The following is a 520,569-nucleotide window of genomic DNA, read 5'->3' on the forward strand; positions in this document are numbered from 1 at the left end:
TATATAGCGCAGGTTGATTAAATAGAGCAGATAAAATAGATAAAATAAATAAAATAAATAGAATAAATAGAATAGATAAAATTAAAATTAGAAAATATTATTATATTATAATTAAAAATATATTATATTTTATATATTATTTATATAAAAGAAATATATATATTACGAATTAACCTGCAGTTATTAATCTATCTGTTATATTTAATTTTTCTAATTTATAAATATAAACAGTTATAGTAATAGTTGTATTTTAATCTAATTTTAATTATACAGTTAAAATTTTATATTTTAATCTGACTGTTAGATTATGGCTAGATTAAGATTAAGATATAATGGTCAGGTTAAGCCACTCTAAGTATAATTCTTATTATAATATTTTAAAAGAATTTTAGATTAATTAAAAAAAATATTAATAAATTCGGCTAATTCTAATAAATAAAATTATTTTAATAATATTTTCATAGTTTATCGTCTTTAAAAAGCTATAATTTATTTAATATTTTAATAATAATATAAATATAAGTATAATTTTACTTAGTTTTAATAAACTTCTAAAAATTTAAACTATTATTACTTATTCTATAAAGATAAATAAATCTTATAATTAAATAAAATAATTATAAAAAATAATATAAAAATATTTTAAATAATAATAATATAAGATTTAATAAAATAATATTATATTTTTTTAAATTAATAATATTTAATAAAATATTATTCATATTATAATTAATAATAATAATATAGTTGATCGCTTTCAGCTGGAGTAGATATTTTAATAATTTTTAAAAAAAATTACTATATAAATTAAATATTAATTAAATTATATATTATATAATTATTAATATTAGTATAAACTTTTTTAATATAAAATATTTATATTAATATTAAAATGTTATCGGCGGTTTCTATTTTATTTTTTATATTATTTTTTTTAATTTATAATATTTAAATTTAAGCTGATTTTTTTTATAAATATTAATTAATAAGATATTTAGTATAATTAAATTAAAAATATTATAAAATTTTTCTAACTGAATTAGAATAATTAATTTTAAAATTAAAAGATTAAATATTCTTATAAAATTATAACTGTTTCTATAATATATTAAATATATTAGATTTTTATTTATATTTTTACTACTGTATATATAAATTCTAATAATAAATAATAAAAAATATTATTTTATTTTACTTTTCTAACAGCTGATATATATATTTTTTTAATATAATAATTAAAATTAAAAAGAAGCTTTATAAAAAAAATATAGCTGTATTTTTTATTAATAACTTTAAAAAGATATTATTTTAAAATATTATAAAAAATATAAAATTTATAAAAATTTTAATTATTTTATTATTAAGCTTTTTCTAACTAGCTTATTATATTTAATTTAAAAATAATCGTATTTCGGATAAAAGAAAGTATTTATTTAAAAAAATAAATTATAAATAATTAATATTTTTTTTTATTTAGTAGTAATTTTGTAAAATAATAATACTATTTCTGCTAATAGATTGTACTTATATAATTTATAGTTTTAAGAATATTTTTTATAAATTATAATTTAAATTATAAAAATATTTCTAATATTTTTATATATTAAAAAAAGTTCGAATTACGGGATATTTTTAATTTTAATATTTATTTTAGATTTATTTAAAATTTATTTAAAAAAGAAAAAGTTTTTTATTACTGATTCGGTATTAATTTAATATTATTATATTAAATTTTTTATTATAATTTAATAACTTATTTTTATAAGTATTAATAATTTTATTATTATTTAATAATATTTCTAACTGCAGTAAGATCTTCTATCGAAGAATCTAATAATAAAAATAAAAATTTATTAATAATAAAAAGAGTTTTTAATTCTAAACTGTTGTTTAAATATAAGAATTACAGTAATATACTATATTTTATAAATAATTTAAAAAAATTAAAATTATAAAAAAAGAAGTTAGTTAAATATAGAATAGTAGCAGTCTTATTAATTTTAAAACTAATTCTTACTATTTTAAAAATCTAATAGAACTTTAAAGATTAAATATTAAGAAATTAAAAGTTATTAATATTAAGATCTTTATACAGAGAATACAGAAGTGAACTACCTCTGATCTGCTATGTTTCTGCAGATTATCCATGACACTAAAGCTAATCTGAAAAATAATATAAAAATAAATTAAATAAAGTTTTATATTTAAATTAGTTTAATTAGTTTGATTTATTTATTTTATTTATCTTTTATATAAATAAGATAATATTATAAAGATATATAACTGTCTTTCTCTTTCTCCTCTTCTTTCTATACTTAAGGTTTTGTTAAAATAGCACCAAATTAATAGAATCAATGTTTGCCGCAACCCTGTTCTGCCACCATTGACCGCTTGCCTCCCGCCGCCTCGGGCGACCTTTGATGTATCGTACATAGCATAGATAGGAAGAATGAACAAGCATCCATGATCCATCAGAATTTCGCCTTGGTCGACCTTCCACGGTCAACAATCAAGTTGATCTGAATGGCCGTCACAATTAAACTGTTTTCTATTACTGTATACATCGGATACTATATATACTATTTGATATTTTTTAAAATTTAAATATATATTCTATTATTTTTATTATTTAATTTAAATTATATATAATATCGACGATTCTGATTTGTTTAGCTGTATATCAATAAAGCTATTTAAAATTTAAAATAGAAATTTTGAATTCTTAAAGATTTTTGTAAAGTTGAGAGTTAAATTTATTATAAAAGAATATAATGTCTTCCGCGGTTGATATTATTTTTTTATTTTATAATATTTGATTTTTTAAAAAATATAGTTTAAAGAATAATATATAGATTTCTTTATCTAATATAAATACTTTTAGGTTTATTTGTAATTATAAATTAAAGTATTTAAACAAGATCTTATTTTAATATATCATTTATTTTTAATATTTTTTTATTTTTACATTTCCAATCTATCTGTTTTTATTTATATAACTATTTTTATATTTTATATATTTTATCTTTTACTTTTTATTAGTTTATGTTTTTTATATTCTGTATACACGTCTATTTTTTATATATATAAATAATAATAAAAACGTCTGTTTCAAAGTCCGGTGTATATTATATTTATTTATTTATAATAAGATTCTGCTGTTTATTTATATAACTGTCTTTCTTACCCCCCTGGTAGCAGAACTTCAATATAATTAATTTCTCTTTTTTTGTTATAGGAAATAAGAATTATAATTAATAATATTAATCATATTAATCTTTACAATCACCAATTACAATAATAATTTTTTTTAGATTTTCAACTAGTTATTTAATTAGGCTATTCTTAGATTTATAAAGAAAATATAGTTTAAAAACTTACAAACAGAATTAGAAATAAATAAAAGATTAAATAAAATTATATTATATATAAAATAGTTAAAAATAGTAAAATAATTGGGATGTTTAGGATTAATAGGATTAACAGGATTATTTTAATTAACTGGATAAACTGAGCAAACTGGGTAAACTGGATGTCTTAGGTCTGCATCGTGATAATAGGAAATCTTTAAAAAGGGGTTTTTCCAATTTTTATATTAGAAATATTGAAGTATATACTAGTACTGGTATATATTTGTCTGTGCTTTGCACAGTATTAAGTATATACAACATCTACCGCCTACTGCATAAGGCTTAGTTCTTGTAGCATTAGAATTACAGCCGGTGTCAACAGCCATCATCGCGGCTGTTTCCTTAGCTATTATATAACTAGTATTTAAAACCTTTAATACTCTATCTCTTTGCGTATAATCGCCAAGATTGCGAGGGTCAGCCGGGCCCCTACAGAAATCCTATACAGTATTTACAGTATCCCTAGTGCCGACCCTCCTCTGGTGTAAGGGTGGGGCGGCGAAAGCAACAAGTACGTCAGTCCCTTCAGAATAAGAACAGCGGGGCGGTGGCTGACCGCTTTGAATTCCCTCTGCCGCTTCCTCCATAGGCCAAGTTTTGGAACCGTCCACCAAATGGTATTTCTGAACTTGAATGATACCGGCAGAGCTGGGATTAAATAATCAGACCCGCTTCATTTACATTCTCAACTTCTCATGGCACCACATACTGAGTGAGTAGTTAGTGAGCTAATGACTTAGTTACCCCACGTCAGTCAGTCTGTGTAACTGCTTCCACCATCCTTATTCTTATCGAGAGGCCACAAAAGGATCCTAACCACCTTTAATTATTGACTACTCCCATCTGAGAAGTCTTTCTACACCACCTTATACTCATCCGCTCGGTCAGCACAAGGGAAATAACAACCTTTTCGCATATACTTTCGGGTTTTGATCATAATGGCTGCTTGTTTCCATGTTCAATCCGAGGGTAAGCAGAACCAATAACTCAAAGACACACAGTACCCTCCATTCAAAATCAAGTGCCACACCTCGAGTTTTCTAACATGGCCTAGAAATAAAACCTCCATCAACTTCACAAGTTGTATATCGGGAGGATTGTACGCAATGTTTTGACTCCGTAGTATGCGTTTTTCTCGCAATACTTACTGTGCTGCAAGTTGACGTTAGTAGGATCAAAGTTCTGGAATAAACGTTTGCCTCTCCTGTTTCAATGGCGGGTGTGCCCATGATAGAAATCATGCTCTTCTGCACTTCAAAAGATCTGGGCATCCACTAGCCCTCAACATCAAGCGGACGCGCAAGAAGGTTCAAGTAGGTTGCCTGTCAGCATCATACACGGCTTTAATCGGTAACTAACAGGTTATGGTAGAGAGATGAGCCACCTCAGAAAGTTTCCAAACTTGCAATTTCTGCTGAAACGGATGAGGACCGATATGACACAAGCACTCGTGTTCTCTGTTACCATTGCTGCCAGGATAATATTGATCAATCGAGTGGCAATCTACCATCTGTTATTGACGGGGTTCTGACGGCAATGACTTTCTCCAGTAGGGAAGAAGTCAAAGCATGGGAGCAAGAGTTCATCCCTTGTGAACATACTCTTTGCGTGGAACAAAACAGCTCGCGACAACTTGAATCGCAAGGTATATCTGAGTTTTGACCAATTATTGTTTACATGAATCTGACGGTCATAATTGCAGAACTTGCGCAATGTTCGATGTGCAATCTCAAGGAAAACCTTTGGCTATGTCTAGAATGTGGTAACCTTGGCTGTGGTCGAAGCCAATTCGGTGGCGTGGGCGGCAATTCTCATGGACTTGCGCACTTTGAAATGACCTCGCACGCTGTTGCAGTGAAGCTTGGTTCAATAACAGCCGAGGGATCCGCTGATATCTTCTGTTATAAGTGCAATGAAGAGAGGATTGATCCTGATCTTGCCCAGCACCTCGGACACTGGGGTATCAATCTAGCGGATAGAGAGAAAACGGAGAAGAGCTTGATGGAAATGCAGGTTGAGCACAACCTAAGATGGGAATTCTCAATGACTACAGAGGACGGCCACGAGCTTAGACCGGTATTTGGTCCTGGTCTCACTGGTCTCAAAAACCTAGGCAACAGTTGTTACTTGTCAAGTGTGATACAATGCCTCTTCAATTTGCCACAGTTTGAAGACAGGTACTATCATCCCAGTGAAGAGCCCCCATTGACACAGAAGCCGGCCGAAGACCTGGAGACCCAGATGCGCAAACTGGCAGACGGAATCCTCTCTGGTCGTTACTCCAAACCTGCAACCGATGTATGCGCCTCGCCTGAAACAGCTGAAGTTCCGCATCAGAATGGCTTAGCACCAGCCATGTTTAAACACCTTGTTGGTCGTGGTCACGAAGAGTTCTCCACAATGAGACAGCAGGATGCTTTCGAATTCCTGCTTCATATTTTCAAACTTGTCAACTTGTCTAAGCATCCAAGAGGATCCTTGAATCCAGTAGAGTCGTTTGCCTTCTCTGTAGAGCAACGTCTCCAATGCCTATCTTGCAGAAAGCTGCGATACAAAGTGGATCAACAGGATAATGTTTCCTTGTCTGTCCCCGCTCACCGTACAAACTCTCTGCAAAGCAAGGATACCGCCAAATTCGAAAGTGTGACCATCCTAGAATGTCTTGATACATTTACGAGTGAAGAAAGAGTGGAACTGCGCTGTCCTTCCTGCCACAGTGAGGATGGTTTCTCCAAGCGCTCATTCTTCAAGACATTACCGCAGGAGTTGGTCATCAACGCTCGACGGTTTGAACTTGTTAATTGGGTACCAACGAAGCTCGACATTCCTGTCGAAGTGGATGAAGGGCCGATAGACTTCAGTAAATATCTCGCCCCCTTTCCTAGTGAAGGCGAAGAGCTTCTCCCGGATTTCGAGGCGCCTACGCCAACTCTCATTCCTGACGAAATTGCCCTCAGTCAGTTGCTCGGCATGGGATTCCCCCGGACCAGAAGTGAAAAGGCGCTCTATATGACAGGCAACTCGGATGCCGAAGCTGCCATGAATTGGTTGTTTGCGCATATGGAAGACCCCGATATTGATGAACCCATAGTTCAGAAAGGCCCCGCTCAGCCGTTGAATGAGACACCACACGATGCAGCTAAAGTGCTGCAGTTGTCTGAAATGGGTATTGATGCTGATCGGGCCAGGATCGCCTTGGCTGCAGTCGGGAATGATGTCAACAGAGCAATTGATTGGGTGTTCAGTCATCCCGAAGACATGATAGAAGTGGGAACCGTTCCTCAAGCGACTGAAAGTCCTAGTAACCGTGCTGTCGGTTTCGATACTACTCCAGCTCTCTACCGTCTTCATTCGATAGTGTGCCACAAAGGCTCCTCTGTACATGCTGGGTAAGTGGGTCCTGGAGAGATTCGATCAATGCTAACCTTGAAGAAGACACTATGTTGCAGTCGTGCGCAAAACTTTACCAGGCGAGAAGGGGCCTTCTTGGATCATGTTTAATGATGAGAAGGTTGTCCGGGTGGACGATGTACAGGAGCTGAAGAAGTCTGCCTATCTTTACTTCTTCTCTCGGGTCTAGACCGGATTCAATGCACCAGCAATTCCATTTCAAGTGCCCTAGATGGAACATAACGTTGGTTACAGTTGCTGTAGGAAGATACCAATTTTTGGATCGTAATATTGAGTCTTAAAAGTGCATATTCATACCATCCACTTCTGGCACGCAGATTAACTGCGGACGTACAAGGGGGCATTGTAAAACCTTGATAGTTACATCGCACGAGCGACATGGAACGGACTAAATCATCCTGGAACAGCTTATTCTAGTCACGAAGCTATGCGTCCAACATGTCGACTACTCAATGCAATTACAAAAATTATCATTCAGAAGCATAATTAAAAGATAAGTCTATAAGAGTTTCCTCCCAACGGTATTAGTTAAAATGAAATCGAGGCCCTCAGGGTATTGCAGACTTCGCATGATGACAGAATCTGCTATCATAATTTGACAGTTGCTTGAGTTGCAGTGCCCAAGGAGCTTCGGATGTATTTGTTGCACATGAGCGCAAGTAGCGATCGCATCATTGGCCCTTCTTCATATCCCCAGAAAGTTTCGTTTGTCTTCTGCGCTTGATCGCCTCTGGAGAATACTCGGTATCCAACATATAGTCCCACCACCTGAAGCTGCTGGAATAATTGCCAACGAACTTCTCATGATGCAGATCATGGTGATCGGCCCCAGCCCAGAAGGGGAGGAAATGGTGGAGACTCCAAGGGAATTCATAGCCACTGTGTGCATCTATTGCCTGGAACAGGCGCAAGACAATCCAGATGTACATGGTGAAGATATGCAAGTCCCCGGTCAACGCACACCACAGAATGGGACAGCCAACCGTGCCAAATCCTAGGATCATGACTTCAATAGGCGAGGCGTATTCCGCAGCCATACCAAAGGGCGCTGAGTACTGGTGGTGAATTTTGTGGATGCCTTTGTAAAGTGGTCCCCAGTGAAGAGCGCGATGAGAAAAGTAGTGCCACGTGTCTTCGAGGACGAAGAATATAGCGATCTGATAGGCCATGGTCCAGATCGAAGGAAATGGGACGGAAGTTGAGAGGCCGAAGAATTGGGCCATGGGATGGAAAAGCCTAGTAACGGTAAGCGGCTATATCAACTTAAATTAAGCAGCATGCTGATTGAGCTTACCAGATTTGAGGCAACTCAACGGTGAAATGGCTTAATAGCACGAACTTGGCACAGTCCCATTGTTCACGCAAGGACGGAACTTTGTTCTATAAGAGACTGTCAGTTGACACCCAACCCCGATTGTCAGTGACTATGCATACACTTTGAATTTTATAACCCTTGAAAAAGCCCATACTGTCTATGAAGATCCATGGCAGCGAGCGTCCAAAATAGACAAGTTCATGCATCATAAATGACATGATACCAGTCGCAAGAACATCGTTCTGCATCCAGGCGTACCATGCTGTCCAGAGCCGTTCAACGACATTGAGATGTGTGTTATATTTGGAAATTTCTTCAAATTGGCCCCAGTAGGATTCCGGGGTTGAAAACGACGTCGTATTCCTATAAAATCTTAGCGATGATCGAGTGACATTGTGCAGAGAAGGCTCACATTTTTGAAGCAGGTGGTCAGCTTCCCTTCAGCTACTCCTTCCCAGGGTCCTTCAATCAGGGGCAGACGAGCGAAAGATTAGGCAAGCAATGAGGGTAAGGGTTTGAACGAATGAAGAGCTTTTAGAGTAGTGAAGGAAACGAGAAGTGAGAGCAGATCCTCTAGATAACACTGGGGGAGGGAGATAGGAACTGTGAAAAAGTAGTTGGTAGGTACTGGGCCAGTATTTCAGAAAAGCCGGGTAAAGTACTGCGCCATCAGGACTATTGTTCCCGGGGTGGCGAGATTTCTTCGGCTACCCCCTGGCCGCGACCTGGAGAGGGCTGGCACCACTGCCTAGCCGATTGGGGCCGATGTTAGCTCCACCCGGTTGGGAATGGCTTAATTCGATCTCCAATCACCAAGGGCCAGTATCAAACATACGCTGACCATTCTTTATCCTTATATATCATCACCGCCTTTCATTGAAGAGAAACCGTTAGTGCTGCCGTGGTCCGTGTGCGATAGTTACAGTACTGCTGCAATTCCCCTTGCAGCGACAGCCTTGGAGAGAGAGTAACTTGTAAATCGTGGGTGCCCGGGTGCCCGGGTGCCCTGGCCTCGGGGTTTTCGTCTTCCGTTCCTCTAGCGCCTTGAGTAAATCACAAATCAGTCTACAAATTATTCTACATATGAAACGCCCTACTATGGGTGGTTACATCTCCAAGTAGAGTTGTAAGTCCGTTTATCTTACTATGTGCAATTGAAATACGGCGGGGGATGAGAGCCAAAGCGTTGAGTGACCCATCGGCTGGAAGAGGTCCACAATTGCCATGAACACGACAACATATTTGCATTTCATCCCGTACTTAGAAGATGCCTGAGTTACTCATGTAGGTACGTAGATCTAGCGTACCAGGCTACCTGATCAGTGAAAAGGGAGCGCGTTCTGAACAATGGCAATAGCCTCTTCCTCTGAGTGTCTCTGCTGGATGCATGTTCAGTAATCTGGTAACTACATATCGCGGGTTCCCTACTACAGTTTGTACCACTCGTAAGTTGTTGACTTGTTACGGGTCTAACTACTAGTTATAAGTAAAGTCAAGGACGAGCCGAAGAACCCGCTTACTAAATATGACGCCATTGGCTGACGCTTAGGTACTTTTGTTCCCTGGATTTCCTCCTCGCAACGAGTGCTTGCTGGACTTACGTTCAGCCTTGGTGCCTCGAGTAAATCCCCACCATGTTCGTGGTCAATAAGTAAGTACCTCTTCTTCGTCAGTCGCGCTCTCGATCTTCGCTTATTTGACAATAGCATAGTCTATAACCTCGATATACAGCTTCACAGATTACAGCAGCGCATCACAAGAAGCTCAAATGTCGAGCTTCAGGAAACCCCCAGCGATGTTAACCAGATTAAGGACATAGAAACACTGGAGCGCATCTCCGACTCGCTTTCAATAGCATCACGTTCACAGCCGGCTTTGCGCGCTAGCCGGATTGCGCGGTTGATCTCCGAGTGTCCCCAGACTCGGGTAGTATGTGGCCTGTCCTCAGGTCTTCATTCGTCCAGTCCAGTCATAACAGATCTATCTTGGATTGTTGCCGCTAGGGCTGCCGTTCAAACATTTGGATTAGTCTTGGAGTCGCTTTCGGAGAACACCCTCGCCATCACTGATGAGCTCACTTACTGGGACAGTCTTCTGGAATCTCAATGGTACATGGGACTGTATACTGCGCAGACATTCCCTGTATGGCTCTGGCACAATCTTGGACATCAATCCTCTGTCTGGTCACCCCCCGGAATATGGAACCAAGCAATTCTTACATCAAATGCATGGAATCATTTCTACCACTCCGCCCGTCGGCGTGTATTCTCTACGACAATGTCTAGTGTGCGGAAGGGATTACTGCATCCACTTCTTGCATCCAAGTTGGAGGTACGCCAGAAACGGAAAATGCTGCATGTGGCCAAAGATGTCAATGCCAGTGCGCTGGGATTCCTGGTGGAACGATGCCTTCAGATTGACCTTGATGACGATCTCATAGGCAGCCATTGTGACAGCTCTGTTAGTGATGAATGGTGCAGTAAGATTATTGACAGTGTGACTTTGTTGGGATTAGTACTGCAGCATCTGGCCTCTGGCGGCACACTTCATGAATTTGAAGTCAAGACTACTGCGGCCGCCGAGAAAGAGGGTTCGTTGCTTCACGTGCATTCTGACAGGACCGTGTGTTCTAAAGGACCTTACTATGTTATTGAAAAACTCGACCAAATAAACCAGACATTGATTCCACAGTACCTTGCGCTTACGCAAAAAAGTACCAGTGGGCTTGGGCGACCTTCATTCATAGTGCGTTACTGGCTCCCATTTCTACTGGCGACCTTGTCAACCAGTACAATTCTCGAGATATTCAAGGCCCGACGCCATGAACTCCTGGGGTGGATCACAGATATCGGATCCACAACAATCGAGTTCTGGAACAACTGGGTCGTGGACCCACTGAAGCGACTCGTTGGTACAATAAGACACGATGAGAAGAGCGAAATCGCGTTGATGAGCAAGAACAGTCTTGAAGCAGATCGGGCTAGTTTGGAAAGAATGGTGGTAGATTTCGTCCTAGACCATCGCGAGCCCAGCGATGAGTCTCTCGCATCCGCAGAAATGAACACAATCATGAACAAAGTCAGAGAAGGTGATCTCACACCGGTATTGAGGGCATATGAGAAGGATTTACGAACTCCATTTATTGGAACTATTCGAGGTGACTTAGTACGAGCCCTTTTGATACAGATACAAAAGACAAAGGTGGATGTCGAGGTTGCTATTGGGGGCATTGATGCTTTGCTGAGGAGCCAGGAGCTGGTGTTTGGGTAGGTAATACCCTACTTTCACAAGTAGGTGCGATGTTAACAGGTCATAGCTTCGTTGGATTGACCCCTGGTCTATTGGTGTCGTATGCCTCCGTGCATTGGATCTTTGGCATGTTTGGCAGCAGGAAGGGCTTGCGCCTTGGTCGGCGGCAGCACGAATTAAGGCACGCACTGAGGTTAGTACGCTATCTCGGCGAAGTCGATGACGAGTCTAACGAGGCCCAATCCAGACAAGTTCACCGTAACCTCACTTTATCGACCGTGACGGCCAACGGAACCCTAGCCTTCAAAGACTACGGTCTGCTAATATGCAACACCGAGATTTTACTTCAGAAAGCACAAGCCATGCTTCGAGGGGCTGACATCCATGCATTCCAGGAAGACATTAATGACATCATCAGCAAAAGAAACGCGCAAAAGCAAATTAAGGTTGTTGAACGGATGGGTTGGGTTTATTCCCGGTGGTTGTAAGACTATCTTCAGCGTGTCTTACCAGCAAACAGCCATAGAAACCAATGATGACTCGACTGGATTAACCTGTTAGGTACCTAGTACTCAAGTCATCCTATTTGCATCGAGAATGGCAATTGCTACACCAGTTATTGTTGGGGTATGTAGTAGACTCCCAAAGTCCGACTGTTACCGGCCAGACCCCATGGGTAGACAGTAACTGAGAATGCTCTTTCTAAAACCATACATGTCATGGATGAGGTAGGCAGCGGAAAGGAGAGGAGGCACTGACAATTATAGCCAAGTAATAGCGACCGACGCACATATCATTGCTTGTGGTAGTAAATAGCACAGTCAACAGCTCCATTCTTTCAATATGGATTGTTATTTTGTTGCTTTGCGCTGAATCAATTCTCAATGATCTACACTGAAGCTGATACGCGGAATTCTTCTTGAATTAGATGATTATGGCGGGTGTATGGGGGGCAAGCGGTGCGATACTGTGGTGTTACTGGTCTGGGTACTACCAGTGGATCTACGGAGTTCTACTCCGCCTTGGGCCTTCTTTGTACACGCAACTTATCGGTTGCATTCCTAGCTTATTCTCAAACTCGCCATCTTATCACCGGCATCGTTCAATATCATACATTATCAAGAAAGCACAATCTTCACCCCACATTTCTTCAGGATCTGATCGCAGTCGATTCAGAGATCGGAGGTAACGTTAGCCCACAAGGATTTTAACCCCACTTTTCTTTGTCTCCCAGCCCCGGCCCCTGAGCCCCCGTACTCCCGGGCAAACGATTGAATCATCGGAGTCCTCCCAAACTACCATCACTCGGGTAAAACCAGGCCTTACAAAGGTCACATCTGAGCGCTGTGTGCGAGAAGCTCCCACAGACCAGTCCAGGGTAATTGCATCTCTCAAGGAAATCCCAGAGGAGTGATGTACTAATAGTCATCAGCGAAAGGGAAACCGAGAAGGCAGGGTTGAGCGGCGAATCACGGAGTAGAAAGCAACACCTGCTTCGGACCAGTCTCAATTCTGAGCACAAACTCCTCACCGAGGTTTTTTCCTGAAGCTTGACCTTGCTGGACCTCTGTAGTTAGGGCCAGTCCACAATGGCCGGTACAAGGAATTACGATTTTTTGGTAGGTGGCAGTTTCCTCTCTGGCGAATCATCTCTCTAATCTTATGTATCCTCAGATCAAACTGTTGTTGATTGGTGACTCGGGTGTCGGTAAATCATGCTGTCTGCTGCGATTCAGCGAGGACTCATTCACTCCGTCGTTCATTACCACTATCGGCATTGATTTTAAGATCCGCACTATCGAACTCGATGGCAAGCGCGTGAAGCTTCAAATATGGGATACGGCTGGGCAGGAGCGATTCAGAACAATTACAACAGCTTACTATAGAGGAGCAATGGGGATTCTCCTGGTTTATGATGTCACTGATGAACGGTCATTCCAAAGTAAGGACTCCTTCTGGAATTACTGGCATGATTGATATGCTAATGATCTAAATCATTGAATCAGATATCCGCACATGGTTTTCCAATGTGGAGCAGCATGCGAGTGAAGGTGTTCACAAGATACTCATTGGCAACAAGTGTGATTGGGAGGAGAAGCGAGCAGTATCGACCGAGCAAGGCCAGCAGCTAGCTAATGAGCTGGGTATTCCATTTCTAGAAGTCTCGGCCAAGAACAACATCAACATTGAAAAAGCTTTCTATGATCTTGCTTCAGATATCAAGAAAGGAATGGATTCATCAAAGTCTGAGCAGGTCAGCTCTCAGGGCGTTAGTATAGACCAGCAAGGTTCTGGCTTGAACGGCAACACAAGCGGAAAGTGTTGCTAATTCAAAGTCTCCCCCTCTGAATGCTTCAAGTTCTCTCCCTCTTGTTCCTCTGTGGCCCTACACCTTGCCCCACATGTGGCCGAGCACGTGTCATGGATGGAATATACCAAAGCTCTCATACTCCAGTAGAAGCTAAGGAAATAGCCTGGTCGTATGAAAGTCTTGGTGCTAAGATTTACGCCTAAGTGAAGGTACAACACTGTTATTGCTGCAATTTGTCTCTTTCTGCTTGAAACCTCGTGTGTTTAACAATGCGTCACTTTAGCTCTATTACACTACTGCTCTCGAACCTGGCGTCGGCCCGCTAAATTTGTCATGAAGCAAAGTAGCCGACTCCCAGGGATACATTCTTTGGTTAGATAGTATGGTGATATCTTACCCTCGGCAGCGATTCGCGGCATATCTCCTATCCCAAGCATATACGAGCTCCTGACATAGTGGGAATGGTGCTTCGAATGGCAACAGTGTATTTATTGATTGTTCTGCTTTCAGGGCTATACGGGCATCAACAATCTATGTTATCGGTATCATACTCATACCTCATCAACGGTAATGATATGTACTCAGGTCGGTAATTCGGGATTTCGGCACCTGTTGGTAGTATTCATATCAGTCATAGTGCTTTGATATATAGAGTCTCGGAAAAAGTCCGCAATCGGTGTCAAGATGTACATATGTTATCTAGAATGATATACCATCTAATCTCAGACATGGCCTCCTGGTCGATCGCGGCAGGAGGCCCAAGACAGAACAGTTCATAAACGGTACGTGTAGAAGACGGCTCGAAAGTGATCACTCATAGGCATAATACATGCGAGCAAATCAAACGTCTAAGTAGAAACTTGCAGATAGTCCCAAGCCCACTTGGCATTCAGATAATGGATCTTTGTGATTCCTTCGCCATTCATTTGCGGCCAAAGTACTGTGCCTGGAGTTTCAGAGTCATTAGTACTGAGGGGAGGTTTCACAAGCCCGTATGTGCCAGAGCCACGGCCTCTACAAGAGATTACACACCTGAGAAACATTGCTTGTGGCACTTCCCCTGACTAGGGTACGGGTGAATGCGATACACGAACAAATGCAATTGGTTCTGTCCAGCTTAGCGATCGACTACTACATAGCCTGAGGTAGAGAAGTGTGTGCGAGTGGGGCAGCCTGCATATCCCCCGCTCCTAAGGGGAAAAAAGAAATTTAAGCTCATAAAGTGTCTACGCCATCTCACTATCTCTATATTCTGGCTCTTTCCTTGACAGAAATGGCTCAAATATAGCGAGCTCTTGCAAATCGCCCGCCTATCCACAAAGCTCTTCTTCACTTGATAGCAGGCACACTCAGCCTCGTCAGTCCTTGGTACGCACTCGAAGTGTTCGCTCTCCCTGTTCCTCGGCCATTGCATCCCGCGCGACCATCGAAAAATGATTCAGTAAGCGCTGGGCTTAATCCAATTGATATTGAAACATCCTTTACTTCGTGATCTGCCTTCTTCTAGAAGAGTGAGATTATTCCACCCGAAGCCAATCTCTTCCGGCCGATACTTCCAAGCTTCGCATTATACACCATGTCTGAGACTCGGTCTTTCACCGTTCGACCACTCTCGAAACAGACCAGAAACGATCATCGAGATGCCTTTCGCGTATACCTATCATCTTCCTCGTTAGCCGCTCTTAAACTTAGGGCTGGTGATGTTTGCGCCCTCTATATCTCTGGAGAAGGTTCCAAAAATGCTATAGCCTGGAATGCAGTTGAGAATATCCAGAATACCGTCGTTCAGACTTCTCGGACTCTTCAGGATTGCTACGGATTTAAGATTGGCGAAAAAGTTACTATCAGCAAAGTTGATGGGTCACTCGAAGAAGCACAGACGGTCTCCTTGGTTGATTGCTCAGATGATGACAAGATTACTAAATTTGGCATCATACCCCCCAGCGACATAAACCATTGGGCATGGTCACTTGAATTCCCTCTGGCGAGATGTGATGCAATTGCCATAGGTCTTGTTTTCGAGCTCGAGCTTAGAGGCCAGCGACGCAGTTTCAAAGTGGCCAGCATGTCAGGCCAAAGTCAAAACGGTGATCATACCTTGCTCAAATTCACAAACACTAGCAAAATCATCATTGGTGAGGACGTGGCACCAGTGAGTCGTAGGGAGTCCTATCTGAAAGTGAATTCAGATGGCTTGGGTGGGATGCAGTCACAGATCGATAGTATCAACGAGAGTCTTGCTGATTTCAACTCGGATGCCAGTACTCTGACCATGCCCCCATTCTACGAGCATAGTCGAGGTATATTGCTCTATGGTCCTAAGGGAACCGGCAAGACAGCGCTATTGGGCCAAATCCAAGCGGCAGGGTGGAGAAAAACCTTCAACATTGGCTCCTCTACCTTTGGTAGGAACTCTGGTGACGCTGAAACCAAGCTGCGCAATGCTTTTCAGGAGGCAATGCGTTGTCAACCAAGTGCTATAATCATCGATCAACTGGAGTATATAGCGCCGAGAAGAACCACCGTGGAGACCCAATCATTGACGGCCGCTGTGTGCGAGTGTCTGGACATGGTGAAAGGCGCTCTAGTTTTGGTTGTAGCCGCGACTCGGCACCCGAACGATGTTGATGATGTTTTAAGGACACCCCATCGATTAGCGATTGAGATCGAGCTTCAAGTGCCAACAGCGCAGGCTCGAAGTGAAATCTTACATGCCATATGCGGAAACCCGTCCCCTACGCTGAGTGACACGCTAATAGATCTCATAGCGGAAAAAACGCATGGTTATGTCGGTGCTGATCTATTTGCATTGCTTCAATTGGTCTGTCGAAAGGCGCGCAAACGCCAATCAACGAAGAATTATATTTTTGCCACTGATAATGGCTCAAATACGGGCCGAATGGCTTTGGATGCAAATATACCCCTCGAAATCGAGGATGATGATGTTCTTTCTGCTCTACAGGAGACACGACCAACTGCAATGCGGGAGGTATTCTTGGAAACCCCTAAAGTGAGATGGTCAGACATTGGTGGACAGCATGAGATTAAAAGACGCCTACAGAAGGCAGTGGAGAGGCCTCTGAAGGTAGGTTTTCGTATTTTGATCATGTCTTGACATCGCTGACTCCCCGGAACAGCATCCACAACGAATGAAGAGATTGAATGTAAACAGTAAAAAGGGAATTTTGCTATATGGGCCACCGGGTTGCTCCAAGACGCTGACCGTGAAAGCACTGGCTACGGAAGCAGGATTGAACTTTCTGGCAGTCAAAGGTGCTGAAATTCTGAGCATGTACGTTGGAGAGTCAGAAAGAGCACTACGGGAGATTTTCCGAAAGGCACGGTCCGCGAGGCCTAGTATCGTCTTCTTCGATGAGATTGATGCAATAGCCTCAAGGCGTGGCAGTTCATCTCAGGGCGGGGTCAATGTTCTTACGACACTATTGAACGAGATGGACGGAATTGAAGAGCTGAGGAATGTGTTGGTCGTCGCCGCCACCAACAAGCCTGAGGTCATTGATCCGGCCTTGATGCGACCAGGCCGTCTGGATAATATCCTTTATATAGGGCCTCCAGATTTCGAGGCCCGGAAGGAGATCCTGAGTATCTGGTTCAGTAAGTCTGTGGTCCATCCCGAAGTAGAGATAGAAGCTCTAGCTGGGAAAATGGAAGGATACTCCGGAGCGGAAATGGTTAGTATATGCGAGACAGCCGGTGATGCTGCTTTAGATGAGGAAGAGGAAACCGGACAGGAGCAGGACATTCGATTGAAACATTTCGAATATGCACTCCAGCAGGTTCGCAGGCAAATAACAGCCGCTGTTGTGGAGGAGTACGAACGGTGGGGTAACGCTACAGCCGATATTTAGAAATATATATGATGTCTCTGATACTGATTCATTGTAAGACGCTGAAAATGCACGTATCTAATACAGGCCTGGTTCAAAACCGAAGGACATAAGCGAAGTAGATCCTGCGTATTTACATTCCCGAGTCGCGAATCCCCTGTCTCATGTCATAGGTGTGAGATGCTAGTTGCGGGTCGGGTGTTTGATTACCGAGAAGGATGGCCCGGCTGCTATTGTATTTGGAGGCGGGAAGCTCCACACCACCCACCCTCCTTGCCAGTACCTCGCCCAACTTCCAGCCAACCTTCTGACTTCAACTTTTTAGATCTAGGCCTGACAACACAGCATGTCTGACAGGCCTCGGGAATACTTCTCGAATCGCTCGCCGCGCTACTCTACTCTCAATAGAGACGCCAGATCATCGCGGCGATCTGAGTCTCCCCGTTCAGAGACAAGGTACAAGAGTGGGACGCGAAGTCCGTCCGTTGATCGCATCTCGGGCCGGCGCAGTGGCGCTCGATTCACAAGCAGGTCTCAATCTCGAACGCATTCTCGGAGTCGAAGTCGGAGTCAGACTTCAAGGTCATATGGAAAGGAAGGTTACAGCCGGTCGCCTAGTCCCTCACTCGCCTTGCCCCGAAGCTCCAAGGTTTGTTGATCACGGACACAACAAGCTTTGCTAGCTACACGTTCTCGCGCTAACTGCATCAAAGATTGTTGTAGAAAAACTCACCAAAAATGTTACCGAATCACATCTACATGAGATCTTCGGGGGGTTCGGAGAGATACAAAGTCTCGATATGCCTATGAATAAAGCTTGTAATTCAACGAGCTCTCGCTGGTCATAATCTCATGGATGCTAATCAGTCGCAGTCATGACCAATAGAGGCACTGCCTACATCCTATACCATGACCCTGCTGATGCAGAGGCCGCCATCGCACACATGCACGAATCGCAGCTAGACGGTGCTGTCATAAGTGTGTCCATTGTCTTGCCCAGGCGAGCGTTCTCGCGCTCGCCGCCGCCACAAAGTCAAGGCAACAGAGGAAGCTTCGGCCGTCAGAGCCACGGCCATGGCCCTTCACCCTTAGACAGTCGTGCTTCCCGCCGTTCGCCGTTCCCGCAAAGGTCAACGTCGCCACGAAGGGCCCGGCGTTCGCGGCCTATGGACAGGCATGATATCTATCGGCCACGCTCTCCTTCGCGCTCTCGATCACCACGCCGCTCCAGATCATATTCCTCAAGAACTCCCTCGGCATCACCAAAAGGACGGATGCCACACCCACGAGTGGACACTCCTCGTCGTCGTCGACGTCGCAGTCCCAGCTACAGCAGTTATGAGTACAGCAGTCGCAGTGATAGGAGTCGGAGCCCGAGTCAGACCAGAGACCGTTATCGGCATAATACCACACGGTAAACTCCAAATAAACTTACCGTCGTCTTTGAAACGATCCACACACCATTTGCACTCATTACTAGATTGTGGATGGTCACCAAGCCAAAATGTCATCATCAACTTACCAAGTGAAGTTTTCAGGCAACACAAGCAGACGAGCCAGTCCTATCAGTAAAAGCTAAAGTTTGGGACATTATTTTCCCAGTCCAACCACCCGTAGCCCCGTGCATTCATGTATCTACCGAGAGAGCTATCGAAGTACTAATAGTATGACAAATCTGAGTGCAGGTCTGTCCAGTTTAGATAAAGGAGCACCAGCCAATATACATAGCTGCCAGGTTTCGCTTATTGGTTGCCTGTATAATCAATTCATCGACGTGGCCATCGACGGAAAGTGGGACAGATTCCCCAGGTAGGAGACCTCGGAGTTTGTTGCGCACATTTTCTAGTACCCCGGCGGGTGTATCAGGCACACTTGCATGTGTGCGACGCTATAAATCACTGAGCATCAAAATTTCTTTCTGGGGATACGGCACGCTTACTTTTTTCCCTATGAAATCTGTGGTCGGATCGTGCAGGAAAGTCTCCAGGACCGTCATGAGTGCATCTTCATTGTGGCGAAGCAATCTTAGACTTATCTCGCAGGTTTTGCGGTATGGACCTGTTTGGAATACTTGTCAATATCCCAGAGCTCTTGCCTTCAAACTTCCCAACTCACTAACCATTGTATCCGTAGGCGCCAAACGCATCCACCATATTCTGTGTTAAGCGGAAAGGAACTAGCTCAGGTTTGTCGAAGGTCAAGCCCTTGAGAAGGAATCAGCTTTTGGAAGAACATAGCTATACTTGGGAAGTTCCAACGCACCTTGTCAAAAAGGCAATTGAAGTCGACATGCAGTACCCCCCCTGTCCCTTCCTCAAAGAGAATGTTCTCACCATGACGGTCACCTAATCTGTTGGGAGTCCCTTAAAACAACGTCCTGGAACAAGGCTAGGAAGCCTAAGGAAACTAGGTGCCATACCCTAAGACATAACCAACCATAGACATAACAGCGCAGGATCGGGTGTAACGTATCCTGGCTGCAAACCATGCTTCCGTTTCAGGGAACATCTCGACAAACCAGTCGTAGAGCACCGGAGGAAATCTAGTTGTCGGTTAGCCCAACCAGCCTGTAGCGGGAGTTGTCTTCCGTGTTGTATACTTAGCAAGAATCTGGGTTGAAAACAAATCGAGCTTCGAAGCCTCTGAGCAGGCTTCATTGAGATTTTGCCTAATCTCGCTGTACTATATAGTAGAAGCTGGGTTAGCACTCAGCTTTCCGGCCCGTGCGCGGTAGGAGACCTGCATTTGGCGAAATTCCTCTCTCTTTCAAAAGCTTGATGACAATTTCTCTCAATGTGCGGAGGTTATCCACCCATTCAATGAGTCCACACTCCTCGTTCAGTGGTGTCACAGCATACGTTTTGATGTCTGTCGAGCAATACATAAGATCAGAAGAGGGAAACTGAAAAGCTGTCCGGGAGTATAATGCCTACACATTCGACGTTTGCTCGATTCGACGTCTCTCTTCAAGAATCTGTTGATCATGTTATTGAACTCCATAAGGCGTTGGTCCTTGCGAAGGTCATCCTTGGGTTTGCATAGGATACTGTAAATCCTTCCATCTGACCCTCGGATACTGATACGACGGGGCTTTTGAAGTGAATTCAGGATTTGAGCATCATCGAGGACAGCTAGTAACGATCAGCAAGCACGTTAAGTAATGGGCATCGGTAGCTTCGCACCTTCAATTGTAATTGCCTCTCTGGGGAAGGCCCTGAAGTTTTTGAGATATTCTGAATCATGACTGGCTGGTAAGATCGGTGTTAACATTGCCTGAAAAGGCACGACAAGTCGACAGGGGGCCACTTTATGATTGAAACCAAGAGTTCTAAGATTGACCCTTGATACCTTCTCTTCGATGCGTGCTATGCATAGTCTCAACATCTCATCTGAGAACTTCTGGCCTTGATTAACCATCGCACGCATGTCAGACACGGATGACTCTCCTTTCGCTTTCTTGTTCATGTCCTGCTTCGATTAGCTCGTAAGACCTGCCAATTTTCCATGTTGACATACTGTGATTCTCTGGAGACAACTAATACCTCTCGAGGCTCTGTCTCTAGAAGACGACTTGACCACGGCGAGGACTGTCCATAGCCCTTGCTGAGGGAAAGAGTTCACAGCTTTGGCTACCATTCTTGTCAATAGGTCGTATACCGTGGTATTCGGATGACAGATACGAGCTAGGACTTGAGGAAGAATTGTAAACAGCTGAGTTTGTTAGTATGTTATACCGTAAACTAAAGTCACTGGACCTACCAACGCAGCTGGGACTCGATGTATGTATTTCTTTAGCTGCAAATGTATGTCTTCGAGGCTTCTCTTTCGCTGCTGTAGGGTATGCTTTTGAAAATCCCTTTGAATGTCAACAATTGATGTGGCTTTCTAAGAAAAGCAAAAAGCCGTTGTTGTCAAAACAACGAATAAGTAGAGTAAAGGGACTTACTCATTGTCTCCGCGCTTGGGATCAAATGGCTGTTCCACGATAGATGCGTGTTCCAACCACAAAGTCAGCACTTTGGGGAGTGATTGAAAGACATATTTATTTCCATGAGCCAATGATCGTAAATAATTGTCGACAACAAGCTTTGAGACTTCGCCACTCAAACTAGAACGTGTAAGATAGAATTGCTCAGGGATCTGGGAACCTGATTAAGACAAACGTACTAGATCTGTGCCTCCTTCCCCAGTGGCTTCGCCTTCTCAGAATCCAAAATCTTATTGTAGTGCTTTCCCAGATAATAATGTGCTTTCTCCCACCTGCTTATGATTAGCATAAGTCCCTCACAGAAAACTTCGGCAAATACCTTGGTTGAAGTTTGATGGCTTCCCTGAACCTTTGAACAATAACATCCGATTGAGTTTGGCCGGCACGATCTGTCCATTTTGCCAGGAGCAAGTGGGCCTAAGAGACACGTGGCCCGGGTTAGACGCTTTACATAATTCAATAAAGGTGATATACCCTAGCTGCAAGAATATTCTGGTGTTTGTCACGTAGTAGGGATCCGGAATCGGGATCGCCTGACATTGAAAATTCATTAGCCATGATTGCACCTTCAAGCGTCTGGATCGCTTTCCGGTGGTGACCGTCTTTCCACAGAAGTCGGGCGTGTTCAATAGTAGCTGTTCGGTCTTTCAAGCGGGCAGCATGCAGCATTGACTGATATGCTTGGTTGGTGTAATTGCCTTTCCGCAGAAGACGGGCACTAGCCAGCCAAGCAGCTGCGATTTCGGAATCGGAGAATTTGCCCCTTCAAGTGTACAGTCAGTCCGCGTAAGTATCATAAAACTGGAGGAATATCCATACGTCAATTCCATTGTTGCTCTCCTAAGGCCAAGCAGGTATTGCTTGTCGGAGATATATCCTCCTAAGATGTCTAGGCGGCGGTCTAAAACAGCACGCACTTCTGACCGTGACGTTTGCTCGATGCAAGGCTCGTGTCCTATCTTGACTATAAACTCGATCTCACATAAAGCATGCAACCTGTGTATACTGTCATGGCATGATTGCAGCGAAGTCACCGAATTAGCTGTCAGTGATTTGGCAACATTGAGTCGCAGACCATTGATTAGCTGCCCAAACCTTGCCCCGTCATCACGACGAAGTGCGTCGAAAGCGAGTCCAATCCCGATATTGAAATCCGACGTATCCTGCGAGCCAAGTCGTAGATAATTGTGTAGTCGATCCCAGTTCCCAGTAATCCAAGATGCTTCCACTGCGAAGGGAAGGAACTTACTCCTTAGAACAGGACTTGTGAGAACCTCGAATCTGGTGAGAATAGCATCTGTGCAGCACGAGTGAGTCTGAAAAGTTGCAGCAAACAAATGCTAAGACGGCATACCTTGCTGTCCTGATTCCTTGAGACAAGTAAGCAGATTCCATTGCGCTTCGCCGTTGTCCGGATCTTTCTGGACCTGTAGCTCATACCAGCTCTGCGCAGTAGCCCACCTTCCTGCTTTGCGATGTTCAAGGACTTGCTGATCGATGTTCAACGCATGAAGACTGGACGAAATTCCTTCAATGCCGTCTGGTTCATCGATCTGGCTGTAGATTTCCTGAAGACGCTGGTACAGAGGCTCGGTTCCGGAAGGCTGCCGTGTGCTGGCCTGAATTTTGGACTGACGAATGTACTGCTCCCAATGGAACAGGGCCCGTGAGAATGACTTGCACTCGACTGCTCTTCTTGAGATGATCTCTGGGGGTATTGAGATTAACAAAGCTTCTACAGCTCTCACCTGCGATGTGTAGTTATCCAGGAGCATTTGGCGAGACGCTTCCTTGTGGGTTCGACTAACGTGATAGCTGTGATGCTTGAAGCTATTGAGTTGTTTCTTCTTTCCTTGAAGCCATCGCGAAAGATAATCTAGAACCTCAAAGATACTCTTAAGCAAGAGACCAAGGTGCTAGTCAGTGCCTGCGAAGTGAGGAATCCAGGGGAAACTGACCTGACTGCATAACAATATGTTCTCGTATGCAAAATTGTTCGATTCTGGAAGAGGATAAGACAATGTATGTACCAGTTCGCATCGCAAATCTTGCTTCTCACTCTCCGTTCCGCCAACTATGCGATTTAGAACCGCAAATGGCAAAAGGAATGACGCTATCGAGATATCCTGACCCTTAACAATGCGACTGCAGACGCTAAATATGAGTCGTGCATTATCGCCGTTCCCACTTCGTAACAGATCTTGCACAAAGCTTCGCAGCCAGTTGCCATGAGTCAATTCCAGAGAGAAAAGAGGAGATTTGCAATTAGTCTTGATGGCGCCAATCGTAACTGTATACTTTGATGTTAGGAATGGAGTCAAGATGTTGCGAACAGCCTCAGGCAGTTGCATCCAGCGTCCATATTTTTCCTCCCCTTGAACATCCCGAGACCGGCTAATCACAGCCGAGTCAAGGTTGCAGAACCTGAGCATATTTTGCATTGCATACGCGAGAAATCCTTGGGCTCTCGTGTTGGATGTCGACAGAAAAGCCTCGACAAGAACGTGCTGCAGGAAGAACAGAATGAAGTCAAAAGTTTCCTCCATGCTGTCAAAATTTGATAAGACCAGTATATCTTTCTTCTCTTTTATCGTATCTACTCGATTGGGATCAAGACAGCCGATTAAACCCAAACACCGAGCCGAGAGAATAGTGATGGATTCCGAGCTCGCATTGAATTTGACACAGCAATCAAGCAAGGCTCGAGTCAGCTGTGAAACAACCGGATCTGGTTGTTCACTAAGCGCCGAGGCATGAACGAATTCTTCATTGCCAGAAAGAAAGGCAACGAGCTCCTTCAAAGTTTGCTCAATGACCACCGCGTTTTCACTTTGGCTGCGACGAATAAAAGCTAAAAATCGGCTCCGAACGTCCATCTTTCCTCTAAGCTCTTTGATCTCTACCCCAAGGTTGGCTAGCCTCGGGATTAAAGAAAGAGAGGGCATGGTATGGAAGATATCGCGTACCACATCACTATGCTGATGTATGATATAACCAACCAAGTCGTGAGCATAACCTTGTGTTTCTTCAGTGAGCATGTTCCAGTACTTTATCACTATAGACAATGTCTGATCAATGAGAGGCTCGACCTCTTCCCCCTGAAGAGTGCTAATGAGGACTCTCCACACCATGAATGCATGATTGCACAAATCCTTGATTTCGAGTGCAGATCGTAAGCAAGCACATATCTAATTTAAGTCAGCCGCATTGCACTAATATCACTGAAAGAAGGTTTAAAGGGCAGACCTGCGGCAAAGCACTATTGACGTGACCTCGAGCGACCTTGATCATCTCTCCAATAGCTGCAAGATTTCTTTTCTTTTCCATGAGTGACTGTCTGACTTGAAAATCATTTATGGCATGTGCAAATTGTGTAATGATGCCAAGTACATGCTCTTCGATGAAGTGACCGATCAAGTTGCCTCGTTTTTGTGCATTGGCGGATTTTCGTGGGACAAGGGCGGCGAGGAGATGAAGCGCTCGCTGGAACTGTTACACTTAGTGACCATGGCCAGCAAGCCTTGAGTGCACACCTACCCTCGCTCCTTTCCTGACGCTCGAGTCCCCTAAGTTCTTGAGAATTTCACAAGCGATGAGAATCGGCTCGACTCTCACGAGTTCGGCTAAGGTACGTCCAGCAAAGGCGGCATCCACTGTGGACAGGGTGGACATTATACTATCTTCTGGGTCCGATGATGGCTGGCTCAACAAGAACGCTAGTATAGCGGCGAGATTGTTCTTCTCTGAACATATATCGAACGGGGTTCTGACTTCCTTGTATGTGGCGCCAACCCTGGCGATGATGTCGCGTTTTTGTGTGAGCACGAGGTAAGGTAAAACATGAACCTCAGTTAATCGCAAGAAGTCATCCACTTGCATCCCTAGGAGATCGCACAGCTGTTCTGCCATGTAAGGGCGAGATTGGAAGCTCTTGACCACGGTCACAGAGAGGGTTCTCCAGAATGGTCGAAACAAGCCAGCGGGAGTAAGTGAGAGGTTTTGCGCCAGTCTGGAGAGCTAGAGGGAAGTTAGTCCAATATTAATTTGGCCCAATGTTGATTTGAAGAGAGAGTTTCCAATAATTCACACATACTTCAGTGTATGCGATGGAGCAGACGAATGGATTCGAGTGACCCAGATATTCAACGAGGCGCAGCAAAATGATGTTCATTTCTTCGTCGTAAGAGAGCCTTCATGGTTGAAAGGATGATTAGCAACATGAGCAGGAAGATGAATCAAGGAAGGCTTACATTGCAAGCCGGCAAAGTGTCAAGATGCAACTTTCATGATAGTAAATGTCCTTCTTCTCTGCGATCCCGCGTAGCCAATCCAAGATTCTTATGAAGTTGTCATGCCTAACACTTCGGTCCAGTTCTCTCTGAACAAACGAAGTAATCGAAAAACTAGAAACATCGTCAACACCCACCGCTAGGCCGCACAGTTCCAAGAGTACATACCCGGCCGTTATTCGTAATTCTCTTATAGAGCTCCTCATAGAGTGTAGATAAAAGTCCCCGAAGACAGAAGTGGCGAGCCGCGTGTATTCACAGTTCGGAGAATGCATAATGACCCTACGTAAAGCAGATATTGCAGCTATTCTCAAAGGCGCAGTGCGGGAGAGCGTAGGTAGTATGGAGGCAAACACGTCACCCAGTAGGTCAGCCCCGCAGCATTGCTCGTCCGAGTCGAAGCGGTCTTTTCTGCTTTCATCATCGCAAAAGCGACAATGTGATGCATCATTCGAGGTAGCTCCGTCAATGCGTGCCAAGCTTCCAGCCATAGCGCAAGGTAAAAGTCCTAGGGTGTGTAGAACTTCGCATTTTTTCTCCTCACTAATTTTGCCAAAATACTCACTACAGCCGGGATTAGGTATCCGTTATAGCATCTCATTGCAGTATGACTTACGACACGGCAGGTCCAAGGTCCTTGATATCGCTGGAGTCTCGATCACAAAGCAACCTGAGTAACTCTGACACAAGCCTTTGCAGCATACTGCGGTTAAATGTATTTGCATCAGAATGCGAAACACAGCGTCGCTTCACAGAAGGACCACTTTCAGTGTTGTCAACTGATGGGTCAATGGTGCGTGACTCTTGTGATTGAGCAATCCCTGGCACTGCGTGTTGTGTGAGAGCAACATAAGTCTCAAACAAAGTGGTATACTCCTCTTTTGATGGCAAGGCTCTTCTCAGAAGATTCTCAACCGATGCCTATGCATAGAATTAGCCTCAAATGCACACATGCATAGATTATTCGTGCTCGGTTACCTGCAGACGCGGCTCTAAAGACCGAAAGAATGCAAGTCTCTCCGTCATTGTATTGTTCAACAGAATTGATTTGTCCGTGATGCTAGCGCGACGCGCTGTACATCTCAACATGTCAACAACTCTGTTTATGAGCTGGCTCAATTCTAGTTGGATGACCGGGAAATCGCTTAGGTCGTCCGTGGCCAAAAGATCTCCTGATTTTTGGAGAACAAAATGGACCAACTGCAAGTCTTGATCTGTGCATCTCCCTTGGGTGAAGAGAGTCCCAGCTGCGGCTATCACGCGGACAACAATCTGTGTGGTTGTCTCTTTCGGAGCGGGAAAAGTCTTTGGGAGCCAGGAAACGGCCAGGTCCCATAGGCGCTGATAACCGTTCAGGAGCCATATCTTATCATGCCGATCCAAAGGGGTGTCAGATGAGGTATAAGCGTGTATGTTAGACTTGAACATATCAGCACAGAGTAAGAAGCTCTGGAGCAATGACCCTGCGTTGATGCTCCTATTGAATGAGCCATGCGGAAGACGGAGTTTCAAAAGATCTATACAGAATTGTTGCTTCAAGTTGACTACAGGAGGATTGGTCGCATGCTCATTGGATAACTGTTGAGAATGGAAAGCCTCCAGAGAGCACAGAAGGTCTAGAGGAGGTTAGCCAGACATCCGACACAGATGCGACGCATGAACAAACCCATGGTGCATGATCGTAAAAACGAAGAGATACAAAGGAAAGAATGGAAGAGTCTGGCATGATTATTGGGCACACTCATTATGCTCGAGAGGATGCTATTGACTTTTTCTCTAAGTCTGTCTATCTCCCAGATACTGGCCGCTCGCAGGAGTCGGACAAGCAGCCACGAGTACAAGGGAACCTGTTCATCTTTTCCCAGAATCTCCGGATCTGCAGCCTCAACGAGAACCAAAGGTGCTTTGTCGACAACAGCCTGTATAATATCCAGGCAGTCCCAGAGCTGATTTGCTAGGTCCTCCCGGTGGCGCCCCTGGCCCTCGATACAAGGCTCGAGGCCGGCTTTGAGGGCAATGCAAAGAAGCTTCTTGACATCGGCGACGCTGTCATTGGAGAGCAGCAGGCTGTATTTGCCTTCAAGAAGTTCATGTCGCAATTGTGAGAAAGCTTCTTTGGTTAGGATACGCGTCTGATCGCCTTGCGAGGACAGACGCGGAACCAGCTGCGCCGCCAGGGTCGAAGAAACCGTCTCTGCAACGTCCGATCGGTTGGTCTTCAATGTGGAGAATCGAGACGATTTGCGCTCAATTGTTGCCATTGGCATTGCATCCACACATGGTGCATGTGTCTTCGAATATTCTAGGCGATGGGGAAGCTCGGTAATAATAGGTGATGGTGATTAGAACAGGCGCTGGAGGATGGGGGGAGAGGGTTGTTATTCGGGTTCGATCCGATAATCACATAATCACACAAGGCGGCGGGCAGAATCATAGATTTCCATACATTTCCACATGGACTACCGATTACCGCGCCTTCATTGGAGTTCGGAATTTTCTTAGGTACTTGCTGCTCTAGGGCCTGTCATTTCGAGGTCAGATGCTCTCTGTTGATGCAAGTCCCAAAGCAAAGGACGACGACTGACTTTTTCACAAGTGCTATACTTCGTACTTACTCATACTCGTCTATGGTTACTAGTTACCCCAGCCCCAAGGGACTGTACTATTTATTGTATGTGTATACACTGAAGTGGGGCACTGCGCCACCGCGCGCGGTAGTTCGGATAAGATAACTGAATACATGTTGACAGCAGGACTATGCTGTAGTTACTTCACAGTACACTCCGTAGAATGTTAAAATTGTGGAGATGACTCCGTTGCACCTCGGTCTGGAGTTACTTGACTAAAATCGATTGAGCCAAGAAGAAATTTGCCAATTTCATCGCCGTTGCGATCCCTGGCAATTTATGCAAGTCAAACTAGCAAATTGTTACGCTGTGGTTTTCAGGTGCTAAAATCTTCCTCTTTTGGGGCTCTCCTCCAGTACACTTCCTCTGCCAACTGCCTCACATTCATTAAACCCGGGAATCGTTATGGCAGTGCCTGATCGCATGGACTCACGTCATGCGTACTTTATGAAGCAGGCATTAATAATGGTATCTGTCGATACAATATCGCTATAGAATAATAGCAAACTAATGTGTTTTCTCTAGGGTGAAAAAGCACTTGAGACAGGAGAGACGCCGGTAGGATGCGTCCTTGTTCACAACAACAAAATCGTCGGTTCAGGGATGAATGATACCAACAAATCCATGAATGTAGGTTAATGCCCAGGCGCGGTAAGCCTAAAGAGCGCTATTCATAGTTGTGGGTGTCTTGGAATGTAATTTCACTACTATAATGGTTTCTCTTACAGATATTGCTTGACTGAACCCAACGACAAATTTTAGCTAATGAAACACAGGGCACAAGACATGCTGAATTCATCGCCATCGAGCAAATGCTCGAAAATCACCCTAGATCGCTTCTTCGTTCGACAGACCTATATGTGACTGTTGAGCCGTGCATTATGTGTGCTTCTGCTTTGAGGCAATATCGGATTCGTACCGTTTATTTTGGCTGCGGAAACGACAGGTTCGGAGGGACTGGAAGCATTCTCTCGCTGCATTCTGAGTTCGTTTTCACCCCCCGTGACATTTTCTTGCCACTAATATATCGCTCATTAGCCTCTCGATAGACCCACCGTATGTGGTACATGGGGGGCTATTTCGGGAAGAAGCTATAATGCTACTTCGGCGCTTCTACATACAAGAAAATGAAAATGGTATGCACGAGTCCGGTCATTAGCAATCATTGAAGTCTCGCTGACTGCAGCCAGCTCCCAAGCCTCGGCCTAAGAAACACCGTGAGCTCAAGACGAGCTTTGAAACTAGCGTACCGGGCAGTCAAGCGTTGAGCCCAACTATCTGAAGTATGGAATACCAGCTCATATCATGACCTCGTATCCTGCAGCAGAAATCCCCAGCTGTCTGGATTGACCCAATAAAGGCAAGCTGTTGAAGAGGGTTTCACATTGCGCTAGAATATAAATACGTATACAACAGGTTTCGCGGTGACAGAAGAAACAAGGGCATAACTAATGTTTGTCACTATTCATTCCGCCAGATATTCAGAGGGAGCGATACGGCTATTTCAGGCGTTCCGCTTCGAGCTCCCGTTCCGCTTGTTGATAATATTTGGCGGTGTCGACGCCATGCTATCAAAGGGTCAGCATTTGAGTTTCGAGATGCCTGGACTCCGCCAATTCACCAGGCTTGCATGCATATCTGATGTACTTACTTGATCGTGGTTGACGATATTGATCCATGGAATGACATGGCTGAAAAGCTGAGAATAACGCGAGTTTCTAGCAGCAACACCCTGCAAGTATGGAGAAACCTGAGAAGTTCCGTACAATGGTTCCCCTTTTTTGACATTGTCTACCATCTCTCTCATATCCATCTCGACTTCCCGTGAGTTTTCCGTGAAACCATAGAAGCGATCTACGACGGCAAATTAGCATCCGTGATGGCACTTTCTCCCCGGCTGCGATGGGATACTCACTGCAAGATCGTTGGTAAAAGATATGTAGACCTCCAACGAGACCGATTGCTGTTGCTAGTCGCATGACAGGAGCGAAGCCGCCTCTGCCGACATGGGACGGGCTCACCCTCTCCATGATCCAGAAAGCAAGTGGAGAAGCAGCAGCCAGTCCACCTGCTACAGCATAATCAGAGGGTCTTGCATAACCGACGACTCGTCTCAAATGCCTGAGTTCCAGTGTGAGATTCTGTGATTATCAATGATTGAAGGCGGGTCCATACGGGTCGGAGTCAATTAGCTATTGAGAATCAGTTAGTGTCAATTGTCCATTGAATTGACCTACAGAGATATCTTAAGGACATACCGGATAGTCGGTGTTGGCCCGCTTTGGGGGGACAAGCGTTGCCTTGTGATCGGTAGCCATGATCGTTTGGCGTGGCCAGAAGATGGTGCGTAATAATCGTGCTTTGGGGATTGGCTTCTGCCGCAATGAAGTTGGAACTCAGAGGGAGTCTTGCCAAGCAAGCCCACCGCCTTACCTGCTGGAGTCTAGCGATTAGCATATGACTTAGTCATCACAAAATATAACTAACTACTTCAGTGGACTACCTGGGATACCGCACTTAATGTACTGTACCGATGATAATGTATGTATGGAGTACAGAATATTTCGTACTCCTAATACATTGGAAGAAGCCCTGAGTCTGCAATACGCCCGCCACGAATTTCACAACTCATAATGAATTTCAAGAATTGTTCAAAATTCAACAAAAATCTTGGATCGGGGTCTGAGGTGACTATATTACTTACTGTACACGTCCAAACTTTTCTATCCAATCTTTTAAGCAATTATCTTTTTTTTTGGGGTGTTTAAACAACATTTGTAAGTCATTACGAGCTGTGAAATTCGTAAGCGGGGGAGGGTATAGCTTTCCTAGTTTCCTACGCTTTAAACTAATATATGTAAGTTTAAATCAAGATGAGTATTTAGTATTAATTCAGACTCTAAAAGTCCTATATAAAAGAATGAAAAAGATGCTTTAAGGAAGAATGATTTTTTCAGCTATAAAGAAAAGATCGTAGTATTGCCCAGTATCAAGTATTATAATAGGGACTTACATTTCAATCACAGTACTGCTAGCTTTGATAATTACATGAATTGGCTGTAATTATAATACGACTGGTGCTAAACCATCTACAATAGCCAGTAGAGGCTTTAAATCCTTATCTTTTAGTTATACTGTTATATACAGATACATAGATAGATTAGATAATTTGATATTATCATACACCCTTAGTTCTAATAAACAGAATGAAAGAAAACCTTCTTAAACAAGAATCCTAATATAGTATCTTCAAATGTCCAATAGTTAGTTCCTAATATAAGATTACAAACCACCACAGGACTTGTATTTCAATTATGTTGCCGATACGGTGCTGGTAACATTCATTCATCAGTCTACAATGAGTAAATCGCCCAGTAACTTAATTGCTCATTGGTCACATACGCGTCCCGAGCTTGCAGATCGCGTCGCCGCGTACAAAATCGCTATACTGACTAGCAGGCAAACAATAACCTACTCGATATTTCGATCAACATAACCTAGTCCTGCCCACCTAAACTTCGCCGCTTTTCTTTTCTGACTTGCCACTCCACGACGTCTGTTTTTCTTTCGTCATCTCCAGAGTCGAGGACCGCCTGGAATATGGAAACCACGACAGAACCACTTGATGCACTAACAAGCCATGACAATTCCTTGTTTGACTATGACGCCGGCCTTGATGCGGCATGGGAACAGCCTCAAACGACCATCACTGTAGGGTCTAATAACGAGGAACCAACGCCTATTCTAGGGGTGGACGATAAGGTCCAGGTTAGCAAGCACCGGCGATTTGTTGCGAAACTAGATGAGAGCAGGTAAGGCCGGTGATCACACTTCCTTAGAACCGAAATGCTTACTTATCCATCGCCTAGATTGCTTTCGCAATCCGGGATACCAAAGCTACGCCGCACGTCCAGGCAGAGGCTGAGACTGAAGGGCAAAGGGCACGAGGTCTATGACCACCAACATCGAGATCACTTCTCTCCGACTGCTAATTTCATGGAACAGTTTTCTGACGTCGCCCGGCTTTTGAACCTCTACCAATTATGGCTTGACGATTTATATCCTCGGGCCAAATTCGCTGATGGTCTGGCCATGATCGAAAAACTTGGACACTCTAAGCGCTTGCAGGCGATGAGAAGGGAGTGGATTGATGAAGAGAAGCCGAAAGTGCTGACGGCTGATATAAACAAGCAAGTCCTCGATGATCTTAGTGCAGACATGGACCCTGCGACTACGGTAGAGACATCCGATACAGCATTAGGCGGAACCATTTCTGGCTCTAGACGCGGGGACATAATGTTCGACCTAGCACAACCACATGCGCCAACTTCAGAGTCAAACAAACAGATACCAGAAAGTTGCGTAGCGGATGATACCCCTGAAGATGACGAGTTGGATATCCTTCTACGAGAATTTGAAGATGGGAACCATGGCGTCTAGGTCTCTGTTCTGCCTGCTTATTGGCACCCGAAAGAAATTACCGAGGTTCGAGACGGACAGGCGTTATTCTTAAACAAGGACTTGTGTACAATACGGATGACGATGCTCTTGAGCCCAAATCCCAAATGAGAAAGGGAAGAGTCGATTTACATACCGTGCGTAAAGATCTCGTGTATTGAACGCAGCCGTATAATACATTACAGTCAGAAGATTGCAAGTGTACAAAGCCAGGCTACTATGAGCACTGCCGGACTCGAACCAAACTACAGCTCTTGTGGAAGGCTCTGCCAATTCGAAGCTGATCATAACATCACAGGTTCGGTGAATACGGAGAATTGGCCCCCCGCACCCGCCCAGGTCAGCCTCTTTCCCCGGATAGCAGTGTTTTCGATAACAGTTGCTACCTCAATGTCATCCTGTGTCCCTTGGCCAGTTTGATAAGTAGCGGAAAACCCCCACGACCAAGGATGGCCATCGCTATCGATGGCTATTGAGTGATCTGAACCCGCCGCCACCACATTGGCCTTAATTCCAGGCACAGGAGTCGGTACTATGAGGATGCGCGGGCGTCCACGCTCATCCTTGATAACCGCTTCATCCAAGAGTGTGTCAATCCTCAGTCCCGTTTGGTAACCGTCCAATCGTCCCCAAACGAGACACTGGCCGCTTCTAGTGACGGCGAGTGAATGGTGAGCACCACCGCAAAGTTGAGTGACACCTTGGTTTGACAGCGAATCGACAATGGTAGGGTGGACGATAGCAGCATCGTCGTCACCAGCACCGGCTCTGATACCGGTTTCACCAAAACTGTTCAGACCCCAAGCGTAGACTTTGCCAGATTGGTGGACGGCGAAGGAGTGGAAAGCGCCACAAGCAATGTGCACGATGTTTTTAGGTAGACCAAACTCGCGTGGCTGAAGCCCATTTAGCCTATTCCGCTCAATGATACGGCGGCCTAGCTGGTTCTGCTGGCCGGAACCCCACGAGGATACGGCGCCCTTCTCGTTTAGAGCGAGAACGTGATTATCACCACAGACCATGTGCCTGATCTTTTTCAATGAGGGGATATGCGTGGGAGTAGCTTGGACTTTGTTATTGGGGTCAAAGCCAAGAATCCCGTCGTTGCTCTTGACATTGTCAGCTTAATCTGAGCAGTTGGCGCGTGAGCTAACGTACCCTAAAAGTTCCCCAACCGTAGACCTGACCTTCATCTGTAAGAGCAAAACTAGAGCTATCGCCAGCTGCGACTTCCACAAAAATAGTACCCTCTGGGAAAGCGTCAGAAGGAATAGCAGTAGGAGTCGACTCGTGCGGGTTGAGGCCAGTGTCATTGTCAGAGTCTGAATCCGAGTCGCTTTTAGTCTCGTCCACATCCTTGTAGCCATCCTCCCAGGTGGTATCCCTCCCAAGCGCTCCCTGATCATTGACACCCCATGTCAAGATTTTGTTGTCGTGCGTAAGTGCCACGCAATGCATGCCGCCAACTGCGACTTGTACAACGCCGACCCGGTCTGCTGGCAAATGCGGATTGAGACGAGGCCTCTTTACATCGATGGCGGTGTTCCCCGCTCCAAGACCGAGTTCACCAGAGCTGCCTTCGCCACAAACATACACATTTAGACGGGTGGTGGGAGCACTGTTGATGATGATCTTTGGTTTTGGCTTCGGCACCCGAGGTCGGACTACACGCGCCTTCTTCGGTTCGCAGGTCGGTATTTCTTCGTCGATATCAGCTTTTCGCTTTCCATCCTTCGCGGATACGGCTCCTTGGCTAGAACGTCCACTGGATTTGCTAATCTTGGTCTCCCTTGGAGTCCCCGCATTGACAATGGCTGCGTCATCAGTATTAATAGAGTGGTTTGCGGTATTTAGAGCTGTGCTCATTGCTGTTCGTTTCGCCTTGATGGCCGTCATAGCAGCTGCAGTAATCGCTGCCTTCATTTTCTTGCCTTTGCCAGCAGACTTAGATGCACTTTTCTTTGGGGGCATTATTAAGAAAACGCGCCACGAGCTGGTTTTAAACCCAGTATGGAAAAGGCTATACAAAAGAGAGAGGGAGAGAGATGTTTATGCCAAGTAGTACAGAGAGTCAGATTAAAACGATTAGATCGAATGAAAGATAAGCTGGTGCTATTCAGTATCTAGGGACGATATCACAGACAACACGCTTTCAATTGAAATGGCTTGCTGTTGAGGAGCTGGGGGCTGGTTTAGAACCTGGGGTATTCCACCCGTGACTGTTGTTATTGTTACTGTTTTTAGCTGAAGGAAACAACAGCCCATTGTAGTTACTGGTACACTAACCGTGGACAACAACAACCCAAGTCGGACTAGTCTACGTAGCAAGTAGGGTGTTCAAAGCACTATACATAAGCAACATATGACTGGTGAGCAAACCAAGAAAGCTTAAAAGAGCAAGTCAACCATACTTTCCTACTTTCCGTAGTCTCCCATCCCCAAAGCATATCAGCGATATATGAATGTCGGTCTAGTGAACCATAAAGTCGTTCCGGCAACTTCTATCACTTCATTGTTTACGAGAAATGACGGTTCTAACAGCAGCGTCTTTGTTTACGCTCTTCTTACCGGTCATGTGCCAAATATGCTCCATTTCATTATGATCAGGGCTCAAAGATAACTAGCGTGGCTCTTACTCAAACATCTGCATATGCATATGGTCCCTACCTCTAATGCGCTTGCGAGATGTTGTTAATAGCTATTTTATTATTATCATTATGGGCTCAAGGTTTGGTTTAGATGATATGTTCTATTCATGAACATTAACATTGACTTTATGTGCTCCGTGCAGAGGGATGTAGTACTGTGTCAACAAGGAAGGACCAGAGAGTGGCAGATGAAAGGGGCATAGAGGGGAAATAAAGAGAGAATGGGCAGGGAGTAAAAGAGCCTTCTTATCCCTGAACGCGAGAAGTGAGGGGATTCTCTGTGCGGATTCTGCCGCACATAATAACGTTTTGACCCAATGGTGTCCATCTCACATCCTTGGGATTTAAGGCCGCGTTCGGCTTTCCTTCTCCGTCGCGCTTAGAGTCTGGACTCACACTCACTCCACTAGAGCCAAGATAAGTGGGGGCGACAGTCACAACTATGGAATCAATAAAATCGGCATACTCGGGATTTAATAGCTCACTCAAGACAGTTCCTCCGCCCTCAATCATGACGCTCTTGATACCCTCGGATGCCAAAGCGCGCAGAATGGCTTCCCAGCGAAGGCGCCAATCCTGATTGTATTCCATGATTCGAAGAAAGTCGCCCCCATAGCCTTTGAGCATCACCAGTTTTTGGGGGTGAATACGGGCTCCCGGCGATACCACAACCCATGGCGCTTTGCCTTTACCATTCACTGCAGTCCTTAGCATGCGGCACTCGGGATGAATGGGCCATCTACCGGTGGGATCAATCACCACGGGTCGCGGTTGCCACATTCTCCCCAGGCCGCCGTAGCCTCCTGCCCCTTCCAATCTACAGTTCAAGCCCGGGTTGTCAGCAAGGACCGTCCCAACTCCAATCAAGATAGCATCGTGACGAGATCGCAGATAGTGCGTCATAAGCTTAGCTTCGGGTCCCGAGAGCACTGTCTGCATGCCTGGAAGAAGTGAGATTTTAGAGTCCATGGAAGATGCGTAAGATAGGGTGACATGAGGAAATGGGCGCCGCTCATCGTGCTTTGGGAGATAGGGACCGAGGAACTCCAAGGAGAACTGAGGAAATGAAAGAGTGTCTGGTGGTAACGACGACTTCGGGGTCGTACTCGATAGAACCGGACTGCCGCCGTTGCTTTCACTTCCCCCTTTTCTCACGATTCCATGACCTTTTTGGTATTCATAGCCATCATGCGGTACGAGTTTCACCTCGGGGTTCTGGATTCTCCACTTTGCTGAAACATTGCGCACATCTGTCACCGTGAGGAATTTGCCACCTGCCTCCTCAAGCTTCGCAGGTGCTTCTTTGAATTTGGTATAGATGGAAGATGGTAAATATCCCTTTACTGCTTCCCTTCGTGCAAACTCCATGAGCCCCGAATTTCGCTTCACCTTGTCGATATAATCGAGGTCATGCGAGTGCACATGGCTACTTCCCGGAGTCCTCGCGATGGTCACAGTTGAATAGGCCCCTTCAAACTTCACCACTTTGATCTGGAAATTGCATATGCCACCCTCTCGTACCCTTTTCTTTCGAGGCCGTTTTCCTTCGGGCAGAGGCCGTGTCTCTGATGTGCGATGAGTTGGACGTCGCAATCGACACATATAATAGTCCGTAGTACAGTGTCCCTCTTTGCTGGAATTAGACCTTTGTTTTACCCACACGTTATCAATGAACGGCCAGTAAGTCTCAAACTCCTCAAGACTTATCTCTATAGGATCCTTGCATTCGAACATTACTCGTCGAATCCTGGAAATGTTGGGGGGGTTGTTGATAAGACAGTCACATTTGGGCAAGCCCGAATTTTGCGACGTGGGTGTGTCGCCAGAATTGGTGCTCATCTCTCTTGATGGGAAAATCGTGCTGCTGTGCAACGTGGGGGCGTCGGGGCTCGAAGCAGTCCCATTTTCTCTAGCACTAACAGCTTCAGGCGCAGCTTGACTTTCAGGAGTCAGGCTATCTGACACGTTGCCGAGTTCCTGACCACCGTGGTCATCCTCTTCACAGGATGTAACCATATTCGCGATTGAGGCCCCTCCCCCTTGAAATTTCGCTTGAGCCGAGACTTCATTATTCAACGTTTCATCCTCGAGGCTGGATAGTGTAGACTTCGTAGTCGTGTCAGATGCGTCATCATGGTCATGTCCCATGTCGGGCACTGCACCCTCGTCTTAAAGGTTTCGTGAAGAAGGGTGTATGCACAGGGCAATGTTCTTAGGTTGCGCGATGCAGCATATATCCATGATGGATTGCGGATCGCTTAGTGTTGTGTGCAAGATGAAAGCTGATACGACATTATGCCAGTCCTCTCTCTGGTGTTCATTCACTTTCGAGTATCTAGGATCCAACTGAGAGTTTAGTAGTAGGCTGGTTGCTGGGAGTGAGCGGGTTTGAATGATCGAGGCGGGTCTAGGTCTTGGCGTCTGAGCTTTAGTTGCGGGAAAGCACCAGCGCATGGCTTACTCTGTGGCTAATTAAGTTTGTACGTACTAGGAAAACCAAACATGCGTACCTCACGCTGGCCAAACAATATAAGACATTCGGGGTCTCTAATCCTATCTGAAAACTACGAGGTATTCTGAGTCGGCAAAAGCCTGGGAACAAAGGGCAAATGAACATGAAGTGTGCATCCCAAATTCCATGGGCAGAGGGGCATCTTCTTAATATGCTCCAATCTCAGCCCCAGCGCGCGCAAGTGTTTCGTACACTTTAGGCGGGAGCTTGTATTTGACCATTCCGGAGAATACCATCAAGTCTTTAGCCATGACAAGCAGCTCCTCAGCTAACCCCTGTCTGATCTCATTCTCGTATGCACTAGAGCCAAGGCGGTCACGTTCGTGGCCGATGCAAGTGATGCTCCACATAATGATATGACCGATATTGTGGGAGATTATGGCAGGGAACGACGAAAAGGCTTGAGCAGCACTTCGTATGTAGGGAACAGAGCCTCTTGCCCGTAGCGGAAGCAGGTTAAGGTCATTGATAGCCTACGAGTTGTTAGTGTCAGCGCAACAACGACTATGAGAGCTGATAAATAAGGGGTTGATAGTATGGAGGAAACCTACATCAAGGGCAGGAGTCCAATTGCCTGCTTCAACTTCTGCCTTCGCCTCCATCATCCGAAGTAACAACCCGCAGGAGTCACGATTGACTAGTCGGATGCGTTGGTAGTACAGGGCATTGGCGTTGTATAGACCGATCATGTTCTTAGCTAAAACAACCGGATCTTCCACAGCAGTAAGGCTGAGACTACTCCCGGGTTCGAGCGGAGATCCTTGGGTTGAACCATGATTATCACTATGCAAATTAGCCCGGGGTCTCAAAGGTTGCAGCTTCAGCATTGGCCCTCCTAGATCTATAGCGACAGCATCGGAAAGAGCTCGGTTTATGATATCAATGACGCGATCGTAGTCTTCGGCAAGGTGGTATAAAAGAACCGCATCAGTGGTCAGCCCTTTGTCATCAGCAATAGCCGCTGCTTGTACCGTTATTGTCTTCAGGAACTCTTCTTGGTCGACAAGGTGGATCAAGCTGATTCGCTGTTCGATCAAACCTTTGATCCTACTTCCGTCACAACGTACATCACCCAACAGCTTAGCAAAATCTCTGGTTTCCAGGATGTATTCTCGCAAAGCCTCATGACACACAGCTGCTTGAGATTTACCCAAGGAACCGGGCAAGTCGGCATTGAGGCACAGTAAAGAGAAGTAATCAATCGCTGCATCGACATATGCTGTGCGGAACTGCTTCGTGTAATGCGTGATGAGAAAGGCGAAATTAATCTGTGGGTATTGTTTGACAGTGTAGGACACTATTTCCGTTAATAAAGGAGCCAGCAAGGTAGAGCACTCCAAAGTGTGCCACTTACGCAATCCTTCGCCCGATGTATAAAAATCGGACACACGGAGTAGGCCATAGTATGCCAAAGCAATAGCAAAGTGTACTGCACTAACTGGAGCATAAGACACAAGATATGAGATAGCTTGCTCAAACATGCCTCCTAAAATCTGCAAGAGGAAAAAGGTTCCGTAACCACCCTGGCTGTCTTGACCTTTGCTAAAGACCTTCTGGCCAATCTCTGTGATATCGGTCTGGATGTCTTCAAGCCCGAATACATCACCCGCAATCTCCTCCGCGCGATCATCTTCTCTGGCCAGGGTAAATTGCAGCCACATCCAGTCTTCCACTTGTTGGTTAATGCCGTCTAAGCGCCTATGAGTGAGTTCGCAGCGCCCAATGATCTTGTAGCATGCCATGCGGTAAGGATCGACCGTGTTATCGGGGGCATTTCGCGACCGCTGTTGATACTCTCCGTTGATTTTTTGTTGCAGGTCCCTCGGCAACCGCCTGTTCTGGGCATAGGTTGTCATATATGTCACAAATTTGTGGTCTAAGGAGCGGAAACCTGGATCTTGGCTAACGTACTCTGCTGCTTCCGTGACGAATCCACAGCGAAGGAGATAGAAGATAAGAATCCAGCAATAATCCTCGCCGACCATTTGCAACTCGGTTCCGTCAGGGGCGAGGTCTCTTCTTGCGGCCCTGAGCCTGACATAAGCCCTGATCTTGTTGACCACGGTTGGGATGCCACCGAGCTGTGCTTCTCGGGGATTTTTCGCAATTGCACCCTCCACATCAATATAGAATTGCTTTTCGAGGTATGACCGTGAGCCCTCGATTATACGATTCTTGAGATTGGTCGCTTTGCGTGAGGTTGGCAATTCATCCAAATAGTCCGAAGAGAATTGTCGCTCCCTCAATGCGGAAGGAGCCGAGATATTCATCGCTTCTGGTGACTCCCCAACAATACTGATTAAGGCTCTATAGCCATCATACATTTGCCGTGGAACCTAACGCAAGTCAACAATAGATTGAAAATTGGATCGCGCGGACTTACGTCACCACCTGCGCGCTGTTCAACGTCAGAGAAGTTGTATAGAATCGGATATGTCCGAGATTGGAGTCTGGCCGCATTCAGCAGCTGTACTTTCTCTGCATAGTGGCCTATCTTCTCCCGCAGAAAACGAAGATCAGAAGAGTGACTACCCGGACCATCGTTGCGCTCCATCGAATCTTCAAAAATCTGAAGACCTGCCGCTCCAGTCCCCGGCATTCCAATGACCGATTTATCCAAGCCGGAGCGTCCAAAGACACTCCGACGCGAGACCGAAGCAGGATCATGGGCAGACGCAGTATTGAACTGCTGTGTCCTTTGGACTGAACGGCCAAACGTACTTTTCCCATCCTTAGCATTGTCGTCTTTGTGTGTCAACCCGAAGTGTTGGAATATTTTTCGCCGCTGGTCTTCCCAATTCAGGTCGAGTTTCTCTTCCAGAAACAGGTCAAAATCTCTTTGTGTGCGGGCAAGGCTTTCCGTTATCATGACTTGACGACCACGCTGCTGTAGGTTCCTTAGGTACTTTTGATTATCAGGATCGAACGTCTCCTGCTCTTTAGGAGTCACCGATAGAGAAGCCTGAGGATCTAGAGCTTTGAGGTCCCGTAGCGCGTGACCAGGAGAGACCCCGGATGCAGCCAGCATATAGTGACTGAGAGCCATGAGTATGTCATTTGAAATGCAATGAGAGGTGGGGGATAAGGTGGGGAGAGACAGCTTACGCCCTGCTATTCGATGCATATTGTTGTCTATTGTTAGACCCTTTAGTACCAAGCTCTCGCGCCTTTTTGCGAATATCATCGAGACCCAGTTGCAATGTGGGCAGCTCGTCGAAATTGCTGTTCAGACCGATCGCGGAGAGAGGCCTCTTTTTGCCGCGCTCTAGTAGGCTGTTAAAGAAGGCGGGTTGCGTCTGATTAGACAACTGCGCTGCTTGCGCTACACTGGTCTGTGTTGTATTTTGTCCGGTATTTTGTCCGAATAAAGAGCTCTGGGTGAGTTGCGGTTGTGCCTGCGGTTGCTTTGCAAACAGGGATCCGCCTGAAGGCGTTTGTGTTGTGGACGTGTTCCCAAGCATACTTGCTGGGTTGTTCTGCAGTGCATTTGCCGGCTGCGTTGTGGCCCCTACGCCAGCGGCCCCAAATAGGGGGCCTGGGGTCGTGGATGTCATCGAGAGAGCTTCGCTGCCGTAGTAAAATCTACGAGGGAAGGAGCAAAAGGCTTCGAAGGAAGTAGATCCGCGATACTGGAATGGCCATCAGTTTTAAATCCCATAATTTTGGCTACACTCGGAACTCAAAGCAACATACCAGCGTTCTTCTTCTGGCGGAAAGTTGTTCCTCTTTTGTCACTCTGCTCCGTTACCTTTCACAACGTGATGTTTATAGCAGACTTCTGGCTGGCGATTGCTTGCTAGGCTTGGTGGAGATGGCGGACTTTCGTTTCGCCGAAGAACCTCTAGCCGCCCGATACTTCCCACAATTTGTCAATGGTACGGCAATAGGCATATAGGCACAGCTGCCGCAGCGTCCATGTATTATCCAGAGACCAATTCGTTTCCGAGTTCCTACCTTGGCGACTCAATTGATACCGAAAGTTTGTCAATCTTGAGATTATTATCAAAATGCCCGTCTTTCAAGCCAAGAAATTCCGGCGTGCGACAACCGCCTCATCAACCCTAGGGGAGCGAGTCGGTGCGGCATATAGATCCCGTCTCCCCCGACATCCGTTCCTACTGTTTGGCTTTCCCTTCATCATGATCATAGTCGCAGGGTCTTTCGCACTGACACCGGCGGCCGCTCTGAGATATGAACGTTATGATCGCAAAGTAAAACAACTCAGCCAAGAGGAAGCCTTTAATCTGGGTCTCAAGGGACCGGACGGCGAGGAAGGCATAAAACGAAACCCGCGAAGAAGGATCATTGGAGACGAACGGGAAGAATACTACGTAAGTGATCATCTCCTTGTCACGTAGACTTGCAGAAGTACATGACTTGCTGATTTGCATTCAAGAGGCTTATGGCCAAGGACCTTGATGACTGGGAACAAAAACGTGTGCAGCGCTTCAAAGGTGAACCTGATGGCAGGCTTTGAAGCCACTGACCTCAGATTTGAAGAAGTCACGAATTCCAATGCAGTCACAACATATCTGGTACCAGCTTGTTATTCCCATGAACTCAACCATTCTACATCGAGCCCCAGTCAGCATAGACCCATTTCGTCACAAAAATGGACGTAATCCTTGCACTTTCTTAGCTATCTCATACTTGTTGATAAGCCAGCCAACCATTTCTTGCCTGCTCTCGATGCGTTTGCTCAACGATTACGTGCCAAAAAGTACCCATGACAAATGCGGCTTCACAACAGCCGACCGCAATGAAGCATCAATTGCACTGACCCTCAAGAACACCTTCAATATTGATAGATATCTCGACTCGGCTGTGCCTTGTCAGAATGAAGGGCCTAATTGAGGCGAGGCTAGTGGGCACCAGGAATCTCCCACCCTGAGACTCCGACGACGAGGAATTGAACAGACTTAACAAGGTGTCGCAGTTGAAACAGGAATCTTATATTCATACCCATCTTTGTTTATAAATGGGTTGACCAACCACCCTATAATTGAGCTTGAAATCCTCCAAACATTCGCAGAGGTCTTCTTTTGCTTTACTATGTATGTATGGCTGTGGCGACGACGCGCTCATGAACATGACTACATTCTGTTGTCATGCAAAATCAAGAATTCGCCTCGCCAGTCTCATGCGAGAGATCATTTCATTAAATGGAGATGGTCGAGAAGTGCTACACAAAAGGACTTCATTACGATTTTTGACGGCGCACTCAACACATTTTCATTCTGATATAGTCGATTACAGCTGCTTGGTCCTGTGGGTTCCTCCTTCCCTTTTTTTCCTCCTTCCCTTTTTTCTAGCTTTTTGGTCTCCTTCTTCATTCCCAAAGCTACTATCAGTACGTAGCCACAGTCGCGTGTAGCGAGTATTCTATACGGTGTGGTACAGATCATTGAGCCCCTGTTGATTTCTATATGCCCACGTAGTAAAGAAAATTGAGCTTCTATCCAATGAACGTGAAATACGCCGTAGGTAAAATTAGACCAAAGATAGTGGGTGGCTGTTTGCCCCCTCTTTACATCTTTCTCCCTTTCCTACTTCACATACAATAAATGCTGCATGCTGAACTTTGACAGCATCGCCACACTTCAGTTGAGTTCCTGGTAGATCAGAAGATCCAGACCGGCCGCCGCATGGGTTTCGAGTCTTTCTGCACACGTGCCGTCTTCCGACCTCTGCCACCCACCCTATAACGTCATATCCCAGAGAACAACATCGTTCCCTCCGTTTCCTTTACGCTCCATTCGCTCTTCCGCACAATTCGCTCGGCTGTTGACCCCCGACCCCCCCCTTCATGCTCGAACAATGGCAGTGGATCAGTGATATCAGCCAACAGTGACCACCTCCCCTCCCCTCCCCCACTTTTCCTTGCTAATATTTCCATTGGTCTAGGAACGTAACTGCAGTCGGGCGTGCATTCCCTCCCCTTTAGCTGAGACCTGGGATTCCCCGATTGCGAGGAGTCAAAATTACTTACCTACCTACCTTTACCTTTCTGCCGGTCTTCTCGCCCACTTCTCCCCATGAGCTTTGTCTTCTTTCGCAGACATATCAGCTTGAAAAATTCCGTTACCTCTTTTTAAGCTTCTAATTAATCGCTTCTTCGCCAACCCGCTTGTCGGCTTCTCAATTCATAATCAGCTGAAGCCGTAACATTACCGCCTCCTTCCAGAGTTTGCCAGAGTTTGCAGCCAGCCCATCTGGACCCCAGTGGGCACCCTCTGCCTTTAACGATCTTGTTCGCTCCGCTGCTTCGCCAAATCAGGGCCAGGCTCTGTGCTTCAAGAATTCAGACCTCTAGACAATAACGTCAGTCAAGTGTACATTTGCTCGCTGGGTCATATGGTGTGGAGCAACTAGTTGGCAAGTCTGGGTGGCTGGTGTAGGCAACACCACTCCTCGACTAGACTCGACTGTCAATCTGCTCACCAGGCTAGATTTAATATCGCGATGGCAAAGCAGGTATATATCTGATCACGAACCTCGACTTTTCGGCTAGAAAGGCAGACTGTCACTCTCTGTCTTGACATAGAATCATGTCGGCTATGACAGGCTCAAGGTCACCTACATCTCCTTGGCCGTCAGAGTGCCAGAATTTGCAGCCTGACCACCCTGCAAACGCAACATCATTTTTCTCTTTTTGTGATACTCACCCTTCATCTCATGGACCTCCCGGACTTGGTCCCTCGAGTACAGTCTTAGACCGTTCGGGATCTGATCATTTCTCAATTAGTGTGGACAATCCGGGCAACTTTGGGAACATTGGAGAAGCAGTACCACATGCTCATTCTGCAATATCTTATCCAAGAATTCACCTTGCAAACAATAGAACCCTCGATAACAACCTGACTCTTTCAAGAAGTGGATTGGCATTCAACAATCACTTGAAAGAATCCAGGAGTCACGGGAATCCACATAGCCGAGACCTAGTGGTCACAGGTGCCGGTGCACCTTCAGGACAGATGACTTCTATGGACGGGCGTTCCATCTCCTTAGATGAATGTGCAGCGCTTCTCGAATCATCTGATCGTGATATTATGCTTCTAGATGTTCGACCCTACGCGCATTTTGCGAAAGGGACTATCGAGGGGTCTCTCAATCTTTGCATACCGACAACACTGTTGAAGCGCCCTTCATTCGATACGCAGAAATTAGCGAATACTTTCACAACTGATCATGATAAGAAAAAATTCGCGCGATGGCGGCAATCCCAATACATAATCGTGTTTGATGCCGCTACATCTGACATGAAAGATGCCGGGTCGCTAGCGAATGTGCTGAAGAAATTCACCAGTGAAGGGTGGGGAGGGGAGGCTCGAATTCTACTTGGGGGCTACAAAATGTTCTCATCTCGCTTTCCTCATTTGACCAAGCAACAGCAGCTTCCAGCTTCAGGAGCGCCTACAAAGAAAACACCCAGAATGCATATTGATCTCCCTTCGGCAGCTCCAGTCGCAGGCGGATGTACTCTCCCCGAGTCATCCCATGCTGCGATACCTTTTTTCGCCAACATCAGACAACACATGGATCTCGTTGATGGTGTTGGACAGATACCTCTACAACTCCCTTCTGATTTTACGGAACTCAAGAGACAACAACTCCCAGCTTGGCTACGCGATGTGTCGGACGCCTCCGACAAAGGTCGTAAAGTCTCCGAGAGGTTTTTGAAACTTGAGAAGAGGGAGCTCGAACGCATGAAACGAGCGCTGTCTTATAATAAATCCGACGAGTTCGCAGCGATTGACTCCTCGCCAGAAAGGTATCGCGTTGCCGGTATTGAGAAAGGAACGAAGAATAGATACAACGACATCTATCCTTTTGAACATACTCGAGTGAGACTCCAAAATGTCCCTCCTGGTGGCTGTGACTACGTGAATGGGAACCATTTAAAGGCCGAAAAGAGTGGTAAATGCTATATCGCCACCCAGGCCCCAGTTCCCGATACCTTCGATGTAAGTGCGATATGTAGTCTCTTCCCTCTTTTTCATGTCCCCGGTGGCGAGTGTGGTTGGAAGTTTTGCTCATTATGTCTTTAGGACTTTTGGCGAATGATATGGGAACAGGATGTCCGACTTGTTGTTTCATTGACTGCCGAAGTTGAAAGGGGTCAGGTCAAATGTCATCCTTACTGGAAGTCAGGAGAGTATGGACAATGCCAGGTCAACAATTTCTCGCAGAAGTTGATCTACCTAAATTCTCGAGATGCACCACATATTGAGTTAGAAGGCAGCCAGTTACCCCCCGACGTGAAGGACGACCCAGGTAACCCATATATCGTTGTCAGGCACTTTGGCTTGTCACATTCAGCATACCCATTTCAGCCATTGCGAGAAGTCACTCAATTGCAGTACCCACACTGGCCTGACTTTGGAACAACCTCGCAGCCTACACACCTCCTCAGATTAATCGAATATTGTGATCGGGTTCTCACTACAACGAATAGTCCTGTTCCCGTTACGTTCCAGAGACACGCATTTGATCAGCGGCCGGTCTTGGTGCACTGTAGTGCTGGGTGTGGACGTACCGGCGCTTTCTGTACGGTTGACACCGTCCTAGACATACTGAAGCGGCGAAGGGGTCAAGGCACAGTGGACGGTATGACATCAGGGCTCACTGAGAAACAATGGGATCTCGATGAGGGTCTGGACCTCATTGAGAAGACTGTGGACGACTTCCGCAGACAAAGACCCAGCATGGTTCAGAACCTTTCGCAATTTGTTCTGTGCTATGAAAGCGTGCTGGAATGGGCTGTATCGCACATAGGAGAATAGAGTACGATTAGGTAATATTTAGTATCTCTTGGTCATCACTGGATGATGAAATCCTAAGGGGTTCTCTTGAAATCATGTTGGCGTGGATGTTTATTATACCTTGTGAGATGTCTTCATCGCTTTCATTCTAGACCTTGGTCGCCGTGTCAATATGTGTTGATGAAAGCATTTTCGGGTGTTGTTTTCTTATTTAGGTCTAGTTGATCATGATGATATTTTAAGCTGTGGCTCGGGAATCAAATTAATATTATAGATATACACAGGATATTATTCGAGATCAAAAATTATTGACCCATGGTAATTTCCCTCCCTATCTTGTTGATGGAACCAAGATCTTGCAAGTAAAGTAATGTTCTATCAAGGATATGTCTGATATTTACACGGTATGGCAATTAGTCTCGGTGGCACCTGCGATATATATAGGCGTGACCCCTCAAAGGGCCGATCTCTCTTAGTGCTTCCGTACATGAGTTCCATACCGGCTAAAATCTTAAATGTGAGTCCTATAATCTTGAAGTGAGGTTTCTGCCTAGCAAAGAGCCGCATGTTTCTGCCTCCAAGATAGTCCCAGGGAGTAACATACTTTTGGCTGTGTTGTGGCGGGGTTTCTCTTGTTATACCTTCCAGGCAGCAAGTGACCCTGGTGCCTTATGGGAGACAGGCAGACCCGCCAGCCGTGATTAATCATAGGGATTTAAACATCGATCCTCTCCTTTTCAAGGAGCTTGATCCCTTCGATACGTCCAATCACTCGCTACCTACGAGTAGGTAGAACAGAAGCTTGAGTGCTTGTCTGCTTACTACTTGCCTTCCCCTCCCTCAAGCCAAACGCTTCGACCTTTGGTGGCTATGCTTTTGAACCTTCCTACGGAGCTCATACAATGGGTTTTTCGATCCTGTTCTACCCCAACTTTCCTACAGGCGGCAATGTCATGTCGAACCATGTATGAAATTGCGACTAACTGTCGAGAGGTCCTTGTGCACCACTTACAACGAACTCCGGGAGCTTTACCCGCAGACCTCCGTTCTATGCATGCGAAAGAGCTATTTCAACTGCTTTTTAGACAAGCATCACAGCAACTTTATGGTGCACAGTTTCATGCGGACTGTGTCACTTTCAAGCCCTGGACCAGCTCCGTTGATGTGAAGGCGTCTGTATTGGTACCTAGGGACATCCTGACGCTCGCACTTGTTTTTCGAGAACAAGATTGCATCCATCTTTTCCAGGTTATAGGGGGTGGGCTCCGACCCCAAACTCGCTTGGAGCTTCAGTGGTGTCGGCCAGGTGCTGTTCAAATTCTGAAAACTGCATTTGACGGTGATGATACATTATACATACTTCATCGCTTTAGGCCTTCACTAAACGACAGCGACGATTATGCGAGGCATCCGTTCGTCAGGCACGCCATGCAGCTCGGGACCGATACGACGGTCTATCTCTCTCGATATTCAATAGAATCGCCCCAGGGCCCTGTTCGCATTTGTGCTTTCCCTGATTATGCAGACTACGAGCCTTTGGCTCTGGCGGCTGCGCGTGGAGGCGTTTTCGCAATCTCCTGGCAGCATACCCAGGACCCCAGTGACCTCGAGGTAACTTTATATATTTGTTCCTCAGAATCCAACTGCGATATGAGGCCGGGGGTAATCGGTAGGCCTCTCTGTGTCATTGCAGCCAAGGCTGCCGGTGCTGACATAACCTAGAAACTAGCTATAATTCTTGCGTCCTCCACAACAGCAAAAGGCAGTGGTTTGATGGCCATCAGGGCTTACAAGGCAGACTCGCTCGGGGTCTTCACCCTTACGATAAAAGCTCTGTAGTAGGTCTTCGTTTTAACGACAAGTCTAGCCAGCTACTCTACTATTATCGCGCTCAGACGTTATACGGCTCTTTCCAGAGGATTGACATGTCGTCCTTTCCCATACAACCCACATTGTATGAAAACTCCTGCCCTGTACAGTTCACAGACTCCCTTAGCCTTCTTTTCTCAATCGAGGTTCCTTTCTTTGGGACCCATGAAACTCAGGTCCTAGACGGATTCGCTCGTTGTCAATGGAAATACCTGGCTTTCGGCTTAGCAACCCATCGCGAAGAACGATGGACCGTTGCGTGCTTGTTGACATCCGAAACATTCTGTCGCGCACAGAATTGTCAGCATGTCTTGCAACTTGAGCGTGGACGGCGATTGCCTGATTGGAGCGTCGTTGCACGCCTCTGGGGATTCCAGCATTCGACCAATTCCCTTGGTTGCATAGTTGCTGCTTCAAGGCAGGGGACAAGGCTCGCAGTCGCCAACTGGAAAACAGTCTATGTTTGGGCTCTTGAGCCGAGAGCGCTAATTGAAGAGAACTCCAATGGGTTCTACCCTCTTGCATCACAAGCACAAGATTCCGGCATGATCGAATTACGACCAATAGTATTGTCGCTTCAAGCCGTCTGCTTTCAATTGCATTTCTCTGAGGAAGAAAATGGATTGATAGCAATCACAGATACGGGTGTTATGTGCTGGGATTTAGGCCCGCGGGGAGGAGGGCGACGACTGATTCAGTATATCCAATACTAGTCAAGTTCTGAGAGCAGCATATTCACTGACATTTCAGTGCAAGCAAAGACAAACGAAGAGCTATTGATGGAACATCTATCCAGTATTCGATGCGAGACGGCCCCGGGTTCTTTTGTCAGGCAACACCTATCGCCCACTCTCTGCCCGCTAAGCCTCTGTAAGTAGAGCTATTTTGTATGTACATGAGTATTGCTTCCAGCTCTAGCAAAGAGAGACTCACAGACTCTAGAGTGTTCCAGTTGCTCTGAGCTGGGAAAGGGGGAACCAAGCTCGCCAAGACCATCTTGTGCAGGCTCGTAGACGCCAAATCTTGGCTGATGCTAGTATTGACTGGAGGAGTAATCTGAACTAATAGCTTGCAATCTGTCATCTTGGTCTTTAGACTCTGCGACCCCATTGGTAAAATGTCTGAGATTCTCAGTCGATCAGGGATCTAGTCCAGCTCAGCCAACGAGCTCGATGCTCGCGCTCAGAAGCTGCAGGCGACACACTACGGAACATCTGGTATGGCCCACAGGCATCCTACCCTTAACCTAGCTAGGATGCGACTAGAGCTTGCGACGCGCATCCGCGTTGGGAGAGGACGAGGGGGCGCATGCGGTGATGGATATATGATGGGCAAGGCACACGACGTCCTACGGGTGCGATTTTCCGACGGCTGAGGAGTGGGGGTGATTCACGATGCGGCTGGAGCGGGTAGGTGGCTATTCCAAGTGTACAAATGAGCGTGGACGCCCAGGGGACTACTGCGCCTCCCCTCCACCAGACATGGCGAGAAATGTGACGATGAGGAAAATCCACCAGTACCTGAGTGATGCAAGTCAGTTCACATAAGGCGCAAAAGGCATCGGAGAGCTTAACCCACTTCTGGAAAAATGTCTTCTCGACAACTTCGTCTGCGTTCTTTCCGTCCGGGCCGATAATGACAGGTTGATTTAGGTGCGGACGTGGGCCAGCCTCGTTCGATACTAGTTCCACTCGAGGGCTGACCAGAGTCGAGAAATCAGCGAAGGTAGTAGAGGATACTAGAGCAACGTGATACAATTCGTCCTCAGAAGGCGACTCGATGTAAAGTCGAAGGACAGGGCGGTTGTCCTCATCTCCAAAGAACGACGACCAGGAAGTAGCAGTTCCGACCCAGTGCTTGGAGCCTGAAGTGTTGATTGCGAAGAAACCGATGCGAATCAAGTCCGACGACTGTTGTGCGTGAGCGAGAGTCGGAGGCGAATAGGTGACCAACTCTGAGTTCATAGAAGTCGAGTTATATGATATCTGGGCCAGTAAAGAAGGTTCAGAAGCTGCGACGGGCCAGTAGAAGACATCAGCAGATGATGGCTGGGGGGGTGGCGAGGAATTGACGACGCTTGAGGATAGAAAAAAGCATAATAATGATAGAAGCATAGGAGACAGAAACGGCCACATGATGAGCAAAGATGCACTTATAGGAAAAGGGAGGAGGAGGAGGAGAAGGAGAAAGAAGGAAGTAAGTGAATAGCTCCGATGACGGGATATTGAGGGAGGAAGAAGGAAGTTGATGAGAGGGAGCAGCTTGCTAGGTGGGATTAATTCAGTTAGCCATACGGAGCAGTTACAGCGCCAGCCATAAGTTACGTAGTTAACATTCCTGGGTAACTTGGTTATCAATACAGCTGAGGTCGTACTGCGACGCTGTAAGATGTAAAATATTATTCAATAGGTTACAAGCTGGGAGAAGAACTGACTGGAAGAGTGTGAGCGATGGTGTATCCATGTAATACATAGAGTATGTATTGTATAGTACAGATGTACAGTATTCGATAGTACAGTCAGTAGATGGTACAGTACAGTTCTGCACACGTCTAGATTCAGGTATCAAACCTAAATATCGGAACGAGCCTACTACAAGTGATTAAGACGGAGAGGTTCAAAATTGCCTAGATAGGCTGGCATTTTTCCAATCCACATGGATCCATCCACCATTGAACCTTTACCTGATGACCTTGAATTCCGATAACCCCAGTCCCTGCCCTTTATCCCGCCATTTATCCCCGCCCAACCCCACTCCAATGGCTGTTGCTGCTACCATACTGCTGCAGTGCAGCAGCAGCAGCAGCAGCAGCAGCAGCTCCCCTTCCTCCTCCATACTTAGACTAGCTGGCAGAGAAATCATCGTAGGCCGTACGAAGTTATAACTTACCCTCCAAGTCAGTAAGATAATACAACGTAGTATTATATGTATGTACCCTTGTACTGGCTGTTACTGGACAGCGCATTTACCCCTCCCATCCCCTCTTCACCTCCCTTCTCTCCTTCATCCTTCTCACTTTTCTGCTGCGACTTTGTTATCTCTTTCCCTCGATCATTTTTTTGAGACAATTGAGCCCCTCGGTAGAGAAAGCCACTACAATCGACATCAGAACTACATTTCTATACTTCGATGTTTATGTAAAAGCTCAGTCTTACGCCATCATTTTATCAGAGATATCAGGTCCAATCCGGAATCATCTCAGTCATGGCTTCTCTGGGCTCCCTGCCATACCGTCGAACCTCACGCCAGAGCTCTAGGCAGGCCTCGAGAGACAAACGGGATGAAATCCAAGTGCATGTGGACCATTATATTGGCATCGATGTTGGCACCGGGAGTGCACGTGCATGTATCATCGATGATAAAGGGGACATTGTTGGACTGTCGTCTGAGAACATCGGGCTCTGGCAACCTCAGCAGGGATACTATGTTCGCCCCCCGCGATCATCTTGCGTGGTCCCTGTGCCCACTTGAGGATTAGGCTAATATGGCTCAGGAACAATCTACCAACGATATCTGGAGATGTATCTGTGTGGCTGTTCAACGGGCTATTAGCCAGCATAATATTGACCCTGAGACTGTGAGAGGCATTGGTTTCGATGCGACCTGTTCATTGTCCGTATTTTCCAACGTAACCGATGAGCCTATCTCAGTCACAAGCCCCAACTTTGACTCCGACCGCAATGTGATTCTGTGGCTGGATCATCGTCCCGTCGAGGAAACCGAGAAAATCAATGCCACGAACCACAACCTTCTTCGCTACGTGGGCGGCAAAATGTCGATCGAGATGGAAATCCCCAAGGTTCTATGGCTCAAGAACAACATGCCGAAAGAACTCTTCGATCAGTGCAAATTCTACGACCTGGCAGACGCGTTGACCCATATTGCCACGGGAACCGAGAAAAGAAGTTTCTGCAGTGTGGTTTGCAAGCAGGGGTACGTTCCTGTCGGTGTGGACGGAAGTGTAAAAGGCTGGCAAGGCGACTTCTTGACTGAAATCGGCTTGGGCGATCTAGTCGAAGATAACTTCAAGCGGATGGGCGGTGTTGACGGGGTGGTGAGCCTTGTTTCTTCTGTGACAATTTTTCTTGACGTGCCTACTGTACCCGGAGCAGGAAGGTCACTGCGATATGCTTATACCTGAGCGACTAACAGATCATTGCGCTAGAGTGGCGATTATCTCAGTGCTGGCGAATTGGTGGGAACTCTATGTGACAAGGCAGCATCCGAATTGGGCCTCCCGTCAGGGATCGCAATTGGCAGCGGTGTCATTGACGCGTATGCAGGCTGGATCGGTACAGTCGGCGCCAAAGTAGAGTTGGAGCCCGGGCAATTGAGTTCCGAAGTCTCGAAGAATGATAAGACCCAGGCTTTCTCACGCCTGGCCGCTGTCGCTGGAACTTCCACGTGCCACCTTGCGATGTCACAGGACCCCGTCTTTGTGCCTGGTGTTTGGGGGCCGTACCGCGATACCATTCAGCCGGGATATTGGATGGCTGAGGGCGGCCAATCCGCGACTGGCGAGTTGCTCAAGCATGTCATTGAAACTCATCCAGCATTCAATCAGGCGGCCTCAATCGCCGAGTCCTACAACGCTAATATATATGAATACCTAAACGAACATCTGAAGGAGATGACCCACGAGCAGGAGGCCCCTAACGTTTCTTATCTAGGCCGGCATTTGTTTTTCTATGGAGATTTATGGGGAAACCGTTCTCCTATCGCGGATGCTGCCATGGCGGGATCCGTCGTCGGTTTGACAAGTGATAAGTCTGTCGATGGTCTTGCAGTGTTCTACTATGCTACTCTCGAGTTCATTGCACTGCAAACTAGACAAATTGTGGAAACCATGAATAAAGCAGGCCACGCGATTACGTCAATCTTCATGTCTGGTTCTCAGTGCCAGAATGATATTTTGGTTAGACTAATAGCATCGGCGTGCGACATGCCGGTACTTATTCCTCGGTATATCCATGCTGCCGTGTGTCATGGAGCAGCGATGCTGGGTGCCAAAGCTGCTAGTGCTGACCCGGAGGGCAAGACCGAGGACCTTTGGGAGATTATGGATCGTATGAGCAAACCAGGAAGAAAGGTCCTTCCAACAACCGATGTGAGGGAGAAGGCACTGCTCGACGTCAAATACAAGGTTTTTCTTGAACAATGCTACAAGCAACAGGAGTACCGGGCTCTCGTCGATCGAACCGTGAGCTCGTGGAAACCTTAGGTATATTCCCTTACTGTAGGGGAGGTTTCCACAGGGGGATCGTCTTGTTGAGCAATTGCAGGCGGCGTCAAATGAGATGGTTCCAATTTGGCGCAACGAATCATGGTGGAGAGTGTTTAGACAAACATTGATAACACCCATGGTCAGGCCTTTTGGGAAGAGGAAAGGCAAAATAATGCCAATTGATGAGCAGTTCTAGCCAGAGATATGACAAGAGACTGGTAAAATGCGATAAGCGACACAGTACACTCCCAAATTCGGCAATCTATCACGACAACTAAATCTGCGAAGGTTGAAAAAGAGCTTCTCAGTGAGGCGCAAAGGCCTGGCCACTCGTTGCCCGACCGATGGTGTAAAACTTCTCCGACGAGCTTAGACCGAGAGCCAGCGTGTCAAACCGATCAACACCCATTGTCTCTATATTGCTGTAGCCCGATAGATAAAACCCGATGACAACGACAAGATACGTAAGGACGAGAATCGAGCCCTTGAAGTAATTGCTCTTGCCTTCGCCGTGAACATAGGAGAGGAGGAAGACACAAAGGATGACCGAGATCATGTCCCATTGAGGAAAGATTAAGCTGCAGGATGTTAGATGAGACACTGAAGCTGGCCTGGAAGTATGAAGAAACGTACTTGAATGTATGGCTGAGTAACTCCGATGGGTCTATCAGGCGAGAATAGATGGCACTAAAAAGCACCAATGCGGGGATTTGCAAGAGGCAGACTTGCAATGCATAGGCCGATCCGATCTCCATAGAAAGCGCTATGTTTCCATTCATGGCGAAGGAGATTGCGTTCTATTGAGATCTGCCGTAAGCAATCCAGCAGCCAGTAAGGGAAGATGAGTTCTTTGCACATACCAGAAATTCAGTCGTATTGGGCACCAGGGCGAAGAGTGTGATTCCTAGAAACTTCTCGTCCACGTCGACACTCTCTAGAACCACATCTACCGTGTTGACCAAGATTTCAGCAATGATCGCATACAGTATGGTTGTCACCAGGAGGATTATCGAACTCCTGGCCTTGCTCCAATTCGGCGCATCATGCCCACCGCTGGTGTGAGTATTTTCGAGGCCAACTTCATCGCCTTCATCCAAATGCGACCTTGCCAAATCGGGAGCTTTTGTTGTTTGACGGAGCGAACCCAGTTGAACGGACGGCTTCCGGGACCGGGCTGCGTCACGGGCGGCAACAGTAGCCGCCGTAGCTGCTACCTCAGTTACTCGGCGCACAAGATCTTCATTCTCCTCGCTAGATAAATCCCGGAAATCCTGGAAGCTTGCGTGGTGGTCCCCGGTCGTCGTTTGTGGAGGTACAAGATATGGCGCTGCATTTTTGCCATGCGCGGAGAGGTTGAGTTCCCCCGCAGTCTCGGATAGACCGACATGCTTCAGGGATTGCCCTAAAATCCGTTTGTACAGTTGCGAATCGCGCACTGAGCCCCTGGATGCAGCAAGGCCACCAATAGCCATTGCTGAGGCTTGAGCGGCATCAAGATTTCGAGACTCGTACGTAGCTTGCTCGTTGGCAAGAGCCGGCGCTTTTTTCTCCTCGGATTCTGTGGCCCAAATGAGGGCTGCGTGAGTTCTAAGTGTGAACCATAACCCAATAACGTATGACAAGAACAAGAATAACGCAGCGAACCAGGAGTAAGGCTGAACTGCTTTCCGGAAAAAGCTATCGTTGACAGCTGGTACCTGCGAGAAATAACAGCGACGGCAATCGCTGCCACGCGACTCCACGGTATCGACGCATGATCGGCAGTTAAGTTCATGCTGAGCTCCTCATTAGCAGTGAGAAAAGGCAGAGTTTGAGGGGATGAACAGAATAAAAAGTGAATAGGGTATGAAGGGAACCATGCTTACACTGCCGTAAATCTGATAAAATAGTGTTGGTCCAAAAGCGGCAATGACGGCAAACATCAACATTGTGGAAGTGACGCCGGCGGATTTCACATTAAATCGTTGTGTTTTGCGTTTGATAGCACCAAAGCACATCGAAAGGCCCGGGAGAAACAAGATGCCTGCAAATATGCTTCCGATAAGACTGCCTTCTACTAGTTGACCCTTTCCCTCAGTCAAGGCCACACAGTAAAGGTAGACCTCGACTACTGTGGAGAAGAAAGCATTAACAGCAGCGCCCATACCCATAGACGACTGAGCTGAAATCGATGCAACAGCCTGTCCAATGAAGTAAGCCAAAGGGATGATAGAGACAAGAGCCAGGGTGAAGATAAGGCCCGGATGAGTGATGGCCGTTTGGAGACCTAGGGTCTTGCTGAGAAGAAAATAGTCAAAGATAACAAATAAGACAACACCCAGTAGGTTGATGAAGAAAATATTCGTTCCGCCGACCGTGTATTTCCAGTATCGCAGACCAGCTGCGCGATAGGTGCACAACAGGACAGACGAGGAAGAACCGGGACTAACTCTGGTATGCGCTGTATCAGAATGATACGACAAGGCCAGAGGGTGCCGGCGAAGGTGATCAAACAGAATGATGGTCACACGTCCCATAGGTATCCAGAAAACCAGCAACCAACAAAGAAGCGAGACAATGAGCATAAGCGGTCCTACAAGGAAGTAGAAGAAGATGAAGAAAACCACGCGGCCAAGCGTCCACTCGCCACGGCCGAACAATCGTCGCTTCGGCTGGGTAAGGGGGCTCTCTCTCGAATGGCCTCTTTGTGTTCGGCCTAGCAGGCTATCTTGTTCACTGGCCGAATCGACACTGTTTCTCCTTCTTCCAACCAGGGACCGGTCGCGTCGAGGACCGAAGAATAGTCTACCATGTTCAAGGTCGCCGTTCTGCCATTGTTCATACTCGCTAATGCTGCGACCCTCCCCCTCATCTTCCTCGGCGTAATTCTCATCCGTATCCAGGCGGACAAAGGAGCCGAAGGGGTAGATTAGATACCAAGAAAGACCGGAGAAGACTCGTCCGTATTCCACTGCACTGGGCGAGTATGCGAAAATGAAGCATGCGATGGCCCCTGTCAATGCAGCCAAGGCTAGCCACCACCCAAAGAACAGGGTCCACAAGAGGTTGACGAAGAATAGGAGGTTACCCACTCGACCGCCAGGCGAAGAGTGGATGTCCCCCTCAGCTGTTTTCTCCACGGAGCGACTCTTCTTGTACAAAGCGGGTTTCCACAATCTGATACCGAACGGATGCGTTTCGTTTATCGCTTGCTGGCGATCCTTCAATGTGAAGCTTTCAGCATCACTCGACGCCGCCTCGTCCTCCTCACCGTGAATACCTTCCCCAGTTTGGCTGCCGGTCTCAGATCGCTGGACAGAAGGCTCCGGCCCAGTTCCTTCCATGACAGAATCAGGTGAAGCAGTATCATCCTCACCATCTACGTCTGAGCCTGCTTGAGTCAGGGGGCTTACTCGGGCGTTCAAACGACGTCGCAAGGTTGAGCTTTGCTTCCTCAGAGGGCGAATCCTTGGCGATGCTTGCGGATTGGAGCCTTGTTGCTTGGCAATATCCTCTTCCACCTCCTGTACATCGTCATCTGTAGAAAACTCCTGTCCCTTATGAGGAACTTGTCGCTTCGAGGATATACGGCGCGTTACTGATGGCTTTCTGAGTGGGCCCGATGGTGACTGGGAGGCAAGAACGCGACTTGAACCCTCGGGCTGGCTTTCGTCGGGTCGTAGGTCGTTGTCCGTTTTCGCAGAAGAATCCATGGTACCTGCTGCACGTGAGTTGACTTCTTGGATAGGAAAGAGATGCAGAAATTCTAGCGTTTTTGGGTTGGGGTGACGCACCGTAGTCTCTTCGGGTATGCCCTGCATTCCTCTGTTGACGAATGATCCCTGACATATCCTCGTTGGTCAGGTTCCAGGAGGACTCAGTCGGTATGGAGAGGTAAGGGTCCTGCTCTTCGTCGTCCTCCACCTGGTCGTGGTGGTGTCGATTGTCGGACATCCTTCTGGTGTATTGCCAACTTCTCGCTTATAAGTGATACAAGAATCGAGAGAGGGGGAGGGGGGGGGGGGGCTGGGCAATTATGGAAAGGGAATAGTTCGGGAAAAAGCACTGATGAGAGAGTGGCCTGCACTGAGAACAGCAGCAACAAGAAGAACAGGGCTAGAGAGCCGGGAAATGAGTTAATTGACAAACAATTATGATCTAAGGCGTCACAGAGAAAGTCACATGTTGTTTCAATGTGAAAGAAAAGAAAAAAAAAGAACCAAGGGTGGAAATAATAGCTGACTGTGAAGGGGAAAGGGGGAGTAGAAGTGATGGTAATCAACTTAAGTCTTGGTACAGTACTGAGTAGTTAGCAGCTAACTTTGTGAGATCATGAGATACAGCCTCATTGCGTCCCCGCAGTCAGCCGAGACCTTGGGACATCATCAAGTCAAGGGGATTATTACAAACGAGACGAACAATGACTGAGGAACTAACTAGTAAGTAACTTGATAAGTTGCTGGATATCGTGAAAGTGGCAGACAGGGAGAGTAGTTGGAAAGTGTAAGAGAGAGGGTGTGGAATAATGCATAAAAGAACCAACGTTCAGACAAACACTTTAGTTGAAGTTGAGTAAACACAGTAGGTTAACTAACTACTGTGCGTACAAGTAAATAAATCAGCTACCTGTACAGTACGAGTACAGTAAATACGTCACACTCAACTCACTCTACGACTCCTCAGCCGGGCAAACCGGGGCAATCACCGGGCACCCAGCAGTTCATGATGGTTGGGACTAAGTAGGTATGGATGAATCCCGCATGATCCACAAACCCACATATTCGTTATGTAAGCTTTCTGTGGCTGATGAACGGGTTGTGGCGGGTGTGCTTTGGGGCGGCGACGGCGGCGGCGTTCCTGTCGACGAGGGCGGACAAGGGCGGACAGCTAAGCTACACACGCAAGAGCGAGCTCATCTCACCCTCCATCCGCTGTTATCTTGTATTGCACTGTACATCTCTCTTTCTCTGTCACTCTTCCTGCTTAATTGCCCCACACTCTATTTTCTTCGTCCTTCCCTCAAATTCGGGCAGAAGATATATCAAATTTCTTCTCCATCTAATCGAAACTGATAGACTCCACCCCCGTTCTGCCTTGCCGTGGCAGCACTATCTGTCGTCATCCATCATGGCGCTCGACAATTACTACCGCAACAAGATTGAGAGCATGAAGCTCGAAATCATTCAAGGCCAGGCTGTTCTCAGACGACTTGAAGCACAACGGAACGATTACAATTCGCGGGTACGTCTCCTCAGGGAGGAGCTAGGCCTGCTTCAGCAACCCGGCTCCTATGTTGGTGAGGTAGTCAAGGTCATGAGCACCAAGAAGGTCCTTGTCAAGGTCCACCCGGAAGGCAAATATGGTAAGCAAGATCTCCGCATCATGCACATTATTGTTGATCTGGATATGTTCATTACATGCTAACGCTAGCGTCTCTCTGTAGTTGTGGACATCGCCGATGGTGTCGATATCAGCAAGTTGACGGTTGGAAAGCGAGTTGCGCTGTTATCCGACTCGTACAAACTGGAAAAGATGCTGCCGTCCTCCGTCGATCCGCTGGTGTCGCTAATGATGGTCGAGAAAGTACCTGATAGTACGTACGACATGATCGGTGGTCTTGACCAGCAGATCAAGGAAATCAAGGAGGTGATCGAGCTGGGCTTGAAACACCCGGAGCTGTTTGAATCGCTTGGCATCGCACAGCCAAAAGGTGTTCTTCTCTATGGCCCCCCGGGAACCGGCAAAACGTTACTTGCCCGAGCTGTCGCTCATCACACCGACTGCCGGTTCATCAGAGTCAGTGGATCGGAATTAGTGCAGAAGTACATAGGTGAAGGAAGTCGCATGGTCCGTGAGCTTTTTGTTATGGCCCGAGAGCATGCCCCGAGTATCATCTTCATGGACGAGATCGACAGTATTGGGTCCAGCCGGATAGACTCGGCGGGGTCGGGTGACTCGGAGGTACAACGGACGATGCTGGAGCTTCTCAACCAGTTAGACGGGTTTGAACCTACGAAGAACATCAAGATCATCATGGCTACCAACCGACTCGATATTTTGGATCCGGCCTTGCTGCGCCCTGGTCGTATTGACCGCAAGATTGAGTTCCCACCGCCGTCGTGAGTTGCTGACCCTTGTCCTGCGATTTTCTGTTGCTACCACTGTTCAAACATTCGTGTTTCGCCACCAGTTGGCTGACCAAGATCTTTACTATGACAGAGTGGAAGCTCGTGCCGACATTTTACGGATTCATTCGCGGTCAATGAACTTGACCCGAGGTATCAACCTTACGAAGATCGCCGAAAAGATGAATGGATGCTCTGGAGCCGAGCTCAAAGGAGTGTGTACGGAGGCGGGCATGTATGCACTTCGGGAGCGACGTGTGCATGTCACTCAGGAAGACTTTGACCTGGCTACTGCAAAGATCCTCAACAAGCATGATGACAAGGAAGTCGCAGTGTCGAAACTCTTCAAGTAAATGGAAGGGTGATTATACTAGGATTCCCTTTCACCGCTGATGGCTGTCCAATATATATGCCATTCGCCTTGAGTGGGTTCTCGTCGGGGCTTCAGGCCTCTGCTTGTTGTCGCGAAGTCACGACCAGCTGGTGTTTGAGGGAAGTCTCTCAGGTCAAATGCAAGCAAGGAGTGATGTATATTGACACGCTATGTTCACCAAGATCTTTAGTTGAAGCAATTCAAGATGCGTGTACTCTGTAGCGTTAGTCTATATCGTAAAGTTCAGGCCCGTGCCCATTCCCAAGGGCGAGCAGCAAGCCAGGACCCAATCAGAACAATGAGGGTGGCCAACATCCCTTTTTGCCTGGCAAAGTGCCGTGAGTCACTGACTACTGTCACGTGTACCTCTGCAGGTATCCTTAGTATTTACATAGTACGAGTATATAAGTTACTGTGCATTGCAAACGATCTCGACAGACCCGCGTAGCTAAGGCGTTGTATGCATTTACACGCTAGGTCTAGGATGCAGAAAAACCAGGGCGACGATCAGTGGGCATCAATTGTGCTTGGCGGCATTGCGAGGGGGTCAAAAACTAAGCAGAAATCGTCGACATTGTGATCATATTGCCCTCAATCTGGCTTGGCAAAATGGTGGATGACAAGTTGGCTACTAGGTAGTTACGGAGTAGTCAGTTTGTGGTGGCCTGATGGTCTTTCACAAGTAACTAGGTATATGCAGTAACCTTAGTAGTGTTCTCTGTAGTATACGTCTGCATAAAATAAGTCAATAGCCAGGGAGCAGTAATAGGTTTACAGCTGTACCAAGTGCAGTCATTGATTAGCTTAGTTGCTAGATAAGTTGAACATACGGAATTCAATTAAATAATTATTCAATGAAGAATCACATTATCTAGGTTCTCTTTATCGATTAAGCCACTGCTCTGGATACTGTGTCGGGGCCATTAACTCGGTCGGCCCCCCATCCGTTCGCCCCGGGCTTGGAGAAGGGGAGGTGGGGTCCATCGACTCCATCCATATCAACTCCCTCCATCGGTAAGCCTGTTGATCGCCGCCTCATTGTAAGGTGAGGAGGGTGCGCGTGACCAGCCGGTATTTTCTTTCATTTTACTCCGTGCCTATTTCTTGTTGTTTCTTTTCCGTTACCTCTTTTAGCTTTGCTCTTTCCTTCCTTTGCAGTTCGCCTTCCCAATCACAAATTGCCAGATTGTTCATCCCCACTCTTGTTGGAATATTTGGCATACATGTACTCACTTACTAGTTACATCCTTAGTAACTCATACTCTACACCCAGATGTACAGCACACAGACACTACACAGACACTAGACAGACACTACACAGACACTACCCAGACACTGCACAGACAAACAATTTAGTGAATACTTCATAAGTAAGTTGATGTCTTGACCGGTAGTGTGTATGGAGTAGGGCCTCGGCTTTCAGTGGGGCGGTCCAGATCCCGAGCAACATCCCCTAAAGTCTGATACTCAGTACTAAGTAGTAATCCTGTAGAATGTACTGTGCTCCGTACTTCGTACGGGTCGACCTACTCATTAGTCCAGTGGGTCCGAGCCCTGGTATGGGACGGAGAAATTGAAGCCGTGAACGAGGGCCGGAGTGTCTTGTTGTCTCCTGAATCATGCAGGTCTGCCGAATCTTCTTCCATACTCATGGTTACTTTAGGTAGTGCGAGCACCTGTACTGTACAGTACTGAGGGGTAACTTTCTGGATGAAGGTATTTATACGTACTAGATTAATCTAGATTAACCATCCCCTGCTTCCCTTGTGCCAGGTAGGCATACAGAGACTATATTCTTGTACTAGACCGGTAGTAGATGGTATACATCGCATGCATGAATGCTACCTTCATCCGGCTCCGTCGATACAGTAACTATTAGATAAAGTACTCCACTGGTCAGTCATATGTATGTACCTACTGCACAGTACATACTGCACATGCGACGGAACTCACGGTGTTTCTAGACTAACCAAATTCAATCATGGTTATACACCGTTGGATGACAATATGACAATATGTCGGACAATCTCTCGGTCAGTGGATGTCGTCGTACATACGATGGCAACAGCTGTGCGGTATATCTATGCCTCCCTCCTGCTCCTGCTGTTCCCTGTCTCCCTTCTTTTCTGCTCTCTTATCCCGGACTTCCTCCACCCCGTGACCCATACACCACTCGAAACCCTCACTTTATCTTTGGTATACCTTACCAACGCTTGACATAGGGTTCGCTGATCGTCTCTGTTCGTACTGGTAAATCGGAAGCTATCCATTCTCGTGAGTAGCTTTTAGAGATTGTTTCTCATATACTCAGCCAGTCACCACCACTTCTTCTTCCTCTTCCTCTTCTTCTTGTTGTTGTTGCCATCGCTTCGCCACTCACTTATTCTTACTACAACTGTTCCCCTCCTTTATTACGCGCAATCGTCTCCTACTATATCGACCCATCCCTCGCCTTGGCTTGTTTTTCTTGCACGCGCGTCCTATTTTCTTCGCTTGCCTTCCTCTTTTCATTGGCGCATAATCAAAGTCCACGCCATTGACATTCCCTAACATGCCCGAAGGGGAATTATGGTCTACTTCAGTCACCGCCAACGATCCCGAGCATATCAAGGCCATGCCAGCCGTTCTTTTGTCCACTATCGAACTGCTGGAGATGGAACTGGCCAATGCTAGAGCTGCGCTCCAGAAACTCCAGCCCAATGCTGCCCCCGTGTTCTCACGAAGAGATGAACTCGCTCTAGGTGCGATGACTGCTTATCGCCAAAACCTCATCGGCCGCGCCCCCGATTTCTTTTACGGTACTAGTCGGTTGACCTCAAAAGAATTGGGGCTTGTGCCAGTAGTTGAGGAAGTGCTACCGGATGATGATGAGGGCAGTGACGGGGCGGCCAAGGAAGACACTGCGAAACCCCAACCCATAACTACTGTACTGCGTAAGCCGGCTACCCTCATCGATGTTTTGTCGAATAATGTGATTCTCGACCATATCGCCCCTTATTTATCGACCCCGGCTTTGTTTGCCGTGGCCTCGACCTCGCGTGTTCTTAGATCTTTGGTGATAGACACGCCATACGTTTTCCGGCATCTCGATCTGAGCCGATGTCGCGGCGCCTGCTTTGCCAATGAATTACCAGAGAACCTTGAGGCTCAGGTTGCAGAGGAAGTTCAGCTGAGTGACGCACTTACAGCGGATGGCTTCTATGCGGCACCTTTACGAGGCATCTTTGACCACCTCGAACGAAAATCAATCCTGCAAGATGTGCGGACACTGATCATGGACGGGCTATCGGTGCCGGCCGAATTGATTGCCGACATCATTCTGACAGATCGTTTCAACATCAATATTCTGTCGATAAGGGAGTGCCGGCATCTGAACGAGCGTAAGTTGATGCAGGTGCTGAACTATGCGGTCAGGCCTACACGCCCGAAAGGAACCCTGCGTTTGAAGGGGATATATCATTTTACACCCATGGCACAATCGCGTGGTGCCGTACGCAGTAACTACCGTGACTGGTGGAACTCTAGATGCTCCAGCCAAGGATCAAGCGAGCCTTCCACCCCTGGAGAAAGTCCAGTATCACGTGGCGAGCCAACGAGAGATGCATGCAGTCAAAATCCCTGGTACTACCCGTCAGGCAAGATGTTCAAGCGGAAGATAGACGAAGGGTGGGCAGAAACAATCCAGAAGTGTGAGGGTATCATTGCCTTCGACGCTGTGCTGTGTCGGGGTCCGCGGCACAATGTTGAATTGCACGATCCAAGCTTACCGAATGACGAGAGTCCCCAGCCAGAGAGTCGAATGCTTGCGCCGGCAATAGCTACTGTTGCACTTGGTCCCGGAGGATGCGATGGATGCCACTCAGTACCCGAGGGACCGGCGATTTGGGGCGAATCCCTCGAGGAGCGATTTCCTCTGCTTGCGCCACCTCCACTGCATTCATCCACAGTGGCAGCAGCGAGACGCCCTGCGTTCATTCTTGACAAGCAAGCTGCGTTAATAGCCCGGTGTACAGAATGCCTAACCGATCGCTGGTGCCATCGTTGTAATAAATGGTTTTGCACCGATTGTTTGCCACATCCAGAGCGCGTAAGAAGCAATCTCACTCCGCATCAGACTGCTACCAGAGGACCCAGAGGGGACGGTTCGAATATAGGCGGGCCTGGTGTGAGCAAGGACTGCTGGGAATGTGGCCCAACGGTGAGTGCCGTGTTTAGAGTCCAGCTAGCGCCTTTCTGATGGATTATCCAGTGTGCCATGTGCAAGGCGGAGTGCCAACGGACATGCAACACCTGCCAAGGAGTTTACTGTGTTGAGCACAATGAAGGGTGCTCATCAACCCTGGTATGTACAAAGACCCCTACTTTGATGAGGAAAGGCTGACCAAGGGGGAAGTGCGATTGGTGCAATACCAGCACACGCCATCGAGTGAGAGAGTTATATTGATTTGATTGTAACCTGGTGCTCTCAATGGTTACATCATTGTGGGTTTTTGTCAGCAAGGGAAACAGCTGAGGATTGGCTGGAATGCATTGAGAGCGATGTCACTACACCATATATATTCTCTATAGTTCGAATAGTTAACTTCCAAGATTCGTTAGCTTAGCTGACTTAACCTAACATCAACTTGTCACTCAGTGGTTGATTAACAGTAGCTTAGTAAATACTACAGAGTAACGTAATCGGGAAGCGAACCCGGCACCTCTGTATCACATATAAAAAAGGCCTTTTTCCAACCCTTATATCTTAAAAACCACGCTATCAAATAGTTTCAAATTATGCTTATAGAAAGAGTATAGTAGTTTCAATCTATATCTAAAATTTTAAGAAGATTTGATAACCTAACATTATTATATACCAGTTTTATTTAAATACTTAAAAATTACTGTGTATTTTATTTTACTTTGGTAAAAAATATTTTAAAGAAGCTGAGAATCTTCATATAAATTAACTATATATATATAGAAGTAATATTTATTTCAAAAGAATTTAGACAATAAATAGTGGAAAAATAAAAAGGATTAAAAGTAGGCTCTTTTATATAGAATACAGACATGCCGGTTCGCTTGCAGTGCCGGTTCGCTTACCGATTACGTTAGTTAACTAACTACCTAGTAGCTACCTAACCAAGTCTTGTTGCCAATCAGGATGACAAATCCCCGACCTCTTTCTAGAAGGCCCTCGGTACATCGGTTCTCTCTTGCTCTCAGGAATCATTGCTCTCCTACTATTGCCTGCAACCCGCACCCACCCTTTTGAAGTTGCGTGTTGGCAAATTATCTAATCTCGAAGATGACGGGGGTAATGTTTATCAAGCAATCTCCACCCATCCATCACTTCCTCCTGATCCCCACTCTCCGCTTTGGCTGCTTTGCCCATAAGGCACCCCGCTAGGACTAAACATCACATTTACTCACCACCGACGAATACTGTCCTACGAATACTGTCCTACGAAAACTGTCCTACGAAAACTGTCCTACGAAAACTGTCCTACGAAAACTGTCCTACGAAAACTGTCCTACGAAAACTGTCCTACGAAAACTGTCCTACGAAAACTGTCCTACGAAAACTGTCCTACGAATACTGTACCTACACAGTACATACTGAGTTTAAGGCTATGGCCTCCGATCAGGGCTCTCTACATTGGTCAGCGCAATTGACTGTCACACCTTTCGATCTCACCCCTCAACTTTCAGGTGATAAAATCACACTGCCCCAGTCGGCTCTGGAGCAACTCCTTGCCGCGGCCCCGCTTCAAGACACCGTCTCGCCTGCTCCTGCGCATCCTTTCACCACCGCCTTCGACCCCTTCAATCCCTACACATTTGAGACCGAGTTGCGAGCACGCGATCGCGCCACAGAGCGCCAACATCAGCTACCTCAACCGCTGACATTCCGCATCGTGAATTCTCAAAATGACCGCGTGGTCTATGCGGGTATTCGAGAATTTTCCTCAAGGGAAAATGAGATCGGATTGAGCACCTTCCTACGAGGCGCTCTCGGATTGGACAATTCCCCGCCATTACCTTTAGAAGAAAATGCTGCCTCGAACATGCCAGAGAAGTCCCCATCTGCTACAGTGACGGTGCACGCACATCAGTTACCGAAGGGCACGTATGTGCGCTTGCGCCCGCTTGCAGCCGGATACGATCCGGAAGACTGGAAGGCCCTGTTGGAGCGGGTGCTACGTGACAGCTATACGACTCTTACTATCGGCGAGGTCTTGAACGCAGTTAGCGGCCAGGGTGAGCCGTTCCGTTTTCTGGTCGACAAGGTGGAACCTGAGGGCCCCGGAATATGTGTTGTGGATACGGATCTGGAAGTTGACATTGTTGCTTTGACTGAGGATCAAGCAAGAGAAACTTTACAGAAACGGCTAGAAAGGTCATCTCACAGCATGGGCAGTAAGAATGGTACTTCTCCGGGCGGTGAACTCCACATTGGCCATTCGGTCACTGGCCAACTAGCACCGGGTGATTATGTCGATTACGAGCTTGCCAGATGGGATCGTAGAGCACCCCTCGAAATTCGTGTTGAAGGTCTTGACGATGCAGATGTGTACGTTTTCGCCAGCCCACTTTCCGCTCGTCAAAGGAACCGACCAAGGGTGGACGAACATGTTTTTGGTGACTTCTCAACGCAATTTTTGAAGCGACTGAAGATCCAACCAACAAATACCGAGCTCGAGAGCGCCGATGCTCTATACATCTCGGTTCATGTCTTGATGCCTTACGCCTCCTCGATACAAGGTTCCGGGGCAAGCCCACCGGTGTCTTACAAGCTGCAGCTCTCAAATGGCACGGCAATCGAGGAAGACGGGCCTCATGTGCGCGAGGGTCCAAGTGATCATGAGCCTGAGGACGTGCAGTGTAAGAACTGCCGCCAGTGGGTGCCACAGCGGACCCTGGTGCTTCACGAGAATTTTTGTCTCCGGAACAATGTGTATTGCCCTCAATGCCATAATGTCTTTCAGAAGCGTTCTCCCGAATGGCATGACCATTGGCACTGTCCACATGATCCATCTTATGGAAACAGTCCTTTGGACAAGCAAAAGCACAATGACCTCTTCCATACCCAGCATTCTTGCCGCGCTTGTGGATACCAGGCAGTGAGCCTCCCGCGCCTTGCCCAACATCGCACGACTGTTTGCCCAGCCAAGCCTATCCTCTGCCAATTCTGCCACCTTGTGGTGCCCCAACGGGGCGAGTCAGATCCTAGCATGGAAGATCCAGAAGTTTTAGTTTCTGGTCTTACCCCGCACGAGCTGGTGGATGGAGGACGGACCACGGAATGCCATTTATGCAACAAGATTGTTCGAATGCGGGATCTAAAGACTCACCTACGCCATCACGATCTGGAGCGTTTGTCTCGGCCCCCACCTCGGATCTGTTTGAACGAGAACTGCGGCCGGACTCTGGTCGGCCGCGGGACGCAGAATGCGAATCACCTGGGCCTATGCAGCATTTGCTTTGGTCCACTTTATGTGGACACTTATGATCCAGAGGGAAAGGCTTTGCGACGACGCATTGAGCGTCGGTATCTTTCTCAGATGTTGTCAGGGTGCGGTAAATCCTGGTGTCAGAATGATTATTGCAAGACAGGGAAGCAAGCTAGGCAGCCTAGCGAATCATTCACTCCGACAAGTGCTGCAGCCATCCTCGCGGCAGTGCGGCCATTGATCGACGCAGTCAATCTTCAAGGCTATACGCCGAATACAGCGTCTTTCCACCTATGTACGGATCAAGTAGGCCAGCAACGACGCTCGCTCGCGGAATTACTCGCCGCAGAAGCTGCAGCAGGAGAGGGGAAATCTTATGACCTGGCATGGTGTGTTGCTGCCGTCGAAGCTTCTGCAGGCAATCTTGATCGATCGCGCGAGTGGCTGGACAACTGGGCTCCGGCTCGTGGCGAGAAAACAAGTATGTTCACGTAGATAGCCAATTCATTAAGCTAAAGCATGAAATCACAATAAGATTAGTCTTGCTACCTTTGGCACATAAATTAGAGGGTTTGGGGGCCCAACTTTCTTCTAATTCCTTTATTTCGACCACTATCCTGCACCGAATGGGTCCAATCAACACTCGGGTGTAGATCAGCGCGAGATCATCAATAGTGGCAACCTAAGGTATGTCCGACCCAGACCTGTGATGACACTAAAATGCGGAGTCGTACTAGAGTGGTGGGGACTGGACAAGGGGTTTGCGAAGTATAATTTTTTTTTACCAGAGTAACTAAAGACCCGTCAATCAAGGAAGGTCCAAGTACACCGCTAGCTCAGAAACTCGAAGATGCACTTATGGTATAACTAAAGCAGCGAGAGAAATCATGATAATCATACAAATCTGCCGCGAAGCCAACCAAGCGGTGCCTTCGCTGCGAAGGTGCGGTTCGACTTGCAAACAGCCTGAGTGCAACGCCTAGTCGTTCCAATGTATAGAATTTGATGGCCGCGCCTCCAGTGTGCGCCCCGGTTATCGATTCCGTAGTCTCGGTCAGGCAGCGCCCGTCTTAGCAGCCAGGGTACCACTTCCTCGGGAGGAGAAGATTCCCATGATACCGAAGACCACATAGAACAGTGCCAGCGGATACGCCACCAGGCCTCTCATGCCGCGCATACGGGCGACGGCGCAGAACATGCCCGAGGAGCTGTAGGTGCACCAGCCAACGGCGGCGGTGGTCAGGAGATAGCCGAACATGGTATCCATGGGGATGAGGATCCCGACCAAGCTCGTCAGCACCAAAGGCAAGAAGCAATAGCCAAGTACGCTGGCGGAGCGGGGGAAGGTCAGGGTTGCAGAGAAATGGCCGGCGGCCGGGGCGTCCGACATGGTGGGTTTGTGGTGCGGGGAGTAGTTGGTGGGATCGGCGGCGTTGGCCACGGGAACCGCGTCGAGCGCGGGCGACATCAAGCTGAGAATCAGGTGCAGGGCAACCGTGCCGAATACTGCGACGCCGTAGATATATCCATAAAAGACCTTGCCGGACAGCAGGAGGAATGTGCCGTAAAGTACGATATAAAGTAGCGCGCCGTAGAGGTCGCTGTCGTCCATCAGGTGCTGATCAATGCGAGCAAAGGGATTCAAGACGGTCAATGTCTAAACATACAGCATCAATGGTATTGCAGGTCAGTCAGAGATGTTCTTCAAGATAGCGGCCTTGTTTTCTTTCTTTCTTTCTTTCTTTCTTTTTATGCGTCATGACATCCATTACCTTCGTGCGAATGTGTTCAAAATTGACTCCCAGTTCCTCCAGAAGCGGTGGCTCCCCATCGTACCCTTCTGTTCCAAACGCAGCAAGCCACCCCGTCCGTAAACCGCCCTGTTCACCCATCCTGCCGCTCACTCCTGCAGATGGAGAGCCGAAGCCGCCATATCCGCTTCCCACCCCTCCGACGGGATAAGCTTGGGCGGACGGATTAGAGGGACCTCCAAAGCCTCCATAAGAAGCTTGAGAAGGGGTTGTATGGCCGGACACAGACTGGTAGGATGTTGGGTAGAATTGAAGGTTCTGCGCAGAGGCCTGCGCTCCGTAAGGCTGTTGCTGCGGGTAATACTGGGCCATTGCGGCCAAGGTCAGGAGGAAATGCGGGAGGAGAGGAGAGGAGAGGTTTTGTGAAGAAAGACGCTGATGTTTTATTCCGCAGCCACTGAAGATGAGTTTGGTCGGCGAGTAAATGGCAAGTTTTGTGAGTGGATTAGGGAAATTGAGGTAAATGATGTATGAGAGATAGGCAAGAAAGAACAGCTGGCTGGCGGTGATGAAAGATGGGGGCCTTACTGGTGCCTGAGGTGTGTAGTTGTACGGTACCCGGCAAGCTGGCGACCCACTTCGACATACGGAGTAAGGTAGAGTCGATTTGAAATGGAATCAGCTTATCTAATTTATGAGTTCTAGGAATGGACGGAGTACAGTACAGTGGTAACAGTGCATAGATAAACAATGGCACGGTCTCAAAATGCTTGATTTAGGCTGCTAGAGAATATAACAGCATTCTTCTATTCAAAATGCTACAATACATCGCTTTGGCTTAATTTTACAGGAAGTTAATGCCGATTCCCATTTGAAGGCCCTTGCGGCCTTCTTCAGCTTTACGCAACACCAGTGGCAGGGAGAAGTTCAACTCAAATCTGGCAACTGGATGAGCATAAACCAGTCCGACACCCGCCGCAACGCTGGGCAAACCATTTGCCAGCTCGGAGATGGTCGATACCATGGCATCTTTCACCTCACCACTGGAAGTGGGGACATTCTTGTCAGCCGTGCGAAGTGGCAGAAGACGACCACCGTTCACAAATGCTTGTAGACGGAAAGGCTTGTCGGCACCCACTCTCGGGAGTGGAAGCAGCAAATTGGCACTTCCCGCAGCATACACGTCTCCTCCAACCGCATCCGCTCCATCATGAGGTCCGAGGCCGCAAAGACGGAACCCACGCACATCTGTGGGGCCTCCCAGCAGGAAACGGTCGTTAACTCTAGATAATTGCGGTTGAGAATCCGAATCAAGCCCGAGAGGGTACAAAAGTCCCGCACGGAATCCAGTTGTGAAACTGACGCCACTGTCGCCCTTGAGACCAGGGATGGGGACGGGTACTGCAGCTTGTGTTTCGATCTCCGACTTCCAGAAAGAGACATCACCCTTGAGCGGACCCCAGCCAGCTACCTCATTGAAGACCTTGGCATAGTAGCCCCGCGACGGAAGGAGCGCATTATCCCTCCGGTCCTTAGTCCAGCTGTGGAAGACGCTGCTCTTCACGCTGTCTCCGGCGTCGGCACGAACAGTAGAGGATGAATTTTCGGAAAGGCCAGTCATTTGTCTCCAGAAACCGTTGTATCCAAATTCATGGTGGTGTCCGGACGAGCTCATCCAGCGAAGTTTGCTCCATCCGCCTTTCAGGACCTCCTCGTGGCTTGCCCAAGACTTTTGTGTGGCACTGGCAATTCCACCAAGCTCCAAGCGGAAATCGGGGTCGCTGAGAAGTGGGGTGTCGAAGGTGGCCTGGTATGCGGATCTTGTCCTGGTGCCCAGTGAAGCATTCAAGTTCAGGTTCTCTGCACCTCCAAACAAATTACGCCAAAGAAGGTTACCATAAGCGGACCCTTCAGTGTTTCCAAGATCAGTACCCGTCTTGAGCAAGACGCGAGACTTCTCCTTGACCGACAGCAGGACATCAATGGTCGGGAGACCAGTTTGCGGGTCAGCCGGTGATGACTGATCGAGATATACCGAGATCGGCTGTTGAAAGACATCTGTAGCCGAATTAGAATCTAACTTATAGCATAGAATGATACAAGGGAACAACCCACCAAACCTGCCAAGCTTGTCCGCACGTGCCGATACTTCCTGCAAGGCTTCCGAGAGCGTATAGGGTCTAGTATGATTGCTGCTAAGCAGAGGGTTGAATATCTGCTCCAAAAAGCTTCTGCGCGTATGGCGAGCACCATGAACCTGCACTGAAGAGATGACACATGGTAGAGTGGAATTTTGGTCGATCTGATGCCATCATGAACAGCCGCGTTAGTCATTCGTTGCTGATTTGCCCGGGCTTTCTGGCCCAAGGCAGAGCAAGTCGAGGGCAGACGAGTCTGCGAGACTGACCAATTCACCGAGACGATTTTGTGCCTTCTCATAGATCGCTCTGACCCGTTCATTGACAGCTTTCTGCTGCTCTTCCTGCACTTTTGGGTCGGTACGTTGTTGTAGACGCTCGAAGATCTAGAATCGCGAAAGTCGAGCACGTCGTCAGTCCAAGCGCTTTGTGATAGTCAGTGGGACAGAAAGAAGGAATTGACTGACATCTCCGTCATCGGCGGAAAGTGGAGAAGACATTGCTGCGGCGGCAATGGCCAAACGAGAGAGCTTGCTTGCTTCCTTCGCTTTTCCACTTTGGCACGGTGATGCGAAGACCTCGGACGGACTGAGGCGATCCTCCCGCGCACGTGACCAGTGGTCTGAAGGATGGGGAGAGGGAGGGGCGCTTAACTTATAGTTAAGTTAGTTGTTAGTTAGCCTTTCGGGTCGTCCAGCCGCTGCTCCAGACTACTGACGTTTCATCCTTTCTGTGTCTTAACCAACATTCACTTTCATAAGCAATCTGCCTGCATTATACAAAAAGGAGAACTGTCTTGCGTCCTGATTTGTTTTTTACCTTCTTTCTTTCTTTCTCTTCTGACCCCTATCCATCTCTCATTTGCAATAGCCCGACGTGCGTCGCACGGCCGTCGCTACGAACTATACAGCATGGCGACCAAGGCAGCCTACAAACGGGTGGGTCGATTACACCCTGCTTGCGGCCATTTATGCAGTCTCGTCTAATCTTAAAGCAGCTCACTCGCGAATATCAAAATATTCAGAAGAATCCCCCGCCATACATCGTTGCCCACCCCTCAGAAACCAACATCCTCGAGTGTGTACCCCTCACTCCGTGATTTGGCTCGAGCCGTTCATTCTTGAATTAATGCTGATATAAATTTCTGATCAGGTGGCATTACATCCTCACCGGCCCTCCGGGTACGCCTTACGAAAATGGTCAATACTGGGGTACTCTGATGTTCCCCCCTGAATACCCATTTGCGCCACCCGCCATCCGCATGCACACCCCGAGTGGTCGGTTCCAACCATCCACTCGCCTTTGCCTCAGCATCAGCGACTTCCATCCAAAGTCATTCAACCCGGCCTGGGAGGTGTCCACGATTCTGATTGGACTGCTCTCTTTCATGACAAGCGAAGAGATGACCACTGGGAGCGTGAGTGCTTCGGAGGCGGAACGGAGGGTGCTAGCTGCACGGTCAAGATGGTGGAATTCCACCGGTGGAGGCTCTCACATCAGTGCTACACCTGGAGTCATTCCTTCTGCCAAAGGAATCAACAATGTCAAGGCTGGAGATGGTGGATTGAAATTCCGTACGGAATGGCCAGAGCTCGACCACGAGAATTGGAGATGGATGAAAGACAGCCGCATCGACACGAACACAGGCCAGCTTCTACCGGACCCCAATACTGCCACCAAATGCTCCCCAGAAACCAGTGCTCTCCGCAGACGGCCCAACGGTAGTGCTCCAGGTTTGGGAGTTGTTGTGGAGGGTGGCCATGTCGCGCGAGAAGCTGGCCAAAGCTGGGTTCGCCGCAAGAAGATTTGGCTAGGCTTCGCCATCGTCTTCGGGTATGCGCTGCTTACAAGGCTGGTGAACGATGTCCAGGGATGAGCCGCTTAAATACCTCTTTTCCAATTCAAAGAAATTTGGGCCGATTCCGTGTGAGTAATGCCTTCACCCTCAACACACTTTGTTTTTTCGATCACCTTTGTCCAAAGTAAAGGGCATAACGTCTTATCCATTTAATTGACTCGGGGGGAGAGTTTTTGTGGGCTTATGTGATTCCATGTTTGTGTAGGGCGTTCGAAGAATGGCAAGGCGTCATTTGATCACAACTGGAATATTGTTCTAGATCTTCAAGAGCTTTGCATCACAATTGCTACTCAAAGTTGCGAAACTGTACATATACATTATAGCGAGAGCAAGAATGATAGATCTCGAGATACCTGCATTGCATATCGGTTACTAATAATTGGTCGCCAAACTACAGACATCACGTGGGCGGCGGGCGGCGGGCGGCGGGCGGGCGGGATTTCCTCCGGATTTCAAATCTAGGAAAAAGTTGGTTTTTTCTGTGACGCCAGTTTCTGTTGACCGTTCGCAGATACTAATAACAAGGCCTTGCTTGACATCGTCGGCATCATCTCTGTCTATTTCAGCTACCACCCCTTGTCATCTCTACCGGCATATTTTCTTACAGCATGGGCTGGTTCTGGGCAGATACACAACCCAAGCCTACTCCCGCGGCTCCGAACCCGCTGGCGGCCTCCGACGCCTCGCCTCCGGTATGTCTATTTTGCGACGCTAAGGAACATGTCAAAATCACTAATACTCGTGCCTAGCCGGGGTGTCCCATGCACGTTTCCACTACTACTTCTGCTTCGCCGACTCCAGCTGCTTCGGAGGCACCAAGTGCCTGTCCGGTCCGACCTACTGACTCCCCTTTCTATGCGCCACCCAAGCCGCAATCTCCAGGAAATCAAACACCACCCCCACCATCCGCTACCCCAGGCGAGACGAAGTCCACTCTTTCAAAACTGAATCCTCTGAATTATATGTTCGCTTCTATCTCCCAGGAAAAAGCTCCCAACCAGACCGTAGATCTTCCCGTGGAACGAGAACTTTCATCCATCCCAAGATCAGACACCGAAGGCAACTGGGAATACCCTTCTCCGCAACAGATGTACAATGCCATGCTTCGCAAGGGCTATACCGATACTCCACAGGATGCTGTCGAGGCGATGGTTGCCGTCCATAACTTTCTGAATGAGGGTGCCTGGGACGAGATCGTGCGATGGGAGCGCATTTTTTCCAAGGGCCTCGCGGAGGGCTGGGAGAAGTGCCGACGTGGAGAAGAGAACCTCGCAATGGAGGAACTCAGGGAACAGATCTCTGGCTCTTCCCAGCAGACCCCTGCGCCGCGGCTCATCCGGTTCCAGGGCCGGCCTCAGGAGCTGACGCCCAAGGCACGGATTCTTCAAGCCCTAGGCTGGATTTATCCGGCTAAGTTTGAGTTAGTATTCCCCCACACTGTTGTTCGCCATTCATGCGCGTCCTTGTCTTTTACTAATACTATCGTTCTCTTACTGCAGATCAAGCCCGCCCTTTGATAGACACGACTGGTTTGTTATGCGACAGACCCCAGCGGGCCCGAAGGAGGTTCGTTATGTTATCGACTACTATTCCGGCCCACCGGAACCCAATGGGGAACCAGTTTTCTTCCTCGATATCAGACCCGCTCTGGACTCACCGACCGCTGCCGTTGAGCGGCTGATGAGATGGGGAGGAGATGTTTGGTGGCGAGCTAGCGGCGCCTCAGTTCGAGAGAATGGCGGAAACTAACCGATCGTGAATGTGGTTCTCAATGTTGAATATCTTGGATCTTTTGCACCGGTATACACTCCGAGAAGGCGCGGGCGTCTGACCAATCGTCCTACTCTATGGGACTGTTCTCCTGTTTTCTGTGGCTTTTCATTTATCACACCCCTCTCATGTATCATGTATCCTTTACTACCTTCCGCCGTGAGCTCCTTCAACGGTCAAGTTGTCCATGGAGGACAACGACCGCAATGATTTCTTGTACTCGGCTCAGGTACAATTTTCGCATTTCTTTATTTGGCGCCGAGGATTTATACTTCGTTCTGGAATCTATTTTACATGTATTATAGAGTACGTTCTGAATTTGTTAATGCGGAGGTTGCATCGCGATTTGTATTCGTCGTGGTTCATATTCTATCCATGCTCTGAGTATCAATAAGATTACGCGATTCTGTACATCAGTGCCGAGGTCTTGCTGTTGACCTTCTGATTCCGATCTCTCTTCAGATGTTGGGGGACAGCAAGTCATATTTGACGCACTGTTCAACGCTGTCGATGCTGCTCTGCAGCAGTTCACGCGCTTCAAGTCCAACCCAAATACGGAGCATAGACACATCCCCGGACCGAACGGATTTCAGGGAAGTGACATTCGAACCGAGTTTTCGCAGTATTGGCAGGGCACTATCGGCTGCATCAGTATAGAAGCTTTGTGCGTCATTCATCGGACAGGCCCACCTTTTGAATAGATCGAGGTCCGGGTCCAAGTTCCGGCCAATACCTTCGAGAAGAAGACAGGAGATGACGACATTGACAAAATCCCCTTCCATCCGAACATGATGACTTCGGACCATGGACAGCACCTCACTCAAAACATCGCCAATTTTGACGCTGCCCAGTGCGAACGTCCGCGACTTGACGTTCAAGACCAGATGCTCCATTCTCAATGCGAAGTAATGAGGGTCAATCACAGCTTCTGGCTGGCGGCAGCGCTCAACCATAAGCTCACCCGCTCGGTATCCATCGAACTCGGCAATCGCGCGAAACAAATCGATGAAATTTTTGCGGTTGAGGTCGTTTAATTGAGTCACGAGTCCGGTATCAATAAAGATAAGTTGTGGTCGATATCCTTCTGCGTTCAACTGATCAAGTACCGACTCCCAGTCGCGCCGATTACCGGCATGCGGTCGCAGCCGAGCAAGCACAGACTCTGTGACATCAACCTCGGCTGTAGTTGGCGCATCCGATGCACGGCTTTTGTTGCGGAGGGACAGGTCCAATTCACTTGGCTGATAGAATCGTACCATGATGTTTCCTGGGTGTAAATCAGCGTGGACAAAGTTGTCAATCAATAGCATGTGAAGAAATGCATCCAGGCCCTCATTGGCGATTTCCCGTTGATAAACCCCTCCGCCGACGTCAAGGAAGGTCGAGAGGGGGATTCCCTGGGCGAACTCTTCCACGAGCACCTCTCGGGTCGAATAGTCTATGTACGGATAAGGAAACCAGGCTGTAGTCCGGGTTCTGAATTTCTCCCGAAACATGACCAGGTTTGCTGCTTCGATCCTCAAATCGAGCTGCAGCTTCATCATCTCTCCAAATTGGTTGACTTCGTCCGGCAAAGACAACCAGTGCATTGTAGGAATGGCATTGATCACCGAGGCAAAGAAGGACATGATCTTCAAGTCCCTATGGATCATGCGCTCCACCTTGGGATGCAGCACTTTGACGGCTACGTATGACGAAGGAACCCGCTGGGGGCTGCTCTTGACCAATGCCTCGACATTCTTTCGGACTTTCCCCCGTAAACCGGACGGTTGACCGTCGAACTCATCATCGTCTGTTCCCGCGAGGTTGGGTTTCAATTTTGCTTTATAGACCTGAGCGATGGCCCCTACTCCTAGGGGCTCTTCATAAAATTCTTCGAAGATATCTTCGAAGGGCAGGTTGTTGAAGGCCTTACTTATGATCTTCTTGGTCTGGCGTAACGAGTGTGCAGGCGCATTCGAGTGGAGAGAAGACATGATGTCACAGAGATCGGGAGGAAAGATGTCGGTACGTGATGCTGCCCATTGTCCGAGCTAAAGAAGAGACGTCTGTTACAAAGTGTAGCAAACAAAAGTATACGGCTTGGGACTTACCTTGATGAACGCTGGGCCTGCACGTTCCATGGACCGCACTAGGAACTTGTACCACCAAATGGTCCCCAACGGCACCGCTTCCCGATTCTTCCCATGTCCTCCAAGGCATAAGATGGGTGCCGTGAACACGACAGGCAGGAAAATGATGAGCAGGTGGACAAAGCGAAAACCGGTAGCTATCGGATCGTATACGAAGCGATACCCGTAAAGTACCAAGGTTTGCCAAAGCCTCGACAAACCCCTTGCTTCCTCGTCGACTTTCTTCTGGATCTCTCGGCGTGAGACTTCGAGCATCTGCATCTCACTTGTCTTGCCGCGTTCCCCGTTCCCTTCCTCGGCAAGCTTCAAAAATGCCCCCGGAGCCAGCGCAGCAAGGAGTACCCTCCGACATCCAGGGGTATTTCCTGAATGTCTCGAACCGGATTGTCGCGACCATATTGACTGACGGCCGAAGCGCGGTCGAGATAAATGGGGAAAGCGGGATAGTAGCGGCGGGCCTCTACCACGACACACAATGAAGCGGCCAAAGAGGACGGCCGTCCTCATATTCTCATATAGAAAAGTTTCGAGTAGCGGATAGAACTGTCATTGAAGAGCAAGATAGAGGGCCCCTGTGAGCATAATGATAAGAGGGGAACGGCCATCAGGGTTAGAGAAGAAGGGAAGAAGAGCAGAGTGAGTGAGTGAGAATTGGAGCTGCGCGGGCGGCGGCCAGTGGCCGAGCACGTGGTTGCGACGTCATCGTCATCATCGTCATCACCAACATCAACAACACCAGAATGGTCAACCGACAAACTACATAGTACTACTCATATGTAGTACTATGTAAGTATTAAGCGATATGACTGACCCTTGGTTCTGGAATCTTTCGGTCCATACCCGCTTTTTCCGATCATCAGCAAAAGAGATTTGTCAATTTGTCACGGGGAACTCTCCTCTCGCTCGACTCGGTTGACTCGGCAAAAAGTCCAAATCCGGCTGTCATGCGTTTACTCGGCATGAACTATCGACGAAAACAGGTCTCTGTCTCTGTTTTTGCGGTAACCGTATTCTATTTCATAGAGCCCACTGCACTCGAAGTCGCTCGATAGCTTTCTACCTAAACCAAGCTCTGCGGAAATGTGAAGATATTTCAAGTCAATCTGATCATTCGATCTCAAACATGGGCCATTCTGACTACAAACGTGATCCCGAATCGCTTCGTGACATTGCGCCGAAACGCCCTTGGTGGACGCCCTTCTCGATATGCCTCACCTTCCTGTGCCTTTGTCTGCTCAGGGTCATAATAGTCCCTCACTGCTTCGGCCGATGGTCTTTTAGCTGGGACATCATACCTAGACTCGGAAAGAACAGTTCGCTCGCTCCCTTCTATGCCTACTCCGAAGGCTCGGGTAAATTCGACAAGCCCCAGGGCTTTGATATCGTTGCCTTGGTTCCGTTCCGCCATTGGCAGCGCACCGAGATTCTGAATTGTTATTTGCAAGTGAGTAAGGACCGCTTTCTGTAGGGCCAGAAATTTATCGGCTTACTTGGACCGCAAGAACAATCTCGTTTCCAACCATGGTCTCGTTGACCAAGTCGTGTTTCTGCCCCAAACGAAGAATACGAGGGGGATGGAATGGCTCGCATCGATAGTCGAGCAGAACCCATTGTACACGCTCGCGCAGGGAGAGCCCGGTTCGCAACGGGATCGACTGAAGAAGGACACACTGTACATTTGGATCGATGGCGACATCGTGTTTCTAGAAGACCATACGATTTCGACGGTCGTCAAGACCAAACTCGAACACTCCGATCTGTCCTTGGTTTCGGCGAACGTCATCAACGAAGCAGCCTTGGAGGCCCTCCATAGCCATGCCAGCGTCGCCTTGCCTTATCTCCCGGAGCTGAGCCCCACGCAGTCGTCATCCGAGGTCGACATGCACGATTGGCGTGCCTCTCATCTCCCGCCATGGCAGGGGCCCAATTATTTTACCGCGAAGAAGGATTTCGCTCCGCCCTTCACCAGCCACCGATGGCTCCTTTCGGGCTACAGCAACTATAGCCGCACTCCCATCAGTATGTCGAAGTACTCTCCGGAAGGGCCTAGTATGCATCACTGGACTGTCAACGCTCAGCAACATTACTCTTTTCTGCACCACTTAGAGCTGAATCATCTCAATCGGTACAAATTCCCCATGTGGAGTGTGCCGTCAACAAACGTCAGCCTGAACTTCCTTTGCTTCTGGGGCAGTGTCGCAACGGGTCGGTTGCTCACGGAGTTTGATGGCATGACATTTTTGGAAACCCTCGCAGACGACCAAAGGGGAAAAAATAGTATAATTGATGGGAAAGGATTGGCTGTACACTATTCAAGCAGCCAGGGTCCGGAGGGTCTAGATTCTACTGATTTGCTCAAACGATATCAATCTTTTGCAGAAGAGGCTGTCTGTAAAGGCATATAGGCTCTCTGTGGCCGGGATTTAACTAGAGCAGCACCATGGGTGTTCTATTCAGAAATTATTGGTGGACTGAAATGCACATTTAGGATCGACGATAGATGTCGAAAAGTTTAAGTCCAAGCCTTGATGTGGGTATATGAGCACCTTGCTCTTTCTCCGATTAGCATGCCTTACAAGGTAAGTTAATTGTGCTTGTTCAGTTAGTGAGCTGAAGATGTCTGGAGGCATGGCTGTTCATCAGTCTTTGAATACTGGCCTTCGAAGAATCCGGGAGAGTGTCCACCTGTAGAATATGATTAGTGAATCGCAGACGCGGTGATTAGAGTCCGAATTAGCTTACATCAGTCTTCAGCAACTCTTGCATAAGCACGATGATGTTGCCGCGATCCTTGTTGAGTTGCATGTTGTCTGCCTCGGTGAAATCGGTAGAATCTGCAGCAAGCACTTCCTCGAGCACAGGCAGAATGCCCATCTTCTCTATACATTTCGAGGTTACAATCAACCCACCTTGTGTCGACGCCATCAAGGCAAGAGTAAACCAGCCCTCGCTCCGAACAACTGGCCATTGTGACTGGGTGATCATGGCACCCACAGGTAAGGGAATATCGTCGTGCAGCTCAAAGGCTTTTCTAAGGAGGCCTTCGGCATCGCTATCCTTCTCACGCACTCTGGGGACCAAGCTGCGGCATATAGAAGCCACGATACGCCCAATCTCCGTTTTGATGGGGGCTGAGTCTGTTTTTTCAAACAGCGCGAGGAGCAATGAGAGGTAGGTCTTCCCTTCACCCTCGACCTCCTTGTCACCCACAGGAGCCTCCTCAAGCAGGCGAGCGATGTTGCCCACCGAGGAGATGATCACCTGCCGTGTGATGCTAGTTGCAACAAACTGAACCTGGGGGACTGTCTCATACTGCCAGAGGCTTGAAACGGCAGGAATAAGGCCTGCCTCTCCGAGCCGAACTTTATTGTTACCGGCAATTGCCAGGTTTTTCAGGAAGCCGAGTGCAGAGTGGAGCACTGCACCCCTGGCTTCACTCTTCAGAAGCGATATGAGTGCCTTGTGAATGCTCAGCTTTTCAACCATCTTTTCGCAGACTGCGTCCGATCTTGCCACATTGCCAAGAACAACACACGAACAGATCTGAAGCTGGTCCTCCTTTGCCTCCAGCCAAGAGCCCAGTAAGCGCACAAGATCGGAATCAAGCGGATAGAGCTCTGCGAATAGCGGCAATGCGGAGACTTCGGCTAGGGTCTGATTTATCTTCAACCGCGCCTGTGCCAAGGCATGCATGTCCTCTTTAGAACATTCCTCATCCTTGAATAAAAGTGATCGCTCAAGAACTGATAGAACCTTGGGCATCAAGCCATTAGACAGACACGTGGTTTGAAATCGCGTTTTGTCCAAGTAAGCACCGAGACAGGTAACGAGAGAGGCATAGTGCGCTGGAGATGAAATCGCCCTCTGTTCATTCAGCAGGTCTAGAAGAAGTAGTAATGTGGCATCTGGGGATGAGGAAATCCCTTGCTCTGTGAGGATATTGTTAGTCTAAGGAGAGTCTTAAGGGTCGTTCGTCACGCATGCCTTGTTCCCCAACCAATTCAATAAGCTCGTAGACATAATCAAGTAGAGCCTGGTGCTTCGCAAAAGCGTTATCCTTCAACAATCTCAGGAGAATATAGATAATCTTGTTGGCAGCTATCTGAGACTGGGCGGGTTCTATACAATGTCAGCTCTGAGGAATGTCCATTCGGAAAAAGTACAAATCAGCATTTACCGAAATCAATGCATATATTATATAGGACAGGTATAGCCACCTGAATAAGTTTTGTGTTTGCCAGGTGTCGTATAATGGCGGAGGTGTAGTTTTTTTCAACTAGGATCTCCCTGTTCTCATCTACCTAGTGGTCAGTGCTAGACTACGCTATGGCACGGACACGCAGCGAAACTTACTCGTATCAGCGCAGGAATTCCCGACTAGTCGCAATGCGTGCAGGAGAAGGTCATCATCGATAGCCTCCGTTGATGCTACAAGCCGGAGAAAGAAGTCTAGTATACCAGCTTGCCCATACAAAATGCGCCAAGGTGCTGTAGCTCGATTAGAATACCAAGAATGGCTACAATGGACGGCTGCCTTACCATTCCTACTTCCATCAGCCAGAGCCTCAGCGGCCGGTAGCAGATATTTGCTCCTGCATTTCCAGAGTTTATAGAGAATTTTTTCATCGTCTATAAAGGCTCCAATGGTGCATCGCTCCTCTGCTTTCCTTAGCGACTCCTGTAAGGAAGTCAATAAAGACTGTTGATCTTCAAGTGGCACCGGTTCGGACTCTTCCACCACCAGTCCCATAGGCGAGAGGGCCAAAGTCGAGAACACTTGGTCCAAGTCAGGACACTCAATCCCCTTTGATAGCGCTGCTTCCCTCAATGCACACGACGAACCAATGGCCACATCCTCGCCTTCTTTGGCCCTTAGTAGGTCTGGTGCGGCGCTCATCCTTCAATTTGCAGTTTGAACAATGTATCAGTGCATCAAGCTTGTTTAATAGCCTCAGTTGAGCCAGTGTATCTCGGATACAATGGTGGGCAGATGGAGGCCTCTGATCCTGGCTGAATCAGTTTTATCCCGAAACTGAATCTTCCGTCAGGTCGAAAGTATCGCTGGAAGGATATATATACGAATTTGTCCTTTCCCTTGGCCCGAGGTCTCGGTTCCCACTGAAAGACAAATGAGGTGTTTCTGGTATCTCTTTGTAGAAGCAGAAGAGAGAATCGGCCTGCCCGTAGTGGGTTGGTAGTACCATGGAGTGTGAGGCACCAATTAGTTACATATTACCTTGGTTCTGATAAACGTGACAGATCAAGGCGTATCGAAGTCGAGGTATACCTGGGACTCTGTTGCAGTATGCGACACGCGACATTACCATGGTGAAGCTGTTCTTCTTACTGCTTACTTCTCATCTGATAGCGTTTGAGTGAGGAACCCCAGTCACATTCATTAGCATCTTGGGTGGAGGGGGCGAAATACAGTGCTCTCCTGTTAATGTAGTGTCCAGTGTGTCAAGCATCAACGCCGTACTGCAGAAAATGGTAAATGTGGTAATACGAAGTAATTACCTTGGGTATCTTACCAGATGCCAACCTGTCATGAGGGGCGGCGGCGGCAGTACGGTGGACACAGCGGCCACGGGGCGCAGCCGGTCTCACCTACAGCGCGTCTATACGGCGAAGAAGGACAGCACTGCTTCTTCAATCTTGTCACTCATTCCTATAATTCAAAGCACTTTTTCAACAAGCCTTTCGCCTTGTCCACCACGTTGAATCGGCCTGATCCCCAGTTTTGTGCTCGGACTTGTACTCAACAGCCAAACCAAGATCATCAATCACCATGACGCGTGCTCAGCAGACCCTCTCCGTTCTCCTGCTCGTCTCCTCGGTATGATGGATAGCCTCGCCCTCTCAACTCTATGTTGATCGCTAATGCGGAGTCTTGGATTCAGCTCTACCTTTCTCTATACCTGGGCCTTGTTCCTCTCAACGAAACCATTCAGAATGCGATCATTCCTGTCGTACGTCCTGCAATGCATCCCGGCTCTTTCTCTGTCCCCTGCCTCTCACCCCGCTGACCATCTGCGTCTTTTTTAAACCAGCTTCCCTTCTATGCTCTGATATGCTTCGGATGCTACCTCCTCGGCCGCTTGGGCTTAGCGATTCTCACTTTCAACGATGTCCCGGAGGCGCACACGGAACTGCAAAAGGAGATCGAACAGGCCAAGGCCGAATTGCGCAGAGCGAACATCGACGTTGACTGAATTTATTAGCGCGGGCGGGCGGTTGGACCATTCAAACCTCCAGCAATGTTTTTTATTGTGTGAGATCTGTACAATTTATGTTTATCCGATAACGCATCGCATATGAGAGGGGGATTGGCGTTTGGTGCGGCACATCCACAAGCGTTGATTGCTACGGACAAGGATCGATATTACAGGGGCTGCACAAGATTGGCTGTAGCTTAGGATTTATCCAATGGATGATTCCTATGATTATACCGCTTCACCTGTGATGTAGTAGTCTGTCATCTAAGCTATGCAGGGTCCCATAGGCAATCTAGACCACAAACCAGCTAGGTAAAGGACAATGGCCCGAGCTGCTTCAATTTTGTTGTGCCGGACGAAGATCCAGCAGGGTACGCTGAAATGTAGGGATCTCCCGTAACTAGTTATGATGGTTCGGAGGGGTTAGCGCAATACTCGAAGACGATACGGCCGTCTTTCTAGTTCCGTGGGCATGACAAAATATCCCATTCGCGAAACGGGTGGGAGCGTCCACATCGAATAAGAGTCGCAGCATTTTGGCATGCAAAGCCAGACGATTTGACCTTCAGTGGTCTCTTGCTTTTGTTCTATAAAAATCAATCAAATAACACCATCCAGCAATGTCCAATGTCGAAAAAAAAAAGAGTATAATGTGTCTTGTAAACCGAAGCGATGTATATGCATAATAGATGAACTGAGATGCAGGAACGGCGGGTCCGATGCATCGAGCGTCGGATAAGTTATGCAGGGAGCAGGTGTTGACGGACGAGGAGCTTAAAAGAGAGGGTTTTCCTTGGCCAATCGGTCGTGCTCATCAATGTCCCTGTTGTAGTGTGTGTCAATAACAACTTTCAACGGCTGCAGAACAATGGACAAATTGCGGAAGAACAACATACTTGGCTTCCCAAGGATAGCAGATCCATACATCCTCGGTAGTAACCGCGGCATGGTAACGACCGGATTCCATCATATCAGCTGGCAAGACACCCTTCTTGGACTTGTTCTTGTTCTGTTTATCAGGTCAGAAAACTCCGAAGTTCTTCTCGGGAGTGGAAGAGCATGGAGAGAGATCTTACGTGAAGCACGAAAATAGAAAAGTTCGTCTTCTCGCCTTCTCGTCCGAGCTGCTTCTGCGCGTCCTCGACATCCTTCTGGAGCTCGCGCACGGCGTATTCGAGGGTCGTGCGAGTGTCGTCAACCTCATCAACAATGAGGATGTTTTTGCCAATCAAATTCGACATCTCCAAAGAGCTAAGGTCGAGCCACTGTGTCCGGGTGACCTTGGTACCAGGAACCTCCTCGGGATCGCCGCGGCCGAGGTCCTCGTAGAGGGACAAGCCGATGGCTTGGATGGGGATGTTGGGCTCGCCCGAGCGCTTCAGGAAAGATCTAGGCACGAGACGAATTAGAATAAGCATCTCTGGGTTTCACCCAGAGTGGGCTGCCACGAACCGGAGGATACGAGCAGGAACATAACCACCACCACCAATGGCGATCATCAAATTAGGGCGGATAGTGGACAGGATCTTGTCGGCAGAGTCCTGGCATAGTTTGTGGACCTATCACGTTCCGATAGACGTTAACCAAATGATTGATAAAGAGTTGATAAGCCCATGCTGGACTGGCGAGACAGTGCGCGCACGCGGACAGTGATGAACGCCTCAACGAGTGAGAGATACTGCGCGAGAGGGAGGGAGGGAGAAGCAAATGTCTGGTCTGAAAGGGGCCAAAAAAGAAAAGGCAAGCATACTTGGTTATAGGTGACATAGTACTTTTGCGTCATTTTGGCGGCGGAGAGGCAAGTAGACACAACGTGTTGAATACGGTGAGTACGATAGTAGAGAGATCGGGGGTTGAATCTGGTGGATTGGAGCTTTGACTGAGCACAGCAGCGGAAAGTAGAGGGGGAAAATTTTTTGGAAAATGATCGTGCCACAAAAGAAAGACAAGCAATGAGGGGTAAATTTAGGAACACTGAAGAAGAAATAATCATCCAAATTCGAAATTTCTTCTCTTATCTTTTTTTTTCTTCTTTTTTCCTTTTTTGGTTTCCTTACTTAATGACGCACTAAGGGAGTCAAGGCTGCACAGAGCCAAAGACTGGGGATAAGCAGAGGATAAGGTTGCCCGCCATCGCCCGCCTGCCAAGTGCCTAACTAGACATGCAACAGACCTATCAGCTTACAGTTCCGGCCGCTAAATCCCTGAAATGCCCCGCAGTCTCGCTTCCTACAGGAACGGAGTCCGGAGACCTCCGGTAGCCTCGTTAGGTTGTAGGTAATGTTTGTATGGGTTTCGAAAATGTATCCATGCATGTACTGTCCGTCTATGGCACTACAGGAGATATACTCAAATATTTCAACTTTGTCCTGTGGCTTCAAAGCTCCTCAAGCCGTCTGTCCATGGGGAGTCGGGGACCGTGTGAGTGGTAGAAAAGGCGCGCACCTTAACCGAACGGCTTCTGCTAGTATAGGTATTTATAGTCGTCCTTACCTGATTGTATATAGTCAGACCTGGATCTTAGTGCTTGGTGGCTCAAGAGGATAATGAATCAAGTTGGGTCAACTCTAACAATCTCCTGTTTTGTACTAGCACAGCCGAATTTAATCAGAATTTGTATGGCACTTAGTCCCTGGTTACTAGCGACCATGACACCATGTACATTGGGGATCCCATTTCATTGGATCCCAGACTATAGTTTAGCGGGGTTGATCTGAAGCAATAATACAGATTGAGTTATAAAGCCCCCAAATTGTGTATCCGGAGCCTTTGCAGGATACCAGATCGAACACCTCCAAATTAGAGAGGAGTGGCAAGTGTTTATAAGGCCGAGTATGTCTGCAGGTATTGAGTAAATATATAACCGATATCATGTTGTACGCAAGCTTTGAGACCTGTGGATTGGGTTATCTTTTTCGCAATATTCTTGTGCGCCAAATCATCATCTATTATCGTCATCTGTGATAGAAATAGCTTCTTACACATATACCTTTCCTTGGTAATTTATTTTATACATGAGATGGATCTATTATTCCAGATTGTCAAGGGTAATGGCGGGCAGAGGCGCACGGGTACTTACCGATGCTCACTACGAAAAGGATTTCTTGGCATGATCCCACCTCTGCAAGCTCATGACAAATGTAAATGCCGAGGTTCATATATATGTCCCCAACCGTGTGACCACTATGATCAAGAATTGCAATTGTACCAAACAGCACCTGTGTACTGAGACTTACGGATATTAACACGCAAATCAAAATATTATACAATGGCCGGCATCGATGACAAGCAAATGTCTGTCCTAATCACAGGGTAAGCTTTAAAATACCTGCTTGATGTGCTTGTAATTCACATGACACCTTGTGAAGCTGCCCTACACAAACGCTCAATAGATAGAAACTGACTGCAAAGATACATAGGTGTTCACCCGGTGGAATAGGTAACTCGCTGGCTCGTGAATTTCATAGAAATGGGCTACGCGTATTCGCGACAGCAAGAAGTGCAGACACCCTTCAAGATTTGGCAGCAATCGGTATTGAAACGTTGAGCCTTGAGGTGGATGACCAAGAAAGCGTACAGTCTTGCTTCTCAGACATCAATGCTAGACTCGAGGGCAAGGGACTCAATTACCTAGTGAATAATGCGTGAGAAATCCTTACACCCTGTTTGAGTTGACGCGCTAACATGCTCTTTAGAGGCCGCAGTAAGTTCTGACTGGTGATGGTCGGGTGATCAATGGATAAAGACTGATCTCACTATGGACAGATTACACGGTTCCAGCGATGGAGGCTGAGCTCTCGGAAGTCCGCGCAACTTTCGAAACCAACCTCTTTTCAGTTATCTACATTTGCCAGGTTTTCTTGCCTCTTCTCATCAGAGCCAAAGGTACCATTGTACAAGTCGGAAGTGTCGCTGGGGTATGCATCCACCACGTGAAATAAAAGCTGAGAGAGACGCGTTGGGGTTTGCAGGCTGGTGCTAATGCTGACCCAGATTATTCCATATGTCTTTGGGTCGGTCTACAATGCCTCGAAGGCCGCCCTGCATTCATTTAGTGATACCTTACGGGTAGAACTCGCTCCTTTCGGGTATGCGCCTTGCCCTCCTTCTTGCCCGCAAAGGCATCTCTGACCTTTCTAGGGTCAATGTCACCACGATCGTCACCGGAGGTGTGCAATCCCGTATTGCTCGGATCAAACGTACGCTCACTCCCAACTCAATGTATCTCCCAATCGAAGAGGAGTACAATCGACGCGTGGTTCACAGTCAGGATGGGGCCATGCCAAATTCCGCTTATGCGCGGAGTGTGGTCTCACAAATACTATATGGACCGGCCCCATTGCGTTGGGTCTGGCCATGGGCGCGAAGCCGTAGCTGGATCTGGGAAGGTAACAAAAGTTGGGTTGTTTGGCTTCTCAGTGGGGGGTGGGCTTGGACTGGCTTGTTCCATTTTATGATGACAAGAATGTTCAAGCTTTACAGATTGAAGAAGGTGGAAGAAGGGAAAAAGGCCGTGTGATTTCTTCCAGGTTTACATGGTAAGGGATCCGTTGTAGTGGGATTTTGTGCTGAGGACGAGCTTGGAAGATCCAATGAGGTAAATTGATCTGGTCTTGGGACAGCTAAGTATGAGCAACTTAGCTAAGGTTTCCGCCTCCTCCTTTGCGCCGTCTATTGATAACACGAGAAGGATTGAGTCAAGTAGAGAAATATAAAGTAAGGAAGCGCGGCATAGGTACCTTGTAGTATCTACCTAGTATCTGCTCAGGCAGTTGTTCGGGATCTTTATGGCTTACTCATGCCGAAAACGCACGCTGGTTGGCCCGTCAGGTGACCTCTCCGATTGCTACCGCCCGTAACGTCCCAAGGTAATAATATCATCCCGAGTTTCGTAGCCGCGAAAAAGAAAGCTGTTCTCCCATCAGCACCCAACTTCCCCCCTCCCTTATCACCAAACCTCACTTTGGAGGATCTTCTCATTTCTCATAAATCTAGCCTTTCTGACAGGTGTCCCTTGATTCCTCTCCCCTCTTTATAATTTTTTCTTTCCTACTTGGTGTCAAAATGTTCAAGCTTGCCCGCAGCAAACCGGTTACCGCGGCCTTGAGAGCTGCGACGGTGAGTTATCCTTGCCTACTGAAAATTGTGTTCTTCATAATCCATATGGTCTCACCTGCTAACACTTGCGGTTACTCATAGGAGTCTTCCGTTCAGTCCCGCCTGGGCCAGCAGCAGAGAAACCTCTCCATCCACGAATACCTGTCCGCGAACTTGCTCAAGTCGGTACGGCATACGCGCGCTATCTACAACCATGTTCTGGCTTTTTCCGGTGCTGACAAGTCGCTAGTATGGCGTCGGAATGCCCAAGGGTGAAGTCGCCCGCTCCGCAGAGGAAGCTGAGGCCGTTGCCAAGTCCCTTGGTGCGTTTTTCCATGCTTACAGTTTGAGTCGCGGTTCGCTAAGACTATGATAATAGGTAACGATGATATGGTCATCAAGGCTCAGGTTCTCGCTGGTGGTCGTGGCAAGGGTACTTTCAGTAACGGTCTGAAGGGTGGTGTGCGCGTGATCTACTCGTGAGTGTGACTGGTAGCGTCATGATTCGCTTCTGTCTTTTAACATGAACCATTTTTTCTCCAGGCCTACCGAGGCAAAGATGTTCGCTGGACAGATGATTGGAGAGAAGCTTATTACCAAGCAGACTGGTGCTGCCGGTCGTCTTTGCAACTCCGTCTACATCTGTGAGCGCAAGTTCGCTCGTCGCGAGTTCTACCTCGCCGTTCTCATGGACCGTGCTACCCAGGGTCCTGTCATTGTCGCTTCGTCTCAGGGTGGTATGGATATTGAAGCTGTCGCTAAGGAGAACCCCGACGCCATCATCACTACTCCTATCGACATCAAGGTTGGAGTCACCGACGAGATCGCCACGAAGATCGCTACCGAGCTTGGCTTCTCTGAGCAATGCATTGACGAGGCTCGCGACACTATTCAGAAGCTGTACAAGGTCTTCATGGAGAGGGATGCCACCCAGATCGAGATCAATCCCCTCTCCGAGACTTCTGACCACAAGGTCATGGCCATGGATGCTAAGCTGAACTTCGACGACAACGCCGAATTCAGACAGAAGGAGGTCTTCGAGTGGAGAGACACCACCCAAGAGGACGCTGATGAGGTCAAGGCTGCTACGTATGTTCTTCAAGTGGATCAAACTGATTCGAAGAAATTCTAATCCGAATACAGACACGGCTTGAACTTCATCAAGCTTGACGGTGACATTGGATGCTTGGGTAAGATCAAATACAAGAGCTCAGATTAATATGCCTCCCGCTAATCTCAGTGCAGTCAACGGTGCTGGTCTGGCCATGGCTACCATGGATATCATCAAGCTTAACGGTGGTAACCCCGCCAACTTCCTCGACGTCGGTGGTGGTGCCACCCCCGCTGCTATCAAGTCCGCCTTCGAGCTTATCACCAGCGATCCTAAGGTGACTGCCATCTTTGTCAACATCTTCGGTGGTATTGTTCGTTGCGATGCTATCGCTCAGGGCTTGATCAACGTCGTGCAGGAGATGGGCCTGCGTACCCCCATCGTTGCTCGTCTTCAGGGCACCAACATGGAGCAGGCGAACAAGCTGGTATGAACACCCATGGCTTCTCATCATTCTTAGTATGAGCAAAGTACCGAGCTAACCGTATTGTCTTTGTAGCTCAACGACTCTGGCCTCAAGATCTTCTCCATTGAGGATCTCCAGAGCGCTGCCGAGAAGTCGGTTCAGTTCTCCAAGGTCGTCAAGTTGGCTCGCGAGATCGATGTCGGTGTTGAGTTCACTCTTGGTATCTAAATTCCATGTCGACATAGAGCTGCGTCTCCTTAGCTGATGCTCCACTATCTCTTGTATTTTTCTCTTCTTTGTTTTTCTGCAATTATTTTCTTGATATCTATATTCTTCTTTCCGGTGGCCGAGAGGTTAGGAAGATCCGAGTTCAAAGATGCAGCGAGATGCGGAGTTATTGGCCGAGGAGGGCGACAGCCTTTCTTTCTTAAGGTATGATGCTAACGCACTGCTGCTGCTTAGAGAATGATCGGTCATAAGGAGTTGCCCACGAGTTAAACATAATGTTGATACACGAGATGGATCCAGGCGAGAGTACCTGGGAAATTCTTATAGATGGTTCTGTATATCGTCCATGTCTAGGTTTATTTTCTTTTTGTCAATGTCTTCATTACAATGGTTTAGATTATTCGAGCCATTTAGGGACAATGACTATCCGGCTAGAGTTGGCTTCCCAATCTCAGAGCCTGATTAGCGAGACATCAGGTCTTAAGAATCATCCGTAAACTCAGCGTGGGCCAGAGTATCATCTTCTACAGGCCAGGCTCTTGTCTCGGTCTGGTGGACCTGGAGGACAAACTCCCGATCCCCAAGGAGAAAGGCGTCCGCATCGTGACAGCTCGGATCCATCCCTCTCGCCGCTCGATGGGGCGGTTGGGCTGATGTGTTAGATACCCATAGAGCTGGTCTGCCACCGTCCTCCCTGAGGTAGTACAGGAGATTGTGGTCCACAGCCGCCGCATTCAAAAAATGATAGGGCCTATCATCCCAGGTGAATTCGTGCAGACTGATTTCATTCATTTGAGGGTCGTAGGTAGCTATAACCCACTGAAATGAACGCGTGGCGGCCCCGTTCAATGGTGACTGCACGAAGAACACCGCGAATCGGTAATGATTATTGTCCCATGACCGGCTCAGCAACTCGAGCGACCAGTCCCGATGAACGGCGGATATTGCAAAAGCGCGCTGGGTGTGCGCATGTCCTTCGCCATCCATGGAATATTTTCTTATGCACACTCGGTACGTCTCCTGGAGTTCGATATGGACAACGACAAGGGTCTTGGTGGCGGGCAGCAAGTCTAGTACTGCCACTTGGGGAACATTCTCAATGGTGTGAGCGGTACGCGACCACATGTCCCAGTAGGTCACGGATTCTGTATCGATTTTGTCCCCAGACTCCGTGACCGTATAACTGTTGTAGGCTACAGCGACTGTGTTGTCGCGTACCGCAAAGCCGGTCACGTTGAGGGATGGGATACGGAACCAGGCGTGCTCTTCGGTATCCAGATCCCAAACATGACAATACCTGAGGGAAATCAATACGTCCTATGAGCCCTTGCACGCACTACACCCCCCGATCATCCGATCATGTTTCTCGAACTATCATCTAGACAAAGGGAAGTATAAGAAGAGGGGGAAAACAAAACTTACGCGCGAGTGCTGATCGCTACAACCACGGAGTTCGAGATCCCCACCAATCGAAAGCGATCACGGTTTTCGGTGCAAAACTGCTGCCTTGTAGAGTTGCGAATACTGTGAACGACGACGAGGTCGGGGTTCCTGAGCCATGCAAACCTCCCGTGGGCGTAAGCGAAGGTGTTGGGCGTGGGGGCGCTCTGGGGGGTTGGTTGGCCATCGATCACTTTTACGGCCCTCTGTGCGGCGGCGGCAGCGACGGGTTGGCCGCGCTCCAAGTAGAGCCTCCGTTGAGCGTACCACGTGATCTCGGCCGTGGTGAGGTGCGTACTGGAGTTGTTGGTCCATTGGCGATATACGGTGCGCTTGGTAGAAGCAGATGACAGGAGAGCGTGCCATCGTCTCGAGACCTGGGGGGTACGAGCTGCGTTAAGTCCCGGTTCATCAACAAGTCTGCTCCCCGTTTCCCTGATAGTCACCTACTCTCCTGAGCACGTGAAGATCGGAAACGCTCAGATGCTGCACAATCTGGAGGGCGATCTCGGGCAGGGACTCGCCTAGGATGTCTTTCTGGAAGGTCCGCTGTTCAATGCGTGCGCGTAAATCGCACCATTCGGAGGAGTTCAGTTGGTTTAGCATTCCATGATACCTGCGACTTGAAACTTAGCACTATCACGTCTGGGCGGGGAAACAAATAAAGAAGAGGGTGGGCTTAGAACGAGTTGACTCATACGTAGCTCTTCGGGCGGAATTTGTGCTCAGACTATTAAAAAGAGAGATGATCTGCTGGATGGCTGTGGCATTATCACTAGACGGTGAATCCAGACTCATAGCTGAATTTGGGCACTGCGCCGGAGGGGGAAGGGGGGGGGAGGAAATGTTGTGGGGATAGGGAACAAGGAATCCCCAAAGGAAAGAACAGGTAGAGTACGAAGTATAGCAGTGCTTGTGGCCTAATTAGACAGGGAAAGTTGCAAGAATAGAATGCGAGGAGAGAAGATGGAGCTGTCACATTGACTATTGTAGATTAAGTTTGATGATTGACAGGACAGGATTTCCGGCTACGGATTGGCTTGGGTGTCTTGATATGGTAATTTACCATAGATACCCAAATAGATATATAAAACTACTATGAGTATGAGTATGTAGCTTGACATATGATTAGCATAGTACAATGTAGGCAAACATACTGAATAAATATCACATGTGTGTTAACTACATTATCCTTTTAAGATATGCACTCAGCCTTCCTTGCTAATCTCCTTATTTAGGGTAGTTACTATTGTTGTTTGTGATTGATTAATTGATCTTATTGTTCTCTCCTCTGCGGTTCCTCCCGCCGACTTCATCAGAATAAAGTACGAAAGGTTCTCCAAGCAGCTTACTTGTACTGCACATAGTATGTTAATTTATGAGTAACTAGTACGAGTACAACTGTGACTTTAAATTATGCTAGCTCAACGGAATAAGCAGCCTGCGCTGCAGATCTGATCGCCTTCTGCCCCCCTTCCATGACGCCTCGTCCCTGATCGTTTTCAATGACCCCTCTTCGTCCTCGTCGCACTGCTGTCCAGTCCAGTATATCCCGTCATATCCTAAGGGTTTCAGAAGGGAAGAGAGGAAAGGGAGAGGAGGTCCTCAGTACCTAGTATTGAAGATGATCTGACATCGAATAGAAACCAGCAAGCAACACGAGACAACAAGACTTGTTGACCACCCACGGGGGTTCTCTTTTCTTGCTTTTGAGCTCCACCGAGGAAGCTATGGACGGACACGAGAAGCATCCATCCAACGGACTGACCAGCAGAATGAGCCTCGATCAAAATTACAGGAAAATTCGATTGAGAAGAAACGGGAAAAAAAGAAAAGAAAAAGAAAACCCCGAAAACTGAAAACTGAAAATAGGCCAGGAAAGCTAGGGTCGACCAATGGAACAAGCCCAGGATGATCGAGGCAGCAGAGACTTTTGAAGAAGTGTTGATCCTCAGTTCCAGTCCGTTCGGCCCAGACCCTCTTTTTTCCCTCTTGTCTCTCTCTCTAACTATCTTGCGGTCTCGCGGTCTCGCAGTTTCTCTGTCTCGTTCTTCTCTTTGGACTTGTAAATCTTCATCATCCTCATCATCATCAATATAATTCATCTACTTTCCCTTACCACTATTTACACCATTTCCTCGATCTATTTCTTTCTCCATCTGGAATTTTAATTTCAATTCCTCTTTTCCCTCTTCCCTTCCTCCCCCTTTCCTCTCTTCTTCAAATCTAGTTCTCTTATTGCCCAATCTACTATTGTTCCTTTCCTCCTATCGCCATCTGCCTTTTCACCCTAAACCCGCCCCACAGGGCAACCTCAACTTCTTCCTTTTTTTCTTCCTCTCTCAATTACATGGTTCAACAGAAAGCCAGAAGCCTGACAGAAAATAACGGAAAAAGGCACCCAACCTTATCATTAGACTGGAAGGAAGGAAGACCAGAACACGAAAAGCAGCATTGAATTTTGCTGGGTCTTTCTCTTCCTACCGGTCTATCTCTCGGTCACCCGTCCTTCGTTTCTACCTCCCCCCCCCCCCTCCTCCTCCTCCTCCACCACCTACTCCTCCGTCGCCGCCGCTGCCTCCTCTTCCTCCTGTTCTCTTTTCCTCTAGACTTTTACCGCGCGAGATGAGCAGCAGCCTCGCCGATCTTCCCTCCAGGAACTCCCTTCTCGCTGCCCCTCCTGCTACTGCTGCCACCGATGCGCCGGGCAAAGTTCGAAAGATCCCTGTCCTCTCCTCCTCCGTCGTTCCAACATCCTTCCAATCGAACGGTGATCCCATGGATGTCACACCTCCAGCCCCGGGCCCTGCGCCCCCCATCCACAGCAGCCCCGATAGCGATCGAACGGGCACGAACCTCAACATCACTACCACGACCGCTCCTAACAGCTCGGCCGACTCACAGAGTGTGAATCACCATCATCTAGGCCCTAACCAGGCAATCGGTGCCGCGGCCGCCGCGCAGCAGCCAAAGGTCGTTCAAACAGCTTTCATCCACAAGCTTTACAAGTACGTCAGCCGTCCAGCTCAATTGTCTTTGTTCTCCATCAGAGATGTTACTCCGTGTTCTCTGGGTTCGCACACTGACAATCAAATGTGCAGTATGCTCGAAGATCCCAGCATTCAGCACCTAATATCGTGGTCCAATACCAATGATAGCTTCGTTATGTCGCCTACCTCTGAATTCTCCAAAGTACTCGCGTGAGTCTTCCTACTCCAGCGCGCCGAATCTATTTTACAAATGAGAGGAGGCGCTGACCGATCTATGCAGCCAGTACTTCAAGCACACCAATATATCCTCATTCGTCCGGCAATTGAATATGTATGGATTTCACAAAGGTATGCTGGTCCAGGCTGAAGATGGAGGGGTGCACCGTTACTGATGTCATTGGACACCAGTGAGCGACGTCTTTCATACTGGGTCTCCGGATTCTGCTCTCTGGGAGTTCAAGCACGGAAATGGCAACTTCAAGCGTGGCGATCTTGTCGGTTTGCGTGAAATTAAGAGACGTGCATCCCGCCATGCGTTGATTCATCGCGATTCATTTCCAGGCCACAAAGCTGCCTCGCAACCGGGCACGCCAGCTGAGCCTGTTCCGGATGCCACTGAAGCACGCTTGTTGAACCTGGAACATTCAATGTTCGATATGCATGCCCGTCTCACGCGCGCTGAAGAAGGGAACGTGGCGCTCAATGCGCGATGCCAATCGATGGCGGAGAGTTTGATCCGTTGTTATCATGTGCGTGGGCCCGATCATTCCAAATTGTATGCCAGCTATGCGGCGAAGGCAGTGCTAATCTCGGTTTCGGAATAGTGGACACATTCGATTTCTCGATTCCTTCAAGGGATGATTCCTGATCGCGAAAGCATCTTGTATCGGGATGGTGAGCTTCGTCGCCTTGAGTCCTTGAAATCCGGGAGACCTAACTTGTAGCAGTGACCGGCATGCAAGCCGAGCTAGAGAAGCATTTAGATGCCGTACGGTCTCTCGAGCACTCTCAGGATCCTTACCTATCAGTCCGCCAGCCCTACGTTGCCAATATCTCCGTCGAAACCGGCCCACCGTTGTCCCCGCGTCAAATCCCCCAGGAGGATGGGCGTCGTCCTTCGATGATGGAGAATCCGTCTCGGCCCAACATGATTCGCCCTCCTGTTCCCCCACATTTGGCTGCATCCCCCCGTCGCTTCGGTTCGATCGGGGCCGGGCATTCCTCCCCCAACTACAGCCGCCCCCAGGTGCCGGCTGTGGTCACCCCACAACAGCCTGTGCCTCATCCCCTATCTTCGGTCTCGTCTCCTCCAGGCCCCAACCTCACTCGTCGCCATACTTCAGCCGATATTAGACAGCATGGCTGGCCGCCACCGGGAGTGTCGCCATTCCCTTCGACTCATTTGCCCACTCATGCGGCGAATCCCTGGTCGCCGTCGCGACACCGAACTCCGACCTCAAGTGAGCAGCAAGTACGCGATGTGTTGGCGCAATACGAAATGGGCGCCCCACGGCGCCTACAGGAGAGCACTCGTCTTGCTACTCCTCCCTTGCACTCCGATCAAACTGTTCCCGCCGATAATGGGTGGCCCCTAGGTCCCAGGTTCCCTCGCCACGAAATATCCCTTCCTGCAACACGGCGCTCCAGCATGGCAAGCAATGTTCATTCACTTCTTAACCCCGCCGATACGGCTGAGCGACCGGACGAAGACCAGCATGCGATGGCGGACGATCGGAAGCGGAAGCGGCTCGAGTAGACCACGGGACGCACATTGTCTTGGTTTTGTTTCAGGCAGCGCTCTCAGGCAGCTTCTTGAGATCATCATAGTATGCGACTGCAACGAACTCAATTTCTCGATACAGTCTCCTTAATTCATCTTCGAGTGTGGCGCAGACGCTCGAAAAGAAAAACGATTTGGAAAAAGACAACAAATACACCAGTCCCTCTCCATCGTACACTGGCCAAGTCTGCGCAACGGGGGCATCACTCTGCCTGTAATCTTTCATATCTCTCTTACACGCTCTTTCGATAATTCAAATGGGTCGGAGCATTCTTTTGTACAATCATTCATAGGGGTGTGGGAAAGAGGGGCTTGGCTCGTTTGTAGCCTATTACTTTTGCGCGGGGTGTTTCTTCAATTCTGCTAACCTCTTACACTGCTTGGACAGCATGCATCATCGATGGTTTTACCTGCGCCAAACACTTTGGGATTATCACTATCAATTTCCATGGTTCACACCGCTGGTTCTCCCAATTATCGATTGGCGGCCATGCATACTCTAGCATTTCAGGCTAATTGGGCCACTTCTGTTTATTTATACTATATACCCTGGGTTGAGTGGAACAGAATACTGCTTGGGGACACTAATTTAGAGATGAATCTATAGTGACTATTTGACTAAGACAATGTACAGAATTCAACTTTCACACTAGGCAAAGACTGGTTTGTGTCGGCTATGCCGAGTATATCGATATGATCACTAAACCAAGAACAAACGAACGAACATTGGTCAAGGTCAGTGTTTGCTTGATATATGGTATGCCACCAAATCGAGCGGGTATCAATGTTGTGTTTGGTTTACGCCTATATACACAAGAGTGGTCGATTACCGAAACATGTACCTAGTAGTCACCTCTTCTTTCTCTTCTTCGACCGTTCGGCCAAAATCTCATCCAAAAAGCTTGTGCCCTTTTTCCTACCTCTTCGGCCAGATGAGGGTTGCGATGGACCGCTTTCTAGTTTATCGTCGCCCCCAACATCTGTCACCTTGGCCTCGGAGCTCATGATTTCGGTTTCTCCCGGGGTTTGTTGAGGAGGGGCATCTGCTTTCCTCTTCCTTGAAGACGAGTTATTCTTTCTGCCAATAAGAGCCAGGCGACCTTCCTCCTCATCGTCATCTTCCTGGTCAGCCCCGTGACCGGCGCCGGATGATGCCGCCTTCACCGACGGTCGACCTGTAGCGGTACCAGCGGAGGAGGCCCCCGTCTTTGCATTAGCCTTGGCCGCCATGACTTTCTGATAATTGCGACCGAGCAGCTGTTTCCGTAATTTGTCATTTGAGTCCAATTCGGTGCGATTCCAACTTCCATCCGCGGCTTTCGTCGGCAAAGGCGCTCCAACTCCGAGCCTGTAGTTCTCCCCGCCCAGAATCAAGAAGTCAGCGACACGAGCCAATATATACCTCGCGAGAGGAAACACGTTTTCTTATGTCAACGACATTTTGGTTGGGGAAGGGGTTCGTTTACGTTTCTGGGACCGCCGTGAATATCTCATCCTCTTCGCGCTGCAACTCCTCTTCGGATTTCACATTGGCTTGGTCCTCCGCCGTCGGAGCTGGGAGCCATGATGCGACAAGCCGCTGGCTGCGGGCCAGTGCGACATTGGCCTTGTTGAGGATGATGTCTGTTTCCGATTGCGATATTGACATTCTGGGAGGAATAGTCCTGATCTGACGATTCGGCTTGTAAGGTCAATGGGGGTGCCCTTCTGGGTTTGATTGTCTGAGAGAACTGCGTTCAATTCATATTGAACTTTTTTTGCGATAGCGAGGCGGCAGATTCGGGCAGAATCCATATAGGGGGACTGGGGGTTCTTCACCGCTTTTCAATCTTTGGGTGATAAGGTTCGATCGGGTTGGGATTTCTTACACTGTAGAATTGAAATATGTTCTTGCATGCTCTGTGTAGGGTAGATTACTGTCGGTTTGCGCATGTACCGTGGGTTGTATGTTTGGGGTGATATCGCAGTCACTGATACTATGCGTCAAGGAATTTTATTGAGGGATCATCTTGTTACTACCATAGTGGTTTATATTACACTTCACGCACATCCGGGAGGCTCTAAAAACATCTATATACTTAATATATATACACAAACACACGCACACGCATGCACACACACACACACAGAATCATGGGAGACAGGGTATAATCTTCGTCTAAAGGAAGAGGGAGGGATCGGGAGAGGCGTAAAAAGTCTTTCATCAATTGTCTCACGTGTGGGCTTCCTCTTGATGTTTCTGCTTCAACTTCTTCTCCGTCTTCATGAATTCCCGGATCCCGACGGGGATATTGGCAAACAGATCTTCATTGGGATCCGGTAGCGTCCAGTTCGTTTCACTGCCCCCGCCGTCGTCGTCCATACTGCCGCTGGCGGCGTTGACCTCGGACCTCGGCGTCTGGCGCTGGTCCTTGCCGTCGCTTGTTGCGGGCGAGCCCTTCGCCTTCGCCTGCGCAAGCCGCGCGGCCCATTCTTCCAACTCGTCCCGATAATCGTCCCACACGCAGTGAACGCAGCCGCTCATGCAGCAGTTGTCGGGTTCCTCCGGGCGCGGGGGGGTTGCGACCCCGTTCACGGTTCTCCAGGTCGCGTCCGGCGCGGCCCCGGGGTTGTAGCGCGAGGCTCGGCCGGGGCCTGCGAGACGGGTCCCGAAGACTATGGCCATTTTCTCCTCCGGTGTCTGGGGCTTCTTCGTTGGGGGGGCCGGTTCCTCGGCTGGCTCGCGGGATTTTTGCGGGGGAGGAACGGTCTGCCGGTCGTACGGGGAGCGGGTCGAGAGGATATCGTGGTAGTAGCCGGCAAGTGGTTGCGCTTGCGTAGTGCCGTTCTCGCCTGCCTTGACCGTTCCGTTGCGCAGAGCGGCGGAATTGTCATGCGTGGCTAAGCGGCGAGCGGAGAAGGAGAACGCATGTTGTCTGATTATGAAAGGCGCAATTTGGGGCAATCCACGTATATTATTGCTGCTACTGCTGCGTATTGCTGCTGCTGCTGCTGCTGTTCGCGCGAGAGACGGCGCGAGAATCAGAAAGGGGCGTTCCATTTGTTCTGGTGTGTCGACGGAGGAGGGGAAAGAAAAGCAGGCAGAAAGAGGAACTCGAGGATCGCCGATGCGGTCGGTTATGTCATAAGGTCCCTTCAGTCGGTTCCGCGGGCGGGAGGAATCGATTGTATGCAGGCAGGCAAACAGTGCAAACAGTTTTTCCCGACAATCGCTTGGTCTACCGTCCGCCCGCCGGACTGAGCGCATGTAAACACCGGCTCAATCTACCTTCAGCTCGGTTCGTTTCTTACACGCAGACTTTTTTCTATTCCTTCCCACAACATCAATTAATACCAGAAACGGTGGTTATTCCAGCGCTTGTATCTCACCCTGAGAGACACCTGTGCGGAGCGATCCAGTAGCTGTTGGTGTCAGCACGTCGCAAATGAGCAATCCCCCTCCTCCACCGAATGTCGCACAACCACAAACGAACGAGCGTGCCTCGTTCCAGGCACCGACAAGAGCCAGCCTAGCAAGAGCACATCCCGCCCTCCTCGAACGCGCGCTGAGCAGATCGCCCGTGCGAAGCCCACCCAAACCGACTAAGGCTGATGCGCGGGCTGTCGGCTTGAGAGACCGTAAGGCTCTCAGACCATCATTGACGTCGTCCGGCAGTCCACTGAAGCCTCCCAAGAAGGCGAAGCCGTCGCCGCGACATGTCTTTGCTGCGCCCCCGAGGCGAGTCTCTACTCGAATAACCGCCTTTGATTTGGCTTTTGGGTCCCCCGCTTCGACGCAGCGGAGTATCGAGGAGCCGCGACACATCAATACGCCAGATGACCAACTGACATCGGAGCTGGGTAGTGTGACCGGGGATTTGGACGTCACCGGGGACCTCAGTCAGCCTTCTTTACAGGAGATACTCGAAGAGCCAGATCTTCCGCCGACACCGACACAACTGGGGCTGGGACCGCCACCGGGACGCTCAAAGGGGCTTTTGAGCAGCAGCCCTAGTTCACAACAAGCGAAATGGGGGATACGACGAACGACGGACAATCCTGAACAGACGACATCGAGATTGAGGAGCGTCAATTATGGAGAGGCGGATGATATGACGGAACCGGGATTGACCATGGATTGGGAGTCGTTCCCGGAGCACATCCTGAAAAAGCGAAAGCTGAGGAATGAGCTCTCTGACGAGATGGAACAACTCAAGAAGGAAATTGCCGAATTGGAAGATTGGTCAAAGGAGTTGAGCCAGGGCGATGAACACACCGAACGTGACTTATCAAAGTTAATGTATGCTCCTCCTGACAACGGCTGCAAGACCATCATTGACCGGTTCTAGTACCCTGCTATCATCCGCTCACCACACAGAAACAGCGCCATCTGGTCGACGCCCAACCGCGGCATCGATCTCGTCTCTTATCTCGGCTTTGCTTCCGTTCGCTACGAAGGCCCCCCCACCACCGACTGAAGATACACTACCGATCAATCCGTTTGCGCTGGACGAACATGCCCACAAGAAACCTTATCTCACAGCTTTCGCACCCTTGGACCTTACCGCATTCTCAGAGCTTGTCCCAGCAACCACAACTGAGCCCCCCCTGGAGAGACATGTTCTAACTTTCACCGCGCCGCATCCGTTCCCTTCCAATCGCTTCAATGTAGCCGTTACGTATGACGCCAATCCACAGACACAAACCCTGGTCTCAATAAGATTACCAACTGCAACTCAAACCGCCAAGGCCAGAATGCCCGCATCCTTACAGCATTGGACGAAGATCCGACTCGCCAATCCGCTCCTGAGACTTGACATCACGGGACTTTGCTGGGGGATCAATCGGTACTGGGAAGCTGTAATATTACGGGCACAACTGTGGTCACAGATGGAGGAGCAACATGCAGATTTGATCCCTGGCCATAGGAGGCCCAGTGCCTCCCCACCAATGGGCTCCGACAAGCAAAGCACGCCTGATCTACGACGCATTCTGCCCCACCTCGAGCGAACGTCTATACTCTTTGAATCGAGGGCCAGACGCCTGAGTCTGCTCCTCTCCTGTGAGTTGAGAATCGACGAATGGTCAAGCGAACCCCAGCTTGTCCCCGGGATCAGCATTTCGAGCATCACCTCCGACGGGGCTCCTGGCCGGAAAGTCGAGCAAGAGTGTAAAAAGCTATTTCATACTATGTTGATGGAGAAATTAGACAGCCAGCCTGAAGGAGTCACCGGCGACTCAAGCGAGATCCAGACCGGCGCCATCTTGCGTGCTACGGAGTGCGTCGTGAAAGTTATTTCTGGAGATAGTGACGAACTCGATCATGATTCCCCGCATGATGCAGCATAGACTTCTCGGCGCCTACGGGTCTAACAATGGTCAGGTATTGATCAAGTGTGTTCACACGCATCTATGTCTATGGCGTTTGATTGAATCCATGCGTGTGGCGTTGTTGCGTGCTAAGGTTTGGGCGCGTTTCTTTTCTTCGAATCTAGGAGTTTCTACTTGTTTGGTATAGGTTTGGAGCACGGTTTATACCACGGCCCGTTTTAGAGGGAAACTATGTTGTGGAGGGGTAACAGTGAAACGATCTAATTTGCAATACGATAGGCTGCTGGGCCGGGTGTGATAGGGAGAGCGGATCCAACGCAAGCTTTCGATACCCAACATGTCTGCACAGAATCAGGATGAATGACAGCAGCAAATCTTCCTTTCTTAACCCCGTACAGACAGGGTAGATTCTCATTACAGAGAGCGATATGGGCCAATATGTTCCCCACTTACGTCCGCTATCGAGCACATACCTAAACTCGCAAAGTAGGATACACTAGACCGTGGCAGGGTTTCTGCAAGGTATACAACCAGATGGAAAGACAGTGATATTGACCTCTACCGTCTACTCGTCAGATCAGGAAAAACATGTAGGTAATTCTGATGTGGTTTGGGGGGGGGTATCTGCAAGGTCTTGATGTGATTTCTGGTGGAGGAGGAAAAAATAAAACTTCTGATGACAACCGAAGTCCGGGGAAGAAGACCGTCACAAAAAATCGAAAGTCGTAGTGGTGGGACATGAACTTGAGACATTTGCATTTCGAGGTGTTTGGGAAGCTTTTTAAGTTAAGGACAAAGGTAAGAGAGGAAAAAGAGGAGCCACGCCATGCCACAGGAGACTAATCCCCGACTTGAAAATCGACCCGATCATCATTAGTAGTGAATCACATTTATTTCTTGGCAGCAGACTCCTCATCAGCCTTGGCCTTAGCACGCTTCTCACGGGCACCCTTGTAGCGGGCCTCGGAGCGGGCCTCACGGAGGCGGCGGTAGGCAGCCTCCTCACCCTTGGGGAGGTCGTCGCGCTTGACCTCGGTGACGGCCTCGGCGGCGGAGACGTTCTTGATGGGGAGGGTGGGGTTGACGCGGGTGACGAAGCCCTCGGTCTTGCCCTCAGCGAAGGCAGCCTTGGCGGCGTTGACCTCCTCGGCAGAAGAGTCGAGCTTCTTGAACTGACCACTCTTGCGGGGGAAGAGGATCAGGCGAGCCTTGTAGTCCTTGAGGCGGGCGACATTGGCGACGAGGGACTCCTTGGAGTAGTTGACACGGCGGTGGTCAACGGCGATGCCGACGGTGGGAGCGAGCTTCTTGGGGATACCAGCTTCCTGTTCAGGTGCGAAACCAAAATGTGTAAGCCCTTGCATCCTGATTTTTATTCCTCCATGTGCGTGGCGCTGGGGTTCCCTAGGTCGCATAGGACACTTCCCAGCCCACCTCCTTCAACCTTCTTTGCTCCGGGATTCGCAGGAGTGTCTCTTTACCTTCAGCTCGGCAAGGGTGAAACCACGGCCAGCACGAACACGGCGGTTGTACTTGACAGTAGGGCAGCGCACAACGGGGCGCAGCTTGTCAACCGGACGAGGAGCAACGGCGGCGGCCTTAGCGAGACGAGCCTCACGACGGCGGTGCTTGCGGCCAGGCTATAAACCAGAGAAGAAAACAGGTCAGTCCACACCATCTTTTCTCAGCGATCCTTGCTTTTCCCATATCGTTCGTATCAAGGCGAATTGCGATAGGATCGTAATATTGCATCGTAGAAAAGGAAGAGCGTACCTGGTCGAAGTGCACGCGGACACGACGCTGCCAGTCCTTGTGGAAGTCTGAGATGAAAAAAATCCCATCAGTCCATGATACATTCGAATTGACCCAGTTCGTCGTCCATCATCCAGTGTATTTTTTTCCCCTTCTCATCGTCTCCATCCCTCTCGTTCGCCCTGTGTTCTTCGCTCCGTATGGCGGGTGCATTACTCACGCTGGTTGAGAATCTGGTTGTTGTGCTTGATCGCCTATATCACACCAAGAAGAAATCCATCAGCATTCACCGTGTCGAGAAACTAACGTCGAGAGACAGGGGAAAAATGCCCATGATCATCGTGATTGATCGATAGACTATCGCGAGGGGACGCATAACGCACCATTGTGACGGATGGGGATCAAGGCCGGGAGATTGTCGTCGTCGTCGTGGGTGGTTGCTGGTCGTATCTCAAGACTCCTCGCCTCAATATTAGGTGGAACTTTTTTTGGTGTGGCTAACCCGCGCAGAGCCGCATCGCCTCGCTTAGCGAGCCCTACCCTGCTTACCCAATCCGGAAGGCTCGTCCTCCTGTCCGCCTTCGTCTCCGCCTTTTCCGAACCGCAATTGCCAGTGACTTTGGATTGCTTTAATTCCCCAGTAGACACTGCTTTTGTAATGGAACATGGATAATTGGTGATCTTGAAGTCATATTCGTGGCTGATTTCATGGTTTTTACTTGATACCTCACTGCTCACCCTACAAATTACCATGTTTTCCCTTTTTCATACCTCACAGTACCACTCACTTCCTTCTGCCATTTCCGACTTTCTTGCTTAGTCAGACAACCTGTCTCAGTGTCTACATAACTTGACGAACTACTTTCACGATCCCCAGTCTTCACTAGTATACCATTCAAGATGTCATTGCGAATATGCTCCAGCTCGGTTCAATTTGAAGTTTGTTCATCTCTAACTACCGCTAAATTGATCAATAACTCCTAAAATTAGTGTCCCTGGTGGTTCACAGGATATGCTCGAAAAGCCAACGCAAAAATATCGAAGACAAAATCCGGGGCAGAAAAGATCACACAGGGAAACAAGCTGCTCTTAAATAAGACCAGTCTTTTTCATCATTTCTTTGAATGTCATCGCTCATCACTTTTCCATGTCCTGGGAGAAAGGCTCATATGCAGAAAGCAAGGTATAACGCAATCAGACCATCCGCGTCGACATAGGAAAGCGTCTCTCATGTCGTTGATGACAGGATACTATGTCTGATAAAGGATCAGGTTTGGCAGAAACAGCGACGCTTTGCCGTTGTGCACGGGTACTGCTTGGTCTAGTTGTTCCAGGTGCCAATACCGAGACCCACCCTCTCCTCCGCTTTTGATCTCTTCGGGGTCGCACCATCAAAACTTGCTTTGCGTTTGAGATTCTTACTGAGGGGTCGATCAACGCCGGGCTTCCTCACTTGGCCAAACAGCTTTGTTTGCAGCAACGTACTCGATTTTGCAGCACTTGCCATGCCTCGACTCTCTGGATGGTTGCTGAACTGACTGCGCCGGTGCACGCTACTAGAGACAGTCCGTGTTCCTCCAGCGGGGATATCTTCCTCGGTTTCGGCTTCTTCAATGTCAGATGCCGAAATGGTACTGTCTCGATCACGACGATCATCAGAAGAATATGTCCCTGAGGTATAAGTTCGACCCTCATCGTGCGTCAACCGAGAATGGGATGGAGTCATAGGTAAAGACGACAAAGAGTGAGCGCCGCGCATGTGACGACTCGCATTCTCTCGATGATTGCGGTGTCTATCGGGGGTCGAGGCGACAGCTGGCGACTCTTGGTTGAGGACGCGGTGAGCTTCTAGAAGAGCTTCAAAGGGGTCATGCCTTTCAGTTCCGTTCAAGTGATGACCACCGTTGTCGGCGAACTGAGGTATTGCCCCTTTATGAAGAGTATGGGCCTCGTTCTGGGGACTCGGCGACATTGGACCATGCTCGATCATCCGAGAGAAGTGTCTTCGGTTGTCGCGGATTCGGTCCTTCAGCATTCTATTTTCTTCTGTTAGAAGCTCGGACGTGTTTCTCTCCTGTTCGATAAGCTTTTTTGCTCGGCGAAGCCTTCGATCGAGTGTAGCATTAACCCTCTCGAGTTCCTGATTACGCTTGAGAGAAAGCTCAAGCTCCTCATTCGAAATCGACTGCAAAGATTTCATCTCATGCTGGCATTGGCGACTGCGATAGTCCGAACTCTGAAGAATCTCAATTTCCCTTCGCACGAGTTGATGCTCGACCTCTGCACGCTTGATCGCTTCGTTACTCGTGAATGAGAGCAGGCTGTTTTGCAATTTGAAATGGAGCGCTGACATGCGGGCTTCCTGAGCTACACCTAGGAGGTCTCTGGCGATCATGCGAAGCTTCAGTTCGTCTGCATTATCAATTTCATCGGCAGTTGGAAGGTTTTCCGAAGCACCATATGCCACACAGAGGGTCTTCTCGATATTGGGCGGGGATGCGAGGCATGAGCTTGATCGAGACCTCGATTCCCGCAGAGGAGCTCCGGGTAACTGGGATGAGGGGGGCGGTGTCATTTCTGATGAAGGTAGAGATGGTGGTGAGAGGAGTTTGCTTTGGTCGGAGTTTGAAGCTTGGCTTCCAGCTTTGACACTCAAGTCTGGTGATGCGGATAGAACTGCCCGTTTAACCGGGGTAGCAGGCCCTGAGATATCGACTGGGGGAGCAAGCGATCCCTCCGAGAGCGGACGCTCAAATTCTTGTGACATAGTCAAGATTTGGCATCCAGGAAGCAGGCAAGTAACTGTTTTTGCGTTCGCAGCCAAGCCCGACGCAGTCTGTATATAGGACCGTATGGGCAAAGCTTCAATGCGGTGGGCCGGAAGTTAGCGTGAGGCGGTCGGGCGCAAGCGCATGCGAGACGTCAATATCCTTGGTGAGTGCGAGGATGCGACGAGATGAAGTATGTTGTCGAGCGGGCGGGCAGAATAATCAGGCTGGATGAATGCAATGGCAATGGGATGGCAAATCTACGGAAAGCGTTGCGCGATTCGTCGCAGTAACAGCTTTGCGACGGGATATGTATGTGCTTATCACTGATAGCCGGATCGGGCACGTTTCGCAAGTAGTATGGGAGTTGGCGATAAGAATTCGGAAACAGATCGCTCCGGGTATGGCAGTATGGCAGGGGAGAGCAATGTAAGAGACGATAAGTATGGAAGCGGGAGGGAAGCTGTCAACGGGAGTAAGGAGATCAGAGGAATGAAGCAGGTACGCGCGATAAGGTATACGAAAGGGCGACGATGAAGAAGCTAGTTGATGGATGAGGGGGAAGGGGAGGGGGTGGGCGTAAGAGATGATATGATGAGGAGAAGCAAGGAGGAAGGGGCCGGATTGATGCCTTAAGGGTGTTTGCAAGCGTAAGTTGGCGCACAATTGGAGGAGGCTGGGAACCATCGCTTGCAATGCTCAGCCTCGACCAACCATCTCCAACCACCATCACCCACGTGAGCCCAGCCGCGCGCTAAAAGGCCACCTTTCCTGCTTGGGCTAAGCAGAGATCGCTGACGCTTGCAAAAGGTAAACAACCCAAACCCCATGGGCCACTTTTGATTGTAGCTGAGGCAACCGATGACAGACCCAGCTGTACGGAGTACTCATTTAACGTTACCCAGTTACCCAGTTACCCGTGACCCTCTATAAAATACTCCGTCCACTATGGTCTTGATCTCAGAGCCCGATGGTAGTCGGGTCACAAAGCACCTACTGGCAGATAACAGTGTAAGGTCTGTCGACTCGGCACTCACAAGTCATTCGTCAGACAGTATTGCAAGGATGAGTCTGGCCCGTGGAATATACCGAACAGCGTGGCTGCTAAACATGGAATGCAGCAGTCGCATGCACCGGCGGAGGTTAGGAATGATATCATTCCTGAGCTTTAGAGTACTGTGCTGGAAACCTAAATTTGATTCTGACCTGGCTATTCCTTCTCGAAAGGTCTTCTAATACTGCCTTTGATGGATCTATTCTTGCCCAGCCGGGTCCTTCTATGTCCTTAGAGTGCATGTTCTGTTTATCGGAGTCACATGAATACCATACAAATTGATCACTTCACACAGAAAATGACTTCTACCTGAGCTCATGCCTTAATCAGATCAAGAAAGAATGTATAATATCGGGTGGATGGTTGTAGAAAGAGGTACTTATGAGCTATTTCTGTCATTCCCAAGATGCAAAGATGTTTGGTCTAGTAGTATCAATACAAAGAGCCATGTAAGCATGAGTTTTTGATGCACAGGTGCATCTTAGACTCTACAGCAATCTCATTCCCTTGTATTGAATTGCTAAATAGTGTCAACATATAAGAGACTACATTCATTAGCAATACTTCAAGTGCCTAAACAGAATCTGAACGTTTCGTCTGATAAATACTTGCAGGTATGAGCTATGGCGGTGCCAAGGGGGTGCCTTAAAGGCGGGGATATGCAGCCTCAGGCACCAGGATATGCAATAGCCGCGGCGGGTCTACAAATTAAATGGTAAACAATCAATTCAAGAATTACAGCCATCTTATGGACAACATGCACACTGTGAGGTCACTGCGCCAACTTGACGATTGACCATCCCCCTCTCTAAATTGCAATAGGGTTGACCTCCACCATGACTGCTTGACCCCTTGGCAACTTCCGAACATTATTAATCGATATATTTTCATCCGGGTCGATATATCTTTGCGGCAATGAGCTTGCTATAGTGGTGAAAGTGCCCCCTTTCAACTTCCTCCCACAGCCGATCATAGTCAGTGACTCCCTGAGCCTGGTACAAAGATGAACAATCAACCAAAAACACCTGCCCGAGCGAGTGGCATTCCCCGCTTAGCATCAAGACTCCCTTTGCCGACAACATCCGCAACCTCCAAACCCCTCCGACCTTCGCCATCGCGTGAGAAGCTACAAACCGACTCGGGCCTGGACGCGAACAAGCACCGCAGACCTTCCGAAGATCTTGTGTTCAAAAAACCACTGCCGAAATACACAACACCTCAGAAACTCTCCGCCGGACTTCGGAAACTCGATGAATCTCAGACAAGGGCGGGCGGGGGTGCGAAGTCCGAAGCCAGCACAAAATTGAATACTGCTCCATATTTGGAGCGCGATGCTGTCCTGATCGAAGATACTGAAACGCGAGGCCGTACGCGACCTTCGCTCGCAGAACGAACAATCGAGACACTCTCAAGAATACCGCCATCTCCAGGACCAGGTAGAAGACAGTCGAGTTTCTATGGCGCAACAAGTCCGATGCGGTCCCCATCACGCCCCTCATCATCAATGACTAGCTATTCAAGATCACCATCCAGATCCTCATCTCGACAACCTAGTGGGGGCGATTATCTTGCACGACCGCCCTCTGCCATGCGGCTGCCATCCAGACCTCGCCCGTCTTTGTCCACGAATGCTGCATCGGGTGATCATGGCCATGCCCCGGCTGCTACAAATAGTCCATCAAGATTGAAGCTGCCCTCGACGAGAATGAGTGGACATAAGGGAAACGCTAATCTGGCATCTATCACGACAAAGCCTCGTCCGGCTGTGACTCAAACCCACATAAACGCCGCTGGATCGGGCCCGGATGCGTCATTACCCGGCCTAGATGTGAAGAAAACACGAAGAGCGCAGCCGAAGCTTCCAACCTCAAGGCAATCATCGGTTGGCCCCCGGTCACCGTCCGCACGATCCACGGCATCAGACTTGACGCCAGAGCAACAGTCAGAATTGGAAACAAGGAAGGTCTCAAAATCTTCAAGCGCTCTTAGAGAGAGCATCGCGAAAGCTAAGGCGGCAAGAAAAGCAGAAGCGCAGAAACGCATGCAATCCTCGTCTTCCAATGATGCCTGGGATCGGCTCAACACCGAAGATCCGTTCAATCAGAACCCCCAGGATTCAAATATTGGTCTTCTCCGAGAACGCCTTGAAACAGGCAGAACCTCTGGGCATCTCAACATAGCAGCCATGTCTCTAAAAGAACTTCCCAAGGAAGTTATGGCGATGTACGACTTCGATCCTGATGCTACTACTGAATGGTACCAGAGTGTAGACCTGGTTAAGTTCATTGCGGCCGACAACGAGTTCACGGAACTTCCTGAAGAAGCTTTCCCTGACATCGACCCGCACGATTTAGATGGGGATTCTGATGACGAGAAGGGAAACCAATTTGGCGGGCTTGAGCTGCTAGACTTGCACGGTAACCTGCTACAATCTCTACCGATAGGCTTCAGAAGATTACAGAGACTTCACACCTTGAATCTGTCAAATAATAATCTCAAAATGAACGATTTACAGGTCGTTATGGAATTGGTATACTTGAAAGATCTTAAGCTGGCCAAGAATCGGTTGGAAGGCACTCTTACACCAGAGATCAAAAACCTGAATATGCTGGAGACTTTGGATTTGCATGACAACATACTCACTGACTTGCCTCCAGAAGTGTCACAATTGAGCTCACTTCGAGTCTTGGATGTTGGTGGTAACCAGCTGAGTTCATTACAGTTTGAAGCCTTGACCCAGCTTTCTCTGAAGGAGCTTCGGGCCCCAAAGAACAAACTGAAAGGCACACTCATCCCAGCTTCGGTCCATAAGCTCGAAGCACTGCAGGTTCTTGATGTGGCCAATAATGTATTGGTGAAGCTTGCCGAAAACGTGGCTTTAGAACTGCCCAATCTCCGGACTTTAGCAATTAGCTGCAATCGCATCCAGTCCTTGCCGGATCTGTCGTCCTGGCAGGCCTTGCTGACATTGTCGGCCGAGGATAACAGCCTTCCGTATCTCCCAGAAGGCTTCATTGGATTGAAGAATATTCGAAACGTCGATTTCACAGGCAACGATATCTCCCGACTGGACGACAGAATCGGCTTGATGGAGAGCCTGTTCACGTTTCGAGTGGCTACCAATCCCCTTCGCGAACGCAAGTTCCTGACCATGAGCACCGAAGACCTGAAGCGCGACTTGCGAAACCGATGCGAACCAGAGCCCCAGGATACCGACGATGACACGGGCTCTGTCGCGACCCAGTTTACATTGGCACCAGAAACCCCGGCTCAGACGGCGGCTTGGCAGATCAAGCCTGGCGGTGTTCTTGATCGGTCTTACACTGATATGCGTGAGCTAGAGCTGGATGAGTTGAGGCGAATTAACTTAAGCGACGTGCGATGTTTGTATCTACACCACAACGAGCTACGTTATTTCCCGATATCTGCCCTCAGTTTACTGGCGTCTACTCTCACAGACCTCGACCTTTCAAACAACCCACTAGATAGCACAACACTCTTCGCCTCAGCTCTTACGCTTCCCAATCTTCAAAGCCTGAATTTAGGTGCTACAAACCTTACTACATTGGATCCCATCTTGACAAACCTTGTGGCACCAGCCCTGACATTTCTGGATGTTTCCTACAACCGCCTGTCTGGCCAGGTGCCTGCCGTACGTCGCACTTACACCAACCTGATGGCATTTGTGGCCGCAGACAATCGATATACCAGCTTGGAGTTTGATGCCGCCCAAGGTCTTCAGGTATTAGACGTGGGAAATAATGATATCGGCATGCTTCCACCTAAGCTAGGCTTGCTGAGAGGGGAAGGCTCGAGCAGAAATTGGGGTAACGGATCCGCCCTGAGACGGTTCGAGGTCGCCGGAAATAGCTTCCGTGTTCCTCGGTGGCAGATTGTCGCCAAGGGTACTGATGCCATTCTTGAATGGCTCAAGGATCGAATGACTGCAGAAGAGTTCTCTCAGTATGAGTCGCTCGACGACTTGACTGAAGAGTGAACTGCTACATAATATGGCAATTGTCCGATTTTGCGCGGGACTCATCATCTTTGTGAACAGATCTTGATGTCCTGTATCGAATTATGTGCTCTGGGTAATTGTGTAGTTCGTTGTTCAAGAAATAATGAATGCCATGTCACTGCGACATAATATGGTAGGCGCTTACATATTTCCGTACACCATCTCTCTGTTCGCTTGCTGCAAGGACCGTCGGATGGTATTGTACCGTACCGTATCAGACAGTACATAAAGTGTGGCCCTAAGATCGAGCCCTAGTTTCCCGATTTGGAGGGCTGGCTGCTTGGCATCGCCGACCGCCGCGGAGGACGAGCATTTCTATTTATCTAGCAAGTAACAACTCGAACCACTAAATTCAACATATCTGTGGTCCGAACTCCGTGCCACTTGCTCATGCATGGATTCGAGGCATTCGAAGCTAATACATCGATTCGCGACCGTTCCACCGTTCTTCCCTCAGCATGGGCACCGCTAAACCGCGTCCGTCTGGCGGCAGAGCTTCCGTCGCCAAATCCCAGACCCTCCAAGCTCTGCCGGATAAAACTTTCATTGTCGACAATGGCGCATATACACTGAAAGCAGGATATGCGCCAGAATACCCACCCCCTGAGGATGAAGTACAGGCGCTCTCGGCGTGTGCTACGATCCCCAATACGATTGTGAAGACACGTGGAAACCGCATATACGTCGGCTCGCAACTCAACACACATGTGACCGACTGGAACGAAATGTTCTTTCGTCGACCGGTAGAGAAGGGATACATCGTCAACTGGGAAGCCCAGAGAGAGATCTGGGAGCACTCGTTCTTCGACGAAAAGACGGCGCGAAGCAAGGAGCTGCGCATCACCGACCCGGAAGACACCACCTTGGTGCTGACGGAGGCGCCCAATGCGTTGCCCGTCCTGCAAAAGAACGCCGACGAGATTGTGATGGAGGAGTGGGGCTTTGGAGGTTATTACAGGAGCTTAGGTGCGGAACCTCCCCCCTCCTTTTTAAAAGTCTGAAACCAGATAGGCACGAATAGCTCATTTGGCTTTGCGTCCTGTTGCTGATGCGATTTTGCCGCTCTATCTAGGGCCGCCGTTGAATGCTTGGAACCAGTTGAACACTGTCTTCGGAGATCCGATTGTGCAAGAGGCGGAATCTGTTGTATCTCCAAGAGAATGTTTACTGGTCATCGACTCCGGCTACTCCCACACCACGGTGACGCCTGTCTACCGAGGCCACCCGCTTCAACGTGCTATACGCAGACTCGACCTGGGCGGCAAACATCTTACAAATTATTTGAAGGAGATGGTGTCCGTGCGGCAATATAACATGGTGGATGAAACCTATATTATAAATGAGGTCAAAGAGGCTGTTTGCTATGTGAGCAACAACTTCGTTGGCGACTTGGAGCAGACCTGGAAAGGCAATCGGAAGCGTGACCTCCCTGATTCGAAAGAGGGCGTCGCAGTAGACTATGTCCTTCCGGACCCCAACGCGGGAAAGAAGGGCTTCATGCGACCACACGATCCATTACTGAACGCTAAGAAGAGGAAAGGAGCGCTGTCCGGTGCCAGCGCTGAGGCATTATCCGAAGATGCCCTGGTCTTGGGCAACGAGCGGTTTACTGTCCCGGAAGTTTTGTTTACGCCCAGTGATATTGGCATGAAGCAGGCCGGGATCCCGGACATCGTTCTGCAGAGTCTTTCTGTATTGCCTACCGGGTTGCACCCGGCCTTCTTGGCCAACGTCCTGGTTGTTGGCGGGAATTCATTACTGCCGGGGTTCATGGGGAGACTGTAAGACGATCTCCTATGAAATGATCTACTTGTTTTCTAACCTAGTGTAGGGAGGCCGAGCTGCGCCAACTGGCATCCGCTGAATGTGTTGTGAGGGTGCGAAGCCCTCAAGAGTAAGCTTATCCCTTATCCTGTGACTCGAGTTAAAAGAGACTAATGAAATTCAATGATAGCCCGATTCGATCCACTTGGCTGGGGGCATCGCGACTGGCCACCAATCGAGAAGAGTTCAAGAAGGTCGCTATCACTCGTCAGGAATACCAAGAGTATGGTTCCTCCTGGGCTGGTCGGAAGTTTGCTGGTGCATTATAGCCGGTCGGGGGAGTTCGAGGTTTAATGCGCGATTGGCGTCTTCGGAGGGTTGAGCTGCAGCTTTTGGTTTGTTATTCTAGGCTGGCACCTTTCCTGTTTGCGTGTGTATTGTGTAGTAGCTATGTGTCCTTGATACCCTTTTTTCAAGTAAGCATTTTGATGAAATGTCATTGTGAGTATTGAACAAACATCTAATCATCTCTTTTCTCAGCAGCTCAATGGCGTTCTTCGTTTATTAGTTTGACCGACCCCAGCGTCTGGAAGGGGGATGAATTTTGACCACGCAGTGTCAATCGGTTGGGCAGAAAGGATGCGGGTGAGTCACATGGGATTGGACTGGATTGGATTGTCGCTTGTTGCGGTGAGGTGAGGCTGCATCCATCTCTAATCATCGACGGACTTCCTAAGGTTGCTTGCTTGCTACCTAACGTCCCCCCCCCCAACCCCTCCCTTCCTTCAACCTCTTCTTAGACCTTCTCTTCTCCTCCTATAATCTCTTTCCATACATCCTCAAACCCCTACCTCCCCCCACAGTTGGACACGTCGACACCGGCTTGACGGAAAGCATACCGGTACCCTCATGGTTAACCATCCTCCCCGACATTTGACCTTTGTTGACGCGCTCGATTGTGGCCATGGTTGGTCCAAACACTTTAAGCAGCGCCATTCCCAAGTTTCCCATCCAAGTGCGATCAGCGAATTGGCGATTGGAGAGACCCTCCCATTCCCCATGGTAGCGAATGATGAAGCCTGAACATGTGGCATTCGACCGCCGTACCCATGGCGTGGCCGCTTAGTTGTCGCATATGCCGAATTTCATCATGCGACAGCCTTCCGGAAGAGCATTCCGGTCAGCGTAGGAGAACAGCTTATATAGACTGAAATGTCGTTCTTCCCCCGGTTAATCTTCTTCCTTTTTCAGTTCCTCGACTATCCATTCAATATATTAAATAGCAGACTATCTGACATCGTTCGAATTATGTTATTGATATACGGTACCCAGCTTTAGTATTCTCGCCAAAACCCGCTCTTGCCAGACACGATCTGCGATTATGGATTCCAGTATTCTAGAATACTTCCCAGCAATCAATCGGTCCGACCTGCTTTCACCCACCCTCGAGACGATCAATCCTCGTAGGGCTATCCCGCGATCCGTTCTCAAGTCCTGAACCTGCAGAGTACTTGGTGCAGCCAAGAGAATGCCTTCAATGATGATCAGAAGACTGTCTTCTCGTGCTGTTGCGCAACCAGCCGAAGCTCTCCCGATGCCAGAAGGGCTTCGCACCATGCGCGGGTCGAGGTCATACAATGGGTCGTCAAGTGCCTCGTCCGGGACCGATGCTGCTCTTCCAGACCCGCTATCAGGCGAGAAGAAGAGTCGTACAAGGTCCAGGGTCAAGCGCTTCTTCAGCAAGCTTCGTGGCAAGCTCACCAAAGAACAGGCTAGGACTGAGATCATCGACGAGTGAGTTTACCCTATTGCGCGGTCGACCCCTTGAGTTCAAGACTAACTGACGTGGCGTAGACGCTGTGTGTGCTGCCTCGACATCATGCCCGCGGAGTGCTTGGCGACTATGCCTTGTCAACACAAATATTGCAGCCGATGCATGAAGCAGATGGTGCTCACGGTCATTTCCGAGGAAGGGCTGTTCCCACCCCGATGCTGCAAGCTGGATATACCAGTTGAGACGATCCTGCCCGTGTTGACGCCCAAAGAAAGAAACTTCTACATCTCGAAAGCGCAGGAGTATGCCAGCCCAGCTGCAGAACGTTGGTACTGCCCAGCGGCGACGTGTGGGCGCTTCATTGCGTCGCAGCATGTGAAGAGCGCATCCTCATCGCAGACATGCCCTTACTGCAGCACCAAGATATGTTCAGGGTGTCGCGACCTGGCTCATTCGTCGCGAGGATGCTCTCCGGATCCCGGCCTCGCTGCTGTTCTTGAGGAGGCCCGACTCAAGCAATGGCAGCGATGTTATGATTGCGGCTCCATGGTCGAGCTTGTCTCTGGATGCGACCATGTCACCTGCAGATGCAAGGCACAATTCTGGTAGTGTTCCCATTCTTTCCGTACATTTATCAACGCAACAATGAAGGCTGACTGACTGCTTGTTCCAGTTACAAATGTGGAGATCCTTGGTCTGCTTGTGCCTGTGCTGCGTCCGGACAGCGACCCGCGGATTTCCTGGCCGTGCTTATCGGACACACCAAGTTGAGCAGAGACCAGGAGGCCGAGCTGTCTGCGGTGGTCACTGCCATCCTCCGCAACGAAAGACTCCGTGATGAGGAGGCGGCGGCCAATGCCAAAGATAAGGTGGAGGGGGCTCGCAGGGAGAGCAAGAGACTTTCCCGATTGAGCATAGACTTACTGCGCCGAGACATCATTCTATGACGGCGATGAATAATGATTTTGATGCGACTGATTTCAGGAGGCGTGCAATGCTGACTTTAGCCATTCTTTTGACTTTTCCTTTGTCATATCAATCTGATGCTAACGACCTAGAATTGCTTTTATCTCTGCCGACAATTTGCCAGAATGCCAGAATTGTGATGAATATGTATAAAATATATATACATACCTTCATGCACCTGTAGAGAGATGTCTCCTTGTCACAATAGATACTAATCACTACAACCTTCCTCCTGAATCACAACCCACGCATGGTAGCAAAGCGAATGAAGAGAACCGAACCCATGGTGGCATTGATTGAGTGTATATATTGCGACGCACTAGAGGGTGCTCAGGCCCATCGCCGCCCATCAGTAGTCATAGAAGCCCTTGCCGGACTTCTTGCCCAACCAACCGGCATCGACCATGCGCTTCAACAGCCCCGACGGCCGGTACTTGCTATCACCGGTCTCCTGATGCAAGACATTCATGATAGCCAAGCAGGTATCCAGCCCAATGAAATCCGCCAGCGTCAGGGGGCCCATGGGCACATTGGTACCGTTTTTCATGATACTGTCGATATCCTCCTTGGCCCCGACGCCGGTCTCCAGACAGATGATCGCCTCGTTGATGTAGGGCATGAGAATGCGGTTCGCCAGGAATCCGGGGGAGTCCGCCGAGACGGCGGGGACCTTGCCCATGCGGCGGACGAAGGCGACGGCGGCCGCGACCGTCTCGGGGGCCGTCTGGAGGCCCGCGATGATCTCGACGCCCTTCTGCACGGGCACCGGATTCATGAAATGCGTCGAGACGACCCGCGCCGGTGCCTGCAGGTCCGTTGGGTCCGCCGTCGTCGCTGCGGCGATCTTGGTGATGGAGATGGACGAGGTGTTGGTGGCCAGGATGGCGTGCCGGGGCGCGATCTGCGCCAGCTGCCCGAAGATCCTCCGCTTCAGCTCCTCGATCTCCGGCACCGCTTCGATCACAAAGTCCACCCCGCTCAGGTCCTCCATCTTCTGGCTCGGCGTGATGCGCCCGCGCGCCGCGTCCGCCGCTTCCTGGGTGAGCCGCTCCTTGGCGACATCTTTGGCGAGGAGTTTGTCTGAGTTTTCGGGGATCATATCGCGGGGGGATCGTTAGTTATTTCGAGAACAGTACGGCGGAGAACCTCAGTAGGTGGGGCGAGCTCCCAAGGATGGAAGGGATTTGGAATTACCGGCAAACTTGAGGCCCTTATCTAAGGATGCTTGGGATGTGTCGATTAATGTTACTGGAACTTGGGCTTTTTGGGCGGCAACCAGCGCGATGCCCAGTCCCTATCATGGAAAGATTTAGTATATTGTATGAAAGTCATGTTTTTGGGGGAAAGGGAAAGTGCTGCAACTGACCATTTGACCAGCTCCTATCACACCTAACGACTTGACCTCGGCAGCCCGAGCGAGGGGAGATGAACTGAAGGCCCTGGAGGCGATTGAGGGGCCTCTGTAGCAGAGGGAGCGGATTGAAGACAACAACATGGCTGTAGCAGGAGCACAGAACTTGTCCAGCATAGAGTAAAGAGATGGAAGACGCCCAGGGTACCAAATGAACAGAGAATAAATCGATGCCTTGCCTACTCCCTTCGCCCTTCTCCGCACTCGTCTCCTTTGCTTGTGATGGTCCGCGGGTATCGGCCCATGTGAGCCGACGTCATCGGCTAGCCTCGGCTCAACCGGCCGAACCGTTTCGCCGGCCACCCGAAGGCGGAGACGCGATGAACACGTCAATGGCGCGCTCTGATTGGTGCACTGACCCATTTGCGCGCCGGATCATTTACAGATTGCCCGAAAGATGCAGCGATGGACAGCTGCTATTCAAGTCGAAAGCGATCAGGAGTCCAGCATCATCGACCAATATGGAGGTCGAAGAGCCAGCGCTCGCGGTGACCGAGTCCACCGTGGTGGATCCGGAAGTTCGAGCCCATGTCTACAGCCTTGTCACCGCGGTAAGTATGCAACTACATCACATGCACACAGCCCTTACTGTGAAATCCTGATTGACATTGTTTATGTTAGCTCGGGGGCTTCAACGGAGATGAAGCGGACAAGTACGTCCTGGGTGACGATGCATTGGCATGCTTGCGGGATATCAAGCGCTGGCTGAAACTCTACGACGAGAAGTACAACCGCATGGACGTTGCGCGATGCCTGGGAGAAGCGAACCTGGTCAACGGAGACCTGCTACCGATCTTGTCGACGTTTGCGAACAGCACCAAGCAGACCAAATATATGTCTCGGATCGCCTTGGCGTGTTGTATGTTGTCGCTGTGTTTTACCATCTTTACGCTAGGGAACAGGGTGACTGACGGGTGGTCTTGCAGTGGAAATCTTGGTGCCTCTGACTTGGCCATTGGAGATGCAAGGTGAAATGACGGCCGACAACTTCAAACACATCCCGTACCTACAACATTCGCATGTCGCATATAAGCGGGGGATTCTTAGCCATACCAGCACGGGCTATCTCCGCACGATCATCCGCATCGGCCTTCCGAGCATGGCAACCCCGCGATCCGAACGCGCCACTCGCGATGAGGGTATTCTCAAGTTGATGCTCTTCTTCCTGCGCAATATTGCCCTGATTACCCCGAACACTCGCCTGGCAGCTGAAGGGGACGAGGAGGAAACGTCCCGCTCGGCAACCATCAATGCCTTTCAGGATCAGGACGTATTCGCGCTCCTCCTCACCATGTGCTCCAATGTGGGAGACGACTTCAACCTTCAAGACGTGGCTCTCCTGGAGATCTTGTTCTATCTAGTCAGAGGTGTCGACGTCGAGAAGCTATTCATGAACAACACCCAACGAACCGCGGAGCGGACCGACGAGCTCGATGACCTGTTACGGAAGGAGTCGTCGCTGCGGAGAGAATATGCGAAGAATGCACCCACGCGGCACGGTCGATTCGGGACCATGATCTGGGTGAAGCGTGACGACGCCAAATACTCCACAGTGTCCGGGCAGAGTGTCCTCAAAGATGACCAGACGACCTTCCAGAAGATGGATGACAGCAAGAAGTGGAACAAGCCTCAATTCCGCCGGAAGGTGCAGGATTTGACCACGTACAACGACTTCAACACTCCTGTGCTCCTCAACTCCGCGGCGTCTGAGAACCTCCGGAAGTTCGTGGAAGAGTTCCTGGATTCAGGGTTCAACCCTTTGTTCACACACGTGCGCAAAGCAATCGAACGGGAAGCGGATCGGGTGGTCGACATCAACAGCCGTCAGTTCTTCTACACCGTGTCCTGGTTTCTGCAGGCGGAACGGGCACGACGTGCACTTCAGCGGGAGAAACGGGCGCAAAGCGAGAAGCCTGGGAAGGAGACCGAGCCGGATAGCTTCGGTCTGGTTGCCGGTGTGCTGGACCAGGAAACGTTCGTCTTCCTGAACAGAGCCATGCAGTATGCTGTCGACAGCAAGGACTGGCAAGATCTCATCGCCGAGATGCGCTGTTTTACGCAGATTCTGTTGACGATCCAGGACATGGTCCAATCGCCACTTGAGGAGGACCAAGATATTGCCGAAAATATCCAGAATCGGATCTTTTACGAGGAGACCACGCATGATCGCGTGATCGCTATTGTTCGCGGTTATGCCGATCAAGGATTCGGCTACCTGAATGCATGCACCGAGCTTACCCATGTTTTCTTACGTATGCTGGAACGCTACAGCAAAGAGAATGTCGACATGCAGGTGCGGTCTCGGCGGCGTGCCAGACGTAAGCAGAAGGAAACCGAGGGGATCATTGAGGGAGAAAACGACGAAGAGCACGGATCCGAGGATGAGGATATGATGGAGGCGGAAAGGATGTCGAAGGAGCGCAGCTTCGACTTCAGGCGTTTCGCCGCCAAATTCTGCAACCAGAAATGCGTCGACACTTTCATCAACTTCACCAAGCATTATAGAGAGCTCAACACGGAGCAATTGAAACGTGCCCACCGGTATTTCTACCGAATTGCCTTCAAGCAGGAGATGAGCGTCTTGCTATTCCGTCTCGACATCATTAATCTTTTTTACCGCATGATCAAGGGGCCCGGAGCCTTGGATTCAAGCAAGCCAATTTTCAAAGACTGGGAAGAATTAGTCCGTCAAATCATCCGGAAACTGACCAAGAAACTGGAACAGCGCCCTGCGCTGTTCGTCGAGCTACTCTTCAGCAAGATCAACGCGACCACCTATTATCTTGAATATGGACACGAGCGGCAGACGCTTCCGACCATCCGGAGAGCCCCAGCTGAGCTGGAGATCGATCCCAAACAAGCGAATACCATCGAGGAGAAGCTGAGCATCATGGTGCCTGCCTTGGTTCTAGATGGGGATGCGGAACTCGTCAAGTGGGTGAGCGAAGTTCTGGGGTCGGCCGTAGAGGAACGAGATGCCTGGGAAGAGCAGGAGAAGGCCCTCCGCGAAGCAGGTGCAGAGAGCGCGAGGATTCCCAACCCAATGATATGTATGTAATCTCTAATGTCCTCACGGGTGTGTGTATACTGCTACACATGTACTGACCGTTGCGCAGCTGTCAAACCTCGAGACGAGACATGCCAGAACGCCATGTTCTCGAACGCCAAGCTTCGTCTCTTGATGACGCTCGTCAAATTCGAGCGACTTGGTGTGGAAGACGTGGCGGGAGCCTCTTGGGTGATCCCCTCGACTGCAACGGCGCAATATCTGCGAGAGATGAAGTCATTCATTGACAAGTATCTCGCCAAAGCGGAGAGGGGAAATCTCGGACGTGACCCGCGCGAACTGATCCGCCGCAAATACGGTCCCAAGAAGAACACGAACCAGTCCGAGGCCCACGACGGCATCAATTTCGGGTCGGATTCGGAGGGCGAAGATGAAGTACCCGACGGGTTCTTGTTTCCGGCGAATCCGCGGTCGAAGGCGAATGCGCTCTTGGAGCTGAAGCAGAAGCGTAAGAAGCGCAAGCAGAATGATGACGATGAAAGTAAGCCCCTCGATGAGGCAACCCTCGAGGAGCGGCGCCGCGCCCGCGAGGAGAATGCTCGAGCTCGCATCGCGAAGATCAAGAGTGATCTCTACGTACATGCCAGTGACGAGGAGACGGACGATGAGGCAGACGAGAAGTTCTTCCGCCTGGAGGAACAGCGACGCAAGGCGCAGGCCGACCGCATCAAACAGGCCATGCTCCATGGGGTTCCTCCAGAAGCGCTGGACGGCACCGGGAAAAAGGGGCAAGGCAAGCGCCAGAACAAGCGACAGCGGAGAGTCAGTCAGACTGACGGAGCAGACGAGGACGATGATATCATCATGGGGGGCACGGGGGATTTGTCGCCGGAGTCGCCACAGGACGACATGCCCCGGGATGAACTGGACGATCTCCTGGATTTTGATGACGACCTCGCGTTCAGTCGTAACCGCGAGGACCTGTTAGGACCTTCTCGCGACGATGAAGCCTCACATACTAGCGAACCCGAGGTAGAAGGCGGCGCACAGGATGAGGAGGATGAAGACGCACCGATCGTTGCAGCTACTTCACGCCGGCGGATGCGCGCTGGATTTGTGGTCGACAGCGATTCGGAGTGAGATGGTCTACATGTAGCTTAATGATATGATGAGCGGGAGATCTGGGGGCTGGCGAAGCTTTGTGTTGAACATGGAAGCCAGCCCTCCAGCCACCTGTAAAAAATGCCACCGGCTTAAACCCCGAATACGAGCCATGAACAAATCGGCCAAGCGTCAATTACACGATCCCAGCATTGTAGCATTGATTTGTAAACAAAAAGTAGGTACAAGTGGACCAATCTAGAGCGATGACTCACAAGCGAAGTAAACCAACATCTATAAAAACATCTATAAATCTATCACACTTGACCTTCCTCCACACCAACCCCATTCCCCACCTACCACACCCACCATAAACTATACTAAACAACACCAAACCACCCAACATGCCAACACCCGGCCACGTCCACTACATAACGCTCGACGTCTTCACCAACACAGCCTACACAGGCAACCCACTGGCCGTCGTCTTCCTCCCTCCCTCCTCCTCCTCCTCCTCCACCTCCTCCAACACAACCCTAACCCAGCGCCAAAAACAAACCCTCGCCCGCGAATTCAACTTCTCCGAAACCATCTTCATCCACCCTGACCCCAGCAGCGGCACCAACACAACCCACCGCACAATCGACATTTTCACGCCCACCGAGGAACTCCCCTTCGCAGGCCACCCCACCATCGGCGCCGCCGCCTGGTTCCTCCACCTGTCATCCCCATCCCCATCCCCATCCCCATCCCCATCCCCATCCCCATCCCCATCCCCATCCCCTAGCTCCGAGAATCCACCGAAAGAAAATGCGATAACGCACCTCATCACCAAATCCGGGACGATCCCCATCGCCCGGTGCCCCGCAACCAGCCCCGCCGCCTCAGAGACGACATCGGGGAAGGCCAAGGGCGAGGGCGTCACCGCGCGGATCGCGCATAACCCGCACGTGCACGCGAAGCGGTTCCCGCTCCGGGAAGTCCTGCGGTTGCATGGGTCTTTGGCTCCATTCCTCGCCCAAAAGGACTCGGATCGGGGGGCGCAGGGGCAGCACCAGGAAGGAATCTCCTTCCCCGTGTTCTCGATCGTGAAGGGCATGTCGCAGGTCCTTGTGGAGGTGCCGTCGTTGGCGGCGTTGGCGGCGGTGACTACCTCTGCGGGCGGGGAGATGGTGGGCCCGGAGAGTGGGTATATGGATGTCGAAGGTGGGTGGGCGGTGGGGCTTTGTGTGCTTTATTTCTACGTTAGGGGGGTGCAGGACGATGACCAGGGCAAGCACAACAAGGAGGTGATACGCACGCGGGCGATTTTTGGGAATGTCGAGGATCCGGCAACAGGGAGCGCGGCGTGTGGGTTGGCGGCTTATCTGTCTTTGACCCAGGGCACACCGAAGGAAAGGAGGGGGTTTGACTTTGTGCAAGGGGTGGAGATGGGGAGGCGGAGTGAGATTGGCGTGGAGGTGGAGATGGGAGACGATGCGGAGACGATTGCGCATGTGGATCTCAAGGGAAATGCTGTCAAGGTGTCGGAGGGGTCGATTGCGATTCCTCCGGAATAGTAGACCATGTAAGAAGTGCTCTGCATGCATCACGTATATCCATTATGTCCCGTTATCCATCAATCATCATGCAATAAATACACGTAAGTAATCAACAACATCATTCCATCAAGTCATGCACAGGGGATATAAGAAAAAAAGGAAATCAAAGGAAATAGAATAGAGCATCAATAACAAGGACGGGAAGGAAGTCTACTTCCTCCAGAACATCGCTTTCCCCAACTGTCTCTTCATCGTCCATCCCGCCTCAGAAAACTTATCCTTCATCGTCGCGCCTCCACCGTACCGATAGGCCGTGGTGTTCGTCCGGCCCGACGAGCTGGCTGTTGCACTCGCGTTGGCGAGGTTGCCCGCATCGAACTTAGTCTTGCCTTCGACGATCTTCTGCACCACCAGGAGGATAGCGTAGGTGGTGGATCCGATGGTGCGGATGAGCGCCAAAACAACCACCGACCACAGGATAATGGAGAGGTAGATGTTCGTGCCGCCCGAGTCGGGCCCGTAGACCTCCGAGATTGCCATGGCGAGAACGACGTTGGCCACCATCCAAATGGAGACCATGTAAGTTCGCACGGCGCGGTAGTAGTCTTCCTGCAGTTGGCTCTCAGAGATGGGCGCCTCAGGAACCTCCACTCTGTCACGGAGGTTCCGCAGGGCGGCGTCGTAGCCGCTGTCAATGTCGAGTTGCTCGGAGGGCATCTCGATTTCGACCGTAGTGCCATTGATGGTTCGTGCAGCTCCGAGGTCAGTGTTCATCACGTTGTCACCCTTGGTACCCCAGGTCACATCATGGGTGTTGCAAAAGGCGTAGACCTGCAGAGTACAGATGTAGCTCGGCAGAAGGATAAAGTACTGCGCGGAGGAGGTGAACATGTGCCAGGGGTCCAGGTATAGAAAGGACGAGTAGAAGTAAAGGCCCACAGTTGAAAGCATGGACATGACGATATTCACGAAAAGTCCGTTACTAACAGTGACCTTTGTGTATCCACCAAACCGTGCCATAAACTCAATGACGATCAAGTAGAGCGTGCAAAAGATCGTGTAGAACATAATGATACCGTACACAATGATGCCCGACAGATAGAGCTTTTTGGCACTGCAGGATGTCAGAATTGCTGCCTGTGCCAGGAACGAAGGAAACTCACCCTTGTGGTCGATTACCCATCGAGATGATGAATTGCAGAGCCATGACCAGAATGCAGGCATATCGTAGGATAACGAAGATATACTTCCCGATGTTGTGTCCAAAGGGGTCGATCTTCTGGTCGGTGAGCGATCCAGCAATAAAGTAGAAGACCAAGTAGAAGTTCGCCTAGTTATGTAAGTCTCTTGCTGTCTATATCACCGAATGCACTTACCAAGCCGAAGTACGTGAAGAGGAGCTGCATAAACTGATAGAAACTCTCGATCTGCAGAAGAATCTTCCGGACCAGCGAGTGGTCCGTCTTCCATAGCTGCCTTCCATTGACGATCGAGTATACGGCTGCGAAGAATGCACCGTTCAGCCATCGCCGACGCTGGGAGATGAACTCAGGAATTGTATCTGCAAGCATAATTAGTCATGCCAGGTGGCTGCGGAGAAATTGTCACTGACCAGGAACATCGGTTTCACCAACAGCACTTTTCACGAATCGCAGAACCCATCTCTCTTCCCTCTTGGCCACCAGCTCCCAGCAGAGAATACGATCCTCAGCCAAGTACATATTCGCTGTGAAAACATCCGCATCCTTGCCGTGCAATGTCTCACCCTTGAAGTACTGGTTCAGGGGCCCATTGCCGTCGGCGTCGTTCTGCAAAGCAAAGAATCGATATGCACTGAGTGCACCAGGAAGGACAGTGATGTATCCAAATACTGACTCCAGAGGCTTGTCCAGAATGTTGGACATCTTGTACTCGAAGTTCTGGCTCGCAACCAGCGGGTTGAGGAGACCTCTCATGTTTTTACCCTTGCCCGCCTTAATCTCTCCAGCAGCTCCGGCCACATTTGAGTCCTGATCGAATGCTTTCCACAAGTGGTAGAGCGCCGTGGACTCTGGCCGGGTTCCAACGTCCAGAAGGATGCAAATATTGGGCTGAAGGGCCCGCCCAAACGCGTTGAAAAACCAACGGTGGGAGTTCAACTTCTTCTTGTTGTGCTCCTTGAGACAAAAGATAATCTGACAAGGCGTCATGCCCTTCTCAGCTCCCTTGAATTTCAGATCCGAGTCAAGGGATACTTGCGTTGTGTACTCATAAACGTGGGCTTGGACCTCCTTCTGATTGACCACATTCTTGGCAATGCCCTCCTGGTAGACACCCAGGGCCGCGAGAGCATTGAGCGTCCGGGGATGGACCTTCTTGCGTCCGTCTGCGATGATGCACACGACGATCTTCTTCCATCCATCCTTACCCCATGTTCGGGACTTGGAGCGTGAACAGAAATGGCTGATATTCCGCATGACACCGTGCATGGTGCGAGTGAAGCCAATCTCATCTTCGTTGTACATGGTGATGCAAATGAAGAGTTCGGTCTCCCGCATGGTCGTGCCAATCTGTTGACGGAGTTTATATCCTCGCTGTATGTAGTCGTCTGGGTCGCAAGTCACAGCGGTGTACCGCATGTGCGTGAATTCGCGGTCGTCTCGCCGGGGCAGGAAACTGTGCAGGATTGTCGGGATTTTACACTCCAGAATGAGTTCTCCGTTGATGAGCTGCACTTCCTTCTTCGACATCTGGGCTTCTCGGACACCGCGGCGGCTCTGCTTCTCCGGGGGTGGGCCGTAATGCAAGTTCGGATCGACGAGTTCCCCGCGTTCGTCGTATTCATCGTCCAAGTCAATCTTCGCCATTCCGTCCTTATCATCCGTGATAATCGTCGATTCGCTCATGAACGACTGCAGGCTGGCGCGGTTGTCAAATTGGGGGTCGGTACTGCGGCTGCCACTACCACCACCAAACACATCCTCGTCTGAGTTGCCAATGGGAATACTCGCGTCATAGCCGGCGGGGGGCGCAAACAGTGGCGCTGGGGGAAGCGGACGTCTGGGACTGCCCCCATATCTCGAACTCGGGGTTCCCGGCCTAGGGCTGCCGTTGAGGTCAGCACGCTCATAATGCGAACCCACCACGGACGGAGGTGCTGGCGGTCCGCTCCAGTTGGGTGCACGGGATGGGGACCAAGGGCGCGTAGGCGAGCCGGGGCGAGACGCATAGTGCGGTAAATCGGCTGCGGATGCTACCGGTGGGGGGATGGTAGGCGCGTGTCGAAGGCTCGATGTAGGTCTCGACGGGGAGTCTTCCGGATCATATTGATATTGGCTCTGAGCATATTGCTCTTGCTGTTCCGCTCTGCGATTCCTGTTAACAGTTCGCCTCATATAAAACATTTCAAAAAGCATCTTGGCGGATGTTTCTAGCGGTTGCTAGGCCCGCTAAGTGAACTTCGCAAGGGGCAGTTGAAACGGACAGAGATCCCACAAAAGTGTGGGCATCGCGCGTTTATACCACAAGTACAAATTGCGAAAAACGTTTAGGCTTCTTCAGTCCAGGACCTTGAGCTTGTTCCGGACCCAAGTTATGATTGGGTGGAGGGTGCAAACAAGGGGGGCTCAAGTATGGTGGTAGTATACGGGATAGCAGAAAAGCTCCGCCAGCATGCCGAAGAATCATAAAACATTGACAAATTTGGGGGTGAACTCAAATCACAGTGAACTTACCCTGCGTCATAAGTGAATGAATCACCATAGTGATACTCTGAGGTCATGCCACTGCCTCCACTCAGATCACTGTCCACCGCCGAGCTCGTGGGGAGCAGTCGCATTGTAGCTCCATGGAGACGTGACGCCGCGGGCGAAGAGTCGAGATAAGAGCCATCTCCATACGAACCGTACGCCGGTGGCTCTTCCTCCTGGCTCCGTGCCGGTATATAGCGCTGCGACATCGTGATTCTCCGTCCCACACGTTCAATTGTTCATAGTATCTATCCACCAGCCAATTGCAGCGATACGGCCGATCCTCGGGGTTGTCTCGTCTAATGCACGTGCCCAATGTGATGGGTCCTCGGGTCTATCGTTCTAGGAAGTCGGAGCACGATTCTGCCTATTCGGCTGCTATAGAAGATCGCATACAAATTAGCCTCGTCTTCTTCATCCATAGTCTCAACCGGTCGGAGGAACAAAAGCCAGAGCACTCACAGTAAGTTGCAGCCAATAGGTTTAGCTGGTTACCGAGCCCACACAGTCCCCAGTATGCTTTGGGAAGTTACCAGGAATGCGTCTGATAAGATCGTGCAAGTAAAGTATGTGGGAACCCTCGGATGAAGTGTTGAATGGGAGGAGAGACGCACAACGGTGTAAACAACGATCCCACGGTCTTCAGAAAATCAATTCTTCGACACCGACCCACGGCAGCAAGCAAACAAAACCATAACGTGTCAGCCGTGTGCTCCTCCTCTTAAGAGACCGGGCAAGCAAGGTTATGGGCGCCTAAACCTAGTCGCAGTCCGGGCGCTGACGACCGGCACACCGTGGAGAAGGTGGTTGTCACCAGGGCAACCAGAGAGCTTGGGGAAACGGGCGGGGCACAATCCTTGCAGCTTAGAAACATATTGGCCGGTGGGACTCCGGATGGAAAAGTACCGCAGACTTGGTAGGAACCTTTAGGAACCTGTAAGATTTAGCTCGAGGTGCTGTATATGAAGTTAAGATTAATCCTTGAAGGGATGTAATTGTGTCATTTACTTTTATGTTCCGGCGCTCGTACAAACAATGGAAACGAAGCCGCACGGGCTCTTGGTTCCTCAGGCACGCGGTGGAGCACATAATCTTAAAACCCAACGACCCAACCATCAACAGTGTTTCTGAAGGATATCGAAATTCCTCAGCAATTATCATTACCGAATCACTTTCAATTTGAGACTAAAGAGAGGATACAGTGGGGACAGATCGACCGAACCGAGACAAACTCACCCAGCGGACCCATGGAAAAGAAACGCCATGCTACAACCGCTAACAAACGTACATGGGAGGGGAAGATCCACTAGAGAAACAATAGACATCTGACCATAGTCAACATTACAACACCCGACCCCATCGTGAATCATATCCGTTTAAGGGGACCACAAAAGTGGCGTAGAACAGGAAGAGAAACACCATGTGCGCGAAATATGTCTTATTTCGATGGCAACTCCATTTTGACCACGGCCAGCATTACAGGCCAGGCAGTGCTCCTGGTGACATTGGAACACAGGTGGACAGCACCTATATTCAAGCCGTGGGCTCGTTAAGGAGAGGTTCTCTTTCACGGTCAGTGGTACCGGCCTCTCCAGTTCTACGGAGCAGCACATTGCGGCCGGTGTACTTGGTCATGGAGATGTAGAGGGATTCCACGAAGAAGATGGCGAAAATGACGATGGCAAAGATCCACTGCAACGAGATCACCTTGACACCAACTTGCTTGACCGCAAGTGCTGTAAACCATAGATTAGCATGGTTATCGGGTCTGGACCAGGCGATTATGTATCACTTACCAAGCGTCAGCAGACTCAAACTATAACCGAGGAGGTCATCCTGGGCAACGAGAATATGACCGGATCCCACGGCGAACAGCACCCAGATGAAGATGTTTGCGACGATCCTAGCGGGCAGGCTGTTGCTGTTGACAGCAACGGCTCCGTTCCAGAAGAGCGCGATGAGGGTCCAGGCGAAAGGAGCCGCGACAGCGGACAGGTGAGCAAGCGGGCTCAGGGTGCGGTGGCGCCAGTACGTTGCATGTTGGTTGATGAAGTGCGCGATCAGGATGATTTCCGCTCCCCAGAAATGGCTGCGGGTCCACAGAAGAATCCAGGCAAAGGTGAACAGGTTGTTGAGAATGAAGTGGGTTCCCACATTCGCTGCGCCGGTAACCAGCACAGCATCCCGCGAGAAGAGATGATAGACGTAGCCGACCTGAGAGATAAGAAGGATGACCCTGAAGGAACATAAGGTGTTAATAGAAAGTCAGCTGCCGACGCAGGCAGGAGGAAAAACTCACCAGTAGATGCGTGTGATGATAGTACTCAGACTGAAGGCAGTGATATGCTTGTTGGCTTGCTTCCAAATGGAATGGCCATGCTTCACATCATCGGGCGAGTTGGAGGAATAGTAGATGCCGACAATTAACACCAGCAACCAGGACAAAGGAACGAGAATGCGGTAGGCAGTCAAGGTCGACCGGCTATGGGACTCATGTCTGGCGAATGGATTATCTGGATTGGGTCCAAAATAGTCAGTAATGGTATGCATAGCCAAGTACAGCGAGGAAGGTCAAGTACTACTCACAAGGAGCCATGTTGAATCACAGGACTACGACGAGAATGATCGATACAGTACAGACGGATGAGGAGGAACAGGGAGTCGAGACCTGAACGAGTACAAAAGGGGATGAGAAGAGGAATAATAAGTGAAAGAGAAGAACAATCAACTGGGAGCGGTCGTCATCCCGTCATCGTCACGGCGGCTGCACCCCGCATTGCCTGATCTTCTGACCTGACAGGACAGGCCAACAACAGCCACCAAATACTATTTCCAAGGAACCGTTCCCCTGCCCACTCAACGCTGATTGAGTTCCTCCTTATTGGAATTGAATTTCTTCTACTTCACCGCTGCTACGAGACCACTTCGACTGCGCCTACTGCTTCTTGTGGGTTGTCAAAAGCGAATAGTTCATGTTAAGCTGGAGGAGGGATTAAGTGTAGTTATGCATTCGGTGATGACATCATCCGGTCTGGACTCTCAACTTCTCTCTCATTCTCTGACACGCCAGAAACGTTAAGACTCACTCAGCTGAGGACGCCCTACTTGGTAAGTAAAATGTAGGAAGAGACGATACTATAGCCATAACCCTGTTTTCACTCTCCCCGCCCCTTCCTTCAGCCAACATCCACTGGAAAACTCGCTAGGCTGCTCTTTTCACCAGTCGCTCTCAAAGAGCTGATCGACGTCTCCACGCTGTCGATCGGTGCACGGTCCTGTAAGCGCCTGCAGCTGGACTGCTTGAGGGTTTCCTTGCAACCAATGCCACTTTCTCAAGCTGGCTTCACCGGTTGCCTCCTTCATTGGCACGTCATCTTGCATTTCAGCCCACCCACAAATGCACGTGGACTTGCCAACCGACTGCTCTGGTTAACCTCTGTTTGGGGTGTATGATTGTATATCACCAAGAGCATCTAGATATTCACCACTCGTGTCTTCCCTTAGTCCCCTTCGAATGCTAGAGACATGAGTCTGCCAGGAGACGCAATCGGAAGAGGATCCACGGTGCTGTCTCACAATTCACTCTTTGCGATTCTGGCCACTAAGCAGCCCTGCCTTGTCTTACATGATTTGTTGCACAGCGTCCACAAACCGTTGGTGGATAGAGGAAGGCGCAACAATCATCCCATGACATCCCGCCAAAGTGCGCCCCAGGCTGCAGTCAACCGGACGACCAGCAAGGTCGCTGACAATGCAGCCAACCTCTTCGACAATCAACATCCCGCCCGCATGGTCCCAGATCTTCGACCGATAAGAAGCCTTGCGTGGGATTTTCATGGAAGCATTGCATCCTCCAACCGCAACCGCGATGTATCGCAACTGGGTCGCCCAGAGATCTGTCTTAGGCGGCCAAGGGGCGCCCAGGTGAGATGCAAGGCGGGCATGTACGTTGATATCCGATGACCCACCGGCACAATCGACAAAGACAAGGTCCTTGGGGTCTGTGATGGCAGGTTTGGGCTCGAGCTTGTGGGCAGGGAGGAGAGCGCCCGTGTCCATCTTTCTCATGTACGCGCCGTGACCAGCAACGGCGAATACCTGATGCCCATAACCTTCTCGATCTACTATATCCTCGTGGATGTATCCCTTCTCCAGATTCATATTTGGGCAGCCCAGAACACCAACCTTCTGGAGTCCATTTTCCAGCAGACACAGGCAGACGGCGTACTGCTGACCTTGAATGAAGGTCGCCGTCCCATCCACTGGATCCAACACCCAGGCACGATTCTGCGAGCCACATGTACCCTGGGCCCCCAAATCGATGATATCCAACATTTCCTCCTTTGTCTTTGGAGTATAGAGCTGCGCATCGCTTTCCTCGTCGGTCAATCGAGTAGAAGCGACCAGCTCCCACGTTCGCTCGAGGAGGGCCGGGTCGGATCGCAGGGCACTAGCGCTTTCCTCACCAACAAACACGTCATCAGGGAAGGCATGATGAATAGCGGCGATAATTAATGCTTGGGCGGCGAAGTCGGCGATGGTGACAGGGGTAGAATCACTCTTGTCGAACGACCCTTTGTCGACAGCCTCGAGTAGCTTTTTGGTCGCTAACGTAGCTCTCTGCACCGTCAGACAGGCCAATTGCAGTTCTTTCGAGTAGGGAATGGAGGAATCCATGATGAGGTTGCGTGTAGTGTGCGTTTCAAAAGGGTGAGCTTTTCAGGGGCTGCAAGAAGGTATAGAGAGCGTGGCCAAAGGCTGGTGCAGGAATTGATCGGTACCCGAAACCACTTGGAGTCTGATCGAAGAAAGGAAGGGACGTTGAGCAATAACGGTGAGAGGGGAATCGCGACCGCCTCGTACTCAGGTGCACGCAGGGACTGAAACCCGGTGTGGGGTCTTGTTCGTCGGAGAGGGGCGCCCGGTGACGTAGAGCAAAATGATTATCGTGAGCTGGGAAACCTTGAGAGGCAAGCAAGGAGTGATGGGACAGCAGGAGAAAGAGGGACTTTATCTTGCCTGCAAGAAGAGGGGCTCGGAGGCGAGAAAAAGAATTATGACTCCGACGAAAACGGAGTGGGAATTTCGAAGGATTATGATCTCTTCTGCACTGCAAGCCAAGTCAGTGATCGCCTGGCGGAGAGGACTACTCTTCTCCTTTGGGTTAGCAACTCGGGTCTGCTTCGGGCTTGGTGGAATATCCGTCTGCAGTGCTAGCCAGCAGTGGTTCTTATCTTATCGTACCTCAACAGCCATACTCTTCCGTGGTGAACGTGAAGATGACTGATGAAGTTATGCTGATTCCAAGACTGAGGGTTACCAAGCAAGTCAATGACATGGTCACAGCTTGTCTTTACCAAGAACCGAACCAGGAACTGGAATCACCCGAGGTTTATAGCCAGTTCAAGTTACGCAAAGGTGGCCATAGTACAAATCACTTTAGCAACATGGGATTCAACGCAGCAAATCAAAGAATCTAGCTTTCAGATACCATCATCTATATTTGCCAACAAGTGAATATAGGTGCCATCTTGGAGGGTATCAGAGCGGAGCAAAAGCCAGTTCGTAGGCAAAGCCTACGGTCAACCTCGCATGCTCCAGCATGTGATCGAAACTCAGATACTTGACTCGATCATCGGTGGTGTGGATCTTCTTGTTGCTGTTCTCCATCTCAGACTCAGTTGCCATTGCAGAGGGGTACCCGTACTTGCTCGCCGATGTGTGGTCAGAACAAGCGTAGCCGCACTTAGTCTCGATATGTCCGATCTTGCAGTACTGCTCAGGGCATATTAGCGACCGCTCTAATGTCGGTGACAAGGTCTTCAACCTTACCTCTTTAATGACATCCTTCAGGAATTGCGTCAGCCCCCGATCGACGTAGTCGACCATGATTCCGATAGCTTCCTTGCGGCCTGCATCAAACGACCCTTGAATGTATCCGGTCATATCCTGCTGGAGCATGGCCTTGACATCCCGCTTATCCTTCTTGTACTGGGAGAAAATAGCCTGGGAGCCCAGCATACCACCTTCCTCCGCCGAGTACCAGTGGAACTCCACTGTGTTCGGGGCTTTACCCTGGGCAACGGTGTCTGACTGCAGCAGACCCCGCAAGCCTTCAAGAATAGTAACGGTACCACTTCCATCATCATCCGCACCCGGCGCCGCCAGAATCGACGGGAGGAACAGATTGATGCTGTCCTGATGAGCACCCAATACAACGGTCTTGTTTGTCTGCCCTGGAACTCGGGCGATGATACTGAATTGACCCCATGGGTGGGAAAACTGTTCCACGGTCGCGCCATGCTTTGAGGCGCCCGTCTCCTTGATCACATCAAGGACCTGGTTGTAAAGCCACGTCGCTGACTCGACGCCGGTCGCTGACCGATAGTAACGAGTATGGAAGGAAGTGAAATGCTCCAGATTCTTCTCCATATTATCCTTGGATAGATTGCGGAGGAGTGGGGCGACCTCCTCCGAGTGTTCCATTTGCACCGGGTAGTGGACATAGCTGCCGGCGTTCAGTGTGGGGTAGAAGCCAGTGTTTCGCTCAGCGGTGATATCGATGAAGTTTACACCATCCTAGACCGAGCGTCGAGCAGAGCGGTTAGTTCTCGGAAGGCATAAGGGAATGGGCGGGACATTTGTGTAATCGGTCTCAAGCGGATTGTCTTACCAATTTTAGATCCCATTTCTCTTCCTCTGTCACCCATCTTGTCTCATAAGGAGCAAGCTCGATCAAATAAAGTTCCTGCCCGTGGTGAACGCTGTGTTCTGTTAATGGTTCTTGCTGCGGTAGCACAGCCCCCAATACGGCTGTGGAAGCTGTCACGCCTAGCGCAAGGGTTGCGATAAGCTTCATAACGATGTGACGATATATCAAAGCAAGCAGTTGCGATAATGAGGAACAATTTACGGTCGAGTGATGCGGAGAAAGGGAGCGACAGGCGATTGACAACTAACGATGAGCACGACCGTAAGGAGTCGGCGGGGACGAGGGCTGCCCGAGCAGCGTTAAGATGGGGATAGGGGCGGTATTTAGGGGACAATGCAAGAAGTGAGCAGAGGTTCCGCTTTGTTACTCGAAGAACCTGTTAATCCTGCTTGAAATAAGCGGATAAATGATGGCGATGATGTTGCGGCGGAGCAACAGAAGAAACGGAGGTGATGGGGTAAGGTACCTTAAGTGCTCCCCTCCCGCCATGTTGCGTCAGTGACGAACGCTGCTTAAATAACATTGCCAGGCACAACATCCACACGGGTTGGGCGAGACTACACTTGAGTTCATGTTGGTACGACTTGGCAGAACTAAGGTTTCCAGCAACCACCTGACCTTCTTCATTGATTGACTCCTACTAGCATCATGGCAGTCTAAACCATTCGGGCTCTGTAGGAGCCTAGGAGGATGAGAGACAGGGATCACACTAGCCGCCCAGTGGGGTTGGACTTCCAAGGTATGGGTGACTTGCATTGGCACTTGGCATTTAGGCACAAGCTAGGACTGCTTCTCCTGGTGATCTGAGGCTGTGTGAGACTACTATTCAGAGAATCATGCTATTGGACTGTTAGCTTGCCATCGAAGCTTGAGCGTGAACCCACCCCAGAGTCTATAACCAGTGTGCCTGGAAGATTGAGCGATACAGTGAACAACAAGTGAGATCATGCGAAGTCATCCACCTAGCTGAGTCATATATTAGGTAATAGAACGTGACTCCGGGTCGTTCAGGTCCCAAGCATAAACCGTCAGCAGGCAATCTATTAGTCTAGTCACGAGAGGGAGAATAAGAAGAGGCTGTTGGCCCATCAGACATATGGATAGGATAGTGCTACGAGTTGTAATGGAAGCTTATCATGACCAGCATTCGAGGTGGGACTGTGGGACCTCATGGCTCTACGGACAAGCATAAGACATTACCCGATGAACGACCATTCCGGTTTTTGAAGATGGAAGGAAGATGGTAGTTCATGCACTCCATTGCTCCACAGAGCTTCTGATGAGAGAGGTGTGCTTGGCTTGAAGTACTAGCCTTGGCCGAATGCGTGCTGTATGATTTAGAGAATTGCACAAGATAGGAAACCCTTGTCGCTCTTGACTATATGAGAAGATCCAGTTTGATCGTTACTAAAGGCCTCAATCTTTCGGGGAACCTTGCAACACAGCCATATAATGGTACGTTCATTGCTGTTCGACTCACGCATGGCTATAATCTAAACCGTGATGGAGAGCTCGTGATTCTATCCTTCCCTCTGTATAGACAGAACTCCAATGTGCCCGACCACTTCTCTCTTTTGATTGACATCACAATGTCGAGCATTGAGCAGTATGCTGGACGATATAGAGTAAGCTAGGTACCTCCATTGTCAAATTCACCGATGGAGATTTGGGACGCAACAAGAGACAAACAAATAGTTTATGTCGGGGTCTTTCTGTATACTGGTTAGGGTTACTGTGCCCTGACTGTCGAGTGTGTCCTCGTACTGCAGAAATCACTCGACAAGGTTAGTGAGTACTCGTACTCATACTGAGTACAGGTAACTCAATATGTACCGTAGATCAGGCCCCATGAACTCCACAATCCCAGCACTTCTCACCAAGGTAATCACCCACCTGAGACACCTGGACTCTAGGCAGCATAAGATCGGTCCAGTTCTCACGTATTCAATATACCGATTACATCCATTACATCACCCAGTGACTCCCAAAGTCAGTCACTGTGAGTCATCCATGATTGCAGTCCTGAGGCGAAACCTGGAGTGGCAGGTAGGGCTAGGGTTGAACTCAATCTCCTCCAATGGCCTTCATCTGATGCTTCTCGTGTTCCATCAGAGGGAGGTCCATGGACGGATGATTGACTTCGAAAAATTCTCGGCGGCTTACCCATAGTATCTTACCGTACGGAACTCAATAGCTCGCCCGCCGCCCCGGACGCGGACGCGACCGGGAACCGCAGTTGTCGGTTATCTCTCTTATCTTGCCTGTCCTTCCCCTTCGCCTCCCCGCTCTCCCTTCTCCCTTCTCCCCCTTGACGCTTACTCGTTCGTCCTTCTACCTATTGTCGCTGCTGCATATCCTTCCTCGGTGTCGGTCAGTCTAGCAGATATCATTGCCTAAGGCTGCGACGCTATCCGTGTGCTGAGCCTTCCGCCATCTACTCTACTTCCATCGTACCATTTTCGGCCGCTCTCGCGATCTGATTTAAACGCGTTGCGCTCGCGCGATGGCGATTCACCCCGGTTTCCCATCTGAGGCAGACCCAAGAGGCAATCTGTCGCCGCAGCAGGCCCGAGCCATCTCGATTTGGACAGAACAGGCTGCTGTCTCGCTGGAAAACTTGACCATCTCGGAGCCGGTCTCGTCCAGCGATCGAGTGGTTTCGTTATCGCAATCTACACCGACGCGGACATCTTTTCGTGGGACCACGGTATCTTTGTCGATTCCTTTGGATGACCCAGCACCGAGAACAGAAAGCGCGTCTGCGGCTCGCGTCAAGCTTCTCGGTCAACCCCCAAAGGATGCTCAACAGGTGGCGTCGGTCAGCTTCCGTCGTCGAGAACCCTTGCGACGCGACAGTCTCAAGAGGCGCGAGGCTCTCCTGAAGGGGAAGGATGGCAGCCGTCGCAGACAACGTTGGGAAAATGGTCAGTCCCCTTCAATTGCAGCTGCATGCTTGGAGGTCCCGCGCTAGACTTCATTCGCTGCCGTCAGCTAGTGGATATATCAGATTCAACTAACCGCTTCTGAAATCAGATCGTCTACTGCACAATCCCTGGGCTGAGCCGCCTTCTTCTAAGGACTGGAATATCCAGCCGACCTACACCCGACACAACCCCATGCCATACTACCTTGCGCCCTTGTGGGATTCCCATTATGCGCAATTGGACCAAAATCCGAAGCAGGCCGGCGCTGGCACGGGGAACGAGAAACACCGCGTACCGAAGGAGCTGCGCATGAAGCTCAAGCACGCACGTGGCGCTCGCGGTATGCTCCAGGACCTGGAAGAGGACATCAGACAGTTCATCCAGCGATGGAGCGAAAAGCAGCTTCTTCTCCAGAAGGAGGGGCTGACCGATGCTCCTCAGTTGTCCGATGAGGATGACTCTGAGGATGAGGTTGTGTTCGTGGGTCGTAATGGGCTGATGCATGATTCACCTCAACGGAAGGCGAAGTTGCAGCAGATGCGAGAAGCGATGAAAGCTCACAACGAGCGTGACGGCGAGAAGATGGTGTTCGAGAGCCCGGTCGATGATCGGGGTGCTGGGTTTGGGTAAGTTTGATGTCAACTGTCGGAGAATCTTGCTGAGCAAACCCTTGCTAACGTGTGTCTTGAATAGCCGCTGGCTTGTCCACTCCATTGCATCTTATTATGGGTTGCACACGTGGTCGGTCACTGTGGGTGAACCAGCGCGTCGTGAGGCTTATGTTGGCTTCCGTCCGCCGGCCCCATCCACCCGTCCCGAGTTTGCACACCAAGCGGCCGGATTCGGAAGCTGCCGCCGCGAAGCGATGATTAAGCCTGGAGATGAACTTCCGCAACCGCTGTGGGCCCAGGTTTAAGGCCTGGTGTAGATGATTTGGGGATGGAGGCCAACGAACAGATCGAGATTCTCTGGTCGGGATCAGTCTCTCTTTAGATTTATAGCGTGGGCTTGGGCTGTACGATCTAGACCTTCCGGGTGAAGCTGTAGATAGGTTGGTTTTGGGCAAAGTGTAATAACTTTTTGTAATAGTCGTGTAAGTTCAAACGATTTATTCCATTTTTCGCCATCAGCAAGCGCCACGGGACATTTGCGACTACGCCTCGCCTGATGTATACTCATTGGAGAGTTCTCGATGGTCTCAGACACCCTCGCGAGCACTTGCTTCAATATGAGACATCGAACGCACAGCGTGGAGCACATATGCCGCGATCAAAATTAGGAGCAAGACCACCCGTATCCTGAAGGAGCAGCTGTAGCAAAAGCCAAAGAAAGGCCACGCCCAAAGATCCTCCCAAGCATTCGAATTTGTCATCAACACAGGTCCTGGAATAGTCATGGACCTCCCCAACTGCTGACCGACAAAAAACAAACGGACGTCATCATCGCCATAGGACAACTGAGTATGCCGGTGTCTTTCTCTACGAAACCGAAGGTACGAGACCGAAGGAGCCTCGGTCTGAATCCCAACTCAGCTAGCTGCCTTGGGTGGTCACGCTACCCTCGATAAATGCACCCTGACCGAAGCTCCTCCTCTACGGGGTTTAAACACTGCAGGTGAGATTTTATGAGGATGCAATGCACGTTGCTCTCATTGCCCCAGCACCCCCAGTTCCACCCAGTAGTCAGTGGGAGTGGAGCATTGTAGACTGTGGGTAGACTTACAATGCAGTATCGCTCGATCGCCTGAGGGATATGCTTTCCTTCTTGACCAGACGATGACATCAGGTCACAATGCAGCGAACGGAAAGGAATTGCGATGAAGCAGACTCTTGGTTAGAGGGGAGGAGGAGAGCCGTCTGGGTGGCATGACAGCTGACAGGGTAGTAAGCTTGCTTTTTTACTTCAGCTTACATATGTACGCACTTGCAGTCTTGGGTTAGGTAGGTAGTTATTGAAAATGGTGCCGTTAGTAAAGTGAGTCCCGAAGTGGTCATAGTGGGGGAAGGTTATTTCAACCGGTTGTGTAGATGTCTGCCTATGCACTGTACTGTATGCCTATGCGTGACGTCAAGAAACCAGCACTATCCATGCTTACTTTTATCAGGTTCTTGTTCAAGAAACCAAGGGAGATGGCTAGGCACTGCTTGAATGATCTACCTAGCCTGCACCTTGGTCTCTCTTGCGCTTGTTGTCGGAGGTCGAGTTCCAGGGTTGCTGCTGGCGATGATGGCGATGATGATGATGATGATGATGCTTGGGAGAAAAAAATTATCAAGATGCTACGTAAGGATACATGATGGTTGTCGGGGGAAGCTGTACTCGGTTTCTTGCTCTTTGCGGGGCAGTGGCAGCAGGGCGGGGATGGGGGTCGAATGTGATCCAGACTCAAGTGTGATATTTGATGGAGGGTGGGCAAGGAAATACGATGGCATTGTTATAGGCCAGCTTGTACTTTGTCATATGGTGTATCCTCACGAGTAGAGGGGTTTGATGCGCGGTGCAAGGGACGCGCGCTGGCCCGATTTTTCCTTGTCGGGCTCGGGTCTCTAATGTGATGTGGTGAAACTGGGGGACTAGAGGCAACGGGGTCAAATAGTGGAGTGGTTGGACCATGAAAAGATGTCTATGTCCATTTGCTTGGGTTATTGACGTTGTTATCAGTTATATGTCATGATAGGAACAATAGGCAGATGTTTCCAATAGCAGTGGTCGGCAGCTCACTATAATGAGGGTTAAAATCAGGCCATAGTCAAAAACAAGCGAGGCAAGGGCATTGACCCTTTCCCCCTCCCCCCCATCCAGTGGGGGGGATTCCCTTCAGTCTCCCGAAACCGGGATGGCACTCGTATTTGATTTCCCATGCACGAGAACCTCGTGCAACCAAGCATCCAGCTCTATCCTCCCTGGGTTGACAAAGTCCATCATTCGATTCTGCATCTGGGGAATATTCCCCAGAAATACTCACTGTACAATGACATTGTCAACAGTGGTGCCGTTGTAGATAGTCGGGGACAGTTCGGTGCACAGGCAGTCGGTCCGATCCGGCTATTCCCCATCAGGGTTCCATGGGACCGTGGCCAACGATCGTTGGGTCATCAAGATCAGGCATCGATACGAAGTGTAGTTAGTATGGACTACCTGGCACTGGCATGCTATTATTTTACTGTTTCGTAGCTAGAGGACTCTTACTCTTCCCTTCTGCCGCAGTTTGCAATGCACATCGTTGCTTTGCTTTAAGCCCTATCGGTGTCGAGGGGTGGCCTCTAATGACCACTGGCACTCGCTCGCACCCCCACTTCCTGACGAACAGGCAGGCCCTTTTGCGTGTGGAAACGGTCAAGTAGTCGCAGATTCCCTGCAGGGACAATGAACAACCTGGGCCGGCTCAGGACTACCGTCACAGCCCGATGATTCTGTAACTCCGGAGGCGACAGCAATGGTGGCCATCCGCAATCCTCCGCGTTCGCTCATCCTACAGGCCCGGAGAATATCGTAGCCAGTACAGTGTACTGTAGCAGGTAGGCACTTGACTTGCGATCATCTTAGCCCGAGGGGGAGCAGCGCAGCCAGTAGCAAACTGATTGCCCATCAGTGAGATTCTAGAACGAGACGATCGCAGCGATCGAGCTAAGACCTCTTCCGAGAACCACGTATTGGATGAACCGAGTTGGATTGTCTTGCTTGTGAGAGAGGACGCCTTGATCCACTGCACGAGTAGTATCCGTCCCCCTCCGCCACGGCTTAGGCGTAGAAGCTGGGCTTGGAGATAAAGGCTTTGAGGCTGTAATGGGGACACATTCTTGCTGACGAGGTGAACGTGCGCGAATTCAAAAATGACCACCACCAGAACCGGGAAAGAGAAAGAAGATGGACGAGGAATCCCCTACGTAAATCGGCATAACTCCAGTTGGTTGGGAATTATAGTCCCTGCCTGCCATACCTAGGTAGGTAAATAGTTCGTTCACTTCGATGAGGCAGAATCAGAGACAAGAGCACCCGATCAAGCCACGGGAAGGGTTGTTGTTGTTGTTGTCGTTGTTGTTAATGTTGTTGTTACTCCGTAATTTGTTGTTGGTTGGTTAGTGAGTTAAGTTATTTAGTTGTTGGTGTTCATCGTCATTACGGAGTACTTCCTACTGAGCCGACGTGGCTGCTTCTCCTGCCTTTTCCTCTTCCCCGTCTTTTCCTAATCCATTCAATCATGATCCATCCATGAGCCATCCATTCAACTAACTTATCCGACAACACGCGCGCATCAGCACTGGGCACTGGGCATCTTTCCGACTCTTACCCTCTCACACGGACGGCCCTTCTCCCTCCAATCGGTTTTTCTTCATTTTTCTGCCTTCCTATTTTCTTTTTCCCTTTTTGCTTTTTCCCTTTTCCATTTTTCTTATCCAACGTGTATGCTACTCGATGAAACACTCAGTTTCGGACCTGGCGTCATCTGCTATGCTCAGTTCCATCTCCGGCCCCCCTTCCACATTTTCCTCCCCCTCCATCCCCCCCAATGCCTTCCATGCCTTTCATGCCCCCATCATCCATTCATCCACCCATCCATTCCTTTCGTACCCCTCGGATCGTCCTCCCAGACTTGTTTTGGGTTAGTTGGAGCCCGACTCGCACTGCCCGCCCTTTTCTCTTCTTTGTGACGGATGGAAACGAACTGAACCGACGGCGACTGGATCAATGGACAAATTCCCCTCTCACACCCTCTACTTTACCGCTGTGTTTATTGTCACTATTATTCCCAGGTTGGTCTCTAACCTACAATCCCAAACTTTCCCTATCAGCTTTCTACCCGCCTGTCCCTTCAGCCTGCTGTCATTACCAAATGACCACTTAGTTCTACCCTGCTTGGGATACTTGCCTGCCTCATTTCGGTCTGGTAAGCCCTGCGCAAACGAGGGTCGGGTTGACTGGACGTGCGGCTGGAAGTCAAACAATCTCGAACCACGAGATCGATTCCGGCTGTGGTGTGAGTATACATACAGACTCTGCCTCTTACCTGCGTGCTTGCCTCGCTGGTCTTTCGAGTTTTCCTTCTGCATACCCAGCAAATTCTCCCTAGACTACCCCGTGATTGGGACTTTCAGTGTCACAGCCGAGCTATAATCTGGTTCTGACTCGGGCATCGAAGCGCGACCAGCGTTGTCCGGCTGAAACAAAAAAAGATACCCAAAAGGCACTACTACTATTACTATACGCCCCGTACTCCCACCGCTACCCCCTGCACATACATTCATTCAGCAGGTTCCTTTGCTCTGTCCTTCACGACCCTATCCTAGCCGATCATCCTAATATTACTATACTAGAGTCACCATGGGTTCCTACAGTACATCCTCCTGTCAGCGAGGTCCAAAGTCCGGCGGAAGTTCAAGTTCGACCAACAGTGATGCCTCGGACCGTTCGAAAAGCACGGCCCCTACGATCTACAGCGATCGACCCACCCCTATGACGGGGGTAACGATGGCTTTTGATGGGGAGGAAGACCCCAAGGCCTCGGTTACGACCTACACGTCCACCAACCCCTCTGTGGGTGATCTTCCCGAACCGCCGCGCTACCAAGTAACCGACCGTAAATTGGACATCTTCTCCCCGGATGTCATCCCGTCAAATCCGTCCACTTTTGGACAATTGTTCCCCTCGTCACGACGGCTTCTGGTCCGACATGACGATGCGACGCTGGATGGCAACATGAACCTGCGGGTCGACACCATGGTTCCGCAACGTGGAGGGTACCAACAAGCCGTCACCTTGTTTCATCTCCGCATGTATGATCTATTTTCGCGAAAATTCTCATTCCGTCGCTACAGTCGCGATTCGGGACGAGAAGTGTGCCATTCAGAAAGGAGGCCGGTGCCTGGGTCCGACCGGCATGCAGTCTTTCGAAAGTCGTGGAGCAGCGTGTTGGCTAGCTTGCGGCCGGGGTCGAGTGGACATGGATCTGTACCCGTTGCGGAACATAGGCGCCAGGACTCAGGATACAAGTTAGCGGACGACAACGAGGAAGAGTGGGCGGACCAACAGTTAGAGACCAAGACTGCTATGGATCGCCATCAGTCCGTACTCACCGAGAGCACGTTGTTGGAGTTTTCTAACTATGCTCATGTAGAGCTGAGACGACGAGGTGCTGGGCAATCGAAGCGGTATGAGTTTGAGTATTGGTCCACAAGATACCAATGGAGACGGGAGTGCCGGAGGGAGGGCGACCTGCGGGAGTTGTCGTATCATCTGATCAACCTGCGCACCTCCAAGCCAGTCGCCCATATCGTACTCGAAATCCTCGCTCCCATGGAAGCCGTCGAGGAGGAGCGCAAGGGCGGATGGGTTCCTCCGTCCTCCATGTGGATCAGCGATCCGTCCGTGTACGAGAAGATGCCTGACGTTGCCGAGTAAGGATCCCTCCTGGTCCTCTGCCGTGTTTGAGTTTGAGGCTGACTAGTGCACAGTGTGATTGTTGCCACCGGGCTAGTGGCACTAGTCGACGACTGTATTCGTCGGAAATGGCATTCGAAAAAACATTCGCAACTCATTCATCCCGTGCGATCAACGTTGTCGAAGAGCATTGAGCTCATGGGTCCCAGGCGGTTCCTTGATGAGGTGTTCCATCGACGGGGATCCGCCTGAGCTAATGTCTAGGGCGAGTTGGACAGTGACATGACGTGGTGGTCCTTCATTCGGATACTCGCGTCGGTTTCTCCCCCTCAATGAATCTAAGGAACTCAATGAAAGAACCCTGGCCATGGCGTCCTCTTTCCTGGCCTCAAGGTCATCATCTTGCATATTGGTGGGCCGACCAGGTGCTTTTGTCAATGAAGACATGGGTGCGTTGGGCGGTAGTCGGAACCCCAGTCCGGCCTGATGTCTATCTGTCTATCTATCTAGGGTCTAATGAGGTGTAACAGGAACCGGAGGGTCATACATGCATGAATGCATGTTATATTGCTAGTGTCTGGCCTGTATGTAGAAAATCGGTTGGTTCATAGTTCTCAGCCTCGCCTGACTAGGCTGATAGCTATCTTCGACTAAGACTATTTTGGGATAATCTGAGTGTATCTAGTGGACTGACGCTTACGCGAGTCACATTTGAATGATGCATGTACCACGAACCTATGGGAAAAGAAAGAAAGTCAATTTGTGCAAGCTGTCACTCGCTTCTGAGGGGAAGTGGGGAGCATGGAACTATCATGGATGAATTTCTGCCTGACTTGTCTTCTACCCCGGTCTGGACCAAGATTAGCCGTGCAGATGAAGGAACTGTGTGGTGGAGTTGCCTGCGTCAAAACTGTTGGCTTCCCGGTGTTCCATTAAGGGAGGGGTGGAGAGGAGGAGGATTGCGCCCAAATCTATCCTATCTCTCTGTCCCTGAAGTCTCTGGTTTGTACTGTACGATGAGGTTGGAAATTTCAGAGAAGCTCTCGAGAGGAAAAAAGCTACTGAGTAGCAGCAAGATTGCCTGAGGCCGTTGCGGGGCCAGTCGAGGTTTGTTTCCATGGGTTGATTGATTGTTTTGTCGCCGGGCCTCGGAAGCGTACCAGTCTTTGTCTTTGTTTCTCTCCTTCCTTTCCCCCGTCTTCATCACTTCCTCTCCATTCTTTTCTCTCCATTTAGCGCTGGCTGGCTGGCTAGCGAGCTAGCTATCATCGTCTTACTATTTCGTTTCTCGCCTAGCCTAATGGTTCGTCGCTTTCTTGCTGGCCTATGCAGGTTCTATTCCCATTGTCATTATGGCATGCTTTCGCACAAGCCGATCTACCTGTCATGTTGCAGATTGAAAGAGACACCTACCTCTCTTTAGCTTCATGATTCTAATTCCAAAACAGCCGCATGGGCCAGACTTCAAAAAACAAAACCAAAAATCTTGAATCACAATCAGAAATGAGCTGAAGATGCGACAAGGGCCGAATGAAAGCACACGTATGAATGCCCAACTAACGCGCCAGAAAGAAAGCAACGAATCATACTGGCGTTGCTGGTGAAAATTGGTCTGGGTCTAGTAGACCCCGATGCTCTTCCCTCTTCGCTGGCATCTGGTGTCTCCTGCACAGACAAATAATTTTTCCTCGTTCCCCGGTACCTCGAGCCAGCTGGGGTTGGCCCACACTAATTCTGACTTGACTCTTGATCCTCTCTCGGCTGCAATCCCTGTCACCCGTGAAGGTTTACTTACCGCGCGATAGTCACAGCATGCGAGCAAGCCCTGGTCACCCTAGCGTCTGCAGCTTCCGGCCTTCCCCCCAGGGATGAGCTCATGCAGAGCGGCCCGGTCTGTAACCGTTTGATTCTAGGGCTGAGGGGAAGGCGACGACTGGATGAAATCAGGGCTACACTTTCGGTCCGAATTGAATGAAATCATTAAATCGTTGATGAGCTGGCAGCAGGCCCCGAGGGCCCGCTTCGAATTAGCTGAGTGGTCCAATGGAGGTTTACCTCGATCCGATATCTGGCTTCCATTCGTCCTTTTCGACCGTCCTATGGGGCTTCCCTCCGCTTTTGGGCAACTAGGCCAGGCCGACCTCCACCAGTGTATTCCTTCCAGAAGGGGCCGGGGGTCCCTGTCCTGAAGAGCTTCTATGAGGCGAAGTGGCTTGTTCATACCCGATATTCTCCCATGCCCTTGCGGAAACGGAGAGAGGAGGTTATGCGAGAAGAAAGAGCGAGCAAGCGAGTGAATGCGCAAGCGCAACAGCACCAGCATGCCCCCCCTAGCAGCGGGAGTAGAGCCGCGAGCCACGACGTCGATAGGGGTTGGTGGTCTTTCTTGCGGACTTGCTGAGTTGGCCAACAAACTGGCTGCGAACTGACATACTTGCCTTGTACAACATGCCGTCTTTGTCTCTGATTACAATTGCTGGCCAGTCGATGCATCGGGCTTGGGTGGGGGCTAGCGGCCATCCTTCCTGGTCTCTGGCGTTTCTTCAAAGGGCACACACTCTCAGTCGTCGTGCGGCGGGCCGTTCCAGCTTGCAGCCTCAGAATGATCCGCAGGTTCTCCATGCTACTTGACGTGCCTTGAGTGGAGGGTAATGGAGGGGGGGAACTTGCTGACGCCGTGCCATGTTTACCTGCCTCACATGCATAAGCCCGTCTGTTAGGTTTGATGATTAGGTGCCGTGTTTGACACGCCGAAACTGTCTTGCACAGAAACTCCCCTCTGGGGCTTTTAGGGATGGCCCACAGTTTATATGACTCCCCGCTTCCCATATCCCTCGAGGACTGTCCCGATGGTTTTTAGAAAATAATAAAAAGAAGTCCGAGACTCACTGCAAGAACCACCTGGAAGGGGCCACCGCAGAAATTTCTTATTGCTTATAATATTCGTTTGGTCTCTCCATTATCACTATCTGGTTGTTGAAGACCCCACCGTCAATTGAGTTCGTGGGTCGAATCTCCTGGCCGTTTCGTGATTGTCAAGCAGGACAAGACCCTACCTAACCCGATTGATTTAATTATCCTGTCGGTTACGCTTTGCATTTAGGCCCGACCCAACATCCAGCATTGAACCGGGACGACTGCTGGCTATTGTTAGATAGTCCGAAGAGTGACAGAGAAGAGATTGCTCCGCCTCAACGCAGTCCAGAAACCAAGCCCACTGTGGTTTGTGCCTGTCACTCCGTCCCGCCAGCAAGGGAAAAAAACCCGCCGCCAGCCATTGACTGACGAGACTCTTCACAATGTCCGGTGCACATGCTTTGTATCCGGACACTACGCCATCCCAGGGGAAAACATGGCAAGCGAGGCTGGAGGGTATGCCCCACTTTACTGTAATCCCTCAGGAGTTACGTCGATTGACTTTTGATCCGATCAACTAACCCTGGTCCCTCTGCAACCAGATCACTGCAAAGAGAGCGGTGTCCCTGGCCCGAATTTCGTGATTGTCTCCGATCGTCGAGGTAAGCAGACTGTCTTCCAGTTCGTCCTGACTACCTTCGCAGACGTGCGTTTCGGCACAGAGCGAGGACGAGCAAGAGTGGAGTCGATGTTTATGCCTACCAGCCCCTCTTCCCCCTCTTCACCGACTTTTGTCCTTCTGGCCGTTGAAAGTGGTACCAGTGACTGACAGTTCCGTCCACTTTATTGCAGGGGGTCGCACGGCCTGGTCCAGCTCAGTCACCGTCAAAGGCATGCTATTCAAGGCTCGGTTTTGGTACGATGGCAAGAACCTCGACAATGCCCGGGAAGACGCGGCCGAACTGGCCGTGAACTACTTCCAAGGGGGGAATCAAAATTCCAGGCCGGGAGGGTACCCTCGGGGGCCCGGTCGTTAGAAGAGGACTTCCTCTCGTGCGTACGGACGTACTGGAAATAGGCGTATCTCGGGACGGCTTTTGGTTTCTGTGTTCATTCTCTGTCGCTACGCCCTATACGTTCGTTGTGTTACGACGCGTCCCGGACTGAAGCGAATTCATCGAATCTCGCCAACATGTACAACACGGAAACTCGGCGGACGACAATCTCTTTTTTTCATTTCTTTCTTGTGGGAAACGAAATTGTTGGGACGGGAACAGACCATAGGGGCGGATGGCGGATCCGGACAGCAGCATACTATTCTACTTCTTTTTCTCCTTTTTGGTGGGGGAAGGACGGGGGTGGGCAAGCAGATTGCGGGAGAGAGATCTCAGCAGGAGCATTATCCTTTGTCCACGGGGTTGGGGCTGGTGACGATGACGGTGGCTGAATGGCATTGTTCTCAGGCACTGGATGAACGCATGCATCCGCCCACTTCTTTGGCTTCTTGTGTACTTTCATTTTTCTGGCTCAATGGCTCGCTTGGACGTGCTATGGGAGACTGTGGCACGATCTCTTTATTGAATTGACGACAGCACAGCTAATTCATGATGAAGATTAATGATTTTTGGAATTGTCATTCTACTTGCGGCAGGGCTTTGGTGCTTCTGGGGAGGTGTGACAACGTAGTATGGAACAGATCCAAACAGAGGGGGGGCAAGGCTACACAACCAGGATATGGACTGTATCAGCATGAAGAAAAGTAAGGATCTAAGTGATGTAATATGTTATTTGTCGAGGGAGTTTTATTCATGGATGCTCTCTTCTACCCCATCAATTGAACAATCGCCTCCAGCACCGACAAAACAACCTAACTTTTTACCTCTCCCCTGAACCCAAACCTAACCTTAAATTCGTAGAAGACAATTCAATTTCACATTTATTTTCCTATGGTGACCGACCTGCAAATGTGTGTGCGGGTGACCCAAGCCAGCCAGCCAGCCGCACTTACCCGAAAACCTGAAGATAACCACAGAACCTCGGAGAAATTTTTTTTGTTTTTTTTCTTTCTTACAGACTAAGTTACGAGTCACTAAACCCAACACACGGACCATTCCTCGTGCCTTGCCTTTCGCTCTTCGCTCTCCATAGTGGAAGACCACCCGAACCCAGTACCATGGTTCACTCCGCACATCATCAGATTTATTTTAACCACGCATCGTTAATCCCCGGCCCCAGCCCTCGTAGGCTGGGAAACTAAGTTAGTTTACTAAGTCACTTAGTTTGTGATCCTGGTCGAGATTTGAGACGGACGGTGGGGAAGATTGTAGGTTGGTCCGCGCGTCCACGTGTTCTTTTGGTGGTGGTGGGAGCCCGTGTTTAAGGGGGCTCTGGGGGTGTTTTGATTTTGTTCTCTGGGTGGTATGAGTGATTACTGGGTTGAAGATAGAAGTTTATGTGTAGGTGTAGGTTGTGGTTTGGGGAAGGGGGGGGGGGTTGGATTATTGCAATGCTATGGTGGTTGAGTGGGAAGGGGATTGGATGAGATCGTCTTGTTATCGAGGAGAGGGAGGGGGGTTCGTCATTCAGGTAGAATTGTGGTTGCATCATTGCATGGGGGATGGCAGGGATGACATAGAAGCGATGGGATTGTTTATTGTTGTATATCATGAAGGTCCTGGGCGTCCAATTGCTAGACTACATAGCAGGGGGGAAAGTTTCGGGGATTGGCTCGGTTGATGGCATGATGGTAGTTGTGCTCGGTTCGATTTGTCTTCTTGTGACTGTACAGTACATTCAGGTCAGTGGAGCATTCTATAGAGCAGAGACAATAGGCAGTCAGTCTTCAACTACAGTATAGTTAGTACTTTGTCCTCAGTGACAGCAGACAGACACCCCCCCCCCCCAATCGGGCAATACAGTACACGTGATCTCGCGGCGCGTCGCGGCCGCGTCCCGCCAACCACCATCTCCATAACTATACACTTTTTTCCTCCCTCCCAAACCTCGAACCACCACCTCATTCCTCAGCAATCAACTATCAAAAAGAAAAAAAACACAGACCATCAAAATGCCACCCTCCGCCGAATCTGCCCCGACCCCTCAACCCGCCCTCACCCCCCCGTCCACCACCACCACCCCTCTCCCCCCTTCTCCCCTCAACCCACCGCACGACCCCTCCCACGAAGAACACCAATACCTCAATCTCATCCGCACGATCCTCTCCCAAGGCGAAAACCGGCCCGACCGGACAGGCACAGGCACGCGCTCGATCTTCGCGCCGCCCCAGATGCGCTTCAGCCTGCACAAACCCAACCCATCCGCCTCCACCCCGGGACAAGAAGAATACACATACACCCCGATTCTGCCCCTCCTAACCACCAAACGAGTCTTCCTGCGCGCCGTCCTCGCCGAACTCCTCTGGTTCATCTCCGGCTGCACCTCCTCCCAGCCCCTCTCGCAAGCGGGCATCAAGATCTGGGACGGCAACGGCAGCCGCGCCTTCCTCGACAGCGTGGGGCTCACCCACCGCGCCGAAGGCGATTTGGGCCCCGTGTACGGCTTCCAATGGCGGCACTTCGGGGCGCCCTACATCGACGCCACCACCGACTACACGGGCCAGGGCGTCGACCAGCTAGCGGAGGTGGTGCGCAAGCTGCGGGAGACGCCGTTCGACCGCCGGATCATCATGAGCGCGTGGAACCCGGCCGACATCCCCAAGATGGCGCTGCCGCCGTGTCACATGTTCGCGCAGTTCTACGTGAGCTACCCGGGGGGGATCACGGAGGACGGCAAGGGGAAGGGCAAGGGCCATCTGCATTGTTTGTTGTATCAGCGGTCGGCGGATATGGGGCTGGGCGTGCCGTTCAATATCGCGAGTTATGCGCTCTTGACGCATATGTTGGCGTTTGCGGTGGATCTTGTGCCGGGCAGTTTGACGCATACGTTGGGGGATGCGCACGTGTATTTGGATCATGTGGAGGCGTTAGAGGAGCAGGTGACAAGGGAGCCGACGGCGTTTCCGGAGGTGAGGATCTTGCGGGGGGATCGGGGGAGTGGGGTCGTGGATGGGTGGAGGGAGGAGGAGTTTGAGGTGCTGGGGTACCGGCCGCATAAGGCGATTAAGATGAAGATGAGTGTTTAGTGCTGTTCTTGGGTTCAGGTGCAGTGCAGCTGTTACTGTATAGACTGAATGCCTTAATATGATAGATATGCATGTATGTATGTTGATGAAAAGCAGGAAGCAAGCAAGTGGTATATCGGTCCTTATGTACTCAGCATGCTAAATCCCATGCTAAATCCCATGCTAGATGCGATGCGATGCGACGCGATGCGATGCCCAACTCCAACTCTAACACCAACGCAAATATCCAAACCCATGAAACAAAACCCCCAAAATCACAGCTACACCCCCCCTCCATACCTCCATTAAACCGAGACACCTAAACTAAAGAATAACCCCCGCCCCCCGCAACAACACCAACGTATCCCCAGCGACCACCTTCTCGCCCAACGTATCGCCAAACTCCAAAAACACCCCGCCATCCACATGGAACACGCGCAGCCGCTCCTCCTCCCCAGCCACCCGGTTATTAACATTCTCCACCCCGAGCCTCCGCGCCGCATCGTCCAGCACCCGCCCGACCTTCCACTTCCCATCGAACCAAAACGCCCCTGCTGCCCCTGCGGCCCCTGCGGCCCCTGCAGCCCCCGCAGCCGCAGCAGCAGCAGACTTAGTAGGCGAAGCCGCCGCCTCAACAGAAAGATACACCCTCCGCTCAGCAGGCACAGCCGCATCCCCTTTCGCCGTCCGCTTGAGCGCGTTCACCGCCATCGCCCGATTGACCGGCTTTTTCTTGGTAGTCGTAGTCGTAGCCGTAGCGGTAGCCCCCTTATCCTTATCCTTATCCTTCGGCCCTAGACTCCTCCCTGCATTCCCCCCGCTACTCCCAGAAGAAAGCGAGGTAAAACTCCCCCGCACTCTCGCGAACATCGACTTCAGCGTATCTTGCCCAGTCTTACCACCACCACCACCACCACCAGGAACGAAAGGTTGACAAGCATGCCCCTCCCGCAACCGATGCTTGAGACAATACTCCCTCCGACATTCGGGACACCGCACGCCCGGTTCAGAGAGGGTGTGGATGAGGGTTTTGCAGGACAGGTGGCTGCATTGCGCTGTGTTGTGGATATTCGGTTTGGTTGAGGGGGTCGAGGATGGGGTTGATGCTGGGGTTGAGGATGGGTTTGTGGTGGTGCTGGTGCTGCTGGTGCTGCTGCGGGCCCAGTCCCCCGCGCGAGGGCACTGGTGGGCGGATTCGGTGCGGTGGTCGAGGCAGAACACGCCCTTGCAGGAGGCGCAGCGGAAGGGGAGGAAGTCGAGTTGGTGGCAGTATTCTAGGTCGCAGTGGTGGCCGATGCTGTCGAGGTCGGTTTCGGGGGGTTCTTCGTTCGGTGTGTTGCCACTGCCGTTCGTGTGGAGGGGGAGGGTGGACATTCTTTCTTTCTTGGGGGGGTTTCCTTAGGGGGTCTTTGGTTGCAATCTTTGTTTGGGGATGGGGTGTGAGGGAGGGGTATTATAATGAGTGAGTAGTATGAAGGTTCAATTTAAATGAGAGATGTTTAAAAGAAGGTGGATGGGTAGCTGAGAAATGAAATGCAATATCACTGAGTCAAGTCTAGTGGACGATGGTTATTAATGATCTTCTGGCGGGTGCTGGAAGATGCAGAGGGACAGTCCCTGACTCAGCGTGGCGGTGCAGCAACGCGATTATCTGATGGCGGAGATTAAGACGGAGATAATACTAGCAACAAGAAAAAAAAGGCTAAGGTCAAGGGGTATGGGTATATCACACACGTCAAAACAATTTACGCAGTCAGGCAAATCTCAGCATATGCCCAGTCAAACACTTAAATCATCCGTCCTCCGCTTGCTGTCCTCCCTTTGCCTCTTTCTCCACCCCAGTGCTACCCGCCGGTGCAAACCGTATCGGCCCCCGGGACATCAACACAGGCAACCCATTCCCCATCGGCTCGGACGCTGGTGGTAGATACAGCCTCGACTGCGGCTGCCCCGGAGTCAGAGGCGGTGACATCAGCACGGCGGATTCGTCGGAATGCTTCCAACTCCCTCCTTGTGCAAAGCCCGTTCCTGAGACCGGCGACGAGACCCCCGACAATGGGGACATGACTGAAGCAGGGGCTTTAGCCTCCTGTCCGGTCTGCTGCTGCTGCTGCTGCTGCTGTGGTTTGATCTCGTGCCCGGTCAGCTGCGGCTTGACTTCCTCCCTAATCAGTTGCGGCTTGGCCTCCGCCTCACCCAGATGTCTATCCGCCTCACTCCCCACACCTCCATCCCGACTGGCCACCTTGGCCGCAGACGCAGCAGAGCTCTTCCCTCCCACTCGCTTCGGCGATCGAGGGGGCTTGGCCGTCTTCGAAGCGACCTTGGCACCATTCGCACGCCTCCGTTCCTCCGCGGCCCGCCGCTCGCGAGCGGCATTCTCTTCCGGGGACGGAACCTTCAATTTGATATGCAGCTTGCGCACCCCGGCAGCCAGATTGTCGACATCATCGTTGAAGCTCTTGTTCTCCGTGGTCCTGTTCGCATCCTTGCGCTCCTTGTTCTCCGGACTAGGCTGAAACTCCGGCGGCACTCGAGGCACAGGAGGCGCAGCATACGCACCCTCACGTTGAGGCGTGCTGGATCGAGAGCCACTAGCCTTCATCGCACCAGTGGCAGCTACCACCGCAGCCTTGGACAGCTCTCGCGCATTGGAAGAATCGCTGCCGACCGATTCGGCCACCGCACTCTTCCTCCGCGCGGTCCGTACCACAGGCGACGTCTGCTGCCCCCGCTCCGGAGGGGCATCGATGGTCGTCCTGCGCGTGCTGCGCGCTGCCGGCCGTTTCGGCGTTTCAGCCTGGGGGCTGGGCGGCAACGAGGGCTTGGGCTTGCGCACTCGCAGTTTCATCCGGTTGTCCTCCGGCGGTGCAGGAGGTGCACTATTGGCGCTGGGGGTCGCGCTGCGAGCCGCCGCCGTCCCCGCCTGCCGCTCCCGGCGCAAGCGCGATGCCTCTGCGTTCAGCTCCTCCGGCCGACAGCTGGTCGTCTGCCGATACGTCGGGATCAGCACCCTAAAAAGCTCGTGGGTGGAGGTCGCCCAGCCGACCGGCGGCAAGGGCGGGCGCGCCTCGGGCTCGACACTGTAATAAGAGCCTATCGACCGGCGATCGCGCGAGGGATTCACCACCTTGGCGGTAAAGGACTGGGTGGGTTGGAAATAGGTCGGCGCCGCTTTCTCCCGGGGTTTGGCGGGCGCCAACGGCGGGTACACCAGCGCTTCCAGTTCCTCCAGCATCTCCGGCGACCACCACTCGTTGTCGTAACCAGGTTGAAGTGACACCACATCCACCGGCAGGGTGTCAGACAGGCCCAGACGATCGGTCATCTCAGATGCCAAGCGATCGATCTGTTGGTCCTCGTCGGTCTCCCTGGTCTCGCTCAGCCCCGCCAGATGGCTGAGCACGCCACTGGTCAGCGCGCGATTGCTGTAGCCGCCCTCCAGGACACTGATGACGCGCCCGTCCGTCCCCAGGCCTTCTTCGTTAGCCAGCCGCACCACATCGGCCGTGAATCTGGCGTAGAACTCGGTCGGAACGTTCACCTGATGCCGCTGCATGCCGGCCCCCTCCCACTCGCTGGCGTCAAACCCCGCCGAGAGGAAAATGGCCGCCTTGGGCGGGGGCCCATTCGCCGCGCTGGCCAGTCGCTGCGTATGTAGTCGTAGGAACGCGCGCGCTTTCTCCAACAAGATGCTATACTTGGTCGTGTACAAGTCCCAGAATTCCTGGTTGGTCTTCCACGGCTCCAGATGAACATTCCAGATCGATTGGCCGTGGGCCTTGTCGATGCACACACTCGCATTGCGCACCTTGTCCGCGTCGCCCGTCTCACAGGGATACGAGTTGATGTCATGCAGACTGAAGTATCCCACCATGGTTTTCTTGTGCGCCGCCGCGTTCCGGGCGGCGGTGCCGGCTTTCTGGTTCTGGTCCCAGGCGATCTCCTGCGAGCCATCCCCGTGATGGAGATCGAAGTCCAGGATCGCGGCGTGGGTCAAACCATGGGCCATCGCCGCATGCGCGATGCCCACGTGTACATTGTTGATCCAACAGAACCCCGACGGGTGGTCCGAGGAGCAGTGGTGGCCTGGCGGGCGGATGCAGACAAAAGCTCGCTTGGTCGGGCTCGTCCCAAGGACCGCATCGACCGCCTCTGTCACGCCTCCCAGGGCGCCTTCGAATGCCGCCAGCGACTCCGCGCAGAGATAGAGGTCCCCTTCATGAAGGGCGGGCGCGTTGTTGGCGGCAGTAGTAGCAGCAGCGGCACCGTCCTTGCCCGCACTGCGGGGCCGAACCAGCTCCTTGCCGTTCAGGGCCAGTCGCGACTCCGCCGCATCGCACATGCTCCTCAAATCCTCCATCCACTGCGACCCGTGCACATGGGCCACGGCGGGCGACTGCAGCGACAGGGTGCGCGCGGTCCGGCGGATCTGGAAGGGCGGCACGGGCAGCTGGCGCGGATCCAGTTCGGGGTGCGGCGCGTGTCGACCCCCGGCATGCCGGCGCGCCAGGTGCACGTACGCGGCCGCGATGCCCAGCACGGTGGCTTGGATGCGCTCCGGGCGTTCGACGATGGAATTCAGGGCGGCGCGGGAGGTGCGGGGGCGCGCGAAGCGATGGCCGTAGCACGCATCATGTAGCAGCACCAGGGTGGAGGCTTGGAAGTCGGTGGACTGATGCCAATTCATCTCCTTCTGCAGGAAATCGGCTGCGATCGACGCCGCCGTGGGTAGGGAGCGCTCCGGCGCGGTGGCCGCGGGCATGCTGCTGGCTGCGGCGGCGGCGGCGGTCGGCGGAGATGACCCCAAGGGCGAGGAGGAGGAGCGTCGCGACGCGGTGGTCGGACGCGGAGAGGCTGAGGTGCCTCGGTTGGAGTGCAGCGACGCGGTCGATAAGCGCTTCTTCAAGCTCCGGTTGGACTTGCGGCGATCGTCCGCCAGGGAACCAGAGCTGGGGATGCGCCGAGGGGGCGGGTGCGAACACGCGGGGGGATCGGGGGGCGATAAGCGCGTCGATACACGATCGGGAGGAGATGGTGGATGCGGAGTAGCGATGATGGAGGGATCGGTTGGGGGAGTAGCAGTATAATAAGAGGATCCAGGATAAGTAGGGCTTGATGTGTTTATCGCAGTTGTTGTTGTGGTGGTGTTGGTGTTATCGGACACAGTCGCAGTGAATGACGCAGGCTCCGCATTGCGTTGTGAGGGGTCCATGACGGGCCCATTGGATGAAGTATAACACAAAGACAGAAGACGACAATCAGAATAGGTGCCCAGTGTCTGACGGGGTTGTGAGATAGAGGAAGTTTATAAGAGCGACGATAAACGAGCAGGTTAAGACCAGAGAAAGGGAGGCGTTGCTGTTGAAAGGGAGAAAGCGAAACAGGGAGAGGGAGAGGGAGGAGGAATGAAGGTGGTTTGTTGTTGTGCTGTACCTTTGGGTTTGGTACGTTTGGATCTTCCCCTCAGGGGTTTAAGTCTTGTGTGCACTGCAAGTAGAATCCATAATCCATAGTACATTCCACCCCATCAATCCACAATTTCTATGCTTCTAATAGGAAGTTGACAGCTGACTTCTCTCTCGTTTCCTCCCAAACACGCATTGATCAACGAAAAATTGATTGTATTGTTGTCGGTCTTTAAAAGTTTCTTTTCATTGTTTATTGGTCTTGTGCAGCCCAGCCCAGCCCATAGACGATGAGGGGAATCTCTTGATGCAGTGTGTTAATCACCAGTCCCTCCCAAATGATATACTCCAGGGTAACATGCATAACTTCACACTTATCAACCAAGCGTTGCTTGGAAATGAAGGGTAAAAAAAACAAAAGCCAGATAACGCCCTGAACCCTCTTTCCCTGGTGTATTCCACCAGGTTCACCAAACGCCTGTTAACCCCAACCCATACTCGAGACCCTGTAACCCAAAACCGGGCAGCCGCAGCGCCTTGCCAGCAAAGCAAAGAAAGAAAATATCAAAACAGCCACCAACACCGATACATAACAAAGGAAAAGCAATTGCAGCAACAGAGGTTCAAAACACAGGAAAAAACAGTAGTAAACGAGAGACATTCTTCTTGACTCAATATCCCTCTAGATCGTGCGCGATCGGAAGTGGAAATGGTACCACTTGCGCCGGCGGGGCTCCAGCGAGCTCTTCTCGCTGCTGGAGCCGCCGCTGGAGGAGCCGTCGGAGCTGCCGGTGGAGCTCGTGGAGGCACTCATCATCGACAGGCGCTTGCGCTCCTGCTTGCGCTCGTGCTTGCGGCACTTGCGCTCCGACTTGAAGCCGCGCGTGGCGTGCAGGTGGCAGAAGCATTGCATGTGGACCGTCTTGATGTCGAGGCTGGGGCAGCTGTCGCGGCTGCGCTCGGTGCAGTAGTGTTCGCCGGCGGCCTCCTCGCAGTGGCACCAGGAGTAGATGGTGAAGTATTGTTGGCACATTTTGTTATGTGATGTGATGTGTGTGGTTGTAGTGGGTGTATGTGGAAAGTTATAGTTCGGCGGTGAGAGGTAGTTATAGGTAGGGCTCGTCTGTTTAGCCGGAGAAAGCCTGATAGTAGACAAACACCAACCCAGGTTTGCTCGCGGAGGATCGACACCAAGGTTAAATATGTCAATCAAAGAAGAAATGGGCCCAATACAGACACCCAAAAGATAAAAGCCGAGACGTTCTCCGGTAAGTGCCCAAATCGAGGGTGAATAATGAGTAATCGAGTCAGGCAGTCGGTGTGGACAGCCCTGAGAGGGGGAGGGGGAAAAAAGGTCGCACTGGGCGTTCTTCGTTCTTCCCGCGGCCTTCCGGGCGTTTCTCGGAAGGGAAAGTAAGATAAAGTGACAGTTTTGCAGTGGAGGCGGAAGTGGATATTCCGTCCAATTTGTCGGAATCAAAAGTTTTTTTTTCCAAAGAAGAGAGAGGAGGGAGAGTCTATTCGTTGAATCTTTTCCCGTGTTCTGTGGTTTGGGAGGGTCACTCTCGGATAGACGGCCGTGAGATTCGTATAGGTGGTTGACGAGGTGCTGAGTAGTATTGGTAATAGTGTGGGAGTGACACCCAGCAAGACGAACTATATCGAGGATCTATACTTCCCCCAGTCACCAGGACGAGTTGATGTGTGAAGACTGAGATAGAAGATAAGACCACGAGGGGAGGAGGGGGAGGGGGAGGGGGATGAGAGGGGGGAAGGTTCGGTATATTATATTGTCTGTCAATCGTCTTGTTCTAAAGAGGAAGAGAAAAGGAGTTCTAGCCAGAAGGGGGAGAGAGAGATGGAAAAGAGAGAGGATTATTATGTAGTAAAATTAGATCTCGAGTCAAGCCGGTCAGCGATTCGCAATGAAGCACGTCCCCCAATGGATCTTTTATTTCCTACTGAAAGAGATCGACCCGATGAAAAGGATGACTGCATGAATGAATGGATCATGACATGGGGGGATGGAAATGTGGAGGGGCAATGGTAATCCTCAACATCATATCATGGGTCATCAACATCATCATCATCGGGTTGACTGCTCAGCTGTTCTGCAGCACTTAATGGATTGATTTGCTTTTGACGTCAGGCCCGAAGCGCTGCGGTGGAGTTACGGCGTTTATTTCCCCTCAGCAGCAGCAGCAGCAGCAGCAGTCATTATGCCAACAGCCACTCACCCACGAGGTACATCTGAACCTCCGGCATACGACGGAAGAAAAAGTTAAAAAAAATAATTGACAAAAAAGAAAGCCCCAAAGAAGCCATCAAGTTCATCGTTAGGTCGCATCATCCGGGGGAAGAGTGTGTAATCGACCCTTTTGGGGAGGGGGGAAAACCACTGGAACTCCTTTTTTCCGTTCCCTCGGGACAGAACAGGTACAGTAACTACATAGTAAGGGTCAAAGTAGGCGACAAAAGCCGCAAATGCCACCCCGAGTCTTGGCCGTGTGTCTGGACCGTCTGGATCTTCGATTCTTTCTAATCAATAGGGAAGAAGTGAAGAAAGTCGATCGGAACCACGGGGTAGTACAGTTCAATGAAGCTGAATCTCAACAGAAAAGAAAGCTAGCTGCTGTGAAGCGGAGGAAGTGAACATAAACATAAATTATTTAAGATCTCATGTCAACTTAATTGAACATTCCTGACAGTGGAAACCAGCATAAAATATCCGGTATCGGACCGAGCCAGGGGGGGCAAGGGGGATGAATGAGTTAAGTAACAAAATGAAGCGAATTATGCATCAGGGGGGGGAAGTGGTTCTTTCCGCCCCCTCCCCCCGGAGCAGATCATTAAATTATCCATCCCTACTCCTCTGTACTTTCCCTCATAACGACGCGGTCTCCGGTCTCAACGGAGTTACATTGACAGGACGGAGTAGTGGTACTGTGACTAACCATGTAGTAGCCTAGCTAACTAACTACTTACTACTCAAGAGAAAAGAGCCGACCCGACTTTTTATAGTAAATTACTTTCCCCCTGGTCTAAGCGTGCATGCCATATGGGATTTTGATTAAACCCCCTCCATTGTCAAACAGTAGTTCGACGGGAAGTTTCTCTAGCTTCTTTCTCGTGACAGCCACGAGGGTTGGAGAGACTAGTAGACAAGTAGACTATTGATTGATTAATTTTGATTAGGTGGGATTTGACAACAGCCGAACCGTGAACGACCTTCACTCAGTAAGACAAGCCCCATCAACCATCGGGAATAGTTGCCTATGGAAATGAAATTGGACTGGAGCTCGAATGGAGAAAAAAAAAATTCAAACTAGATTAACAAAGGACTAGGAAATAAACGGGGAGACCTAGCCTGGTGGGAACAATATAGTCTTAGACAGTTAGACTATTTATCCGCTAGACTTAGAGAGGGGGGCGCAATTGTGACAAGTTGAGGATAAGTTATGGGCCCCGAACGGAGGTCGAAGCCCGAGCGGGTTTTGGCTGTGCTTCTAGTGCGATCGGAAGAAAGCAGGAGAAGATGGACTGACTGACTGACTGACTGACTCGCTTTTCACCACTCACTCAACTCCATCCAACTCAGCTCAGCACACCTCATTCACACTTGAGCAAGAGGAACCAACAAAAGGTTCTGGATCGTCTCTCACGTCATGACATCAGCGGATTTTCTGGGGGAAAGGGCCTCTTGCTACAGTGACCAAACCACATCATCACATTGCATCCATTGTGACAGTACATCCAATGCCAGTCAACAGCATCATTCATGCATTTTTTGCCTCTTGGGGCAAATAATGCATGGATGATGACGATGAACGGGTGATCGGGCATGACGAAAGCGGTCTTCCAATTCAACCCCCGTTTGTCTCCTTTAGGACCGGGTGGAGACCACACCCGCCTAATCAGGAATCTGTCGGAGCCGATCTCCCGGTATCACGTGTAAGCTTGGACCCGAGCGGGCTTAGTCTGCTCCAATGATCGGCGTGCAGTGCAGCTGACTCAGCTGAGTTGATGGTCGGGTCGATCAGTCGGTGACCTAATTGGATGATCCCTTCACGAACTGTGGACGGTAACCCCTCTTTTCTTCGACTCAGTCCCTCGTCTGTAGCCCCAGAACAGCCTTACCTCGACACCTCGACAGACACTGCATCATCGATCAGATAACATCATCGTCTGTCGACATCATATCTGACTATCCTGAAGATAGAGTTTGGGAGGCGTCTCGACCTGATCAGGCTCAGTAACCGTGGACAGGGTCAACACGTATGAGTACCTAGTACGATTCACAGGGCACATGAAAAAAACAAACAAAAATAAACAAAAAAAAAGTACAATAGGCATCAGCGTCATACCCGACCAACTCCACTATGCGATTTACACAGACCATCACAGCAACGCGCGTACACTTGCCCACATTACCCATCCGCTAACATCAGAAACGAAATTACTGCCCACATGCAAAAAGGTATATACGGTAGGTGGTCAAAAGGTCGGAACAAGTAAAATACATAAGTGCCTGCGGCCATCATGGATATGCCCGCGCCACCATCCCGGAGTGAGGAAAGACAACGGATAAGAAGTAAAAGGGGAATAAGTAAATTAGTTTTGATGAGGAGGAGTAATGAACCGAACCCGGTCTTCCGATGCTCTCTCTCCCTACAATACTCCTTGTGACAGCCGTTGCTCCATCTGCTTGGCCAGTGCTTGCGGCACGGCTTCTTGCGTGGCTCGGATAGTGACTCGGTACATCTGTAATTGGTCAGTTGGTCATCGATCTTTTCTCGAAGCAAAATCTAAATCTTACCTTCCGCTCATAGTTGGGCTCCAGTCGCAGAAGACAGCCCGTCTTCCCGTTGACGAATTGATAAACAGCGCAACCCACAATGTTCTTCCCGTTTGGATCGACGTTGTCCAGGATCTTCCAGCCAAATCCTTCCACCACCCGCCGAGTGAACGCTTCGCTAACATCCTTGGCCCGCGCCGTCACTGCAAAGGTATTCTGCGCCTCCAGCGGTCCTCCGCCAATCTGCCGCCACCGTTTGAAAAAGTCTTCGGCTGACAGCGCCGATGGCTCCATAAACCGATGCATCAGGATCGGCAGCTGCAGCGTGTAAGCTTGGAGTGCGCCAGCAAGGTACGAGATGCGGATCGTGGGCGCATCCGTGAATGGCCCGTGCGATTCCACCAGCAGCGTTTGCTGCGTTTGCCCCGCCGCCGGCACAGACGGCTCGGGCAGACTTTTCGTGTCAAGCTTCAGATTCGGGGCAGCGCGGTTGTCCAGCGTGGTCGTGAGTGACCCGACCGGGTACGAGGACTTGTTGGAAAGGTAGATCTTCACCACTCCCATATGACCCCGGTATTCCGATCGCAGGCCGACCTGGATCTGCGCATCCTCAAAGAGAACGCCTTCGTCGGTGAAGTATAGTTTGTTGTAGCCAACATCCCAGTCGGGCGTCAGATGGGCCGCGCTGGCCATGTTAGGAGCAGCAGAGGCGCTGAGATCCAGCCCGGTTAAGTCGCCAGACGCACTGGGCCCTGCAGCTGATCCGTTCGTTCCCGTCTTGGTGCCGTTGACGATCGTGGTGAAACTGCGCTTCAGTCCCGTGTTTTGCGCCATCAGCACCTCCTTCTGGTCCGCATTGGCATCCTTGCCGCCCACCACCCATGTCTTCTTCTCCGTCGTGCCCGCGGTTTTCTGGTGGAGACGGGAGAGCAGGATCGAGGCGCGTTCGGAGAAGGGGGGCATCTCATCGCAGACCGTCCGGAGCAGATCGTCCGTGGGAAGCGTCGCCAGCGATAGATACTCAAAAGCACGCTGCTGTAATTCCGAGTCGGGAGAATGGCTGTACAGGCGGAAAATGTGCAGGAGTTGGGGTTTGATTTCGGGGAAGAGGTTGACAAACTTGATGAATGATGACAGAATCATGGCCCGCGTGTTGTCAGTGCTGGTGATCATCTTCGCCTGCAGTGCCAAAAACTGCTCGATCGGGCTCGAACCCTGACTGTCCGCAATCAGGTGGCCGAATTCCCCCAAAACATAACAGCCGATCTTCACCAAGCTCTCGTGGCAGTCGGTCTTCAGATATCCAAGGAGGTTGTGTGCCGCATAAGCCTGCAGTTCTTCGTTGTTGGTCACGATCTGAATCACTCGCTGCCATACCTCCTCGTTGACGTGGTCACCAGCCAACGACAGCAGCTTGAGTGTCATGTCGATGTACCACTGGGCATCCGTGGCATATTTCTCCGTGAGAATGGCTACCTTCAAGACCATTTCCTCTCGGATCGCATAGTCGGCCGTCTGGAGATAGCGTAACAGCTCGTTCACGATTGGGCCAGCATTGGTCGTGTCGCACATACTGTAGACTAGATCCAGACCCTTCCGCCGAACACTGATGTCGCGATCTCGCAAGGAGCCAAGAATGATACTCTGGTGCTTCTTGATGGGATCGAGGGTCTCCGCCCGAGCAGCGAAGTGCGTCAATGCTTCCAACCCCAGATAGCGGACGTTTGTCTCACGAGATTGGATGTACTTCCCTAACCGAGCAGAGATCTGTAGCATCAGGCTATGTTCGGTGTCCAGGTGTATAAGAAGGTTGATGGCTTCGAAGAGGACCGCATTCTGGGCGTTATTTTGCTGAACGTTCTTGGGCGCATCCATAGCGGAATTCATGATCTGCTGCAGAGATTCACGAATGATCTCACGGACATGGGTGTCGCCTGGAGTTCGGTTAGCATGAAGGGACCACGCAGCGGATCGTTGGGATGATCACATACCTGAGGGAGGGTAGTACTGCAGCAAGCGCAGCAGCTTCACTTGGATCCACGGACATGGCACACGATAGTAGAGATAGTCGGGCGCAATATCATTGTCGACCACAATCCTTTTCAGTCTGAAAGCAGCCTTGACATAACACCCTGCGTATTCCTCCGGCTTGTCCTGAGCCAGTGCCATGACCAGCGATGTCACCGACAAAGTGACACCCATGTCGGGATCATCCATGATGGAGATTATACGTTCCGCCCACTCGGCCTGTACAATGCCCGGGTACTTGCGATACAATCGGAGAAGGGTAAGGGCGGCCTTCTTCTTCACGAAGGCTTTGGAGGTCCTAGTCACGAGAGTCAGCAACTCCGACCTGAAAATCACCAAGAATCCCTTTCTTCGGAACCGTCAAGCAGTCAACTTACGGCGAAATCAGTAACCGGTGCACATCCGTCGAGAGCGCCTCGCCCATCTCCCGTCCACCGACGTTGGCCACCGCATGGAGCGCCAGACAGTTGTTCAGCTCATTGTGGTCCAGCAGATCCTTCCGAATACTGTTGACCACCAGGTGCAGGAGTTCATGCTGCTCGTGCAGGAACAGAGTCACAGCCAGATAGCCAATCTGCTTCTCGGAGTATTTGGTGGAGGAGATGAGGTTGACGGCCTCCAGGTGGCCGAAGTCGACGTCGTAGCCCTGGATGTAGACGTAGAGCAGCTTGCAGACGTATTTCTTCTTCTGGTACCCATTCAAGCTGCCTCCCTTGAACTTCTGGCGGATGTTGGCCAGCTCTTTGTTTACCCGCTTCTCTTCCAGCTCGCGCGCTCGTGCGTTTCGCAGGTCGGCGATGAACTGGACCAAACCCCGCATGGACGACATGGTGGGCGACAGAGCACGGGGCGAGTATTATTAGGAATAAGTGATTATAATGAGCGATGAGTGTGGATTAGATGTGCGAAGGTTAGTTAACAATGCTGGCTTGACTGCAAGAAGAAGACGAAGAAGAAGGAAGAATGAGACCAGTCGCTTCGTCGGTCAGTCTCTCTCGGACTCGGGTCGAACGGAGTGGGCGGATTCACTGCGTCCGTTGCACGCAGTCGCCGCTGCGTGAGGGAACAATGCGGGGAGGTTCGTCGGTGTGATTTGTGATTCTCCACTCAGTATCTTCGGAGCGCATGGAACATGGCGTGGAATGCCGGTGTGGAGAGCGAGCGGAGATCTGAAGGAGGAGACGAGGAGGAGGGGGGCCGTAATCTGATGCGCACCAGGGGGTTTGACAGTCGAGTCGCAAACTGGCCGAAGGAATGGAATGATCGGGAGATAAGTAGAAACAGTAGATAGTCGTAGCAATTGGAGACACAATTGAATCGAGATCCTCTCGCTGGCTTGAAAGGAATGGTAGAAGAGAGAGGAGGGGAGAGAAGGTGAAGTTGCCAATCGGGGATCTTGCAGCAGCAGTAGCAGCAACAGCAAGCAGCAGCAATGAGAGAGACCCTCGTCAGGAGGGAACCAAGCCGGGCCTCAGCCACTTCCGCGGCCGATCCGGCTGCGGAAAGCTGGAGGAATATTAATGCGCTGTGGCGGTGCATGCAGGGATCTTATCATCAAGTGGTGATGTTAGCCAATGCTTCTAGAATTCTAGAAACATGATGGAGCCGCCTCATCTCACATAATTCAAATTCTGACACCCAGCATAGCCTATGAGACACCCAAATTGACTCTGCTGTATCACCATATAAGAAGAATCCCCCTCCCCCTCCCAGTCCACCCCACCTCCCGGTCCTACAGGAAGGCACTGCTGTACCGTAGGACCTATCTACTTGATGCACGAACCGTTGTGACTAGTGATTTCGGATGCAACCTTATCGGATCCCAGGGTCTGCATCCCGGCGGGGACAAGGGAGATTTTCACACCCAGACGGGCAGCCCCCCTCCCTTCCTCGACATGTGTGCCCGTGTTCCCCCTGCCACTACGTACTCATGGTCCGTGTGGTTCATACTTATACTCAACTCGGTTGCTCGTCTTATCCTCATTAGTCGACTAGACCCTCCGAAGGACGATTCCCCTATACTTGCTGAGAGTCGAGATCCAGCATGAAGCGAACCAATCTCTACGCAACTCAGAAAAAAAAAAAAACGAAATTTCAACTAGTAATGTTTCACAGGACTCTAGCCCGTTAATACCATTGTAACACAATCTCATCCTTGAGAAAAGTACCCCATGCTACTACTGTCACTACCACCTTTCATAATATCGAAAAAAAAGCCCCCCGATCAAACTCCAGAATGAAAACTCCAGATCCCCGAACCGTGCCATGCTATGATGAAAAAAAGAAAAGCCCACCGAAGGAAGAAAAAGGCAAACTTGAAAGATTGACTCAATCAGAGGGTCAAAAGATCAAGCGCGGGTGGTGAAGTCAATCTCGTTGCTCTCAGCGGCAGCGTCCACAGCAGCGGCCTTTTCACAGGTGCAAGAAGCTGAGAACCAAAGTTAGCTGGTGTTTCTGTAACCGCTTCTAGGTTGGCTCTGGACTTACTGGAAGATCTCTGTCCACAGGGGCAAGCATCGCCCGAAACGGGGGTGTTCTCGCTGGGAGCACGCTCACAGGTGCATTGGCCGGCAGGGCGGGCTCCTGAGGTTATGGGGTTAGCTTCAGAAGAAAAGATACAGACTGTTGGGGGGGCAGAACATACTGCAAGAGCAGCGAGGCCCAGAGACGGTGTTCTCGGACGAGGCCTTGTTGCAGGTGCAGTGGAGGGCGTTCTCCTTGCCGCAGGAGCACTTGGCCTGAGCGGCGCAGACGCAGCTACCGTCGCCGGAGGTCTTGCAGCAGGTGGAAGCAGGGTTGACCATTTTGACTGTTGGTGGTGGGAGTTGAGGGTCGAGAAGACAAAAAATGGGTTTCCGAGTGAGAGTGGTAGAGAAGGGAGGATGAACCAATGACGTCACGGGTAGGTGTCGGTTGGATTGATTTGAGGTTTGATGCACGAAGATGCGATCGCAGTGTTCCGAGACGAAGTAATCGTTGAGTGAAAGACTGGTAGCTTGAGTATTTGAGTATTTGAAGCTCTTGATGATGATGGTTGAATAATTCGTTGCAGGGAATTAACAGTATTTATATTCAACGTCGTTCAACTTTGTAGATTCCATGATTGGCAATCCGCGGCGGCTGATTGGTTGACTGACAAGAGCCTCCGTGAAGTCCCGTGACCGCAGTTGCATTCGTCGATCTTTGATTCGACCGTTTACCACAAGAGACAAAATCAATCCAGCAACACAGAATGCTTGGGTTTGTAATACTCGCAAGCTGGTAGGCATTTGCCACTTAGTGACCTTCAGAAAGGATTGCCTTAACATCTCTTTTCATTGGATGAGTATAATATGTACCTTGAACCTGGCTATATGGGCCTGCTCATTCCTACGGCTGTCATTGCACCAAACAATTAAGGCGATCTGTGAATGCCACTGCATCTGCATGGCTGCAGCATTACACATTACCAAGTACGTAGCACTCAGAAGTAAGCAACCTGGCTCCACATTAAAATCAGGCCACTGGTGCATGACGTACTCACTACATACATGTACTCGTATAACCTACCGCGGAGTCGTCTCAGCTCAATGTTATGGAGTGCGGACTGCGCATTTGTGCAAGTAGTAGGCAAGAATTGATGGCAATCCAGATAATTAGACTAGAATTTAAGAGTTGTATACATATAAACCCAGGGAAGCCACCCAAATCCAAGACAAAGGCACGACGCATGCTAAAATGAAACAATAAATAGAAGCAACAGGGCTAAACGGAAGGCCCTCGCGAATTAAACCAGAAAAAAGCAGTTTTGACGCCATGGAACGTCCGGTCCCAGCTTGGAGAAATGGGATCCGGAATGCAGTGATGAAAACCCCCTTTTTCCTGTAAAATCTTTTTGTGACGAAACCAAAACAGTAGCAAGCCAAGACGATGATTAGGATCAAGACAATATGTATATATTCCGGCAGGCGAACGAAATGCCGATATGTGCAATGCACGCCAGAGGTAAAGGGAGGAGCGGTTGGAGGCAACGATTAAATAGGTATGAAGAACCAGGCAGATTAAAGGGCGGCGTATCTTGAGAGAAGGATAGAAAGGATGTTTCTGAGTAGGCCATCGGTCATTGTGTTAGAGGTAGTTGGCATATTCGAAGGTCTGGTTGCCAAATTTGGCCCTCAAAGGATCGATCAATTGCGGAGGATTGTTGATTCGGTCTTCTGCAGTGCTGACCACCGGTCCTTGGGAAACACTATTGGCTTCCGACGGAAAGGAGGCGGGAAGGCTCATGCTGGAGGCGTTGGCTTGGCTATATGGCATGGCGGTATTCATGTGGTATTGGTGGTGATCATATGAATAGGGTCGGTAGTCGGGCGCCTCCGAGACCGGGATGGATTGCATGGCGGGTATCTGCCTCCCATGTTGTTGCATATGTGCATTCATGTCAATGCCACCAAAGGCCTTGGGTGCCGGCATGGCTAATGGGGATTGGTAGTTGTGCGCCTGCTGGTCTATCGCCATCTTCATTAGTCTTGATGCCCGATGATGTCATAGAAAATGTGGCTGGCAAGAACTTACTATGTCCATCGACGTTATAGTGAGCTTGTTGATCCGGCTGTCCAGTTGGGGATACAGAGCCCTCGATGGCTCGCTGTTGATCATACCCTACCACCATACCGTTCGCCGACCTATTGATACCATAATCCAAGGGGCGACGACTGTATGCCATGCTCGGATGAACGAGCGGCTCAAGCCCAGGCCTTGAATATCGCCCCGGGTAGTGAAGTCCATTGTGAAACGAAGCCTCAGAAAAGCTGCTGGATCTGGGGAACGGAAACGTGCCGCGGTTATGTCGGCTCATGTCGGTAAGAGGTGTATGAGCGCCCCTATTCGCGATGGCTGCTGTATGTGTATAATCATTGAAGTGTCGATCCGGTCCAGCTGAAGGGAATCCATTCGTTGTCGAGGCTGAGCTGAGGGGCGAGATCACATAATCGTCATCATTCCGAGGAATCCCATCGGTAAGCAGCATCTTCAAAGCATTAGTATCCTTGCCATAAGTGAATGTAAATTGGGGAGACGCAACAGGTGCCTCTGAGGTTGTTCTGTGATCAAACGGCGTCCGTAGCACTTGGGTTGTATCGAAGTCATCGGGCAATGCTCTGGATTTAAGGATTCGGTCCCGGTCGTTGCTTGTGAGTCGCTTGAGCTTCGCCCGTCTGCATGGAAAGTGTCAGCCTCACAGCTGCATGATAATGAAGCTCAGGTATGGCGGTGTATACCTGTTCTGGAACCAAACTTGAACTTGCCGTGGCGTCAAGCCAGGAATCTCTTTGGACAGCCGTTCTCGGTGGGCAGCATCAGGGTGTGCTTGACGGGTGAATTCACTCATCAAGAAGCGGGTTTGATTATGGGTCAGTCTGCCGTTTCTTGTTAGCAACACGGCGAATACGGTCCATTTCTATGACTTGCGCACCGGAATCTCTTCATCTTCTTCTTGTCGTGCTTATCTGGTGACTGTTTCTTGTCGCCATTTTCGGACGACGCAGCTCCTTCATCCGATGAAATCATTGCGGCATCTCCATCTCCTTTCTCCTTGTCATGCGCTTCTTCTTCAAGTTTGAACTCGGGTGTTGTCTCTTTTGCATTCTGTGAAACGTCGGCTCCTTCAGCATGTGGATGGTGAGGTCCGCTCTGGCTGATTTTCTCCTGTCCCATCTGAACCAATGGCTCCGTTCCCGTGCCTGTGTTGTGGTTCACTAAGCTATTATGGGGATTTGTCCCCCCAATGGGCCTGATTGGGCTAGATGAGCCGGCGGCAGCAATAGCTGGAAAGGCATTCTCAGCCTTGATCACAGCGGGCTGCATGTCGGCCGAAGGCGTCTTTGTAGGCTCGCCTTCTCTCTCCCACGGCCCGGGCAATTTGGACGGGATAGCCCTCGGCTTCGGTGCGACTTGCTCGCTGCTATTCCAAGAAGCTGTCGACCAATGGTTGGTGATGCCGGGAAGATGTGAAGTAGAAGGTTGTGATAATGAGGACAACCAAACACAGGGCCCGCTGATTGACATGGTAGCAGAGGATGTGTACCAGTATACCATGTACAGGTAATAGAAAGAACAATTGTTATGCTGAAGGTGGAAAGAGATCAGGCGTACTGCAGCTGGGAACGCAGATATAGACTGACTCTAACTTGCAACCCAGATGCCAGACCAGGGATGACAGAGTGGGTCTGCACGAGCTGTCGGGGCGCTTGCTGAAGATGCACCGGATCTCCGAGGACGGGTCGAAGACACGAAGGAAAAGAGGAGTAAATGGCAAGTTCTTTGCGTGTGAGACGCAGCAAGTAGTCGACACACAGCAGCGTGGACTCTGGACGGCGGGCAAGCGACAGCAAATGAACGACAGCGCTACCCTAGTAATGATCTCCCCCTTGACTTACACTCCGGGGCGATAAAGGAGATTCTCGGCCTCCGCTAGGACCACTGACGAACGGCAAGAAATGAAAGGTCGATCCCTTTGCTGGGTCCAGGATTCAACCGGAGAGGGGGGTGGATTGTTACCGGACGGTGGGTAGGAAGGTTATAGAAGAGATTAAACGGTGCCTAGCCCAAGCGGGTAACGAATGCACGATCTCGGGCAGTGGAAATAACGGAGGACGTTAAATGCAGGCCCTGATCACCTCCGGCCAGTGCGAGAGATCCACTTTCAAGTTGGCCACCGCAAGCACAAAACCGTGCTAGTAATGCAGCAGCGCACACGACGGGCAAGCTCCTCCCACGAACGAGTGAGGGGAGGCTGAGAGGACGAACGAGAGACGAGGAGGACAAGAGAGAGGAGGGGGGAGGGGGAAGGGGGGCAAGGGACGAATAATCTTCAGGTCCTTGTACAGGGTGTTGTAGCAAACGATAGGTAGATGTCAGCTGCTAACGCGGAGAACAAACTCAAAAGAATGAGGAAATGAAACTAAGACCGACAGGAACGAGCGTAAGAAAACAGGAAATTAAATGGAACGGGCCACAGCTTGAAGGTTCGGTACACGGAGATCCCAGACCATCCTACGATTGTCAACTAAACCTCCGGAGGCGTAGCGCCTACTGAGCCATCCAGGACCAGGACCGGAGTGACAATGAAGGTGGGAACGAGGGTGAAAGTGGGAATCCAACACGGGCTGGGGAGAACCGGGGGATGCTACCACAATGGATAGGAGGGGGATCCAATTCAGTCCGGCTGCTGTCGTCGTCGTAGTACCTTCGGGGTGGTCGACTAGTCAGCAACCACAGCAATGACAGCAGCAGTTGTAACCGTAGTTGGAACACTTGCTGGAGAACGTCGTCATCAGACACGGTCCTGACCAACGAAGGAGTCTGAGATGACCACGCTCCGAGTCACCAAAGGCCCGTAACTAGCACACTGCAAGACAAGCGTTGACTGGGGTTTCGGCTTACAAGCGAGGAGCAGGAATTCGATATCGATGAAGGCAATACGTGGTGGGAGGTGGTGCAGTGACTATGAGAATAGAATTGGTAGATGGGGATTGCCCAGAGTGTAGAAAGTATCCATGTAGAGTGCCAAATTCGACGGATACTGTAAAGTGGCAATGTGAAGGGTCAAGCCGGGGACGTTCCCTACAGGCGTGATATGCGGAAGAGGGACTGACAGCCCTGCGGACGAATGATGCAGAGGATTATGGAAGAGCGTGGCTCTTCAGGTCCAACGGGAGAGCAAATCGCCCCAGAGCTCACGCAGGGTATGAATGAGGCGGGAAGAACAATCGTCAACCGTTCCTACGCCATTCATGTCCCGCGCTCCTCATTGATTGTAAAATGTCCGACGTGGAACCGGCGCCCGCAACCTCTGCATCGCATCGTGCGGGTCATTCAGAGTCTGGGACAGGTCGTTCCTAGTGCCGAATCCACCGGTCATCCTGGTCGTCAGCCAACCGCAGTAGGAAAGGGTCGAATAGACCCTGGTTATCGACCTGGCTCATCCAGTCACAGTGTGCCGTCTTCTCCTTGCGACAGTAAAGATGGCAATCGGCGGTACGCACCATGTGGAAGTGCTGCCGACAGCACTAGTCGGGCGTTGGCTGCTCCATAACCCGCCGGACACCGGGCATGGATCGACTCATCGAGACACAGGAGGGGAGGGGGGTCATTAGGTTAGGGAGCCACTTGGCGATATCCCCACCCACCTTAGCCACCATGGCACCAACAGTCCGGTGGTGTGAAACAATTGACACGTGAGAAATAACGAGAGAGGGCAACCAGCAAGCAACCTCAGGAGCTAGCCAGGGGAACATTAGACAGGGGCTACTATCACGGAGAATGGAGAGGGAGATTGACCGCATTAAAGGGAGTTTGAGCGGATCGAAATCCCCCCTCCATCTCCTCTTCAGCGTGAACAATACACAATGAATCTAATCAATGTCAAATCGTTTAAGACCGACAGGAAATTAAATTGTCGTCTTGTCCCGAAAAGAAAACACCGCGGCTCTGGAGAAAGAAAAAAAACCTCGAGGTGGAGACGGGGCGACAAACCGTCCATCGGGTCATCGCATCTTGGGTACGATCCAGCAAAAATACTGGTTGAAGCGATAACCTTACCAGACTGTCATCTCAGGTACCGGTCAGGAAGTGTACCGGGCTTTTTTTTCCCTTCTCGACGGGCGTTCGTATTGTTAATGTGTGTGTGTGTGTGTGTGTGTGCTATCTAAAAGTCAGGAAGTGCATTTCCGCCCGGTCTCCACGGAGCCAGGCGGACAGGGCGGAAAAAGACAACGAGGTTGCCATCATCATCATCATCAATCATCATCATCATCATCATTTTGTCTCTCATGATGATATTTTCGTTCTGTAGCTGCTTGTAGCGTCATTGTCAGACAGGTTGATTCCTGTCACATCGACTGTCACATCGAGAGTTGACGAGTAACGACCAAAGGGGAGGGGGGAGCTAGTAGTTTGGCGGTACTCCAGACTCCTCGGTACTTCGTACTGGATGACGGTATGGTGGGTGCCATGGTATCTATTCCAGGAGAAGAGGAGGTTGTCGGAGGAGGGGGGGCAAGGATTTCCAGCCTCTAAGACTTCTTGTATGTATGTCCCTTAGCCCAAGAAGGCTTAGAGGGAGGTCAAGCGGTAGAAAGTTCAGGTCAGACAGGGTTTTGCGGAGAAAGATAAATGCAGAATGGACGCCGAGTTTTCAAGCCTCTCGCGGCCGAAGCAACTGGAGAAGGAGAACTTGGAAGGAAAAGGTACCGGCTAGACTCCAGTTAGTCGAGTTAGTGCAGTTAGTGCAGTTAGTGCAGTTAGTGCAGTTAGTAGCGGGTTAGCGTCCCTCACTAGTCTTTGGACCGAGGCTGGTGTGTGTTTAGTCATCCACTGACCAAAAGCAAAACAAGTCAGAACAGTCAGGACAGTCAGGATAGTCAGGACAGTCAGGACCACCAGGCGGACCATGCACACTGCACCAGAACTGTACTGTACCGAGTAAACCACAGAAATCATTTCAATGTCTGACCTCCTAAACCAAGCTTGACGCTAGAACCACGCAGTCAATCGGGGAAATATAGAAGGAAATTGTCGAGAACAAAGAAACCCAAGACGAAAAAGAAGGGGGAAAAAGAAAACAGCTGTCACTCTGTCTCCCTCCTTCTTTGTTCCTTACTCCTTTCCTCTGTCTCGCTCGTTCTCCCTGTCTCCAGTCTCCACCTGTTCCATAAGCCGGACCAGAACGGGAGCCACTAGACAACGGCCGGATTGCGAGACCGAAACTTGTCTCGCTCCACTCCTAACGCGAGCATGAAACAACCCGGAAGATATTCGGTAAGAAGAATGAGGAAGCAACATGAGGACGAATCTGGCAAAGGTCAGGCGGCCAGAGAGCGGGGATCATACTCGTACGCAACCAACGCAACAAGTTAGCAGCAGCAGTGGAGATCTGGCAGGAACAAGACGACCCTCGCTTGCTACTCAAGCAAATGCTGGATTGATACTGAGTAGCAATGTCGAGAGAGACTTGCAGCTAAGTTACTCGCTAACATGTACAGTACATCGCCTCGTTGGCGGTAATAAACAGGTCTTACATTACTCTAACTATGAGTATGAGTCTCGTAAAGACCGTCTAGAGATGGCGCATACGCCAACAAGCTACTAAACCTTTCCAGGCTACCCACTGACTGCTAGAGTGTGCTAAGTGCTCAGGATATACCAATAGCTTGGGAAACCACCCGAAGATAGGTCATCCAAGAGAATATCTACGTAGTCAACCAACACCGAGCAAAGAAAGATGACGATGAGACTAGAGGAAATCAATAGAATGCATGATAAGACAACTATGACCGACTTGTGCTTTCTAGTCAGTGAGGTAGAGGCGGCAAGAAAGTCTAAAAAATTGTAGGATAATAAATGATTAAAGGATATACTCTGTAAGGATAAGGATAAAATAAAATAACCGAAATTCAAAATTGTTTTAGGCTACGTAAATGATGAAAAAAAAGCAAGAAAGAGAAAAAGAAAAAGAAAAAAAAAAGAGGCGGCAGGACTTGCTTGGAGAATTGAATGAATCCGACAGGTGGAAAAGTTCCGGTGGGGCAAAGCAAATCCTTGCCTGCACCATTAAAGATAGAGGCTGAAGGAGCTATTGGCTAATACTTACAGTACTCATGATAATCATACAAATCATACAATCGAGCCCGCAGCAATCGCAACCTCGACATCATCGATCTGTCTTACCGCTACTGACTCTGGTCAGAGACCGAGTACCATCGGTTGCGAGAAGAGGAAAAATAGTGGGCAACTGATGTGAGTAGTGTGGGGATCGCGATACGATCAGTAGGAGCCTCGGAGAAGACATGAGATGCGCTGACCAATTGCCTAATAAGGGTCGGTCTACTCATCGCCTCCGTATATGTATGTAGGCAGCAATTTTGAGGTACGGTACAATATGTTTCCATTGTTTTGGAGCCAGGTAGGCCAGAAAGCCACAATGCAGAGTGATCAACTTGAATGGTGCAGAGCCGCCGTCGGGGCATGCATCGTACAGCAGTCGCTGGTGTCTTTGAACGCAGGTCAGAGCTGCCATGTAAAATATATATCTTGAACTCTTACTGGTGAAAATACCCAATGCAGATCACCTAGATTGACTACAGCCTACAGAGTACAGTAACCTCACGATATAACGAACTAATTGAGGCGGCCCCTTTTGTTCGTTATGTCGAGATATTTGTTTTGTCGAATGTATGTAAAAGACCTTTCATGTGACTTAGAACTGCCTCGAGGTATGCTGACTAAGCCGTTATTTTCAAATAACTTTTCGAATTTTCGTCTAAAAATCCTTAAAAACCCCCAGAAAAGTCCCTAAACAGATAATTTCACGAACTTTGTTATAAGGTGATATAACATATTTTGTATGGGAGAATCAATCTGTCGGTTCTGGAATTCGTTATACGGCAAAAATTCGTTTAATCGGGACTCGTTATAGCGTGAGGTTACTGTACTCCAAATCTTCTACAGTACCATAGTTACAGCCAGGCGGTAATAAGATACAAGACAGGAGAAAAATAGAGGATTGGAAAAACAATTCAAGGAAAAAATTTGATCTAGATCAGATAGGCCACATGGAAGTGAACCCGAGCCCAGGCGCAGCGGAAGGAGAGGGCATGATGTACTTCATCATTGCGAGGCAACGATGAAACCAAATCGACCACTTGACCCAAGACGGTTAAGACAAAGGTCGAGGAACGAGAGTGTTTGTACGTACACTGTATAGTACAGTACTCAGTAGTGCTTTTACCTCCTGTTGTTAGTTCTGGTGAGATTTGTCCGTTTCCCCCCCTGAGCTGGATATCTGCTGCAGATGTTCCTTGCATTATCCCCCTCATTCGAAAGACTGATCGCCAACCTCGCGCCATGATGCTCGTTCTGGTACATGAATACATTGATTGCAGCTGTCCACCGAAGCACAGACTGTTTCAAATCTAAGCGGCACGGAGAGAATTTTCCCGAGGTAGAGAGTACCGTAGCCGACTGACTGACTATCTGTCTGTCTGGCAAACAGTACATACAGTACGGAGTACGGAGTATGGAGTATGGAGTAGGTACTAGATAGGTCTTTCGGAGTCTTCACTGGATCCGGTGATATCGCTTGGTGATATCGCTGGGGAAGAAGGGAGAGAAGAAACCCAGGGAAAAGAAGGGGCAAGGCTTGGGATGGGTCCGTCCGTATTCGGCTCCTGCCGCGGACGTTTGTTTGTGTTTGACTTTTTTCCATTGATCTTATCCTTCTGCCATGCGGCCATGCCATCTCACACGCCCATGGTCCATGTTTGTCTTGATTGTCTTGATTGTCTTCCAGACTTCCATCCTCTCGCTTCCCTTCCATCTCCACTTTTTCCATCCTCGTTTCCACCTTTACTCCATCCTTGACCTCCTTTACAAATTCGCCTTTCGATGCAGAAAGCCGTGGATCCTATGTGATGGATTCTGCCCGCGGGAAATGTAAGGCGTGGGGAACAGCTGCGTGTGGCATGATCTCTTCAGCTCAGCAAGGCAAGATCATCGCCATGTTGTGGGACAACAGAGTACCCCTCCGGTATCAGGGACCTACCTGCTCTCCCCAATCCCCAAGTCCACAGCCAGTACCAGCGGCAACGACAGCGTAATCTAAGCACTACTGCGGATCCGAGGACCCAGAAGAGGGATGATCCCAGCTACAAGAGTCAAGCACGGCGGAAGAGAAAAAGAAAAACCCACCAGGGAGCGAAAAGCGCTCAGGGTGAGGTATGACTTCCTCCTGGTGTAGCAACCGTGCGGGGAAGAAAAGAAGATTTCCAGAGTCCGAGGCCCAAAGCAAATCGAGGCGGATCGAATGAACCGAGTGGATGCGAAGAGATTGGGGAGGACCAACTTTAATCTCTCCCAAGACTTCGCGTGGTGCCAAGAAACCCCTTCAATCTTACTCAACTTCAGCCCGTCAGCCAGCCTGAACTGGGTCGCTGGGTGGCATGCCCAGTTCCCGGGGGAATTATGCTTGCATCGACGATAGGATCTCGGGATTGATCCCTGGTGGAAATGAACGACCATCGGTCTTACGGGTGGGGTTCGAGGAAGCGCCCGTTTCCAGTCTGCACAGTTTCCACAATTTCCACAGATTGCATTCCATTACGCAAGCTCTCCCGGAGACCGCCGTTTGGTTGTTGTTCAAGCAGCGAAGCGGCCTTGCAATATGAAAAGAAGACATTTATCGGGTCCAGTGGAGTGGGAAAAAGTGCGCAAGGCGGGCTGGACGGTCGGGCACTGCCAGCCAGGCGAACAGCCAAGCGAACGAAAAAACTACGCACGGTACGGTTAAGCCCTGTAAAGCTGGGAAGCTTCGGGTTGTCCCGAGCAGGTAAAGCACCAAACCCAGCCAGCTTTGAACCCATTCATCGCTGGCCGTAGTCTGCCGATGCAGGTTCCTGGTCGTCCTGACGCCATGGTCTGGCTGGCCCTCCTGTGTCATTGGTCTGTGCGGGGGCCGTCGGCTTGCTTGAAACGTGCATAACGGCCTTTTTCATGGATTGTTCATTGATGATCTTGACCGAGATGGGCTCGCCATCGATAAATCAACCATACACAGACGCACGGAGTAAACAACAGTATCGCAGTCTCCGTACATACATACAATACACAGAGCCTTCTAGATGACGCCGTGCCTGGATCGAGATCGTTCGGCTAACCCGCCTCTCCCCTTTGGCCCCCCTGAAGCTTGATGCGGGATCTGCTTGCTACGGACCCCGGCATATCAATGATCAAAAATTGATTGATGACAGTGATTGCGACGGTATCACATTGATGAATTAGATTGATGACACGAAGAAAAAGGGGCAGGCATGACAAGGGGGCTCAAGCGGCAGAGGACCTGTCAATGCAGAGTCCAAGACATCCCTGACTCGCGACCATGACGGGTGAATCAGTCATGAACGGCTTTGTCAGTTCCCAGCAACAAGTGTCGGCAAGCGCGTGGCATCCCGTATCGTAACCCTATCTTTACGGAGGACAGTCGATCGATTCCGTCATGGGTCTGTCTAAGTTGCACAAGATCCTCAACTGACTTCATGTATACATGTTTGTGATGCCCATATTCCGGCTTAATCATCCAGACTGGATCATACTACATCACAATGTGGCGATAAGAACGCGCACGTAAACAAGAAAGTATAAGATGTGCGATGTCAGTTCTTGGCTCTATCGCTGGGCAAATCGGACGTGCAATCAACTCTCAAGGCCCCGAAGGCATAACCCCAGCAGGCACTTCAACCTCATCCAGTTTTTATGCATTTTTCTCGTGTTTCGTTATTCACTGCAGACCACGGCAAGTCGGCGAGCTCCTAGAACTTCTTTCTGCCTCCGAGCGAGGGTGAAATCCCACAGTTCGTGAAAATTTACCGATCACTTTACCAAATCAATCTATGGATCGAGCTTAATGAACAAGAGCGGGGCATCTAATAAAACCTCAAGTTACACATTGATGCGCACTGGCCCCAGTCATGACACTGCAATCTCGCATGACATCTTCGACAAGAGAACCACACCCATTCATGCTGTCATCGGTTGTGTCAAGCATTATCGCCCTAATGACTTCCCATCCCTCCTTCCTTCGAACAATGGGACCGAGCTTGACGAATGACGAATGACGCAGGAACTCTCCAGGTAATTAAAGTTGCTGATCATTGAGGGATATGTCCCCTCATAGCTTAAACCATTGGGTCATAACCACCATCTAAGAAAATAAATCGTTGATTCGTGCTTTTTCTACCTCTATGGCCGAGAGGAGCCCGATTCGGCCGCTTACAGATATTCTCCCAGAGTCTTTCGAACCTTCATTATGCGAACCGCCAGGAGATTCTTCCCCATTAGGGCTGCAGTGGATGCCTGAAGGAACCTTCAATTTCCGGTGGGCTGCACCCATCTATTTCCTTCAGCATCCCATAATCCCTTCTCTCTAGCCCCTTCCCTACCTCCAATGCTTTGGCCACATGCCTCAGACATGTAACACTCGGCCGAATGACATGTGGCAAGTGTCATGGATGACCCCCCTCCGCCCCCTCTTCTCCTTCTTGCGGGTGCAAACAGGAGCCCAGGGGAGAGGGGTGACTTTTCGGACGGGTGGATAGAGAACAGGAAGTAGTCCAACCATGCGGTGGACAGCCGTACTGTTGCCACAGGGCTAGGAGAAGTGCCTCGAACAGGATAAGGGCCATCCAAGAACCAGGTAAGATGGAGATACGCATGACTGAGTGCCCATCATGCTTCCCAGGCTCCTGGCCATCCAACCCCATCTCACCGGACCTAACCTAACCCAACGAATGGTACTAGTTGTACTTTACTGTGCCTTAACGATCCGGAAGAACACCGGCAGCGAATCCTAGAAGGCCAATCAACGCATCCACACCCCCGCCGTAATTTCCTGGATCCTCGTGACAAGAACCGACTTTCCTATGCGATCCATCACCTGCTTGGTCCTCCCAATCCTGGCTGACGCTAGCCCAGCTGACTCAAGGCCAGAGATGCAACGCACCTGCTAGATGACTGGTGGCTTGGAGGCCGAGTGTATCTGTTGTTGCTCATTGACACAGATACTGATAATCGCCATACATCGTCTCTCCCCACCCCATCTCCCACAATTAGCGTGGTGATACGGATGCATACAGCCACAAAGTTCAGAGCAGAGGTAAGATCGTAGGAGACGGCATTGAGGGCGCCAATCAGACTCAAGGACAGGTGGGTTTGTGCCTCAATTTATCTGTACATGCGAATACGTGGCGTTCTTCACATCACCTTAGTGTCTGGCGCAATTGCATCCTTGGGATCAGCCAGAGTCTGGTCGGTGGCGATGGTTGTGTTCCCATCCTCCCCAGTCGTGGCTCCAAGGTCCTGCCCCGGTCCAGCGGATTCGCCCTCCGTCGACGGCTTCCCCGACGCCGTAACTTCTGGGGCCTGAGGGGTACCTTCCAGGGTCTGGGGCGTTCCATCTGATGGCTGGGCCGTGGCGAAGAGGATTTTCAGGTTTTTGCCGTCCTCAATTTTGTCAAATGCCGCGAGTTTGCTTTTCGCGGAGAGCCGTAGTATGCGCCAGGTCTTGCTCGCCTTTGACCGCAGAGCGTAATCTTTTTCCTCTTTCGTCTGAGCAAGGTCGAGATCTAACTCGTCGTCCATGATACTCATCATGAGGGAGTCCGCAGCAGGGACCGAAAATCTTACATGTCAACGTCAGCACACTGCTAGTGTATTTCCCCGGTATCTCGAAGCGCCTACCTTTCCGGATCCTTTAGCCTCTCCATGCCCGCCTGGGATTCCCCTTCGGAGAGAAATTTGAGACTGAGCGAGCCCATAGGCGAGGGGCGAAGGCGTTTGTTTGCATATGATCTAGTGGCATGCTCACGAGCACCAATGTATTCGGACACCGAAACAGCCGGCCTCTCGATCAACGGACAACCTTCTGCTTTCCATCGCACCCAGTTCTTGTCTCTCGAAAGAACGGTGTCCACCATTCGATAGTAGAACTTGCCGCCGACACCTTCCTGCAGATACTCCTCGATGGACTTCCGTATTTTGACCGCCCATTTAGCCTATGATTGTCAGCGACCGGACTAGATGAACACCGCATGGCAAGAGGGGGTGGAGGTACATCTTCCTCGCTTAGCAAGAACCCGTACAAGACTGATTTGTTAGTCAAGTCGACAAGCTTGGCTTTGGCTTTTGCGCCAAGTGAGAGCATGAAGTCCAGAAGGATGAGGGCCTGGACAAGCACGTGTCTTCGAAAGGCGGTATCGTTCACCTATTGCCGGAATGTCAGACTGCCTTATTCTGCGCAGTAGTAATCGGCCTGCCACGTACCTCGAGGTCGAACAAGTCCCTGCTTGTTAGGTACTTGGGATTGAAGCTGCTCGCGATCTCTTGTCCATCTGCGGTTCGTTTGCGCTTATTGGATTTCCGCTCTTCCGAAGTCTTTATGCTGCTGGAAGTCTCGAGATCCGTGTTCACGTGCTTGAAGGTGGCGAGTGTAGCTTCAAGCCCGGCTTTGAAGGCTGTGAAGTGTTGCGCGTCGAATGTCTTGGTTGGGGCAGAGAAGTAGGCCTGCAGGCTCCAGAATATCGGGTAGAGAGCATCCAAGTCAACCGCCTTATCCTCGGACTGCTCTTTGGCCTTGGAGACAATCACTCTGGGCGTGCTAGGGGGTTCTAGCGCATTTGCTTGCGAGTCGCTAGCTGCAGCACCCACGGCTTCGGTTTCTTCCCCGGGCGCTTCTTCCTCCTTATCGTCCGACATTTCCACGTCACCATCATCACCCCCTCTGACGGCGGCTTTGACGATCTCATCGTAAGTCGTGACATTGTCCGTGTGGTACTCACCCCGGAGATTGACGGCACTCTTGTCTCCCAGTGGGAAGCTTTGGAATAGAAAGATGAATACACGCCCACAGAAGACAGTATCTTCGGCTCTTGAGAGCCTCCGTAACAGCTCATTGCAGGATCTCAGGATGATTAAGCTTTTTTGTTTGAAATGTTTCTTTGCGAGCCGTCAGCACTTGGGACGAGGCTACTTTGACCGGCAAGCCAATTCCTACCTTTGTATTACGCTCTCTTCGCGACTCCAGATAATCGAAAACCTTCCGGCATCCGTCAATGGTCTGGCTGTCGAGCAATTCCTCAATCAACCAAAAGATCAAGCCCGGCTCACATTGTTCTAGGCACAGTCAGGATCCTCGTCGAGGCGAGCTACAGAATAGGGGTCTGACCGTTGTCGGAGAAGATCGAGATGATGTCAAGGAGATTCCAGATTTGGATAAACGAGGGCTGGTCGATTGACGTGGTGGCCTGTAGGCAATTCGGTTTTAGCAAGGACCTCTATACCCGACGCGAAACGTGATGATCATACCAAAAGGCTGTAGAACTTCTCTCGGAATGCAATTTCGACCGCGGCAAGCTGGGTCTGCTGGCCTAGCTTCTTGACGGATTGCGCATCCTCGCCTTGGATAAGCCAAAATGAGTCTCCGAGCTGCGTTTCGGTCAAAGGGGGTTCGATTTGTCCATCCGGTTTTGCATGTTCGGCGCGCGACAGGAGCTCGTCGATCAAGCTCTTGTAGACGGGTATCGCACCAACGTCCACCTCCGCCATACTTTCGAGCGACGTAGTAGCAACGAGGTTGGAACGTTTCTAGAGAGAAAATGAACAAGAAGGGTTGACGAAGGTGTAGACACAGGGAAAGCCTTCACAATCGCGGCGGATGATGGGGGGATTGGGGGGGTGACTGACTGGCTGCGGCTCTGCGGGTCCTAACCGCTGGAGGATTAATGCGGCCGGTAGGCGCGCGCCAGAAGCTTTCCCAATCCCGCCGCAACGGACCACTTGCGCAGTTACTGATCGGAGACCACGCCCCGGAGTCCAGTTGAAGCAATTCTTCTCCTCCCCCTCCTCCTCTTCTTTCCCCTTACCCCCAATTTCCTCCTCCTTACGTCTAGGAATGGGCCTCCAGACACGTCAGGTGATGGCGCCGGGCCTTGATTCCAGACCGAACGTGGACGACTTTCGGGAAAACAGTCCCTGGGTGCAGTTGGCGAAATCCCACTGGCTGGAGGGCTCCAAAACCCGCAAAGTCAAGCAGGATGTCATAAAAAAGGAGATCTGGGATCCCCTCGAGGCTGAAAAGTTCGCCTTTCGCTCGCTTCTCACCCTGGAGAACCTGAACATCTTGGAAAAGTATGCGCGCCCCCCCCATCCTTTCGAGATAAATCGGCTAGCTTGGAACAAGACGGATGGCTAACCCGCCGATCGTAGGTATCTTTGGCCGACCTACACTGAAGATGCGTCGAATTACCATGTGTTGTTGCTCGTCTTGATTGTGAGTGTCAAGCAACGCGAACACTTACCGATCTGGGGTAAGCTCGATAACGTGCACGAAACATTCTCTGCGGAGAACCTACTAATCGAAGTCTAGAGGTCTTCTCCGATCGCCCGGACGATTTCTCGAACCTTTTCCATCGAATCCTCTCGATGAGCATCGACCCCTCCCTCGATGCGTCCCCACGACTATCCATCATCTCCTTTATCATCAGTGCTTTCCAATCCGTCGAAAATACCTTGATCCGCAAAGAGTGCGCACCGCTCGTTTCTATCTCCATCTGGCACAACCTCTCCAGCGAAGGGGCAAGAGATTCCTTATTAGCAAAAAGTCCGGGGTTGAAAAAGGCATGGCGAGCTGCAGCCAAACGGTACGATGCGGGAGATGAAGCTGCCAAGGCGAAGATTCGCTTCGAGAGGTCATGGCTGTACACGATGTTCTTGGATTTCCTCCGCAGATTGAACAGCGCCGAGAAAGACCAGACACAGAACCTGAGATACTGTGAGCGATTCCTCGAGTTCCTCGTCGATCTAGAAAGCCAGCCCCCCACCCGGCGCTACGTCAACACGCTTTTGAAGGACCTTAATTTGCTAGCGGTTCTCCGTCTGTCGCAGCTCTACCGCTCACCCGACAATGCGCTCTTCCGTGACCTCAGTGGTCTGCTCAAGCACTTTGCATCGTTCGCCATTGATGACTTCACAGGAGAAGCTCTATCGCCTCAGTCAGTCTACGATGTCCATTGCCAAGAGCTGGCACGTTTGCAGAGGACTTCCATGAAATACTTCAAGGACAAGCTTATGATCCTGGCCCTGTCCAACTACGGTTCTATTGAGCAACGCTCGGAGTTGGAAGGTCAATTGGCATCTTTGCAGGAGGACGAACTGCAGAAGCTCTGCAGCCATCTTGGATTCCGCATTGAGTACCCTAAACAGTCGCAAGTCACACCCGACCGCCAACTGTACATGGAGATCCTCCTCTCATTCTACGAACGGAAGCCAACCTTTCAAGAAGCTGCATCGCAGCTCAGCATTGTCCCCACGGAGGTAGATCTCTATGATCCTGCATTGCTGCGCAATGAGAATTACGATGGGTCTACCCCGCTAGCTATTCCCAAATTGAACCTACAATACCTCAGCACTGGCGACTTCCTTTGGCGTTCATTCCTCCTATACCGCTCCGAGGCTTTCTTCCAGATCCGGAAAGATATGGAGTCAGTCATCAAGCGGATGCAGCCCCGCGCAAGTCGTGATGGTAAGACTGTGACATTTGATGGTTTCTCGAGGATGGCTATCCCGATTACGAAGCCCGCTATAATTGAAGTCGCTCCTCCCAAGGTCGGTTCCGCCAAGCCTGCTTTTGTCAGGGCTGAAATCGCCATCGAGGTGGGCAGGTTAGCAGACCACATTCGTAGGGAATGGGACTCTCTGCGTCCAGATGATGTCATTTTCCTCTTGGCCGTGCAGTCGGATGGTGCCGCGAAGTCTGGACTTCGCGAGTCTGAAGCTCCCGGGCTGACACACCTTCGAACCGCAGAGATAGTTCAGGTGCTAGACGAAAATGGTCGTCCCTTACGAGATTTCTCTTCCGGCCAGTCGAATGGCTACAAACACAAACCTCGTGTCCGGAAGCTGTTGGTCAATCTGGACCCCGCTGCTTTCAAGGCAGACAGAGACGCACTTGCCCGAGGAAAGCTGGATATTTATTCGTCAATCAACGTGGTTGCCCGGAGGAAGGGAAGAGAAAACAACTTTAAATCGATCCTCGATACTATGCAGAAATTGATCGTCTCCGACATCGCTCTGCCTTCCTGGATTCAGGATATTTTCTTGGGCTATGGGGATCCGGCCGGAGCTCGATACACCGAATTGCCCAATCGACTTAAGTCGGTCGATTTCCGAGACACATTTTTGGACTGGCAACATCTGATTGAAAGCTTCCCCGGAAGGACCATCGAGCCCTCGACCAGCGAGACCTCCAGTTTCGGTCCTCCGTATGTATTGGAATATGTTGAAGAACCTTCTCAGACCCCGTCAGCGGGCACCAAGAGGCGACGCAAAGATCAGTCGGAAAAGGCATCAGGTCCCAAGTCACTGCGCGTTTCGACATACAAACCGCCACACCCAGGCCCCTATCCGATTGATGCCCCCAAATTGAACACAGTGCGCTTCACTCCGGCGCAGGTTGAGGCTATCACGTCAGGGACCCAACCTGGGTTGACTGTCATTGTCGGCCCTCCTGGCACTGGCAAGACTGATGTCGCCACGCAAATCATCAACAACATCTACCACGACTTCCCTAATGAGCGTACACTCCTGATCGCGCACAGCAATCAAGCACTGAACCAGCTCTTCCAGAAGATTGTGGCTCTTGACATTGACGAACGTCATCTTCTCCGTCTTGGTCATGGTGAGGAAGAGCTAGAAACCGACTCAAACTACAGCAAGTACGGCCGAGTTGAGTCGTTTCTTGAAAACCGCAATTTCTTCCTCAGTGAGGTCACTCGATTGGCTGCATCAATCGGAGCTCAAGGGGCCCATGGGAACTCCTGCGAAACTGCTGGTTATTTCAACACAGTCTACATTCAGCCTGCTTGGGCCAAGTTCTGGGATCACGCGCGTGCCGAGGATGTTTCCAACGAGGAAGTCGTCGCAGCTTTCCCTTTCCATGACTATTTCTCGAATGCACCGCAGCCCGTCTTCGAACCTACCGCACCAAAAGAGACTATACTCGATGTAGCGAAGGGCTGCCAGCGGCACATCGATAAGATCTTCTCTGAGCTGGAAGATATCCGGCCGTTTGAGATTCTACGTCAGCAGAAGGACAAGGCCAACTATCTTCTTGTGAAGGAAGCGCGGATCATTGCCATGACATCGACGCATGCAGCGATGCGCCGTCAAGAGATTGCTGATCTAGGATTCCACTACGACAATGTCATCATGGAAGAAGCCGCACAAATTACAGAGATTGAATGTTTCATTCCCACTGCGCTGCAGAACATGAAGAATGGCGAACTTCCTCTTAAGCGCGTGGTTCTTTGTGGTGATCATTTACAAAACTCGCCCATTATTCAAAACATGGCCTTCCGGCAATACGCACATTTTGAACAGAGTCTTTTCCTGCGGCTGGTGAGACTGGGTGTTCCTGTTATCACACTCGATCAGCAGGGCCGTTCCAGACCGAGCATTGCGGAGCTCTTCCAATGGCGCTACAAACAGCTTGGGAACCTTCCCACTGTCGAGACGGTGGAAGAGTACAAACGGGCAAATGCCGGTTTCCAATTTGACTACCAATTCATCAACGTCCCCGACTATCAAGGCAACGGGGAGCGAGAACCCACGCCACATTTCATCCAGAACCTGGGTGAGGCTGAATATGCCGTCGCCATCTATCAATACATGCGTCTTCTTGGATATCCTGCGTCGAAGATCTCGATCCTTGCAACGTACGCCGGTCAAACGGCCTTGATCAAGGATGTCTTGAGCCACCGCTGTGCCAAGAACGGATTGTTCGGCATGCCTAAGATTGTTACTACTGTCGACAAATACCAAGGTGAACAGAACGACTGTAAGTCATCCTATTGTTGATATGACCTTTATTGGGAACTATACTAATCCGGATCTTGTAGACGTCATTCTTTCCCTTACGCGGACGCGTACCGTGGGGTATCTCCGCGATGTCCGTCGTCTGACCGTTGCGCTCTCTCGCGCCCGGCTGGGACTATACATCCTCGGTCGCCGTGAAGTATTCGAATCATGTTACGAGCTGAAGCCGGCGTTCGACCTTCTGTTCCAGCGTCCGGATAAGCTCATGCTTGCACCGGGGGAGATGTTCCCTTCTGCCCGCTCGCAGGATGACGAAGTTCAAGGCACTCCAATGGAGAGCGTCGAGCATCTCGGGCAGTACGTGTTCGAAATGACCCAGGCCAAGCTCAAGGCAATGGGCGAAGACAACATTGCTATCGACAATGATGTGCAGGTCGCCGACGAGGATCAGGTGGTCGACGAAGATGAGGTCATGATGGGTACCGGCGAAGACATGGATGACGACCCTCTGCACGAACATACCCTTACTGGCGTTTGAAATGATTTGAATCAGTCGGCCATCTACGATTCTGCAATCTACCTACCTACTCCCACCCACCCACCCCATCCATGTACGTCTCTTTATGTATGCCTCTCTTTAAATCCTAGTACCCTGGTTCCATTGGGAAGCGAATTTATGAACATGTGAAGGACTGGGCGCTTCCATGAGACGACGCCACAGTCATGACAAAATCTTGTCTTTCTATTAACCTTCCCGTATATATGCGCTCTGTAAGACTGTGGCTTGATGCCCGAGAAGAAATTCTGCAGACAGCTTGAAGCTTGCGGTCCCAACATATATACTGTACATCTATACAGCTACAGTCTCTAAATCGCGTCTCTCGCCTTTCTTTTTCTACAGGGGTACGAGTCGTGTCTCCGACTATCCGACTCATAGATCATCATCACCTTCGCCAAAGTACCCTCAAAAGAGAGAGCCCCACTTAAGTTTCGCTCTTCGACGAGGACTGTTGCTCCTCCTTTGCCATCTCTTCGACGATATTCTGCGGGTCCTTCCATGCAAGGGCGACGAACCTGATCGGGAGAGAGTTCATTAATTAGCCCAAGCCCCCCCGCTCCATATTTGTACGAATAAAAAATCGACAGAGGGGGGTTGAGAAGGTGCATACTTAGTGTGACTGCCCCGCGCAAAGACATCGCCCTTCTCGTTGAGGAATTTGATCGAGGTGTAGGCCAGAGTTTTGCCGACTGCGTTTACAGAAATTAGATTCCGCGAGATAAAGCACGAATGTGCTGCATTCGGAGGGGGGACTGCTATCGACGGCAAGCAGGTAAGACTCACATTTATCACATTTGACCTCCTGTATATGGCGAAATCAGCATTAACTTATATTCTGGTATCGTATTCTGACCTGGCATGGAGCGAGGTCCAACGCATGCAGGGAAAGGCCCCCCTGGGTGTGGGAGGTTTACATACCGCCAGAATCTTGTCTCCGACTTTACCCCCGGAGCTGAGATAGGTCACTTATTTCGCAGACGAATTAGCGATTATGGACTTGGTTATTGGGGGTTCTACCTCACCATTGAGATCGGTCGATACACCCGTAGCGAAGAGACCGCGGGAGGCTACCGCCAGAGAACCGCCTAGGTCCACTGGAGACAGTTTGAGTTTCAGTTCAAGAGCAAAAAGCCAGCACACGCTGGGTCACGTACCCATGCTGGCGATGGTTCCGCCATGGAGGATTTGCAAGCGGTTCTGGGTTGCGGATGTTAGGGACTTGTATGCGGCGACTGTACTTGATGCTAACACTTGGAGAAACGGTTAGCTTACTGTGTGCTCTTTCTTGATGTCGAGTTCAAAGTTGACTCTGCCAGGTCGGGCGGCTGTTACGCGGAGCTGTTGGGTTTCACAGGGGTGGTTAGTTTTTGATGCGAAGTCTTGGTTGGGAAGTTGATAGGCCGGAGAAGCCGTGGGTGATGTATATGTATATACTATATTTCATGCAACTGCGCATATAGACGGTACGAGATGCAAATGGTTTGAAGGAGGGCTTACACCATCTAATAGACTTGAAACATCACATTCGTTGAGCTGTCAATGGCCAGAAACTCATGGATGATGCAGAAATGCCGTTTGTATTGACTTACCGAGGCTCCAGCCCCGAATTGGCCCGAAAGGACTCCCAGACCTGTGGTGGAACAGTCAATATGATGAATGTGAATAAGAAGTAAGACCAAAGTCACTTACAGATCTAACAAAGCGCAAGGAGGTCATGGTGAATTCAAGTAAAAAATCAGTGCAATTGAGTCGAGTTGCGGAGATATATGAGCTAAGTCACTACGGAGTATAGACGGGCGGGACGGGTAGAAGTCGGAAAGGCGAAGGGGAAGTAAGTGACTTAGTTAAGCAAGTTGAGGTCATCGCCGCGGACTGCGCTTGGTGGTGGTCTCGCCCCCCGAACCGCTCTCCGCAATTCTACTCTTTTTGCGTACTCACACCAAGCTTCCACAAGGCTTTCTCTATAACTTGGTTGTTACCCAAGGCTGCAGGCGACCCAGCTTCTCTCCTCCCTCTCCCTGGTCGCACCATGCTGCAGAGGTGACTTGTGCAGACAAGATGGCTGCTGCACCATCGTCTCGTCCGTTTGAATATCTCGAAAGCCTTCCTGGCACGGTCTTCTTCAAGCTTTACCAGCAGCCATCAACCGCCCTCGCCATTTTCAGGCGCATGCTGCCTGACTTGGGTATGCCATGCCATCTACCCCTTCTGGCCAAGGAGTGTGCCTTTTAGACTGATGCTGTGATTGCTATAGCAAAATGTTTTGTGATGGCCTTGCTGTACCTCAAGGATCCGCTCCCCGCGGCGGATCTGGAGGTCTGGGTGAAATCCGAGAGCTTGAAGTGAGTTTTCTATCTGACTCTGTCATGGGGCGTGTGTACGTTGGCTTGGATTCATTCAGTTGGCTAATGACAAACGCCGGCGTGAAGGGAACGTGATAATGCGCTTTCGATTCTCGGCCGGTTACATATCTTGTCGAATACCGTCATCGCGAACAATGTGCGAGCGTACATGGTCACGAACCCGTTCGCTGCCTCGCTGCGACACGCCCTCACGGGGGCCGAGCAGACCCAGTCCTTTGGCGTTCTGGCCCACCCGCCCAACGCGGCGGCGGTCTCCATCGCCAACCTGGACGACTACGCGCGGCGGCAGTGGGAAGGCGTGCTGGGCTACATGGTGGGGACGAGCGGGCTCGGGATCCAGCGGGACGTCAACCTGAGCAAAGGGGTGAAACAGCTGCTGCAGGCGGGCCATCTGGTGGAGATCCGCGGCACGCGCGTGGACATCACCAAGGACGGGTTCGCGTTCGTGCTGCAGGACGTCAGCACGCAGGTGTGGCACATCCTGATCCTGTACGTGGAGAGTGCCGAGGCGATCGGCATGGACAGCGTGGAGGTGCTCTCGTTCGTCTTCCTGCTGAGCAGCCTCGAGCTGGGCCAGTCGTACGAGAAGCGCCACCTGACGGCGAACCAGCTGCGCACGCTCGCCGACCTGGCCGACTTCGGCATCGTCTACCAGGAGTCGCCCGAGGCGGCGCACTTCTACCCGACCCGGCTGGCGACGACGCTCACCTCGGACTCCAGCGCGCTGAGCAACCCCATCGCCGGCTCGCTGGCCGGCAATCCGACCGGCGATCCTTCCTCCTCCTCTAACGCCGCAAACAAAGCCGGCACGGGCTTCATCATCATCGAAACCAACTACCGGCTGTACGCCTACACCTCGTCGCCGCTGCAGATCAGCCTCATCGCCCTCTTCACCACCCTCAAGTACCGCTTCCCCAACCTGATTACCGGCAAGATCACCCGCCAGTCCATCCGCCGCGCCGTCGAGATGGGCATCACCGCCGACCAGATCATCTCCTACCTGTCCACCCACGCCCACCCGCAGATGCGCAAGCACAACACCTCCCGCTCCACCTCCAACCAGGCCGGCATCCCCCAGTCCATCCTGCCCCCCACCGTCGTCGACCAGATCCGCCTCTGGCAGCTCGAGCGCGACCGCGTCCAGGCCACCGCCGGCTTCCTGTTCAAGGACTTCGTTAGTCTGGCCGAGTACGAGGCCCCCTGCCGCTATGCCGAGGAGATTGGCGTGCTCGTCTGGAAGTCGGACCGCAAGCGCATGTTCTTCGTGACCCGACACGAACAGGTGGCCGCTTTCTTACGGAGTCGAAAGTGAAAAAGATTCTACATGAGATGGTTAACGGATGCTTATTTTAAGGGCGGTCTGGCGTTCACGGCTTACACGCTTTACTTTTGGCGAGAGGATCTTACTGATGACCTGGAATTGGGGCTTATAGATAGGACCGCGGGGGAAATGTATCATAGGAGAAATCTTTTGATGACTAGGAATCAAACAACATGCACACGAAGTAACGACCACCTTACCTTCCTTGGGTACATATCAATAATTTTAATAGGGAGCGAAGCACACTGAAAACATAAGAGAACTATTCCTCTACCTAGCACCAGCATTACCATGAATCTAACCATAAGAACAAAAACGCCTATTCTTACCAGACTTTTATAGTACAGTACAGCCCAGCCGAGAACTCCACCCCCCTCACTCCAAACCGAAGAAAAACCAGGTTCAATCCATCCACCGATCCCCAAACTTAACCACATACGCATCCCGAAACCTCCGCAAACTCCCACTCGCCTCGTCCGTCACACAGACATTCTCAAGCAGCATGAACGCCCGCTTGACGCGGGAATTCGGCAGATCCCCGTCGTCCGCGTCCGCGTCCGCATGTGTGTCCACCGCAGCAGCATCCGGCCCCGCCAGCGGCCGCTGCGGGTAGCTCGAAAGCATCCCAGGAGATCCCGTGGCTGCGTCGGGCTGCCGGAACGAATCCTCGTAGTGGAATGCATTGGTCAGGGTCACGAACCGGCCCAGCCAGTAGGTCGACGGTCGGGCTTCCCAGACCTGGGCGAAGGACTTCGGGTCCGCAATGAGTTTGGGGCGGTTGAGGGATTTGAAGATCGAGGGGAGGGAGGCGATGCGCGTGTGGGTGAAGCTGCGGCGCGGGGTTGTGGTGGTACTGGCGCTGGTATTGGCGGCTGGGGGAGCACGGGTTGGGGTGAGCAACTGTTTTTTCTGTTCTTCTTGGACGCGGTGGAGGGTAATTCTTCGGAGTGGTTGTTGGGGGTGCTGGGTTACGGTTACGGTGGGTTTGCGGTGGGCTGTTGTTGCTGTTGCTAGTGGTGGTCTTGCTGGTGGTCGTGCTGTTCTGGGTGCAGGAGGCGCAGCCCTAACGGAACCAGGTCTATTGCCACTACCACTACCACGACTATCTTCCTTTTGGGCCTGTGTGGCTCGTAACCTCGGGGGCGATGATGATGGTAGCTGTGAAGGAGCAGGAGGAGGAGCCAGTTGTGAATTCCTTCGTAGAGGCTCCCTTTTCGGTCCTATCGAGGATGATGGTAGCCGTGGAGCAGCAGCAGCAGCAGCAGCAGGAGGAGGAGGAGGAGGAGGAGGAGGAGGAGGAGGAGGAGGAGGAGGAGCTAAATGCGAGTTCCTTGGTATAGACTCTCTCTTCGGTCCTATCGCAGATGATGAGAGCTGTGCAGGAGCAACAACAGGAGGGGCCAGTTGCGAATTCCTTCGTGGGGGCTCCCTTTTCAGTCCTATCGAGGATGATGGTAGCCGTGGAGCAGCAGGAGGAGGAGGAACGAGTTGCGAATTCCTTCTGAAAGACTCCCTCCTTGAACCTATCGCGGGTGCAGGAGCAGGAGCAGGCGCAGGTGCTGCACGCAGACCCGTCGATTCTCTCTTTGTCCTCGTCTGCTGCAACTGCGGCTGCGGCTGCAATTGCTCTCTGTTACCCTGAGCGCGCAGATTCTCAAACTTGCTCGTCCATCGCACCCTTCTCGGCGGGGTGGGATTGATGCCCGACGCTCTTCGGGGCTCTTGCGCTGCTGTGGCCCTCGTTGCAGCCGTTATTGCTGGTGGTGCGCCGACCATCTTGGACCGCGAGGATATCGTCCCGTCGAATAGTCGACTACGAGTATTGGTGGCGGCTGAAGGGAAGGACTTGCGCAGCGCAGTAGAGGTGGAAACAGAAGGACGCCGAGGAGCGAGGAGACTTCCTGGTCGCGCTTTCCTTCGTTCTTCAGCTCCATTGTTCAGCGGCCTTCTCACTACTAACCCCTGGGAGGTGGAAGTGAAGGTCTGGGCCTGCTCCGGCTGCTGTTCCTGCTGCGGCGGTTGTTGGCGATTATAAAGCCTAGTCGTCGTCGTCAACCCATTCGAGCCCCTCGTCGTACCTGCCCTCATCTCGTTGTCAGTATCATTCCACCACCAGATCTCATCTGAAGGTATTGTTGCTGTTCGCGATGGTGAACGTGTCGACACCACCTGCGTTGGGGGACTGTCTCCCCAGGAATCGGAGGGGTAGCAGTAGCCGTAATCGTAGTCGTAGTCGTGACTGTAGCCGTAGTTGTAGTCGCAGTCGCAGTCGCAGTAGCTGTGAGCACAACCCCTGCATGTAGATCCAGACACAGGTGCAGGTTGCGAACAACCGCCGGCCCCACCCACATCTTTATGCATCTCATCGGCAGCCCCTTCGTCGTCGTTGTTAGGCCCTTTGTGCAGGAGCTTTTCATCTTCTGGGGGGAGGTTCTCTTTGTCCGGAGACGCAGCTACCCGGTTTGGAAGATTCTTTGAGGATGTTGACGACGGGGGAGAAATCCCCTGCCCCTTGGCGCGGTAGAGTCCTTTGTTTGGAGAAAGGCATTGTTGGGTGACTTTGGCATTGTTTTGTTGCTGGAGCTGTTGGTGGCCAGATGTATTCCGGTTCTGATCTGCGCGGTGGCGGAGGGTTGTGTGTCGTTTGCGTTTGCTGAGTAGAGTCGAGAGGGTGATTCGGTGGTTGCGTCTCTTGGGTGGTGGGGCAAGAAAACTTGTTGTTGATGTGTGGGGATATGGTGGAGAGAAGGGAGCAAGGGGAGGGGGTGATCCGTATCGTGTTGACGGTGTGCTGAAGGTCTGTCTGCGACGGTCATGTGGCTCTGGCTCAGTCTCTTCGGCTTGTGTGTCTCGAGATTCATCATTCAGTCTGCTGGTTAGAGGCCGTCTGGCTGGTAGCTGGGATAGTCTTTGAGGAGGACCGGATGTAGGCATTGTCAATCGCTGTGTTGGGATTGACTTCGTAGCCAGGGATGGTGGTTTAGTCTGCTCTCAGTCATATTTGAGCTGAGAGGTTGAGCGAGTCTGAGTCTGCGGTGTGTCCTGTCGATGATCTTCAGATCAATGCCATGGTAACGCTTTGGTGCAGCGCGGTTGTTGATAGTGTGAACTGCATTGATGTCTGATCCAACGCAACAATTTCATATCGAGATATCAAAATGTAGGGACTGCAACCGAGCACATAAGCAAAAGTCAGAGAATGTGAATACCGACTAAAAAGATGAAATCGAGACTAGAGTAAACAACTATCTTGAGTCAAGTCATTTGAGGGTAGATTTTACTAGTAAGTAAATTTAAACTGTATCCTGTTAAGTATCCGTAGTAATAACATACAGATATCCTGGCCAAGGCCAGCCACCGATTTCAAAATGAGGAATGTCAGGCATCTCTAAGCACTAGAAAGCAGTTCGCTCACCAACCTTGCTGCTGCCAGTGTCTCCTCATCCTTGAAATGCTTTCCTACCAATTGCAATCCCACCGGCGCCCCCTCATATCTTTCAGCTCCGGCAACCTTCCATTTCATCCATTCCCGTTCATCAACACCATTCGTCCGCGGTACATACTCCTTTTCTTCTTCTACCAGCTCATCCTTTTCGACGAACAGCCCGCTTGGAAACACTACGGCTGGCTGATCTAGAATGTTCCAGATAGCCGTGTAATTCCAGTAGTGGCTCTCCCCGAGCACGGCAGCGACGCCAACGTACGCAGGGCAGAGAATGAAGTCCACGCCGCGAGACCGCATCAAGGCTTGATACTCATCGCGGTAGACATCGCGTTGAGCATTCAGGGTCCAGGTCTCGGCGATATTGAGGGGATTGGGGCTGCTGTAAGCAAAAGCCCACGAGGTCAGGGGGAGTGTGGGCTCGCCAGAGGCTGTGATCAGGCTACGTTGGAGAAGGGCGGCATCGGGATAGTACATTTTAGACTTTCGACTGTCAGCACAGAGCAGAAGAGCGGACTGTGGATATGACCTCAAGGGCAGGACTCACAATTATGTCCCAGCCATGGCCGTGTTTGTAGGGTTCCCAGTCCACGACCTTGATGCCGGCTGCTTCAAGCTTGGATTTGGCGTGTCTGAGTGCGCGGGTAACGGGGGGATGGGGATGGACAATCCTGAAGGTAGTGAGCGATAAGTAGTCTACTCTTGACGCGGTCTTGTTTCCACAGCTGAAGCCATGTGACGGTGCGAGAGCGGAGACCCAAGTTACGAGGTAGGCTTACCCGTCATCCCACAGGATTCCAACGGTCATATCCTTGGTAGGCTGCACTCGTCGCCAAGGTACCGGCGGAATCGAGGTTTCGATCTCCCATGGCTGTTGATCCAGGACAGCCTGCTGAAAGAGTTCGAGATCTGCCACACTCTGACTAGCAAGAGGACCAACAACCCCACGAATTGCTTCTTGGCCAGGTTCAGGCGCCTTGATGCCTGTCATTGGGTTGCGTAGAGCCGTCGGACGAAATCCATACGAACCACAGAATGCAGCAGGACAGCGGATCGAGCCTCCAATATCTGTACCGATGCCCAGAGGGGCACATTTAAAGCCCGTTGAAGCGCCCTCGCCTCCCGAGGAGCCTCCGGGACTGAGAGTGAGGTTGTATGGATTCAGCGTCGTGCCAGTCAGGTTGTTGCTACAGCAGAGATGCTGACAGAGTCAGCTATGTTGTAACTTGATGAGAAGGGAGAGATACCATGAGGGATTGTGGTTGATTTGTGCGGACGTGGAAAATAGCCCCGGCTTTTTCAAGGCATTGAAGGAGTAGTGCATCCTCGGTTGCAATGTCATTTACCCTTCAAATAGTCAGTCGTGAATGCCTTTTCCGTTTCAACATGTTTGAATGTACCATGCTACATAGCCGCCGTTGCAGGTCAAATCCTTGATACCGATATGCTCTTTGACGCTGATGGGTACTCCGTGCTGTGACCGTCAACTCCCTCTCTTATTTTGTAAATGAGTTTATCCTACCAGCGGGCCAATCAGCTTCCCAGTCTCCTTGAAGTGTCGATCTAGTTCTTTTGCTCGCGAAATAGCCTTCTCTGCCAAAAACTCCGTCGCGAAGTTGAGCTAGGACATCTAGTATTAGTTGCTGGATTACTTTGACGGATAGACTTCGGCGGAACCGATTATACGAACCAATTGGTGTCCGACCACGGCACGCTTCAGGAAAGCCGTCACCACCTCCTCTGCGGTAAGCCTTTCGGAGCCCATGTCGCGTACCAACTCTGTGGCGGACATCTCGGTAATGGCCAGCTCGTGCTCCGAGAACAGCCCACTCCTGCGCGGGAAGTCCTCTACGTTCTTTTCATCGGGCGAGGGCAATTTGTCTGCCGGGATGAGCCATTGTTGAGGGATGGAGCTAGAGAGGATATCGCGAGCCTTTTGAGCCTGAGTCTCCCAGGGAAGTGTCATTTTGCAGGATAATGATGATAATGGTGGGGATCCAACTGAACAATCGAGAGGTGAACAGAAGCAAGGAGCAGGAACTTGGGTAAGTCAACTTTATAGTGCCGCGTTTAGCCACCAGCCCTCACACAACTAGCGCATAGCCGACATCATTGAGGGTTTGGAATCAGGCGGGATCGATACTTGAAAGGCATTTCCGAATCGGAATGCAATCCAATCACGGTGGCTCGCGGGGAAGCAAGAGGGGATGCTGTGCAAGCGGCGTGCAGATAGGCGATCAACCTCGGGTGGGGATGCGGTCTTTCTTATCTCCAAGCTATCGCGAGTACCTGCCTATTGTGGCGGATTGGAGGGAAGTTCAATGAGTCTGTTCCATCGAAGCCCCCGACACGTCCTTGAATGGCACGTTTCTGTGCAGCCACAGAGTCTCTGCGAGATCTAGGGATCGTGGGAGACAGGTACTTTAAAGCTAGAACAACACAATGCCTTTGTTGTCTCACGGAATCAATTCCGCATATCTGAGGGGTAAGAGATAAGATATTCCGACTTCTTATCGAAGTCTTATCGTTGAATGTCGATCTGTGAGGGGAAGAACAGCAGGCGACTGAAGAAGAGTTGAGGAGAGAGAAGCAGGAAGCCTGAGGAGGAGAGATGACTAAATCGGGGTCAGATGACTGACTCCCATTGACTGTTCTTTCTAAATGTCTGTCCTTCTGGTTAACTACAATTTCCCTCCTCTCCCATCTCAACGCTTCAACATTTTGGCCTCAGAATTTATCTATCCGCAGCAGGTCAATCCTGCACACATTGTTCCACATACGACTTGACATTTCTCTAATCCCTCTGACTCTAGGCTGCTGATCGCTCCCGGATGCACCACCTCTGGCTGGATTGTGGTTGAATGAATTCCATATGCATGGAAACATTCATTGATCGTCTTGGTCAACCTCAAAAAGGCCGGGACCGAGCTGTCCGACACCATTACATGGACAGATGCTAGTGTTTTCTGCTGATTCAACTGCCAAATGTGAAGCTCATGAACCGACAACACGCCGGGGATCTAGCTTCTAGTCAGCGCTGAAACAGTTACGCTTTCTCGAGACTCACCTTTTCCAAGTCATGCTTCACGTCTTCGGCATCGACTCCATTCGGTGCGCTCTGAAGTAAGATGAGACCGGCTCGTCGCACTAAAACAGTCAACACGAAAACTGAAAGTGGTAGTCCTGGATGGACATACTAAGCGGGAACGAGGAGAGGATGATCATGATTGAGATTCCCATAGTCGTTCCTGGATCAGCATAGTACCGACCCTCGTAATGGGTCAGCCAGATCACCAATGCCGCGGCCATCACTCCAAGGTTGTTGGCTGCGTCGCCGAGAACATGGACCAAAACCCCCATCATTCCCAGGTCGTGTGAATGAGCGACGGGCTGAGCTGTGTGTAGAACATGTTTATGATTGTCATGCTGGTGTATTCAACAGTCAGCATTGGTGTGAGCGTCAGGAATCGATAGCTTGCGCGACGGACCCCGGGACTTTCAGGCCTCTCTTGCCCATCGCTATCTTCTGTGCTTGACGCCGGGACCTCTATCATGGCTCGAGCTGGATGGTCGTGATCATGTCCATGGTGGTGATGCTCTAACCTCTTGTTAACCACACCCCAGGTGCCAAAACGGTCAGAACACACCATGAAGAAAGGTCGCACTGATCAGGTTGAGTCCTAGGCCGATAGAACCCATGATAAACATGAATTTAGGATTCTCGACGCCTATCGACGGTCAGCTAAGGATCGGCCTTCCACAAAAAGGCACCCACGCTCTATCGAGATAAATCGCTCAATGGACTGCAGAAAGACCGATATACCGAGCCCGAACAGAAGGACTCCGTTGAAAAAGGCGCCCAACAACTGGGCTCGCTGCCATCCGAAAGAGAGTGCTTTGGGCGAGTCATCGGCCTCAGATACCTAGCATATGCTTCAGCAGCTTTCTTATTTTGTCTCAGTGCAAAAGTTCGCCTACTCTGAGAGCTAGAAAGGCAACAATGAAGGATATCAGGTCGCTCAACTGCGACCATCAGCAATCGTCTCTCGAAGGATCATCCCAGACGCACGTAATGGAATGCATCGGCCACCAAAGCCAGGGAATGTGTGTAAAAACCAACTATGGTATCGAATGATTAGTGACAGTGAGCAATGATCTTAACGCCCGGTGTGACAGGAGAATATGCACCTGAGATCTCCGACACAAAGAAGGCAGAGGAAATTGCAATGACGACCATTAAGCGCTGAGAGCGCGAGATTCTGGGTGACATGGCCCCCCTCTGTCTGGTGTAACAATGAGACCGACCACGAATGACGTGGTTGATAAAGGAGTCACGGCTGGTCGAGAACTTACCGGTCAAGCCCTGCCCCTTACATGTCCATCTGCACCCACCCTACTGATTTTCCGTGGAACCAGGCTGAAATGTACAGATCACACGCGAGGAGAACTTCCGGAACAGCTCACAGGGTGGTCTTATAGGAGAGAGATGAGGAGAAACCCAGCAACGCTCTGCTGGCCACGCTGCTGCCTTTATATTCTCTCAGGCCTCAGGCTTAGGGCGTTTGCATTGCAACAAACCAGAATTAAAGTCACACATCACATGCAGCCCGACTTTGTCTGCATTATTGACTCTTACCCCTGAGCTATACAGGGCGAAAGTGGATACTTATTGGTGTGGCTGACACTTCGGTACGTCTTTGAAAAAGAAACCAATTTCATTAATTATTGAGGAGCTATCATGTCTCATAACTATCCAACGATCCAAACCACCTAGGCTGCGATCTCGTCCGCCAAGCCATCCAACTCTCTTTGCCAGTTTCTGTGCCGCGAGATCTGCCAGACAAACCGGTCCAAAAATCCCTTGCTGTCCTTGCCAATCTTTGACGACGGCTGCAGTAGCTCTGCTGGGGAACCATGGCCGGTGACCACACCGTAACTCTCCACCACTTCACCACTGGAAGCGTGCTTCACTGCGTCCAGGTTGATCTGCTTCCGAATGAAGTCCACTGCCTCATTAAGACCGGCAATTGGTTTCAGGTGGGCGAATGACTCGGTGATCCAATACTTGGCTATACCGTTCTTGGCCAAGGCAGCAATGTGCTTGCCTCCGGGGACGAACACTGCATCGAACAGAGTTGACCGCATACCGGGGAAATGGTGATCTGGAACTACCGTCTCACCCGACTCCGCCGTTACCCCCTGGCGCTGGGTGCCGATGGTGAAGACAAACGCGTTCTGCTTCTGCAGAGCCTCCTTCATCTTCATATATGAGTCGTAATCGAATCCGTCCGCGATTAGGATGGCAATCCGACGAGTCGCGATCTGTGCGTCATCGGAGAGATACTCGAGCTGACTGAGTCCCTTTGATGTCTTACCCTCGTTCGGCTTACCGGCCTCGGTGGGTGTGTCGCCGCCGACATTTTTCGCCACCGTCTTGGCCAGCTCAAGGTCAACCACGGCCAAACGTTGAGACAAGCGCTTGTACACGATCTCTTCATCGCAGTGATCCAGCTCGAACGAAAACGCCTTGGCAACGTGCTGCTTTTCGATGGGCGAAAGCGAGTTGTAGAAGAGCTGGGCTTGGTTGAAGTGTTCTTTGAACTTGTCTGATAGTCCACGAGTCTTGACACCCTGCTGCTTCTCCGGATAAGTAGCGAAGCCACCCTGGTCCGGCGCGGTAGGAGGGTTGGTGCTGTACCGGTTGGGCCAGTAGTTCACCTTGCCCTTGGTGATGCGGTGTTTCATGGCGCCGTCCCGGTTGACGAGGTTCATGTACGGGCACACAGGGCGGTTGATCGGCAACTCTTCCCAGTTAGGGCCCAAGCGAGAGAGCTGGGTATCAAAGTAGGAGAAGTTTCTGCCCTGAAGCAGGGGGTCATTGGAGAAGTCGATACCGGGCACAATGTGGCTGGTGCAGAAGGCCACCTGCTCGGTCTGCGTGAAGTATTCGTCGATGTTACGGTTCAGCTCCAATTGTCCAATATACTGGATAGGCACCAGCTCCTCGGGCCAGATCTTCGTAGCATCTTCAATGTCGAACTCAAAGTCGTCCATCTTCTCTTCGGGGATAACCTGAATACCGAACCTCCACCTTGGGTATTGACCGGCGTCGATGGCATCCATGAGATCCTTGCGATGGAAATCAGGGTCCTGGCCAGCGATCTTCAGGGCTTCATCCCACACCAGGGAGTGAACACCGAGCTCGGGTGTGAAGTGGAACTTGACATAATGGCGCTGTCCCTGTGCATTGACGAGACAGAAAGTATTGACACCGAAGCCCTGCATCATCCGGTACGACCGGGGAATCGCACGATCGGACATGACCTATACCCATTATAAGTACTGGTTCACAGTTCCACAAGTACAACCAGATGCCACTTACCCATTGCTGCATATGCGTGGTCTCCGGATGGAGGTACTGGAAGTCCCAGAAGTTGTTGTGAGCCGACTGGCCCTGGGGGATCTCATTGTGCGGCTCTGGCTTGACGGCGTGGATGACATCGGGGAACTTGATCGCGTCCTGGATGAAGAAGACGGGCATGTTGTTGCCGACGATATCCCAGTTCCCCTCGGCGGTATACATCTTCACGGCGAACCCGCGCACATCCCGAACGGTGTCCGCACTCCCCTTACTACCCTGCACGGTCGAGAACCGCACGAACACCGGCGTCTCGCGGGATGTGTCCGTCAATACCCCAGCCGCAGTGAGCTCGGGGATGGCCTTGTGCAGCGTGAAGGTGCCAAAGGCGCCAGCGCCTCGGGCATGAACCACACGTTCGGGGATACGCTCATGGTCGAAGCGCATGATCTGGAACATCCATTAGCAGAAAGTCCTTCCTACACAGACAGACACCAGTTTCCAATGACAAACCCACCTTCTCCCTAGGAATAGGATCCTCCAACAACGAAGGCCCCGTCCTCTTCGCATCCGCCACCCGAAGCCAATGATCCGGGTCGGCGATCTTGATCCCATAATCTGTCGTCATGGGCAGCTTGCCCTGACTCTCCCCGGAGAGGTCGACGGTATCGCGCGCGAGATCTTCCTGCTTGGACATGTTGTATTCTTGGTCGGTGTATAATTATGTGTGGTGTGGTATCAATGATCTCTCCCTCACTCGTACCCAGGGACCCTTTATATAACCCCCAGAACCATCCTCCCTTCAGCCCTACAACCCCCTCCACGGACCACTCGCATCCCCCCATTTCTAATCACCGTTACTCAGCTTCCGCAGCTAGCCCAATGCTATTGACCAGGAGGAACCCATATGATGCAAGAGTTTTCCATTTGGAGTGTCGATCGCCCAGTCATGTTTCTCTGTTGGGGCAAGTCCCAAGAACCAGGGCCGGAAGTTTCCAGCAAGTTTGTTCGGTGCTAGTCGGCCAGTTCGGGTCAGGGTCAGGGCCATGATGTCAGTCAGGTACCCGCCCAAGCCGGTTTGAACTTCGGGTGCATAGTAGTTTCGCATCTCCGAGGGGTGTAAAGCTTGATTCTGCTCATTACTGAGTTAGATCGGGTGGATGGTAGTCCAGAGTCTGTAGTCTAGACTCCGAGTACATCAATTCGTTGCATGATCTAGTCAGTCCTAGTATCTCGAGGGGGTGTCTTTTCCTGAGGAAGAAGATCGGATGACGTCATTGGAATTGGAATGGGTTAGAGAGGTAGGTAGGTAGGTAGGTAGGTATGTGATGAGCACATGAGCAGGTACACATTCATTTATGCTTTCTGGTTTGAATGATGTACGTAGTTGAGGAGTTCTGATATGTACTGTATGTAGGGTTCTCCAATTTCCTTAAGTACAGTACTTATGAAGGATGGTTGGTTTATAGGCTAGGGGTAGATATTTACTCAGTAGTAACTATAGTACTGTACCTCAGTACAATCCTCTGGGAAAGACAAAAGTAAGCAAGCACCTGGCAGGCACCGCGTGATCGACAGTACCTTATACTAGGATTCGAATGAACCACCCAATTGAGTGTCCGAGATTGCAAATGACGTTCCATAGTGCCTAAGGCCTGAGTAGATAGGTATTCAAGAGCATGCATTCTATTCTATTCTGTACAGTACACAGAAGCACCAGCTAAGAACCATCACTCATCATGCAAGCAGACAGATAGGCTAGTTAGCTGTTGACCCAATTCGATCCTCGCGTACTCAGGATATCCCGTCCTATCGTATCTTATCCCATCTATCCTGTCCTACCGACCATGTACCATCCGCGATACCCGTAATACCCGCGCAATCCAGCTCTAGGTATCTAAGAGTCCAGACCAACCACCTCGACACCTCCCTCCAACCACTCCACCCTCATCCTCATCCTCGTCTTCTTACCTCAAGAGCAAGAGGATTTACATATTATCCTCCGCCCAATGCCCCCTCCCCTTCAAAAACTCCTCCCTCTCCTTCGCCTTCTCCTTGGCATCAGCACTACCACCACCACCACCATCCTTAGCTCCCCCAGCCGGAGAAGCCAACCCCCGCTCCACCCACTGCTTACTCTCCATCTCCGCGAGACGGCTCAGGGCGCGCGCAAAGGCGAAGCGCTCCTCATCGCCCGAGAAGATGGAGGTGGTCTTGAGGGCCTGCATGGACAGGCCCAAATCGTCCATCATCATGCGCATGGCGTCCGAGAGGTCGGAGTGGTCGTCGCCGGATCGGTCGGAGAGGGTGGTGCGGACGTCGGACTCGGAGAGGAAGAGGTTGGTGAGTGGGGTGGCGGTTGTGAGGACGAGTTTAGCCTTGATCCAGAAAAGTTAGTACTGAATGAGTTTGTCGACGACGACCGAGGGGTGGGATGACTCACCCGACTCTCATACACCGCATCGATGAACGTGATGAACCGTCGCGCCAGATCCCGCTGGTTCAGATTCATGCCCGGCACGTCCGTGATGATGAACGCCTCGTAGTTGCGGACCAGCTCCAGGTAGTCCGCCGCGCCCGTGGCGGTCCCGATCAGCTGCTGGAAGGAGAAGCGCGCCGCCTTGCCGCTGGCCAGCGGCACCGCGATCTTCCGGCCCCAGACCTCCTGCGTGGTCGGGTGCGGCGGGTCGTGCGTGAAATCGCCCAGGTACTCGAACCACTTCTGCGCGTGGGCGTCGGCCGCCGGGCCGAGCGGGTGGTGGTAGACGGCCGCCGGCGGGCGCGGAATCTTGCGGTAGTCCGTCGGCGAGTTGAGGTTGATCACCTGCAGGGCGGTCTTGAGGAGGTTGATGCAGGGGATGAAGGAGTCGCGCTGGATGCCGTTCTTGTAGAGGTCGTCCGGGTGGCGGTTGGAGGTGGTGACGAGCACGACGCCGTGGGCCATGAGGTGTTCGAGGAGTCTTTTGATATAGCGCTTAGTATTCCAAGAATTGCTCTTGTCACGGGGACAGTGTGTAAATCTGTGGGCGTGTTTTCTCACCTCCGCAAAATCATCGCGTCCGCCACATCGGTACACTGGAACTCATCGAAGCACAACACGCTCGACCGCGCCGCAATGTCCGCCGCTACGATCGGGAGCCCGTCGAAATCATGGCCGTACTTCATCTTGACCACGTGCATGCGCTTGTGCACGTCCTGCATGAAGTTGTGGAAGTGGATGCGGTTCTTCGCCCGGATGTTCTCCGGCAGGGTCTCGAAGAACAGGTCCATCAGCATCGTCTTGCCGCACCCGACATCACCGTACATGTACAGGCCCTTGGGCAGGGACTCGGAAATCGTCAACTCCGACTTCGCGCTGTCGTGGTTGCGCCCGAAGAGCGAGCCGAAGAACGAGGACGACTTGGGTTTGGGGTCGAGGGATTCCGGGCTCGGGTGCACCACCGCGGGCGGGTGGTAGGAGGTCAGGCGTTCGTAGAGATCTTGGAGCTTCTCGATGATTTCTAGGGACAACAATCTCGAGTTAGCGACACTTCCCCGCTGGTGTTGCTTCACGCCCGGAAGGTAAAGGAGACACTTACGTCGCTGATAAGGATCATCCCGCAAGCGACCCTCCTGCACTCTCACATCATACTCGGCCAACGGACCCCCGCGCAGCCCAGCTGCACCCGGGGAGGTAGAAGAAGAGGTTTCGCCCTTCTCCTGAACTGCCGTCGCGAATCTCCGCGCATACTGACCCTGAACCCGCCTCAGGTCAACAGGGCCAGAACCACCACAAACCCGCACGTTCGGCGACGGACGCACAGCCCGAGAATCATGATGCAAGCCCCGACGAGTGTCACGAGAACATGCTCGACGGACTCCTCCTCCTTCCCGCGGAGCAGGTGCGGCACGACGCAGGACAGAGCCCCGGACCCGCAATGCGCTGGGCAAGTAGTCCGCGCAGACTTTCGCCGACGAGCCGCTCATGGGTGCAGGAACTGTAAGCAGAAAGAAGAATGGAAAGAAAGAAAGTCTCAAAGGCGCTTTGTAGCGATCGTCAAGCGCATGTAAGCAGTGCAAAACCGGTGGAAAGCGCTTCTTCACTCCGTTTCGACCGAGGTTGCCCGGTCGGTAAATAATCGGCGGAGAGGGACAAAAAGCGGGGACGAAAGGATCGCAGTCGGAACAGTGGACGGAGGATTCAGGACACGCGATAAGAGACAAGCCGTGGGAGGAGCGATATGTACAGTACAGTCCACTTCGAGAGTCGTCACAATATACAGAAGAAAGACACAAAATCTAGCGCAAAATTGAGAAGTATGACCAACCAACACATGGATTCCCACGAAAAGCCAAGGGGATTGACCTCGTTCCGATGCTCGTCATGTGATCTGGCTCTCGGCAATTGATCCGATGCTGACGTAAGTAAACTCGCGGAGATGGAAATTGTCCCGTGGTTGATTGGCTGGTCTTTTTACACTGCTATGGATTGAATTACTCTAGGTACACAAAAATAAAAATGAAGTAGGTATCCACCTACAGTCGCTGAGATTATATGCAGAAGAGGGCTTATGTACACGGAACAACAACGCGCGCAGAACAGGGTATGGAGGACACAATCAGCCATGGCCTGGTGGACAAAGGAAAATTCAAAGAGGGTACATGATGGCATAAACGTTTCAGACATGTCATTTTGTCATCGTATCAACCTCGTGACTCAGAACAACAACACTCGCTCAGAGGCTGAAGACCAAGGGCAGAAAGAGAAGGACACCATAACACCAGTACACCCGCAACAGAACATGTTAGGGCGAGGACAAACGGAAAGGAAAGAACAGACAGGTCTATAAGAGATAAGAGAGGATCACCGCTTCTATGCAATTCCGACATATAGTGTGAGTTTGGAGTTTCGTGAGATCGCCGTGTCAAGGTCGGCGTCATTGGCCAAGTCGACATACGTGCCGGATGGCTCATCCTTATACTGGACGACGATTTCGTCTTGAATCTTCAGACGGTCAATCAGCTTCTCCTTCAGCTGCTGGAGGCTGATATCACTAGGGACCCGGATGGCGATCAAGTCATCCTGGAAGAACACTTTAACCTTCATAGCGCCGCTGCTAGAGGTGGTAGAAACTTGGGTAATCGAACTAGGTTGGCGGTTCATGGGAGGCGGGTTGCCGTTGCCCAGAGACAGCGACGGCTGCCCCCGTTGGTGAGAGTTGCGATCAGTGTGCACGGCGATCGGAGCTTGCGAGGACTGCCGCGAGACGCTGCGCGAGGGCTCGTGCGTCGACGAATGGTGCGAGCCACCAGAGAACCGTGCGTCCTCGCCAAATGCGCTCGGATCAATCTCAAAGTCCCCAGCGCGGGGCGCAAATAATTGGCGGACCAGTTGGCAGCGGGAAATGTGAGGAGGCATGGCCAGCAATTTCTTAATGTATTCATCCAAATTCTGACGACGGCCGTTGGAGATCGCATCCGTAACGTGTGTGACAGGCCCCGGCATATAAGGTAAAGTGCGCGGCTTCCCACGGTTACCCGCTTCTTCCTCGAACTGGGTCAAGAGTGCGATCTGGAAATCGTAGAAGTCGTGGTAGTAGCGAGACAATTCCCAGCAACGGCCGTCCTCCATCTTGGCCTCGATAATATACCAGTATTTATCATTGTCGAAGCAGTAACGAGGGATTGAGGCAGCGATAGGCGCCATGAAAGGTTGATGGTAGCTTTGGTGGGACTGATGGGAAGCTTGTTGCACAAGTGAACTCTTGCTTGCGTTGCGGTTGTGGTAGGCCTGTCCCCGCATCAATTTAGCGACTGACTCTCCATGGATGCGCAAGGACTTGAAACTCACAGACATGTGGCCGTTTTGGCTCATTTGGCTAGTGCTTTGGCGACCAATAGACATCCGATCCACTCCAGACGTGACCGACTGCATCGATGAGGAGCCATTGCTCTCAATCTTACCCAGAGTAATACTGCTGTTCTTGTACTCGGCCGTCATCTTCTTCCATTCCTCTACCTTGGGCACGCCGGCGCGCCTAACGGCCTCCAACGGATCGGTTACTGCCTGGCCGGTTTGCATGTCGCGCAACTCGATAAAAGAGACCGGAATCAGACCTGGCCCTCCCAGGCGACCGATGGGCTTAGCGACAAACCATTCCGGATTCGACTGGGCAATCACAATGATGGCCTCGCCGGCCTTTGCATCCAGTTCATCTGGTCGCTCAGCCTGGAAGTCGTACTGAACGATGCCGTAGACCATGGGGCTCGAGCCCTTCCCTAAGGCTGACATCCTGAGCTGCGACGAGGATCGGGGTGGGCTGTGAACGAAATCGGAGGCGGGGAACGCGGCGCGATCTGAGAAACCAGAGTCGTGCGGCTCTTTCTTTTTAAAGTAGTCGACAGAGCCGACGCTATCTCTCTCGTTCTTACCGATGACTTCGAAGAAGGACACGGGAACCAACCCCCTAGCACTAGGGATGAGGGGATTGCACGCTTCGTACCAATCCTGGTCGTCCTCCCTGCTGATAACGTGAAAAAAGTCTCCCTTGCTGAACGCGAGCTCCTGTGTGTTCCCGGGCTCCGGTTGGTAATCGAAGAGCGCTTTGATAACCTATGCGCAAAACAGGGATGTTAAGTTAACAGCTGTTTGCGAGCAAATGATTTGTCCGTCTTGACGCCGGCGACCCAAGGGCGGATGCGAAGAAAAACAAATCCCACACCCCACAAACAGAAGCGATCGGGATCAAGTAGTCATGGAAGGAAGAAACAGGATGAAGGAGGGGTACAAAAGGGGGGGTAAGTGATTAAGTTATGTAAAAGAGTCAAAAATAGTGACAAAGCATAAAAAGACGGAAAAGAACAAGAATGGGATGTGGAGACATGGGCAAGTGAAGATTTGGGGGGGGGGGGGGGTGGAGGATGTGTGTGGAAAGTGGAACGGGAAAGGTGCAGCAGCCAAAACAGACATAACGTACCTTCTTCGGCGGGAGGATGGCGATGGCGGACTTGGGCGTGATGGAAAGATGGTGATGATGATGGTGGGGTTTGGGATCTTTCTCCCCTTTCAGTGAACGTCGAATGGCCTAGAGAATGATGCGGGGGGCAGCGTTAGATTGGATTAAGAGGAATTGATGAATCGACGGAATGAATGAAAGGAAAGAGTGTATGAGTGAAGGTGGAAAAGAAATCGCCTCAAGATGGAGGAAAGACTAGAGACGGATCTCGAGGACTGGCAGAAAGAGAAACCGCAATCGCAAACAACCAAGCGGGCGGCCAGCCCAGCCAGCCAGCCAGCCCAAAGTCGGTCGTTGTTGCTAGTAATTAATTTTGGTCTCGGAACAAGAACAAGCGACAATCGAGATAAACGAGGGGCGGGAAACGAGGGGCGTTAAAGCTGGATCGGATCCAGTTTGCAGGTTTCAGCAATTGCGAAACATACCTTCATTCTTGTTTCGGCAAGTCGGCCTGTCTTAAGTTGACTTGCGCCCCGACAGATGTTTGAGATGTCACCGGCTGTGTTCAATCTATCTATCAACCAAGCGATCGATAGTAGTGAGAGTATAATATAATATAAGGCTCAGGGACCAGGACAAGAAGTTCATTCACTTTTTCAAAGAACTCCGGGTCATCAGCCACCATACGGGAGAAAAGAAAAGGGAGGACAGGCAGGCGGATTCAGGCAATGAAAGACTTGTAGAAAGAGAAACTCGGATGGAGGCAACACCCCTTTTAGGAAGAACCGTAGAAGGTCTATGGAAGGAATGGAATCAAGAGGGAAGGATAAAAAAATAAAGTTTTATGAACAATGAAAAGAGAAAAAAAAAAGAAATGTTGTTCAGAGAGAGAGAGGGAGAGCGAGAGACACGTCTGGTTGAGCAAGATGAAGGGAAAGGAGGGGCGGCAGTTGAAGAGTACTGATAATAAATCAGATGGAAGTGTCCGAGTACTAATAGGTAATAATAGTAATGAACTGCGCGCACCCTGTCGAGGGTTGACTCGATTGACAGAATGGAAGGACTGGATGGGCAGATAGGGAGTGTTTCTTGCCCTCCTATTTTGCTTTTTCTGTTGCGATTTTTTTTCCCCTGTCTTCCCTTGCCTTTACTCAACTGGATCTTTTTTTTAGTCGTCCCAGAATTAACCACGGGTGAACCTGTAACGTGGATTGGAGGGAGGGAGGGGAGAGGTGGAGGAAAAGAAGTTCTGGATTGCGACAACGCAAGAAGAAAGTGGCCCGCTTTTCCTTTGAAAGGGCCCCGCCCCTGAAGATGTCGATGTTGATAAGTTGCTTGACAATGGAGGGGATCCACGCGCAAACCGGCCCTGAGCCAGTGATGTGTATGGTTGCGTCTTATTCTTTTCCTCCTTGCGACAGTGGGTGGCAGATAGAAGGTGGTGAACGAGGTTGCAGATGGTTTGGAGAGAAGAGGCAAGGTCTGTCTGTCTGGATGGCTGGATGGCTGGCAGGATGGCTGGTGGCTTGCGACCCAGTGGATGGGAAGGTCGCCGTTGATCGATAAACTGTGGGGAGGAAACAGTGTGCACTATCGATGGACTGACTCACTGATGGACTGATGGGACTCAAAGGACAAGAAAGTTCGGAGGAGAGAAGAACGAACTGCTTGCTGGTAATGATGGTGGTAGTGGTGGTGGTGGTAGTGGTGGTGGTGGTGGTGGTGGTTCAACTGTGGCGGGAAAACTCCAGCTACCCCAAACCCGGTTGATTGGGTGTCCCCCCAGCCCTGTGGTCGCAAGGATAAAAAACTTAGAAGTAGGGTGTGGCAAGAAGGTCTGTTAAGCTGTTGGGTCTGTCTGTCATCATGCGGTAGCCGTTAACGATGATGGGAACTCGTCTCGGATAACTGTGGGTGCCGCCGATGATCGCGGGTCTTGTTTTACTCGTACTGGAGTGATCTATGAGTATATGTAGTGATGCGCAGAAAACTGTATGGAGTATACTCGTGGTCGACTTACATCAGCAGAAGAGAAATGACGACAGTCTTCACATTTAATCATTTCCCATATGGTTGATAGGACAAGTGATATATGTATCTCAACAGAAAAATCTAGCAGACTACTAAGTCATACAACAAACGTATTGAGTAGGATGTGTGTGTGCCTCACTGCCTAAAGGCGCTCACCTCAAACCTGAGAAGCTCAGCTGCTGACCACCCACGCCCCCCCCCAATACGGTCCTTCATTTTAGATCTTCTCAGCAGCGAATGTTACTCCCCGGCCCTGCTGCATGGATGTATGCCCTACTCTGATGCCTTCCGGCGCTGTCTCTCCATCACCTTGATTCGGACCTGCAATCAAGGCCCTTGACTTATTTTTTATTTGCTTTTTTCTTCCCTTGAACAGAAAAAGAAAAGGAACCCCCTTCACTTTTACTCCCCCTTTCACTTTCTCTGCAGTGTGATCAACCCCCCCCTGGACGGAGGTTGGGCACACCATACCGCACCAGTGCCAAACAGGAAGAACATCCGCAGTGGAATTGGATACCAACCAGCTCGTTGGAAAGATACAAAATAAAAGCACAAACCTTTTTCTCCGGGAAACTAATCAGGAGCCGAAGGTACTAGAATTGTTCCCAAGGACAGTCAGACCGTACTTTTCTCACCCACGTTGTGTGTACCGTATAAGTTACCGTGGACCAGATTTTGGCTCATCGGAGAACGAAATCTGATAATATTAATTGGACAGTCCAGTCCGGGAACTGCAGTGGAGTGCGTTCGTCGGTCGGAGGTGGTCTGTGGGCAGGCTGTGGGCTGTGTGGCACTGGTGGCACTGGTGGCACTGGGGTTGCTGCGTGCGGATGTGGCCTCGGCAGCTGTGAAGATAACTTGACTCGGCTTGACTCGTTCACAGTTCACAATTCAATATCCTCAATAACCAAGACATCAGTATGAAATCATTATATCTTAGACCATAGGATATAACAGCCAGCATAGTATAAGACATTCCCCCGAAGAGCCCCCCAACACACGGCAAAGATCTACCTCGAATTCTGGTCATCAGCCCAGGAATTCTTGGGTAGAGAGCCGGGAGGGGCTTGCGACCATTCCTCGGTTGGCTCTTCTGGCCGATATGAGTGAATGAGTGAGTGAGCTCGGACGGGGAACAGAACAGATGAGCAAAAATGCTTAAACTCTTGCCTTGCCATCCACGGACCACCAGAAACTCTGTTTTCGCCCATTTTCAGCTAGCTCAAGAAAAGAAAAAGGTGCAGAGTAAATCAAGCTTGTTTAGCCGATCAACTTATCCGGTCCGAGATGGAATATTGGGATTATTTCATAATTGCGGATGTACAGTACCGCACTGTACGTAGTTGCAACTCCAGTCGCTATCTATCTAGTACAGTAACTACCGCTCTAGGGTTTGTGATACTTGACTTTCCTTTCCGATAATATGGAAACCTGAGATATCGCCATGTGGCGACCTACACTTGAAACAAAATGACTCCTTGACTCTCTCTACTCTGAAATTCCTCAGGGACCAATTCAATTCTTTCCTCCGTCAAAAAAAAGTACTTCCTGAACTTCCTTCAGTGGGCTTCCCTCCCGAAGACGAACACTCGGAACCGCCGATTTCTGCAAGCCTGCAGAGCTGCTGCAGACGCCCTTGCAGATTGACGGGTTCGTTGCAGCATAATCTACAGCACTAATGTACGCGGTCGATTTGGAGGAGAACACCTTCATTCTAAATCGCATCCAGGTATATTGCAAAGTCGGGCGTAGTAGCTTCTGAAGCAATATGTAAGGTTCATATTGATCATATTCTTGTGGGAAAGAGGTTGGTTCTGGAGTGCTCTCCATTCAAAGTTTTAACCATTGACGGGCCTAGAACGAAGCTACCGCATCAATATTTGTATGTACAGGCTAATGGTTTTCCTGCCACAGTACGGCCTGGCCAACAAGCATAACTCTCGACCGACATCATGGCTGTAGATCTAGATGCCCTCAACCCAACCAAAGAATCAATCAACCAACCACCTCACAATATTTCTCTGTGCGCTTGTAACCCTCGATTCCATGGCGAACAGTGTAGCAAGCCTCAGCAGCACACCTATCTCCTCCCAGCATCACTTCACAGACCCCAACTCCAACAACAACTAAACCCATAACCCTCACAACCACACCACCTACCTACCCCGAAGCTACCCATCTCCTCCCACCCCTCCATCACCAACAAACCCACCCACAAAAGCTACTCTATCCTCTATACCACCCAGCGAAACCGAAACAAGGCCCCGCAACCCGCGACATCCCCAAGCACCAATGACATCAAGCGTGCATAACAACGTGGAGCATCCCGAGATCCATCAGACCGATCACATTTGGCGGTTTCGGCAGATAAAGTAGGTGTACGTTAGCGTCCCTATAAGTTTGTTACTGCATGGTCACTGTGGAGGGTAAGATGATATGTCACAATGACGGTTGAAACATTGGGTTGAGCGGGGTAAGTTGAGCTGCGTTGTTTCATACTTACGGATAGGGTCGGCTTCTTTGGTGCTTGGTGTCTTATATTCAGGTTTCATTTTGCTGGAGGGGGGATGAGCTACACACACACACACACACACACACACACATAGTCGGTCATAAGGAGGGGGGGCTAGTACTGTCTGGTGTTGAGAATGACAACAACCAGTGCAATGCTAGTGACAGGTGAAAGATAGTGAGGTAGGTCGATAGCAGACCGTATTGCGATGGCGGAAATGGTGGAAAGGCCCGGTCTAGACCTTGATGTTGATCATCGAGGGATGCATCAGAAAATACTACTATGCTGGATACTCGACTCGGGATCCTAGATCCCGGAAGATGGGGATCCCTTCCCCCCGAGTCGAAGCTCCTGCCTTGTTTTAATCAATCATAGGCAGTTCACTTGGCCATCACTTGAAAGATTCAACTGACAAGAGTGTTGCTAAATAAAAGTACGAGAAATCACTTCCGACTCCCGGAGTGAGAACCATCGGGTGGACATTATAGATAATCGCGCAAGCTGAGACGCTCGGCCAAGACATGTCCAGTCCCATTGCTCGCCCTATTTCTACTTCCGCATCCTGAGAAAATGAATACAAAACAAAATCCTCGTATTCAATTGCACTACCGAGATTTATCGAACTAAAGGTTAGAAGTACTGTTCTGCCTCATCCCCACTCCGGCTCGCAAGAAAATCCCGACTCAACCAACGCTTCCCGGAGTCGAAATGGGTATAGATCTCCTCACTTCGACGAAAAGTCAATATCCAGACGCCTGCGATGCCGATAAAAAGATATTTTGGTGTGCCGCAAGAAAAGAGAAAACGAATACGACGGGGTAAAACGATCTGAAAAGATGACTCCAAACACCATGACGGTAGAAGGAAAACTGATATGTCGAGGGTACGCAAGAGTATCCAGAAGGTGATGTAGAATGAAAATGTGCAGAATGGCTTGAAAGAAACAGAAATGAACTTAGATCTGGCCCTTGATATCGACGATCCGATGAGCGTCGGCCTTGGCAGCTTCAAAAAGCTGACCGGCCCTGGGCCCCGTCACGAGTCTCACAGACCCCTCCTTCTCCTGAAGCAGATCCTCAGCGGAATGATCCAGAATGAAGCGTGCACTCTGCTCATCGGACTCGAAACCAAGTTCTTCGGTGATAAATCGTATTTTTACGTCGGGTTTGTATCTAATTTCGAGGTTAGCAAGTGAATCAAGCCGGCGAACAGGTACCACTCACGCTTTACAAATTGCTGCCAAGGCCGACAATCGCTCGCGATCCACAAACATGTCCATGAGATAAGCTCCCATGTTCGGGGTATCAAGGTACAACTGGAAAAATCGGTGGTAGTTTCCGAGAGCAAGGGCAGAGCGTACATCCAAGGCATGTTTCACAGCAGGATCCCGTTTGTCTGCTGGGGTTAGATCGGCTAAAGCATCGTTCATGGCCGTCCAGTTGCGAGTATGAATGAAGTAGAGAATACGATATGCCCGGAATTCTGTGGGATGCCCGCCAAGCTGCTGTGCATACAGTGCGCGAAGCTGAGTCTGACACTGATTATACTCACCAAGGTCCCCTTTCTCCAATGCGATTCGGGCGTGTATCTCGTAGACGCTGACAGTAAATTCGTTCTTAATATGCTGCACTGTCAGATCTTGCCGCAACGACTTAAACTGGTCACAAATATATGTATAGTTGTTGTCTTTTTTCCACTTCTTCTTCAGCACGTCCAAGGTCTTATGCAAAATATGCAAGGGCCGCACGGTCTCCGGCTTCGGTGCGGCAGTCAGGCGGAAATAGTTCTTTTCCAACTCCTGGCAAGTTCCGACAACAGGGCCGGTGTTCGCAGCAGGGACGGGTGAGGTGCCGCGGGACGACACGGAGGAACCATTAGAAGCCTGAGGCTCTTCGAAGCGTTTCCTCCGCATTTCCAGATTGGCTTTAGACTTACTAGTATTCTTCAAATCTATTCTTTGGCGCTTATCAGTTGAGGCATAGGTGACTCGATCTTCAAAAGCATTGTGATTGTTAGTTTTCCGCCAAGGGGGACAGCCGTTCGCATCCCCTTGGTACTCCACCGACTTCCGCTTCTTCGACACGTCTTCCAGCCCGTTGCTATTGGATTTCTTGGGTGAAAGTGTGCCGAAGGTGCCCCAAGTCGATACGCTAGGGCTAGCTAATATCTTGTTTCGATCATTCTGAACCATGACTTGAGGCAGGGGCAAGTTGGACCAATCGATCTTATCGAGCATATTATTCTCGGCCGCTTCGGTGATGACGGCTCGGAGTTTGGTTTCCATCTCGCCTCGCTCGACTCCAGCGAGCCGATTTTCAGGTGCAAAACTGCGTTGTACGTACAATCGCACCGGTTCTGGCCACTCTACTCGTTGTTTGCGGGGGGCGGTTTCCGTAGATGTTTGGTGCGACGAAGCCGGTGTTGGGGCAGAGATCGTTGTTTTGGCAGTGGTAATACTACGGCGTGCTTGAACAGGGGTATAGGCAGGGGTTGCTATCGTCTTGGTTAATATCGACGGGGTAAGTGAATGAGGAGTGCACATACCATGACTGGAGTACAGAGAAGCCGTGGCGGTAGGAGCTGCCGCCGTGGCACGCCAAGGTGGAATACCAGCACTCATATCGGACACAGGTCTAAACGAGGGCCAACAAGGGATAAAGGGGAAGCGAAGGGTAAAAGGCAAGAAAAAGAAGTATGAGCTACGAGTGAGTTGATTTCGATATTATAGGAGACAGGTCAAAACATCGTTCCTACACAGACAGAGCAAAGACGACAGTTTCAGGAGAAAGATGTATGTTTGCCGCCACGAATCCACAAGAGAGCGAAGTCTTGAAGTTGTCTGCGGGAGGTTCGATAAAAGACGAAGCGTTTTCACAAAAAAAGAGAGGGGGAGGAGAAGGGGAATGAGGAGGAAAGAGGAGCGAGGGAGGACAAGTCAAGCTGCTTACCGCTCAGCCAGTTTCCACTTCATCCGGTGGCGGAGATTTTCCCTTGACGCCAGTGGACGATGTCGCTTGCCGTAGTTCCCCTCCCCCCCAATTGATGATTGATTACGTTAGCAGTCTCGCCGATGATCTAAACTTACCGATAACGAAGAGGGAGAGACCCCCATCGTCATCCTCCCAAACAGTCAAACGGTTCTTTCAATTCAACTTCAAAACAGAAAAAGACATTGCCCTCTTCCCAGTTCGACCGGCGAAGAGATGCTGTTTGGCTCTACTAGATGTTCTTCAAGCCTTTGGATCTAACTACCGCACTCCGACCTGCACTTTTGCCCGACGAAACCTTATTATTTGTCCAGGATGCGGTGGGGTTGTACGAAGGGTAAGTCGCCAGCGGTTCCTTTGAACAAGGTAGAATGCATGCATGCAAATGTGTGCCTCTTGGGCCAACCTCGATTACGGAATGATAATGTTGCGGCAATGGTAGGAAATACAAAATTCCCAACTATCAGAATGGCCATGCATACTTGACCTCGCACCGGGTGTGCTATGTCGCGCTCGAGGAGCCACGGAGGTACTCTGTCGCCATCGATCTGAAAGAGGTTGACAGGGCGGAGTATCAGGTATGACGCACCTGGAGTGATCCCCTGTTCAGTCGTTGATTCTATTCAGGCAGGTTTCCTGAAATCATCACCGAAGATCACATTATATCCGAGGCCGCCAAAGAGCTCCCTCAGCAAATCGAAGAGCGCCGGCGCAAGCCCATCTCGGGGGCAGTCACCGGGTTTTCTGGCCCCTAGACCTCAGATTCAGCCTGTCACTCCCAAGGTCATCAATGCGACTTGGGTCTGTCCTATCTGCTCGTTTTCAAATCCCGTGCCTTCGAACTTCGACCCCTCTACAGCCACAGCGTCGACACCAATCCCACCTTGTTTAGCTTGTGGCATCAAACCACCTTTGGCTACAATTCTAAAAGCCGTAATCACTGCCACATCCAGCCGAGATGGTCCTCCAACCCAATCCAATCCGACTTTGTCCGGGCTTGGGGCCCTAGCTCCAGTCAACGGCCCTCGGAGCTTATCGTCTTCGGACAACGCTCAGCTGTCATGTCCACGTTGCACATTTGTGAATCACCCGTCTCTCACCGAATGTGAGATTTGTGGTGCCTCCCTGGCAGCGGCGGGGGGTGCTTTGAAGTCTTCCCAGATTGATTCGTATCGCGCAGAATCGCCAGCACCCGTTTTCAGCCATAATAGCATCAAGAGCACGGAGATTACTGACTGTATGAAATTGTCTTTCCGGGCCGGTGGTATACAGATCTTTCATGAGAGGTTGAAAGGCGCTTTAATTCAGAGAAAATGGCTGCTTTATGATGCCCCGCCGGTGCCGCAGCAGCCGTCGCAATTGCACGCGATCGCTTCCCCGGGCTTAACTGTGACTTCACCTGCGGAAGGAAGTGTGCCATCGCCCTCCCGGTCTCCTGGAGTGGGCATTGCAGGCCTCGAACAGCGAGGTCTCCAGGCTCGCAAGAACAATGAACTTGTCATCGGAAATGCGTTTGAGGACTTAGAGGCGCTGATGGCATCTGCCAAGCAGGTGATGGCGCTTGCTGCATCTATGCGAGAGTCGGGCATGACCAATGGCGATCTCTCAGGAGAAGCGAATGCAGTCCTTCTGGAGTCTGCGGAAACGATGGGGATGGTGACAACTAAGGATATGCTTGGTAGTGGCGCTGGAAGTCTGTACATCTCCGAACTCTCACGGAATCTGGCCGAATACTTGACCGACGACCGCAAGGGCTTGCTCAACAAAGAAGGCGGCATCATAAGCCTTATTGATCTCTGGGCGATATTCAACCGGTCTCGGAACGGTGTTGAGCTCGTCAGCCCCTCCGATTTCCAGAAGGCAGCGGAGCTATGGGAGGCACTTAGACTGCCGGTGCGCCTACGCCAATTCAAAAGTGGCTTGCTTGTTGTTCAGAGGTGGGACTGGAGCGATGAAGAGACCCTCCGAAAGATACAGACATGGATGACAGAGCTCCGACAAGTGCCTCCAACGGAAACAGTTGCCTGGGACTGGCGTATGTTTGGACGTGCCGTCACTGCCCAGGAAGCAGCACAGCGATTTGGATGGAGCGTAGGTGTTGCAGCGGAGGAGTTAGAAATGGCCGAGGACAAGGGAGTTCTTTGCCGGGAGGAGGGCATTGAAGGTTTGCGATTCTGGGCCAACTTTCTGTCTGAGACCTCCATTGTTGGTGATTTGGGTTTGTCAGGGATAGTTCTAGATGAGGTCAATAGATGTACCTGAGCAGCATTATTATAGAGAACATTTGGTGTTGACAGAAGGCAGACATGCGTGGGTTCGTGGATTCTGGGACGAAAGAACACAAAAATAGCAGATAATAGGCTCAGTGGTGCTATTGAACCATTATTTGAGTGTCATCTCGAGCACATACTTTCGGCCAGCATCAATAGCGAGTTCAGAAGTGTGAGAGATGTCATGGTAGCTGACTCAGCCCCCTAACCCCGCATTGACCGACTGGTCTTATCGCAGCTCCTCCACCCTATCGTCTTATCACTAACAACTTGCCTGCATGGTCTTGTTCAATGCATGTTGTCAAACTCCTTCATCGACTTGGGACTTGGGAACTTTCGACCCCATATCACTATCTTGCTCTACAAAGCTAATCTCCGGCCTATGTCAGGCCTCTTTCTCCGCTCGTCACTACATCGTTCGATGTGACTGTCTATAGCCTCGCGGCCGTCTCGGTCTGAGGTCATTGTTGCTCACCTGTTTTGTCCCGTCTTTGGCTCCTCGTATCCAAGACCCAAGCAACCCCAAGTGAAAAGGGCAGCATCATGGGCATTTCAATGACAACATGGCATATGAAGACAATCAGGGGGTCCGGACTTCTGTCCGGCACTTACCCTCTCGCTATACACTCCGTTTCGTCTCGACTCGTGATATCCTCCTCCAAGCACCGCAAGCTATCGCGCTGCTCTCACAACCATCGACATGGCCCAGACTTCAACAAGAAGCACATCTATGAGCATCAACACCTTTGTGAACCTCGGATGCGAACCAAACCGACCCGTCGAGCTCGACCAGTAGATCCTATCGTTGAGGATCATCAGCCGTTGTGGAGCCATACCTGGAGCTCAAGCCTGCCTTTTCAGAAGATCAACGAAAAGTTCTCAAGGCATCCAAGCTCTTATAAAGACTTTTGGGAAATGGAGGTGAACCGTACTCGTCGCACGATGGACCACATAAAGCAGGCAATTGAAAATGACCCTTACGGAGCTATCTTTGGAAGGAGACTTGAGCCATTGAAGTCTTTTGAGAGATTCGATAAGACGTTTACCTCCTTATGTCGTGCGCTGTTTGGGCTCGGTGACAAATCCGTGGACAAGGCCCATGCGGATATAGCCCATGAGACGCCGCGTACCATGACGACCACGACAAGATCTAAGAAGACCCCGGACACGCTCAAGAAACCCCAGTCAACCGAGTCAGGTAAGCCAAGAGGCCCAGTTGCGATTCACACAAAGAAGAATGTCACGAGATACGAGTTCGACCCTATTAGTGGTCGTATGATTCCTAAGATAGCCAAGAATCCGGATGTTGCTGAGAAAGGTGAAGGTGGGAGAAGCCCAGTTTTTTCGGCTGCGGACACTACCTCCGCCTCGGAGACCACCGGCTATATGTCTCCTCTAAACCGAGATCCAGTGGAGTCTGGCTCTCAGGATGCTTCTATTCAGGAAAAATGTAATGGTGACTTGGCGACAGACGTTGCACCAATGACAGTCGTGAAAAATCAATCGCAGAAGACTCCATCATGCGCCGATGAGGAAACGGCTCAGACTGAGTCTAGAGATTATCTCAAGTTCTTCGAGAGCTCTTCAAATTCACCGGAAGCGACTAGTAGCGCTACGGAAAGAGCAGTACGAGAGTTAGCCCAACAGGAGAGCCTGTCCGAATTTTCAGACAGCGACTCGGTCAAGCCATTCTTAAGACATGATGCGCACCAAGGAGCCATACAATCGCAATCACTTCCTGCGGATCACATACCTACCCTGGGAATGGACGGTCTGGTCGCCAATGACAAGCCCACTTCTTCGAATTTCGCCAGACTGGACGAGGTTGGAGAGGAATTGGCAAGATCAAAGGATACAAGTCGGAAACAGGAAGAAGAAGAGCTAGATTCCTTGAGTGCAAGCGATATCCGTGCCTCATATCTGGGGAAGGAGCCAGATCTCGATGCTCGCGCATCACAAGACTCGAATGAGTCGAATGAAATGTTGAACGCCCAAACTAACACTACTGGCCAAGTCGATGCAAGCATTGACCCGGGCATTGAATGTTTTCAAGAGGCAACCGACCAAAGCCTTTCATCCACAACAGAGGACTTGGCAGTCTCGGACAAGCTTCAAGATGTGGCCTCAGAGACAACAATTGCCTCGGATCAACTCGCCATGAATGAAGTACAGAAAGCTGTGCCGTCTCCGAACTCACCCATAACTGTTCCGCACAACCTCTCTGGTCAGGTAAATGCCGAGACGTATCGCGTGCTCGCATTTGATCCCATCTCTATTAGTATCACCGAAGCAGAAACAAGCTCATCTTTCCATCCGACAGATGAAATCTCTCACCCCGCCGAGATACTCAACCGCCTGAACAATGCTGCAATGTTCTTACCGTACTTTGAGAGGTTGAATAACAATGGGTATGAGATTGTCTCTGGTGGTGGGGATGTCCTCGTCTTCAGAAAGACGCGAAATTCGTTTGAGCAGATCGAAGGAGCCAATGCCGACCCTAAGAAGGGCACAACGCCGTCTTCAGCAACACTTAATGACCAGCAGCAGCACGAGCTAAACCCTGACATTGTTCTTCAAGGATCACAAAGCACCACATCCGAGACCGGGGGAAAGACCTCGCAAGGAAGTAAATCCGCGAAATTCCTCCGCAGAATGCTTCTTGGTGGCGTGGCTACTGCTGGCACTTTCTACGCGCTAGGCGTTGTGACTGAATATTTCCGCACTGGTGGAGAGGATGGGCGTGGAATCGATGCCTTTACAGCATTCGAGTCCGAACGCCGCCGTCAGGAATGATTTCCTAGTTGAATTTCTACTTGATTCTGGAACCAGTCGGGCGGCCACATATGGTATTCAGATTGTACTTATCTCCTCAATGTAAAATACAGATTGCCTCCTGCGTCAAGCCAGCCACCAATTCTTCCTAGTTACCCCAACATCACGATACGTAATGGATCCCTTGAACGGACACAAGCAAAACCTCAATGGCGCACCTGCTCAAAAGACACATGACCAGTTCTTCCCAATTCTCGTCAGAGCACCGTGCCAACCAACATACCATGCAAATAATCAACGTACTATCTTGAGCACGGTAATTATGCAATGCTGCTATCAATGAGAAGTCCAGTCACAACAATGCTCATCTGTTTGAGCTGATCTGCACCAACTTGGCTGCAATGCTGTCGCTCTCACTCGGTGTCTGCATCCTGTTCGTCACTCACCTCTTCGTGCTCATCATCCTCACTCCCATACATATCCAAGTCAGCATCCTGCTCGACTCCAAGCTCCGTCTCATAATCGTCGAGGTTCTCATACTCAGGATTTTGGTCCGAGGAATCAAAACTAACCCCATCTCCATCTTCATCCTCCTCTTCATCCTCAAGACCCCAATTGTACCTCCAGAACCAAGCGAACTCGTCCTCATCGTAATCATTACTGCGATCCTCCCTCTTAGGCCACCGCCAAAACATCCTCTGCACCGAGCCCACCCGAGCCGTGCCACTCATCAGATACCGACAGAGCCCCGAGACCAGACGCACAGCCCCACGGAACCCCTCCCAGGTCCAGAGGTCATATTCCTGACTCACCAAGACCTGGAACACCTTGCAATCCTGGTTCAGCGCCTGCTCGATGGTCCCCTCGGTGTCGGCGCCGCGATCTAGACGGAACCATTTGATCTGCTCCAAGACCTTGCGGATCTGCCTTGTCTCGAGGCGAGTGCGCAGCGCCCTGCGATCGCCGTCCGCGTCACCGAGAAGACTCAGGGCGAGACTCTCGGCGAAGTGGGACGGCAAGGAGGTGTACGTCTCCCCGTGAACGAAACCTTCGTGCGTGTGGGAGCGGATCTGCGAGGTCTTGAACCCCGGAGCGACCAGGCGGAGCAGGTGGAGGTGCGACCCGTGCAGGTGGAGGAGATACGCATCTTGGTCCGCAAGACTGAAGATGTTGTTGGTTAGGTCCCGCATCTGATAGCAGAACTGTCCGACGAGGATCTCGACGGACTTGTGGAAGTGGGCGGGGACGGTGATGTGGGGGTTGTCGGTCTGCAGATGTAGGGTTAGTGTGTGGATGGTTGATGTGAGGGAGCTTTGGGAGGGTGAGGGAGGGGGTAAAGGTGGGGTGAATCCAAAGTAGGTCGACATCTGACTGAAGAATGAGGGAACAAATCGCTATGCTTACCACTGTGATGGGAACCACATTACGGCTGAAGACGCGCTCGTTCGGATGATCCACCGTCAGGAAAGCGTGGGTTTCGGGCCCAGTATAGGTTGCCCTCCTCCTGCTCATGCGGTTCATGAAATACGCAATCCGCTTCCGGCGGTACCGAGGACTGTACTTCTGTCAGTCACATGTCTGTTCTCTTTCTTTTCGCTTACGTCTTCGCTCACTCGCGACAAGCCAAAAGACCGGGGTGATACATACGTCAGAGACAGCTTGAACTTCCCATCGGGGGTCCTGTGAGCGATCGAGGCACCCTTCAAGGCATTCTGCAGGAAGGACACAATGGCACGCTGCTGCAGTCTCACGATCCGGCCGAAACGCCGCGCCTCGGTCTCGTCCAGGGGCCGATTGTCGGTAGGCAGCCCTGTGGCCTCATACCCACCAGCAAGCAGACCCTCTCGGAGGCAAGGATTCTCAATCAAGCTCTCGAAGGTCTTGCGGAATCGCGGGTCCCATTGGCTCCATTCGGCGAAGTTGATGACTCCCTTCTGGGTTCGGAAGGCATGCATGATCCATGGAGAGATTCTATAATCATCTGATCCGTCATTCAGCAATTATTGATCAGAACAAGAGAAAGGGCGACTTACTTGATGCCTCTGCAAGTTCAAGGTAGCGCCGGGGAACGAAGTCTTCCTCAGCATGGTTCAGCTCCGTGCGGAAGAAAGTCCTATGTATCTCGACCACATAGTGACCTGGATGATTCACGGCAGGTATGGGATCTGGGACTGGGGTAGTGTTGAGTGGCTGCGCCATGTTTCTCACAGATGTATTGGACAAGGGATGAGCGGGCGGCTTTTCGTTGTCTGCCATGGTTTGTGAGGGTGAGAGAGTGTGAGAAGGGGGGTGAGGAGGAGAAGAGGAAGAGGAAGAGGAAGAGGAAGAGGAAGAGGAAGAGGAAGAGGAAGAGGAAGAGGAAGAGGAGAAAGATGGAGAGGGGAAGAGAGAAACACGCTCTCCTGGCCAGGTGAAGGAAATCTTTGAGAGACATGGCAATCGCCGCGACGATGAGGTTACGTTGTCGTCTGGGTACACGCTTTGCTGGTGCGTGTTCTGTGGTGTTTTGCTGGGTGCACTGGCGAACCACACAATGTCAGGCGGAGACAAGGCTTTGCTTGGTGGGTTTCTTGCTGGTTAGCTGTACTCATGACCTTAAGGGCTCTTTGTGTGGTTTTTGCCTAGCTGTTGCTTTTATCGTTGGTCCAGTCTGAAGCGATGTAGAGCTGTGGGATACATCAACCGACATACAGATATTCGAGTAAAACAGATGTTTAAATCTTATATATCTTATCTCCAGACTTACATTCTGCCTAGGACACTGGTCATTGGTAATTGGGAATGAAAGGATAGCTAATGATGTTATGCTGCAGTCGAAGCTTCTGGTTTAAACCCGTATATAAATCGACAAATATACAGCGCTTCCAACCACCACCACTACCGCAACTCAAATGGTGTGTAGACAACCAGCGACCACCTACACTTCTGCTTCCAGCACATACAATTATACACAAATAAAAAGAAGAAGCATCCAGCCTCAAGATAACCCCACCCCCCTTCAACAATCGTCGACACTCTAATGCCCCCTCTAGAGACATGATAAGCCAAGCCAGCTCCCCACTCACTAGATCCCTTATCTTATCGCTTATCACCGCCTCCTCACCCAGAGGTACAGTACATATAACCTCCCCTCTCCGCACTCACCTACACCTACAGCCATTGCATCAAACAAAGCATCCTATAAACAAGAACAACCCAATTCCCAACTCCTCAACCCCGCCATAATTACCCACTCTACATTACAATCATCACCAACAACAACTAAAAATGTGGCAACCCACCCGCCGCGCAATCCACACTCGCGCCGCCCCCTCCCCACCACCCTTTCTCTCCCAAGCCATCGTCGCCAACAACACCGTCCACTGCTCCGGCCAAATCGGCGTCGATCCCGCCACCGGGGAGATCGTGAAGGGATCGGTCCAGGCGCGAGCTGTACGTTGCCTGAGCCTATAGTGCTTTCCCCGAACCCAATCCCTTCCCCCGGATAGTGCTATACCTGTAGCATCTTCAAGGGCAATCACACCAACCCCAGTCCAATCACACCAACCCAAACCAAAGCACGCTAACCGCACAACCCACCAAATCAAACATGCTGATCAACGGATTAGAAACAAATCCTCCGCAACCTCCGCGCCGTCCTGGAAGCAGCGGGCTCCAGCCTCGACGACGTGGTCAAGGTGAATATCTTCCTCACGGATATGGGGGATTTCGGGGCGGTGAATGAGGTTTATACTGAGGTTTTCGGGGGGGAGGGGCGGGTTAAGCCTGTGAGTTTCTATCCCCCCCTTTATCTAGGAGGGGCTTGGTTGGGGTGGATTTGCAGGTCATTATAGCTGATAAAATGTCTAGGCTCGTACGTGCGTGGCGGTGAAGTCGTTGCCGATGGGGACGGATGTGGAGATTGAGTGTTCGGCGGTGGTGAGAGATCTCTCTAGCACAAGGGGGGCGAAGTTGTGAACCCTAACCTACAGTCTTGGACTATATCACTATATCTCATTTGCTGGGTGGGGTGGCTTATATACTGATGTACGGGTAGAAGGGAGAGTATCGGTGATGGACTGTACTGTACATTCTATAAGTCAAGTAAAAGTGATCTTTGATTGGGGGTACGGTACTTCATCTATGAGGATAGTCCAGTGGCTGCGGTGGCAAGATGGGCTGTCTGGAAAATCAGCTCGAGAAAATCTTGATTCTTACACCATCCGTCAAACTTAAATGGCTCTGCGGTGAATCATTCTTAGTAGAGAGAGCGTGTGTACCTGAAAGACCATTATTGAGACAGCGCGTGTCAAACCTTGATTTTGGAGAGTTTGCGGAGCTTGCTCTCTTGCTGGATTCGCTCTGCTACCTATATGTAGTCATGTTGACTCTGTCAAGTAGGTAGTGTGCTGTCTCTGGATTGCTGCGAGGCAACATTTATTTACGGCCTCAGCAGCTCTACTGCTGATCAGGGGATAGACTTCGAGATTCATCGGGTTGTGCATCGTCATTCACCGTATTTGGCAAAGTATCGATGCCGGAGCATAAGGGTCTAATCTGTCCCACAGCCTGGGTCGGTATGGACCGTCAGAACAGACCTGTAAGATGCTCCTATATTGCTGCCGTCTGTCTCGGTGAGTATGGACCTTCGATAGTATGTCGGTGAGGTGCGAGTTGTCTTCTGGGCAATGCCGGGTGATGAGTCTAGGTGGGAGCTGAAAATATCCACGAGCCTATGACCATCGTAACCATCATTCGTGGGGTCTCTGGTCCTAGCTCTGCTCTTGCTGACTTCGACCAACTGCTGTGAGGCGACAGAGGATGATAAAGAGCGGCGAGGCTCTGATTTTATCTTCTGCTTTTTTGAGCGCTTGGGCCAAGCCTCATGAGGGATGCTTTGTGCCGTTCCATTCTGAGCACGTGACGCTTATGGACACGCCGCAGGCGAGGGATCAAAGGACTCTTGCTGTGAACAGAAATAGGGAAACCATGTCTCCCTCACTGATTCAAGAAGACGAAGAGACTGCAGAGTTCTGTTGGGCGGGTAGTATGTACCTTTACTTCCATGTCGTGGAAAGGTGTGATCTTGTTGCCCCATAGTCTAGATAAGAATACATACTCACTCCAGATTCAGAGGAGATCTAAGGTGTAGATTGATAACCAGTCAGTGTAAGTAGATAAATGGTAGCATACAAAGTGAAAATGCGTATTTTGGATACCATCACCCGTGCTGCCGGGAAATTGACTAGGACGGAAAAGGGCACTGCACGCGCCAGAAGGAGGGGAGTTTCTCAGCCAATGTGGGCGACGCATCGGGGGAAGAGGTGGAGCAACACGGCGGGTGGATTTCATTTGTTCAGGAACAGGAATAGTTCCGTCTCATCTTTCCTTGGGCCGCACTGAATGGCATTTTGTCCCGTCCATGGTTGGCTTCCCACAGGGTCGCATCTGCAGATTTGAGAGAGACGACCACCTAAAGTTAGCTGCTGTGCTGTACTGCAGTCGGTATCTGTATCTTTAGCGAGGGTGGGTGAGAGGCTGAACGGAGCTCATCAACCGAGTTGGTAAGTTCGTCCGTCGACTCCGTCGTTAATCGAAGGCCTTCTTTGTTCCCCAGGACTCAGGCGTGACACATAGAAATAGCAACGGTAGTTGGACAAAGATGGTGCTACAATGGCTCCCCTGACTAGTCAGTTACTAGTCATCTAGTCAGTCATCAGTCCATGGTCCTCGACCGGGTTGCACGGCGATCCGAGTTCCTTAGAGCAGTTATATAGTGTTCATATACCTTATCCGAGCTTGGACGCGCCGATGATCTGCAACTGGGGGAAAGGATAGAGACTTTCTGGCCCCCCCTTATTATCCGTCTGCCATGCTTCACGGAAGCGACGAACCTTCTCGAATCCCTGACTGTCAGCGAGGAAAATCATGGATCCCTATTGGTATTGTCAGTCAAACGCAATCCCGGTCCGCTGGAATGCTGCGATGCAGCGAGATCGTAGGGATGGAAATGACGGTTGTTTCAGCACTGATGATGGCCCCAGAGGGCGTCCTCTCACTGGACCATCGCACAATCCAAACATTCCTGCCATGTTAGGGCGGAAAAATGTGGATGACGATTCATGCGCACAGGAACGCGAGAGAAGATTTGACTCTGGTGTTTTGCTCTTGATGGGACTCAGGGACGAAACGTCGAGCTTCAGTGGCATCGCTTAAGTGTTCCGGGTACACGTGGGAGCAGCAGCAAATGAATCGTGTGGATTGGCCGGAAAGAGAGGCAGTGAGAAAGGAGCCTGACGGGCAAGGCCCCTAATCATTTTCGGGCCAAGGAATCCCCTTCCTTTCCTCCCCCGGGGCCGGGTCTATTGAAATGAACAATAAGTTAGTGTCGGTCGTTAGTCTAGTGGATGGAAGAATGATCTTCCCATATTCTAAGTATTCAGTAGCCTGCCCTTTAGTCTATCTAGTACTGGACATATTTAAGATAGCTACCTATATGCATACCACGTTATAGAGGAAGCGCAGCTCGATCTCGGACTCCGTGCCAAATCTCTACTAGACTCGGATGAACAGACTCAGGTATTGACTCAACGGGGTAGTTCTACCAAAGATGAGGAGAGAAGGTGAGACAGCCGTCCGATTCTTTGGTGACTTTCCGCTAAGCCAGATCCAGTTAAATCCCAGGCACTGCCTACGATCTCAAAGACGGGCGACTTGAAGCAAAAGCAACTCGTCTCTGTGTAGCTTCATCCCAAAATTTGTCCTTCGCGTCTGCTGATAGGGGACTGTGGTAAGAACTGCTCTGCTGGCGGAGACGAACCATGAAAGCCAACCCAACCAGTCCTTCAACTATGCAAGTGGCTGGAAGACCCTTCCTGGGGGCAAAAACTCTTGAAACAACTGTAGACGGACAGGCAGTAAGTATGTGGGCGATCGGGCGAGTGAATGAGTGAGTGGCTGCATTGTTTCCCAGACTCCTTATCTGCACGCACCGGGGCAATCCCCACCGCCACGGTCAGGAACCAACCTACCCACTTTTTACCTTCCCAGAAAAGTAGAGCCACCCACGCCGTCAGTCTAGGCCTTGTGATGGTCCGAACCTTGACGGAAACATGCCCTTTGCAGACAAGGTTGGCGTGGAAAGAGGGCGGGAATTACGATGGGCACTGTACCACCGTCGATCGGCACTTGTTCCTGCGCTTTTCACCGGCCACTGTTCTGTATCACCTTACGGACTGAAGCCCCCAAGCCTTCCCCCCCGCCATGCTGTGCCTTCCTTGACCTGTATCAACAGACCGTATTATTACCCGGTCCGATCGCGAATCCATTCAAAAGATCAATGGCTCCAGCCCAGCCGTTCAGTAATCTGTCTTTAATCATCAGATTCTGGGCTGGCTCTGGGCTGGCATCGTTTGCATGGGTACGGAGTACTTTGGACGAGTGGCAGTCGGCTGGAATCTGTGTTCTGTAGGCCTTGCGTGATTTTTTTCCCTTTGCTGCACCCTCTTGTTGCTGGTCACTCTGGGGGTGGTACAGGACAATGCCGACCAGAACAATCGCTTGCATATGAAGAGCATCCTCCCTCGTCTGTCTAGGTCACTGTTGTCGAAGATGATAAATTGTGATCGATCGTCCGGGATTCGGTCAATTGCACCGCCTTCAGTACGGGCTTGTCGCCCTTGTCCCATGTCAAGGTTGATCTGGCAGACCCTACTTTGGCGATCCGAACTCAATTCTGGAGAAGCGTATCCGAAAGTCGAGAGCTCATCACCTTCGTGTGCTTTTCGACGAGGATTACCGACTATCTTGGCAGTCGATGCACGTCCCAGTGGCATACGAAGCCAAAAGGGCCGTCTGCAGCAGCCACGGAGCAGCGTAGAGTACATACAGGAGGGCGGAGAAGCACCAATTAGTCCGAGTGCTATAGTCAGTTCACTAGTGGCCCTGCTGGTGTCAGCTGGATATGATTGCAGTAGATTACTGCATCTGCTGCAGATGGGCGTTCCCCATGTCATGACACCTTGAGGTAGATTTAGACATGGGGTCGAACCGTGGATAGCACTCCATTGATGCATCATGGCCCATATACTGGAGTCGCTGAGTAGGGTCGAGAACATCTGATGCGTAACGCGACCGGTGGGAAACGGTGAACAACGGTGAACAGGCTGACAGACAGGCACGATGTGGAGGAAAGAGGCTAGAATACGCGGGAAATCGTCGTCATTCACCTGAATGACTGGAGCCAGCCCGGTAATAATCGCCGGGTGGAGAATCTGGGAGAGTAGGAGAGTGGGAGAGTGTCCCACTTTTTGTGCCGAGTGCGTGGGCATAAGACGAGGCGGATTGAGCAACATTGGGCTTATTTCCACAGCCTACTGTTTTTTTTTTTCTTGTTGCCCTCTTCTTTCATCTCGGGCCCCCCTTTTACAGCCGTACCTATTCCTATTCATACTATCACTACTCTGGTAAGTCCAAAGACTAGACGATGACACGGACGGGCCCCAACGAGACTAAACCGCCTCCTCCAAATTAATCTCCCCTTCTCTTTCTCCTCTTTTTCCTTTCACTCATTTACTTCCATTCCTAGTATCGATTAGTTGTTCGTCTTTTTTTGGATTTGATTTTCTTTACCAAAGCCCCCGTCATTCTTTACTTTCTATTTACCCTCTCTCTTTCTCTCTCTCACTTACACTCTCTCAATTCTGTTCTGCTTTTTCCCTCCTTCCATTCTTCATGCTTGGCTATTGTCGATGCCTGCGTTGACGTAGTCACTCACCATCTCGGTACGTTCTCTCCTGCCGCCGTCTACGCAGGAAGGCAGGAGGGTTGGGGGCTGCTTTTGACAATTCATCGCCCGTCTTACCCTCCTCAGTCTCTCTCGCTCTCCATCTCACTCTGATTCGGACTCTCCTCCCTGCTCCTCCTTGCATCTTCCCACCCCCCTCCTCCTCCTCCATCATCCCTAAGCCCCCTCCTCTTCTTCCCATCTTCTCCCACGGTCGCGCGCGCCGCTTCAGGTACCACCAAACAGACCAATCCACCGCCGCCCCGTCGAACCAAAACAACTCCACCATCAGTCCCATACAATCAATCAACCACCGCCTGCCACCACATCCCACCACCTCCCACCTATCCCTTCAACGATCGCTTTTCTTACTTGTCTATTCTAATTTAGATTTCTCTTGTCGCTCGCTCCTTGTCGCATCCACATTCGTTATAGTCTTGTCTGTCGCGAGACTTTTGAGGGGAGTTTGTTGGTTGTTCGCTTCGTACGACCACGCCCCCTGCCGCTCCTTGAGACCGCTTTTGTTTATCGCGAACTGCCACTATTTTCGCACAATTCACCAGTCCCGGCTCGTTGCTATTGTGAAAGTACATCGGAGAATTTGCCGTGTTCCTGCTGATCGAGCCGTTCCTGTACCTGAACAGTCTTGGCAGGAGTTGCGACTGCGTCCCAGCCATCTGCAGATACCTAATAGCGACATCATCAACGCCCGTTCATTGCCGAAAGCCGCCTGGTCTTGACATTTGGAAAGTGGAGGAGTGAACTGCAGGGAGGTAAAAAAGGATAGTCTGCACAGTTCAAGTATCGTTCGTCGCCGCCAGCCACCGAATCAATGTATTTGCGATATCAACGATTGACACTCGGTATTAACGCTTGAATACTCTTCTAACCGGATTGGAGGCCGCATTGTCCATCGGGTCCTCGCTCTGTCCGTTCCCTCCGCATCGGTACGGTCCTCGAGACCCTTAAATCGCTCTTTTTTTTACGCTTGTTATCCACCCACGCTCCTTTCAATTTCAACATGGTTTCTCCGACAAGATCCCTGCTGCTCGCGCTTCTGACGCTGAGTGGTCTGGATATCACCGCAGCTGAGAGCGCAGCCGAAGCGCAAGACTTGCGGGCTCGGCACTACCTTGAGGGTCGCGCAGTGAGCTCGTCTGTGATCGCGTCCCCAACTACCGCCTCTACCACATCAACAGTCGAGACCAGCATCGCAAGCTCGACGACAGATGCGGCAAATTCCGACACCGTATCAGTAGTCGAAGGCTCCCCCGTGGTGGTGGTTGTGCCAGTAACCCTCTCAGTGGACGCGTATGGCGTTACCCACACCATCGTTGGCACGCAACCATATATCCCTGGGGCTTCCACGAGCTATAGTGCGACAGCAAAGACTGCGGAGAAAACGTCGCCCCCGCCAGTTGTTTCTGCATCAGCTACTACCACTGCTAGCGTTAGCACAGCAAGCTCGACTACCGCAAGTGAGACCACTACGTCCCAATCTGCGGTGCGAGCCGACACAACCAGCCCTGTTGCATCGGCTACATCGGAGTCTGCCGCGAAGGTCGACACCAGCACGTCCGAGAAGTCTTCCACTTCGGAATCCGCTGTGAAGGTAGCCACAACCACGCCCGTCAAGTCATCTACATCCGACTCCGCCGTCCAAGTGGACACCACGACTTCCGACAAGCCATCTTCGACGTCCGAGTCTGCTGCAAAGGTAGATACCTCGTCTTCAGCCGTTGCTGCTGCGACTACCACCACCGGCGATTCTCTTGGCGGCTCACTTGAGAGCTTTGTATCAAGCTTGCTCGCGGGCTCCACGACTGCTCCCACCAGCGTTGGTAAAAGCGCTGCCACGGCTAGCTCTGCTGCGGTGGTCCCGGAGTCCAGCACTTCTACTCCTGCTGCAAGCTCTGTGGGGATTATCGGCGTTATTTCGAGCCAGAGCTCTGCCACCGAGAGCTCTACTACTGAGAGTTCTACATTGTCTCCCTCTGCTACCCAAAGCTCGGTTGTCAGTACTGTTTCTCAGAATTCCGCCACCTCGACTCCTGCCGCAAGCTCTGCCGGTGTTGTTGGCCTTATCTCGAGCCAAACTTCTACCGAGACGTCTACTGGAAGCTCAACTGTTTCTCCCTCTACTACCGAGAGCTCGTCTGTCCAGTCTTCCGCTGCCCAGAGCTCCGTCACGTCTAGTCCCGTGGCAAGCTCTGCTGGTGCAATTGGCCTCATCTCAAGCCAGAGCTCTTCTACCGAGAGCTCTGCCACTGAGAGCTCGACTGCGTCCCCTTCTGCTGCTCAAAGTTCAGCTTCTCAGACTTCTACCAAGCCGGCCGCTAGCTCCGGAGTGATTGGCACTGTTTCGAGCCAGAGTTCTTCAGCCGATAGCTCTGTCATTGGAAGCTCCACTGTTGCGCCCTCTACAACCCAGAGCTCTGTTCAGACCACTGCCACTCAAGCCTCCTCTGTGGCATCCAACTCTGCTTCTCAACCCGCTTCTAGCCAAGCTTCCACTGCCACCAGCAATGCTGCTCAGACTACTGAGGCGGCCTCTTCCAAGGCCATCATCTCTGCATCCCAGGACGCCGCCTCTACTACTAGTCCTGGCGCATCGGGTCTGGTGGGTATCCTGTCAAACCTGTTGTCAGGCACCACCTCTACTGAAGTGCCATCGTCAGCTACTGCATCTGGCTCGGCTACTGTACCCGTTTCCACCGCGTCAGGCTCTGTCACTGCCTCTGAATCTGCCGTTGCCCCGACTTCGACCGCTTTGGCGGGCTCGACAACTGTTTCCGGCTCGGTGATTGCTTCCGAATCCGCCATCTCATCTGGTTCCGCGACTGTGTCTGGCTCAGCTCCTGCGGCTGCTTCGACCGTGTCTGGATCTGCCACCGTTTCGGGCTCGATCCCTGCTACGGAATCTGCCTTCGTATCCGCATCGGCTGCCCCCTCTAGCTCGGTTCCTGGCTTGGTCATTTCGTCTGAATCTGCCGCATCTGGTGCCGTCACTACGTCTGCTCCTGCTCCTGCCTCTGACTCGGTCACGGCATCTGCGCCCGTTGTCGTCGCGGGATCGAACTCGGTGACTGCCACGAGTGCCAGCGCCTCTGTGGAGCCAGCACTCCTCAGTTTGAGCATGAGCTTGCCCACCATTCCTGTCAGTGTTCCTTTGGTCACTCCCACTTCTTTGTTGGGGTCATCCGGGATCCCTATCCCTGCGTTGCTCAGCACCGCATCGGATCTGACATCGGTGGCCTCTGCCGTCCCCACCAGCGGTGCCGTGGGTCTTAGCAGTACCGGCTTGGACCTGACATCCGGCGCTTCCATCGTTCCGACCAGCGGTGCTGTGGGCTTGAGCAGCACGGTTCCAGGGGCTACTTCTGATGCTTCCAGCGCTGCAACTGGCCTGGGGCCCACTGCCACCCCATCCACGGCTCTCATCGCTCCCTCCAGTGAGACTCAGAGCTTCGCACCTGGCGCCTCGACCCCTGTTATCAGTGGCAGTGTCGCTCCCACCAGTGCTGCTATTGTGCCTACTCTCTCTGACAGCACCTCTGACGCAGCCTCTACCCCCATCTCTGCTTCTGAGACAACATTCGAGTCGGGATCTCCATCGGGAACTGCTTCCGAGTCTGCCTCTTCTGCCGCGTCTGCCACTTCAACTGCTCTGATCGCTACCAAGACCACGGAAGCTTCGGGCTCTGCCTCCGCAGCCCCGACTGTCGTTCCCACCATTGCCCCGACTGTTGCCCCCTCCGTGTACTCTAGCACCAGCACCAGCACTAGTGCGACAATTCCCTTGACTACTGAGCAGCCGACGACCACCAAGGCTGTTGCTGAGACCACTACTGCGCAAGCCCCCACATCCAGCTCAGCGAACGCGGATGATTGGATGCCATCCAGCATTCTCATTGTCGGAACCACGACTACTACGACTGAGCCCACGGGCACTGCCACCAAAGCTGCCACCACCACGACAGCTGCTGCGCAGCTTCCTGGCTCAATCTCTCCGGCTGGAGGCATTCCCAACGAACCCAAGAACTCGACCTTGATCCAGATCGGATTCAATGGCAAGCTTCGGTACAGTTTCGTGGCCACGACTCCCTTGTCTTCGTCGCAGATCTTCACGTACGTTCCCCAGGGTCTCGAGTACGCCCTGTCGGCCAACGGCAGCGATGTCGTGATGTACGACATTCAGCCGTATGACAACTCGGCCAGCACTGGGTACATCGCCACTGTTGCTTTGGCTTATATCCCCTCGGGTGACGTGGACACCCTGTCGCAAATGCTTCACAACCCGATCTCCAAACTGTATGAGCAGCCCAATCAGACTGTCAAGACATTGATGTCAATGATCGATCCCTCGATTCCCCTGATTGTTAGCGCCGGATCGTCGTCCGGTGGCGGCTCATCGGGGAGCAGTGGATCCGGCAGCAACAGCGGTAGCGATGATGGAGGGTATGACCAGGCGGATGCCGGTACGAGCAGCACGGGCACCACCAAGGCCAGCGCCGTTGGCATTGGTGTCGGCGCTGTTGCCGGTGCCGCCGCTTATGGTGCTGGTATGTTCTGGGTGGCTCGCCGGTACCGCAAGAAGCGTCAACTGCACCAGCGTAGCCCCTCGGCCGTGGATCAGATGAGCGAGGGCCGCGGATCCGCTGCTCTTGCTGCCGGGGGTCGCATCTCCCGTGGCAGCCAGAACAGCCGTGGCACTGGTCGGACACAAATGATCAGTGCGCCTGTCATGGCTGAAAATTCGCTTGGATGGAACTAGACCAGGGTCTCTGGTCGATTTGTTTTTATTGCGAGGTGTGTTCCATGATAGACTGGGGAAACAAGATCAGAAGAAAGAAACAAGGAGGAGAAAACGGAGACAGGAAACCGTCGGTCGGGAGGACCGATGAGCGCGACTCTCGAAACCACGCTTGTCATTTATCAACTCTCTCATCTAATCTTTTCTTCTTATTCCCCATATGTTTGTGCTTTGTGTTTTATCATATACCTTTCTTACCCTCCTGGTGGTGATGGCGGCGGCCTGCTTCCATCACCGCCATACTCGCCCGCCCTTTCTCTTCTCTGGCTCCCCCTTGTTGGAGAGCGTCACTGTTGTCTGTATGGCCGGGGGGTATGGCAGGTATATCGTGACGAATAACGCCATCTATACTTTACTACTACCCCAGCCACTTTTTTGTGTCTCATTTTGTTTCCGATTGAGTTGTTTATATGTACAGATGTATATTTCCCGTCCGTATCTACTAGAGTCCGAAATCGGCCGGTATATCGGCTTGATTCCCAATATGATGTTCATACTTGACAAGAGTGCATGCTGCAGACCCAAGACCCACCGCGGAAACAAGGATGAGAGAGAGCCAAGATGAATGCCAAGTCGATTCCCCTCTTTTCCTGCAGCAGGAATGACACCAATGTAGAATGATATCACCTGTTCATTATGCCTGCATCACGCGTGGAAAAATGACTCCGCACTTGAGTCGGAGTTGCACCGGACTAGGGTTGGAGATGGTTCCACCTATGAGTGCTCTTGTCGGACATGGAGTTTTCATCTCCGAGTGTGGTGTGATTCGTGGCAACGGTGGAGAGAGATCCAGGATGGTTTCGGAGGAGACTTCCGAATATGTCAAGTTGCTGCAGGTTAAGCTTGACTTAGTATGTATGTAGTGTAGGATGTAGTATGGAGTATGTAGTGGGGGTTGATGTAGACTGGGTATGGTGAGTAGGGACCTCGGTCTCTACCATCGTATCGACTAATTCAAATGGTTCAATTGTAGCACATATAAAATAGCCTGATCTCCTTTGCGGGGAGCAGCAAGGCAGCCAGAGACAGAGAGAGAGAGAGAGAGAGGATAGAAACGAGACAGGGAATTTCTTTTCCTGATCCTTGGGCATGACAATGGCCCGTCTAACCACCATCACGACCGTAACACATTGGCTCCCAGCCCTCACCACTCTTCTCCTTGTCGCAACCTCCTCAACAGCTGCCCTCCCCAACAACGCTTCCCCTTCCTCCTCGTCAGTTGCTGCTACTTCTTCCACTGCTGTTGTTGCATCTTCATCCTCCCCACCAACCGTGACCCTTTCCCCCTCTTCCTCCACCCCCTCAGAGCCCTCTACCATCTTCATCGGCCGCTCCCTCCCCGAATTCTCCCAGGACCTCTTTCTCGGCATCAAATACGCCGACCAGCCCACGCGCTTCACCCCGGCCACCCTCAAGACCCGCTACCGCGCCAGTGACAGTGACAGCGAGGCGTCGACCTCCAGCGAAGACACCTCGGACGATGACGATGACAATGACGATGACGAGGTGCAGACAGTCCACTACAACGCAACCCAATACGGCAACGACTGCCCCGGCTATGGCAGCGACGAGACCACCCTCGTGGACGCCGGGTATACGCGCCTGAGCGAGGACTGCATGAATCTGAATGTGATCCGGCCTACCGCTGCCACCGGGACGGAGGAGTTGCTCCCCGTCATGGTGTGGATCTTTGGGGGAGGGTGGATTCAGGGCGCGACGAGTGATCCGAGGTTTGTTTCGCCTTCTCCTTCCTGAGGGTTAAAGGGGGGGGGAAAGCGGGCTGACTGACTGACGATGAAACTGAAGGTATAACATGAGTTACATCCTGCATCAAGGCGCACTCAACGACAAACCGGTGATCGGGGTGTCAATCAACTATCGGGTTGCTGCGTTTGGGTTTTTGGATTCGAAGGAGGTTATGGTTCGTCACCCTCTTTTTTACGTTTTGATTTGGGAGATTTGAGGCAGGGGGAAGTGATGGGAGTGATGGGAGTCTTGTGCTGATGGGCAGGTAAAAGGAATCCGGAAATACGAATCTGGGGCTGCGGGATCAACGCGTAGCCTTGCGGTGGGTGAAAGAGAATATTCGGGCGTTTGGGGGCGATCCGGACAGAATTACGATTTGGGGGGAGTCTGCGTGAGTTCTTGTCCTTCTTTGTGGTAGCTACAAAGGCTGATGGCAAGGGCAGAGGGGCTTATAGTGTCGGAGCGCATCTGGTGACGAATGATGGGGATAATGAGGGGCTATTCAGGGCTGGCGAGTTAATCCTTCCCCCCCCCCGGTTGGACGGGGCTTATTTGTGCGACAGCGATCATGGAATCGGGCAATGCAGTCGGTCCCCCCTGGAACGGCACGGACTGGTATCAACCCATGTATGACCAGATTGTGAATAAGACGAAGTATGTGCCCTAAGTGCTGTGCCTTGCGGCGTTCACGTTCACTTCCTAACAAAACAGCTGCACCACCGCCTCCGACACCCTGCAGTGTCTCCGCGAGGTCCCCTTCGAGACCTTCTATCCCCTCGCCTACAACGGGCTCGAATGGTTCGGCACCATCGACGGCACCTTCATCAAGGAGAAGCCCCAGATCAGCATCACGGAGGGCCGCTTCGCCAAGGTGCCCATCCTGCACGGGACCAACACGGACGAGGGCACGAGCTTCGGCACCACGGGGACAAACACGGACGAGGAGTGTATTGAGCAGTTGATCGGTGAGTGTCCTATCCTTCCCATATCGTAAGGTGTCTGGTCTAAACTGCGGCAAGCCTCCAAACGCTGGGTCCTCGACCGCGACCAAGCGACGCATCTGCTCGGCCTCTACCCGAATATCTCGGCCCTGGGCTGCCCCTACGGCTGGGGCAACGTCACCTGGCCGTCCCGCGGGTACGAGTACAAGCGATACGAGTCGATGGCGGGCGATCTGTGCATGGTCGCGCCGCGGCGGCTGCTGGGCACGCAGATGGCGCGGTACGAGACGGAGGTGTATGCGTACCGGTGGGATGTGGCGGCGTTGAACGAGACGAGCGTAATTGGCGTGCAGCATTTTGCGGAGGTAGCCCAGTCCTTGTTATGCCCAAAAGCAATTGGCCCCCACACGGACGAAAAACTTGCTAAGATTTTTAGATCCCCTTCGTCTTCGCCAACCCGAACCAAACCATCACCCCTCTGGGCTCCGACCCCGCGCGTCTGGCCCTGGGCAATCTGGCTGCGAGGATGTGGACGGCGTTTGTGACGGATTTAGATCCGAACGGGCATGGCGGTATGTTTCCCCCGCTCTCTTATATTGTGGAATGAGTGGTGGTTGAGAAGGGGTTTGCTGATATGAGGGGGGGCACAGTCGACGGGATCCCCCAGTGGCCGCGCTATACGCCGTCGGACGGGCCGTCCAACTTCGTCTTCCGGTTGCCGCGGACGGAGAGTTATGTCGAGGCGGATACGTACCGGGCGGAGGGGATTGAGTATATCAATTCGATTGCGCGGTAGTTATGTTCCTGGTGGGTGTGTGAGCTGGGTTGGTTGGTATGTGCGTTGTCGATGGATGGTGCGGAAGGAGTGTAATGCTATGATGGGTATACATACGTGGTGTAGTGAGCATGCTATAACGGGGTAGTTAAGCGATCTACCCACCGGCATGAAGTATACGATGATGACTTCTGAAGATCAATCTCCAGATCACGTATATCCAACCCGCTAAGTTAGTCTACTTTACTCCGCATCTCCAAGATTCTTCTGCTACTCCGATCCCAGTCATACACAGTGACTCAGTAGCTAACGATTACATTTGTCTTAGTTTTCATGTCCAGATTCAGTGAGATATTAGTTTCCAGAAGGAGAGACCAAAAAAAAAAAGGAGAAAATTTTCTGTATTTGCATAAAACCTCCCCACCCCTCAACAAAATCCAATCTAGTTGATAGAGAGAAGCTTGACCTTGCTATAATCCCCAAGAAGATTAGCACCGTTCCCACTACCCTGCCCGAAGAAAACAACCCTCCGCCTCCTCTCTCCAAACCCCACGGCGACGAAGAAACGGGGAAAAAAGGGTACTCACAAAACAAGAGTCGAGTTAGCAGGGATCAACCCGGGGAAACCACGGGCTCCGTAGCCATAGTCACTGCCAATGAGTTAATTTAAACTTTGAACTAGATCGATGGTCTATCTTTTCACTCCCCAGAAGAGCAAAAAGATGAGGGGTAAAGGGCGACGACATACGGCGAAATAGTCAAGACGGCCTCCTCGCCGACGTTCATGGTGGGGACGCCCTCGTCCCAGCCCTTGATGACCTGGCCCACGCCGATCTGGACCTTGAAGGGGCCGCGGCCGGGGTTCAGGGAGCTGTCGAATCTATTCTGGTGGTTAGATTTCTTGTGGTTTCAAGATGGAATCGGATCAAATCGAGAATGTTCATTTTAAAAATATTGGAGGGAGAGGGAAAACTTCTTTTCTTCATGTCCCGGAAGGGAAGTTGGGATGGGGGTGGAGGTGGTTTTCTGCTGAGGTGGGTGGTTTATGCCACGGGAGGGAAGATCAAGAGCAGGTAGGGGATGCTATGGGCAAGAAGGGAAAACGCAACTTGTCGCCCATGTTGTTCTCGGCGCCCTCCTTGTACAGGCATCCGGTGTAGTGGATGGAGACGTAGTCGCCCTTGACGGGCTTCTGGTCGGAGGTACCGGGGGTGAGGATGGTCTTGGTGACGCCCATTTTGATGGATTATTTAGAAATTTGGTCTGGAGGGTGGTAGTTTGTGGCGGGGTTGAGAGGGAGTGAAAGGAAAGAAGGGAAAAGGAAGAAAAAAGAAGGTTAGGTTAGGTTAGTTTAAAGGTTTCCTTCCCAAAGCAAAGCCGAAGTGGGGGGCGGCGGCGGCGGCGGCGGCGGCGGCGAGGCAGCGGGGGTTTGTACTAGTTCTTATACTCTGGAACATTAGATACGGTCAACTACGTAAAGTTTGGGATGGATCATGTTTGCACAGTAACGTAGTCAATGTTTGTTGGGTTTGGGGTTGAGAAACTTCGGGTTTAGCGTTTGGATAGATCAATTTCACTTTATTTGTGTTCCAATCTTGATGATGCTGCCCCTCCCTCAATCTAGACCGCGTTTGTTGTGGGTTTCGCTTGGCGCGGGTAGTTTTTTTTTTTTTTGTGTCTGCCTGTGTTTGGCACGGTTGGAGACTCTCGTTCTGCAATCACAGTTGAGGTTTGGTTACTTGTAAACTATAGAGGAATATTATAATTGATATGAATCCTGTCGAATGTGCTTGGAATCTCTTATTGGGTGGAGGTGGAACGGGACAGATCGTCGGGACGCTTCTCGGGGGCTCTGCTCTGCCGCCTGTGCCGCATTTGCCATTGCCGTAGCCAGTTGATGTCATTTGTCCCTGAGATTAGCAATACATCATGAATGTGTTTGCTTGGATGTTTTTGTATGTGATATCTGGGGGATTTGACTAGTCAACCCCAAACTGTCTCGAATTGATAGATAGGTTGATTTATTGATAGTATGTACTTTGCCCAAAAAAAAAAAATAAGTACCGTGCAGATGGTCCTCCATGTATCACAAAAAGCAAATCCCCTGCATGCTCTTCCCATGCAGACCTAAAATCAGGCTGCAGTAGCGTTGGCCTCCCAAAACGGCAACTTCTTCATCTCTGCCACCGAGATGCCCCGAACGCGCGTGCGAGGGAACCGCGGATCGACGACCCCGTCTTCTTGGTCGGATAACGCCAGATAATGCACCGTCGTGATGCCCACGGCCTCGAGCCACGGCAGCACGCGGTGGTAGTTCAGCCCTACCTGGTCCAGCCCGTGGCTGTCGTCCGAGAGCACGAAGCGGCCGCCGAGGGCGAGGAATTCCTGTTGCGGTGCGTGCATTAGCCTCTATTAATCACACCCCTTCAGCTACAAACACAACCTCCCTCCCCAATTCCAGTCTGATAAGAAAGAAAAAAAACAACTCACCCGACAAACCTCCCCCATCGGATACGGCTCGCGCATCCCCTTCCGCAACGCCGCCGAATTCACCTCCAGCAGACCCCCGTAGCCCGCCACGAACGCCAGGTTGCGGCGCACCTTCGCCCAGACCCCATCTTCGTGAAGACCCCACCGCCGCAGACTCCCATCGGGCTCATCGCTCTTCAACCGGATCAGATCGAAGTGCCCGACGACCAGCGGCCGCACCTGCCGCAGCATCGCCAGCTGCTCGTCGAAGTAGGCCGCGAACAGGCGCTCGTCGGAGCCGCCGGCGGCGGCGCGGGCCTGCTCGTACATGGCGCGGTCGTAGTCGATGGGCACGGTGCAGGTGTGGTGGATCGAGCCCATGAAGAAGTCGAAGGGGTGGGCGGCCAGGGACTGCTGGATCAGGGCGAGGGAGCCCGGTTCGCGGATCCAGTCGATCTCGAAGCCGATGAGGATGTTGGTTTCTGCCGTGCTGTACTTGGTGCGTAGGCGCGTGGCTTCAGCGTAGTAGGCTTTTTCGTTGGCGAGGTGGCTTTCTTCGGTATTGCCGGCTTCGATCTTGGGTTTTTTTTTAGTTGGGGTAGATATGGGGGAGAAGCGGTTGAGGCAGACCTCTTCAGGGTAAAAGTCCTCCTTGTGTCGGGGCATATGCTCGGTTAGACAGAAGGTGTGGAAGCGTTTCTGGATGGCTAGTTGGATGATCTCCTCCAGGGAGTCTTTGGCGTGGCCGGGGCAGAATTGCCCTGAGTGGCTGTGGTGGGAGAAGGGCATCTTCTGGCAGTGATTAGTTTGGGGTTTGTATATGGTGATGGCATGGTGTTTGGAGGATTGATAGGGATGATAAAGAAGATGATGATGCTCACGATGACTGCGTACCCCGCGATGAGGAGGGGTAGTTGTGACTTCTAGGTGAGGGGTGTTAAATCTGTCTGTCTAAACATGCATTCCAAGAAGAATTTCCAAGTTTTGTACTGTATATGCAAGGCGGTTCGTCGGCTGCAGACTGTACTGTACGAAAGTATAGTCGGGGTGGATCGCGGAGGTCGAGAGATCCTCTCTTTTTATGGGGGCCCGATTCAAGCAATCATCAGCCGGACCCGGAGCACGCTGCTACTTGGTGTCTCCCTCACTCTCACGGGCTTTGCCTAGGTACGATTCCGATCGCATATGATTATACAAGGTTTTGATGGCATAGACATGCATCAATCGCTCTAAACATCCATCTCGATGATTATCGCCTCGCCTGAGGCTCCAAGAGCAAGAACCTAATACCGTGCCTTATCTTATAGACAGCGACAACCCAGCCCTCAGCTTCAACCTCAACCTCCCCATCCTGATACCTTTAACCTAACCCCCAGTCCATCACAGTCCAGCACAGTCCAGCACAGTCCAGCACAGCATAGCACATCTAACCCATAAGCCACGGCATATCCCCGTCTTGCAATACCCATCAAATCCTTCCTCCACCCCCATAAACCATAACAGTACTCCGTGCACCCAAACCACCCAAACGCCATAACACAACCCCCCCCCTATCAGAAAAAACCTCACCCCGCCGCCAAAACCATCGCAACCACATACTCCCCATCATGCGAAATCGACAACTTGCCCACCCTGCCACCACCCCCACCTTTCTGCCCATCCCCATCGCCCTCCAACCCATCCAAAAACACCACCTCCGGCCGCCCCTCATCGACCTCACTCACCTGCACAACCACCTCCTTCCACCCGAGCTGCGCGGCGCCCCGCGGCGCCGCCTTTCGCGCGGCCTCCTTGGCGGCGAACCGCCCCGCGAGCCAGCGGGTCATGTCTGGGGTAATCGTCACGGGGGGTTGCGAAGATGAAGGATGGGGTTGGAGTTTGGGCTGCACTTGGGATTGGGATTGGGGTTTCGCTTGGGGTTGGGAATTGTGTAGAGGTACAAGGGAGGGGGACAGCTGAAAGCGCGCACGGAAGTCGGCTTGTTCGCGGGGGTGGAGGATGCGGCGGGTGAAGCGGGCGAGGTAGGTGCCGTTCTGGCGGGTGAGGAGGCGGGCGATGCGGGGGAGGTGGACGATGTCGGTGCCGATGTTGAGGGCGAGGGGAAAGGGGGTCGGGGGTTTCATTTTTGCAGTCCACGGAGTCGTGGGGTGGGAGGTGTGTATGGTGTGGGTGGGTTTGTTGATGGTGGTGTGAGGTGATGGTAGAGAAATTGAGGATGGGAGGGAGGGAGGCAGGGTCGGGTCAGGTGACTGGTTTTGGTTGGGATTTGGTGTTTATTGAGGATATCTAGATAGGGACTGACGGGTGTAGACATGTCAATTTATTCAATTGATCTGTTGAATGATCTGTTAGAGTTGAGGGTTGGAGCTGTGTTTTTCTAGTTGGAGCTGTTCGTGTCACCAAGCTCGATATGCCTTTGACCTGCAATTGTCCTACATGTTATAAGTCAAAAACACGCCATTGCTACCTGGCTTTACAACTCATACAACCAATCTACTGTCCAAAACATCTCCAGACCAATTGAAGCAAGCATGGTGTATACTCTATATGTACAGATTCACACCTGACCCTCAGAAGTCAACCCGTCCCGACATGTCAGACGTTTCAAGCGCCAAAGGCATGGCCCAACTCGGCCACGTTGCATCTGGGTCTCGCACCGGTGTATAATCGACTCGACTGGATCTTGCACGTCGGGCACATTAGATTCAACTAGTCCTCGACTCTAGCATGGGATACATCGGCTTTAATGATCCTTCTTCTTGTCGTCTCCGTTCACCTGCTTCAGGAAGTCCCTGTAGCCAAACTGTTAGCTCGAGCGCGGTTGCGGTCGTTGGGTGCACCCTGCATCTGGACTGCAGGCCCCTAGCTGATCAAGCAGCTGAGGGATGACAGGGCGTGGCATCCAGCCCTTCGCGAGTATCTTTCACAAGCCGCTGTCTCCGCCGCTTTTCCGCAGCTCAAGCAGCTGAAGTTGCATCCGATAGTCTTGAAAGGCCGCCATTTCGAGAGTGGGAATATGTGTGCATTCTGCCTGCTTAGGGTCTTCGGCAACGTACGTGATGAATTCCTCCTCGTCCTTAGAAGAAGCCTGGATAGGAGGAGTAGCGGGCTTGGGCTGGCTGCCACCGCCCATGGCAAGCTTGACACCACCGAAGAGGGCACCGAGAACACCCATGGCGAGCTAGAGAGCGTTTCCTCGTTAGTCATTGATCCTCATGACGCAGGTCAGACACTGTCCGTCCCACAACACCTGGACAGAAATTGGCCTCGGACGACAGGGAGGGCCGGGCAGAGGTCGGGTGCGAGTAACTGTCGCAGCGGAGTACGTACATAGTGAGAGCCGACCTTCCTGCCGGCGATCTGGTAGTAGACGACCATGGTGACGGATTGGAGAGGGAGGGAATTGGATGGAGTTTAGCGGAGAAGCGGTGCGATGATAGGTTCCTGCGCGAATAAGTCGAACGGACGGCAGCGGAGGAAGTTGCGGCTGCTGGTTCTGTCCCGATTGGGTATGGTAGGCTGACTCAGCAATGAGTCAGTAACGTAATCGTCAACCGAGCGAGCCACGCAAGCGAGCGAGCCACCACCCCCTGAATCCTTCCATCTCTAAGAACTGAAACAATTCAGCGGTTAATTATACTACTAAAAATGCCGAAATTATCAAAAGACTTATTATATTAAGAGGGCCGAATCTACCTTACTTTTAAAGCTATAAAGACCGATTAAATTACTTAAATTTATAAAGCTGCTGATGTTTTTAATATTTTTTATTTAACTTTTTAATACCGTATAAATAGCTGTTTATTTTATTAAAAAAACTCGCCCCAATTTTTATAAACTTACTATAAGAAAGAAAGAAATATTTAAAAAGTAGATTCTCTTACTTAACGCCCGCAGCGTATTTTTAAAAAATTCTGTAGTTTATGAGATGGCTAATATATTACTTTAAAAGTATAGAAATTAGAAAAAATTAATAATTATGGGAGAGAGATGGATTATAAATTTTATTATATATTATAAAGCTTTAAAAAATTATTATTTCCGCCAGCTGGATACTAAACGGGCGAAGTACGAGAATCTACAGATTATACAGATTTAATTTAACCGCATTTAAAAGACTATATTAGAGTACGGAATTTTTAAAGAAGACGTATTTAACTTTAATAAAACCGGTTTTATAATAAATTAAATTATAACAGCTAAAGTTGTTACTTAATTAAACTGTTTAGAAAGACTTTTTTTTATACAGCTAAATAACCGCGAATAGATAATTTTAATTGAATATATTAACACCGCCGGCTGGGCGTTAAAGTTGTATTTAATTTTTAAAAAAATAAATTATATAGTAAGCTGGTATGAAGCCTCAATTCCGGGCGATTAAAGAATTAATATATCTTTAAATAATTAAATAAATAATAAAATCGGCTTATATTAGCTTAAATATTACTTTATTCTATTAATAATTAACTGATGAATTAGTAAATACACTCTATTAATTTTTAATAGCTATAAATTATATTTAATATTTAAATTTAATAACTTATATTATATTAATTATATTATTCTTATTTATATATCTTCTAAATCATTACATCTCTACCAGCTGTTGGATGTCTTTTATTTTATACTTTTTAAGAAGATATATTACGGCTTGGTAGAACGCCTTGCACGTATCCAATATTTAAAAATTAATAAAAATAATTTTTTAAAAAAGTATTTAAAAATTTATATTATAGCTTTTAAAAAAGTTAATATATAAAGTGTTTTTAAAGCTTCAGACTTAGTTCTATATAATTTAAGCTAAATATTTAATAAGCTGATTTATAAGAATTTTAATAGCCGGTCAAGCAGTCAAGATTTTCGATTAATAATCTTAAAGACGTCTGTTAATATAAATTAATTTAAGAAGTAAGAGACAAGGCTTGAACAACTGCTTAGTAGTATAACTAATATACTAATAAAATCAGCTTTAGACTATATTTTTAAAGATGCTGAGATGGTATTAAATCAGACGGTTTTATTAAAATAAAAAGTTTAAAAACTCCGCTGGACGAATAAGAAATTAAATATTAAAAAATAATAAAAAAATAAGCAGCTTACAGGCCTTAACAGTCTTACTGTTGATAAAGTAAAAAAAATATTCTTATATAAATATAAAAAAAATAAAGTTCTTTAGATTAAAAATTAGAATCAGCCTCGCCGCCGGGCACCTTCCAGATGCAGCGAGTGCGGTATTTAAGAATATATATATATAAAATATCCAAACCGAAGAATTATATAAAAAGATAATTAAAATAGTATAATTAAGGCTTTAAAATACTATATATTTATATACAAATCAAAAATCCATATTAGTACTGTATTTGGTAGATCTGCTGGCTCGCTCGCTTACGTGGCTCGCTCGGTTGACGATTACGTTAATGTAATCGGTAAGCGAGTGGGCACGGCAAGCGAGTGGGCACCCACGCCCACCCAAACAGCCTTCCATGAAAAGATGAAGCTTATATATACTATATATCAAAGAATTAATATGTTTAATTGGTATTTTAATATGTTAGATATTTTATTTTTATATATTTAATTATATTACAATCGCTGCAGCGAGGTGGTGCCCGGCGGTGAGATTGTTCCTCGCTGGCAGCTGATTTTTTAAACTGGCTTCCACCAACTTAATCAGCTTTACAAATTCTTTTGAATATATTTCTGGTCTTGTCAACGGTGAGGCCGTTTAGACCAGCCATTCGACGATAAGATCTTTTGTTTTTAGTATTCTGTTTTTTTAATCCAGTTCGTAATTTATTATTTTTCTGTTTAAGTAAAGCAGCCCGATTGAAGGCGATTTTGCATTCTTTTATAATATAGAATAACGCTGCTTTTATTTGCGAGGACGGGCTAATTATATGTTTACGAAGAAGCCTTTCAATTATAGTTTTATATCTCTGTAATTACTTCGTGTTTTTGGGTGTTTTTAATACTATTGATATAATAGTAGTACTGCCGGTTGGAGTAGACTTACGAATCTGTATAACCAGTCTACTAAAAATCTCGTTCTGCTGGAATAGAACCAATCCTAAAGTCTTAAAGATATTATAAATAGTTGATTCTTTAAAGGTAAGAGAACGTGCTTTTAGATATGTATTTAAGAAATTAATCTTATTAATATAGTAGATGCTCTGGCGGATCAGCCGTTCTATTAAGCTTTTGTACGCTCTTTTTAACGGTGTAAAGCAAGTAATATTAAGTAGTTGATAAAAGTGTAAAGAATATAGAAATATATAGATAGAAATAATATTATTTTAATTATATATATCGTCAAATTCCGCAGTTAAATAGGAGTCATGTCCGTTAAAAATTAAGAGACTATATTATTCTATCTGTCGGTTTTTGATGGAAGGAATAAAATATTTACAAAGCTAATATAAACCGATATTATTAGAAGTCCAACCATTTGGTGATAGATTAAAATATTAATTAGAGGAAAGAAGATCTTGGTACTATATTTTTATATAAACTTTTTTCTTAAGAATTAAATACGGTGATAATACCACACCGGCGGTGTTGATATATTTAATTAAAGTTACTTATTCTTAATTTTTTGGCTGTATAAGAAATAGCTTGTTTATATAATTAGACTGTATAACTATACGGGCTGTAGCTATTATTTCTATAGCAAAACCGGTTTTATTAAAATTTTAGATATTTTAATTAAAAATACTATACTTCTTTTTTGTAGTTTTAATACGGTTAAATTATTCAGTTAAAAGCTTCGGATCTTTATATTTTATATATTGAATATGATATCTTCGAGAGAACTGAGTCTTTAAAGCCGAAGTATGTTTAATAAATTGTATATTTATTTTTTATCTACAGAGACTGTAGAATTCGAGTTTTGTTTTTGGAGAAGAATTGTTGCCATATTCCGTACGTATATCGGCCGAGAATAAAGCCTATACTTTATAAATAAAAGAATCCAATTTTTTAAAGCCTCTTTTTTTAAGAAGAGTTAATTTTATAGAGTTAGTATATATATCTGATTGTGTTTTGACTTTCTTAAGGCGTCGTTGCAAAGTTAAATGCGGAATATTAAAAATGCTTGCAGCTTTTTTAATAAGCAGAATTTTGTTATTTTAAATAGTCTTAATAGCGAGGCAGATACGGTCCTCTCGTTCCACCAAAGAATTTAATAATTGAGGCATATTTAGTGGAATTATTGGTGGTTGAATTGCTTCAATTTTAAGAACGCGAAGACGACGCGCGCGGGTGCCCACTCGCTTGCCGTGCCCACTCGCTTACCGATTACGTTAGTGGACAGCCGCTCCGCTGAGTCAGAGCTGCGTCAGCAGCTCCAGCTGTGCTCTTTCACGTGACCTACAGCTCCCTCCGGGAACGTCCGACGGCGGATGACGTTCGGGAAGCAATCACGGGATATCAGCTGATCCGTTACTGTCTGTATGAGCCGATGATGTCCTCATGCTCTCAACAATAATTCCATTCATTATAAGACGATCCAAACCGGTGATCTACAATTGGACTGATCCAACAATGTGACGGTCAGCTTAACCTCATCAGAGCCAACTCAATCCTAAGCCGTTGACCAGCGCAGCGTGCATCTGCCAGCCATGAGGTCACTACTTGGACTGTAAGTGATTGTGGCGGTGTTCCATGCCCAGCAAAGCTGCTGCTGGCTTCCTGTTTCCCGACAGACCTCGGGGCGAGAAAGCACGACACGGAGAGCCTCCATTCTGGCTATGACGGGCAAGATTTACCCCGGCTATTGCATGGAATGATCTGTTGGGGGCAGCTGCCCCTTCTTCTACCTTTTTTTTGGTTGCTTCGGTCTTCTTCTTCTTCTCTTCTTACATTCCTCCCTCACTTCTTTTTCTCTGAGTCTTTCTCTTTTGTGTAATCTAATTTCACTTCTCCTCCCTTCATTACACTGCATTACCCCCTTGCAACCTTCTGTCTCTACACCATATAATCCTCAGTAAGTCAATATTCCTCCCATCTTCCCAGTCAGGACACCTCACTTATTCATCACTCAGCTTTCGAAACTCCTCACGCGACCGCATCATGATTTGGGGGAAACAGCAAGACAAAGCGCCCGAGGTGGTACAGCAACCCATTCCGCGCGAGAAGCTGCCGGACCAGCTTCAGAAGCTCGTTGACCACGACGATGGCTTCTACGATGACATTTATTCCTCCTAGTATGTTGTTTCTTGTTTCCTGGGGCCGTTGCGACGCACCGTCCCTCGCTCGACCACCTCCGCGTCTCCCCGCATTCTTCCCCGCAAGCGCCGGACTGCAACTGTCCGCTAGTCGCTGCGATCATCCCGACGCCAGCCCAGGCAGCAGCAACCATCAATTTAATACGCGGAAAAATTATCGGAATCAATCTGACCCATCGCCAGTTCTGTTGACTCCACGGAAACTCCCTACCGATATGCCGGTTACGCTACTCGACTTCGCACGATTCTGCTCTCCGCCCACCGCTATGTCGCCTACACCTCTGACATCGGCGAATCCTTCCGCCCCGTCGCGCACCCGTGGCTCGTGCGCTCCGCCTACGGTATTTCATGGACGTATTTGATCGGCGACGTCGCGCACGAAGGATACAAGGCCTACCTGCGCAACCGCAGCCTGCTCGCCCCGCCATGTGAGGCCTACAAAGATGCCAGCGACCTCTCTCCTGAACAAGTCGCCAAGGGCATGGTGACCGGCAACCTGACCAAGCCTCTCACCTCGACATCGACCGACACGCTCACTCCCTGGCCTACCACCGAGATTCCCCTCATCGAGGACTATCGCATGGTGATGGCCAAGCGCGCCGTGTTCCAAAGTATAGCCAGTATGGGTCTGCCGGCCTTCACCATTCATTCCGTCGTGAAATACTCGGGCCGGATGTTCAAGAAATCCTCGAACACTTTCCTCCGCACCTGGTCTCCCATCGGAGTAAGTTCCCTCTGCAATCTGAAACTCCCACCGCAGAGACAATTGACTGATTACCACAGCTCGGTCTGGCCGTCGTTCCCTTCCTCCCGTATCTCTTCGACGAGCCCGTCGAAGAAGCCGTCGAGTGGGCCTTCAGCCGCGGGCTCTGGCTCTACGGCGGCGACGAAGCCGTCCGCCCCCTCCCTCCGCCCAAGGCCGCCCACGTCTCTCAGGACGAAGCCACCTCCCTCAGCCACTACCTCCGCGTGCAGACGGAAAAGCACAACAAAGAGTCGCTGGGCTTCGACGCCAGCGTCTCCGACTCGGCCGCCAACCTCTCCTGGGAGGCATACAAGGAGGAGCGCCAACGAGCGAAGGAGCAGCGCCAGCGGGAGCGCGAGCAGCACGGCCACACGGGTCCCCTCTCTTTTTTGAATGGGTTAACCAAGGAAAAGACGGAGTAAAGCTCCCGGTTTGCCACTATATTGCTATATTGCTTCCTTGATACCAGATTCCACTATGCATCTCCTGGACCACTTCAGCGTTTGCCTGGCACTTAGGACATTTAGTTTCTACATGTATATAAGTTAGCGGGTCTATCCTCTTTACTCATGGATTTTTTTATTGGCAGGATCGTATCAGCCCATTGATGTCTGTTTGACCGAGTAACTCGATCCAGGGTGGATGGCTACTCGATATGAGTGTATTTGCCGCTACTATCCACGAACTGAATCCGCCGCAATTAGACGGAAATGCACACACACACCATCCATACTTGAAGCTACACAACTTCCATACACGTCCTCGCCCACACACATGAGAACCACCGAGTACACTTCCACAATACGAAGCGAACTAGCTATATGAAACTTATTCTAACTACACTTCCTTTCCCCCCACCCAGGCTCTCCCCAGGCCCTCCTTCCACCTCCAGGATCACGCAGGGTATGACAACCCGAGTCAAGACACCCAGAACAGAAATCATGAACTTCAGTGTTAGTGAAGAAGATGCTAAAGTTTTCGCAAAATGCAATACATCTATATACACACCGCGAAACTCCCCATCTCGTAGGGAAAGAATAGTAGAACTTGAATCCCTCCCGTCCTCCCTCGGCACGGCACCAAGACAGTACTCAAAGAGAAAAGAAAACAAGCAAACCCCCTCTACATAGTCAAGCAATAATACTGTGAACACTTGCTACGTACAGTACAATCAAACACATACTCGCCATTCAATCGAGCCGGGAATTATATTTCTTGCTATGCAGAAGCCAGATGGGAATTTGATGAGAATGCAGGTTCTGGTGGGAATGGGAAAGTTGAGAGAGGAGGGAGAGATTATGGTTTGCACGTAGGCACCTGGGGTGATTGTGTGACAGGGACAAAAAAAGACTTGCTATGTTATAGAGAGGATGAGGCAAGAACAGAAGGGTTCGCTGACTTTCATGGACCGGTTGCCCTAGGCACCACCAGCGTTAAGTCAATCATCCTTGAACCGATCCCTGGATGGATGAGTCCTGCTCGATCGTCCAGGTGACGGGGTGGGGAAGCGGCCTCTGAGAGTCGAGGATGAGGATGTGGAGGATGTTCCGTTGGGGAGGAGGGAGGTCGATGCTGATGTTGATGGGGGATTGCGGTCGAGGTCGTGGCGACGTGCGGTTCCTCTGTCCGCTGGACCTCCGGGAGGGTTGGGTGCTGCCGGCTCTAGTCCATCGTTCAGCTCGATGAGATCGCCCAGATTGCGACGGCCGCTGGTTTGGATCTGGACCGTGGGGTCGGTGCTGGCGGGGGTGCCGCTTGCTTGCTGCAGGTCGTTGAGGCTGGCTTTGGCGCGGGTGGTCATCTTGCGGACCCACGATTCCACGGCCCCGCCGATGTTCTCGAGGCCAGTGGGGGTGTTGGAGACGGCGGAGGCGGTGGGGGTATCGGAAGTGGTGTCGAAGTTCGGGGGTCGGGTTGCGGGCGCAAGGTTGGGGAGGTGCTGCGCGAAGAACTTGCTCAGTCCGTCCATCGCGGGGCCCGGGGCGGTGATGTCGCGGTCGAGTGTGCCGACGCCGGGGGCGGAGAATTGAATGCCGCTGTGTTGGCGCTGATGCCGGGTTCCGGGCCTCCTGGGGTTCTTAGGGTTCTTGGGAGAAGAGGGGTCGGTGGACTGGCGGTTCCATTGGAATATGGGAGGCTGGAAGGACTGGGATTCAGCCGGTGATGAGGATACAGAAGAAGCCGTTGCCGTTCGTGCCTGATCCGAGGATGGCGATGGTACGGAGTCGGTATAAGACACCGATTTTCGCCGTGTGCGTGGGAAAAACCCCAATGCGCCTCGAGGAATGCGCCCTATCTCGACTGGCGCACTGAATCCTTCGATCTCTACCCAGGACTCGTGCTTCCACACCCGGTCCCCGTCTCCTTCGTGCATAGTACTTGGTGGTTCCGATTTCGGATGTCCCGGTACCGCAGTGGGTGCAATCGAGCTTCCATTCAAGTCTTCCAGAGACTCATGGGTACCGTTCAGTAGGCCAGCGTCGGGCCCACTCCGTTTTGGCCGTCCTTTGATCGAGCAAGCGGCAACCGGCAGGAGAACCGTTTTCCGGCCTTGTATGCTATCGCTGGGCCAGAATCCGTTGGCCTTTCGGAAAATTGCCGGCTGGCAGCCATATCGTATCGTAACACCGGTGATGGTATCTGTCGGTTGCACATGGTGTATGTATACTAGCGCGTCCTCATCCTGCTCCGGGTCAATGTTGGAATGACCCGTTTGGTCGCTCGAATCCCGCCGCTTGTGTCGCGAACCGGGGGCCCAAGCTGGCCCGGTGTCGGCCAGCAGAAGAGCCTCGCGTTTCTTTGCCTGCACCAATGCCTGCCGTTCTTCCTTGGTCCCCACTCCAACTTCCGGTGTCGACGGAGCCGATGGCCCCCATGACGCAGGTATGGATGAACGAGGGGGTGGTCTCGAATATAAGTCCGGTCGGGAGGGTTTCCGGGCATGACCTCGCGCGGTGCCGTTGGGAGCCGGTCGCGCCATATCGCTCCCTAATACTGATGAGGCCAAGCTTTGCAGCGATGACCAGGATGCATCCAGAAAATCTATAGAAGAAATATTGTCTAAGCCAACTTGGGTCCAGTCCTCATGTCTTTGACGAAACCCACCTAGGGAGCTGTTTCCTCGAATGCGGTTGAAGGATTCGGTAGCTCGAGATGGATGTCTCATCGGAATAGGGGACACTCCGCGGGATGGGTTTGGCGATGGAGTGGCACCGCGAGAGCGGACGACCGACTCCGAGGACAGCATCGACGACAGTCCGAAGGACTGCATTTGCCTCCCACCATCCTCATTGTCACTGTCGACGATGGAGATCAAGCGGCGAGTTCGCGGTCGCACCGTTGGTGTGGATCTAGTGCTTGCGGTCCCGGGGTTGAAGGCTTCGGCCAAGCCGCTGTTGGAACTCATCCCTGGCTGTGGGAGGAGAAGGATAATTAGGGGTTGTAGATGTTGTCAGCTCTCCGGAGCGAGCTTAGCTTGGATGAGATCGCCCAGGCACTGATTGCCATCGGAGGTCTCTATTTCAGACCATTCGTCATGCGGCGGTTGTGGTTATCGCATCCGTGTCCTAATCGTGAAACACCCGCGGCACCTGGAGATTATCAGGACAGTAGCACCCGTGCTTTGGCCCGATTGTGTAGAATGTATCGATTTCGATATAGGCTCTGAGCCACCCTTGAGGGTTGAGCTGCGTTTGGGGGAGGGGAGGCTTGAAGGGGGGGGTGGGAAGCGCGGGATAAGAGAAAGTAAGTATGGAGTCTAGTCTCTTGTGATGACGACTACAGGTCGGGAGGGGGTTGATCAATCGTACTGGAGGCGGGGTGATTGTCTCCTGATCGGTCGGGACAGAACGTCAAAGGAATTCGGGGAATTTTGAAGCTGGAGGAGAGAATGAAGAAGGACAGCGGCGACGATTGAGAAGGAGAATAAGGCGAGTGGGAACCGCTTGATCGGCAAGAAGCCTTCCCAAAGTACAGTACAGACAGTAACTACCAGTAGTAATCTCATGAGTCTCTGTCTTAACTTGTCTCGCCCTCCCTTGACGTCGCCCGGTGGCGTACCGATTCATACTGTATGGTGCCATTTAACACTACCGATTTTGGCTGGCCGCGTAATCGGGTTACAATACCATTTCCATTGCTAATGCCCTGAATAGCGAGTATCCGAGTATCTTGTCCCAAGCATCTCATCCCAAGCATCGATGATGATGATACACAGGGGCTCCAGGAATAGTCTATGAACAGAAGTATGTCTAGTAAGCCCTGTCGCAGACAGAATTGATTGCACAGAGCCATGCCAGTTTTCATCACTGGCAACAATTCGCGCTTAGATAGCCAAGCCAAAGAACCAGAGAGGAGAAAAAAAAAGAAAAAAAAAAAAAAAAAAAAAAACGGGGGGAACCCATCAGACAAGTATAGATTGACATGAAAGTAAAGTGCACAGGGGAATCCAATGATGCCGGATGAAGAGGATCAATGATTTACTCGGGAGGTTCGGCCATCTCGGCCGGTCGTGTCTCTGCTTCAGACGTCGCTTCAGACTCGGTACTCCATTCTTTCTCCGAGTTCGCTTTGGCCTGAACCTGAGCGGGTGGAGGAATGACCCGAACACCACCGGCACGACTGAAGAAATCCTCCGTCCGTAGGCCACGGACATCCTTGGGGTCTACTGAAGCCATCTGCTGCCCATCGGCCTTCTTTTGTCGGATTAACTCTCGCACCGGAACCATGGCCGCATCACGGCACGCCTCCTTGATATCACTGCCGGACATGCCTGACATGGCTTTAACGAGGTAGTGCAGATCGAAATTATCCCGGTCGACCTTGGTGTCCTTCAAGATCAGACTGAGAATCCGCAGGCGCTGTGCTGCGGGCGGGAGTACGACCGGGAACTTCTTCGGCATTCGTCGGAGGATGGCGTCGTCGATATCTTGGATACGATTGGTGGCACCCAAAACAACCACGCGCTGAGGTTCTCCCAAGGAGTTTGCGGATGTGAGACCGTCCCAATGTGTCATGAATTCTGCCTTGACCATGCCACTGGCCTCATGTTCTCCGCTCCGTCTCGTGCCCAGCACGGCATCAATCTCATCAATAAAAACAATCGAGGGTTGAAGTTTTCGGGCTAGCGAGAATACTGCATTGACAAGCTTGTTGGAGTCGCCGTACCATTTCTCCGTCAATGTCGAGATGTGTAGGTTGATGAAGCATGCGCCGCTCTCGTGAGCCAACGCTTTCGCAAGCATAGTCTTTCCGCATCCAGGCGGTCCGTACAGCAAGACACCCGATGGCGCGGTCAAGAGTGATGAGGACGAGGAATAGAGGTGGGGCATCGTAAGGGGGTATATAACAGACTCTTTCAGCTCTTCGATGATATCGTCCAGGCCGCCGATATCTTCGAAGGACACATGAATATCGTCCGGAGCAACCACATCCATCGCGATGGCTTGTTCATATTGGTTGAGAGTCAAATCGCCCCTCTTAGATCGACTCTTCTCTTTGCGCTCGCGGCGCGGCGAACCCTCGTCTGATTCATCCCCGCCGTCAAGTTTCCGTAGGATGGCAGCGGATTTGCGTCGTTGTTCTTCCTTTTTCTGACTTTCGGGATCAAAGTCGAGGCGCGAAATAAGGTATCGGATGAGGAAGTATGCAGATGCAGACTACTCACGATCTGTCAGTAATGTTCCGAGGTTCGCAGCGTCATCAACTTACTGTGCCCGCAACCATCACCAACTCCTGTAAGAACTGTTGCCATCGGGGACCACGAGCGGAAGCCATGATGTCAGAATGCAGTGAGTGGACTGAATGTTCAGTTGACTGCAACGTATGATAAGTGGTATGATAAGTGCGAAAAGAAGCCCAGCGGTCTATTTCCGGGGTCCTAAGGCAACTAGATATGATCGCGATTGTCGCCGGGTCGGCTGTCGGCGAGCGAGCTGAGAGCTGTGGCGCTCGTCGGCGGGAGACGTGGCTTTGCCGGCAGAATCACATGCTTCACTGCCACACTGGGCTGTCGGGTTGAAGCCTGAGGCTGACATGATGGTCCAGGGCACTTCGCTTTTGGCTCTCACAGCCTTCCGTACAATGACGACCCGCTCGCGTGTCGAATCAGGGGCCACCGATTGGCTGCGGGTCTTCCCCAAGGTTCCCCCAAATCAGGTACGCGGAAATGTGCGGCCATCTTTCTGATTCCCCTAAAGCTAAGCTTGACCCGGGGGGATGCTGTGGCATCTGGAATACCTCGAATACCTTAGCATTGTGTCTCCTTTTCCTGGGTCATTCATCGGTGTAATTTTTACTTGTTTCTAATGACTTTCGATTGTTTCTGACCCTCGATCTCTTTTTCTCACCTTGTTCCACCTACGTCTGCGCCTCTGCCACCGCAAACATGGCGCGTCTGGGCCGCGCAGGGTTCCTCACCCTCGCCGTGGTCTTTCACCTGATCTACGCCTATTCGATCTTTGACATTTACTTCGTTAGCCCCATTGTGAGTGGGATGAAGTCGTTCCATGTGGAACGGGAACCAGGTGCCTCTGCTCCAGCCAAGCGACTCGTTTTGTTTGTGGCCGACGGCCTGCGTGCCGATAAGGCCTTCCAAGCATTGCCCGACCCCGACGAATCCGCAAATGACGACAATGAACCAATCTACCTCGCCCCATTCATTCGATCTCGCGTGCTGTCCCACGGCACTTTTGGCATTTCCCATACCCGTGTTCCAACCGAATCCAGACCGGGCCATGTTGCCCTCATTGCAGGTCTGTATGAGGACGTTTCGGCAGTGACCACAGGATGGAAGCTGAACCCGGTGAACTTCGACAGTGTTTTCAACCGGAGTCGGCATACATGGAGCTGGGGAAGTCCGGACATTCTGCCCATGTTCAAGGAAGGCGCGGTTCCAGACAGAGTGGATGCAGACACATACGGCGAGGAGGCGGAGGACTTCACTTCGGATGCGACAAAGCTTGACACCTGGGTCTTCGATAAGGTTAAGGAACTTTTCCAATCCGCGAAACATGATCCCGAGCTAGATGCCAAGCTACGCGACGACAAGCTTGTATTCTTTCTGCATCTTCTCGGCCTTGATACAACTGGCCATGGCTATCGCCCGTACTCGAAGGAGTATTTGAGTAACATAAAGGTGGTGGACCGAGGTGTGCAGGAGATAACTCAGCTAGTGGAAGAATTCTACGGAGACGAGCAGACGGCATTTGTTTTCACCGCAGATCACGGCATGAGCGATTGGGGCAGTCATGGTGATGGCCACCCAGACAATACTCGGACACCTCTTGTTGTATGGGGGTCTGGTGTTGCTGGCCCCAAGATACCGCAGGAGGGTGCCTTGTCAGGACATGAAGACGGTGTGTCGCATGACTGGGGCCTGCATGGTGTTCAGCGAAACGATGTTGCACAGGCCGATGTCGCGGCGCTCATGGCATACCTGGCTGGGCTTGACTTTCCAACCAACTCAGTGGGCCAGTTGCCTCTCGCCTTCCTCGATGCCAGCCCAGAAGAGAAGGCTCGTGCTGCGCTTGCGAATACTCAAGAGGTCTTGGAAATGTATAATGTGAAGGAAGAACAAAAACAGGCCGTTTTGCTCCGATATAAGCCTTACGAGCCACTCGACAATCATCGCGAGACCATTGAGGAGATCCAGAGACTCATTGCAAGCGGCGACTTTGAGAGCTCGATTGAAATGTCAGCATCGCTCTTTGCCAAAGCCCTGGAGGGTCTGCGCTATCTACAGACATATGATTGGCTTTTCCTCAGAACCATTGTGACTTTTGGATATCTGGGGTGGATTGCTTATGCTTTGACGACGGTTATCGACCTGCACGTTTTGCACGGCACATCTGACGCAAGAAGGACTGTTTTCAGCACCATGTTCTTCTCTTCCGTATTGGTTGTGCTCTTCTCTGTCTTCTGGTATCAAAAGTCCTCCTGGCGCTACTATTTCTACGGCTTTTTCCCCGTTTTCTTCTGGGAAGAAGTTTTTGCCCGCCGAAAAGCTCTTTCCGCTGGACGGGAAATTCTTCTGGGCCATGTACAATCTGCAAGCGGTTACGCTACGCTCGGTATTCAGCTATTAGTGTTTGTTGGAGTTTTAGAGGCATTGGTAAGTTTCGCTAGTTGATACCGAAAACGATTCGCTAACGGGTTCTGACAGGTCCAATCCTACTTCCAACGGGAGATTTACACAGTTTGCTTCATTCTCGGTGCTTTCTGGCCATTGGTCTATGGCTTGGGCTTCCTGAAGAGACATTCATTTCTGTCTGCTTCCTGGTCAGTCGGGTGTCTTCTCATGAGCACTTTCACTCTGCTACCGGCAAACAAGGTCGAGGACATTACCACTATGTAAGCGTCCCTTACAAACACGAAAGTCTGCGCAAACTGCTGACTTTATTACGCAGAACCTATGGCGGTCTCTTGATGTTTTTCTCGGGTCTACTATACTTGCTTTTCGAGGATACAATCTTGGGCTATGACCAAGATTCAGGAAAACTGCCCGAGCGTCGCTCTAGCTGGGGCTCGCGCACTATCTTAGGGATGCAGGTACATTGTTCACCCTCCGCATAGCTTGGCGTCAAGCCATTATATGCAGTCCCAGGTCTCCCAACATTCGTTACCGTAACATGTGCTGACCCTAAACAGCTTGGTAAGGTCCTGCTTGCTATTATAGTCACCAGATCCAGTGCGGCGTCCCTTCAAGCTAAGCAAGGCCTCCCATTTGGTAACCAGGTTGTTGGTTGGGTTGTCCTTGGTAGGTTGCCCATCATGTAGTATCGTCTTTTCGAGAGCTAACGGGTTCCCAGTTGCATCGCTTCTGCTCCCTTTCGTTCACCGACTAGCGCCCAACAGCCACTACATGCATCGGTTAATGGTCCTTTTTCTGACCTTCTCTCCGACATTTATTATCCTCACGATTTCGTACGAAGGCCTCTTCTACTTCGTATTCTGCATGACCATTATGACCTGGGTACGACTGGAGCATGCGATCTACGCATATACTTCGGCCACCAAGAAAGCGGCTCCAGCCACCGAAAAGTCTAGCGCGAATGCTACGACCACTGTGGAAGGCCACGCGTATCGGTACCGGAGTTTAAGCGTGTCCGACGCTCGTGTGGCCCTTTTCTTCTTCTTTCTCCTCCAGTCGGGCTTCTTCAGCACAGGCAACATCGCATCCGTCTCCTCATTCTCACTGGACAGCGTCTACCGGCTTATTCCGATCTTCAATCCCTTCAGCCAGGGGGCGCTTCTCGTTCTCAAACTCCTCATCCCATTTGCGATCATTAGTGCGAATCTCGGGATCCTGAATCGGCGGCTCGAGGTCGCCCCTAGTGCATTGTTCATGGTGGTGATGTCCATCTCGGACATTATGACGCTGAACTTCTTTTACATGGTCCGCGACGAGGGCTCCTGGTTGGATATCGGCACGACGATCAGCCACTTCCTGATTGCCAGCCTGTTGTGTACATTTGTGGCGGGGTTGGAGTTCCTTAGTGAGGTATTTATCAGCGGAGTCGACTTTGGCGCCCGCGCCAACCAGGTGGCCGCGGCTGTCGCCGAAGCCATCAGCGGCGAGGTGCCAGACAAGGCACCCAGTCAAGAGGATTAGGCAGACCGATCTTACTCTGGGGTCGAATTGTCTTGATAGAAGTAGAAAGATGTAATGTAGAATTGTGTTGTACATGTTCAATATCACGAATTCTATCTCTCTTCACAATTCTTTTTGTCATCAGGAGACAAACAGTCGAAAGAGTAATCACCTCTCAGCTCGGTCTCGTCTCCAAACATGATGTAGTTCGCTCATGAACCGAGGTATCACAAGCCGAAAATCCAAACGTGCTACGGGGACTAATTTCATCAAGTCTTTTTTTTTTATTGTTTATTTCCATAGCCCCTACAGGAAAAGGATAACCCGGATCCATCCTCGCCCCCGCCCACTCCCCTCCTTCTGCCCCAGTCGTATTCAACTCTGTGCTGTTGGCGTCATGCATTAGGTTCCATGTAGTTAGGGCCGCTGGAATGACTGGCCGGTCCGGGCTGGCGTTTTGACACCTGCGGGGAGTCGGGACCAAGCTAAGGGCAGCTGGAGGCGGGGTCCCCCGGGGCCAGGACAAAACACTTAACTTTCCCCGCTAAATGGAATCCTTTCGTGGGCTTAGTTGGATTCCTTGTGGGGGGGTAGGAATAACGGGGAATGCGTTTGTGGCTGTTGATGATTTTTTTTTGCGTCCGGGATGATTCCGGGGTGGTTTTAGGGTGAGTGAACGAGAAGGGTAGTTGTTGCGAATGGCGGGGGAGGTGTTGAGTCTGAGAGCTACTGGCGCTGCAGGTACTGAATTGAATGGGTGGTGACTTTGGACAATTCTATTCGTGGAGGGTGGAAAAGATAAGTTCAATCGAAGTGAAGTAAACTGATTATAGTATAACTTGGAATGTTCTGCTATGTTTGGAAGTGTCCTGAGGCACTGGAAGGGGGGCGCTGATTGATAACGACGTATACATCCAGTGTAAACCTTATACTACCTCACCGTTCATAAATACTTTGTTAGTCAACTATGCCAAACGTCCCAAGATCGCAATCGTCAAGGTCAATCACTGATTGCGTAGAGATCAGTACCAAATTCTCAGGTTAAACAGTGGGTTTATTATTTGAATAGTAAAGGAAATCAAGATTATGGATGGGTGATCTCTTTCTCTCTCCCTCTTCAAAAATGGGTGCTGGAATAGTGTGGTTAGGTTGAATAAGGTAATGTGGGTTCGAATTTGGGGACGTTTCATTTTATTTTTTTATTTTTGTTTGACCAGCTAAGGTTTGATGCACGGGTAGGAATTAAGATTCGAGCGGCATGGTCAAGGGTTGAAGTTTTCTCCGATGGGCTTTTTACTCATACTGCATGTGTGCCTTGCTTGGAATGAATGGAAGAAGCTTCGATGGGATGGATTTCGAAGATTACTTTCAGGTTGGGTCGGAATTGTACGACCGTCCAGTGACAGGGGGAGTAATTGCAATGCGTGGAAGGTGGGCATAAGGAACAGTAATGAAGATATGGAACCTCGGTCAAACCTGGGATCCACTTTGTGGGGAGAGGGAGAGTATTCCAGACTCGACCGCTTTGAAAATAGAGAGACTGTCCAACTGCTTTGCGACGGATGCTCATGTTGGCTGCTGTTATTATTATGGATGCTATGACAGTTTGTTGAAAGGTGCCTGGGTAAAGGGACATGTTCTATGGGCAAGTGAATCATGTGATGCGCTATGAGAGAGCTCGAGGCTGAGGTTGAATCAATCAACCCTTCTTGCTCGAAGTCTCTCCAACCTGAGTATCATCCCTGTCTCACCTGTTGCGAATGGTCTCATGATTCGACCCAATCCAATAAGTGACAGACATTAAGACCGCATGCAGCTCAGTCGGACATGGACAGATATAGATAGTCTGACAGGTTCATCTCTAGCTCTGGCATAGTTCGTTCCTCCTAATTGAGCTGATTGAGCTGAATGGACCCTAACTTAAGTTCTTTAGCACTAAGCTAAGGAAAGATACCCAGTACTAAATTCTGGGACCGGCAAGCAAGCAAGCAAGCACCAAAGCAATACTAAGCAGTTTTCTCCACTCACTTTCCTCCCCCCTCCCTTTCCACTTCCACCTGTGAAACGGTCATCCTACTTGAATTAGTTGGTGCTGTTCTGGTCTGGTTCTTCCTTTCTTTTCCAGCCTAACGCCACCTGCAGGGCAATTTTGTGGTGATTCCTCTCTCCCCTCTCTCCGTGGATGGTCCGTCCCTTGACTTTTTTGAGTTTATTCTATATTATCTCTATTATTGCTACTTAGTGTAGTCGTAACTATTCCCAGTGCTCTGCGGGTTCCTGATCAACCACCACCATTACCACATCATCATTGATTTACTTCACTACCTTCCCTCTCATTCCGGGAGTTTCCTCCCTCTCCTGCACCCCTCATTCCCCCATCGTCTGACCTCCCGATTGTCCATTTTCCCACGTTTGGGTGGCGTCTCTTGTGCTAGCTTGGCCTTTTGACCGTCTCATTCCGCCCCGTCCCCTGGACAATTTACACTTGTCGGACTAAGACAGACAGGCTACACCGTTCCGGGTCAGTTCCAGTAGCTGATCAAACCAACCCACGGTCGAAAAAAAAGAAGGTTAGCAAAGGTCAAAAGGCCAAAAAAAGCAGAGTCATCAACTCCGCGCATCTTGCTTGCATCTCTTCTTTCAATTTCAATCTCCCTTTCACATCCTGTCCCCGTTCTCGACCTCTTTCCCGAATTCTGTTCTGTCCTTGTTCTGACCACGCCCCCTTCCGTCGCGCCCAGGTTCCCTCATTCGTTCTGAATTTCTGTCTGGATGGATACCTTGCGGCCATGAACACAGCAGAGAATCACACCGAATTAACAGCCACCAGAACCAGCCCTGCCCCGAGCACTGCGGGCTCGACGGGAACTTCTGGGATTACGGTGCGTAACGCACCTGGCGGACACATGAGTTTTCGAAGGTGAGTTGACATGGCGATCTCTTTTCCTTTTCTTTTGATCTGTTGCGGGTTATGCGCTCGCGGGGTTGTAAGACCTTCTTCAGGAGCTCAGGCGCAAAAGCAACCTCCCCCCCTGGAATCGGAGATTATTTAAACGACTGGGGGAAATGCAGAGGCTCGGATCTAGATTGGGAACTTATAGAAGCTAATCTTCTTTATCTAATCGCTTTGCGAAACAGACAACGTGCGTCGCGTGCTTGTGAGGTACGTCTTTTTGTTCCTGCGAGGTCGCGTTGTGCTGGAGTGCCTCGGCACCTCGGCTCATCCCAACTCAACTCTTGCTTCGCTCGTTTTGCTCGCTCGCCCGCCCGCCCGCGATAACGCATGCGATCGATGCTGGTCGTACGATCGCAACGCAACCATCACCCTGTATCAGAAGACAATCGTTCGTGCTGACTGACTGACTGACTTTATATGCGTTGTGAAGACATGTCATGCTCGCAAAGTAAGTACTCCCCTACTCCGAAGGCGAAGATGTTTCGATAGTCTCCTCCGCCGGTCGCACGCCCCTCCCTGCGCCCGTGGGGTTCACTAACAGCACACCCTAATTCTCAGGTTCGTTGCGACGCCGCCAGCCTCGGTGTGCCATGCACCAACTGTGTGGCATTCTCGATCGAATGCAAGATCCCAACGCCGAAACGCAAGAAGAATCAATCCAAGTCGAAGGAGTCCGAAGGGTACGTTTTGGTCTGATCCCGAGAGGGTTGCCCTCCAAGCTACTGAGGCTGATCATATTCTGCTCATTAGAAGTGAGGAACGCGATGAGAGGCCGCCCGAGGCCAAACAGGAACCGCCCACCGTGATTACCACCGCGCCGCCGGCAAGCGTGTCATCGAGCAATAGCAATGCTACCTTCGGATACCGAGAGAGTCAAATGGCGATGGACGGAATGCCGGTAACTAGCCTCACCGAATCGCAAGCTGCGAAACAAGCGTCCCATGACTCAGCCTATGCCCAGTTCATGAAGCCCAAATTCGCTCGGGCCCCTATCAAGGAAGCTGGAAGAGTCGCCTACCTCGGCGAGTCGTCGAATCTGTCGCTCCTGGTTCAAGACCGCCATGGCACCACCGATGTTGTGCACTATCCTCTACCTCCCAACATGGGCGGCACGCGTGCCAGAGTGACGGACTTGGATAGCCTGGAGTTAGACATCCTTCACCAACGTGGTGCCTTTCTACTGCCGCCGAAACCTTTGTGTGACGAGCTGGTCGAGGCCTACTTCAAATGGGTTGCCCCGGTGGTGCCCATTGTCAATCGTAGTCGTTTCATGCGACATTACCGCGATCCCAAAAACCCTCCCTCCTTACTTCTGCTCCAGGCTATTCTCCTTGCTGGTTCAAGGGTCTGCACAAACCCGCAACTCATGGATGCCAACGGCTCAACGACCCCGGCTGCCATGACGTTCTACAAGCGCGCAAAGGCTTTGTACGATGCCAATTATGAAGACGATCGCGTGACGATTGTCCAAGCCTTGGTCCTTTTAGGCTGGTACTGGGAGGGACCGGAGGGTACGTTAACCTTGCCTTCGCTCTGTTTGCAAGCCTACTAATACGCTTAGACGTGACGAAAAACGTATTCTATTGGACACGTGTGGCGATGGTCGTGGCGCAGGGCTCGGGCATGCATCGAAGGTATGTTGACTTTATCGTCGGTAGGAAACTGAGTATGCTCATTCAAGCACAGCGTGGAATCGTCTCAGCTTAGCAAACCCGACAAGAGGCTGTGGAAGCGGATTTGGTGGACCCTTTTCACTCGGGATCGGTCGGTGGCGGTTGCACTGGGTCGCCCTATTGGTATCAACACAGACGACTCGGACGTCGGAATGCTGACCGAAGACGACTTCATCGAAGACGAGGTCGACATCGCCGCGGAGTATCCGCCTGATCCGGTCCATGTGCAGTTCTTTCTCCAATACGTCAAATTGTGCGAGATCATGGGCTTGGTTCTTTCCCAGCAGTATTCCGTGGCTTCAAAGTCGAGGCGCATGAACGCAATGGACTTGACGCACTCAGACATGGCCCTGGCAGATTGGTTACAGAACTGTCCCAAAGAAGTATGTTGGCAACGGCAGCAACATCACTTCTGGGCGGCCCTGCTGCATGCGAACTACTAGTGAGTCTCTGAGCAGAGCTTCTAACTTGACTACGGCTAATCCTGTCAAAAGTACGACTCTTTGCCTGCTGCATCGAGCGCATATGCCGCCTGCCTCTTCGGCCCCCAGCAGTTACCGCGTGGAAGAGATGACCTATCCGTCGCGCACTATCGCTTTCCAGGCCGCAGGGATGATCACATCCATCGTTGAGAATCTGCAGGCTCATCATGAAATTCGTTATACACCCGCCTTCATGTGAGTAGGATTCATTGCCAGCCGTTGCCAATCTGCTACTGACTCTTGAACAGTGTCTATAGTTTGTTCTCAGCTCTTATCATGCACGTTTACCAGATGCGTTCATCTGTGCCCTCAATTGTGGCGACCTGCCAGGAGAGGATCAACATCTGCACCCAAGCTCTCAAAGACGTGTCCAAGGTCTGGCTTGTGGCCAAGATGGTACACACGTTGTTTGAATCCATTCTTGGAAATAAGGTCCTCGAGGAACGCCTGCAGAAAGCTGCAGGTAAAAGACATCAGCGTGTGCGGCCCGAGACAGTGCAGCAGCCGCACGTCAGAAGACCTGATCCACCAAAGCGCAAGTTTGATGACATGGATCTCGGCTTGCCTAACGGTGGACCGACACCCCCGGTGTCTTACGAGCGATCTCGACCCCAAACCCCAGCGGTCACACCGTCTAGGGATCTGCCGCCCGGTCTGAACGTGCCGCAGGGTTCGCCTCCGGGACATGGAGGGCCCGGCAACTCGCGGGCGACTACACGTCCAACAACACCTTTCAATCAGTTCTCTTTACCTGCCACCCCACCAGACCTTTTCCTCGTCACGCGAACAACACCTAATCTTTCACCGTCTCTGTGGGAGAACTTCCAGCCCGATCAACTTTTCCCTGACGGGACGGCATTCTTCCCAGAGCTGACATCTCCACACACTGCTACAGTTGACCCGCAACTGCAGGTGCCTTCTCAAGTACATCAACCCGGTATGATGCCGCAGCACATGCCAGGACGAAGCAGTATCTCGGCCTCTCACGGGAGCCCGGAGCTTCTATCGAGTCTGCCTCCAGGCATTGCACTGCAGGGCCAGCATGCGCAACAGATGTATGGTCTGGAAAATCAGCAGACGTGGCCCATGCAAAACCTCGAGGCGACTTTGCGTCCCATGGATGCCGGCAGTCAGGACGACAACTGGAGTACGAGCTCTCGCAGTGGCCCAACCGCGCCGACCACGCTCAATGTAGAGGATTGGTAAGCTCTTCCATTCATGCAGCTACACCCTCAAGAGGTGTCTCTTAATGTGTCTGACTAATGATGGTCTTTAGGTTCCAATTCTTCGGCATCAATGGTAGTTTTGGCGAGATGGCGACTTGAGAAGGATTCATAATGTAGAGCGTACCCCGTGCCAATCGGACATGCGTGCGTCTCAATGGACAGGAATTAGCTTGTGGGGGATGATTGTCCTTGCATCTTTAGCTTTGCTGGAATTCAGTCCCGTTTTCTGCATGGGTATGGTGGACGTCATGTTGGAGTCTGTTTCGGTGAGGGATCAACGTTTTTACAAGCAGGAAATCAAGGAGTACGAGGATAGGGGCCTGGGACATGCTGATACTCCTGTATATATACACACCTACCTCACACATAACGAAGGAATCGAAGGAGTCGAAGGAATTGAGACCCTGGTGCGATTTACATTCTTGCATACAACTGTGGGAAGAGCTGAGTCATTCTGCTTCATGTGATGGGACTTTACTGGAATGGGCCTAGTGAATGACGACATCGCGATGATGGCGGCTCAGCCAATGACAGCTGGAGTCGATCTGGGTCTCTCCATACCGACTCCCGTCTAGAAGACGGCCAACCGACCGGCTAGTGGCTGTGACTCTTCCTGGGGAAGCCCATAATTTGTTCCCGTCCATTCTTCCTCTCCTTCCATCTTTTCGACTTTGAAAACACTCATCTTATATTTTTTGGCAAGCTTTGATTGTTCTTGACCATTGCTACCAATCTTGAATTGTTGATTGATTCATCACCTGGTGCCGTCTACTTGTTTCATTTCTCAGTTTTTCCCCCTCCCCCCCTGTCGGTTCTGCTCCCGCGAATCCTTCCGTCCCCGCAGCGATGTCGGCCTCAGGATCCGGTGCTGATTCCAGCGCTTCCAAGAAGGCGTTCCCTCGCGTTGACCTCGAGGGACACAATCTGCCTCCTTCACCTGCTCCATCTAGCCCTCATGGTGTTAGACGCTACAACATCGCCACCGAGCTGGTCTACACGGACAGCAATGATCAGTACAATGCCAGCAGCGTCCCGATCTATCAGGTACCGACCAGCCCGCCCAGTCTTGCAATGCCACCCGGTGTGACGTCGAGGGTAGGCAATTGATGTATGAGCGATAGCTAATTCTAGTCGGATAGAGTGCCACTTTCAAACAAACCTCCGGCGGCGGCGGCGGCGAATATGATTACACCCGCTCCGGAAATCCCACCCGAACTCACCTCGAGCGTCACTTGGCTAAGATCATGTCGGCTCAGCGCGCTTTAGTTGTGTCGTCCGGCATGGCCGCTCTAGATGTGATCACCCGCTTGCTTCGTCCTGGCGATGAAGTTGTGACCGGTGATGATCTTTACGGAGGAACCAACCGCCTTCTGAAGTATCTTTCTACCAACGGCGGAATCATTGTGCACCATGTGGATACCACCGACCCCGAGAAGGTGCGCGAGGTCTTGACCTCGAAGACGGCCATGGTTCTGCTCGAGACCCCGACCAACCCCCTGATCAAGATCGTCGACATTCCCCAGATCGCCGCGGCCGCCCACGAGGCGAACCCCAACTGTCTCGTCTCGGTCGACAACACCATGATGTCGCCCCTTCTCCTCAACCCGCTTGATCTGGGGGCGGACATTGTCTACGAGAGTGGTACGAAATATCTGTCGGGTCACCACGACCTCATGGCTGGTGTGATCGCAGTGAACGACCTGGCGCTGGGCGAGCGTCTCTATTTCCCCATCAACGCGTCCGGCTGCGGTCTGTCGCCCTTCGACTCGTGGCTGCTTCTGCGCGGTGTCAAGACCCTGAAGGTGCGCATGGACCAGCAGCAGGCAAACGCGCAGCGGATTGCGGAGTACCTCGAGACCCATGGCTTCAAGGTGCGCTACCCGGGACTGCGGTCGCACCCTCAGTATGAACTCCACCACTCGATGGCCCGCGGCTCGGGCGCGGTTCTCTCGTTTGAGACGGGTGATGTGGGTGTCAGCGAGCGGATTGTGGAAAGCGCCAAGCTGTGGGCGATCAGCGTGAGTTTCGGCTGCGTGAACAGCCTGATCAGTATGCCCTGCCGCATGAGCCATGCCAGCATCGACGCCAAGACGCGCAAGGAACGAGCGATGCCGGAGGATCTCATCCGGTTGTGTGTGGGTATCGAGGATGTTGACGATCTGATCGATGACCTGCAGCGCGCCGTAAGTTCTGGCCTCGATTTGCAGTTGGGAGTATGCTTTGCTAACAAACATGTTGTAGCTGGTGCAAGCTGGCGCGGTCAACGTCACCTTGGAAGGGATCCAGGCGAACACGTCTGAATGAGCTACATATGCATAATGACACTGGGAAGACGGTGCGTTGGGCCATGAAGGACGGAAAGCCCAGGGAGCGAGGGGTTTTATGATTTGGGAGACAATTTTTTTAGTTTAATTTGTGTTGGGCGTTTGGAGCATGTTAATTGATTTGTATGTATGAAGACCCAGAAGAAGAAAAAAGAAATGATAGATCCAGCATCGTGATGAAAGTGTTCCTTGGATATTTACCCGGGAAGTGGACCGACCGCGCAAGGGTTGATTGAAAATGGTCGGGATTTCGAATACCCATTGATTGATTGATTAATACGAGCACAACGATTGCATCGGCCGGCATCGGAGGACAATTCCCGAGGCGCATCCAAATTATGCCGGCCGGGTGATTCTCGTCCGTTGGTGCATGTCAACTCACTCACCCCCGACTTCTTTTTTCTTTGCGGCTGACTGACTGACTGACGTTCGTTGGCTTTTGCAGAAGTGACATTTTGGGTGCGCTGGTGACCAGCACAATGTTTCAGTAGTCTGTATTTTGAGTGAGGCTTTTTATTCTCTGCATCGTTCTTCATTTTTGGAATCTGCGGCAATTGTCTTCTCCAGCCACCGTCCGGATGACGTTATATTAGCAATCAGCCCTCTCTCTCTCTCTTTTGTTCCCTCTGTTAGAGAATGACGCGGAGTGCACTTGCCCCCGAGGCGTCTTCGTCTCTTCCTACGAGTATGTCGGCCATCAGCGAGCGATCGCCCGTCTCCACGACGAGGTGGAACACCGACCGTCTGGGGACGCGCCTGGGGGTGGATATCGCCAGCGCGGCCACGGCGGGTGCGCTCACCTGCCCGGTCATCACCGTGATTGATCGGTAGGCCACCACCGCTCAACAACCTTACTCGGTATGATTCCACTGACCTGTTCGCCACAATCTCCAGCGCGATCATCGAGAAAGCGGCCAAGGGCCTCCCGATCCAACAAACGATCACCTCATGCTTCCGCTCCATGGCCGCCCACCCGGGGGCCTTCTTCCTCAGCACGCCGTTCCTGCTGATCTACACGTTGTACACCGCGACCTACCTGACGGCCAACACGATCGACACGGTGATGTCGACGATGCGCGACAAGCCCTTCTCGACGGTCTTCCCCGGCACGGCTAAATTCTTGTCGACGACGGTCGTCAACATGGGCATCTGCGTATACAAGGATGCCCGATTCGCGAGGATATTCGGGGCGTCACCTCCCGGCAGTAATACCCCCAGCACTACCACAACACCCCCCAAACCGAACTCCAACCTCTCCCCAACAATCGCAATCCCCCGCCCCCAACACACCACCGCCGCCTCGTGCCACCCGGCCACCGGCCCCGGCGCCCCCACCGTCCCGCGCATCTCCTACGCCCTCTTCTGCCTGCGCGACAGCATCACCATCTTCGCCTCGTTCAACATCCCCGCCCTGCTGGCGCCGCACATCCCCGACCGCGTCGCCGCCACCCCGGGCATGAAGGCGGCGCTGGCGCAGTTCAGCTGTCCCGCGCTCATGCAGTTCGCCAGCACGCCTATGCATCTGCTGGGCTTGGATCTGTATAATCGGCAGCCGCCCGGTGGGCTGGGGTGGCGGGAGCGCGTGGCGCGGATCCGTAGGGATTATGTGCCGAGTTGTTTTGCGCGGATGGGCAAGATCGTGCCGGCTTATGGGGTTGGCGGGGTGGTGAATGTGCGGATGAGGGCTTGGTTGATGGGGGGGTTGGAGGGAAGGACATAGGTTGCCCCCGAGGACATGGGAAGAATATCGCTTTGCCTGGTTGAGTGCTGGATTCAGCTGGGAGGTTAGATGGCTTTTTGGGGGGTGTGAGATTCTCCCCGCGTCATGCATATTATGAGATTTTTGATTTCGGGGAGGGAATATGGTCCTTGCGACTGGACTTGGACTTGAATATGATTTTGCTCGGCGATAGACTACTTATGCGGAGGTTGATGCCGCTACCTACACTACTTACACTTACACTACTTACGTTACCACAGATTACACTACACTACACTACACTACACTACACTACACAAATACACTCTACACACACACACACATACACACACAAGCACATACATACCTCTATACAGACATACAGACATACAGACATACAGACATACCCACCCCACTCCACTCCACTCCAATTCACTAATTCCATACACCCATAATTGGACAAATACCTCCTTCAACGTTCAATTCAGGATTCAGGTGCAGATCCAGATCACGCCAACTATCCCGGGCCTTTGGCGTTTCATTTCCGGCAGTCTTCTTGCACATGCACATTTGCTTTGAGGTTATGTCTCCTTTACTATGCTATGCTATCCTATTACTATCGAGAGTAGACTAGAGCTGTAAATACCGTTGCTTTTTCTGTCGGCGTGTCTGAGGAAGGAAGCAGAGTAAAGCGGATCTGCTGCGGGCTAGAATTCCACTTGTTTTTTTTTGGGTGGTATATGCAGTTTTCTGGTTCAATTCCATGGTCATCCTGATTGATTATTTGCACTCGGATACATGGGCATGAATTCGTTGTTGAGGATGTTTGGTCGGTGGGGAAGGGTTGGTTGGGGTCCGTGGTGCAAGGGCGTTGAGTTGAGGGTGTGGTTGTAGCTAGGTACTGGAGGTATTGTGCTTATAGTCAAGGCTCAGGTGGCATGGCGTCGTCGGTATTACTGTTCTGTTTCTTGAGATTGAAGATGAAGATTAAATCCGGGAAAGGATGCAATGAATTGGCTGGGATTGATTACCTTGGCTGGGATATGTATATGTTTGTATGTGTCAAGGTGGTTGGTTAAGATCTGTTGCAGTCGAGAGCATTCATTTGGGTATTATAGTACAGTACCTAGGTGGGTACACTACAGGTATGCACTGCACTCGCTGCTGCTGCTGCTGCTGCTCTGGTCGCTGTGGATCGCTCTGGCGGGCTTGCTAGGTGATCTTGGGGCTTGGAGTGGCTACTATACGTCGACTTCACGTCAAGCCCTAGGATTTGCATTGAGTTTAAGTTGGGGACTGACTAGCTACCTAGTCTAGCAGTAGACTGGTGGTCTTTGAAACCACCCCTGGGTCTGTTGGTGAGGCTGTTATCGGGATAAGGAGCAGATGGGCTTAGTCTTATGCTATCCTGTGGCTGGAATTGTTCTGCAGGTCTGTTTGGATAAGAGGTTGTTGTTGATGGGCTGGTCTGCATTTTTTCGATATGGGTTGACTGGTACGTGCTATTGGTTATATGGACCTATGGACTGTAGTATAAGAATGTAGGTCACATTTGGGTATACAGGGTGTTAACAATGTTGATACTGACCTTGGATCAAAGGAAAGATGTTCGGCGGTCCTATATAGGACCGCCGCGTAAGACTTGGACTGGGGCGCGGTATACTATGTAGTTTTAGAGTCTACGATTGAAGTAGGTTAATTCTGACTTGAAGGTAACTGAGACGATGTGTATGTATATCTTTCTATCAAACCCTTCCCCGAGATACCATGTACCCGTAGGTCAGCTCCCTCGCCACTGGGCAGTACGTTACCTCTCAAGGATCTATCCAGACTCTTTATATACTCAGCTCCACAGCCCAGGTGCTACGAACCTGTTCACCCGAGGAGAAATACGACCGACTTAGACTCAAGGCCCGTAGGCGTGAACATGTAGGCTTACAATACTTGACAGAACCAAGCCCTATAATTTAGCTACCCCCAACCCCCACCCTCTCCCTCGCCCTCACTCTCACCCCCCTCGATCCCCTCCCCGGCATAGCAACCTGATAATCACACCGAAACGCCACATCCTCCTCCCCCGTCTCAAACAGCGTCATATCAAACGCGCGCACCAACCCCGCAATCACCAGAAACAGCTCCGCGCGCGCGAGCTCGATCCCCAAGCACCTCCGCCCTCCCTTCCCAAACGCCATTTGAAACCTCCGTCGCTCCCTCCCGGCATCCCCGAGCCACCGATCCGGATCAAAGGCCCACGGCTCCGGAAACACGGTCTCGGCCGTATGCGCGCTCAACGTCGTGATGCTGATCGGTGTGCCCGGGGGAATATCATAGGATTCAGGTTGCGCACCGGGAGGGCTGCACGGCGATGGGGCAGCATGCGCGGAGGGCGTGTAAGTTACCGGCTCATAGGCGATCCGGGCGGTTCGGGCCGTGACGCCGAAGGAGAGGCGGTTGCTTTCTTCGAGGATCGCGGAGAGGTAGGGGAGTTGTTCGAGCTGGGTCCAGGAGGCTGAGGCGGGGACCGTGCGGAGCTCCTGGCGTAGTTTCGCGAGATGCGCCGGGTTGGCGAGCAGGTGGTAGAAGGCGACGGTGAGGGTCTGCGCGGGCGATTCGGTCCCTGCTAGCGCGAGCAGGGTGCCTTCTTGTTCGAGGCGGAGGAGCGTCTTCTCTGTGTCGGGGAGGTTGGGAGCGTCGAGGACGGAGTCGAAGACGGATTCTTTGCCTGTTGGGCCCAGGGGTTTAGTTGCGGTGGTTGCTGTTGCTGATGATCTGGTGTGCGTGAGGGTGAGGAGTTCGTTGCGGACTCGCTTTTGGGTTCTTAGTGATGATGCTTGCGGAGCTGGGATGGGGGAGTGGGGCTTACGTCGAAGAGTGCAAGCATATCCACGAGGCCTGGGGGCATCATCGGCCGGCTGATGGATAGCGGGAGTAATTCGAGGAAATCCGGGATCCACGGGAAGTGCTTGTTGAGGTTGATGCCCATTAGGAGCTCTCTGCTGTTCTGGCGGAGGATGGCTGCCTTGGGCTCGTTGGATAGTATGTCGGTCTGGTGCGCAAAGAGGAAATTCGTGACGACGCTGGGGGGTGGGTTAGTCTAGCTAGATGCCTGCCAAGTAAACGCTGGCAACCAACTTACTCGTTGGAAAAGGCAAAAAATGCATCTGACAAGTTCACTGGCGTGTTGTCGGCTACATGGGCTGCGATCAATTGCTTCAATTGCTCGACCTTGTCCGTGATCAGCCCTTCCAGATACAAAATGTTCTTCTTGCTGAAGAAATGGGTGAGGGATTCCCGTCGGAGTCTGTGCAGGTGATAGTCGGCGGTGGTGCCCGCTCCCACCGGGGATGCGAAGACTCCGCAGCTGATAGTCGTACTTGTCCCTTCGGGCCATTGCGGGCGCGTAGACAGTGTCCAGAAAGCCGACGTCGTTGATGTGGATCTCCTCGGGAGTGACTCGGATGATGGGGCCTGAAGAGCGTCGGTACTTGGATTGAGCATGGAGCGGATTCTGGCGTACCATATTCCTTGTGAAGCTCTTGGATTTTGAAGACGTATTGACCGGGCTGGATGGCGTCGTAGTAGAACTCGTACCCCCATGTCAGAGCTGCGAGGCGGGGACCTGGAATATGCGCGATGGGGTGGAAGTAGAGGCGACGGATAGCTTCAGCTGCTGTCCATAGCAACAGCACAACGGCGGTGGTTTCGACAATCCAGAGCAACGTCATGATCATTGGCAGCTTGCGCACTCAATGGAGGGGAGAAGAAGAAGGAGAAGGAAAAGAAAGGAGGGGAGGACGAGGAGGAGTACTTCTGGCATTAAGTTGCAGCGGTGAGGCTTATCAAGCAAAAGAAAAGGCAACCGTTGGTGATTGACTAGGCTGTGGACAAACAAACATAGCCTCCTTTGGTATCAAACCGGCCAGGATCACCCCAGATCATGCTTATCCCCGTCAATCACCGGTAGCTCCAGCACGAGTTGTCTATATCCGAGCCAATCTTTTATTTTAGAGATGGCCTTGTTCCAACCGTCATCTAATAATGAAGTAAGTCCTATACCACTGCTGGCATTCGAGGGATGCTGTTATCATCACGTCACGCACATACGCAACACCTGCGGCGATCATCACCAATTACATTCTCTTCCTCGTGTTGGGCACTCTGACAGTTATACTTCGCTTCTATGCGAGAAAGCGGTCAAAGTCCGTTGCTATGGATTGACGATTGGTTGACTTTGCCCGCACTGGTGAGTGTTGCGTGTCTGAGACTTCGAAATCGAAGAAGAACTCTTAATCTATTCCGTGCAGCTTCTGGAGTATACGCTTGCGGCACTTCTACTCTGGGGCGCCACAACAGGATCCTGAGGGGGCCATCTTCCCCAACCTGCTGATCCACGCCCAGAGGGTTATCTTTTCTCGCCCTCTGATCAACAGATCCGACTACTGCAGGTTGAATCCCACGCCGTTTGTCACAGATCCGGATCCTAAATGTGCCCCAGATTCAGTATTTTGCTGACATAGTGACAGTCTTCGCGTTAGGTCCCACCAAAACTCAGCATTCTCTGCTTCTACCGCAGCATTTTCTGCAGTAGGACGGACCACCAGGGCTGCCTTCCACACCGGGACTATGTAAGCCACCTCAAACAACAGTAAAGTCGACCAGATTCGAAGCAGGCACAACCACCCTCGCTCGCCCCCCATTATCCCTGGGCTCAAGGACCTGCCCGCCCAGAAACCCAGGCACAGTAACCACCGTATCAACATGACCATCCAGCGTGCCCCAGTCCCACCAGTCCCAAACACAACCCTTCAACCGATAGCGCAGAATCTCTCCAATGGCCGGATACCGTGGCAGATCGTCTTCTGAGTAGAGGTGCACCGACCTCGAGTACATCTGCCCCGGCCGCAGGCTGACGAGGCCGCTCTCTTCTCCCTTTTCCCCCACTGTGACCTGAACAGGATCATCGGGCCCACTGGGAAACTCACAGCCCCCGCCCTCGGTGTAAGACTCTGAGTCTCCATCCTCGTATCGCTGGCGATAGGCGCTGAACGTCCCGTAAGTACCAAAATTGTAGGTGCGGAAGATGATGGGTCGGGAGTTGTTGAAATCATCTTCTCTCCCCGGGATGCCATGATACCTGATCGTCCATGTTATGGGGAAACGCTTCCTTGGCTCCCAGTGGGAGGTCTTAGCTTTCAGCTCAACGGTGAGAACTGGGGCTCCGGGACTGGCAACGGGGGTAGTTGGTGGCCGAGGGCTTGCCGGTCCCCGTTTTAGTATTTTCGGGGAAGAAAGGATATTGCACAAGAAAAGACTGGAAGCAGTAGGCGAGGACTCACACTCGATCCGTCTGCTCCAGTGGCGGCGGGCTCCATGCCCGCGGCATCGGTGCCGGCTCCCTCTCCCCTACAAGCATGGACGAGCATCGAGCCCCGCTAGGAATGAACTATCCGTCGCCTCTACTTCCATTCCATCGCGCATATTCCAGGTCCCCGCCTCGCAGCTCTGACATGGTGGTACGAGTTCTACTACGACGCCATCCAGTCCGGTCAATACGTCTTCAAAATCCAAGAGCTTCACAAGAAATATGGTACGTCAGAATCCGTGGTGTTGGGGCTGCGAAGGCTGTTATCGTTTGCTTTTTGGGGCTTGCTGTTCGGGGGGGAGAGGGGCTCGATGCCGTTGATCTTGCTCTGTTGTCTTGATGTACTGGCTAAATGGGTCTTCCATGTATTGAATAACGCGGTGTTAGTTGGTGTGTGTTGGCTGGGGGAGAGGATGCCAAGGGCCTAAGGAGAAGGGGAGAAGGAGAGAGGATAATGAAAAGTCGGGGGTTGGTTTAGGCAGCGCATGTGATGAGGCGAGCGCTATGCTATGCTAAAGTAGGAATAGTCATTCATTTCTGTACAAACCCAGTTCAGTAGTCATATGCAGAGATGTATGTACTATACTCTATCGCTATTCATGCTTATCTTCTATCCCTAGACAACATACTGGTCTACACAACGTATTTGCAATATGTACTCGGCACCACCATATGTACCATCATCTATCACCATCTTCAAGGCGACATCTCAGTCAGCAACAACATCTGTCACAAAGAAGCGGGTGGAAACTCACGAAAACATCTCCGTATGCAAATAGACCTCTTCCACGCCAGCCATCTTACCACTACCAACACGCAACTGCGCGTCGGCCGCCGCATTACGAACGTCCTTGATCATGGACCCAGGCCCACACGTGAAGATGCCGATCTTCTGCTCTGCACCTCCTCTCCTGGTGACAGGAACTGTGGTGGTGAGGAGCTGGGACAGGTCTGGTCGACGCGCTTGATGGTATGTGATGGGGAGGGTGGGGGCTGGGTTCGATGGTTGGATCTCTTCTTTGATCTTCTCGGTAGGGGTGGTGCTGATCTTGTTCGTCACTTCAGGGGTTTTGACGTATCTCTCTTCTTCATCCCGTGAAGCCTGAGGGGGTGATGGGTTAAAAGGGGGAGTGGAATGAGAAGTGATATGGATGTCGATGTGCACGTCTATCCTGCGGGAGCTGGGACACTGTTCCAGCAGGATCCGATTGAGCTCACTGGTGTACCAGTCTGCTACTGCTGGAGACCGAGTTGCGAAGATGATGCTGATCCTAGGGAGGGCACTAGAAAAGTTGTCTCCCGCTGCATCGGTAATTGCATCGGTGGACGAATCTCTGGAAGAGTTCACCCCCTGCAGGACCTCTTCCAGAATCCCGAAAGAGAAACCACCCCCCGACCCTCCAGTCACTAAGACAATATGGCCGAATCGCGCGATGTTGAGATCTCTGGGTGTTCCGCTGTATGGCCCTTCTAGGAGGACGGGGATGGAAAATCCCGGGTGGCGGCCAGCAAGCTGTGCAAGGCGGGCTGTAATGCCGCTGCGGGGCTGGATGTAGAATGTCAGGCTTGGGCAGATGCTCCTACTCGGTACCTGCTTCGAGCATGAGGACGGGTTCGAGTCCAGCGATGTCCTAGACATGGAGGTGGGCTTGATCGCCGAGTCGAATTTCGTCGGATACGTAGAGCTTATGGTGAAAGGATGTGCGGTAAGACTGTGTAGACCCAGGCGAGGGCTAAGAAAACGGATGAAGACGTGTTGCGCGGGTCGCCACACAACGGTAACAGTTGGGACAGTGATGCGGAGGAAGCCGCATGGGAGAAGGTCGAATGTCGCGCGGTGACGGCCATGGATGAGGTGGGTTTTGGCGAAAGATATAAGAAGACTTAGGAGATAAATCGCGACAGATGCGATGAAATAGTCCCTTTTGAACATTAGAACATTAGGCTGCATACGCACAAGCCGTAGGGAACACACCATGATGAGAGACGAAAGTCACAGTGGAAGAAAAAGAAGAGGATAAACAGGAATGCGGCCAGAAGATGCGTGGCTTTGAAGAATTCGTAGAATCGGTTCCTACAGAGTCAATTTATATTCAATCAGCGGAGGCTTCATAGCTCACCGAATGGCTGGCAGAGACATAAATGTCAAATATGCCTGTGGTATCAGAGCAGCCACCCCCGTCCAGTATGTGATCTCCGTCTTCCACTGCTTCACCATGTCCCCTTTTTGAATATGGACGACAATAAACGGAAACGTATGTACCAAAGCAAGGACGAACATGGCGTAACTAGTCCAGTGGTGGAATACCTAATAAATCAGCTGTAGCACATTGATGATAGTGGGTGAAACAAACCTGAAGTTTTTCATGAGTCACCCCAGTCAACGCTGATATAAGATTGGCTTTGGCTCCCAGGGCCCTGTTGTCGGTCAATAAAGCTCGACCCATGGACATGACATACTAACAAGACAAAAGGCAGCAGGCCCAGTGCCATCCATCCTGCTCGGGTTGCGATTGGAGGACTTCCCCCATAAGAGACCGTCTCTGTATTTGGCCAGTAGTACGGTTGTGGACCGAGGGTCATTGCTATAGCGTATCAGAAGAGTTCGTTCCAGCGCGCTCGACTCACTACCAACCGAGGAAAAAGAAAGCCCCGACAGCAATCAAGATAAAGACACCGGTGGCAGGAAAACTGATGACTGGTAACGGAAGACTTTTATAGGCAAGGTATCGACCTGTTGTCGTTGCCCTCTTCCAGACAGCCGTCCTTCGCAAAAACAGGGGACTATACTTGGCCATCATCCGAAGAATCATGAACACCCCAACCGTGGCGCAAAGAAAGTATATCGTGTTCAGCGCGTAGACGTGGTCGGCTTGATACCTGTCGAGAACTCATGAGTATACGGAATACTGAAAAGCGCGAAGACATACCAGTATCTCCAATGTCCATTGCGGTAGGCGCATTGCTCTGCGGTCAACTTGCAGCTATCTGCTCTGGAAGAGTGCAACATCACCGGCTGGTCCAGCCATGGTAAACCCATTTTGAATAGATTCAGGTAGTAAACAGCGTGTCAAGACCGTAGAGGCAGATTATCCCGTTCAATATGGAAAGGGGGTCTTTTCAACGGAAACCCGTGCTTCATCACTGTCCATAGAGAGAGCTGAAGAGCAGAGAGAAACCACCCGAGCGAAAATCATGGCAGGCCAGCTACCCGTCGGAAACCTTTGAAGACGGCAATAACATTGCATTCCAACTCCAGACATGAACTTCTCTTTGGATCCCATAATGGATTGCTGATTGGCCGGACAGCGCTCAGAATTGAGCACATTTCGCCGGTTAGCGTGGAATGCGGACGCATGCAGCGATCCGGACAATTCTCCGTCGGGCTGTCGCAGGGCGGCCGGTTCTGTTTTCGATGGCGGGGACATTACGGAGCAGAGCGTATCACGTAAGGCCAGTTATAATAAGTCTGTATGTATCGAAATCTTCCAGCTTTGAATTGTCTGATGCGCGTCTGGTGAGCAGATTTGCGCGGATAGTTTAGCGGCATAGTCCGTTCAGCGGGACTGCATCTGAGCAGATTACCCGCGATTGGCATTGGATGGCTGGACGTTGAGGTCAAAGCCAGAGGTTATAGCGTGTAGCTCATTGTATGATTTGTATGATATGATCGTCAGTGAAACGATGATGGACATGAAGAGACTAATGAGGAGGAGAGAAGAAGGGAGGATGTTGCTCTTCCCTATCCGGCCTAGTGCCAAGTGCTCAAGTATGCCTTCCCGTTCAGGACTAGCTTCATTCAACCCTACTACGCTTTGGCAAGCGACAAGTTGTTTACAGACACAGACACACTCGGATATCCATCAACCACGCTGCCATCCACATGCTCCTGTTCCCAAAGTCCGTGATCTTTCAGCGCCTGATATCCTCCTCGGAGACTATCCGCCTGGACTCCCTTGGCACGCAGCACACTAGTGGCAATACGTGCCGTGTCGCCATTGTAACAGATCACCAGCACATGGTGGGAAACCAGCTGCGCGAGCTTGCTGTCATCACTGAACAACGTCTCCATCTCCAGCCAGAGCGCCTCTAGCACATCCGGATTGGCGAACGGCTTCGCTGTATGGAGGCTGAGACTATGTAAGGGAATATTGACCGAGCCGGGGAGGTGCCATGAATCGAAATCGACGGCTGTTCTCAAGTCCAGGATACAGCACGCCGGTCGGAGGGTGATGTTGCTCAGGAGGCCCTGAGTAAACGACTTGGGGGCTTCGTAGAAGTGCGTGAACAACACGACAGGACTTCGTTCCCAGCTCTCGTCGTACCGATGAAGATCCACCCGCGTGAGTTTCTGTGGACACGGGTTAGCATATAACCTTATTCTCTGATTCGCTTGCTCACCTCGTTCTGGATGGGATGGAACCTCTGGGGTCCCAGCTTCTCAAAATACTCCCCAATGTACTGATACGGCAAGTCACAGCATAAAAAGACGCAGTGAACAGAACCATCCGGTCCCGCCAGCTGCGTCAAGGTCCCCCCGCGTTTGCGCTTCTCGAGCATCTGCAACAGGCCCTGCAGATTGAACCCGGATGATGGGCCACAAACAATCCCTTCGCGGCACAGATCCAGCGACAGAGAAAATGAGTCTGCTGACGTGACCTCCTCGATCATGTCGACTGCGGCTTTCCAGGGAAACTCCACAGGCTTCATCAGAGCGAACGATCGCGGCCCGGGGACTCGGTCTCCCGGTGCAGTGCACACCCCCAGCCGCAACACCGACGGCTTTGCCTGCTTGAAAAAAGTTCCCAGTCCCGTCATGGTTCCGGAGGTGCCCATACCAGCACACAGGACGTTGATCTCGGGGAGTTGCTTGAAGATCTGCGGTCCGGTCCAGCGGACGTGGGCGCCCCAATTGTCGTGGTTTTCATACTGATTGGGGTTGAGGGTGTTATCGGACTGCATGGCTCTTGCACGTGCGGTTTGAATGCCGCCCCGTTCATCGTAAGGATCCGGCTGTGACGGGCCACCAAACAAGGTGATGTTAAGCCCGAAGAATTGCATCAGCTTGAGTTTGGCGTCGCTGGTCTTGTTGCTGAGATACGCTCGGGTGTCGTCGATGCCATGCATCACACGTGCAATCATCGACATAGAAATGACTGTCGAGCCGGAACTATACTCCACTATCGTTTGTGTCTGTCCAGGTATCACGCCTGATTCAAGCATGTTCATAGCTACAGAAGTCAGTGACTAACAATATGCATCGCTGTAATGGCGCATGTACCTGGTAACGCTTTGACATTGTTTGCAGGGTGCATCGTCATCATCTTCGCATAGATGCGCACCCCATCATGATGGAATGGGTTCAGATGCCGTGGCAGCTCTACGAGCGGCAACGGAGGTTGGCAGTCAGGGTCGAAGTACTTCTTGAGGGCATCCGGCCCGAAGTAGACGTTGTGCTCGTTGGTAGTGGCCATGTTGCAGGATGATGGCACGAAAGCAGTGTGATTCGGTTTGTTTCTCAGAGGGACAGATGCATGCTTTATGCTCGTTCTGTGCATATCGGTGCCCCTCCTTGCTTTGAGCTCCCCGATCTAGACAGACCGTCGCTTTCGGCGTGTGGCAGGATCATGACCCACTGGACGGCTTCCTGTATACGTTTGATGTCTGCTTTGGGTCGTTCTAGTCGATTGCGCACACTATAGTGTGATCAGACCACAACTACTGGCTGAATCCGGCTAGTGATGGACATATCGATATCTGCGATATTCGTAGACTCGGGCAGTGCATGAGAGTCTTACCCGGATGGAGCCTATCGAGCAGCTGTAACGAGTGTCTCAAACGCGTACTCTCGGACGGACATGAAGGCCAGCACGGCACAGTATGCAGATTGCATCTGCAGATCGCAAATGAGGACCTTGGCGAGGGCATTTGAGAAGGTTTCTGGACGATCCCTGCTAGCCCTAACCGGACGGCTGGCCCTTGCTTGCAGACGTGGCTCGCATGTCAATGTAACTCGACCTCATTATAGGGCTTGGCCGAATCAATGCTCGAGATGCTCTTCCCTATTGATAATTCATGAATGATCAACTCTTGTAAACCATCTCTGCTCGCATTAAGCAGTTTGGTTATGCTTTTGGCTTTCTACCTTCCACAAAATGAGCAACGCAGCATTGTACTCAGACTCCAAGGGGGGCAGCCCCAACACAGAAAGTGCAGTCATAGCGTCTGAAGATGTGGAAGCCGATGCATCAGCTACAATCACCTTCAACGAGCAAACGAATTATGTCCCCCGGAAGACCATCGTCACAGTATGAAGCACCGCCCATTTGCAGAACTGATCAACTGACACCTTCAGATCTTCCTCGCATGTTCAACAGTCGACCTGATAGCAGTCATGGACCAGACCACATTAGCGGCCAGTCTCTCGATCATAGGCGAAGCCCTTGACGCCAGCGACAGAACCTCCTGGATCTCAGGTGGCTACTTTGTGTGCGTACCCCAGAGTGCCGCCAATGACCACCACCTAACCAAGCCCAACCCAGCACATCAACATGCTTCCAGCTCCTCTATGGCCGCCTCTCCGACGTCTGGTCCCGCAAGCACGTCCTCTACGCCGGGCTCGCCATCTTCTTCCTCGGCTCGCTCGCCGCCTCCCTCGCGCAGACAGCGACCCAACTGATCATCTTCCGGGCCTTCACCGGCATCGGCGGCGGCGGGCTCGTGACGGTCGTGCAGCTCATTGTCAGCGACGTCGTGCCTCTCCGCACCCGGGGAAAGTACCAAGGCATCTTGGGGGCTGTCGTCGCGCTGTCCAACGGCCTGGGCCCCGTCATCGGGGGTCTGCTGGCGACGCACGCCTCGTGGCGGTGGATCTTCCGGCTCAACCTGCCCCTCACGGCCCTGACCGTGTGCTGCGTGGTCTTCTTCCTCCCGCTGCGCAAAGTCACGGGGGACTGGAAGCGCAAACTCCACGCCATCGACTTCTTCGGCGCGCTACTCGCATTGGGCGGTACGTCGCTGTTACTGCTGGGTCTGACCTGGGGCGGCGGGGAGCGGCCCTGGCGCTCGGCGCCGGTCATCGGGACCATCGCCGGCGGCGGGGTGGTGTGTACCGCGTTCGTGGTCTGGCAGGTGAAAGGCACGGCGTACCCGCTGGTGCCGATGCACATCTTCCGGTCGGGGATTGTCAACGGCGCGTGCATCACCATGTTCCTGCACGGGTGGAATATCCTGGTGCAGCTGTACTACATCCCGGTGTTCTACCAGCTGGCGATGGGGTACTCGGCCCTCCGGGCGGCGGCGATGCTGCTGCCGATCACCATCATGGCTTGTACGCCCTCTCCTGTGCTTTCTTCTCCCCAACCCTATCCAAACAGATATCGCTAATAAGAAAAGTAGCGGTCAGCAGCACGCTCTCCGGCCTGGTGGTGCACTGGCTCGGTCGGTACCGGGAGCCCATCCTCTTCGGCTGGGTCGCCTGGGCTGTTGGACTAGGGCTGTTCTCGACCCTCGATGCGTCCTCGGGGTTGGGCAAGCAGATCGGATATGCGCTGTTGACGGGTGTGGGCCTAGGGAATACACTGCAGCCGTGAGCCACCTTCCTTTCTTTCTCTTCTTATCAGCTTGGATATGTGTTTTAAGCGCAACGCTAACCCAGACCCATAGCGCCCTAATAGCAATCCAAGCGGGTGTCGCGCGACGCGATATGGCCGTAACAACATCCTTCAGGAAGTAAATACGTCCCCAGCCACCGCATCCACAACCCCCGCGATTACCTTACCCCATACAAGACCAACTCTGACACCATGGATTTGGAAAACAGCTTCACGCGGAACCTAGGAGGAACCCTAGGCCTCGCGATCGCCGGGACGATACTGTACGCTTGCCTTGCCCTTCCCCATTCCTCCATCCTGATAACACTAAAAAAAAAAAAAGAAACCAACCTCCTCACCCAAGCAACCACCTCCCTCCCCCTGACCCCAACGGACAGGACGACCTTCCTCCGCAACCCTACAACCTACCTCGCCAACCTCCCGGCCACCGACGCCGCCCAGCTCCGTGCGGCCATCCTCCCAATATACCAGCAGGCCTTCCGGATCATCTTCCGGATCGGCGCGGGGATGGCGGCCGTCGCGGTCGTGGTGGTGTGGGTTCTGATTCCGCAGGTGGCGCTTGAGCGGGGGGTGGAGGCTTCTCCACCTCAAGAGGAGGGGGAGGCTGAGCCTGTAAGGAGGAAGGGTGGGGAGTTAACGGGGATGTGAAAGCGAGGCGGTGGTGCGGTGGAGGCTTTTATGCTTTGGGAATTAGGTCTTAGGCTTCAGGTGTTAGGGAGGAATAAGAGGCTAGCTCTACGTAGTACAGTACAGTCTTGGCTGCAGACGGCGCTATCGATCAGGATATACGGATATGTGGTTCCCAAGGATCTATGTCCGCAAACTATGCTACCTGCTTACCTTACCTACCAGCCATTCTTTGTTTCTAGTTTCGGTTCCTATAGCATGAGCCTATCTTCGAGGGAATCTGTAGGACAATACTGGATACATAGCTGCGGACCTATGGTATACTCTCGAGCAGCAGCAGCAGCAGCAATACCAAACGCGTCCATTGCTAGGGCAGTCAAGATTGTGATACAGGAAAGAAAACGACGTGGTTGGGAACGGGCCAGTGGCGGATGATGCTCGAGCTGTTAGTCTACAATACCTACTAGGTAGTAAGTTCATTGCTTCAGATCATCTGGGCATGGAACGGGGTAGGTAGGACACGCTCAGACGAGAAAAGCAGAGAGATATCTTAGACCAGCCAACTTCTCCCGTTCTCTACGGCAAGTATTGAGGTGCGAAGGGACAACAAGCACAGGTCCCTGTTGCCTACTAAGATAGCACAGTGTAATATCTCATTACAAAGCATAAGGCTCAAAGCTCAAAAACAACCGCACCGCTTCCTAGCTCTATCTCTTAATCCCTCGAGGGCACAAATATCCAACATCAAGCCCCCCACCCCAAAACCACCACGGAAACAAAAACGCAGTGCAGTCATCAATCATCACATCATAACCCCGAAACCAAACTAACCCTCCTCCACAACAACCACGCAATCCACCACCCAATCCACAAACGCCTGGGCCTCGACCTTCCACCGGCCCTCGCTCCAAACCTCCTCCACCAGATACGTCCACGACCATTTCGGCCCTCTGCCTAAACCCTCCTTTGACGACCGCACCGAGAAATCCCGATTCACATGCAACGCGCCCGCGGCGGCAGCGGTCGCCGTGCCGCGGTGGCGAGCGTGCCATTCGCGCTCGGCCTTCTCGCCGGCGCGGCGGGCGACGGCCTCCTCGTCTTCGTCCTGGTAGAGCTCGCACTTGGTGCATTCGGTGCAGCGGGCGCCTGGGTTGATGCGGAAGTGCTGGCAGAAGTGTTTGTAGCCTTCTAGCTCTTCTTCCTCTTCTTCGTCGTCATCGACGACGACTTCGTCTTCGGCTTCGGAGTCAGGGTCAGGGTTGTGGGGTTGAGCTGGAAAGTTCCGTTGGTGCAAGGGGATGTTCTCTGCGTTGTGGCGGCGACGAGCCGCTGGTGCTCGACGGCGGTTGCGCTCACGTCCACCACCCAGCCCACCAGTCCACGTCGAAGTCAGCGCTTTGCGACACAGATAACACATCGAGTAGCCGCAGACACAGGTGAGTTTGTTGCAGCCGGTGGATTTGACGAACGACAGCCCGCAGCGCGGGCAGGTGCGCTTGACCGCCGCGGTGCGGGCGGCCTCGACGGTGGCGCGCAGGTCCAACAGCAGCGGTTCGTGGCAGACGTGCGGGTCGCGCCAGGGTTTCTGGCAGGCGATGCAGCTGACGCGCTGGCAGGCAGGGTTGGCGCAGGTGAAGCGTTTGGGCCGGGTGCGGAGGGTGGTGTTGAGCAGGGCGGTGCGGAAGGTCGCGCGGATCGCGGCCGGGTTGAGCAGGTACATGACTGTGACCGGAATGAGCAGGAGGGGGATCAGGTCGAGGATGAACACGGCGATAATGAAACTGGAGATGAGGCCCTCGCCGCGGAAGCGCCAAACCAGCGCGGACGACGGGTGGTGGATCGGGTCGACCTCGGCGTAGGCGCACGAGGGACAGTGGATGAGCTTGAGCTGCGACTTGCGCAGGGCGTCGGAGGCCACCCGCGCCTCGAATTTGGCGTACGTCTCCGCGCCGGAGCGGTCCAGCTGGATCGCCCGCTTCACGACCGCCGCGCTCAGCGACCCCTGGCAGCAGCCGTCTTGATCTTGCCTACCACCACCACCACCACCAAAAGGCGCAATGCATTTCAGGGTCACGCGGCCGACGTCGACCGACTTGTTCCACCCTTGCCCGAACAGCGCCTCGTGGATGGTGCGGCGGATGCAGCCGTAGCAGATGACATGCATGCTGTCCGAGCACGTCGCGATCTGCTCGAAGGTCACATCCGCGAAGCAGCACTCGCATTCGTACAGCGCCTCCGCCGCCTTGGCCTCGTCCTCGTTCAGCGTCTCTGCCAGCGCCAGATCCTTGCGTTCCTGCTCTTCCCTCCGGGTTCGGAGCAAAGGAGCCAGCAGTGCCTCGTGTAACTCCCGGTCCAGCTCCTCGCAGCCCGTCTCCTTCAGCCTCGGGACCGCCTCCCCATCCGCCGCGGCCGGCCGCTGCCACACCACCAGAGGATGCTCATTCTTCTCGCGGCTGCGTTTGAACAACGGCAGGAAGCTGTTGAGCGTCGCCCGCCAGGTCTTGCGCGAGAGGTCCTGGAGGGTCGGACGGGCGCGCAGGTAGCAGAAGTTTACTTCCGCCAGCACCGCCTCTACCGTACTCTTGCTCAACGCGCTGAACTCCTTGGCTAGGGCAGCCTTCACAGCGGCCTTGTATCGAGGGGATCGGAAGAGCTCGTGGGGAGGGATGACGAGGGGATCACCTCCGCTGGCAGTCGCCGTCGCAGTCGACGCAGTATCTACTGCTGCTGCTGCGCCCCCATCAGCGGTGCTGCCCGTTGTCCCACCCGGCACGTTCCATCGGCCCGCCACCCATTCTTCTTTATGTCTTAGGAGCTGTTCGACGCAGACATGCAGACGGCTGGTTCCGTCGAATCGGACCAGGAGTTCGCGGAAGACTTCGACGCGGATGTCCGGGAAGATGCGGGCCAGGGATTGCAAGGCCTGGTTGAGCTCTTCTTGTTCGCGTCTCCAATCCTCGGCGGCGGGTTTCAAGGCGGCGCTCGTGCGGGTCCGGGAGGTGATTCCGAAAGGGTTGTTGCGCAGGGCGCGTTCGCTGATCATAGCGGAGGAGGCATTGTTGGTGTTGCTGTTGGTGCTGCTGTCGTTTGGACGCAGCGGCGAGGAAGTCGGGGTGGATCTGAAGCTGGGAACGGAGAACGACACCATTTTCGCATCGAACGATGGGAAAGCCTGAATGCTACATGATAGTGGGAAGAGGCTGAAATGGAGAGCACTAGGCAGCAGCCCGGGATGTGATTATGGTGGTGTGGATTATGGGATGATTGGGAGTGGGCGAGAGGAGATGGTGAGCTGACAGTGAAATGACCAAATGGGCAGAATCATCGGATATCAAAGGCGGCCCTTCCGCCTTCCCCACCACAACGCCGGACACCCTGTGCTACGCTGTGCTGTTTGAAAGTGTCTTAGATGGTTGCTTACACCCAATACCCAGTGGTGAATACCCAGTGGTGGGGATTGTCCCAAATGCAACAGGCTACTCTAGATAAGACTACCTTGCAGTACACCATTAAGTGCAAATCATTCATTAACGTTTATATACACAGTCTTGAGAAAGCTTGTTTTACTCATAGATACCTTTACAATTTGGCCTTGGCACCCTCCAACAGCTCGGCACCAGCCCCCGTAATGGCCGGCTTACCGGTCTCCACCACCGTCGTCTGGAAGAGAACGGTATTGCCCTCCTTCCACATCTCCGTCTTCAGGGTCTGACCCGGCAGCACCACTCCCGAGAAACGAACCTTGAGGTTCTTGAAAGGACCAAACGTGCTGAACACGTGCTTGCCAGAGACACCAAGCGAGCACAGCCCGTGCAGGATCGGGGTCTTGAAGCCACCCACCTTGCTGAACTCAGGGTCAATGTGAAGGGGGTTGCGGTCACCGTTTAGACGGTACAGAGCGGCCTGGTCCTCGGACGTCTTCTCCTCGACAATGGCATCGGGCTTGCGCTGAGGAGGCTTGTAGGCAGCGGTCGCAGCCTTGGGGCGAGGAGCAGTGGGCTTGGGAGACCCGCCGAATCCGCCACTGCCACGAATGAACACAGTCGACTCGTTGTAGAAGAGGTCCTCGCCGGTCTTAGCATCCTTGGTGGTGTAACCCGAGACAACCAGGGCGGCGTTGCCCTTGTCCACCACGTCAATGAGCTTAGGGTAAGTCAAGGTCTTGGCCTCGGTCGGGATGGGGAATTTGCGGACTTCCATGTACTGCTCGCCGTGCAGCAGCATCATGGGCGAGAAGTTGGCCACAATATCGTCCATGTTCCAGGGATTGGCGGTGTTGAACCAAGGGATCACACCGTAGGTGGGGAGCGCCTGGAAGTGTTCGTTGTTCTCGTACACCAGAGGCAGGTCGGTGCGCTTGGCGCCCACACTCAGGTTGTAGAGGATGATGTCGCGATCCACGAAGTCGAAGGGGGTGCCATCCGTCGTGGCCTGCTTGGCCTTCTCGATCGCCTGCAGGACCTTGTTGCCGCCGCTTTCCGCCTCCTTGCCGCTGCGGTTGGACATGTTGGCCATGATCTTCTCAGCACCGGCCTGGCCATCTTCAGGGTGGTCCGCGCGACCGTCCTCAAAGTTGGTAATCTGCTTCCAGTGGTTGCGCACTTCTTCGGGGGTAAGCTTGACATCCACGGGGAAGCCGTGGCCACCGGCGCGCTGCCAGCGAGTGCGAGTGAACCAGCCACTGCCGCATTCGTACAGACCCTTGGTGCTGGGCTCGGGCATAATGTCAGAGGAGAGAAGAACCACCAGGGGAGCAACATAGTCGGGCTTGAATGCCTGGACCATCTCCTCGGGCATGATAGTGCGGGTCATGTTGGTACCGGCGTTAGGAGCAATGGTGTTGACCTTGATGTTGTACTTGGCGCCCTCCAGAGCCAGAGTGCGGGAGAAACCGAGGATGCCGAGTTTCTACTGTGCGTCAGCAATGCTTCTTCCGAGGTGCTAAGGGAGTCATCTTACCGCTGCGGCGTAGTTGGCCTGTCCAAAGTTTCCGTAGATACCGCTGGTGCTGGCGGTATTGACGATGCGGCCATACTTCTGCTTCAACATGTAGGGCCAAGCAGCCTTGGTCACCTTGTAGGTACCACGCAGATGGACATTGAGGACGGGGTTCCACAGGTCATCGGTCATGTTGGTGAAAGCCTTGTCGCGAAGGATACCGGCGTTGTTGACCAGGATATCGATGCGGCCGAAGGCGTCGATGGCCGACTTGACGACGTTCTCGCCGTCCTCGCAGGAAGCCTTGTTTCCAACCGCCTTTCCGCCCATCTTCTTGATCTCTTGAACGACGGGCTCGGGGTCGACGAGATCGTTGACAACGACAGCAGCGCCGTACTTGGCGAATAGCAAGCAGTATGCGCGACCCAGACTGAAACATGTCAGCTACTGAACAAAGCTTGTGTTCAAAGATACATACCCGTTGCCACCACCGGTCACAAGCGCAACCTTGCCCTTGAAGTCAGGCTCCTGTCCTGCCTCAGCACCGGGCAGCTTCAGGCCATCCTCCAACAGAGCCATGAAATCAGCCGGGCCGGTGGGATAGCTGGGCTGGGAGAAGTCGTTGACATCGTTCCACTTCCTTGCGATGGCTCCAGGGGTCAAAGTAGCGTCAGTCTTCAGAAGCGCACCCTTGGCACGCTCCCAGCGGAGCTTAGCCGCGTGGCCACCACCGACTTCGTAGATGCCACCCGTCTCAGTCGTGTTGGAGGAGTGAACCAGAGCAGCCACCAGGGGGACGACCCAGTCGGGCTTAAGGTTCTCAAGGACATCAGGGGGCATAACGGTGGCCGTCATCCGGCTAGCAGCTATTTTACCATCAGTGGGATTTCTTCCAACAAACAGCCAACGATCAGTGCAACATACCAATAGGAGCAATCACATTAGCAAGGATGTTGTACTTGAAACCCTCCTTGGCCAACGTCTCCGTGAAGCCGACCTGACCAAGTTTGGCAGCTAACAACACCAATTAGCTCAACTCCTCGATCTGCTATTTCTCCCATCCCAGAAAAACCTACCCGAGTAATTCGCCTGACCAAAGCTACCGAACAACCCAGCCGAAGAAGCAGTGTTAATGATGCGGCCGTACTTCTGCTTACGGAAATGAGGCCACGCAGCTTTTGCGCACTATTCAAGTCAAACCCACAAAGTTTAGCATCAATATCTTGCACCCCAACCCAACATTCTATTTCTCCGTGACAGCAAATCCAAAAAAAAACCCACCTTGTAAGCACCATACGTGTGAACCTTGTAGATGAGATCCCAATCCTGATCCTTCATGTTCTTGAAACTGATATCGCGGAGGATGCCGGCGTTGTTGAGGAGCACATCGACTCGGCCGAAGTTCTTGATGGCGGTCTCGATGATGGCCTCGCCGTTCTCGACGCTGTCGTAGTTCGCTACAGCCTTGCCGCCAGCAGCTCGGATCTCGTCAACGACCACATCGGCAGCCTGGGTAGCAATTAATTGTCATGTTAGCAGACGTACACAGGAAGAGGTAGTGAGGTGTTGCACGTGGGACGGTTTGTGCTACGCTACCTTAGAAGACTTGCCCTCGCCGGAGTGCGAACCGCCCAGGTCGTTGACAACGACGTTGGCACCTCTCGAAGCGAAGAACAAAGCATACGCCTTGCCCAGGCCGCCGCCGGCTCCGGTAACGACGACGGTCTGGTTATCGAAGCGCAGCTCCGCGGACATTGTGTGTGTGTGTGTGTGTAGTGTGTAGTGTGTAGTGTGTGAGGAAGGAAGAAGAGGGGGAGGGGGAGGAGAAAGGAATGAAGGAATGAGGGAGAACGGTGTTTGTGGGTTGCGGGTGTGGGTTGTGGGAGAAAGAAAGGTGTTAGATTTGCGGGGTCGAGACGGGGGAGGGGAGGAATAAATGTAGAAGTTGTTGGAAGATGGGGATGCGAAGAAGCTTAAGAGGGAGGAAAGGGAAGAAGAAATCTGGGGAGTGTTGGAACTGGAGACGGTCGCAGTGTTCGGCAAGAGCTGGGAAGGGAACCTCGGTATCTTGGATGGTGGAGCTCGGAGGTTGATCTGGGGGTGGCAGATGATGCTTCCTTCACATGCCGGACACCCCGTCAATGAGATAATCGGGCATGTCGGAGTGTGTACTAAACTTGGTTGCGACTTGCTTTTGGATGTGTTGGTTCATGGGTATACGTTGGATTTATTGTGTTTTTCTCGACGTTGAAAGTGCACCCATATCATGAGAGCTGAGAGGTGATCGACTTTCCTCCTTCCCACATCCATCCACCGGCCATTTTCCCGGCTCCATCGCTCCTCGATGAGGCTATTCCTCATCGGGTAGACTGGGTCTTGCATTCTTGGATGGGAGGTCTTGCTGACTCAGATCGGACCATGTGATCTCTTCATGCATTTCAAATTGTCCTCAATATTCTAGCACGTGGCTTATGCAGTGTCGGGGTGGTCCGGGGGATAAACAAGATTCATGAACAGAGAGAGGATGTGCCTATTACTACATGGTTGACCCGATGTTAAGCTGCATCTTATATTGAAATCTGAAGGTGAACAAATGTTTCGAGAGAAAAAAAATGTAGCCGTCCATGATACACCTCCCCATATATATAGTTAGTTGCCAACCACGGTGAGCATCAAAAATGACAGAAGTCGACCCTCGCGATTAACAAAAGATTTTTGTATTTCTCTAGAAAAGAGTAGAAACGCTGCTATGTCCAGTTCAAGCCGAAACTGGACGAGAAACACGAACCAACCCATGGTGGCCGGATGGCCGTTCTCCTGGGCTCACAGAGAAGACATCGAGGCTTTCACTGGGAAAACCAGAGATACACAATCGCGGGACACGATCAGATCCTAGACTGCCTTCTGACTGGGACTATAGATGGGATGGGGCAGGTCAAAAGTCAGGTGTGGTGAAGGGCTGTGACCGTAAAGCATGCGATAGTTACCACTGCCCGGCTTGGTCATGTAATGGTCGCCAGTGCAGACTTGAGATAACATGTCGAGCATTACAGCTAGATGACTCTCTAACCCCAAAGCGAATGCCTAGTGAGATCATTCTAATCCAGGGATATGTCTTGAGCAGATCCACGAAACGAAAGACTACAAAAAAACAAAAGTGAGACTTTGTGACCGTGAGTTCTTGCGGAAGCCGGCAGCCAGCAGGCTGGTATGGTGAGAATACCCGACCAAGTACGGATATCAATTGCTGCAAGACCGGTCCAAAAGCACGAAGTCGAGGACTATGCGCGCGGTCTACACAGCAAAAAGCTACACACGAATACGCAGGAGAGAGATTACAAAGCCAGGGAAGATGGAATTAGAGTTGTCTGAACTTTTTGGATTTCTAAACTGCTACGAAGACATATTTAAAAATCCCGGACCGAAACAACCCAGTACGACCAGCAAGTGGATGAAAACATCTTAGTTCATCTGGCGGATGAGAGCGTTGATGTTCTCCTCACGGTTACCGTAGTCACCACCCTCGATGAAGTGCTTGAACTTGCGGGTGTGGAAGCCACCGGTGGGGTTGGAGAGCTTGAAGGGCCAGAGGAAGTTGTTGGCCTGCTTGAAGTTGGGGCCGACGGTGTAGATCTCGTGGATCAGATCCTCCATACAGACGATGCCGTACTTGCCGAGGTGCTCCTCGATGATCTGGTTGTCGGTAAGGGCGACACGCTCCTTGTTGACCTTTCCGTAACCGCGCTTGTAGACGAGCTCACGGACGGACTTGAGGTTGGGGTAACCGTAGGCAATGTAGGGGTTGATGATGGTCAACATCTCCTGGGTGGCCTTGGTGAGGCGGACGAAGGTACCGTTGTTGATCTGGAGCAGACGGAGGAGCTGCAAGATCTTACGGGGCTGAGGAGAGATCTTGTTGATACTGCAGACAACGTTAACATCACACATCAAAACAAAAGAACAGAAGAAAGAACATACCCCTTGATACGGATAACGAAGACAAGCTTGGGCTCCTCAGGAACGTAGAAGTTACCCTCCTGGCGGGCAACGCGGCCAAGGCGGATCTTCTCGCGCTCAGCATCGCGGTACTCCTTGACGTAGGACTCGGCGCGCTTGAAGATAACGGCACGCTTCTCCTTGTTGGCCTGCAGTGAATCCGGTTAGCGAGCGAGTTCACCCGAAGACTCATGCAATGCAAAAGATGGGAAGCATCATTATCAGCCCCGAAAGATGGTTAACAGAAGCGATAGCATCGACCGTAGTCTAATCGCGTGGTAGGTAGGTTGTCATCACCGTAGATGCACGAAAGAAAAAAGAAGACAAATACAAACACAAACAAGGACAAGCAGAGACACTAACCTCCTTCTTCTTCTGGGCCTCCTCGCGGGCAACAGCGCGAGCCTGCTCCTGGCTCTTGCGCTTCTTGAGGAGGGTCTCGGGGACGAGGACCTGGTCCTGGGTGGGGACAGTGCTGCGGAAGAGTCAGAATCGTCTTCTGCGGTGAAGCAAGTAGACTTTCGCCGAGTGTAAGAACTGCAGCTACAACGCCACATTCTCGTACTGAAGGCAATGGATGAAAGCACTCGACGACATAGCTTCGATCGGTGAAGGGTGGTATTCATTTGCCTGTGAGTAGGTGGTGAGATGCTACTCAGTATGCATGTCTCAGCGATACCTTTCGCACCCGCCACGAACCAGGTCAAATAGAAAAACCAGCTTTCCTCATCCGACAAGACCCTAAGCATAACGCTCAGGAAGATTCGTTGTAGCATTACGTCTCTCTCATTCCCTGTCCAACAGGGAACCCTGAGAATGACAATAGCTCACAACAATATTTTTCGAGGAGAAGGCAAGATCAAGAATTGCTTTCAACCCCAATACCCCACGGACCTCTCCCATCATATCGCACCATGCTCCCATCCCTCCCAATGTTATCATTTCTGAGTCCACAAGGAGCGAGGCAGAGTAAGGGCAGCACGAGAGGGAGGAAGGATCCGGCGCGGGAAAAATCGAGCTGGTGGTTGCCCAGCGAAAAAAAAAACCGTGTTCCAGGCTAAAATTTCGCAGTGATATCTCCAGCGAGAGAAATATGGACGACTGTAACTGAAATCCTCACAAGCCTCATAGCGAAATGGCGCCTGGGAGAAAATCAATGAACAGGGTGTGTCTCACGTAGCAGTGGAGGCCATTGTGACGGTCCGATGAGTTCGCGAGTTGGGCGAGTTGGGCGAGTGCTGTCGTACTGGGAAGAAGATCAAGAAAAGAAAGAGGAAGAAATCCCGGCCGCGCTTCAAGAAAAATGGGTTGTGGGTGGGCCTGAAGGCGCTAGTCCCGGGCGGGCTAGCTGCATGAGCCAAATAGCCCTACCGTCCTGGGTAAAGCGTAGCCCTTATCTGCATTCCGGGGCTTCTCACCATCAGGTGATCTGAGTTGATAAGACGCCCGGTCCCGCTGCTGCCTCAGGCTTTGGAGTCAGTAGTCTTGGCCTCGGGGCATATGACACCATGCCCTTCCCCACGTTCATTCACTCTCCCAATCCCACCTCCAACCTCCAGCATCTACACCACCACGCAGAATGGCCACCCGCCGCGGCGTCGGCCTAGGCGCCTTCGCCAACCGCACGCAAACCAGCCAATCCTACGCGACGCACGGGGCGAACCTCCGCTCCGCGCACCTGGCCTCCCTGCAGACGCAACTCTCCGTCTTCCAGTCCCTACTCCACACCTTCGCTGTCGAACACGGCTCGAAGATCAAATCGAACCCGACCTTCCGGGCCGAGTTCGCCCGGATGTGCAACGCGATCGGGGTCGACCCGCTGGCCGGGAGCAACATCAAGGGCGGCAACAAGAACTCCTCCCGCAAAGGCTCCTCCGGCGAGAACGCCAGCTTCTGGACGCAGATCATGGGCGGCGACATGAACGACTTCTACTTCGAGGTGGCGGTGCGGGTGGTGGAGCTCTGCCGCGAGACGCGGAGCGAGAACGGGGGTCTGATCGGGGTGGAGGAGTGCCGCCGGCGAGTCGGCAAGGGCAGGGCGATCGGGAGTGGGTTGGAGGTTACCGAGTAAGAAATGTTCCCTCCTGCTGGGCCGCTATGGTATGGTTGGCTCCGTCGAGACACTCAAAATTAACGAGAATTGTTTTTGTGTAGTGATGATGTCCTCCGCGCCGTCCAGTCTCTGGAGCCGCTGGGCTCGGGCCTGGCCATCATTCGTGTCGGGAGCAAACAATATATCCGGTCGGTCCCCAAGGAACTCAACACGGACCAGGCCACCGTTCTGGAGGTGATCCAGGTCCTGGGTTACGTGAGCATCTCCATGTTGCGGGTCAACTTGAAGTGGGAGAAGGCGCGAGCGCAGACGGTGGTCGATGATCTGCTCGCCGACGGTCTGGTTTGGCTGGATGCCCAAGGCGAAGAGAACGAGTATTGGTCGCCGCAGAATCTGCTAGACGATAGTGGTTGAGCACCGCCACCACCCTAAACTGGCCGTCTGGTAGGACAGCCCTTGATCGTAGACACACACAGTTGTCGCCGCCAGGGTACGGGATACTTCATAGAAAACCGCAGCGAAACCATCCCGGCGTCACGACCCACCAAGAACACGCCGGCAAGGACATCAAGTTCTCACGCGTGGTCAATAAGCCTAGTAGCAAGGTCACATACTCATCCTGCTATCGCAACGATACCTGGGATTAGGACCCTCCATGTACCTACATATCCTTACCGACCAAGGGCCTTCGGACATGACAGCCTAAGCTGTATGACATCAAGTTGAGTTATAGGAACCTACAATATATAGCAGATACAGATACACCAGAAGATCTTATGAGTATCTTCAGCAATTCCTATTTCGCCCTCTGAATCTCATACATCACATTGGAAAGGTTCCATCTCCTGGAATTTTTGTGTACCACCCCCATTCATTCTAAACGTCATATTCATCTCTGCAAAGTCGAAGCAAAAAGAAAAAGGTACGATATGGAGATCCAAAAGGTAGAGGAGGAAAAAGAGGCGTCGAAGATGGGACGACGACAGTCATTCCAGCAAGAGAGAAAAAAGGAATTTGGCTCCATGATGAGAGACGGAGGGATGAAAGCACATGGCATATATCGTACGTTAAGCTTGCGGAGGGAGGGAGGAAGGAGGGGGTTCAGGGAAAGGAGAAGTCAAAGGGATTCCAGAAAATCGAGAAAGAGAAGAAGCTTGAGCATTATAACCATGAGAGAAATAAAACAATCAATTTGCCATTAACAAAACATTTCTTTTATGCCTTGATTGCTCCACCCAATGCACCACCGCTGAACTGCTGACCACCGGGGCGGCGGCCTTGTTGACCACCGGGCAACCGGGGACCGCCACGGGCCTGCCCAGCACCTCGAGGACCGCGGCCACCACGGGCGCCGGCGCCCTGATCGCGCTGGAAGGCGTTGGCCATGCCTTGGGTACGCTGCTCGAGAGTCTTCTCGTTGGCCTCCAGGAGGTTCATCGACTTGTCGGCCAGGGTCACGATCTGGGACTGGAGGCGCGACAGCTCGACGCCCTTGCGGAAGACGATGGCGTCGTTGACCTGGTCCAGGGCGGCCGCCAGCTCCTCGTGGGAGATCATCCGGCTGATGATGGCCTGGATCTTCTTCTCGGGGAGCTCGAACATGGTGGCCAAGGTGGCGAGCGACAGGCTGTCGTAGAAGGGAGCGTAGGTGAAGAGGTAGGTGCGGAGACCCTCCTCCTGGATCTGCTGCGACAGCATCTCCTTGACCTTCTCGGGCTGGGGCATCAAGTCCCAGATCTTGATCGAGTTGAGCATCTCGGCGGCCTTCTTCCAGTCACCAGCGGCAAGGAACTTGGCGCTCATGATGACACCGTCACGGGTGTTCTCGGGAGGACCGGTGAAGACCTGGCGCTCGTTGTAGTCGAGCATGCGGCGGAAGGTCTTGGAGATGACACGACGCTTCATCTCGGGCGAGGAAGAGGTCTGAGCCATGAGAGGGACTTCCAAGAACATGCTCGACGTGAGGTAGATGCACTCGAGGAGTTCGAGGTTGATGTGCATGTGGAAGGGGAGTTGACGCTGGCGCTCCAGACGCTCCTGCTCGGGGGAGACGGTGGAGTAGCGCTGGAGGATGATACCCTGAGCCAGGAGCTCTTTCTGACGGCCGCTGCCGCAGACCTCGGAGAGAGTGGTCTGGGCCTCGTAGATGAGACCGGCACGGAAGGCACAGAGACCGATCTGGACGAGAGTGCGGTTGAAGAGGATCTGGGTGCTGACGTCGAAGTTGGCGATGTTCTCCGTCAAGTGGGACATGAGCATCAGGTCGCGAGAGCGGTAGTACTGGTCGTGAAGGGCGAGGAAGTAGATCTGGCAGAGCATCGCACGGGCGCGGATGATACCGTCGCTGTTCTTGAACAGGTAGTTGCAGAGGGTCTGGACGAGCTCGGTCACATCACCGACGTTGGCACGGGGAGTGATCTTAGTGTCCAACTCGGCGGGGAGAGCCTTCCAAGTGGCCTCCTCCAGGATGGTGACGACCTGGGAGGGCTTGAAGTAGATGTGCTCCAATCTCCGCATAACGACTCTGTTGATGCTGTCCTGTCTGGGGTCGCTCTTCTCGGCGGAAATGAGACCTTCGACGTAGGTCTGAGTGCGGACGAGGTTGGTGTACAGCTGCTTCTCGTCACCCAGGCGATCAATGTATTCCGCGGTGTGGGGGTCGATGTTCTGGAGGGAGCGGGTGAGTTCGTCATCCAAACGCTCAACGTAAGAAACGATGCTGCCGGGGATGTGCAGGGTCTCGCCGGCGGTAACCGTGGGCTGCTTCTCGTCATCCTCCCACTCCTCGGCACCTTCGGTCACGACGTAGTCGCGGTTGTTCTCGAGGACGGACAGAAGAGTAGCGAACTCTTGCTCGGCGAACTTCCACTGGTCCACGGCCATGTAGTTACCGGAAGAAGAGGAGGTGAGGTCGAAGCGGGTGGAGATGAGGGTCAGGTAGATACGGATGCGCTGGTAAGGGCTCTGAGCAACCTCCAGAAGCTTCTCCATGGTGCGGATCTGCTCGAGACGGTCGGTGTTCTTCTTTCCGCGAGACTCGACGATGACGCGGAGGTGCTTGAGGATACTCTCAGGGGTGTACTGGAGGGTCTTACCACCGCGTCCGACAGTGGCAAAGCCATCATCGGCAGCAGCAGCAGTGGCAGCGGGGGCAGCGGCAAGGGGAGCCTCGACGCGCTCGACCTTGGTGAGACGGGGAGCGCTGACGACGGGGCGGGCCTCCTCGTCGGCTCCATCCAGATAACCATCCTTGTTGCTGCGGTACTTCTCGATCTGGGCGGCGTAGTCCTTGTTGTTCTTCTTGATACGCTGCTTGACGGCGTTGAAACCCTTGGAGTTGCTGGCGTTCATCTTCTTGTTCGCCGACTTCTGCTTGGCGACGGTCTCGTTGACGAAATCCTCGAGGTCGGCAACGGCCTTGACGTAGACACGGGGAACGGGGCCAGACTGAGTAATCTTGACGACCTGGCGGTTAAGCTTGTCGAATTCTGTATAGTTTGATCCCAAATTAGCATCCAACTACCGTGATTCCTCCTCCTCCTCGCCGCCCTGTGTCGACGACCCCGGCGGAGTCCTGTGTGGTCCAACGCACCTGTCGAAATGACCGCCCAGTCGTTGATCTTCTCGGCATTCTCGATCAACTTGATGGTACCCTCAAGTTCCTCCAAACGCTTGTCCTTGGCACTCTTGACGACCGTGACCTTCTCCTCGTCCTCGCTCTCTTCGCTGTCCGAGACATTTCTCATGAAACGACTGGCACCGGTCTTGCCGGCGCCCTCATCCTCGGACGAGGACTCCTCCTCAGAGTCCTCTTCCTCCTCGCTGGATTCCTCCTCGGACTGCTCCTCCTCCTCACGATCACTGTAGAGCTCCTCCTCATCGGACGAGCTGGACTCGCTGTCGCTACCGCCACCGTAGAAGAAACGCGACATGTTTGCGGGTTGTGTTGAGTGTTGTCTTTTTCGGACGCTGAAATCAACCGGGAAAAGTCGCGGAGAATCGATGAATTGCCGTCACAAAAAAATATCGACGGGGTGACGCACAGTCGTTCAGGGATGGAAGCGTAAATCCCTCAGAGCCAGTCGATCTGTTTCTTTTGCTTAGGGAGCAAATTCAGTTGTGAGGGTACGGCGGGAGCCGCAGAGGTTGGGCTGCGCGAGCCACACACGAAATTTAAGCGAGGCCACACCTAACCGCATTGGGCAATTAGACAACCACATCCCGCTTCTAGTTTCTAGATTCGACTCCGCCATCTTCAATTTCAATATTGCGGAGAATCGTCAATGCATTTATCAGTATATCCTTATATCCTTAATTCATATCAGAACACTTCTAGATGCCCTCTTGCCATTCGGTTTCTACCCTCCTATACCGCAGTCCATATTCAAATATCCAAGTTACAGCCATGTTTTTCTCTCTTCGGTTGCACAAAAGAACAAAGAGGGTAAAAAGAACAAAGGGAGAATCAGAAGGCAAAACGGAAAACGAAGACAATTCGACGCATCGGCGCATAACAGAGGCATTTCCGTGCAGATTGTGCGAACCATAATCAGGAATGTCAATAAAAAACATAAGTACTATAAAGGAGACATAAATCGAAGTCTTTCCAATACTCCTGGCTATGCCGGAAACCCAGCACACACATGATCAGAGAGTTGACACGAGGAGACATGAAACCTAGGAAGATCGTCACAGACATTGAATCCGTCGATGATCGGCAAAATAAGTACCAACACGCCACCGGAATGCGCTTTACGTTCGACTAGGACCCCGCGCTAGTCACCATAATGACATCGGAGTGTCACGGGAGGCTCCTTCCGTTATATCCCAGGGATTGCAGCGAGCTAAAGATATCGAATGTTGTATGCTGATCAACAAGCAGACTGCATATGGAGCAGGATTGCGTGACGGTACTGTTGTGGCTTGAGAGCGGCCCAAACTTGGGAATACCTGGTGGTGGGAAGACTGGGAAAAAATAACTTGCAGAATCCCACGAAAGGAGGACACGCGAGAACAGGTATCGGACCGTTCTTCTCTCGTGGTAGACGAGCATGTGCTTGCTCGATCGAATTTTAGTCAGCGAGCCTGATGCACCTGCCAGGTGCGACCAAACTGCCAGCGGTCTCATCACCCTCAGTGCCACTGATTTTGGCTCATAAAGCCTTCACCTCCTAGGACACCGTCTTCAAGAGTCCGGATAAAGTCCCGATTTCTTGTGCCACCCGTTCGGCTTCCCCGACGCCTTTGCTGGTTGGCTGAGTTGGCATCGACATACCCATCCGGGGGAGGTGGGTAGTAGGCCGGGCTCGGCTGCAGCCTGATCGGCGCGTTGGGATCGAGATGACTCGCCACGCGCTGGATGGTCGGCGGAATGCCTCCACCCTGGGGGTCCATGGTGGATGCACGCTGTCGGCCGGCCCTCGTAGTTGCCTGGGCGTAGAGGGTCTGTGATGGCGCGTACTGCTGTTGCGGTATCTGCCCTGGGAGAATGTTCATTTGATGACCGTAGGCTGGGGGCTGGTTGGGGTACGGCGGAGGAGCACCTTGCTGATGGCCGGCATACATCCCGTTATAGATCGGTGGCGGTTGGGCATGGGTTGGTGTGTGGAACTGATTCAGTTGCATATTGTATGCATTCTGTGCTGCACTCTGGGCGTGTGCTGCTTGTGCCGCCCGCTGTTTACTGGCGGCCTCCGCTTGCTGCTGCTGCTGGATTCCAGGCGCCACCGTCTTGTTGAGGGACGAATACTTCAGATTCATCGGAGGGACGAATGGCCCAGTGAACTTCTGCTGCGTGATAAAGGGGTGCAACTTAGCCTGTTGTGGGGACCAACGCTCGAGCGGATTGATGGTCAACAACCCTCGTACAAAATCTATGAACGCTATGCGGTTATTGAGTTCTAAAGAGATGTCAGTCCCTGCATTCGGAGAGGATGTTGGCAGACGGCGTACCTCGCTCGATCTCCGCTTGTTTCATGTTCTTCCTGGGCATCGGGTAGCTGCGGATGATTTCCTCAAGGGTCGAAGCCTGGAAGTACTTCTTGCTTGGTTGCTCCTTGGTGTTGTGCTCGCGAGAATACTGCTCCAGGGACTTCAAGCGATACGTCTTCCTGCCGAACTCATCCTGGGTTTTCTCGAAGAACTCGCCCGATTGCTTGCCCATCTCTAGCATCCATGTCGGAGGGAGGCCCAGCATCTCGACGATTCGACAGACTTGGTTGTATTCTGAGGAACCTGGAAAAAGCGGAAGGCCCAGGAACAGTTCCACAACGATACATCCAAGGGACCACATGTCAATCGCAGAAGAGTAGCTAGGGAATTGTTAGTCGTGCCGTCCATCAGGGGGAAGGGTTAGGCGGGAGACGATTGCGGTGGGACGTACGGCAAGCCAAGAAGAACCTCCGGCGAACGGTAGAATCTCGACTGGATGTAGGTGTAGACAGTCTGCCTTTCATCGCATGCTGAGCCGAAATCAATCACTTTTATAATGGGGCTCTCCAGACTGCGAGGCTTAGAGTTAGCTCCAACGATCTTGAGGTGCCTGGGTGAGTAACTCACTTCTTTAGCAAGATATTCTCCGGTTTCAAATCGCAGTGGATCAGATGCGCCTTGTTGAGCAGACTCAGAGCATTAAGCAACTGCTGGGCAAATACGCGCACCAAGGTCGTGCTAAGACCTCGGAACTGGTTCTGCTTGATCAACTCGTAGAGGTTGACACTGAGCAACTCGAACACAAGACAAAGGTGTTGCCTGTGAATGAAAGTGTCCTTCAAGCGGAGTAGGTGATGATCATCGTTCTTGTCGTACCTGCTATTGAGCTGTGCCCGGAATTAGTGAGGTGCCCATGCAATCAGAAAAACCTGAGCTTACCAGATCCAAGACCGATACTTCCATCATGCTCTGGTTGAAATAGGCTGTCTTGTTCTTGATGACCTTCACGGCCACGACCTCTCCCGTTTTCAGATTCTGGCACTTCACAACTTGCCCGAAGGTTCCCTGACCCAGTACGTCAAGAATAAGGTAGCGATTCCTGATACTGTTAGCGAAGATGCCCAAATAATATGCAGAGACCGTCCCGCAGGCTACTCACTTGTGACCTGCTTCCTCACTACCCAAGATGTCATTAACATAGAGAATATAGTCGCTATCCTCATTGTCGTAGCCATCATTCTTCACGCCTTTACTGGGCTTCGTCAAAACGCGCCTTGGGTTTCTCGAAGACTCGTAGTTGAATCCCGGATTGCATATGCGATAAGTGGCGGGAAGATGCGTTGTCAACGCCTGAAGGGGCTGTGTAGAAGTGTCAGAGCAAATCCACGCATGTGCCGTGGGGTACCAGAACATACGCTAATAAAGCCACCTTCGGGGTTGGCACGTCTGAATGGCGGTTGTGCATTCAGATGCGGTTGCAGATCCGACACTGACTTGATCTTCTGGAATTTGGGAATGGGCCCTCGACCGGGCAAGTGGCTGCCACCTGAGATAGACGCAGAACGAGGGGATCGCCCGTCTTGCGCGAAGGCTGCGCTGAGCTGAGAGCCCGCAGAGGGCGGATAGAACTGATCGGGGCTCATATCGGTAGGCTGCAGAGGAGGGAGTCGAGGCGGTCGCGAACCGGCTGCCAAACAAGCAAAGAAGCGGTTAGCGAGGATGAACTTTGAGCAACCATGAGGGTAGTGGATATCACTCACAAGGCGGCGACTGAAACGATTGGGGAGGTGAGGCGTAATTCGGCGCCCTGGTCGGCGAGCGTCGCGACTGATTCGGGCCGGGCGGGAATGCGTACGAGTTTTGTTTCCCGGGACTGGCATTATAGGAAGACATGGGCGACGACAAGACGTTCCCGGGAGAGTATCTGCGAGCGGCCGAAGACTCTTCATGGGAGAAGTACTGAGAGGACGGCCGGCTGTGGTGGGCAGGCCGTGCAGTGTACTTGGCCCGGTTATACGGATCGGCGTCCTCCATGGTGGTATCCGCATCGGTGACATAATCTCGACTACGTGGCGTAGCAGCGGGAGACGAGGCCATCGAGACGGTCTTGGAGTTCGTGACGGTCGACGAAGGTTTCCCAGCGCCGGCAGGGGATTGGAAGGGCTCGTAGGAGTATCCGACCGGGGGCTGCGAGTGCTGTGGCTGGCCGCCGTATTTTGAGGCTAGGTGCTGTTGTGGATTCGACGTCAGGCCGTTGTTGAACTGCGCCGAATGGCCCAGTAAGGGATCCTGGTAAGACTGCCACTGGGAATCCATGATTACTCTTCACGCTGGTCTAGCGACACCACTTCTGTAGCAAAGATAGATCAAATCGGGAATTTGATGATCATCTATCTCTGTCGACAGCGCACATGCACCACGATCGGAGCGTTAGATAGCAGGCGGGGACGGCCGACGCACGTAGCGCAATCAGGCGGAGACGACGCGGCACACCAGCAAGTCAAGTAGGTATGGTATATAACTTAGGTCTCCAAACGAGGCAAATGAAGGAATTGAGGGTGTGGATCTAGGCAGCGCTGGAGGTCATGTTCCGAATGACCGGTTATGTTGTTGAGTTGGTTGGTGGAGGAAGACAAGAGCGACGAGGTGTGTCCGTACGGAGGTTGGGCGGTCGCAATACACAATGACGGACGGGGGGGGGAGGAGTGGGTGCGACGCAGCAACCAGTAAGTTATCGATGCGGCAGCTGACACACGCGAAGGGGGTTGGGGGAGAAGAGATGGGGAAGAAGGGACTGACTGGAAGTCCCGGTTAGGACAGGAATCCAGGCAGAAATGCGCACAGTCTCAAAATGACTGTGAGGGAACTGGAAATAAATCCAGCTGGAGAGGATTGTGAAGGAGGGGAAGAGAGAGAAGAAGAGGGAAGGAGAGAAGAGTAGGGAAAGAGGAGGAGTTCGGGAAGGTTGGCTGTGGTGGAGGTGGAGGGAGATACTGGGCTGTCTGTACTGTACGTAGTACTTGAGTGCAAGTGCAAGTGCAAGTGCAAGTCACTCAGGCTCAGCTTCTGTCACTCTGCCTGGCTCTGGTTAGTCTGGGAGGGGAAAACCCGATGAGGGCCTCAGGCTCTTAACCCTTCTCCTCCCGCACTTGGATGGTTCCGGGCAAGTGCAACCAACCCACAGACCCAATTCACATCTTCTGATCTCACGACTCAAAGGTGTGTTCGCCTTTCCCAGAATACTGTTGGGCGATGACGAATTCGATCGGGGAGAGAGAGCTTGGAGTGCCTGTCAAAAAGTGTCGATCGGATGGCAGCAAATGGAAGGGCACCACGAAGGCGCAGACCACGCAAGAAGAAGGTTTGGTTTAGTTCTATTGTGAATAAATAGGCAGAGAGGCCTGTCTGTATATCTTATGCTTCTGTGGGGTTAAGGGTCAAGAGGGAGGAAAAAGACGATTGTGGCTCTATTCACCGGAAGGCCGCCATTGAGCCCTTTAACTATTGGAAGACAATACTACCCTGATAGAATTGAGTAACTACCTATCCTAGAGTCACAACATCGTTATATAATGCCCATCAATCAGTCTGGCCTGCCTGCTCAACCAGCCCCCGTCGACGATCTGCCTCCATTGGGAAGTTTGCATCCACCCCCTTGAGCGATGGCGCTTGTAGTTGGGCTGCGAGGAAGGGCCTCGAAGGAAGACCATACACATTGAGTGTTGAGTGATAATGAGAAGGCCTGAATTGGTTTTTGTGTGGCTCTCTCTCTTTCTTATTATGGCACCGAGCACGGTCCCTGGACCCAAGGACCGACCGAAGGAATGGAGGCATATACTAGGTAGATACAGTATCATGCCAAAAAAAAAAGTATCCCTCAATTGACCCCTCTCCAAAACTTAACATCGACGGGACGACCTCTACGACCACGACCACGACCACCACCATCAATGCATCCGGTGGACCATGTCATCTTCGCATACTACTCCATAGTTTAATGAGGCGAACACACGGGCCAGAGCCCACTTCTGTGACGTGGGAGGCTACGTAGGGTGTGACTAACAGTATTCTCCCAGGCGGTGTACTGGGCGGTGTACAGGAAATTCCTCTTTCAGCCAGACATATCACTGTGGCTGGAGCATGTGGCTGGCCCGACTTACTCAGCAGGTTTCCATCCTCTCTCGGCGGCCGCTGCGGTCTCTTACACGCACCGATTGTGCAGCTATTTCATTGATAGCAAGACAACTGCTATATTTACAGCTGGGCGCTCATCTGACTGGCTTGCGCGAAGCATAATTGAGTCTGAAGTGACTGTGCGCGCTTGCAAGAAGCTTGTATGCAAATTTATAGCTCATTCTTTATTGACCGCAGCCTATATCAATAACCATCGGGCCATCTCTCATTTAATCTGCGCTCATTGAGGTGTTAATCTTCTGGAAAAAAAGCACACCCTATTGAGGCGCCATATTGTGTTCTAAACTACACTCATCCAACTGTTGCCACGCGCACCTCACGACTCCACAGGGAAAATGGCAGGAGCACCCAAACCCGGCCCCAACCCGCCTCGAATGCCCATCGTGGTGCCGGAAATGACCGCCGCCCCCTCGCAGGACGTGAAGATGTCCACAGCGAACATCAGCGAGTCCAGCGTAGTTACCCCCGACAATGATGTCTGGGACACCGAGATGCAGCTTGTGTCATCGCTCGCGAAGCTCCAGGAACTGGAGGGAATGGTGAGAGCAACAAAAAAAGCCCAATCCTTTTTTCCGTTTCTTGTGTTTGGATGAGAACCGCTCCACTAACAACCGAAACAGATCCATCAATTGCGCACACTGCTTCCAGGAAGGTTACTGGAACCCCTGATAACGGCCGCCAACCCGGGCATAGCGGCTGGCCGGCAGCAGGGCGTATCGTCGCCATCATCATCATCCTCCCCGCGGGCCGTGTTTGAGCAGCTCAAGCAATGCGTCCATAGCGGGGTGCGGGAGGTTGCGGAGTTCCAGACGCTGTGGCGGAGTCCGGAGATGAAGAGCGTCTGGGATCGGGTCGACGCCCAGATCCGGGGGAACGGGGGCCAGCTGCTGCAGCCGACGGGGATGTGGGAGGAGGACTACGACGTGCTGCTGGAGGGGCTCGTCCGGGAGGAAGAAGGGAAGCAGGCGGAGCGGCGGAGCGCCGAGGAGGAGGCGGAGCGGTCGAAGGTCCAGGCCACGGAGGGCGGCTGGCGGGCGATCGTGGAGGGGTTTGCCCAGCGGAACGTGCCCGGAGTGCGGGTGCGGATGAGTAAGACCGAGGAGGCGTCGGTGCTGGTGGCGCTGGTGAAGGCCGGGATGGTCTTCCAGGTTCACACCGTCGAGGGACTGGAGAGCCACGGGGTGCCGGAATGGCGGATCGCCAGTAAGGCGGCGCCTGGACAGCCCGTCACCAAGCTCGAGGGCGCGGTCATGCAGTGCTTGAACTCGCGTCCCCGGCAGTGGGACCTACTCCAATTGCTGGTGAGTTCTTTGGTCCTGGTACTTCTCCCGTACATACCTAACGCAGCAACAGGAGATGTTATCATCGTACTCCGACATCAAACAAACGCCGTGCCTGAAATGCAACAAGCTGACCGACACTGCGGCCCAGTTACCCGCCGTCCGCAGGCTGAAACTCGTCCCATCCGCGGACGGCCAGCAGTCCACGACCGTCTGGGAAGCCTATCATCCCAGCTGTGTCTCCGAGTGAGAGCAACAAGCAGAGACGATCATCGAATAGTCTTCATCAACTTCACCACTTCATCAACTTCATCAACTTCACCAACTTCATCAACTTCATCAACTTCACCAACTCCATCTACTCCATCAACCACACACGGCAAGCATTTCTCAATCCTTGTACAGCAATTCGATACCACTCATCAACCTGTCCACATCCAGTAGCGCCGACCAGCTCCCCCCACCCCGAGGATACCTCAATCCCAGTCTCATGATCCAACCCCGACTCTCAAACACAGACAATGAGACCTACAAAACCGTCGACCCCACGACAACCCACGACCTCAAGCAATCCACACCTCCTCAAACCCCCAAACAATACCGCTACCTAGACTCGGAAATCCACAAACCCCTCAACAAGAAACCCTCCACAAGACACAAGCAGAACAAAACCACTGCACAACCAAGCGAACCATCAAACCAAGCTACCCACATCCTCAACCTCAGATGCAATGAGAGAAACGCGACACCTAAGAAAGCATCACGATATCCAATCTATGCTCGCCGAGCCCAGTTGAAAGCACACTGCATCGCAAATGAGAGCCAACTCACCGCTCATGAATGATCCAGACGGGACGGGACGGGGAACCAAAAACACCAACTTCATACATAACGCATCTACATACCACAATACAACCTTTCACAATCTCAAAAGATTAAGAATAGGATTATCATGCCATATCTCGGGGTCCAATTTCCTAAACCCTTCCATTCCAGTATCCACGTTATCCCAGTAAAGAAAGATGTACTGTAGCTGTACCATTATAACCCCATGCATGAATACATGCATTCGTGCATATGCAGATACACTCACGCGCACACCCACACGTACATAGAATACATACAGCAGTAAAATATGCAGATCTAAGTACACACACACACACACACACATATGTCTATATAACAATCCCCTCTACAGCACAACTAAACTGGAATACACAAGATACACGTTCTGAGTCCCAAGATCCTATAATATATTCATCAATCTATCAACAACATACATTATCACCACCACCCCCAAAACGAAAACAGGAACACGCCAACCGAAACAACACATGTAGAAACGCTATTATTCATGAATATGACGAGAGCACGGAAACAAGAACCCTTCGCTTTGCACACCCAAAACATGATGCAGGATTACATTTTCTTTCTGTGCGGGATAAAACAGAAAATTAGAAATAGGATGGTTGCTTTCATAACGTTTTTACACAAACAAAATCGCCCTATGTGGAAAAGACCCCAAAGTCACCGGCGAACCAGGTGAAGGTGGTGATCGTGATGAGGACCATGCCGAACACGAACTTGAGACCTTGGCGTTCGAGTTCGGAGAGGGCACCGCTGCAGGTGGCGCAGACGAATCCTGCAGAGGGTATATTCGATTAGCCTTGAAACAAATGGGGCAACAAACTCGGGGAGAGACGAACCATTCAATGGTGTGTACGACTGCGGACTGTACATAGCGAAGGTGTAACTGGCGGCGCTGAGGTGGCCGCCACTGGCCGTGTCGGAGATGGCCTTGCTGGCGTCCCAGACGATCAGCGTGTACGAGGCGGTCAGCAGCGGGACCGTCGCATTGGCCTTGTACTCGCCCGTGTCCCAGACGACCTTGTTGGTCTCCTTGACGGTCATGTTCTGCGTGATCGTGTACTTGTGGCTGTTCAGGCTGCACGAGGCGATGACGTTGACCGCCGTCGGCGTCACGTCCAGCGAGGTGTAGTTCCAGGCGAACGTCACCGAGTTGCCGATCTTGTAGTACGTTGTGGTCGTCGTCGCGGGCGTCAGCATCGAGATGCCACCGGCCCAGGCATTGGTGGTCGTCGAGTTGCTGGACGTGGTTTTCGTGCTGCCCTTCTTGGTCGATGAATCGGATCCCGTCTCGGTCCCGCTGTTCGTGCCGGTCCCGGTCGCGGTGCCAGTGGCCGTCCCAGTTGCGGTCCCCGTGGCCTTGCCGGTGGCTTTCGTCCCTGAAGCGGTCTCCTTGGCCGAGTCGGTGGCCGAGTCGGTAGCGGAATCGGTCTTGGCTGCACTCTTGCCGGTCGTGGCGGCTTGGCCGGTCGTGGCGCTGTCGGCTGCTGTGGTGTCTTTGGAATAGTCAGTATGGAGGAAGAGTGAGCCAGCGTTTAGGGGCTGAGGCGGTACTGACCAGCTCGCCGCAGGAATTGACCGTGCGCCAAATCGTCCCCAGGGGAGGGGAACGCCGATGAGATCGTCCCCAGGAGGAGGAGAATGCACAAGGCGGGTAGGAGGTATAAGGAACGCATGATGGTGGTGCGGGCTGTGCGGGCGATGGAGGTTGTAGAGAGTGGGTGAAAACCGAGGGGTCGAGTGATCCCCCTTGGCGAAATTCAGGGTCCGATCGACGTGGGCCCGTCGCTGTGATGAGGATTCGTCTCTCAGACAAGAAGGTGCAATGTGTTGAGCGATTGAGATTAAGCGGATGATGCAGTCGATGGCGATGGAAACGGTGCCCAGAGATTGACAAGACGATGGAACTGCAGAGGGTGGTCGGTCTTTTTAGGCCAGCGGGCCTGAAACATGCAGATCGGCTGATAGATTATCGGCAGGGTCCAGCGAGAGTCGGGGTGGGTAAACAAAGCGAGTGACGGGGCCTGGCGCTCAACAAAACTGCAAAGGACGAGAGCAGAGAAGCGACTGACACTTATCTGGGGACGATGCAGAGGAGGATAGAATAAAAGAGTAAAAAACAAGGGCCCAAACAGACCACAGGCAGGCGCAGCAGAAGACGAGAGGCGAGCGTGAGAGCGAGCGAGCGAGAGAAGCGAGAGACTAGCAGAAGGAGAAGGGGAAGAGGGGACTAACCCGATTGGGCCATTTGTGAGACACGCAGCTATTTTTGGTATTCACTGGCCTGAGGCAGCAAGGCATTATTCACTCATGGATGACATGATTCAACGCACATCTTGGACAAATGTTGTGCATACCCTTGCACCTCGATTCGCTCCTTGCACCCAGTATCCTGCACATCTACAAGCCACTATTGCCAATTATTGCTTCCTTTACTTGCCGAGTCGCAGATACTAGCAGATAAGTAAAAGATGCACTGGATGGTATGTATAATTGGTACTCGGTATATATTTCTCACTGTCCCTCAATCATCGATAGCTAGAACTCAATAAAAAGCAGAACGCTATCGCACGAATCACACATAGATACATTGGCTTCCCATCATCATCCTTCGCAGGTCATTATTACGATTATTTAGCATTAACATCAGGGCGAAAAGTCTTAACCGTCGTCGTACTGATACAGATCTTGTAAGCGTCAAGCTGGCGGGGAGGAGGCGAATAGTTCTCCGGATCTTTATCTTTGCGTCGTATGATTCATCAACCACGAGGCCTCGTTGTGGTGGTGGTAAAAGCAAAATACCCCCCTCGTGCCTTGTCTAGGAGGTATATTCAACGGTGAGGTCGACCTTGTCGCAGGAGGAAGGGATCGTGGCCGGCAGGTACTGGTAGAGCCAGAAGAGCTGAGGAGCGTTGTGGTACCAGTCGCAGACTAAAATAGATAAGGAAAAGAATTTGTCAGTGACAAGTGTCCCTCTATGATTAACTTCGTGCAGATTGGGGTTCACTTACCCAACCAGCCGCCGAAACCGTTCTGCTCCGACCACTGAAGACTCGTACCGTCGACCGAGAAACCTTCGTCACCGTAACCGACATTGATCTGGACGGGTTCCCATGCTACAACACGAGGTTAGCCCAATGCGTATTTTTTTCGTCGGAGAGGCGAAAACTGACAAGCATAGTTGGTGTTGGCACCCATCTTGAAACCCCAGGGGAAAGTGGTGCCCAAGTCGAACTGAGCGTTTGTGCCGTTCAGAGTAACAGCTCTGGCTTTGGAAGTGTCCGAGGTGAGCACGGCATCATTGAAGCCGGCGCCGGTGTGATAGGCGTAGACGTAGAGGTTGTTGTGAGCGTCGTTGGCAGCGCCGGAGGTCTTGAGGTAGAAGCTCTTAGCGGTGTCGCGAGCTTGGATGGGGCTGGCCGCAACAGCGGAGACGAGCAGAGCGAGAGAAGCGATGAACTTCATGATTGCGAGAATTGAACGAGAATTAAATGTGAAGACGAGAGAATGAGAATCCTGTACAGAGGTAGATATTATGCTGTAAAAGGAGGAGAAGATTGTGTGTGATGAAGAAGGGATGCCAATGGGAATGACGGGTATTTAAGTATGGAGCGGCGAGCACTCCCACCAGATCCGGTGGGGAACAAGGCCGTGGAAGACAATTTCCTAAGGAGGCAATGGAGGACGGAGATCAGAGGAACCAAAGCAAGAACAAAGTCAATGAACACATGAAAGGACGAAAGAGAGGAGACAGGAACTGAAGTGGTGGTTGAATTGGTGGGTGCAGATGGACTTGGCACTGCCCCAGGAACCCTCCCCGGTTTGAAGGAACACTGGTACGGAATACTGCAGGCTGAACGGGATTGATTGAATGATGGAGGCAAAAGAGAACAAGAGCAAGAAGAGCAAGAAGAGCAAGAAGAGACTTGGCCGGCCCACTCACGGACAGTCCGCTACTCCGCTGCCTTCAAGGTTGGGCGTCGGCCACGACCGATTGGCTTTGGAGTCAAAGTGGTGATTGGTCTGGAGAATAATCAGTCAGCGACGGTGGGCGGCGAAGTCGGAGACAGACGGTGATTGGCACAGAAAGGCGGGGGAGTAATGAGACATTCCATGTTCTGTCTGGCTGTCTATCTGTCTGGCCCACAACGAGGAAATCTCCCCATCATGTGCTGTGCTGTGCTGTGTGTGCTGTGTGTGCTGTGTGTGCTGTGGGAAATTGGAGGCTGGAGGTAATCAAACCACCACACATTCTGCCAGGTACTGCTTACAGTACAATCCTCCCATTTCTTAAAATTCTACTCAACACTAAACAACATGCAAAATGAAAACGCTGCCTTTATTTTTATTCCGTTCAACAAATACATACAATGCAGCAAACCCCAAACTTGAAGCCAGTCGATCCTCATCTACTCTGTCGATCCCGATCTATGCTCACGTATCAAGTAAAATGACCATTGGATCTTCAGGACTGTATTATCACAATCCTACCCCATAAACTAACGTCTATCTGATGCAAAAACTCTATGCACCTGTCCCCTGAGCAGCATAAACAAAAAAAATAAAAATAAAATAAAACATAATAGCTGTGTCAGCCAAAAAGTGGATTAACTTAATTATAGAAACAAGCACTTTGTTCTCCCCTTTGTCAGCATCAGCCATGAAGAAAGGACCCTAGACTATAATCTGACGTTAAGGCTGTGCTATCATACAGGAATTGTGCACTTTGCTCGCCGATCGGATCTCCGAATTCCCCCCAAATTATCAAAGCGACTACATCACTCCAACGTTTGTCGTTTGCTCTGTTGTATGTGTGTGTGGCCTTGACATCATGATCGTCCATTTCCGTTCAACGATGCTGGCCGGTACGGGGCACCTGCACCTCGGGGGTGCCTTACATCACACAATCCCATCTGAAAATCTGAGCTATAGGGGCTAAACAGTAGCCGAGGAAAGTCCTGACTTTTTTCAGGAGGTCGTGGAATTTCCCGCACGTTTGTCCCTTCCCGCATGGCAGGATCCGTGAAGGTTGGTGTTGAAAGGGAAGGTTGCATATACTTCCGGGCTATCTCCGAGACATGACTCGGAACAAGGCACCAGACACATGACTATAATACGGAAGATAGATCAGATGATTCAAGCATCATAAACAACGAGACATCTCATGCATGAGAATGCAGTATCTCGTATATATCGTCATGTCTCAGACTTATGAGGGGGAGAGTCGCATCCGCCCGCAGCAATGTAGACTTGTCTCACCCGATACGAGGTGGGTTGCATATCGCTTAAACAACATATACATCGACGCATACAGAAAGAAAAACCAGGATCCCTACGAGGCCGCCGGGTACAGGCGAATATCCACCCCATGTAAATGCGACAGGGTCAGATTGGACATGATCCGGGGCTCCTCCACCGCCGGTGCGGCATTTTCGATCCGGTCGAAATGCTGCAGCAGGCGGACCAGGGTATAGCTCGCTTCGGTCAGGGCATATTGCTCTATCATCCAACAGGTTAGCAAAGCATTTGCCTTATAGGGAAAGTGATGGGGGCTTCAAGGAATTGCGGGATGTAACTCACGACCAAGACAGATCCGGGGCCCGCCGTTGAACGGCAGGAAGTCCCACCCGCGGATGGCGTTCTCCTCCCAGCGTTCCGGCCGGAAGCTTCGCGCATCAGGCCCGTAGAGGTCCTCCCGCCGGTGCATCGCATATACGGAGTACGTGACGAGCTGGCCCTTGCGAATAAACACGGGGGCCTTGCCGTCCGGGCCGCCGCCCAGCGGGAGTGAAGTGTCTTTGACAGCGACACGGAAGTTAAGTGGCACGGGGGGCAGCAGACGGAGAACTAGTCGAGTCGTCAGTACCAAACCTCATTCATGGGAATGGATTCTGAGTTACCTTCGTTCAGGAAATACCGCAGATATGGGATGTCCTTCAACCGCGCCTGCGTGATCTTCGCCCGCGGATGCACACGATCACCGAATTCCTCGACGATAGCCCGCCGCAGCCGGTCCCAGACGGCGGGATGACGTGCCAGGTAGAAGAACGCCGAGCTCAGCAGACTGGCCGTCGTGTCACGTCCTGCTAACAGAATATTGAGCATGTTATCACGCAGGACCCTCGGATCGTCCGTCTCCGCGGCCAGCGCCTCGGCGAAGATGTATCGATCCGCACTCTTGTTCGAGTTGTTCTTTGAAGCCAGCGCCAGTCGGACGTAGTGGTCGACAACCTCATGCACGCGCTTGTTGGCTTCTTGGAACTCCTTCGGGTTGACCAGCCAGTACAGGCCCATGAACCGGTTGCGGGTGAAAAGGTACTCCTGCGACAGGTTGAAAGCCTCCGCGAAGCCCTGTGCATCCCCGACAGTTGTCTTCTCCAATACCCCGGTATGGCCGGAGGAGTGCATCGCGTTGACTGACTCGCCGAACAGGAAGTGTGTTGCGGAGTCGATGGTCAGCAGGAAGAAGAGGCGCTGGATATCGAAGTCGCTGCCATTCTTCGGGATCAGCTCGATCAGCCGGGAGACGTGACCGTCCATCAGATCTAGATCCGCCACCTGTCCGCATTTAGTTTCTGGGCCCTGAGATGCGTGAGATATATGATTTGGCCTTACCTGATCCCGCGTGAACTGCGGCCGTAACAACGCCCGGGCATGCGACCAGCCCGCACCATCTAGTGTGAAGATGCCGTCCCCAAGCAAGGGATAAAACTCACGGTGGCGGGTACCCAGACTGAAGTCATGGAATTGGGTGGCTAAGAGGGCTTTCAGATTCTCAGGCTCAACCGTGGACAGAATCGAGACCCCTCCTAGCCCGGTCAAGCTGAACGTGGGTCCATACTGATCGTAGAACCCCGCAATATATTCGACCACCCGGCTGTCCTTCGCTGCCCGTGCGAGTTCGAAGAAACTCTTGAGACCAAGAGGATCAGATGGAATCTTTTGTGGAGGCTCGCAGCCCAGCGATTTTGCCGTTCTGCGGTTTCTGAATGCTTGTTGGATGGAGCGTAGGATTTGATATGTCAGGTACAGTGCCCCGCTGACCAAAGTGATTAGAGTCAGCATGATGCTGGAGATGCCGGGAAGGAAGGCAAAGGGCTGGCTAATTGTAGAGTGATAGATAAATGAGCTGTATTGAGGCGAGTTTGAGGTAAACCTGAAGCAAATCCTCTCCACCTGTTCCAGATATACTTATTTATACCCGACTCGGGCAACGTTGAAGGATACAATATGGGCATTTTAGGCATAGGATTCCTCGGTGGAGACACATGTCACAAAACGCCCCCGTGTGCCTCGTCGGACGCACTAGTACTTAAAGTTGGAGGCGTAAGAGGATAAAGAAAGGTTAAAGCGACCCAAACAGCAATGATTGGAAAGGAAAAGTGGGAAAAGCACCATGGCTGATTCGTGATTTCATGGCTAGAGGCTCGGAGGCCGGGGAAATTCGCAAGCATCTCCGAAAAAGGTTAGAAGGTTAGGAGGACGGAAGCGGCAATGGTGTACAGCCCAGTACTATCCATCCAGCTCCTTCTTTTCCTAATCTTCTGCCATCTGCTGGAAACCCAGAACATCTGATTGTGGCCTAATATGTACATTGAAATTGGTCGATCCAGTCTCTCTTTCAGCTCTTGGTCGACGTTCCCGCTCCTGTGCCGAAGCACGGCAGCCACTGCAACAGCGCCGTGGTGAACGTCTCGCGTGACAGTTTGCCGGCCGTGGGGAGCATCTGGAAGTCAAAGCAGTGCTCCGAGTCCTCCAGGATATATCCAAAGACCGTGTTCTCATTGGTCGTCACCCCACACGACGGAATGTCGCTGGAGAATTGAACGCCCTGGGGCGCCGTGTCCTCTGTCGACAGGACGGACAAGGTCCGCCACGGATCGAATTCCCCTCCACTGGTATATGTGTTCGAGGGTCGGATGGTCCACCCGCCAAACTCGCGGTTGGTCTGCTCCGTCAGAGGCTGGGCCGGTAACAGCCCCTTCTTGATCGCGTCAGGGAACTGCCGGTTGCAGATATGCTGCTGGTACTCGAGGGTCTGATAGCTTGAGAGCAGCGCATGGGGGCCGGCATTATTGGCCTGGTAGAACCCCCATTCGGTGCAGTACTGCCACGTCCAGCTTATGGTCGAAGGGTCGCCGTACGGCTTGCTCAGATCGCATTCCAGCGGCAGGCTGGTGTTCTGGCCCCTGCAATTGGTGTCCATGTTCTGGTTGACCAAGGCCGTCAGCACGGGCCAAGCCGCCCAGCGCTCCGCCACATATTGCTTGCCGTAGATGGAGGCCAGCCCATCAGGACCGGCAGTCTGGTTGGTGTTTGGGTCAGTTTCCAGGTACTCGCAGAAAGCCCCCAGGCCTGCCGTGCCCCCGTTCATGCCATACGACTGGAAACTCCCGTACATAGCCACCAGCGCGGCTGTGAAGTCCCCGTTGGAGTTCTTCTCGGCTTCCGAGCCGAGGAACAGTTGCTTTATCGACCCTGCCGTTTGATTACTCGACAGCTGCTCATCGATGTATTCTAGCCCGGCACGAATGTCCTTGGTGCAGTTGGCCCACCCACTGGCCACCATTCCTCGGTAGACCTGGTCGAAGTATTCCGTCATATTCACTTGGGCCTGTACCGGTGCTGAGGAGGACCAGGCAGCGAAAATGGTATCCGGGTACTCCTGGCGAGTCAAGGCCGCGCGGATGCCAGCGTATGAGCCACCGATCATGACCCAGGGGGTTCCTGCGGGAGTGAGATCGACATCAGGATGGGCCTTGCGACTGAAATTCCGTGCAAAGTACGGGAGATCTGCGAGCGCTTGCTTGGTTGTGAGGTATTGATAGTTCTCTGGCGGAGTGTCATAAGTCACAGGGAAGGGGGTCGATTTGCCATAGTATCTGACGCTGTCAGTCCATTGAGCCGACCCAAGCATCTCCGGTGCGGGTAGACGAACCTATGCTCCCAAATGATTCCCATGGCATTGAATTCCTCTAGAGTTGACCGGAAGAATGACAGTGACGAAGTGAGGTGCGCCTGCGCGACCGAGGCCGCCTCCGTCTCTCCGGCGTCGTAAACCAAGATCGGCTTGCCGGCTTGATAGAACTCGTCACTCACCCAGAATCGGTTTCTGTATGTACCTGCCGATGCGTTGTTGTGATCGATCGGGATCTACGGACGTTAGATCCGCACCACCGAGCACAAAACCTCTGCGACCCTTACCGAGACGTATTCGTCTTTTACCGTCACCATCGCCGAGTGTGAGACGGCTGAATGAATGCTTGCGTACACATGACGGTCAAGGTCCGGCTCTATCCCCAGTTCCGCGAGTAGTTGCACGTCGCGACCGAAGGGGATCTTCTTCCCCCGCCCGACCACCGAGGATGGAAGTAACGCGACCGCAATCGCGGCAAGACATGATAGCTTCACATACATTTTCCTTGTGGTGGATGTCGATGAGCAGGCACAGTGCAAGAAAAGATGCTCAAAGGCCGGAGCGCGAGTGCCATTTTCCCCATGGACGACGCCATCATGCGGTCCCTTTCGCTATATATACGCCTCTCAGACATATTTCCGAGCAGGACGGTTTCGGCTGCCTATATGACAGAGTGGATCGCAACAGAATGGCCACGATTTCAAACGGTACCAAGCGAGCCGAGTCATGCATGCTGTGTTGTTGACTGAGGGTGGACAAACAAACAGCGGCGGCTGCATAGGTAACCAGGCATGCCGCTTGCTCTGTGTTCGGCTTCGCTCGCTGGAATGTTGGCCAGGGGCTCGGCCCAACCCCTGGCCGGAATTGATGAAAACATCACCGAGACGATTTGCTGCCTGGTTCTGGGGTGGGGGTTCGTTCCTTTTTGCAGTTCCGATGTTAAATCCCCAGACTGAGATCTGGGGGCTGTGCCGTGTTCCGAGATCTCAGATGTCACTGGAAATGTGGACAGCAGGGAAACAACAGTCGCATTGTCCGACCTGGTGACTCCGATGGAGTTCTTTCGGCTTCATACAAACCTTACTTCTACGTCGTACAAGCTGAATGTCTCGTGGATTGCCTTGAGGCAAGGTCACTTTGTATCGATATCTTCCTACCCTCAAAACCCCAACTCAATGATGAGATATAGTACGATGCGCACTCCGTGGACTTTCGATGAAGTCTCCAGCGAGCCCGAGCAATCTGCAGCTGTCAAGTAGAAGCCGACTGATCGAGTCCATTGCTCCACCGAGTGTGTTTTTCTCACACAAGTAACAAGGGCCACAGGTCTCACCATTCTACAATGCCACAACCATGCTGAACAATAACTACCCTACGATCTTCAAGTAGCGGATGCGTCTCTCAGCCGAATAGGACCAGGCAGTATCATCAACATGGCCTTCATCCATCCCCTTAACCCTCGATCCGCAAGTAGACAATAAAGGTAGCACAGACCAAACCGTGAAACCTCCATCCAACACTTGAAACCCAAAGAGACTCGCAATACCCCCAAAGATGGATATCACAACCCCGGATAACCACTCATCCCCTCCCCACCTCCGCATCCGATACCCGCCAACTCTCCTCCAGCGCCAGCATCCCCCAACCCCTCATCCACCGAGACTGCACCACCTGTCGCGCGGTAGTTCTCTCCTGAGGCCGAAACGCCAACATCCCACGCAACATCTCCATCAGCGCCGCCCTTTCATCCTCCGTCACGCGTTCCAAACCCACCTCAGCCCGGGGCTTCTGGATACTCTCCTCAAACCGCCTCTCCCAGGACCTCCGCCCACCACCGGGGCCCAGCCCTCCCCGTCTTCACCAGATCCAGCTCGCCCTCTTCGCTGAACCACTCCAGCCTCCTCTCCCACCTCCCCCACCATTTCCCCGGCAACATCCCAAGAACCTCCACCCACTCCGCCGCAACCCGATCCGGACTCGGGAAGAACGTCTCAAACAGCGGCCGTTGCCCGAGGATTTCCCAAATGGTACAAGCGAGCGTCCAGATGTCCGAGGCAAAGGAGAGCGGCTCGTCGGAAAACCTGGCCTCGGGCGGCTGAAGAAGCGGCGGGGTTTTGGAGGCGGTCCTCACCGTTTCGGACGGCACAAACGACTCCCCAAAGTCGCTGAGCGTGATCTGCTCCTCGCCGAGGGCAAGATCATCACTGCGCACGCCGAACCACCCAGCCAAGAAAACCCGCGCGGGGACGCCCTCCCCTAAAGGGTGACCATCGAGACGGACCACATCCTCACACTCGGGCTCGCCGTACCTCTCGTACAGTTCTGATGGGGTGGAGATACCGTCAATGGACCTGAGAAACCGAACAAGAATATTACCTAGATGCAGATCTTCAGGGGGAGAGGGGGTCACGGAGAGTCAGCTCTAGCCAAATCCACCCCGCGGAGTCTGATGGAGGAAAGGGACATCACCACCATACTAACCGCCATGTACAAAGCCCAAACTGTGGAGGAAGGAGACGCCCCGAATGAGCTGGGCGATCATCGATTGCGCGACCCGGGGCCGAAACACCCCAGAAACCGAAGCCTCCTTGGCATCGAACAAGCTCATCCGTGCCGGTGGAGTGGCGATGCATCGATGCTGTCCATTGGGACTCGCAGCCCAGAATTCGTCCAAGAGGGGTCAGAAAACTTCCTTGCCGGGACGAGACACCGCACTTGCTAGGGAATGTAGCACCCTAACTTCAGGGGAGTGGCTGCTGGCGTCGGCGGTAATGGTCTTCACGGCGACATATCGGGCTTTCTGGCAGTCACGGGCCAGCCATATCGTCGAGTAGCCCCCGTACCCAAGCTTGCCGACCACTTGATATCGGCCATCAGCTAAGCTATCGCCGACCTGTAAAGGAGGATAGCCACCGGGGCAATATCGGTGCAGGTCTTCGACGTCTTCAATCAACCTGTACTGGAACTTGCGAGACGACGTGGCGGATTCATCTGTATCTTGACTCATATTATCTGATTTCCGTGGGGTGCGAGTGGACATGGCCGATAATGCCTCCCTGCCATGAAACCGATTGAAGACAAACTTGCATACCTGGCTGCGAGGGCGCCGCCGGGCATTCATGTATGTGGAAGGACATGTGAACATTTGCAGAGCGGGCACTGGGCCGAAGAAACTGCTGTGAATATAAAGACTAACATAAATGTATATTCTATAAGAGACGTTTCCAAACCCTTGTCCTGGGTTGCTGGTGACTGAGCTGTTGTTGATGTTGGTGATTGATCGATAATGACTAATCTATGACCAATCAGCCCATGCCTTGTTCAATGGGGTATCTCAATTCTTATAGTTGTTAACTAATAGGTAAATTAAGATCTCCTGGCAGCTCACCTCCCCAGCGCTAAGGTAATGGTTTTCCATACAAGTCTTTTCTTTTCTCTCAGATCCGCACTCGACATGACTGGATTCTGCAGTACATGGAACAGAGAGCCTAAGGTGACACCGTATGTACTGCTGTCCTGCCCGTCCATCGTCCCTTGGACACGCCTTAGCACCTGAAGGACCGACCCGTTGATCTATAAGGGAGTATTTTCGAACACAAGAGGAAAGATACCCTGCTCATAGAGTACTATTACTACTTCCTCTGCCGGGTACGAGTCTTCCATTCCCTTATGATAAGGGGTTTTCCCCAAAGAGAGTAGTAAATACCGCTGTCCACTTACTATTGTAGGAGACGGAATTTCGATGTTATTCGACTACTATGCTATAATGACATATGCAGGGTACTGAGTGGCCAGGCTGAACCACATACATTTATTCAAGCAGAATAATACTTCAGCAGAAGATTACAATAGGTTATGGATTTCAGTTGATATTAGGTCTTTCCTCCACATACGACTAGAACTGTCCAATACAGCTATCTACTCCCGGCTGCACCATACAGCCCTAGAAACAACCAGCTACTGGAACAGCTCCACACAATCAAAGATCTACACTCGTTAGCAAATTCCTCATCCAACACACAAAAAAAACTTACAAAGTTCGGACTCAAATACGTATCCCCCGAACTTCCAGAGATCACGTTGATCGTAATCTACACATCACATTAGCAACGTCAACCAATCCCACACAAGCCAGCTTACCGTATTTGTTCCCGCGACGATCGTCCCCGACGGGATGGACACATCATACACCTCGCCCAACCCCCGGTACGCACCGCGGGTCACGCCCCGAGAGTCCAGGTTTGTCGGCGCAGCTGGTGCGCTTCCTGTGTAGCTGTTGATCTGTTTGCAAGTCAGTGACTGAAACAATTCCCAAGAGAAGGGGCAGTACCGTCGCCTGGGGTCGTCCACCGGCAAACGACAAGGTCGTCCCGATCCGCAGGGTCGCTGCGCCGGTCTGCGCGGATGTCGCGGTGAATTTGATGGTGACCGGGTTGTTGACGCTCTTGAACACGGCCATCGGGAAGTCAGTCAGAGCGGAACTGCCAACCGTGTAGGTCAGTGGACCCCAGGAGGACATGCGCGAGTCGGACGGGTGCATGCGGAGCTGGTTCGCTGCGTTGCGGAAGCCGGTTGGTCTGTGAAGTCAGTACTGGCACAGTGTCTTGCAGCCAGGGGTACATACTGTCCGTCCCATTCACCAATCTTGAAAATGGTAGTGCCGGTCTTCACGGACCCCGAAATGTTCTTCGTCGTTGTCGATCCGGCGGACACGGTGACCGAGCTCGTGGCGACCGCGTACTCGCCTTGGTAGTAGACCATGGTGTAGGTTCCGGGCTTCATGGCGGGCGAGGTGAAGCTGCCGCTGGAGCTGGTATAAGTCCAGTACTGTGCCGCATCGTTGTACCTACCCTCATTAGTTGACGACCACACCGCAGGAAAAGCTGCGTACCAGTGAACCACCCAGTCCATGCTCGAGTCTGCTCCCGATGCCGTGCCGGTCACTTTGCCTCGGCCTGAGGCGGCAACATAGCCTTGGATGTCAAGGTCCGCGAAGAATGAGGTATCGATACTGGTGCTGGGGGTACCGCTGCGACTGAAGTACATCGAGTATGGACCGTGGAGACCCATCCGGTAGGATTCGGTTTGAACGTGGCCGGAGTTCTAGACTATCAGAGATGACCACCTACATTGGAGGGTTACTCACCATGTACCAGTAGAGGGCGTTGTAGCTCCCTCCGTTGTTCGAGTTGATATCCCTGTGTTGTCAGTTGCCTGTCATCTGACCCGGCTGGAGACATACCGGTGGAAAGGACCTCCGGAGGAGCTTTCGTATTGATTCAAGATCATGCAAACGCGGTGGGCATCCCCGGCAATGCCTGCAAGATCAGTAATACTCCAAGTTTGAGATGGTAGTACTTACAGTGTCGCTGATCGTCGATAAATCGCTCGCTCGAGTAGAACTTGCTGCGGGTTTCACTGCCGACCAAGAACTGTTTACGTCAGAATCTTCCTCGGCCAAAGGTTAGAAAGTCACATACCACATCCGATCCCTCAATGGCAGTCCCATCGGCGGTGGTGGAAACGTCGCCAAACGGCTCCTCGTTCGGTAGCACGTCCGAGTTCAGTCGAGCGATAAACCGCAGCTCGCCGATTGACGGTTCTGCCAGGTATCAGCCATCAACCACGCCTCAACGAGACAATCAACTGACCGGCAGTGATATATGTCGCCATGTGAATTATCGGGTCCCCATTGTGCACCACCATGTACTGCGTCAAGGTGTCCGTCACACAGGTCACCTTGATATAGTCACCGGACTGCACGGCGGTCACCGTGGCAGAGCCCAGACCCGACCCAATGTGACTGCCCTGGCTAGAGTACTGCAGCTCCGTGCCATAGTGGACGATGGAGGTAATGTCGCAGCTGCTGCGGCTGACGGTGAACGTCAGCTGGTTTGGTGCATTGGTGTCGATGACATAGGCGCTGGAGCTGGTGGTGATGCCAAAGGCCGCGTTGGCGACCTGGGCCGTGAAGGCCACGAACGACAGAAGCGACGCTTTGAGCATTGTCCGGGTGTGCAGCATTGTAGCGCACTGTACCAGTGCTGTGCGGTCGTGGTATATATACTGTGCTTGGGTCTGTGCCTGAATTGCCCCTTACCGCTGTCACGCAGGTCAGCGCTCGGTCCCATGCCAAAGACTTGGAATGACATCTGTTCCACCAATCTCAGGCACGCCGAGTGTTTGAGTGGTCAGAACAGTACAAGACTCCGTGTGTCCGTGTCGGGAGTAGGGCAAGTGCCGCGCCAAGATGTCTTCAGGATTTAGTGTCGCATGGTGGAAACGGAGTGGAACGGGCTGCGGAGAGGTGAAACGTCGGTAGTTTGAGTTGTACGCGATGTACGCGAGATGTACGCTCCACTGGTAACTGCATTAGAGGATGTGAGATGCAATTCGAGTTGTCAGGTTCCGAACAGAAGACAGCCTACATTTCCAAATTGCACATCTTGTGAATTATGAGTTCTTGTGATAATGTTGATGTCAATGGTGGTTGGGTGGCTCGAGCGTCTGCCGATCCCTCCGCCCGCTCGGTTAGATTGAAGGGTCTTGGAGATTGAAGGGTCGTTCAGTGGTGGACGGACATTTGTCTTGGCTGATGGACGGAGCTTGCTCCGACGGACATTCTGGGCAAAACATGACTCGCCGGGGGTGGTGTCATGGGTGTGATACTGATGTATCTCCACTGCTGGTGTGACAGGGGTGACAGGCGCTTGTTGGTCGGTTCGTGCCTCGAGACGGTGCTTTCAATAGTTCTTCCCTAGCCCGCTTGCTGGAATGGTGGGTACTAGCTAGAGCGCGTCTGTGCTGATGGCTTGCAGGAGAGACCTATCTCGACACTTGCGACCTTGATTTATCATCGTAGTGGTGGACCATGTTAGAGTCGAGCGTTCAGCCAACGGCGAACCGATGGAGAAAATGTATGTATGTCTGCTTCCGTCGGCACGGCAGGTACGATGAAGATCCGTTGATTGCTTCTATAGGCAGGCCCAGTCATGTGAGCGCGGCGGCAGTATAGCCCCTTGAATTCAATCCTCATCTTCCACTGTGTACGAGGAGCTGCCTGAAAGAGGACGAGTGGGCCACTACTAAGCTCAAGCATAGCTCGCATTTCAATGCAATGTAAAGTTTGGCTACTTATCAATGACAAACTATGTAGAAGACAACTAAAGGCCCGCTCTCTCAATGTCATACGCAGACCAATATGTCTACCAGTGATCAGGATTAATCTAACATCAGATATCGATCTGCTAGCTGCCAACTCACACGATGATTTGTACAACGGGATCAGTTACAATCATAGCGGAGAATTCTAGACCAGAACGTCGAGCCTGGCTGGAGGAGACAAATACAAGCTTACTGCGTCCATGCATATCTCCCGCATCATCGCCCCGATACACCATGCAGCTGAACTCGCACCATGCTGATCAACCTGCTATACCAGTTCGAATACTGTTGCTCCCGCTCACCTAATGACGTCGACACAGGATCACGCCGGAAACCATTCAAAAACGTCAACAGTGACTCACACAAGTAGAGCATATATAGTCCCTAGGACGAGGACAGACATCCTGTCTACACCCCCATTTTTGACTGTACTTCTAGGCACATAGCAACATCCCATAATGGCACCGTAAGCCTCCATTCAAAGCCTTTTTTCCTGTGGCGCTTGTGGGCTATAAGTTCTATTTGGCAATAGGAACAATCACACCTCGAAGTTGAAAGCAACCGCCAACAAGGCTTTCAAGCATCCAGACACTCACGGAGCGCAAAAGAAAGAACCTCCTCCAGGAAACACAAAAGAAGGTACCCCCAGCAAAACCATAGGGCAAGCCCAGACCAAGGACACAGCCAAAGAAAAGCACGCGTACGTCAACTGCGCACCGTACAACCTATAAACTGATGACAGGTCCAGCAGCAGTACCTCTCGCTTAACCCCCCCGTCACTTTCCGAAGCATACTGGCATGGTATGTACAATTCCCTGTGGAATAGAGATAGCCCATGTATTGAGATTGACGAAGCGAACCCCCGCGCGTTCAAGTGCGCGCTATGTCGGCAGTGGCATACGGCGCGGTGCCCTTGGTTGAGGAACTATTAGCTGAGCTATTGGATTGATTCGGTAGCAATGCTTAGGGTGCATAAATGGTTAAGGTACGCTGAGCATAATGACTTTAGATTACAAGTAGCTACTTGCTGCTTGCTCAGAAATGTCAGGAAGTTTTTGAAGTCATTGCGGAGACCCCCGTACCCCCCTTGTAGTACATAACGCAATTCTACTATCTATTCATCCTTCTCGATAGACCCGTGAAGACTCCACTTACGCCATCGTAGGAGTCAATCCTTGAGGATGGATCTCTGCATTAGTTGTGGAGACCCCTCTTGTGATGAACAATGCAGCTGTACTATTTTATCAACAGAATAACTTTGTTGATTGAGGAGACGCGACCCCTATACTCCAACCCCTACCTGTTAGTAAGTACTTACTGTACTGAAGTCATTCTCCTCAGAAAGTACCTTTACATGCTTTGGGGAGACCCCCGTTTCCCCCGTTGAGTTAGAAGACGCTGTTATACTAGTTCATTATTCTGCTAAGAGAATATCTTCACGTTTATGGGGAAACCCTCCCATACCCCCCTTCTAGTAGAAGACGCAGTCATAGCATCTTGTAAATAGAATCACCGTCAAATAGAGACTTTATACCCCCAGTAGTAAGACATCTTTCATATGGCACGACGAAGCAAGTGAAAGATAAGAATATGTCTAAAAGATAGTTCCTCTATGTGTGCTTTGCAGTTAGTCTTATCGTCGAAGTGTGGAAACACTATAGTACATCTTTGAGGTTGATTATTTATCCGGGATCTGGCGCCCCCCCCTCCCTCCCCCATTCACGTTCATCACGAAGACTATGAGGTTTGTAATCGGGCATCAGACCTTGCCAACAGATCCGAAGACTTGCGGAGTCAGGTCTGATTTCTTTACCTCCGCCTTTTCCACCTTTTTTCCAAGCCCTCCGTGACTCCGCTTCTAAGACCAATCATAACACATCCGTTCCAGCTCTTCACAGCGCGCCCTACACCTATCTAAATCCTCTTGAATCTCAAGGCATCTCTGCTCGAGCTGCTGAATCTGCGTTAGGTTCAGGGCGGTGGCAGACGAGCTTGCTCGGCGGCGGCGGCGGCGGCGGCGGCTTTTGTCCGATGATGACTCTAGTCCTTGGAAGCTGGTGGTGGTTTGTGGCCGTTGCATCATGATTTGCATCCAGAAGGCATGCAGTTGCATTTCGAGCTCCAAGCAGATGTTCGAGAGGGAAGTTATGGTGAAGGTCGGAGATAGGGAGTTTGTTTTGTGTGGTTGTGGGTCGACCGGAGTGAGGGACATTTGTTCATGATGGTTGTGCTTTTCCCCCAATCGGTCAATATCCAACGATGTGCTCGAGGTATATGGCTGGTAGTGCCTGTTGGCATAGATTTGCACGTACCTGACAGGAATCAAAATCGTGAGTCTCGAGTTGTGGGAAGGGCTCGGACATGGTGTCAGAATTTGCGAACGCTGTTGTGGATGGACCTTGAATTGTTTGATCAGTCGTCTTGTAGTGCAGGACCCCGCAATTTCTGTGAAGGAGGCTTAGAGTACATAGAAATATGCAATCGGCCATTAATGATGAGACGGAGCGGAGTATGGATCACTCTAGGGCACAAGAGACATTATATGGAAGGCCTACGGCGAAAACAGAATGGGTTGCCTAAAACTATGACGTTGTAGAAAAACTAGGATTGCTAACCAGTTAGAAGGGATCCAAGGGTCCGATCGACCCACCTATAATGCCTTGGGAGTTTTACTCAAAGGATGCATACAGGCTTAAGGTTCGGGAGAGCAGAGTATACCTTTTTCAATTCAAATGGAATGGATCATTGCATCCGATAGATTTAAGCTAAGCGATATAATGGATGCTCTAAAGTGGAGCTTTATAGACATGTAGAAGCCAATAAGCAGCTCCCGTAAAAGCCGTATATACGTCTTTCCGATTGGCTCTTAGAGTTAGTGGTTCTGTGGGCCTTTGACAGCAGAGTTCCTCAATTTTAGAGAATCCACTTCATGTTCGTGGCCTGTGGCTTGAGTTGAAGATCTCCGAGTGCTGCTCCATCACTTGTGTGGGCTCCTTAATCGTTACTGTAGGGCTGTAAGCAGTAGTCTTATCTTACATGCCCCAATTTTGAACGTTAGGGCGGGCCGGAGGCTAGAACTGATCGAGTAATTTGAAAAATACCTCAAAAACACGTTTTCTCATTCGATACCAACTTAGAATGTCTGGCAAGATTTATAGTTAACCCACCCAAGGGACTGATGAAGAGAGATTCTTCCTGTAGTACTCATTGAAGAAATATTGGGTAGACGATTGAATAATTTGAGACAAATCTTGTGAATCAGATGGCAAGAGCTCATCAATGCACTGTTCTAACCGTATACACCGTGATCTAACTACTCCTTGAGAATATGACTGGAAGAGCAGCAGCACCTATAGGGTCCAAGTCAACGAATCTGCCTCGATACGCTTCAGCTGAAATCTGTCATAGTAGGTCTGTCCTTTGGCATTAGCAGTGGGGCTGCACCGGCCAGCACAGACCCATCTGCCATTTACGAAATACGCGTATCTCTGATTGGTTCTTCTTCCACCATCTCAAATCTAGAATAGATCTCTCGAGTATTGACCGGCTTGAGCCTCTGAAGGACTGATGATGGTTTGGGGACGAGAATTAGGCACCAGGAAAACCTTTCACCATGAAAAGTGATATATAACTCTTTGGGTAAAGGTGTCCATGTCCAAGATGCCTATTATCTAATCTTTCATTTCTCCTTCTCTCCTTCAGATGATTCTTAACCACGCTCATTAATATTGACATAGACCATAATTTACTTCCACAAAATGACAGTCCAGGTAAAATATCTAGGCCTTAACGACTTTGCTCCTTCTGAAGCGGCCGCCATTGTGTTCGCGATTCTCTTCTTGATCACCTCCATCATACATTACTACCAGGCTTTCCGCTGGCGGACATGGTTTTTCATCCCTTTTCTATTCGGGTGTGCCTGTAAGTGTTTTCTAACAATAAAATGCCATTCTCTCTGCATGCTAATTTTCATGCTACTTGAAATAGTTGAAGTCGTCGGATACTTCGCGGTGAGTCTATAAATTTCCCTGTCCTCAATACCTCTTACCTAACCTTATGTCTCAGCGCGCAAAATCCGCAACCCAATACCCAGACTATACAGTTGGTCCCGAGCTCATCCAATACATCTTGATCCTGGTTGCCCCGGCTCTGTTTGCCGCAAGCATCTACATGGAATTCGGGCGAGTCATGATCATGGCCGACGGGGGGCAATACTCCATCATTCGGCCCGCTTGGCTGACCAAGATTTTCGTACTCGGCGATGTCATCTCATTCTTTGCGCAGTTTATCGGTCAGTCCTTTCCCTTCATTTCTGTCAGCGCAACCCCCAAGGAGTTGCTCTGGCCTTCCAGAAGGCCACTGACCCACAGGAACCCAACCATAGGCGCCGCGATGCTCGCCAAAGCCGCCACAGCCAGCAAAGGTCAAACTATCATGAAGCTCGGTGTGCTCGTGCAACTCGTCTTCTTCGGGCTCTTCCTCGTCACGATGATCATCTTCCATAAGCGCCTCACGAGGCATAAATCCCGGACATACGGGCTTGTGCCGTGGCGGAAGCACCTGCTGGCCTTGTACGTGACGGGCTTGTTGATATTCGTGCGGTCGGTCTTCCGGTTCGCGGAGTTTGTGGAAAGCTCTGACGGCCCTCTGACGCGGTATGAGTGGATATCGTATGTGTTCGATGCGGTGCTGATGTTCGCGACGTGTGGGGTGTTGAATTGGGTGCATCCGGCGGAGATTAAGAGGTTCATTGGAAATACGACTCCAGTGGGAGGCGATGGAGGGTACCAAATGGCTTAAGCACGATTATATGGTGGTTTTTGTGGCTGTTGCTGTTGCGCGAGGGGGCAGCACGGGGTGCGCGTGTGGGGTCCTTTGAAAAGCATATGTGCGTGTAAACATGTGATATGAGATACGAGGATCGAAGCTGATAGACTGTTAGAATAATTCCACATTATGTGTGAACTTTTTACAACACTGAGTCTTTTCCTCTCAGGTTGCGACTCTACCTTATAAGTTGACCAACCCACCGATTACCAAATTGGGCAAGAGATCCTCTGCCGGGAAGATCCGTGCGCTAATCCTGTAAAATTCTTGCACTCAGCCAATCGTAGAGAATCGTTTTTCGTATATCTAAAGCGGGGCTATGTAAGCCAGGCGCTGCTACACAAGTAGTCTAGTGTTTTCCGGAGTACGGTACCGTTCCGGACTCCCGGGTTAACATCAAGTCAGTCTTGGAACGCCTGCATACGAAATTTCTCTCGTATTTGCTCTCATCTCATTCATCCACCTCTTTCACTATCACCCCTACTTTGAAGCATCAAGCAGCTGACCAAGTGTTGTTGTCGTCTCTGCATGCCGCATCGACGTCCCCATCGCAAGTCGCGAACTGGCTGCGCAGAATGCAAGAAGCGACACATCAAGGTAGATTGAAAATTCCCGCCTGGTTCCTCTCTTGCCCCTTTGCAGGAGTTGTTTCCCGTTCATGGAAACCGAAAAAAAAAAAAAACCTGACTGCTCCTTCCAGTGCGACGAAGGTCTTCCGACCTGCAAGTTCTGTAACGAGCGCCGGCTGGCCTGTCACTATGCCTGCAAGCCACTCGGGCCCAGAAGAAGGGCAAACGATCATCATCCTGAAGAACCCGGCCCCTCAGCGTCACCCTCAGCTCCTCTTCTGACAGCGACCAATTGTACCCAGATTGACTCTCGACTCCTAGAAGCCACTTTGCTCCACCACTACTACACTAACACCCATTCATCACTAGTCGAAGACGAGCATAGCCAGATGCAGTGGCAAGTAGCCCTACCCAAAGTAGCTACCACCCAGCCGTTTGCCTTAGACAGTCTTTTGGCATTTACCGCCCTACATCTCGCTTATCTCGAACCTAATCGAAGACATTTCTGGACCGTGGTGGCATTCGATTACAGTGACAAAGCATGCTCCGCGCTATCACGGGTTATCAGCCGGCTATCGGCCGCCACGGCGGACGCCGCCATGGTCTGCTCTATTTACATCGTTTTGTTCGCCATTGCACAATATCGGGTTTCTGGTCCATCAGCGAGCTACTTGGATGAAGTCTTGCGCATTGCGAAACTTATCCGCGGATGTGTCCTATTGAGTCCTAAGTCCAAGCTGTTCGATCACTCTTCTGAAGAGAAGGCCCATGACGGTAACTCCGAGATAGCCTTGCAAAAAGACGGTCCACAGGACGAGAATAATAAAAATCAACAGGTGGCTTCCAAAATACACCAGTATGTCTCCTTTAGATCTCCCCCTTTTATTAAGCCCCGGCCCCAGCCGCATTGCTTTCAAACTAAACCTCTGACACACTAACTCATCCTCGACGTAGCCTTGCCTCTCGAATTCTGTCCCAGCTTCACCACCTCGCCACAAACATCCCGGCACACCTTCACGCCGCATACACAGTCTCTATTCAGTACATATTAGACAAATTCGATGCAGACAGGTACCCAAACGCGCGACCCGATACGTCCGCTATACTTATATGGCCGCTCATATGGCCAGAGAGCTTTGCAACCCTGCTGCAGGAACGAGACTTCATCGCCCGTGTGGTCTTCCTGCTTTACCCGCTGACGTTGCACTTCGGGAGAGATAAATGGTATGTTGGAGATCTAGGCGAGGCCCTCCGTGACGAGCTGATCGCGCGTGAGGAGCGTATCCCGCCCGAGTGGGGCGAGACCGTTGAAACGATCAGACGGGCATTTGAGGAGGGGGATATGATTCCAGGCTGAGATAGCATTCTATTTATTGATACATGTATATTAACTGGGTTCGCAAACCATATCATCCACGAAGGCTTCTAGCAGGTGCAGGTATGCAGACTTCGTAAGTTTTGCCATAGAAATGGATGGGAAAGTATTGTCTGTATTCTCTAGCGGTGGCCGCAGATGGGGGGGTGCATTTCGCTTGGCGAGCGACCAGATAGTTGTGTTTCTCGCGCATCTACTCTCGCAAGTGCCACACATTCGTCAACAAATTAATCAATCTCCGCTCGAGTCAGCCCCACACGGACACTACGCCTAATAAAAATTACAGCCTAAACCTGAAATTTTCTTTAGAAATATATTATACATAGCTTTGGGTTGTTAGCTGCTGCTTATTTATTCTATTACTGTAGCTTAAAATACTTTTTTTATAGTAGTATCAGAAGTGCTCGATTATGCTGCACAAGTCTCCACGAAGTAATCATCCTCAATGGCCCTGGCCTCGCCGCACGACATGGGCAACAGCCAGACTATGAGCATTATCGAGATTTTAAGGCCCGCTGACGAAGTAAAGTGGGGTCGTAGCTGTTGGAAAGATCCATATAAAATGGCAGCCGCGGAAAAAAAGCGTGGTGGATAACGCTACAATCCTGTCAAGGCCTGTACATTTCGATTATCTGTTCGAGTGGGACGCTTCATCAGTGCTGGGTACCACAGAAAATAAACGGCCATTTGCCCGGTGTTGAGGAGTTGAGCGAGGAACAATAAAACCATCAACAGCTTCACAAATTGAGGCAACCTGACCGGTCTTGGTAGCTTCAAGGGCAAGGCAGAATCGTCCCTTTCAATACAGCAAGACCTTTTTAATGATTTCGGCAGTTTCGGTGGTGTACCTGCCTGCTGAGCAGCTTCGGTTCTTGGAGGTGGGAAGATCCAAGGGGTGGTGGCTCGCTCGGCTGCCGATTACGTTAGAGTTAATCTACCACGCCGTAGTATAGGAACCAAGCGGATAAAGACAGCGAACCGTGGTCATTTACTACCGCTACTACTGCTTTCATTGTTCATAAGAAAAAACCCAGTCACAGGATTTTAGGGCAAGTTGGCTCGAAGCTCAGTCTCCTCTATGCAAGAGTTTATTACGTATATATTTTCCCCCTCATCATCAAATCATTGACGTCATAATGTCAAGAACGATGCACAAAACTAGCCACGACGAGCTCATTGTCCAGCTTATGCGATTATCTGGAGGCTAATGCACCAAGTTCAATTCTGCAGATGAATTCCCGTACCCTGAAAAATCCATGCTAAGAAAATGTCAGTACACCCGGAAGCCTACTTTGAGACCCAAGCACGATTGACGACCTGGACCGACGAGCTTGAATTCCTGGGGTACATTCTATGCGAGCTTATTGATGCAGATGGATTGAATAAGAGAGGATACCGATGCCATCAGGCAGCTGACTTACCAGCTATAATTGACATTGTTCGGCTGCAGTTGGAAGATTCCAATGGCAGGCTCGCCACAGTGCTGAGGGAAGAAAAAATTGAAAGCCCTCCGCCGAGCAATGACCCAGGCGAAGCAAATTCGAAACAATATGGCGCATCATACAACGCAAAATGAGCACAAGCTGAGAAATCTTGAGGAAACGAAACGGAGCTTGTGTGATTTGTTCGAGTACGCTATCAAGGAAGCCGCATCGGAGCGTGGAATAAGCCAGGTCTGCTGTACTATTGAAGCATATTCTGAAACGGTACTAATAGCGTACTTGATAGATTACTTGGTCTCCGTGCTATCATATTTGCAAAACATATATAGAAGAAAGAGGGCCTCTGACAGTCACGATTCCACTGAATGAGGAATCTTTGCTATCTCTTCGCCAAAGAGTTCTTCAAGATCACGACATAAGTCAGCAAGGCTTGCTTTATCGTCGTCCAAAACGCAAGGCAACTGAAGCAAGCCGAAAAAAGCAGCAAGATGACTATGAAGCTGCCGTCACCAGACGAAGGCAGAGGCAAGAGCGAGATATGGCTTTACGATCCGACCATCTTACTCAGAAGCTTCAGAAATTGGAGCAAAGATTCCACATGTCCCGGGAGCTTCGTTCTGCACAAATAAACGTGCTGAAAGATCGTATGAGAGCAGAACAGGAGATGTTCCATCGACAGCGAGAAGAGATCCTTAAAAGTGGGCTTTTGCAGCCAGCCGGCCACGAGCCAATTCTGTTGATAACAATATTTCTTGCAATCAGCTCCCCGCTCTGGATACCTGGTGCGCTCATCTACCACATGTACAACAAATTCTCTGTCTAGCCACACATGCCAACTTGACGTTCAGCCGTAAAACCAAGTTTCTGACATATTGTAATAAATACCAATATCCTAAATAAGTTAGAAACTCGCAATTCCTTTAATGCATTTTGAACGGTAGTCTAATTAGCGCATCTAAAAATAGACATTTGTTACCTTGATACAGAAGAGATTTTCTAATTGAAACGTGATTTGGTATGCTTGATAACTTGCGTTGGAATTTTCGTTCGATCGACCAAAAGGTTCTGTAGAGTATAGATCTTAAGAGTAGTATACATAAAATACTACTGAGATTATGCTATACATTAACAAAACTATTTGATAACTGAGTATTGTGTGTTAGACTGCATCTAGATCTATAATCTGACTTCCCATATATTGTAATATTTAAGAAAATTTCTTTCTGTATACAGGTAGATCACCGGAAGCAGAGAATCTCAAAGTGGTATCAGAATTAGTCGAAGTATTTATCTACTTTGCTGTTCTGCTCGGCAGCTTAGCAAGAAGATGGTTCAGCGTTTGTAGTTTTTATATCGCTAATCATTGGTCAATTCATCTACCTCTTCTTAAATATCTGTTTATTACAGCCATGTCAGGATCGGTTGATTATAAGGCTTTGTTTCTGAAAGCCGAGGAAGAAAGAAAGATAATTGAATAAGAAATGAGGTAGAAGAAGACATTGAGGGAGTAAGCTAAAGAAGAGAGAAGGCAGGAGATATTAGTTTGTACTACTCTGCCTCTGCTAAGAAAACATCCTTATGTTATGGGGGCCCTCCACATCAACAAATAAAAGCGTACATGAGTCTATACCACTCCGCTAAGAGAATACCTTCCCATAAAATTACTATACCACCCACACCTCACCCATTCACCCTCCTCACAACCACCCAAGCAGCGCCGACCCCCACCAACCCCCAAACCCACTTCCACCCACTCCACCGCCCCTCATCACCACCATCACTCCCATGCACCAACCGCCCCTGCACCCAAACCGCCCTCACATTGCGATCATCCCCACTCCACACCCACTTATGCACCTTCTCAACCCAACTCTCCTCCCCGAACACGTCGACATTACTGATGGCGCCGTTCGCGCCCCAACGCCCCGCCGGCTTGAACCGCCCCAGACGAATCAACTGCGCATCCCACGCCATCCCCAGCTCGAACCCGCCGATCAGATCGGGCAGATCGACGACCGCCGCCCCGCCGCGCGTGGCGAGGTACAGCGCCTCCTCCACGGAGACCACCCCGTCTTCGCCCTTCCCCTCTCCCTCAGGGTACTTCAAGAAAGGAACCAACCGCGACACCAAACATGCCTGCCGCACCCCCTCCAACAGCCCCACACTATACCCGCCGCTCACGTCGCTGCCCAACCCCACCACCACCCCGCCCCTTCGCAGCCACCGGACCGGGCAAATCCCCGACCCCAGCGCCGAGTTGCTCGCGGGACAGTGACTCACCTTCGCGCCGCGGGCGGCAACGAGCGATCGCTCCGCCGGGGAGAAGTGCACCGCGTGCGCCAGGATCGTCCGGGGCGTGAGCAAGCCCGCCTCATCGTACACGGAAGCGTAATGCTCACAGCCTGGGAATTGTTCGCGGACGAGAGCGATCTCGTTGACGTTCTCGGCGATGTGCGTTTGGATGTGCAGCGGGGGTTTGTGTTGCCTGGCGAGGGTGGCGAGCCCCGAGAGAGAGGCTGGGGTGCAGGAGGGGGCGAAGCGCGGGGTGAGGATGGGTTTGACGAGGGTTTCTTTGGTGGCGGGGGCGAGGGAGTGGATGTGCGCGATGACCGCCTCGGTGTGGCGGATGCTGGCCTCGGGGGATTCGTCGATCAGGGTGGTCGGGCAGGTAGACCGATTATCCATGCAGACGCGGCCGATCAGGGCGCGTTGGCCGCGCTGGTGCGCGAGGCTTGCCAGGAGGTTCGTGGCGGGCACGTGGATGGTCGCGTAGTAGGCGGCGGTCGTCGTGCCGTGGCTCAGTGTCCGCGCGATGACCTGCGAGTAGGCGCGGTAGGCGGTGGGCGGGGGCAGGCTCGGCAGCGAGGCCGGGCTGGCGAAGGAGGCTTCCATCGGGAAGGTGTAGGTTTGCAGCCAGTCGAGGAGGGTGGCGCTGCCGAAGAGCCCCGTGTTGGGGTATTGCGGGGCGTGGATGTGGGTGTCTTCCTTGTTGTTAGTCAGGTGTGCATGATGGGGAGGCTGTCCTGAAGACTTCCCGGGGGAGAACCCCCGGGAAGTCTTCCTCTGGGATTGGGAATGAGGTTTACGGGTGAACTGAAAGAAGGGGATGGTAGGGTGCCATACCGATAAAACCTGGGAAGAAGAACTCGTTCTCCTCTTCGCGTGCCCGCACAAGTTTCACGCGCACGCTGCTGCGACTCCCTGCGCCCGCAAGCACCCATCCGTGTCGCTTGAGCAGGGTCTGCAGGTCGGACTCCGTCGCGACGCTCCAGTCGAACCCCTTGATCTTGCCGTCCGCGGTGGACACCCAGAGAGCGCCGCGGGTGATGGAGAGCTCATGCTTCTCGTCCGGAGAGGTGGTCCGGGGTAGTTGGATGAATGTACCCACGTAGAGGGTGTACATTGGGGATACCATTTTCGATACTGAGCGAAATTCAAGGAACCAACCAGTGGTGCTCCTGAGTGAAGCAGAGAACCTCTTGCTAGCTCCCGGATACCGCAGTAGACTATCGAGATATGTTTCTGTTCTGATATCAGCCAAATTCGCAATAACCAGATCAAAGGGTATGCAAAACCACGTACGAACAGGTGTCCAACTCACAGTCCCAAACCCACAAACCACGTTCTGCACTCTGCAAGGGCCCAACCCAAACTAATCCCTCAGCAGCCAAGTAACTCACCACCTAGAACAAAGCCAGTCCAACGGAAAGCCAAACCGAACAAATCTCAAAAAAGCGAAGCAGAGAAGTCAAGACGGGGATGGACGGTGGATCTTAAAGGGCGATGTTAATCGGGAGTCGCTAATCTCCGCCAATGGAGCCCGCCTGCCCCGGCCTCGGAATCCGGCCGGCTCCGGTACCTTTTCGGGCTTAGTCGGGTTGCATTAAGAGCTGAGCTGAGCTGATAAGATAAGGCTTCGTGCAGGGTGCCTGAGGCTGGCCTGGCAGCTGACCAGGATTAACTTCACTTAGTCCGGAGAAGGATTACGATAAGGCGTGCAATCATATTCATTGCGTGTAAACTTAGTACTGACAAGGTGAATTACCTATCTTAAGGTGTGGTCGGTGCCCGGACCCTGCCTAGGTACATAGTATTTACTTTCCCAACTGCACTGCAGTGACCAGACTCCACCCGATAATCAACTCAAAGCGTATACCTGAAATCCTCCGCCCCCTCGATAACCCTCTCCCCGCGCTCCGCCTCGGCATTCGACTTCCGGAACCACCAACTCAGCGCTCCCACAATCACTAGGATTAAAATATTGCACCTACCCAAGGAAAGATCAGCAAAGGCCATCGACAAAGCAGAGGAGAAACTCACGCGATCGTAGTCCACATGCCCGGCCGATACCCCGGGGCATCCTCCGACCGAAACACCAGACTGCTCACAATGCCGCCGATGCCCCCGAAGCCCACCAGGGTGGCGCTCGACAGCGCACGCGTCCACTGGCCGCGCACGTTGTTGGCCTGGTAGGCCATGACGGCGGGGATGTTGGAGTTGGCGCCGGCGACGCTGAAGAAGACGCCGACGTAGCGGGCGGCGTTGCCGTGCGCGAACCCCATGATCGGGAGGCCGATGATGCAGAGCAGCGCGTTGAAGACCACGATGGCGCCGCGCACCCGGTACTTGTCGCCGACCCAGGCGCCCCCGAACATGATGATGCCGGCGAAGACGTAGGGGGGCGCGGCGAGGCACTGCGCCGCGCCGATGCTGAAGCCCATGCCTTGCTGCAGGATGATGGGGAGGAAGTAGGCGATGGCGTAGGTGACGGTTGTGGTGCAGCTATCGAGTTTTAGTTTGGTCTCAAACCGAAGCAAATGCCGTGGGGAGCGTACAAGAAAATCATCGCGAACCCCCAGATTTTGAGATCCAGAGCGGGAGACAAGAACCGCTTCAGCGAGAAGGGCTCTTCGTTGCCATCCGATCGATCGCGGTTGATGCGCCGGACGATGAAGGAGCTTTCCTTCTCGGTGAGAAAGCGCCAGGACTTGTGGGCTCGGTCGGGGAAGTCGACCAGGAAGATCAGAGTGAGGACCCCGATGACCGCGGTGATCTACAGCTTCATCAGAAACCAGCCAGCCGTCAACTGCATGCCCCAGGTATACGTACAACACCTTCCATGATGAAGATCCATCGCCAGCCGCGCAAGCCCTGCAGCCCTTCCATCTGCATCAGCCCGAACGCGAGGATTCCGGCCAGAGCAGAGGCGACGCAGCCGATGAGGTAGAAGATGGAGAAGCGCTTCTGCACGTCGACTGCCCCGTCGTCAGCACAAACCCACACACACTTCCCAAAGAAAACATGAAACTTACACCTCGTGTACCAACTGGATAGTAGATACACACAGCCAGGGAAATAACCTGCCATCGTCAGCACCAACCTCACCCCTCCCCGAGGAAAATCCCCACTCACCAGCCTCCAAAATCCCCCAAGAGGAATCGACAGGCGACCATCTGCTTCCAGTTCTTCGTAAACCCCATTCCCTGGAGCGACAACAACCATCAGAAGTCCACCTTCACCCAAAAACAAACAACAATACACAAAAAGGTACTTACCACAAGAATTGCCCCCCAAGAGATAACAATACTGCCCAAGAAAATCGTCGGCCCAAACTTGCGAGTCACCACCGTCATCGGCGGTTGGAAGATCACGTAGGGAACAAAGAAAATGAGCACGATCACCGACTAAGTTACCGGCCGGTCAGCACAAGCACATCAACCAGCCCATTCAGCCACAGGGTGTAACCCACATAGCGTGTCCCAACCGTCAACTGCAGGTCTTTCGTCATGCTAGACAGGGCACAATCAGTACACAGTCACACGATGGTGGACACCAAGCCATAAACTCACCCCGCGACAGCAGCCATACTCAAATTCGTCCGATCCATCAAGGAAATACAATACGCCAGACCGGTCATAGTCACCAACCGGCGATCAATCCGATGGATGATCTTGCGCTGCTCCGCGTAGGAGTACTCTTCGTCTTGGTCGACATCGTTGGAGCTGGGGTTGGCCTGCGTGATGTCCTCGATGCGGTCCACACTGCCCCCGCCTTTCTCGCTGCTGGGAGGGGACATGACGAGCGTGTGGAGAGGTGGAAAAAAGGAAACTAGATTCTTCAAAAGCGACTATCGATGGAAAGTCCAACTTGCCAAGACCAAAAAAAAAAGCAATGAGATTTGGCAATGAGATTGTAGAAAAAAGCAGGGGGTAGCTGTCGGTCGGGGGGGTTAGTGAATAGTAGTTATATGTCGCACGAAGATTAAGGAAGAAACTGCCTGGCAGAGCAAAACAAGTCAACTAGTCAATCTGAAATCCACATCCTACTTCTCTCCCCGCTCTTGTTCGTCTGTCATTCTCCACCTACACGCGGCTGTATGACGAAGTCGACTCCCTCCATTGTCTCCCCTCCACAGACCACAGATTCGCTCAGCTGATGGCGTCGCTGCCAAACAGGAAACTTAGTTTCCAGGACCCTCAGGCGCAATGAATCCAATAACCGCTCAACGAGTCAACAAGTTACCTCGGTCTGGGGAAGAGAAGGGAAGGAGAAAAGACAATGGTCCGGGGAAGGGGGTTTTCCCCACAAAAACTGGAGCAAGACAAGTTGACAACCTTCCCCCTCCCCGGATTTGGGCGATGTGGAGGCAGGGAGAAAGAATGCGGGGGTCGGGGGGGAGAATCATGGATGGTCCCTTGGCATTCCCCTTGGCAGCCAGACCAAGAGCCGATACGAACAACTGACTCTTTGCCATGGCCTGGCGTGGCGACCAGAGAGGGTCTGGCCGGAATCGCGTGGTATTTGCAAGGAGCTGCTGGTCGGGCTGGGTTCCAGCTTATTCAAGCAAATCAAAGTTCCATGCCCTATACAAACTGAAAACTAAACTACCTATTGCTATGCACAGATCATTCGTTATTCTTCCGAGTCGGAAACACAAAAACGCCTCATCCACAGAACCCACACTGCCTACACCCACACTCATATAACAATGTACACGATACCCCAAGAACCATATTCCGGAGCGTTTATCTGTGCGCTCTTTGGTTCAGCTCCATTCCCTCGAACCTCGGCATAACAGACTATCTAGTTGACCCATACACATCCTCTTCGCTCTCCTCCGGAATCAGCCATTGCCGCTCGCCACTCTCCTCCATGTCCCGCTGCTCCTCCTTCATGTGTCTTCCGGCCAGGTAGACAAAGGCCACCAGCGCCGTCCCCACGACGAATCCAGCGCCCGCGAAGAAGATGTTGATGGGCATGGGGTTGCCATCGAAAGGTCCATGGGTGAGGGCATCGAGGCCGTACTGGGAAAAATTAACCAGTCCCGAGAAGCAGATGATAGTCCCGTAGACGCGCCCAAAGGTGGCGAACCCAAACACCTTGGTGGCGTAATCCCTGCGAATCACAAAATCAGAACCCATCAGTATATCCTTTGGTGCAAAGTCAATATCCTAGACAAGAACTTACGACATCGCAGAGTAGTAAAGTGGCCGCAACAACACGAACAGGGTCACGGTCACATAGCCCGTCCACAGGACAGGAATGGAGTTGAATATGCCAATCACGGTGGTGAGCACGACAATGATGCCGAGGATGGAGGGCACGCTGAGGTTATCGAGCAGCATCCCGATGAAGGGCGTGGAGATAACCCCGCCGACCGGCAAGGCCACGTCGAAGAAGCTGTTGATCTGGGCCGCCAACGGGACGGATTGCAACATGTACTCGTACTGCGCGTAGATGGTCGCGATGAAGTAGTTCATCCGCAGCATTTGCAGCACCGTCATCAGGGTGATCAGGACAAACCACGGGGTCAGCATCTGCTTGTGCGCCGGCTGGCCATGCAGCGCGCCCCAGACCGCGCTTGTCGCCTGGCGCTCTTCTTCGTGGTGCTCACGCTGCAGCCGCTCGTCGCGATCGCCCAGCACCTCGTCAATCTTATGGATCTTGTTGAGGCGGCGCTCGGCACGCTCCCGGCGGATCCGCAATAGCTCCGAGTCACTCTCAATGTCGTCATCCGAGTCGTGCACGTCGCGGGTCGCGTCCTCCGCCTTTTCTATTCTAATCTCTAACTGATGCGCGCTTTGATAGTCGCGGGCGGGCATGATGGTAATAAGGGCAATCAATATAACCACGGGGACCAGCAGGTACCCCGTGAAGAAGGCCTGGGGGGTGAAGGACCGGTCGGTGGCGTCATACGCCAAACGGTAAAATAAATATACAGCTGCCGATGCATCGAAGGCGCCGGTGACCAGGGCCACAATGGTTCCTGCATACTTGGGAAACGCATTGGCGATCTGAAACGAAGGCACGAAGATGAAAGTCCCGCCCAGGGCGAGGAAGAAGTTCGCGAGGATGTACCCGTCGAACCCGGGCTCCGAGAACGAATATGCCATCAACACACAACCGATGGACAGAAGCACGCAGCCCGCGAAGCCACAGACGCGAGAACCATAGCGATCTAGGATGGTTCCGACCGGCAAGGCAGACACGTTGGCTGTGATCGAACTAACGGTGAAGAAGAAGTTGAGTCTGCTCGAGTCAGCGGATGATCCTTCCAAGGGGGGCGAATTTGGCGGAACGGGCCATACGCACCTGAGATCCTGTTCCACACACACATCGACACCGTCGCGCAGTTCTTCGTCAGTGCACAGATCCCTGTATACTCCCTCCGCGATCAAGACCGGCTTGAGCGCTGCGAATCCGAAGACAATGCCTGCAGCGAACCAGCATGCCAGAATCGTGACGGCGACCTGGGCTAGACGGGGTCAGCAGGAAAATTTCGCTCGAGAGAAAAGGAAAACTCCCAGGTTGGTACCACCTACCTAGTCGCGTGGCGGTGGGGACTTTATAAGCCGGAGTCCCCGAGTGCAGTTCTTCTTCGATGGGTGGCTGAGGTGGAGGGAAAATGTCGTAGCTGATCTTGCGACGGATGGAACCGTAGTGCTCGCTGGTTACGGCGGTGGTGATGGTGCTATCATCTTGAGGATCGGGTTCGCGGTCCGCACCCTCAATTGCAGAGACGTGCTGGACCAAGGACATGGTACTGTATTGTACTTTTCGATGACCAGAAGCTAAGTAACAAGTGTAGCGATTGGTCTTAAAGCGACTAGGCTACAGAGCCTGGTGCCAGGGGACGAGGACAAACGGCAACGACGAATGGACAGGGAAACAGGAAACGGGGAAACGGGAAGGATGGGCTTGTCTTGTCTCAGCTTTGGGGGGGGGGGGGAGGGAAGGTCGGCAGGAAAGTTAAAGTGGTTGGGTTTGGGAGGTCCGGGACTTGCGGGAAGGGAAGTTCGAACGTTCGAGAGTTCTCTCGCCAGCCACCACCTTACTTCGCGGTTGTTCACTTAGAAAGAAAAAAAAAATTTGTGAATGAAGGGCTGAGAGGAGAAACAAGAGGGAGGGAATTTTTGAAAAGCACAACACAAAAAAACAGGATTTGGAGTGGGTAAATAACCCCTCTAAACTAACTAACTATAGCTTATCGTTCTTATCTTGCGGTGGGGAAAGATCAATACATTTTTGAAGGTACAAAGAATGGAAGGGGAAAAAAACCTAAGGGCACCTGACGTCTTGAGCTTTTTTTTTTCTCTCTCTCTCTTTACCCCGGCTCCACCACGGCCGATGGGTCTAGATTGTTCACCTTTTTTCCTAGGGTTTTCGAGTCAACCCCCAAGCTAGTCCCTCCTTAGCTTATCGAGCCTAACCAGCTAAGCGGTCTGGCTTCACGCAATTGGTGGGACCTCAAATAAAGATTGTTTGTATCCCGCCATCGACCATTCTTCTGGAAATAGCCGGAATACCCTGCATGAAAGATAATGTATTCTGGAAGACATCACGCCATCCACGACCAGTACGTAGAGTAGCTGCTACTGTACGTCGGTATTCGGTACATAATGTACACAAGATGAGCATTGATCATCCGCATTTACCCCTCTCTCTCCTGCAGCACGTTGCTGACTTCCCGAGGGGATAGCTCTGTTGTCCGCAGGGTTTTACCCCGACTTGCCGCGATTTAAATGCTGGGGTCTCTTATCAGATGTGATGTGCAGTCTGCTCTCAAGCCTATGAATATTCCCAGAATTCCCAAATTGAGACGATAACGGAGGCGCGATACATCGCACAGGTGTGACTGAAAAAGGTCGTTCTCACATGATTGCAACACACGCATTGGCAACTGGACCAGCACAAGATAAACACAGTGCACCAAGGAGAGCTGGACTCTTAAGAGCTCTGGCGGTGAGTGCCGAGGCTACCTAAGTATACAACCCAATCCGGCAATCGGAGCGAGGCCGATGACAGCTCCGAGCTCCCAACGGGCCTAAACCCGATCCAGCCGATCCGATGCAGGCACTCACCCTCTCTGCCTGAGGGTGCAACATTCCCATCTACCATTTAAGTTTCCCCAATTCCAAGGAATGCTCGACCGTTGGGGACCATCATTACAGCAAAAAACAACACATCTATAACAACATCCCAAAATCCAGGGAAGCACCCAAATACTCCGAACTCCTTCGAATGAATTGGCAGACTGGGCTACTGGCCTACCAATCTCATATAGGCCTGACCATCAGCTGATCCTGGCTTGCCGGGCGGCAATGACGTATGCGGAACGGGACGAGGAGGAGGCAGTGACGTAGGCTTCCACCATTTCATAAAATGTTGTAGATCCTGGTCGTCCACGGTAGAAGAGGGGGGAAAGACAGCTGTCAGACCTTTTTTGTTTCGCCTTGTCCTCGACTTTGGAGGGAGATACTACAACTACAACTACAACTTTCGAGATTCTTCACACCACCACCACCACCACCACCACAACAACAACAACAACAACAACAACAACAACAAGGACAAGGATAAGGCCCAATGACCATGGCTTCAATATCCATCAACGCCCCCGGTGCATCCGGCTTCATCTACAACAATGCGAACCTCGGGACGGCGCGGGTGTGCATCACGGCCGAGACCGAGGAGTTCGACACCCAGACCATTCGAGCGTGGGCGGACGAGGGGTTCGATGTGGTGTACGTGCCGTTCAACAACGGCGGGAAGGACTACGCTGCTCGACTGAGGACGGTGAAAGATGGGTTGGGGGTGGGTGACAACTATGCGATCATCGGTAAGCACAACATCGTGGGAGGTCCAAACTATCTCGGTTTCGCATTGGCAACTAATCTTCCACTCAGCCTTCGGAGACGCGGCCTCCTTCTGCATGGACTACTTCCTCAAGCCGACCAACGCGAGCCGTCTCGCCGCTCTGATTGCCTACTACCCGACCACCATCCCCGACACGCGCAACCGCTACTCGGTCCAACTGCGGGTGCTCTGCCACCTGGCCGGCAACACGGTGGACATGGTCACCATCCCGACGGCGCTGGGCCTGCAGGGCAAGAAGAAGCGGACGACCAAGAAGATCAACCCGGGCATCGGCACGGGCGAGCGGCTGAACATCGGCTGGCCGACGTTCACGTACGCCTCGGTGCAGCCCGGGTTCGCGGAGAGCGACCTGGAGGAATACGACCGGCTGGCGTCGGATCTGGCGTGGAGCCGCACGCTGCAGGTGCTGCGCAAGGCGTTCGGGAAGGACCTGGATCTGGAGTCGCGATGGGAGGAGCATCTGGAAGGTGCGTACGCCTTTGAGTCAAACCAGCTTGCCCCCACCACCTTGCCCTAACAAACGCTGACGCTCCCCTCAACATAGCGCGCTTCTTCTCCATGAACCTCAAAGGCACAGTGGAACCGTACGTCTCGCACCTCAACCCGGCGGTGACGATGGCCCCGACGATGAGCGGAGCGATCGGCGCGCACGCCCTGCGCCGCTTCTACGAGCACCACTTCCTGCGCAAGCTGCCGCCGTCGATGCGGCTGCGGCTGATCTCGCGGACCGTGGGCGCGGACCGCGTCGTCGACGAGCTGTACGCCTCGTTCGAGCACTCCGAGGAGATCCCGTGGATGCTGCCGGGCATCCCGCCGACGCACAAGCGCGTCGAGGTCATCCTGGTGAGCATCGTCAGCCTGCGCGCCGGCCGCCTGTACTCCGAGCACATGTACTGGGACCAGGCCAGCGTGCTGGTGCAGCTGGGCCTGCTGGACCCCAAGTACGTGCCGCCCGGGGCCGCGGGGCCGGGCGTGGACCGCCTGCCCGTCGTGGGCCGCGAGGCCGCCCGCCGTATCGTCGAGGAGGACACGGAGGCCGAGAAGAAGGACTACCACAACCGGCTGATCCGGCGCGCGCGGGCCAAGCAGCGCGGCAAGAACGGGATGGTCGAGGAGTCCGGCACGGAGGCGGGCGATGTTGTCCCCGAAAAGGCGCTGGGCGACGGGGACAACAAGGGCAAGAACGTGCAGCGCAACGGCGAGGAGCAGCAGAACGGTCACCACCACGACGACGGCGAGCACGACGGCGCGGTGGGCGACGAGCATCCCGATGATGATGGTGATGATGACCATGAAACCCCCAGGAACGGGCATAGCAAAAGTCCCACCGCTGCCACTGTTGAGGACGAGCCCGAACCGAAAAGTGATGACTGAGCCCCACCATTCGGGGCTCCATCTCTCGACTGGCATTTTCTATACCCTCGATATTTGCATTCTGTATCTCATGGTTTTGAATTATCTTTTGATTCCAGATTGTGCGAGATGACTCGCTTTTGCTGTAGTGGTGGTTATTAATTCCCTGTCCTTCCTTGAAGTCTAATACATAGTTAATCTCATCATAGTCGAACTTATCCACAAAGGTCTACGTAACGCTGCAGCGTCTTCTGATAAAAATTTGGAAACAGGCATTCTACGCAGGTACTGTGTGCGTAGTATGTGGCATTCATCTCTCATGATCTTCATAATCTACAGCGCAGTGCAACATTGACATCTAGCTATACTGTCTCAATGTACCGCTTGAACTCCCTATACACCGGCTGAATTAGGCACACTGTATCATCACAACTTTTGAAAGAGCAAGGAACTTACCAATCCGTAACCGCCTCCCGCCACACGCGCAACTCATGCTCTCGCGTCGCCGTGAAGAAATCCACAAACTCCGGCGCCAGGATCTCGCGCGCGATGCTGTCGGGGGCGTGGAACCGCCGCAGCGCCTCCTCCAGGGTATTGGGGAGCCGCTCGGGCTGCGTGTTGGTTGCCTTCATGGCTGAGACGGGCGGGACCCGGATCTCCAGCTTCTTCTGCACGCCGCGCCAGCCGGCGGCGAGGATGACCGCGAGCGCGTAGTGCGGGTGCAGGTCGGCGCCGGGTATGCGCACCTCGAAGCGCGTGGCGCCGGGCTTACACACGGGCGGCGTGATGAGCCGGATCGACGCCATGCGGTCCTCCAGCCCCCAGCTGATGTTGACGGGCGCCCAGAAGTTCTCGACCAGCCGCTTGTACGAGTTGATGGTCGGCGCGAACAGAGGCATGATGTCCGGGAGCGCCTCTAGCAGGCCGGCCAGGAATTGACGCCCCAGGTCCGACAGGCCAGCTGCATCGGCCCAGGGGGCGTTGGAGTCCGGGGTCTCGCGCGCGAACAGGTTCTTTCCGGCCAGGTCACACAGCGAGACGTGGATGTGGCCCGAGCTACCCGGTTGGCCTTGCATCGGCTTCGCCATGAAGCACGGCGTGATGCCGTGTTCGAGGCCGACGGATTTGGCCAGTAGTCTGGATATGTCAGTTTCGGTGTGTAGTATGGGGCTGAAGGGCGTGCTTTACTTGAATAGAGACACCTTATCTGCCATCTCGCTGACCGGAGATACCTTAAGCGCCTGGGGATTGTGAGCATTGTGCACCACACTCAACCTCCACAAGCACGGGGTCAACTCACTGCTTCGTATACACCCGGTCCACCTTCCGTGTGCCAGCCCTCAATCCCGCAGTTGAACTGTGCACTGGTGTCGAAGATATCATAGAAGTATTTCTTGTATGCTACCGGTCGGGTGGCGCTGTAGGAGAAGCTCCCCTGCGTCAGCGGGCGCAGCGCCCCCGGGGCATTCTTATCGAGGAAGGCGGCGATGTCCCGGATCTGGGAGCCATTCGCCCCGTACCCGTCCTCGGAGGGGGTCTGGAAGTTCATAAACTCTAGCTCCACTGTTTCTGGGGTCAGCATTGTCCAGTCAAGTGACCATTCAGCCTGCAGGCGCATACCTCCGGCCATCCCCTGGCAGTTTTCCGCAGCGAGCCGATCACATATCGACCGGAGCATGCTGCGCCCGTCGGCAGAGACGGGCTGGTCATTCTGCACGAAGCGCACGAGGAAGAACGGGATGTTGTCCTCCCACGGGATGCGCCGGAAGGAGTTCAGGTCCGGGATGGCGATGAAGTCGACGTAGCCCGAGTCCGCCGGCGCGATCTTCGCCTCCGTCGTGTACAGCACGTCCTGCATGTCCCACCCGAACACGGCGGAGCTGAACCCAAAGCCCTTCTGCGCGATGCCCAGGAATTTCTCCGTGGACATCACCTTGCCGCGCAGGATGCCATCGCAGTCGATGCCGGCGACCTTGACCTTGATGTCGTTGGCGAGGAGGGTGGGGAGGTCCTCCGCGGTGATATTTGCGGATGTCATCGCGACGGGTATGTTGTGTAGTGAGTTGCAAAAGTGTGAAACCAGAAATGGAGACGAGGAAGGAAAGGCGAGGCGAGGACTTTAAAGGGAGTCGCAGCAGCGACTGGGCGTGACCCCGACGACGGTCGCAATGCTTGCGACACCATAGTACAAAGCTCCACTGGAGCTCCATCGCGCGGCAATGGACTTCATTGGCGGTCTCCAATGGTAAGGACTGGTTTGGTGATACTGGCTTCGAAAGTGACGGCTCCAGGACTGGGGGAGTTGGAGCTATACAGCTACCGCGCGCGCTCCCAAACACCTCGGACCGCGCTGCTGCGGGGCAAGCCACGGGACCGCGCTTATCGCTTATCGCTCGTGAGGGGTCGGGGTTGGAGAGAAGGCACGTGATGCTTTAACCAAGGCCTGTTACGTAACAGTCAGCTTGCGATTTGCCTCAGGTATCAACAGGGAGCCCCATCGGGGAATTCATTCTAACCGCGGTTGCTGGTATAGCTTCTAATAACTTGGTACAAAAAGTCAAGATGGGTGCAGTACTTCACTACGCACTAGCTGTGACTGGCGACTACCACAATCACAACAGCAAGCATGATGACCCAACTTCTTCGAGTCGCCGTCCTGGAATGCGACACGCCAGTGGATCCCATCCTCACCGAATATGGCACCTACGGGGATATCTTTGAGAATCACCTGAAGGAGGGGCTTCAGAAGATTGCGACTCCTGTGAAACTGCAGTTGACAAAGACCAATGTTGTACTACCATTTGCCGAGTACCCCAAACCCGAAGAATTCGACGTCGTACTCTTGACCGGCAGCAGTAAGGCAAGCAAACTACTATTCAGAAGACGGTGCTGACACGGCTTTAGAACACGACTCTTACAGAGATGAGCCCTGGATACTCACGCTGGTCCGCTTCGTCCAAGACTGCTATACCGTGCACAACAAACCCATGGTCGGAATCTGCTTCGGCCACCAGATCATTGCGCGGGCTCTGGGGGCACGCGTTGGCCCCAGTGTTTCTGGATGGGAGGTTGCCGTCGAGCCGTTCTACTTGACCAGTGCAGGGAGGCAGCTTTTTGGAAAGAACGAGATTGTATGTCGGCTGGAATGCACCACCGAAAGATAAGGTACTGACGATTTACAGTCTTTGCAGATGATGCACCGTGATGTTGTCTTCGAAGTCCCGCCGGGATGTGTCAACCTGGGTAGCAGTCTGATTTGTGGTATCCAGGGTTTATATATCCCGAAAAAGATTCTGACTGTTCAAGGCCACCCAGAGTATAACGAGTTCATGGTCAGCTCGATTCTCAAGATACGCTATGAGCGCGGTGTGTTCGAGGAGGGCTTCTACAAGGATGGCATGTCGCGGGTCGATAAGCCGCATGACGGGGTATCTGTCGCGGAAACGATGACACGATTTGCGTTGGGGATGTTGGATTGATTGATTTGGAAGAATTGCTTACTGTAGTACTCATACATTTACTTTAGCCCTGAGTAGCATGCCTAATGATTCCATTGTGTTCTCCCCCTCCCCGCCACATCGATGCATCCTTACGTCGAACCCCACCACCAGACCGCGCCTCCGCCGATAGAGCGCGCCAATCACATGCGTGCCCACTTTGCCCCTCCAACACCTCTTATCGTCCGATTATAACAACTCTTCATCCCAGCTGCCACTAACTTATTCCCAACCCCCATCCCAATCTCATCCAGGTCGATTGTTGCTTCCACAGACTGAAACTCACCCGGCAACATATCCAAGATGACGAACCAGATCCGTACCCTTTCCCCCTCGACGAACAAGGTCATCTTCGAGCACCCCGGCACCTCTGTCGAAGAAGCCCAGAAAATCGTCCAAGCTTCCCAAAATGCATTGCTCACATACAAGAAAACGACCCTCGCCCAAAGGAAGGAGATCGTCGTGAAAGCGCTGGATCTCATCGTCGCCGACAGAGACACGCTGGCCGCCGAACTGACGACTCAAATGGGCCGCCCGATCGCCTACGCCGGCAAGGAAATCGACACCTTCCGCAAGCGCGCCGACTACCTGCTCAACATCGCCGAAGAGAGCCTGAAGAACCTCCCCGGCACCCCCGAGAGCGGATTCCGGCGATTCATCAAGAAGGAACCCGTTGGTCCTGTTCTGATCTCGACCGCCTGGAATGTGAGTTGTACCCCTGTTCCTGTCAGTGGCAAATGTGTTTTGCCGAATTTTGCCGTTGCTAACCAGGAACCGCACTTTGCCTGGTAGTACCCGTACCTCATCACCGTCAACGCCCTCCTCCCCGCCCTGCTGAGCGGAAACACCGTCATCCTCCGGCCCTCCCCGCAGACCCCCATCTTCGGCGAACGGCTCGCCTCCTATTTTGTCCAGGCCGGTCTGCCAGACCACGTGCTGCAGGTCATCCACTGCGGCTCCGCCGACGTGCTCGACGAGATCGCCCAACTGCCCCAGATCAAGCTCATCTCCTTCGTCGGCTCGACGCTCGGGGGGCTGCGCATCCGCGAGGCCACCGCCCGCCGTTTGGTGCCGGTGAACCTCGAGCTGGGCGGCAACGACCCGGCGTACGTGCGGCCCGACGCCGACCTGGCCTCCGTGGCCGCCAACATCGTCGACGGGGCGGTGTTCAACTCGGGCCAGAGCTGCTGCGCCATCGAGCGGGTGTACGTGCACGCGGACGTGCATGATGCGTTTGTGGAGGAGGTGAAGAAGGAACTGGCTGGGTAGGGCCCCTTTCCTCATTGTACCCCTCAAACAATCCCCAATCACGTCAATCACGATAGCTAATCTTTTTGAATCTACAGTTACAAGGTCGGCGACCCCCACGATCAATCCACGACCACCGGCCCCGTGATCTCCAGCCTCGCCGTCAAGAACATCCAGTCGCACATCTCGGATGCCCTGTCCAAGGGCGCGGTGGACGTGACGCCGTCGAATCCCACATTCCAGAACCTTCCCACGGAGGGCAACTACCTGGCGCCGACGGTGTTGATCAATGCCACGCACGACATGCAGGTCATGAAGCACGAGACGTTCGGCCCGGTGCTCCCGATCATGAAGGTCTCTTCGGATGAGGAGGCGGTCAACCTGATGAACGATAGCGATTACGGTCTGACGGCGAGCATCTGGACCAAGGATATCAAGAGGGGCGAGGAGTTGATTGATGATGTCGAGGCGGGCACAGTGTATCTGAACCGTTGCGATTATCCCAGTCCGGTATGTTTGGAGAATGCATCTGTGAGAAAAGTATGCTAACATTTGGGAATAGGATCTCGCGTGGATCGGATGGAAGAATTCGGGTCTGGGGTTCACGCTGGGCCCTAAGGCTTACGATGGGTTCTACAAGTTGAAGAGTTTCCATATTAAGGAGGAGTAGGCTGGGGCGGTTGATGTGTTTTAATGAGTTATGTGTGGTTGATGAAATAGACTGGGTAGTAATCGCATTTGAGCAGTATGTCCATTTTCTCACCTCGTACTTTCTCACATCTTGCCGACAATCTGGTCCCGTAGCCCTTGCAAGAATATCCCCGTAGTCCAGCATGACTGCTACAAACAAAATTCCTTGTACGAGAAGTTTTACCCTGTAGATCGAAGCCGTCGCAGGGATCCCCTCCCGTCCGCTTACCCCCGGCACGCGAACTCCCTCCTCCCTCGCCTCTTCCTCCTCAACCACCAAGTAAACAGCCTCAATCCTCAATAGAAACCATCCTCGAGAGATCCTCCTCCAAACCAACCCTCACCACCAACTTACTCACTGCAAGAAAATACTCCCCCTGACAATCCCAGTCTATCCGCCGAGCAAACCAGCAAAGCACCCGATAAGCTAAACGACTAGGTAAGCTCCCAACCGCGGCGCGGTCCCGGACCGCGCTCACCCGGCAGACAAGCAAAGCAAAGCACGGACCCGACTTCCCGTGTCGCACGCATCCTTATCGCTTATCGTACACATAACCTTAGTTAGCAAGCTCAGCATTTTACCCCTCCATCCGAGGTACAGTCCAGTACAGGATCAGGACCCTGTCGAAATCAATCATCTAAGCGATAAGAAGCATCCTTTGAAAAAAACAACCAATAGCATTTTTACTGAAGAATTCCCTCTGGTCCATGGATCGACTTCCCCTAGTGGGGCAGCTCACGTGCCCGTTCATCTCTTGCAGCGCCGCGCAACGCAGCGCAGCTAACACGTGGAACCCCCCGAAGCGCGGTATCCGGGCGGTGAAGGGGTGAAGGTGGGGTGGGGGGTTTAGTGGGGAAAGGGAAGGTAGGTAGTAGCTTTCGGCGAGGGGGAGGCATATTAAAGCGGTCGGGGGTCTCTTCTTCCCACTTCTGCCCTCTGTCCTTCTACGCGCAATCTCATCCTGCACTTTGGGGCTCAATATCTGCGGAATATCGGTGTTTCAAATCACACAATCAAGAACTTTCGATCTACGGAATCAAGGACTTAAAACGAAAGACAGACACAATGGTTGGACGACTTGCAGGCAAGAATGCTATCGTGACCGGTGCGGCGGGGTATGTTGTTTCCCTCTTTTGCTGGGACTATAACTCGAGATACGATGTCTCCAAAAAAGCAAGACAAGCTAACTGATGCTCGTGCTTGACCCCCGGCGAACAGCGGTATCGGCCTCGAAACCACGATCCTCATGCTCCGCGAGGGCGCCTCCGTCCTGATGACTGACGTCAGCGGGCCGGGCCTCGAGAAAGCCCTCGCCAAGGTCCGCGAGGTCGTCCCCCAGCACGACGGCCGCGTCGAGACCCGCACCGTCGACGTCTCCAAGGAGAGCGAGATCGAGGCCGCCGTCGCCCACCTCGACGCCTGGGGCGGCGTCGACGTCATGTTCAACAACGCCGGCATCATGCACGCCCAGGACGGCGACAGCGAGCAGACCCCCGAGAACATCTGGGACTTGACCATGAACATCAACGTGAAGGGCGTGTGGTTCGGGTGCAAGCACGCCGTCAAGAGTCTGCGCAGGCACGGCAAGAAGAAGGGCAGCGTGATCAACACGGCGAGCATGGTGGCGCTGGTCGGCGCCGCGACGCCGCAGCTGGCCTACACGGCTAGTAAGGGCGCCGTGTTGGCCATGACCCGCGAGCTGGCGATTGTGCATGCTAGAGAAGGTATGTTGTTTGTTTCTCGTGTGTTGAGGCGTGGCTTGCTGATGGTGGTTGGTTGATGTGTAGGATTCCGCTTCAACTCGCTGTGTCCTGCTCCTTTGAAGTGAGTATCTCCTTGATTGTGCAGATTGAGATTGGTGAAGAGTCTTGGCTGACCATGGCACTAGCACCCCCCTGTTGCAGGATTGGCTCGGCGATGACAAGGAGAAGCGCTTCCGCCGCGAGGTCCACTTCCCCACCGGTCGCTTCGGCGAGGCCATCGAGCAGGCCCACGCAGTCATCTTCCTGGCCAGCGACGAGAGCAGCTTCGTCAATGCCGCTGACTTTGTGGTGGACGGCGGTCTCACGAAGGCCTATGTCACCCCGGAAGGTCCCGCCACTGAGGCCCCCAAGAACCAGGCCTTTTAGAACCAGGATTCACGCTTTGCGCTTTTCCAAGCTGGTCTTGTGGAGGAGGGATGCTGCGATGAGTCATGAAACTAGTGTATATTTAGAATCGAGAAGCCGTGGACGGTAGTTTTCCTTGTTTATGCAAACGATATCCAGATTTGATTCTGCTCCATCGCGCGACAGATGTTCCAGGGCCCCGCCTCCTCCAGCGGCATCTGCCACATGTGCTCGAGGAGTAGCTTCGTGCGGTGCATATTCCCCAGCCCGAACGTAGACACCATCGTCGTCAACCGCTGTCGCAGATTCTCCTGGTGGTCCGGGTGGGACAGGCAGGAGCCGACGACGGCGATGGGCCAGCAGAGCCCGGAGTTGATGCGGGCGGTCGCCGACAGTTGCGTCAGATACGACATGGCCTCGGCAATGGCCGTCTCGACCAGCATCTGATGCATCCCCGTCTTCGACCGCGCGAAGTGCCGGGGCCCGCCCAGCGCCGTGTAGAGGTAGAGCAGCATCGCCTGCTGGAAGATCCGGCCCGCCAAAAACACCTCCGGCGAGACGGACGGGAGCGGCGCCCACCGCATGATCTGCGCCTGCAGCGACCCGTACATGGCGATCTCGTCCGCCGTCGGCACGATGACCGGCTGGTCACCACCCTCAGGATCCGTCGGAGGCAGCATCATCCAGTGCCGCCCGAGGTCGAAAATACAAGGGATCAGCAACAGCAGCTCCAGCCAGCACCCGCACAGATTCCCCACGTACCCGACCTCCAGCAGCTGACGGGCCTTCTGCTCCAGGTCGAAGTTCAGGAGCACCTGCTGGCTGACCCGGGCGTCGATGGAGATCATGCTCACCGCCGCCGTGTAGGTGTAGTACTCAATCACAAAATCCCTGAGGTCTTTGGGGATGGCCGCATCGGCCGCCTGGTGGTGGCCCAGCAGCCGGATCAGCAGGGAGTGCGCGGCGGAGAGGTGGTCGAAGATCGTGCCGTTCATGTCGCCTTTCGCCGTCTACATCTGGGCATTAACCAAAAAAAAAGCTCATCTAGAGAGAAAACGTGGACTGTACTAGTAAACAGAGTGGTGCATACCTCAGTGAAGCACATCACCAGCGCCCCCACCGTCAGAATCAGCGGGTTGGACTCCTTCCCGTCGATGAACTCGGTCACCCCTTTCCGGAACAGCTGCAGCGCTTTCGTGTAGTGGCTCTGCGCCACCTCGTCCGAGTCGTTCAGCCGCCGGAACGCCCGGTGCGCCGCGCTCTGCGTCAGCACCAGCTGCAGCAGCAGGTCGCTGCTGAACGCCAGCGGCACGATCTGCACCAGGAACGGGTTGATGGGCGTCGACCCGTTGGCCATGCAGTCCGCCGTCGTCGCCATGTAGTGGCTCAGCAGCTGGTACGAGTCCAGGCCGTGGTTGGGCATCATGGACATCGCGCCGGGGAGCGCGTTGCCTATTGTTGTGAGTGCTGTGGTCGCTGATGTGCGGTCTGGAGTGGGTGTGGGGTCTGTAGCGGTAGATCGTGAGGCGGTGGTAGTGAAGCCTGGGGCAGTGTTGGGATTGCCGTGCTCATCCTCGAGCAGCTCCATCTCGCCCGGGATCTCCTCCTGAGAGAGTACGGAATTAGGAGATGCTGACGATGATGCTACTGCTGCTGCTGGTGATGGCGATGAGGACGATGAGGACAACGTCTCAGGGGAGCTGGAGACGCGGGTCTGCGCTCGGGCGATATGCTCTGGGCGTTGTTGCGCATGGCTCTCGGTGCAGAATGTAGTAGTGGGCGTAGGGGCGGTCCAGGCAGTAAGCGTAGTCGCGCTGGGGACCCCCAGCACACTCGATGGCCATTGGCAGGTCAGCTTGTTGCGCACGCAGCCCCCGCAGACGGGTTTCGCCTCGTCGCACTTCTTCTTGCGCCGTCGGCAGGCCCAGCACCCCGTCCGAACCCGCACGATGGGCTCGGTGCGTAGCCGTTTAGTCGCCGGCATTTGAGGTGAATTCCGTGTTGTATTCTAGAAGCCCCGAAGAATTAGTGGTGTGAGAGAAATAGGGTCTAAGGGACTAGTCATGGATCGCTCCGGGCTGAAAGGGGAGGTGATGGGGAAGAGTAGCGGAAGTTGTGATGATAAGAGAAGACTGTGTGGGGAATTGGCCCATTCTGGAGATGTTGATTGGCCGCTGGGGCCGGGACCGCGGTGGGGATTTTGTATCGACGCCGGAATGGTACAGTATCCATGATGGTTCGATAGATTTCAGTTAAGCACAGTACGCAGTCTATAGGTGAATGGATGATGGCAAGCCTTTTGAAAGAATAGGAAAAAATGCTTGAATTCAAATTATCTCACCAGCCATTGATTCTCGGCCATACGTCAATAATCCTAGACCCATCGCCATCTTCACTGGAATCTACAATCAAATACCATCCATACAGGGCACCGGTGATACACGCATGGTTGGGGAAGATCTTCACAGACTGGCCAAGCTTGAGAGGGATCTTTGACTGGTCGCTTTTGTCCTCCCAAGAAACGATAGCATGCTCCTGGCTGATGCGCTGCACAAGGAGTCGGGAAGCGCCCGGTTCCCGTCTCCAAGCGCTGATAAGCCCCCACCCGGGATACGAGGCGGCCGGCTCTCTCCCCAGAGCCAAGGAGCCTGCCGCGACCAGCGCTTCAGGTTGCGAACGCTCCCCATTGTTGTAGACGCTGCACACTTCAGCGATCACGGAGATGCCGATCTCGCTCTCGGCATCCCGTGTCTCGTGCACATTGGTCCCCAGCTGCTGCATATCGAGAAACGGATACACGCCCGCATGAAGCTCGACCTTGACCTTCGCGTTGACGTCGTGGTCTGGGTCGTGAAGGAGGTTCCTCAGTGCCTCTGCTCCGGAACTCAGAGATTCATGCAAGAGGTGCTGCGACGAGACCACCTGCGGCGTCGCGCCGACACTGATGACCAACTCCCGGTCGGTCGGGAGCAGCTGGAGGTTCTGCTTCAGCGCGTCCCTGCAGCTGGAAATCTCCTCGTTCAGATACGCCATCAACTCTTCCGGCGTAGATCCCGAATAACTTAGGCTGTTGTGGGAGTACAACCCCAGAAGCGACGCGTGGCCCTGCTTCTCCGCGGCCGCGACCTTCTCCAGCAGCCCGTTTTTGTTGAGCTTGTTCGGCGGAAGCCCCGCGCGGTGGTACCCAGAGTCCACCTTCAGAAACACGCAGGCGGCGTGGCCGGAAGTCTCGTGGAAGGTCTGCAGCAGATCGACTTGGTCCGGGTGGTCGATCATGACGGAGATGCTCTTCTCGCCTAGTAGGCGGGACAGCGTGGCGAGACGCGGCACTTGTGACGGCACGAGGGGGATGCCGTACAGCACGTTGACGGAACGCCCGGCGCGCTGGAATTCTTGGAGCAGGGGCACGAGTATCTCGCCCTCGAGGACTGTGGAAATGACCAGGTTGACCTCTTGGCTCGACTCGCCGACCTGGAGGCGGGTGGCTTGTGGGGTCTTCAAGGGGTCGATTAGCTCTGGTGTGGGTGTGTGAACGGTATGGGAGGGACGTGTCTGACTTTATGGGTCTTAACATGGGCGCGGAATCCAACGTTCAGCGCTTTGGCTGCGTCCAGCATGGCCTGGCAGTGTTTCTTGATGATGGCCACATCTAGCACGACGGCTGGCTTGGGTACGTCGTTGATGTCTTTGCCAACATAAAACTGCTTGAGCTCCGCGATGGAGGGGGAGGGTCTTGCGAGAAAAGAGGGGGGGTTCATTTTGACTTTTGATACTCAGATGAGAAATGTTGTAGACTTGGTATGGTTCGGGAGAGGTTGTCTGCTGTTATATAAATTCAGCCTCTCGCTGCGGTACACTGAATCTGGCAAGTGGGTCACCGCGGCTCAAAGTGACATAGGGCGTTCAGTGGAATAGAGATCATAATGCATGGATTATGCCCCTGGACATTGTCAGCTCATCTGTTAGATCTTAGGCAGACATCTCAGGACACACTCCACTGCTCTCCACAGTTCCTGAGCGATGTCCGAAATAAGGAAGGATATAGGTAGGGGGTTGCCAGAGGATAAGCCGGTAAACGGCAGCCTGGCGGCCTGAGTGACTTCGCTCCCGCGCACCGAATCAGGAAGGTGGATCTGGCTTAGTCATTCGATGATCGCTTCGGCTCCGATCTTCGGTCTAGCTTCCTTCTACTCATCGGCACTTCATCGCACGACTTCGATAGTGGCACTGCATTGGAGGTCACTTTCCCATTGTCTCGATTGTATCGGAGCCAAGTACCTAAGGGCCAACCCAGCTCGAGGACCGCAGCATAACCCAATCGATTCTTCCGGTTGAATGGTGCGATGTACAGACCAGCACCGCCTCGACCGAAGAAGACCAGCATAGTCCGCTCGCGTACAGGCTGCAAGTTATGTCGCCAGCGCCGTGTCAAAGTTTGTTCTCATACTTGCTTGGCTCGTCCTGCTCACTGATACTTGTAGTGTGATGAGACTAAGCCGTCATGCGGGGCGTGTACCCGTGCAGGCAAGACCTGCGAAGAAGTGTCACCAAGCTTCAGCTTCAACAATCAAACTGCCTCTGCTCACAGACCTGTATCGAAGCCCCTTCAGCATGTGCGATGGCAACCGTTCTACAAGTCTACCTTACCGCCCAGTTCTTTGGGACACGAAGCCAGCAGAGAAACCCGCAAGTTGAAACAGAGGATCCCATTGAGCGTCTGCAACGCACAAACTCATGAAGACCCCGATAGAGTTGCAGATGAGTTGCGAAGACTTGCATCAGCCGAGTCTTTCCTGCACATTGACACTGTGATTGACTTCAAGAGCGTCGAAAGTGAACAATTCTATCTGAACTACTGGGAAAGCTCCTGCATCGATGCTCTGGGCCGTCTCTTCCACGGCATCAACTCTATCCTTCACAAAGATGATGCTTTAAAACACTCCCTGCTTGCCTTGGCAGCCTGCAACGTCAGCCGAAGCTCTCCGGAGGGCCTCACCAATAAGGGCAGACTAATCATCTTGCCCAATCGTACTCATCAACTATCCAGCCAGCGGTACTACAGTTCCGCGGTTGGCGAAACTGCAAGAACCTTGCAAGCAAAGGCTGCATCGTCACCATTGACAACCTTGGCCATACTGGTGCTCTTCTGCTTTATGGAGACAGCTATGGGAAACTTCCGAGGGTTCGGATGGCATTGCCAGGGAATCGCCCAGATAATTGATCTGCAGCTTTCACGCCTATCGAAAGACGCACTTGGCAAGGAACTCATTGCCGCCTGGCTTGCATCGAGACTCCATATGTGGTGGCGCAGAATGTACTTCACCACGTTTGCTCTCCAGCTCAGCCAAAGGTCGCTCTCTGTTTCACCGGAATTGACGCAGGTGCTGCGGACAATCGATGCTCAGAAGACTCTGCTTGTATCCATTCTGTGCGAGTCGCACCGGCTGAACACGATCGCCACTCTTCAGATCTTATCAGACACCTGTGCGCCAAGCCTTGCTGCCTGCACCGTCGACGAATGCATTTCATCATTGAAGGCAGAAGGAAAAAAGCTTGACGAGTGGCATTCTCGCCTCGATCCGTCTCAGCTCCCACTTGATGTGCTGCCCCAACCTCCGCATGGCCGTTTCTCTGAGATTGCACATCCACTGTTCTTTCGTTCCTACGAGGCAGCAATCAATTATGCATATTACAGTGCAGCGCGAATTATGCAATGCACAGAAATGCTGTATCCTATACTCGAGTCCGACGAAGACCAAGAAACACGACCACGAGAGGACCAAGCCGTCACTACATCCTGGATGACCATTCTGTTTCGTATTGTAGCAGGCTTGGATATCATCGGGTGTACTAGAAAGAATACCTACTCAATCGGTATCGCGAGCTTACTTTTGGCTTGCGTCCTCAAGTGTGATGATCTTACATGCGGATGGCAAGTACAGAATTGGCTGCAAAAGTGCGTTGACCTCGCGATCCTTGAAGAGGGGAGCTTTCCGATCGCACAAACCTTGGGTGCTGTCCGCATCATCAATGAGGAACGTGTCGCTGGAAGGGATGTCTACGCGATTGGTTTGGCGGAAGATGACGGCGGTGGGTCGGGAAAGTATTCGTCTTACAACAGTCAAAGGTTCCGGGACTTTGTCATTTTAGGACGGATGAGGGTGGATGGCTCAATATACTCCAAGAATATCGGTATGGGATCGGGCTGATATTACGGCTAACGAATCCACCTCTCTTCGAGGAACTCTAACCACGAACTATGGGGCATGTTTTGGCCACACTCCGTTGCCAGAAAAAGTCTCCAACTCTTCGACAAAGTTGTCCCACAGGGTATCTGATGTCATGGGTGCAGTGCAATACACCTGCGCTCCCGTCCCCTCCACCAACTCTTCTAATTCTGGAAGCACTGCATCTGCCGCTTGAGACTCCATATGCCGCTGCTCCTTCCGGCTGAGACCCCCCTGCTCACTAAACCAAGCGGAGACTTCCTTGATTACTCCAGCTTGATATAGGGACCGCAGCCTGGGGTTGATGTCAGCTTCGATTGCGGCTTCCATCGCCATCCGATACCCTACGGCCTGGATCAATGGAAGGGCTAGGGGAAGGATGGTCCGGTTGAATGCTTCGCTGCGATGGATCCCGCCGATGAGATCGAGAGATTCCTTCGCCTCCGCGAACAAGCCTGCCTCATGCTGTGCTAGAAGACTTTCGGGGTCTTTAGGTGGTGGGACCTGGTAACGGCCGATCAAGAGCTCGCTTGCTAGGCCTGTTTCATGAGATAGTCAGCTGGTGGTCATCAACCATAGGGGATTGGACATACGGATGGCAAGAACTCTGATATCGCCTTCAGCTGTTCCCACAGCACGAAACTCCAACTAAAGAAATAAGGTTAGACAATTTGATCGAGCTGAAAACGACGGCCCTGCTTACTTCGGCTTGAAGAATCTGGTTGCGCTCATAGTATCCGTGCCAGCCGCAACCTTCGTTCAGAGCTTTTATGCTGGTCTGGAAGTCGTGGATAGCCACTGCTTTGAACGCTGTTGCGATTGCGTGACGTACGCGCGGATCGACCTTCGGGTCCCGGAATCCCACTGCCGCCTGGATAAGGAAAGCCTGCAGGACATGGACTCGTGCAATGGCGTGAAGGATGGGGAGGTGTTGCGTGCGAAAGTCAATGACGGGCATCGGCTGCCCATCGTGGCCGAGGATCTTCCGTCGGAAGCTGAATTTGCTGGCGTTGTAGAGGGCAATCTTCAGAAGTGGGATGCACCCACTGGAAAGGAAAAGCGTCCCCACCGATACACGGTGGATGGTCGCCAGGAAATCATCGCGTTCGCTTTGCGACTTTTCGAGATCACCCAGCAAGGCGGACGAGGGCAGCTGCACGTGGTCGAAGTATGTCAAGGCGTGGTCTATGGGTTGGGCGCCCGTTCGAGGTGGAAGGGCCCTACGTGGTTCTTGGTGTGAGTATGGAGAATCGGTGATAAATCGTTGAATACGTACTTTGAGGTGATGCCCGTGCACATCTGAGTTCCGTCTGAAAGGGGGACAAGGAATGGACGGATTCCTCTGTCCTCGCCCTCGACCATCAGCCGGGCAATGACCACAGCGATAGTGGGGAGGCCGCTGCGAGGGGTGGACGGTGGCATGCATCTGCGTGCAGGTCTTAGTACTGACTCGGGGGAAGCTTGGCCTGGGGTTGCTCACTTGGCGGCGGCCTTTGACGGCGTGTGCAGCTCAAAGCCACCATCTGGAAGCAGAGTCGCTGTGGTTTCGAGATTTCGTGCATCCAAGCCATGCCCAACCTCGGTAAGCATGAATTGGGCACTAAGAGCGGTCGGTGAGTTGACTCAATCTAAGAGAAGAGGGAGGGACACGCACGAGATATCGAATTTCATCGCCTGCTGCACGATCAATGCCAAGTCAGGCCTTGTGGCAGCAAACGGAGCGACCGTGCCGACGAAAAGGTTATACTGGATGCTAATCAGGGTGACCGCGCCACCGTCCATAGCACCGATCATGTCCGTGTGTAGCTTCCAGAAACTCGGGGTCAAGTACGCCACATCCTTCACCGTCAACTCTATTTCAGTCAGTCATGTTGCTCCAATATGGCGGCCTTGGGGGGTGAGTAGTACTATGTGCATCCGCCAACGCTCTTGCTCTTTGATAAGTGAGTCGCGTTCGTTCCTCGAGAGTCAGTGAGAGCGGTGAAGGTTGCATCAGTTCAGACTGTGCCAGTTCAAGGGTCGGTGAACGTTCGTGCCATATCTGGTTGTAGAGTGAACGGCACTCTGATTTGACGACAGGTTGGTCTGATCTCAACAGCGGCATGATGGCGGGGGGTGTGTCGATCGCTGCAGAACAATGTTTCCAAATGACATGCTCATCGCGGCAATGTGCATAATTTATACTCGGCCTGGTGATTGAAAGTCCGAAAGTCTGGACCGACTCTGCTTCTACAATGTTTGCGGCTAAGCTGAAGGGACCCCACATCTCTGCAGACTAAGAAGCAAAAATAGGGTTAGGAAGCGGCCGGGGAGGATCAGCTGCCCAAGGTTTGGCCGGAATAGCCGACGCCCGCCCCTCAAATACGAACGCCATAGGTGTTCGCCAAACATTCCTGCGCCACAAAGAATTTCTCTCAGCTGAACGAGTGGCGGATATGCGAAGGCCTCGTGTCTGGCTGAATTCCTGTGGGGCCCAATCTGACCTGTCAGGAAGGGAGTTCACGTATAAGATTGACTTCGCCTCAGCTCCGAGGAGCATCTGACGGCAAACACAGTGCGCGCAAACATGTTCGTCGCTGGTCTGGCAAATGTAGTGTCAGATCACTGGATCCTGGGAACCACCAGCCTGTTATTCTGCTATGTTTGTTGACTCCTCCGATTGGCCCCTTTCCCGCTCCTCCAGCGCCGGATCCTGACACCTCTAAACAGACAGTGGGTTTGGTTGTGTACAACCTATACTTCAGCCCTTTGGCGAAATTTCCGGGGCCTTTCTTTGCAAGGATATCGTCCTTGCCTGACTTTTACTGGTCACTTACCGGGAAACGACACCTTTGGATTGCCCGTAACCATGAAATCTATGGCGATGTGGTTCGCTTCCGCCCCGATGGGCTGCTCTTCAAGACACCCGAGGCCTATCGCGATATCTTCAACGCCAGAGCGAATGTTAAGCGATCTCAGTTCTATGACATGATGACACGGCACAAGAATGATCAGAGTACGCTTACAGGCACCGACCCCGCTCTGCATGCTCGGAAACGACGAGTCCTGAACACGGTGTTTTCTGACAAATCCCTCCGCTCGATGGAGCCGCTGCTGGAGTCGCACGTGGCCCGTTGGTGTGAGCTTCTCGTCGACGAAGAAGGCACGGAATGGTCGCGACCTCGAAAGATGTCGGAAGTATGCGATTACTTGGTCTTGGATGTACTGTGTGATCTCTGCTTCGGGCGAGCTGTGAACACCAAAGAACCCGGGGACAATGAGTATCGTCAGATCCCCCACATCATCGCGTTTTTCCTGCGCATACTATACCCGGTACGTTTACATCACGGTATGACGTATTGACACTATAGCTAATGTCTTGAATCCAAAAAGCTGGGCCACTGCCCCTGGCTCAACGCTCTCGTCTGGCTCAAACCCCGCGGCCTCGACTGGGTGCTAAGCAAAATCACACCCCCCAACGTGCGCTTCCTCTACAACTTCGTCGACCAATCCCTCGCGCAGCGCCTCGAGCTCGAATCCCAGGGGCAAACCCGTCCAGACATGCTGCACTACCTGCTCCGCGCCAAAGACCCAACCACCGGCCTCCCCGGCTACACGCGCGCGGCCCTCGAAGCGGAAGCCATCATGCTGACCATCGCCGGCTCCGACACCACTTCGGTAATCATGGCGGGCTTCTTCTTCTACATTGCCCGCACGCCGCACGCCTACCGCAAGCTAGTCGCCGAAATCCGGTCCACCTTCCCTTCAGTGGATACAATCCGGGGCGGGCCCACCCTCCTCTCCGGGTGCCCGTACCTCCGCGCCTGCGTCGACGAGGCCATGCGCATCACCCCAGCCGGCTCGTCGGAGCTGCCCCGCACTGTTCTGTCTGGCGGAATCACCATCGCCGGCGAGTTTATTCCGGAAGGTACGACCGTCGGCGTCGCGCACTGGAGCTTCTATCGCAATCCGGATTGTTTCACGGATCCGGACGTCTACCGTCCCGAGCGGTGGATCGTGGATCCCGTGGCGGGCGTCACCGCGGAGGACGTGGCGAGGGCAAGGGCGAGTTGTCTGCCGTTCTCGGTGGGGACGACGAGCTGCGCGGGCAAGAACTTTGCGTTGTTGGAGTTGTATTTGGTCATTGCGAGAACGGTGTGGTTGTTTGATTTGAGGTTGGTGGAGGGTGATCGGACGGGGGTTGTGGTTGGGGGGTGTTCTGGTGGTGGTGGTGGTGGTGATGACAGAGTGGTGGAGCAGGAGAGGGAGGTGTTTGGGTTGTGGGATAGTTATATTAGTATTCGGGATGGGCCGATGGTGCAGTTTCGGCGGAGGCGGGAGGTTTGATAGACTGTTCATATGGAACCATCCATTCACAAACAGTCACCTCACTCATATAAGCTGCCTTGCTTGCAGGAACTTTTTATATGGGAAATTCTTCTTACAAAGCACTAACCTCACTCAAACAAATCCCGGCACAATTTTCACCTCACTCACAAAAGTCCCGACACAATTCCTTTTGCTCATATACATCTCTCTTGTCGTGATATTTGAAGTCAACTATGCAGGCATACGCACGTGGAGTGGCCGTGCTCCGCATGCCCTCGGCCACGGGCCTGATCACGAGTGACCCGATGGCCAGAGCCCCGTCTGGCTTCATACAGAGAGGTGAGTGATTAGGAAGGTGGAACCAAGGAGGAGGAAGAGTAGGGCCTATCTGGTCCGAAGGGGTCCGAAAATCAGTGCGAGGGGGGTCAGAACAGCAAAAACATGCGATTCTATAGAGGTTTAGGGTAACTTAGAATTCTTAACAGGCTTCTCAACTTTTTATATAACTTTTTATATAGCTGTTTGGAATCGATATGATCCCCTCAACCCGAATGTAAAATAAGAGATTCTCTAAAGTAAGACCCTGTGTTAGAGCCTTTGGCTCCTCAGAATCCTAATATTCCTGATACAAGAAAAGGCTTGAACATTTATCTTAAACTAACGTGATTAAGACGGGCTCCTGGGGGGTAGAAGAGCCCCTCGCGCGGAGGAGGTCCTGGAGTGCTATAATTCAACATGATCTCTGAACCCCCTCGAACCGCTGATACCCTGAAGGATAGCTTCTACCGGGTCCCTAAACAGGTGGTTTGGTGGCATCTGAAGGCCGGCACAACCGGGACGGTTGCAAATGGGCACGGGGAAGCCCCACCGTGGTGTGGGTGTTTATGTTAGCGTTACGGAGAAGCTTTGATATATGTTCTGAGAGGGAATTATGTCAATTATCACGCCCTATAGATAGATACAGTGGCGGAAAAGCGCGTGATGTGGTCGCAACGCATCAATGGCAAAAACGGCAAGCCGCTAGCCCCTCCCCCGGCAAGTCTCACTAAGGCGAATTCGTGTATCTCGCGTTCTTTCTTTCTTTCTTTCTTTCTTTCTTTTTTTTTTTCTTGCTCTTTTTCCTTTCCCGTTTGTTGACATCGGAAAAGCTGTGGTTACATGTGGGAGTTCACTTCACTCACAACTACTTGCAGTACCAGGGGCTAAACAAGGTACCAAGCACTGCACCTCTGGTAAGAAGTTCAGCCAGGTACTTGTAGATCCTGACTACGTCCTCTTCCTTGGCTAATTTGATTTCAGGGCTACAAAAGACGACGTCGTCGGACACTTCTGCAAAAGTAACGGTGTCTGCGGTGACCAGCATGCCATGTAGGACACGGTTCTTTCCCTTGAGTTTGTTGTTGTGGTACGCAATCGCCAGAGCCATGGTGAAGTCGGCCTTCGCGACACCTCCCCAGTCCGGTCTGGCGGTCACCAAGAAGAAGGGACTGGTTTCCTCCTTCTCGGCGAGGTGGATCATCTGAAGCATGGGTGTGGCGCACATACGCAGCCTCTGGGTGCCTGTAGGTCCGGATTGTTCGATTGTGGCAGTCATCGGCGTGCCATGAAGGAGGCGAATCGCGGGCTTTGTGGGAGAGGACGACGATGAAGAAGGAGCAGCAGCAGCAGCAGCAGCAGCAGGATCTGGGGCCGCCGCGCCGAGCTGGGGTGGTTCCTTTCTCTTCAACGGCGCTTCTTTATCCAGTCCATCGAGGAAGCGAGTACCGGTAATACTGCAAGCTTGGAGGAGCGCCGGAATGATAAAGTAGTCCACCTGGTACTCGATCATGGAGTGTTTGAGTTGATTGTTCTTCGCCTCACGGATGATCACTTGGAGGTTTGTCCCTGGACAAAATATGACGATGGATTGATGGTCAGCTATGAGGGTCTTCTATTTGCCAAATGCTTGTAGTTTCGATCTAGTTGAGGACACAGGGGAGAGCTCTAGAAGTCACACAACATTCTCGGGAACCTATTCGACGTGAAGACCATAGCCCGCTCGTGGTTGTAGGTCGCGCTCCTCAGGTTGAACCATTCCAAGATATCGGTCACGGAGACTCTGGGACCTGCCGTGATCTATGGTCTCTGAGTCACTTATCCCCCAGTGCCTCAGAGTGAGGGACAGGAAATCCCTACCTCTTTCTCTTTTACTGGCTGGGTGTAGTCATTCTGGGTCTCGCCGTGAGTGCCGTGGATAGTAGCATCGTTGGCGTTGTTGGTGGTGTTCAAGCCCTCGAGAGCATTGAGGCGGTCGAAGAGAGCACGCATCTTCTTCCTGATCTTTTTCAGCTCGGATGCCTGAAAGGCTGCCATGCTGGGCTCTTTCATGATGATGACTGTCTAGATCTTCTTCGCTGCTGCGTGCGTGAGACAAGTCTTTATGGATAGAGCTCAGTGGGCGCAGAGGTTGATGTGGCAGAATGGTAAAGGAAACTCGTCGATGGGGTAATATTCTGTAGGGTGTGGTGTCAAGAAGTCAAGTGGGAAGGGTGATTTGAGCACGGTGGGAAGATAGTTTTTCGATAAAAAAGAAATGGATGGTCTTGGGCTGGGGATAGTTCGAGGTATCTAGTGAATATATTTTTTGTAAACAAACCGGGCAATATTCACTCAGATCACGACACAAGATAATTACCCCTCAGTTCATGGCCTACCTACCACTGCAGATACTAGAGCAAACGGGAAGATACTATCTAACAAGGGCTAATCAGTAACAACGATGACCAGCAACATCTACTTACAGTCCTATCCAGCGAAATGCATTCCAGCGGTTGTACCAAGTGCGCCTGGAATGGGCGGGGTATGCACACTACTGTATATATGAATAGGGGTGATAGAGGTTTATTTGCAAGCATCTTTCACCAACCAGCCCGGCTAGCTCAATCGGCAGAGCGTGAGACTCTTAATCTCAAGGTTGCGGGTTCAACCCCCGCGTTGGGCTTTACATTTTTCTTTTTGCTCCGTGTCTTGTCACCCCGTCCTCTAACGTTGTGACCCACTTGGATTCGGGTGCGGATACGGGACCCACTATCAGGGGATGGGGTTATAGCGTTGCTTTTCGCACGCCACAGAAGACCACAAAAGCATACAAAAGCGTAGTTCGTGGATTCAATTGATCATGATCTCGCTAAGCAATAGCCCTTTGCCCTTATCATCTATCGCCAGACAAAATATCATACATTCATGGGCATGAAATCGGCCTTTCCATGGTTGCGTCCGTAGCACGTCAAGACAAGCTGGAATATTCCCCATCTTCTATGCCTATACCCAACCAGCCCAGTCTGTAACGTTTGGCCCTCCAGAGTGGCCACCAGCCGCGCGTGACACCGCACAACAGTGCTTGACTGTCGAATCCTCAAGGGGCCAACCTGATAGCCAAAGGGGGTGACTCAACCACCCAGGGCAGCAGCTCCAACATCCATGCCCGCAGGGCGTAGAAGTCATTGATATCGTCTATGCTGCAAGGTAGATTGTTGTCTATGTAGAATCAGTATGACCGTAATCTGGTTGACAATGAAATATGTGTGTCAGGGTGGGGAAGAAAGAGCAGCTAAGACTTACCTGCATCAGAGCAAACGAAGTCGGGCACCCGGTTCAAGAATTCGGCCCACTTCAGTCGCGCATCTTCACTCTCCCACGGTCTTTCAGTGGCTGTTATATACATCTGTTAGTATTCAATGGTTCTGAACTTGGGGACTGGGGAATACTACTGACGAATATATCCCTGCGCATCGTCCCCCATCCCGGATACATCCAATAAGTGCGCATACTTGTCATGCATTATCATCATCGCGTCCCGGAAGAAGTCCCGGCGAGTTTTTGATCGTTCAAGAATGATGAGAAGCCTTTCGGGGCAGTCGGGGAGGGTGCATACATATTCCCCTTCCCCATACAGGTGTTGATGGTGGTCAGAGTCGCTGTCACTGGGGTAGTCGCCGTCGCCGTCGCCGTCATCATCATCGTCAACGCCGCCGCCGTATCCCTCTTCGTCTTCGTCATATTCATCATCTCCTTCATCTCCTTCGTCATCTTTATAATCTTCATTTTCTCCTTCTTGTTCATCATGATCTCCATATTCTCCTTGCTCATCACCATACCCATGATCACCACGGCCGTGCTCAACATTTCCAACACTCAGCCAAAATACCAGCTGATGGCCCATGTAAGTAGTCCGCCTGACAACCTGAAGAAAATTCCTGGTGAAATAAACTCTTCCTCTCAGACCAGCTTCATAACGATCATATCGGCTCTCCCCTTCATCCTGGCCATCTTCGGTTTCTGCATCCACATGGTCATCTTCGGTACCTGCTTCCGCATCCGTATCAACTGTAATCTTCATCACTTTCATGGCCGAGCCGGTAGAAAATAGGTAGAGCAGTGCCTTGCCTCCACGTCCGTGGCGGCGGGGTCGCTTGGTTGATGACTTCGCCGGTGCGGATGGCTTCATCCTGTTCGATGTCCTCTTCGTGGTTCGAAGAGGTCTAGGAAGACGGGGGCACACATGTTGGCTGGTGGATGGAAACTGGGGAAGTGGTGGGGGGAGCTTGTTGGGGTTTTGGGAATGAGAGTGGAAGAGGGTCGTGGTGGATGGACTTGATGGATGATGAAGATGGCTGATGAAGTTGATGGATGATGAAGTTGCTGAATGTCTGGAATTGCTGAAAAGATCGAGTTGGTAAATAGATGGAGCTGATGAATAGATGGAAGAAAGATGGAAGACCAGGGAGGGAGCAAGAAGATGTTACTGACTCTAGCACAATCCCATCGTGACTCACTGGGAATTACTTGCGCAATCTTTATCTACAGGTTGAAGACTTTCTTCATTTTCTTTTTCTCGCGATGTCATTGGTCCCTCAGAGAAGACCTGTGATGGATGCATGAGGTCGCCAGTTAGGGCGGCCAACCAAGGATACCCCGTGAGCACGGCCTGTCACTCTGATTCCCCTTCAACTTCAAAGCCAATCGCACGATGCAGGGTAACAGTTCTTGCATATCGCTCTATAACATAAACTTAAGCCTGAACGGATGGGACAAAGAACTGTAACCATCACGAAGAAGAAACGCACCTATTATTTTGACAATATATGCGCGCCTTTGTTTTCAATGCAACAGGCTGTAAGGCACGTCTGGCTTATCATTATGACCTATCATTGTGGCTCTTTCAGTCTGTAGCAGCTATCATCGCTATATATGCTTGGCTAATACAGCCGGCAAATAGCTAACCCTGCGCAAAGCTTTGCCTTTGAAATGACCTGACATGAAAGAGTTGTTCTCAGTACATTCAGGAAATGAAAAGTATTCTTACTCTCCGGAACTCTCAGCCAGACCTGGTGGCAGCTGTACCTGATTTCCTGCGTATATAATGTTTCTATCTTCTGCTTCAAGAGAAGCGTTATTCACTCCGTTCGAGTTATTTGAGTTGATGAGGGTTCTAAGTTTGTTGTTGAAGACACAGTGGCTGTGCGAAGAAAGTCTGGAATTCCTCCCAGAGAAGATGGCTTGCTGACAACTTTGCGTACGTCGCGTTGACATTTTCTATGCCTTCTTTCATGGTAAGAAATAACTGTGGACCGAGATCCAGAGATCCCTCTTGACTGGACGATCTTCCACAGGCTGGATACTTTTGTCGACGGTCAAAAATCGATCTAAGTTTTCATGTTCGCCATCGGGGTTAAAATTCCAGCCCCCTCTTTCGAAGCATAATGCTTAGTCCGCCTGGGGATAATCATTCTCATCGAGCTTAGTAGACTGTATAACCGAGTCCTTCCTACCTGGGTGCTTCGCTCCGACAATGTTACTGCTTTTAACAGGGCTTTCCCCCATGTCATTATAGTCGGCCCAATGTTCAAGACCGCCATGATCCGCGGTTACCTTTTTGGCCCACCGTAAAACTTCCGAAGCGACAGCATCAATCTTCGGTGTTGATAGTCCATTAGGAGATTGGAAATGTCTCGCATTTGTCGTATGTGATGCTCTTAATCCCCTGCTTGAGTCGTATCCGGTCCAGGCTGAACTCGGAAGTCCGTCACCGGGTTGATCCGTTCTTGGTTGTGTTGATTATATTCGGTCCGAAGGAATTGATATGCTGGGTGATCTTCCGCATATACTCAGTTCCCGCGGCACTAGTTTGGGTAGGGTGCGTTTCCTACTTCGCGATGGCGCTTTACCCTGATTTCTGCCTCGGCCCACCTTCGTAGGGCCAGAATATCACCCGCCTTCTCAACAGATTACGCCAGTCCCGAACACATCAAAGGCCAGTTGGTTTTGCTTGATCCTATCTAGGTTTTGTACTCTGGTAGCCATTCGATGGCCGCGTCGCCCCGCGTAATAGAATATCAAGACCATGATTTGAAGGTCACGGTGGCTGGGATGTATAGTGCCGGTAGCGATCATGTCATCATCGTGATCAACCACGGCGTTTTTGAATACAAAGAGGGTGATCATTGAGATTTTGCACCCGTGCTCTTCCGGTAGTGCTCAGCTGGATAAACGTACCATTTGCTGGACTATCGGACATTCTCTCTGAGCTGGGTTGTTCTGATCATGGGCCTTTAAATTTAGCCTATCGTGCCTTCGAAGATAGGACAATTTGTTCTCCAGATCAGTTTGGAGTGTGCCATCAGACGTGGAACCCATTGGCTGTCATTCCAATTATTTCAGTAGCGAGTTGCGCGAAGCGTCCGTACAAAGGAGACTCAGTATAAGGTAATAAATCGGGAAGGGTCAAGCTCTCCAGATGTTGACCGGGACTTTGGTTGTACCGACTTTTGGTAGCATCAATCGCCCTCAGAGCTTGCCAGAAAGCAGTCTCTGAGGGAGACTTCAGTAGCAGAGGAGTGAGCCTTACCGGTGATGGGAGGCGACATAGCGATGTGTTTGTCACCGATACGCTTCACAAACCAGGTCCTCTGGAAATAGTCACAAAGCCGTAGCGGGCATAGTTATCGTCCATGTACCGCGCTAGCTGATCTTCTCTGTACTTCACAACTTGATGTTTAGTATGTGGAAAAGACGCTGAGAGATGCCGCATCACCATGCTATAAGATGGCTTCATCGTCGGGATAGGGCAGAAAAAGGACAAGAATCAGAGCAGAGGTGTTGAAAGAGTTAGGCACAAAGGATGTAGAACGAAATGTGTCAGCAACATGATAGTCCAGAGAAAGGCTGATACAAGTATGATTCATTCACTTTGTAATTTGTGTGTCGATTTCCGCTTATGTGGTGAAATATTCATGTTGATTCCCACTATATGTGAATATCATCATCCGGGAATGCGGCAGTACCAGACGGCAGGGCAGACGGTCACACGTTCTCATTCGCTATCCAAAGATCCATAGAAAGGTCAATTGGGACTCGTATCCCTCAACACCCAGTTTGTCAATATCCGGGAAGAAAGTTGATATCGTTCTTCGAAAATGGATTCCACCACGAAAGATCAATTAACCCGACTACTTCAGCCCGTCCAGGATACCGATGACATCAATTACGTCCTTGACAACATCGACTTGACTGAGGAGACAGCGCTGATGACGACCTTGGCTGTGGCTTCCTCTAGACAAGGACAGAATTTGTCGCTTAGATCCGCGAGCGATGTCCGACAAGAAATCGAAGCGAGATCCGAGACGATCTATACCGCTTATGACACCCTGCACAAGATACTGGAGCGCCACGAGGCCACTCTCTCGAAGAGATGGTTGAAGCGAACACGCCAGCAGAGACTCAAAGTCCTGCTCGAGGCTTGGCCAGATATGCCGGTCGTTCATCGCCCCGATCTTGATGTCTGGCGTAAAGCGTGCAACGGGAAACGAGAGAGGGGGCCGCGGTTCCGTGACAGCTTGGTGTGGCCATATATCAACCAGGAGGACCTGGTGAGCCCCAAGGCCATATTGTTGCTTCTCCACTCCAGAGGCCGTTATCCACCGTCAAGCTTTGCGGCGGCAGATGCGGTCGCGATGACTTTTGGGCTGGTGAGCCAAATGCTTATGCCGGACTACCTAAAGGATACGAGTACTTGTTACATGGCTCTGAACGGTTTCGATGAGAACACTCGCCAGTATGGCGAGCTTGTCATCTGTGATGACGCTAAAGGGTTCGGGCGCAAAGTATTGAAGCAATTCACGCCGGGGCACGGCCTTCTGGTTTTGGAAGCCCAAGCGAGACTGTTGACCTTCCTTGTGAAGTGCTGCCGCCAATTACTTCCAGATATTCCCGTGGGCGACTTCGACGCCTTCCCCATCCTCCCCCCACCACAAATCAAGACGGAGAGTGAAGTGAGCGGCTTTGAATCTCTAAGACTGATGGCAGCAGAAGCTCCCTATCGTGTGCCTGCACAACTCGACCTGGGTCGCATCGAGTCGCTCCTTGCAGCCCGCACCTCGGCCGCGGAAGACCACCTCTGGGCCCTACGCGAAGACCCCGAATATTTTGCCAGCGCCGTCCTCGGCCTGAAAGAGCATCGCCCCGAAATGCTGAAGGATCTGCGGGGCCGCGACCATCCCGATCTGCGCCACAGCCGGAAGAACGTGTTCTGGGGGCGGGTTTTGGCGCCCGTGGTTGGCAACGCCTACCTGAATGTCGAGATCTTTCACCAGCTAAGCCAACAAGCCCGGGCTCTGGTATCCCTGCAGCACCAATATGCAGCCCAGATCTCACCATCTCAGGATCTGCCCGAGGAGTTCCTGACCGCTTTGCTGCGGTTACGCCACGATCTGGACGAGGCAATCGCCAATCCTCTGCACATGCTGCGAGAGACCTTCCGTCCCTCCCCACCCTTCCGCAGATTCTTCGTGCGCCGACAACCCCACGATCCGGACTTTTCACAAGGTGCTGTCGGGGCTAGACCTGGAGCCAAACCCACGGCCGTGGAGCAGAAGTTGCTCTGGCTGCTTGAAAACATGTTCGGTAACCAGCTAGTACTGACACTAGCCGGTGCGCCGTTGATCATGGATGAGGTCGAACGCCTGCTCGAGGACGAGCCAGGGGCACGAGATCTGATCACCCCTTGGCTAGCTGGCCTTATCGGCGATCTCTCGATCCTTACAAAGTGTCTCGGGGAATTGGCACTGTATCAGCCATGGGCGCGAAGCTGGGTTCACAGTAGCGTGGCACACAAGTGGTTTGAAGAAGACTACAAGAAAATGACTCAACCAATGTGTCAGATTTTTGACAAGATCGGTGAAGCAATTCTCGACACGAAAGATGCCAGTCAAGCTGTCGTTCTGGGAGACCCGTCTGGAGGGCAATTCGCGTATCCGATTGAGAAGCGCCGGACCAAGGAGAACGTGGCGATACTACGGCAGGCGGAAGCCAGATTGGATGCGTTCTGGAGGCTGATTGACGAGGCTCTGGCGGACAGACTGCCAGGCACCGCATCGCACAAGGCCCTTTTCTCTCAATCGTGCGGTCTGCAACGGACACCAGAATGGGAGGAGCCCACGCCTAAGCCTCGACCGCAACCCGCAGCGCAGCCCAAGAGCGATAGCACCAGTCCGTACACCTCCTTCCTGCCCAGTTGGCTATTCCCCAGTAGTGCCGATGACACTAGCACAGCCCAGCGACCGAAGACCAAGGTCAAAACTCGCGGAACAGCACGGTCTGCCTCCACACAGGACCATGGCGCCGAAGCGCTCCTGGAACCCATCGGTGCAGAGACTCAGCCAGCGTTCTCCGTGGATGCGCGCTCCCTCAAGGTCTTTCGGAGTTTGTTCCATGACCCGGAGCTGACGTCGACGCCGGGCGAGGTGCGTTGGAATGACTTTCTTCATGCTATGAAGTCGATCGGTTTCGCGGGCATCCAGCTCTACGGCTCTGTCTGGCAGTTCGAGCCCACTGTTTTCGATCTGGAACGAAGTATCCAGTTCCATGAACCGCACCCTAGCGGAAAAATGCCGTATACCATGGCTCGGCGGATTGGCCGTCGGCTGAACCGGGCATACGGCTGGCATGGGGGCATGTTTGTCCTGGCTAATAGTAAAGAATAGGCTCTGGCATCGTTCCGGGGTTGGCTCTTGGTCTCTAGGTATGAAGCTTGTTGTTTGGTCCCTTTAGTTCAGATTAATCTATCCGATATAACATATAATTCAAGGATTTCCTGCGTGCTGTTAGAGTTAAGTCAAGGAAAGTAAATTTTAATGCATATACACTCCTTTTTGCCTACACCATATTTGTGTTTTCAGACCGACCTTTGAGCGAGAAACGTGTACTTTTCACAAGTTTCCGTTGTCATGAGGGCTCATAACCTGTCGAAGAAGCCGGTTGTATTCCTAGCTGAGCCGTGTGCCAAAGACCACTCGTCTGCAGCAACACAGGCTATGTGACCTCCAACTAGTGAGTCCATCTTTCATTGCGTGGAGAACAAGTACTGGCCCCGCCTCAGGTTGTTGTGTCGTTGAGATCAGGCTCGCATCGGCACTGGTATGCTGTCATATAATTGTGAAGAAGACTTGCTTACCTCCCATGGGTAGAGCCTGCGCCGAAGAAAGATGCAGCAATAGTTTTCCTGTCGTGCTGGATGTATGTTTTGTATCATATGATGATACATGAGGGCTTACTTACTCCCCTCCGCCTTCTCATTCTTCGGGTCCCCCCCCTCTTTCTCTTTCCGATTCTGCGCTTTACGATCGCGCTTTTTCTTCATCTCTTCGGCCTTCCAGGCAAGATGGAATGAGTAATCACCCTTCTCGGCTTTCTTAATGCATTTGCGCAAGCCAGTTGAATAATCATGCGGTCCTCAAGATTCTCTGCGTCCATTGCGACACAGTTCTTCCAATCCCTCCGGCCTCTGTTGGCAAGCGAGGCATACGTCCTCGCCTTTGAAGATGGATTCCCGGGTCTGCAACAGCTTCGTTTTCCTGACAGCTGGTCTTTTGTTGTGTTTGTTGTAGCTATAATATTGAGGTTTATCGGGGCCACGCGTCGGCGGGTCTGGCCAATATGGTTCGATGCGGAATAAACACCACTTATAGCTTGATGTGCCACTCACTGCCTATTCGGACTTAGAGATGTAAGGTTTGTTGTGGATATTGAACTCGTGCACTATAGTAATGTTCGAGGCTGAAGGGGGCAGGTGGTCGATGGCGGGGATGGTTTTGGCGGGTCTGGAAAGCCCTGGTCAGAACTGAGGAGGTCTGTCTGCGTGGGTCTGGAGAGGTCTGGAACGATGTAGCAACAATTCAAACGAACGCCAGGGCTCTCGGGATCTCATATCATTTATGCAGCTAAATGCAAGAAGCACTGCCATAGTGTCATACTCTGAGGGTCATATGGATCGGACCTTCGAATGACCTCCGAGATGTATAACAGAGTGCTGTACTCTAGTGGAGGAAGGTATCCCTGCTTCAAGAAGATTGTTTCTTCGTAGTTGGTGATGAATGTGTATGTGAGCCTAGAAGACTTTCATAGACAGGTGCAACTTACCTGTTGGATTAGAAAGGTAGCGGAGCGGCGCAATAAGGTCTTCCACCCCAGAGGAAAGGGAGATTATTGATTCCTGCTTCGACATGCTCCGTTGACATTCGAATACACCCTTTGAGGCGACAGAACGAGTGTGTATTTGGAAGGATGTATGCCTTAGGATGATGTGGATGAATGTCCAGTCACAGGTGGATGTTGTGCCTTAATGAGACAAGGCTTTTCTGAGGGCGCCAACTGCTGATATGTGGCTTGACGTTTCAAGAAGCCTTCGTAATTGAAGTCTGATGAGCGGTGCCTAGTCGATGTCATTGAGGATAGCTGCGAGCACATCATTTAGTGAGATACTGGACAGTGGAATATGATCTCAGCCTTCAAGATAACATATTAAGCCCGGCGCAGCATGAAGAGCAGTCTGGCTAGATGCCAGAGTTGGGAGCCTATATCATGGGTTGAAGTAGTTGGAGACAGGAAAGAAGGATGTATGTTGGGAAAAGAGATGGGAGAAGGAATAGCGACGAGAGTAGGGGAAAGTGAGAGTTTTGTATCCACATAGCAAAACTTAATAGACATTATTAACTTAAGGGCTTATTCACTTATCTTATCATCTTTGAAAGAAGAGCTATGAAGTGAATTTGCTGTCTTGATTCACTGATTCTATTGAGCCATTGTCTACTTTCTTCCCAGCTTGTATCAAATTCTCCGAGGCTGCGATTCACTGACTATGGCATTGTGATTCATCCTACTCCATTGAGAACTAGACTACATCTCTTCCAACATTTCATCTTCTTTGTTTCTTCTCCCTCTTCCAGCCTCCACCAGTCTTCTCTCTTCTCATCATCCATCCTTCCCAACAAACCAATCTGCAAAGAAGGTCAGTGGTCTTTCCAACTTTGACCCAGAGTCTTTTTCATTTATATTTGTGTATCTGAGATATGCTTGGCAGACCACACAAACAGCCTCTAAGTTCCACAAACGAACACAAGACCGGACTGGCGCCCACAGGGTCTCGTGGCGAACGCCTGTTGCCCCCTCCCCCCCCCCCCCCTTCCAAAACAACCGCGCGCGATGCAAGCCTTGTTCGATTCGATCAAGGGCTGTGTAGTATTATCTACTCATACGAAATATTATGGCGGTTCCTGCGACTCCACAAGCCTTCCTGCATCTGGTGGGCACAATTAGCATTATTTGAAGCCGGCAATGGAGAGTAGGGTACCCTGCTCTTCGTCGAGCTGCCCTCTACGGCTTTTTTCACCGGCTGTAGAGAGTCAGCACCCGCCGTGGTATCAGGCCCCCTAAACCGACAGATAGCCCTTGTCTAGTCGTGAGCGGTCGTGAATCCGCAAGCCTATTGCATAGTCTCTACCGTACATTGGGTAGTCGGATTATACGCAACTGGCCGTCCAACCCAGCTCTGTAAGGGTCCTCGTGTCTAGTGCTGACCGGTAGCCACAGCCCAATCAGGCGTGTGGATAGATACTGTCGCGACCCATCCAGCGGATGGGCGTTCCGCGACTGTATCAGTGGAGGAATTGGACAGAGGTGCAGCGATTGTTTGCACGCGTGTCAGGTGTCTACCCCTCCCTCACGCGGAAGTAGAGCCGGTTTGTTCCCAAAAAATGCATGCTGCACTGCGCATTGAGTCCTAGGTTCCGCGGTTGCAAACTCCTCTTTGCTTGAAAACTTTCTTATCTGAAAGCATTGCTGGACTCAACCCGACTGTTCTATCGTCATTCAAGAGATTGCTGGTGCGTTGGTGCACTACAGAGCACCCAATAATGACGTTCAATACATGTATGTGGTCTATGAAGAAGTGCAGAGTGCGAGACATGTCGCGTCAAGTACTGCTGGCTGTATCGGGTATTACGGTAAGCTTATTCGGGTCCAACCACTGCAGAAGGAACATACGATTGGCATACACTACAGCAAAAGTGTCGTATACCAACGCACGCTATGCAGAGAATTGCAATAGACTAGCGGATGAAATGTCAACCCAGATGTTGGAAATGAGAACTTGGATCGATTGATAGTCGTTCATCGTACCACAGCCTCCGAAGTCCTGTTACCCAAGACGGAGTTCAATGCACGCAACCCATGAGATGTCTACGGGATTGAGGAACACATGAAAGATGCAAAGCCAGCCATGCGCAATCAGCTGCGGAAAGACTATATGGGCAAAAAACGATACTGACAAGCATTCCCAAAATGGAAGATTTAAGGGGAGTATCTCGTTCGCTATGAGGTTCTGTTCAACGTATTAACTAATGAAGAAGAGGTTATAGAAGCATCAGAGCCTTCCACAGTGGAGGACTTGCAGAACCACCCGGAATCCGGACAGGCGGATTGACTGCAACTATAGTCAAGAAGAGTCTGCAAAAGCTGAGTGGTTCCTACTTAGCTCGTGAAGAGTTTTACAAGTCTTGCGTCCCATTGACCTCATTAACGAGGCCCAGAAGTTATATTTCAGCGACGCCCAGGTAGAGGCTACGAATGGTTGATAAAGCTTAAGTGATAGCTGCCAAAGCCCTATGAGGACATCGAGTGGGAACCAGGACCCAACGTACTGCGAATGAGAAGCTCAGAACCTTCCAGGCGAAGACAGCCTTAAGCGACACGGCCACCTTGAAGAGGAAGTACAGAGAAATTATCGAAGCTAATCAAACCCGCGATGACCTGTGGAATGTTATGCCTCCAACTCCGTCCAGCAGAAAACCCAGTTACAAACGAGACGAATACTTCCGCGATCTTCATAATAACGTGTTAAACTCTAGACAAACCTTTCTTTTTCTTAAGCTACCATAAAGCCGGGGTACTCTATGTGCTTAACCTATGCTGCCTGCTTCGCAATAGCATCCAGCATATCTCTACTGAGAGATATTATTCGGGGCCTGGATTATTATGCCATGGCGAAGACAAAGTAGGTATAACTACAAAATTAGGAGTCCAACATGTATACGCGCAGAATAGAAAGATAGCAAACTGAATGCATTGGTCTCTACAGAGACTGTTATCCAGGCTGAAAGAAAGTACTCTCTCCTGCGAAGCAAATCTTAACAAATCCAAACGAAGAAAATCTAAAGAGTCAGCTATTACACCTGCATCCCTATGGGTCAGTGCTGCTGAGCAAGGTTAATCATCCGCTTCCAAACACCCGGCGAACGTAACGCGACCCGGTACAAAGGCGGAAGAATTACAGACGGGTGACGAGCCCAGAACATCCTCTGCGAGATAACAATGAAGTCATGCTCCTGGTAGTGCCAGAGAAAAAAGGCGGTGTTTCTCACTTCAACCGTGCGACGAACCGACGGCACGGCTGGATCATCTGCCCAGAGAACCGACGGATATACGCCGGGGAAGAGGAACTCGGAGTGAATATAGGCCGCCACATGCTGCAGTCGAACAAAGTCCCCGTCCGGGGTGCAATCAATGCCTCCCGGATCCGAAATGCTGTCGCGGGGCAAGTATACTTTGGCGATATTCCAATCATACACGAATGAGGTCGGGGGCTGCTGGAGCAGCATCCTGCGCCAGCTTGCCTCGGGGCGTAGATAGGCCTTGTCGATCTCTTCCGATTCGATCAGTGGAAAGGCGGAGAAGTAGGCGGCACCTACGAGACGCGAGAAGAGACGCTGGTGGAGAAAGTCGTGCCAGACCTTTTTCTCTACTAAGGGGTTCTTGGCTTGGGCCTGGCCGGGTACAGGGTCGGCTGGACGGAAAAATAGTGCCTTCTGGATGCTTGGGGAGGATCTGATGAGGGCGTTCCACGTGCGACAGACTCGCGTTGAAAGGAGCAGTGTCTTCATGTCCAGGCCCAGCAGGATCATTTCGAGGATCGCGGGGATACGGAAAATTCTGTGAGCCATTGGATGTGAATTTTGTATCAGATCGCTTGGGACGGGTGTAGAGACGGGTGTAGAGATCTGTTCAAAGAGGCCCATAGTCGGGGAGCTTGGATTATTCATGGCGTCGCGAAGGGCATGCTAGTCGAGTTGGGGGAATGCTGTTGGCTTGATGGGGAGTTGTACTGATTTACATTACTACAGATGATATATATTGCAGCCTCAATGACTCAGATTTTGCGGGGTTTATGACATACTACTCTCATGCCCCACGGAATTGTCTTCCGCCAAAAAATTCTAATGTAACCACCGTCCAAATGACCTGCCAAGTGTGTAATCGTAGAGCCAGCGCTAAGATGAGGACTGCTCTGAGAATACAAATTGTAGAAAGAAGATCAAAAACAAACACAAAAGAAGAGAATTATCAAGGTCTATGCATACAGGAGGACGATAAGGACTAGTATCATATAAAGAAAAGCGCTACGCTCGAAAGGGTTCTATGATACTAGGTAGTAATTATGTCTTTATGATTATCTTACACTCATTACTATCTTCGAAGATTTGGTAAGATTGAAAGATAACAAGAATATACATAAATTATGCGGGAATAAAACGTCTACAAGCATAATAAACATCGTTTAGAAGAATGCTTCATAGTAACGATCACTGTAGGTTCTTCACATTCGATGGTCTCCATTCTCTTCGAAAATATCATTAACATTTCATAAACCTAGTTCATAATCCCGTGACGAACCCCAAACCTGTCTTTGTAATGTGATCCCCTATCCACAATCACTATCCTATCCGGGGAAAGGATTCGCTATACAACCCATCAATGCATCACCCTCACCAGAACCCATCATCCGGCCCCGGACCAAAATCCGGCCCCGGGCCAAAATCCCCAGGCGGCGGACCATCAAAGTCGTGCTCCAGATGCTCGATCCCCTCGCCCAGAAGCAATCCTCCCAGCAAACCACCCCCGATTCCCAATGCTGCGGCACCGCCCATACCCAGCCCCCGCTTTTTCTTCTTCTGCTCTGGCTGAGGCTGCGGTTGCTGCTGCATGGGCGGCTGGGCGTATTGCGCGGGATATTGATTAGGGTAGGGGTTTTGATATTGGTTCGGGTATGGATTGTTGTATTGGTTGGGGTACTGGTTGGGATACTGGTTGTAGCGGTTGGGTTGCGGAGGCGGGGTGTTGTAGTTTTGGGGCGGGTACGGATTGTTATTGTTGTTGTAGCCGTAGCCCGGCTGCGGTGGGTAGGGGCTTCGGCTGTCGCGGTTCGGCGGCCACGGGGAGCCTCTGTCATTGTTCGGGGTCCTGCGACCTGTGCTGGCATCGTAGCTGGGAGGTGGGCCGTTGGGAGGGGGTGCAGGGCGATCAGGCTGGGCTGGTCGGTCGGGACGTTCCCATTGTGACTGTCCTGTGTGCAGATTGACATAGTACCTGTGGGATTGGGTTATTAGTATTCTGCGAGTATCTGGAAGCGCGAATTTTGTTTGCCGCAAGGTCTTCGCACCATTCCTGGTATCTATCGTCGAACTGAGGGCGCCAGCCCTCGGGCACACGAGGCATAGGTGGTGGTGGTGGCATTCTTTTTCAGATTGTGATGTTCTGTGGTGAGATGAGACCGAGACGATGGTGGGGTAGAGGCTGGCAATATATACGGGGCGGAAAAGGGTTACTCCCTGCATGACATCATATTTCATGGGTGCCTAACCCGGGCCAAGAATATTCGGCACGGTGCTTCCGCAAAGCTTATGCTGTTAGGGCGGCCGATCCCCTTGTTGTTACCCTTGGCGGAGCAAATAGGTCATTTCTATGGAGTCCCAGGCACCGATGTTCGGGGACTTCCGCAGGATTCCGAATTCAGGAGACTGAGAATGATGCCTAGTGCATGCAGAGAGATATCTAGACTTGATTTTGCTCGTCACTAAGGTTCTATAGCCTTCCGGCATACCTCACCTTAAGTAGAGGCACCGCCATTAGGGTATATATTTCTTCCATTTCCGCCTCTGCAACGTAGCGACAAAGTCTTGTCATACCACCTCAACCAGCGTCAAGTCGTCCCATCCCACACATCATGTCAACAGAGACTCGATATCAACCACCAGTAAGCTTCCGTTCTCCCCGTACCACAGTTCTACAAGTGCTTGAATTGACCATAACCTCCTAATACAGCCCGGACCGCCTCCGAACCACCCCGAATACGGCGCACCGCCTTCGGCACCGCCACCGCCCGGACCGCCCAACAACGCTTGTTACCCCCCGGCCTCGAGTTATCCCCCTGTCTCGGGCTATCCGCCGGGGGCTGCACCGCCACAGTCCATGCAGTACTCGGCTCCGATGCCGCCGCAACAGCCTGCTCCAGCCACACAGAAAAACATCAGCGGGGAGGAGGAATGCTGCGCAGGGTTACTTTCGGCTTTTGCATGCTGTTGCTGTCTGGATTTGCTGTTGTGATTGCTGTCGACTTGAGAGCGAAGACGCTGGCTCGGGCAAGTGGGTATTTCGTGTGGTACGGAAGACCATTGGATACCTGCATAGAGGCGGCATATGTGAGATGGATGTCGAGGACATGCGAGGATTGAAATTAACCATGTGACTGATTACATTTAGGACCATGTTGCATCAATTTAAAGCCCATAATATAAGTTGGCCGGATGGTGTAGTTGGTTATCACGTATCGTTAACACCGATAAGGTCCTGGGATCGAGCCCCAGTCTGGTCATTGCTTTTTTCCGCTTGGCGCTCTGAGGATAGGAGAGCCAGGTTGCCTCAGTCGCGATGGTTTTTTTTGTGAATGGGCATGCAAAGTGAGGCCCTTGGCGAGGGATTTCTATCCCAAAGTCAGTGCACCTACCTAACCACCTGGGCGTCAGCCAACTTGTAACCAACGCAGCTGGGACCCTGCTCAGGTATCCGCAGATAAGACGTGCCTTCCAAGGCAGCGCCGACACCGCTTTGCACGACTTGTTTTCTCTGCAGACCTACCTTTGTTTAGTCCACCCTGGTCATAGTTTATTATCACATTATAATGAGACCTGAGCTTATGCGACACTAAAGAAAGTTCCGCATGTCGCACCTATCCGATATCGTGTACAAGGCGCTGACGGCGCTGGCGCGGTTGGCTTTGGGAATGTCGGGCGTGGTTGGGAACATGTGGATGGGGATGGGGATGACCAAGGCGTCGGGCAGGTCGTACATGATGCATTGGAAATGTTGTATTCTTTGAGGGCGGGTGGTGGGGATGTAGCAATGGAGAAAGAGGATTCAGTTTGATGATGATGTTGATTGTTTTCCTTGGAAATACTGTCTGATGTACGGCTTATGACGATGACGATGACCATGGTGTGGTGGTGGTAAGGAGGATAGATCGTGCATAGGTTGGATTTTTTGATATATGTGATTTCGGTTCCGGGGAGGGTCTGGTTGTCCGCTGATAGACTCCTGCTGCAGAAGCGGTTATCAGGGGATGTACTGGTAGTTTTCTCATGTTTGTGTGAACGTTTTGTCTGTTCCAAAGCTGCGCTCGGTAGATTGAATGTACTGAATTACTTGTGTCCTACCTAGTATCGAAGAGCTTACTCGAAGATCTTCTGGACACCCCTCCGTCTTGGACGTTCGAGAATTTATTCACTGTCATACTGTCGTACCACTTCTTGAAATGGATACAGCTAGATCGACTGCACAGTGAGTCTGATAGATAGAAATTAAAGGTACCTTAATTACAAGATTAGGGATCAGAAGCTACGTGATCTGCCATGATACAGCTAAGTAGGGTGTCTACAGTATCGTTCAGTAGACTGTAGACACACACACACACACACACACACACACACACACACACACACAGACACAGAGAGAGAGAGAGATCAAGAAGCCAAGATCATTAACTCCAAAGCACATCCCGCGCAGCTTCATGCCCAACCTTAACAACCAACCTACCCTCTCCCATCATATTCACCACTGCTGCCATCCCCACCCCCCCGACCGAACCGCGCCCTCAACCCCCTCGCCGCATGCGCCCCCAGCGCGGCCAAATCCGCCGACGCCATGATCTCCAGCACGCTGATCTCGAGCCCCAGAGTCGCCTTCCACCAGGCCCGCAGCTCCACCTCCGCCGCCAGGCTGTCGAACCCGAGATCCACCAGCGAGCGCGCCAGATCGATCTCCGCCGCGTCCTGAACCGGCTTGAGTAGCAGGTCGAAGATCCACTTCGCGATCTCCGTGGCCAGGAAGGTCGTCGTGGCCGCCGCTTCCCATGTGCTCGCGTCGGTGGTAGGGGACAAGGTCGACAGGAAGTGTTGGAGGGCGGCGTCGCTGCTACCGTTGCTGCTACCGCTCGCCGGGGTGCCCTCTGCTGCGCCGTAGTCGTCCTCCCCGGCGCGGGGGTGGGTGTAGACGGCTAATCTCCGGTCGACGAAGGAGGCGCGGTTGCGGATGGCGTCCCGGAAGTGCGGGGTGCGGTGGAACGCGGTGATGAGTTGGGCGGGGTTGACGTACCCATGCGGAGTGGGAGGCGGAGGATGCGCTCCAGCTGGCAGCCCGCAGTCCGAGATGGCGAGGGTGATGGCCTGGAAGAGGTCGCGGGGCGACATGACGGCGCCGTCGAGCCAGCGCGAGCGCTCCAAGATGGCCGGGTTGTGGGCGACGTGGCCGATGCCCTCGACGGCGCCGATGTCGACGACGGCCGCGGGGAGCCGCTGCGCGTGCCGGTACTGCACGAACGCATCCAGGAAGGTGTTGGCCGCCGCGTAGTTGGCCTGCCCCGGCATACCGACGACGCCGCACATGGAGCCGAACAGCACAAAGAAGTCGAGGTCGAGGGCATGCCGGCGCGCCACCTCGTGCAGATTCCAGCTGCCGGTCACCTTGGGCGCGGTCGCGGCCTCCCACTCCGCCAGCGACATGCCCAGCAGCGACGCGTCGCGGAGCACCATCGCGATGTTGAAGATCCCCCGCACTGGGGCGGCGGTGCGGGCGATAGCGGCTTCAATGTCGTCGGGGTTGCTGACACTCCCCTGAGCGACGGTAATCGAGCAGCCCTGGCTCCGGAGCTCCCGGAAGAGGTCCTCGTGTGGTGCTGTCGTGCCAGCGCTACGAGAGAAGAAGATCAAATGTCGGGCGCCGTGGTGGACCATCCAGCGGGCGAGCTCACTGCCCAGGCCCCCGAGCCCCCCGGCGAGTAGATAGGACGCATCGCTGCGGAATTTGGCGGTTCTTGCGGGGAGAGTCGGAGTGGGTATCGCGTCTTCGCGGGAGAACGAAAGCCCTAGTTGGCGATAATCGTGCTGCGGCCGACTTTGCACGAGCCTGAAACATTCTTCCGCTTCTCGAGCCAGGAGCGTTTTCCTTGGTGTCAGCGGGCGAATCTTGTGTTGGGTGTACAGGCCAACAATCTTTTCGAGTAATCTGTCACGACGATACAAATTTAGCATCTATACGGTGTGTTTGCGGGGCTATGCGTGGCAAGGTAGATGGGATCCACGTACCGTCTCCCCTCTTCCGGCTGCATTCTCATGTAATGAAGCACATCGACTGAGATAATTGAAGCATTCGGTACGCACAGCGTCGCAGGCAGCTGGCTGCGCGCATCGCCCGCGAGGTAGACAAGCTTCCCACATGGGGCGAGACATGCGCCTGAGGCTGCAAACAGCTCACCCGACGACGAAGACGCGTGGAGAACCAAATTTACCCCTTGGCCGTGGGTAGCATCTTTCGTCGCCTGCACGAATGAAGGGCTGTAAGCGTCGAAGATCCTTTCCTCTGGGATTGCGTACTCCTTCGCCAAGCGTTGCGCTTCCCCATCATCAATGACTGTTATGAACGTCTTAGCACCGAGCATCTGGCTGATTTGAACCGCAGCCCTCCCCACAGCACTGGACGCGGAATGGATCAAAACCGTCTGTTGATCATGCACGTCAATTCATTAGTCCACGTGCATCTCGCTATCCAATTGGGGTGCGAAGAGTAACATACGTGCGTCTCGTTCAGTTGTCCCACCTGGAGCAGGGAGTACATCGCTGTGGCGAAGGCCCACGGAAGGGTGCTGGCATCCTCCAAAGACAGATCGTCGGGGATCTTTGCACAGCTACTGCGTGGAGAAATGATGGAGGTGGCCAGCGCTCCAGGTTCACAGGCGATGACGCGATCACCGGGGGACAGGTCCCTGACCTGCGAGCCCACCCGTAGTACCACTCCGGCAGTATCACACCCAAGCCCGGCATCCGAAATATCAGCAACTCCGAGCAAATGGGCAGACTCCTTTGACCATCAGCGTTGGACAAAAAAGTCTCAAGTAAGCAAGGCGAGAGGGAGGGGCTGTAGGAAACTCGGATGATAGCAATAGCTTACCGGAAATCTCACGCCGGCCGTATCGACGTCAATTTCGACCTCGTCAGGTTCAAGCACGAGCGGGTGTTCATGAGCGACCCAATTCCACGTCTCCGGATCAAGCACCAGCCTCGAGCAGCGGGGATCATCACGATACACCAGCCCAGATCTTCTTATCTCCTCATCGAGAGAGAAAGGAAGCAAGCGCCCGACATAAATCGAGCCCTGGTGGATGACATATTCCATCTCGCGCAGACCCGCCCCCGCATGCGTCCGCGCCTGGAACTGGCGGAATACGTCGACCACCAGGCCGGCACTCGCGTAGGAGACGGTATCCACCTCGCAGGTGGCGAGATCGAGGCCGAATTCCGCGCGGGAGGTTCGCACCACGCCGATGGTGCAAGCGAACCGGGGCTCACGGCATTCCATCTGGCTGCATCGCGTCACCCATAGGGCGCCGGAGTGCGCCTGCTGCAGTTGACGTAGAAGCCCCTGGTACGCGAGGAGCTCCGACTGGTTGATGCCGTGGAAGAATGGCTCGACCGTGTCGAGCAGGATAATGACGTCCTGCGACGCCGGGAGAGGTGCACCCATGGATTGGATCCTGACCTCGTATCCGCGGGCGCGGAGCTGCTTTTGCAGCATGATTGCCGTCTCGATGGAATCAGCGTCGGCGACCAGAACGGCTTGATGGTTCTTTGCCACCACGGGGTCAGTCAAGCGGGGACTAGCTAGCATATAGGCCGTGTTTTGCAAGGGAGGCGTGGTGTTGAAGGCTAGGTCATCCAGCCCGTTGAAGCCGGCGTCTCGCAGCTCCTGTTCCCATCTCATGGGGTCGATGTATGGCTCGTTGGCTCGGCCATCCTTCTCCCCAGGCCACCACCCCGGCAAGACGCCCGTCACGATATTGGCATACTTGGTTTCACCGCAGAGCTCTTCGACTAGGAGTTTGCCACCGGGATGGAGCAGGCGCCGGACGTTGGCAAGCGTCTCTCGAAGACTGGGCGTGGCATGTAGAACGTTTGAGGCGATGATCAGGTCAAATGATTCCGGCTGGAAACCTTGGCTGATGGGATCCGAAGTGATATCCAAGGTCTTGAAGATCATATTTGGATAATCGCTGAAGCGCCCCCTTGCGGCAGGAAAAAAGGCCGCCGAGATATCCGTGAAAGTGTAGGTGGAGTAGAGTGTCTCGGGAAGTATCTGGGCTGTCGTTCCCCCCGTGCCAGCGCCGATTTCAAGGATGCGCTGCCCCGGATGATGGTGGCCAAGAGCCCTAAACAGTGGACCCCGGTCGACCTGGTTCAGGTAATTGTACATCTCCAGCAGGGTGTCATCGCTCATCAACACCTCCAGAGGATCGACCTGACCTTTGCACATAGGGACAATGTTAGTGACGACCTTGACCATGGCGTCAGCACAGGGAGCTGCTGAGGTCGCCGCCGCTTGGCCTGCTATCTCCTCCAGGACCCAGGTCTCGGACTCAATGGCGAGTCTTTGTTGTTGCAGTCGGAGCCAGTCATAATACTTCTGCAGATGCGGCGTGGTTGCGGTCATAACCTTCTGCTGTTCGAGACGAGCGATGCTCTCTGCAATACATGCCTTCGTAAGTCGATCCAGGAGGATCGTACTATCCCTCAACCCAGGCGGAGACGAAACAAGATCAGAGAGGGAGAGGAAGGCAAATTCCTTCCCCCAATGAAGCCTTGTCCCGGTTCCAGAGCCATACTTCCCTGGAAGTTCTGTACCCACAGGGCGAAGAAACGTATCGTCGAAGGACAAAGCCATCGTGCCATCGAGCGCAGTAGCCGAGCCTCTCGTGCTGACCACGCCTCTGCCTAGCGGTTGGGCCCATGCCGTGCATTCTAGCCTCGTCGCGCAATCTGCGATGTTGACCTCTCCGAAGTCCGTAGGGACGGGGAGCCGGCCGATCCCCCAATCTAGCCCTTGATACCTGGCTGCGTAAACCGCCTGGAAACACGCATCTAGCATCGTAGGATGAATGGGATAATAGACGGTCTCCGGGAGCGTTGACACTACCCGGGCAGAGGCTCGGTGCTGGGAGGTCGACGAGCGCAGCGACTCCACGCCTTGGAAGATGGCTCCGTACTCGACCCCCGCTCGGCTCAGAGTCCGGTACCATCGGGCTGGGTCCACCAACCGAGGTAGATGGTCGTGGTGGCAGTCGGGCTCTTGCAGACGAGAGAACCGAGCTCCGCGCTGCACCTGACCAGCGCAGTGTTGCACCCATGACGCACCGTTGTGTGAACTGATGGTAAAGTCGTAGGTATTCCCCGCGGACTGCCTCCGCAACGAGGTTATAATTTCTGTCGTGTTATATCGGTCTAACACCATGGCATTGCTGAGCCGTGCATTTTGGATGCAGAACCCCTTCGCTTCGGTATTATCAACCTGCCGCACAGCCTCTATTGCCATGGCAATATAGCCGGCAGCAGGGAAAACAGCATTCCCTGTCACCCGATGATCCTGCAGCCATGGAACATGGGCAGAGAACAGGACGTTGCGCCAGCTTGGCTGATCGTCGGTACTGTAGTTTACCCGGATACCTAGCAGTTCGTGCCTGGGGAACTTCGACCACTTCCAGTCTTCGATGCTTCGAGGCGCATAGATGGTCGCGGATGGGTGATGCCAAGGATAGCTTGGGATATTGGGAAGAACTCTGGCGGTTTTGTCAGGGTCGGTAAGTGCTTGATAGTCTAGAGGATGACCCCGCGCAAAGAGCTCGCCGATAAGTGTGAGAAATGACTCATCACAGGGCTTAGACCTTGACAGACATGATAGATATTGGTGGTTCAGAGACTTTTTATCGAAGGTCTGACGAATCGGACCTGCGAGCGCTGAGTGTGGGCCAACCTCAATGAACAGGAGTGATTGTGTGAAAGTGTCAGTGATTGCTTGAAAGCCCTGGAGGAACCGCCGGCGACTCCAAATTCCGCTGCCAGTAATCTGATCCCAGTGTCTCTGAGGCTGGAAGCAGGTGGCCTTTGACCGCGGAAGAAAAGGCCACTGACTTCTGCGGCACATCAAGAGCGCCCTTGTTTAAGTAACGGTCCATGAGACACTTGTACCCTGCTCCCACCTGGGTCATATGTGGTGAGTGGTAGGCCGTGTCTACTCTGAGGCGTCGTACCAACACCCCTGGGTGCGAAGCTTGGATCTCTTTCATGGTCTCCTCCAGAGGAATAAGATCGCCGGAAATAGTCACACTCGTAGGTGAATTTTCGCAGGCAATGACGACGCCCGGTCTCAAGAACGGTGTCGTTTCAACTGTCCCCATTCCCACCGCGCACATCCCTCCATCGGCATTCACCTCTTCGGATACCACCCCACGATAGAAGGCACAAATCACGGCCTCACGAGCAGATATTCTTCCAGCAGAATATGCCGCGGCTAGCTCGCCAGATGAATGACCGAGCACTGCAATCGGGGTCATGCTGAGCTCAGCAAGGGCGTCTACCAGCGCGACCTGGATTGCGGTACAGATCGGCTGCGAGTACGACGCCTTGTGCAGATTGCTGTCCTCCGGTGGCTTTTGGATTTCCTCCACGATCGACCATGACGCAGCCTCGGGCAACTCATGGATGAATCGGTCCGACTGTTGTAAGGACTCTCGAAAGGAGCGGTTTGCTTGATAAAGCTGGTAGCCCATGCCGGGCCATTGCGCCCCCTGCCCTGTAAACACGAAGGCAACATCCTGTGGCTGAGCTGGAGTACGCGAGAAGACCGAAGTCCGAAGCGACCTATCGTTCAAGACCATGGATGCAGCTCGAAACGGGAGATGGACCCGCCTGGCGGCCAGCGTGTATGCAAGATCAGGCAGGGACTCGGGATGGTTTGCCAGAAACTCGTGATTTCTCTGGATGAGGTCTGCCAGTGACTCCGGGGTATTTGCCGAAAAGCATAGCAACGAAGGTCCAGGATCTTTGCGCTCGCATGGCGAATGCACTGGAGTCAGATATTCGGCCGACTCGAGAATAGCGTGGGCATTGACACCGCCGAGCCCGAAGCTGTTGACGCCAGCTCGGAGAGCTCGATCTCCAGGCCAGGGGATTGGCTCGGTCGGCACCATCAGCCCGCCCTCGCGGAACGGGATGTTTGGATTCGGAACGGTGAAACGAATGTTCGGCGGGATGGTGCGGTTCTCGAGAGCCAGCACCGCCTTGATAAGGGAAGTGAGACCGGATGCACCCTCGGAGTGTCCCACATTTGGCTTCACCGATCCGATGAAGATCTGGCCATCGCCCATAGTGTCGGCAACCGCTCGCGCCTCGATGGGATCTCCCACAGAGTTCCTGTCCCGTGGCACTCGACGTAGGGCGTCCGGGTGAGGTCGCTAATCCCTGCGACTCGGTACGCCTGCCTGATCAGCTTTTGCTGGGCTTCGGCGCTGGGCACAGTGAATCCGGTGGATTTGCCGTCGGCGTTGGTTGCAGTGCCCCTGATCACGGCCCGGATCGGATTGCGGTCTCGCACCGCCGCCGCCAGAGGTTTGAGAAATACCGCATTGATGGCCTCCCCGCGCCCATAGCCGTTGGCAGTGACATCAAAGGACTTGCAGGCCCCATCTGCGGACAGTACCCCTCTAGCCGACATGATCCCGGTCATTGTAGGCGACAGGATGAATTGCGTGCCGCCGACGATGGCGGCATCACATTCGCCGCGGGTCATTGCCGCGCATGCCTGGTCGAGAGCCACCAGCGCCGACGAACAGGCTGTGCGCACGCTCATGCTAGGCCCGCGCAAGTCATACTCGAAGGAGATCCGGTTGGGAACGGCGAAGTCTCCGCCCACAGCGAGCGGATACTTGCCGTACATCTGGAGATCATGATAGAGGATCTCGGTCCAGTCGTCGCTGAAGGAGCCGACGTAGCAGCCAATATTCTTGCCGCGATAGTGGACTTCACCGGCACTGTCAAAGCACTCCTTCACCACTTCTAGGAGGTGGCGCTGGTGGGGTCGATGTACTCGAGCTCCGCTTTTGTAAAGCTGAAGAACGAGGTATCGAGGTCCCCGGGGTTGTGGTCCAAGTAGTATCCATACTCGGTGTTGATTAAGCCATCTTTGTCAAACTTGGAGTAGTGGCTGTCAATCTTGTATCGAGATAAGGGAACGCGTGCGCGGGCGTCGCCATAGGCTAGCAAGAAGTCCCAGAATTGAGCTGGGTTGCTGATTGCCCCCGGAAGCCTAAGGGCCATGCCACATACTGCGGTAGGACTGAATGTTCCCGATAGGTGGTCATCCTGACTTCGATCAGCCATGACGTGCCCCGGTAACCTTCCAACTACCCTGTCAAACTCCCCCCCATGAGAGTGGAGAGATGCTGCACTCACCGAGGTGGCTGTGTTCGACGTATCAGCCATTGTATCTGATTGAATACTATCGCAACCATTTGCTTTTGGTTTCTGGTCGCTGTAGAAAGTTGCCATAGGTACTCGTCTTCAAGATTCGTGCCAGGAAAGCGGGTATCACACAACAGACAGTAGCATGGAAGACTCCAGCTGCGTAAGGTGGTTTATGTACTCCGCTGAATGAAGACATCGTAAGAACTCCGTCATGCCGAGGAGGGGGCGCCCCCCGCACAGGAGAAGCATAGAAATTGCTGGCTATCACCACAATTAGCCTGCTGATCGTGGTTCAGTGAGTTCCTTGGATTATTATCTCTCTCTAGGTATGAGGAGAAGAGGGGCAGAGTGGAGGGGCATCATGTTGTGGTGGATCAAGGTACCCAGATGGAATGCAGAAGCAGGAGCATAGGTGTACAGTTATGTACTGTATTTGTATTACAGTTTCAGTCCTCGGTTTGAAATAGACACCGCAGAGATCTATCGAGCTTGTTCGAGAAGACAATGAGTAGCGGCATTACAGCGCCAGATTGTTGTTCTCGGACAAATAGACTAGAATTTATGAAACTCCGCTTTCCTCTGAGCAAAATGGGGTAGTATGGCTAGTAAAGCGAGGTAGATAAGGAAGCAGTGTTAGTAGGTTGTTCGATAAGTTGATCATGATGGCGATGGTGGGTGTTGATGTTGATGGTGATGGTGATGCGCTCACGTGATATAATGATAGCAAGCCACGCAAACCGGCGGGCTCTTCACCGCCTCTACCCAGTTCTAACATACCGAAGGTACCGAAGTAACAATCTATTACCTCTGTAACTTATCTCGCATAGGCAATCCTTTCCTTGGTTTCAATCTCCCACCCTACCCCACCTTCCTTAGTTTGCATCAGAATTCTATCGTTCCAGCAGATCGATTTCACTGAAGAATAACACTTTCCCATTGATCTGATCTGAAATATGTGTTGGTCCCGTCTTCGAGACGCTGCGTTAGATTGCCCCACTGCTAGTGCGCCCGTGCGCAGCTTGTGAAGTGCATTGGAGATTCGGATTGTGCAGGGTCGGCAGGTGTATTTCATGCAATAAACTTTAAACCTGCCTTTTTGCTGGGAATGAATGACCCAGAGCAAGTACAGACGGCATATACGAGACTTTGAAGAGCTTATCGTGCAGGTGATCAGCTACAAGGCCAAGGCGATTCTTACGGAGATCTCATACCTGCATACCTGCTCGTCGCAACGCGGCGCTTGGAGCGGATGGCAAACCAGCACACAGTGGGAAAGAGAGGGCGGGGGAATCGCACTGCAAGTAAACCCCTCCAAAAAGCAATGATGGGGACACAGATCTGAATGAGGGTTAATCCGCAGAACACAAAAGTACGGTGCATGGCACCCCATTGGGCGCCGCCTGCGTCATCACCATCACCATGTTCACTCCCGGGATTGTGACCAGAATGTTGCTGACCCCAATCCCGTAGAACGGGTAGATAATCCCTGACAGCAGGCAGAGATGGTGATCGCCGCGCGAAAACCGTCCTCGTGCGCCGCGTAGTGGGGAGCCAGTGCCTCCGGCTCCACGGTGGCGCTGATTGGTGGCATGTTGTTGAACATGAGCACTAGGACGAGGCAGATCAGGAAAAAAGGCCAGCACAGGAGTTCCAGTCGGATTGGGGTGAGCTCGTAGAGGGGTAGGCGTTTGGCCCCGCGGAAGTCAGTGACCTCGGGCGAGAGGGGGGCTGGCGCGAAAACCATGGGCTCTTGGTGCTTGTGGTCCATAAGGAATAAGATCTATGAGAGAGAGAGAGAGAGAGTATTTCACGGCGGAGGAGCAATTGATGGCTAGGTTCCGAGGTGCAGTATGGTAAGTTCAAACCCCTCTAGTCTTGTTTTGGGACATTGTCTTATACCTCTGACGCCTCAATCTTCACCCCCCTCCCGCAATATGGGAACTGATATCTGAATCTCGTCGAATGCATCCATACACGTACATCTGTCCGGCATGGGAGACACACATACCTCATGACACGTAACCTACCCCTCCTGCTTGGCTGTCTTCTTGGTCTCTCCTCGATATATTAGCGACAGGCCGCATGCACATGCATGTTCATCTTGCGGGTTTGGAAAGACTATAAAATGCATTAACCACCAATCTATCTTGCAGGCGCCGAGCACACCATTTTCGGAGTTGTTCAGAAAGACTTCTTCTTCTCCTTCTCCTTCTTCCTACTGCAGAAATGACGCAAGCATACTCCCAGACCATACTGATCGGCAAACTTACAACGCGAAAGTCATTCCTGCTCCCGCATGGCGTCCTGGCCCGTGCGTACGACCTGGCAGACAAAAGACAGTTGTCAGGGCACTGCACTGTAGATGTCCTCAACTTCCTCTTCTGCCTTCCTACATGCCGAAGTTTCCCTCTGCGGCAACAGACAGACTTGGCAGGTCACTTCATTCAGACGACTCAGTCCACAGAAATGTTCTGGAGCCAGGCGCGGGTGCAAGTGGATTCTCCTCTCCTCACGAGTCCTCTTGCCTGGTTGTGATGATGAAGTCGAAACCTAGATTTCGTCTAGTAGGGACCTATTGTCAACTACTGCGTCGCTGTAAGTATGCAACCCACTGGTCCTACCAAGTAAATCTTCCTTCCCAAGCGACCATCCAATGCTGGTTCCTCTACTGTACAGACATCCGTGCAACTCTGCGTGTCACATTGACCCACCCCTTTGTAGAGTATCCTCCCGTGGCCACGATTCTCACAACCCCCCGAAGGCGATATACAGCTACAAGTACAGTGCAAATTTCCTTTTCTGTTGACTCGATGATCTTCTCCCAGACGAGCTCTCTCCTAAGACAGGACATCTTCCCAATTCTTGAAATCGGGGCCCCAGGTTCCGAGTATGTCAAACAACCTGTATTTCGTGAGATATTGTAGTTTCGTTCACTACTTCCCATGATAATAAAGAGGGGGAGATATACAAATTTTATGCAATCAGGAGGGTATTCACTGGTGCTTCGAGGGGCGGGTCTGGTGGACCGAGGCCACGGAATGGTCAATTCAGCTAGCCACAACAACCGGAGATGGAGATTTTCGAGTTATAACTACCCCTCATATATCTGCAGGTTGTGAAGAATCGGCAAGAGTCAAGGCGCCCATGGCGCGCTTTGCAGAACCCCAATTTGCTATGTCATGTTTCAGCCCGCCAGTTCACCTGCAGCTATGCATGATTCAAACGAGTAACTTTGCCGTCTATACTGCACTGTATTGTCTCTCCGTAATAACAGTCAAGTAAATCACATGACTGTTAATACTGTATTGTGCAATACCTACGAGTAATTGCCTCACTGGGTCCTAGGGGAATTTCCCATCGCCCGGAAACCACATGTCAAGCAGCAGGCTGTATGTAAAACCCCCGACAACAGGGCCAGACAGACCATGCAGAGTAGGAGGGCGACGAAAGAGCAAACAGGATTTCGCGAGATCTGCGATCGACATGGCTCAGAGGCCCGATGCCCCTGTGCAGATACTCCCATCCCTGCAGATGGTCAAGGAGTGTACCCTAACTGGCTGGGGAGATCGAGTAGCGCGGTCGATCTCGATGCAGGCAAGAACGGCACTACCAATGCACCACTAACCAAGTGCTAACTCGCTACTGATACGAACAAATCCTGTTTATCTCTCGAACTTTTATCTCTCAAGCTTCTACACGTTTGACCTCCGAAAAGGGACTACAACTCCCAGAAAAACTTGCGGATGCGTCCCGACTACTACTACTACTATTACTACTACTACAGGATGAGACGGAGGATGTGATCTTTATAGTCTGCCTCTCCTTCGAAGGCTAGACAGAGCGGATTCTGATGAGACAAACGGGGTCAGAAGTGGTAAGCCCCCAATGGTGTATTCTGCTCAGATGCAACAGGACAAATGATGCGACCAATACAGCTGAGAGCTCGGGACTTGCAGGTGCATGCAACTGCTGCAACATGATTGGGCGGCAGATTCGGCAAGAATCTTGCAGCTCTGCGGAGGGATAGTTGTCTCTGCATACGTAATTTTCTAAGATCTGGTTTTTTGAATGTTTGATTTGTTAAAAGTCGGATGAAGCTATTCAGACTCGAGCAATCAATACACGCTTATGGCGAAACGTGCATTATTGGGTCTGGAGTCGATGTAAGAAGTCGTATCGTTTGGGACCCCACATGCTAAGCCATAGAAAAATGGATGACTCTTCGGGTCCAATGTACAGCCAAGCCAGACTCGTAGGATGGACGGTGCGCACTGCGCATTAAAGTCGTTCGCGAATTGCTACAAACGGTCTCAGTACCCCTTGATATGAGTCTTATGTTCGTAATTAGTTCATGCCGAACTGAATGGCTATAATTACACTTGTCAGGCTATTATGCCAAAATAAGAGTTCACTTCTTACTTACTTATTCGGGACGGTTCTATCCAAATATTCATCGCAAAGTTCAGATGTTCTAGAATTAATTCAATCGAGTATGATAACTCTGCAAAGTCCAGCAATCACGAAAGCCATTAGCGAAAAGAGCAAAAGGAGCAACTCACCTTGATAACAAGCCATGCTTATCAAGCCTTCGCCTTCCACCATGTCAGACTTAATCATTCTGCTCCCCCTTGTGCAGGTAATCCACAACGTCCCTGATCTACTCATCATCGGGAACACCAGGAAGTCAGATGACTGTCAGTGCCAGTTCCAGAGCGAAAAAGCCTGCAATCAAGAGATTCACCCACAGAATGTTCATCACCAGCAAGGACCACGGATTGAGCAGCCACGCCGCCAGCTCCGGGTTCCCGATGAGCATCTCCACGTCACCAAGAGCGATCAGCGCCTCGGTGACGTTCAAAGGAGTCGATGTAAGGTTGCCCAGCGCAGTCTGCTGCTGGAGACGGTAGGCTCGGAGAGCCAGCGGGAGCCGTTGGTCAGCCATGTAGTTCGACCACAGTTGGTTCGAGGCAATGCTCACGAAAAAGCTGCCGTAGATCAGCAAGAGTCGCGGGCCATAGGGCGTGTCGCGAGCCCAGCGACGGAGTGGACCGGTGGAGAAGTACCAGCTGCAGTAGGAGAATCTCGCTCTGGAGGTAAGATTCGAGAGGCCAAAGAGGAGTATTTCTCTCTCACTTTGTCTCTTCCCTCCCTTTTTGCTTTATCAATATACACATATGTCTTCAGAGCGGAGAGCGTCATTCGATGTCTACAGAATTTGGGATTATCTTGGAATCTGTCGTTCCAAATCATTCAGATTCGCTTTGCATTCGTATTCTTCTCTCCTATTCAGCGAAATGTGCTATGTTAGTTGTAGAGACCTTGAACTTACTTCGTGTTGTAGGAGCTTGGGAGCGAAATGCTATCTGAGCTTTCAGGTATGTGACACTCTGTTATACCGACAATCGCAGCATTTTTCCACTTGTCTGCTGAGTGATCAGGCCACTTCGAACCAGAGCGCTCTCTCAATACTATGCTAGTGGACCTGATGCAACCTAACAATCGTGCTGTGCTAAACTGAAAGAACTCATACTGCCTAGCTTGTACTGACATCTGCGCTCTCACACGTGAGATACTTTGTGAGAAACCCTTACATTTCCCGGGAGTCTCCCTCAGCGTCCCTGCTCGTGGACCGGAAACAGATTGAGAAAACCTCCAGCTTGACGAATCCCTCCGTGGCCCGGATCCGCCCCAGCAATTTCTCAAGTGCCAACGACTCCCTAAAGTTTCTTTGCGCAGCAACATCATGGAACCCAAACATGGATAGGAAGATTGGTGCTCTCTGGTCTGGAGAACCGCCCCTGACGGGGAAGTTCTTCTCCACGCCCCATCCGTAGCTCAGAGATTCAATGCCCGAGACATTTTCGGTCTCATTCTCCTGCCAGTCCTCGAGATGCGCATTGGCTGCGTCAGTTACAGTGGGTAGCCGATCCGCCTCAAAGTACGCCAAGATGACCTGTGTGACGGCGGACTGCAGGGTGGCTGGCAGAGAGGGCGTGGCGGTAATGTGCTTCGTGAACCCGCCACGCGTCAGGATTTCCGGGAGGTCCTTGACAGCTTCTTGGCCCAGTCTATGGTACTGTTGTCAGATAGGAAGCTGAGACGAATAGAGAGAGGCCTTTACTTACGTCCTAGCGAAATTGTGGTGGGCCTCTAGCGAATCCCAGTCAAAGAATGCCCAGAGATAAGACGGATCTTCAACCTCGAGACCCCAAAACACTCGAAGTGGTCCCCCGGGCGCGGGCACAACGTAGTTGTATAGCTTGCTCAGGATCTGGCCCTGTGGAGTGTCTTCGTTCATGATGTCGATTGAAGGCTTGACGCCCATGCAACCTATTTCGGTAACGGACATATTGTGTGAATCCTTTCGTGTTTCACGCGAGGTATATTTTCGATGGCAATGTGGAAGTTAGGGCAAAGCTGAGAGCACTGTTTCTCGACGTGAGGAGCCCGAGTGAGACGGAGGATGAAACCACTTAAGTATCGGCAGACCAGGATGGTTGGAATCTTATATATATGTACGTTTATGCTTGTAAATCTATCACTTAGGAATGACGTGATTTAGGCTTCCTCCTTTCAACCCAGAGGCTGAATTAATCCTGATGCCTTTGGGTGAGGCAACACCATATCTTCCGCCTACTTAGTTAAAGTCAATATGATTTGTCGTCTGCGAGGACTCAGAGTGACCCGTGACGGTGAAAAGCCGCCTTCGGAAATTCTTGCTCCCTAGGCACAGCAGGCTGAATTATATGTTGATCAGTAGATGTTAGACAGTTTGTAATACCCAAGACCGACTAATGTGGATGTAGGGTGAATTATAGCTCGTTTCTTGGCATTTGCTCGCAAAACTCTAGCCGTGCAAAATTCCGGCTGCCTATTTCGAAGCCATGAGCCGGCCGAAAATACATGTCCCTTCGCTTTACATGAGTTCACCTAGGAGTTACACTAGTGGTAACTTATCAGTAATGCGTTAATTGGAAGCTTGGGTGATATATCAGACTCTACGATCTTACGTATCACGTCCCATCTTTTTTTTTTTTTTGGGAAACTTGTTGGACATTCTAGGAAGGTATGAAAGACCAACCCTCCCGTTCCTCTTCGCTTTCAGATACTGTGGCAGGCTAAACAGGCCCTTGAACTATATCGTGTATGAAGATCCCTGAATAAGATGATCTAGACCGATGGGAGCTGCGCCCCTGTATGTCTCTGATACCGATCTGCTCGACACCGGAGCAGGGAAGCTCATGGGTTGGATTAAACACGAAAAGCACTTATGAGTCCTACTAGCCTATGCTGTATGGTTGTATGAAAGCACCTGCAAGGTCTATGTACTGGGTAAATGTCTCAGCACCTGTCTAGCCAGCTTGCTGAGGGCAAACGAGTGAGGCTAAGCGCGGAGTCGCCCATAACCACGAGCCCAGAAATAACCAGATACCCCGAGGCCGGATCCTAGCACTTAAGAAAGGTCAGATCGCCCATTACGTCTAGAATCAACAATAACGAGAGCCAACTAGCTAGGGGAAAAAGTTTTTATTACTAGAAAGGACAGTTACTATGTCAATCGACTTGGTAGTTTAGAACTAACCACTTATGGGGAATGATGACCAATTAGGCACTGTATAGTAATTGCTGTCCAGAGATAACATCTTCAGCATTCCGTCGCGGTAACGCAACTGCCACCCAAAACCTAAGACAGTTGCAACCCATTTTGACATTGTGGCTAAGTCTTCCTGTATTTCCAACTCTCATCATCTAATTCTCCGCCCAGAAGGAATAATTCCGGGAGGAAGAGCCAACACTTGTTCTGGAACACGAGATACATGCGCGTTACCGTCGTACAAAGATCTCGGATTGCACGGCGGCCTCGCACGGGTGGAACTAACTAGAATAGCAACACATCGTATAGTTCGTACAAAGTGTATACTCCGGTCCATTCTTAGACGAGAATTTATAATTTGCCTCCGGGTGACAGGTTGCAATTATAGTCAGCAGAATGCTAGAATCTCGTGATGGGCCAGGGCGATGACTTGCTGGTTCGTATTCCGCCTCCAACATTTCAACTGGTATGGTCCCTAGAGCAACAAGACACGACCATCGGACGATGAGCTAAGCTCGAGGAGAGTATGGATCTCCCTGCTCCAGATAGTGACTGCTGTCCAGTTAAATAGTTATGTCGCGGGTCTGCCTTCACCGGCGTAGAATTGCATGGAGGGATTGGCAGCCTGATCAGGGAATTACTTTGCATATTAGTGTTTCATACCGCAGGTCAGCGCTGGCAGATCGGTGGGAAAGTATGGAAAATCTTATAGAGCTACCATGTCTATCTCATCTTGTACTATTCTCATCGTCTGGCTTCTGCTGTTGATAACAGCCAGAGAGGCGATTTCCACTCCAACTGGTCGTCGTTCGCAGGACTGCCGCTGTCTGCCAAAGGACCCCTGCTGGCCATCATCCCACGAATGGAATGCTTTCAACCGCACCGTAAACGGACATCTGGTCCGGATCCAGCCGGTTGGTTCGGTCTGCCATGGCAGAGACTACGACCCAGCGGGGTGCGCTTTTGTCAGAAACTCTACGCATGACTCGCTTTGGCGCATCGCAGAAGCAGGTAAGCATCCCGTTCCGTAAACATCTATGACGGTACAGAAGCTTCATCTTTATAACGAGACTTCCCTCACTAACACAGCCATCTTACCCAGGCGCACTTCAATCAGTCACCTGGGAAACTCAGCAATACCACAGCGGAAGCTGCTTTGTCGACGCCCCGCGCGCCATCCCCTGTAGCCAGGGCCGAATCCCTCTGTACGGGGTACTGGCGCACTCCGCAGAGGACATCCAGAAAGCGGTGTGGTTCGCACGCCAGCACAACCTGCACGTCACAGTCCGAAACACCGGCCACGACGGGATTGGCCGTTCGAGTGGGCTGGGCTCCTTCCAGATTAACGTGAGTCTCTTAAAGAAGATGGAATTCGTGTCGGACTTCGTCCCGCAAGGTGGGGAGACGTCTCGTGGGTCGGCGGTCACCCTCGGGGCTGGGGTGTTAGGGCTCGAAGCCCTAGCCGCCGGCAAGAAAGAAGGCGTGAATATGGTGACCGGCACTTGTAGTTCTGTCGCTGCAACGGGTGGTTTTGTGCAGGGCGGCGGGCTGGGGTTCCTGGGGCCTGCGTATGGGATTGGATCGGATAATGTGCTGGAATTTGAGGTTGTTACTGCTGAGGTGCCTTTCCCCCTACGCCTTGTTTCTGGGTCCATGGTGCTGTGGCCGATTGCTAATCACTGTTTACATGCTAGGGTGATCTGGTCGTGGCGAACAAATACCAGAACGAAGACCTCTTCTGGGCGTTGCGCGGAGGAAGCGGAGGCACGTTCGGAGTGGTAGTCCGCACCACGATCCGCACGTATCCTGACGTCCCAGCCGTGCATCTCCTCCTGACGGCCGATCTTCCCCGGCAGCAGAATGGAACCACCGGCAACGGGGATCAAGCCATCTGGGCTATTACCACCGAGCTCACCAACCTGCTGCCCGCGCTGAAACGCATGGATAACAAGACTAGTGCCATGATCGTGCCACGGTTTTTGGAAAATCGCACTGTGCTGGAGGCACACGTGCTCTTCGTTAACACCAGCGATGTAGGTCCGATCGAACAACGCCTCGACACGATGCATGAATCTCAAGGCTCAGGGTCTATCCTCGGTGTACACTTCCGAGTTGACTGTGTATCCGGAGATCTCCACCTGGCTCAATATCCCGCGCCAGCTCAACGGTGGAGGCTACGGACTCGTCGAAGGATCGGTGCTTATCTCTGAGGATCTCTTCTTCTCTCCCAATGGAACCTCTCATATATTGAACGTGCTGTCCCATTTGGAGTATATAGTCGGAGACTCAGTGGAGATCCTGATGTCAGTCGGTGGGCAGGTCAAAGCCAATAAGCACGTCATCGACAGCGCCTTGCTCCCTGGGTGGCGCGAGGCTGAGCTGTTGCTGACGATTCGACGGACGCTGCCACCGACATCCTTGACAAAGACGATGGTCAATAGTCAGTTGCCATTTGTGAGGGCTCTGCAGGTACCCTCGCTAGGGGTGTACTATAATGTCGTCGATATTGAACAGCCTGACTCCCGGCAAGCATTCTGGGGGGACAACTATGAACGACTGTATGTGATCAAGCAGAGGTGGGATCCCGATGGTTTGTTTATAGTGGGGATGGGGGTGGGAAGTGAGGATTGGGATGAGGAGGGGATCTGTCGGGTGTAGTGTGTGGCCTACAGTATTGTTGTGTTTTGTTTCGATTTGGGTAGAGTGCGAGTTGTTAGGTTGAGACGGTCACTGACGCAAGTTGTGTGACGCGACGTTTGCCGACTTATTAGTTCGTATTTCTCCAGGTAGGACAGCAGACTAGATGCGGACATGTCAAACATTCGATTGACTAAGCTTGCTACGATCTGAGTATTTTTGTAGCTAGAATTACTTGGGCCTCCTGTCATGAAGTCTCTGTGGTGAGTCACGATTTCAAGTGTAGTCTATATCGTGCAAGATGTTCCACAGAGAACCTTGGTCATATGGACCTGGAACATTCCGGGACGTGTTACCATTGGGTAGAGACGATCAGAGTAATTTATTGAAAGGCCCCTGGATGAAATCGGGCTCTGTAGTCGAGCCCTTCCATGTAATGAAGGCAGGCGGAAGCTAGGAAAAATGATTCCTGACATCCCTTTTCATTACTGGGGCAAAAGCATGACACCAAATTTCAATGATTCCCAGGGGGATTTAGCAAATTTGATGCGGCAACAAAGTACAGAATCAAAGTGCATTATTCATTATTAAAGCATAGAACCGAAAGTACATACATATCCAGCCGAGAAGTAACAATCAAGACTGCAACTAGCAACTCAACGCTCAACCATCCACCCTTCCAACCATCCTCGGCGCTCAAAGGCTTCGGTAATACACGGTAGTATACGGCCCCTTCTTGGGGGAATAGGAGAACGAGAGCCAGACCTGGATATCTGTCGTCTTCTCCAAGTCGCGAGTCTGGCTGCGCGCAAACTTGATGTCAGTACATTATTCAGTTCCGTTGTCTGCAGTATCGAGGTACCTCCAATAGCCAACAGACGGTACTTCAAGGGAAAAAAGAGATAACTCACAAGCAAGCAACCATACTTTCCCGATACACGCGCGCCTGCTGCGCCCACCCCAGCCGCTCAAAGAACGCGACCACTGCGTCGATGACCGCATCCTCCGTCATTCCAAACAGCGGGAAATACACCTTGGGGACAGGCCAAGGATCTCCGGGATGAATCTCATAATTGACAATCAGGAACTGCTGGTCGTAGTAGAATTGTGGCTTGGAGGTAGTAGAAGTACTAGCAGCAGTCAGGCTCGCTGGATCGTGAGTCACAACCGACTCGCGCTCACCCGCCCTCGGCGCACAGGCAAATGGGAGATGGTAACCTTCGCGGACCTGGAGGATGGACCACAACTCGTGCAGGATCTCCAGCCCCTTCTCGATACCGGGACAGTCGCGCTCCCGCAGCCTGCCACCCAGCGTCCAAAGCTCCGCCAACCTGTCCGTATTCACGATGTAGTCGTGGATGTAGAACTTGAACCGCGTACGCGCGAGGTCCACCAGGTCGCAGCCGAACTGGATCATGCCACGCGGGTGAAAGGAGGTCGGCGACGTGGGTATCATCGCGTCCGGGGTGCCCTGCTTCTCGTCAAGGAAGGCCTGGATGGGCCGCATGCCTGCGTCGAAACGGCTGGCGGCACCCTGGTCTACCTTGCGAACAGCATTGAGAGCCAGCGTCGATGCCGGCGTGGCGGTCGCCATCGACTTGCCGACGACGAAGGTGTACAGCTTAACGGTCATCTTGCCCTCCTTGCGTAGGTCCAGGGCGATGCCGCTCTGGGTCTTGAAGACCGGGGGCAAGGGGCTTTCCGTAGAGAGCAAGTGGTCCTCTTCCCTTGTGTTTAATGTGAGGTCGCTGACGAGTTGCTGATAGAGTCGAAGGTCGAGATCGATGCCGTCGATCTGAGCGTATCGGGCAAGCACCTCGGGGGTGGAGAGTCGGTTGAACGGGTCTTTGCCGGGGACCCCGGCGAGGTAGTTCACGGGGAGGAAAGCCAGGCGGATAATGCAGCCTGACTCCTGAAAGTTCTGGCTGAACTCGAGGTTGAAGACGCCCCGGTAGAGGTTGGGGCGCGGGTTGGCTGGAGATGGACCCAGCGCGGGGACGACGTGCTGGGCGAAGAAGGCCAGGTACTGGTACTGTTTGGCGATCTCGTAGTCGGCGTTCTGCAACATTCTGGCCAGAACGGGCGCCGCGCGGTGCCACCAGTCATCCTCTTCTTGGTTTTGGAAGAGGAGGGACTGGCTGAGAGAGATGTATGGAGATGGCGCGAAGGGTAGATTGCCTTGCGCCATGGTTGCCATCCTGTGGAAGTCTGCTACGGTAGTGAATATAATTGAAATTGTTGACTGATCAGACGAGGCGGGTCACGAAAATGTATGCTGTATGGCAGATATGAAGCAGTTTATATCATCTAGCACAGCCAGACACTTCCAGTCTGAAGCGGTAACTTTCAGCTCCATCTTGGGATATCATGAGGGACGTTGGTCTGCCTGAGCTTACCCTGTTCTCTTGCCAAGCGTAGGAATTTTTCCGGGCCAGCCAATGGTGCTTTCATATAAACGAGTTCAAAGATTGGGCTGGCTGGTCGACTCAGCCCTCGGGGTATTCACTCAGCTTCTTGTAATTTATGGGGATATTATCGTCCTGCCAAGAACATCTACCATGATACGGCTTCGCGAAGAAATGTTTCCATGCAACCACGACAGAATATAAAAGATAGACAATGGTAATAGCAGGAAGAACGAGTACATCCAAAAGGAGAGGAGGGGTATGACATTGTATGCAGGGTCTCAGGGCACCCCACGTGTAGCTACAAGTCAGGGTAAGGCAGGGCAATGGCATACGAATCTAACAGAAGCAATGAGTTTCATGTAGCGGTCGGAATAGCTAAGATGAGATGACACGATCCTTCCGGACAATATTTCACCGTGTTCATTGTGTCAGGCTATCTATTTCGACTCGGGCCAAGTTTTCATATTGCTTTTTGCATCCAGTCAACATGCGTCGCACCACTCGTATATATGAGCCCCTTCGCCTCCCGACACGTTTTCTAGACCCTTGGTCTCTTTCACTCGAGCATTCTCATGTTGGCGTTTCACACACTCGGTTCTTGATCCGACTCTAGTAAGTCGAGAAACAGGATCTCGTGTGGATTGAGTGGATCATTATGACGATGACTATGAGAGAAGCGATTCTGCGAACCATGTTGCCATGACCCGCAAGCTTAAGCCCTCTCAACATTCCTCACAACTTGGTCGATTGCTCTAGCGACATATTCGACGTTCTTGGTGCTCACTGCTCTCAACAAAATTAGAACATCTGTGGGAATCAAGGGTCCCAAGATGTGCTCGTACTCGGACAGGATAGGTGACTCGGACGCAGTGCAAATTACAGCCACTGATCGATATCCTCCCAGATCTCAGCAGGTAGATGTGGAATTTGATCTTCAGGACTTCGACCTGCGCTGGGTTTAGGCCTGTGTAGCAGAACATGCCGTTCTAAAGGCACAAGAGGTTAGTCAGAGCTCGTGTATCGGAATAAATCAAGATCGGAATCAAACCTGTTCAACGATATGCCGCCACGACCCGGGTGCTTCGAGCCGGATCAGCTCAGCGTACAAGGCTTGTCGCATGGCTGACAGACGCTGACTCATGGTCTTCAGATTGCTTTTCCACTGCATGTTCATTCCAGAATTAGACAATATCGTCTTCACGAGTCTACTACCTCCGGTAGGAGCCACCGAATACTCGCTGCGGATAAGATGGCAAAGGTTGTTGACGATGACATCAGGGGGATTCCGTGTCCCTTTCCCAAGAACATAATGGAACGCGCCGACTCGCTGCCCGTACAGACCAAAGTTCTTGGACAGACTTTGTGCAACGCAGAAGTCTATGTTGGGCTTCTCGGCCAGGAAGTGCCGAATCGGCCAGCTGTCCTTGTACGCGGATCCAGAGACCAAACCCTGGTACGCGGAATCAAAGAAGGGGAACAGACGCTTGGACTCCACCAAACTCGCCAGGGCTTTCCATTGCTCTTTGCTGGGGTCTACCCCGGTCGGGTTGTGGGCGCAGGCTTGAAGGAGGATAGCATCGTGCTCCTGCGCCTCGGATTCGAGAGTAGACATCATCCCCGCAAAATCGAGGGAACGAGTGGAAGACGAGTAGTAAGGGTAGCTCTTGCAGGGCACGCCGACTAGCTCCCAGATTCTTTGGTGATTGTCCCACGAGGGATCCGAGAGCCAGACGGCTCGTGGCTTCAGATGTGTTGCCAAGAATAGGGCCCCAAGGTGATTCGCGCCAGTGCCTGCGATGGTCTGGACGGAGGCGATGCGCGATTTGATTGCATCTTGCTTCTTTCTAAGTGAGGAGTGGCTGCTGAAGCCAAATAGCAAGTCTCTGGCCAGCTCAAGGAAGGTTACGTCTCCTTGAATGGACGTGTATTCATGCCGAGAGCGGTCGACCTCTGCCAAGTCACGCTTCTCGGCTTCTTGTACAACTGGCAGAGGCCAAGGCTCGTTATTGTCTGTGCGACAGGCTCCTAGACTGAGATTGACCTTGCGTGGACTATCGTCCTTGGCGTAGGCGCGATTCAGGTCGAAGATCTCGTCCGGGGGCATTGGCGTTAGGAGGGGCAGTATGCTCATTGTCGCTGTTTGACACATATTGTTATGCGTTGCGGTTTAGTCTTGCTTCGTTGAGTGGAGATGACTTCTTTGGAAATAGGTGTAGATCAATGGCGTCAAAAAGCCAGGTCACCAATGGATACGTGTTGTTTAAATATGCTAGGTCGAGAGAGGGCCAGCGTGAGCTAGCATCTGATATGTGTGGAAGTCTTATATTGCCTTTGAGCCCAATTTGTGAGCACAAATTTAATCTATCCTACTATCCGCTTGTGCAGGGGCTCTAGCAGAACATTTTACAGTTCTTGTCTGTGGCAGAAGGTCCGTATCCAGCATTGAATTGCAGGCAGAAAGATTCATCTATACAAGTTGTATGTGTATTCATTCTATAACCGTGGCCTTCTGCCGCCTCTAGTTGCACAATAGGCCGCCTAACATGATGCCGCTTTTAGGGGTCTTGTGATATAATTAATGGAAGTAGTGGTAGATGATGGAACAATATGACTAAAACAACATTTACGTATACAAAGAGCTCCCAGCTGATGACAAGCAGCGTTTCCATTGTGTTGTAGCGAACACAACACCTAAGATTGGAATTTTGCTAAGCAAATACATTCCACTTCCTTCCGAGACACTACAAAACTATCCCGTTGAACAGACACGATGCTCGTGTTCTGACGCTCTTACTAGTCATCGCAAACGAAAATTAATGTATTCTTCACAGCCGTGAGAGTCCTGCGATGCGAGGTCGTATTACCTGCCCAGATTGCAGAGACCCTGTCTTGATTCTGACTCTGGGGTTTGCCACCACGCTCCAAGCCAATCATGGTGGTTGAAATTCTGACATCTTGCTTTCAGCTCTCCAGATTGTGGGTATCGGTAATTCTATCAATGTATGTCTATGAACTGTACATAGTTGCATTAGGTTCAATATCAACCCTGCTGATGTATCATGTCGACCATTATAAGAGCTCTCATACAGCGGTGTTTCTCCCAACCTTTATGTCCAAGTCTCTTACCCATGACAATCTCATCCCTGCTTTGGATGATCTTACGTCTAGTGCTGCATCTCGTGTAACTGACAAGGTAGAGTATCATTTACGGAGCAGTCAAGTACATCGCTGAGCCGCACTTGACACATACAACACCCCCACCCGGGATTCGGTCTCGTTGAATGTCACAGCCGGAGTTCAGCAACTCCGTAGCTGCATGCTGTCGCTGACGAGAGATAAGCTTTACGGTGCTGGGGTACCCCTGCCTTCTGAACATTGATGCTTGCAAATTATACGAGAATTATCTCGCCGTACGACGTTACCGGGTTCACTTAAAACTTCATTGACCGGGTATGACCAGCTGCCAATTGACTGCATATATCCCGCCGACTCACCGGCGAAGTATGGTTTTGCTGGATTCTCGAGGAACGCACAGAAAACTCGCTCGTATGTGCTCACAAGTTGGTCTCACGTCGGGTCCCCTGCTAGACAAATGGCCTGAGATAGACATATCTCTCAGGCTAAGTGGCAAGCATCATGCGCAGGGATCTACCCTGCAATCTTTACGGAGGAGGTTACACACGCTGGGCTGGTGCTATATCAGGTTCATTCTCAAAGCGTAATCCACGACGCTGAATTTAAAGGCGCACAACATGACAGCAGCAATTCCCTGACACAGCACCCTACCAACAACTGAGCCGGACGATATCAAATCTTACTCTCCATTGCATGCCGCGGTCTGGTAACCCTCCCCTAAGTCGCCCTCAGAAGGCATTGATGGGCAGGTGCTCCACAACCCTCCGCTCCGCAATCCGCCATCCCTCCGCGCCCTTCACCAGACGGTCATCGTAATACCCATAGATCCTCCGCGGTGTCCTGCCAGGTTCCCCCGGGAAGAAATGTATGCCGATGGCGTAGGTGCGGGCGGTAGCCGTGACGGGACTTTGCAACTGGATGACCTGCGTGCCTGAGCAATGGTACGTCGTGACGGCCTGGAAGTGTGCTTCCATAAGGCCCTTCAACCCGTCGATGCCTTGGAGTGTGCCCACAGGCGGTGGGTAGTAAATCACGGCGTCCGGAGTGAAAGCTTCGCTCAACAGGCGGGGATCAGCTTGGTCCAGGGCCAGTGGCCAGTGAGCGATGGCGTTGCGAATGAGATCGTGGTCGGAGAGGGACATGGTGCCTCAGTAGCAGCAGTTAGCAGACTGGTGAGGAGGGCGAGGCTGTGAATAGATGTCAGAAAATAGTATCACTATCGCCACCTTTAGGCGGGTTAAATGCTTCTCACTCGTCCTGCTCTGACCGCTATTATTATATCACTTCTCACCGTGGTACGCCATTCAAACGGCTGCATGACCCCTCTCTGAGCGAGTCGTGTGCAGCATCCAACCAACTCGGGATACTCGGATACTCGCAATCGAACGGTTACACATGCGGCTGAAATGGTCGTAATATCGGGGCTTGTTGGTCTTTCGACAGTGTAGATTCGTAATCGAATACGATAGAAGCCTTGTCTTTGTGCTTCTAGAGGTAACATCACGAGAGTTCATAGGGAAGCACAACCTAGTACCCAGACGTCATGGCAATGTCTAGTATGTAAAGTCCCAACGGGGTTGCGGATATCGGCTTGTTATGCGTATGTGCCAAGGTATATCAAGGATGTAAATTCCACCGATGTGCACTCGCATAGTTTCTTGACGCTCCACCTCCATCGTTGTTCGTGCAAAAGCTTGGCTAGTAGAATTTCTTTTCAGCCCGTCTCCAATCCAAGGATTGTTCACAATCTAACACATCAACCAATTGAAGCACTTAAGTAAGCACCTATCCTCGGTTTAACCTCATCATGCAGTCTAACCAATTCTATCAGTATTATCCCTCAGCGATCATGATACAGACACTTCCACAAGCTTTGGAGGCTGTTGCTGTCAGCCCGGATGGCGGGGCACTGTTCATCTACCCGCTCGGGAACCCAGACGAGCCGGTCGAGATTTCCTATACCCGATTGCTAAATCTAGCACGGCAGGCCGGCTCTGCTCTCAAGTTCAAACCCGGGTCCATCGTCCTGCTGCATTTTGATAACCACTGGGACCGAGTACTATGGCTCTGGGCGTCGCTGCTGGCCGGGTATATTCCCGTGATGTCGACGCCCTTCCCCGACAACACCAACCGACGGCTGGCCCACTTGGAACATTTGGCTGAGCTCCTTAGCTCACCAGCATGTTTGACTTCCACCAGAATGCTGCCTGCATTTGAGGGCCAAGAGTCGATCGAGCCAGGCTGTGTTGAGAAGCTGCACGTTGAAGACAACACTGTGGACTCCTCGGATGATGCAGCCAGGGCTACTGCCCAAAGCCCTCATCCGGATGCGACTGCCGTGCTGATGCTCACGTCCGGAAGTTCAGGGAGCTGCAAAGCGGTTGCCCTCACCCACGAGCAGATTACTGCAGCTGTCACTGGCAAGCATGGCATTATGCCCGTCGCTCCATCCACGACATTTCTCAGCTGGGTCGGGCTGGACCACGTGGCCGGGCTGGTCGAGATCCACCTCCAAGCCATCTTCACAGGGCACAGTCAAATCCTCGTCGAGGCACCAGACGTCCTGATGGATCCTGGACACTTGCTCAGCCTTGTCGAGCGACATCGTGTGGCGTGGACGTTCGCTCCCAACTTCTTCCTCGCGCGGATACATGCGACGCTGCTGCAGCAGACGCCGGAGGGGAAAGGCCACGCGAGTGGTGGCTGGGACCTGAGCTCTCTGCAATACCTCACTTCCGGCGGGGAGGCCAACACCACCCAGATGTGCGAAGAAGTCGCCACCTTGCTGTCTCACTACGGGACACCACGCCATGTCATTGTCCCCGGGTTCGGGATGACCGAGACCTGTGCCGGAGCAATCTTCAACACCCGATTTCCCGAGCGCGACAAGCGTCACGGGTACGCGATTGCGTCGCTGGGGCGATGCATGGCTGGCATTCAAATTCGAGTCACCGACGGCACCGGGACCAACATCCCCGTTCCAGCGGGGACACTGGGCCATCTGGAAGTGAGTGGTCCAGTGGTATTCCGGAGCTATTTCCGCAACGAAGTGGCTACACGATCCTCCTTTACGAGTGACGGGTGGTTTGTCACGGGGGATCTGGCGATGATCGACGAGACCGAGCACGGCCATCTGCTCCTCAGAGGCCGGGTGAAAGATGTCCTCAACATCAATGCAATCAAATACAACCCGACCGACATCGAAGCCGGCCTATATGAGGCGGTCCCGCAGCTGACATACGGCTCCGCGTGCTGCTTCTCCTCACTCCCACCGAACGGACACACGGAGGAGATTGTCATCGTATACCTCCCCTCGTACGAGCGCGAGGATCTCGAGGCCCATGTGCGAACGGTCCTTGCCATCCGACAAGCATGCCTGGAGATGACCGGTTCTCGGCCCCAAGTCCTGCCGCTGAGTCGCACCAGCGTCGCAAAGTCCTCGCTCGGCAAATTGCCACGCGCACAGATCAAGGCGGCATATGAGCGGGGCGAGTACCGGAGCGCCGCCGAGGAAAGCGCGGAGCGATTCGCCCTGTTCCGAAAGACCACAGACCAAGAACCACGAGACGATTTGGAACGCCAACTGCTCCTCATCTTTATCCACTCGGTCGACCACGCCACGGAAGAGGAGTTCGGAGTGCAGACCTCCATCCTCGACCTGGGGATCACCTCGATTGAGCTGATCAAGCTGAAGCGCCACGTGGAGAGGGACCTCACCTGCATCCAGCCGGGCAGCATCCCACTGAGCACGTTAATGCGCAACACCACCGTCCGAGATCTGGCCAGCGTGCTCCGCAACTCCAGTTCCCCCTCCACCCCCTCGGCACCAAACTCAACATACGACCCCGTCGTCCCCCTTCAACGCCGCGGATCCAAAACCCCCATCTGGCTCGCCCATCCCGGCATCGGCGAGGTGATGGCCTTCATGAACCTAGCCAGGTACTTCACGGACCGGCCCATCTATGCCCTGCGCGCAGCGGGGTTCAACGACGGCGAAGCCCTAGCGACCTCCCTGCCCGACATGGTCCAGCAATACCACGCCGCGATCAAACGCCACCAGCCCCAGGGCCCCTACGCACTAGCCGGGTATTCTTACGGGGGGATGGTGGCATTCGAGCTGGCCAAGCTCCTCGAGCGCACCGGCGACACGGTCAAATTCCTGGGCTCGTTCAACCTGCCGCCGCACATCAAGGAGCGGATGCGACAGGTGGACTGGAAGACCGCGCTGCTGGATCTGTGCAACTTTCTGGAGTTGCTGTCGGAGCGTCAACGCGTGGAGCTGGGGAGCGAGTTCCAGGAGGTCTCGGACAGGGACAGGATTCTTGCCCGTGTGCTGGGTGAAATCAATCAGGAGCGCTTCGCAGAGCTGGCCCTCTCCCCCGCCGCCCTGGCGAACTGGGCCCAGGTGGGGCAGAACCTGCACCATTTGGCGGTGGATTACGAGCCCTCGCCGTCGGTGGCGAGCATGGACGTCTTCTACTGTAATCCGATCAAGGAGGTAGCGTCGGGCAAGGAGCAGTGGTTCGACGAGTTTATCTGTCTGTGGCGGGACTTTACGCGGTCGGAGCCGCGGTTCCATGAGGTGCAGGGGTCGCATTACACGATGATCTCGCCGGAGAATGTGTTTGGGTTCCAGAAGACGATGAAGTCGGCGCTGAGTGCGAGGGGGCTTTGAGGGGCTGTGTGGTGGATGCGGACTTGGTGGTTGATGGTTTGAGTGAATGCGTTCCCAGAGTGAACATGGTACTAAGTACAGTACATTCTTTGGTTTTGTCTTGATGCGTGTTTGGTTTCTTAAGTTGACGGGTTCAATCCTGTTCGGCTTGGGACATTATAGATCGCAGATGTCTATCCCGGTATTTTGAACTCATCTCAAAGTAGGACAAGATTGCCACCTGTTGTAGTCATTTCCAATTATGCAGTCTGCACAGGCCTAGTCGCTGGCAGACCAGTATGGTCGTAAAATATATATAGGGATCTTGATACCCAAGACAGGATGTAAAGATAGTCTTGAGTACATTATGCTCCCCAGGTGTACCCAGGTGTATAGGATAACAGCAAAGCAACCGGGCAAACACCTTTCATCGAGTAAATGAGTGGTTCTCTGATGATGAACTCAAAAATTGCCGGGATAGATAGAGTATGACATCAACGATCTCATCTCCTGGACAGTACCGTGGTGTCGAGTAAGATAAGGTGGCGATAAGATAAGCTCTCCGCAGCCGAGATCTCCGAGCCGAAGAGGAAGCGACGTCATCGATTGTACCCCGCCTGCTGGAATCCGGATTTCCCGTTCAGTCACAGCGAGACTAGACATACGGCCATTAGTCATCGTCCCTGCATCAGCGCATCTCCCATTGTCTCGGAGAAATCTTCCTGGTTCTGGGAAAACATACACCTGGAGAGCCCACCTAAAGCCCACACATCCTCTCCCAGAAGAATGGGTCTGACAGGCACCTCCCAGACCTGGGCAGCCAAGCTACTACGCGGCGTCGGCCGCGCGGCAATGGGCACCCTCACGCGCTCGCACCCCGACGAAACGGCGAAATGGCCGTCGCGCGACGCGGGGCGCACGATCAAGGTGCACATCTACCGGCCGTCCCCGGACACCCAGCCCACGACACCCGGCCCCAGCCCCGTGCTGATCAGCATGTGCGGCAGCGGGTTCATCCTGGCCGGCCACGGCACGGACGACGAGTACTGCCGGTTCATCGCCACGCACACGGGGTACACGGTGGTGGACGTGCAGTACCGGCTGGCGCCGGAGCACCCGTTCCCGGCGGCGTTCCACGACGTGGAGGACGTGATCCAGCACATCCAGCAGGACCCGGCGACCTACGACGTGGGCCGCGTGGCGCTCTCCGGCTTCAGCGCGGGGGCCAACCTGGCGCTGGCCGTGTCGGCGGTGCGTGACTTCCCGCCGGAGGCGACCATCTACGCGACGATCGCCTTCTACCCCTCGTGCGACCTGGCCGAGGACTTCGCTGACAAGTCCGCGCCGGACGACGGCACCCGCCTCAAGATGCCCGCCGGCCTGTCGCGGTTTTTTCATCGGTGCTACTTCCCGGACGGGGACGGCGATGCCGACGACCCCCGCATCTCGCCGGCGTTCGCGGCCCCCGACCGCTTTCCCCGCAACCTGGCCGCCATCACCGCCGCGCAGGATCCTTACGCGCCGGAGATGGAGCGCATCGCGGCCGCGGTCGAGGCGTTGCCCGGCCGGAATGTCGTGCTCAAGCGCATGGAGCACTGTCCGCATGGGTGGGACAAGCGGGCCAAGGAGGGGACGGTGGGGGCGGCGGCCAAGCAGGAGGCGTACGAGCTGGTGGCGCAGTTCTTGAATTCGATATGAGACATTGCCATTGGGCTGGTGAGTTTGGGTTCTGTTCTTTGTGGATATTGTAGATACTCGGGTGTACTGTACATGGCTTTCGATCGAGCGTGGAATGTTCTCACCTTGGTGAGCTGTTAGATTTTGGCTGATACACAGTATGGATTTGTGGACGTTACACGATGTGCTTCTTACCTGAGGGTAGTTCCGGCCTTATGGAAGTCTTGATGGTTGTGTACCGTGGGTCATCACCTGTAAATGGAGATGTAGTCCATGACCGTGATACCAAATCATGCTCCGACTGGGCACAGCCTCCGCGTCACACGAAACTATACCCTTATCGGGCTCATTCGCTGCCTGTGGCCATATGAAGCCTCTAGCATAAAAGACGCAGCAGCATCAACAACAACAACAACAGCCGACGGCGTGCATTATACCCCCAAAAGGAGCTAAATATCACCCATGTCTTCAGAGTTCGTCTCCCATTGCTGATAGACACGAATGTATGTTCCACAGCGGGAACGAGAAGCATCGCGAGCAGCGCTGACGCTAGAGGCGGGTTACACGGACGTGGTCGGCATCTACGCAAAGTATCTCTCAGTAGAGGCGTCCACTCGTGCTGAAGGGTCATCGACCCCTGCTGCCCTCGACTGAATGAAATTACCTTCATCAAGCTGGTGCCGTAGCACACTGAACCTCCGGTCTGTTAGCCACTGAGTTGCGCAATACATGGGTTGTGCCCTCCGTTCTGGACTTGCACTTTAGCCATCCTAACAGAGCAGAATAGAGTCGATGCGATCAAAGAGAAAGAAAACCCGATGGATATGGTTCGTAGGCCAACAAGGTCGGGACCACGATCTGCTCCGTGCCTTTCTTGCCGTGACTCAGATTCCTTGTAGCCTCGGTGACCGATGCACGCCCCCCGCAGAAAGTCAGGCCAAGCGCAACGCGTCCACTACGGAGGTGACCCTCCTCCATTGTTCTGGGGTCTTGGGGTCTCTCATGCTACATAATTCACATGGATGTTTATTTAGTCAACCTGTGCACTAGCTTGCCATAAAGGGACACCATATCGTCTCTCCCTTCCCACTGCCATGATGTATACAGTTAAAATCGATCTCGCTTGACCAGAATGCGGAGAAAGATGTGCAATCATAAACTCATCACTGACCTATCCTTTCGCTTGCACGGTATATCTAACTTATCCACCTCCAAAGGCAACAAACGCATTCGGGGTCCCAATAACAGGGAATCCTAAGGAAAAAGATCCTCTGATGGTGAAGAATAATTAGCACCTATGTAGAATAGTTCATATCGAGCAGTCCAATGTACGGTACTGGTTCCTGCTTGAAGCCAACCAACCCTTGCGTTCAAGAGAGATCGATAGTCGATTCAGACCAGCCGGCCAGGTACCAAGGCACTGCCGATCCCTGCCAAGGCGGGACGGACGCCCAATTAGACTTTCTCCTGGTGCGGCACTAGCGTGCTTGATATAGATTAACTCAGTCTTCACAGTCTAGAGTGGTCTTACGGTGCTTGCCACTCAGTCAGTTGCACAGAGCTCTCAAGACGTGCATTAGTGGCAATCAACAGTCCAAAATGACAGGTCAAGGCCCTGCATCCTTTCGCCCCCAAAAACCTGTAGATACCTGGCTAGCTTGAACAATTATTACCATCTTAAACACTGACGCATCCACCCGTCAAGACAAATCCAGCTTGCACAAACCAATGGAACTAAGCACCATTTGACAGAGTACGATTTCCATCATAGAATAGAGCGGGATCCCAAAAATCTCGACTTCATCAGCCCATCAGCCCATCCACCCAGGCAACCCACCCAACGTTCCAGACGAGGCCCGCAAGGCCACTAGCGCGGATGTTAACCTGATTAGAGTATATTGTCCGGGCCCCCCGCGGGCCACAAGGATCCACGGGTTGCGAAAATGTCATCACAGTCTTGGCCGCCAGCCAAGGGGGAGTGAAAATCAATTTCCAATTACTCTTGGCGGAGGACCCACTCCGCAGCACCCACCGAACACCGACCACGACCGGTTTGGAGGAAAGAAGTCCTATCTATGCATCCGTCTCCGTACCTCCGTGCTCCGAGGACTACTCCAGACAGACCTCAACACGGGAACATACACTCCCACGCCAACTGGCTAGACCGACTACCCACTAGTGAATAGCAAGCGCCAAATCGTAATCTATTATCACCCACCCAAACGCGCGGTTTACAGCTTACAGCTACCCCTACGACAATGACCACCCAAAATGAAAAAATTATTCAAACCGTCTCATTCACACTAACTTTCGTCACCACATGGATCCCCTCGGGGAACATGAAGCGCTCCTGCGACTCGTTGCCGGTGTCCGCTTCGGCGCGACTGCTGCTGCTGCTGTGGCCCGGCCCCGTCACATTGTGAAGTTTGATGCTCATCGAGGGCCCGTGGCCCGGGAAGGTGCGGCGCGAGGCGGTGCCATACATCTTGGAGGGGCCGGCGGAGTCGCCCTCGCTGGAGAGGCCGAGCAGGCGCTGCAGGACGGGGAACCGGTGGGTGATGATGGTCTTGAAGCTGGGGATGCAGGCGATGAAGAGGGCGACGGCGACTTCGACGCAGGACCAGAGTTCCGTATTGACCATTGACCCTTTGCTTTTGTTAGCACGCGCATCTAAAAGGAAGGAGGGGCATAAGTACAGGTGTGGTCGACGGCGAAGGAGTTCATGTACGAGACGCGGATGATGCTTGTGACGCAGACCCTTTCCATCCATACTAGTCAGCTTCATGCATCGATACCGCGGAGCAGAGCACCAAAGGGCAGGAGGGAAAGGAACGTACAACAACCCCAGACTAAACATCACCACCAATCCCATCCGCTTCCCGCGCGTCATCTTCAGCTGCCACAGCTTCGGGATCGGCATGATGAAGATCGCCAGGTCGGTCGCCAGCTTGATCGCGAAGTTCGAGTAGTACAGCGCCGTCATGTTCACGCAGTAGCCCTCCACCAGCCCCGTCGCGTCCCACGCCTTGTGCACGGGGATGCACTGGAAGATCACCACAAATGTCTCCGCGACCGTCTCGCCGATCAGGATCGCCAGCAGGCACCAGCACGCGATCCGGAACTTTCGGCCGGGGAAGATCTGCAGGTACAGCACGCAGAAGGAGATCTTGATGGCGCCCAGGGCGAGGACGTAGGTGAGCATCGTGACGAAGTCGAGCTGAGGGAGCAGAATCGTGGTTGTTAGGTATGGTTGATCGTATTGGCGAGCGAGATCGCCAGGGAGGGAGGGATCCTACCTTGAGGAACATGGATCGAGCGCTCATGCTCGAAACCGTGCCGATGTGCTTGCCGAAGCCGTATCGGGTCACTGCGGGAGGGCCAGGGCGGTTAGCATGCGACCGTACCGTCTTTCTTGCTCGGGGAGATACATGTACTTACTCCACATCGTGGTAAAGCATAGGGCGAACGTGAAGACCTGGAAGACCGAGTAGATTGACGTTAGTGATCGACGGTAGGGGAATCGCAAAGTCCGGCAGCAGAAGGCAACATACCCAGCTAGTTATACACAGCACATCATCCAGATTGATCCCTGTGAGATAACGGACGCGCACAAACAGCCGCACCAGCAGCCCTCCTGTCGCAAACACGAGGAGAATCGTGTTGCATGCGATGATGCCGGGGATCCGGGACTGCGCCAGGTAGGCGATCCGCTCCGGCGAGAGATCTCTCTCCCAGATCTCTTCCATGGAGGGCGGGAAGACCAGCTAACCGTCGGGAAAAGATGCAAAAGGAGAGACCGGACGGAGAAGAGAAAGGCAAGGGAAAGTTCCAAGAAGGAATCGAAGAAGAAGGATTACATTGGCGAAGGAGAAAGAATTTCGAGGGCGAACCTGCAGGGGGGAAGAAAGCGGGAGGGAGAGAACCGGAGGGAAAACCGAAGGGAGGGCTGGAGACGGGCGGGGGCAATCATGAGACGGCGAATCCGTATATATGAGTCTGGATTTTTCTCCTTGTAGTGTGCAACGGTTGCAGGAGTACAAGGCCCGAGCATCGTTTCACTTTGCCAGGGGTGGAGATTGGCAGTCGTCGACACGTGGAATTTCTCATCCGTGGTGTCACTCTTGCAGGGTGTCAGTCCGGCACTCGTGCAGGCTTTGCCCCCTCCCCTCTCCTTTAGCTTAGACTCAGACCAGGCTAGAGTTGAAGACTTAATTTTACTTAGACTACATGTCATGAATCATGCTTTGTGAAGTGGGACACGATCCCAATCGTGATTCCGTTGAACGTTTTTGGGTGTATCCACTTACCCACGCACCCTCCCCACTGCCTGCTCCACTGCGTTTCACACAACAATCGAATTTTGCAGGCCCGTTGGGCGAGCAATTATTCACAGACGCCTTACGTACCTGTCCCATTGAGATAGTGTGATCTAGTTCCTCGAGCTGGTTCTGCGATAGATTGCCAAAGCTTGTCGTGAAGATCGAGAATTCTAAATATAAGCTTCAGCAAAAGACTAGCGATGAAGAGTGACTGTGCTTACTAAAGGCGGCCAAAGTTGCATGCCAAGAATCTTAAAGTGCTTATCAGGCTGTGGTATTGCGAACATGATTTGTGCGAATTTACACGTCCAGCTCAAGCCCCTCAGAGCTCAATATGCGTGGTAATCTCCGACGCTGCCAGGGCATTGCTGCGTTGAGCATAGGAGATCCTGTCAACAGCCTCCCGTCTGAAGTAGGGCTAGCCGGTGTTGACACCGGGTTTGTCCGTTCGGACCATGTCCGACCGGCTCGTATTCACTCCTGGTGTTTGTGTTTCACCATAGTGATGGATCCGTTGACTGTTGAATCCGTTTCCCTAAGCTAATGGCGGCCTGCTAGTCATGGTCCAAGACATTTGCCCCCTCCCATCTCGAATGGAGAGCAAAAGTGCCGAGCGCCAAGAAGAGGGTCCGATGCGGTGGACATGGCGACCGCAGATGGTCTCTACAAGTTCCCCGCTGGACTGTCCTGGTCAACCTACGATTTTAAGAGTTTCTGCTCATGGACGCTATCTAAACTTATTCATGAGAGCCATTTTCATGATTTATGTCGACATTGTGCTTCTATTGCCTGGGAATATTCCCGTTCGGGTACATCGAAGCACGGCCGTTCAATCGTCTTTCAAACATGCCATGCACGTGGTGAGACGGGAAGTGGCCGTTTCAGGGGTCTGAGGTCAAGGAATACGTTTCATCGATTATCAATGCGAGCTTGTCTTGACCTACTTCTTGGAGGCAGCTGTCTCTCAAAATGCGACGAGTGGGTGTGCATCCGCGGAGCGTGCCCTTGAGACAATTCATAATTACTGAGACATCGACACAGACCCGACAAGAATCACGTTGACTATGAGCACCGAGGATTGACCACGTGAATTGTATGCTTGAAGGTTTGTGAAGGTTTGCTGTTGTCTGCGTATGAGGGTGGCAGGCGTCACGGAGTGGACAAGTCACATGACGGGACAGCCTCCCCCTTGTCGATGAACAGTCTTGTCGACCTTAAGAGAACCCGCATGATCATGTCCCCATACGAGGGTGCTAACAAAGTCTCATTTCATGAGTCGCCTCAAGTGACGAATACACGTCCAGCTATCGAGAGACGCCAACGCCATGATCTGCGCGAGCTCCGCATCCGCTTGATCGCTTGCCTGGGGGAAGCCTTCATCATCGCCCCCCGGAACAGCAAGTACCCTCAACCGCCCCCGCAGCTCTTCGTCCACCATTCTGTCAAAGAGCTCCTTCCCCACCACCGTGCCACCGGTATCAAATGAACCGCGCAGCTCCGCGCGGATGTGCGCTCGGAGTTCGAGCCGGCAGCGGGCGCCGGAGATGGTGCTTGCGAGGACGGAATCGTACGGGCCCTCATAGTGCGGCCAGGCCCGGAGCTCCTGGATGGCCTGCCAGCGCACGTGCAGGTCCGGGCAGGAGTCGGCGACCACCTGCAGTGGCAGGATCACGCCCGAGTCCACCATGACCGTGGGCCGGTCGGGGAACTGGGCGACGATTGTGCGGGCCAACGATAGGATGGCCGCGTGATCGGCTGAGAATGCCTGAGCCTGGGCGGGCGGGAGCTGCGCTACCAGAGACATCCGGAGCCCCACGGAGTAGGTCATCAGATGCAGTCGCAGCAGGTCGGCGCCGCGCTTGTGTTTCGGAGAGAGGCTGGCATGTTTGAGGGCACAAAAGTTGTCGAGGGAGTGTGTGGCAAGCTCGAGGTCTGCGAGCAGGTGGGTTTGGGCGGCCTTGAAGTCTGAGTAGTGGGCCATGATTTCCTCTGCGGAAGCGGTGCCTAACCGCTGGAAGAAATGGTTGATGGCACTATCGAGGGGTTGCATGGCCAGGCGTAGGTCGTCGACGCTTAGCCCGAGTAGGTCGCGGTCGCGGTCGCTGTCGTTGCTGAGGCGGATGAGCTTCCGTGGCGGCTGATGGGCCCAGAGTTGGGAGCACCCACGAGGATTGAAATGCGTCGACTGGGTTTCGAGCTGGGCGAAGGCCGCGACGAGATGCGAATTCATTCCGCCGCCGCCGATTGAAGATCCAATAAGCGAAGTGCAACGGCCTGACCTCAGCTCTTGTGAAACCCGCAAGCCAGCGTGCAGATGCCGGAACGCATTGTCATAGTCTCGTTGCAACAGGCTCAAGTACACGAAGAGTAGACAGCAGAGCAGCGTGACTTGCCGCATCTGCGGGTCCTGAGCATTGCGCCGACGAAGGAGCTCAAAAGCGCGAGCGGACTCCTCCAGCGCGTAGAAATACCAAACGCCTCGTCCCTTTTTACCATTGCCGGGGAAATTGATGCCCTGAAAGATCACTTCTTGGTGAGCGGCCCCCAGGGCGACGGCGGCGTGGCACACTGCAGGCTCGATATTCGCCATTTGGAAGACAAACTGCTCCCATAGCTGGGAATCATAATACCCCAGAGCATCGGTGATGGTGCGGTCGCAAAAGAATGAAAAGCAGCGACGTTGATCCGATGTTACAACCCAGCGTATGTGGGTGTTGACCGAGGTAGTAAGCGAGAAGGAAAGGTTCTTCCCGCGCTTGGCTGCCACGGGTAGGCGATAGGCTTCGTACCCGTCACAGAGGCGTCCGGTGGACGTACAGTTCCGACACTCCTCGGGGGTCTCATCACATTTAATTCGTCGGATTCTGCATGTGCGGCAGCCCGTCTTCGATCGCTTGCCACCGAAGCGGCGCTTTTTTGCAGGCTGTGAGGACATGTTGTGAGAGCATGTGAGAGCATGCTCGTTGCCTTTGGAGTGATTATGTGGCAGAAACACGTCGACTTGAAGGAGGCGCGACCACAGCGAGCTCTGCGAGGGGTAAAAGAGTTGACAGGGTCGAGGCACTAGTCAGGAGTTCGACTGAGGCGACAAGCATTAGTGTGAAGCTAACGGCTTAGTTTGTGCCTGGATGATCCAACACCGCACTTGACGTTGAAGTTGGTGGTGTGCTGCCGGACACTGCGACTTTGGTTCCATGATCACAGATCCTGTTGATCCTGAATATGTGAGATCCCCCCAGCAAAAATATCCCTCGAAGCCATTTGTTTGCAACATGGTCATGTTGTCCCAGTGGTGTTGAGCTCGTCGGATCCTGGGCTCTCGCCGGAAAAACACTTTGTCGTAACCAAGTTGACTAAGCTGGCAAAGCTACCTCGTGCTTGGCGAGCACCATGCTGCAATGGCCCTTGTCGCCGCTCATGATCGAGCACAAGCATGGTGCTGGCATATTTTATTCTTGTTTGACTGGGGCATCACGTCACCAGTCGGATTTGAAGGAACACTACGTTGAGTCTCGGGGATGACAGAATGCAAAGATAACTCAAAGTGCAAGCCTAGACAGCGACGGATGGACAGCACAGTAGGATTAGGTACTTCTCAAGGGAGCGCAGATGTTGACAGTGGTGGAAAGTGGGTGGAAAGTTCCCCCCTCCTGGGGACCAAATCGATGGCGGATGAGGCAGTGACTTGACCGCCTTAGGGCGCTGTTCCCTCAGGCACCAGGGCATCAAGGCACCAAGGCCAGCAGTGGGTGGAAGGCTTTCCAAATTATCTGGCGGACACTTTAGTCTGCTTCCACAACTTCCTCTGCATCAATCACAACCACAACCACAAGCCATCATCCACTCATTGCGAAGATAGCGCACTCCGCTTCGGTCTGGCAGAGTTACTTAAGCCACATCATGCGAGTCACAAGGTACACATACTGGCCTGTGCACCCTACGCGTGAATCGGGAACGGTCGCGTTCAACTGCCCACAAGCGTGCCCCTCGGAGGCTACCTAGTACCCAAGCGATAGAAAAGGATGTGAGACATGCAGCGCCCACGTCGCCAATAGATCACTGTTGATGCATGCAAACATTTCTCTCAGCCTCCCCGGAATGATGATTAACTTTGACACCGAAGGTTGAACTTTCGAGGTTGCTGTGCGCGAAATACAACCCGATTTGCATGCAGAAAGTGAGCAAAATATCAACTGCTTCTTCTTTTTTGTACGGTCGGAGCCCGAGCTTACTCTGCTACAATTTACCGTATGTGATGGCTCTCCACACCAGCAGATGGTTGACAGTCTTTCCGGATTCAATATGCTAGCTTTGCTAGTCAGGAATAGACGGTGTCATGTCCCATCGTCACAAAGCTCGGGGCAGCATTCCTGGCTTCGTTTGCCTGCAACGCCACATCTCGTATTACAGTACCTCAAGAAAAATCAACAATCCTTCAAGGTCAACTGTTGCTCAGACTCGCACTTCTGGGAGTACTGGAAAGGCTTCTGGTAGTAGTCGCTGCATGAAATATTGCAGTCATGAATTGTATCATGGATTTACATTTCGATACCTGCTTTAAGCTGATTGTCGTAGGTCCCTCGAGCGACTCGTAATCCATCCCTAAAGCATGAAAGGATGAAAGCATGGCAGCTTCCCATCGTCTAGACTCGATGTGGGGAGTGGGGCATCGGAATCGGATTCACGATAAGGCTCTGACTCCAGATCTTGAGTTCGTGGGAGCCTGTTTTTAGGCACGGAGAAACATCGTCCTTTCGCATGAAACACATCATTGCTGTTTCTCGGCCGCAGTGCGACCCAGGAGCTCAGCCACAGCCGCGGAACGGAACAGGTACTGGACGCAGTGGAACGGGGGAATCATGAAGCATGTCGGCGCAACACCGTGGTACAAATCCGGCCTTGTGGCTCTCTCGCATCGAACAGTGCGCTTGGGCTTCCACTACTTAGTCCCCTCACTTCAGAAAATGACAGCGACACCACACGATACCCATGCTTTGACTTCACGGTGGTGTAGTGACAGAGTGCTTTACCCCTGGTTGGGTCCGGGGTATCGCATGAGAGAGCCCGGGCACCCAGCGAATCATTATCGAGAGCGTCAGCCTCGTATCATGCACGAACACGAGCAAAGACCCTGCAGCCCCGTCAAGTGGCCAATTGTTTCTGATTTCCAACCGCATCGATCGGCGTTTTTTATTTAGTGGCATCAGCCATCTGCACACGCTACGATGTAAATGTATCATTCTAGCGAAAGATGCATCTGCTCAAGCCTTCGCTGCCATTGCCTGAAAAGCCACCCAAAATGCCAAAAGTTCTACCCCCGCTGCCTAATGGCGTCGGGACGTAGAGGAGAGGAGGCTCCTTGGGAAAGTCCAAATTCCAGCAGCTGGGCATTTATAACTCACAAGCTGAACCTTGACCCCAGCTTGCATCATTGCTGGAAATTTTGTCGTCCTTTGGTTTTCGAGTCCTCATAAGAGCGATGTCTGCCGCGCTCTACACCTACACGGGAGTCTGGATCAACTGGTCCGAGGGAGCGATCCGGGGAGCCACCTTGACTTTGTCGCAGACCGACTCCGGCATCTTGAGCGCCTTTCTAGCTATACTTGTCTCCCTGGCAGGCAGTCTGTTCTGGAGCATTCTGAGTTTTGCTCTTCATCAGACCGGGACTACAGCCCCTGATCGGCGACGGGATGCTCTTCACTACCAGCGACAGGTCATCCTGCGCAACAAAGGTGCAGCCGCCGCGGCCTGGGCTTTAATCAAGTTACCATTTGAGAACGAGCGAACAGCGTCAAAGCTCAGGGCTGTGGGGCGATCGCTACCACTGGCCCTGCTACCCATCCTCGTTCTTATCCTTTTCGGAGTATCTGGTCTGTTCACAAGCTACATCACCAAGGCGGCCGGCCAGTCGACGCTCATCATCGGCCCAGGCTGTGGGGGCTACTCGTTCAACGCCACGGATGTGACCGTCAGCAACACGAAGAGTTTACAGGATACCTACGACGCTGCCACCTACGTCCGCCGATGCTATCTCGAGAACGCGAGTGAACTCGACTGCAGCACCTACGTCCGCCCCAGCCTGCCGTTTACCACGAACCCGAATGCATCCTGCCCGTACTCCCCCGATCTGTGCGCGTACAACGGGAACTCGGCCCTGCAAATGGACACGGGTCTGCTGGATTCGCACGAGGACTTTGGCATCAACGCACCCCCGCGCAACCGAATCAAGTACCGGCGAGTCACGACCTGTGCCCCGGTCAAGCACGGGTCCGGGCTAGGGAGCGTGCAGAACGACTCAACGTGGGGCCAGATCGTCTACATCAATGCCGGATATCAGTATTACATGGGTGAGCCGTACCTGAACTACACGTTCTCATACACTCCGATCCCCAGCGTGGATGGAGTGGGCTACACACTCAGGTGAGTGCCTCCACACAACCCACATTCCAAACAGACCTCACCCTGACCGACCGCAGCGCCGTTTTCGCCAAATCCGACCCCAGCGGACTCCTGAACGGCCTCGAGTCATGGAAGCCGACCGACGCGATCAACCAAACCGACGCGGACATCACGATGATGATGCTCAACCAGAACAACATCAACTACCTGCAGCCCAGCTACGACCCGTGGATGACGGCGCTCGAACAGCAGAACTACAGCATCGAGGGGACCAACGTCACCTCGTCGATGTGGACCAAGAGCTACGAGGTGAGTCTGATGGTATGCACCGACCAGTACCAGATCTGCAACCCCAACCGGCCCGGGCCAGACGGGTGCACCAAGCTCGGCGGAATCCTCAGCACCTCGCTGTCCACATTCACCGTCGACCCGACCAAGTTCCTCGGGTTCAACGTGTACCAGATCGCGACGATCGGCCGGTTCGTGTCAGGGAACAACGACCGAAGCATGTACTCCAACGTCAACGGCCGCGGCGGCGCAGCGTTAAACGGTGAGTAGTAGCCTGTGCCCCTCCACCCCAACCCCCACCCACCCCAACTAAACAGAACAATCCAGCCTCCTCAATCGCCTACAGCAACATCCAATTCTACATTCCGCCCACCCAATGGCAAACGGAGGTAACAACCTGGTTCGCCACCTCCCTCGCCAAAGAACAAGCCTGGGCGGTGGAGTGGGCGACCGCACCCAAGAACTTCCCGGCGACCTCGCTGCTCGACCAGTCGTCGGTCGGGTGGAACGTGACGGCGCCGCTGAACCGCTACGCGCGTGTGCAGTGCACCAACCAGCTCGTGCACAATGCCGCCGGGTACGCCAACTTCTCGGTGCTGGGGCTGGCGCTGACGGTGGGCGTGTGCGGGCTGATGATTGTGGTGGGGCTGAGCGTGGATTCGGTGGTGGGCTGGCTGAGGGGCAACGGGCGGTGGCGGTATATGCGGGAGCAGTGGGCGGTGGAGGAGACGTTGAGCCTGCATCGTGCGGCGTATATGGGGTTGGGGATGTGGCGGGGGGATGATCCGGAGGGAATGGTGCCCAGCTCGGTGGGGTTGGAGGGGGGAAAGGAAGGGTTGGGGCAGATGGCTGCGGGAGGTGAGGGTGAGGGTGAAGGTGGCGGGATGCGGATGAAGGATGGGTATGCGGTTGTTGGGCATGAGGTGAGTTAGGGTTGAGGTTGTTAGTGTTGTTTTGGGTCAGTGGATGTAAAGGTAATGAGTGCTGGTGAGGATGGAGTTGGCATGGAGGTGAGTTTGGAACGTGAAAGTGTTATAGTCGATATATCTCTGCTTCAAGTCTACGCTTCAATCAACTGCACTAGAGCGGTTGGGTGCCCTTGTGTTCGGTTATAAGCGAGGTTGTTAAATATATATACTGCGCGACATACACATAGTACACGGATATTGCGCGAGTCGAAGCGCTGGGCGGACCTTTGAAGTGATGAAAGTGGTCGGTAAGATTCCCAATCGGCACTCCTTCCCATCTTGCTGGAAGCTACACACAAAACTCTCGAAATGGAATGGCTGCTATGTAAACCCTAAGTCACTACCTACTCATGCAGTGGTTAGTAAAAGCTCGTGTTCATTCCACTATACGCAATTTAGATCATTGACCAATTAGGCGTAGCCCGAACATACATCAACCGGTGCACACGTGACTCGCAGCGAACCCAAAAGGGCAACTGGTTTGTAGAGGCGAGCTTGGGGGAGATCCATTATGACGGGCAATCTCGCCCGTAGACTGGAACAAAAAATGCCGGAATTGCAACACCGCTTCTCCTAGCGAAACGCTGGTTGGTGGCACGCTCGTATTCATATAAGCACCGAGTGACGAGGAGGAGCCCGACTTCCGCCCCACCATTGCCGTAGTGCAGTGCAGGAGTCAGTCTGTCAGTTATTAGGAACTGCTGAACCACCCAAGGGGAACTTTTCAACGGCAACAAATTCAGCTTCTTCAGAAATACAGCTTGGCCAGCTTGCGAGATCGGACCAGCCCGATGACCTTCTACGCGCGCGCCCGAAGGCAAAAGCACCCGAGCATCCACGACCCGGCGGTGCGGTCGCTGCGCTTGGCGGTGCTCAAAGCGGCGGGGATCAACCTGCTGGTCCTGCAGCTGCTGTTCCTGGGGCTGTTCTGTTACCTGTTCGGCTCGCTGTTCCAACAGACGACGCATGTGCACAATCTGAACGTGGTGTTCGTGGACTACGACGGCGGCGTGATCGGGGAGGCTGTCCGCGCCGCGTACGAGCAGCTGCAGGGCCCGGGCTTCCCAACCCTAACCGAGCACGCAACGGCCCAGTATCCCCAGTCCGACGCGATAATTGCTGCTGTCTGCCACATCGACTACTGGGGCGGGCTGTACATTGCCCCAAACGCATCGAACGAGCTGGCCGCCGCCCTCGCCAGCGGAGCACCGCACTCCCCCGACGACGTGCTCTCCCTGGTGTGGAACGAAGCGCGCTACTCCACCGTGGTCGACTCGGCCATCTACACCAGCATGCAAACCCTCTCCAACGCCGCCCGCATCGCTTACACCACTGCCCTTACCCCAGACACTCTCACCAACAGCCTCACCAACACCAATGCCAACAACAATACCACCCTAACCACCCTCTCCCAACCCTGGACCTTAACCTCCACAAACCTCCAACCCACCACCCAAGGCTCGCGCCTCATCTACAACACCCTCGTCATAATCCTCATCATGATCCAAGAATTCTTCTACCTAGGCTACATCAACAGCGTCTACCAACAATTCCATCTGTACACAGCAGTCTCCCCACACCGCATCGCCATCATCCGCCAACTGCTCGCGGGGACGTACACGCTGCTCGGCTCGCTGTCCACCACCGGCGCCATCTGGGCTTTTAGGTACGGATGGCACGTCTCCGGCGGACAATTCGTGCTCACCTGGCTTGCGTTGTGGCTTTTCGCGCACTTGAATTTCCTGGTGTTGGACCTCTTCACCATCTGGATCCCCCCGCCCTTCGTGCCGATGGCGTTCATCTCGTGGATCGTGGCCAATGTGACCTCCATTCTGCTGCCGTTTGAGCTGGCGCCCGCGTTCTATCGGTGGGGTTATGCCTTGCCTGCGCATGCGGTGTTCCAGGTGATTGTTGATGTGTGGTCTCGCGGGTGTAACCCCCAGCTTGGGTATGCATTGCCCGTGTTGTTTGGGTTTGAGGTGTTGGGGTTGTTGGGGAGTACGGTCGGGGTGTATCGGAGGGCGAATTATGCTGTTTTGGACAAGGAAAAAGGAGAGAGGGAGTGGCAGGAGAAGGTGGCGGCTGCTGTTGCGGGGAGGTTGGCGATCGAGAAGGAGACGGGGGAGTTGGGCGAGAGGAGTGAGGGGGAGGGTAGTTCGGCGGGGCCGGGGCCGGGGCAGGTTGGAGATGCTGCCGCTGCGATGGCGATGGCGGGGCCGGGGGAAGAACAAGATGAAGAGCGGATGGATCAGCTCGCGCGGGAGTTGTCGCACGTGGAGAGGTCGGCGACGCGGAGACAGAAGCCCGGGCCGTGTTTTGACCTGCCGTTTACTGAATGAAACTGATCTGCCTCCTATGCACTGGACACGGGGCGAGCATGGTGAAACTGTCCTTCTTGCGGGGCTGCTTAACTGCTTCTCTTCTCTTTTCTTTGCTCTCTCGTCCTCACTAAATGACTCTGCTTCGTCGGGGAGGATGGATACATGGCTTGCCCGGCTTATGCGCTGGAATACGAACATATTAGTTGAAAACAAGATGATGAGCAATAGACTGAATAGCGAGACCTGTATCGACCGGCTACTCCATAGCAGAGGCGGGTGATGTCTTTGCTTTAGGGGGATTGAATATCGCTTCCGTCTATCTTGTTTCTTGGAAGGTTCACGACTACCACGCGGATGACATTTCTATGCATCATATTGGGGTTTTTGTGGCGTGGTGATTTGATCATCCGGGTCAGGAACATGGCCAACGACCTCGGACGGTAGACCCAGCACCGTATTGAGAGATACCGCTCTGATCAGCCAAGGCTGTCGCCTCATGTGCACCTGACCTTGCTGATCTTGGTGTAGACGGAATAAGCTCAAGGATTAGATGGTGTGGTAAAATCTACTGATACGGTGAAGTTGCTCGTAACGAGATTAGGACTTTTGCCCATGGTGAAGGATTGGAAGTCTTTCTTTTGAACTCTGATCTTGGAAAACATTTTCTGGCCTATATCACTCATCACCAATGCCACGACTTGACGTGGCAGTGTTCACGGACACTTCCACCATTGTATGTGTTACCATATGCCCTGTACCACGCAGGAACAGTATTCCAAGAAATCAGTCCGACAATCACACCCTCCCAGCGGCCACCTTAAGCAAGGCCTTCTATTGTTGCAAGATTTCAGCAAGGACGGCGAGCTTTGTAGGCAAGATAGCATCAACAATGACCTGAAGCGACACGGCTGCATGCCGGCCGAAAGCTCGCTTTATGCAGTCTCATACTGCCGTGGTGTTTTGATCCCCTGCACAACCCACCCCCCCACGCCCGATCCGGTCCCCGATGGTACGAACACCAACCAACTCAAACCTGCTAGAAAAGTTGAGTTTCTTGTTGCTCATTTTGGCTCGTATCAAGCTCGTAAGCTCTGGTTGAAGATAACCACGAAACCGCGGCGAAAAGGTTCATGTACGGTTGCGGGTCAAATCTCGCTACGCCCTGTCGGCGTTGTGCCGGGGTTGAGTTTTTCGACCCACTCTCCATACTGATACGAGCCGTACCGTCCTGATCCAGAGGTAGACGGCCTAACAGTTACAGTACCATGCTGAAGATTGCTAGCGATTGTGTCTCTCTCCTCGGACCCCGGGAATTTGGGGGGGGGGGGGGGGAAGTCCTCTAGGTTTGGTGCAAAGCTCTTGATTTCGAAGTATCAAGAAGACAGCGTATACATTAATCTTCCCTATTGTGGAGTCAGACTCGAGCAAAGAAAGCACGAGATGCTGCGACCGGGGAGTGAGCGAATGGATAATGTTTTTAGACTCTGGTAATAGCTGTTATGATCGGGCTTGGCTGAGGCGCTCCCAGAGGGAATTAGCCGCACAGATAGCCAGTTCGTATTGAGCAAGGCGATTGGCAGAGAACAGCGAAAAAGAAAAAAAATCGAAAGGAAAACATCGCGTCTCACGCAAAAGCAATGGATAACCAAGTTGTTGGTTGGGAGCATTGAAGACGTAATTCCGTTATTTTCGCCGATAAATGACACGAGTATAATATCTATCTACAAGGTAGGTAACTTGATTCACGGATCCGGGCGCCAATAAGATTATGTACCAGGGTTGAAACGTTGACTTTCTTTGTTCCATATCCAAAGAAGCGCATCTTGTCACTCAAACGCCACAATCTCCAGATCCAAGTCTCGCGACCATCACCCGTTCTTCGTGATCGGGGGATACCTTGGTTTGTTTTCCCATTATCGCATAATCCCCAGTTTAGCGTGGCGAATTATATCTTAAATAGAAGAACGCTTTCCTACTGAAGGTCAATGGGGCCAAGCAGCCAACCTGGACTCAATAGCTCATCTACCAGTTTCCACTTCCACAAACCCTCGCAGTATCGCAGCAGAATGTCCCAAGTACGTCACGAGGTAACCTACAAGCAAAACTTCTATTACAAGAGTCAGCTATGCTTCCATCCGACAGGAACGTATATCACTAATCGACATCTACCCCTAGGTGTGAATCTCAGTCCGCAGGAGCACGCCCAACGGAAGATCGATGGCCTGCGTGCTGCCTTCGTGGAGCTAGCCAGGCTTGACCCGAATGTGGGTTCGGTTCAGTATGGGAAGCGCGAGGAAGTCGGCGTGGGCAGTGACTGGGCGGTGGTGTTCACCGAAAAGGATTACGACCTGGCGGTGGTATTCGATGTTGCGAGAACGAATCGATGGACCCATGTGCACACCAGGAAGGCTGGCTACGCTCTGAGTGTGACCGTCGTCGAGCACTGCACACCCACGACCCGACACCCGGCCGATACGCCACGGCATCTCATGCCATCGCTTATATGATCCGAGATGTCTCGATGCTCTCATCAGTCGGGCTGTGTCGTCGACCTCTCACAACTCTGTCCATTAATGACCGCCTGACCGCCGGAAGCTCACTTCGGAGAAGCCGGATGGCTTGATGGCTACAGTTCTCGAAAAAAGGGTTGGATTTCGGCCTCGCCTCGATTCGTGCGTTCATTCCATTGGTAAGCGTGACTGGGTGGAAGGGGAGGAAGAGGCTGAGTTAGCTTAGCTTTCCCATTAAATTGATAGGGCTCCATTGCCAGATGCAGCCCACATACTCGGCAAGAGAGCCTTACTTACTCAACCGGAACAGAAATCCGAAGCTCAATGTAACGAACCCGAGAACCACAATTTTCATCGCAAAATGTGGGAGCTTCATATTCTTGCGCACCCTTCGGCATCTTATTTTGCCTTTCTGAGAATGTACTGTCTGGCAAATCGTAACCACAAGCTGAACACAAGTACGTAAGGCTATCTGGGCTCTGCACAGAGAGTGATTAGGCAGAGGAAAGACGAAAAGACACCACAGTAGCGTCAGCGAAACCGACTTGTCTCGCGCCAGAAGGACACCAAAGAATCGCTATTTTCCCATAGAGACAGAATTAGCTGCTTGTCCATCCACGTGACCCTGGGCGAGTTGCTGTTCAGGCCATACAGAAAAATTGTATGACATTTTACTCGTTGATTCATCATGGTCACCCTGGCCAGCCGATTGAAACCACAGACAAGAAACGAAAAGCTCGTAATGCTCCCATGAATGTCAACACATTTCGCCTTCGGTCTCTGATGCGACAGAGCGATCTTCCAGCCCATGATTCAGGTCCTTCCCATGCGGCGCGGCGTCTAGACCCGCATCGTTCGGAAGCACGGATGCCTTCGCGGTGGCCGATAGTTTCTTGAGGATCAATTTGTGGTCGATTATTTCGGCCGTCGCCAAAGATTGTTTGTAGATGATCTCTCCGCAGGGAGGCGGCGTGGTCCCCGGGGACTGGCTCGGTGTCGTTGTATATGAAGAATGTTCAATAACGCTCCGTGAGGCCTGGGCGCTGGCAGGCACATAGACATATCTCGAGGGACTGTACATTCCTGCGAGTGGAGAGGAAGCGGATCGAGAGGCACTGGGCACAGTTCGCGACTCGCCAAACCAAGCAACACATTTGAAGTAGGGGGAAGATAGCCGGCAATCGTCTTACTTATATGCTATGCCCTGACTGACGGGTCGGAACCATAGCTGATCAAGGTATGTTTAAGCGGGTCTGAGCATTTAGGGAACCCCGCATTCCATAGCCGCAGTTGAAACTTTGGGCTGCACCGGCCGTTCATGCATGTGATGGTCTCTTGAGAGCCAGGCCCCATTTCTATGTCACCCATATGGTCGTTTCATGCTTCCCGAAACGCCACTCTCGGCCGGGTCTGCACGCACGAGGATTGGTGAAGTCTCTTATTCTCTGTAATGGCTCGAAGCGGGGAGCTCGCAGGCCAAGGTATTAGTTCAAGGTTAGGCTTACAAGGTGGGCTGAACAACCATATCAATTTAAGTGGGACAACGATGGTGACCTTTCGCGACATTGACCATCAGTCTCCTCGGATGATAACATCAATTGTGCTCCACTGTTCTAATTTTGGTTAATCACCGATACCTCAGTGATACGAACAAGAACAATGGAACCTATGCCATTGGTGGCGCCCATGTGGTAAGCTTTGGCTCTTGATGGATATTTTTCTTGTTGCATTTCTCGATTTGGCCGTCGCCGTCCTAGTGTCTGGAGCAAGTAGAGATATCGGAACGGTTGCAACGGACACTGACCTCTCCGTCATATCGACTAGTTTTCGAACGCAATCATGCTTGGGAACCTATAGCACCGCTTACGCCTGGGATGTACACGGACAGACACATCGTCCTTCACTGCGAACACACGCCGCAGTCTCCGAAGCTCGAAGCTGTCTGAATAAGCCGGGCGGAATTGGCCAGATTATTTTCATTCAAGCGCCCAGGCGCTATAAACAGGGTCAAGCTCACACAGCAGCTATTTTGCATCTTCTAGGTTTAGGGTACGCTCCGGTGTTCAACATTGAGGGTACCGTGCCAGGAACGTATTCAGATCATGAATGGCCGCGTTTGTGCGGGTTCTGATGAGTGCGCAGTGCGCCACTATCGAGTCCCTCATCTGCATTTTCCACCGGATGCCATTGTGCGATGCATGCATATGTATGCCAGCTAGCGTATTTTTGGCACAAACATAAACTCATTCTTGAAGGCGATGCCCGCACCACGGAGGAGGTTTGCATTTCGAACGGCTGCTGTTTCGGGCGTTCTGAAGGCTACGGAAGACCACTGCGGGGGCGGTCGGTGAACAACTGGCATAAGTCACGTAAGCCTGCATAAACCGAGGAATCGGCATGCATTACATGCATTTCCACTACCCCGTGTATTTCAGCACAGGCCGGCCGACGCCGATATCGGCCCTCGAACTACAGCAACAGAAGCACTATATAAACCCAGCCTCCATACGCCCATCACACCCAACAACAACCACGACCAATTTGTTTTCTTTCCCGCCTCATTCATTTAGAACAATACTCATTATATATCAACTACACAAAGCAACCCCCCACAAAGATGACTGAAAAAGCAACCTACACGCACGGCCACCACGCCAGCGTCCTGCGCAGCCACGGCCAACGCACCGCCCATAACTCCGCGCAATTCCTGCTCCCCCACCTGCAACCGCATCACAGGATTCTAGACATCGGCTGCGGACCAGGCACCATCACCGTCGACCTAGCCGCGCACGTACCCCAGGGCCACGTGACGGGCCTCGACATGGTGGGCACCATTCTCCCCGACGCGCGCGCCCTGGCCAGCTCCCGCAACGTCACCAACATCGATTTCGTCACGGGGGACGCCAACGCTCTCACCTACGACGACAACACCTTTGACGTCGTCTTCTGCCACCAGGTCCTCCAGCACGTCGCCGACCCGGTCGCCGTGCTGGCCGAAATGCGCCGCGTGTGTAAACCGGGAGGCATTGTCGCCGCCCGCGAGGCCGATTACTCCGCCTTCATGTGGTACCCGGAGCTGCCGGGGCTGCGGCGGTGGCAGAACCTGTATGACCAAGTTGCGAGAAAGAATGGGGGCGAGCCAAACGCGGGGCGGTTTTTGCATGCATGGGCCAAGAGGGCGGGTTTTGGGACTGGAGCAGTGGAGTGTAAGGTCAGTGCGTGGTGCTTTGCGACGCCCGAGGAGGTGAGCTGGTGGAGTGGCACGTGGCAGGAGCGGGCGGTGAAGTCGGCGTTTGCGAAGGGGGCGCTGGAGAATGGGTTTGCGTCGGCGGAGGAGCTGACGGACATTTCTGGGGTGTGGCGGGAGTGGGGTGAGGACGGGGATGCGTGGATTGCCATTCCCAGTGCGGAGGTGGTTTGTCGAAAGTAACTGAGTCCCCATTGATAGATCTGATCTTGAGTTGGTAATGCATGGCTGTGAATTCTGGAGGGGGCGGTGGATGTACATAGATAACGTGATATACTTGTTGGCGAGTGCAAAGACCTTGTTGCCCTGAAGCCCGAGAGAGCAGTCACTTTCGTCAAGGGTTGCGCACATCGCCCAAGCTCAAAGAATGTGATACTAGAACCATTGAGAGGATTATGCCCTTCGATACTAAATGATCATAGCATCTTGCCCGACTCACCCTGATACTAATATGCCCTGGGGCAGAAGGTTAGGAGCAGCAGGGTGCTTCAACTGGTGCTTGGAGAAGTGATAGACATATTGCTGGCAGACTTGGAGTTACCTACCATTGAAATGAGCATTCATCGTAGATAAAGCTAGGAAAGGAATTCAATATCGATGAGAACCCATGCGAGGGTTGTTGTCTGTAATCAAGACTAGGCTCTAGAGTGAACTGATGATACATGGACTTACATTTGAAACATATTGTGAAATAGAGCATAATTGGGTCGGCAGGGACCTTGGGCGGGGCTTCGATGATTATCCACCAAGAAGATCTGATAGTGCAAGGAACTCTACCGTGCGACTGACTGCTTAAGGACTTCGCCAAGTAAGTCACCCCCTTCCGTATATTCTCAAATAACTACAATGTAGATCGGCTTGTTGCTCTTCAGTTTCACTGTGGCAAGACGAATCTGCATAGCCCGCCAAGGTTGCATCCCATAGTACTCTCCCTTTTTTCAACTTTCGATCCTAAGGTCATACCCCTGGCTCACTTACTATGGGAGATGATTGAGCTTGATAGGGACCGTCTAACATACCGTAATGCAAAGTGCATAACCCGAAGGGCACTCGTGTCTTCACCAGTCGACAGTGACCAACATATACCAATCAATTATACATGTTACTTTGCTTCTTTGACACGTTACTCGATCATAAATTCATTTTGTCGTCTCGAATTAATTCGAATCTCTACAATGGCTCTGGCAATCTGCCCACCTGCGTGACAAGTTTCAGCACACATCACAAGAATCGCGCTTCTTAACCTGCTGAAAAAACATATCCTTGCTTCCCTGCGGACCCACCCACTTGAGCATGTTAGGGGTGATGTGCGGTATATCTGCGCGGAAAGTCTCCGCCAGCCACCGATTCCAATCCCACGTGACCCAGTCAAACCATATATCCCGCGCGTCGTCCACCCCCCAGCGCAGGATGGGACTGATATAGGTGCCCGCGAGAAGATCGAGATCGGCGCAGCGGGGCGAATGCACGTCCATCCACGAGTGGCCGATCCGCGCGCGGATCCGGCTTGGTGAGGATGACGTTCCGCGGATACAGATCCCGGTGCCGGAGATCACACGCGTAGAACTGGAATTCAATCTCCACGATCTGCCGCATGATCGCCTGGCGGTCGGCTAGCGAGAACGACTCCGGCCGTAGCTGCCTCATATCCGTACCCTCGACCAGCTCCGTCAGGATGAGGCGCACCTCGCACAACTGCTTACTGGATGGGTCGGGGGTGTGCGTCGACCACGACCCGTAGTACTGCGGGATGGACTGGTGGAGTTGGTGGTGCAGCAGGTGGCGGTACGCCCCGCACTCGCGCACGTACTGCTCGTCCATGAACCGCACCGCCTGCACCCGTGTCCTCCTCGAGGCCGGGCCCAGGTACCGCGGGTCGTACAGCTTGGCCACAATCTTGGGCCCCAGCTCGTCTGGGTCCCGGTGCAGCGACCCCGTCCGTTTGGGCGGGCTCCCGCTCAGTATCTCCTGCACCACGGCCACCTGTGCGGAGTACCCGGATCCCACGCGCAGGCCCTTGCACACCCGCAGGCGCAGCTCCTTTTCGCCGAAGCGGCCGGGCAGCGGGTTCTTGGACTAGTTAAACTTGAAATCCGCCGAGATCTGGCTGGGTGGGTGGTGCTCGCGGATCACGAACTCGAAGCCCAGTTGGTAGGGGGTTTGGGGGGCCATCGTGGCAGGGTGGCAGTCTTGCAAAAAGATCCTTCTCATGGGATTGGATCTCAGGGCTTGGCTCTGTGGGGAACGGGTCATTTTATATCCTGCCTGGCGTGGCATCGACGTCGGAGTCTTTGGTCGTGGACAATGACATTGCAGCAATATGAGGTCCAGCAGGGTCAAAGGCATGTGCGTTAGTCGGCTCTTTGGTAACCGAGACACAACAGGTCGATACATTGTTGTCGAGGGGAGATCGCCCGACATTTCGGAAGTGCCCAAAGAACAGACATCTTTTGTCCTATATCGATCACATGACCGGCACCGTGCCCTAGACGAAAGAAAGCACGGTTGCCACAGTGAATGTATTCTGTTGCATATGATCTTGCTCAAGCATGTCTGACACGCTGCTAATCGGTCGCCTCGAATTCTATTGCTACTTTTCTCTAAGATGTACGAAGTAAAACGATACACCAGTCCACCTTTCTCTCCACCAAGCAATTCTAACTCACCCTTCCCCACCTCCCTCTCGGAAATTCCAGCCTCACAATCCATAATCAACATCTCCCCTGCTAAACCGCTCAATAGCCGAAGTATCAACTCCGATCGTGATGTACCCGATCACCCCATTCCTCACGTCCTTGCCATCCGCCGGCACCACCGAGACCACCGGGTTATACCCGCCCTCAGTATCGCCCGAGAAGATAGAGTCCTCCGCATTGGTAGTGCGGTTAATCTGCGTGTGCGAGACGTACGGCTCAAGCGCCATAAGCTCGCGCTCCAGCTCCTCAGCAAAGTAGATCTGGCCCGTGCTCACCGTGTGGCTGGAGGTGATGGTCCCGTTCTCGCGGAGCGTCCAGTCCGTGTGCACCTGGACGTGGATATGGATTGCGCGTTGAATGTAGAAGCCTACCCAAGATCCAAAACATCAGCTCTAATCCGCTACATTATAGGGCTGGGGTCAGCGAGAGGAGGAGTATGCGGTTCACTCACCCGGAAAGATAGTCTTCATCTCCATGACCCCGGCCTCATCGGTCGGCCACATCCCGCGCAACCACGTGGTGTCATCAGTATGCAGATCCGTCGTGCCCAAATCATAGGTAGTATCGTTAAGGTTGAGCTCATGCAACAAGTCCTCAAAGGGAGTGTTGGGCGACAGCCCCGTGAAACTCGAGTACGAGCCCGTCGCGTTGCAGTGCCAGAAGTCCACGAGCACGTTGGGCAGCGGCTCGCACGTGGCCATGTCTAGCACGCCGACGTCCAGCCACAGCGGCACCCCGACCTGGTCTTCTGTCATGTCCTGGCGGAGGGTCTGCGAACGCGGCCAGACGTAGGGACCCCGGGTCACCTCCGGGGTCAGCACGCAGGTCTCGTTCTGGATGGTTTCGTAGAAGGGGGCTTCGGTGTGTATCTCGTAGGTTGCGTTGTGATGGTGCTCGTCAGCCCAGCGTTTGGTGAGGGCGTTGCGCGCGGCCATGCGTCGCTTGTTGAAGGTGGCGGCGTGGCCGGGGCACCGCTTGAGGAGCTCATTGCGGCGGTGGAGGGCCGCGGGAGCGAGTGGCTCATGCGGGCCGGGGTGCGCCGTGGCTGTTAGGGCAGCGGTCGAGAAGAGGATGAAGAGGGAGCTGAGATGCATTTTGACGGATGCCTTGCGCAGTGTTCTGGGGGTCAGGTTTCTGGGAGTATGAGTTGTAGTGATGGGAAGGCTCTGATAACCGGCAAACATGCTGGATTTATACCTGCTTCCCCGGGGAAATCATCGGCGGAAAGTGTCCTTCACTCCTCGAGGACGACTCGATTGGGAAGGCACGCTGCGCAGATTGTGGGTGAAGCGATCGGCAAGGTCTTCATCGGCATCCATGCCAACCTGACCGGCCCTCAATACCACCGCATAAACCAAGGCATATTGTGGGTCTGAGAGGAATCTTGCTGCCTTGACGGAGTTGTATTGCTCCCTGATGGAGACTAGCAACGCCAGTCGTGGGAGATGCTTATCTATCTCTGCGAGCTTCTGAAAATGGCTTGTGCATGTCTTGGCCCGACTTATCATGGCTCCTAGGAGGTGCACCTCATTATCTATATACAATCTTGGCACTCCGATATCGAGCGAAAGCAACATGAACAGCTCTCGGCATTATCTTACCTTCCGGCGTGTATATACTCGGGAATCAGCTATAGTGATATTTCCCTGACTTGTATTAGCGTTTTCTCTGCGCTGTCCTAGAAGACTGAAATCTTAAGAACATCTCGAAAGCCTTTAGTAGTACGGTTGAGGTCTGATCTACGCGAAGCACACTACCCTAGCGGATACACAGAAATGATCTCGTGGGCACCGAGTGCCCTCCCACTCAAACATCGGCATCCACAATGGCGCAAGAGGTCCACCTTTCGACTAGAACCTCTTCAAGGCCCCAAGTTACTCTCACAAGCACATGATTTCTGTGTCTCGTTTCTCCACAGTCGGAACAAGGTTGGCTGCGCCAAGCCTCAACTTCCGCTGAGTCATCGGGACTTGCCACTCCCGGCTTCCATGCCAGGGGACCTACAGCATAGCATCGCCCAAGTATTTCGAGGCTATTTCGCACCGGTTCTGCAGACTGCAGGATCTTGCTGCCAGACGGGACTTCGCGATCTAGCCCGGATGCAGAAACCCGAGACCGGAATTCCGGCGGACACTCGAACACTGGACACTTTCAGGTGGGATGTGTGCATTCGACACGATTCTTACCACAGAGACGTCACATACCAAGTGCAGTGAGGTACTGCTCGCAGATAGCAGCGGGAAATAGCGGTATAGCTACTATTCTAAGCAAGAAGGACAGATCATGTCACGGTGCCCGGTACAGTTGGTTCTCAGACTTGGACGGTGATACATAGACTCCGGTGCCTCCACTTTAGTGTAGACCTTCCCATGATAAGAGTGTCCATCCTCTGCTGCAAGGCCTGATAGTAAAAACCATCTCCATTAATGCAAATCTGAGTGTGGCTATTGCATAGACACGAGCGTCTTCGAACTATGCCATCTGTGACACGTATGCCTGAGATCCACAGCCTCTTTTACCCCTACTCCGCACCCGAACACTCAATCAGCTCCAGCTTCAGCACCAAATTTAACAAATATCTAGACCGTCCACGATCTGATACATCAACCACACCCCCAGTCTATTCCACTTACTCCCCCCGATCTCCACAAAACCTGTATCCCTCACCGTGGATTATCGAATTAACAAAATCAAAGTCATTTCCTCTTCACAAAGGACTACTAGTCATCTCATACCCTAGCGAGCGATTTTGCCCTTGCTCTTGATTGGCACCATCGCCCACATTACTACCCTCAGGGACAGGAGCATACGGTCTGGATGTATCCTGGCGCAATGAGAGGGGGCTCCCGGCTTGGTCGGCGCCCTGGTCCAGTTCTTGGTGGCCGGAATTCAAGACCCATTTGGGGGAGTCAAAATACTTCCGTTGCTGGTGTCTGCTGTCAGCGAGTGCTTGTAGTCGCTGTAGAAACGGAGCGGGGGCTTACGATTTTAGACTTGCGTGCCTTATTCATGCTGTGACGATAGAGCGGTTCGGTGGCGTATTTGGCTAAGATCGTGCGTTCTTGCTCGGAGAGAGGCTAGACGGGAGAAGGAGTGTGTGAGTCTGGATCCAGTTCGCAGCACAACAGAGGGTTGCGGATGGGGAGAACGGACTTCGTCGCGGGTAAATATATTGTTTTGGTCGTTCATGACGGTGTCTTCGGTTGAGCCCTGTAGTATGGATTGACTGTGTCCTGTGATGAGCTTTTCCAAGGCGGAGATTGGCGAGGCTACACAATTTGTTCTATTGGTTCTTACAGAGTATGGATGTACGATTTTCAATGGCTGATCATAAAGCAGCTGTGGTTATAAGGTTACCTCAAGGAGAAGAAGAATACTGGCACTCATGGAGGTAATCGAGGTTCAAGCTGATTATTATATCCAGCAAGATTTGTCGAGTGGGGCAAGACACCTCCTTCTGGAACAGGGAACCCCAATCATGACGTTCGATACTGTTGCTCGAATCTATCACCCAGCGTAGATCGCGCAGCACGCCACAAACTTAATCGGCCACGCCTATAAAGTAAGTCTCGTCCCTGTAAGATATCTATCTGCCGAAGCGAATTCATGAGTGGCTGTCTTAATCTCGTCCAAGAACGTTACATCAGTTCTCGGTGGAAGAAGCTCAATTGGATGCGGCGCGGTCTGTATTCTGTCTTGCGGGGCCTAAAAAAGTTGAAGAGCAAAAGTGAATCATAATGACCTCACATTCGCAGAATTGTTGCCACCATTCTTGGCTTGATTGTTAGGAATCAACTCACTGTCCTGTATTGGTCCCCTTTTGAGGCATATGCTATTAGCCATAGGCTTTTTTCATGCTGGGCTTTTGTGAGCCAGACATTCTCACACGTGGGGACCTCACCCCCTTCTAATCCTCTGTTAGCAATGTCCGCGCAGTCCTTTCTCGCTCAAATGGGCGGAGCTGAGATCTACTGAGATAGAGTTGGTCGTTGTGGGGCTGCCTCTTGGCGCAGATCCGGCATACTCCGTCCACCCTCCCGGTACCGACCGGGCAACGACCCAGTGTTCTCGTATTTCAAAGTCGGGATCCTTTCGCGCAGACTCCCGAGGGTTTCGCAGTAGGGCTCGTAAGAGGTGAGACTGCCTCTCGCGCGGGTCATGTGGTCACGTCTAGGTGCGGAAGAGGTCGATCCAGGCGGAGGGGGGTTGTGCGTTGGTGTGTCGGGATCGGCGCGGGGTAGTTGAGCGGAGACTCTTTGAAATTTGAGTTGATGTCTAGGATGATTCTTTTTGTGTAAGTCACGCACCGATTCAAATGATCAGTATGGCACATTGGTCTCATGGGTGTGCGTTTCGAGGATCTACTTCCTCTGTGTGCGCTTTCACTTCCCCCTTTACAATTGAGGTGCCATCTTACGACGGCAGGGTAGTGGTGGGTGATACCTCGTTGGCCCTGGTGTGATAGATGTATTGGCTCTTGCAACCAACAAGTCACGTTCAATAGTAATCCCTGATATCCTGTACTTTTGGCTGAACCTCGGTCTCCACATAAGTTTAGGTTCCAGACCGTGTCAAATCTTGGATTGCCGTCAATGTTGGAAGGTATTGCGACGTGACGGGTTTCCGTCCTAATGCATGAGATTGTGATGACTGAGTTGGTGCAAGCGCTATTTGCTTTGTTCGAATGTCAAAGTCAACCGGTAGCTCATAGCGAAGTATATTTTGTGGCTTGGATATAAGCACTAACGTTCGTGTGACGCGTTAGGACTATTCTGCCCGGTCGGGTAGTCAAAGGGGAGATCTGTTCCAAGATGCCGGCATATAAGGAGCAGAACTTGTCCAATTGTACTCGCAACAAATGAGCTCTCGTGAACAAAGCTGTATTACAGAAGCTTTCAGGATACGCCGCTGCGCAAACATGAAGGCTCTTACTAGACTTTCTTACCAGCCAGCCCAGTGGGGGTTGATCAACGCTGAGCCTAAACTCTGCGCTAGGAACCTCGAACAGTTTACCTACATTTTGACTAGCGCTTACAGCTGCTTATGCCGTTGACCAGACTATAGCCTCCAGGAGACCAACAGAACATGGCGTATCTGGTCACTCTTTGCATCTTTGCAGGCCCTGTTGGGCTCTCATTCGCCAACGCGACCGGCCGATCCTTGGAGAAGTCAGCCCTAATTCATTAGCTGCACGGGATAACGCATCAAGTGCTTGACTTCTCCTGTTACATCCCCACCATGTCACGCTCTCCTCCATCTGGTAGACGAATTCACTAATAAAATCGGTTCTAGCAGATTGTCGATTCAACTCCCATTCTCCACCTCGACAGGCACGCGCGTGCCTATTAGCGATCCAGTGACCGGCGCCGCCGGTCGCCATTATTTAAAGACCATCATGGTTCGATCGGATATAACTGCCTCCATAATCATTTTCACCACTCGGTTCACTGGCTATTTTCTTCCTCCTCTTCCTCTTCATCATATAATTTTGACTATCACGCAAAGTATCTTCCCCCTCCCTGGCGTGCAGCATGGAAAGCGCATCATCGCTTCCGTGATTGAGGCGCGAGCGGAAAAGAACGATGATGCCCCCTGGGTCTCCCTGCCCATCGACGAGGAGAATATATCCCAGGGCTTCATAGACATTTCCATTCGCACCTTCAACAACGCAGCCAACCACGCCGCGCACTGGCTTCGAAAGAGCCTCCCCGAGACGTCGGAGCCATTCCAGAAGTTCGCCTACGCTGGGCCGAAAGACCTCCGCTACCCAATCCTGGCAGTCGCCGCCGCGAAGCTGCAAAAAGTGGTGCGTGTCAAGTCTTGCATCAAGCAGTAATGAGTCGCACCGCTAATCACATACTAGCTCATCCTACCCTCCCCGCTGGTGACGGCAGAGGCACAACGCCGCATTTTGGAGTTGCAAAAGTGCACCGTGTACCTGCGGCCCTTGGCCATGAAAGCTCAGGTAGATGCTATTCTGCACGATGCACCGCGTATTCAGACAATCGACATCCCAAATGTTGAGGCGTTCCTCAAAGAGACCGAAGCAGAGCCCGTCACGTACAGCAAAACATGGGACGAGGGCAAAAACGATCCGTGGCTGGTGTTCCACACCTCGGGGACGACCGGAAATCCCAAGCCGGTGACCTGGACGCACCGGATGATGGCCTCAATCGACATGATGGCAGCCGCCCCGAACATCAAGGACAGCATAGTCCACCGCGCCGCCAACCACCGACTCTTTACCCCTATCCCGTCACTCCACGTATGGCCCCCTATCCACCCCTACAATAGTGCCACCAAATAAAACATACCAACAACCCCGAAGCTGACAGGAATGATGCTCATCCTCGCCACAACAAGCTACGTAAACATGACCGCCGTCCTCGGCCCCTCCACAGCCCTCACCCCGGCCACAGTCATCTCCGTCTTCCAAAACACACACATAGACGGCACCCTCCTCCCACCGGCTCTGATCGACGCCCTCTGCCTGTCAGAAGCCGGGCTGGCCGCCCTCCGCAGTCTCAGCTTCCTGGTGTACACCGGCGCCCCGCTGGCCGCCAAATCCGCCGCGATGCTGACACCCTACATCCCCGTAGTGATCAACGGAGTGGGCACCACCGAAGCTGGGGGATACTTCGCGACGCACCACGAGCACCGCGACGCCGACGCCTACCTGTGGCTATCGTTCGCGCAGCAGAAGGGCGCCACCTTCGAGCCCCGCACCGCCGACGGGCTGCACGAGCTGGTATTCGTCCGCGATGATCCCGCAACAATCTCTAAGGATGGAGATATAGACACAGACGACGAACCCGTCATCTTCCAGACCTACCCACACCTTACGAGGTTCGAGACCCACGACCTCTGGCGCCCCCACCCCGTCCACAGGGACTTGTGGCAGATCGTCGGCCGCACGGATGACTACGTGCCCCTCTCGCACAGTGATGGACTGCATGCCTCGTTGCTGGAGCCCGAGATCACGGCCCATCCTGCTGTCAAGACGGCGTTGATTGGGGGGCATGGCCGGGCGAAGCCGGTGCTCTTGGTGCAGCTGGTGGAGGGGACAGCGGCATCGGGGTTTGAGGTGGAGAGTCTGCGGCCCTATGTGGAGAAGGTGAACGCGCGAGTTCATGAGTGTGTACGGTTGGAAATGGGGCGGGTGATTGTGGCCAGCGAGGAGAAGCCTTTCTTGTATACGGCGAAGCAGAGCGTCGCGCGGATGCAGAGTTTGAAGCTGTATGAGGCAGAAATAGAGGCACTGGAAGGGTAGCCATGTGCCCTTCCACGGCCAGGCGATTGAGATTCTAGGACAAGATGTTCGAAGACTGCGGTGCACCGCTACCATCGACACGTATTCCGATGCAATCCAGCCGATAGACTGCGTCAAAAGTCACGATGAGCAGACATTCGATAAGCAGCAGCATGGTTTCATTGCACTGGCTCCGGAGCCTAAATCCTCCAACTCGGACAAGTAATCGCGGTTAGAATGTGTGATTTATGGATTTCTTGAGGTGGCGGGCGTTCTCGGTTATTACTCCAGGCGACCTAAAGACCCTGACCCTGATTTTGCAAGTGACAGGGCCCGAATGTGATGGGCGTCACGCAGCAGCGGTAGGCTGGCTTGGCTCCCAGACTATCAAAATACATGGGCTATTCTGAATTGTACAAAGCAGTGCACAGCTGCACCCAGCACATCACAGACAAGACGGAGGGACGGGACTGAAAGGGACCGGTCAATTGCACTGTGACACTAGACAGGACCGGCCAGACAATACAGAGTGTAATTGCTTAACACGAACTGCAGCAAATACGTGACTAGCTCTTGCTCTCTTGACTTATTTACATCACATATTAATGCCCAAATTCCCTGACCATCTCATTGTATGATCCCCTTTCTTTATCTCATGTAAGAGTAGATGGTCAAAGTTTCTATCACGATTCTCCCGGCCGGCACGAGTGGTTTGCCCTAGGACTTACCCGATCGCCACGCCACCTGTCAAGCTATCGTGGCGCTTTCTTTCCGCATCCCATGTCGGAGGATTAATCTGGCCCGGGAACACCTCCCCTGCCACGGGCCCGCCTTCACCATATTTGATCGTCGTCAGAACGCAGGCATGGGTGGCATTCACGCCGTGGTGTTTTCCGCAGTCGCTAATGCCCTCGTCATGTCCCCCCACCCGCTTTAGATGCTCAAGGTGTGCGAGACACCCATCACTGCGGCATGCCCGCGCAGGATCTAGCGTTGCTGGCCCTCGTGAGAGCCTTGGTTCTAATGTATTCAGGTAGGAAGAGCTCATCTGTATTGATAGCATGTGATCGGTCGCTAGGCTGTAAACTACAGCGTAGTCAGTTGCTACCCCGTGGCAGGGCCCATAACATTCTAGGGGACCAGAACGACGGGCTGAGCCTCCAGGCTGAAAGCTCTTCCGAACCGATTTCACTGGATATATGTCCACCAACCGGGTTTCTTCGCTAGGCTACGGCTTGGGGTCCTAAGATGCCCTTCTGCTTGTCGAGCTTGCAAACAACACATAGCAGTGATTAGGTCACCTTCCTACGAAGATGTTGTCTGCATGCCACAGACAGCTTGCACTGCATCACCACGAGTAAGGCTGTGATGCTTGCTTAGGTCCCAAATGTGCACTGCCTTGAAGTCACTGGGTGAGCACGCCGGCTAGTTATGCAAACTGACTGCGCCAGCACTCGGCCGTTGTCTCTTCTGTGGCGCATGGTGGCGCATGGTGGCGTATGTAGTGACTGACACGACTGCGCGGCACGAACAGGGTGGTCAAACAGGTTGAATGAACGCGCAAATACATCCATCGAAGAAAAGGACTAAACCCATGGATTTGGATGCGCGCAAACACGTCAAAACAAGGAAAGAACATTTCACGAAGAAAAGAAAGCACCAAATACATCTCCGAACACAACGAAAAGCCAAGACATTATTTCACACGATACTACCCCATGTATATCAAGCAGCAGCGCCTAGTCTCCGTCTCCCAAGCCTTTCACTCCATCCATCGCAGTATTGCTCGAACATACGCATCACGATGCATGCTGGGCTGTGAGCCCCGGCAATTATGACGCCATGATACAGCTGTTAGACTTAGTGTTAGACTTATCAATTTCTGAGGGTGCATCTCAAGCGTCAATGGGGAGGTCGGCTCTGTGGCTGTGTACGTTTCCCCGCTAGCCGATTTGCCGCCGGCGCTAAGTCAAAAAGCACAGCAATTCTCATCCAATCGAGGACAGCGCCTCGCCCAAAAGACACTCGGAAATGGTCCGCTGCTTAATGAGAAGGCGGGTAAGTTGTGGTTCGCGAATAACCATGGATAGTGACATCCCATAGTCTGACTATCCCGACGCAGCCTTGGAGAGATTCACTGCCAGGGGTTAACGCTCGAGGCGAGCGATCCAGATAGGAAAGATCGAATCATCTAGATGCGATTTGAGAATAATTTCTCGGTCGCCCTTCGTAACTGGTAATGGTGCTTAAGCTCGTCCAAAGGTCGACCTTATATGAACCTGAGTGAACGACCACGACAGCATTCATCGACACAACCGATCTTCTCTATTTTCTTCCAGTGATCCTGAAGTCATACACAGTTACACCCACGATCGCTTCTTGCTCTTGTACCTCAGCAACAAGGCAGAAAGGACCTGAAGGAAACCTAACCATTCAGTCATGGACACAGTCCCAGTTTCGGAACAACGGAAGATTTTTCTCGCATGCAAGGCGATCTTCAGTGGCTCGAACGCGAATCTACGAAAGAAGAAGCTCGTGCAGGCTCAGCTGCAGAGCCATAAAAGCTCGCTACAGAAGCTGATACCGAACTACACCCTCGAACGCACTCTGCCCGTGGTGCGGAGCTTCTTGGAGAATGGCCTTTTCCAGTCTGAGAGTAAAGCCCAAAGGCAGTTCCCTGGACTCTTAGAGCCATGCGTGGTGCAGAAAACCCAGCATGCAGCCCTGGAACAGCAAGCATCGCGCTCCAATGAACGGGCTCTTCAAGAGGTTGCGAAGACATACGAGGCTGAACAGAAGCACGCAGAAGAAGAGGTCGTCGCCCCGGAGCCTCCTCTGGCCCCGACAGCGATGGTGACTGAGAAAGCGGCGGTCGCACAGCAGACATTAGGGAGGGATTCAGGTATTGCCCCATGGGATACGATCCCTTTCCGTCATATTGCCTTAGCCACTTGTCACAGCCTTCGTCCACTGACTCGGGATTGACTGCCTCCAGATCATACCCCATCTTCCGATCAACCGCCCACCTCTTTGTTTCCCCTGTATCTGCCCTACCACGCGCAGCATCAAGTCCTCACCACTGTCCAACAGGTTCTGGAGGATGGCATCTTCGAGTTCTGCCAGCAATGGCTACCGGACGAACTCATCAGCCGAGGCTGGGACTGTGCAGCGGCGGTCGAGCTCAGCAAATGGACGCGTCTTCTCGGCCGATGGTCGTCGCAGCTACCCGAGGGCACGCTCCGTCCGACGGACCTCCCTCTGGAGACAATCCTCGCGGCCGTGGTGAAGATCCGGCATACTGCGGTGCATCGCCTCCCCACGACTGCGCAGGGGGTCTGTGATCTTGTGGCCGTCGCCGGAAAACTGGCGGCGACGCTGGGCGATACGTTGCGCGGCGCGCAGCTGGATGACCTGCATCGTGACTTGCAGGAGAAGATCCAGATCCTAGAATCGAATCTGAGTCTGCTGGAAGCGACTCTCGCCTGCCAGTTGGACGGCATCCAGGCGGAGCGGGATCGGCTGGATCGGGAGGAGCAGGCGCTCCGGGCGAAGACGATCCAGGACGATGGCGAGAACAAGCGCATGGTCGGGCTGCTGGTGGAGCGGGCGATCGATCAAATCTTTACCGTCTCGATGGTCGAACCCGGGGCGGCAGGGCTTGATAGAGGCGATGTAGAGTACTGGCGTTACGTGGGCTGGCTCCGAGGCCTGTTCCACTGTAGCTCGGCCCCGAAACACTCTGGGTTGGGTCTAATGATTATGGGTGCCATCTCCTGCTTTCTCGTCCTGGCGTGGGTGGCATGGCGTGGGGTTTTATAGGGTGAGTCCTTGTAGGCTGCCCAAGCGCGTCCACGGCCGCACATTTCTGTCATTCGCAATTTCCTAGTTTTGCCCTTGCTTTGCATTCCTTTCTTGAGTAAGGTCTCCTATCATAGTGCAATGATACCTCTTTTCCATCCTTTTGTATGAAATTTTCACTTTTGCTCTTGTGTTTGAAGGATTTCAGGTTCACGTCAGTCGTATCGGCGGGACACTTGAACTAAGACCTCAGACCTCGCGGTTAGACTGATGATAGCAGAATAAGGTAGATTCATTCCTGGTAGAACTACCTCGACATGGCTTATGAATTGCCGGTGCATCCATGTACAGTGAGGTCCGAAACCTAGCCTGCATGATTCAGCCAGACTTACTCCACCCAACGGAGGGCTTGGATACCGAAATGTTCGACGCCCATCGTCACAAAGACAAGCTACTCTAGCCACACAGCCCTCTATACTACGACAAATGCCTGCTGCTACTATTGAATCCTGTTCTCTGTATTGGATATCTTCTGCTTCGCCTCGGGGTATTAACACTTAAAAGCACCGGCTATTCGGGCTTCACACAGGGGATCGAGCTAGCCCCCCCATCAGCAAAAGTCACTCAGACAGTGATTACAGATTGGGCGACGACCGAAAAACCATGTCTATCATCAGGACTTTCTCCCACTTCCAACTTTCCGTGACGTCCGAAATCGATTAATCACAAGGTAGCAAAGAGTGCAGTCAACTCCTCCACATCGCCACCCCCCAAGCGCTTGCCTACAATGCAGTGGCCCGCCTTACAGCCCTCGCATAGAGCTTTATTGTGAGGGCCTTTCGAGGTGTCATCATAGTCGGGCGGAGTCATCGGAACGCCATGCCACTTTTTGAGACGATACGCGACACGCTCGGCATAGGAATCATCCAGTTTCGGCCGGCTAAGGGCATTGCAGCGCTTGCAACGCTGGTGATAAATACGCGCGTTGTACTTGTTGTCGGGGAACTTGCGGATCGTGATGGCGACGGCCTTGCTTGACCACCCGCTGGCCTTGCAGGTGGGGTTGCGGCAGACGAAACGTCCCATGACGTTCGTGTCTTTGTAGTCAATCTGACCGGTCTCGTTATCATGCGGATGAAAGGTGATGAAGCTGAGGCCGTCATTCTCTAGGAGCGATTGCACCTGCTCGTGTAAGGCCGGAAACATAGACCATGGCTTGGGAGGCTGCCGCTTCTTGGTGGGCTTGGAAGGCATCTTGCAAAAATCAATGAATCTAAGTATGTGTGTGTGTGCACGTGCGTCAGCAAAGCTTTCGAATAGAATGGCTTGAGAACGGCCTTGCAATTGCTGATGCGAGTATGGCAGACAGTAAACGAATCACAAAGGAAGCTGTCCAGATCTTGGACTCTTTTTCTGAGAATGAATCGAGTATACAACTGGCCAAGAACCGCGGGAAACTTTCTTTGTGTACTAGCAGGATACCCCAAACTCGGGGAGGCTGTTGCACTATTTATGCCATGCTAACCCTCCGGGCTATGGCAATATAATGCCCATTGTTCTGGCTTCAGATTGAACGGAACGAGGCTGACCGTTAGGCAGAAGGGTGACAGGGGTGCGAGCTGAGCAAACGTACGACACTTTGTTGCGATCAGAAAAGAGAAGCGCATGCGTCGCCAGATCAAAGGTCACTAAACCAATGTATCCGCCTTTACAAAAGTAATGAACAGGCAGGCTTTAGTGCTCTCAGATTTTAGCGTTACACATTTGTTCTCAATTCGAGCACTCCATTCTGGAATCGCAGACCCAACCAAATATCCAAGAGCTAACCGATAACCATAGCCGACCCTTAGGGAAAGACAAATAGGGATAGCACGAGCGAGTACTTGCACCGCCACACTGCTGTCACAATCATGTGGCTCAGTTTTGATTTTCACACCAGCCAACTGCTGAGCGGGGCTGTGGATTCTTTACATGGTATTGGGTGACGCTTGAAAAGCAAGGCGCCTGCGCCATCACGCCTTAACCGCCAATGTTATCTTATCGATCCAAGTTCCATTAGACCGACACCAGCTCCAACGGGTGATATCAAAACATAGTACGACCAGTCTCGATCGAACTGGCTAGTGCGCGGTGGAGGCTGTGCCATTTCTTGGTGCCAGAGGCTTTTGATTCATGACCAAAAGCAGAAAAACAATACCAATATTACTCATTAACCGTATCCAAGGAGCCATTGTAGTGACGTAGTTGTTCACTTTTATGAATGAAATCCTATTCCTGGTATTTTACAACATCCTTTTTGCTAGGACATCTGCAACGCCTACCATTGAAACAAGAGAAAGGGAAATCTCATGGATAGATTGCCCGCCTCCTGAACTTTCGTCAACATGAATCATCTGTCGGTGGAGAAAGCCTGTGTCCAGACTATCCAATGCAAAATTCGTGGATTATGGATTCTAAATATTCTCTAGAGCTCAGAATGATGATCTCCAGGAATATGAGTCATATCTGGGAGAGTAGTGATATTTGAGGTAATATCCTTATACCCAAAACTGCCATTTTGTTTCTTTCCAATCTGGAGAGAAAATTGACCTGCAAAGTTGGGTATTCTCCTTGATAAACAGACCTCTAAGGCTCGAAATTATCCCTCGGGCATTCAGGCCCAGACGATGCTAAGATCAGAGGAAAAGAAACAACAACCAACAACACCCACTTGAAAAAACGCTAAAGCGGTTTGTCTATCAATTTCGCAAACTCTCATCACTATACTCTGTGAGGATGGTTTGTCATTGAGTGCCCGAATTCTACCGGTGGTGATACAAATGACCTTTCCTGATGGCTTTTGCGCTTGGGGCAATTCGCCCAAAGGCGATCGCAAGGTGACGAGGAGTTTTTATTCGATGTAAAGAGGCCCCAAGAGATTACGACAAAGGGGCATCGATAGAGTGTAACAAGCAAACAAGCCTGCGTGTGTCTATCCACGAACCGAACAATCAATATAGCTAAGCGTCTTACTGCTGCGAAAACGACTTCCCTTCGACCTTGTCGATTCTTGAAGGATTTTGGGTCGAAGTCCTTCACGAGCCGCACCTGGAAAGCAATCTTAGTTCATCCGCGCCCACGAGAGTATAGCCTCCATATGACATGAGGTCTCTTCTTCTCCACCTCATGCAGCCTCGTCTGCTCACGTTGACGGCCGTGACCGGTTGACCCTCCATTGGAAGTGGCCAAATAAAGCAACTGCTGCTTCATTCGCTGCGTCGCTTTGGGGTCTCCGAAACGATATTCTTTTAGCACGTCCACGCCCTGGTTGACGACGAACTCTCTCTGGCATGGGTACACAAGCAAATAACCGTCTTTTCAGCAAATGGAGCAGTTGCAGCTGGCGGTCGGGGTATTCGGACAGCGGCGGAGACAGGGTGACGTGGAACTGCGCCACGCCGCAGCGGCAATTCCCGGCACGACGCCGGTCGGGATTGGTGTGAAAGCCATTGTTAAAACCTTGGAAGATTCCAGTAAACGATATTCCATAGGTGGGGATGATATAAACAGTGAAAGTTAATTTTGAGGAGAACGTCACATAGCCTTACGGAATGCGGGCCTGGTGCCAAGATTACCTCGGATAAACTATGTAGATGTAGATCAATCTGATATAGATGTGCACCGTGAGTCACAAGTGGGCCCACCCGCGAAATTAGCGTGGCAAATCTTCCATCCCTGAAAGCTTGCATCTTTCCCCTACCCCACCAACCCTCCCACCGCAAGATGGCTCACCAAGCCCACAGCATCAGCTGGAACATCCTCGCTCAGAATCTCCACCACCGATCGGCCCCAGCCTCCCCGGACACAACCCACCTCGTCTCAGATCTGTACTTCCGGTTCCGGCCCGCCCAGGGCAAGGAAATCGGCTACTTTGCCGAGTCCTTCACCCGCGCCGTCGAAGAGCACACCCACACGGAGCGGCGGAAGTACCGGGCGCAATATGAGCCTATCCACCCAGATGATTTGGTTCTGGATGATTGTCAGGCGGAGAATCTCCGGTCATTAGCGTACAAGTGGTGCACAGCCTACCAGGACCACAAGTGGCCTTACAGGACGGCTGTCAAGGAGGAAAGCCCTAAGTTGTGCCCGCACCGCGACTACGCCAGTGGCAGCAGCTTGCGCCGCCGGAGTGCTATCAGCAGTACCAGCAGCAACAGCAGCAGCAGCAGTATTGACAGCAGTAGTGCCGAGAGGTCCATGGAACATTGCGGATGCCCGTTACCCTACAGCGAGCGGCTCGGATCGGCCTTTCTGCGCCGCTACCGACGCAACGACTGCTACAAATTCATGGACGTCAATGCAGAAGCCTTCTACAACATGCAGGTGGTGAGCAGTCTCCTGCTCCTGGGGGAGATGGACCCTGTGCTACGGCTGGCCGCCACCCCGGGCAATGATCTGGCGGAGTGGATGGAGATGTACGAATGTTATTGCATGGTATGTACAGCCCACAACACCGAGAATGCATACAAACAAGGAAAACACGCCAGTCCTAATGCGATCGTCAGACCCCCGACCGCGGCTGGGACAAGCTCCTCGCCGGCGCGCTGCAGATGTACCTGACCCTGAACATTCTCTACAGCATCCCCGAACTCTGGGACCCGGCCTCGCGCCAGGCCGCCAATAAAAAGAAGTCCGACGGGTACCGCAACACCCGGATCTACCAGCGCACGCTGCGGCGCTGGACCTTCGAGGGCTCCTCCAACGAGGTCGCCCAGTACCTCCACCGCCGGTTTTTCGGCCTCGACGGCCACTTCCACTGGAAGACCCGGGTCACCGGCTACCGCCGGGAGCCTGGGTTCCTACCGCTGGTGGAGGCCACCAACGACGTCCGGGGCGCGAGGCTGGGATGGTTGAATGATGCTGGCAGCTCCGGCGAGACTTCCAGTCCTACTCTGGTGTTGACAAACAGGACATTCCCCTACGGCCAGGTGCCGTTCGATGTGTTCCTGAACTGCGGGGAGACGGCGGTCTATCGACCGCAGTTGACGGATGTGGCGCGTGTCGAGGCGTACCTGCGAGTGCGCGGGGGTCTCCCGCAGGAGTTGGTGGAGTATATCATGGCGCTGGCGGAGTACGATGGTCAGCATGCGCGACGGCTGCCGGTCCCGCACGATCCGCTGCACCGGGCTAACTGCACGGAGTTGCGCGAGTACCTCACGCGATGCTGGCAGGTCATGGTGCGATGCAACATGCTGGCGCAGGAGGTGGGGAAGAGGATCGATTGGGTCGCGCAGGTGGTCGAGACTTTGGATATGCTGGTGGCCAAGCCGCCCGGGAAGAAACTGTTCAAGCGCGAGCTGATGGGCGAGTATTGGGAGGTGACTATGGCGGGCGGGAGCGGAGAGTTGCCGCATCGGTTTCGGACGTATGATTGAGAGAAGGGCTATCGCGGACTGAGTAGATAATATGGGTACAGCATAGAAACATGTATATATCTTTATTCCAGATATTGAAAAACGCTTCTCATAATCTTGGCTTTATCTTCGATATCTGCTGTAAAACAGATTTTATTATTTACATATCATATATGAAGTATGTGCACTATTTTCACATGCAACTTGAATCCTCTCTCCGAATCCGTTCTGTCATGGATTTATGATTGTTTGCATTTTAAAAAGGCTTTCAGGATATTAGAGTGTAGGTCCGGCGGTCCGATGTTTATACGATTTGAGAAGATGTCAATCCTAATACGAACGCAGAAAGTTAAGGATGGTTCTTGAGGATTGGTCAAGCCTAGCCACAGGTCGGGTACAAAATTATCAAAACTTGTATCTACAGACTAGGTCCAAATACAAGATTCACAAACTAGGCCCACTAATTTATGGATAATATATATTGAATCCTGCATCATTTACTAAGAAGCTATTGAACTTGAAATCTGTGATTAGAATACAGTAAGATCTATAAAAGTAACAAATCATTTGAACATATCAAGTGAGGACTTCGACCGCATCATTCCTAGGCCTAGCCCGGTCCGATAATTTCCGTGGGGTGCAAGAAGGTAGACAATCGACCGGGCTGTGCTTATCTGGAACAAGGGGCTCCTTGCTTCAAGTACGGCCCATTGCCTCTAAGCCACCCCTCCACCTCATTGTGTGTTGCATTAGCTTATTACCACTGGTGGTAAGTAACCTCGTCAAATTCAGCCGGTGAAAGAACAGAGTCTCCAATATGGGAGTTTTCAGTGACAAAGGTTCCCTCTGCTGGCGACGGACCTTTTCTCGTTAGTTGGGAGGCAATCTTTGACCCTCTTCTACCTGACCTCATAGTCAGTCGGTATTCTTTCTTCCCTTCTTTTTCCTATCTATTGTGGGGTCAGCTTCAACCTGCAAACCTATCCTTGCCTACCATCGCTGCATTTGTTTCTGCAAATCTGCCATGGTGTGACCACAACCGGCCTTCTACTCTGTGCATCTCCTCGGCATATCGAAATCCTCCGACCAGCACGAGCCAGCCCCGCGGGGGCGCTAGTCGATTCTGCCACTGTCTATTGCTGAAAGTTGTCGATAATAGCTTGTTTACCAGTGTCCAAGATTCTCTAGCAATTTATCTCGGTATGAGAGAGGTTTCTGATATAATAACTACTGGAAGCAACGTGGGAGTCCCCCAAGCTCACGACCTAATCCACGGCCGCGCGGCTTCAGTCTGGATAGGCTTGTTGATCTGTGAGTGCTAATTATCCATATCGTCTGCCATAAATACCTGTCACTGTCATATTTCCACGGGATTTCGCAGATTATTGCCCCGACGGGGGCTTTTGATTTTGACAATAGACACGCACACCTTTTCATGTAAAAATGTGGTCGATGGTGTGTTCAGGCTGAGTGACGGCAGATGTTAGTGTCTTGCCATTCCGCCAATCTTTAAGGAGATGAAGCTGATCTGGAGGGGGGCCAGTTTTAGTGCTTATGCGCTTGCTGACGGACTAAGCCAAGCTAAAGGTCTTTAACTGATAACTGAGGGGTAGCCCCCACCCTGCCGCCGCCCCCACTTAATTTGCTGTTCTGCGATTCGCTATTTAACACATGGGGGCCGATTGCTGCAGGGCCCGAAGCTGGTTTCTGGTTTTTCCGAGATTTTGGGGTGGGGGGGTTGACAATCTGACAAGCAGCTTGATCCGCCTGTCAAGGAGAAACACTCAAACAGAAATCAAGAAAGAGAATTGTTCCTAGACAGGTATACTATCCTCCAGACTTCTGTGCGCTAGCCTACCTATCACAATATGCTCCGTCGAGTTGATGGAGGGCTCCTCCGAGTCGCGAGCCACACTCGACTTCGTGTCCCGAAACTGGAGGAGTCGGCGATGGCCCGAATCGACCTGCCCAGCTGGTGCCTGTTTTACCTTGGGCCCTTTACCAAACAAATGTCGGTTGCGCGAGGTGACGTAGAGCTGCCGGAAAGATGCGGCGCAGGCGACCATCACCGCTGTCATTCGCCAAGAAAGCCAGATGTCAGTCAGGATAAGCAGAGCCTCACAGAAATATCACGTACCCGTTCCCATCTCGATGGAGGACCAGAAGTAGACCCACGAGATGTCCATCGTCTGCGCGTAGTCGATGCCCACAGCCACTCGCACAATGGCGACCGCCATAATGACCACCGTCGCAAAAAAGAAGGCGAACAAGACCATCTTCTGGCGCAGGGGAAGCTGTGAGTTCCAGAGGACGAAGATCGGAACAGAAAGGACTACGCCCGAGATTAATCCCAATTCCAGAGAGTCAAGGGAAGTGATGGGAACTGACTGAGGGTATCCGTCACGATATCGGCGGCGCAGCTGCCATAGATGATCTGATTGTCATGATGCACATCTTCGATGGAGCCACAGTGTGCTGCAGGATGCGAAGGTCAACAGATGCATTCGGGGGCCGGGATGATCGGAACTCACCCATGACGTAGGCGGTGCTGTTGATGGTGCAGCGGTAATCGATAATCCCGATGCAGATAATCCACGACGCTATCGTGATGCCCAAGACGATCCACCACCACACACGGTGGCTCCGGATCTTGGTTCCGAGCGTGTAGAAGAAGGTCAACAAAGACAGCTTCACCAACCACAGTCCGGAGTAGAACAAGACGAGCCAGGCGACCATGTATCCTTGCAGCTGCTCATAAGCATCCAGGAACTCGAGGGTCGGGAGTGTCTTGCCACTGAACACGGGTGAATAATGATACAAGACCGGCCCCTCGACCTGCCACATCACCGTCGTTGCCAGCATCATCGCCCAGGCCAACACGACAAGAGCATCGTCAAGGAAAAGCCTTCGGTAAGTCAAGATTCGGACGTAGAAACGGAAAATGATAGAGCAACAAGACAGAGCAGTAAAGGTCCACAAAGTAGCTATAAGTGCGCCAAAAGAGATATGGGTGCCTTGAGAGCCTAGGGCTAATCCTGACATGACTGTTGTGGGTAGATGTGGATCAAACTGAAGGATTGTGCTACTGGTGCTGGCAAAATGCCAAGGAGGTCAGGATTTATAAGACCCCGTACCTGCGAGGCACCGCCCGAGGCGACATCTTTTGCAGAATTGTGGTGTGCTGACTGCATTAGGATGCATGGTGACATGCAAGGCTGAGCTGTAGCGGAGCATTCTTGCCAAGATGTGCTCACGCTTTCCGTGTCTGGCAATTCGTACCATCAGCCAATTGGGATGCCTTGTGTTCCAACATTCTTTCAGACACCTACATCATTTGTCTGATTGTCTGTCAGATTGTGGAGGAGAAAAATATCTTCATATTAAGACCCAGTATGGGTATTCGGATACAGGATCTAAGCTTATCAATTTATAAATTAAAGTCGAGGTCCGGCAAAAATAAAAGGATTCCTATGACTCAATACTAATATTAATTCTGGTAAAACTCATGACAAGTAATGTAGAAAGGTGTTCCGTTTCTCAGGTCGCAAATGCAAACAGCCCCCTATAATCCATGCTTATTCTTCCCTCCATTTTTGTCCGCACATCTCGTTCACGACAGTATAGTGACCCTATCATAAAGCCCAGTCGGTCGGGTAGCTCAGCCATTGAGCATGTGGGTACGAAAACCAATCAAAACCTACCCTCTACTACATGTTCATGTTGAATAGCCTGTCTGGCTTTTATACACCTTTTCGGCAATAAATGATCTGGCTCTCCTAGGTATATGAAAAACAGTCTATTTCGATTTGATATGCTTGAAGTTAGCCCTCTTATTATTTCTTCCATATTCGCAAACACGTGCATTTGATTCTCTGCCATAGTGGTACTCAGCCAGCAAGCACCAGCTCAGCCACTACCAGTACTCAAAATACCCTGCCTACCACACTCCACGATACTCGCATCCTACTCGAAAATCTAGAATGAGCCTCCTTACGTTCTCTGAGTTTGGTAAACTACAATCCATCCTTCATTCACTTCCCTTAGCTTTATGGCCTATCTCTATCATCCCAATCTGAGCTATCTGCACGCTTTCTCGAACCTTAGGTAGCAAGCCGCATTGTCCTTAAGGTATGATGAGCGACCATCGCAAGACCTGATTCATTCAATGCGTTTACAATCTGGTGTACTAGGATCAGAACAAGAGTAGAAAGCACCTGAGGCTTTTTAGAGCTTGTTAAGCTGGGCGATCTTTTTTCTCTCTCGCTTTGTACCGCTTGACCGCAGAAATCTCATTCTGTCCCACTATCATCTTTGCTGAGCCACCTTATCTGCTAAGACTTACACTATATGCCCCTGCATCAATGATTATGTGGTAAGGTGGTAAGGAGATTGGGTGGAATCGGTCCGGTCCTGTCCGGGCGGGGCGGACGGGTCTTGCCGCCTTGCCTCCGCTTCCCTGCCTTGCTTGCCTGCTTACAAAAGAATCCATACCCTAGCAACCTCTAATCATCGGATACTTGTCAAAGATGCATATACAGGCAGTGACGGGACCCCTGACTCCCAGACCTAATGAACTACAATCCAACATAAAAACCCATTCCACAGAACGCGACCTATGAGGAAGAGAGCGAGCCCTGCATTTGCCCGGCCACATTAGCCAGATAAGCCCACTCCATTCCGTGAGCCCTTCACCAGCCCAAATGTTTCTGCAGGGCACACGGCTGAGGGGCTATACTCTATAGCATCTAGCGGAGGGAAAACCCAGCTAATACGGTGGCTCCATGAGTGAAAATAAGCTAGCGGGACAGCTTAGCGCTTATTGTTCTTCATCAATAGTGGGGCCCGTATACGAGGTATTGCGCCTCAGTTGTAGCGGTCTCAATGGCGCGATGTGATTTCGACTGTGATTGGTAATGTGCGCTGAGCAATCGTGGACTTCGCATCTACGTCCAATTTCTCGGGTTCGCTGGAGAGGGAAGAGGGGTATATAACGAGCGCATGCGCCCGGGCTTGCGGTGCATCCATAATTCCTCAAACCACAATTACGAGGGCAAGCAGAATTCAGAATGCGAGTGTCGTGGGCCCAGGTGTTTGCCCTCAGCTCCCTTGTGGGATCGAGTCAGGGCAGTACCGTGCGATCGCGAAATGCATCGCAGGTGCATCCGTTTCACGTCGACCTGTCGGCGAAGGTGCCGCGCATGCTGGAGCGAATCCGCAGCACGAAGCTGCCCGCGCAGCCGGTGTACGTCAACACCGGAAATGCGCAGGGAATCACGTTGCACGACCTGAAGTCATTCCAGCAGGAATGGCTCACGGACTTTGACTGGAAAAGCGAGCAGAAGAATATCAACAAGTGAGACTTCACCTGACTTCCAATGTTCGGTGTTAATCATCAGCAGATTCAACCAGTACACCACCACCATCGAAGACCTGACCATCCACTTCGTCCACGAGAAGTCCAATAGCTCCGACGCCATCCCGCTGCTGCTGCTACACGGCTGGCCCGGCTCCTTCCTGGAGTTCGCCCCCATCATCGACGAACTGACCGCGCAGGCGACGACCGCCACGGGCAAGAAAGTCGCCTTCGACGTGATCGTGCCCTCCCTGCCCGGGTTCGCCTTCTCCTCGGTACCCCCCGTGAACTGGACCATCGCCGACACAGCGCGGGTCTTCAATACCCTGCTCACCCAAGTCCTGCACTACGAGACCTACGCGGTCTTTGGGACGGACTGGGGCGCCGGCATCGCCTACAACCTGTACGACCAGTACAACTCGACCGTCCGCGCAGGTCACCTGGCTTTCCTGCCGTTCTTCCCGCTGACCCCGGAGGCACTGGCGGCGCAGAACATCACGCTGTCCTCGCTGGAGGCCTTCGAGGAGGCCGAGACGATGGAGTGGAGTAACACCGGGGAGGGTTACTTCAACGAGCAGACCACCAAGGTATGTTTGCTCCCAGCAATCTCGGGCCAAACAAACCTGCGGAAGAACTAACGCTGCATACCCTACAGCCCAACACAATCGGCCTCGCCCTCCAAGACAACCCGGTCGGCCAGCTCGCCTGGATTGGCGAGAAATTCCTGAACTGTAAGCCAGCCTCTCCCCCTTACCATATCCCCAGAGGCCAACCTGACAACCGAAAAGGGTCCGACCCCAACGCCGGAACCAGCCCCTCGGTGCTCACCCACAACGAGATCCTGCGGCACGTCTCGCTCTACTGTCTGACCGAAACCTTCGCCTCGTCCGTGGTCATTTACGCGCAGAACCCCAACGGCTTCAGCACGGTGTATAGCAAGGCGCACACCGACGCGCCCCTGCTGTTCAGCGCCTTCAAGTACAATGTGGGCTTCTGGCCGCCGGCATTGGTTGCCCAGACGGGGAATTTGGTGCTGTATCGGAGTACGTTATTTCCTCTGACAAAATGATGTGAGGGGTGTTGGGCTGCTTGATAAGGGTGCTAACTTGCGTGGTTGTAGATCATGAGCGCGGCGGCCATTTTCCCGGGTTGGATAATCCGGTGGCGTTGGTGGAGGATTTGAGGGAGATCCGGAGTTATTGGAACTGAGAGCGGATCTTTTGGGGAGAGGGGGGGAGGAGTTCGGTTTGTTGAATATGATGAATTACCATGCGAGGGATGCGGTTTGATCTATCGTTGAAGGGTATGACATTAGGGAGCTCTATAAATAGTTACATAGTTTAAGATCGGGGTCGTGTATCAATTAGGCACCCTGTCAGGACAGCAGGCCATGAACGTGCAAGAGGCCGTGGACATAAGCAAGCATTAACCCTAACCCTCGTAGGATTAGTTAGCGTGCGTGGCTCCCACCCAACCACCGAAGCCATTTTGTACAGTACATCATCTTCCGAGATACGAACCCTCAAACGCGTACATCCGAGGCACTCCACGGCGGCACACAGAAATACACCACCCCATGCCCCACCGCAGCAGCCAGCGCAGCGACCTATACCCAACAGACAAAAAGCATTAGCAACCCGGTCACATCCAACAATCCCTGCCACCCGGATTGCGCACTTAAAAGCACAACTCACCCAACCAATCCAATGATACCCCGGAAACCCCGTAGCGACATACACGGCAAAACACCTCGCGGGATTCAACCCTACCCCAACGATAACACATTAGCCCTACCTTCCAGAAAAACAAAAACCGGGACAAGAAAACGCACCAGCACCCCCAAACCCCACCCTCGTAAACGCCGACGCCCAACTCACCGTCCCCAGCGCCATCCCCACCAAGAACGGCGACAGCGCCGCCCCAAACAACCTCCCCTGGCGGGGATCCAGCCCCACCCCGAAGGACCAGAACACGAGGAGCAGACAGAACACGAATTCGAGGAGGAAGGCCTCGCGCATGGGAACGAGGGATGTGTCGATGGTGCACCCTCCCACCGCAAAATTGGGGGATCCGTAGCCGGCGCGCAGCATCAGGCCGGCGAGGGTGCCGCCCAGCGTTTGGGCGGCGAGGTAGATGACAGCGCGGGGGAGGGTGATGAGGCGGGCGAAGAAAGTGCCGAGCGTGATGGTCGGATTGAGGTGGCTGCCGGTGACGTTGGAGAAGGTGAAGATGCAGAGGGTGAGGGTGAGCCAGTTGACCAGGCTGCCAATTGTGGGGCCGAGGAAGGTGGTTGTTGCGTAGATGCCTGCCGCTGTTGTGGGGGTAGTGGTGGTGGTGATGGTGGGCTTGATGGAGGCCCAGGCTGTTATGAAGACGTTGAGCATTGTTCCTGCAGGAGACGGTTAGAGGGGGTGGATATGAGAAAGGGGGGCGGGGATATGGCAGGCTGCAGACCAACACATTCAATGAAGCCGAACTTCCACAGATCCAATTCCCCGAACCCCCCCGGTTGCAACCCCTCCTTGATGCTCATCATCGGCGCCGCGTCCGGCACCCGCTTCAGCAACGCCGCGTTGTCCGGGTCGTGCCGGTCCACCACCAGCGTCTGGTTGCCTCCGATCCGCCCCGTGAAGGGCTGGATCGTCGGCTTGGCTTCTGTCGCGTCCATTGGCGGCGGAGTGGCGGCTGGGAGCTGGCTGGGGCTTGATTATCGGTTGTGATGGATGTCCGGCAGCCGGGGTGTCTCCGCTGGGATGACGGCAGCTAGTCTATCTTATAATGAGATTTGCTAATGCCCCTGGTTCGAAGCCCTCTTGCCGAAGCTTCCACCTCGTACAAGCTTTGATTGAAACCCACTGGGAATATAGTGGCGCTAGACCTGTTTCAGATGCTATACGAGATGGGCGGTTTAGTTGTCGCTTACCGCCCGCTTACCGTAGGTGGCTAGGGTTAGCCTGTTCTGGAGGGTTATGCCGGCAGTATCCCGAAGTGGTAAATGGTGTGGGAGGCGGTCTACACTTTCGACCCCGAGCAGTGCCAGGCACAGCGGAGTTGAATGACCCTGGTCGGTATTAGCGAATGAAGGTCTTTTCTAGAGTGAGGTGTAGCACAAGCCTGTTTGTTATTCCCACTCGCGGAGCTTGCTGCCTCATAAATAGTGCATAAGGCACTGTGGTGAAGTTGCCCGTTCCGCTATATATTCATACCGGGCGACTTGGCATCTCTGCTTATTCTACCCAGCTTTTGCTCGTTGGACGAAACTGCTGTCGAAGTCTAGCTTCACCGTATTCAATCAAGAATTATAATCTGAGCTTGCGAGGGATATCGTATGGAAATGTCGGAAAGTCCTCTGCTTGCAAAGAATTGCACATAGGAGATTTGAGAGGATTTCCCAGATATAGTCATGCCTCTGGAAGGCGGTGACGATGCTCTACTAGAGAAGAGAATGCTTTCCCTCCCAATCCTAAGGGTTACATGCTTTTGAGCTCTAATATAGGACATCACTATCTATGCTTCGTATGCGCTCTATCGTCCATTCACCGGCGATGTGCTTCGCTTATGCCCTAAGTTGTATCAGCCCGAAAGACCGACTCCGACACCACTTATATCAAGACTAGCATTTTGACTACGTTGACGAGGTGCAGTACCACTAGGGCAGAAGCACAACCAGGGAGACTATGACAGGATTACGAAAACTGCAATTTATGGGGGTAGAAACGAAAGTGTACTTTCATTCACTCTACCATCCTATCTATAACATGATACTCGAGATGAGCAGAAATCGTCATTAGGGCTTGGCGTCAGCATTCATTTTTCGAGTTTCTAAATGGTAGGTTACAGGAAAAATGGGACCAACTGTGCATGGGGATGACAACAAGACAATGAATATTATTTGACAGTTACTATTCTCGGAATACAACCATGGAACCTCTCCTGGTGCTACCTATTCTAAGGAGTAAGTACTCTTTTACCCCTCTCCCCCCGAAATGCAACCCCTTCCCAAGCTAATAACAGTAATACTCAGTCCCAATCTGAGGCTTAACGCCACAAGTTCGCGAGCAACACATCCCTGGATTATTGATATCGCAAATCTTGTCCGTCGCCACGCAGGTCTCAGGACACAACACCTTGATATCAGGGAGGTCGCCCACCAGGGGAACTTTGTAAGTCGTGGGGTTGGTTCCTCCGCTGGTCCCTGTCCAGGTGGCGGCGGAGTGGTCGGTTTTTGGCTGGGCGTCCAACTGCAGCGTCTGGCCGCGCTGAGCAAGGAAAGTCTTCGAGGTATCATCCTCCAAGGTAAATGAGCTCTTTGGTAGATCCCAGGGGAACTTCACGCTCACTGAGCAACCTGAGTTGGTCAAGGTGATCTTCTCACAGAGCAGGTTGGTGGCGGCGCTGAGGACTCCGGTGGTGGGTAGTCCGGCGCAGAGGTCGCGGGCTTGATGCGGCATCCCTGCGACCAGTCCGGCGGTGGGGAGCAATGCAACGAAGTGTGAGGCTTTCATTATGGATTGAGATAATGGCTTTGGATAGGGGAATTTTCTGGGACAGTGCAGAATTGCTGAGTGTCTTGTTACAACAGATGTGAGTGTGCAGAGCAACGCATTTATAGTCAATGACCAAGGTATTTTCGATTCGCCAAGCACTGCAGCATTCATTCTCAGGTCAGACGAGATATCAAGACCGGCGTCTAGACCCTGCATGATCGGCGGTATCTTGTTTATCTGCGATTAGGTTTTTTCTTACAATGGATCACTATCCTAAATTCCCTTCCATCCCATGGCTGTCCCGCATTCCCGACCCACTCCCGCTCCCGCTCCCCGTATCCCTTCCGTTTGCAGCCTGAAGTGGCAATTAGAGTACTCGTCAGACCAAAGCTTGATTCGAAAGATCGTGCACTGCCCACCTTTTCAGATCCGGTGACTTGACAGTCTCCGGAATCTTTCAAGCCAAGACAAAGTGGACAGGTGCGCAGACATCAGAGGATAGATACTGTACCCGATGATTCTGATCAATTGCAGTGGGTGGCCAGAGAACCTCCTCTTTCCCCCGCCTCCTTTCCATCAACTCGCCTGACCACTATCCAGCACACATCGGAAGACTAAGACAAAGGGCAATTCAATGTGTGCAGTAGAAAGAAAGCGCTGGCGACATACCTAGGCCCAGCGATTTCTTCACGACAAGCGATCACGCTGTCCCCGCAAACTCGACGAGCAGGTGGCATTCTGCGAGATCTACCTCAAGGACCAAGCAGTGCACATGCTTCTTAAAGAGGCACATGTACTAAGGAGACAAATAGCAATTTTCGAGCCGCAAGAGAGGCTACTCCAGAACCTCACTCAATCGTGTGGGACGAACATCTTGGAATGGCGGGCAGGAAGTGAGCGTTGAATGTCTGCGGCTACGCCAACTGAGGCGACTTCAGGAGAACCGCCCGAGCCAGACATCTAGAGATTAGACGATCCCGGGACAATGAGGCACCTAGAGGCTGCAGTCGATTCGTTTTCGTTGGCATTGTGACGTAGCCATGTGTCAGCGACCCAATCCACGATGTAAGCGACAGTCTTGCAGTACTTGGCCCTGCATGCAACACCCAAACTATGCGTGAAATCACACCCTGCCAAGTAAGGTAGTCTGGTCCAGGGGTCCAAGCGACGGCGCCAAGCTCGCTGCATGGCCGCCACGCTCGTATTCCGTCCCTGATTGCAAGCATCCGGACAAATTCCTGGAAGGAACCAATGCAAAGGAGCAGTCAAGGAAAGAATACATCAAAGCATCCAGCCTCGTTGTACCTCCAACCTCAACCTTTTTGTCCCTTCTTCTCCAACTCCCAACCCCATCTGTGACAACATGGGCACCGCGTTCTCGTCTAGCAGCACCGCCCACCCCCACGCGGGGCAGAGGAAGCGGGGGAGGAGCCCGAGCTGACCATCACGGGCCTTGGCACCGAATGGCCGTCGCAGATCGTCACTTCCGACGATTTCCGCCAGTACCTCCTCCGCCATTATCCCGCAGACGCAGCGTGGTAAGTAACCCCCCCACCTTTACTCCCCGTCTGTGCCAAATCGCCCGACTAAACCACAACTACTGCAGGGTTCAAACGCTCCTCAAAATCAACACCCGCAGCGGGATCGGCTCCCGCCCACTGATCGCCTTCAACCCCAACCCCAACCCCGACGGGTACGCGCCCGAGAACCAGTCCACGCCGCCAACCGCGCAACAAGTCTCCTCCGAATTCCACCGCCACGGCGTCCCGCTCGCCGTCCGCGCCGCCCGCGCCGCCCTAACCGACAGCCACCTCCCGGCGTCGGCCATCACGCACACCGTCGCCGTGACCGTCACCAATGCAGGAGCCCCGGGCTACGACCAGGCCGTGTTCCGGGCGGTGGGGATTTCCTTAGAAGCGGAACGCGTGCTGCTCAGCGGGATCGGCTGCGCCGGGGGACTTGCAGCCCTGCGAGTGGGCAGCTCGCTTGCACGGGCGGCTACCCTGCAAAAAAAGGCCCGCGAGGGTGTTGGTGCTTGCGTGCGAGGTGTGTAGTATCCATCTTGCGGCGGAGCTGCACGCCACTGCGAAGAAGGTGGGGTTGGGGGATGGGGAGGATATTAGTATTGGGCCGGCGTTGTTTAGTGATGGTGCTGCCGCGCTGGTGCTGTGTAATGCGCTTGCGCTCACGGAGGAAATTCCGAGACGGCTTGCGGTGGTGGATTATCGAACGAGGATTACGCCGGAAACGCATGAGGCTATGTCCTACCGGACTACGGAGTTTGGATTTCGGCTGACGCTGGCGCGCAAGGTTCCGGCGCTGGCGGTTGCGTCCTTGCCGGGGTTGTTTGGGGAGTTGATGCGGGCGAATGGGATGGCGTCGGTTGCTCCAGGGGAGTTGGAGTGGGCGGTTCATCCCGGGGGGTTGACGGTTCTAAGGGGCGCGCAGCTGGCGCTGGGGTTGTCGGATGAGGCGATCCGGGCGAGTCGCGAGGTTTATGAGTCGAGAGGGAATAGTTCGAGTGTGGCGGTGTTGGCGGTGTTGGATCGGTTGAGGGGGTGGGAGGGGCAGAGCGCGAGGAAAGAGGTGGTGGCGGTCAGTTTTGGGCCTGGCTTGACGACCGAGATGGTTTTGTTGAGGCGGTTGGTGTAGTCCTTTTGGGGGTTGTTGTTAACAGTGAGTGGAGAGTACATTGTTACAATGAGAATATATTCTAGTGGCGCTTGGTAGTACCCTACTATGAGTATATGAGATGACATTGCTATCTTGGGAACCACTGATCTAAACTGCGTAAAGACTGAGCGAGCTCAGAGCATAGCAAGTAGGGCTAAAATTTATATAGAGCATCAACAGCAAAGCCTCTGCTTATGGTGGCATCAGCTGCCTACCAATAGCTACAGACAACACCAGATCTCACTGCAATGGCATATCACCCCTCAATCCCCCTCTCCTCATCCCCACGCCCCACCCCCCTCTTCCCCTTACACCCCCAAACCACCCGCTTACCCCAAACCCCCACAACCCGCAAAGGCCGTACTACTAGCATCTTCACCCCAACCCCACCCACCCAAGTCCCCACGCGACATACCGATCCGGTACGAACTTCAGCACCGCCGCCCAAGGCACACACACCACCGCGAAACCCAAACAATACCCCCACTGCGCGCCACTCAGCCGCGTCACGCCAAACGCCTCCCCACCCACAAAGATAATGAGAATCTGCCCGCCCACCATCAGCACGTTGATCACCATGAACCACGCATTCTTGGTGAGGCCCTGGAAGATGTTGAGCTTGTTGTCCAACCGACGGCAGTTGAACTCGTTGAAGATCTGCATCCACACGAAGGTGTTGAAGATGATCGTGTCGAGCAAGACGCGGTCGTGGGCGTCCCCGGTGGGGTTAAGATTGAAGATCCGGTCGCCGGCGAAGTACAGCGTGAAGCAGAGGGCCAGTTTGTAGAGGGATTGGCCGAGCATTAGTTTCCACATGGTTGTTGTGAAGAGGGGCGCGTGGCGCGGGGTTGGGGGGCGGGAGAGGATTGAGGGGGTGGGGGGGTCGGTGGCTCTGAGGGTTGTTAGTTGGTGGAGTGGAGTATGGGGAATGGGGGGAAAGGGGGAAGGGAGGGGGTGGGTACAGGGCCAATGCTGCGAATGTATCCATGATCAGGTTCAGCCAGAGGAGTTGCACGGCTTTGAAGACGCTTTCGTTGGAGCTGTTGTAGATGGCTGTTACTACTGTTAGGCAGACGGCGGTGATGTTGACGGTGATTTGGAACTTCAGTACATTCATCAGTGATTGGTTTTCCGAGGAACAATGTCAGGGGGGTGCCCACCTGCAGGAACTTGGCTACTGCGTCGTTGACACAACGCCCCCATGCAATGGCTGTGACGATCGAACGGAAATTGTCGTCGAGCAGGATGATCGAACTGGCTTCGCGTGCCACTTCCGTCCCGCTCAGGCCCATGGAGAAGCCCACATCCGCCGACTTCAGGGCGGGCCCGTCGTTCGTCCCGTCTCCGGTTACGGCGACGATCTCCCCGAGCTTCTTCAGGTGCTGTACTAAGAGTTGCTTGTCGCTCGGGGAGGAGCGGGCCAGGACCTGGAGACGCGGCAGGATTGCGTCTAGTTCCTCCTCGCTTAGCTTTCGCAGCTCGGGCGCTTCAATCGCCATGCCCTCGTCGGTCTTGATGCCGCATGCGGCGGCGATGGATAATGCGGTGTTGATATTATCGCCTGCAACGTCAACCATGCAAACGATCGCTCATCTAGAGACACACTCACCGGTGACCATCTTCACTTTCACCCCCGCCGAATGGCACTGTCGGATCGCCTCCGTCACTTCCGGTCTCAACGCGTCGTGAATCCCAAACAACCCAATCCAGGTCATGTCGGCGAATATCTCCTCAAAGCGGGGGAGACCCTTTTCGCCTCCTTTGCTGGTCCCGGCAACCCCTGCCGGGAGATCACGATACGCCAGCCCGATAGTCCGCAAAGCGGCCGAGGCATAAGTGTTGATGCTTTGCTCAACCGCAGCCACATCGCTATCAGCCAACTGGCCAGCTGACACCTCATCCTCCACACCACCATCAGCGAGGACAACCGTCCTGCATGCCCGCAACACCACCTCCGCTGCCCCCTTGACCAGCACCCGATACGTATCCGGACGCACGCGATACACCAATGCCATCGCCTTCCGCGACGAGTCAAACGGATACACCTGCAGTACGTCCACGCCAGCCCGCTCCGCAGCAAGATCAGCCACGTCCAGATGCTCCTGCGCCAACTGCAGCAGCGCAATTTCCGTCTTATTGCCAACCAGCTCGGTCCCATTCTCTCTTCGTTCCTCGAAGGCGGTCGAGTTGGCGACAATACTTTTGACCAGCAAATCTCGGAACGAGGCGGGGAATTTTGCCGCGGCTTGTGGAACCTGCACCGGACAAGCAGCTGGAGAGGCATGGGTGGGTAGGTGGCCGAACGACTCCGAGACGCCGAAGAACCCCACAACCGCGGTCATCTTGTTCTGCGTTAGGGTGCCCGTCTTATCCGAGCAGATGACGGTGGCGTTGCCCATCGTCTCGCAGGCACGCAGCTGTCGCACCAGGTTATGTTCCTTCAGCATCCGACCCGTTGCGAAGGCTAGTGCTAGGGTGACTGCGAGGGGGAGGCCCTCTGCGCTCGTCAGTTCATAGATCATGTTTTATCCCCGTCAAGGCCAACACATACCAGGTATAGCCACCACAATGACTGTAACCGTAACGATCAGGATATCCATGAAGATCTGCCCCTTGACCGTCGACGGCGCCGGGTTATCGGGCAGTTGCGCCAGGAAGCGGAAGAGGAGGACGAAGAAGAGAAGGAGCGCAGCCCTACCCACCGTACATCAGCATCCAACCCTCTAGCTAAGCAAACCTACGAGGAAGAAGAAGAACACGGAACAGCATACCCCAGCCCAAACCACCCAATCCAACTCGCCAACCGCCCCAACTTCACCTGCAACGGGGTCGGATCACTCTCCGTACCGAGGGACATCATGATCCGCCCATGGGTGGAATGCGGACCCACGCTGAGCACAAGGTACGTGCCCAGGCCTTCCAGAATCTTACTACCGGAGATGATAAATGGGTCGAGATTCTCCTCCTCCAGTTTTTCAATCCCCTTCTCATGAAGCACCCCCTCATCCGCCTTATGCTTTCCGGTCACCGACCGCTCCCACGCCTCCGCCCCACTCACCTTCTCTATCTGATCCGCCTCCCCAGTGGCGAGGGACTCATCACACCGCAGCCCGTAGTTCGTGACCACCACGCCGTCCGCAGGCGCACAGTCCCCGGGCTCGAGGTGCACGAGATCCCCGACGGTGAGGTCGTGGATGTGCACCATGATCTGCTGCCCGGAGCGGATGACCCGCACCTCGCGGTCGACTTTCTATCGCGGCAACCAACGTCAGCACGGTTCGGCAAACCCAGGACTCACAACTTAACCCATCCCCTAGCACTCGCACCCCTCCCCATTCTCCAACGGGAATACCAGGACAGGAACATACGTACCAACCGCCCCAACCGCCGAAACTGCCGCTCCTTCTGCCAATCATTCCCCGCCGTCGCCGCGACCACGATCCCGATCGCCACGCACACCGCCACCCCCTCGATCCAGTCCACGCGCGACTGCCCGCTGACCGCCTCGTAGATGCCCAGCGACAGCGACACCACCGCTGCCACGGTCAGCAGCAGAATGATCTTGTCGTTGTACGCGTCCCAGAGTAGCCTGCCGAAGGATTTGCGGGGTGGTTCCGGGAGGATGTTGCGGCCGTAGACTTTGATGCGATCAACGAATTGATCCTGGGGGATGGTGGGGTGTCGAGGTGTGGGGCTGGGCTGGGAGAGGAGGGGGTAAGTGCTTGTGCTTGTGCTTTTGGTCTGGGAGATGGAGATGGCGTGGTGATGGGCTTGTTGGCGGGTGATGGCTCCGGTGAGGGTGGTTTCGGTGGTAGTTAGGCCGGTGGTCAGGTTGGTGCGGAGGCCATGTTCTAGGCTGTAGAGGCCGCCTAACTCGAGGTATTGGGGTAGGGATTTCGGGTTGAAGAGGGTGGTTAGCTGGGTCGGGGTGAAGGCGAAGGGGGTGGGTGAGGATGAGGGGTCTGAGGAGGAGGGAGAGGGCGAGGGGGGCCGGTGGAAGGTTGGGATGGATGTTTGCGTGGGTTTGCTGTCTATATTCGGCGTCATCTTGTTTCGTAGGTGGTCAATTGGGTGGTCGTGGTGAAGTGCTACTGATGCATCATGATGCATTTATGCAGACTATGTTGCTGTCGGTTTCGTCATGCCTTGTGGATAAGGTTGGGGGCTGTGCTTTTGTACCCCGGACTTGAGCCGTGGTTCCTTGCTCGGATCGGGGGGTGGGGGGAACCCTAATTTGCTCTCTGCTTTGAGGGGGTATGTTGGAAGAGCAAAACCGAATTCGGGGTAGGAGGTATAGACGACTTTATATCGGAATGTGAGTGAATAGTATACATGATAGACCATTTCCAAATTGTCCGGTTCGAAAGAGGCTGTGAAGAGAGGTGGAAGAGAGGATGTTGACAGTATGATTCTGAGACAGATGTATGGCAGCGGCACCAAGACTCGATGCCCGGGTCACCCAGATTTCCCTTCTCTCGGCATGGCACTGCCTCCCTTGGCTTAATCATCGATTCGCAGGTCTGCATACCTGAGTGGACGTGGTATTGTACACCAACTTAATACCAGAGGAGTCATGGGACGCCGGCGGAGCTGTCTCATTCCGCTCTTGGCGTCTTTGACGAAACGTTGGATCACTAAGTCGTACGAGATTGGCGTCCAACTGACAATGATATTTGAATGGATCTTTGAGGGCAGTACACCAGTCTCTCAAACTGTGCAGCATTCACACAGGTAGTCAACCTCTCATAGATCATTCCTTCACGGCGCATGTTAATCGCGGAATGCCAAGCCTCGTCCAAAGCCGACCGACCTGCGACCATTCGATGTCGGATAGGATTATGCTAGATCTGGACTTGAGTCCTGAATATGAAACAAAGTGCAAAGGCTCAGCAACATCTCGCCAATCTTCGCACCAAGATCATCGCTTGCAGGTTCTCATGATATCCACGCTACCATGCTATGGAAAAATGCCCCGCATGCTTCGGCTCAACGTGGTTAGTCTGACGCCCGCAGTGGATTGTCGCGCACCGAAGAAACGGGCATCATTGGCAGGCTAGCCGCCGGCCTTGTCCTTGAGGCTCAATGCTGGCCTACACCATCATTTCCATATGATCAAGACAGCTTCTTATGTCGACTACTGAACCCTGCTTGACTCAAGACCTGGTGAGTCACCAAAAGCCGACGAGTACACCAAGCCCCAAACCCCGCGCAGAAGCCCACAACTCAAGCACACAATGGCCGACACACAACAACCGCACTCCGAACCCAGCGACTCCGACTCTTTCGAAGAAAGTCCCCTTGCCAGCATATCCCCCGAAGAAATCACGGTCGCGATCTTCTGCGCCCTCCCGCTAGAGTCAGTAGCCGTGCGCTACACCCTCGACGAAGAATTCCACTGCCGCCCGCGATACAACCCGCAAACCAAATACCTCTTCAGCTACGGGCGCATCGGCGAGCACAAGGTCGTGCTCGCGCGGCCGCACCAGATCGGCCCCGTCAAGGCGGCCCTCTGCGCCGCGGCGGTGAGCCATCAATTCCCGAGCGTGCGATTCGCACTGATGGTGGGCATCGGGGCGGGGATTCCCGGCAAGCGGGATATCCGGTTGGGGGATGTTGCGGTCGGGCTGCCGAGGGAGAATCATCCGGGGGTGATGGAGTATGATCTGGGCGAGGAAGATGGCGGTACATTTGTATTGAAGGGGGTCTTCAACAAGCCCCACCCGCTACTGGTCAGCGCGGATGGGTGCCTGGAGGAGGAGGAGATCATGGGGCGGAGTCCGCTCCGGAGGATTTTGAGGTCCGTCACCAGGAAGCCCGGGTATGGGCGCCCCGACGCCGCTGCATCCGATGTCCTTTACGATCCGACCTTTCACCATGTTAACACGGGGGCGGATTGCCGCGGGTGTGAGGGGTCCTCGGAACGCAAGGTGGTCGCCCGCGGAGTGCGGGACGCGAAACCGAAGTACCCGGTCGTACATCGGGGCCTGATTCTGTCCGGTGGTGGGGTGGTGAAAAGCCCCGAGCATCGAGACCGTCTCCGCCGCGGCTATGAGGACGCCATTTGCTACGAGATGGAGGCCGCCGGCATCGTGGACGAGATCCCCTGCCTCGTGATCCGCGGGATTTGTGACTACGCGGATACGCACAAGCAGGACGGGTGGCATCGGTACGCGGCAGCGGTGGCAGCGGCGTACTGCAAGGCGGTGCTGTGCAAGATTGATGGTCCGGATGAGCCGGAGGCTGCAATAGAGCAAAGCACGGGCGATGCGATCGGGAAGTGTGACTTCACAATGTCGCGCCACCACCCCCAGTCAGGCAATTTGCCCGGTCGCTTGCTGCCGACTTCGGACGTTACCTCAAGCTCACTGTGCCAGGACATCACAAGACCGCGTGGACTGGCGCATTGGTTTGATATGTGACTCAGCTGGACTCCAGAAACTGGGACTTGGGTGTGCATCAGTGACCGAGGCCGCATAGGGTAAAGGGTACAGGGGCTAGGACCCTTTTCCTGTTAGTGCCTATAGGTTAGTGTACTGGACATAGTCACTAGTGGCCAGGGCGGAGATTACACGGGCTTGGTCTCTGATTAACCGAGATTATAGTTTAACCAGGGGCAGGGTTCCGTAAATGCTACTTGCTTAGTGCTGACTGCGATGTATTGAATGCCTTTGTTATGTAGTTTCATTCCTACATGCTGAAATAAAGGGCATTGACAGAGTACGTCGAGGCAGTGGTGAAAGATCATCTCCCAATAAGAGATTCATGACCTAAGAGCAGAAGTATAGGGAAGCCTGTTTCCCCAAGTGGAGTGGCTGGATTCCAGGAGCCAGGCACTTGTACTCGGATAGGGTGAGTGGCTGCTGATGCTGCAGTGACAGCAGGGAAATGTGGGTTCTTCAGAACCTCAAACTGTCACGATCCAGGCTAGCAGGCTATAAGCTAGGTAACGAAAATCGACGATAATGAAATGTGGACTCTCCAGAAATCACGGACTATCTGCGTTCAAAAAAACCTTGACAAGAAAACAATGCAGAGCGGTGAGTCAGAAGAATCCGCAGAGTAAAAGGAATCTGTGGTGCGGGTTTCTTTTCAGGCCTCGTCACTGGTCTATGTGATTTACCAATTTCTTAGCAACTTGTGCGTAAGACGAAGACAGACCGTCGCTAACGAGGTGAGAATCCAGTACATAAAGTAGTGACCAACCGTCACGCGCGCTCAACGTACAGGAGGAAGATTGTGAAGATACCAATCAACGCATCGGCTGTGGTCTAAAAAGAAATGAATTACCTGCTCGGCCGAGTACATAAGTACTAAGCTATTACTCAAGACCGAACTCATTATAAGGTCTGTCAAAAAGTCGTTACTTTACACGTAAAATACAGAACACTAGTTGCACCGCCCTCCTCCCTCGAAAGCGCATACCCGCCTAATGAGCCAGAATACGCTCCACAGCGTTCTCCGCAACGACCATGATGGTCGCCTGGTTGTTGCCGGAAGCAAGATCGGGGTGAATACCACCGTCCACGATGTACTACGGAACTGCGTCAGTAACCTATTCTGAAATTCGGGAGGTGAAGAAAGACATACCAGATTGTCCGTACCGTATACCTTGGTGTTGGTGTCGACAACAGCAGTACCGTTGAAGCGGCCGTCATCGGTGCCCATCTTGGTGGTGCCAGCGTAGTGGATACCCGCGGTGAGCGAACCAAGAATGGCGGTGGTGTTGGTGTACTCGACCAACTGGAAGCCGGAGCCAGGGGCATTGATCGCATCGACCATGGACTGGATGAACATGGTGGCGGCCTCGCGGTCGCCGGCCGTCTGCAGGTAGGGCGACTTCTCGATGACGGTGCGCTGGTCCGCATCCAGCCCCAAAACACCCTTGGAGGTCAGGCCGTGCGTCATATAGGTGGTGATGGTGACCTCGCCCTCGGCCGTCGGGGTGCAGGAGCCCTGGTAGTACCGGGTGTGGCCGTCGCTGGCGACGTTGGAGCTGAAAAAGATCATCCGGTGCTTGCCCTGCGTCAGCACCCCGTCGTTCTGCTCCTCGTACGCGGTGATCTCGCTGGTCGCGGTGCCGTTGAGGATCGCGGCCGCGTCCAGTTCGTTGAAGTCCTTGTCGGTCTGGATGACGATCGAGAAGATCGGGTGGTCCATCAGGCTCTCGCCGACGGGCAGGTGGATCCACTCCTTGGCCGGGGGCACGGCGATCCCGCTCTTCTGGGCGGTTTCGATCTGCGCCCGTGGGCCGATACCGGAGTTGAACAGGATGCGCGGCGAGTGCAGCGCGCCGGAGGAGAGGACCACGCGGCCGCCGGGAGCGAGAGGGACGGTTTCGGTCTGGTTGGTCGCCACGTTCACGATCTCGACTCCGGTCACCAGACTGCCGTGACGGACAACCCGGGTGGCGAGGGCGCCCATGCGGAGGGAGAAGTTGGGGTACTGCAGGGCAAGCGGGAGGTAGGTGCGGACGGGGCCGGCACGCTTGTAGTCCTTAATGTTCCAGACGGGGTGGCTGTAGGTCTGGAACTTCTCGTTGCGCTGGGCGCTCATGTCGGTGGCGGTCCAGTTGAGGTTGTTGAAGAAGGTCGACAGGGTGGTGAACAGGGTCTGGTCGTAGAGCTTGCTATCAGCCGAGGGCACGCTACTGCCCGGGTTGCGAGCATAGAGGCGATCGGCTCCTGCAGTCACGTTCGCCCACTTCCAGCCCACCGGCCATTTATCGTTGAAGTCGTGGTCCGGGGGATGCACGAAGACCATGTAGTTCACCGTCACACCGCCGCCCAGGATGCAGGCCGCCGTACCGTCGGTGTCAGTACAAATGTACTCGGACCACTGGGGGAAGTTGCCGACATCAAAGGACAGGCCCGGAACGTCGATGGCCGTCAGGGTATCGTTCCACGACAGGGTGTAGTTGGAGCCGGTTCCGACCGTCGGGCCGGCCGTGCTGCGCTCCAACAGCAGCACAGTCTTGTTGGCTTCAGCCAGACGCTCCGCGGTGATGATGCCGGACGGACCGCCTCCAACGACAATGTAGTCATATCCCGACTGGACTGTGTGGTTTTTGCTGTCAGTCGGGCGGGCCTGGGCGCCCAACAGGGCTCCGGCTGAAGCGAGCAGGGTGGTCGCAGTCCAGAAGACGTGCATGGCGGAAGATCTTGATCGATGACCGGTGACTGGTGGAAACATGCATCCTTGACAGGTTCCGGGGCTTATATATCTTTTTCTAGAAAAATTCTATTTTCCCCTACCGGGTTGATGCGTTCATTGTCGAAGAATCAGCTAATGATGACCGAGGGTTACCGGTACCTCCCGGGCTGCCGGGCGAATCGGCATCCAGAAGGCGGTCCCACCTCGTGGCGTAAAACTTGGATAGGGTGTTGTGGAGTCGCTTTATCAGAATTTCATAATCACTTACTCAGAACTTACTCAGTTACCTCGACAATAAGGATCCCACAACGGCTATCACGAGCTAAAGTCCCTGGACACTCGTCTGTGGGTCAGAGTTATGCCAACATAGGTACATACAAGCTGCCTCTCCCTTCACAAAAACTCTGTTAGTCGATTGATTAACGTAATTCCCGTCCGAGACGCGCGCCTTGCTAACCACAATCTGCAACTCCTTCAAGCTTTGGTTCGAGGTCAGCTCGTATTAATCTATGTTGGCCCTCTTCCCGGTATCTTGCATCCACCAAGCATTCTGTGAGAAGCTTGAGTCCAGGAGGGTTCACGCGGGCTGTAGAATATACGAGGTAGACTAGGCTCCATGCCGTCTGCGAGAAGTTAAAGTGGATATCCATTTCCCAATCAGCTTCCTCCAACCTCTAGGTAGATCTTAGGGTCTATCGCGGATGGCGCCGGGCGCTTGCAGATTGAATCCGGCAAAGAACTTTCTCAGCGGAAAATCGGTTAACCGATCGGCCTTCCGTACACGCAGCGGACTCTCGCCGAGAAACAGGCGGCCTGCCATTGACTCGTATTACCCTGGAGACCCAACCCTTTTTGAGGGCCTCCGGTCTAGCTATACAAGCTATTTGGGCTTGATCATCCCGTGTGACAGACTGTGTAGATAGTATGGGAAGACGGCCAAATCTGCTTCTCGTGATGACGGGCCGGGTTCGGGCTGGAAGTGGGTCCACGGCAGACACGCTTCTTTTCACTTTCGAATGCCAGCCCGATTCTTCTTCAGATCCTCTTTGAAGACCTTTGAAGAAGACATTAATAGAACTCCAGTCTTACGAACTCAATAGAAATGCACCATTTTGCAGATCGAGGTCAGACGAGTAAAAGACTTCTCAGGCGAGCGTATGTATAGCACACAGGGTCGGAAAGTGAGATCCCCGTGCCCCCAAATTGCATGTCCCGATTGCCACACAAGATTGTGCCTGCCGTTGAATCGCACAGGAAATGGCACTTGTGCTCAAAACGTTTGACAATGTGATGCTGCAAATTTCCTATGATATTATCAAAAATAAAAGTCAGAACAATGTGTTTCATCCATTAAGCACGTCGTGGTGATTCTAGTTGTCCTGACGAGCTGCCATGGCTTTGTCGACCATTGCGGTACCGAAACCGGTCGCTTGTCCCCTGCAAAGAGCCAAGCGCTCTAAAGTACTTGAAGCAGAATGGAAGCTTTCTAGAATTGTTTAGCAGGGTCATCTCGGTCAACGCGGGTGTGGAGTCGAAACGTGTCTTAAAGAAATCTCGGCATGGTCAAGGATTCTGCTCGAGAGCGGTGAGCTAGCGGCTCCACCAGGCATGACAGACGCTGATTGGCTGCGCTCCTGCTTGATACTAAGTGCCTTGATTGGATCTTCTAAGAAGCAGTCACATGACGTAAGTGTTTCTAAGGGATTCGAGAGAGTTGGCGGTCCAGACCGTAGGATTGCATCAATACCACATTCCCCTCCGTACTTCGAATATGTAGACATAGAAGTACTCAAACAGGGGCTTCACCATGGGGTTGGAAATGTGGTTAGCAAGGTGTAAGTACGGGATTATGTAGGTACAGTACTTCCTAGCTAACTTAGCTACTGGGTAAGGTGCCATGGGAGCATAAAACTGGGCCTAGATGATATGATATGGAGCTACCTTTCTTGATTACAAAACATGATTCCCATTCCAAAGTCCTGTTTGACAATCATAGGAAGTGGGTACTCAGAGTAACCGAACGCGGTCAATTACGATTAATCCCAAACCATTAATATCTTCTAAATAGCATTGGCACGGTAGAAGATCAGATTCTCGATATAAAATACCTTGGCGAAGGGAAACCTTGAGAGCCATGCAGTGATAAGTAAAACCAAAATTGACTCTAGGAGTTAGACTCAAAAGGGGCTTAGAAGTATCTCCTCTTAGTAAGAAGCTTAGCATGATACAAATAGACAGACCAAAAAAGAGACAGAAGAAGTCTCGCACCTACTGACCATTTTTTCAACCACAGTGGATGAGGACTCTGTTTCTATCCTGACTCAACCAAACCAGAGATCGAGTGTAATGCCAACCGGTCAATCGCTCGGGGTTCCCCCAGACTTTGCACAAAACTCTACTAGCGAAGTTCCTCTTCGTATGAAGGGTCTAGGCCTCGTATACTAATGTTCCTACATCTCTTCCCAGAAGATGGCATGTCCCGACCCATATCCACTGCACCACCAAGTGTAGTGTCTCATCAGTAAGCATCTAGCGCCCAAGCGCGGTCGATATTAGGATTTCTTGAGCTGCGTTGCTGAATTAGGGAAGCACGTAGAAAACGCAGTTCGCCCGGAAACGTGGATCTTTCGAGAGACTCTTATTTAAGACGTCTCAGAGTGACCTGCCATTCGAACCATTTCAGTACTTGCGGTATGTACAGCCGATTGTCATCGGGGCTTAAATTTCCAGATTTGGGAAGTCAATTATCAACATCCGGCGAAGGAGACAAACAACTTGGAACCCAGTGTCGCCAATTTCAGTAAATACTCGTCCCCTACCTGCAAAAGCCACGAGGATTTCACATTAATACGTAGAATGCGAGAAGAAGCATAAGATACTGGATACACTATAGAAGGTATTTACAACAAATTTTCAAATGCATGTGACATTTTCTTGGCAAGCGTTTAGCCTAAATTCGTGGTTCCCTTCACCCCCTCTACATCGCTGCCCTCGTTTTTCGCAGCACAAAATAGGACCTCCGACAGAAAACAGGCCAATGAATGCTCTCCTGCCCATACAACTGATAGTCCCTCAACTCTTGGTTCTCTAGAGATAGATAATGCGTGGCCGAGTATTTCTCACGGACAAATGATTGTGCGCAATGGAGCTTATTAGTCTGGATCTGGAAATAGTGCTACTCTGCATGTGGCAGGCATTGAATCAGGTGCAATTCGGAGGTATTTCTGAGTTCCCTAGAGAAGTAATCAATGGGGTCAAGTATGTTTCGGTGGCAAGACCGATCCGCGTGGAAGATATTTACGAAAACAAAATTGGTATACGGATACGGCTTGGTTACAGCCTTACATCACAGCACTGTTGCATGAGTTTGAAAATTGTTTTGCTAACATAATCGAACCGAGATGATGTTTAGTACGTGCAATGAGTGCAAGCCGAGGCAATTTCCGGCTAATCTGGAAGGACAGTAAGACCTGACATGAAATAGTTGTTCAGTTCACCTGTGGTGCCTAAAGCTGACCTATCGCTGTGAAGGGCTAGATCGCTGAACGGGAATCACTACACGCCTTATGGGTCCTTCTCTCATTCATCCACGCGGGCCCTGGATCTCACCTGTTCGTAATCACAGAGACCGCAAACTTATGATTAGCAGCACTAAATCGAGTAAGCAGGTAGGATTTCTACGAGTAGTTAAATTGGGTTCCCAGGAACCCGTGCATTCCAAACCAATCAAGTGTTGATGGCCAAGACATGGCCAAGACATTCTCAGTGCACGGTCCCAAACGACCTCAAACAGCACAAATCAAGACGGCGCCCCGCAATGAAGACACCCAAAAAAGGTCTACGGCACGCACTTATTTCCACTAGCGCGGGGAGTGTTAGGTTCACGAGGCTGACCGTTAATCTCCGGGGATGCGACAAACCTCACCTTATAATCCCCCCTCGCCCCTTGCTTCCATCTCTCCCACCAACCATTCCAACTACCAGTCATTCTTTACAGAATACAGAATCCAGTCACTCGTTTACTCTTCGGTTCTATCCTCATATTTCCTGACTAATGCTCTTGTGGTCATCTTGAGCATTCTTTGCATATACCCCTTTCTATAACCCGCTTGCACCGCACTCCCGCACCAGAACTGCAATCGACCGCGACACCATGCGTCTATCCACCCCGGCACTGCTGGTGTCGCTGACATCCCTCGCCTCGGCGATCAGCATCACCAAGCCGAGTCTCAACGCAACCTACCTGGCCGGCTCCACCCTGACCGTGAACTGGACGAGCGTCGACACAGACCCCAGCTACTTCAGCCTGTATCTCTGGAACTTCGTCTCGTGGCCGCCGACCTACGTGCCGCTGGCCCTGGACATCCCGACCTCCGACCTGACGCACCGCGTGCAGATCCCCTGCGACACCGACCCGGAGTGGGGGTACCAGATCAGCGGCATTAACGGCACCAACGTATACATTATCTACGCGCAGAGCGAGAAGTTCACCGTCGCGCCGCCGGTGCAGCCTTGCTCCGACCCTCAACCCTCGTCTCTCCCGGGGCTGCCGTCTCCCTCGCGCACCCCGGTGGCCGCCCCCACCTGCCCGGCCCCGGCCACGCAGACCGTTTATGTCACGGTGAGCCCCACCGGTTCCAGCTCTGTCTTGCCTCATCACCACCACACCGATCATTATGACCACCACCATCATCACTCTCCTTCAAATGTTCTTCCCGCTGCTACCCCCGCCATCCCCGTTGCTGTTGTCCCCGTCGTGACCTCCAAAACCGTGAAACCTGGAATCGTGCCTAAGACTATTGGTTGGTGTTCAGACTATGCCCACCCTGTGACCCTCAGCAAAGTGCCCACGCCCACGGCGGCAGTGGTGGAGGTGTCAACCGGGCTGACGACGGCGGTGGTGACTGCTGCGCCGAGTGCGGAGGGGGGCGACGTGATGGTGGAGACGGTGACGACGACGGTTAGTGTTGTGGGGGAGGCGTGCAAGTTCGCTTGAGGATCAGGTTGATCGCAGAGTTCAGCTGCGCCATTACTGTTATATATGTGGTGTATGATACTTCAGTCCAAGCATGATCTAAGCAAGCTCTATCATCCGATACCCATACTCAACACACTCGACATGCACCCACAAACCCATACTCTACCCCCACTCCACACCACGTTCCAAACCAACCCACAACAACTCTACTTCTAATCCCACCACCCCGAAGCCTGCACCACCTCCCCCTTCGCCCACCCGCCCTCCCCCCCAGTAAAAGGCGCAGTCCGCAGCCCCTCCTTGTTGTACCCCCCAACCACAACCCCCTGCACCGCCCTAACCTCCGACTCCTCATCCTCATCATCCGACTCCTCGCACCCCACCGACGCAAACACACAAACCACCACCTCCTGGACCTCCGGCTTCCCCAGCCGGCCCTGATACTCCTCGAACACATGCTCCGGGGCCCGGCGCTCATCGCGCCAGACCACCCCGACGTACCAACTGTACCGCAGCAGCTCATTGAAGAACAACAGCTCGAAGAGCGTCTCCATTCGGAGGCCATCTTCTAAGGCATTTTCCGTCTGTGGGGAATTCTGTAATAGCGTTACTTTGCATTGCGCACACAAACAAAGAAAGAGAAGGGACAAACATACCCAACTCTCCAAGCACACCTCCTCCCCACTCATCCCACTGCACGCGGTCATCAGTCCCACCGACTGCAGAGGCGGATGCTGTTGCTGCTGCTGCACCAGCATCCGGCGCCAGCTGGCCTCCTTCCGGAAATAGGCGGGGCGTTTGTCCGGGCGCGCGACGAAGTCGAGAGTGTGCCAGTGGAAAGCCCCGTGGCGGGCGGAGGGAGCTTCCCCCGACGAGCTGCTGCAGCCGGGGCGCTGCGGGAAGAATCCGGGGAATGCCCACGCCAGCAGCGGGTTGAACTTCTTGCTCTCTGGTGCGGCGGTGGTGGGGGATGCTCGGGCGGGCCGGAAGAATAGGGCTTCCTGGAGCGGGTGGGAGGTTTGGATGAGGGTGCGCCAGGTGCGGCAGGTTAGTTGGGCGACGGTGAGGAGGGTGCGCGGGTCGAGTTGCGAGAGGATGAGCTCGAGGAGCTCGGGGGTGTTGAGGGTGTGCTGCGTTGGGGATTCGGAGGGGCTATTCATTTTTTTTGTTGGTTAATTCCACTTTGGGTGAGAGATTTGCAGACGTTTGGTGGGTTGGAGGGGACGTGAGAGGGAGGCTCGTATCGCCTGTCAGCCTTGTCGGTCACGTGATGTCGTTTGTCTCCATGCTCAGGTGGGTGCTAGCTTGGCTGTACTTGAAGAACTGGTTTGCTGGGGGGGCATTGTTATAGGGGTTAAAGGTGTTGATCGGCATGTGTGTACCGCAGCCTGATGCTTGCATAGGTGCAGGTGCAGTGCTCAGGTACAGTAAATACGCTACCGAGGGAGATGCCTTCAACCCGACGTCGCCAGCCGCGGATGACGTATGCGACTTATCAGACACTCTTAAGAGGCTCACAACGACGTCCGATGTCTTACTCTCATATTCCAGTAAATATCTACTCCGCCTACTGCGGATCGTGTGGATTGTCGCTCCACTGTGTCTTACCGAGTGCCAGGCTAGCCCTTTGAATATCCCCAAAAAATGGGTTCCACACTCTGAATCTTTATCCGACGCCAAGCCCGGATGAAATGCAGCCGTTCGGCTAGACGATCTGGTTATGGTAGTCTAGCATATGCTAATATGATATAGCATTTATTCTTTCTGGCATGGCAAGTGCAGTATAATAAGATGAAATCTGTATCAATCCTACTTGTACAAATCATTGTATAGGATAAACTTCACCCTCATCATTAGGCAGTTTCAAACCAACCAAAGAATAAATACAACAATTCAGACGCAAAATCATAAAACTAGGCAATGTAAGCATTTGCTAGCCATCATAAACTCAGATGAAGGAAATACCAACACACGATCCTGCAGCAACCCCCAAAAAGACAAAGTTATTCCACAAAATTACCCCCCCTTCAAAGCCCACCCCTCCCTTCCAAGTTCACCCCCAAGATCCCCAGAATCTACCCAAACAAATCCTCCACCCTCACGACCCCCCTCCTCACCATCTCCGCCACCACCGGCCCACTATCACTATAAAACTGGAACTGCTTGATCCGAATCCCCTCATTCAGCTCATTTGAGGTGTGCACAAACCGAAACCGAAACATACTCTCCACGCCCAGATCCCACTCTTGTCCATCCAAATCCTTGGCCTTCTTCTCCCCAGGAATCTTCCCGTCGGGCAGATCAATAAACAACTTCCCCTCGCCGACAAACTCCCATCCACCGCCCTCATCATCACAGTCCACCACGCACACCCAGCTGGGCTCGTGGTGGGACCGCGCAAACACCGCGTACTCTTGCCGCATCTCCTCCCACGCGGCGAGCCCGCCCTCGCACCGCTCGCCGTTGGGTTTAACGAACACAAAATCTGGGGTCACCCAGTCTGTGTAGGGCGTTGTCCAGCTCTGCCGCGTGTCCCAGGCGTGCGTGCATTTTTCCATCCAGGCCATGGCGGGGTGCGCCCGGGCTGGGTCCCAGTTTTGGGTGCGGGTGATGTAGGCTGTGGTTTTTGGGGGGGTCATTTTTTTTGGTTTTTGGAGTTGGGTTTGTTGGGAGGTGGATTTGGATGTGGATTGATTTGGTTTGTGGTGGTATGGTGTTGTAGTTGCTGGGGATTTGTGGTTTTGGTTGGTGGAGGGAGAAGGGGAAGGCTATATATATGCACCATGGTCGCTTTTAACAAAATTGTGGGTTGGATCAAGGGGTCATGACTACAAAGTTCCGAGCTCATTTGCACGGATCGCGGTGTATACGAGGTGAAGCGGTGGCATGATGAGTCCACACTCGATCAGATTGTGCTGTATGAAAGGAAAATCAGTGGAAAGTGTGGGGTAGACCGGCCCAGATCCCCGGGTCAAGGTTGGATCCAGAGATCCGGTCTCGGATATACGAACCGCACTACACTCTAATTGTATGCCCCCGCGATCATAAGCACAAGGATGACATGAATTGCCCATGGTTGGAGCCATTGTGACTGGAGTGATTCGGTGAGTTCAGAGGAACTTCACTCTTGTTGATCGTAAATTTAGGTTAGACTTCGTGACGCGTTGAGCGTGGACTGCCTACTGCCTACCCGCCATTGACTTTTGGAGTAGTGCCAGGTCTCGCATGAATGCAAGAAGTAAAGGCCGGGGCTTTTGACTATGGTAGCCCAGTCAATGAATTGCATGTTTACACAGGGAACGGGTTGTTCCCATTAGTGTTCTATAGTGCAGACCCATCTTACCGCACATTTGTCGCACCCGCGCAAGCGCTATACCACCAAGCCCTGTAGTACGAGATCTGGTGTTTCTACATTCTTCGTGTACCTACAGTGCAAACCCCTCTCCAATAAGTTAGAGTCCGACAGTAATTGAGATTCCAACAATGGTCAAAGCAAACAGTCTATACCTATCTACAGGACACATGATACTACTATACCCTTGATCAACCCACTCAACCCCTCGCAACCCCAGTATAACACCCCTCATCCCGCCACAGGACTGTCTTCTTGCCTCCCTTCACCGAATACACACTACCCCCCAAATCCGCCACAATGACCTCCTCCTCCTCCCCCAAACACAAACCAATCGGCTCATGAAAATGCCTTGCCAGCACCTTCTTCCCGGCCCCCCTATCGCCAAGATCCAACACATTCAATGAACACCCGACTGGATGCTCCCCACGATCCGTCCAATACAACCGTTTTGCGCCTGCATCAATCTCCAAATCAATCGGCTCCGGCAACCCCTCCAACAGCACCTCGACGTCCTCACGCGTTTCGGCCGTCTGGCCCGCGGGTATCTCCATCCCAGCCCGGAATATCCGGCCCTGATTCCCCTTGCTAGGCCCCTTCTGCGTCCAGTACACATACCCCGCCGCCACATCGAGCGCCACCCCGACGCACCACCGCGTCATGTCCCCCTTCTGTGCTTCCGAGCCGGCCTGGACCAGGATTTCATGCCCCGATCCATCAAAGTTGCACCGGTGCACGCCCATGCCCTCGCGATCGCAGAAGTAGAGCTTTTCGGCGGTTTCGTCCAGGGTGAGTTGTTTGGGCGTGTGGACGTTTCCCGCGGGGATGAGGGTGCGTATGTCGCGTCCGTCGGCGTGGGCGGAGTGCACGGATCCGTCGCGCGTGGAGGTTGCTGCGCCCATGTTTGTCCAGAAGATGCGGCCGGCGGACGGGGAGTAGGCGATGCCGTCGGGGAGGGATTGACCTGTTATCAGGGGGTGCATTTTCTTGGTGGTGGGGTTGAAGGATAGGATGCGTCCGGCTTGCGCGAGGGGGGTGGTTGCGGGGACGTTGGCGCCTAGGCCTACGTCTAGGAGGTAGAGGGGTTGCGTTTGCTCGGGGTCTGGCCGGAAGGCAGCGTGAGGTGTATTAGGCCCATATAGCCCGCCGCCTGCGCTCTTGAGCCCTAACCTCCCTTTCCACAGGTAGTGCTCCCGCAGCCAGTCGACGGTCATCGACGCGTCGAGCCCCCGCTCGCCGATGTAGTTGTCCTCGATGAAGGCGACCGTGTCCAGGCCGATCTGGTCCATCAGCCGACACGGGGGCTGGCTGTGCGGTTGCTGAAACATCTCCGTCCACAGGGTGTCGATCTCCCCCGCGGAGCTGACGTCTTCGGCTAGGATGAGCAGGATCTCTCGCTTGATGGCTGCCCAGAGGCGGTTGAAGATGAATCTGCCCTCATGTCAGCAGGATTGAATTCCATGTAAGATGAGGATTGAAGGGGAAACGAACCCAGTCGACTCCCGCCGCGCCGTCACCGGGATCAGCCCGCACCTGCGCAGCACCTCGCTCAACCGCTCGAAGTGTTCCGGGTCAGTCTCCCCGCAGCTCATGAGCTCCACTGAGCGGATCGTCGGCGGCATCGTGAAGTGCATGTTCAGCACGCGGGCACGGCGCGCGGGCCGGACTTTCTGGATCATGAGTCGGGACTTGAAGCTGCTGCTGTTCGAGGCGAGGATGCAGTCGTCGCGGGTGTGGGCGTCGAGCTCGGCGAAGGTGGCGATCTTGAGGTCGAGGCGTTCGGGGATCGCTTCGATGACGAGCCAGGCGTCGCGGACGGCGTCGGTGAGGGAGGTGAACACCTGGTAGTCGCCGGGACCTGTTGAGATTGGGGCTGGGAGGAGGGCTTCAAACTCCGCGCGGTGGGCGTCAATGTAGGTGGCTGCAGTGGTGAGGGCATCAGGGGAGAGGTCGCGGATGTGCACGCGGTGGCCGCCGGCGAGGAGGGCGGAGGCGATGCGGCTGCCCAGGACGCCAGCGCCCAAGATGGTAATCGGGCGTGTCTTGGGGGATTGTGACATTTTTTAGTATGATCTCCAATCCGTAGCAAACGAATTGAAACATACTTCTGTCGCCGCACGGGTACTTATATACTGCACAGTATTGCCTAAGAAGTTTTCCTCATTCGTCCCATATCTTGATGAATTATTCAATGTTGTCAAGGCAAACCTGATCGCAATGACCAGTCTTTTCCGCACGTTCCGACTTCAAACTTGGTTTCGACTCGCTCAAATTTGATCGGACTGATAACGGATACACCTCGGAGACGCTCGGAGCTGCTCGGAGAAGTCTTGAACGTTCCCGCTCCGCAGTGGCCAAGCCGGTTTGCCGAAGCCAGATCGACGGGCGGGTGAGACGTGATCTGCACCTATTGCGGTACGAGTGAGGACTGCTAGCATGACAATTCAACAGGATGCAAGTGCTTGGCCCATCTTGGTCTTGGCCTATTCTCCAACTTTCCGTCTATCCGTTTAAGATCTAGTGATATCATAGCATGACGCTTAGTGTGTGGCTACCTTGGTAAAGGAAGTGACAGCGAGGAAGCCACCTCATGCAAGCTTTAAGAGATGCACTAAGCGGATGAAGAAAGTGTTCAAATTAGGGCATCGTTTTGTCCGGCCAATCTTCAATGTCCTTTGCGCCCAGCACTACGTTGCCATAAGGCCAAGCTAGCTATTCTACTGCACAAAATAACTCGACGATGATAGCTCAATCCCAAGGGTTGTGTCGAACTGACCCAGCTCACTCAAACCCCACCCTCTCTCCCCCATCTCCCTCCCGCCCCCCCTCAACCTCCAACAAAGCCCTCAACGCCCGCGAATACGGCCCAAAATGCCTCCGATTCGTATCCTCATCGCACCACTCCGACCCCCTTGCCTCCAGCCGCAACATCCCCACGAGCCGCTGCACCAACTCGTCCGCTGCCCCCGACTCCCCATCCCCATCAGCTTGACCCCGATGCACCCCCAACCCCCGTAGCGTGACCGCGCAACTCACCGCATTATGCACAAACGCCCACGACCGACACACCGCCTTCGACAAGCGATACAGATTCAAAAACGCGGTGACGACCCGCGCCGCCGTCGCCGTGCACTCTTTCACAATCGTTGGATCATGGGCTGCGGACAGGTCCAGATGCAGCCGGTACATGCGGCAGATGACGTAGCCGAGGTGGATCTGGAAGGCGAGGCGCTCGAGGTGTTGCTGGAGGGTGGTGCAGTGTCGTTTGTCGGTGAGGAAACGGGCGGCGGCGGTTTGGAGCGCGAGGAATTGGTCTTTCGCGGTTAGGGCTTGCGCGGCGGTGATGAGGGGTTGTTGGGATAGGACTAGTTGGCAGATGCGGAGGCTGCTGGATTGGAAGGTTAGGCCGCCTTGCTTGGGGTCTTGGTGGTTGAGGCACGGGGGTGAGGTTGTGGTGCTGGTGGCTGGGAGGGCGCTGGGCGGGCGGTCGTAGGTGAAGGAGAGGAAACAGTCTTGTTGGATTAGGGTCCACCTTTTTTGGGCCCAGTGGTCAGCGTGGGGTGAAATGGGAGGAGGCGTGGGGTGAGGGTTACCATAGTCTACTCCATCGCGGCCGTTCGGCAGGTGGAACAGAAGCTGGTACGTCGTGTAAGCCAATGCTTTGCGCGAGGCGCATGGTTGCGCCTGATTTCGTTAGTCTGGTTTTGTGAAGTAATGCGCACTGTGGGCAACCTACCCATCAGGATCCAGGCGCTGTTGGTGTCAAGGTTATTGCGTAGACAATGCCCGATCAGTGCCATGGCCTGGATCTGCTCCAGGTTGGTCTGGCTGAAGAAATTGGACAGACGCAGGCAATGGAAGGATGAGCACACTGCAATCCCATTCGTTAGGACAAGCTTACCGAGTGCGATTCAGACTCACAGAAGACTCGGGAACGTAGATCGCGTTCTTGAATGGGATCGTCGGCGAACTGCACCGCGCAGGCTAGCACAGCAAACAGCAGTGCCAGCCAGGAAGATTCCGGCTCCTCATCCGGCTTGGCTTTGTCCGAGGGGTCAAGCCGTGTGCGTTGCTGCAGGAAGTCTATCAGCACCGCCCCGAATTCGTCGATCGACACCAGAGCCGGGTAAAACGGGTACGCGGTGGTCTGGTACGTTTGCCAGTACCTACTTCGGTAAGCCGTCTTGCATCACACAACTAAAGTCTCAATGCATTGTAGTGTATGCCCACCGAAGAATATCCTCATCATCCGGCAACGTCTCGCAGACATCTCGGGTGGTCGCCTGTGGTCCCCAGAGCCCCGTGAACGGATACGCGCGCGGCACGCCCCCGTCATCCATTATCGCATCCTGCAGCAGCTGCTCCTGAGCCATCTGCGGCTCCCGACACCCCAATACCCGAGGAAAGTCCGCATGTCGTCCCAGAAAGATCGTGGCGCCGGTTACCTCCTCGACGACTTGCTGTCCTGGAGCTTTCCGGTGCCGGCTTTCCGACTTAGCCAGATTCGATGTCTCAGCAACGAGCGGTGATGGCGACGAACCCGAATAAGACTCGGGCGCTGTGGCTGCAATGTGCCGAAAGCTTGCTTTCAGCTCCCCGATCTGCCGCTCGATAGCTTCCAGCCGCGCAATGGCTGCAGCTGGATTCCACGCGGCGGGTACAGCTCCTGGCTCGGCCTCGGGCGGCCTCGGCTCACTTTGGCCCTCTGGTTCTCTGTTCGCTGATCGGACAGGCGTAGGGGTAGTCGGCATACGGCAGAGCTCCGGGTGATTCCGCTTGACGCAGCTGCTGCAGGGCATCTGGCCATTGCACCGGACCTTGCGGTGGCGGCAGGGGAAGCAGGAGCGGATGGTGCGGGTCCGGCGTTTGTCCCGGAGCAATTCGCTCACCAGCCTCGTGTCGTAGGGGTATTCTGCCTCGGCCATTGTCTGTTGATTGTGCTCCAAGTGAGGAATCTTTGTGGAAGTGGAGGGTTGGGTTCCCCGAGCATTCACTCATGGCTGTTCGTTGTTAGGTTTCGGCCGGTGGGCTCCGGTCACCTCCGCTGAGCTCCGATTGGCTCGGGCGCAGCCGGGCGAATTTGGAGCCAATCAGGTCACATGACATGGGCATACTGGAGGACATCTATCTTTCGATACCTGAGGCAATGTGTAGAGTACTTTGGTACTGCCCGACGGATTTCAACTTATGAATCTTTTTATCTTCGGTAATTTAGTCCTAAGAGAACAAAGGCAGCTTTTGCATCCGAGTTTGAGGGTGCCAAGACGAATGGACCCGCGTATATACCTCTAGACTGACCATTTTGAACATCCTCAAACCGGTCAGAGAGAATAAAGAAGAAGAGTACAAGCTTCATGAGGAGTAAAACCAGTCATTTGAAAAGATATCAGACATCGCATCTAATATCCCTGCCTAACACAAACAAAACTCTTTCAACCTATGCCCAAACCAAACCCCAACAATATCCAAGGTCAGATTGCCAGAGCCATATCAGACACCAACAACAAACAACAAACCCTACAATCAATGCAACACGCCGCATCAAAACAAAAACACCTGATCCGTCGCCTTCGATATAACCCCAGGCAGTTGATATCCTAATACCACCAAATTCTTCTTCATCGCCTCAATCATCGGCGGCGGCCCGCAGAGAAACACCCGAGTGTCGGCAGCCGGCGCCGGGAACGCCTCCTGGATCAGCTCCTGCGTCACGAACCCCTTCCTCCCGTCCCACGTGCCCTCCGGCCGCGAGAGCACATACTCCACGCGGAACCTTCCGGGGAATCGTGCGGCATAGGTGTCGAGCTCCCTGCGGAGCAAGATATCCTCCTCCATGTTGTTCGCATACAGCAAGGTAATCTGGATCTCGTTGCTCGGGTCATCCAGCGATGCGCGGATGATCTGGTACATGGGCGTAATGCCCGTGCCGCCGGCAATCATGCCGATGTGGCGGGCGAAATCCGGGGTGAACTTCATTGCGCCCTTGGGTCCGCGGATCTCGATCTCCTGGCCTAGAGTCATTGAGGCAAGGTGCTGGGTCATCAGTCCTTGGTCGTAGACCTTGATCAAAAGCTCGACGCGGCCCAGGTCGCTGTTGTTGGAGATCGGGGTGTAGGAGCGGGACACGCTCTGTCCGTTGATGGTGGCGCGGAGGGCGATGTGTTGGCCTGTCGGGAGGCCGAGGCGGTCGTCTGGGTGGGGTAGGGCAAATACGATGTGGTAGACGTTCGGGGCAATAGGGTCCTTGCGGATGAGCTGGAATTTACGCCATTGCTTGGGGTCTAGGGGTTGCGTGGCTGTGGTGGTTGAGGTGCTGATCCGGGGAATAGTGCGGGTGGATTTGAGAGCGGATTTGAGTATTAGGGTGTCGGGGCGAGTGGGTCGGTAGGGCTTGTGGGATGCGAAGCTCTCTTGGACGTCGAGCTTGGTGGAGAGCCAGACGGTCACAGCACCGGTCAGACTGATTTGGAGAGCGCTGCCAATGCCCACCCCGGACCAGAAGGAGGATTTGGAGGTTGTCCCAGAAGGAAGATGGATTTCTTGGAGGAGATGCGGGAGGAACAGTTGAGGCTGGCGCAGTATCCCGAGCCCATTGCTGTATGCACTATACCCTAGTCCAGCAGCTAGGCCGAGAGGAACGGCCGCGAGGAGCGATTTGACTAAAAGCCCAACGGTGGACCGCTGTCGCTTGCGCACGTCGACTGCAGCGACCTGGGAGACTTTCTCGAAGGTCGGACGGTACACCTCAATGGCTTCAGCTTGGTCCTGCGGTTCCGGCCAGTCAATTCTGTGCTCGCATGATAGACTTGAAGTGAAAGAAATATACCTCAGCTGCAAGCGCTCCGATCAGATATGGCTCGAGAAGTTCGCGGGCTTCGTCCGAGTGTCCGATCTCCTCGAAGGCCTCAGTGGCATCTAAGCCAGCCACTTCTAGCAAGACAGGAACACCACCTGGGTGGTCATCGAGATAAGTAGTGATGTTGTAGACTAAACGTGTGAGTATTGGAATTATCAACAGCTACATGACCAGGGCATTGTTACCTTTATTGTGCAAAATAATCCAGACATCGTCTTTCTTGTTATGACTTCTAACCTGCTCGAGGGTGTATGTGGTTGATGCCATGAGGGCTGACCGGGGAATGTTGATAAGTGCGACAACAGACGGTAAGAGAAAGGGATAATCAAGTGTGTTCATGGTGTAAGGAACGCGAGGTTTCGTTGCTCATATATCAATTAGGACAGTGCTAGCCATTCAAGACCTTCTACGACGACGAATAGGAATGTTGCCGATTGCCACTGTCAGGAAACCGAGACTGTGGATACCGAACGGGCTTCGTAAGTACTTCGTACGAACCTCGTGCGAAGTTCGGCCGTGACTGATCGCACGTCTCCACTGCAGTTACCAATCGGAATGGTGGCAATTCCAAGTAAATTGTTCGCTCATTGCTCTGCGCATAGCTTCAGACATTCGAGGATGATGTGGACAATATGGTGTATGCGTTCCGAACTCCGAGCAGCGTACACACAATGACAATGCCTCTATATAAAGACGGAGATTCAATGCTCCCGTTTTCACTCCGGCACAATCCTGGCTTCACCTTTGCAAACACCTAATCACAATACCTTGTGTCTGACCATATTCACAGGATCTTTAAAGCAACCTATGGATATGTCGCTCAAGACATTCTATCTTATCGGTGACAATACCTCGGCGCAGGATGTAGCTGTGCAGCCTTCATGGAAGATTGAAGACCTCAAAAGAGCAGTGGGCCTCGCCCTGCATATAGTTCAAGCGCTGGGTAAGTCGTTGCAGATGAACCTCCATATTACACTCAGCTGCGCTAACACGGAACTCCAGGTATCACATTCCACCCGCTCGCCGACAGTCAGATCCTCGAAACAGTCAGCGACGTGCTATCAACACCGCTCGACATCGGAATCCGCATCAACGGCCGGGCTGTGCAGTCACCCCAAGGACCGGAGGGCTTGCCTTTGGTAGGCAGCTTCTACGAGATCTTCCCCGATCATCTAGGCAACCACTATCGACTGTTTCGCAAATACGGCTCGGTGATCAAGACGACCAACATGGGCAAAACTACCTACCTAACCGACGACCCCGAGGTAGCGAGCATCGCACTCCAAGAATCGATCTACTTCACCAAGAACATCAACGAAAACCACCCGCTCTATGGAGTCAAGGACAACACCGCCATCTTCATCGGTGACACGGAGACCGAGAACTGGCGTCTGGCCCACCGCTTCCTTCCACCAGCCATGGGCCCCAAGGCCGTGCGCCACTACACCCCGCTGATGCAGGAGTGCGTCCGCAGTTCATTCTCCGTCTTCGACGCCCTCGACGCACAGGGCAGCTCGTTCAACGTGTACCAGTACATGCTCAAGCTCGCCTCCCAAACCATCGGCAAGTTCTCGCTCAACGCCGACTTCGAGCACTTCACCCGCGTCGACGCCCCGCTGCACCCGATCGTGACCAACATCGCCGACCTCCTGTCCCTGAACAAGAAGGTCACGGCCCGGGGCAACTGGTACCGCTCCCTGCCCTTCGGCGACCCAGCCCGGCTCCGCGAGGTCCGCCGGACCTGCTACACCCTCCTACAGGAATACATCGACAAAGCGACCGAGTCCGGGATCAAGGACCTCCCACTCAACGAAGCCGCCCTGAAAGCCTCGTGCGTCGTCGACTACCTGCTCAACGGGGTCGACGACAAAGGCGAGCACTTTCCGACCCCTCTCATCCTCGCCAACATGATGATCGTCACCGGCGCAGGCTTTACCACCACCTCCGCGCTCCTGTCCTGGCTCATCTACAGCCTGGTCACCTACTCAGACACCCAGGACCGGCTTCTGCAGGAGCTCATCGACCACAACATCTCCCACGAGACAACCTGGACCCCCGAGCTAGCACATAGCCTGCCCTACCTCAACAACTTCGTCAAGGAGACCCAGCGCCTGCACAACGCCTCCTTCCAGCCCGGCCGCACCACCAAGACCAACGTCGTGCTTCCAGGAGGGTACCGTCTGCCCCCGGACAGCGTGATCATCCCCGCCCTGTACGCCATCCACACTAACCCGGACATCTGGCGGGATCCCTTCCGCTTCGACCCGGACCGTTGGGATACTGAGGAGGTCAAGCAGCGTCACCGCTGCGCCTATATCCCTTTCGCGAGGGGCCCGCGCGGCTGCATCGGGTTCAATTTTGCCTTGCTCGAGGTCAAGGTCCTGCTGTCGGAGTTGGTGTATCGGTATGAATTTACTCGTGAGGGGTTGGAGGCCGTCGAGTATGACCCTGAGTTCCAGCTGATTCGGCCGTTGAATTTCTATGTCACTGCTAAGCGGCGGACGAGTTGGCCGAAGGCTTCCGCTCGGTGATAGGAGGAGGGTGGCATTTTGAAATGGCGTGGCTGGTGATGTACATAGATTGAAGGTAGAAATAGAGCCTAGGAGTATATGGATTGTGCGCTTTTGATTCCCTGAGTGGATGTCATGACGGGATTACGGCTCTAAGGTAGGTGCTTTTGGATAGCCTAAGAAGTCGAGTGAAACTCTAGTATAGCTATTCGTCATTTGGTAGACCGTGTGTTCAAGATACAGGAGTGGAAATCATAATGGGTATATGGTCATCTGTACGACGTGATGTACTACGGCAAAGGGTCATCGATTACGGGAAACTAAAATTTCTTCTTCATTGGGTCATGTCTCAAAAGAACCTGATCTAAGTATGATACGTTGGGATTTCTTAAAGCATGTCTGTTGTGAAAGAGACTAGACCGCCATGGCAACATAACCGCAAATTTCGATGAGAACCCTAGTGGCCCAGTAAAGTCATCGCATTGCGATCTCACAGAGTACCAACCTACTGTACGCTGGCAGACCAGTCCGAGACGGTGAGCGTGGCGGGACCACCCGTGAAAGGCTCGGTGCCGAATTGGAGCGCTATCAGGTAATTCCAATCAGAAAAAAGCTCTGCCACAGACAGTGTGTGGGAAAGTGGAGGAGGAGGGGTTGGAATGGCTTACTGATGAGATACTGGCTACTGGCGGGAAAGCCGTGGTTCTGCGTCAGGTACTTGAAGAAATCGTTGACGTCGCCCTGAAACGAGGTGATCGGGGTGGGAGCCACAAAGCTGTATGTCTTCTGCGCCCCGTTGACGCCGTACCACAGCTCCCAGGTCTGGCCCTCGACCGTGGCGGTCGCGATCTGGGATCCAAGGGGCTGAACTCCGCCGTAGCGAGCAAGCCTATTTTATTGGTAAAGCAGGGTGAAATATTAGACTCAGTTCGCATGCCGCTGGGCCGTTGCATTGTTGGTGTTGGGGACCGGACATACCAGATCATAAGTTCATAATCCCCACTCCAAGTAACATGGTTGATATCCGCCGCGGTGAACAGATCGTAGGCCACGTCCGCGCGGATGCCCGTGTTGTCATAGCTCCACCGGGCGGCGGTGGGGATCCGGCTGATCTGGCTGACGAGCTTCTTGTTAAAGCTCAAGCCGGAGTTGGCGTAGCTTTTGACTGAGTTTTCCCCGCCGGACCAGTTCCATTTCGTCGACCAAGATGTGCCCGCGCTGGAGGCGGAGTTGACCGTGGTGCATTGCGAGCCGGAGCCGGCGTCCTCGCCCCACAGGTTGTTGTTGATGGTGTACACGCCACCGGTGTAGGTGGCGTATTGATCGCAGAGTTGGGCCTGTTGGGCGACGGCGGCGCCGGCGGCGAGAGATGTCAGCAAGTAAAAGGCCTTCATTTTCAGAGATGGGAGATGCTTGTTGTGATGTTTGGTCAGGAATGAGGTGCTGTTCACTGAGATGGTGGCTCTGACCGGAGATTTATAGCTTGGATATACATACTGCAGCCGAGACAGACGCGGCTTGACTGTCATGCTTGTTTGTTTGAGGAGTCCGAGACAGTTAGCACATTTGGCAACTCAAGTCCGAGGCTAGTGTATCAAGAAGTCCGATTCTGACGATTCTGACCCACACGCCGGAGATTTTGGCCGGAGATTTTGGTAGGGAGGAGATCGGCCCATGTCGAATGATGTGATTCTAGTGGAGAATGTCAGACTTAGGCTGTATCTATCATCATCCGGGGCTACTTTTGCCAAAACGGGCACATGAATGTGGCAGCAGGGCGTGGCCTATTACAGTAGTGACTTCGAAACGCTTGACCTGGTCAGAGTGTAGCCTTCAACACATGCGCATTGAAGAGGGCACAGATGTTCCAGGTGATCCTTTAGATGCGGGACGCTTGCTTCAACGCTAGCCTACAGGCTACTCACCTATCAGCAAGGGTATACATCCGACTTGAAGTAGGCCTTCGCCTGATTTCGATTTGGACGTTGCACTGCTTGGCTTTGCAACATCATCGTATTTCCCTGTAGGGTAGAGCCCCTCTCTGCCAGGCTAAAGTGGATAAATAGACGCCAGCAGCAGTGATCTAGGCCATATACCTCAATCAAGTCTGCATAGTTTTCAAACGCCCGCCCCACCCGGTATTGTCTGACTGCTGCCGGACCAATCGGCAAATCATTGGTAAAATCTGGAGAAGTGTTATCGGCGAAGCGTCGGCGGCACCGGGGTGGGGACTGTGCAGGAAGCGTCGGCATTGGTGCCCACAGCCCCCGTCGAGAAACAAGGGTCTGTTTTAGCCTGAGACTCCGACTCCGACGGCAGAAGACTAGTGTGCTTGGTGTGTGGATGTAACGACGTGAAACAAATTTGCCTGGATGAGGTGGAGACTCGCGGAGATGCTCCCGTCGGCAGTTTATCACGACTTCACATTGCCGGCGGGAGATGGTAAGCGAGGAGCGATCTGCAGGCTGCAGAGCCAGGCCAGGGTCCAGCACGCTTTAGTGCGACTATTATTCCTCGGTATAAATTTAGCCTCGTTTCTGGAATGTGGGGCCGGACCCTGAATGACGGCCAAGAAGGTCAGGGTAGGGCAACAGCAAGGGCAGAGGCAGCTGAGACATTGGGACCTAGCTCTTTGGCTGGAGACTCATTTCCGAGCTAGCTTAAAGCCCTTCTCATACTGTCATCCTTAGGTAGTTTCTAGAGGCTAGGTGTGAGATTACATCGGCACTGGAGTATCAAGGGTCGCGACCACCACGGTTATACACGGGCCGAGGCGATGTGGGGCTCAACGAGGATCGGTAAAGACTGCTGAAAGCCTGACAATAAACCGAGGTTGACTGGCCCTCAATGGGCATAAGTCCCAGTACTCAGCCTAAGAACATTTTAGTGTACACTTAGTTAGAGGGAAGCAATGGTTATACTAATGGTTCTAATGCAGAAAGGTGTGTATGTACAACAAGTTGTAAACTCGAACTCGGATCTTTTGATGCTGTTCATACATTCCTAGCTTTGGATATATGTTAGGCACATACCTTCAGCCCGAGAGTGTCGAAAATAGCACCTCGTGTTTGCTTGGTTGTACCTAGGCCCTGGACTGAACATGATGCAAAATGAACAAGCTCTAGAACAGACCAGCTGCACCGTAAACCTATTTAGTGCACGTTTCATCATGGAGGGAGACAGCAGTTCTGTAGGGGAGCAGAATGAACTTGAATTTCTGACCTGGATTAGTGCATCTTGAACAGCACTAGAACAAACAAAAGTCAAGGCATGAAAAACAACTACTCGAATACGATATCTTATACGAGCTGACACCCATCCTTTCTACTCACGAGCGGATGCGTCTTATTGAACAAATTGGTTGGGTCATACTTCGCCTTGAGCAGGCGTAGCCGGTCCAGATTCTCGCCAAATAGCTCCTTACCACTGCGGTCGCCAGCTATACTTCCAGTCAGCATAGTTGAATTGAATGTTGAAAGGGTACCATCGACTCACTTTCGACAAAGTTGGAGTAAACCACCGCACCCGCTGCCTCCTTCCCCTCCCTTTTCTCTGCCTCAGCGGTGATCAACGCCTTGAGATGCCGCCCTTTCACTCCCGCGCGCGCATCATCCTTCTCATCCAACCACCAGATCTGCACGACCCCGTTCTGACACCGACTCCGATTCGCAAAGGCCATCTCTCCCCGCGGGACCGCAGCCACTTTCCCGAGATGGCCAAATTCAAACACGATATACGACCTCAGCCAGGCCGGCTCCTCCTGCAGGATCGCCCCAAATTCCGTCAGCACCGAGCGCGCCAGCCCGGGCCGCAGCGGCATCGCAAACGAGAAGCCCTTGGTGTTCTTCCTGTCTCCATGTACCGCGATCCCATTCAACAAGGCGTTGACCTGGCAATACGGGATCATCGCGAGGGTATTCATGACGGGATCGAGCTCGAGCAGTGGGGCGTACCGTCGTCTTGCCTCTTCCTCACTCGTGATCGATACCACGGCTGCGAGAATGGTCGGCCCCGTGCCACGGGGCGCACCCGGAGGCACCGCCAGGAAGCACAAGATGGCTGATCGACCATCGCCCCCTTGACCCTCATCCGCCACCAAAGCATTCGCAAACCCCACCACACTCTCTAGCTTGTCCGGGGTGAAGCCCAGCAAACCTGCAAAGACCTGTTCCTTCTGCTCATACGCCTGGAAGGTGAATTCCGTGACCACCCCGAAGTTATGCCCGGCGCCGCGGAGGGCCCAGAACAGATCCGGGTGGAGGGTCGCAGAGGTGGCCAGAACCCGGCCGTCGGCTAGCACGATCCGCGCGGCTATGAGGTTGTCAATCGTCAGCCCGTACAGGCCCGTCAGCCAGCCGTAGCCCCCGCCCAGCGTGAGGCCCCCGATGCCCGTATGGTTGACGACCCCGCCCACGGTCGCCAGCCCGTGCTGGCCCAACGCGGTGTCGATATCCTCCCAGAGCGCTCCACCCTGCGCGGTGACGGTTCGTGCCTCTGGGTCGACGGTGACCCCGCGCAGGCGCGAGAGCGAGAGAAGCAGTCCACCCGCGGTGGAGGCAGCGCCGGACGTGGAGTGGCCCCCGCCTGCGACGGCCAGGTCCATTCCGTGAGTTTGTGCAAAGGTGAGGGCGGTGGAGATGTCCTTCTCGGTGCTGGGGAGGATGACGAGGGCCTTGGGGGTTAGTATCGATCGGGGAAAGAATGTTATGGAGGTCAACATACAGCGGGCTTCTCTGCGCCATCGGACCAGCGCTTGATCGAGGCGCGGTATTCCTCCGAGCCAGGGAGAAGGACGACCGAGTCAGGCAGCTGATCCCGCAGCTCCTGGATAGTACTCATATTCAACATACTGGGCGACATGGTAGGTGAGACACTGTTCAATCAAGCAGCAAGATACGGAGGGGAGGGCACGCCATGGCAGCGTAGCATGGGGTGCAAGGCATTTATCTACATACAGGTCTGTAGATCACAAATGAGAGTCAATAACACGGATACGAGGTCATTGGGCGCAAGCTTCGTTGGTGACGCAGGGATACGGGTTGATCTTCTTTATCTTCCCGCCGTGTCCCATGGTTCGCACGCGTATTTGATATCACTAAAAACTGGTGATTGACCCCGTTGTGGCTCGACGCCTGCATATCAGACTATGTGTCTTAATTACTTTAAACCTACTCAGCGGTTCATATTGCCATTGCAAACATATATGACCACAGGGTGTAGAGATGAATGCAAGTGTTTATAGCAGGCGGTGGCGAACATGCCCTAAATGCCGGGTAATGCCGCGATCGGGGTTTAGAATTTAATATGCGGGTTAAAATCAGTAGCTCGACAGCTCTTAGCAATCCGGTCACCACCGTTGCTCAGTGAATAGACAACTGGAAAATATGATTTATTCTAAACCAAGGCCTAGCACATACGACCACAGGGTGTGGAAAACAGGGCTTCCCGTCCGCTCAGCCGTACTTAAGCCGCACGCCGGGAGGTTAGTAGTTGGGTGGGTGACCACCAGCGAATCCCTTCTGTTGTATGTTTTTAGCTCACTCTGCTATCGTCCGTGGCAAGAATAGTAGGTAGGGCAAATTTAATGATAGCCAGCTCGGAGGGGGCAGCATTAGTGCGAGAAGGTTAGAAATACCAAGACTTCCTGAGACCCTTTAGTCTAATGCCACATTCTACACTCCTCCTGTGATCTTATTTTTTTTTGGATTCTTTTAATTATACAAGTATTAAGATTCAAATCTGCCCGTCTGTTTATCGTATGGAACATTAGGCATTAGGATTTGGCCGTTGAATATCCTTATATTAGAACTCTACATTAGAAAATATCTACATTTATTCTGATCTTCTTGAAGATTATATATATTCACTTTTCCAACCTCATTATACTCAATTCCTAACTCCCTCGAAGCTACTGGCCCTGCTTCCGCCGGATAATACCGTGTCGATAGTATGCCTGATTGATAACCTATTGATCTTACTTACCATGTAAAACATTCAGCCTTGAGAACTACTGTGTTGCCTTTCTTGTATCATACTGCTATTTCCAAGTGCTAATATGTCGTCATGTCTAATTGACACCTAGTATTTGGATGTAGTAGCTTCCTGTCTTCAGGGTGAACAAATCAAAATAGCAATCATTATCACCGCAGTGTTCATCCATTTACTGTCTGACTGAATTCCTTCAACCTGATACCTCACAGTTTCGTCATAATATGAAGGATATCTCAATCAATGATGTATTTCAGGTTAGTGCATGTAGAGTCATCCACGTTCAAAATGGAAAACTTAGAATCGCGTCACGGCCCTGCGTTTAGTTACTGGCCGGACGAAACTCACTGAAATCTCGAACGGCTGAGCTCACGTTGCCAGCTTTGATTGAATTTACTGCTGAAGACCTTATCCGCCCGAAACTTCGGTCCTGGCAGCGATAGGCTGTGGCCTTATTATACTCGGTCTGACGCAAGGCGTCCCCAGCGGCTGGAACCCATACACATACACCCTGATTATTGTTGGAGCGCTCTTCCTCGTTTTCTTCTACTTTGCTGAGCGCCGAGCATCTCGACCGCTGGTTGATAAACGGCTCTGGACCACCGCCGGATTTCTCCCACTGGCGATTTCCTATTTCCTTGGGTACGGAGCATACGTCGGCGGATGGATGTTTTTCGCCGTGCAGTTCCTCCTTACAATCCAGGGCCATGCTCCCATTACTGTGGCTCTAGACTTTACATCTCGTTTCCGGTCACTGGATCCTGATTGCCGGAATGCTCGCCAACACAATGGGCCCTGTATTCTTTATCCCCCAAACGCCGAACACGACTTACTGGGCTCTGTCGATGCCGGGTATTGCCCTTGTGACCTTCGGCCCAGACCTGACATTCGCGGCCGCGTCGATCTTTATCACGTCCAATGTGCCCCGCTCCTTCCAGGGTTCAGCCGGGAGCCTACTCGTGATGAATCAAAATCTGTCCGCCGCCATTGTGACGGCCATTGAAGACACAGTCGGGAAAGAATTCACCAAAACGGGTGGCGACGGGTATAGTCTGGACTTGGACGCTTTACGGGCGATTTGGTGGTTTAATTTTGCGATTTCGCTTGCGGCGGCGGCGGTTTGTGTTGGGTTTGTTCGCATCCCCAGGAGCGAGAAGAAGGATCACGTGGAGTGATTCCTGGATAATTGGAGGCGGAGTGTAACAAGTCACTAGACCAAGGGTCGGATCTGTATTCAGGCTGCTTCGCGTCCCTAGCTGTTTAGGATCTTGCGCGGCGCAGCAGGTTGTTTTCGTATGTCATATGAACCCAAGCTCAGGGAGGTTCTTTGGGGGGGGAGTTAGTCAACTGTCAAAAACGTGCAGAGGTATTTGCAAGTACTTATTCCGCATTCAAGGCATACCGTGTGGTGCAGCATGCGCAGGCGAGCCAGCAGATCTCATAGTTCCATCTTTAGCCAAAAGCCAGGTTACACCACTGAGGAGCATAGAACTTCACGGAACCCCAGCCCTCTAGAGCGTAGTTGCCCTCGGCGCGTACGCCACCGTGCTGAGCACCTTTAGAGGCACCCACCCGACTACTGACTGCGAGAAGCTACATGCCGGGAGATTAGTAGTTTGGTAAAGCGACCACCCGCGAACTCGTTTATTGCATATCCTTACTGTTGTGTCGTCGCTAGGTCTCAAGCATTTGGTGCTTGCCCCTGGTTCATACCAAGACCAAGATTACAGCTGTTTCTCTGTGATGGTCGCAACCTTCTTGTCATATCAACGCAGTCTTACTCAGCAGAAACACAACTGGGATACAAAATGCTTCTCAATTTGATCTAGACCCTTAGGCACCCACAGTCGCCGGGTACTCCCTGCTAAATGGATAGTCCACGTATCCCAACGCCGAACTGAGTTGATAAAACGTCTCACGCTGGTACTTGGACAACTCGACTCCTTCCTTAAGCCGATACACCAGATCCGGATTCGAAATGAAATGCCGTCCGAACAGCACCATGATATCCTTGTTTGGGTATTGCTCATCCACCAGCTTCTGCGCCTTGTCTAGTCCATAACCCCCAGCCACCAGAATCGGCCCATCCCAGCGCTCGATCGCAAAGTCCAACGTCTCGTGGCTCTCATCCACGCTGCCGTCATAGACCCACGCGCCGTATATCCGCGTCTCAACGAGTGAAAGATACGCCAGCCCCAACCCGCTAGCCCGGTCAATAATGTCCGCAAACTGAGGGATCGGATCAGCCATGCGCATACCCTGGAACCGGGACCAGGGACTCAACCGGAGTCCCACGCGGTCCGCGCCGATCGCCTCCACCGTCGCCTGCAGCACCTCATAGAGCAACCGGGACCGATTCGCGACGCTGCCCCCGTACTCGTCATTGCGCTGGTTGCTCGTGTCCTGCAGGAATTGATCAAGGAGATATCCATTGGCGCCGTGGACTTCGACGCCATCGAAGCCGGCCGCGCGAGCGTTCCGCGCTGCTTTCGCGAAGTCAACGACCGTCTGCCGGATCTCAGCCCGAGTCATGGCCCGCGGTGTCGGCGCGGCGGGGTTCTCGTCCTCCGGGATCGGGATCGCGCTTGGCGCAACGATGTCGATTCCTTCGCTCGCAGCTACTTCCGGGTCCGCCGCCCGGCCCATTCCGAATAGCTGCACGTAGATGAAGCTGCCGCGCGCGTGCACCGCGTCGGTGATCTCTTTCCACGCCGCGATCTGGTCCGCCCGCCAGATGCCGGGGGCGTTGGAGAACCCGCCGCATGCGGTGGCGGAGACCAAGGTTCCCTCCGTGATGATGAGGGTGCCGGGCTCAGAGGCGCGTTGGGTGTAGTATTCTTTCATGAGGGGTGTGGGGATGCGGTCCGGAGTGGCGCGGCGGCGCGTTAATGGGGCCATTCCGATGCGGTGCTGGACTTGGATGGCGCCGATTTGGAGAGGCTTGAAGAGGCGTGATTCTGTCATTGCGGTGAATTATCTAATTTGATTGAGTATAAAGAATGTGAACGAACAAGCTTCTGTGCTTTTCACCTGAATACTCATAGAGTTCGCAACTTCGGCACGTTTATATATTTCTTACCTTCTTACCTTCGGAGCTTGTGAGAATAATCGTCATCGTAGCTTACAAATATACAGACCCTAATAAAGTAGTAAGTTTTTTCCTACCTCAGAAGAATGATATATCACTCCGAGATGTCGGAGTTGATGAGAATATCTCGCAGTGATCAAAAGTCTCTTTAGGGCAAAGAGATTGTTCCCGAAAGGGAAATGAGATACTTCCTAATTAGGCATAGTCTGTTTTCGCCATTATGATTTCTAAGCAAGGCTGCTGAAGGTTTATCGAACGTACACTTGCATACTATTGCTTGCAATTCATGAGAAGCCCATCCGTAATCTGTACCATACTGGTTGCTGAAACGAAAGGATATGGCTGGAGAGTTTCAGTTTATCGCGATACAGGTCAATGAGCTCGTCAAGGATAAGGCGACGCGGCGCCGAGCGCGCTCCCACGCTCTGAAGAAAGCGCTGGAAAGGAAGCGCGAGGACCAGCAACGTTCCCGGACCAATTTCATCCTAACAACATTTGAAGGCTCCCATCGTCATGTCAATGTCAATGATTCAACTGAGACACCCAAGCCATGCACTATGACTCGAGCCAACCCACCAGCTCCAATTTTTACTCTCCTTTCGGGTGCTCTGGATCCGTTCCAGACCCTTGCAGTGGACTCCTCTAGGCTGCAGGCGTTGCTCGGTGATTGTAAGTGATGCCCCCTCCATCTCACCTTTTCTTTCTCTCCTGTCTCACTGACTGTTCCGCGTCTTAGATAGGGCAAGGCAAGCCCCCGAGCCGGTCTTCAGCGTGGCCGAGGAACTGGCCTTCCAGAGCTTCCGATCGGTCTTCCGAACTGGCTTCCATGATCCCGCGCTGATTAATTCTGTGATGCTGACTCTCGCATTTGCCGTCACTGGCGGAAGCTTGGATCAGGAGTGTCTGCGGTACCAGGGTCAGGCGATCACATATATCCGCGAGCGGATGGATTCGGAACATGACGCTGCTTCGGAGGCGGTTATCGGCGCTATATTGCTGGTCGCGGGTGTGGGCGTATGTTTTGTGAAATAATACATCTGAGTACCTCATTCAGTGTTTTGTTTGCTGATGACAACAACTTCCGAATAGGCTCGCCTCGGCCTCAAACCTCAAGTTGAACTGCACATGGGCGCAGTGCAGCAGCTTTTGAAAGTCTGCCAGCGAAAGAGCATCCATCTGACGCCGGGGATCCAGCGGGCCATATTCTGGTGAGTGAGTCGTATCGACTTATGCTGCTCCTATGACTCGTACTGTTATTTCACCAATCAATATGATGTAACGATATAAGTCGCGCAGGCAAGATCTCAACTCATCCCTCATGGTAGGGTCTAAACGCATAGTCAACCACACCACTTTCGCTCCCCTCCTCTGGACTCGGGATGCCTTCGTGCCGAATTTTTACCGTCTTCCACCAGGTTTAAAATCCCGATCGCACATGTTTGGGGAGGAGTTCCGTACAATCCTTGAAGACCTCCATGCCCTGCAATGCATCCGGAATATTCCGCGATCGTCACACATCGATGCAATGGGAATGCTCCATATCAACAATCACGTTGCGTCCATCCAATCCCGACTCAAGGGCCTGTCGGGTTTAAATCAACTGCAGGAGTGCTGTCGTCTAGCCGCGTACCTGTGCTCTATGACGCTGTGCTGTAAGATCTGGTGTGAGTTGGTGCTTCCGGTACGTACGCTTGATGAATATATCGTTCGAACTCGTTGAATTAACATCATTGTTGCGAGTAGTCCCACATCTCAAAGGAGCTCCTCCTGAGCCTGCGGGAGCTGCGTGACGGCATTGATGCGGCGGTATGGAACGGCGATCCCAATGCCGATCTGCTCGTTTGGCTGCTGTATATCGGCGCCGCATTCGCACCGGTCGGTTCAATCCGCTTTGGGTATATGGGCATGGTCGCCTTTCATTATCCTCACTTCTCGTGGCCGAGATTGCACGCGCGTTTGCGTCAATTTATCTGGTCCGATGACGCGTTCTTGGCGCCGGCCAGGGCGCTGTGGCGGGAGATCTCGCAATACCACGTGCGATGATTGTCGAAATGGTTACCATTTATACGTGGTTAGCGCCAAAGCATCTGTCGGACCAGGGTCGGAAAGGAATCCTGCATACCTTGTCATAGTCTGCCGCAGGACAACAGCAGGGGCTGAACAAGGTGAGGTTGGAAGCGGGGGCATATTAGTTCTCATGGATGCAATGGTAAGGGCTTAGGACTAAGCTCTTTAGTGACGGTGAAATCACGTGCAAACATCAACAGAATTACCACCTCCATTGTCCTGAATCAGGACTGTCGGGTCTAGTGACTTTGCGTCTTTCTACTCCAGAGTAAAGACTAGCATTTTTAAATTCGAACTCTAGATTGAGGGCAAAGCAGCTAGTCCTTCCCCATGTTGCCTGATATGTGACCATTCAAGTGGAGACTAAGCTGTCTAATCAAGTCATGACATTTTAATACCAAACATATGAAGTGCCCAGCGGACGAGTGCCACTTATTTTGATTGAGAATGACGCTTGAGACACGACAAGGACAGTGGATCGTCTACGGATGGAGTACCTCGTTCATACTCTAACTGACAATCTATCTAGCATGAATAACCAAGCTTTGACACAACCAGCAATCTAAAATAGCTTAATTGGATTGGCTGGCACAGTTAGTGCTTATCATTTAGTCATCACAGTCCGAACAAGCGCTGCCCGGAAATTGAACCACAGTAATGTTCCAAGATCTAGGGCTTGACCTCGCCTCATCTTCATGAGTCATGTCATTCTTTGCTGCTGTAGAGGCATATGTCCTACGTGGAAACGCAGACACATCACAGGGTCTATACAATGCCAAAGATGATGTTTCCATGAGATTAAATTGAGGGAGAAGAGTGAGTCGAGCCCGGCTTCTCTCGCGATTGCGCTGGAAATGGCCTTTTACCAGGCCATCTTTTGATCATGTTGATTCAGCGAAGGGATTCGTCCCTGAGAGACCCTGAACCACTAGAAGTTGAGGGGATCAAGCTCTTGCTAGGCTATGATTCCAGGCAAAGTGCGGTGACGCGTCATCCAGGGCCGGAAAGCTAGTGGACTACTGACTAGTGAGGAGCGGCTCCACCGGTTGCCTCTTAGGCCATCGCCGGTCTCTACACTAGCCACTGGACGGTGAAGCTAGGTACTTTCTTTGCTGTAGTTTTTTAATATAATTTACTGGCCTAGCCTTGGAGAGTCGGGGTATTTGATTCTTGCCCTTCCGCCCTCTGAGGGTTCGCTCATGCCTCCATCATTGAAATGTCTTTTACCAACCTTCCCACTGAGCTTGTCGTGCAGATTTGTGAACACCTGGGACTAGCCGATTGGTGCGCCCTTCGCCTGACCTGCAAGACACTCTTTCTTCGATCGGTGGAAGCTTTCGCGGACTCGTCTTTCCATACAATATGGGTACTGGTGACAAGTGAGAGTTTAGGCCGCTTGGCAGCGGTTGCTAGGGACGCAAATCTTCGCACGCGCGTGAAGGATATCTGCATAGTCCCTATCTTATTCGAAGAAACACTTAAGGAAGAGAGCTCGCGCCCGCGCAACCTATGTAAAGCGCCAGGAAGCTCATCTGTCTACACCGCTATATATGGACAGGGATTTCGGACCGGTGCTGAACTCTACAGCCGTTCCACCGCCTACCAGGCCATTGTGGCGGATCATCGTCGCATATTGAACACGGGGACCTTTGCAAAAACCTTTTCTGAATCGCTCGCCTGCTTCGAGAATTTGGCGTCTGTCGGACTGCGATCATGTCCCACCTGGGTCCTACTTGATCCGACCAGGCCAATGAAATTCCCCTGTTTAGGGGTACGCCGGCTTCGTAATCAGCTACCCTGTGTCACGAAAATTGCCTCTTCTAGGTTCCCGGGGCCTGTGAAGGAGTTGACGGGTGATACACATGCAAGGGCTCTTGCGGCAGTGGTAGATGGTATCGTTACAGCAAAGACAGAGCTCCGGAGACTCGAGACGTGCGACAGTCGCCACTGTGGCGTGTCGGCAGAGGACCTGATAACCCTGACGACGACAAAACCGAGCTACAAACATTTTCTAATCCTGTTACGGAACCTGGAGACCCTCCATTTGTGCCTGTTTAACGCGGACAAAGTGGCCGCCAGTGAAGGTAACGACCATCGTCTGCAGGATGCATTAGAGATGGTGGAGACCGCTGCACCCAGCCTACAGACCCTCACATTCTCGCTCTCTTGCGCCCCATTCAAGCGCCTCTCGCCACACACTTTCTCCCTGCTGTCGCAGCGCGTTAACTTTACGCGGCTAGTGGAGCTGGAACTCCGTGACCTTGATTTCACCCGCGATGGCCTTCAAGCATTCCTCCGCTCCGCTACAACCACTCTCCAGCGTCTTATCTTATTCAAAGTAAGCCTAGTCGACACTATCACACCCGCCTCTTCCTGGGATTACCGCGCCCCTTATGCCGACCGAAGGCAATGGCATGAAGACTACAAGGCAGAGATTGGACTTCGGTGGCGGGCAGTTTGGGAAGACCTCCGCCACGATCTACTCTCACTCCGGTATCTTCGCATGGACACGGTGTTATTCTGCGGCCATATGATCGAGTTCAATCATCCTCCGCGGAACATCAATATAGAAAAAACACTGCGGTCACGCCCTATATACACTGTCACTTTCCAGGCTGACCACGCCCATAACACACTGGGTGAATGGATCAGTGATCTCAAGCCTACCCCGTCCGACACGGTCTTTGGTAAGTTGTTTGTAGCGTTCCCATGTGGGCCCCTTCAATTCTTGTTTTGACTCTATCCTGTGGCTGTGTAGACTTCGAAGACTAACGTAGCAGCAGGTTTCATACGATCCGGGCGTCCGGCGGAGGTGCCTTCGACGCCCTATTTTCGCCGTGATCCGATCCCTTGACGGGCGCCAGCTACGGGTTGAGTGGATAACGGTCTGACTAGGTGCGGTGAATCCTAACGTTTACAGTCTCCGCCAGACCAATGGCCACACTGCAATCCTTGGTGTCCTGGGGATAGGTTTACCAAGCTATTGGTCCAGTATGTCATTTACCTTTATGAGCATTATCTCTACTTAATTAGATTGATATCTTAAGTAAAGGTTGTCGGAGTACCCTTCTAGGTTTACCAGTTGGTGGGCGTATTTGAAGTATTTTCTATTACAGTAGGTACCTTTTCAGCATACGAATATCTAGACCAAACGGTTACCGATTATGTTCTTGTGTTCTCCCTTTACCCCAGCTTCTTATTCTCACAGAAATTTCTTTCTGGTCTAATGTATAGTACCCCTGCTAATACGTCGGCTTGAGACCATCATGCATGACTGCAAGTATCATGAAGTGTCCACACTGAGAGATGCTCTCCAGAGCGGTGCTCTGGAGAGCATCTCTCAGTTCCGAGATAGACCACCCCGATAAGTCCGATAAGTCCAAGATGGCGATGGAGCAAGGAATAAAGCACGCCCAAAAAGGTCTCAGCGAACCAGACGCAAGATGGGTACATATCCCGGTGACCAATGTAAGAGCTGCCCAGTGAGGTGCTTCCAGGGGTTCTATCTCTTCCCGCAAGCTAACATCGAATTTCTGTCACAGTTGCGGTTCATGAAGGTATGCTATCCATCGTGTTCGACCGCATCGACCGATAAGATCCAGGAGCTTCTGGTCCGTCTGTCAAAGGACAAGAGCTTAACGAATACAGACTACCAACCACACGCCTCATTGATTGACAGCAACCAGGCTCTCATGCATGCTGGTGGTCACAAGACATACATGAAGCCCCAGTATATGGTGCAGTTGAGTCCAACAGTGCGTTTTTCTCGCAGACTACACGGATCCTTGCACAGTGACATTAACTTCCATGGTCGGAACAGAGGGTGACTCCGATCGACCCCGGCAGAGAAGAGCAGGCAACATTCTTCCGCGCTTTATGTCAGTAGAACATTTCCTTGATATAGCTTGAAGGGCAACTGACATGTGTAGTAGATGTCATTTCTAGGTTGGTCAGAATGACCACGAGAACCGGACCACAGGAGTCCCGAGCAACCGCTTCCGGAATTCATTCAGTCCCAGGACAACCCCGCAAACCAGGAGCAGTCCTACATGACTCTCAATCAATATTACCACACATTGATCATTGACACCACAGAAAGAGACAATGATCAAGTTGTTGGGCGCTTCACAACCCCGAAAAATAGACGAGGACCGGGCGGCACGCCGTACCCAAGCGCTACTCAGCACACTCCTGCAATACTCATCGTGAACCAGCTATGGCTCTTTACGCTTGATGAGAGCATGTTTCCAACATGCCCTTGGACAGGATCTTTTCCAATGCCTCGTTAACGTCATTTGTGCCCGAAACAATGGTTACCTTCACAACCAGGGAAAGCACGGATACCACAAAGAGCTTTTTCCAGCGAGTACTTGCCAAGTTGAAGTCCCAAAAGAACGAAACCCCTTGGTCAGTTTAAAAAGGTCCGCGACATCGTCCTCAGCACAGCGATCGGGATGTTCGATACAACAGAAATCGGCCCAGATCAAAGCCCGAAAAAGTCGCCTCTGACCATCTTCAGAGAATCGATCCAAAATTTCGTGAGCCGCTGTCCCTTTCTTATTGCCCTGCGTTTACGGACACCGACTAGCAACCATAGGAAGCGTGAGAAATAAGCTGCACTACACAAGTCATTCTGCGAGCAACTGGAGGATGACCTCAAAAGAGAAAAGTCATCGGAAGGGCGACACGAAACCAAGGCCGTGAAGATCCAAATATTCTGCAAGTCACTCTGGCTTTGCATGACCGACGCTGTGGGCCTTCACCTTCTGCGCGAACAGAATATACACACTTTGGGGGCTGATAGAACGGGCGACATCCAAGAAGGAGTATGATAACATCCTCGCGGAAACAACGCTTCTAGTATTGAGGCAGGAGACCAGGCATGAGAGCCAGGGCGTGTTAACATAGACATTCGAAGGAGACTGGATAATATGGACATTTATACGGGAGTCGGCCATGCTCTTAGGGCCTTCCATCCATCCACCTCTTCGAACATGCACCCTTTTACCCACACCTCTCTCAGGGCTACATACCTTCGCCACCTACTCGACGTAGGGAGTGTCATTTTATCACAAGTTCTATTGGGACTTCTCAGTCTATCAAGATTATGTGACTTTTAGTTGAGAGGCATTGCAACAAAAGGGTTCTGTGTGAGAGATTAGTGTATTTAAGCTCGTGCATTACGGCCAAGTAGGCCGGACGATCAGTTAGACAGTAAAGCTGTTAGGTATCGAAATCTTACGGCCACCGGGCTTCTGGAATGTAGCATCAATAGCCTGCGGTAGTATACTATCTCACAGACATTCGTCTTACAGCATTTCCTGTGGTCATCTAGTCATTGTAGACATATGATGCACAGCGGACCTAAAAAGCTGCGAGGGCATGAAACAAGCCCCAATCTTAAGCGCCTCGGACCCGCCTTATCCAGCATGAATCAACAAATAATTAAAAAATCGTCCTTATTAAGTATATATTCTATCAGCCTACGTTTATTATGGCACGGATGAACGGACCACTTATTAATATAACCATGTCCATCTGTGGTCTGCAGCAATCGGTCTGCGAGAACCATCAAGTCTCACACCATGAACAGCTTCACATGAGATCCTGAAACGCCTTGTCTGTGTTTATTACGTTCAGGTTGACCTGCCACCCCAGGACCATCAACACGAGACTCTGACTCTGACGGTGACACCAGGCCCCCAATGTCCAAATCCTTCGCACGAACAGGCGCCCAGTCCTTCGCAGTATGACTCGACCGCAAGACCTCCACTAGAAACCGATCAGTCCCCCTCGGATACGGTACCCCGGTGCGGTTCTCTCCGTCCTCGGCGATTCGTTGTAGAAGGTCCGCCCTGAGCGCCTCGGTCGCGAGCGCGGCCCAGACCTCCGAATTGACCAGCCCCTCACTGTGGGGCCAGGAGCGCATAGCGTCCAGGGCCTGCACCCGCAACTGGAAGTCCGGACACTGGGTAGCCACGATGTGCAGACCACCGAGGACCAGCGGCTCTATGATGACGGTCGTTGTGCTGCGGGCGAGGGCGCTTATTATAGCGAGACTGCTCGATAGCAAAGTGGTGAAATCCGCTATAATCCGGGCCTGGTCACTGACATCGCTGCCGTCATGTAGCGTGAGTTTCAATGAAACTGTTTGGACTACCTCAAGGTGCCGCAACACCGTGACAGCGCGTTGTTCTCTGCTCGTCAGCACATGCGCGCGGGTTTGATAGAAGGAATCCAGGGCCCGAGTGAACTGCTGGTACCGTACGAGAATCCGCTGGCGAGCGAGCCAGAACGCATCATATTCGGCAAGGATTCTGGCTTTCGGCGTTTGCCAGGCGTGGCCAATAAAGCCAATTGAGTGGTTGCTGATCTTCATGAACGCTACTCGGGCATCGGCCACGCTTTGGATAACGATAGGATAATCCTTCGTCACCCAGTCCGGCTCTTCGCGTTTGGTATCGTCCTGTTGCACAGTTTGCCAGTATAGATCGGCCTCCATGTCAAGGTGATGAAAATAATCAACAAGAGCAGGATCAATTCTCTGCCCGCGGGCCTGTGCTTCGCGCATAATTTGCACCCCGTGTTTAACGTGCACAATCGTAATGTCGAAGTTGCCCCGCATATGCTCTCCGATCACAAACAACAGGCAGCAGATGAGAACGGTGTGGATCAGCTGTGGGTCGTTGGATCCCTGCCGGCGTCGCAACAAGGCTGATGCCCGCACCGACTGCTCCAGCGCGAATTTTAAGTGATCATCATCAGACTGTGCCCCAGTAAGTCGCATTCGATTGATCTCCGCGGCTTGCTGGATCGCACTCAGCATGTTCACCGCATGGCAAACGGCCGGTTCCGTGCAGCTCAGTTGCAGGATGTGGCTCTCCCAGAGTGGGGAGTCGAACAGGTCCGCTACACTGGACACGGTGCGGTGCTGGAAGTACGAAAAGCAGCGTTGCTCGTCCGACGTCAGAATCCACCCATGTCTCTGGAGAGAGATGACCCCGGGGAGGGTGGTTTGCCGCCCCCAGGGAAGTCGATGGAGATCATAATCGCATTTGCGACCGGTGGAGGTGCAATTTTTGCACGCGCCGGGTAGCTCGTCGCATCGAATCCGGCGTGCACTGGGTAATCAGGTCGCGATCATTGAAGGCGGTCCCTAGCAGAGCACTTACCGACAGGTGCGGCATCCCGTTCTTGATCTCGTATATGTACGGCGACGGGTGGGTAATGTGACCTCAGTACCAGGCATGGTAGCTTTCTAGCTTGCCTGCAGGCAGACAGCAGGGGTGTCGCAATAATATGATTTCTCCGTTTCTGCAGCACAAGACAGGAGAAAAGGCATTCTTTCAAGCGCAAGGCACACACACACGATCGAAGTAGTCGTCAACGGTCGCAAACACTAGTCTTGGCCCGGATTAGATCTGACAGTCGTCAGTGGTGAAAACATCGATCTGATAGGAATAGTTTTCCTTGGATCGGGTCCAGCTAGCTCGGTATGAATGAGTCCTGAAGTGTGATCCCCTCCTCGCGTATTGTCAGTGGATATTTGTGTAGCCCCTGAGAGGCTGCGAGGCTGAGAGAAATGTGGGTTCTGTGCCGTGTGTCTATATTGAATTGAACTAATGCCACTAACGGACTTTGGCCGCGGGGCTAATATATGTTACGTACCATCGTTCCAGCCGAAGACTACGTTTCGCACATAGCGACTAACTTCTTAGCTTTACCATCTCTGTGCCTTAGGGGAAAAAGTACTATAGTGGACGACCATTTGGGGTGACTCGAGGAGATAATCTTTTCATAATAGTTCTCTATTTGATGTGTATGCATAATTAGAGCTGGCTGAACAGCTTCACTTACATAAAGGCATTAGGGCAACACGGGGTCGGGGATAACTTCCCCTTCGGGGTTAACCCTCCACTTTCCGAGTCCCCCCGCTTCGCCTCGTGGGATGGAGAGATGCTTATGGAAAGGAAGCCGCGGATGGACCCTTCTAGAGTTTCCAAACCTACTCCGTATATTGCACTTAGGCATCTTTGAGCCTCAAATCAGCAGGACCCAGCCGTGCCTTGCCACACACTACCTCTACTCAATCCCCCTCCTAGTCAGCAAACCCCTGTAAAAAAAATGCCAACTAAGCCTCCAGTGATAAAGCTTAATTGTTCTATGTCTCGGCACAATTTCATCAAACCATCAACAGAAGATTTACAATCAGAACGATTTTTCAGTTCTCTTGGGTCCGGTGGAGATCGCCCACTATATAATTCATTTCTAGTACGGTGTCTGTTCTCTCGGTACTTACTGAGGAAAATGTCACGTATAGTTAGAAAACTTAGACAGGACAAATCACAGGATTAGACAGTACAGTGGCCTCCCTACCGAGATTATTCCCTGTCTTTATTGTACCTACTTATTACATCTTCTACCACCACATCGCAAATTCTGCATTGGACTATGAGCGCGGGACGTCTTCACCGCCCAACGGCTGCGCAACTATTCAACATGGTAATCTGGGATCATTACGAGGTAGACTTGTTTAGAAATCACTAAACAAGAGTCCGCATACGCTTGATGGATTGAAAGCAAACGAATTTTTCGTGGCCAAACTCCCGTGAATTTCAAAAGGGGAGAAGTGGGCGAGACATAACGGGATCCCTCTATTAACAGAGCCGATGTTAAGCTCAGAGAACATGGCAAAATATAGAGGTGCCTAGGGCAGGAGCAAACCTCATAACATTGTTTGTATTTGGCTTGCAGAAAGGAATTCTCCCTCTATCAGTATGCTTATTATCGAGAGTTCAAATGACGACCAGCAATGCTATCTTCAGCGCCTACTTAATTGGAACCGTTGACGCCCTACCGGGCTGATCTTCTGCACGTGACTCGAAACAACCGACGCTCCATCGGCATTCCAGCCCTAGTCGTCTGGAAGAAGCACAGCTAGATAGCCCGTTGGATGAGCTCCCCTGTGCTTCAGAATCGCATCGAACCTTTCTCACTTTGCATGTATAGCAACCTGCAGGACTGATTAATGGACATGAACAAGAGAACGGTAATAGACTACCGACCAGGACGAGCTCGTTGGCGTGCAGTCGAAGTGTTTATAGCGAGCATGGATGAAATGGGACGCCCCCAAGGGGCTACGGACAAGGGGACAAACAAGTGTGGATGGAATGGACCATGCGAGATGTGGGCGAAAGCAGAATTTTGGAAAGAGGCGTCAAAGCCCCCGCGTGCTGACCACGCGATGAGCTCAAGGTAAGGGATGACAGGCGTGGTCGATGGTTGATAGGGATTGTATTACCCTAATATCAGACATGGTGGGATTATAAGGTATTCCGGTCATACGCCACCCAACCTTCTCACACGAACCAGCATTCCGGACTGGGTAATAGACTCACCGCTTGTCATCGAGCCCTATCCTTAACTCTCACTCCCTGCAAGGTTGGTATCAGCTCATCCATTTTCAAGGGCCAAAGCGCCTGTAATTACCTCCATCACATCGAGTCACATGCACTGAGTTTTCATGCACTGGGTGACTAATCCTTACTTGCATGCTATCACCCCACACTGAACACACATGCACAAGAAATGCATAATAGACATGTCAACGAGCTTTCCTCCTTTGTTTCCCACCGCCACTAGAACTTGAGCCCGGGCTAGGAGAAGGCCGCGGATTCAGTACTTGTGTCAGTTGGACATTAATGGCCTCCCAGTCCGACGAGCGGTCTTTCTCCGGAATAGCCTGTAACACACATCGCGCATTCCTGCCTGCTGGTCGTAAATGCTTCCTGCACCAGTCGCACTGCTCCCCGTTCACCCGCTGCTCGGCATCTGCCTTGTTCGCTATCAACTCCTCAACTGCCCGGAGATTTTGCTTGTGGACTGCATAATGCAACGGTGGCAGACCCGTGGTCGCATGAGGCTTGTTCTTGTCAGCCCCCCTAGCAATGAGCTTGGTGAGTAGTCCATCGTGCCATGTATCTACAGCTTGGTGCAACGGTAGGTTTCCCTGGTGATCAAGGATATTCAGGTCGGTCTGTGGAAGCCCACAAAAGAAGTTGACTAACTCCCGGCGGGATCTATGGTGGGATAGGTTGAGTGCTTCATGCAATGGAGGGCAGAATCCCGACTCCGATGGCGGGTTTTCATTGACAAATTCGGGGCAGTGGTCACAGAGCAGCCTCACGAGTGCAACTTTACCTTCTCTTGTCGCTTTTGGCAGGACAGGAAACCCGAAGGTGACGGCCGATGGCTGCCCGGGCTTATGCTGGCGAAGAAGGTCGCGCAGCATCCCGCGCGATAACTCCTCCGACGGCGACAATTCCATGATGAAGTCAGCGAGAGACTTGCCATCACTGACCCTCCACTTTGGGTCCGCACCATGTGCTACCAGGAGCTGCAGGATAGGGAGATTGCCAGATTTGACGGCGTACTGGAGCGGCGTCTCTTTGTTCGTGTCTTCGATGTTCATCGCGGGCGCTTTGTGGAGTAAAGCTTGGATGATTTCCATATTAGCTAGCTCCACTGCATAGTGAAGCGGTGTCTTGCCATTCTTGTCTCGGAAATCTGGGTCTGCCTCTCGCTCAAGCAGAAGAGGAACAAGAGTTGAGCAATCCTTCTCAATCGCACGATGGAGCGCAGTCCTCCCTTTATGGTCCGGGGCATTTGGAAAAGCACCTTGGTCGAGAAAAAGCTTTACAAGTTCGGGGCTCCTGGTGCGAATGGCGTGGTGTAGTGGGGTTTCCTGCTTGTGGTTGCCAATTTTGACGAGGGTATTCATTCGCTGCAGGAGAATCGTCGACAACCCAACCAGTCCTTTGCTTGCAGCTAGATGCAACACAGTGTTACCATTCTGATCTGTTACACCAATCTGGACGTGGCTCTCTAAGACGAGATCGATGATCTCCGAGCGACCGCTCTGTATGGCAACATGCAGCAAAGACTCGCCTGCGTCGTTGTGATCGCCCGTGCCTGCTCCTCGATCGATCAGAAGTCGACACGCATTTTGATGCCCCGATCGTACAGCTCTCATCAGTGGTGTAAAGCCGTTGATCCCTTTGTACGTGCTCTGGGCGTTGATATCGGCCTTGTTATCTAGCAGTAATGCGATGGTGGAGGTCTGCCCGGCTCCCGCCGCCGACATGAGCGCCGTGCTGCCGGACCCGCTTCGCTTCTCCACTGTGGCACCACGCTCAATGAGCATTTGCACAATTTCATCGTGTCCCAGTTTGGCAGCTAGGCATAGAGGTAGATCCTTGTTGCACGGTTGGTCCACTCCGATTCCCAGATCGAGTAGCAGGCTGACCCCATTGACGCTGTTGGAAAGGATCGCGTGGGCCAGGAATTTCGATCGCTCTTGTGGGCTTTGACTGTCACAGATCCAAATCGACTTGAGAATTGCGTAGATGCGACTCCGCTCGCGATCGCCGGCTTGTTGTGCTGCATTTGCGGTGAGGTCCAGGGTGGTCTGGCGTGGCTGGAACTGTGGCAAGGGGATCGGCGGATCGTCTGGGTCATCTCCATCCCTGATACTGCTGGGAGGAGTAACATAGGTGGATGGAGGGTTCTCAGAGCGCACTTCACTTTCTTCATGGCTTTGGTAGACCTCACGCCAGTGGGAGGCTTCGAACTCGACTTGGTCTTGTAAGAGCTGTTGAATGATGGTGTTTTGGTTATTGATATCGGTCGCGAGTGGTTGTTCCTCGAACGGCGGGAGAAGACTGAATGATGCGGCTGGGTCAGACGAAGATTGGGGACGATCATCACGAGGTCATGCTTACCTGTTGGAGTTGAAGAGCCGAAGCACTTCGCGGAGAAGTCCCATGTATTGCTGCAATGCCACCAGGGCCTGAGGCCAGCGACCGGCGACATAACCTCGCGCACCGTAGCTGGAGCCATAAAGTCGCAGCTGCCGCTCCACTAGGTTGATGATGTAGCCGTATACTCGCAGAAGCGATGCAAGGTATGCAGCTGCAGGCGATATATGTGTCCGTGGCCGAACTATGCGTCGAAGGAACAATCGAAGCTGCTCATCGACTTCCCCAAGTGTAGCCAAAGTTTCATCTTGCGACGGATTAAGATATGGTTCAAACTGGACTTGAGAAACTAGGACAGTGACTCGCACATCGTCGAGTAACAAGGACTGGGTCAACGAGAGGAGGTCATCTTCTACGGCGACCTGCATGTTCGCAAGTACGTTAAAAATGAGCAAGGAAAGAGCGGCTCGAGCGGCAATTCAAGCCACCAACAGTGAGTGAATAAAGAAGGGTGGGTGTAAGGTTTAAAGGATCTGAGCCTAGGGACAGGAGAGAAGATGAGATAGATCTTACAGAGATGGGGAGGATTGACAATAATAGGGACCCATTATAACTGACAATGTAGCCCGATGAGGCATACAAGGCGTTGTTGCAGCTCCCTCCGCCTCACTGCCGGTGTTTAGTCATCGAGATATGCTGGGCAACAACCAGGCGCGGTGACTCAACCATTGTGGGCAGAGTGATTCTACAGACACTCGATGATTGGGAGTTTGGCTCTCTCTCTGTATGGGCAGCAGTAGCAGCCCTTCTGTGTCTTTAGCCATGGGATGCCTACCAAGTGGCCGGCGACAGCTGTCACAGCGATCATTGGCCGTCTCGCTGCAGTAAACACCGTCAAGAGCTGACACTTAGCAATCCCTTGATGCGAGAATTGCCCAATTAACCAATACCGTAAGTCTTCATGCTGACTTGGGGGTGAATTGCCCCTCATGCTTGATTTGCTGCAGGGTTGATCCCGACCCCGCACCACTCACTACGTCATCGGCGCAGCTGTCAGCTCAGCCTGCCTAGCAATAAGAAGAAATCAGCCTTTCTACCCATTCACAATGTGGTATTAATAGAACATATCGAAATGCAATTTGTTTGAGTGTGATTCTCCGAAGATTGAGAGTCTCGAGCTACCGGCGATGACACTAGTTGGGGCAGGATCATTGTAGAGCTGAGTACAAGATATAAAGCCTGAACGATGGCATTCGGTCCCCATCTGGCCTCCCACTGCGCTTGCCCTACTCGCTTTCGTTGATAGAACCATGACACAAGGGAAGGGCAATGTAGAACAATGTCTTGGATCTTTTGGTGGTTGTTATGCTGAGCGGACTACATACTACGTAAGTTCCCTGCGTGAATCGCCTCGGATCACGTGGCTGGAATCAAGGAACGCCGACAGCTTTCAAGCTGGCACCGGCAGACTTGACTCAATCACTCCAGGAGTACAATATCCGAGGGGAACTAAATCTAATACTAGGGTTTTCATCAGGAATTTGATACATAGTGATGGAAAGAAAGGAGCTGGGGATCTTCCTTCTGCGCCATGGAGTGGAATTCCGTCGGTGCCTGAGGCACTAGGGGGCGGTCACCTGACAGACGCCTGTCAACATGCATCAGAATATTGAGAAGTCATTAAATTTCAGCTTTCCTAAACCCAGACTCTGTCTAGAAAGTATGGAATGTCACATATCGCAATTGATCTTCATTTCTAACACCTGAAGAAGTCCTGTCTGCCTTGGCATAATATAATGATCGCTCTCGAGGGCTGTACAGGATAGTGCTACATTTATTGCTCCAGGCCTCTAGCCCAGGTAAATTTATCCCGCTCTCACCGTCCTTGTTCAAAAAGCTTCCTCACACTCCTCACTCGACCTAAGACCGACCAAATTCACATCAGCAGATCCCGATGTGAACTACGACCTTCAGGGTCCAGCCCTCAGCCTAAGCCCCCAACTCCGCGATCCGACTACTGTAATGCCGCTACATCAACTAGAGTTAGCCAAACTCGCAAATCCCGTGTCCAGAACGTAGAAAACGAATGTACTCACGCTCTCATCCCCGGCCCCAATGACCGGTAGCTTAGTCCACCTGTTCGCCCAGGAGATCGGCACCCGTTCCGTCACCAAGCGCGCCTCGTCGGCAGGCACCCGCTCGTTAAGAATAACCTCTACGGGAAGAGTCGGATGCAACACCGCAGGTCGACCGAGTCCGATCATGTCACAATCCCCGTTCTGCAAGGGGTCGATCATCCCTTGGCGAGTCCGGAAGCCCCCTGTCACCATCAGAGGCACTTCTGGGAACGAGCTCCGAATCGCGCTAGCAAAATCCAAGAAAAACGCCTCCCGCGCTTGAGTCCGAGCCGAGGGTCGGTGTCCTTGGATGGTCTCACTCGTCATCATCTATATAACATGTTAGGCACTGTACTACAATGCACCTCCTCCCTCATTTCTTCATCGTATATCGAGGATAGGGGGTATCAACAACTCACAGTGGGCTTCTCATACGACCCTCCGCTAATCTCCACGAAGTCCACCCCAGCCGCAACAATCAGCCGCAGCTGCTCAACGCACTCCTCCAGTGCCTCCGCGGACTGATGATCCACCGAGTTGAGTTTGATCCCGACGCAGAACCGGGGCGGAGTCGCCGCGCGAACGGCGCGGATGATCTCAACGACCAACTGGGCCCGCCGCCCGGCGGACCCGCCATAAGCGTCGGTGCGGTGATTCGTGGGCGCCGACAGAAACTGCGCCAGGAGGTAGCCGTGCGCCGCGTGGATCTCCACCCCCTGGAATCCCGCCTCCGCCGCCAACCGCGCCGCGTCCACGAACTGCTGCACCACCGTCTGGATATCGACCTCGGTCATGGCGCGGGGTACCCCGAAAACCAGTCGGCTGATTGTATGGGCCATGAGGCCAGGGCCGAAGTTTAGCGGGACGGCGCTGGGGGCTAGATTCCGCGCGCAGAGGCTGCGACTGCCTGCGCCCATGGGGGACTGCCGGCCTGGGTGGTTGAGTTGCACGATCGCTGGGCTGTTGCCGGGTGTGGTGCAGGCGCTGGCCCAGGCGCGCCAGCGGGCGAGCTGCTTATGTGTGCTCGTGGTGGGTTTCAAGGTCACGTCGCCTGCGCCGTTGAGGTATCGGTGGTCGACTTGGACGTTGCCTGTCGCGCTCATATAGGAATCATATTAGCTGAATGCGTGTGTGTGTCGTGATGCCGCAGCGACAATAGACAAAGCAGCGCCAAGACCGCCTGCTACTGCTCATTGCTAAAGTAATACTGACCCGTCAAGATCAATCCCCACCCTCCGCCTCCCCATTCCTCATATGCTCGCTCGAGCGTCTGCGTGGGAAGCCCATCCCCGTCGGCGAGTTTCTCAGCCATCGCCGCTTTCACGAGTCGATTAGGGAGTTGTAACCCGCATGGTAGGGTCAACGGCTGTGCAAGTGGAGAGCCCATCATTCTTTGGTTAGCTTGTGGGATGTGGTGGTGGTGTTCAATTTGTTGTTCTTGGTATTTGGGTGGCGTTTGTGAAGGGACCCTCCTGCCGTGTACTTATACACAATCCCTTATTTAATTCTTCCAAGATCATACACTCGCCAATCATTCTCTCAACGTCCATTCAGTTCCCATTGAGCCAAAACCGAGGAAATAGTCATTGGTAAGCCAGCCACCAGATATTTGTAAGTTCAATCCCCGTGAACCTCGAACCTCACCGGAAGTCGGTTGCCAAGCGTCTCGGGTCTCGGCTTTCGTGACTGACAAGGCCCTTCGGGTGTCGGGACTGGGACCTCCCACGGCCACCACGCCACCTTTCCCCCTTTTACTAGCAGTTTTAGTTTTTTTTCTTTTTTCTTTTTTCCCTTCCATTTCAGGTCCGTTGCTTGTCTACAGGTTTGAATTCCAGACCGCAATGGCCGCGGATATGGCGAGCATGTACCAGACCTGGATCACAGGACTGACCCACTAGGGCTTCTGCTGGTGGCTTGATCCACGTGGTGCTCGGCACGTGACGCGGGTACAGTACAACTTTCGCCGATGATGTAGGTTATGTTCCATGTTAGGAGGGCCTTTCGTTCATTTGCGTGTCCCTGGGACTCTAGAAATATCAGTGGATCCTATTGCTGGCTATACCGTGTCACTTGAGACGATTCTCGGTAGGAGAACGCAGTCGATGGGGAGGAGTATCAACCTTTTTCGAAAAGGTTTGTTCTCATAATAGAACTGACTAGATAGATAGAATAGAGACAGAGAAGAGGAATGAGTGGCACTTATAAAATTTATCTATGACTAACATTCATAGTACGATTGAAGTCTAAGTTTAGAAACGATTCAAGAGATATATAACTGATGCACCTCCAATCTGAAATTTGATATAACAGGTGTTTGTGAAGTGCCTTCATGGGATGAGAAAATGGAATTAAAACTCTGGGCAGTGTTTGGTATATTCCCGAGCAGTGCACACTGCACAAGGAACCGGGGCGGTAATGATGGACCAACCACAGACACAAGAAACCGGTGGAATCCGGTGACGAAAAGAAAGAAGAAATGATTATAAATGGAATGGAAGGGAAGTTTGATAGAATTGAATGAGATGTCCTCTTCTAATTCTGTATGGCAGAGCCATTTACAGGCCAAGTCCCTGCGCACTGTGTTCCAAGTCGGGGGTGTGCCGAGCGAAGAATCAGACCTTTCTCTTCCAGGAGCGCACCCGGAAGACGTAATACACCGCGAGCGCGAAGAACACGTTGAATGCGATGTACGCCCACAGCAGGCCAAAGTTGCGCCACCGCTGGCTGTAGTATATCTCGCGGCCCTCGAGGTACTGATCCGCAGCTTGCAGGGGACAGTACTGGCATTGTTCGGTGCTGGTGGGGTTCAGGAGTGTGCCCGCGGCATCTCCTGCCGCCTGAAGATACGCCTCCATATATTCCCCACACGTAGCGTAAGTGGGCGGGACGTCGAAGATGCTCAGTTCCTTGTCGGCGCAGTGCACCGGACGGCCGCTGACGCCGGTGGCGATGATCGCGTTGACCAGGTAGGTCATCGGGGAGACGCGGTACATGAAGGTCCAGAAGCCCGGCAGGGCGACGGGCGGGACGAGCACTCCGTTGAACACCAGGGTCATGTTGAAGAGCATCGTGGCGATCAGGCCCGCGGTCTCGGCGTCCGGGAGCACGGCCACCACCGCGTGCGCGAAGGTCGACCCGTACACGAAGAACTGCACGATCAGGAGCAGGAGTACCCCTTGGCGCTGCGAGTCCACAATCCCATAAACCGAGTAGATGAAGCTAGCGTACACGAGGATGGCGACTATTATCTGACATGGGACTTCAGCCAGTAGATTAGCGCCTAGGAATGCGGCCCAGTGGTAGGTTTTGGACGGCTGTTCGCGGACTTCGTAGAGGTCGCGTTGCACGATGAACTGAGGCATGATCTGTTGGACTAACGCCGTGAAGATTGCGGTCATCATGAAGACGGAGAAGATTGACGATTGCAGCCCTTGCTCCGAGATGCCAGGGAGGTAGAAGGAAAAGCCGACGAAGACTGTGTGGATGGGTTAGTCAATAGATGGAGTTTGTGGAGGGCAGCAGTGGATCAAACTTACGAGCCGAGAGCACTCCCAAGGCCAGCTTGCTGTAGATGTACTCGGGCGACCGCCAGTATTGTTGAAAGATGCGACGAAGAACAGCAGCGAACTGATCCTTGAACGGCATGGCAAAAGCGGTCTCTTCGGACTCAGTTGCTGGATCGGTTTCGGTTCGGCTTCTCTGAGGGCGTGACGGGTCTTGCTCGAGAATGCGCATCACCTCCACAGCTTCGGAACTTGCCTTCCACAACGCAGGCCAATCCTGGGAGGCCTTACTGTTGACTCCAGCACCCGCAAGCTCGAGGATATACTCGGCCGGATTCTCTGCGCTATCACACTTTCTCGCTCCCTGGCGCTCAAAATAGTCCAGCATCGTCCGAGACTCTGGCCCGATCTCACCAAAGTAGACGGTGCGGCCACCCTTAGCCAGAAACAGGAGGCGGTCAAATTGCTGGAACAGCATCGCCGAGGGTTGGTGGATCGTACACAAGATCGCCTGTCCGTTGGATGCCAGCTTACGGAGCAAGGCAATGATGGTCCACGAGGACTGGCTGTCCAGCCCGGAGGTCGGTTCGTCCAGAAACAGGAGCAAAGCAGGCTTAGCAGCGAGCTCGACGCCAATGGTAAGAAGCTTGCGTTGCTCAACATTCAGCCCTTCACCCGGAAAGCCCACGACCGCTTCGGCAAATTCCTCCATCTTAAGCATGCGAATAACTGGGATTGTGTCAGCATACTGCCAACCTGTGTTCCATTCTTTCCGACGCGAGCTTACCTTTCTCCACGAACTCATACTTTTCGGCCACGGGAACGGATTTGGGCTGTCGGAGAAGGGCGGAGAACTGTAATGATTCACGAACTGTGGCGGTGTGCAGGTGTAGATCCTGTTGTTGCACGTATCCCGTGCTGCGTTGGACGCTTGCCCCAAGAGGCGACCCATTAACGAGTATGTCTCCCGTCACGACGCCCACCGAAACGCGCCCGGCCAGAACGTTGAGCAAAGTGGTCTTTCCCGCGCCAGACACGCCCATTAACGCAGTCAAAGTACCGGGCTTCACCCATCCGCTGACATTGTCCAGCAAGCGACGCTTTTCCTTTTTGATTTCGATATCGTAGCAGACATTACGCCAGGTGAACGTGTCGCGGTGCGGCGGCAATGGAGGCTCTGTTTCCTCTTTCTCCTGAGGTGTGTTGAGAACAGTGGCCCCAGGCTCTTGGATGTACTGCTGAAATACGAGGGGGACATGGCCGTGGCGGAAAAGCAGGCTCTGAGCCCCGGAGAACGAGCGGGAGTTGATTTCGGTCGCCAGCAGGTAAAAAGCGAGAAAGGCGATTGTGAAGGCACAGAGAATGCCAAAGTTTCTCCACAGATGTTGATACTCATAGCCGTAGCTCACAGAGAGATACCGGTCTCCGCTGACGAACAATTCCCCAGCAATCGCGCCCTTCTCGCCACAGATGAAGTAGGAGCCAGATCCGCTGGTAAACCCCGGGTATGCGGGAATCACGGTGGAACAAGGGAAATTCCGACCATGAAACTCATTCACAGCCAGAGCCTCGAATGCGTATCTGAGCGGGTTGATGTAAGAGATCCATTTGAACCAAGGGTGCATGCTGGGTTGCGGGAGAAGGTAGCCGGTATAGATCACTGTTGCGAGTAGAATGACACCCGCCGCCGCAAGTGCCTGAGGGATCGCCTTCGACACGGCTGCCAGGGTACGGAAGACCTGGCTCATACACAATAGAGCCATTGTCACAAATAGATAGAAGACAAAGAATGGACCAGCATCGTAGCGTAGTCCACACATAAAATAAAAAATAATATTAAAAGCCAGACTGTTTGCGAGTTTGATTGGGAAATCCGCACACACGCCAGCTAGAGCCTCCGAGAACGGGTGATAAAATGCGTACGAGGCATGTTTCTCCACTATTGGACGTTGCGCATAAAGATTCTGAATCTCGGACACCGTGAGCAACGAATTGAGAAGAATGGCGAAGAACAACGCGGACATTTTGGAGCTAAAGTCCTGCGTTCCGAACGGTGATCCAAAGAAGAGGGACCCGATAATCAGCGAGAAGACAATCTGGCCTATCATCAAGGTTAAGGTGGATGGTAGATCATTCCATACACGTTGATAGAATCGGATCATGCATATCTTAATCTGCATTGGGACAGTTATCAAGTAGGGAGATTTTGGACGGGCGTGCCGAGCTTGGCGCATGACATGACTCTCTTTGAATGCTTGGGTGGATTCGGAATTGTCGGTGTATCTTGCTTCGTAGTCCGATATTTCCTGCATTAGTTGCTTGTATTCGTGACTGTTTCGCCAGTAGGCTTCGAATTCTTCTGGTGTCCTGGGGACCTTATCCTCAAAGCCTGTCGAAGCTTGCCGCTCTGTAGGGTTCGTCACACTAGTCAAGAAATCCGCAGTGGTCTGCCTAGCAGGGCAATGCCAGCCCATGCTCTGGAAATACTGTTTCGCTTGCGAGGCAAGGCCGAAGAAGATCTCACGTCCCTCGTACAAGACTGCCACCTTGTCGAAGAGATGGTAAATTGCCTGCGATGGCTGATAGAGCGTGGCTATGTGCGTTGTCCCAAAGACCTTGGAACCAATCTGCAGTGCCTTGACAAAGTCCAAAGAAGACGCCGAGTCCAGACCGCGGGTGGCATTATCCCAGCAGCAAAGTGGCGAGCCTGCCAGTGCCATCTCTGCAATGGATACGCGCTTGCGCTCCCCTCCACTGACGCCGCGAACGAAGTCATTGCCAACTTTGGTGTTGACCGTATGTGACAAACCGAATATCGCCATCACTACATCCCGCATGTGCGTGATGTACTCCTTTCGAGACATTCCATCAGGGCGAATCCTGGGGGCGCGTGCCGCTGCGGCGAAGTCAAGTGTTTGGCTAACGGTGAGATGAGGAAAATCTGGTTGAATGTTTAGCATGCACTTGCCAAGTCGAGGCAGAGGCTTGCGGCGGCTCACGTTTCTCGACTTCTTGGTTATAGAGAATCTCTCCCTTGTAGTACTTCTTCATCTCCGGTTGCAAGATCCCGTCATAATTGAATACTGCATCTGCGGACAAGTCAAGCCCCTCCGTCTCAGCAGCCAGGGTTTTCAGGAAAGTAGAGCACCCAGCTCCTGGTCTACCGAGCACCAGTAGCATCTCACCGTGCTCGAGACTCCCGTGAACGTCGTGCAGAATTGTTTTCTTTTGTTTACCACGCCGAGATAGACTTCCCTGTATCGGAGCTAGGAGATTTGACGCGACAGTATGTTGGATTTGGATTTCTGCGCCATGGCCCTGCACAGTGGCATTCCTGAAAGCCACCCCTGTTCGTCTTGCGGTTCTGTCTCTCTCGAATTGTTCCACTTGATGCTGTGTCCATGCCATGTAATCAAAACCTGGGCTTCTAGGGTCGAGAGCTACCGGTTGGGCTTCATGTGAGCCTTTGACTTCAGCTGCTGATTTGGTGGATTGCCGAGTGGCGATCTTTCTCAGTTCCTCGTGGCCATTTTCCGGCCATAAGGTATCGTGTGCTGTCGATTCGTCATCAGAATTGCTTGCCTTCTCGTTTTGGGTGCTCATATTGAGTTAGTTCGTTGAGAGTACCACGATCGACCGACGGGAGGAGGACTCGACAAAGGTCGAAACGTAGATAAAGCGTCGGATGCCATGGTTTATAAATGAGTGGAGGGTGCGAGCGCAGTGATAAGAGCTTGAAAAATGCTGAGCCTAACAACACACCACCAGATGGGAACTGGTGATGGCTGGGCCCACTTGGGGGCATTCATCTTCCAGAAGGGAGTTTCTCTTTGGTTGCATGTGAAGGGTTGAAGTGGATGGAAGACCGTCGGAGTTGGATCGAGAGCCGAGAGTCGAGAAGCTGGAAGGGGCTTGCTTGACCTCCGAGACCCGAGATCACATGACCGCGGAGCTGGAGGAACTCCGTTCCTTCTTATCCTCACCGCCCCTCGGTTTCCAACCTCACTTTCATCGGCTTCCCATTAATGCCAATGCCCATGGCTGAACCAACTGCACACAATTGAAACCACAAATGCCAGACCGACTTCAACCTCGAGTCGCCAAGTCTTGCGACAACTGCAAGGCGAGGAAGATTCGCTGCTTACGTAAATTTCACTATCGTCGCTCGTCATATGCGCTGCCCCAAAGTGCCTGTCTGCCCAGTGATCTGATATTGATGTGAGCATTAGGTCCACCAACAAGCCCCTCTTGCACCCAGTGTCAGGTACGCTATGCTACTCGCAGACGCCAGTGGTAGATGCGTCTCCCTATGGTGGGCACTAAACTTGTCGCAGAAACGAAACATCCGCTGTAACTTTAGTCTGACACGGAGGCAATTAAAACCCAAGGAGTCCGCGGCAGGGCCAAGTCCAGGTAAGAGGTGATCAACTAAATCCACGGAACTGAGTCCTGATGTAAACTTGTGAAAGCAAGCTTGTCTGCTTCCGATGACATTCGTACTCCGTTCTCCACCTCCACGCCTGCGGATGCTTCACGGTTGTATGTCGACCACATCCTTGTCGACCGACGCGCGGACGGAAGGAACCGTGCCGCATGCTCTATCTTCAAGGTTCGACTCCCTTGATCAGTGCAATTGTGCAAAGCTTACCAAAATAGACCCACGAGAACCATGGTAACGGCCAACATCATATCCGTACTTGTACAACAGCTGACAATCTGCATTAGTCCTCAGTACCGGCATGGCGTTCTTCTCGGAGAGCCACATCCGCTCACTGACCACTATCCTTGGACACACAAGACTGCGAGATCTTCTTGAGGGCATGGGACAGCATATGCATCAGCATGTTCATGACGCTGGAATCAGGTTCCGCAGCCCGGAATCTCCCGTCTATGCTGCCCCCGATGATGCCGCTCGCTACATAGCCGGTCAGTCAAGGTTCCCCACCGTGGCCGTGGGGATGTATTAATTGTGGGTCTTCTAGCATATTTCGAAGCCCTGCATCCCCTTTCGCCTTTCCTCGATCGCACCAAATTTGAACAACAAGCTTTTGGACCTCGACTCGCGGAGCTACTGGTAGAGAGTGCTCCCTTCAGTGCCTTATATCATACTATTTTGGCATCAGGATGTCAATACACTGAAGGTGGCTCCTTCAAGCCGGGGCAAGGGAAAGCGTGGAAGTATTTTCAGGTCGCATTAGGACTATTCCCTAATCTTCTTGGGCCTTCTGAAGGCTTGTTCAATGTTCAGGTGCGTCTCATCCATATCTGAACCAAGCACAACTGACTGTCCAGCAGGCCTTGACAGCGATGGTTCGTGATCAGTGTTCATGTGATCGACATTCTGGGCTAACGCTGGCCCTAGGCACTGTTTGCGACAAGTTTCTCCTGTGTGCAAATAGGAGAGACCTTAATCTCTGAGGCTGCAAGAATGGTGCAAGTCCTAGGCTACAATGCAGCCTATGTACTCACCGAGGACGAGAAGCTCTGCCACAGGGTGTTTTGGGTCATATATTGGCAGGAACAAGTAACCTGCTTCTTTCGAGGACGTGCTTCAGTAAGGTGATCCCAAACCTCAACAACAATGACACATTGTTAAGCAATGCTTCTAGATGATCCCCGAGTATGACATAGGCTGCCCTGTGCCCGATGTGCCCGAGGCGGTGGTCGGCCAGCTGGACTGGCTCTTAACCACCGCCCGCCTGGGCCGGTTGATGTCACGGATGTATGAGCGCCTCTTCTCCGTGAGTGCGGTCCAGATGCCGAAAGTGGAACGACTTGCAGCCATCAGTTCCATTTCCGCCGAATTAGAAGCATGGGCTTCTTCCCTGGGCCCAGAATTCCAGCCCAGCCAACCATTTCGGTCTGCGAATTTCAGCAACCCATGTGCGCATGAGATGGGACTTCAATTGCGCTCCATCTATCATGCCTTGTTGATGACCCTATGTCGTCTTCGAATCCATCTCACCGCCGCTCAACCGAGTGAGCCCGACCAGGAAACCAAGCGCCAGCTTATGGAGACAGCGCGAGCTGTGATCTTTGACTGCCGTCATATTGATCATGAAGCCCATGTGCCTGTGTGGTATCTCTTCTCTCCCCACATATCGCCATACTCTTTGACAGATAGCTGACG

General features: G+C 52.1%; 164 protein-coding genes and 2 non-coding genes across 166 annotated transcripts in view; 70 read left to right on the plus strand and 96 right to left on the minus strand.

The window, feature by feature from the left end:
• Positions 1-4,170: 4,170 nt before the first annotated feature.
• ASPACDRAFT_81571 (ubiquitin-specific protease UBP14) lies at positions 4,171-7,142 on the plus strand. Its single transcript, XM_020205904.1, has 6 exons — positions 4,171-4,376; positions 4,462-4,529; positions 4,580-4,720; positions 4,779-5,052; positions 5,110-6,796; positions 6,843-7,142. Exons 1-6 carry the CDS (start codon positions 4,346-4,348, stop codon positions 6,985-6,987), a joined length of 2,346 nt encoding a protein of 781 aa, XP_020052156.1. The 5' UTR covers positions 4,171-4,345; the 3' UTR covers positions 6,988-7,142.
• Positions 7,143-7,488: 346 nt separating this feature from the next.
• On the minus strand, positions 7,489-8,941 carry ASPACDRAFT_125964 (sterol desaturase family protein; the record flags this gene model as incomplete). The annotated part of the gene is made up of 4 exons (XM_020196872.1): positions 8,546-8,941; positions 8,253-8,496; positions 8,113-8,198; positions 7,489-8,054 (listed from the first exon to the last, which is right to left on the minus strand). Coding segments are annotated over exons 1-4 (897 nt in total). The 5' UTR covers positions 8,548-8,941.
• Positions 8,942-9,682: 741 nt separating this feature from the next.
• On the plus strand, positions 9,683-12,346 carry ASPACDRAFT_1883108 (uncharacterized protein). Its single transcript, XM_020198315.1, has 4 exons — positions 9,683-9,784; positions 9,840-11,399; positions 11,450-11,575; positions 11,630-12,346. The coding sequence occupies exons 1-4, from the start codon at positions 9,768-9,770 to the stop codon at positions 11,868-11,870; spliced, it is 1,944 nt and encodes a 647-aa protein (XP_020052158.1). The 5' UTR covers positions 9,683-9,767; the 3' UTR covers positions 11,871-12,346.
• Positions 12,347-12,971: 625 nt separating this feature from the next.
• Positions 12,972-13,711, plus strand: srgA (Rab family GTPase srgA; the record flags this gene model as incomplete). The annotated part of the gene is made up of 3 exons (XM_020201910.1): positions 12,972-13,001; positions 13,057-13,324; positions 13,389-13,711. 3 exons carry the CDS (start codon positions 12,972-12,974, stop codon positions 13,709-13,711), a joined length of 621 nt encoding a protein of 206 aa, XP_020052159.1.
• A 1,208-nt stretch (positions 13,712-14,919) lies between these two features.
• Positions 14,920-17,621, plus strand: ASPACDRAFT_1875303 (putative AAA family ATPase). Its single transcript, XM_020198052.1, has 2 exons — positions 14,920-16,778; positions 16,831-17,621. Exons 1-2 carry the CDS (start codon positions 15,270-15,272, stop codon positions 17,560-17,562), a joined length of 2,241 nt encoding a protein of 746 aa, XP_020052160.1. The 5' UTR covers positions 14,920-15,269; the 3' UTR covers positions 17,563-17,621.
• A 1,616-nt stretch (positions 17,622-19,237) lies between these two features.
• atrA (protein kinase MEC1) lies at positions 19,238-28,079 on the minus strand (the record flags this gene model as incomplete). Its single annotated transcript, XM_020202917.1, has 26 exons — positions 19,238-19,429; positions 19,481-19,599; positions 19,661-19,745; positions 19,804-19,891; positions 19,961-20,083; positions 20,141-20,223; positions 20,285-20,409; positions 20,475-20,672; positions 20,724-21,009; positions 21,058-21,252; positions 21,301-21,397; positions 21,488-21,649; positions 21,709-21,801; positions 21,849-21,946; positions 22,004-22,292; positions 22,349-22,826; positions 22,884-23,424; positions 23,488-24,717; positions 24,776-25,018; positions 25,067-25,546; positions 25,623-25,719; positions 25,780-25,932; positions 25,987-26,382; positions 26,435-26,739; positions 26,797-27,434; positions 27,485-28,079. 26 exons carry the CDS (start codon positions 28,077-28,079, stop codon positions 19,238-19,240), a joined length of 7,389 nt encoding a protein of 2,462 aa, XP_020052161.1.
• Positions 28,080-29,944: 1,865 nt separating this feature from the next.
• On the minus strand, positions 29,945-30,900 carry ASPACDRAFT_1859614 (putative NADH-ubiquinone oxidoreductase 21 kDa subunit; the record flags this gene model as incomplete). Its single annotated transcript, XM_020197685.1, has 5 exons — positions 30,704-30,900; positions 30,621-30,637; positions 30,361-30,566; positions 30,097-30,299; positions 29,945-30,013 (listed from the first exon to the last, which is right to left on the minus strand). The coding sequence occupies exons 1-5, from the start codon at positions 30,761-30,763 to the stop codon at positions 29,945-29,947; spliced, it is 555 nt and encodes a 184-aa protein (XP_020052162.1). The 5' UTR covers positions 30,764-30,900.
• A 1,058-nt stretch (positions 30,901-31,958) lies between these two features.
• ASPACDRAFT_81580 (Chromosome segregation in meiosis protein 3) lies at positions 31,959-33,013 on the plus strand. Its single transcript, XM_020205905.1, has 3 exons — positions 31,959-32,257; positions 32,315-32,393; positions 32,451-33,013. Exons 1-3 carry the CDS (start codon positions 32,046-32,048, stop codon positions 32,883-32,885), a joined length of 726 nt encoding a protein of 241 aa, XP_020052163.1. The 5' UTR covers positions 31,959-32,045; the 3' UTR covers positions 32,886-33,013.
• A 130-nt stretch (positions 33,014-33,143) lies between these two features.
• On the minus strand, positions 33,144-34,731 carry ASPACDRAFT_81581 (RCC1 domain-containing protein). The gene is made up of 2 exons (XM_020205906.1): positions 34,062-34,731; positions 33,144-34,012 (listed from the first exon to the last, which is right to left on the minus strand). The coding sequence occupies exons 1-2, from the start codon at positions 34,359-34,361 to the stop codon at positions 33,188-33,190; spliced, it is 1,125 nt and encodes a 374-aa protein (XP_020052164.1). The 5' UTR covers positions 34,362-34,731; the 3' UTR covers positions 33,144-33,187.
• A 601-nt stretch (positions 34,732-35,332) lies between these two features.
• On the minus strand, positions 35,333-37,941 carry ASPACDRAFT_125993 (RibD family protein). Its single transcript, XM_020196873.1, has one exon. The coding sequence runs from the start codon at positions 37,697-37,699 to the stop codon at positions 35,798-35,800; it is 1,902 nt and encodes a 633-aa protein (XP_020052165.1). The 5' UTR covers positions 37,700-37,941; the 3' UTR covers positions 35,333-35,797.
• A 125-nt stretch (positions 37,942-38,066) lies between these two features.
• Positions 38,067-41,693, minus strand: nic96 (linker nucleoporin NIC96). Its single transcript, XM_020205907.1, has 5 exons — positions 41,169-41,693; positions 40,447-41,098; positions 39,418-40,399; positions 38,615-39,360; positions 38,067-38,536 (listed from the first exon to the last, which is right to left on the minus strand). Exons 1-5 carry the CDS (start codon positions 41,615-41,617, stop codon positions 38,210-38,212), a joined length of 3,156 nt encoding a protein of 1,051 aa, XP_020052166.1. The 5' UTR covers positions 41,618-41,693; the 3' UTR covers positions 38,067-38,209.
• A 377-nt stretch (positions 41,694-42,070) lies between these two features.
• ASPACDRAFT_47178 (cytochrome c oxidase assembly protein COX16) lies at positions 42,071-42,540 on the plus strand (the record flags this gene model as incomplete). The annotated part of the gene is made up of 2 exons (XM_020201911.1): positions 42,071-42,394; positions 42,460-42,540. 2 exons carry the CDS (start codon positions 42,071-42,073, stop codon positions 42,538-42,540), a joined length of 405 nt encoding a protein of 134 aa, XP_020052167.1.
• Positions 42,541-44,611: 2,071 nt separating this feature from the next.
• Positions 44,612-46,846, plus strand: ptpA (putative protein tyrosine phosphatase (Pyp1); the record flags this gene model as incomplete). Its single annotated transcript, XM_020200103.1, has 2 exons — positions 44,612-46,027; positions 46,112-46,846. The coding sequence occupies 2 exons, from the start codon at positions 44,612-44,614 to the stop codon at positions 46,844-46,846; spliced, it is 2,151 nt and encodes a 716-aa protein (XP_020052168.1).
• Positions 46,847-47,444: 598 nt separating this feature from the next.
• On the plus strand, positions 47,445-49,688 carry ASPACDRAFT_126005 (F-box domain protein). Its single transcript, XM_020196874.1, has 3 exons — positions 47,445-48,494; positions 48,548-49,564; positions 49,637-49,688. Exons 1-2 carry the CDS (start codon positions 47,789-47,791, stop codon positions 49,405-49,407), a joined length of 1,566 nt encoding a protein of 521 aa, XP_020052169.1. The 5' UTR covers positions 47,445-47,788; the 3' UTR covers positions 49,408-49,564; positions 49,637-49,688.
• Positions 49,689-49,903: 215 nt separating this feature from the next.
• Positions 49,904-51,007, minus strand: ASPACDRAFT_126012 (uncharacterized protein). Its single transcript, XM_020196875.1, has 2 exons — positions 50,273-51,007; positions 49,904-50,214 (listed from the first exon to the last, which is right to left on the minus strand). Exons 1-2 carry the CDS (start codon positions 50,827-50,829, stop codon positions 50,151-50,153), a joined length of 621 nt encoding a protein of 206 aa, XP_020052170.1. The 5' UTR covers positions 50,830-51,007; the 3' UTR covers positions 49,904-50,150.
• Positions 51,008-51,898: 891 nt separating this feature from the next.
• ASPACDRAFT_35519 (FGGY-family carbohydrate kinase) lies at positions 51,899-53,915 on the plus strand (the record flags this gene model as incomplete). Its single annotated transcript, XM_020200129.1, has 3 exons — positions 51,899-52,120; positions 52,188-52,748; positions 52,860-53,915. 3 exons carry the CDS (start codon positions 51,899-51,901, stop codon positions 53,913-53,915), a joined length of 1,839 nt encoding a protein of 612 aa, XP_020052171.1.
• A 307-nt stretch (positions 53,916-54,222) lies between these two features.
• Positions 54,223-57,851, minus strand: ASPACDRAFT_54746 (calcium/hydrogen antiporter; the record flags this gene model as incomplete). The annotated part of the gene is made up of 5 exons (XM_020202918.1): positions 54,223-54,496; positions 54,552-54,715; positions 54,779-55,693; positions 55,784-57,615; positions 57,692-57,851. 5 exons carry the CDS (start codon positions 57,849-57,851, stop codon positions 54,223-54,225), a joined length of 3,345 nt encoding a protein of 1,114 aa, XP_020052172.1.
• A 1,033-nt stretch (positions 57,852-58,884) lies between these two features.
• On the plus strand, positions 58,885-60,702 carry ASPACDRAFT_81594 (proteasome regulatory particle base subunit RPT6). Its single transcript, XM_020205908.1, has 3 exons — positions 58,885-59,259; positions 59,341-60,016; positions 60,117-60,702. Exons 1-3 carry the CDS (start codon positions 59,025-59,027, stop codon positions 60,373-60,375), a joined length of 1,170 nt encoding a protein of 389 aa, XP_020052173.1. The 5' UTR covers positions 58,885-59,024; the 3' UTR covers positions 60,376-60,702.
• A 2,244-nt stretch (positions 60,703-62,946) lies between these two features.
• On the plus strand, positions 62,947-68,326 carry ASPACDRAFT_54748 (putative ubiquitin fusion degradation protein (Ufd1); the record flags this gene model as incomplete). Its single annotated transcript, XM_020202919.1, has 3 exons — positions 62,947-64,560; positions 64,645-64,741; positions 66,090-68,326. 3 exons carry the CDS (start codon positions 62,947-62,949, stop codon positions 68,324-68,326), a joined length of 3,948 nt encoding a protein of 1,315 aa, XP_020052174.1.
• Positions 68,327-68,422: 96 nt separating this feature from the next.
• ASPACDRAFT_81598 (transporter YIP1) lies at positions 68,423-70,040 on the minus strand. The gene is made up of 2 exons (XM_020205909.1): positions 69,604-70,040; positions 68,423-69,488 (listed from the first exon to the last, which is right to left on the minus strand). The coding sequence occupies exons 1-2, from the start codon at positions 69,952-69,954 to the stop codon at positions 68,886-68,888; spliced, it is 954 nt and encodes a 317-aa protein (XP_020052175.1). The 5' UTR covers positions 69,955-70,040; the 3' UTR covers positions 68,423-68,885.
• Positions 70,041-70,338: 298 nt separating this feature from the next.
• On the minus strand, positions 70,339-72,313 carry sam50 (SAM complex subunit SAM50). Its single transcript, XM_020205910.1, has 4 exons — positions 72,188-72,313; positions 71,990-72,106; positions 71,698-71,884; positions 70,339-71,640 (listed from the first exon to the last, which is right to left on the minus strand). The coding sequence occupies exons 1-4, from the start codon at positions 72,218-72,220 to the stop codon at positions 70,427-70,429; spliced, it is 1,551 nt and encodes a 516-aa protein (XP_020052176.1). The 5' UTR covers positions 72,221-72,313; the 3' UTR covers positions 70,339-70,426.
• An 82-nt stretch (positions 72,314-72,395) lies between these two features.
• On the plus strand, positions 72,396-73,982 carry ASPACDRAFT_126034 (ubiquitin-conjugating enzyme E2). The gene is made up of 4 exons (XM_020196876.1): positions 72,396-72,658; positions 72,718-72,797; positions 72,873-73,646; positions 73,784-73,982. Exons 1-3 carry the CDS (start codon positions 72,632-72,634, stop codon positions 73,594-73,596), a joined length of 831 nt encoding a protein of 276 aa, XP_020052177.1. The 5' UTR covers positions 72,396-72,631; the 3' UTR covers positions 73,597-73,646; positions 73,784-73,982.
• A 204-nt stretch (positions 73,983-74,186) lies between these two features.
• ASPACDRAFT_35583 (holocytochrome c synthase CYC3) lies at positions 74,187-75,327 on the plus strand (the record flags this gene model as incomplete). The annotated part of the gene is made up of 3 exons (XM_020200136.1): positions 74,187-74,270; positions 74,328-74,998; positions 75,078-75,327. The coding sequence occupies 3 exons, from the start codon at positions 74,187-74,189 to the stop codon at positions 75,325-75,327; spliced, it is 1,005 nt and encodes a 334-aa protein (XP_020052178.1).
• A 479-nt stretch (positions 75,328-75,806) lies between these two features.
• ASPACDRAFT_35438 (ABC1 kinase family protein) lies at positions 75,807-77,987 on the minus strand (the record flags this gene model as incomplete). Its single annotated transcript, XM_020200117.1, has 3 exons — positions 75,807-75,984; positions 76,039-77,381; positions 77,442-77,987. 3 exons carry the CDS (start codon positions 77,985-77,987, stop codon positions 75,807-75,809), a joined length of 2,067 nt encoding a protein of 688 aa, XP_020052179.1.
• A 616-nt stretch (positions 77,988-78,603) lies between these two features.
• On the plus strand, positions 78,604-79,885 carry ASPACDRAFT_63851 (uncharacterized protein; the record flags this gene model as incomplete). Its single annotated transcript, XM_020203941.1, has 2 exons — positions 78,604-78,924; positions 78,983-79,885. The coding sequence occupies 2 exons, from the start codon at positions 78,604-78,606 to the stop codon at positions 79,883-79,885; spliced, it is 1,224 nt and encodes a 407-aa protein (XP_020052180.1).
• Positions 79,886-80,078: 193 nt separating this feature from the next.
• On the minus strand, positions 80,079-82,377 carry ASPACDRAFT_35117 (putative GTP binding protein; the record flags this gene model as incomplete). The annotated part of the gene is made up of 6 exons (XM_020200091.1): positions 80,079-80,165; positions 80,223-81,403; positions 81,459-81,599; positions 81,658-81,777; positions 81,834-81,968; positions 82,020-82,377. The coding sequence occupies 6 exons, from the start codon at positions 82,375-82,377 to the stop codon at positions 80,079-80,081; spliced, it is 2,022 nt and encodes a 673-aa protein (XP_020052181.1).
• Positions 82,378-83,268: 891 nt separating this feature from the next.
• ASPACDRAFT_47193 (dolichol-phosphate mannosyltransferase subunit 3) lies at positions 83,269-83,692 on the plus strand (the record flags this gene model as incomplete). The annotated part of the gene is made up of 3 exons (XM_020201912.1): positions 83,269-83,316; positions 83,381-83,449; positions 83,531-83,692. The coding sequence occupies 3 exons, from the start codon at positions 83,269-83,271 to the stop codon at positions 83,690-83,692; spliced, it is 279 nt and encodes a 92-aa protein (XP_020052182.1).
• Positions 83,693-84,469: 777 nt separating this feature from the next.
• On the minus strand, positions 84,470-85,478 carry ASPACDRAFT_63853 (xanthine phosphoribosyltransferase; the record flags this gene model as incomplete). Its single annotated transcript, XM_020203942.1, has 5 exons — positions 84,470-84,518; positions 84,592-84,704; positions 84,772-85,084; positions 85,148-85,254; positions 85,446-85,478. The coding sequence occupies 5 exons, from the start codon at positions 85,476-85,478 to the stop codon at positions 84,470-84,472; spliced, it is 615 nt and encodes a 204-aa protein (XP_020052183.1).
• A 1,195-nt stretch (positions 85,479-86,673) lies between these two features.
• Positions 86,674-88,484, plus strand: ASPACDRAFT_126046 (SDR family oxidoreductase). Its single transcript, XM_020196877.1, has 6 exons — positions 86,674-87,007; positions 87,115-87,339; positions 87,391-87,398; positions 87,461-87,612; positions 87,689-87,783; positions 87,836-88,484. The coding sequence occupies exons 1-6, from the start codon at positions 86,964-86,966 to the stop codon at positions 88,212-88,214; spliced, it is 903 nt and encodes a 300-aa protein (XP_020052184.1). The 5' UTR covers positions 86,674-86,963; the 3' UTR covers positions 88,215-88,484.
• A 249-nt stretch (positions 88,485-88,733) lies between these two features.
• Positions 88,734-90,832, plus strand: ASPACDRAFT_1883128 (succinate--CoA ligase (GDP-forming) subunit beta). The gene is made up of 8 exons (XM_020198316.1): positions 88,734-88,813; positions 88,895-88,978; positions 89,043-89,115; positions 89,172-89,271; positions 89,336-89,881; positions 89,936-89,982; positions 90,038-90,330; positions 90,403-90,832. Exons 1-8 carry the CDS (start codon positions 88,760-88,762, stop codon positions 90,535-90,537), a joined length of 1,332 nt encoding a protein of 443 aa, XP_020052185.1. The 5' UTR covers positions 88,734-88,759; the 3' UTR covers positions 90,538-90,832.
• A 185-nt stretch (positions 90,833-91,017) lies between these two features.
• On the minus strand, positions 91,018-92,583 carry ASPACDRAFT_47197 (F-box domain protein; the record flags this gene model as incomplete). Its single annotated transcript, XM_020201913.1, has 3 exons — positions 91,018-91,834; positions 91,960-92,354; positions 92,428-92,583. 3 exons carry the CDS (start codon positions 92,581-92,583, stop codon positions 91,018-91,020), a joined length of 1,368 nt encoding a protein of 455 aa, XP_020052186.1.
• Positions 92,584-94,755: 2,172 nt separating this feature from the next.
• On the plus strand, positions 94,756-96,723 carry ASPACDRAFT_81609 (uncharacterized protein; the record flags this gene model as incomplete). The annotated part of the gene is made up of 6 exons (XM_020205911.1): positions 94,756-94,985; positions 95,079-95,177; positions 95,248-95,315; positions 95,376-95,716; positions 95,792-95,861; positions 95,915-96,723. The coding sequence occupies 6 exons, from the start codon at positions 94,756-94,758 to the stop codon at positions 96,721-96,723; spliced, it is 1,617 nt and encodes a 538-aa protein (XP_020052187.1).
• A 730-nt stretch (positions 96,724-97,453) lies between these two features.
• Positions 97,454-98,458, minus strand: ASPACDRAFT_126051 (DUF3245 domain-containing protein). Its single transcript, XM_020196878.1, has 2 exons — positions 98,214-98,458; positions 97,454-98,095 (listed from the first exon to the last, which is right to left on the minus strand). The coding sequence occupies exons 1-2, from the start codon at positions 98,393-98,395 to the stop codon at positions 97,597-97,599; spliced, it is 681 nt and encodes a 226-aa protein (XP_020052188.1). The 5' UTR covers positions 98,396-98,458; the 3' UTR covers positions 97,454-97,596.
• A 194-nt stretch (positions 98,459-98,652) lies between these two features.
• Positions 98,653-99,864, minus strand: ASPACDRAFT_126052 (oxidoreductase-like domain-containing protein). The gene has a single exon (XM_020196879.1). The coding sequence runs from the start codon at positions 99,785-99,787 to the stop codon at positions 98,960-98,962; it is 828 nt and encodes a 275-aa protein (XP_020052189.1). The 5' UTR covers positions 99,788-99,864; the 3' UTR covers positions 98,653-98,959.
• Positions 99,865-100,172: 308 nt separating this feature from the next.
• Positions 100,173-102,075, plus strand: ASPACDRAFT_47201 (uncharacterized protein; the record flags this gene model as incomplete). The annotated part of the gene is made up of 2 exons (XM_020201914.1): positions 100,173-101,026; positions 101,076-102,075. The coding sequence occupies 2 exons, from the start codon at positions 100,173-100,175 to the stop codon at positions 102,073-102,075; spliced, it is 1,854 nt and encodes a 617-aa protein (XP_020052190.1).
• Positions 102,076-102,651: 576 nt separating this feature from the next.
• On the minus strand, positions 102,652-104,251 carry ASPACDRAFT_81611 (60S ribosomal protein eL13). Its single transcript, XM_020205912.1, has 5 exons — positions 104,193-104,251; positions 104,030-104,063; positions 103,831-103,877; positions 103,539-103,697; positions 102,652-103,382 (listed from the first exon to the last, which is right to left on the minus strand). Exons 1-5 carry the CDS (start codon positions 104,193-104,195, stop codon positions 102,948-102,950), a joined length of 678 nt encoding a protein of 225 aa, XP_020052191.1. The 5' UTR covers positions 104,196-104,251; the 3' UTR covers positions 102,652-102,947.
• Positions 104,252-104,739: 488 nt separating this feature from the next.
• ASPACDRAFT_81613 (uncharacterized protein) lies at positions 104,740-107,034 on the minus strand. Its single transcript, XM_020205913.1, has one exon. The coding sequence runs from the start codon at positions 106,574-106,576 to the stop codon at positions 105,131-105,133; it is 1,446 nt and encodes a 481-aa protein (XP_020052192.1). The 5' UTR covers positions 106,577-107,034; the 3' UTR covers positions 104,740-105,130.
• A 1,331-nt stretch (positions 107,035-108,365) lies between these two features.
• Positions 108,366-111,790, plus strand: ASPACDRAFT_126057 (uncharacterized protein). Its single transcript, XM_020196880.1, has one exon. It carries the CDS (start codon positions 108,635-108,637, stop codon positions 111,626-111,628), a length of 2,994 nt encoding a protein of 997 aa, XP_020052193.1. The 5' UTR covers positions 108,366-108,634; the 3' UTR covers positions 111,629-111,790.
• A 191-nt stretch (positions 111,791-111,981) lies between these two features.
• On the plus strand, positions 111,982-114,182 carry arp6 (actin family protein). Its single transcript, XM_020196881.1, has 4 exons — positions 111,982-112,615; positions 112,722-113,430; positions 113,481-113,543; positions 113,604-114,182. Exons 1-4 carry the CDS (start codon positions 112,108-112,110, stop codon positions 113,740-113,742), a joined length of 1,419 nt encoding a protein of 472 aa, XP_020052194.1. The 5' UTR covers positions 111,982-112,107; the 3' UTR covers positions 113,743-114,182.
• An 846-nt stretch (positions 114,183-115,028) lies between these two features.
• On the plus strand, positions 115,029-116,134 carry ASPACDRAFT_63865 (BRcat and Rcat domain-containing protein; the record flags this gene model as incomplete). Its single annotated transcript, XM_020203943.1, has 3 exons — positions 115,029-115,207; positions 115,268-115,792; positions 115,861-116,134. The coding sequence occupies 3 exons, from the start codon at positions 115,029-115,031 to the stop codon at positions 116,132-116,134; spliced, it is 978 nt and encodes a 325-aa protein (XP_020052195.1).
• A 368-nt stretch (positions 116,135-116,502) lies between these two features.
• Positions 116,503-117,648, minus strand: ASPACDRAFT_54762 (3-hydroxyacyl-CoA dehydrogenase family protein; the record flags this gene model as incomplete). The annotated part of the gene is made up of 3 exons (XM_020202920.1): positions 116,503-117,233; positions 117,348-117,447; positions 117,520-117,648. The coding sequence occupies 3 exons, from the start codon at positions 117,646-117,648 to the stop codon at positions 116,503-116,505; spliced, it is 960 nt and encodes a 319-aa protein (XP_020052196.1).
• A 360-nt stretch (positions 117,649-118,008) lies between these two features.
• Positions 118,009-121,815, plus strand: tof1 (putative DNA repair protein (Tof1)). Its single transcript, XM_020205914.1, has 4 exons — positions 118,009-118,115; positions 118,186-118,423; positions 118,491-120,614; positions 120,681-121,815. Exons 1-4 carry the CDS (start codon positions 118,026-118,028, stop codon positions 121,709-121,711), a joined length of 3,483 nt encoding a protein of 1,160 aa, XP_020052197.1. The 5' UTR covers positions 118,009-118,025; the 3' UTR covers positions 121,712-121,815.
• Positions 121,816-121,990: 175 nt separating this feature from the next.
• On the plus strand, positions 121,991-123,231 carry ASPACDRAFT_1883135 (PhzF family phenazine biosynthesis protein; the record flags this gene model as incomplete). Its single annotated transcript, XM_020198317.1, has 2 exons — positions 121,991-122,393; positions 122,460-123,231. Exons 1-2 carry the CDS (start codon positions 122,077-122,079, stop codon positions 123,229-123,231), a joined length of 1,089 nt encoding a protein of 362 aa, XP_020052198.1. The 5' UTR covers positions 121,991-122,076.
• A 13-nt stretch (positions 123,232-123,244) lies between these two features.
• chsB (chitin synthase class II) lies at positions 123,245-127,604 on the minus strand. The gene is made up of 6 exons (XM_020205915.1): positions 127,404-127,604; positions 126,927-127,319; positions 124,826-126,558; positions 124,590-124,774; positions 124,377-124,543; positions 123,245-124,327 (listed from the first exon to the last, which is right to left on the minus strand). Exons 2-6 carry the CDS (start codon positions 127,148-127,150, stop codon positions 123,424-123,426), a joined length of 3,213 nt encoding a protein of 1,070 aa, XP_020052199.1. The 5' UTR covers positions 127,151-127,319; positions 127,404-127,604; the 3' UTR covers positions 123,245-123,423.
• Positions 127,605-127,989: 385 nt separating this feature from the next.
• Positions 127,990-129,714, minus strand: ASPACDRAFT_126073 (DUF1774 domain-containing protein). The gene is made up of 4 exons (XM_020196882.1): positions 129,528-129,714; positions 129,241-129,454; positions 128,738-129,177; positions 127,990-128,677 (listed from the first exon to the last, which is right to left on the minus strand). Exons 1-4 carry the CDS (start codon positions 129,535-129,537, stop codon positions 128,475-128,477), a joined length of 867 nt encoding a protein of 288 aa, XP_020052200.1. The 5' UTR covers positions 129,538-129,714; the 3' UTR covers positions 127,990-128,474.
• Positions 129,715-130,562: 848 nt separating this feature from the next.
• ASPACDRAFT_35225 (uncharacterized protein) lies at positions 130,563-131,618 on the minus strand (the record flags this gene model as incomplete). The annotated part of the gene is made up of 1 exon (XM_020200102.1): positions 130,563-131,618. The coding sequence occupies one exon, from the start codon at positions 131,616-131,618 to the stop codon at positions 130,563-130,565; it is 1,056 nt and encodes a 351-aa protein (XP_020052201.1).
• A 641-nt stretch (positions 131,619-132,259) lies between these two features.
• Positions 132,260-133,962, minus strand: lap1 (putative aminopeptidase). Its single transcript, XM_020205916.1, has 3 exons — positions 133,615-133,962; positions 132,774-133,520; positions 132,260-132,716 (listed from the first exon to the last, which is right to left on the minus strand). Exons 1-3 carry the CDS (start codon positions 133,798-133,800, stop codon positions 132,483-132,485), a joined length of 1,167 nt encoding a protein of 388 aa, XP_020052202.1. The 5' UTR covers positions 133,801-133,962; the 3' UTR covers positions 132,260-132,482.
• A 2,194-nt stretch (positions 133,963-136,156) lies between these two features.
• On the plus strand, positions 136,157-137,493 carry ASPACDRAFT_35480 (uncharacterized protein; the record flags this gene model as incomplete). Its single annotated transcript, XM_020200125.1, has 3 exons — positions 136,157-136,577; positions 136,687-137,203; positions 137,271-137,493. 3 exons carry the CDS (start codon positions 136,157-136,159, stop codon positions 137,491-137,493), a joined length of 1,161 nt encoding a protein of 386 aa, XP_020052203.1.
• Positions 137,494-141,899: 4,406 nt separating this feature from the next.
• Positions 141,900-143,207, plus strand: ASPACDRAFT_35486 (uncharacterized protein; the record flags this gene model as incomplete). The annotated part of the gene is made up of 2 exons (XM_020200126.1): positions 141,900-142,972; positions 143,030-143,207. 2 exons carry the CDS (start codon positions 141,900-141,902, stop codon positions 143,205-143,207), a joined length of 1,251 nt encoding a protein of 416 aa, XP_020052204.1.
• Positions 143,208-146,254: 3,047 nt separating this feature from the next.
• ASPACDRAFT_47215 (double-stranded RNA binding motif domain-containing protein) lies at positions 146,255-146,848 on the plus strand (the record flags this gene model as incomplete). Its single annotated transcript, XM_020201915.1, has 3 exons — positions 146,255-146,327; positions 146,414-146,473; positions 146,664-146,848. 3 exons carry the CDS (start codon positions 146,255-146,257, stop codon positions 146,846-146,848), a joined length of 318 nt encoding a protein of 105 aa, XP_020052205.1.
• Positions 146,849-148,878: 2,030 nt separating this feature from the next.
• On the plus strand, positions 148,879-149,952 carry ASPACDRAFT_63874 (thymidylate synthase; the record flags this gene model as incomplete). Its single annotated transcript, XM_020203944.1, has 1 exon — positions 148,879-149,952. One exon carries the CDS (start codon positions 148,879-148,881, stop codon positions 149,950-149,952), a length of 1,074 nt encoding a protein of 357 aa, XP_020052206.1.
• A 315-nt stretch (positions 149,953-150,267) lies between these two features.
• On the minus strand, positions 150,268-151,242 carry ASPACDRAFT_8537 (AN1-type zinc finger protein; the record flags this gene model as incomplete). Its single annotated transcript, XM_020206117.1, has 2 exons — positions 150,268-150,788; positions 150,849-151,242. Coding segments are annotated over 2 exons (915 nt in total), but the record flags the coding sequence as incomplete, so codon positions are not given.
• A 340-nt stretch (positions 151,243-151,582) lies between these two features.
• Positions 151,583-155,329, minus strand: ASPACDRAFT_1859655 (histone deacetylase hosB). Its single transcript, XM_020197686.1, has one exon. It carries the CDS (start codon positions 155,144-155,146, stop codon positions 151,724-151,726), a length of 3,423 nt encoding a protein of 1,140 aa, XP_020052208.1. The 5' UTR covers positions 155,147-155,329; the 3' UTR covers positions 151,583-151,723.
• A 692-nt stretch (positions 155,330-156,021) lies between these two features.
• On the minus strand, positions 156,022-156,372 carry ASPACDRAFT_47219 (uncharacterized protein; the record flags this gene model as incomplete). Its single annotated transcript, XM_020201916.1, has 1 exon — positions 156,022-156,372. The coding sequence occupies one exon, from the start codon at positions 156,370-156,372 to the stop codon at positions 156,022-156,024; it is 351 nt and encodes a 116-aa protein (XP_020052209.1).
• Positions 156,373-159,801: 3,429 nt separating this feature from the next.
• ASPACDRAFT_81627 (AP-2 complex subunit alpha) lies at positions 159,802-163,440 on the minus strand. The gene is made up of 4 exons (XM_020205917.1): positions 162,540-163,440; positions 162,126-162,460; positions 160,156-162,068; positions 159,802-160,100 (listed from the first exon to the last, which is right to left on the minus strand). The coding sequence occupies exons 1-4, from the start codon at positions 162,989-162,991 to the stop codon at positions 160,008-160,010; spliced, it is 2,793 nt and encodes a 930-aa protein (XP_020052210.1). The 5' UTR covers positions 162,992-163,440; the 3' UTR covers positions 159,802-160,007.
• Positions 163,441-164,400: 960 nt separating this feature from the next.
• On the minus strand, positions 164,401-165,022 carry ASPACDRAFT_126096 (putative copper resistance protein Crd2). The gene is made up of 3 exons (XM_020196883.1): positions 164,807-165,022; positions 164,650-164,745; positions 164,401-164,590 (listed from the first exon to the last, which is right to left on the minus strand). The coding sequence occupies exons 1-3, from the start codon at positions 164,964-164,966 to the stop codon at positions 164,511-164,513; spliced, it is 336 nt and encodes a 111-aa protein (XP_020052211.1). The 5' UTR covers positions 164,967-165,022; the 3' UTR covers positions 164,401-164,510.
• A 1,247-nt stretch (positions 165,023-166,269) lies between these two features.
• Positions 166,270-168,207, minus strand: ASPACDRAFT_35147 (homeobox domain-containing protein; the record flags this gene model as incomplete). Its single annotated transcript, XM_020200096.1, has 4 exons — positions 166,270-166,649; positions 166,717-167,357; positions 167,421-167,558; positions 167,615-168,207. 4 exons carry the CDS (start codon positions 168,205-168,207, stop codon positions 166,270-166,272), a joined length of 1,752 nt encoding a protein of 583 aa, XP_020052212.1.
• A 9,738-nt stretch (positions 168,208-177,945) lies between these two features.
• On the minus strand, positions 177,946-180,294 carry ASPACDRAFT_47223 (THO complex subunit THO1/HPR1; the record flags this gene model as incomplete). Its single annotated transcript, XM_020201917.1, has 7 exons — positions 177,946-178,372; positions 178,432-178,745; positions 178,805-178,954; positions 179,014-179,685; positions 179,744-179,862; positions 179,915-179,993; positions 180,055-180,294. The coding sequence occupies 7 exons, from the start codon at positions 180,292-180,294 to the stop codon at positions 177,946-177,948; spliced, it is 2,001 nt and encodes a 666-aa protein (XP_020052213.1).
• A 346-nt stretch (positions 180,295-180,640) lies between these two features.
• On the plus strand, positions 180,641-185,098 carry ASPACDRAFT_47224 (RNA helicase aquarius; the record flags this gene model as incomplete). Its single annotated transcript, XM_020201918.1, has 4 exons — positions 180,641-180,876; positions 180,955-181,055; positions 181,115-184,582; positions 184,644-185,098. The coding sequence occupies 4 exons, from the start codon at positions 180,641-180,643 to the stop codon at positions 185,096-185,098; spliced, it is 4,260 nt and encodes a 1,419-aa protein (XP_020052214.1).
• A 445-nt stretch (positions 185,099-185,543) lies between these two features.
• Positions 185,544-186,835, minus strand: ASPACDRAFT_47225 (PaaI family thioesterase; the record flags this gene model as incomplete). Its single annotated transcript, XM_020201919.1, has 10 exons — positions 185,544-185,634; positions 185,730-185,808; positions 185,903-185,921; positions 186,038-186,084; positions 186,142-186,213; positions 186,274-186,316; positions 186,392-186,457; positions 186,617-186,629; positions 186,709-186,749; positions 186,809-186,835. The coding sequence occupies 10 exons, from the start codon at positions 186,833-186,835 to the stop codon at positions 185,544-185,546; spliced, it is 498 nt and encodes a 165-aa protein (XP_020052215.1).
• Positions 186,836-187,177: 342 nt separating this feature from the next.
• Positions 187,178-188,794, plus strand: ASPACDRAFT_35280 (TFIIH/NER complex subunit TFB2; the record flags this gene model as incomplete). Its single annotated transcript, XM_020200107.1, has 3 exons — positions 187,178-187,304; positions 187,374-187,461; positions 187,549-188,794. 3 exons carry the CDS (start codon positions 187,178-187,180, stop codon positions 188,792-188,794), a joined length of 1,461 nt encoding a protein of 486 aa, XP_020052216.1.
• Positions 188,795-189,205: 411 nt separating this feature from the next.
• Positions 189,206-191,737, minus strand: ASPACDRAFT_1859664 (uncharacterized protein; the record flags this gene model as incomplete). Its single annotated transcript, XM_020197687.1, has 1 exon — positions 189,206-191,737. The coding sequence occupies one exon, from the start codon at positions 191,735-191,737 to the stop codon at positions 189,206-189,208; it is 2,532 nt and encodes an 843-aa protein (XP_020052217.1).
• Positions 191,738-192,191: 454 nt separating this feature from the next.
• Positions 192,192-194,211, minus strand: ASPACDRAFT_35118 (uncharacterized protein; the record flags this gene model as incomplete). The annotated part of the gene is made up of 7 exons (XM_020200092.1): positions 192,192-192,728; positions 192,793-192,916; positions 193,025-193,446; positions 193,493-193,592; positions 193,646-193,719; positions 193,768-193,866; positions 193,936-194,211. The coding sequence occupies 7 exons, from the start codon at positions 194,209-194,211 to the stop codon at positions 192,192-192,194; spliced, it is 1,632 nt and encodes a 543-aa protein (XP_020052218.1).
• Positions 194,212-194,983: 772 nt separating this feature from the next.
• Positions 194,984-196,515, minus strand: ASPACDRAFT_35254 (putative di-, tri-valent inorganic cation transporter; the record flags this gene model as incomplete). Its single annotated transcript, XM_020200105.1, has 9 exons — positions 194,984-195,265; positions 195,313-195,392; positions 195,443-195,671; positions 195,734-195,843; positions 195,893-195,973; positions 196,021-196,168; positions 196,224-196,268; positions 196,315-196,364; positions 196,434-196,515. 9 exons carry the CDS (start codon positions 196,513-196,515, stop codon positions 194,984-194,986), a joined length of 1,107 nt encoding a protein of 368 aa, XP_020052219.1.
• A 483-nt stretch (positions 196,516-196,998) lies between these two features.
• On the minus strand, positions 196,999-199,396 carry ASPACDRAFT_81639 (uncharacterized protein). Its single transcript, XM_020205918.1, has 3 exons — positions 199,121-199,396; positions 198,628-199,053; positions 196,999-198,569 (listed from the first exon to the last, which is right to left on the minus strand). Exons 1-3 carry the CDS (start codon positions 199,298-199,300, stop codon positions 197,016-197,018), a joined length of 2,160 nt encoding a protein of 719 aa, XP_020052220.1. The 5' UTR covers positions 199,301-199,396; the 3' UTR covers positions 196,999-197,015.
• Positions 199,397-200,189: 793 nt separating this feature from the next.
• On the minus strand, positions 200,190-202,919 carry ASPACDRAFT_126132 (AFG1 family ATPase). Its single transcript, XM_020196885.1, has 4 exons — positions 202,182-202,919; positions 201,644-202,103; positions 201,047-201,563; positions 200,190-200,981 (listed from the first exon to the last, which is right to left on the minus strand). Exons 1-4 carry the CDS (start codon positions 202,567-202,569, stop codon positions 200,592-200,594), a joined length of 1,755 nt encoding a protein of 584 aa, XP_020052221.1. The 5' UTR covers positions 202,570-202,919; the 3' UTR covers positions 200,190-200,591.
• A 536-nt stretch (positions 202,920-203,455) lies between these two features.
• ASPACDRAFT_47232 (phosphatidylinositol-3-phosphate-binding protein BEM1) lies at positions 203,456-206,029 on the minus strand (the record flags this gene model as incomplete). Its single annotated transcript, XM_020201920.1, has 3 exons — positions 203,456-205,195; positions 205,560-205,667; positions 206,024-206,029. 3 exons carry the CDS (start codon positions 206,027-206,029, stop codon positions 203,456-203,458), a joined length of 1,854 nt encoding a protein of 617 aa, XP_020052222.1.
• A 5,007-nt stretch (positions 206,030-211,036) lies between these two features.
• On the minus strand, positions 211,037-212,701 carry ASPACDRAFT_35320 (SAC3/GANP domain protein; the record flags this gene model as incomplete). The annotated part of the gene is made up of 3 exons (XM_020200111.1): positions 211,037-211,253; positions 211,305-212,574; positions 212,626-212,701. 3 exons carry the CDS (start codon positions 212,699-212,701, stop codon positions 211,037-211,039), a joined length of 1,563 nt encoding a protein of 520 aa, XP_020052223.1.
• Positions 212,702-213,179: 478 nt separating this feature from the next.
• On the plus strand, positions 213,180-215,499 carry ASPACDRAFT_126141 (ESCRT-II subunit protein VPS36). Its single transcript, XM_020196886.1, has 3 exons — positions 213,180-213,405; positions 213,511-213,646; positions 213,696-215,499. The coding sequence occupies exons 1-3, from the start codon at positions 213,305-213,307 to the stop codon at positions 215,328-215,330; spliced, it is 1,872 nt and encodes a 623-aa protein (XP_020052224.1). The 5' UTR covers positions 213,180-213,304; the 3' UTR covers positions 215,331-215,499.
• A 161-nt stretch (positions 215,500-215,660) lies between these two features.
• Positions 215,661-218,310, plus strand: ASPACDRAFT_81643 (uncharacterized protein). Its single transcript, XM_020205919.1, has one exon. It carries the CDS (start codon positions 215,882-215,884, stop codon positions 218,129-218,131), a length of 2,250 nt encoding a protein of 749 aa, XP_020052225.1. The 5' UTR covers positions 215,661-215,881; the 3' UTR covers positions 218,132-218,310.
• Positions 218,311-218,523: 213 nt separating this feature from the next.
• On the minus strand, positions 218,524-220,366 carry ASPACDRAFT_47236 (uncharacterized protein; the record flags this gene model as incomplete). The annotated part of the gene is made up of 4 exons (XM_020201921.1): positions 218,524-219,378; positions 219,515-219,665; positions 219,758-220,091; positions 220,144-220,366. 4 exons carry the CDS (start codon positions 220,364-220,366, stop codon positions 218,524-218,526), a joined length of 1,563 nt encoding a protein of 520 aa, XP_020052226.1.
• A 945-nt stretch (positions 220,367-221,311) lies between these two features.
• ASPACDRAFT_81644 (uncharacterized protein) lies at positions 221,312-222,215 on the plus strand. The gene is made up of 3 exons (XM_020205920.1): positions 221,312-221,542; positions 221,719-221,877; positions 221,960-222,215. Exons 1-3 carry the CDS (start codon positions 221,378-221,380, stop codon positions 222,065-222,067), a joined length of 432 nt encoding a protein of 143 aa, XP_020052227.1. The 5' UTR covers positions 221,312-221,377; the 3' UTR covers positions 222,068-222,215.
• Positions 222,216-232,728: 10,513 nt separating this feature from the next.
• On the plus strand, positions 232,729-235,349 carry ASPACDRAFT_1883156 (putative triacylglycerol lipase (LipA)). The gene is made up of 10 exons (XM_020198318.1): positions 232,729-232,959; positions 232,996-233,417; positions 233,494-233,608; positions 233,706-233,824; positions 233,877-233,944; positions 233,997-234,087; positions 234,145-234,398; positions 234,453-234,739; positions 234,811-234,946; positions 235,025-235,349. Exons 1-10 carry the CDS (start codon positions 232,777-232,779, stop codon positions 235,168-235,170), a joined length of 1,821 nt encoding a protein of 606 aa, XP_020052228.1. The 5' UTR covers positions 232,729-232,776; the 3' UTR covers positions 235,171-235,349.
• A 3-nt stretch (positions 235,350-235,352) lies between these two features.
• ASPACDRAFT_126153 (FKBP-type peptidyl-prolyl cis-trans isomerase) lies at positions 235,353-236,390 on the minus strand. Its single transcript, XM_020196887.1, has 4 exons — positions 236,259-236,390; positions 235,898-236,029; positions 235,737-235,799; positions 235,353-235,619 (listed from the first exon to the last, which is right to left on the minus strand). The coding sequence occupies exons 1-4, from the start codon at positions 236,384-236,386 to the stop codon at positions 235,592-235,594; spliced, it is 351 nt and encodes a 116-aa protein (XP_020052229.1). The 5' UTR covers positions 236,387-236,390; the 3' UTR covers positions 235,353-235,591.
• Positions 236,391-237,084: 694 nt separating this feature from the next.
• Positions 237,085-238,675, minus strand: ASPACDRAFT_1906930 (histidinol-phosphatase). The gene is made up of 3 exons (XM_020198832.1): positions 238,249-238,675; positions 237,640-238,194; positions 237,085-237,534 (listed from the first exon to the last, which is right to left on the minus strand). Exons 1-3 carry the CDS (start codon positions 238,405-238,407, stop codon positions 237,283-237,285), a joined length of 966 nt encoding a protein of 321 aa, XP_020052230.1. The 5' UTR covers positions 238,408-238,675; the 3' UTR covers positions 237,085-237,282.
• Positions 238,676-239,183: 508 nt separating this feature from the next.
• On the minus strand, positions 239,184-239,741 carry ASPACDRAFT_63897 (holo-ACP synthase; the record flags this gene model as incomplete). Its single annotated transcript, XM_020203945.1, has 1 exon — positions 239,184-239,741. One exon carries the CDS (start codon positions 239,739-239,741, stop codon positions 239,184-239,186), a length of 558 nt encoding a protein of 185 aa, XP_020052231.1.
• Positions 239,742-240,361: 620 nt separating this feature from the next.
• On the minus strand, positions 240,362-240,996 carry ASPACDRAFT_81648 (ATP19 family protein; the record flags this gene model as incomplete). Its single annotated transcript, XM_020205921.1, has 3 exons — positions 240,362-240,410; positions 240,675-240,799; positions 240,949-240,996. The coding sequence occupies 3 exons, from the start codon at positions 240,994-240,996 to the stop codon at positions 240,362-240,364; spliced, it is 222 nt and encodes a 73-aa protein (XP_020052232.1).
• Positions 240,997-245,688: 4,692 nt separating this feature from the next.
• Positions 245,689-247,010, plus strand: ASPACDRAFT_47245 (mitochondrial fission process 1 family protein; the record flags this gene model as incomplete). The annotated part of the gene is made up of 3 exons (XM_020201922.1): positions 245,689-245,822; positions 246,027-246,567; positions 246,627-247,010. The coding sequence occupies 3 exons, from the start codon at positions 245,689-245,691 to the stop codon at positions 247,008-247,010; spliced, it is 1,059 nt and encodes a 352-aa protein (XP_020052233.1).
• Positions 247,011-248,026: 1,016 nt separating this feature from the next.
• Positions 248,027-249,994, minus strand: ASPACDRAFT_35287 (putative LysM domain protein; the record flags this gene model as incomplete). Its single annotated transcript, XM_020200108.1, has 2 exons — positions 248,027-248,160; positions 248,224-249,994. The coding sequence occupies 2 exons, from the start codon at positions 249,992-249,994 to the stop codon at positions 248,027-248,029; spliced, it is 1,905 nt and encodes a 634-aa protein (XP_020052234.1).
• Positions 249,995-250,986: 992 nt separating this feature from the next.
• On the minus strand, positions 250,987-252,508 carry ASPACDRAFT_126165 (protein-degrading AAA family ATPase MSP1). Its single transcript, XM_020196888.1, has 2 exons — positions 252,298-252,508; positions 250,987-252,245 (listed from the first exon to the last, which is right to left on the minus strand). The coding sequence occupies exons 1-2, from the start codon at positions 252,361-252,363 to the stop codon at positions 251,067-251,069; spliced, it is 1,245 nt and encodes a 414-aa protein (XP_020052235.1). The 5' UTR covers positions 252,364-252,508; the 3' UTR covers positions 250,987-251,066.
• Positions 252,509-252,726: 218 nt separating this feature from the next.
• On the plus strand, positions 252,727-256,263 carry ASPACDRAFT_81654 (mannose-ethanolamine phosphotransferase MCD4). Its single transcript, XM_020205922.1, has 5 exons — positions 252,727-254,698; positions 254,750-254,937; positions 254,994-255,135; positions 255,235-255,343; positions 255,396-256,263. The coding sequence occupies exons 1-5, from the start codon at positions 252,974-252,976 to the stop codon at positions 256,196-256,198; spliced, it is 2,967 nt and encodes a 988-aa protein (XP_020052236.1). The 5' UTR covers positions 252,727-252,973; the 3' UTR covers positions 256,199-256,263.
• A 2,334-nt stretch (positions 256,264-258,597) lies between these two features.
• Positions 258,598-262,904, plus strand: farA (CeGAL family transcription factor). Its single transcript, XM_020205923.1, has 11 exons — positions 258,598-258,745; positions 258,917-259,097; positions 259,316-259,340; positions 259,564-259,581; positions 259,692-259,813; positions 259,884-260,644; positions 260,695-260,767; positions 260,820-261,248; positions 261,301-261,483; positions 261,537-262,490; positions 262,565-262,904. Exons 2-11 carry the CDS (start codon positions 258,967-258,969, stop codon positions 262,611-262,613), a joined length of 2,745 nt encoding a protein of 914 aa, XP_020052237.1. The 5' UTR covers positions 258,598-258,745; positions 258,917-258,966; the 3' UTR covers positions 262,614-262,904.
• A 184-nt stretch (positions 262,905-263,088) lies between these two features.
• ASPACDRAFT_126179 (cystathionine beta-lyase STR3) lies at positions 263,089-265,055 on the plus strand. The gene is made up of 3 exons (XM_020196889.1): positions 263,089-263,558; positions 263,654-264,697; positions 264,756-265,055. Exons 1-3 carry the CDS (start codon positions 263,361-263,363, stop codon positions 264,816-264,818), a joined length of 1,305 nt encoding a protein of 434 aa, XP_020052238.1. The 5' UTR covers positions 263,089-263,360; the 3' UTR covers positions 264,819-265,055.
• A 470-nt stretch (positions 265,056-265,525) lies between these two features.
• On the plus strand, positions 265,526-266,558 carry ASPACDRAFT_54792 (uncharacterized protein; the record flags this gene model as incomplete). Its single annotated transcript, XM_020202921.1, has 2 exons — positions 265,526-265,665; positions 265,733-266,558. The coding sequence occupies 2 exons, from the start codon at positions 265,526-265,528 to the stop codon at positions 266,556-266,558; spliced, it is 966 nt and encodes a 321-aa protein (XP_020052239.1).
• Positions 266,559-268,504: 1,946 nt separating this feature from the next.
• Positions 268,505-270,262, minus strand: ASPACDRAFT_47252 (cytochrome P450; the record flags this gene model as incomplete). Its single annotated transcript, XM_020201923.1, has 5 exons — positions 268,505-269,344; positions 269,401-269,614; positions 269,674-269,838; positions 269,912-270,005; positions 270,055-270,262. 5 exons carry the CDS (start codon positions 270,260-270,262, stop codon positions 268,505-268,507), a joined length of 1,521 nt encoding a protein of 506 aa, XP_020052240.1.
• A 910-nt stretch (positions 270,263-271,172) lies between these two features.
• Positions 271,173-272,046, minus strand: ASPACDRAFT_47253 (uncharacterized protein; the record flags this gene model as incomplete). Its single annotated transcript, XM_020201924.1, has 3 exons — positions 271,173-271,791; positions 271,874-271,940; positions 271,998-272,046. 3 exons carry the CDS (start codon positions 272,044-272,046, stop codon positions 271,173-271,175), a joined length of 735 nt encoding a protein of 244 aa, XP_020052241.1.
• A 399-nt stretch (positions 272,047-272,445) lies between these two features.
• Positions 272,446-275,097, minus strand: ASPACDRAFT_1875446 (ferric reductase family protein). Its single transcript, XM_020198053.1, has 8 exons — positions 274,830-275,097; positions 274,535-274,779; positions 274,364-274,484; positions 274,254-274,317; positions 274,020-274,207; positions 273,875-273,973; positions 272,655-273,821; positions 272,446-272,593 (listed from the first exon to the last, which is right to left on the minus strand). Exons 1-8 carry the CDS (start codon positions 274,937-274,939, stop codon positions 272,587-272,589), a joined length of 2,001 nt encoding a protein of 666 aa, XP_020052242.1. The 5' UTR covers positions 274,940-275,097; the 3' UTR covers positions 272,446-272,586.
• A 610-nt stretch (positions 275,098-275,707) lies between these two features.
• Positions 275,708-277,373, minus strand: ASPACDRAFT_35268 (putative cysteine synthase B; the record flags this gene model as incomplete). Its single annotated transcript, XM_020200106.1, has 3 exons — positions 275,708-276,250; positions 276,301-277,130; positions 277,181-277,373. The coding sequence occupies 3 exons, from the start codon at positions 277,371-277,373 to the stop codon at positions 275,708-275,710; spliced, it is 1,566 nt and encodes a 521-aa protein (XP_020052243.1).
• Positions 277,374-278,054: 681 nt separating this feature from the next.
• On the plus strand, positions 278,055-280,027 carry ASPACDRAFT_1875453 (putative MFS drug transporter; the record flags this gene model as incomplete). The annotated part of the gene is made up of 7 exons (XM_020198054.1): positions 278,055-278,207; positions 278,255-278,388; positions 278,442-279,229; positions 279,298-279,487; positions 279,565-279,630; positions 279,722-279,775; positions 279,836-280,027. Coding segments are annotated over 7 exons (1,575 nt in total), but the record flags the coding sequence as incomplete, so codon positions are not given.
• Positions 280,028-280,692: 665 nt separating this feature from the next.
• Positions 280,693-283,452, minus strand: ASPACDRAFT_126182 (E3 ubiquitin-protein ligase). The gene has a single exon (XM_020196890.1). It carries the CDS (start codon positions 283,285-283,287, stop codon positions 280,966-280,968), a length of 2,322 nt encoding a protein of 773 aa, XP_020052245.1. The 5' UTR covers positions 283,288-283,452; the 3' UTR covers positions 280,693-280,965.
• A 202-nt stretch (positions 283,453-283,654) lies between these two features.
• Positions 283,655-286,896, minus strand: mfp (putative peroxisomal multifunctional beta-oxidation protein (MFP)). The gene is made up of 7 exons (XM_020205924.1): positions 286,674-286,896; positions 286,359-286,586; positions 286,154-286,262; positions 286,002-286,091; positions 285,556-285,943; positions 285,099-285,507; positions 283,655-285,047 (listed from the first exon to the last, which is right to left on the minus strand). The coding sequence occupies exons 1-7, from the start codon at positions 286,830-286,832 to the stop codon at positions 283,719-283,721; spliced, it is 2,712 nt and encodes a 903-aa protein (XP_020052246.1). The 5' UTR covers positions 286,833-286,896; the 3' UTR covers positions 283,655-283,718.
• Positions 286,897-288,539: 1,643 nt separating this feature from the next.
• Positions 288,540-290,266, minus strand: ASPACDRAFT_47260 (60S ribosomal protein uL30; the record flags this gene model as incomplete). The annotated part of the gene is made up of 4 exons (XM_020201925.1): positions 288,540-288,999; positions 289,056-289,222; positions 289,437-289,548; positions 290,250-290,266. The coding sequence occupies 4 exons, from the start codon at positions 290,264-290,266 to the stop codon at positions 288,540-288,542; spliced, it is 756 nt and encodes a 251-aa protein (XP_020052247.1).
• A 386-nt stretch (positions 290,267-290,652) lies between these two features.
• ASPACDRAFT_35348 (ESCRT-II subunit protein SNF8) lies at positions 290,653-291,540 on the plus strand (the record flags this gene model as incomplete). The annotated part of the gene is made up of 2 exons (XM_020200113.1): positions 290,653-291,140; positions 291,228-291,540. 2 exons carry the CDS (start codon positions 290,653-290,655, stop codon positions 291,538-291,540), a joined length of 801 nt encoding a protein of 266 aa, XP_020052248.1.
• Positions 291,541-292,341: 801 nt separating this feature from the next.
• Positions 292,342-295,058, minus strand: nip1 (translation initiation factor eIF3 core subunit c; the record flags this gene model as incomplete). The annotated part of the gene is made up of 2 exons (XM_020202922.1): positions 292,342-294,614; positions 294,719-295,058. 2 exons carry the CDS (start codon positions 295,056-295,058, stop codon positions 292,342-292,344), a joined length of 2,613 nt encoding a protein of 870 aa, XP_020052249.1.
• Positions 295,059-296,259: 1,201 nt separating this feature from the next.
• ASPACDRAFT_35463 (putative protein kinase Yak1) lies at positions 296,260-299,373 on the minus strand (the record flags this gene model as incomplete). Its single annotated transcript, XM_020200121.1, has 8 exons — positions 296,260-297,026; positions 297,079-297,437; positions 297,509-297,628; positions 297,685-297,944; positions 297,997-298,156; positions 298,217-298,416; positions 298,473-298,744; positions 298,818-299,373. The coding sequence occupies 8 exons, from the start codon at positions 299,371-299,373 to the stop codon at positions 296,260-296,262; spliced, it is 2,694 nt and encodes an 897-aa protein (XP_020052250.1).
• A 2,213-nt stretch (positions 299,374-301,586) lies between these two features.
• Positions 301,587-302,781, plus strand: ASPACDRAFT_47264 (RNA polymerase II mediator complex subunit MED27 domain-containing protein; the record flags this gene model as incomplete). Its single annotated transcript, XM_020201926.1, has 3 exons — positions 301,587-301,790; positions 301,872-302,552; positions 302,605-302,781. The coding sequence occupies 3 exons, from the start codon at positions 301,587-301,589 to the stop codon at positions 302,779-302,781; spliced, it is 1,062 nt and encodes a 353-aa protein (XP_020052251.1).
• A 906-nt stretch (positions 302,782-303,687) lies between these two features.
• Positions 303,688-305,572, minus strand: ASPACDRAFT_126197 (uncharacterized protein). The gene is made up of 3 exons (XM_020196891.1): positions 304,957-305,572; positions 304,238-304,894; positions 303,688-304,173 (listed from the first exon to the last, which is right to left on the minus strand). The coding sequence occupies exons 1-3, from the start codon at positions 305,072-305,074 to the stop codon at positions 304,037-304,039; spliced, it is 912 nt and encodes a 303-aa protein (XP_020052252.1). The 5' UTR covers positions 305,075-305,572; the 3' UTR covers positions 303,688-304,036.
• Positions 305,573-305,897: 325 nt separating this feature from the next.
• Positions 305,898-307,146, minus strand: ASPACDRAFT_81663 (uncharacterized protein). Its single transcript, XM_020205925.1, has 3 exons — positions 306,572-307,146; positions 306,410-306,514; positions 305,898-306,329 (listed from the first exon to the last, which is right to left on the minus strand). The coding sequence occupies exons 1-3, from the start codon at positions 306,861-306,863 to the stop codon at positions 306,217-306,219; spliced, it is 510 nt and encodes a 169-aa protein (XP_020052253.1). The 5' UTR covers positions 306,864-307,146; the 3' UTR covers positions 305,898-306,216.
• Positions 307,147-308,458: 1,312 nt separating this feature from the next.
• ASPACDRAFT_126202 (cytochrome P450) lies at positions 308,459-310,753 on the minus strand. Its single transcript, XM_020196892.1, has 3 exons — positions 309,299-310,753; positions 308,979-309,245; positions 308,459-308,897 (listed from the first exon to the last, which is right to left on the minus strand). Exons 1-3 carry the CDS (start codon positions 310,461-310,463, stop codon positions 308,731-308,733), a joined length of 1,599 nt encoding a protein of 532 aa, XP_020052254.1. The 5' UTR covers positions 310,464-310,753; the 3' UTR covers positions 308,459-308,730.
• A 189-nt stretch (positions 310,754-310,942) lies between these two features.
• Positions 310,943-312,815, minus strand: ASPACDRAFT_1875474 (putative serine peptidase, family S28; the record flags this gene model as incomplete). Its single annotated transcript, XM_020198055.1, has 3 exons — positions 310,943-312,280; positions 312,337-312,551; positions 312,603-312,815. The coding sequence occupies 3 exons, from the start codon at positions 312,813-312,815 to the stop codon at positions 311,020-311,022; spliced, it is 1,689 nt and encodes a 562-aa protein (XP_020052255.1). The 3' UTR covers positions 310,943-311,019.
• A 291-nt stretch (positions 312,816-313,106) lies between these two features.
• Positions 313,107-313,362, plus strand: ASPACDRAFT_81664 (uncharacterized protein; the record flags this gene model as incomplete). The annotated part of the gene is made up of 2 exons (XM_020205926.1): positions 313,107-313,232; positions 313,267-313,362. 2 exons carry the CDS (start codon positions 313,107-313,109, stop codon positions 313,360-313,362), a joined length of 222 nt encoding a protein of 73 aa, XP_020052256.1.
• A 1,224-nt stretch (positions 313,363-314,586) lies between these two features.
• On the minus strand, positions 314,587-315,493 carry ASPACDRAFT_126205 (uncharacterized protein). Its single transcript, XM_020196893.1, has one exon. It carries the CDS (start codon positions 315,353-315,355, stop codon positions 314,996-314,998), a length of 360 nt encoding a protein of 119 aa, XP_020052257.1. The 5' UTR covers positions 315,356-315,493; the 3' UTR covers positions 314,587-314,995.
• A 779-nt stretch (positions 315,494-316,272) lies between these two features.
• On the minus strand, positions 316,273-318,321 carry rglA (putative rhamnogalacturonase B; the record flags this gene model as incomplete). The annotated part of the gene is made up of 11 exons (XM_020200109.1): positions 316,273-316,302; positions 316,350-316,406; positions 316,456-316,596; positions 316,646-316,892; positions 316,940-317,161; positions 317,207-317,418; positions 317,462-317,513; positions 317,558-317,633; positions 317,678-317,747; positions 317,796-317,917; positions 317,967-318,321. 11 exons carry the CDS (start codon positions 318,319-318,321, stop codon positions 316,273-316,275), a joined length of 1,584 nt encoding a protein of 527 aa, XP_020052258.1.
• A 4,916-nt stretch (positions 318,322-323,237) lies between these two features.
• ASPACDRAFT_35447 (RTA1 domain-containing protein) lies at positions 323,238-326,096 on the plus strand (the record flags this gene model as incomplete). The annotated part of the gene is made up of 5 exons (XM_020200118.1): positions 323,238-323,489; positions 323,545-323,770; positions 323,864-324,246; positions 325,034-325,731; positions 325,943-326,096. 5 exons carry the CDS (start codon positions 323,238-323,240, stop codon positions 326,094-326,096), a joined length of 1,713 nt encoding a protein of 570 aa, XP_020052259.1.
• A 3,082-nt stretch (positions 326,097-329,178) lies between these two features.
• On the minus strand, positions 329,179-331,450 carry ASPACDRAFT_1875479 (chlorohydrolase family protein). The gene is made up of 3 exons (XM_020198056.1): positions 331,275-331,450; positions 330,816-331,214; positions 329,179-330,673 (listed from the first exon to the last, which is right to left on the minus strand). Exons 2-3 carry the CDS (start codon positions 331,105-331,107, stop codon positions 329,373-329,375), a joined length of 1,593 nt encoding a protein of 530 aa, XP_020052260.1. The 5' UTR covers positions 331,108-331,214; positions 331,275-331,450; the 3' UTR covers positions 329,179-329,372.
• A 253-nt stretch (positions 331,451-331,703) lies between these two features.
• On the minus strand, positions 331,704-333,839 carry ASPACDRAFT_1883177 (putative phthalate transporter). Its single transcript, XM_020198319.1, has 9 exons — positions 333,542-333,839; positions 333,442-333,481; positions 333,248-333,376; positions 333,105-333,175; positions 333,005-333,072; positions 332,802-332,947; positions 332,528-332,745; positions 332,013-332,474; positions 331,704-331,959 (listed from the first exon to the last, which is right to left on the minus strand). Exons 1-9 carry the CDS (start codon positions 333,766-333,768, stop codon positions 331,836-331,838), a joined length of 1,485 nt encoding a protein of 494 aa, XP_020052261.1. The 5' UTR covers positions 333,769-333,839; the 3' UTR covers positions 331,704-331,835.
• Positions 333,840-334,484: 645 nt separating this feature from the next.
• Positions 334,485-336,914, minus strand: ASPACDRAFT_1883178 (putative MFS transporter). Its single transcript, XM_020198320.1, has 4 exons — positions 336,515-336,914; positions 336,285-336,447; positions 335,160-336,221; positions 334,485-335,087 (listed from the first exon to the last, which is right to left on the minus strand). Exons 1-4 carry the CDS (start codon positions 336,729-336,731, stop codon positions 334,772-334,774), a joined length of 1,758 nt encoding a protein of 585 aa, XP_020052262.1. The 5' UTR covers positions 336,732-336,914; the 3' UTR covers positions 334,485-334,771.
• Positions 336,915-338,299: 1,385 nt separating this feature from the next.
• Positions 338,300-340,437, plus strand: ASPACDRAFT_126214 (dienelactone hydrolase). Its single transcript, XM_020196894.1, has 3 exons — positions 338,300-338,811; positions 338,879-339,316; positions 339,394-340,437. Exons 1-3 carry the CDS (start codon positions 338,565-338,567, stop codon positions 340,221-340,223), a joined length of 1,515 nt encoding a protein of 504 aa, XP_020052263.1. The 5' UTR covers positions 338,300-338,564; the 3' UTR covers positions 340,224-340,437.
• Positions 340,438-340,564: 127 nt separating this feature from the next.
• On the minus strand, positions 340,565-342,240 carry ASPACDRAFT_35449 (glutamine synthetase family protein; the record flags this gene model as incomplete). Its single annotated transcript, XM_020200120.1, has 5 exons — positions 340,565-340,595; positions 340,659-341,339; positions 341,391-341,443; positions 341,503-341,765; positions 341,823-342,240. The coding sequence occupies 5 exons, from the start codon at positions 342,238-342,240 to the stop codon at positions 340,565-340,567; spliced, it is 1,446 nt and encodes a 481-aa protein (XP_020052264.1).
• Positions 342,241-342,713: 473 nt separating this feature from the next.
• ASPACDRAFT_1875493 (uncharacterized protein) lies at positions 342,714-345,707 on the plus strand. The gene is made up of 7 exons (XM_020198057.1): positions 342,714-343,057; positions 343,107-343,333; positions 343,385-343,636; positions 344,003-344,404; positions 344,492-344,964; positions 345,046-345,457; positions 345,510-345,707. The coding sequence occupies exons 1-7, from the start codon at positions 342,829-342,831 to the stop codon at positions 345,615-345,617; spliced, it is 2,103 nt and encodes a 700-aa protein (XP_020052265.1). The 5' UTR covers positions 342,714-342,828; the 3' UTR covers positions 345,618-345,707.
• A 619-nt stretch (positions 345,708-346,326) lies between these two features.
• Positions 346,327-347,767, plus strand: ASPACDRAFT_1875496 (oxidoreductase, short-chain dehydrogenase/reductase family; the record flags this gene model as incomplete). The annotated part of the gene is made up of 4 exons (XM_020198058.1): positions 346,327-346,753; positions 346,857-347,362; positions 347,426-347,462; positions 347,527-347,767. Exons 1-4 carry the CDS (start codon positions 346,704-346,706, stop codon positions 347,765-347,767), a joined length of 834 nt encoding a protein of 277 aa, XP_020052266.1. The 5' UTR covers positions 346,327-346,703.
• Positions 347,768-347,886: 119 nt separating this feature from the next.
• Positions 347,887-349,730, minus strand: ASPACDRAFT_4389 (Zn(II)2Cys6 transcription factor; the record flags this gene model as incomplete). The annotated part of the gene is made up of 2 exons (XM_020201337.2): positions 347,887-348,756; positions 348,837-349,730. The coding sequence occupies 2 exons, from the start codon at positions 349,728-349,730 to the stop codon at positions 347,887-347,889; spliced, it is 1,764 nt and encodes a 587-aa protein (XP_020052267.1).
• A 335-nt stretch (positions 349,731-350,065) lies between these two features.
• Positions 350,066-351,798, minus strand: ASPACDRAFT_126223 (D-serine ammonia-lyase DSD1). The gene is made up of 2 exons (XM_020196895.1): positions 351,304-351,798; positions 350,066-351,241 (listed from the first exon to the last, which is right to left on the minus strand). The coding sequence occupies exons 1-2, from the start codon at positions 351,502-351,504 to the stop codon at positions 350,084-350,086; spliced, it is 1,359 nt and encodes a 452-aa protein (XP_020052268.1). The 5' UTR covers positions 351,505-351,798; the 3' UTR covers positions 350,066-350,083.
• Positions 351,799-352,089: 291 nt separating this feature from the next.
• Positions 352,090-354,377, plus strand: ASPACDRAFT_1859717 (Zn(II)2Cys6 transcription factor; the record flags this gene model as incomplete). The annotated part of the gene is made up of 2 exons (XM_020197688.1): positions 352,090-352,179; positions 352,228-354,377. The coding sequence occupies 2 exons, from the start codon at positions 352,090-352,092 to the stop codon at positions 353,953-353,955; spliced, it is 1,818 nt and encodes a 605-aa protein (XP_020052269.1). The 3' UTR covers positions 353,956-354,377.
• Positions 354,004-356,077, minus strand: ASPACDRAFT_35151 (putative acyl-CoA oxidase; the record flags this gene model as incomplete). Its single annotated transcript, XM_020200097.1, has 7 exons — positions 354,004-354,512; positions 354,567-354,621; positions 354,677-355,193; positions 355,250-355,399; positions 355,454-355,573; positions 355,622-355,826; positions 355,882-356,077. 7 exons carry the CDS (start codon positions 356,075-356,077, stop codon positions 354,004-354,006), a joined length of 1,752 nt encoding a protein of 583 aa, XP_020052270.1.
• A 725-nt stretch (positions 356,078-356,802) lies between these two features.
• ASPACDRAFT_35136 (cytochrome P450) lies at positions 356,803-358,299 on the plus strand (the record flags this gene model as incomplete). Its single annotated transcript, XM_020200094.1, has 2 exons — positions 356,803-357,285; positions 357,346-358,299. Coding segments are annotated over 2 exons (1,437 nt in total), but the record flags the coding sequence as incomplete, so codon positions are not given.
• Positions 358,300-361,188: 2,889 nt separating this feature from the next.
• Positions 361,189-361,261, plus strand: ASPACDRAFT_t283. The gene has a single exon. It is a non-coding gene; the product is annotated as a tRNA-Lys (tRNA).
• Positions 361,262-361,675: 414 nt separating this feature from the next.
• On the minus strand, positions 361,676-362,767 carry ASPACDRAFT_47286 (uncharacterized protein; the record flags this gene model as incomplete). Its single annotated transcript, XM_020201927.1, has 3 exons — positions 361,676-361,797; positions 361,882-361,971; positions 362,035-362,767. The coding sequence occupies 3 exons, from the start codon at positions 362,765-362,767 to the stop codon at positions 361,676-361,678; spliced, it is 945 nt and encodes a 314-aa protein (XP_020052272.1).
• Positions 362,768-365,846: 3,079 nt separating this feature from the next.
• ASPACDRAFT_35201 (uncharacterized protein) lies at positions 365,847-368,300 on the plus strand (the record flags this gene model as incomplete). The annotated part of the gene is made up of 1 exon (XM_020200100.1): positions 365,847-368,300. The coding sequence occupies one exon, from the start codon at positions 365,847-365,849 to the stop codon at positions 368,298-368,300; it is 2,454 nt and encodes an 817-aa protein (XP_020052273.1).
• Positions 368,301-372,839: 4,539 nt separating this feature from the next.
• On the minus strand, positions 372,840-373,691 carry ASPACDRAFT_63935 (F-box protein; the record flags this gene model as incomplete). Its single annotated transcript, XM_020203946.1, has 1 exon — positions 372,840-373,691. One exon carries the CDS (start codon positions 373,689-373,691, stop codon positions 372,840-372,842), a length of 852 nt encoding a protein of 283 aa, XP_020052274.1.
• Positions 373,692-376,226: 2,535 nt separating this feature from the next.
• Positions 376,227-376,300, plus strand: ASPACDRAFT_t284. Its single transcript has one exon. It is a non-coding gene; the product is annotated as a tRNA-Val (tRNA).
• A 1,213-nt stretch (positions 376,301-377,513) lies between these two features.
• ASPACDRAFT_47290 (type I polyketide synthase) lies at positions 377,514-385,286 on the minus strand (the record flags this gene model as incomplete). The annotated part of the gene is made up of 8 exons (XM_020201928.1): positions 377,514-378,984; positions 379,065-379,477; positions 379,552-379,836; positions 379,927-382,939; positions 382,995-384,218; positions 384,281-384,835; positions 384,892-385,166; positions 385,257-385,286. The coding sequence occupies 8 exons, from the start codon at positions 385,284-385,286 to the stop codon at positions 377,514-377,516; spliced, it is 7,266 nt and encodes a 2,421-aa protein (XP_020052275.1).
• Positions 385,287-393,274: 7,988 nt separating this feature from the next.
• ASPACDRAFT_54821 (uncharacterized protein) lies at positions 393,275-395,520 on the plus strand (the record flags this gene model as incomplete). Its single annotated transcript, XM_020202923.1, has 5 exons — positions 393,275-393,328; positions 393,678-393,873; positions 393,965-394,482; positions 394,557-394,895; positions 394,942-395,520. 5 exons carry the CDS (start codon positions 393,275-393,277, stop codon positions 395,518-395,520), a joined length of 1,686 nt encoding a protein of 561 aa, XP_020052276.1.
• Positions 395,521-396,195: 675 nt separating this feature from the next.
• ASPACDRAFT_47294 (uncharacterized protein) lies at positions 396,196-397,687 on the minus strand (the record flags this gene model as incomplete). Its single annotated transcript, XM_020201929.1, has 2 exons — positions 396,196-396,301; positions 396,411-397,687. The coding sequence occupies 2 exons, from the start codon at positions 397,685-397,687 to the stop codon at positions 396,196-396,198; spliced, it is 1,383 nt and encodes a 460-aa protein (XP_020052277.1).
• Positions 397,688-398,619: 932 nt separating this feature from the next.
• On the minus strand, positions 398,620-400,038 carry ASPACDRAFT_35411 (uncharacterized protein; the record flags this gene model as incomplete). The annotated part of the gene is made up of 3 exons (XM_020200116.1): positions 398,620-398,690; positions 398,788-398,893; positions 398,956-400,038. The coding sequence occupies 3 exons, from the start codon at positions 400,036-400,038 to the stop codon at positions 398,620-398,622; spliced, it is 1,260 nt and encodes a 419-aa protein (XP_020052278.1).
• A 1,732-nt stretch (positions 400,039-401,770) lies between these two features.
• ASPACDRAFT_47296 (nuclear transport factor 2 family protein) lies at positions 401,771-402,184 on the minus strand (the record flags this gene model as incomplete). The annotated part of the gene is made up of 1 exon (XM_020201930.1): positions 401,771-402,184. The coding sequence occupies one exon, from the start codon at positions 402,182-402,184 to the stop codon at positions 401,771-401,773; it is 414 nt and encodes a 137-aa protein (XP_020052279.1).
• A 704-nt stretch (positions 402,185-402,888) lies between these two features.
• Positions 402,889-405,756, plus strand: ASPACDRAFT_1907009 (uncharacterized protein; the record flags this gene model as incomplete). Its single annotated transcript, XM_020198833.1, has 1 exon — positions 402,889-405,756. One exon carries the CDS (start codon positions 402,892-402,894, stop codon positions 405,715-405,717), a length of 2,826 nt encoding a protein of 941 aa, XP_020052280.1. The 3' UTR covers positions 405,718-405,756.
• Positions 405,757-406,482: 726 nt separating this feature from the next.
• Positions 406,483-407,394, plus strand: ASPACDRAFT_63944 (alpha/beta hydrolase; the record flags this gene model as incomplete). Its single annotated transcript, XM_020203947.1, has 1 exon — positions 406,483-407,394. One exon carries the CDS (start codon positions 406,483-406,485, stop codon positions 407,392-407,394), a length of 912 nt encoding a protein of 303 aa, XP_020052281.1.
• A 2,263-nt stretch (positions 407,395-409,657) lies between these two features.
• ASPACDRAFT_1859726 (uncharacterized protein) lies at positions 409,658-411,349 on the minus strand (the record flags this gene model as incomplete). The annotated part of the gene is made up of 6 exons (XM_020197689.1): positions 410,925-411,349; positions 410,812-410,848; positions 410,670-410,740; positions 410,211-410,590; positions 410,070-410,131; positions 409,658-410,019 (listed from the first exon to the last, which is right to left on the minus strand). Exons 1-6 carry the CDS (start codon positions 411,117-411,119, stop codon positions 409,658-409,660), a joined length of 1,107 nt encoding a protein of 368 aa, XP_020052282.1. The 5' UTR covers positions 411,120-411,349.
• Positions 411,350-412,956: 1,607 nt separating this feature from the next.
• ASPACDRAFT_47300 (Zn(II)2Cys6 transcription factor domain-containing protein) lies at positions 412,957-414,627 on the minus strand (the record flags this gene model as incomplete). Its single annotated transcript, XM_020201931.1, has 1 exon — positions 412,957-414,627. The coding sequence occupies one exon, from the start codon at positions 414,625-414,627 to the stop codon at positions 412,957-412,959; it is 1,671 nt and encodes a 556-aa protein (XP_020052283.1).
• A 2,544-nt stretch (positions 414,628-417,171) lies between these two features.
• ASPACDRAFT_35559 (uncharacterized protein) lies at positions 417,172-418,649 on the plus strand (the record flags this gene model as incomplete). Its single annotated transcript, XM_020200133.1, has 2 exons — positions 417,172-418,112; positions 418,169-418,649. The coding sequence occupies 2 exons, from the start codon at positions 417,172-417,174 to the stop codon at positions 418,647-418,649; spliced, it is 1,422 nt and encodes a 473-aa protein (XP_020052284.1).
• Positions 418,650-420,138: 1,489 nt separating this feature from the next.
• On the plus strand, positions 420,139-421,703 carry ASPACDRAFT_1891364 (SNG1 family protein; the record flags this gene model as incomplete). The annotated part of the gene is made up of 1 exon (XM_020198614.1): positions 420,139-421,703. The coding sequence occupies one exon, from the start codon at positions 420,139-420,141 to the stop codon at positions 421,684-421,686; it is 1,548 nt and encodes a 515-aa protein (XP_020052285.1). The 3' UTR covers positions 421,687-421,703.
• A 5,019-nt stretch (positions 421,704-426,722) lies between these two features.
• On the plus strand, positions 426,723-427,608 carry ASPACDRAFT_1891365 (class I SAM-dependent methyltransferase; the record flags this gene model as incomplete). Its single annotated transcript, XM_020198615.1, has 1 exon — positions 426,723-427,608. The coding sequence occupies exon 1, from the start codon at positions 426,796-426,798 to the stop codon at positions 427,606-427,608; it is 813 nt and encodes a 270-aa protein (XP_020052286.1). The 5' UTR covers positions 426,723-426,795.
• Positions 427,609-428,793: 1,185 nt separating this feature from the next.
• Positions 428,794-429,597, minus strand: ASPACDRAFT_63950 (uncharacterized protein; the record flags this gene model as incomplete). Its single annotated transcript, XM_020203948.1, has 2 exons — positions 428,794-429,501; positions 429,559-429,597. 2 exons carry the CDS (start codon positions 429,595-429,597, stop codon positions 428,794-428,796), a joined length of 747 nt encoding a protein of 248 aa, XP_020052287.1.
• Positions 429,598-429,951: 354 nt separating this feature from the next.
• Positions 429,952-431,258, minus strand: ASPACDRAFT_1891366 (intradiol ring-cleavage dioxygenase). Its single transcript, XM_020198616.1, has 2 exons — positions 430,573-431,258; positions 429,952-430,488 (listed from the first exon to the last, which is right to left on the minus strand). Exons 1-2 carry the CDS (start codon positions 431,213-431,215, stop codon positions 430,124-430,126), a joined length of 1,008 nt encoding a protein of 335 aa, XP_020052288.1. The 5' UTR covers positions 431,216-431,258; the 3' UTR covers positions 429,952-430,123.
• A 1,229-nt stretch (positions 431,259-432,487) lies between these two features.
• ASPACDRAFT_126233 (uncharacterized protein) lies at positions 432,488-433,470 on the minus strand. The gene is made up of 3 exons (XM_020196896.1): positions 433,275-433,470; positions 433,106-433,198; positions 432,488-433,047 (listed from the first exon to the last, which is right to left on the minus strand). The coding sequence occupies exons 1-3, from the start codon at positions 433,308-433,310 to the stop codon at positions 432,829-432,831; spliced, it is 348 nt and encodes a 115-aa protein (XP_020052289.1). The 5' UTR covers positions 433,311-433,470; the 3' UTR covers positions 432,488-432,828.
• Positions 433,471-435,516: 2,046 nt separating this feature from the next.
• ASPACDRAFT_54827 (uncharacterized protein) lies at positions 435,517-437,391 on the plus strand (the record flags this gene model as incomplete). Its single annotated transcript, XM_020202924.1, has 4 exons — positions 435,517-435,563; positions 435,627-435,927; positions 435,985-436,386; positions 436,450-437,391. The coding sequence occupies 4 exons, from the start codon at positions 435,517-435,519 to the stop codon at positions 437,389-437,391; spliced, it is 1,692 nt and encodes a 563-aa protein (XP_020052290.1).
• Positions 437,392-439,809: 2,418 nt separating this feature from the next.
• On the plus strand, positions 439,810-441,189 carry ASPACDRAFT_47308 (uncharacterized protein; the record flags this gene model as incomplete). Its single annotated transcript, XM_020201932.1, has 2 exons — positions 439,810-440,272; positions 440,366-441,189. 2 exons carry the CDS (start codon positions 439,810-439,812, stop codon positions 441,187-441,189), a joined length of 1,287 nt encoding a protein of 428 aa, XP_020052291.1.
• Positions 441,190-441,679: 490 nt separating this feature from the next.
• Positions 441,680-442,645, minus strand: ASPACDRAFT_1891369 (3CxxC-type zinc finger protein). Its single transcript, XM_020198617.1, has one exon. The coding sequence runs from the start codon at positions 442,420-442,422 to the stop codon at positions 441,892-441,894; it is 531 nt and encodes a 176-aa protein (XP_020052292.1). The 5' UTR covers positions 442,423-442,645; the 3' UTR covers positions 441,680-441,891.
• A 2,276-nt stretch (positions 442,646-444,921) lies between these two features.
• On the plus strand, positions 444,922-446,668 carry ASPACDRAFT_1891370 (uncharacterized protein). Its single transcript, XM_020198618.1, has 2 exons — positions 444,922-445,641; positions 445,713-446,668. Exons 1-2 carry the CDS (start codon positions 444,931-444,933, stop codon positions 446,580-446,582), a joined length of 1,581 nt encoding a protein of 526 aa, XP_020052293.1. The 5' UTR covers positions 444,922-444,930; the 3' UTR covers positions 446,583-446,668.
• Positions 446,669-448,375: 1,707 nt separating this feature from the next.
• Positions 448,376-449,623, minus strand: ASPACDRAFT_1859737 (uncharacterized protein; the record flags this gene model as incomplete). The annotated part of the gene is made up of 4 exons (XM_020197690.1): positions 449,093-449,623; positions 448,950-449,036; positions 448,699-448,893; positions 448,376-448,632 (listed from the first exon to the last, which is right to left on the minus strand). Exons 1-4 carry the CDS (start codon positions 449,601-449,603, stop codon positions 448,376-448,378), a joined length of 1,050 nt encoding a protein of 349 aa, XP_020052294.1. The 5' UTR covers positions 449,604-449,623.
• Positions 449,624-451,627: 2,004 nt separating this feature from the next.
• Positions 451,628-453,123, plus strand: ASPACDRAFT_63957 (epoxide hydrolase family protein; the record flags this gene model as incomplete). The annotated part of the gene is made up of 5 exons (XM_020203949.1): positions 451,628-451,914; positions 451,961-452,501; positions 452,570-452,645; positions 452,703-452,957; positions 453,035-453,123. The coding sequence occupies 5 exons, from the start codon at positions 451,628-451,630 to the stop codon at positions 453,121-453,123; spliced, it is 1,248 nt and encodes a 415-aa protein (XP_020052295.1).
• A 313-nt stretch (positions 453,124-453,436) lies between these two features.
• ASPACDRAFT_63958 (uncharacterized protein) lies at positions 453,437-454,582 on the minus strand (the record flags this gene model as incomplete). The annotated part of the gene is made up of 4 exons (XM_020203950.1): positions 453,437-453,520; positions 453,609-453,679; positions 453,746-454,303; positions 454,369-454,582. 4 exons carry the CDS (start codon positions 454,580-454,582, stop codon positions 453,437-453,439), a joined length of 927 nt encoding a protein of 308 aa, XP_020052296.1.
• Positions 454,583-455,918: 1,336 nt separating this feature from the next.
• On the minus strand, positions 455,919-456,419 carry ASPACDRAFT_47314 (uncharacterized protein; the record flags this gene model as incomplete). The annotated part of the gene is made up of 1 exon (XM_020201933.1): positions 455,919-456,419. The coding sequence occupies one exon, from the start codon at positions 456,417-456,419 to the stop codon at positions 455,919-455,921; it is 501 nt and encodes a 166-aa protein (XP_020052297.1).
• A 1,095-nt stretch (positions 456,420-457,514) lies between these two features.
• ASPACDRAFT_1891372 (uncharacterized protein) lies at positions 457,515-459,123 on the plus strand (the record flags this gene model as incomplete). Its single annotated transcript, XM_020198619.1, has 4 exons — positions 457,515-457,538; positions 457,791-457,939; positions 458,008-458,440; positions 458,496-459,123. 4 exons carry the CDS (start codon positions 457,515-457,517, stop codon positions 459,051-459,053), a joined length of 1,164 nt encoding a protein of 387 aa, XP_020052298.1. The 3' UTR covers positions 459,054-459,123.
• Positions 459,124-459,449: 326 nt separating this feature from the next.
• On the minus strand, positions 459,450-463,121 carry pmcC (putative calcium transporting ATPase (Pmc1); the record flags this gene model as incomplete). Its single annotated transcript, XM_020201934.1, has 7 exons — positions 459,450-459,966; positions 460,037-460,176; positions 460,235-460,635; positions 460,684-461,571; positions 461,626-461,768; positions 461,846-462,324; positions 462,447-463,121. 7 exons carry the CDS (start codon positions 463,119-463,121, stop codon positions 459,450-459,452), a joined length of 3,243 nt encoding a protein of 1,080 aa, XP_020052299.1.
• Positions 463,122-464,169: 1,048 nt separating this feature from the next.
• On the plus strand, positions 464,170-465,735 carry ASPACDRAFT_126236 (5'-methylthioadenosine/S-adenosylhomocysteine nucleosidase family protein). Its single transcript, XM_020196897.1, has one exon. It carries the CDS (start codon positions 464,309-464,311, stop codon positions 465,491-465,493), a length of 1,185 nt encoding a protein of 394 aa, XP_020052300.1. The 5' UTR covers positions 464,170-464,308; the 3' UTR covers positions 465,494-465,735.
• Positions 465,736-466,340: 605 nt separating this feature from the next.
• Positions 466,341-468,221, minus strand: ASPACDRAFT_1891375 (uncharacterized protein; the record flags this gene model as incomplete). Its single annotated transcript, XM_020198620.1, has 2 exons — positions 466,341-466,605; positions 466,662-468,221. The coding sequence occupies 2 exons, from the start codon at positions 468,219-468,221 to the stop codon at positions 466,501-466,503; spliced, it is 1,665 nt and encodes a 554-aa protein (XP_020052301.1). The 3' UTR covers positions 466,341-466,500.
• Positions 468,222-472,196: 3,975 nt separating this feature from the next.
• Positions 472,197-473,389, plus strand: ASPACDRAFT_81677 (uncharacterized protein). Its single transcript, XM_020205927.1, has one exon. The coding sequence runs from the start codon at positions 472,378-472,380 to the stop codon at positions 473,218-473,220; it is 843 nt and encodes a 280-aa protein (XP_020052302.1). The 5' UTR covers positions 472,197-472,377; the 3' UTR covers positions 473,221-473,389.
• A 25-nt stretch (positions 473,390-473,414) lies between these two features.
• Positions 473,415-474,362, minus strand: ASPACDRAFT_47320 (F-box protein; the record flags this gene model as incomplete). The annotated part of the gene is made up of 2 exons (XM_020201935.1): positions 473,415-473,798; positions 473,859-474,362. The coding sequence occupies 2 exons, from the start codon at positions 474,360-474,362 to the stop codon at positions 473,415-473,417; spliced, it is 888 nt and encodes a 295-aa protein (XP_020052303.1).
• Positions 474,363-475,100: 738 nt separating this feature from the next.
• On the minus strand, positions 475,101-475,891 carry ASPACDRAFT_126243 (uncharacterized protein). Its single transcript, XM_020196898.1, has one exon. The coding sequence runs from the start codon at positions 475,839-475,841 to the stop codon at positions 475,278-475,280; it is 564 nt and encodes a 187-aa protein (XP_020052304.1). The 5' UTR covers positions 475,842-475,891; the 3' UTR covers positions 475,101-475,277.
• An 863-nt stretch (positions 475,892-476,754) lies between these two features.
• On the minus strand, positions 476,755-478,614 carry ASPACDRAFT_35164 (uncharacterized protein; the record flags this gene model as incomplete). Its single annotated transcript, XM_020200099.1, has 2 exons — positions 476,755-477,985; positions 478,046-478,614. The coding sequence occupies 2 exons, from the start codon at positions 478,612-478,614 to the stop codon at positions 476,755-476,757; spliced, it is 1,800 nt and encodes a 599-aa protein (XP_020052305.1).
• A 721-nt stretch (positions 478,615-479,335) lies between these two features.
• On the minus strand, positions 479,336-481,501 carry ASPACDRAFT_1859745 (Zn(II)2Cys6 transcription factor; the record flags this gene model as incomplete). Its single annotated transcript, XM_020197691.1, has 5 exons — positions 480,785-481,501; positions 480,476-480,720; positions 480,291-480,425; positions 480,148-480,238; positions 479,336-480,086 (listed from the first exon to the last, which is right to left on the minus strand). Exons 1-5 carry the CDS (start codon positions 481,477-481,479, stop codon positions 479,336-479,338), a joined length of 1,917 nt encoding a protein of 638 aa, XP_020052306.1. The 5' UTR covers positions 481,480-481,501.
• A 594-nt stretch (positions 481,502-482,095) lies between these two features.
• ASPACDRAFT_47324 (uncharacterized protein) lies at positions 482,096-483,677 on the minus strand (the record flags this gene model as incomplete). Its single annotated transcript, XM_020201936.1, has 3 exons — positions 482,096-483,319; positions 483,381-483,541; positions 483,596-483,677. The coding sequence occupies 3 exons, from the start codon at positions 483,675-483,677 to the stop codon at positions 482,096-482,098; spliced, it is 1,467 nt and encodes a 488-aa protein (XP_020052307.1).
• A 540-nt stretch (positions 483,678-484,217) lies between these two features.
• ASPACDRAFT_63968 (cytochrome P450) lies at positions 484,218-485,941 on the plus strand (the record flags this gene model as incomplete). Its single annotated transcript, XM_020203951.1, has 2 exons — positions 484,218-484,353; positions 484,413-485,941. 2 exons carry the CDS (start codon positions 484,218-484,220, stop codon positions 485,939-485,941), a joined length of 1,665 nt encoding a protein of 554 aa, XP_020052308.1.
• Positions 485,942-486,233: 292 nt separating this feature from the next.
• ASPACDRAFT_126244 (glycoside hydrolase family 12 protein) lies at positions 486,234-487,314 on the minus strand (the record flags this gene model as incomplete). Its single annotated transcript, XM_020196899.1, has 3 exons — positions 486,234-486,505; positions 486,589-486,809; positions 486,899-487,314. The coding sequence occupies 3 exons, from the start codon at positions 487,312-487,314 to the stop codon at positions 486,426-486,428; spliced, it is 717 nt and encodes a 238-aa protein (XP_020052309.1). The 3' UTR covers positions 486,234-486,425.
• Positions 487,315-489,068: 1,754 nt separating this feature from the next.
• On the minus strand, positions 489,069-490,780 carry ASPACDRAFT_47327 (FAD-binding oxidoreductase; the record flags this gene model as incomplete). The annotated part of the gene is made up of 4 exons (XM_020201937.1): positions 489,069-489,137; positions 489,253-489,359; positions 489,416-490,592; positions 490,643-490,780. 4 exons carry the CDS (start codon positions 490,778-490,780, stop codon positions 489,069-489,071), a joined length of 1,491 nt encoding a protein of 496 aa, XP_020052310.1.
• Positions 490,781-492,696: 1,916 nt separating this feature from the next.
• Positions 492,697-493,083, plus strand: ASPACDRAFT_47328 (uncharacterized protein; the record flags this gene model as incomplete). Its single annotated transcript, XM_020201938.1, has 1 exon — positions 492,697-493,083. One exon carries the CDS (start codon positions 492,697-492,699, stop codon positions 493,081-493,083), a length of 387 nt encoding a protein of 128 aa, XP_020052311.1.
• Positions 493,084-493,741: 658 nt separating this feature from the next.
• Positions 493,742-494,872, minus strand: ASPACDRAFT_35474 (alkene reductase; the record flags this gene model as incomplete). Its single annotated transcript, XM_020200122.1, has 1 exon — positions 493,742-494,872. The coding sequence occupies one exon, from the start codon at positions 494,870-494,872 to the stop codon at positions 493,742-493,744; it is 1,131 nt and encodes a 376-aa protein (XP_020052312.1).
• A 462-nt stretch (positions 494,873-495,334) lies between these two features.
• On the plus strand, positions 495,335-497,181 carry ASPACDRAFT_1907025 (uncharacterized protein; the record flags this gene model as incomplete). The annotated part of the gene is made up of 5 exons (XM_020198834.1): positions 495,335-495,665; positions 495,733-496,010; positions 496,086-496,204; positions 496,293-496,677; positions 496,740-497,181. The coding sequence occupies 5 exons, from the start codon at positions 495,335-495,337 to the stop codon at positions 497,037-497,039; spliced, it is 1,413 nt and encodes a 470-aa protein (XP_020052313.1). The 3' UTR covers positions 497,040-497,181.
• Positions 497,182-498,279: 1,098 nt separating this feature from the next.
• On the plus strand, positions 498,280-499,917 carry ASPACDRAFT_47331 (F-box protein; the record flags this gene model as incomplete). Its single annotated transcript, XM_020201939.1, has 2 exons — positions 498,280-499,750; positions 499,847-499,917. The coding sequence occupies 2 exons, from the start codon at positions 498,280-498,282 to the stop codon at positions 499,915-499,917; spliced, it is 1,542 nt and encodes a 513-aa protein (XP_020052314.1).
• A 2,724-nt stretch (positions 499,918-502,641) lies between these two features.
• ASPACDRAFT_47333 (Zn(II)2Cys6 transcription factor domain-containing protein) lies at positions 502,642-504,312 on the minus strand (the record flags this gene model as incomplete). The annotated part of the gene is made up of 2 exons (XM_020201940.1): positions 502,642-504,184; positions 504,236-504,312. The coding sequence occupies 2 exons, from the start codon at positions 504,310-504,312 to the stop codon at positions 502,642-502,644; spliced, it is 1,620 nt and encodes a 539-aa protein (XP_020052315.1).
• Positions 504,313-506,676: 2,364 nt separating this feature from the next.
• On the minus strand, positions 506,677-509,247 carry ASPACDRAFT_1824 (uncharacterized protein; the record flags this gene model as incomplete). The annotated part of the gene is made up of 2 exons (XM_020197192.1): positions 506,677-508,783; positions 508,844-509,247. Coding segments are annotated over 2 exons (2,511 nt in total), but the record flags the coding sequence as incomplete, so codon positions are not given.
• Positions 509,248-510,579: 1,332 nt separating this feature from the next.
• On the minus strand, positions 510,580-512,517 carry ASPACDRAFT_1891382 (NADH:flavin oxidoreductase/NADH oxidase family protein). The gene is made up of 4 exons (XM_020198621.1): positions 512,149-512,517; positions 511,356-512,026; positions 510,916-511,266; positions 510,580-510,847 (listed from the first exon to the last, which is right to left on the minus strand). The coding sequence occupies exons 1-4, from the start codon at positions 512,324-512,326 to the stop codon at positions 510,809-510,811; spliced, it is 1,239 nt and encodes a 412-aa protein (XP_020052317.1). The 5' UTR covers positions 512,327-512,517; the 3' UTR covers positions 510,580-510,808.
• Positions 512,518-513,246: 729 nt separating this feature from the next.
• ASPACDRAFT_1907031 (uncharacterized protein) lies at positions 513,247-518,123 on the minus strand. Its single transcript, XM_020198835.1, has 4 exons — positions 517,439-518,123; positions 515,227-517,380; positions 514,473-515,168; positions 513,247-514,411 (listed from the first exon to the last, which is right to left on the minus strand). Exons 1-4 carry the CDS (start codon positions 518,040-518,042, stop codon positions 513,549-513,551), a joined length of 4,317 nt encoding a protein of 1,438 aa, XP_020052318.1. The 5' UTR covers positions 518,043-518,123; the 3' UTR covers positions 513,247-513,548.
• A 1,055-nt stretch (positions 518,124-519,178) lies between these two features.
• Positions 519,179-520,569, plus strand: part of ASPACDRAFT_35535 (fungal specific transcription factor domain-containing protein) — a gene marked incomplete at both ends in the record, with an annotated part of 2,014 nt that continues 623 nt past the window's right edge. The window contains 5 exons of the mRNA XM_020200130.1: positions 519,179-519,365; positions 519,422-519,687; positions 519,732-519,749; positions 519,802-519,993; positions 520,049-520,518. Coding sequence (XP_020052319.1) covers positions 519,179-519,365; positions 519,422-519,687; positions 519,732-519,749; positions 519,802-519,993; positions 520,049-520,518 — 1,133 coding nt within the window. The remainder of the gene's footprint in view (positions 519,366-519,421; positions 519,688-519,731; positions 519,750-519,801; positions 519,994-520,048; positions 520,519-520,569) is intronic.

Source organism: Aspergillus aculeatus (assembly GCF_001890905.1).
Source record: "Aspergillus aculeatus ATCC 16872 unplaced genomic scaffold ASPACscaffold_18, whole genome shotgun sequence".
Lineage (NCBI taxonomy): Eukaryota > Fungi > Ascomycota > Eurotiomycetes > Eurotiales > Aspergillaceae > Aspergillus > Aspergillus aculeatus.

Excerpts from the sequence above, each read along its gene's own strand:
- ASPACDRAFT_126182 (XM_020196890.1), bottom strand. The coding sequence starts at position 283,287 with ATGGTGTCGTTCTCCGTTCCCAGCTTCAGATCCACCCCGACTTCCTCG.
- ASPACDRAFT_126205 (XM_020196893.1), bottom strand. The coding sequence starts at position 315,355 with ATGTCCACTCGCACCCCACGGAAATCAGATAATATGAGTCAAGATACA.
- ASPACDRAFT_126073 (XM_020196882.1), bottom strand. Across the intron at positions 129,178-129,240 it reads ATCATCACACGCATCTACTG|GGTCATCCTTCTTATCTCTC; the intron begins GTGAGTTTTTCC and ends ATGTTCCTTCAG. Across the intron at positions 128,678-128,737 it reads TTTGAGTCTGCTGACGCTTG|CACTTGCGGTCAAGCAAGTT; the intron begins GTAAGTGATACA and ends TATGGTTTACAG.
- ASPACDRAFT_1883108 (XM_020198315.1), top strand. Across the intron at positions 11,400-11,449 it reads AGCCAGGAGCTGGTGTTTGG|CTTCGTTGGATTGACCCCTG; the intron begins GTAGGTAATACC and ends AACAGGTCATAG. Across the intron at positions 11,576-11,629 it reads GAATTAAGGCACGCACTGAG|ACAAGTTCACCGTAACCTCA; the intron begins GTTAGTACGCTA and ends GGCCCAATCCAG.
- ASPACDRAFT_81627 (XM_020205917.1), bottom strand. The coding sequence starts at position 162,991 with ATGTCGTCCATGCGGGGTTTGGTCCAGTTCATCGCCGACCTGCGAAAC. Across the intron at positions 162,461-162,539 it reads CACCGGTTACTGATTTCGCC|GACCTCCAAAGCCTTCGTGA; the intron begins GTAAGTTGACTG and ends TCTCGTGACTAG. Across the intron at positions 162,069-162,125 it reads GCAGTACTACCCTCCCTCAG|GCGACACCCATGTCCGTGAG; the intron begins GTATGTGATCAT and ends ACCGAACTCCAG.
- ASPACDRAFT_1891369 (XM_020198617.1), bottom strand. The coding sequence starts at position 442,422 with ATGCCTTCCAAGCCCACCAAGAAGCGGCAGCCTCCCAAGCCATGGTCT.
- ASPACDRAFT_126202 (XM_020196892.1), bottom strand. The coding sequence starts at position 310,463 with ATGCTGACTCTAATCACTTTGGTCAGCGGGGCACTGTACCTGACATAT. Across the intron at positions 309,246-309,298 it reads GCGGTATTTCCTGAACGAAG|TTCTCCGTCTGCTGCCCCCC; the intron begins GTAACTCAGAAT and ends CGACTCGACTAG. Across the intron at positions 308,898-308,978 it reads GCCCCGGATCTGTCTTGGTC|AGCAATATGCCCTGACCGAA; the intron begins GTGAGTTACATC and ends GTTGGATGATAG.
- arp6 (XM_020196881.1), top strand. The coding sequence starts at position 112,108 with ATGGGCACCGCTAAACCGCGTCCGTCTGGCGGCAGAGCTTCCGTCGCC. Across the intron at positions 113,431-113,480 it reads CCGGGGTTCATGGGGAGACT|GGAGGCCGAGCTGCGCCAAC; the intron begins GTAAGACGATCT and ends AACCTAGTGTAG. Across the intron at positions 113,544-113,603 it reads AGGGTGCGAAGCCCTCAAGA|CCCGATTCGATCCACTTGGC; the intron begins GTAAGCTTATCC and ends ATTCAATGATAG.
- ASPACDRAFT_1891370 (XM_020198618.1), top strand. The coding sequence starts at position 444,931 with ATGGCTCACCAAGCCCACAGCATCAGCTGGAACATCCTCGCTCAGAAT. Across the intron at positions 445,642-445,712 it reads TGTACGAATGTTATTGCATG|ACCCCCGACCGCGGCTGGGA; the intron begins GTATGTACAGCC and ends TGCGATCGTCAG.
- ASPACDRAFT_126214 (XM_020196894.1), top strand. The coding sequence starts at position 338,565 with ATGGCTTCAATATCCATCAACGCCCCCGGTGCATCCGGCTTCATCTAC. Across the intron at positions 338,812-338,878 it reads TGACAACTATGCGATCATCG|CCTTCGGAGACGCGGCCTCC; the intron begins GTAAGCACAACA and ends TCTTCCACTCAG. Across the intron at positions 339,317-339,393 it reads ATGGGAGGAGCATCTGGAAG|CGCGCTTCTTCTCCATGAAC; the intron begins GTGCGTACGCCT and ends CCCTCAACATAG.
- ASPACDRAFT_81643 (XM_020205919.1), top strand. The coding sequence starts at position 215,882 with ATGGGCATTTCAATGACAACATGGCATATGAAGACAATCAGGGGGTCC.
- ASPACDRAFT_126096 (XM_020196883.1), bottom strand. The coding sequence starts at position 164,966 with ATGGTCAACCCTGCTTCCACCTGCTGCAAGACCTCCGGCGACGGTAGC. Across the intron at positions 164,746-164,806 it reads TGGGCCTCGCTGCTCTTGCA|GAGCCCGCCCTGCCGGCCAA; the intron begins GTATGTTCTGCC and ends CCATAACCTCAG. Across the intron at positions 164,591-164,649 it reads CTGTGGACAGAGATCTTCCA|CTTCTTGCACCTGTGAAAAG; the intron begins GTAAGTCCAGAG and ends TTTGGTTCTCAG.
- ASPACDRAFT_81677 (XM_020205927.1), top strand. The coding sequence starts at position 472,378 with ATGCGTCTATCCACCCCGGCACTGCTGGTGTCGCTGACATCCCTCGCC.
- ASPACDRAFT_81594 (XM_020205908.1), top strand. The coding sequence starts at position 59,025 with ATGGCGCTCGACAATTACTACCGCAACAAGATTGAGAGCATGAAGCTC. Across the intron at positions 59,260-59,340 it reads CCACCCGGAAGGCAAATATG|TTGTGGACATCGCCGATGGT; the intron begins GTAAGCAAGATC and ends GTCTCTCTGTAG. Across the intron at positions 60,017-60,116 it reads ATTGAGTTCCCACCGCCGTC|AGTGGAAGCTCGTGCCGACA; the intron begins GTGAGTTGCTGA and ends TTACTATGACAG.
- ASPACDRAFT_81580 (XM_020205905.1), top strand. The coding sequence starts at position 32,046 with ATGGAAACCACGACAGAACCACTTGATGCACTAACAAGCCATGACAAT. Across the intron at positions 32,258-32,314 it reads GCGAAACTAGATGAGAGCAG|ATTGCTTTCGCAATCCGGGA; the intron begins GTAAGGCCGGTG and ends TCCATCGCCTAG. Across the intron at positions 32,394-32,450 it reads TGAAGGGCAAAGGGCACGAG|TTTTCTGACGTCGCCCGGCT; the intron begins GTCTATGACCAC and ends TTCATGGAACAG.
- ASPACDRAFT_126141 (XM_020196886.1), top strand. The coding sequence starts at position 213,305 with ATGTTCTTCAAGCCTTTGGATCTAACTACCGCACTCCGACCTGCACTT. Across the intron at positions 213,406-213,510 it reads GCGGTGGGGTTGTACGAAGG|GAAATACAAAATTCCCAACT; the intron begins GTAAGTCGCCAG and ends CGGCAATGGTAG. Across the intron at positions 213,647-213,695 it reads TTGACAGGGCGGAGTATCAG|GCAGGTTTCCTGAAATCATC; the intron begins GTATGACGCACC and ends GATTCTATTCAG.
- mfp (XM_020205924.1), bottom strand. The coding sequence starts at position 286,832 with ATGTCCGCGGAGCTGCGCTTCGATAACCAGACCGTCGTCGTTACCGGA. Across the intron at positions 286,092-286,153 it reads TGGTCAGGCGAATTACTCGG|CTGCCAAACTTGGTCAGGTC; the intron begins GTAGGTTTTTCT and ends TGGTGTTGTTAG. Across the intron at positions 285,508-285,555 it reads GTGACCGGTGGTGGCAACGG|TCTGGGTCGCGCATACTGCT; the intron begins GTATGTATCTTT and ends GACATGTTTCAG.
- ASPACDRAFT_81611 (XM_020205912.1), bottom strand. Across the intron at positions 103,698-103,830 it reads TCCGCGTGCACTTCGACCAG|CCTGGCCGCAAGCACCGCCG; the intron begins GTACGCTCTTCC and ends TCTGGTTTATAG. Across the intron at positions 103,383-103,538 it reads TCACCCTTGCCGAGCTGAAG|GAAGCTGGTATCCCCAAGAA; the intron begins GTAAAGAGACAC and ends GCACCTGAACAG.
- ASPACDRAFT_1883156 (XM_020198318.1), top strand. The coding sequence starts at position 232,777 with ATGACAATGGCCCGTCTAACCACCATCACGACCGTAACACATTGGCTC. Across the intron at positions 233,945-233,996 it reads TGAGGGGCTATTCAGGGCTG|CGATCATGGAATCGGGCAAT; the intron begins GCGAGTTAATCC and ends TTTGTGCGACAG. Across the intron at positions 234,947-235,024 it reads AGATCCGAACGGGCATGGCG|TCGACGGGATCCCCCAGTGG; the intron begins GTATGTTTCCCC and ends GGGGGGGCACAG.
- ASPACDRAFT_126243 (XM_020196898.1), bottom strand. The coding sequence starts at position 475,841 with ATGACCCCCCCAAAAACCACAGCCTACATCACCCGCACCCAAAACTGG.
- ASPACDRAFT_126012 (XM_020196875.1), bottom strand. The coding sequence starts at position 50,829 with ATGTGGCCGTTTCTGTCTCCTATGCTTCTATCATTATTATGCTTTTTT. Across the intron at positions 50,215-50,272 it reads GAGAAGACATTTTTCCAGAA|GTACTGGTGGATTTTCCTCA; the intron begins GTGGGTTAAGCT and ends TGCATCACTCAG.
- ASPACDRAFT_1906930 (XM_020198832.1), bottom strand. The coding sequence starts at position 238,407 with ATGCCCTTCTCCCACCACAGCCACTCAGGGCAATTCTGCCCCGGCCAC. Across the intron at positions 238,195-238,248 it reads AGGACTTTTACCCTGAAGAG|ATCGAAGCCGGCAATACCGA; the intron begins GTCTGCCTCAAC and ends AAAAAACCCAAG. Across the intron at positions 237,535-237,639 it reads CGATGGGGGAGGTTTGTCGG|GAATTCCTCGCCCTCGGCGG; the intron begins GTGAGTTGTTTT and ends GCACCGCAACAG.
- ASPACDRAFT_1891382 (XM_020198621.1), bottom strand. The coding sequence starts at position 512,326 with ATGATGGGCTCTCCACTTGCACAGCCGTTGACCCTACCATGCGGGTTA. Across the intron at positions 512,027-512,148 it reads GTGGGGATTGATCTTGACGG|GCAACGTCCAAGTCGACCAC; the intron begins GTCAGTATTACT and ends TGAGCGCGACAG. Across the intron at positions 511,267-511,355 it reads GGTCGTATGAGAAGCCCACT|ATGATGACGAGTGAGACCAT; the intron begins GTGAGTTGTTGA and ends CATGTTATATAG.
- ASPACDRAFT_126153 (XM_020196887.1), bottom strand. The coding sequence starts at position 236,386 with ATGGGCGTCACCAAGACCATCCTCACCCCCGGTACCTCCGACCAGAAG. Across the intron at positions 235,800-235,897 it reads GCCGTCTTGACTATTTCGCC|TGACTATGGCTACGGAGCCC; the intron begins GTATGTCGTCGC and ends ACTCATTGGCAG. Across the intron at positions 235,620-235,736 it reads GCTAACTCGACTCTTGTTTT|CAAGGTCAAGCTTCTCTCTA; the intron begins GTGAGTACCCTT and ends TGGGGATTATAG.
- ASPACDRAFT_1883178 (XM_020198320.1), bottom strand. The coding sequence starts at position 336,731 with ATGTCCTTGGTCCAGCACGTCTCTGCAATTGAGGGTGCGGACCGCGAA. Across the intron at positions 336,448-336,514 it reads CCCCACCGCCACGCGACTAG|CCCAGGTCGCCGTCACGATT; the intron begins GTAGGTGGTACC and ends GACCCCGTCTAG. Across the intron at positions 335,088-335,159 it reads CTTTACTACTCTGCGATGTC|GGATTACGCCACCAAGGTGT; the intron begins GTAAGTTCTTGT and ends TGTGATTCGCAG.
- ASPACDRAFT_126223 (XM_020196895.1), bottom strand. The coding sequence starts at position 351,504 with ATGAACCCCCCCTCTTTTCTCGCAAGACCCTCCCCCTCCATCGCGGAG. Across the intron at positions 351,242-351,303 it reads CCCATGTTAAGACCCATAAA|ACCCCACAAGCCACCCGCCT; the intron begins GTCAGACACGTC and ends GACCCCTTGAAG.
- ASPACDRAFT_81598 (XM_020205909.1), bottom strand. The coding sequence starts at position 69,954 with ATGGCCCAGTATTACCCGCAGCAACAGCCTTACGGAGCGCAGGCCTCT. Across the intron at positions 69,489-69,603 it reads TTGAACACATTCGCACGAAG|ACATTGACCGTCTTGAATCC; the intron begins GTAATGGATGTC and ends CTGTATGTTTAG.
- lap1 (XM_020205916.1), bottom strand. The coding sequence starts at position 133,800 with ATGAAGCTTATCGCAACCCTTGCGCTAGGCGTGACAGCTTCCACAGCC. Across the intron at positions 133,521-133,614 it reads AGAAATGGGATCTAAAATTG|GATGGTGTAAACTTCATCGA; the intron begins GTAAGACAATCC and ends CGCTCGGTCTAG. Across the intron at positions 132,717-132,773 it reads TGAAGGATGTCATTAAAGAG|TACTGCAAGATCGGACATAT; the intron begins GTAAGGTTGAAG and ends TGCCCTGAGCAG.
- ASPACDRAFT_126057 (XM_020196880.1), top strand. The coding sequence starts at position 108,635 with ATGAACAATCAACCAAAAACACCTGCCCGAGCGAGTGGCATTCCCCGC.
- ASPACDRAFT_81571 (XM_020205904.1), top strand. The coding sequence starts at position 4,346 with ATGGCTGCTTGTTTCCATGTTCAATCCGAGG. Across the intron at positions 4,377-4,461 it reads TTTCCATGTTCAATCCGAGG|AAATAAAACCTCCATCAACT; the intron begins GTAAGCAGAACC and ends AACATGGCCTAG. Across the intron at positions 4,721-4,778 it reads GGACGCGCAAGAAGGTTCAA|AGAGATGAGCCACCTCAGAA; the intron begins GTAGGTTGCCTG and ends AGGTTATGGTAG.
- nic96 (XM_020205907.1), bottom strand. The coding sequence starts at position 41,617 with ATGACATCCACGACCCCAGGCCCCCTATTTGGGGCCGCTGGCGTAGGG. Across the intron at positions 40,400-40,446 it reads AACAGCGCGCAGGTGGTGAC|GTTCCACGGCAAATGTATGA; the intron begins GTAAGTCCGCGC and ends GACTTGCGTTAG. Across the intron at positions 39,361-39,417 it reads TACATCGGGCGAAGGATTGC|TGTCCTACACTGTCAAACAA; the intron begins GTAAGTGGCACA and ends TAACGGAAATAG.
- ASPACDRAFT_81654 (XM_020205922.1), top strand. The coding sequence starts at position 252,974 with ATGGCGCGTCTGGGCCGCGCAGGGTTCCTCACCCTCGCCGTGGTCTTT. Across the intron at positions 254,699-254,749 it reads TTGGAGTTTTAGAGGCATTG|GTCCAATCCTACTTCCAACG; the intron begins GTAAGTTTCGCT and ends GGGTTCTGACAG. Across the intron at positions 254,938-254,993 it reads GTCGAGGACATTACCACTAT|AACCTATGGCGGTCTCTTGA; the intron begins GTAAGCGTCCCT and ends TTTATTACGCAG.
- ASPACDRAFT_1875479 (XM_020198056.1), bottom strand. The coding sequence starts at position 331,107 with ATGGTATCCCCAATGTACACCCTCTACGTGGGTACATTCATCCAACTA. Across the intron at positions 330,674-330,815 it reads CTTCTTCCCAGGTTTTATCG|ACACCCACATCCACGCCCCG; the intron begins GTATGGCACCCT and ends ACAACAAGGAAG.
- ASPACDRAFT_126179 (XM_020196889.1), top strand. The coding sequence starts at position 263,361 with ATGTCGGCCTCAGGATCCGGTGCTGATTCCAGCGCTTCCAAGAAGGCG. Across the intron at positions 263,559-263,653 it reads GCAGCGTCCCGATCTATCAG|AGTGCCACTTTCAAACAAAC; the intron begins GTACCGACCAGC and ends CTAGTCGGATAG. Across the intron at positions 264,698-264,755 it reads TCGATGACCTGCAGCGCGCC|CTGGTGCAAGCTGGCGCGGT; the intron begins GTAAGTTCTGGC and ends AACATGTTGTAG.
- ASPACDRAFT_126051 (XM_020196878.1), bottom strand. The coding sequence starts at position 98,395 with ATGTCAATATCGCAATCGGAAACAGACATCATCCTCAACAAGGCCAAT. Across the intron at positions 98,096-98,213 it reads TTCACGGCGGTCCCAGAAAC|GCTCGGAGTTGGAGCGCCTT; the intron begins GTAAACGAACCC and ends GGAGAACTACAG.
- ASPACDRAFT_126005 (XM_020196874.1), top strand. The coding sequence starts at position 47,789 with ATGTATGAAATTGCGACTAACTGTCGAGAGGTCCTTGTGCACCACTTA. Across the intron at positions 48,495-48,547 it reads TATGAGGCCGGGGGTAATCG|AAACTAGCTATAATTCTTGC; the intron begins GTAGGCCTCTCT and ends GACATAACCTAG.
- farA (XM_020205923.1), top strand. The coding sequence starts at position 258,967 with ATGAACACAGCAGAGAATCACACCGAATTAACAGCCACCAGAACCAGC. Across the intron at positions 259,098-259,315 it reads GGACACATGAGTTTTCGAAG|ACAACGTGCGTCGCGTGCTT; the intron begins GTGAGTTGACAT and ends TTTGCGAAACAG. Across the intron at positions 261,484-261,536 it reads CGTTATACACCCGCCTTCAT|TGTCTATAGTTTGTTCTCAG; the intron begins GTGAGTAGGATT and ends ACTCTTGAACAG.
- ASPACDRAFT_1859655 (XM_020197686.1), bottom strand. The coding sequence starts at position 155,146 with ATGGACCCCTCACAACGCAATGCGGAGCCTGCGTCATTCACTGCGACT.
- chsB (XM_020205915.1), bottom strand. The coding sequence starts at position 127,150 with ATGTCGCAGCGCTATATACCGGCACGGAGCCAGGAGGAAGAGCCACCG. Across the intron at positions 124,775-124,825 it reads TGGTGAAACCGATGTTCCTG|ATACAATTCCTGAGTTCATC; the intron begins GTCAGTGACAAT and ends TTATGCTTGCAG. Across the intron at positions 124,328-124,376 it reads ATGGGTAATCGACCACAAGG|TGCCAAAAAGCTCTATCTGT; the intron begins GTGAGTTTCCTT and ends GACATCCTGCAG.
- ASPACDRAFT_126197 (XM_020196891.1), bottom strand. The coding sequence starts at position 305,074 with ATGCGTTCCTTATACCTCCTACCCGCCTTGTGCATTCTCCTCCTCCTG. Across the intron at positions 304,895-304,956 it reads TCAATTCCTGCGGCGAGCTG|ACACCACAGCAGCCGACAGC; the intron begins GTCAGTACCGCC and ends ACTATTCCAAAG. Across the intron at positions 304,174-304,237 it reads GTCGTACACACCATTGAATG|GATTCGTCTGCGCCACCTGC; the intron begins GTTCGTCTCTCC and ends TACCCTCTGCAG.
- ASPACDRAFT_81613 (XM_020205913.1), bottom strand. The coding sequence starts at position 106,576 with ATGTCACAAGAATTTGAGCGTCCGCTCTCGGAGGGATCGCTTGCTCCC.
- ASPACDRAFT_1875446 (XM_020198053.1), bottom strand. The coding sequence starts at position 274,939 with ATGGGTTTACCATGGCTGGACCAGCCGGTGATGTTGCACTCTTCCAGA. Across the intron at positions 274,485-274,534 it reads CGGGGCTTTCTTTTTCCTCG|CAATGACCCTCGGTCCACAA; the intron begins GTTGGTAGTGAG and ends GATACGCTATAG. Across the intron at positions 273,822-273,874 it reads GACTTTCGTCTCTCATCATG|GGACTATTTCATCGCATCTG; the intron begins GTGTGTTCCCTA and ends AATGTTCAAAAG.
- ASPACDRAFT_81644 (XM_020205920.1), top strand. The coding sequence starts at position 221,378 with ATGTGGCAACCCACCCGCCGCGCAATCCACACTCGCGCCGCCCCCTCC. Across the intron at positions 221,543-221,718 it reads GATCGGTCCAGGCGCGAGCT|AAACAAATCCTCCGCAACCT; the intron begins GTACGTTGCCTG and ends TCAACGGATTAG. Across the intron at positions 221,878-221,959 it reads GGGAGGGGCGGGTTAAGCCT|GCTCGTACGTGCGTGGCGGT; the intron begins GTGAGTTTCTAT and ends TAAAATGTCTAG.
- ASPACDRAFT_126034 (XM_020196876.1), top strand. The coding sequence starts at position 72,632 with ATGGCGACCAAGGCAGCCTACAAACGG. Across the intron at positions 72,659-72,717 it reads CCAAGGCAGCCTACAAACGG|CTCACTCGCGAATATCAAAA; the intron begins GTGGGTCGATTA and ends ATCTTAAAGCAG. Across the intron at positions 72,798-72,872 it reads TCAGAAACCAACATCCTCGA|GTGGCATTACATCCTCACCG; the intron begins GTGTGTACCCCT and ends ATTTCTGATCAG.
- ASPACDRAFT_81663 (XM_020205925.1), bottom strand. The coding sequence starts at position 306,863 with ATGAAGTTCATCGCTTCTCTCGCTCTGCTCGTCTCCGCTGTTGCGGCC. Across the intron at positions 306,515-306,571 it reads TGCCAACACCAACTATGCTT|CATGGGAACCCGTCCAGATC; the intron begins GTCAGTTTTCGC and ends CTCGTGTTGTAG. Across the intron at positions 306,330-306,409 it reads CGGTTTCGGCGGCTGGTTGG|TCTGCGACTGGTACCACAAC; the intron begins GTAAGTGAACCC and ends TATCTATTTTAG.
- ASPACDRAFT_126046 (XM_020196877.1), top strand. The coding sequence starts at position 86,964 with ATGGCCGGCATCGATGACAAGCAAATGTCTGTCCTAATCACAGG. Across the intron at positions 87,008-87,114 it reads ATGTCTGTCCTAATCACAGG|GTGTTCACCCGGTGGAATAG; the intron begins GTAAGCTTTAAA and ends AAAGATACATAG. Across the intron at positions 87,784-87,835 it reads GTAGAACTCGCTCCTTTCGG|GGTCAATGTCACCACGATCG; the intron begins GTATGCGCCTTG and ends TGACCTTTCTAG.
- tof1 (XM_020205914.1), top strand. The coding sequence starts at position 118,026 with ATGGAGGTCGAAGAGCCAGCGCTCGCGGTGACCGAGTCCACCGTGGTG. Across the intron at positions 118,116-118,185 it reads TCTACAGCCTTGTCACCGCG|CTCGGGGGCTTCAACGGAGA; the intron begins GTAAGTATGCAA and ends TGTTTATGTTAG. Across the intron at positions 120,615-120,680 it reads GATTCCCAACCCAATGATAT|CTGTCAAACCTCGAGACGAG; the intron begins GTATGTAATCTC and ends ACCGTTGCGCAG.
- ASPACDRAFT_126052 (XM_020196879.1), bottom strand. The coding sequence starts at position 99,787 with ATGGAACGCCCCTTTCTGATTCTCGCGCCGTCTCTCGCGCGAACAGCA.
- ASPACDRAFT_126132 (XM_020196885.1), bottom strand. The coding sequence starts at position 202,569 with ATGAGCGGCTCGTCGGCGAAAGTCTGCGCGGACTACTTGCCCAGCGCA. Across the intron at positions 201,564-201,643 it reads GACGCGATGATTTTGCGGAG|ACTCCTCGAACACCTCATGG; the intron begins GTGAGAAAACAC and ends CTATATCAAAAG. Across the intron at positions 200,982-201,046 it reads ATGCGGTGTATGAGAGTCGG|GCTAAACTCGTCCTCACAAC; the intron begins GTGAGTCATCCC and ends TTCTGGATCAAG.
- ASPACDRAFT_81581 (XM_020205906.1), bottom strand. The coding sequence starts at position 34,361 with ATGCATTGCGTGGCACTTACGCACGACAACAAAATCTTGACATGGGGT. Across the intron at positions 34,013-34,061 it reads ACGGTTGGGGAACTTTTAGG|AGCAACGACGGGATTCTTGG; the intron begins GTACGTTAGCTC and ends GACAATGTCAAG.
- ASPACDRAFT_126233 (XM_020196896.1), bottom strand. The coding sequence starts at position 433,310 with ATGAACGACCAAAACAATATATTTACCCGCGACGAA. Across the intron at positions 433,199-433,274 it reads ATATATTTACCCGCGACGAA|CCTCTCTCCGAGCAAGAACG; the intron begins GTCCGTTCTCCC and ends TCTCCCGTCTAG. Across the intron at positions 433,048-433,105 it reads AGGCACGCAAGTCTAAAATC|CAACGGAAGTATTTTGACTC; the intron begins GTAAGCCCCCGC and ends AGCAGACACCAG.
- ASPACDRAFT_125993 (XM_020196873.1), bottom strand. The coding sequence starts at position 37,699 with ATGGGACATGACCATGATGACGCATCTGACACGACTACGAAGTCTACA.
- ASPACDRAFT_126236 (XM_020196897.1), top strand. The coding sequence starts at position 464,309 with ATGGCCGACACACAACAACCGCACTCCGAACCCAGCGACTCCGACTCT.
- ASPACDRAFT_1883128 (XM_020198316.1), top strand. The coding sequence starts at position 88,760 with ATGTTCAAGCTTGCCCGCAGCAAACCGGTTACCGCGGCCTTGAGAGCT. Across the intron at positions 89,116-89,171 it reads GGCCGTTGCCAAGTCCCTTG|GTAACGATGATATGGTCATC; the intron begins GTGCGTTTTTCC and ends CTATGATAATAG. Across the intron at positions 89,983-90,037 it reads CGGTGACATTGGATGCTTGG|TCAACGGTGCTGGTCTGGCC; the intron begins GTAAGATCAAAT and ends ATCTCAGTGCAG.
- ASPACDRAFT_81639 (XM_020205918.1), bottom strand. The coding sequence starts at position 199,300 with ATGTCCAAGCAGGAAGATCTCGCGCGCGATACCGTCGACCTCTCCGGG. Across the intron at positions 199,054-199,120 it reads ATCCTATTCCTAGGGAGAAG|ATCATGCGCTTCGACCATGA; the intron begins GTGGGTTTGTCA and ends TGGATGTTCCAG. Across the intron at positions 198,570-198,627 it reads CCACGCATATGCAGCAATGG|GTCATGTCCGATCGTGCGAT; the intron begins GTAAGTGGCATC and ends TAATGGGTATAG.
- ASPACDRAFT_1875303 (XM_020198052.1), top strand. The coding sequence starts at position 15,270 with ATGTCTGAGACTCGGTCTTTCACCGTTCGACCACTCTCGAAACAGACC. Across the intron at positions 16,779-16,830 it reads CAGTGGAGAGGCCTCTGAAG|CATCCACAACGAATGAAGAG; the intron begins GTAGGTTTTCGT and ends TCCCCGGAACAG.
- ASPACDRAFT_1907031 (XM_020198835.1), bottom strand. The coding sequence starts at position 518,042 with ATGAGCACCCAAAACGAGAAGGCAAGCAATTCTGATGACGAATCGACA. Across the intron at positions 517,381-517,438 it reads TAACCAAGAAGTCGAGAAAC|ATTTTCCTCATCTCACCGTT; the intron begins GTGAGCCGCCGC and ends ACATTCAACCAG. Across the intron at positions 514,412-514,472 it reads CTTGGGAGTGCTCTCGGCTC|TCTTCGTCGGCTTTTCCTTC; the intron begins GTAAGTTTGATC and ends CCATCCACACAG.
- ASPACDRAFT_1875493 (XM_020198057.1), top strand. The coding sequence starts at position 342,829 with ATGATGACCCAACTTCTTCGAGTCGCCGTCCTGGAATGCGACACGCCA. Across the intron at positions 344,405-344,491 it reads TGATCTCGACCGCCTGGAAT|TACCCGTACCTCATCACCGT; the intron begins GTGAGTTGTACC and ends TTTGCCTGGTAG. Across the intron at positions 345,458-345,509 it reads GTTGCGATTATCCCAGTCCG|GATCTCGCGTGGATCGGATG; the intron begins GTATGTTTGGAG and ends ATTTGGGAATAG.
- sam50 (XM_020205910.1), bottom strand. The coding sequence starts at position 72,220 with ATGTCTTCTCCACTTTCCGCCGATGACGGAGAT. Across the intron at positions 72,107-72,187 it reads TTTCCGCCGATGACGGAGAT|ATCTTCGAGCGTCTACAACA; the intron begins GTCAGTCAATTC and ends TCGCGATTCTAG. Across the intron at positions 71,885-71,989 it reads AAAATCGTCTCGGTGAATTG|ATCGACCAAAATTCCACTCT; the intron begins GTCAGTCTCGCA and ends TGATGGCATCAG.
- ASPACDRAFT_1891366 (XM_020198616.1), bottom strand. The coding sequence starts at position 431,215 with ATGCATCTCAGCTCCCTCTTCATCCTCTTCTCGACCGCTGCCCTAACA. Across the intron at positions 430,489-430,572 it reads GATGAAGACTATCTTTCCGG|GCTTCTACATTCAACGCGCA; the intron begins GTGAGTGAACCG and ends GATCTTGGGTAG.
- ASPACDRAFT_126165 (XM_020196888.1), bottom strand. The coding sequence starts at position 252,363 with ATGGCTTCCGCTCGTGGTCCCCGATGGCAACAGTTCTTACAGGAGTTG. Across the intron at positions 252,246-252,297 it reads TGGTGATGGTTGCGGGCACA|TCTGCATCTGCATACTTCCT; the intron begins GTAAGTTGATGA and ends GATCGTGAGTAG.
- ASPACDRAFT_1883177 (XM_020198319.1), bottom strand. The coding sequence starts at position 333,768 with ATGTCCCCTCCCAGCAGCGAGAAAGGCGGGGGCAGTGTGGACCGCATC. Across the intron at positions 333,482-333,541 it reads AGTATGGCTGCTGTCGCGGG|CATGACGAAAGACCTGCAGT; the intron begins GTGAGTTTATGG and ends TGCCCTGTCTAG. Across the intron at positions 333,377-333,441 it reads TGACGGTTGGGACACGCTAT|TCGGTGATCGTGCTCATTTT; the intron begins GTGGGTTACACC and ends CCGGTAACTTAG.